Here is a 513,823-nt window from a genome sequence, read left to right as displayed (position 1 = left end):
CAACGCAAAAAACGTTAGAGACACCGTAAAAAGATTCGAATCCTGCCTAAAATAATTTCTCAAGGATCGACTTGAATCTGTTGCAAAAGGCGAGTAACGTATCCATCTAACATATTGAATGTTAAAGTAAGGCAATCAGTTAGAAATAGCTGTTAATAACAGATACGAGATTCATTTCCATCGCTGTTTCAACGATCTACGGAAACTAGACTAACTACGTATATTTCGATAGATACGAAAACACTAATAAGGCTAAATCCAATCGTACGATACAATCGACATTTCGCCCGTGGGACGATTATTCCGCGCTTTTTATTCGCTCCGTGTTGAAGCAATATCGCGTGCGAACAATCGGATTGAAAATAGATAAATAGATGGGTAATAAAACGGGAGAAAATCGATCGAAGCGAAAACGGGCGGCGCGTGGCCGTTACGCAACAGGGTCCGTGGCGTTTCTTCTACCGAGGTGTGTATGCCACCTCATCGCCATAATCGAGCCAACGTCACCGAGATAAACAGAGAGCGGTCGCGTCACCGCGCATATACGTGCGCGCACACACCTCGCTTTCGCTTCTTTCCCTACGCTTCTTCTCTCCATTCGCCACCACGCGTCGCTCCAACCACCATCGCGGCTGTCTACCTACCTACCTACCTATCTACCACGTATTAACCTACGTCATCGGTTGAGTGAGTCAGAGCCACGATCCTCGCAATGCATACCGGCTTAGCGTAATTGCGGTAAGCATGCAACGCGCTCGGCGAATGAGGCCGTGAAAAGGTTGTGCCGGAGGGGGGTCGCCTTCTAATTGCCCTGGATAACGAGCTTTCCCATCCTCCTTTTTTCCCCCTTTTCTTTCCTTTCGCAAACGCTCGAGGAGAGATCGGCAACGGGTAATTTCATCTTTTTTTTTTTTTTTAATGGTAGATCTTGAAGTCGAAAAATTCTTGGATGTTTTTCGAAGTAATTTTTTAAAGTAAAGGGGATATGGTGTAACGATGCTTTCGATGTATTGTAGTCTCTTTGGAGAGGTTATTTATTTATCTCATAGATTCTTTTTAAGTAAATCTGACGATAAATTCTTAATTGTGGGATAAAGTTTTCGTTATTTCGAGGATATGGTTGTAAAGATGCTTTTGATGTATCGTGTTTGTAAAGGTTATTTATTCGTCTTCTTAAATAAATCCGTCGAAAAATTCTTTCTATTGAAACAAAGTTTCAATAGAGACAAAGAAAGAAAACATCAATAATATTTTACTTCTCTGGTGAGAGGTTATTTTACTTGTTCGTTCAACTATTGCTATCTCTACTTCGCAATTATTTTCATAATTGGTCGACGAAGAAAAATCTCATTCCATTATTTACAAAACGCGTCCTCATAAATTTACAAAAATATCGTTTCAAAGTTTTAATAGTTGTTGACAACGTGCTCCATCTTTTCGATCGAACGAATCGATTCAATTTTTCTTGGATCCTCGCCGAATTTCATACACTTTTACCCAATAATAATTTTATACAATTTTCTTGCATAATGATATTAGACGTGCAAATAACGTTCTTTCCCCTTTTTCTCCCAAATTCAAGATTTTTATTTATCAGATTACCCGATCGTTTTTCTCGACGATCCCTTATATCAAAATTTCCTTCAAATCCTCGCTACAATTTTTTTCACGTGAGATATAACGTTCTCTTTCAGTGCGAATCATTTCGACGCCTGCTCTCCTAATCTGAACAAAGTAAATAATCGCTGAAAGTAACTCGAACTCTGTCAAAAGTTAAGAAAAGGGGAAAGGAACTTATTGGCACATTTAACGATAACTTTGGAATAAAAATGACATCGCGTATCATCTTCAGATGGAACCGACTCGCACGATTCCTCGTAAGAAAATTATCGAAACAGAGGATTGTCTTGGCGAGATTCTTGGAGAGAAGCAAAAGGCAGCGAGCTCTAATTGATCATATATTAATCGAGAGAGAGAGAGAGAGAAAGAAGGGGGAGGAGGAAAAGGATCTCGAGGCGATTTCAACGTCCCCGTTCCTCTCGTTCCACTCCTCCGCGAACCGTTTTCCCCGAGTAAAGATAAAATTGTATATACGGTGGGGAAGAAGGTGGCCGTAAAATATCGATATAACGAGCCGTTATCGGGCCCGTTTAAGCGAGGCGAGCCAGAAGGGGGCCCCTTTTGGGAAGGGGGGAGGAGGAAGAGGATCGAAAATAATAAATTGAAACGGTTGAAAAAACCGACGGGACGTAAATTCCCTTCCTCCCCTCTCTCCCTAACGGACAGAGAGGGGAAGTGGACGCTCGATTTGGTCAGGAGAGAGGAGAACAGTTGGATTCGCGTGTTTCGTTGTTGGACAACCGTGGGCGAACTGGTATCCCATCGACCAACTTCCACCTTCCAGTTGGAGGGGGGAGGGGAGGGGGCTGGGCAGAACATAGTTTTCGTCCATAATTTTTTTTACTACGTCCATAACTTGCACGCCTTTCCAACTCTATCGTCCACAATGGGCAGGGGAGAACGCTTTATCAAGGAATGACGCCCGATTTCCGGTTTTCTTTTCTCTTTCTCTCGCTTTTTATAATCGAGAATCTGTTTCTAGATTCTAGAAAATAGATAATAGATGTTCGAAATTATTTTTCGAAAAGCTTGCTCCGTTTTTATTATCAGAAAAAGGGAAAAGTCTGGACACCCGATTTTTTCTTTCTCTCTATAATCAAGGAGAATCTGATTCTAGATTCTAGAAAATAGATGTACAGTGTATCGTCAAGTTCAATAGCAGTTCGAAATTAGTTTTCGAAAAGTTTTGCTCCGTTTTTATCAAAAAAGGGAAAAGCCTAGCTTGATTTTTCTTTCTCTCTCTCTCTTTCTATAATCGAAGAGAATCTGTTTCTAGACTCTAGAAAATAGATAGTAGATGTTCGAAATTAGGTTTTTATTATCGGAAAAGCCTGGACGCCCGATTCTTTCTCTATAATCGAGGAGAATCTGTTTCTAGATTCTAGAAAATAGATAATAGATGTTCGAAATTATTTTTTAAAAAGGTTTTTATTATCAGAAAAAGGGAAAAGCTTGGCCCGATTTTTTCTTTCTCTTTCTCTTTCTCTATAATCGAGTAGAATCTGTTTCTAGATTCTAGAAAATAGATAATAGATGTTCGAAATTATTTTTTAAAAAGGTTTTTATTATCAGAAAAAGGGAAAAGCCTGGCCCGATTCTCTCTCTCTCTCTCAATAATCGAGAAGAATCTATCTCTAAATTCTAGAAAATAGATAATAAATGTACGGTGCATTATTCAATAGCAATCGTTGTTCGAAATTTTCGAAAAGCTTGCTCTATTTTTATTATCAGAAAAAGAGAAAAGCTTGGACGCCTGATTCTTTCTCTTTCTTTTCCTCTATAATCAAGGAGAATCTGTTTCTAGATTCTAGAAAATTATTTTTGAAAAGGTTTTTATTATCAGAAAAAGGGAAAAGTCTGGCCCGATTCTCTCTCTCTCTACAATCGAGGAGAATCTGTCTCTAAATTGCATCATCAAGTTCAATAGATCCCTTATCCAAATAAATCGGCGCAAGAAAAAGAAGAAACCGACCAAGAAGAAAGTTTCCAAAGGAAGAAATTGTCCATCCTCGTCCATCTCGACAAATATTAAATATTTCGAGAGTATATCGATCGAGAGCAATCGTTGATTGGAACGAATTCTTGTTTCGCAAGAAGAAGAAGAAGAGAAGGAAAGCAGAATCCTCTTGGGCAAGAGAAACTCTAGCGTCCCATCTATCCGCCGCAATAGGCTGCTATGAATCGATTTATAGAGTTCGCAGAATTCGATCCGTTTGGCAGGCGGACCGGCCGTTTTCTCAGAGGCGCTGGCGCCAAATCCCGGCCTACATACACGGTGTGCCAAGATATCTCCTCTCCCCAACTCTCTAGGACGAAAGGGTGAATCGGTCGACCGAGAAGGGCGCCTCCCTTTTCCTCTCCCCTTGATCGATCCCTCGTTCAATCCACCCAAAGTTTCCAATTCTCTTCTTTCCCCATTGTTCAAATATTAAATATTTCGAGGTGTCGACCAAGAGTAATCGCTGGTTGGAATCTATTTCGCGAGAGGAGGAGGGAAGCAAAAGAGGTTGATAATAGCGGTTAATCAACGAATCGAAGAAATCATCGTCCGAAATAGAAGAAAAGACTAATCCAAATAGCGCGATCTATATATTCCCGCCATGCACGACCAGCTATTAATAACAAGCCACGATTACAAGCCGCGCTTTTTCTCGGATAAAATTTCTCGAATCCTTCTCTCGTGGAATGTCGTACGTATCCTTCTTCTGGAGAAACAGAGAGAAGTTGATCGATAGAAGAGAAGAAAGGAGGCAGATCTATGGAACCGGATGTGCGTTACGTAAACGTCGAAGGGGTTCGTTGGGTGAGCGAGGGCGAGGAAGAGGGATTGAACGCTCGGAGGAACGGAGAACCACTGGCAATTGTTGCCCCGCGTGAAGAATTAACGATTGTCAGCCGGCTGATACCGGCTCTAGCCACGAATGTTGCGCTCGTGCAACGGCCAATCAAAAAGGATCGTATTGTGTTGCGGCCACGAAAGAACGCGTGAGTGTGGAGGGATGGATGGATGGATGGATGGATGGATAGGTGGATGGAGGGAGATGGAGGTATTCTTGTCAGCGATGGAAAATGTTACAATGAAGCGTTTTTTAAGCTTTACGAAGCGAGATGCGACGAACGAGGGGAATGAAAGAAAATGGAGGAAAGGAAAGGTTATTTCGATTGTATTCTTGTGGAGGAATTTGTTTGTCGCTCCCTTCCCTTTCGAGAATATATACGCGTATATGTAATTGTTTTATCGAATCGGTTCGAAAAATCGGTGATTTTGGAAAAATTGATTTTGAAATCATTATTGGGGAAGATTGGTTATTTTTATTCTTTATTTTTTATTCGCGAAATAACGTTTTAAGGGAGGAGGTTTAATTGTTTATTTAAGATATAATTTAATTATATTGCGTTTATTAATTATAATTGTTAATTAATTGTAAAGTAATTGTAGATTTTTTGAATCGATTCGCATCATTTTGAAAAAATTGGCGAAACTAGAACGATTTAATTATTTATTTACGATACGTAATTCAATTTATTTTTCGTAATTATTACGGGAAATTTTGAAAAAAATTGGCGAAATCATTATTGGGGAAGATTGGTTATTATTCTTTGGCGAAATAACGTTTTAAGGGAGGAAGTTTAATTGTTTATTTAGGATATAATTTATAATTTATTTGTATTTATTAAATAATTGTTAATAAATTTTTTGAATCGGTTCGCATAATTTTGAAAAAATTGGCGAAATCATTGGAAGAACGATTTATTTACGATATATAATTTAATTTATATTTCGTAATTATTACGGAAAATTTTGAAAAAATTGGCGAAATTACTACTGGAAGATTTAATTATTTATTTACGATACATAATTTCGTAATTATTACGGGAAATTTTGAAAAAATTGGCAAAATCATTGGAAGAACGATTTATTTACGATACATAATTTGTGTTTTGTAATTATTATGGGAAATTTTGAAAAAATTGGCGAAATTATTACTGGAAGATTTAATTATTTATTTACGATACATAATTTCCCATAATTATTACGGGAAATTTTGAAAAAATTGGCGAAATTACTATTGGAAGATTTAATTATTTATTCACGATAGATAATATTACAGGAAATTTTGAAAAAATTGGCAAAATGATTGGAAGAACGATTTATTTACGATACATAATTCAATTTATATTTCGTAATTATTACCTGAAATTTTGAAAAAATTGGCGAAATTACTATTGGAAGATTTAATTATTTATTTACGATACATAATAATACAGGAAATTTTGAAAAAATTGGCAAAATGATTGGAAGAACGATTTATTTACGATAATTAAATTTATATTTCGTAATTATTACGGGAAATTTTGAAAAAATTTTGCGAAATCATTATTGGCGATGAAGATTGTTTATTCATGGGCGACGTAATAAAAATAAAGGAAGGGAGAGCACGGTTCCCGCACGAAAGGCGAAAAACCTCGAGTTGCAGGTTTCCAGGCGGAGAATAGAGGGGGGTCGTCCTCCTGGCGTCGTACTCGGTATTGATTTTCGTCCGGTTCCCCCCAGAAAAAGCGAACGGAAGGGGCCATTTGCTCACTTCGTCGAATTAGTCGCCCGAAAGAATTGCATTACGAGATTACGAACCCTAAGTGCCCCCCCTTCGCCTCTCGCCCACTTATCGACTTTGCGATTACCGCTTCTCCGAGTCGACCGAACGTGAAACCGAAAAACAATTCGACGTACCCAAAACTTCTCTCCTCGAAGATAGATATCCTCGAAGCCATTTCGCCATCTCTAGATAATTCTCGATAATTCTGTCCGCTAATTTTCCCAACGAAAAGCAAAGAAATAAATATCGAGATGTACAAAACCTATCGACGCAGTGAATTTGTTATAATCGTGGTGAATTTGTTGCCCGAGAGGAACAGTTGAGTGGTGGGAGAGGAAAATTTGCAAACCGTCCATGACCCAGACGCGCAGCAATCGGTATCGACAAATTTGCCGACAAATCGTGGTCGAGAGCCAATATCGTAAGCTGCACGGAGAATTTTATTCAGGCGGCGTGCACGCCTCGGAATAATGCAGCGACGTGTACTCGCGCGTCGAATATCAATCGCGATCTACGGATCGCCTAGAACGTGCCGCGCCGTCCTCTCCCCACCTCGCCTCCCTCCCCACTCCTTCCACCGTCCGTTTTTGCCAGCTGTTTTCCTCCTCGCCCCACGCCCTTCCCTATCGCGCTTCGAGATCCGCAACGCTTCGAGTCTCCTCTTCGAAACCCCTCTTTCCACGCCCAACAATTTCGTTATAATTACTCCAATAAATTCCCTTCTTCTTATCAACCAGATCCTTATTATTATTTCTCCTTTCGAGTTAAACATATATATATATATATAAATATACGTGTAAAACACGAAAAGAAAAGAAAGGAAAAAGCGGTGTAAATGGTGAAAGAGAGTGAAGGAGGCGACAAAGGAATATTCGAGCGTGATTAATACACATCGATCCGGCGAATGGCCACGTGCTGGAAGCACGCTTCAGAATTTCAATAGGCGACTTTCCATCGAGTCGTCGTATCCTTCCATTATAACCGATCTTAACTCGACTCTCGGTCGATCGTTACTTCGAGAATAGATCGAAGGGAATTCGCATCTCCTCCCATTTTCTCGATTCTTGCTTATCCCTCCTGTTTTAACCTCTTCTTGATCGTTCGAGCAAGCTCAAAATACTCGACTCATTTGCCCAGAGGAGAAGAAACCTCTCTTTTCCATTTCACCAGAGGTCTGTTATCGTAGGACACCCTGTAGAAATCCATATCCATGAGGAATTTACGGGGAAAGGGTCAGCAGGCGACCAGCTGTCCTCACCAACGACGAGGGTTGGCGAGCGATATTTAAATTCTCGATCGGTTTGGAACGAATTTCAGTTGTTTATTTCAGGGAGAATCGGAATCGTTTTCTCTCTCCTTTCCTTCAAAATCGATCCTCCAATTGTTCGATCGGAGTTTTTATCGGATTCTGCTCGATGCAGAGGTCGCAGTCTTGCGCGGACCTTGGTCCAAGAAGCGATACGTAATTGGCACAGCTCGATGACGAGGTTGACCCTTACCAATCGCGGCCTTGCGCTTTTATCATCGTTAAACGCGAAATCCGGTGGCTGCCGGTTAACCGGCCAATCTCGTCCGACGGAACACGGCTTCCTGGAAATCCACGTGAAATTCCTATCAACCACTTCCCTCTTTCTTTCCAAGAAATAAATTTATCTGTTTAAGAAATGAATTTCGTTGAAATTGAAATTTTATTCGCTTCGGAATCGTTACTTTTTATAGAAAATTCGTCCCTGTTTCGTGAGAAGTGGATCGATATACAGTTTTAGTATTTTGTTTGGGTGGAAATTTTTTGGAGGGAAATTTTAAAATCATGTTCGACGAGCGAACATGGCTCGCCAGTTTCTTTAAACAGAGGAATTTCAATTGATTGCGAAATTCCAGAATTGAGGAACCGATTTTCGCTTCTTTTTCATAAATAGATCGATCACGAATATACTCTGGATTTTATATTTGGGGGAAGTTTCGACGGAGAGAATTTTAAAAATCTTCGAAAAGCTCTCTAAGAAATTTTTGTCACCAATCAGATTCTTTAAGGAGAAACTTGTTAAAGATTCTATATTTTCTTCTAATTTTCGTTTCCTCTACTATTTTATCGTATTTGGAGGGAATTTTAAAAAACATCTTCAAAAAGCTCAGATTCTTTAAGGAGAAATTTGTTAAAGATTCTATATTTTCTTTTAATTTTCGTTTCTACTATTTTACCATATTTTAAAAATCTTCGAAAAGCTCTCGAAAAAATTTTTGTCATCAGTTTTTTCAAGGAGAAACTTGTTAAAGATTCTATATTTTCTTCTAATTTTCGTTTCCTCTACTATTTTACCATATTTTAAAAATCTTCGAAAAGCTCTCTAAGAAATTCTTGTCACCAATCGTTTTTTTAACGAGAAACTTGTTAAAGATTCTATATTTTCTTCTAATTTTCGTTTCTTCATCAAAAATAGATCGATATACTCTACTGTTTTACCGTATTTGAAAGGAAGTTTCGACAGAGAGAACTTTAAAAACACCTTCGATGGTTCTCCAAACTTCTTCAAACTCGTTAAATATCCGCTTAAAATTTCAATAAAAAGATCGATCCTATATTTTCTTCTAATTCGACATTCGTTTCTTCATCAAAGATAGATGGATATATTCCAAATGTCACCGTACTTGAAGAGAACTTTAAAAACATCTTCTCCAAACTTGTTCAAACAGAGAAACTCGTTAAATTTAAAATTTCACTCCGGAATTCCAGAATTGGAGAACCTTTCTCAATTATTCCTCCCCTTAATTTTTATCAAAAAGATCTCTCCTACCCTCTTCCTTATCCCAATTCGTCCCTTCTTCCAAATTATATTTCTCCTGTTTCGCCTCTCCTATTCGAACAAAAAGTTTCGACATCTTAAAAAAACATCCTCGAGGAATTTTCTCGAATTTCTTCGAGAAAATTCCAAGAAACGAAGCAATAAATTCAAGGGGGAGGGAAAAAAGAAGAAGAAGAAGAACAACAACAACAAGAGGAGGAGGAGGAGGAGGAAATTTATTTGAAAAGGGAGCTCGGAATAAATATCGTCTCAGGGTTGAAATACGCGGGTTTCCAAGAGAACTGGCCTGGTTCCGTGCCGAGCGCACCCCGCGAGACCACGCGTTTCACCCTTCAAACGCGCTCCTTACGTAATTCGTGGCGACACAGAGGGGAATACGCTTAAAAATAAACCGGTGAATAAGACCCGCCACGCGATTACGCGCGGTGTCAACAGCTAGAAGGGATTTATGGACGCGTTCGCTTTTCGAGGAAAGTCTAATGACACAACGTTATGCAACCAGTTTCGTCTCTCTCTGTCTCTCTAACGAGGTCAACGTGATAAAACCATTCCCTCTCTGTCTCTTTCTGTATTTTCGGAATTAGATAACTTTTCTCAACCTTCTCCCCTTTTCCCTGATTCGAAAAATTTCGAAAAGTGTGATTCGTGTTTTTTCGATGGGAAAATGTATATTTCTCGGGATAGGAGACTCTGTTCTCGCCTTGGAGGGGAATGGAGTGAAGAGGGAATTAAAAATTTGGGGGAAAATGGAAATAATAGGTGTATAAAGAAAATTTTGAGGGATTTAAAAAGTAATAAATTAGTGGGATTATGAGAATATTATATAAAATGTTAATATCTGTGTATAATTTTATAATTTAGTTTTAATTTAATTATAATTTTTTATTTTAAAGCTTCGCGAAAAGGAATCATTGATGAGAAGGATCTTTTATTACGATCGATCCGCTTAAATAAATTTATAATATTAATGAATAATTAATAAATTAAATATTAATAATAATAAAGTGAAAGTTTTGTTTTACGAAAAGGAATCATTGATGAGAAGGATCTTTTATTACGATCGATCCGCTTAAATAAATTTATAATATTAATGAATAATTAATAAATTAAATATTAATAATAATAAAGTGAAAGTTTTGTTTTACGAAAAGGAATCATTGATGAGAAGGATCTTTTGTTACGATCGATCCGCTTAAATATTCGATTTTATTCGCGAGTTCAACTATCGAATCGTTATATTTGGAGGGGAGGAAAATGGAAATAATAGGACACACGTGTATAAAGAAAGTTTTGAGGGACTTAAAAAGTAATAAATTACTCGCATTATATAAAATATTAATATCTATATATAATTTTATAATTTAATTTTAATTATAATTTTTTATTTTAAAGTTTTGCTTTATTATTATTATTACACTTATATTAATATAATATATTAATATATATAATATTTCTTTTCGTAAAATAAAAGTTTTATTTTATTATATTAATACAATATTATTATATTTATTTGTTTATTAATATTCAAAACAATCGATGCGAAATTAAAAAAAAGCTTTTATTACGATCGATCCTTAAGTAAATTTATTTATAATATTAATAAATTAAATATTAATAATAATAAAGTGAAAGTTTTGTTTTACGAACGAAAAGGAATCATTGATAAGAAGGATCTTTTATTACGATCGATCCGCTTAAATAAATTTATAATATTAATAAATTAGATATTAATAATAATAATAATAAAACTTTTGTTTTACGATATTAATTAAAATAAAAAAAATAAAATATTAAATAAAATATAATTAAAATAAACTAAAATAAAAAAAATAATTAATAAATTTATAATATTAATAAATTAAATATTAATAATAATAAAGTGAAACTTTTGTTTTACGAACGAAAAGGAATCATTGATAAGAAGGATCTTTCATTACAATCGATCCGCTTAAATAAATTTTATTCAACCATCGAATCGTAATATTTGTCCATCGCTGTTCCTCGGGGATTTCCCTCCGTTTCGATTAATAAGAGATCACGTCGAAATTACCGAGAAACGAAATACTTTAAATAGTTGGATTATTTTTTAAAGAAACGTTTGAAGAAAACGGTGCGTCATCGTTTTCCTTATCGGAGAGCAAATTCGTTCGATATCGTTTCCTTTTTATCCGCTTCCTCAAACGACGTGTTGTGCATCGATAGCACCGAGGGTAAATAGATATTATCGTTCGAGGAACCGACCCTCGTTATTGGTACTCGTCCGACGATAAGATTAACCGCAAGGTGAACCTCGAGGAATCGATTCGTAAAAATCTTGATCGATCGATCGTCGTAAAAAAAACGTGTTTCAAAACGATATATATATATATATATTCTTCGAATCGATATTGACACGTGTTAACGAAGAGAATATTGATGAAAGAGCTTAACGAAGAATCGAAGGTCGAAAAGAAAAGGAGACAGTGGACGTTGTGAGAACCACCCACAATGATCGTTCCCATTATTTTCCACCGTCGTTTGCATGCTCGATCTTCGATTCCAAGATCGAAACAATAATGTAATAACGTGGGATTAAAAATATTCGGTCGTTCTAAAATTCTCCACGATAAAAATCATCGATGATGAAGTTGATTGTTATTGAAATATAAAGGAAAGGGAATCGAAGAATGATTAAAAATAAATATCGATTCTTAAACTTCTTGGTTAACAAATTTATTTTAAAATTCTCCACGATAAAAATCATCAATAATGAAGTTGATTATAAAGAAAAGAGAATCGAAGAACGGAATAATTAAAAGTAAATATCTTATTGGTTACCAAAGTTATTCTAAAATTCTCCACGATAAAAATCATCAATAATGAAGTTGATTATAAAGAAAAGAGAATCGAAGAACAAAATGACTAAAAATAAATATCTTATTGGTTACCAAAGTTATTCTAAAATTCTCCACGATAAAAATCATCAATAATGAAGTTGATTATAAAGAAAAGAGAATCGAAGAACGGAATGATTAAAAGTAAATATCTTATTGGTTACCAAAGTTATTCTAAAATTCTCCACGATAAAAATCATCAATGATGAAGTTGATTATTATTGAAATATAAAGAAAAGAGAATCGAAGAACAAAATGACTAAAAATAAATATCTTATTGGTTACCAAAGTTATTCTAAAATTCTCCACGATAAAAATCATCAATGATGAAGTTGATTATTATTGAAATATAAAGAAAAGAGAATCGAAGAATGATTAAAAATAAATATCGATTCTTAAACTTGTTGATTACAAATAATCAAAAGTTATTTTAAAATTCTCCACGATAAAAATCATCGATGATGAAGTTGATTGTTATTGAAATATAAAGGAAAGAGAATCGAAAAACAAAATGATTAAAAGTAAATATCTTATTGGTTACCAAAGTTATTCTAAAATTCTCCACGATAAAAATCATCAATAATGAAGTTGATTATAAAGAAAAGAGAATCGAAGAACAAAATGACTAAAAATAAATATCTTATTGGTTACCAAAGTTATTCTAAAATTCTCCACGATAAAAATCATCAATAATAAAGTTGATTATAAAGAAAAGAGAATCGAAGAACGGAATGATTAAAAGTAAATATCTTATTGGTTACCAAAGTTATTCTAAAATTCTCCACGATAAAAATCATCAATGATGAAGTTGATTATTATTGAAATATAAAGAAAAGAGAATCGAAGAACGGAATGATTAAAAATAAATATCGATTCTTAAACTTCTTACAAAGTCACCGGTGTTCAAAAATTTGATTCCTCCTCGATATTATTCATTATCGAATTTTCTTTCGCTTGGTCACAATAATGATTGATGAGAAAATCCACTTCGTTTAACCGTCGACTTGTATACTCTTCTTCTTCGGGATCAACGAGCAAAGTGAAAAATGTTAAATCTGAAAATTATCCTCGCGACGAATCGTTGTTTACGCAGTTAAGCGACGGATAATCGTTGGAGGATTTCGTTCGGTTGGGTGTAATTAGCGGATCGGTCCGTGGGCTGTGCACACTTCCGCTAATAAAGCGGTTTTCTAAGAAACGATCAACCTTAGAAATTTATTTCTCGAGAAGATAATTGTTCGCACGATGCAAGCAAAATTGCATCGTTCCGCCGAGAAAAGCGGTAAGATTTATTCGTTTCGATTCGAGGGACGGAATTAAAAATGACGTTCACTCTAATGGCTTGGATCGATCTCCGTCGCGATCGAATCCTCTCTCTGATTCAACGAGCCAAGATTTGCATGCAATTGCGCACATCTATTCTCGATCGTGCACAACGATAGATCTCCGATAACGGTGTTACTTCTTATTTTCTCCTCGTGTTTATTTCCCCCTGGGGGGAAATTGTAATTTCGTCATCGACGAAGCCACGATTACACGGTGGCTAAAATTAAAATTCGCTCACCTTTCGAACAACGGGGAAGGATAGGATTCTCTTCGACGAGATGATCGCTCGTCAGAATTTCGACGCGTATCCGTGTGCAAATTTCGTTTGTCCACTCGTGCGCCGCCTTACGCGTCATAATAACCGGCCGATAAGTCACGGAATTTACGACTTCCTCTCCGCTGTACGTTCACCCTAACCGCGAAAGCGCTGTCGAGTCTACCGAGAGAGGCTGGAAAAAAATTAAAACGCGTTTCGAGAGATATAAGAAGAAAGCGTGGAATAAAAGTTGGAAAAATTCGATCGGTACGATTTTATTTTTTTTTTTTTTCGTACGATTTGAATTCGAATTGCTTCCCTTTTATGGTGCGAAAGAGCGTTCTTTCGTTTTCAATCTTCTTTCGTTACTACGAAAGAAGCGACTATAAAATGGCTCTGCGTAAAATGGCACTAATATATTATGGACGATATTATAGTCGCGCTCCATAAATTGTAATTGATACGCTACGGGCGACTATAGTCGCTTAGCTTAAGATGTTATTTAAGATATACTATGGACGACTATAATCGATAAAATGCAACTGATACATTATGGACGATTATAATCGTTGTATAAAATGCCACTGATATACTATGACTATAGTTACTTTGCATAAAATGATATATAATAATATGAGCGATTATAGTCGCTCTGCATAAAATGGTACTAATATATTATGGACGATATTATAGTCGCGCTCCATAAATTGTAATTGATACGCTACGGGCGACTATAGTCACTCAGCTTAAGATGCTACTTAAGATATTATGGACGACTATAGTCGCTCTACATAAAATGCAATTGATACATTATGGACGACTATAATCGCTGTATAAAATACTACATGATATACTATAGGTAATTATAGTCGCTTTGCATAATAATATTAGCGACTAAAATCGCTTTGTATAATGTGCCACTAATGTACTACAAGCGACTATAGTCGCTCTATTTAAAATGCCACTGATATACTATGGCTATAGTCACTCTGCATAAAATGATGTATAATAATATAAGCGACTGTAGTCGCTCAGTTTAAGATATTATGGACGACTATAGTCGCTCTACATAAAATGCAATTGATACATTATGGACGACTATAATCGCTGCATAAAATACTACATGATATACTATAGGTAATTATAGTCGCTTTGCATAAAATAACACGATGGGTGACTAAAATCATTCTGTATAACATGCCACTAATGTACTACGAGCGACTATAGTCGCTCTATTTAAAATGCTGATATACTATGGCTATAGTCACTCTGGATAAAATGATGCCTAATAATATTAGCGACTAAAATCGCTTTGTATAATGTGCCACTAATGTACTACGAGCGACTATAGTCGCTCTATTTAAAATGCCACTGATATACTACTGATATACTATGGCTATAATCACTTTGCATAAAATGATGTATAATGATATAGTCGCTCAGCTTAAGATATTATGGACGACTATAGTCGCTCTACATAAAATGCAACTGATACATTATGGACGATTATAATCGTTGTATAAAATGCTACTGATATACTATGACTATAGTTACTTTGCATAAAATGATGATAATAATATGAGCGATTATAGTCGCTCTGCATAAAATGGTACTAGTATATACTATGGACGATTATAGTCGCTCTCCATAAAATTGATACATTACGAGTGATTATAGTCACTCAGTTTAAAATGCCATTGATGTATAATATTATGGGCGACTATAGTCGCTTTACATAAAATGCAATTGATACACTATGGACGATTATAATCGCTGCATAAAATACCACAGATATACTATACTATAGATCGCTTTGCATAAAATGGTGTATAATAATATGAGCGACTAAAATCGCTCTGTATAATGTGCCACTACTACGAGCAACTATAGTTGCTCTATTTAAAATGCCATTGATATATGGCTATAGTCACTTTACATAAAATGGTACTAATATAATATGAACGATTGTAGATCTTCATAAAATGCAACTGATACACTACGGGCGACTATAGTCAGTTTAAAATGCTACTTACTATATACTATGGAGGACTATAGTCGATATACATAAAATGCAACTGATACATTATGGACGACTATAATCGCTGCATAAAGTGACTAAAATTGCTCTGTATAACATGCCACTAACATACTACGGGCGATTAAAATCGTTCTACTTAAAATGCCATTAATATATGGGCTCTATAGTCGCTCTACATAAAATGCTGATACATTATGACTATAATCGTTGTGTAAAATGCCACTGATATACTATAACTATCTAACTATAGTCACTCTAAAATGATGTATAATAATATGAGCGACTAAAATTAGTCACTCTACATAAAATATTACTGATATACTATAAGCGATTATATTCGCTTTGCATGAAATGCTATTTATATACTATGGGCAACTAAAATCGTTCTCCATAAAAATACCATTGATATACTATGGGCGACTATAATCGTTTTGCATAAAGTGCAACTGATAAACTATATAAACTATAGACGATTATAATCGTTCTACATAAAATACCACTGATATACTGTAGAATTATAGTCGCTCTACACTTATACACTATGGACAATTACAATCGCTCTGCATAAAATGCATATTGTACATATAACGAGCGATTAAAGTTACTGTATCTTTCTCTGGAAACGTAGCATCGGTATTTCCTTTTTATCATTTCTTTCTCACCAGATTCCTCGGCAATAAAAATCACAAAAAAAAAACGCGACGATCTTTCTCGAGTAATATACACATTTTTGCCACGGCGGAGAAATCGCCCGTAGCGAGAAAGTTAAGAAGAGTCCTAAGCGACAATTTGGAGCGATATAGCGCGCGAGAAGCCAGTCGTCGCTTTTTGCGTTCCAGATTAGGAGATTAGGTGGAGGGGGAAGCTAGCGAGACGATTTGCGCGCCACTGGAAGAGAACGTTAAAAAGATGGCAGCAAAGATTCGAAACCGGAAACTTTAATTGGGACGATCTCGAATTTGGAAAACTTTTTTGCACACCTAATATCATTACACGTAAGAAAATTCCATAAAATTACTCTTGACCAAAATTATGAAATTCCTCGATATTAATAAAATCAATACGATAAATATTATGGACGCGTGATAACGAATGGGAAATCCAAGCGAAACTGATTTTTATAAATTAATTATACACCTTTTTCGGTAATCTAAAACGGGAACGAGATTCTTCTTCGTCCCGACAATTACGAAAATAATGGCGCGATGATATTGGAGAGACAGCAATAAGGACGAAACGAAAGGAAAGATCTCCTCGGTTGGATCTAGGAGGCGCGTCGGTGTCGATTTCTTTTTCTCGTGGAGGAGCGTAAAAGGAAAAGTGGCGGTTGGCGAAGGATGGCGCGGTTGCGACATCGTTCGAGCCTCTGTCCAGAGCTCGTCTGTTTACCAGGCGAGGCGAAGGTTCCCCGATTAAAAGGGTCAGTGAGCCAGGGTCGCCGTCTCGAATCGAATCCGAGAACGAGCGCGCTCCCGCTCCCCTCCCCTCCCGTCGTAAACGCGGCTCTCTGCCTATCGCATAATCCGAAGGCCAACGCGGCGAAAGAACGGGGTGAATGCGTTTTTTTTCCGAGAAATTGAAACGAGAAGAAACGCGTGGATCGCGTGCGATTAAATCCGACGATACAATCATCGACCGCGTCCTCCTTCGCGGTTTAACATTTTTCTTTCTTTCTCTCTCTCCCTTCTTCTTTTCTTCCACATTTCCCTCCAAGGATTTCCACGGATACGACGATATTACGTTAATGGAAACGTGATCGAAAGGTGGATCGACAAATTCGAAATCGAAACGACCAATTTCGTTGGAAAGTTGAAGAACAGCTGAACTGGAGATTAGTCGAACGACCACCTATCTTTCCCTTCAGATCATCGGTCTAAAACCACTTTCTACTAAACAGGAGAAGTAAGAAGCGACCGAGTTTCTCCTGCGAATTGTTTCCTTTCGCCTTTTGTAATATACGAGAAAATAAAATAAAGTAAAGTAAAAATAAAGTAAAAATCGAAGATAGAGGTCCTCCTCTGTTCTAAACAGTGGAAACGAGAGAAATGGAGGGGGAAGAGAGAATGGACGCGTTAAGGAAGGCGATCGGGAAGGAAACCCTTGAGCATAGGGCATAGGAAATTCGGCAACAGGCCAATTTTCCAAATCCGGAACGATGACTAAGAGGTCGCGAGGCGAGGCCGGCCAATCGCGGCGCCGCTCAATTTTAGCACCGCCAATCGGCTGCCACCTGGTTCGCAGAATCGCCACCCCGAGTGTCAACAACGGCCACCTTCCTCTCTCTCCCCCCTCCTCCTTTATCTCGTGTCCTTTCGCGCGTTTCTTGATCGCGGGCCAGAGAGCCGCTGCCTCGTCCCTCCCTTCTTTACCGTCCGATTTCGGCCCCGCTCGGTCGGTCCAGCAGGTTACGCAACCCGACCGATCTCTCGTTCGCCTGGAATTTTATTCAATTTCCTCTCTTCCTTTCCTTCGAGTTCTTTCTCGCCTTCGTCGAAACACTCAAATTTGCAAAAATGCAAAAATTTCGAAAAATTGATATCCCAGCAGAGGGGAGGGGAATTCTTCTTCTTTCTCTCTCGTATCTATTCTCTCGATCTATCGCAAACGTGTAGCATTTAACAAAAGCCGGGGGAAACGAACGGGGACAAAAGAGTTGGAAGGCCTTTCCATACAAATTAAACAACGTTTAGTTTTATTACCACGGAAACGGTTCATTGTGGTCACGAGTCGGTGAGCAGCATCGTTTTCTTTCTTCTTCGGCAATTATCACCTTCCTTCGTCCCTCCTCCTTTTTCTTCCTTTCTTCTCTCCCCTCCCTTCCCTCGCTTTGTTCCTTCTCCTTCTCCTCCTTCTCCCCCCCTCGCCCGTAACAGCTTAGCTATTCCCGGACAACGGAGGATAACGAACATCTCCCGTAAAAATTCCCTTATCCCCGCCAAGATAAATGGATCCCGCTTTCGAAATCACAATATGAATCGTGACCGCTTCTTCTCTCTCTCTTTCTTCCTTTTCGTGGAAGGGAGAGGTTAGAGGAGGCGGAGGAGGCACGATTTGTTTCTGGGGCCCCTTAAGCACCGGTCCTTACCTATTCATAGCTCGTACAGAACGAGAGAGAGAGAGAGAGATCGTTAGGTGAATGAATGAATAAATTTGAGAAGTTGGCGGGAAATGGAAGGAGCGAGGAAGAAGGCGTTGTTGTTGTTGTTCGGATCCGGGCGGAGAGAGAAACGAATCCTTCGATTCCACGAATTTATCCCTATATAAGAAAAAGGAATTTCGAATTATTATTTTATACATTTCTTTTTTCACCATTCTCCTCTCTCGTAATTATTTCTCAGGCGCCCGAGTTATTTGGAACGAGTGGTTTAATTGCGAGACCTCTTGAACGAGAATAAGAGAAAAAAGAAGGGGGGGAGGGGATCGTTGTTGATTTAAAACACGGAGAAAAACAGGGAGCGAATTAAAGAGCGAAACAGAGGGGCAACAGTCCCGATCCTCCTTCCTCGATCGAGTGTCTTCGATTACGACACACGACGAGGGCCCTTAAACGTTTTTATCCTCCTCCCCTCTCTTTCCCTCGCCTCGAGAGAGTATCTTTTCTGGCGAAGAGGAGATAAAGAGAGAGAGAGAGAGAGAGAGGCGGGGTCGCGTAAATATTTAGGCTGTCCGGCCGGAGGGAGTGTTTTATTTCCACGATTCCTTGCGCAAATAAACCGATCGCCGGCGACGGATCCGTCGAACGAGATTCGAACATCTGTTTTACAGAATTTCTATTCGATCGCAGCATTTCCAAAATAGATCCGACCGATCCGCGGTCAATGAAACGATCCCATTCAGATTTCCTTTTTTTTTACGCGAGTTTTTCGAGAAATTCTTCCACGAGAAGAAGAGTTCCTCGAGTTCGAAATCCGAGGAGCTGGTATTTTAAAGAGTAATTAATTTTGAAAAATAATTCCAACATAATACAACGATTTCTGAACCATTTCCAGAATCGCTCCTACAGCTGGCATAACCCGCATCGAACATCTAATCCTTCGCTGTGTATATCAATTTTTTAACGAGCACGACTCGGAAAGCACGCTAGCAAAAGCAAGCTAAAAGAGAGCGCAAGAAAACTTGGTTGACTTTTTAAAGTAAAGCACGTTAAATGAAAGAAAAGTAACGTCAACAATCACTTGCGAGTGTCGCTAATAACCCCTGGAAGTTGACGCGACGTAAAATCGAAATAAAAAGAAAAAAAGGAAAAAAAGAGACGAACGTCAATGTTAACGACACGTGTTGCCCGTGCTCGCTCGTGCACTTTGATCCGTGACGAAATATACACACCGAGCGAGATGCGTACGCGGAGGAAAGGAGGAAGCGAGTCGAAACGTGGCCTGTTGTTGACGAGCAGGAGAAACTTGTGCACGGCCGGGAGGAGAAGATCGAGGGAGGGGTGGGGAGAGGGGTGTGTCACGGCCGCGCAACAAAAACACGGCGAAAGAAAATTAACTCGAGCGCACGTGTTCGTCTCCTTTGGGCGAATCTCACGTGCGCTTTTCGTAAACTGCGTTCGTTCGTTCACCGCGCACGGGTTTAACCGGTCAAGGAGAGCCGGGTTAATCGGCCTCGCGTACAGCGAAAATCCCCTTTTTCGAATCGGCACATCCTTTTTTCTCTACGCGGATCGCGAACAAGAGACTTTCGCGAACGAGAAAATAGGGAAAAGACGCGTTGAGCGCCGACAGATGTCGCCCCGTTCGAAATGTTTCGATGTGAAGAGAGAGAAAGAGAGAGAGAGTTGGAGGAGGAGGGAAAGAAAAATAATATTACGCTCGAATGGTGACTCTCGGGAGACGATATTTATTTGTGCTCGAATTTTTTTAAATTATCGCTTCGATATAGAGTAGATTCCTAACTTCTTTGCGCATAATAATCTTATTATCTACATTATTATCTACGTTTTCGGCCGAGTCAATTCGAGTTCGAAATTATTTTTATTCGTTAAGAAACGATGGTGAAAATAGAGATGCAGTAAGAGAAGGACGACGAAAAATAGGAACAATAGACGGTTAATGTGGGAACAGGTTATTCGCTCTCAACCTATAAGAAATAAGAAAGACGTGGAACGACATTTTATCCCGAGGATGCATCCCGAGGTTCACTTTGTTATTAAAATATCGCGCGAAACAAGGATATAAACATTAATACTCGACAAATTGTCTTTCTTTACGCGTTAACTCTGGCGTGAAATCATTTTTAAGAAATTCAGCGAACGAGTGTAGTCGATTCGGCCGAGCGCAAAGAGGGTTTAATATCAAATACGCGTGCCAGAATAATTTTTCGATCTCGGAACGATCGTTGGCTCTCGGGTTGCGCAAAACCGCGCAACGATTGCAAAATGGCGCGATTTATGGGAGACGAGAGAGAGGGAAGGAGAAAGACAGCGAAACAACGCATCAATTAGAAGCGGGAATGACCATGATTACGATCGTTCACGGTTTAATCGGCGTTATTTCACGTCTATTTTCACGATACTTAGGCGAGGTCCGTTGCTGACATCATTGGACATTCCTAATCACCACCCTCTCTTTTCTCCTTCGATCCCTTTGCGTTCACTTACCTGCGCTTCTCAAATTGGATCCAAGAATTTATAATACCTTTCTAATCTGTCCGAATAGGAATCGTCGTTATTTTTCAAAAATAATTCCGAGAGGCGATGAAGCAATACCGATTGTTTCAAACGATATTTTTAATGTATCCACTGTTAATTGCGCTTGCGAAAAGAAAAAGAAGAAACCGAAATCCGCTATTAACGTTTAATTTCTTCTATTGGTCATCGTTAAGGAGATGCGGAATCTGCGGATTGCACGAGGCGAAGAAGTTATCTCTCCATCTTGAATACTGGCATTCAACTCTCTCAAACATGTTGTTGCATGTCGAGATATGAGTTTCAATCCTTTCTCGCTCGAGACGATTTTTTCTATACTGAAAAGTTCCATATTTTTCTGTATTCATCATTTCATCTATCTTCAATTTCTTTAACAGAATTTCGAATTCGACAAAACTTTGAAGGTAATATTCCCGTTGCCACGATCCATTTAATACAACGAGATCTAACTATTTTACATCGCTTCGTAAGAGGAATCTGTTCACGATACTCTAAATAAATTATCGTCGAATCGAAACAGGCTGAGAGTGAACTCTCGAGTTGTCGCGTGAAACCATTCGAGTGCTCGATTCGTCTACGAATAATTCGCTACAGTTTTAATAAACGCGGGATGAAGAGTAATGGAACACGTCGATCGGGAACAAGGTTTCGAGTGGATCATCAATGGCTGCGCGTTAAAAGAAGAGAAGTTTATACGCATCGATTAACGCCATTTATCGAATGAAACTCACACTCGAGTCAGGAAGAAGGTGCTCGATGAGAAAATCTCTTTTTTAATCGAATTAAGATGCGGAATATCGGCGGAAGGTCGATAAGGGAGTAAAATCGGTTTATAGTTTCGATCGAGACGAAATTGAAAACACGTCGATCGGGGCGCACGTGGCGATCGATCAACCTCCTTCGATCCTTATCTCGAAACAATCGTCGATGAGTCAATCGGGCGGAATGCCTAGGAGCGAGAGCGAGGCAAGTGAACGCGTTTGTTGCTCGATCGACAAACCATTTGCATAGGATCCGCCCAGATCGTGCCGCGATCGATAAATATCGGGATGAGCCGAGTGACTTCACGCGCAAGGTGCGCCTTCAATAAACTTATTATTGAGTTCTCGAGAAGTGGCAGGGAAATCTTGTAGATTCAAACGGGGAAAAAAGACGATCGATGGTTTCCAAATAATTAATAACGCGTTTCTCGATCTTTTTTCCAAGCGGATTTGCAAGAGAGACTGTAATCTCGAAGTTGCATCTTGGTTTGTTAAAATTTTTAAAGCGATTTTGAAAAGACTGAGAAAGAGAGACGATCTTCGCTCGAAATAAAATTGCCAAGGAGATTATAATCTCGAAGTTAGTTAAAATTTTCGAAAAGATCTTGAAAAGAGTGAGAAAGAGAGACGATCTTCGCTCGAAATAAAATTGCCAAGGAGATTATAATCTTGAAGTTAATTAAAATTTTCAAAACAATGTTGAAAAGAGTGAAAGAAAGAGACGATCTTCCTTCGAAATAAAATTGCCAACGAGATTATAATCTCAAAATTATAGAAAGAAGAGTGAAAGAAAGAGACGATCTTCCTTCGAAATAAAATTGCCAGATTATAATCTCAAAGTTAGTTTGTTAAAATTTTTAAAGCGATTTTGAAAAGAGTGAAAGAAAGAGACGATCTTCCTTCACAAAGAAATAGAATTATAATCTCGAAGTTAGTTTGCTAAAATTTTCAAAACGATCTTGAAAAGAGTGAGAAAGAAGGACGATCTTCCTTCGAAATAAAATTGCCAACGAGATTATAATCTCAAAATTATAGAAAGAAGAGTGAAAGAAAGAGACGATCTTCCTTCGAAATAAAATTGCCAGATTATAATCTCAAAGTTAGTTTGTTAAAATTTTTAAAGCGATTTTGAAAAGAGTGAAAGAAAGAGACGATCTTCCTTCACAAAGAAATAGAATTATAATCTCGAAGTTAGTTTGCTAAAATTTTCAAAACGATCTTGAAAAGAGTGAGAAAGAAGGACGATCTTCCTTCGAAATAAAATTGCCAGCGAGATCATAATCTCGAAGATAGTTTGTTAAAATTTTCAAAACAATTTTGAAAAGATTGAAAAGAGAAAGAAGGATGATCTTTCTTCGAAATAGAATTATAATCTCGAAGTTAGTTTGTTAAAATTTTCAAAGCAATCTTGAAAAGAGTGAAAGAAAGAGACGATCTTCCTTCGAAATAAAATTGCCAACGAGATTATAATCTCAAAATTATAGTGAAAGAAGAGTGAAAGAAAGAGACGATCTTTCTTCGAAATAAAATTGCCAACGAGATTATAAAGTTAGTTAAAATTTTCGAAAACGTCTTGAAAAGAGTGAAAGAAAGAGACGATCTTCCTTCGAAATAAAATTGCCAGATTATAATCTCAAAGTTAGTTAAAATTTTCAAAACAATCTTGAAAAGATTGAAAAGAGAAAGAAGGATGATCTTTCTTCGAAATAGAATTATAATCTCGAAGTTAGTTTGTTAAAATTTTCAAAGCAATCTTGAAAAGAGTGAAAGAAAGAGACGATCTTCCTTTGAAATAAAATTGCCAACGAGATTATAATCTCAAAGTTAGTTAAAATTTTCAAAACAAGTTTGAAAAGAATGAAACAAAGAAAGACAATCTTCCTTCGAAATAAAATTGCCAACGAGATTATAATCTCAAAATTATAGAAAGAAGAGTGAAAGAAAGAGACGATCTTCCTTTGAAATAAAATTACCGAGATTATAATCTCAAAGTTAGTTAAAATTTTCAAAACAAGTTTGAAAAGAGCGAAACAAAGAAGAACAATCTTCCTTCGAAATATATTCGAAAATTGCCAACGAGATTATAATCTCAAAATTATAGTAAAAGAAGAGTGAAAGAAAGAGACGATCTTCCTTCGAAATAAAATTGCCAACGAGATTATAATCTCAAAATTATAGAAAGAAGAGTGAAAGAAAGAGACGACCTTTCTTCGAAATAAAATTGCCAACGAGATTATAAAGTTAGTTAAAATTTTCGAAAACGTCTTGAAAAGAGTGAAAGAAAGAGACGATCTTCCTTCGAAATAAAATTGTCAGATTATAATCTCAAAATTATAGTGAAAGAAGAGTGAAAGAAAGAGACGATCTTCCTTGAAAATAAAATTGCCAACGAGATTATAATCTCAAAGTTAGTTAAAATTTTCAAAACAAGTTTGAAAAGAATGAAACAAAGAAAGACAATCTTCCTTCGAAATAAAATTGCCAACGAGATTATAATCTCAAAATTATAGAAAGAAGAGTGAAAGAAAGAGACGATCTTCCTTCGAAATAAAATTGTCAGATTATAATCTCAAAATTATAGTGAAAGAAGAGTGAAAGAAAGAGACGATCTTCCTTGAAAATAAAATTGCCAACGAGATTATAATCTCAAAGTTAGTTAAAATTTTCAAAACAAGTTTGAAAAGAGCGAAACAAAGAAGAACAATCTTCCTTCGAAATATATTCGAAAATTGCCAACGAGATTATAATCTCAAAATTATAGTAAAAGAAGAGTGAAAGAAAGAGACGATCTTCCTTGGAAATAAAATTGCCAACGAGATTATAATCTCAAAGTTAGTTAAAATTTTCGAAAAGATCTGGAAAAGAATGAAAGAAAAAGAGAGAGAGAGAGAGGAAAACTCGATCGAGTAAACATCTCGATCGAAGACGAGCGACGTTTAACTCGTTGCGCAATACGTGGTCGTCGTCGAATACGCGATCGAAACGTCGGAAAGGCCGTGAAAACGAATCACCGATACGAGCGTTGCGCGCTGTAGCCAGTTATATTAATTATACGGCGGAGAGGAGCAGCGAGTCGGAAGAGCAGAGAGCACGGTAGCAACGAGAGGAGACGCGTCATCATCATCCTCCTCTGGTTCTCCATCCGGCTGGCGCCTTCACCCGCCATGTCCGCATGTAAATTAATAAACGACCGATCTCGGCCAACGAGGGAACGGAGAGAATATATATATATATATATAGAGAGAGAGAGAGAGAAAGAATCGTGGTTGATCGTCACTGTCCTTGGCACGTTTTCTTTTAAGGATCGGCCACGTTCTGAAAAAGTACCGTTTCTTCCACGAAATCGCAATCTCGACATCGTTTCATCGTTGTCCTTCTCTCCACTTTTCTCTCTATTTTTTCAAACTATTTTCCATCTCTCTCTCTCTCTCTCTCGCTTTTTCTCTCCTCCAATCGAATATCGTTAGACTTTGCTCCTCGGATGTTTTCCTATTTCTAGTTTTTCTTCCTTCTTTTCACGTGTAAACACCAGCTTCCTGTTTGTCGTTCCGATTACGCAAATACGATACGTTTCGTTTCAATTCCAATACGTTTTCTTTTTTTTTTTCAAAGAATTATTACATATTCGAACCCAGCGTAGGAAAGTAATATTATATTTCGGGGCGAGAGAGAGAGTCGAGAAAAGCGCGAGAACGATGTCGAAAATTTGGAGGAATAAGAGGAGTCCACGGAGCCCAACGTGGAAGGAGTTTCGATCGAATTTTTTCTCCCCGATAGTCGATATGAGAGCCACTGTCCACTGGTGGCTGACAGGATGTGGGAGGCGAATGTCAAGGCTAAACACACTCGTCGTAACCCCCTCCCTCTCCCCGCCCGTCCCCTCTCCCCACCCCGCCCCTCCCCTCCTTCCCCCCTCGACTCTCCTCCTCCACATCTCATCCGATTCTGTTTGCACTCCGATTTTCGCCGACGTTCTTTTTTAACGTGCGTTTTTCGTTCCCTTCTCCTCCGTTCCTTCTCTTTCCCCCCCCCCCTCCCCTCCTCTCTCCCGCCTCCCCTCCCCCCATCTTTGCTCGTCCCAAGGCAAGGCAGAACCCGCAGAAAATAATTCTTAACCAAGGACCCAAGGGGCTTCGTTGTTACGTTCCTGCGGGCCCCTCCTCCTCCTCCTCCTCCCCCTCGTTTTCACAAAGAATTCATAAGAATCGTGCGCGGTACGTACGCTCTCTCCCTCTCTCTCTCTCTCTCTCTCGAGATTTATCGTTATCGCGTGCGAACATCGTAGACGCCAATTAGACGAGGCTTACGCCTATACGCTTTGGTACTCTTTGTCCGGATCCTCTGCTCAGAAAACAGAGCGAGGAGTTTTTTTCTTTTTCTTTTTCGAGCTTACGAGCGAGAGAACGTTGCGACAGAACGAGTCCGCACGTTTCTCCTTCGCGATTTATCGCGCGAACGTGCAAAGAACAGGTTATGTACGCACGGTTTAGAGAGAATTTTAGAGGATTTTAAAGAGCGCTCGTTGGGAATTTCGATCTAGTTTTTCGATAAACAAGTGTAGAGATTCGAGATAGAGTTTTTTTTCCTTCGAGGCGAGGGGAATTGATACGCGCGATGGAAATTTTGGAGAGCGTCGAATTTTCGATCTAATTTTCGATGGTTCGAGTGTTAAAGCGTGTAAAGATAGAGATTCCGTGGAGTTTATGGTATTTCCGTAGCTTCGTCCTCTCGTCTCGAGGCGAAAATTTACGATCGTTGATTAAGAAGGATTAAGGTTCGAATATAATGGGAGAGGGGAGGGGGGAAATATAGCTGTCGAGTGAGTCAGACGGATGACCCAGTATTCGGGAAGAAGAAAAGTTGGAGAGAGGAAGAATTTCAAAGTTGGAGGACACAGTGTGAAAACGAAAGGCAATAATTACCTAGTGGCGCAAACGAGGGACAGCGGTAATTATGGGGTCTGGGATAATGGGTCGTCATGGAAACCCTCTGTGGATAACTTTCTCGCTGCATTTCTTTCCCCCCTCTCCTCCCGCCTCCCCACCCTGTCTCCGCTTGGAACGAACACGGTCGACGTTGGTCGGTGTTGGAAATTGGTCTAATAAACGTAGCCGCGCTTGACGCGCCTCTAACGGTACTCGCGCAACAAAAACCGAACAGAAGAAGAGGAGCAGGAGAAGAAGAAGAGAGGAAAAAGGGAGACTTATTTATCGCGGCTAAGAAATCTCGTTTTCGTTGCGTGATTGCCCTCCATTCTCTTCGAAGAATCGGGCAATGTTAATCGTTTTCACCTTATCCCGATCAATTATTTAACCTAACCGATTAACCAAATTTATCGTTGAACGAAGAAGAGCAGCCGCTACTCGTACTTTTTAAAATATTCGAAATACCTCGACTTTTCAGTGTCGGAGAATTAACCAATAAAAGGATTTAAAATCGTTGGTAATATTATCAACATATTGTTTCGCACGTACAGCGAGTAAAAAAATTTCGCTTTCCTTCCTTTGTTTCCTTCTTTTTAACGCGTTTAAATTAAAGATGTAACGGATGGAAGATTAAAAAATATATATCGAATAACAGGGATTAAGATTAAGAGCGTTGATTGCATCGCGTGAAAGTTTTCGTTCGGGGCACTCTGTATTTAAACGATACAAAAGATGGAAGTTAAAATCACGGATGCGGCGCGGTATAAAAGTTGATTGGAGTTACGCAACGCTAAAGTTCTTCCTGCTTGGAAGAAAGTGAAACGGATGCCGCCCACGGATGGCGCGTCGAACCTTAAGCCTCGTTCAGAGCTCGTTCGAGTTTACCTGCGACTACTGACACTTTCGTCGCCTCTTTCGTTCTTCCCTTTATTTCAATCAAGCCGGGAAAAATTCTTCCCACCCGAATAAAATTTCTACGTAGGGAAGGGCGTAGAATTTAATAGGACATCGTCTCTGCCGAGTCCCCTGTGCACGTTGTAAATTCGACCAAGGGCGTGGTGGTGGTGGACGGCGGTCGACGGTGGCGCTACGGCCAGATATTAAATTACGTTTAATAACATTCAGAAGTTGTAAGGCCGCCACGGGAATAGGGCGAAAGCGATTATCCTTTGTGTAGGGGAGCCTCCCCCCTCCTCCCACGTTATGTTAATTGCACACGTGCACGGCGCATGTGTGCGCGCTTGTGCGTGTGTTGGCGCATCGGTGAGAATACGCCTCGACTTTTTTTCATTAATTAAGAGCGCCAAATGCCTTCAACTCCGTTGACATCGTCATTTTTCAGACGCGCTTTCTTTCTTTTCCCTTTTTCTCACGTTAGTCTCGGCGTGAATTAATTTGCACGCCCCGTTATATCCTTTTAACAATCTTTAATAACAAGAGAATAAGAAACGTTTGGAGGAGTTTGGAGAGAGAAATTTTGGTCGGAAATTTATCTTCACTCGATATCTCGGAGTGGAAAAATTCAGTGTATCGGTTGGTTCGCTAAGTCGAGGATAAGAATCGTTTACCTTTTCAACCATAAATCCTCTTAAATAAGACGGTACGGCGTAACGACGTTGTAATGACACGGTAGCCTTTCACGAAAGATTATGGATTTAACTGCATAACAGTACTCGATCGTTGCCCATTTGTCAATCGAGCAAACTCATCTTTTCCCGTTCCAACGAAAATACTTTCCAAATGTGTTTCGCATAAATCCTTGTCTTTTTTTTTTTAATGAGACTTTTAAAATCTCTCTCTCTCTCTCTCGCAACGAGTGAAAGAAAACAAGATAAGAAGGCGAACGATCCAGACTAATCTGGGCAAAATGGTTGCCCGAAGAGTCCATTAAGGGGAATCCTCAATGGCCGATCGCTTTAGCGGTAATGCGACGCTTTCTTGCATTCGAGCCGGATTAAGGCCGCATCCGCGTAACTTTTAACCAGGCGATCAGCGCTGATGAGGGTTCGGAAAGGGCCCATTAACCCGGGTTTTCAGTTTCCGCGATAGACAACGTTGTACATGTTTCTCGAAAATTTTACGATTTTACGGTACGATAAAAATATATATATATACTTTTTTTTTCATTTTAATACAACGAAGCGCTTAAAAATACTTTTCACCGGATATTCCTTTTATTATTATTCCGTTTTGGCGCGGACAATAATCGAGGAGAATATATCTCGAACGAATATTCGAAATGCTGCTCGCCCATACAGAGAGGAAAAGAGTGGCACGAACTGAAATGGTAAGAGCTTTGAGAACGAGTAGGTTAAAGTGTTAATGCCGTATGATTGCCGTCGAGGCTCCGGCCCGACGGGGAATAAGTAGCTTTCCTGCGTTAAACCAGCCATGCGCTCTACCGGGTGGCGAAAAAATCCACCGTCGATTATATTTCCCCCCCTCCCTCCCTTCTCGTCCCCAAAGGGGGGAAAATATGGAAGCACACAGGAATGAAAAGGACGTACGGTATTCGATCTAACGCGTTTACACGGATTCGTTTAATTGGAAAAAAGTGATCGCTTCGTGTACACATTTTCTTCGGTTTTTACTGTCGGTTTCAACTCGTATCGCCGCGCACGCGTGGCGCTATCTCGCGGGAGAGATTAACTCGTGAATAAACGACGCGGATTAAAGTTGATTCGCGTTAATCGTTTTGCAAGAGAGTGTGAAATATTTATATATGGTATTACGGAAAGCGTGTGGAAAGTTCTAGAGATCTCGAGTTAAGTTGCGAGACGCGAGTCTGCGCGATACGTGCGCTGTGTGCATCCGAAGGTCCTGGCTTTCCAATCCCTCTACCGACAAACGAGAGGACACGTCCATCCTGTCGTCGTACTCCACCGATACCGGAATCGCAATTTTAATCTTTTCCAATCTTGGCCTTCGAGGGCATCCAACGTCGAGGATTGTTGTCTTCTTAACGAGACGGAGGCGGTTCTAACTAATTCTGAAAATTTTTCCAATATACGATCGACGAATAATTTACGAATTTTCAGAACTTGAAATCGGACATTTTTCTCTACCGATTATTATTCAAATTTATTAGACATCCTTCGAGGATATCTAATATCACAAGGATCGTCCTCGAAACAGAATTTTAAATAACTCACAAAAAGCCACATAGATCGAAGTTAAACTTTGCAATCGGAGAGCGATTCGATTTATCTTTCGGTTTAGATCTTTAGATTAGATAACGATCGATAAATAATTTCACGCGTTAAACAAAACTCTTTTCTACAAATTCTTTGAAACTGAATTATAAGATATTACGATCGACCGTTCGTCTTCTCTTCGAAGTCGATCAGAGGAGGGAAAATTTACAACAGACTCGAGCACAATTTCTTATTCGAGATGTGTTACGAATTATTATCGTGGCGGAAAGAAACGGAATTTCGACCATTTCTACTTATTTTTCAGCGGGTTGGAGGAGAGTGGTATAAATAGAAGCGATGGAGTTATCGATAAGCGAAGCTCTCGAGGAGCGGACCTCGGCGTTTGTTCGACGGTCAACGTGCGTGCGGCCCCTGCCAGTCTGGGCGTCGGGACGCCCGGCGCCACGTCTCTACGCCCCTGCACCCTCGACACCCGCGGCCCCTCGTAAATCCAGGAGCGGACCGCGCCGCCGCCTCTCCCTCGTTTTCGCCCGCTTTATCGCCGCTCGGGGATCGTCAACGATCCTGTAATTTCCTTTCCTCTTTTTCTCCTTTCTTTTCTCTTTCTTCGTCGTCGTCCACGCAATCCTCCCCATCTCTTCTCGCGCGACTTCTTCTGCAGCTTTCGGGAACGAGTTTCACGGGCGATTTATCTCTGTGGAATATTTACGGAGCCGTTATTCGTGGCCAGAATTGTTTCGATCTGTGAAGAAATTTCGTTGAAATTTTATTAATTTGTAGATAGAATTGTTTGTAAAAAGAAAAGAAATGAATTGAATTTTATTTGTATGGAATTTAGCAAGAAGTATTTATGCACTATAAAATATAAAAATCGGTGAGAGGAGTTTCTATTTTTCTCGAAAAGTTTTGTAAGCAGTTTTTCGTTGGAACTTCGTCTATTCACAGAATTGTTTGGATTTGTAAGAGAGAAAAAAAGTAATCGATTTTTATACACGTGAAAGAATAACGAAACTCTCTGTTTGAAAGTTTTACAATTTATTTTTATACCATTTGCAGATAGAATTATCTAGATTTGTAAAAGGACAAAGTAATTGATTTTATACATTCGAAAAGTTTTGTAAGCAACTTCGTCTATTCAGAATTATAAAAGATTTATAAAAGAATAAAGTAATTGATTTTTACACGTTTGACAAAACTCCCTATTTCTCTCGGTTTCGCGAGCAACTTTTCTTCGTCTATTATTAGAATTATTCAGAATGGAGAGGGGAAAAAGTGATCGATTTTGATACGTTCGGTAAATAAGAAAGAAAGGAGGACAAAATTGTGCGCGTTGGGGCGAAAGAGAAAGAAAAAGAAATGGGAGGCGGACAGGAAAATTCGGGGAATCGCGCGAGAATTGTCTGGGACGGAGAGGCGAGTCCGGCGAGTCGAGGTTGGAAAACAAAAGGGGCGAGAGAGCATCGAAAGGGGGGTACGCCGCGACGCGGTGGGGTCGCTCGATTTCCGTCCTCTCCCCCGTTTGCATGGCCGAGGGGCATGGGATCGATAAAGTTTCGAGGGTTCACACACCGTTCCCCCTGTTGTCTCGACCCCGGAATTACGAATTCTTAAGCCGGCGTATCCGTTTGCGATCGAAATAAACTAGACGAAGAAATTCCCCGATCAATTTTTTCCTTCTTTTCGCCCTCCGTGGCACGGACAACTTGCCTCCGTCGATTTCACACGTGTGTTAAAATTTCGAATGAAGTCTTTCTTCAAAATCGATCCTGTAGCTATCTATTTCTACTGTTATAATTTTGCTGGATACAACGATTGATTCTTAACTTCGTTTTTTTGGTGAAAAATAAATTATTCCTATTCGAAACTGGTGGAAAATAGAATTTGACGATTGAGGGATCGAGTATTTGAATCATATGCAGACAGGTGTGCACACAGTGTGGGAGTAGATAAGGACAAACGTGGAAATTTAAATATATATTATATATATAGCAGATATTTATCCCAGGTACAATATAGGAATAGAATAGAGATAAAATATATATATACCAGATATTTATCCTAGATACAATTCAGAAATAGAATAAGGATAAAATATATATATATCAGATATTTATCCCAGTGCAAGAGTAGAATAAGGATAAACGTGGAAATTTAAAAATATATGCATATATCAGATATTTATCCTAGGTACAATATAGGTAGAATAAAGATAATATATATATATACATCAGATCATATTTATTCCAAGTATAGGAATAGAATAAGAATAATACCAGTTGCAATACAGAAGTAGAATAAGGATATATATATATATATAACAGATATTTATCTCAGTACAGGAGTAGAATAAGGATAAACGTGGAAATTTAAAAATATATATATATCAGATATTTATCTCAAGTATAGGAATAGAATAATATATATATATATACATCAGATATTTATCCTAGGTACAATTCAGAAATAGAATAAGGATAAAATATATATATATCAGATATTTATCCCAGGTATAGAAATAGAATAAGGATAATATATATATATATATATATTTATACCAAGATATTTATTCCAAATATAGAAATAGAATAAGAATAATATGTACCAAGTACTGTATACAGTACAGAATTAGAATAAAATATACATATAACAGATATTTATCTCAGTACAGGAGTAGAATAAGGATAATATATATATATATATATATATATATATCAGATATTTATCCCAGGTACAGTACAGGAATAGAATAAGGATAATATATATATCAGATATTTATCTCAAGTATAGGAATAGAATAATATATATATATTCACCAGATATTTATCCCAGTTACAATACAAAAGTAGAATAAGGATAGAATATATATATATACCAAATATTTATCCCATATACAGTACAGAAATAGAATAAGGATAATATATATATATATACCAAATATTTATCCCATATACAGTACAGAAATAGAATAAGGATAATATATACTAGATATTTATCCAAGTTACAATACAGAAATAGAATAAGAATAAAATATATACTAGACATTTGTCCCAGTACAGAAGCAAAATAAACATGGAAATTTAAAAAAATATATATATATCAGATATTTATCCCAGGTACAGTACAGGAATAGAATAAGGATAATATATATATATACATATATATATATACATCAGATATTATTCCAGATATAATACAGGAATAGAATAAGGATAATATATACCAGATATTTATCCCAGTTACAATACAGAAGTAGAACAAGAATAAAATAAATACACCAGACATTTATCCCGATACAGAAGTAAAATAAACGTAATAAAAATAAATTTAAAAAATATATATACACCAAATATTTATTCCAGATGCATGAGTAGAATAAGAATAAACGTGGAAATCTAAAAATATATTTGCATGTACGTATGGTGTCTCGACGAATTGGCGAATATTTGGTCGGTTGATGGCCGGATTTGGGTGGAGGGTGTTGTTTATTCCGACCCCTCTCGGTTCACCCTAGAACGTGCTCGGCGGGGGGCCGAGGAGAATCGAGAACCGACAATGCGGACGACGATGAAAATTTCAACCCCTCCCCGTCGCACGCGCCGATATCACTTTTATTCCCAGTGTCCCGACGATAAATTGCCCGCCCTCCTCCGCCGATAGGGGTGGATAGGCTAGCAGAGATAGCGCGCCAGTGTTTGGAAACAGAGGGGAGGGTAGAAAGTCGCGGAGCGGACTTGTTTTTCCTTGGATGGAAAGGGTGGAAAGGAGTGTTTGGCAAGAGATGAGGCGTGATGGTGTTGTGTCACCTCGAAATCGAAAGAATCTTATCGATCGAGGGATTAGTTAAAAAATCTCGAACAAAGTTTAGATTATTTTCTTTGTTAAAAATATTTGGATGATATTTTATTCGTAAGTAATATCGTAAGTTGCAATTAATTCTTTCCTTTTTCTTGTCTCGTTTCGAAAAAAAATTGACAGTGAATTCTCGAGAGAAAATCTCTCTCTTCTTTCTTTAAACTTGTACAGAGTTTATTAAGAAGAATCAGTTAAAAATTTCGAATACTTATTCATTAGCTGTTGTATCTTTCCTTGTCTTCCTCGTTTCGAAAACAATTGAGAGTGAATTCTCGAGAGAAAATCTCTCTTTTCTTTTTTTAAACTTGTATAGAGTTTACTAAGAAGAATCAATTAAAAATTTCGAATACTTATTCGTTAGTTATATCTTTCCTTGTCTTCCTCGTTTCGAAAACAATTGAATTTTCGATTCTCGAAAGAAAATCTCTCTCTTTCTTTTCTTTCGCTTAAACTTGCACAGAGTTTATTAAGAAGAATCAGTTAAAAATTTCGAATACTTATTCATTAGCTGTTAGTTATATCTTTCCTTGTCTTCCTCGTTTCGAAAACAATAAATTTTCTATTCTCGAGAGAAAATTACTAGTTAAAAATTTCGAATGAACTTAAATATTATTACCTGTTATAATTCATACGTTTTCCGTGTGTAATCTCGCCTACAATTATTTCCAATTATTATCACGTTTCGAATTAATTATGGCGAGAATATTCTTAAACGTTCCTTCGAAATATCGATTAATCTTCCTCGTCGAAATTAAGATTAACTACTTCGATTTCATGGAAGAGACCCACCAACGTCGACTTAATTTCCTTCGCAGAATCGATACTTCCGCTTCTTCTTTTCCTTCTCCTTCCTCCATTTTCTCGATACGACAAACGTCTTTTCGTAGAGAAACCCCCGAAAGACGAAAAGAGAGAAAGAAAGAAAGAGAGATAGGAAGAAAGCAAGGCTCGTGTGTCGATGGATTATCCGAAAGGTGGTTGTCGGAAAGGGGAGGGGGAAGGGTAGTCTTGCAGGCGCCGTCTGGACTTTCACCCCCTCCGAAACACGAGCACATACGTGGAACAAGCGTGGTGGAAAGGCGCGAAACGGATGGAGCTCGATTTGAACTCGTACGTCACCCTCGTAAATGGAAATTGAATGGAAATTACAACGGTACTCCCACTTTTTTTCGATACTCCCTTCGTTTTAAGTACTTTGTTCGAGAAAAGAGAGAGTCTTATATTTATTTTTATTCAAAGATTTTGAAAGAGGAATGCTTTTTCTCTCTCCGTTTTCGATACTTTGTCCAAGAAAACGAGACATATGTGTATATTTTTTGATCCAAAGAGTTTGAAAGAAGAACGTTTTTCGGTATTTTGTCCAAGAAACGAATCATATGTGTATATTTTTTGATCCAAAGAGTTTGAAAGAAGAACGTTTTTCGGTATTTTGTCCAAGAAAACGAGATATATGTGTATATATTTTTTAATCCAAAGAGTTTGAAAGAAAGAAGAATGTTTTTTCCCGTTTTCGGTATTTTGTCCAAAAAAACGAGAAGAAGAGAGATGAAAGAGTAACAGAAATAAAGCCACATTTTTCTTTCTCCGTTTTCGGTATTTTGTCCAAGAAAACGAGCTACATATTTTATATATATATATATTTTTTAATCCAAAGAGTTTGAAAGAAGCGAGAAGAAATAAAGCCACATTTTTCTTCCTCCGTTTTTGGTACTTTGTTCGAGAAAACGAGGCATACATATATTTTAATCCAAAGAGTTTGAAAGAAGAGTCCAAGAAAACGAGCTACATATTTTTATATATATATTTTTTTAAAAAAAAAATTGAAAGAAGAATGTTGAAAGAGTAACAAGAATAAAATAAACGAGTATTTTTCTTTCTCCATTTTTGGTACTTTGTTCGAGAAAACGGGTTATATATATATAAATTTTTAATCTAAAAAATTCGAAAAAAGAAGAATCGAAAGAGTAGCAGAAATAAAGGCACGATCAAACTGTCTCGAAAATAGACAAAGAGAGAAGGAAATTACAATATAAGACGATACAAGCACTTTTCATCTTTCGTTTTCGATACTTTGTTCGAGAAAACGAGCCATACATATATTTTAATCCAAAGAGAAAGAAGAGTCCAAGAAAACGAGCTATATATTTTTTTTTTTAAAAAATTTGAAAGAAGAATGTTGAAAGAGTAACAAGAATAAAATACACGAGTATTTTATTTCTTTCTCCATTTTTGGTACTTTGTTCGAGAAAACGAGCTTTAAAACTATCTTCAATTAAAGAAATTACTTTAATTTACTTTTAAATTCTCTTTCATATTTATATTAAAATAAATATTCCAAAAATTAAATTTATTGAAACTCATCTAAATCTTGAATATACTACATTTTGATTTGAATTATTATTGTCTAAAATATCTCTAACTCAAATTTATTCAATCCAGTTAAAACAACAATACATAAATAAAAACTCAAGTATTTCTTATCGTGGATTATTATCAAATTAATCGACAAGTTTCTCTAATTAGATATAAAAAGCCGCCATATTATTTAATTTTAATGGTTCTACATTTAATGGCTTAATAAATTTATTTATCTTTTCATAGTAGAGTATCTAATCCTAGTTTTTTACTAAACTTTTTAATTTCTACCATCATAAATTATAATTATTAATGATCAATTCTAAATTTCACTCCAAATCTTATATATTTAATTATAAATTTTTTTTTTAATATAAATTTTATTAGAACTAATTAATTTATAAATCGAGTTTAACCGCTATTGCTGGCACTCATATTTATCTTTACTAGAATTAATTCCCGAATTAAATTTTCATTCATTGTTTCAGAATTATCTATTAAATAAAATCTTTTATTTTTAATAATTTTATATTTTATATATAACGTCATTAATACAATTAATTTTAAAACCGTAATATAATTTATTTAATAAGTCAATTTTTATAATAATTTTTTCCACTTATTATTCATATTTTTTAATATATAATCTATAATATTAATATATACTTTTATATAAAAGAGTTTGAAAGAAGAGAGTTCGAAAGAGTAACAGCAATAAAGCCATACGAGCAGATACTTTGTCCAAGAAAACGAGTTACATACTTTTATAATCCAAAGAGTTGAAAAAAGAAGAATCGAAAGAGTAGCAGGAATAAAGAGTTCAAACTTCTCGAAAACTTCTCGAAAACGGACAAAGAGAGAAGGAAATCGCAATATAAGACGATACACGATCACTTTTCCTCTTCCGTTTTCGATATTTCTTTCGAGAGTTTTATATATATATATTTTAATTTAAAGCTCCATCGAAAGAAGAATCGAAAAATATCGAGAGTTTTATATATATATATATATTTTAATTTAAAGCTCCATCGAAAGAAGAATCGAAAAATATCGAGAATTTTATATATATATATTTTAATTTAAAGCTCCATCGAAAGAAGAATCGAAAAATATCGAGAGTTTTATATATATATATATATTTTAATTTAAAGCTTCCTCGAAAGAAGAATCGAAAGAGTAAATAAAAGGGACGACTGAATGTAAATCAAACCGTCTCGAGAACAGCGGCCGAAGAGAGGATCGATCGATCCGGGCAATATTTTTCCCGGCTCTGCGTTGCGGAAACTTTCACGCGCGACTTGCAGATTTATTTCTCGAACCGTGATTCACTTAGCGCCGTCCAACGTCCCTTATCACTTTTTTCGTCACTTCCTTCCACTTCATCATCCGTCTTTCTCCTCTCCGCCAATTCTTATCGGCCGACGCCGACTCCATGAAAGGAATTTGCGTTGTTCGTTCTAAATTCGGAATTCCGTTGTGACTGGTTTTCCAATCCGATTTGGGATTTAAGAAAAAGCTTGGAGATCGAGAGGGGATGGAAGTCGTGATCCCCGATTAACCGACCGTTGGAGCCAGAAAATTTAATAACAGTTGAAATTACGTATGATAAGTTAGTTTCGATGTAAATTACTTGGATAATTTATCGTTCGAAACGTAATTGCAAATAATTACACGAAAAATGGATCGATAATGATAGCTACGAATAAATATTATTCCAGCATTTTAATTAAGCAATTACTCGAAGTAACCTTGTTCGAAATTTTTAACCAATTAATGCTCAATCCTGTTATATATATATATATATTTTCAATAATAATAATTGAAAATAACTGTAACGCCAAATGGATCAATTGTAATAGCTACGAATAAATTATACGGGAAAATTTAATAATTTTGAACTCTAGTTGGATAATTTATTCGAAACATAGTAATAATCGTAAATAATTGTCGAATTGTCGAGGTTACGCGAAGAGAGAATCACTTATGACAGTTACTGTTATTCCAACATTTTAATTAAGCAATTACTCAAAGTATTGCCTTATTCGAAATTTTTAATCAATTTTAATTAATGCTCGACCTTGGATTGTCGATGGAAGAAACATAAATAAACTTACTTCGATAATTTATCGTTCGATGATAATAAAGATTATACGAAAAACTTGTATGAATTATAATAACTGTACAATACGAGTAAATGTTATTTAAAGTAACTTTACTCGAAATTTTTAACCAGTCAATTTTTCATCGATGCCCCCGACTATAATCAAAATCAATTCGTCTTTCGACTCGGACGGATGAACGGCAGGAAGTTGCCGAAAGCTCGCCACGGCTGCCGTTGTTTTTATTGGCGATCGATCGATAAACATTTACATTTGACGTCCCATTTCCGAAATCTCAGAACGCCCAGAAACGCTCCACGTCCTACTGTCGACGACTGTCTCGAAACGATAAAACAACTCGCCTCCTCCCCTCCCGCCATTATTTTACGATTTAAAGATTCGAGAATCTAGGTCGAGTTTTCTGAAAAGAAAAAAAAAAAAAAAGTCTGAAATTCTTCTCCGTCTTACCTTTCGATCGCTTATTTTTAGAAAAAAAAAGACGAAAGCGAACTTTTCTTCTTTCGAACGTTACGAAATTTATAACGAGGTTATGTTAGCATCGATCGATACGTCAGAGAGGGAGAGAGAGAGATAGAGAGAGAGATTCCTCCCAACAATTCCTTTCGAGCGTCCGCCTCGATTTTTGAAAAATTCCGACTTTCGATTTCTCGTGAAATGAAGAAGGCGCGTGGTTGGCTTGGAATTATAGCCGCATAATTTACACGTTAATATAGGTATATCGCTGAAGCCGGGCATGAAATGTACACACGGACGAAATTGCTTTCACGGAGGATACGTCAGGGCTTATCCCATTTGGACAGCTGCCAATGTACCAATAGGCCAACTTGTAGGATGCGCCGAAAATAACAGGAGACTAGCCACGAAAAGTTTCAATGTACAAGAGCTGTCAATTAAATGACAGCCGGCCAGGCCTCGTTAGCTCGCCTCCTCTCATCCGAGAAACCGACCCGTAATCGTAATCGTGAATCATAAATTTTCGATAAAAGAAATAAAATCCTTGAATCTCTCCTCTACGTGGTGAATATATATATATATATACGATTGCTCGAAAAGATATTTGTTTTCGAACAACAACGGTCGCTCGAACCTTCCTTTTTCTCGAGACGTGGTAAATTCTTCGAAATTATTGTTGTATCGTATCCGTGCGAACGGATGATGAATGGACGGTGGTTTCGGCCGTGTTAGATACTTGGAAGCCAAGTTACAAACGATCGTTTTCTATCCGGCCCACGCGACCAACGCAATCAACCAACAGAATCCTCACGGAAATAAATGCTTTGTATTAATCGTTGTTGATATATTTCACGGGATTAATAATTAGTCCAATAGATTAATATTGCTTCCCGAAAAATTCTTCGTTACCCTTTGTTTTCACTCTCAACTAGTTATAACACGCTCGAGAAGTGTTAGAATCAAAGTTTAAAACGAGTAAAAGAGTCGATGGAACTTATTTACTTGGTACGAGCAATTTTATAACTCTATCGCTCTCGAAAATGTTTTATCACTGCATATATAACTCGATATGATATATTTATCGATCAAAAGTTCTTTTTTAAATAAAAAATAATAAGATTTTATAAAAATACATAAAATTCAAATATGTATCGAATCGAAGTTAAAAAAGAAAAAAAAAGATAATCCCTTTAAGCGATGAAAATATTTCTTGAAAATTTCCTTCTCCATCGATCCACCAAAAATTCCGCGATAAAGCATCAAGTTTTTCGCGGAATTCAAAAATTCTATTTTCTTGGAATAATATAAAGATATGTATTTAAATACGATTAAATAAATCTCTTTTTTTCTCGAAAATATCCCAATAATACAAAAAGTATTATAAAAAAAAACACACGGATAATAGAATCTTTTCCAATCGACTAAAAGTTCGATTTTCTTTCTCCTTGATCCTTTGAAACGAGCTGCAATGGATTTTGTCCGGTTCCACGCTTCGAGAGAAAGAGAGAAAGAAAGAAAGAAAAGAAGAGGTTCGTCCGTGGTGGAAATCGAGCCAGCAACGAGCGAATCTCTTTTTTCTTCCCCCCTCTCCCTGGTGGAACAGGAGCGAGCGAGAGCGTGAAACGAGACACGCACAAAGTTTGAAACGAGCGGTGTCTATTAATAGCGCCAGGGTTGATGAAATAAAAAGGCAGAAGCGTAGGTGGGCGTGAGAACGCGTGGTCGTTGGAAGGTCCTCCCCGGTTATTGCGTTGGAAACAGACGACGAATTCGCGATCGACCGTTGCGCAACCACCACCACCATCGTCGCAGTACGGATCCTCCATCGATGATTAACGACACCACACCTCTTGGCTCGAGCCAAGGAGAGAAAGAGAGAGATTCCTCCTCAAGTTTGTCGATCGAACCGATTTACATAACTCGTGCAAACTCGTGCCAACGAACGCGTGTGTCGCGAAGATTTATGGATTGTTTCGCGTAGTTCGATCGCGAGAGGAGTGGGTTGGATTCCGTTGGATTTTGAATGGAACAGAGGAAGAGGGAAAAGAAGAAGAAGAAAAAGAAAAAAAGTCTTCCTTTTTCCGACACCAACGAGAGAAATTCGATCTCTCGCGTCACGAGGGAAGCGAAGTTCGGGAGAAAAAAAACGTGTAAAAAAGAGAAATAAAGCGAGCGTTCGGCAACCGAGCCAACAACTCTTCTAATCTCTCGCCCGCGTGTTCGGGAACCCACAGTCTTATACCTCGCGTGTATATATAGTTACGAATAGAGTTGCCTCGATAATTTATCGTTTGGAACGATATTGTACAATAGTTGGAAGTAATTGTAACGTCTAAAAAGCGGCCGGGTCGATCGCAATAATTACGAATAAACGTAATTTTTGCATGAATTTTTATGACGAGTTGAAAAAAATTATATATAATTATAAAAATGAGCGTGGCCGTGAAATAAAACAATAAAATTTTATTAGGAAACGTTATTTATTCCATTTTATAACTCTATATGGGAACTTTATACACATGCATTATACATAAAACATTGCATTTCGCGGGAACACATGAAATTTACTTCGCTCCGAGCAAAAGCTACGTGATTCCAAAATCCCGTTCCATTCGATAAGTTATCTCCAAGTCGATCGATATTATCTGTTCGGTCAGCCAAGTAAACTTGTATCTGGAAACAATTCGGTACGTAATTTTATCGATTATCGGGGGAGGGGGGAGGAGAACGGTTTCGAGGAGAGTTAGCACGCGAGATTTTATTCGATTTGGCAGAGGCGCGCGGGAAATTTGGCAAGCGGGTCGGATATTTGCGCGCGAAACAAAAATCGCCCCGTGTGCACAATGTAGAGCGCGGCGCGTAGTAGTAGTAAATAATTTTCCAAAATCGCCCGCTCCGCGCGTATGTATATATATATATATCGTGAAAGAGATATAAATAAATATACGGCCCCGCGTATTTCCGAGAACGTGGCCGTCTTAGACCGCGTGTAAAGGAATGCGTTCTAGAACGCATGAAAGGGCACGAGCATTTTATTACTTGTTCCATTGTTGTTTCGAAATACCTCGTTCCCGATCGCGATTCAAACCGTCAACGATCGCATCGATTCGAAGGGAGGAGTGGGCATGCAATTGGAAAGAGAAGGAGGAACAAGGGGGAAAAAAGGGAGAGGGAGAGAATTTTTTCTCCGAAACGAAAATTAACAAGGAGAGATTTATCCGAAATTTCAAAGTTGCGAGGAAGGGAGATAGAAAGAAAGAGAGAGAGAGAGAGAGGGAAAGACTGCGGTGAGACGATTAGTCACGCGTTTGGCAAAGGTGGTATCGCGGACGAGAGAAAAGGCGGTCAACGATTCGACGGAGGGCTACTTGGCACTGTGCGCCGCCCGTTTGGATCAACAGGAAGCGGCACAACGTGGTGACGTATCCAGGGATTTCCTTCTCCTCTCCACGGATAAAACGAATCGTGCACGCCGTAACACCCGGAACCCGGTCTTTGCACGCGGTCTAATTATACGGAGGAGGGGATTGCCCCGTGAAAATGGGTCAATTCGAATCGCAGTACGAGAGAATAGGAGGAGGAAGTTGAGAAGAGAAAAGTGAAAAGATAATAAAATCCGATCGATCCGTTTAAATTTGTTCTTGTCCAATCCGGTACAAAGCGTATCTTTATCTTTTGTTTGTGCACTTACGACGCGTGGTTGGGAATGGTCACGTTCTACAATAACGCCAACGACTTTCGAAATGGCAGCTTTTTCCCCTGAAAACACTTGCGCGTAGAAAATACGCCGATTCCAAGAATCTTGCTTTAGAAGTTTATTATGCTTTTCGCTAACGTGCCTCGTTCGCGCTCCGTTACGCGATGAATTTTATAACGCGTTCCCCGATTATAACGATATCGCGCGAGATTTCGTTGTGTGTAAAAAAAAAAAAAAAAAAAAACAAGCGTTTCGATCTCGAGAGAGAAAATTGAAACATATGTAAACGAAATCCAATCGCTGAGGAGAATGAGTTTTTCTTTTCTTTAAATCGAGCGATAAAACGTTTCTTTCTTTTTTCTTTTTTTTTCTTTTTTTTTTTTTTCGTGTCGAAAAAAATTTTCGCCGCTCGACGATTTCGATGTCGGTTGCACAACGACGTTGAAGAGGTTGTTGTTGTTGTTGTTGTTGTTATTGGAGAAAGAGAGGAAAGAAAAAAGAGACGAGGAGCGAATAAATTGCCGATTGCGCAACCTTTGTCGTTATCGCTGAATTTTACGCGTGAAAATTTATTCACAATGGTGTGCAATTAAACTTAACGATCGAAATTCCTGACCCAAACGTTTCCTTTCAATCTCGTTGATCTCGCCACGAATCACTTTTCCATCTTTCGCGCCGATTTCGATCGAATTTCGCCGATCGTAAATCGATCGCCGATCGGATTCGAGTTCAATTGAATAAAACTGAAATACTTTTTTTTTTTTCAATTGAAAAGTGAGCTATTCTTGTCTATCTAGAATGGTATCGTATCTGAAAAACGTCGTATCGCGTGGAGATAGAAATATTGAAGAAAGATTGTGCAATCGAAAACACGTCGCCGTTATTCTTATAATAATCGAGTTTCGCGGTCGAAACGGACATCTTTTTTCTTCGTTCTCTTCTTCTTTTTCCAACGAGAGATTCCGAAGAGAGAAACCGCTATTAATTATACCGGACACCATTCTCTCGGATAATTGATTTTTCTCTCTCTCTCTTTTCTGTCTACAATTATACATATTTGGTTTCGAGCGTTTCTTCAAACGTTATATCACTCGTTCTCCCCCCTCCCTTCCCTTTATTTCAAGTCGCCAGTCCGTTTAACACGAATAATAATTACACGAATAATAATTTCCAATTCTAACCTATATCGTATTATCGTCTCGCGCCGAGTTATGCGACCGATTGTGTTTCATTGACACCGCCCACGCGCCCGACTCGTTCACGGAAAGCAGCTTTCACCTTATTTGTTCCAGGCGAAGAAAAAAAAGCACTTAAATAACAACAATAATAATAATAATAACGAACACCGAGTCGATAATCGAGTTAACCAATTTTAGAAGCTTAAAAATTCTACGATCCCTCCCTTATCGACGTAACTTCGAGTTGTCCGATCGAAACCTATAATATATGTGTATATATACATATAATATATATATATATATATTTCGACAATCCATATCCAGAGTTGGTAAACGGAGTAGAAAAGTGGGAAAGCACGCGGTAAAGTTTACTCGCGACGACGGGTACGATCCCGCGGAGGCTTGGAGCGGAGCCAAAACACCACCGTGTGTTCCTCTCTACGTCCGCTGGACCAGTTTTCTTTATCCGGCTTTACACCGCGAACAGATTTCGAAACGACCGGTTCTCCTTCCACGAAAACGAAACGCCCGTTTTCGGCGGCGACGGCGGCGGCAGCAGCGACGACGAAAATAAAGCGGCACCCGCGATATCCTTGCGAACTTTACGATCCTGTAACGGATGCACGCACACGCGCACGCGCACATACTGTCCGCCATTTTCGATGAAGGTATATAACGTGGATTGGGCAGAGGGCCTCGAAGCGAAGCGTCTTTCTCGCGTTCTCCTCGCACGTGGCGAGTTGGGAGGAAAAAAAGAGAGGTAATTTCGCATCGGGTTGCGAAACTCGTCGCGAATTATCGTTTCGCAACGATAATCCACGTAAGTAATGTTAAGATAAGAAAAAACGCGATCGTTAATTAATTTCCCGAATCAAATATTTATTATTATTATTATGTTACGAAATAGGACCAAAATAAAGGATCGTTTACAAACGAAGAAAAAAAAACAACAAAACAACAAAAAAGGAAGCTAGAAAGCTCGTTTACAGCTTAGCTAGCGTATCTCTAATCGATCGAAGTGCCATGTTCGCATAACCTCTTATTTACATAAGTCGTGGATAAATTAAACACCGATTCTTTTTTTTCTTTTTTTTTTTTTTTGCGCTTGCATTTAACTGCACGTGCGAGATAAATTATCGCGCGTTCTCATAATTCGATATTCCGTTTCTTAATCGCAATTTTGCGGAAAGTTTTTTTTTTCAAGAAACCGAACTTGAAGAAAACTCGAACCCATTTTAGAAGCTTGTTTCGATTTGATTAGAAGGAAGAACGGTACGAAGGAGGCTCCTCGACGAGCGTGTTGAAGAATCCGTATTCTGGATCCTTCCTAACTAACAGGCGCGCGCGACAACAATGCTCGCCACTTTCCGGTTCAACCTCCACGCGGATCTGTTACGTGATTCCCGCAACGCGTCGACCGGCTCGTTTCCTCGAATCGGAAAGTTCCACTGTTCCGTGAAATTTTTAATCGAGAAATTGTTGGACGGGAAAGCGAGATGTCGAATTAAATTTCATCTCTCTTCTTCTTCTTCCATCCCTTTTATATTATTAATCATTTCGAGAAGATTCTCGAAAGTGGATGGATAAATTGTGGGCAAAATAAGACAATTACATCTCTCCGTTGAAAACCGTTAAATTCGTTGCGAAATAGCATAGGAGTTACGTAAGCAAAACCGGTGAATCTGCTTTTTGCCAAGTGGAGAGAAAAGTGGGGGGGAGGAAGATAGACTCGATGTTTTGCAAGAGCAAGAGTTTTGTTTGGAGAAGGACGAGATTTTTGGTTTGGCACTCGAAAAGATTATTCTACTATACTATATTTACATATAATAATACAAAGGATATCGACACACGTACATTCGTAAGATTTCTTTCGAGCATTGATTAATTCTAAGATAAAACACAAAAATTGGTAGTAATTTATAATAAGTTCACGTTAAGTGGACGGAGAGAACGATACCCTTTCCAGCATAAAATCAAGATTTATGAGTTTAGAAAAATTTTGGAAATTTTATGAAACACGTATGAGAACGGAAAAGAATGTTTGGAGAAAAGAAATAATATAACGCTCGATCTAATCCGATTCGGGATGGACGGTGGATTATCGGTGAACAATAATATAGGTCGTTGAACCTGGAACCACGTCACGCCTCTGAAAGCCCGTTAGATATCTGGAAGGTTGGCGGGAGAGACAGGCAGGAGCCATCGGCCAACCTTGATCGCGTATCTGCCATTCAGAGAAACGGTCTACTAGAATCGGTTCGATTCCGGATCGGTAGGCGGCACGTTTTCACCGGCCTTGAACATCAGACGTCCGTCAAACACGGAGGAAAGACGAATAGCCGGGCATAGGGGATCGGGCAAAGTCGAGAAAGGGAACTTGTATACGTAGCCAGGTCACGTTCCACCTTCGTGTACTCCCTGCTTTCCCGCCTATTCCTACGCGCCTTTCCGACCGAGAGAAACGAGAAGAAACAGCCTCGCCACGACCTCTTTCATCCTCGTTCAACAGATCGCCTCCACCGAGACTCCAACATACTTTGAAATGAAAGAATCCAAATCTTTCTTAACACCGGCGGTTAACGTAATATATGAACATTTATTTTTACGCGGAAAAATAATTAATTTTGCCCGTGATGGTGAGGATGGGAGAGAGAAGGATGAGAGAATCTATCTTGTAATTTATTTATAGACAATTCGAGGTGCATTAGACAGGAAAAATATATTTTTCAACGAGATTGGATGTAACGTAATCGAAATTTCCGAGTTTAGTTCCTCCTCGTTTGTTTACTATTTTTATTAAAAACTTTAGATTCGGCTAATTTTCGTTTCGTTTACAACGTTAACGTAGATGTGCGAGATATGCTATTGACCTTGAAGTCACCTCGACAAAATTTTCGTATTTCGTAGATGACAATACGTAGACTATTATTGTTGGTTTAACTGGTGCATATATATAATTCAAAAATAAGATGGCGAAAGAAAAATGTGATCGTGCAAGCTTAGAAAATATTCCTATCGATTATCTCAATTCTTTTCCTATTTCTCGTATCCGTTCATCCGTATCGGTTGGTTAATACCGCGATCATTATCGTAATATCTCATTTCTACGCGCAATAACAATTAATTTTGTCCGATTCCGATTAGAGCGGAAACGGAGAACAGTATACAACTTTATTCTCGAGATTCTTCGAGATAGTATCCCGGTGTAATTTATTCAATTCGAGCTGCATTAGAAAAAAATAAAAATAAAGTAGCGATACGTTCTTATTTTTCAACGATATTGGCTTTTCAGCGAGCTAACCTCGAAATCTAACCTGGAAAATTCAAAAATACGGAGGGAAGGATCGTAATTCGAACAAGCTTGAGAAACAAAATTTTCTGTATTTCACGGATGATAACGTGCGTAGTTTATTAATGGTTGTAACCGGCACGTATATTACACGAGATAACTCGGAATTCAAAAATAACAAGATGGAAAGAAAGAAAATATGTGATCGTTAATTCGAAAAAGGAAAATATTTGCAAAATATTCCTTGTATCGTTATCTCGACGTTAATTCTTTTTTTTATTTCTCGCATCCATTCATCCGTATCGCTTGGTTTCAATACCGCGATCGTTACCGTAATATCTCACTTCTACGCGTAATAATAATTAATTTTGCCCGATTCCGAACGGAACGGAAATAACATCGCGCGCGACAACCCCTCTCGAGACTTGTTCGAGGCGAGGAGGAAGGAAAGTGTGTATCTGCGTATGTGTGTGAGAGAGAGAGAGAAAAGAAAAAGATAAAGAAAGAGAAAAAGAAAAAGAAGAGGCACAGCCACGTTTTCCACGTCGCGTATCCTTTGTTCTCCTGTTGTTGCGCGCACGGTGCATCGACGTGCAAACTGCGCAGCGAGCTAATCTCGGGGAAAAGATAAGAGAATCGTGGGAGCGCGAGGAGGACGGGTCGGGGAGAGGGAGGAGAGGAGGGGGGAGGGCGGAGGAGGCGGAGCACGTGGCGCGCGATGGCTAGGTCAAACGCGCACAATGCCCGAATAAACCGAAACGCGACAGCCAGCGTGGAAAATACATCGGGTAATTCCGAACTGACAGACGTGCCACCGCGTGCACACGTGCTCCGACCAACACTGTTTTCCTCTCTCCTCCTCCCCCCTCCTCTTCGTATCGTATTCCATCGTATTCCGCTTCGAGAGATCGAGGTTACGATTATGAATTTTCCTCTCTCTCTCTCTTTCTCTCTAATTAAATTACGAAAGAAAATTTTCGAAGAATATATTATAATATTCGCACGGGTTGGAGATGTTTTGTTATCGATCGTTGAAAATTACCGGGGCGTGCACAATCGCGTAATTAATGCCATTGACACGCGAGCGTTTTCAAAATTGCCTCGAGAAGGAAAAATAAAGATGAAGGGACGTTTTTTTTTACCGTTTCATGGGTGGTCTTCTCGCGTAATCTCTCGATCGGCGTAGTACGGATGCGCCGTACGAAACGAAGCTATATACACGGTTCAAGAAACTTGCCGCGCTATCGGTCGGAGACTTTCTAGGAAAGTGATGGCTTCCGTGTCGAACGAGCGCGACGGTATTCCGGCGTTATCGTTCGAAAAGTGGTCATTTATCGTCCCGCCTTAAGGCGATAAGTCTCTTGCGTTTCCTTCGAAAAATTTTTACTTCTTTCTCTCTCTCTCTCTCTCTCTTCTCGGTCGTCGATGGAAAAATTGTTTCCGCTTTTATTCGAGTGGAAAATAATTTCAAGAATCGAGCGTCATTTGGAACATTAAAACAAGAAAACAGAATTGAAAAAGTAAGAAATCGAAATTAAAAATTTCGAATACTTTTACATGATTATCCATTAAAATGCTGGAACAACATTTGTCCGTAGCTATTATAACAGATACACGCTTTTCGTGTAACCTCGGCCGTTTGCCTATCATAATTATTATCATATCCAATTATTCATTACTTTTCGAACGTGATAAAATTATCGAAATAACTTATCCAAGTAAATTTTCGTAACTTCAACTAAATTTAAATTTTGCCGAACAGAACGAATGGAGGGAGAGAAGGAGGGAGGACTTTATCGAAAAGCCGAAAATTTATCTCTGCTAAAGGAAAAGATAATTAAAGATAATTCGGTGACGATCACACGTTGCGAGAAGCGTGTCTCGAGGCGAGTCGAATGTCGGAGATGGAACGAGGAGAGATGGTCGGGATAAGAGAACGCGTGTATGTACACACACCGTTCGAGGGTCGTTCGCAGCATTGTGCGCAGCGTGGAGGACTTTCCAGTTAAAACGTGCAAATAAACAGCGGGAGTGGCTCGAATTAAGCACGACTCCCGCAGCGGCCGTGAGGGAAAAGGAGAGCAAAAAAGATGGCGGGCAAAAAGGAGAAGCTCGAGTGGGAGGCGAGAGGGCAACAGGAGCAAGAGGAAGAAGGAGAAGGAGAAGAAGGAGAAGGAAAACGGTGCCAGAACCCGGGCAGAGAGAGAAGACGGATGAGTGACACAAGGTGGTTGTGCGCTTACTTTTCTCTAGCGATGGCACCAACCAACAATCCTCCTCGCTCTCGAACAACAACAGATCAAACTAGTGGCAAGCTAAACTACTAAAATTTTTAAATTATATTATATTATACAATCTCTGCTTGTATCCCTTCGTTCCTCAACTCGAGAGAAAACGGATTCGAGAAAATAAAACGAACGAATCGACTTTCCCTTTTCCTTCTCCCTTCTTCGAAGAAGGAAACGAGAGAGGAGGAGGGGAAATATTCCGAGTATCGAGTAGGGATCGTGGCCACCGCTAACTCTGTCGGTGCATCCCCCAAGATAAAGTGAAAACAAAGCGGCGTGGGATAATATAACGAAGAGAGCGGAGAGGGCAGCAACACGAAAGAGAGGACAACGAACTTGCCCCGTAATACTCGCTGCGTATATAATCGGCCGATTCTGGGTTAAGCTTGACAGAAGTTGGTGCGCAGAATGTCACGTGCGTGTATTTATCGCGGGAGAAATTGCCAACTTGGTTCGCGCCCGTTCAAACACCTTTCGAACACCATTCTTTTCGAGTTCATTCCTCGAAGGGTGGATTCTTTCTCCCCCCCACCTTCCATCTTCTTGTCGCGCCCGATTTATTTCATTTTTATCTCGAAGAAGAAGAGATGGCTTCGGCAAGAAGAATTCGCGTTATCGCGTTGGAAATCGATCGAGAAATCATGTTTCTGGAAGATTAACTTTTCTCGGAATTGAATTCTTTTTTTTAGGTGTGGTAAATTTTTTCAAGGAACGATCAAATTTTGATCGATTTAACGTTAAAGAGAAAGTAGAGGTAATGCTTACGAATTTAATAAACAGATGGATTTTTCTTTTAGAATAGTAAATTTTTTAAAGAAACGATCAAATTTTGAAATTTTTATCGATTGAATGTTAAAAAAGTCGAAGAGATAATTTTTACGAATTTAATAAATAGATGTATTCGCATCGTGTTGGAAATCGATCGAGAAATCACGTCTTTTGAATTGGATTTTTCTTTTAAAATAGTAAATTTTTTAAAGAAACGATTGAATGTTAAAAAGAAAGTAGAGATAATTTTTATAAATTTAATAAATAGATGTATTCGCATCGTGTTGGAAATCGATCGAGAAATCACGTCTTTTGAATTGGATTTTTCTTTTAAAATAGTAAATTTTTTAAAGAAACGATTGAATGTTAAAAAGAAAGTAGAGATAATTTTTACGAATTTCATAAACAGATGAATTCGCATCGCGTTGGAAATCGATCGAGAAATCATGTTTTTTCTGGAATTGAATTTTTTCTTTCAGTAGAATAGTAAATTTTTTAAAGAAATTCCTCTCTTCCTCTTCAACGACCATCGACTATGATTTCTTTCTGTTTATTTCCATACAAATTTTAATCAACGAAATTTCGAAACTTGGATCGATTGAACGTTAAAGAAAAAGTTGAAGAAGTAATTCTTACGAGTCTAATAAACAAACGTGTTTAAACTTGAGAGATTACGCTTATCTACCTTCGAGCATCCCAAATTCCACGATCACAATTTCCAGAAAAAATATTTACGATACCTAAGGTACCACCCACTTGAGAAACTTATTCAAATAGAGACTAAAAGGTTGGAGAAAGCGAATCTTGACAATCGAACGATTACGAATTCCAAATTACGCCACAGAGAGACTCGAAATTCCTTGGTCGCGTATCAACGAGGAGGTATCGCTCTCTTGCCGATCCCTTTGCACAAAAGAAAAAAAAATCCCCATCGTTTCTTCGCGCGAAGAAAGAACGTTTTCATACCTCGTCGATTCGTCTTTGAAACGGGAAGAGAAGAGGAGAAACAAAGAGTTGAAAGGTGTCAGAAACGGAGTTGCCGCGCGAAACACTAGAACGAGGAAGTGGTTCACCGGGGATATATTCGCCGGTTTTGTATTTTATCTTGCATTCCTTGGCCAGCCGCAGGTCCAGAAGGGTTCGCGTGACCTTGCCTGGTTCCGTGAATAAAGCCTTCGCATTTTTCAGCTTCCATTTATTACCGAAACTACGAGCGTCATGATCCAACGGTTATTTATTTAAACAATTCGACGGCTGCATCAGAAAGACTACACCAGCGACATCTTAATTTTCAACATTCGTTCGTGCGTGTATATACATATACAAAATGTCTCCAAAGTTTACAACTAAAAACCTGAAATTCGTAGACGAGAAACTGTATAATTTTCAATATCGCAGATAACGTGGAGGTTCAACGATCCGTACAATGACCTTGAAATCACTTTGAATTCAAAAATATGGAGAATCGTGAATGCCCGAAGTAAAGCTCGAGAAACGAAATTATTTCACAATCTTGTAGATGATAATAAATGATATATATATATATATATGATAATGATAATTGGAAAAATATTGCGGAAAATATTTCTATATCGATTAACTTCTTTTTTTTTTTTTTTTGTATTTCTCGTGTCCATGGAACTTGAATCTATCGACTCTAATTTTTCTTTTTTTTTTCTTAACAAGTTTCGAATGTTTCAAAGTGTGAAATGCACAATGGAGGATAATAGGCTGTAATTATTTTAGAAATGACTTGGAAAAGAGGTACAAAGTCCCTTTCCATTCACTCGGGATCCTTTTGTCCGTTTCTCCTTTAACGGCGTCTCGAGCAATTGACACCGTGTCCGACACGCGATAAATCGGGAAGAGGAAAAAAAAAAAAAAAAAAAAACGTGCATTTCGTCCGTTTCTTTGTTTCCGTTTGCCAGTCGATATATCTAACCACGGCCTTCGAACTATTCCCTTATCGCGAGTCCACCGCTGGCTCCGCATAATCTGGATCTTTGTCAGCGATTCCAAACAAAGCGGTTCGAAATCTCTGTTTGCTCGACCGGCACGCAATTCCTTATCTAACGTAAACTTTGCCTTTCTTTGTTTCACGGGCAGGAACAGAGTGAGAAAGACAGAGAGAGAGAGAGGGAGAGGAGTTTCGGTTCCTCGCTTCCTTTTCAACGACCATTGAGACTATGATTTCTTTTTGTTTGGGGAAGGGGGGGAAAAAAAAAGAAAAGAAAAATCGATAACGTGGTTTCCATACAAATTTTAATTAACGTAGATAAGATTTGTCGACATAGGTATCGTAGAAATTTTCAAATATTAGAAAGATATAATACGCATCTGGCGTATTATATTAATTATATTCGTTATTTCTGTTTCTTTCCAAGGATCGATAATCCTTTTAACCTATTAGTCAAGCTATCTTTCGCGGAAAATAAATAAATAAATATATATATATAACGAATTTCTAACGAATTAGTATTTTGAAATTCGTCGACGACCGCTATTCGTCCGGGTTAAATACGTCAGTGACGTTCTACGAAATCTATTGGCTCGTTAACCGGTCACGTGATAAATTGGTGCACTGCCAATCGGTGTATTGCTTCGAATCTGGCAAAATGCCATTTGTTTACCGAACGTTCGAACGACTCGATATCGGTTTTTGATTCAAAGTGTCGCTTATATACCTTCTTCTTTTCTTTCGTTACTTTTTTTCTTCCGTCTTTCATTTCTCATTCATTTTCTTTTTTTTCTATTCGAAATCCCTTTTTTTTCGATCCCGTCGATCAGTTCTTTCTTCCGAGACTCTCGTTTCATTTCGGCGACACGGTCTCTCGCACTTTCACTTTTCCATTTGGTAAATTACACGTCTGTAAATGGTAAAAGGAATTAGTTTTCAATTATTCATATTTATCTTGATTTACATTAACTCGAGAACTCATAGAATATTCATTACCTTTCTTAATATTCTTTTGGGCAAGAATGAAATTTTACTTTTAAATATCTCGATTGGAATCTCGATTGTTTTGAAAAGTAACAATTTTTAACAATTACTTCCCTCGTGTTTGTAATCGTACAATCGAAATTCTTTTTTCCTCCGTTTTTTAAACATCTTGATCATTTCTTTTCATTAATTTCTTTTTTAAACAAATTTCAAAACGTCTCGCCCCGATAACGCAAAAATACAAGCGAGACGAGGCGATACGAAATTTTCGAAAGCTTTTCTTTAGCACGCATTTCTTTTTTTTTCCTTTTTCAGGCCATCGTTCAAAAGCGTGATTCGTCACTATCGTTTTTTATTCGAATCGTACGGTCGGTGTTGCGCGTATATCTCGGATGCATCGATGAGTATTTTGCAAGCCGCGGAATCCGTGACTCGATTTTCAAAAGAAATATGATCCTTGCCTGCGCGTCCTCGTTACGCGTGCACGTGAAGCGAATGAAACGCATCTCGAAAAGGAATTCCATCCGAATGGAGGCCGGCGTGGAATTAGCATAAGAAAATTGGAAGCCCACTTTCGTATCGTGTATTTCGGGGCATGGTGGACGCGGCATACAAGGGGCGCGGGTCCCATTATGCGCTTCCATCGCCCATTTGCATTCGAATCGATCGTTTCGAAACGTGTCCAACGTTTTCCGGATGTCGCATTTTCATCGATAACAGGCCTCGTTACACCTCGTTTCTTTTCAATATCGAAATTGAGAAAAAAATCCTTGGAAGCATTCAATTCGTTTTTTTTTTAATAAACCTTCGAATTACCTCCATCAATTCGATGGATATTGTTCCTATTGTCTATCGTTTCTTTTTTTTTTTTTTTAATTTAAAAGAGATGAGATCTTTTTCGATCATTCATTCGAGTCAAATTCGATTTTAACGGCTTCGAGATCCACGTGCACGTTCGATGGGTATTGTTTCGATCGTTTTCAATTGTCTATTGTTTTTTCAAGATTTTTAAAAAAGACACGAGATTTTTCGATGATTCGAGTCAAATTTCTCGCAGCTTTGGAATTTTTGCTTCGATTCGATGGATATTCGATTGTCTTGGATTGCCTATTGTTTTTTTAAATTTAAAGAAAATGCGATTTCTCTCGATTATTCGATTTTAGTAGCTTTGAAATTCACGCGCACGTTCGATAGGTATTGCTTCGATCGTTTTTCAATCGTCTATTGTCTTTTTAAGTTGAAAAGAGACGAGTCAAATTCGATTTTGAAATTTTGCATTCGATTCGATGCATATTGTTCTCGCCTATTGTCTTTTAAAATTTAAAAAAGATGAGATTTTTCGATAATAATTCGCGTGGAAAAAGGAAGGATACAACGCGAAACTGTGTTTCTCGGAATCGAGACGAAACCCCATTTTCGCGTTTAACATCGTCGTTGGGAAGCGACAATGGCGGGAAACTGTGCAAAAGTTTTCGATTCTTCGATTCTCGGAAGTCGGAGTCTCGAATATATGCAATAAACGATATTTCACGATAGAGCGGAATAAATTATGCGAGGGGAGGAGGGAGGGGAAAGAGAAGATTGGAAGGAATCCGAAGCGTTGGACGAGGATAGAGATAGCGTGGTTAATAACATGCATGAAATAACGCAGCTGCGCTATCAAAGATGTCGTTTTGCTCGCCGCCATTACGCCACTAGGTCACTGGTACTGTACGTATTCCATTATTCCTGAGAGAGGAATTATGGTATTATTATCGCGAACTTACACACTGTAACAACTGTGCCGCGCTCGAGTTTAACGACTAATCCCCCAAGCCTTTAACTAACAGTTTTCCACCGACGCTATGCTCGATTCAATGTAGATTTCCTTTGTGTCCCATAGCGAGAGATCTGGCTATACCTCGTTCCAATCCAACGGATTTTATGTTTACACACGCGACTGACGCGAAACGATATACTTCTCCTTTTTTCTCGTTTTCCTAACCTAACTTAACCTCATCTAACCTCGACCGAGAGTCGACACAGTCTCCGCAATTTATTCTGGGTATGTAATCGCGAGATTCGCCCGCTATTCGATTCGATACAATTTTTAACATTAATTTTTCTCGGTAGGAAAGGAGAGGGGGAAGCGGCGGACGTGTAACGCGCTGTAGACGCGCGTGCTCTTTGTTTACCCGCGCATTCCATTGCGCATGTACACACATACACATACACGTACACGTATATGCACGCACACGAAGAAGAATCGGTGCGCGCGTGCATGCATAGAGGCGTGCGTGCGAATGCATTAGCCGCGAGTTATCTACATCACAAAGCATCGCCGCTTAGTTGCCCTACTTATCCCGCGCCTCGACGCTTAATAACTCTGGGGAGCGTCCAGATAACGCGTCACGCCTCCACCACGTTTTCTTCTTCTTCTTCTTTTTTCTTTCCCCTCCATTTTTTTCTCAATTTTTTCTCCGTTTTTCACCGATCTCGAGAACGTTGCGATTGACGAACCATTGTCGTCGCGAAACGAACTCGTTGTTACACGTTTAAGATACTCGAAGAAGAAACTTGAACTTTTACGATGCGTTACAGGTAGAGAAAAATTACTGTAAGAAAATCGTGCAAAAAGATAGTATATATACATATACTAGACATACATATATATATATTCGTGGATTTTATGATTAATTTTTCACTGTAGCAAGTGGCACGGTTTCACCGTTTCACAAGATAGAAGTGGAATAGCCTAATCCGCAGTTCCTTCCTGATTAAACCGCATCTCGAGCTCCGTACCGAATTGAAAGTTTTTTTGCGTTGCCTTCTCTCTCTCTCTCTCTCTCTCTCTCTCTCTCTCTCTCTCTCTCTGTCTTGTTGAAGAATTCTTTTATCGATATTGCACGCAAAATATCCGAAACGAGACAGATCTGAAATGATCGGCGAAACGAGATATAGAGATTATTCAAATATCGAATTTATTAATTTAGAAATTGCTCAATTAGTCTAATCGATCCATACTTCGAACAATTAGTCTCAATTTATCAATCATTATATCGGCAATAATATTGTGTATAGCGCAGAAATCCCATAATCGAAATCATCGTGCACATAGATAAGGATATTTTTCCACGACCTCGGCAAACGGTTCGATTATTCATCTTCTTATCGCGTGGGAAAGGTTATCTTTCCAATTCTAAACGACGTATGTACACGCTTTCGTACACAAGGAGCGAAAACTTGGGTAGGGAGGGGGGAAGAGGAAACAAGATCCGTAAAAAACGGAAATGCATTTTTTTTTTCCTATGCAATTATTTGTAAGCGCTTGAAAACACATTGCAACGCATGCTAGACTAGAACTAATATATATATATACGTATTTGTATACGTATGCACTCGTAAACACGTTTAAATGATCGTTCGAAGGAGGAAAGAATTTGCACGAGTTTTAACTATCTAATCTTGAGACACGATTAAGGAGGCAAATGTTAAAACCGGACCGATTTTCCAGTCACAGGTGCGGAATGTTTACGATGATTTTTGCATTTTTGAGGTCGTAAAAATATCGGGGAAAAAAATAAGAAAAAAAGATTTCCTTCGCATAATTTTTGCGCATAAAAATATAAACAGCGTCGATGCTTATTTTTTATTAATTTCGTATCTTTAAACGGCAATATGGATGGATTAAATATGGATTATTTTTTTGTTTTCCGTATATCAAGTATACAATAAATTTGCATACATTTGACGTAGTAAAGACGAGGCGTAGCAGTGAATCGAAGGAACAAATATGCGTATAAAAGGTAATAGAGTCAATTTTCTCTGCAAATTGGTTTCTCTTATTATTAGCTCCTTCTCTTCCAACTTATATAATAAATCCATACCACTACATTGTACGTGCTAGCAAGGATCATTACTCTGCTTATCTCTGAAACAGGTTTTCTTCGATCCTCGAGCGCTTTTAATACATACTCTGTGTATCTTCGAAGAAGAAAAAGAAGAAGAAGAAGACGTTTTAACGTTTCCACGCAAATATTCATAAAAGCATAGATAGATACGTATCAAAAGTAAATTTTTTCAAAATTTTCAAAAAGTCCACTCATCGATCGATCAGTTTTTTTTTCCTTCCCGTTCAAAATTTTTCATTTTAACGAGAATTATAGAAAAAAAAAAAGAGAAAACGAGCAAACGAAACAGAGAAATCCGTTTTAGACGAATAAATATATATAAACGAGGATCGAGATCCAAGGATAAGGAGAGAATGTATAACGATCAAAGGAGGCACGAAGAACGGAATTCGCGATAATAACTCTGGTTCGAGAATCGTATACGGGTATCTGCGCTCGTCCTCGCATTTTTCACCATCTTAGAGAAGTATGTTGCATCGGTTAAGGAGATCTAGACGCGCAACCTTGCGAGTCGAGAGCGACCTTCGTGTCGAATTATCCATTCGAAGCCGTTTACCGCGTAATCGAACTCGATGCGGATTAATCGAAGAGAGAGCCCTCCATCGCATCGAACGATCGATCGAGGATGGAAACAGAATTCGATGGATGCTCCACTCATGTGTACAGATTCGTTTTAAATCGAGCGGATAATATCGATTACAAATAATACGTGCGTATAATTTGTTAAATCCGAAAGAGAATCCGAAGAGAAATGTAAATGTGGAAAAATTCTTGCGGGGAAAATTACACGAGTTAAAGTTTCACGCGTGAAATAGAGAGGTTAGGTTAGGTTACGTTCACTTTTCAAATATTTTGCCAGATCTGAAGAGATGTGGAAATATTTTTCCGTTATTCTCTTTGGAAAAAAATGACACGAATTAAAATTCACGCTTGATATAGCGAGGTTAGATTAGGTTATATTTCAGCTTTTCAAATATTTTGCTAGATTTGAAAGAGAATCGGAGAGATGTGAAAATATTCCATTATTCTCTTAGGAAAAAAAATTACACGAATTAAAATTAACACGCGTGACATAGAGAGGTTAGGTTAGGCTGTGCTCGCTTTTCGTTCGCTTTGAAAGTTGCGATACTTATACAATCTCGACTCGTTCGTCTCGAAAGATCGACGGAATGGAAAAATAATGGATATTAATCGAAGGAAATTCAGAGACTTGATTATTGTTTTTCTGCGACGGGCACCGTTCTCCAACAAGGTTATTTCTGCCTTCTCGTATTTCAACTCGAAACCGGACTCGTGCCACTAATGAATCGCGGCTCTTTCCCGCGCATTGCATAACCCTGTCTCTTTTTCTTTTTTTTTTTTTATATTTTTTTTTACGTTTCATACGCTATCGATTCGCGATCACACGTGCACGCATCTCAAGTCATTTCGATTTATCGCAGATAGGTGTAACAACGGCAGATTTTTTTTTCATCTTCCTTTTGAATAGATGAAACCAGTTAATATTTCCAATCCATCTTCCTCGTTTTCATTCTTACTTATTACGATATATTTCATTTCTTTTTTTTTTTTGGGAGGAGAATTTCTCGACCAATTTATCTTTTTATTATCTTTGGAATGTTTTATTATCGGCTCGGGAGAAGAAATCCGTGCTATTCCACGAGGGAGCTCTATAGCGATCGTGTAAATTGAACCATCGCTTTCAACTAGGAATGCGGGGAGAATTGGCTTGACCTACAGTGCACTACAGTTTCATATTTATCGCCAATGTTCACGGCAACGTACCATAAAAGAGCGCCGAGAAATGTGTGCTATTTAGCTCGTCGAATTAACGTTCGCTACGTGCTAAAAATGCGCACAATTTCTCTCGAAATAGGTAAGAAACCGAAGGAGAGATTTTATACGATGTATTTTTTTTTCTTTTATGCAATAATCATAATCATTTTCATCTTCTCTGATTGACTTTTAAGAATAAATAAAGAAATCGCGAATTAAACGACGCAAAAGAAAAGAAAAAAAAAGAACTTACCTATCGTTGTCGCGTGATTAGGTTAGGTTAGCCTTACGAAGCACGAAGTCTTAGTAGAATCTTATCCGATAATTTTAAGGCTATTACACGTCTCGCCACGCAAAGAATTCAAAATATTCTAGAAATTCTCCTACATCCTTTTGTTATTTCAACTTGGGAAGACTTAAAGAAACACCGAACAATCGTATCCAATAATTTTAAGACTATCGTATTTCACCCGGTCACGTTCCAAAACTCGTTTGTTTCGAGTTGCAAGTCGATTTATATAGAACGAAATGAGAAATCGCGTCCAATATTGCGCGTATACGCGTGAAAAATAAACGGATAATCGAAATGACACCAAAAGCTTCGAGAATCTCTTCGCTATCGAATCGATGTCTTAAGTTTATCGACGGAACGCTAGACTCGTCGATAAACTGTACATGTTGATATATTCGCGTAATCGTGCGGTATAACTATATACATGGTATATAACTATATCGCGGATTGGCAAGCATTCGTGGCTGAAGTGGCGGCCAATTTTGCATACGTTCGTCTTTTTCGATCGAAATACGTACGTATTCGAGCGGATGATACGAGCTCGAGGTTTCCTTCCTCCGTTAACTACTCTTTCCGTCCCGTGCGCACCTGTACACGATATTTCCATTGGAAAAAACAAAACCTCTTTCCTTCGTTGTTCGACTTATCTTCGACGCATTCCAGTGGAGCCAAGGTAAACGGAGAGGAAAAAAAAATAAAAAAAAAGAGAGAGAAAAAAGAAGGAAGAGGAATATCGTTCTTCTGCGAGCACGTACTCGAACAACGTAATCAATATTCTTCTGTTTCCTGCCTTCCCTCGTCTTCCATCGACCGAGATGAAAATCGTACATGATATAGATCGTGATCCTGTCGTCTGAGAAATTGAACAAAACGAGAGAGAGAGAGAGAGAAAGAGAAAGAAAGAAAGAAAGAATATTTATTTTTATTTTTATTCCATTATAGTTTATTTCTGCCTTACACAACTTTTTCAACTTTTTCCTCTCTTCCTTTCGCGGATAAAAAATCGAAATTCTCCGAAGGATGACCAAAAAAAAAAAAAACGAAGAAGATTCTCCGTTTTTTCTTTGATCCCTCGCGATCGATACCAGGATGAATCGTGATCGATGAGTTAATTAGAGATCGATCAATTAGAGAACGGGGTCGAGCCAGTTACTTCGTGGAAATTATGCCCGCTGGCAAGCATCGCGATTTCATTTGCCTGCTGGCTGGTTAAATAAAAATGTGAGGACATCGCGTCGTGACACCACGGCCTTTCTAATTCTACTCCCAATTTCGATTCTCTTCTCTTTCGTTCTCGATCTCTGGCAACGGTTTGTCGTATTGTATTTTTTTTTCTTTTTTGAAAAACTTCGTATCTTTTCGAAACGTAGCTCGTTGTTGTCGATATTCGCCGAATTATTCGAAGAGATTCGAGAAGATTAAGAAGAACAAGCCCCACCTCTCGACCCGAGCCTCGACTCCGACGGCTTTTCAGAGAAGATTCATTGGACAGGCTCCGTAATATTTCATCACTGAAACCACCATCGCGCGGAACGAACGACGCCGATTTTTTTCAACCTGACGTTTCGAAAAACTGTTTTAACCCTGCGGGCCGACCTATGTTAAAAAAAACATTGTCGCATCGAGATAATATTCTCTCGATTAAGGTGGATAAAAATAAAAACGTATCAACTCGAGATTACCCGTATCGATATCGATCAATCGCAGCGAGTGTTTATTAAATTCGACTATTGACGGCGAAAGGATCAACGCGTCAATAAGTCGATTGGAATCGATACGACGGATCGTGTTTCGCGAGATAACGTCCCGAGATAATTTATCGATTATTTTATAACTCTCTGATTATTTTTTCTTTTTTCCTTGTTATTGGCCAGTGCACGAGAAATTCCTCAAATTTTTCGATCGATTGTTGTTGCAAAACGTTCGTTGGAGAAACAAACAAAACTCGATTTTAAAAACGACTTTAAAACGTCGAATCATCCTCGACTTTGCTCCACGTGTTTACCGCGCGGGAAGAAAAAAACGAGCATAAAAAGGTTTTTGCGCGCTTTTGCGGTTAGGCTGGGTCGGGTCGGGCCTCCCCTCCCCCGATTAGACGCGAAATTTAACTTCAATCAAGAAGCAAGCATCAACGAAAGGCTGAAACGCAAGACCGATTGCCGTGAATTATTCATGAGCGACGGACGAGCTGTACGATCGTTTTTCATATTCTAAGCGTTTATTTACGAGCCGAGTTTATTCCACGAGGCGAATCGTTCGTCTGGGGCACGGAACCGAGACAATGTTGCGATTGATTCTTAATCGATAAAGACGATCTCGGTCGTAAGGTCGTTTCGCCGGCATTATTAATGGCACGTGGCGATAAATCGGCGAGGAATATCGCGAAGAAGAAGAGGAGGAAGAAAGGAAAGAGAGAAAGAAAAAGAAGAAGACGCGTTAGTCGTTCAATTCATATACACGTTTCTTATATACGTTTTCTCCGCGTCGCGTCGTGGAATAGCGTTTAACACCGTTGTTATATCAACTAACACTTTTACTCGGGCGAAAAGGAGGGAAATAGAGTGCGTTCAAGAGTAGAAACAATATTTGGTTTCTCGTCTACGATATATGTGCATCGCGTCGTTTACATTAAACTATCGAGTTATTTTTATACTCGAGGACGTGGAGCGCTGAGCGCGAAACAAAGCCGGATCGAATCTGGATAACGCAAGGTTTCGCGAAAGAAAAGCGGTGGATGTAGAATGTAGGAAGGAATAGCTTAGGTGGTGGCGTCCTTGATCGAGCGTCGCGAATCATCGAAAGAAAAATGGAAACCGAGTCGAGAGCGATGTCTCTGCAAAATCTCGATAATGGAAAAAAAACTTTGATTTATTCAAAACGCTGTTTTTACGTCTCATTTATTTATCATTCCGATTCAAATATCGTTAAATATTCAGTTTTCGGCCGCATTCTTCCGAATCTATATGTCTTCAATTACACCCAATTCCGCCCACGCCTTCGCTTTCACGCAGCGCTCGCTTTATCGCGAGCATCATAAACGCCCGTTCACGCCTGTTAAAACAACGAAATAGTTGATTTTCAACGCGTTTGAAACGCGTGAGTGAAAGTTTTTCCACGATCCCCCCCCCGTGATTATCCGTTCTCCGATCTTCGAATTAATATTTTTACCTGAACGAGGAACATTATTATTGTTATTATTAACCGATAAAATATAGACTTTAAATTTTATTAGCAATTATCCAACTTATGCAACCGCTCCGTTACACTCGCGAGGATTTACATATACGAACGGCTTCCGGGAAACGAACGTTCGATTCGGTTAGGCCGCAAAAATTCACCATCTTAATTCCTACCGAGAAACTTGCCCAATTGAGCCAATTAGCCAATTGCGATAATTAACGCGGCGCACCGATGGGACGCGAGTTGAAATTCCGGTTTCTTCCTCGCTTGAAATCGCTTGTTCTGCGATCGTGTTCGTAGTTCATCGATTATTACGTGATCTTTTAAAAATTCGAGTCTTCTTCTCTCTTTCTTCTTCCTTTTCCCCCTCTCGTTTCGTTTCGTTTTCGATCCTTTTCGACGAAGTACGAAAATTTTTTAACGGCTGTTAAATTGCATGGAAAAAGATGTAAGATGTAGGAAGAGGAGGGGAAGAGAGAAAGAGAGAGAGAGAGAGAGAAACACGGTTTATGGGCGAAAAAAAAAAGAGACGCAAAGTTTACGTTTTAATATAGTGAAATTTTATTCTTTTCATCGTATTTCATTCAAAAATAAAATTATTCGTAAAAAAAGATTTCTTCGCTTTCTCGATCGGTAGACAATATATATATATGTATATATATAACATGTACATATGGGCCGCGATATATGTATAAATATATATATATATACATACACGCCAAATATATTTATACATATATACGTATATATATATATATATAATTCTTTTATAATAATTATTACATATTACAATAGCAATATTTACTCTCGTTTATAGGGTTATATTTAACTCTATATATGCGATGCATTTTATCGCCGCGTCGTCATCATCACCGTACCACTATACTTATTTATTTATTTATTTGTTTATTTATTTATATGCCACGCATACATATGTATACGTATAACAATCGAATAACCATTTTATACGTATACGCATGGACGCTGATTTTTAACGGGGTTATTTCTCGCTTACATACTAAATCACATTGTGGTTGTTTTCACCTTTTTACTTTCATACGTTCTTTTGTGCCACCGATTTTCTCCGCTCGTCTATAAATATATATATATATATATATATATTTATAAAAAAAGAAAAAAAAAAAGAAAAGGATCTGCGTATATTACTTTATCGTTCGTTTTATCAAATTTTTCTTCTTCTTCCCTTTATCCTCCTTCGCAGTGGAAGATTTCATCGACCAGTTGTTCTTTTTCCGTCCTTCTAACTTTTATACTCCTCCTTAATTATCAAGTTAAAATATTTATTATCAAGTTAAAAAAAAAAGAAGAATGTTCGACAAGAAAAGATACACAAGTTCGACAACGTTCCAAATTGTCTTGTGTATCGCGCAATATATTTTAATTTATTAGTGTTATATAATCCGGATAGAAGTAGAACGAAAATTCTACTACGTCTATATATATGTATATATATATATATATATATATATATTGAAAAATAATTGAAATATCGAATAACAAGAATATTTGGAACATTTAATCATTGGTTAATCGATGTAGTTATTGTGTTCTTTTTTTTTTTTCATTCGCTTTTTCTTTATTACTTTGTGAAAAAGGCACGCTGTTAAGTGATGGCCGATTCGCCCTACTAGACAACTAATTTCTCTCTACTTTCTCGTAATTCTAGCAATGAAAGATCTCGTAAAAAAAAAAAAAAAAAGAAAAAAGGGGAAAAATGAAATTCTCTTCGTTTCTAATTTTTAAAACGTTTTTTCTGCTCTTGATGAAGAAGATTACTTTTGTTATAACAGAAAGAAGAGTTTTTCAGAACGAGGCTGGCCACACCACGCCTCTCGTGGAATAAATTAAAAAGAAGAAAGGAAGAAAAAAAGAAAAAAAAAAGATAGAACGAGGCTTTTAAAGCAAGAGAAAACAGAGCACGCTTATCTAATGTGTATATAAAAAAAAAAGAAAATAAATATACATATATGTTAAAAATTGTCAAGTTATGTGCCGAAAGTCAAAGGAGGGGAAGAAAATATGCGAGAAAAATCGATTTTTAGCAAACTTAAACTTTTCTAAAATTTTTCTCGAAAAATTAAAAAAGAAAAGATCGATCAAAGATTGGTTTTTGCAAAGTGAAAGACTTACGTGAAATCGAAATTGCAAAAAAAAAAAAAAAGAAAAGAAAAAGAAAAAAGAAAAATAGATTCCTTCCCTTCATTTGAACCCATTCTTCCAATGGTACCCTATATATGTATACATATATTATTACAATACGTGTATCTAAAAATATCGAATAAATTTCTGCTCTCCCATCGAATTGCAATCTCCCGACAACGAATTTCCAATTCGTTTATTTCCATTACACTATACTTCAATTAAGCCTATCTTCTCGTAATTAAACGAGCTCGCAGCCACGGAGGATCCCAACACGTTTTTCGTCTCCTTGTTTTTATCGTATATATTTCATTGTCATTTCAATAAAGTAAAGAAAAAAAAAAAAAAGAAAGAGTGATAAAAACGAGCAATCACGGAGAACGTGTTTCTATTATTTAATCGTGGGATAAATTAGGAGATTCCACCGTTTGAAATTGATCCATATCATTTTTGAAATATTTAAAAAAAAAAATTCAACTTTTTAAATATTTTCAATTCGAATCCCATTTTTTGAATTCCGCGCATAATTTTCGCTGAAACAAAATATCGACAAGAAAGAAAAATTTCAAAAACTTAACAAAACACGATCATAATAGAACGAGTCGAAACGCGTGATTGCTCGATTATTGCTTCTAAAGAGTCCATCAAAGAAAAATCTCGTCAACTCGTCAATTTACGATTAATCGTAAAAGTGTTGCGACACTCCGGGAGAAAACTTTTTTTACAACAATTATGTTTGCGTAATGGCACAACGGTAACGCCATGCGATTCTGTTACCACTTGCTTTCTTCGATTGAAAAAAAAAAAAAAAGAGAGGAAAAGAAAAGAAGAGAAAAATACAACTCGAGTATCAACGAGAAGATAATTTTTAAGATATGATAGAAAAAGAAAAGAATTTTTTTTCCCAAGCGTTTCTTCTAAATGCAAGTCCTCGTCAGCACGTGGTAACACAATCGAAACCTACGCACGTATTACATGTCTCTGTTGTTCTTGTTTTATGCGGATCTGCGAGTATCACGCAGCGTGCATAAGTTACGAGGGCATACTGGACAAGACTAGATGCACATATGACGAAACGACTGTTCCAGAGACATGAAAAAAAAATGTCTTTGGAACCGTGGGGAATATATGCAGTATCCGGCTTAAAAGCTACAAAGAAAGAAAAAGAAAAGAAAAAAAAAAAAATAAAACAAAAAAAAAGAAAAGAGGAAAAGATCGAGAACTGTTTCACGGAGAGTCGTGTTGTGGGCAAGATTGCACCACGTACAAAGTCAAAGGAAAATTCGATAATTTTTCGATAGAAAGTATTCGAAATATATCGAAACGCGAGAAACGAGGTACTTTTAAACGCGGTGATTTCAACGCCAGCAACTATTTTCAGACGCTAACATTATTTTTTACACATTTAAAAAACAATGATGGTTGTTCGTCGCAAAACATGGTTAAACGTTCGTTTCAAGATTGATTATAATCATAAAAACGAAGTTATCAAGAAGAATTTTACAAGCTCGCATTTATTTGAAAAAAAAAAAAAGAAAAGAAAAGAAAAAAGAGAAACTCGAGAAATATTTTTACAGCACCTTCAAACGACGATATTTCGCCGATCCTTGTGAATACGCACCGTGAAACATCGATTAACATTATTAGAAAGCACTCGTTTCTTAATTTTTTGGCTCTTGCCAAACGTATTCGACACATTCGTTTTTCTCAAAATTTTCTTAGTCTATTTATTATTCTTATTTTTTTCAATTCTCACGTTGACTGTGCAATAACAGATTTTCTTTTTTTTTAATACATCTTATGAATACTTCGAAAGAAGTTCTTTCTTTTGATTATCATTCGAAGAAGAGAAAAAAAATTAAGAATTAAATTAAGAATTATTGCGTCGAAGTATTAATAAATATTCAATTTGCTAATTTATTATTATGAAACGATAGTTCATGATTGCAAAAATTGCACGAAATTCTGGGTCACGCGAAGATCCTTCTTAAATTCTTGCTTATTATAATAATATACATATTTTTTATAAAATAGAAGAAAAAAAAATGATAGAAATAAATCCAAATAATTGGAAAAAAAATCTTTATTATCTTTTAATATTATCTTTTAATATATTATCTTTTAAATCTTTTAATAGAGAGAAAACTAAAAAAAAACAACGTTAAAAAGTATAAAATATGATAATCAAATATGAAAAAACAACAAACGAGAATCCAAAGATTCTTTGATCGATTATCAATTGATTTCCTCCTCCGACGAAAATATAATACAATTAAAAAATTTCTAAAAAAACAGCTGGAAGATTTGAATCTCCCGCCAGTATTCGAGGTTCTCCAAAATGGCCGCGCTGCCAAGTCCCACCCACTCTCCTTTTACTCTATCCTTTTCCTCCCTCTTTGTTCCTCACTTCACTTCTCGTAATATATACTCGACGCTATTTCTCTCTATCTCTTTTTTTTCTTTCCCCTTCCTTTTCCACCACGGTTCCCACTTTCCCTACAGTCTTTCTATAATCGTCACGCAACGCGTTTCATGTATGCATAAAAAGCAGACAGACACAAAGAGACACGCGAGTATACGGATGATTATTTTCTTGTTTTTTTTTAAATAAAAAAAATGCGTCTCTCTATTTTACGTCATCCGGTACATCAAGGCACTCCCTTTTTCTTCTTCTTCTTCTTCTTCTCCTCCCTCTTCTTTTTTTTCTTTTACATCGTTAAGCACGATCATCACCGTGTCCTCTTTTCCCGAAAACAATGAAACAAACGAGAAATCGAAAACGACGTAATCCAAACGACATCGATATTCCATGGTAAAAGCTCCTCGTTTCGGTAACAGAATACAATATCGTCGCATCTGTAAAAGCGACCATAGACACCATCAGACGAAACAATATACGTCGGAGAGTCCCGCCCGATGCCGTCGGCTCAGAACTGACCCGAAACTGCCATGATCTGACAACCAGAATGCACGTGGTCCATCACCTGCTCCTTTAACCGGCACACGTGCTCTTTCAATCTATGCACCACAGCGCTTAATTCGCTGTTCTCGCCCTTTAGCAATTTAACTTTATCTTCCAGCCTGGAAATACGTTCAAGCTTACGCCTGCGACATTTGGATGCTGCCACGCGATTCCTTTGACGTTTCCTCTCTAACTTGATCCTTTCTTGATTCTCCATGTCGATGGGAGACATCGGAGGTGAACTCGATACGCTTGGTACTGTTTGGGGTTCATCCTTGATCTGCATTACACCTTGACTCACTGACGATTCTGTACTTTGTACACTGTTCGGCGGCTCCAAAGTTGTATATGTAGCTCCATGAATACTGCCAGGTTCTTGTGAACTATCCGAATGATGTAACTCGTTCAAAGCATCGACGAAACCTCGAGCGTACAATTCTTGCGCCTCGGTGACTGCTTTCGGGAACAAGATTTGCGTAGGCGTCACTAAATTCGTTACAAGACTATCTTGTTGGGCGATAATGAACTTCTCCAATTCTGGAGAACTCAGTTTCAACATGTTCAAATCTGGTGAGCTCAAAATTGGAGTAACATTATTTAACGCTGCTGGTATAGGTCCTAATCGCGGCTTTTTCGCTTCAGGTCCTTGTCTTTGACATTCGTTCAAATCTAGCGTAAGATTACGCTTCAGTTGACCCATGTTGTTCTCGCGATTCACGGCGCCGTAGACGCTCGTGTCCTCGTAGAACGTTTGCTCCATTGTCGAACTTCGCACCATCGATGCCGCGGGACTCACTGCGTGACGATTGAAAGTTTACAGCTCTGAAAACGAGCCGTGCGCGACTGGAACACTATGTATCGCTAACTCCGTCGCTCAACACACGCGCACACACTCACCGCCACTGGAAAAGCGCGATCGGTCACGTTCGATGATCGATCGTCTCTTTATGTATCTGTACTCGTCTCTTGTATTCACTATGCGTCCGCGTTTTCTACCCGAGCACTTTCGTGTATCTAGTTTTTCTTTTTTTTTTTTCACTCTTTGTTACATAACCATGCGACGACCGTGTTCAAGAAATTCATCGACGCTAGTACAGCTTTTTTTTATCGCACTCTCTACACGGTCAGTCGTCATCAAATGTTGTTCGATCCACACTCTGGATACGATTCATAAACCACCTATTATGTTTGTAATACTCGCCACATATATTTTAACGATATAAGTCGAAATTGAGACGCAAAAGATGTGTATTTCGTTCACTGACTACGCGGTTCGCAAACGCGTCGCGCATAGATGCAAGTCGTGCCTGTTCGTTTTGATTTCAGAGGCCGACGGCGACACGAGGACCGATCTGGATCAACTGTCAACACAACAATGACTCACGACACGCAATCCGATGAACGTGATGTTCTGCGCGTGTGCACCTCTAGAACAGACTGCAATGTACACCGAATGCGGATATCACTCGGCTGCACAGCACGATGTCTCGACAACTTGTGAACACCCAACTAAACGTACAGCCTTATATCCCGTGACTCATGTCCACTAAAAATAGCTCAGTCGTCACTGAAACGAACGATGATTGGCTATAGCTAACGTCATCTGTCGTTTGCTATTGGTCAGACAATCGGCGCTACTAGGAAATGGCCAACGCATGCGCAATTCTACATTGTTATTCCCAAGGAGGGAGAGTTTGAACGCCGGTACGCGCGTCAAAGACACAACTTTTACTCGCTAAAAATTTGCTTTATTTTCGAGACTCGATAATACTATGCACCCTACAATGCATAAACAATGTAAGATGTTATTGAACAAGAAAAATATTGCAGTTATAATTCCACGAGAGAAAATTTAATATGCATTTTAAATCTCTCGATGTTATGCTCGTCCATATATATTTTTTTTTTAAGTTTCCTAACACTTCCACTCCTACGCGAGTGGGTGTTTTTCACGTTCTCGAGCGCACGTTACGAGATCTGCTTATTTTATATTTCGCCTTTAAAAATGTCCAATCGCTATTTACAAATTTAATGCCTCCTTATTTTTTAAATAATAAATATTTATATAAAACGAAAGATTATAAAAAAATTAGTAACTTTGCAGTTTTGCATTTCGATATAGTAACTGCACGTAATTATATTTGCATGGATGAACGCTTTAATGCTAACCATCCATTGCATAAATTTATATCAAGCAAACTACAAGTCAATACACTAATTATGATTGTTTCACGCTATCTCGCATTTACCACATAATGCTTATAATTGAGCGAAATGTTCTGCAATCTTAATTAATAATAATTCATTGGAATACTACAATTCAAGATCAATGTTTTCTTAAGTATTCAACTATCGAATTTATTTTCTCGAAGATTTTATTTAATTACAAATTAAATGATTGTATAATATATGTTACATTGAATATATTTTATTCAATCTGAATAATTTATTCATTGCCAAAAAATATTATTTTAACTTATCTGAGTAAATTTTCCTATTTATTTTAAAATGATCACTTGTTTACAAAAATATGAAAAAAATTGTCTGAATGAATTTTTGAACGAAAAATTAAAAATTAACTAAAATGCAAAAAATATTTAAATATAATTTGAAAAAAATGTTAATAATTAATGGATTTATATATCTATTCTTCTTTATATTTTATTTTGAGAAAAAAATTAAAATAATGTTACATTTAAGATGTAAAACAATATTACATTTAAGATTTATCGTATGAAAATTTTCTATTCTATTTCTTCTTTTTTAGCATTTTACACAATATTACAACGATACGAATATGAAAAGAGCTTTATAATAAATTATTATATAGGCTATGTAAATCAAACGTCGAGTTTAGATTTTAGTAACAAAAAGTTCCGCGTGCGTACACCCACGCTTTGCGATTGCTACCAGGTAGCGGTTCAATTAAGTTTGTGGCAATTACGTCACGGTGAATTGTTGTAGCTCTCGATGTGGTAGAACTTTATTTATAACTATATTTATCGTATCAACTATTAGACCAGATTTTAACTGACCAAAATAATAAAATATAAAATTTTAAAAGAATATATTTTGAAAGAACAAAATTAAAAGATATTGTAAAATATAAACAAAGTAAAAAGAAAAGAATAATAATAAATTAAAATTATAAAGATCTCATTAGATCGATCTAAGCTATCAAATAAAATCACAAATCTATTTAAACGAAACAATAATAAACTTCTTTTATCTTGAAATTAAACAAACGTAATTAATTTCCATTTCTATATCAGATTTTCTACAATTAGGTAGGCTAGGAAAAGTTAAATTCATTATATACGTAACATTTCTTGTTCCATATTTGTTCTAGCTTTTTTATTTGTCCATCAATGTGACCTTTGTGAACGTTGTCAATAAATCGATTCTTTTTAAATTGTATTAAAATTTAGATTGAAGAATTCTTCAATAACCTTAAAATTTGTATTTTCAATTGCAGCTGTATTTTAATCATCGATTCTTGACAATTTTATATCTTTATAAAGATAGATATATTATAAAATGTTGTCATGTAATATAACATGTTATATTTTATATTTATATATCTATTATATATTTTTCAAGTTTAAGAATAAAATTTACAAAAAGTCATATAATTTAAATCTTAAAAATTATTATAAATAAATATTACTTAAAATTAAAAATGGTGTCATGTGATCTTTGTGCAAAAAATTAACGAAATTTCTATTTTACAATAATCACTATTCCACGATCGAACATTAAAAATAAAACAATATTTTCGTTGCTTGTTTTCAAATATAAATTAATTGAATAAATAAGAAGTTCATATTTTTAAATATTTATTTACTCATTAAAATGTAGTTAAGTATACAAAAAGTACAATATACGAACAATACTACAAGAGGAAGTCAAAATCATCGAAGCTATGACTACGTCAAAGCAAGCCGATTTTATGTGAATAATTAACAATAGCTGTGTATAACAAAACTGTGCGCAACAATGGAAGCAAAATGGTTCGAAGAATTAATTTGTTTTACATTTATAAATGTTTAGTAAAATCAATTTCTCTATTTTTTGGAAATTTTTTTTAATAATATTCATTATATGCATTAATAACTTATTTACATGAAAGGGAACGTCGATGTACTTTAAAAACACACTATTGTGTTTTATCAATCATTCCTCGAGTATGGAAAAATATAGTATAATTATTGATTCCTTCGTAATTTTCTGAAATAAAAAGCAATTATTTAAAATAATGTAATAAAATGTACAAAATTCTTCATGTTCAATCTCCAATGAAGTTAAAATATATTACTCACTTTTTCAAATTAGGTTCATGAAAATTAATTGGAACACGTTTTCTTCTAGGACGACTATAAGAGCTATTGACACTCAAATTACTTTCCGAGTCACTTGAATTAGAGCGAGTAGGTACAGAATTTCTGCACATATAAGTATTTAAATTGTACATAAATATATACGAAATATCCGAATTTAATATTATTAAATAATTCGAAAGATATTTATTATATAAAAAAATTAATTAAAAAAAACATGTAACATATCTTTTGTTCATTCTGTGTATTTTATTATACGTCAAATTCTATATAATTAAAATTAAAATAAATTAACTGTTTTTCTAATATAAATAATTAAAATTTTTTTAAAAGAAATATTAAACTATATTAACTGATTACATCAAAAATTTGATTGCATTTAAAGAAATAAATATAACTTGTATATATTTATACATTTAATTATAAAAAATCTCGTTAGATTATATCAAAATTATTATATTATTATATAAAATTTGTTTGTTTAATCGTTTTTTTTTACAATAATATCTTTTGAACATTGTATATATATTCATACTGATACTTACAAAGATTGACTGGAATTGAGAGACAATATTTCATTTGATTTAACATCGAATTCATCCAATTTTTGCAACACTACTTTAACAGCACTTGGATCTTTCACGAATTTATCTTTCTTTTTCTTTTGACAATTATTTTTCTTTAATAACGATGTCTCCACAAAATCATTACATTGTGTCTGAATTATTTTCACTTTTTTTTGCCTTGAAGATTTGGATTTTTTTTTTAATATAGTCATCTCTTTATCATCATAATCATTATTCGCAAGTAGTGGTAGTTTTACGGTAGACTGGTTAAACTCAGATTCATCTAAAGTATTGAGCGAAACCGATGGAATTGGATAAATCTGGGATATTTTTCGAAGAGTGGTTGTTATTTCTGGTTCTGGTTCAATTGTAATATTTGGTTTTAAAGCAGATTGTTCCAAAACTGGTAATTTTAAGTCATTTATGTCGAAATTCATATTACATGGACGTTGCGTGTAAATCAAAGTAAAATCATCTTCATCTTCACTTTCAAAGTAGCCTCTTCTTTGTGTCACAAAATTTTGTAAATTCATTGTAGATGCATTTTGAGATTTATATTCATCATTTGAATCTGTCAATAGCGTTACATTATGAAAAGTATTATTTTCATTCTGTTGAGACATGTCAAATTCATTTTCATCATTCATTTGTTTACTGTTATTAGAGTTATATAGCTGACTTGAATGTGTAATCGACATAGACATAGTCTTTTCTTCATCGAATATATCGCTCGATTCTGTTAAACTCATAATATCTTCGTTAGAAACATTTATATTATCAGTCTTATTATTTTTATTAATGACAGAAGGCACGACTTGAGAATTGTTAAATAACCAACTTGGTCCTTCAAGAGGATCTTCCCAATTTGATGTACAGTTTTTTGTTTCATTAATTTTTTTTTTTTCTTTTCGATCTGTAATATTCAACTCATTATTGTTCTGTTCATCTTTGCTCTCAATTTTTTCATCATTATTTTGTTCGGACTCATTAGAAGAAGACATTTCTTGTATAATTTGTGTTTGAGAATTTTCAAGATTCATATCACAAATATGTTTTGATGTATTAGTTTTTCGATTATTTTGATTTTCTGTTAACTATATATACAACAATTAAAATATAAATTAATGTAAAAATAAGTTTTAATCAAAAAAATAAATTTATTAATGACACAAACCATACGAATATTAATAGTATGAGAATTTTGCAATAATTTCGATACGTCATTAAGTTTTACTCTAGGACTTCCTATATGTTCAAAATTTTCAATACTATATCGAGAATTGCTATTTCTCAAACTGTTATTCCTCGAAGTACTATTTCTTGAACTGCTATTTCTCGAATTGCTATTCCTTGACAATTTTGATTTTGATTTTGAGAGCTGTCCTGAAATACTTCCAGAATGTCTATTACTTCTTTCGCTTAACCTTCGTCCATTTTCATCTAAAAGTAAATAAAGCGTTTATTTTAATCTTAAAATAAATTTTTCAATACACAATTTTTTAATGAAAATCCATATCTTAATGTAAATTTTATTTAAAAAAACATACCATTATCTTCTGGTGAAGTAACAGTTAATCTTTCAGGCATTCTATATGTGCGACCATTTTTCTACAGTATAAAATTCTTTTAAATAAAAAATCGTTCATTGTTCCTTTAAATTTTATTAAATTTTAAAAAATACTTACACAATTACGTCTTTCAGAAACTCCATTAGGAGGAGTCCTTAAATTACTTCCTTCCTGATTTCTGGGTGGTGTTGTTACTTCTGGTATTATACTTAAGTTTGATGAATTATTAATATATTGCATATTTAATCTACTTAAATTAATGGTAGGTTTTGTAATGGTGTAACCGCTCACCATAGGTTTCACCACTCCTCTAGTTGGAGATTTTGTTGACAGTCTTTTTATTGATTCTCTTTCTGCAATATACATAATTTTTTTTATTTATTTTAAAATCTAGTATAATATAAGACATAATATATGATCTTACTTCCAGCAGAATTAAAAGACATTCTCATATTGGCAACAGAATCTGTAAATTCTTGACAAGATGAAATTGTGTTTGTTAAATAACTAGTCATTGTTACTAGCATTTTAAGCATTTCTTTAGCATTTTTTAGGACATTTGATATAATAGCCTGAAAAATATATTTTTATAAATTTAATTTTAACATATTCATAAAAATAAATATTTTTATGTTTAACATACTTAACTTACATCACGTTTAGTACAAGCTGAACCTAAATTTTGCACCTCAGCAATTAAAGCAACATTTTGAGAAAATAATAATTGACATTCATGCTTTTCTCTAGATAATGCTTTTGCTAATGAATTATTGTTCATTTTTAATTGTTTACATACTGTAACAATTAAATTTTGTTATATATCAAAGATATCATATAATCTATAAAAAATTTTCCAAAACTTACATGGTTTGTAAGACCTAGTTTCATGATAATTAGTTAAAAAATGCCTTCTTTTACTTAACACTCTCTTCTGCGGTTTTTTAACTTTCCGATGTTTTAATATTTGAGGCATTTTCCATTTATAGTTTGGTCTTCTAAAATATGATAAAATATGAAAAAAATACCAAAAAAATACAATACTCTTAAAAAAGTAATAAGTGAAATTTCACATTATCTTACATATTTTTGATCATTTGTTATAATCAGACATATAATATTCTTATTTCTTTTTTTAAATAAAAGAATAAAAACAAAAAATTATATTTTTAATTATTTTAAATTAAATAAAATATTTAAGAAATAAGAATTTGAAGTCATTTTATTTATTAAAGGTATTAAATTATATCTCAAATTATGGGTTATTAAACACACACAATATTTTATATACTAATTTATTTATTTCAATACAAGTAATAATATGAGACAAATTAAAAGGTACGGGCAATAAATTTCTGAATTCTGAAATTGTATAAAACACAAAAGTTAGTGCTAAAATTAACGAAACCGCGTAATTTTGATACATACCTGTTTAAACAATAAAACTTTTCAAGTTTTTCTATTTATGAACACTTTATTGATAATATTATTTTTTTTACAACTTTACTACAGTCATAAATTATTTAGCAATTTTTTAAAATAATATAACACACAACACAAATTTGATATCGAGAGAAGCAATACATTTCCGCCATTGTGAAAGTACGAATCTCACAACGGCGGGATTAATTCATTGATTAGAAGTAAAATATTATTTATTTATTTTTAAATTTTGTATAAAAATAAAATATGTATTACTATGAGGATTTATTTTAATTTTTTTTACATTTTTTTAACTAATTAATATTTAAATTTAATTCAATATATAAATAAGAAGCACTTTTACAATCATTTATAGAAATTTAACTTGTAAACATATTTTTTATTAAACATTGTTTTTTTAAAACAATATATCTATATATAATAGAATGGATTTTAATTTACAAACGCATGAATTTTCATTATGAAAAAATTGATTGATAGATTTTGAAGTGATAACTTGAAAATAATTTTGTTAATTAATAAATAATTTCTAATAATATTATAATTAATTGATCAATTTTTCCTAATTGAAATTAAATATTATAATCTTTATAAAATTTTTAATTACTAAAATTTTATTTATTAAATTTATTAGTATCTTAAATTGTTAAATAAAATTTCATCCATCAATTATTTTAATCCATACAAAAATTATTAATTTAAAAAATTAAAAACACATGATCTCTTTTTAATTTATAATAATAAATTTTAATTTCAAATGATGTAAACTATAGTTAGTGACAATTTATTATTCATATCTTTTATTGTATTTTAAATATATCGAATGAACTATAGCGGAAAGTAATACTTGTGGTATCTGTCCACGTCAGTATATAACTTTTGTAACGTAACCTCAAAATTTATAATCCGGTATTTGATCTTGCCAATGAGCAAGATTTTTGCGTACATGTCAATTTTATATATTGTGTAACATAAACAAGGTATTTTTAATAATCTTTAAAATTTATTATCATTTTTGTGATTTATAATATAATATAATATAATTAAATGTAATAATATGTATATATTATTTTTCTTATATATTTTAAATATATAATTACATATGTGTGCATTTATGTGTTGTAGAATATTGCAATATGAATTGGACATTGTGCCTTTTTATAATCGGATGTTTTTGTTGTAAATATTTATATGCTCAACAACAAAGAATTCCACCAGGTGTATCACCCCAACATTATCAACAAGTAAGTTTTCTTTTTCAAATAGTTAAAACATATGGTTACTATTATGTTGAAGCTTAATTCAAACTTTCTTTCATTTAATGTTTAAAAATATAATATTTTTAAATTGTATGAAAATACTTTTTTTTTATTTATTATTTCATTTATTAAATCAATTTATATTTAATTTATTTTAGCCTCAATTTCAACAAGTACATCAGGTACCACAACAAATTCCTCAACAACAGGTATATTCATATAATAATGAAAAAAAATTTAATAGTTTTTATTTTCTTTTAATTCTAAAATATTTCTTTTAATTTTTATTAATAAATTATTAATTATTAATTATTAATAAAATAATTATATATTATTAAATTTATAAAGTTCCAGCAAATGCCAGGACAGGTACCTATGCAACAAGTTCCTGTTCAACAAGTACCTGTACAACAACAGCATATTCCAACTCATCAGGTACCAATTCAACAAGAACATGGACAAGCAATACTCAATGCTGCTAATATAGTGCATGAAAAAGCGTATGTTACATATATTTAGAATCATTATTATTAATCATTTAAACTTTAGTAACTATTAAAAATTTTGCAGTCATATTGCAGAACACATGGAAGTTCCAATAGATACTAGTAAAATGACAGAACAAGAACTACAGTTTCATTATTTTAAAATGCATGATGCAGATAATAATAATAAGTTAGATGGTTGTGAACTTATAAAGTCTTTAATCCATTGGCATGGTATGTATAATCAATAATCAATTATTAATTATTAAATTACTAACTTTATGAGGAGAATATAATAAATACTTTATATATAGAACAAGAGAAGAAAGAAATAGGTGGAGTCAATACTGGACCAAAATTATTTAAGGATGAGGAATTGGTTACTTTAATAGATCCAATACTGTCTTTGGATGATACAAATAATGATGGATATATTGATTATCCTGAATTTATACAAGCACAGAAAAATGCAGGAGCTACTGGTCGACAGTAATTGCATTCAATAATACAATGTTCAATATTATTAAATAATATTTTTATTTCATTTTAAACAAACATACAGTCCCACTTATAAACATTATCATAATTTTCACTTGTTGTCATTGCAGTATCAATAATGATACAAACTTCTATTTTTTTATATTATAATTGAAATTATTTCTATTCTGTTAATATTTTTTCAATTGTACAATATTCATATCTAAGTAAATATTATTTTTTTTATATACAAATTGAACTATTAATTAAAATTATTATTCAGACATACATGAATATAATAAATAAAAATAATTTATAATTAATATATTATAAATTAAAATTAATTGATTTTTTAATAAAACAAGACTGTCTTTTTTACTGAAAAATGATTATTTTGTTTGATAAAAATATATATAAAAAAAATATATATTTTGAAAGATTAATTACTAATTTTAAAATTATAATGTAAAAGAATTTTAAGAATTATTTTCTTTAATAAATGCAAAATTTTTTCAATCTACTAGTTAGCTGATTATTTTAATATTATTGAAAATAGTTATAATATAATAGGAAAAATGTTAGTAATTTAAGTTCTTCCATTTTTTTTTAAAATATTTTATACACATTATGAATTTAATTAATTTAATTAAATAATATTATAGTATTTAAAAATATGATTTGAAAATTTTAGACGCGTATATAGAATTATAATAATATAATAATTTTTATATTTGCATTATATCTAATAATGTAGATTAATCGAATTTATGTGTATGTATATATATATATACATATATATATATATGTATTCCTTTTTAGAAATACAAAAAAATTTAAATTTTTATGGAGATAAACAATTAAATTAAAATATAAAAAACAACAAAATAACAATTTTTTTAGAATAAATAGTTATTATAATCTTGAAAACATTGATTTTATTATTGAGAATAATTATGTACCTTATGTATTATATGGCTGTAAAAGTTATGTATAAATATAATTTTGTTACAAGTTGATAATTCTATTTTTTCAAATATTGTCTTAAATTTCCATAGACAAAATTTCAATTTTTTTTCATATTATGAAAATATTGAAAATAATTTATATCAAAAATTATTCTATTTGATAATTTTGAATTTCTTCTTGTATTGTCAATATTTTCAAACTTATTATATAATCAATACCAAATTAGAGTAAAGAACTTTGATTGATGAATATAAATTATTTGATTAAAAATTTATTTCATGAAATACTTTAATATATTTCTTGTAAATATAATATAAATTTAACAAAATATATAGAAATTTTACAACATATTAATAAATTTAATACAATTATTTTTACACAAAATATATTGCACATTAAAAAAAAAACAAAAAAAATTTCATAAGTATAAAGTACAAATAAATATTTTCAATTTGTTTTAAAATCAAAGTGTTAAAATAAAACATATTTCATTATATAATTATTTAAAACAATATAAAAATATCACTAAACTTCTTTGTCTAAAAAAATTCATACTCACTTAAAGATACATTCCATTTACTAAATAATCCGCATCATAGGCATATGGTCCATGTCGTCTTCCACGTCTTCGAACAACTCGCAATCGACAAGCAATTAATGTAGCTGTAATAGCTATTATTGTAAGTCCTAAAGCCAAAGATATAACTGCTCCCCTAGGTTTTAGAACTTCATTTTCATTTGCTTTTAAATATTCTGCTATTAAGGTATTTTTCCCATGTTCTTTAGTATGATCTTTTATAACCATTATACTTTTATGTTCTAAAATATATATATGTAAATTAATTATTTATAATAAAATTTTGAAGTACAAATAATTAATCAAGAAACATACCTTTTGGCTCTTTTGTTTGAATATGATTAAATTTTTGTGTTTCATCTTTTAACATATTTTGTTTATTATTTTGATTAATTTCTTTTTCATGTAGTCCATGTTTATCTTCTTGATAGATTTTATTAATATCTTTATTTGATGAAACATCTTTTTGTTCATGTGATGTCTAAAATCATAATATTTTATTTTATTTATTTAATTATGTATTATATTATTATGTATGATTCTATTATGATAAATTTTCAAATTATAAAATATACTTACATCACAAGGAGGTGTTGTTGTAATAATAACACTTTTTTCTATTTCGAATATTTGCTTTTGTTGCACATTTGATATTGATGATGAAGATGGATAAACTTGATTGTTTTGCCATTTACCTCTATTCGAGGATGGAAAATGTGATATATATGGATGTTTTATATCTGAATAAATGCCACTAAATAATTTAAAATAATTAAAAATTAAATGTAAATACATTTAATATTTTTATAATTTCTTAATATCTTTTAATAATTATTAAAAGTTTCATTTAGATATTTATTTAAATATCTACTTTTTATTTAACTTTTTTTTAAAGTTTTTATTTTTTATATATATTATTCAATTAGATATATATTAGATATATTACCTGTCTATCTCTTTTTCCCCTATTATACCTGATCCTTTATGATTAAAAATATGCGATTGATCTTCTGCAAATAAAATACTTTAATAATTCTATTTTATTTATAAAATAATCATTACTTACGTTCATAAGGATTTGAATTTCCTTGTTCATGAAATGAATTATAAATGTCTTTGTTTTGATCATACATAGATTGATAATCCCATACATATCCTGGTGCAGCAAAACCTTTATGTATTTGAGGTACTTCCATTCGTTGAACTGAATATAAAAGGGGCTGTTGTGGAATCATTCTGTGAGATAAATTAGGCAATTTCCAATTAACTTCTGGAATGCGAGCATACATAGGAGGAAGGGATTTATGTTGATCAATCATTTGTTGATATTTTATTATATCAACAGGTAATAATGGTGAAGGTGATTGAGGTCCTTGAATTATAGAAGGCAAAATTGTTGGCTTTTCTGTGGGACATACTAGATCTGCTGCTTCATCAGATCCATCTGCACATTGTGGTATACCATCACATACATTATATACTGCTATACAATCTCCAGATGAACGACACTCATATTGATTCCTACTACAAACTAAAAAATATAATATATTTACTTTTTTGTTTTATAAAATTTTGATTTCTACATACCTTGCTTAATAGGTAGAGATGTTGTCAATAATGACTTTGGTGTTAAAGTTGTAATTAATTTCATAGATGGTTCTGTGAAGGAATATTCTGGTGGTGCTGGATCTGATAATTTTCTATATATAAAGAATATTATTATTCTATTATTAAAATATAAACAACAAAATAATTATTGCCTACCTAAGGGATTGTAATTCATGTTCTTGTTCCTTTTCTAATTGTGAATTATAGTTGCGTACTGCACTACTATAATTAGCATGATTGGTAAATTTACATTTAAAGTCATGTAATGGACCACATTGAAAAAGATAACAACTTCCAGATTTCTGTATAATATATATTTTAATTTATTATTAGTAAAATGTAAATAATTTAATTATTAAAACAAAAGAATTTTTGTTATTTTTCCATTATAAAATTATTCATATACCTTTTCTTCAAAAATAAATACATCACAACTTTCAGTATCACAGCAAAACTTTAAACAGTCTTCTCTAGAATCAACATCGTATTCTTTTAAAAATTTAGCACCCATATCTCGGGATTCCTGTGTTCGAATAATTTTATCTTCGTGAATTTTAAAACTGTCGAGGCACATTTGATAATTGTTTCTGAAATTAGTGCGTTTTTCATTTTTTTTTACTAACGTTTCACCAGATATACATAATAAAATTGTAAAAAAATGGAAAAACACTTGCAAAGCTCTGTAAAACATCATCTTCTTGTCATTTATAAGAAAAACGCGCATGCTTTTTGACTTTCCATTTTGATCAATAACTTTATGTATCATCTGATTAAACTAGTCAAGAATCTATATACACGATATATTAAAATTTTAAAACATTGATAAATTATTTAAAAATATCTAAAAAAATATCAAATATGTATTATTTTAAATTATATTAATAATATTAATATATTTTTATGAATCCTTTGAAACTGCATGTTATCAATTAAATAATAAATTATATAATAAATTTTATCTTTATTTAAATTATTAATAAATAATTATCAAAGAAATTAAATAAAAAAATAACATGTAGAAAAAATATATAAATAAAATTGATTTATTAAATCTGGTATTTTATATTATATTTTAGAATAATACATGTTTGTATTATATATAGATATATCAATTCAATGCAATTTTGAATTCGTTATATAAATATAATTACTTATGAAAAACAGAAATATGTAATTTTTATGTAATGTAATTTTTAAAATTAATGAATTGTTATAATTTTATTATATAAATAAAAGCAGATAAATGCAACAATGATTAAAAAGGATATTAAAGGATTAAAAAAAGACATGATTTTTTTTATTTATTATTTCTTTAATATATCAACTAAAATTTTGCAATTGCATACACTTCTGTAGCCTAAGTACAATAACAGAAAATAATCTATTGATTCATACAATTTATTTTTATTAATTAAACTTCTTATTCTAATTATGGAATGGTTTTAGTTTTAGATATGTAACATTTTTTTTTCTATTTTTTAAAATAATCTATTTGGAATAATCTATTAATCTATTTTTTGTAATTTATTCATAATTTCATATAAATTAAACAATTTTTTTAATAAATTTAAACAATTATAAAATTTTATTATTAATTTCTTTTTTATATTATTTATATATATATATAAAATATATATATATTATATAAAATGCTTTTAAAATTTTTACATATATTATATATTGAATATAATGAAATTTAAAAAAATGCTACAAATCTAAAACATATTCATAGCTTATTTATAATGTATATCATACAATTATTTTATTATGTTAATCACACATTGTGTATAAAACTATAGCAGAACTGTATAAATAATTTATTTGATTTAGAATTGCACAGCTAATGACCATTTTAAAAATTAGTATTTTCTGATAGAATAATTAATTGTAAACTTTGTAAAAATATACAATTGCACTTATTTTTCTATACAGATCTGCCCTATCTAAGTAGTGCCATTATAGATGATAATTTAAATGTTAAAAAATATAAAAAGATTATAAATCAAAAATAGATGGATGTATATATAATATTGACTTATGAAAATTTTTTTTATTGATTTATAAATGTTTAAATGTTTGCATAAATCCACCTCTATAATTAATTTGATTTATAAATTGATAACTTGCACATAAAAATTTTAAATCTTTAAACTAAATAATAATATTGCTATCAATGATAAAAGAACTTTTTTTCTTTTCACTTTTTCTTTTTTCTTTTTTTTTTCTTTTTTTTTTAATATAAATTATTTTAACTGATAATATTTGAATCAGTGCAATCTTATAATAATTTACATTAATGGAAGTCAGCAATTTAATTTTTTTAAAAAACCAATGTTCAACTAAATAAAGCATATGTTTTAAATGTAATCATATTTAAAAATATCCTGGTTCTTTAATATAACATTATTAAATTATTTGAATTTAGAGAAGAATCTGTAATATTTAAATCTCTAATGAAATTTAATATCATATGATAAATTGCTACATTTTATGATTTTGATATATTTAAAATTTGTATAGATATCCACACAATTAAACATTCAGAATATTTAATGTTAATAAACTTAGTTTTTTTTTAAATATGAAACATGGCATAAAAATTAAACTGATATATTTTTTTATCACATAATAATTTATACTTATAAAAATTTTTTAGACTTTGTTTTTTTTCATACAATGTACAAGTGATGCATGTTCATATTATGTTGAATATATTTATATAAGTAATATTATGCATATTTGAACTTCTGATGCATACAAATTTCTTAAAATTTAGGCACATAGAACACACAATGATCTCATTAAAATATCTGCATAACAAAGCTTCAATCAAGAGAACATTTTTCTTAGTTTATGTTATTATTATAGAGCTTATTTTAAATATATATAAATGATTTTAAAAGACACACTTACATAGATAAATTGTAAATAAAATTATAGTAAAAGTTGTAAAATAAATTTAAGATTTACATATTTATAGAAAAATTATTCGCATTATACTTATTATGCAATGGTATGTAATTTAATGTTCTCATAATTGTAACATGTATTATGCATATATTATACAAGAATAATAGAAATATATATATATATATATAATTTTTTTCATTTAATCTTATATGATATACATAACACGATACGACAAATACTGTTAGGTGTATTTTAAGGCACTCGTGCAAATAAAATATGAAAAATTAAAACAAAGTTATAAGAAACAAAACATTAAGTGGAATAACAATTGATAGACTTATATATATATATATAAATATATTATATTTTCTTTTTATTTGGTTGCATTTAATGATAAAACTAGATCTTTCAAAAGTGACTTTTACTGCATTTTTATTCTTTGGAATGTAAACCGCGAAAAAGTAAATTATAAAACAATTGTAGATATAGTCTGTTAACCCTGTATTAGTATAACATCTATTTTTTTTGTAGCCTCTTAACAAGGAATATATTTATTCCATCTTTTTTTATTTAACCAGGAACTTGTTCTTTGCCACTCCCAATATGTGTATATTAATAGAATAATAAGAAAAACATTTATAACATTTAAAAACAATTAAAAACTTTGTTATTTGTAAACAGTAACTTATTAGGCACATCTAATAATTTTAATCAAACATAAACATGTGACAGGGGAGTGAATAGATATATTATTTATAAGTTTTTTATTGAACTATGAGATGTTATTGCTTATACCAATTAACTTTAAATGCTTATATCAATTAACTTAATCTATATTATTAATCTATTCTTATTATAAAAATTTATACTTATTAAAAATAAATATAAAGAATTAAGATTTGATTTAGAATGAGATTTAGTAATTTATATATAGGATACCTTATTTTCAGAGAATATATATAATTTCTAATTTTAAAAAGTAAATTATATTATGTTCATTCATTCATATTGTATAAATTTTTTCATAAAATTCATTCATATTATAGCATTTTAACATTTCATAGTTCAATTTGTTTCATAACATACATATCATATAGATATATTATTTTTACTACCCCTGTTTCAAATATAATTTTATATAAATGTAACCATATATAGTTTTAGGTCTATTTAACATTGCAAGAATACATACTTTTTAAAACAAGAATAATAAACATACATACATACATATATATATGTGTATATATATATATATATAAACACACGCACACACACATATATATATATATACACACATATATTTATGCATTGTATATATAAGTCTTTTCACAATATAAATAAAAATTCATAACGAGCACATTCACTTATCATATTTTCATTTGTACAAATAAAAGACTGTGTAGTCTTCCAAAACTATAAATAATGTAACATATACATTTAATTTTTTTTTTTTTTTTTTGCTAAAATCTTTGGCTAAATATCTAACTACTTAAAGTAATTTTCAAGTAACTTAACAATTAACATCAATCAACAAAGCTTTCTTTTTTTGCAAAGCTCACAGATGTTAATTTCATTGTTTTTATATGTAGATATTATATATAATGATATAATTATATAATATGATTGCCAAGAATAGTAATCATATTGAAAATATACAATTCCATTGAGATTAAAAGAGTCACAGAATTCATTTCGTGTTTATCATTATAGTACATTTTTCAAAGGTACTCACATCATTTGTTTCAGTATACATAATCACAGGAAATCATCTAATGCATCTATGCAGCCAAAATAATTTATAGTAATTCAACATTACTATTATTCTTTTGTCTTATGATCCGGTTGCACATATTCAACACATTTTGCAACATCCTATAAAAAATAATGAATAAAATAAAATATTTTAAGTTTATAATGCAAACAAGTATATGAAATAAAATCATACCTGAACCGCAATTTGCAAAGGTGTCAATTCTCCTATAGAACAATCACTGCGAATGACATTGGCTGGCAAAAGCCTTGGACATGGTTTACCAGTAAAAAGAATAAAAAGCGCGTGTATACTTTTACGTTGTGTCAATTCCATGTAACGATGTTGATATCCAGCTAAATGTCGGCGATGTCGTGAAGTTGTGGGAAACCATCTTTCGCACAAATTGCAGTATCTTTTATGTTTTATTGTTGCCTGTAATAAGTTATTAAAATTAACTTCATCGTATAATTATATAAAAATTTATTTAATTAAACAATTAAAAGTAATAAATATTTTTATACCTTTTCATGATAAGCTAATTGCGTTATAATATCAGCAATTGTCATTTCACAGTCTTTATAGGAATGTTTTTTATTTTCATCTATTTTTTCAATTTGACTTATCATTTTACTTTCCATCAATTTTACATCTCCTATCATTTGTTCAATTTCTTCTTGATTCGTTATAACAGGCGGAGATCTGGAACTATCTCTATCTGAATTGGAATCAAAATTTAAAGAAAACTCTGGCACTAATAATGGCATATTATCCTCCTTTGTCTTTGTATCGTTTGAATTATCATTTTCCTTCTTATATTCGCTGCTATTGTTTTTTTTCTGAGATTTTTCCTCCTGCAATTCTTTCGTGTTGTTATGTAATGGATCAGAATTATTCGGGGATATCTTGTTACTTATTGTTGTTTTATCAAATTTTTTAGAAGCTTTTAACGAAATCGTTGTCAATTCGGAAATATTATTCTCTTCATGTGTGGAAGCTGTAGGGCAAACCAGAGAAAAACTTTCATCTTGTTTTGAACAACTTTCTTCAATTTCTTCCGTTTTCATTTTACGAGGAGATTTATGCCCTTTCTTTTCTAAATTTTTAAATGTTCTATCCTTTTTTACTTCATCATTTTCTTTGTTAGTACATACTTTTTCAAATTTATCTAACGATTTTCCAAAATCGTTAAAACTGAAACTTAAACCTTGCTTTTTTTCAGCTACTGTTCTCAATCGTGATTTTTTTTCTTCTATATCTATGTTTTCCGGTCGAGTCAAACATTTCTTCAATGTTTCCTTAGCAGCTAAAACTTCCTTAACCAATAAATCATTGCAATAAAAATAATCATTTGATTCTTTTTGTAAATTATACGATTGTTGATTTTTTATCAAGATATGATCGTTTTGATCAAAAGTATCTTGCGAGAAATGTTGAAATTCATCGAAATATGGTTCAGTCGGTTCTTGATTAATAAATTTGTTTTTAGAATGAGAAGCATAGTCAATTTTTGATGCAAATATATCAGAATACATATTATTGTTATCAATAAGCTCCAATTCTAATTCCAATTGAGTTGGAATTGCATTTGCCATGTTTATTTTACTAGTATTTTCAGATTCAGAATTCTTTGGTTCATCATCGCTACTGTTCGGTGATGCTGGTAGAATTTCTATGGTAGTTTGACTTTCATCAGAAGAATCGATTTTAATTATTGTACTATCATTATCATTATTATCTAAACATGTGACAGAATCTAGAAATTTATCTTCTACAAGAGATGTACTTCCCTTGGTCCCGAATGATGAGTATTTCTTCTTCACAACCATCAGATCGTTGTTTTCGTTCGTTAAAATATTTCTAAAGGAATGTTTCGTGACAGTCTCTTTTATTTCATTCTCGCTCTCATCATTATAGTTACAATACGTTTGTTCATTTTGAGAAAATAATTTCTTCTTCCCCTTCTTCTTTAAATTTTTACTTTCATTATTATTTGATTTGAAAATATTATCATCCATATTATCATCTAAGTTATCATCGAATTCAGTAATTGATTTCGATTGTATTTTTATAAAACCAGAGTCTGATAATCTTCTCTGTTTGCACTTAGTAGGAGATAAATTGGATACTGAATTAGATCTAGATAATTTTATTTTATTATTATTGTCAATCGCAACCTCATTACTAATATCATTATCTTTATTATCCTTTACGTGAGTGGTCGTATCAATGATACTTTTCGATTGCTTCAAATCTTTCACCATATAATCCAAAACATTTAATCTTTGTAATTTTACTTTCGGTTGCCATTTTGAAGTTTCAGCGATCGAAGTCTTTTTACTTTTACTAATTTCGCACTTAAATTCTGTCCCGATCTGGGTTCTTTTTATTATAACCTTAGGAATTTTCTCGATAATGCACTGAGGAAACTTTTTCTTTAATTCGTCGTTAATTGCCGTGTTCTTATTGGCAGTGTGTTTCGAATCTTCTTCCTTTAATCTTTTGTTTTTTTTCAAGGAAATTTTAGAAATATTCGAATCTTTCCCTTTACTTCTTTCTGGTGAGAAATATTTATTTTCTTCTTGTTTCTTCAATTTTAATTTCGGTATTCTTTCGGTTTCCATATCGCTGGACATCGATTCCTGAAAATTCGTATCTTCTTCATCAGAAGAAGTTTCCGCTTCCTCTTCTGTCCCTGAACTATTCTCCATCTCAAACCTTTCGCTCTCTTGCGTTTTAAATTTCTTAATTCTCATCTTTGGAACAGTTTTCTTAGTCGCTTTTCGTTTTAAATATAATTTCAAATCTTTCGACGATATATCCTCCAATTTTATTCTCACCTTGGGTACTTTATTTTCGTAATTACTGTATTTTAAAGTATACGATTCAACGTCTTTGTTATCCACATCCATATTTTTGTTTTGCTCTGGAATAAGAGATTGCGTTTTATCGTGCTTGGATTTTTCTAAAATTTCAACCGTTGGAGTCACCGAACGTGATCTATTTTTCATAATGATCACCTTCGGTATTTTTGGACGTAATTCAGACAATAATTTGGTATCGTATTTATTGTAACTTTCAGAAGAATCTCTATGATCTATTGAACACTCTGATTTCAAATTTGACGCGTCAGCTTTCTTTATGATCAGTTTGGGTATTGCCTCCACGTCTGTATTGCTATCCGACGAACTAATTAAACTTTTATTATTAACTTTTTCGCGAGGAATTTGCTCTTCTTTTGATTCATCTTCTTCAGTCTTATTTTTGCTCATTTCAACGTCCATACCTGGCGAGTTAGCGCAATACGTATCGAAAATAAGCGTCTCCTTGTCCACCAATGAATCTTGATCGCAATTCATCTCAGAGACAGTCAGCAAATCATCTTGTTCGTTCTCGATCCTTAAACCGTCACTTCCTATCGTTTCTTCGACCAAAGTTTCCTCTATATTTGACAGAATAACCTCTATTTCACCTTTATTCGATACAGTTTCGGTGATACATTTATCTTCAATGTCAATTTGATCTTCTGGAAAACCAACGAAATTTTGTTCTTCGGAAAAATTTTGTTCCTCGTCTATTTGATCGGAATCTGGATTAATATTTTCATCGTATTCAATGGTTTCAACAGAAATGTATCGATCGGTTAAGTCCGTCAACATTAATTGAGATTCGGGTTCCTCTTGTTCCATTACGGAAACGGAGGTATCTTTCAACGAATTATCATCGTTGTATTTCAAAAGCTCAGCATCTTTTCCCTTCCCCTCGTTTAAATCTTCTTCGTAATTTTCGCTAGGAATTTCAACTTCCGTAATGAATTGCACACTTTCTTTTTCGCATTCCAAGATATTTTCTTCGCCGATATCTTTCCCACATTTTTCGACCATCTCATTAAATACGTCGTTCGGTTTTTCCGGATTCAAAAATTCTTGTGAAATTTGATCGAATGCGTTAGACTCTGCTTGAAGTTCTGAAACTTCATTTGTCACATCAATTACAGGCTCTGGTATATTAAGTTGGTCAGTTTCTGAATTTTTGTTCATTTCTATACTTTCAAAATTGTTTTCAGTTTCCGGAGGAGTTTGGTCATCAAACACATTCGTATTAATTTCTTCTTCGTGCTGTTTGATATCCGTTCCCTCCAAAGAACTTTTATCGTTCTTTTCTTCTTCGAGATCGCACAAAGTAAATTCTGGCATATTCTCATTCATCGAGGATTTTTCTTGTTTCGAAGTTGACTCATCCTTCTCATCTACGCTCTCCTTCTCTTCGCTCTCATTAATTCCATTTTCCAATCCGATTTTATCGACAGTTTTATCAGCGCATTCATTTTTCGAATTTTCATTTTCATTTATTCGAAGATTTTCTCCCTCCTCTTCCGGCTTATTCAATTCCGAATTGTCTAAACATTTGTCATTATTTTCAACATTTTGTTTCATATTTCCCGCATTTTCATGATTCGACTCTGCAGAAGTCGATGCGATATTCGATTGCGTATCAGGATTGTTGGTAATTTCGCAATCTTCATTACTTTTATCAAGGATATTAAATTCAACCGGTTGCGTGTCTCCTAAATCTTTATCTTTATTCGATGAATTATCGCTGCCATTATTCTCTTCATCTTTAGATTCCAGATCTAATTTCTCGATCCCAACCGATTCATCTTTCTGCGATTTAGATACATTAGTTGCTTTACCGCTCGTATTCTGATCTTTCTTACTCGCCTCGACAACGCAATTTTTATTGCGATCCATAATCTGTTCATCGGAATCACTGCTGCTGTACATTTTATCCATTTTATAATGATCAGTCCAAACGGCATTATTGTTCCTAATGCTGTGAACGTAGTCTTTGTACTTGACGTGGTTTTTATTGTAAAATTCATCCGAATTATTTCTTTTCCTATCGTAAAGGTACTTGGTATTCTTATACTCGTATTTCTTTCTTTCGCTAAGACCGTGATGCCGCTTTCTCTTGTACAATTTACGAAACTTGGAAGAATTGTAATAATTGTTCCAATTATCCGTGTAGTGAGATTTCTTCACAGAGGAGTAGGAGTCTCGTTTACGAGCCTCCATCATCAATTCGTGATAAGTGAATCTTCGATTAGGGCTATAAGATATTTTTCCATCTTTGGTTGTGTATACAGGAACTGCGTGCAGATCTTCCAGCTTATCTATACTCGAGAATATGGGATTTATGTACCCGTTGCTGCTTTGAAACATTTCACAGTCTTCGAAAATGTCGTCTATCTTTGGCTTCTTCCATCTGCCTGCGTACGCTTCATCCCTCTCCGACCCCTCGTCTGGCCGGTGATCCAAATCCACGCCAGAATATTTACTCAAATTCTTTAAATCGAAATTGCTCAACGAATTGGCAACATTGCTTTCCGGCAGTTTTGTAGAAGTCCTCGCCATCTCCTTTTCCATTGCGTCGATCGAACTCGTAGAACCATTCTTCTGTGCCTTTCCTATAGAATTATTGTTGTCTTCGTCCTTACTCTCGTTCTCGAGCTTACTCTTCCCCTTAATTTTATTATTTGCATCAATTATGGCAGTACTTGATATTGCGCTTTTCGATTTCATTATATCCACGGGATCAATGTCGCAATTAATTACCTCGGTTTTCGACACATCCTTGCAAGAGGCGTCGCTGCACAGCGGTTTATTCGCCAATTGATTGTCCGATGCGCAATCGCAAGTCTCTTTAGAAGCGGCGGGATTCATTTCCTCGCCCAAATTCTTCTCAGCCTCGCTTTTACTCGATTCAACGGGATCCATCAGGGCGTCGAATTTTTCGGAGGAGCCGTGACCCCTGCCCGATAACTTCGCACCGTTTTCCTCGTCTTTGGCGTGCGGCCTACGCTGGCACTCCACTGAGAAAGCAGGGGAGGAGTCGTGGATCTCGTACAGGCTGCGATCGTCGTACAACAATCGTTTGCTCTGCTGCTCCTTGGCGTTTCTCTCCGTGCAGGAAACGTTGATCTCGATTTGGATTCCCTCCAAGGAATCTTTCACGTGCTCCTGCCCTTTGTCGCCTAGAATTAATTTCTTGCCGATATCGTTGTCCTTAATTTTCAAGTTCACGTTCGCGACCTGGATTCCAAAATCGGGCCCTTTGGCCAAGCTTTTCGGATGGCCCTTCTTCGCTTCCTCCTGGAGATTGGCCGAGTTTAAACCGGGCATAGAGGAATTTTGCTCCAGACACGCTTTTCGTATCCCTGGCATCTCGTTGTTCTGCGAACATCTCGCTTTATGACCACTTTTTGACCTCTTTCTCTCGTCCTGCGTATCCTGACACATCCTCTCTTTCGTTCTCCTGTACTCTTTCAGTAAACGCATCTCCTCGGCCGTGTATCTAACGTCCCCGTCGACCGTCGTTTTTAAATCCTTCTGCAACAATTTGGACGTTTGAGATTGAATGCTCTCGTGGAACGTTGTCTTGCTGGATGCGTGCTTTCTGTTTTCCGCCTCTTCGGGAAGCTCTTTGGTATTGTTCATCTTGGAGGGAAACTCGGCCGACTTTAAACTCCTATCTGCGCTGCCGTGTGTTCTCTTGTCGTTCAAAGCAACGTTATTATCCTTTATCACAGCAACGGAATAGTGTTTGTATTGAGAAGTCGTATGGCACACGGGATGCTGTTCACCTTGGATCGAGCTCGAACAATCGTCTGACTTTCTCGCATCGGAGACTTTGGATTGTTTCGAGTGATCGGTATCCCTTTTCTGGGTTACAATCTTCTCGGCACACTTGTCCTTCCAACTGGTCGCCTCTTTCGCCCTTTTCTTGATGTTCAGATCGATCTCGCAGGACGTTGGACAGGCGGTGTTCGTGGATACGTCCTTTATCTGTTTCCTTCTGTACAACTCTTTATCATTTTTCAGTGTTCGCGACTCGTCATCGGAAGCCGTTGGACTCAAATCTGCATTAGAATTGATGTTATCGCCTGCGTCACGCTTTTGAATCCCACCTCTTATCGTCGTTTCCATCGATCTTCTGATGCTTTTGTGTTTCCGCTCGTGCACGTAATCCTCCTGCTCAACCTCTGACTCATACTCGACGGACGTTAGAACATTCCTTGCATCGTCCTCTTTCCCATCCATCAGGCACGCTTTTTTCCTCAAACTGTTAACCTCGAAACTTTTCTTATTTCTCGCCGCCTCGCTCGAGAATTTTGCTTTAGAATTGTTGTCGGAGAAGTCAAAATCACCCACCTCTTGCTCGTTCGAGGTATTGGTCTCGTTGCTCTTGTGGTGATGACGATGACGATGGCGATTATTATTTTCCTTTTGAAACTCGAGCTCCAGAGTATCGAGGGATCTGTTCTTCGCTTTATCCTCGCTATTTAACTGCGTAAAACTGATCACCGGACTGTTTTGCATCACTTCTATGGGATTTGTAGGTATCGATAAATCCTCTATGTTCTGGGACGATTCTTCGGTATCCGAGTGGATAGGAGTGTTCAATGTAGTAGATATCGGCGTGCATTCGGACGTTGGCAAATCTGGTAAACTGATGTCGTCGGGATTATGAGATTCTTCGAAGCTGTGCTGTTTCTTCAATTCCATATTGTTATCACCGACATCTAGACTCTCCTTTTCCGACGTTGTTGACAATCTTAATTCGTGATTGTTCATTGGTTCAACTGTTTTGACAGTTTCGCATATGTTCGAGCTCTTCGCACTTGTACCCTTATCGATATTATCCAAAGACGCGGTGTAATCGGTAGGCAGTATACGACTCGTGTCGCTCTTGCTCTCCTGCTCCCCACTTTCGCGAGCTATCGCTTCCGTTTCATCGTTATTCGATTCCCTGAAAAATGGTATCGTCTTCTGTTTCTCCAACGTTTGTATAACCTGATCGTCAGGCGCTCCCAGGATGTTGCTTATTTCTAAATTGTCCACTATGTGAATGGTAGGTATTTCGTCGGGGCCGTTGCTGATACAGTGTATGATACTTCCAGGTTTTACAACGCCTTCTCCGATAGTTCTTTTGGAAGTTTTTACAATTTGAGAATTGTCGGGCGCCGAATAGGATATCGTCAAACAATCCTGGGCCGTTATCACGTTCGCCTCTCCTTCCTTGTTACTTTCCATAACCTCGTCCGAACAGAAATTATTTTTTCTCGTCACTTCCGCGTTCTGCGTTTTCGACGAAAGATCTATATTCTCGTAACTCACCACAACGACTGGAGTTGTCTCGCTTAGAACGGTGTCTGGCAAGTTGGTCGTTCCATCTTCATCGTCAGTCTCATCCCAATTAGCCAAGAATTGTCTGACGTCCAAATCCGGTTTATTGGCAAACTCTTTCGAAGTTTTTTGCTGCGTTATTGTTTCGTTGCTGGTATTGGTATTTAAAGTATTAAAGCTGTGACTCTCACTCGTTTGTACTTTTAATTGATTTTGATTGAAATCTTCATGTATCGAGAATTGATTCTGCTTTTGAAACGTCTCTGTACAAGAAGAAGGAACATGCTCGTTTTGCTGAGGAATCATTAATTGCTCCGATTGCTGAGATTGTTGACATTTTTCGTTGACTATAGCGATATCTTGACCCTTATTTTGTTTATCAATGTCTTTTGACGCTTGCTCTATAATCGGCGCGTGCTGCAACTTGGGAAAATTATCCGGCAGATAATTGGAATTTATCAACATACCATTCTGATCGAACTGCAAATTAATAGGCGGCATCGTGTTCATCGGTGTTGCTACACGTGGGGTTTGTTGAACTGGATTTTGATATCCAGATGATTGTTGTAATTTCAATACTTCTCTATATCTGAGAATACATTCTTTGTATTTGGGATGGGATTGATAACCAGGTATCCTGCTCAGCTCTCTAAGATGATTCTCTATCGAAAATTTTTGCATTGCTATTTTATGTTGATATACTTGATGCTGTGGAGAAGAGTTGTGCATAAAGGTATTCTGCATTCTGTTCATCATTGCAGTATTATCGGTGGTTTCTTGACATTCGTGAGGCATTTCTGCGGAAATGTTTCTTGGAAATTGCGAATTAAAATATGGATTTTGAGAGGACGATGCCATATTTGTGTTTACGTTTAAATTAGGCATCCCTTTGGACAACATATTCCCATTCTGATATTGGAATTGTTTGTTATTGAACTTTTGTTGGGGAATGAAATTTTGTTCTTGATGTTTAAGTATTCCTGAATTCGGCATGTTCATATTATTCGTCCTCGTATGTTCTTTTACGGGATATGGATATTTTTGATGCTCTGTAGAATAATTGTAATTTTGCATGGAATAATTGTGAAACATTCCTGAAGATGTTACATAATTTCTATGCATTAGATGATCCTTATGATATTTATAATCTGCAAAATTTCTTCTATGATCTATAGTGGGCGCATTGGGTAATACAGGACTCATTACTTCTTTACCTTCTAAATTATCTTTTCTAAAATTACAATTATTTCCAAAATGTTTATTTTCCATCTGATAATTAGATGAATGTACATTATCTCTATACGACGCATTATTTTGATAGGATCCAAACTTCTCCCACTGCTGATAATTAATATTAGGATCTGAATTGCAACACAAACCTTTACAAGGAATAAACGAAGAAGAGGGGCCAGGTTTTCCAGGAGGTAGTGAATTAATATTAGTATTTCTTGGTCCCATATTTCCGGAGCTTGATCCAGTTCCTAATGTCGGGCCGTGTCTGGAATTAGGCCCAAACATTGAACTGGGACCAGTTCCAGTGCTAGGATTGGTTCCAAGTCCAGAATTAGTTCTAGGTCCAGGGATAGACCCAGGCCCTGTTCTAGGTCCAGAAGGTGCATTTAAATTGCAGTTTGGTCCATTTAGATGACCTATAGGTCCATTGAAAGGCACCTGATTACTTCTGTATCCTATTTCATCATTTATAGTTCCAATTGTAGTGTTTCTAGGATCCACAGAAGCATTTATGTTATCTAACATAGGATTTCTTGTATTTGAAGAACCATAATGGCCAATGCAATTCTGCATTTGTACCATAGATGCAAGAGGGCTATTATTTGGAATAGTTGTACCATTCGAGGCATTGTTAAAAGATTGAAAATTTCTTGAATTGTAATTTGCATCATTCTGATGCTTATTTAGGCCCTCTGAGTTAAGGCTAATTGGATTTAATGTAGGACTGACACCAGGAATGAACGTAAGGTGACCAGAATTTATATTTTGCGTAGAAGATGAAACTTCATTTGTTTGTGAGGTATTAAATTGGTGCCAATCTGGCATATTCCCACCGTAGTTCATTGTACATTGTTTTATTACAAATTTTCTATATTTATCTCATTCCCTTTATTCACAAAAAATAATTGCACTAGAAGCAGGAACAGAACCTGTAGAAAGAAAATTTTGTTTTGTTTTAATCTTTTTAATTTTATTTAATTTATTAATTTATCTATATAATTATATCAATTTATTTTAAGTTACTTTAAAAAATTATATTTTATTAAATTACAAAAAATCATAGTAATTAAAAAAGAAAATGCATTTTTAAAAATGATTAAATCATCAATATGTTAGGAATATATGCCTTGATATAATGCTTCTTATTTATATATATTTTTAATCTATTTTATAAAATATTATTTATACTATAATATATAAATTAAACTTACATTTCTAAATCTTTTGAAATTAAAAATTCAACGTATTTGTTCCATTTTTAAATATGTTCACCAACACTTATCACACATTACTACTATATATTACTATTATAATTTCAATTTTAAAAAATACGATTTTACATAATTTTAAAAAATTAGAATTTTAAAACTGTTGATTTAATTATATGAATTATAATTCTAAAATTTTTCATCAATTCTTCTAATTATATACTAGTACATTCACATTTAAATAATAGTTGCCAACGATGAATCTTATCGCGCAGTAAATCTTTTTTAAAAATCTATTTTTTTTTGTTTTACGCGAAATTAGAATTTTCGTGAAACAATTCGATCAAAGACACATGTTTTTTACACGACACATCTGTCATCATAAATGCACCTCAGCAAACGGACCTTGAAGGTACAAAGGTTGACAAAGTTCACATATTTTAAGCAAAAAGTTTCGTTAATAGTTTGTTAACCATCTATAAGCAAAAATATATATAAATTCGAAATATTGAGATTGTAAAATGCAAAAATTTTCATTTTTTAATTTATTTATCAGATGTAAAAAAAACGAAAATGATAAAATCTTACCTGCACGTTAATGCAACTCACAATATACACGCCATATTGGACATGACTACTAGACAGACATCATGCGTCTTTTGGAGCCAGGAGCTTAGCTACGTTTACGTTTCATTTTAATCGTTACCGTTGGATCGTATCGATCACACTTTTTGTTCCTCGTGAGATAATTGAAACGCCCAAAGGTGTGTTTTCATATTACCAAAATATTTGATTATCATGAATTTTGTATAAATTTATTATTCGTTTTAGATGAATTATTATTTTGTATAAGTTTGTATAATTGAAACAAAAAATAATACAAATATTAGAATTATAAAATATAATAATGCAAAATATGTAATAATAAAATTTTTGTTTTTACAAGTAATTATTAATTTAATAAAATAAAAGGAAATTAATTATTAAAAAGAAATTAATTTATTTAACATTAAAAATACTATAATATATATTTTTATGAAATATATCAGAATAATATCGTTATATTATTGAATTATCAAGAATATTTTTGTAAACTCATAGTTATTATAAATATTTAATCTGATCGAAAAAAAATATTAAATATTTTGCATCATAATTAATCAATATATTATATGGCAAGTATTTTTAAAAGTTTAAACGAATAGTTTTTGTATCATTTAAAAATATTTCTAAAAATATTTTTATTTTAAAATTTTGTTGTTCATTTGTTTCATAATCATATTAAAAAAAATTATTATGAATTATGCTATTATTATATTAATTATTAAATATTATTGATATGAATAATATATAATATAAAATAATAACTATTCATTGTTTTACATTTGATACCATAATGAAACAAATTTGGCAACAATGTCAAGTCGATATAAACATAACCTAGTCAATTATAATTGAATCTTTCACGATTTATAAAATATTTATTTATTGTAATTTATTGTCTTCAAAATACAAGGGACAAGAATACAATTAGGTGAATAATTATTACATAATATAATAAAATATGTAATAATATCTTAATAGGATAGTTAAATTTATTAAATATCTATATTTAATTGATATTTTTTTATTTTTATGTATAATACAATACTTAATCGTAAATTAAAATTTTTGACCAATGAATATTTTGTTTTTTTAAAAATTTTTTATAAAAATATAATATTTAATATTGTTTTAATAATAAATAATGTCTTAAATGTATAATCATAATCATAAATATTCTAATATTAATACATATATATATATATATGCATACATACTAAATAATTCCATAGTTTTTGCATTAAAATTAATTAACAATATTATTCGTTATAATATTATTATATTTCTAATTATAAGAAAATGATAAAATCAAATAATTTTATATATATATATATATATATATCCTTTTATATATATCCTTAAAATGGAACAAAATTTACTATATTTTTTAAATATAAATATATATTATTTAAAAAAATTATAATTAAATTATAATTAAATAAAGAGTATTTTCTAATTATATATAAATTAATAAATTATAATAAATTAGTATTTATATTTTTAAAAACAATTTTATTTATGTTTCATTTCTATTTAATATTTACCTCTACTTAACCTCTTTTGTTTAATATTAGAATTTCTTTTACAATTTTTTGCCTATTTTTAAAATTTATACTTATAAGAAATTTAAACTTGTTTTATTTTTATATTTATTTAAAATCAATATAAATGTTTCAAATATAAGTATTACATCAAATTTTTCCAGTATTTATATACAATGTTATTTTAAATATTATTTTTGTTATTATATTATTCATTTATTATATTATTTATTTAAATTATTTATTTATTTATTTAAATTATTATTTATATTTAAATCAATTTTCTAGAAAAACATTTATCATAATTGCTCTATACATTACATTAAAATAAATAAAACACACATCTTACATTAAAATTCACGAACTTAAAAAAAAAACGGCGTTGCCAAATTAAACACTATGGTTCATATTTAAAGTAAATATATATATTTTATATATTTTATACTTTCGAAACAAAATATTTAAGTTAATTTAACAAAATTTATTAAAGTATGTATATGTAAAATAATATATTTATATAATTCTTTAAGATAATAATATATATCAATATTTCAGATTAATTTCGCATAAATGAAAATTTGATTAGAATTATGACAGTGGAAAAGTGTTAGTTGCTGCATGTTACCTGCCCTGTATGTATGTATATACTTCAGTCCTTTATTATACACTATTCTCGGAAAGTTTTGTTTTCTTTCATAAATTCTTGACCGTAACAGAAAAGAAAACATTGTCATGCCGTTGCAAGTTCATGATGTTCAGGTAATTTTTTAGAATAACTTGCAATAATTGTTATAAATAGTAAATTTCATGCACATTAAAGTCATGACAAATTCAAATATTCGTTTTTGTGTATTTTTTTCTTATATTGTAATTATTATGTTGATCCGATAATATCTTTCTTAAATCTTTTAACCTTTATATTTTTAATTTTCTTAACTAAAGAATATTGCAACTTATAAATCTTTTTATTCAAATTATATTTTAAATTATTTTTTATTTATATTTTTTATATTTAGCAAAATGTTGTGGAGCCTATGCAAGTTGATGCTCCTGCAGAAGATAATGATAATGCAGAAGAAGAACCATATATTGTGGAAAACCCAACATTGGTATATCTAATTTTCTATTGAATCTTTTGTTTTTGATAGTTGTTAATAATTTTGTGTAATTCTGATTTTATAATGTAAGTATATGTCAAAATATTTTATTTTGATTTTTTTCAGGATTTAGAAGTTTATGCTAATAGTTATACTGGTCTTGCTAAACTATATAGACTTATATATATAGCTGATCACTGTCCAATGTTAAGGATAGAAGCATTAAAAATGGCTATATCTTATGTGATGACAACATATAATGTTTCCTTGTATGTCATACTACATAAAAAATTAGTTCAAGCTGTAGGCACACCTGGATTACCAGATGTTGCAGCACAATCAACATCTCAAGACATGTTAACCTTAGATCAAGCTTGGGTTGAATTTCGTTCCAAAAAGGCTGCTTTGAAATTAGAAAAATTTGATACTGATCTTAAAAATTATAGAAGTAATTCAATTAAAGAAAGTATTAGAAGAGGTCACGATGATTTAGGAGATCATTATTTAGATTGTGGGGATCTTGTTCATGCCTTAAAGTGTTATTCCAGAGCAAGGGATTACTGTACTAGTGGGAAGCATATTGTTAACATGTGCTTAAATGTTATTAAAGTTTCTGTTTATTTACAAAATTGGGCTCATGTATTAAGTTATGTAACAAAGGCAGAAAGTACACCAGACTTCTCTGATGTTCATGGCAAAGACAACAATCAGTCTATAGTTACAAAATTAAAAGTTGCAGCTGGTCTAGCGGAACTAGCTACTAGAAAATATAAAATGGCTGCAAGACACTTTTTGCAGGCATCATTGGATCATTGTGATTGTCCTGAATTATTATCCCCTGGAAATGTTGCCTTATATGGAGGACTTTGTGCTTTAGCTACATTTGACAGACATGAATTACAAAAACAGGTTATCTTCAGCAGTTCCTTTAAGTTATTTCTAGAATTAGAACCACAGTTAAGAGATATAATTTTTAAATTTTACGAATCGAAATATGCATCTTGCTTAAAATTGTTGGACGAGATAAAGGATAACATACTTCTAGATATGTACATAGCACCACATGTTAATGTATTATATACACAAATTCGGAATAGAGCATTGATACAATATTTTAGTCCATACTTAAGTGCAGATATGAGACGTATGGCAACTGCTTTTAATAGGACTGTATCAGAATTGGAAGATGAGCTTATGCAATTAATTCTTGATGGCCAAATACAAGCTCGTATAGATTCACATAATAAAGTAAAGTTATCATTATCATCATTTAATATGTTTATAAAAGAATAATTTTTAATTTAATTTATTGTATATGTTTAGATATTGTATGCCAAGGATGTTGATCAACGTAGCACAACTTTCGAGAAATCTATGAGTGTAGGAAAAGAATATCAAAGACGCACACGCATGTTAATCTTAAGGGCTGCAATGTTAAAACAACAGATTCAAGTTAAAGTAATTATATTTATTCTTTTTAAAATTTGATAAAATGAAAAATAAACAATATTAATATTTGTTTTTATTTTTAACATTTTTATAGAGTCCACAGCGTGACAGTACTCAAGGGGGAGAGATGTCGGTTACCTGGAAACAATAGTTCAGTGGTAAGAAATTGAACTATGATTTATACTAATCTTTTAATTGATAATTATATTTATATAGATGACCTGATGTGGTTATTAAGATATGAAATAGTACTTTGATACCATATTGGGGCAATGAATGTTTATGATGCCGATATTGAATTCAAATCTTCGATAAAAGTTACAAAATATGTATATAATGCATTATATTATAAGTAAAAGCTAGTATTTTCAAAAATGTGTTTATTATGAACAAACCTTTGATAAAATATAATGTATACTAAAAACTTTATTATCAATAAATACATGAATACCTTTTTTCAGGCATGAATATTTTCTTTTCCATGTTGTTCATTTTTATCTAATAATCATCAAAAAATTAATAGCAATAATAATAAACATATTTATTTTTATTAATTATTATATAAAAAAAATAATTAAAACATTGAAACATATGAAAAATATTCAAAGAAATTTTATTTTTTTAATTTTATGGTTTTATAAATAAATATACTTAAAGCTATTTAATATGTAATTTATTCACATTATTGAAATATAAACTCTATATAAAAAAATACATAATTAAAAATAGTGAAATTCTATTAAAAATAATTAATAATAAAAAATAATTATATTTTTTATCAATTTTTTACAAAAAAATTTCATTTTAATTTAAATTCTTAATCATTATAAACATACATTATTTAAATTATATTCTGGATTTTTTTGTGAAATTAATTAAATTAAAAAAGGAAAAGATATTGATTTTTTTACATTATATAGAAAAGCTAAAGTTGATCATACATTTCACTAAATTAAATTTAATTATTGTATATATAATAAAATTATATATAATTTGTGTTATATAGAGTTTGTAATTGATAAGTCGATAGAAATCCATTAATGATTTTCTTCTTGAATCTGAAAAAATATTTTTATTATATTAATCAATGTTTAGGAAAAAAAAGGTAAAATTAATTGTAATATATATATATATGTATATATATATATGCAATTTTTTATCTTTATTGATTTAATTATAGTGTTAATATAATGAATGATAACATTTCTCAAATATACATCCTATTACATAAAATTTCAATTTTTTAATCTAATAAATTTTTTTTATACATAATGAAATATAATTTTCAAATTTCAAATATAAATTCAAATTTTTTAGATTTATATATTTTCAAAAATAAATCATTAAATAAAGATAAAAATTAAATTATACTTTTATTATAATTTTCAATTTAATTCAAATTATATTTTATACTTATAAAATTCAATTCTATAAATATATTGTGCAATAATTTTTTGTGCAGTAGATTATAATATTATAATATTATAATATAATAAATGAAATTATTACAAATTAATAAATGCATTATTTCGCCTAAATTTATATACCTTTAATAAAATTAAAACACTGTATGTGGCAAGAATTCCCAAACCAAATGCTAAAAGATGTGGAAAATATTTAATTCCAGGTATGTCAGGCCGTTTTGCCATTAGAATTTGTAAGAAAGATAAGTTTTTATCAGAATATGGCGGATAACGGCCTCTGCAATAAATTATAATAAAAATTATTTTACATATTTACTCTTGTATTAAATTATATAAAATATAATTTTACAAAATAATATTTACGATGCCAATGCTTCTTCTAGTTTATTGAAATATTTAATAAGACAACCTTTTTTGTGTACAAAGGTATCATAAGTATATTTTCCATGATAACATCCCATACCAGAATTGCCAACACCACCAAATGGTATACTGTCAACTAAAAAATATATATTTATTTGTAAAATTTAGAATTACATCTAAATAAAAATGGACTGTATTAAGATAAAGATAAAAAAGATATTTCATACAAATTTAATATAGTGTGAATATTAAAAGATAAAAAAGATATTTCATATAAATTTAATATAGTATGGATATAGAAAATTAAATTTAATTATTATATATATAATAAAATTATATATATAATTATATATATTAATTATATATATAATTATTTAAATTATAAAATTTTTCAAAAAAATTTTTTGCAGAATAATTTCTGTGATCACTAATTAAATTTCTAGCAAATATATGCTTAATTTAATTTTGCATAAACAAAATATAATTTATAATATGTAAAATGATATATATTTCGAGTTATATCTATAGACAGTAAGTGTAATTTTGCTAAACAAAACTAAATGTATTATTTTTAATCTTATTTTATGCTTCGCTGTAACACAATTAAAAATTCAAAATATAATATATTAAGTGTATCAATATATACAAAAATATATTAAATTTAAACATATAAACAAGAATTTTGTTACTATATATATATTATACTATATATTATATATATTATATATTATATATTATATATATTATATATTATACATATATATATATATGTGTATAGTAACAAAATTCTTGTTTAATATATATATAATAGATTCTGATGATATAATTAAATTATTTTATCTAATAGTGGCATTTTTAATAATAAAATGACATATTAAAATTATATAATTTACAGTCATAAGAAGTAGAATTTTTAAATTGTCAACTAATTTTTAATTTTAATTTATTTCATTTGCTAATAGTTTTCATCCATTTTTTTTATCAAATTCAATTCAATATTCTAAATATTTTAAAGAATTTCAATTTTTTTTATATTGTATCTTCTGAATATTTCTTTCTATATTTTATATACTGATTCTATATTTGATATAATGATATTGATTTTGCTTCTTTATATATGTATATCATATAATAAATATGTAATTATTTATTTCAATCGAAACATCTATAATTTCTCATTTTACTGATTTTATGATCATGCTAAATCATCAGAATTTAATACTATATATATATATATATATTATTAGTAAATTTTATCAATGTTAATAAGATAAGACAAAAAATCCAATACCTGTTGCATGCATGATTACATCATTAACACAAGCATTACCACTACTTGTATTGTTGAGAAATACTGATATAGTATTTTCATCAGTGCTAAATATGTATAATGCTAATGGCTTCTCCCTGCATGAATATTAACCAATTATTATTCAAAATAATATGGTAACTTAACATGAACAGGAGAATTAGCCTATTTGAATTACTGATATTACAAAGATAATCATAAAGAATTACAAAGAATTATAAATAGCAAATTAATTGTTATAAATAATAATCTTAAGTAATATTTTTATTTAAAAAAATTTTTACTTTCAGAAGTAAATAAAAATAATTAAAAAAATTAAAAATATTACATAATAATTAATAAAGACTTTAAATAAAAACTATTAGAATATATTTGACATAATATGATAACTTAAAAATTTTCCTTATGCAAGCAAATTCATGAATCTTATTTATAATCTAATTTTATGTAAATAAATAAAAAGAGAGAGAGAGAAATTTGTATTTTTATAAAGTTTTTTGTTATCAAGTTGTATGTAATTATTTGTGCATTGTAAGTATTCTAGATTATTACTATAATTTTTACCCATCACCAATACATAAAAAATTTAATTATACAATTCTTAATTTTCAATTAATGTAATATAATAATATAATAATAGTATATATAATTTAAAAATGCAATAAAAAACTATTATTTTAAATTAATTTCAAAGAAGTTTAATAAAAAAAATATGTTAAATATGTTAATATAATTTAAAAATGCAATAAAAAACTATTATTTTAAATTAATTTCAAAGAAGTTTAATAAAAAAAATATGTTAAATATGTTAATAAATGATGAAATAATGTAAATTTATAAAAAATATTTTCCAAAAATTAGTAAAATTAAATAATTATTTAAAAGATTTAAATAGGTAATATTATTTAATAGTACCATACTTATAAAATAAAAAAATTTTTCTAATAGCCTCATACAACTCACCACAATATTGCATTATTGTATCATTTACTCCTACGCTTCCACTACGAGTTTGATTTATTATTAAATCCTGAACTCCCCTGTCCTTGGAAAATATATATATTACGAGTGGAGATTCACTAAATGTGAAAATAAATTGCTATATATTCTTGTTCTTTGTTTTTTTTTATCATAAATTGTTAACATACATACAACTTTTTTAAATAATTTTATAATTAATTGAAGTTTATAGTTATAAAAATTTGTTTGCATTTTCATTAAAATATTTATGAAAAAATAAATACGTTAAAGATTTACCGATTATTTATAAATTTAATTGCTTCATAAGCATTATTCACATTTATGATTGGTAATATTGGACCAAATATTTCATCTTGCATCACAGGATCTGTAGATTTGACATCAACAAGAATAGTTGGAGAGATATATTTTTCATTAGGATCACAGTCACCACCTATTACTATTCTACCATTATTTAAATATTTGATGAGACGCCTATAAAAAAGATTAAGATAAGATTTCATAATATAATATGCAAAAAATAATTATAAAATATTTATAAAAAAAAATTTATCTTACTGATAATGATGTTCATTAATTATACGTGATAAATCTGGACTTTCCTTTGGATTATTACCATACCAATCTTTTAGAATTTCTCTTGCCTTTGTTACAAATTTATTTTGAATTTCTTCAGTACAAAGTATATAATCAGGTGCAATACATGTTTGTCCAGCATTAACACATTTGCCCCAAAGTACTCTTTTCACAGTTATATCCATATCTACTGTATTATCTATATATACAGGGCTAAAAATTGTTAGAATTGTAAATATTTATATTATAAAATAAAAAAATAGAAAATAGAAAATAAGATTATTATATTTTTTACCTTTTACCACCAAGTTCTAATGTTATCGGTGTTAAAAATTTATTTGCTGCTTGATGAATGATTTTTCCAACACTAGATGAACCTGTATAAAAAATATAATCGAATCTTTGCTTAAGTAATTCTGTTGTTTCAGAAATTCCTCCTAATATTACATGAATACATTCCTAAAATATATAATATTATTTTAAAATATGAATGAAATGATAAGATGTTTTTTTAAGATAATTATTTTAGAATGATTTTTTGCAAAATTTATTTGGAATACATACTTGATCTAAATATTTAGGAATAATATCTGCAATAAGTTTCGCTGTAGCAGAAGATACTTCTGATGGTTTAACAATAGTACAATTTCCAGCAGCTAATGCACCTGCTAAAGGAGCCATAATTAATTGGAAAGGATAATTCCATGGTCCTATAATAAGAACCACACCATATGGATCTTTCTTAATTTCAATTCTGTCCATTATGTTAACCATGTCTTTTGGAGGCTTAAAGATATAAACAATTAAATATTTATTCATCTATTTAAATTAATAAATTAATATATTAATATCTATCTAAATTAAAAATATTTAAATTATAAATATATATCTATATATTTGTATATTTCATATTATACTTATAATTTTATATATATAATACTATATAAAAATTATTAAAAAATTATAAAATGTTAAAAATACTTTTTCATCAGCTGACCATTCCTTAAGAGACATGAGCAAATGTTTGATTTCTCCTTCAACAATATTTATTTCCATAATAACAGATTCAAATTTAGACTGAAAGAAAAATATATAAATCTGTAAATATATAAAAATAAAGTAAATTTATATAATTATTATATATATAAACCTTGCGTAAATCAGAAGCAAGAGCAGATATAATTTCCTGTTTACATTCTTGTATCATAAGTAGTGTTTGTTTTAATTGTGTTTGTCTCCATTTTAATGATCTTGTCTTACCATTAATAAATACATTTCGTGTACGTTCAACAAGCTGTAAAGAAATTTTTTAGATTTAAATGCATAATAAAATATATTAATTTTTTTGTATTATTTCAAAAATTTTAAGATTAAAATTTTTATTTTTATTAACAATATGAAATAAAATAAAGAATCAATACTTACACTTGCATAATCCATTATCATTTTTTCATTAGATTGTGCTAAAATAAAAAAATATAATTATTATTATAATATTAAACTTATATATAACAATTATTATATATATGTATATATATATTATTGTTTTGAGGCATCAAAAACATTTTATTAATATTTATTATTATTTTTTCGTTTTGCTATCATATTTTCCAATAAAAGCTTGTTATATGTCAAAGTTATTTCATTTTTATGTAAATTTATGTAAATAATTATGTATATTTATGTAAATAATTATTTTAGTTTTATATAGGCTTCTGTATATTAATTTCACTAATTAACACTATGATTGATTACGATTAATATTCATATTATATCCATATCGAGGTTTGGAAATTTCGATTAAATTAAATTCGATTGAATCAACGTTTGAGTAATATTTTTATCAATATAATATTAATTATTACATTTATTATTTAAAATGTAATAAAATTTCAATTCATTATAATTTTAAAAATAGAGAAATTTTAAAAATAGAGAAGAAAAATCACACGTAAAATGATTAAAAATTTTTAAAGACAAGATTAATTACATATGAAGTTTTATTATAGCTTAACTTATAGAATATGATCATCAACTATGGTTCCTCTCGAATATTCTTGTATCATAATAATATTGTATTAAATGGTATTCATTCAATAAAATAAATTATTGGAAAACAAATTAATTACTCGACAGATGTAACTTAAATTATTAGTCTATATCATTATACGATTTACATTTATTTATAAAAAAGCTATTTTGAATTGAATTTGATTTTATTTTGATTTTAATTTGAGATTCTATTTTTTTTTTATGAAGAAAATTTATATCTAAAAGAATTATAAATTGAATTCATTTAAATTTAAATTTTTATATAATTTTATTTATTTTCTTTATTGTAATAACACATAAGTTTTTTATTTAAATTTTAACTAATATTTCTAAAAAATTGATATTTTCAAATTGTATTTATTGAATATTATTAGAAAATATAAGAATCATCTCAAAATAAAGTTTAATTAATAAATATTATAATTATAAGAAATAAAAGTAATATTTATTTACGATTCAAATGATGATTAATTCAGGATTTCATATTATATTATAAAGAATTAAAAATTTATTTATTATAACAATCAATATCTATATGCTTAATAATATAAAAATTTGAAATAATAAAAACGATTGACATCTTAACAAAAGATGTCAAAAGTGACTATCTTAAAATAAAAAATACAAAAAGATATTTGAAATTTTAAATTTAAATTACATTATTACAAAAAGGCATGTTTAAAAATAAGAATAGTCATTATAATTAGATTATATTTACAATATTTTCTAAAAGACAATAAAATAAGAAATGTATCTTTGAAAGATATATTTTAAAGATATATTATATTATATTATATATTATATTATAATATATTTTATATTTATTGTCATGAAATATAATTTTATGGAGTTTAGTATTTTTGTAATGTACTGTACATAAAACTGAATCGATAAAGAAGATATTTCTTTAGTTTCTTTTAGTTTCTTTTGAAAGATGTCAGCACTATAACTATTTGAAAAAAAATTATAATAAAAAGATACTTTTTATATATAAATCATTTCTAGGACTTTTTATGAATAAAATTGTTATGAGATGTTCATGAAAGAATATTTTGATTGGTTAATTATATGATATATTAATTATTACAACAAAATAATTAGATAAAATCATCATAAAAATCAATATTATATTTTTTCATTGTTATTTATGAATTAGTAACGAAATAATATTTATATAACTATATAAGTATTTAATATGTATTTATACATAATTTAAAAATAAAAAAAATAGAAATCAATCAATCACTTTAAAAGTAATTAATTGACAAAGTTTTTTCAAAACTGGTGCAATTAAATATGTATTATATGTTATAAATATATTATGTGTGCAAATAGTGCGCATATTTTTTTGTAAAATTCCTACCCTCAATCTTATTATAAATCTTTGTTGATGGTTCTACATTAATTTTTATGTAGTTCATATTGTCGTCTTGTCTTTTCTCGAAGATTTGTGTCGTTTTCTATCTTAGAAGAAAGGATAATAATTTTAAAAATTGTAAAGAGATATATAAAAAATTTTAATACTAACCTTTTAAAATCCTCACTATTTAATTATTATTTTATTATTATTATTATCATTATCAGTGGTATTTGAATTAAAAAAAGAAAAAAATACGAAAATGATTTATTTATTTATGTGATGTAAAAAAAATTTTTATAATTTTTATAAACACCATATTTTATAATTTTCACTAACGTAATGTAGGTTTAAATATATAATTATTTTTTTAAATATATATTTTGTGCTAATCAAAATAAAATTGAATAAATGATTTTATTTTTTGGAAAAAAAAAAGATAAATAAATATAAAAAAAAATCAAAATAAAGATTCAATATTATTTAGGAACAGATCATATTTATGATTCATATGATTTATTGTTTTTTAGAAATATTTTTATTATATATTTATTTGAATATTATTTATATATCTTTTTATATAATATAAAATAATTAAAAAAATAATTTATTTATTTTATAAAAAATGATTAATTAATTAATAAACGATTAATTTTAATTAATCTATGTTTGTGATAGTTTCAAGAAGATTCAAGAATGATCTTTCAAAATTTACCTTATTTGTAATCGAATGATATATCTTATTATACAAACACACATACACATATAAACACACACTTTATTTAAAAAAATTACTTTTATTTATATTCGTTAAATTTATTTATATTCGTTTTTTATCACTAAATGTTTATTATATTGGTTATGATAATTTATTCCGAATACTTAGAAACTTTATTATTAACTTCCTTAACGCAATTGTACAGCATACTCATTTCAAACCTCTCTTCAACTGGTTTTTATATACACTGTAACGTTCCGCCTCCATAGTACGTTTGCGCCTGCGAACTCGGCTGATAGCAAGATAAGTAATTCTATTTATATCATTAAATTATATAATTTATCAAAGTTATTAAAAATATTTAATAGATTTTTAAACTTCAATTTTAGATAAAAAATTTAAGATTTTTTTTTAAAAATATTGAATAATTAGACAAAAATTAGAAATAAAATTTTTTATTTTTGAAAAAAGTTGGAAATTTTAAAATTGTAGAAATATATAAAAAAATTGAATAAAATATAAAATCTGCAATAAATTTTCAAAATTTATTCAAAATTTTATTTAAATTTATTCAAAAATTTACTTATTTTAAAGAGAAAAGAATTTAGAGTTTTTTAGAATTTTTATAAAAAAAAAATGGAATTTTTATTAGCAGAATGGAACTTGTAAAATTATTAAAATTTTATTCCAATAATAAAATTTTAAAATTTGTTGAAAATTACTATATTTTTGTATTTTAATTATTTATCATATTTTGCTTTATGTTATTTTAAGTACTGCAGTAAATCTACGTTTGTAAAAAAATGTCGAATGTAATTTGATCTCAAAACTAATTATTTACTAATTATTACTAATTACTAATTATTCACTAATTATTACTAATTATATACTAATAATGATTCTAAACGTTCAGATGAAAATTTATATTTATCATTTATATATTTTAAATGATTAAAATTTTTTAAACCATATTTTAAGAACAAAGAAAAAATATTTTAATAAAATTTATATTAAATAATTTTTTTATTAAATCTTTTTTATTTATTATTTCTTTTATCATAATCTTAGGGAAATATCTAAATTTCAATAATTACAAATTGTATATTTTAATTGCTTAAAATAAATATTTTTCTGTTTTCTTATTCTTTTTCTATCTGAAATTTGATAGATTATATAAATCTACATTTTATTAAAGTTTTATATTAAAATATATTTCAAATAGTAGTTAAATGATATTAAAAGTATGTAAATTTATTAACAATTTTATATAATTATTATTAATAAAATTTCTTTAAGTTTCTAACGTCACTTTTAAAATTTTAATTTCAAAATATATATGTATTTGAATTGTTGAATACGTTGAATACGTTGTCAAAATTATATAACATAAATAATTATTATTATTAATATATTAAAAATCACGCGTTGTAAAATATTTTATTAAAATTATTGATAATATTGCATATTGCACGTGCATTTATGTGATTTTAATGAAAAAAATAAAAAATAAAGAAAATGAAATATACAAAATAACAATCTGTATTCATTTAGAAGAATTTATTATTTAGATTTCGAAATTTTTGAATACATATAAAAATGTATTTTATAAAAATCTTCTTTTTTTTTATAGTAATTTTGTTTGAAAAAGTATTAAAAAATTTTTTCATTTCAAACTATTTTTCTTTTTGATCATTTAATTTTTAATTTTGTACATTGTTACACGTATTGTTACAGATGGAACAAAGATAGAAAATAAGTTATAAATAAAATAAATGGATGATAAATAAAACATAAGTTAAATAAATACGTGCATCGCTTAAAAATTAATAATCTTTTAATTTTATTTTTACTATTCGTTTGTTTTTCTATGTAAATCAATAAGTTATGTAAAAAAAGAAATCGAATACATTTCTTGTCGCATACGTAAATTATTAGAAATTAAATAACGAAAATATAAAATATATTTTGACATGTATTCGACTAAGAAATTGTTAAAAAATTATTCTTATCAACATATTTGTTGTCATTTAATTTTCTCGATATTTTCGAATTAATATTATTATTAGAAAAGAAAAAGATAGAAAAAGATGAAAAAGAAATAAAAAGAAAGAAACAGAATGATTTTGATAAAATCACTTACCCATTGTGGGATCATCTAATTCCGATTCTATATCGATTTGACATTCTTTTGACTTCATGTTTTGTTCTTTCGGAGAGATTTGTTGTTCCTCTAAATCTCCCACTTCGATTTTCACTTCCGTCTGAAATTAAAATCGAAAAAAATTTAATGTCTCGAAGAAAAAATTATACATAATGTATGTAACAATTTTATTTTATTTTTCGAAATATGTAAATTCTCTTTTTCCTTGTAATTATCATTGAAATGAAATTTAAACACATTCAATACGCTGCATTTATTTACAACGATAATTCTTCAATTCTTAAAAAAATATTACACCAAATCACGAATACATTTTATTTGCTTCATTTTATTTTGTTTCGTATTTAAAAAATGAATAATCCGAAGGATAAATTTTATGTATTGTACGTTTTCATTAAAAAAAATTTTTTTTAATGAAAATTATAATTAATTTTCATATGATTATGTATGTATCTTTTTCCCATTTTCTTTCGTCCAAGCTATAAAATTATCTTTTCAATTTAAATGTAATTGATGATTATTATACAAAATTATTATACAAATAAAAGAACAAAATTAAAAATATGTTTATTATTATTAATTATATCGCAGATATAAGTGAACGAATACTTACGTAACAATTTAAGTTTAACGAGAAAGCATTAGAATGGTCAACGTTTTAAACCATAGATATTGGAGATCTAATAGGACGATGTTGCCTTTCACATAGCTATACAACGACTGAATGCAACAGTATCTTTTTCTGATGTTACACCGGAATATAAAATGCTAATCATGCAAATATAAAGCATACGTATTGTATTTGCGAATTACTATGTTTGAAAATAATATTTATTTCGTATTTCTATACATATAAATCTTTCATTTATATAGAACACTCCTAATTTTTAATATTTCTTCTTTATCAATTTTTAAATTGTTTAAATAAATTTCTTCAGATAAATATCAATATTTTTTTAAATTAAATTAAAGTTATAATAAATATCGATAACTTCTAATTGAAAAATTAAGAATACATTTAAAAATATATGATAGTAAATATGATAATATATTAAAGATACAAATATAAATTGAAATATGAATATAAATTGAATAACTTCTTCTTTTTTTTTTTTAAAGAGTACAGAAATGCAGAATGCAGAACTAGTCATTTGTGGTTAAACCAGTTTTGCCATCTGGTCGATGAAAAGAATGTTAAAAAGTAAACAAGAAAATTTGCACATTATAGAAATGGAAGTAAAGAAAACGTAAACAGCAAAAAACGAAGAATAATAAAATTATTTTGTTCAGATAATAAATTTATTAATATATCTAGATTTGAAATTATTATTATAACGTATTACTATTATTATTACTGTATATCATATATATCATAAATTATATTTATAATTATTATTATATGGTTATCTGGTTTATAGTTAAAAAAAATCTAAAAACCGTGAATAATAAATTATTTTCAAATAAAATGAAATGATAGATTCATCCAATTATATAGTAAATAATAAGCAAATGTTGTAAAAGTTTAATCATCGGAATATAACATTTTATTTCAACGTTGGAAACTTGCTACGAACATATCGGAAAGGAAAGAAATTTCAATAACGTTTGTATTGTAAGTCTATTCAAAAATTGAATAGACTTTCAATCGAATACAAATAAATATACAAATAAATATAGAAGAAATAAGATTATTCTTTTGTTTATCAAAATTTTACGATATTTATACAATTTCAATTTGTTTCTCGAATTTTATCATTAGTTACTTTTGTTAAGAATAATATATGTAGTAGTACAACTTTTTTGTTTTACTTGTTGAAAATAAATTTTTCAGCATTTTTTGAATAAAAAAAATGATTATTTCATGAATCATGAATCAAAATATTATAAATTAATTCTTCGAATCTATAATAAAATATGTACTCAACATTTTTTACAACATTTTGTTAAACGTTTTAATGATTGATTAAATGATATTTGTACTCACCATTTTTTATTTTTTTTGTCCTATGTTCTACCTCAAATATTTAATAATATTAAATAATGATATTTGCGTTATTCGTAAATCTTTTTTTACAGATAAGCACTGTAAACAGTACAAAATGGTTGTTGAATCGAAACTGAATTGATAAAAATAATTTACCGCACGATAATTCCCACAATAATATATGCATCAAGTAAAAAAATCGAGGTCGTTTTTATTTGAATACAAAATACAATAGCAACCATATTTAATTAAATGATGTTTTTATATGGATAAATAATGAGTTATATTTTTTTTTTTAGTTGTATAATATCATATAATATTATCAATAATTTTTTCTTTATAAAATCAAAAATGAGATAATTTTTTAATAATAATAATATTTTAATAATATTTTATATAATATTTTATATAATATCAATAATATTAATATTTAAATTTTAATATTTTAAATATTATACACTTTCAAAAATAAGAACTTTTTAATTACATGATATAATAGATAAAAAAAATTTATTATTTACAATAATATATTATAGTAGTATCTTAAAATTGATGACATACCAAATGAAATGCATCTTTGACTATAGATGAAATTGAAAGGATATTAAGATATCGTGTTACATTGTATTTAATCATATTGATTCAGTTTTTGATTTTTTAATAATATAAAATAAATTATATAAATATATACTTTCGCATTTTATGATTTTATTATCGATATTGATATTATAATATTGATTTTCAATTAGAATCATTATAAAAGATAATTCACAGCTCAAACGAGGTTATGTAAATTCATAATATTTCATACAGATTAATCCTGTCAATATTTATATATTATTTTTCAGAGAATCATCACTATTTGTATTTACATTTTATAAACATATTACATACATTAAAAAATTTATTATATTTACTTAAAATAAATCTTAAATAGTTTAACATAATTTATTTTATAATAGTTTCTATGCAATTATTATCAAATGGAACGAAAGTTTCCTTTAAATGGTTTTGTTACACTTTCAACTTTTTCTTTCTCACATTGTCTCTGAAATAGATTCTCCATTAACTTTCTTCAAACTTTCTCTATGGATTCGAATGTATCCGGCTTTCTGCACGTGTAAACTTGTATGATGTAAGCGTAATCGAGAAAATGCACAACCTTAAATGAATAATTATGTAACGTAATACATAATACACTAAAAAGAGTAATTCTCTAAGAAAATACAAATTATAATGAATAAATTTTTTTCGTTTTTACAACATAAAATATATAATTTCTTATAAATCTTATTATTTATATTATTATTTATAAATCTATGATTTATTTTTCTGCTCGTTTTCTCTCTCTCTCTCTCTCTCTTTTTTTTTTTTATTAAATATATAATTTTACATGAATCATATTTCCATGAAATGCAAAGTTTACCACGTCAGAAAAATAAAAGTTTAATCAGCTGATTGAATCATATATTTTACACGATGGAAGTTCGTAATAGATGGTTGAAGGTTCCATGAAAAAATGCTCGAATGATAGTGTAAAATGCTGTTGTTCCAAAGTGTAATGTATAATTTTCTTATGCGCTCAGGAACTCAGAATCATCCATTTATCAGTGTCGATAATATATTTGCATAAATACAATTTTTAATGACATTGGTCAAGGTTACATCTTATTAATTAATTACCGAGAAAGAGAAACTCGAATTTTAAAACAAGCAGAATTATTTTCTTCGATCAATCTATTCATGATTTGTATTAATAATTTAAGTTAATAATTATACGGATTATTCTACATCTAATCAATCACTTTTTGAAACCAATGGTTTATATTTCATTTAAATTGAGATATAACGTGTAATACAAATTTAGAAATGATAATTAATGAAATGTTATTTATATGAAAGATAAGATTAAATTATTATTCTGATAAGTTGATAAATGATTACATGTGTATAGTGACAGGTGTATATTCATTCCATTGAGATAACATCAAAATTTATTTTATTCAAATTTTAGAAAAAAATTTCAAGAAATTTTACGAGTATTATAATTTTAAGAAATTTTTAAAATTTTTTAAAAATTATGACTTCAAAGCAAAAATTAAAAAATAAAATTTCTTTATTCTATATTATTATACTTTTGAATAATAACAAAAATAATTTTCCAATCTGAAAAAAATATATCTAGAAAGAACATTTTTTCTTCATTTTTCCCTATAAAAATGAAAAAAACATTAACTAAATATGAATATAATTTCTAACATAAAAATTCAAATATACGATCACGAAATCTTTTCTCAATTTTCACGAAAATTGAGAAAAATTGCAAAATTCGATTCATTTTTAAGCAAATTATGATTTTATTCCTTTTTCTAATTTCACGTGAAATAGTAGAATTTAAGCACTAAATTTAAAATTTAAAGCAACGAGTTCAAAAAATGATTAATTTGACATGGCTGTATACCCTCAGGAAATTTACTGCTTAGCAATAAATACGAGTTTTGCGACCTCGGGGCCCCGAGCACGATCCACTAAAAATACGCGATCCTATAGTCACTACAGCATAATGTAGTATAATCATGCCAATCATACAATAAATGGCATTGAGTGAATCGAATGAATGAATTTCTTTGATGATTAATTTAAAAAAGAAAAGAAAAAAAAAAAGAATAAAATTAATAATTCGTGTTTTTTTTTTTTTTTTTAATAAAAATTGCATTATTACATTTATTACAATACCTATACATATGTACATTAAGTCAGTAAGTGAATCTTATTATCATACGGTATCGCAATTTTTAATATATTTTCTAGATAAACGGATCTTTTTCTTTTATTTCCTGTGGCAATCGTTGGCCATTATTTAATCTCGGTATACCATTTACCGAGTCTTTGGAGAGCTCGTTTCCATTCAGCGATTATCGGTCGATATCGTTCTCTGTTTTCACTGTTTGGCATAAATATTGTCTCTACTTTTCGTAACTTGAATATATTTTCCTTGCTCTTCCAAACGCCTAAAAAGCGAGTCGAAAAAATTTTATAAAAATAATGTTTATTCGCTTTATTACGCTTTTTGTTTATCTTAAGCTTATTTCATTCCACTCGATAATTATGATAATTTGGAATAATTTAGAAATTTTTTAAAGCTTAACGTTCCGATTGTTATTATAATTATCGTATGAATTATAAATGAAACGTTGTGCGGTATTATCTTCAATCGGTATTGTTAGGTTATAAACGATATTGCAAACATTTGAGTAAAATAAACACATACATAACAATAATATTGTTAAGCTTTATCTGTCGTCTTAGAAAATTTACATACCGCATTGTAAACCAGTGAGAAATATTATTCCTAAAATAGATATTTCCGTGCTTGATGCTCGTTCCACTTCCAAACCTGTCAGATCGGCTAGCAGTTGTAATATAAAATCATTTTTGGATACTCCGCCATCAACTCTACAACAAATTACGATATTTATATATTTAATATTAATCAATTGTATTTAAACATTTAATCAGATTCAAATTTATTTTTTATATTTTCTTGCTAATTTAACGAGAAAACATTTTTAATAGAATTGATAATTATACAAATTATATAATAATATTATAATACAATGAAATTATAATAAATATTTTCTCAAATACGAAATAGCGAGAACATTGAATAACATTTTATATGTAATCAAGAAATTCTTCAAAGTTCTTTTCTAACGTATCCATCACTAACCGTATTCTCTTATAAGTGAAGGAAGTTTCTGAACACAACGTCTCATAAAGTAGTAACATTCCAAAAACTATACTTTCTAGCAACGCTCGAACCAGATGATTCTTTCTTGTGGTAGGTTTTAGGCCTATGAAACCTGCCGCTGCCCTGTAATCATTTATCGGCGCCTGTGAACAAACGAAAAAAGAATTTCTCCTCTTATCGAGCTGTATTTATCGAATGAACGACTATAAATTATAAAAAATTATAATAATAAAATACGTACGTGTAATCCACTGAATGCAGGAACGAAATACACTCCATCAGAGTCATTCACCGAGTTCGCGATATTTGCTGTTTCTGCTACTTGGTCGATTAGACCTGAAACAAACTGCATCTTTAAAATTCTAGCGTTTCGTTGACCAGTTTACTTCAAATTATACTATTTGATTAAAAGATTTTTCTTTCTTGTTAGATATTAATCTTTTTTTTTTTTAAAAAAGACTCGAGAAAACATTAAAGTTAATTATAAGAAAAATATGCAATTTATAAATTTATAGAATATCGATTGTAGAGTAAAAAAATTTTCATCAAGAAATTACTTATTTCTTTGGCCCATTCAATGATACCTCCGGTTTCATTCCATGCACCTTCCGCCATGTATACTAATTCATCTCCTGTTTGCCATGCGATCAGAGGATAAAGTCCTGTTAAAAAAAAGAAATTAAAAATCAGAAGTGGATTTTTTTTTCCCATAAATTTCTAATTCTCTGTGACTGCTCTCCTTCGAGATATTATTAACACTAGAACTACCAGAGATGGATCTATTTTCAAAATGACTGCAATTTATATTAAAAAAAAAAATGAAATCCATAATATTTGATACTTTGATGTACTTGTAAAAGTCGTCTTATTTTTCAGACGGAAAATTATTTAAAAAAAAAAAATTTCTAAAAGAACAATAAAATCAATCATTTTGACTGGATCAATAATTCTAGTGTTAAAAAAAAAAATTACCTGCCACAGAAGCGTGCGGGATATCACCCGTGTTCACGTTCAAAAACGTGCCAGTTCCCATGGTGATTTTCAAATCTCCCGGTTGCATACACATCGAGCCGAACAGCGATGCCGATTGGTCTGTCGTCTACTTCAAATAACACGATTAATTTCAGAAATTAAAATTCGTGCAAATAATTTTAATCGATTCGCCCGAAGACAAGAAATTTCCCTTCGATTTATTTAAATTTTTTTTGAATAATATTATAATATAACTTACTGAACACAATATCGGAATTTCGACCCCGAATAAATCTTTTGGGGTGCTACCGAAATTTCCACTGGTCTCCACCACTTGGGGGAAAATATCGTGCGGCAATTTAAGCAAATTTATCATGGAGCTTGACCAACATTTGATGAATGGATCAAAAATTCCAGTCGCGGATGCACTCGAAATATCTGTCACGTGTTTTCCTGTACAAAAATATAGGTTGTTAATATTATGCTCATCAAGATTCCTGAAAAATTCGGTTCTAATAAACAAAGAGATCGATGTACAAAAATGTCGATTAAGGCTTATTTATTAAGTTAAAGTTTGGATTGGACGAAGCGAGATACAGGATAGAGTGTTCTTGTCTCTGCACTCTACTTACATCTCCCTTCATTCAATATAAATTTTAATTACAACTTAACAAATAAGTCTCGATATTCTTGAATATCAACCTTTATCTCTTCGAAAATATTCATAATTACATAATAATAACCCGTTTATTATTTTTAAAATTCTTTTAAAAAGAAATTAAATTAATAAATGAATTAAAGTAAATTATTGCTTTTCTTTTGTAATAAAAGTTGAATGAAAAATTGACAGGGTGTATTAAAATATAAAAATAAGAAAATGAATACCAGTGAATTTATATAAAAGCCAAGAATCAATTCCACCGAAAAGGACATTTCCATCGCTCATCGCCTCTTGCAAGCCAGGCACGTGTTGCAGTACCCACACTAACCTTAACGACATCTAGTGTCGTAAAACAAATGATAAAAGAAAAAAAATAAATAAACATAAATAAACTATTGGATTAAAATTTTTTAATCTTCTGTATCATTATCATAGAGAATTAACTTAACACTTAAACATAAATAGAACTAAAAATCGATAGGAAATGAAAATAGAGTAACAAATAAAATATTTAAAAGATCAACATTTTCAAGAGAATTTCATTTTCTATCTTTTGATTTGAAACCAACTGGTCTGATTCAATTAAATGGATTATTATTTATATTGTTACATTGTAATAATGATATGACGAAAAGAGAGAGAGAGAGAGAGAACCTGTGTGTTCATGAATTTAAAAACGCTCATTCCAAGGAATCGTTTGTTCCTGGAGAAAGTGTATAAGATCTTCGATCCCATTTTCAATATTTTCATTATTATCGACGAGTTCCATTCTTTGACCAAATTGTCAGCACGTAGATCTTTCCATGTAATAAAACTGTAATAAAACATTTGATAAATATCATCGTACCATTCGGAAAACGATAGAAACAAATTGTACACTCACTTATGATAATGCCTTCCATCTTTCGAATTCCACGTGGTGAAACTGCCTCGTTGTGTCGAAATACCGATACCAACTATCGATTCCAAGCTCACTTTTGATTCTACGATGATAATGCAAATATTTCTCATTCTTTCGAAACGAGAATTTTTCTACGTTTTTAGAAATTATCATTCAAACTCACCTGTCAAAGTATTCTTTATTACATTTACTATAATTGTCCATAGGGCATCTGGATCTATTTCCACATAATTCGGCTTTGGATACAAAAGTTGGATCTAACGAAAAGAAAAAAAGAGAGAATAAATAATTTTCCTCGAACGAATTAATAAATAAAAAATCAAGAAAAATGTATACAAATTTATTTAAATCTTTTTATATTTTGACGCTTTAAAAGTTGTCGTAAAAATTATTCAAAGATTTTTTTAAATCCTCGTTAGATACATGAAATAAAATACGAATAATGAATAGGAAATCAGTAATAAATCTGTTGTAAATATATTTCTTTCTAATGATAATGAAGCTGAATTCCTGATCCCTTCTATTTATCCATTTTTTTTATTAGAGTCTTTCTTCTTCCGCTTCTTCTTTTTTTTTTCTCTCTCTCTATTATTATTTTCCTCGTTTATTATTATTACATTCCTCTTTATGCAGATTTATTTTTTTCAAGCAACTGCATAGAAGGGCAACGAGACGAATATCGGTCAATTCGCTCAATTGTCGTTGATACGGATTAAATCATCTCGATCTATGCGCAACAAAAGAACGGATGTGCACCAAGAGTGTAACACCGTTGGAACCGATTTGCATGTTGGAAAGATAATTTTGCAGCGAATAAGGGAAGAACGTAGACGTTTGTTGATCAAAAAATATGATTCAGAAAAAAAATTTTCTTTTCCCGTAATCATGGCGCATATAATAATAGCAAAAATAAAAGAACAGCATTCTTATCATTGTATGATAAATTATTATATTTCTATTTTTTTTTTATAATTACATATAAGATTATTCTAATTATCGTTCGAGCATCATTATTTTTTTTTACTAATTTACATAGTTATATAATATCTACGTAAGAAGAAACATTTTAATTCGTTTAATGATTAATTTATTATTGAAAGTATTATTGTTATTATTATTATTTTCATTTTTGTATCTTATCGAATTGTATCTTAATCGAAAGATTAAGAAAATATTGAAATACTGAAAAAAAAAATCGACGATTAATTAAAGTAATAATTTATCGGTTTTATGTTTTTTAAATTTATAATTTTTCTAATAAGTTATATAAATTTATTGGATAATATTTTTTTTATCAATGAAAAATAGAATTCATTAAAATCTAAAAAATTTAATTATTTTAAATCTAATATCAATATATGATTTCAGTATAAAGATTTGATGTTGTTTTAAAAAACAAAAACATGTATATATATTATCATCGAGTCTTAAGGTCATTATATAAATATTCAACATACGACTATAACACATTCTCTTATATTCTAGTATCTTCGATTTCGTATCTAGGAAAAAGTAAAGTAAAACTATGATTCTATAAATATAATTGAAAATTATTCATACATTCTAAAAACTTATAACATATAAAAAAACTTATAAATTATAGACCGAAGTATATTTTCAATTCATCTTTTTTATATTTTCATAACTACTTGTTATATCACAACCATTGTTTTTATATTTACGTGGAATAATTACTTTTTCACACGCACGATGATTTCAATCCTTTGCTATGAAAAAATACAGAATAATTATTTCGAATGTATAAACACGTATAAACATAATTTTTATTTTAAAAAATAAAAGGAAAACAAATGTTGTATAATGTATAAATATTTTAAAACATTTATTATTATTCAACGTATTCTATTCTCTTTATTTCAGAGTTGTTTCATTTTAATATTTTGTACGCATACATGTATAATATATACATGAATGTTATTTACGAAAGTTTTCATATATCATAAAAAGATCATTACTATTAAAATTCTTAGTAATTATAATAATATAATGCTACATAATTTTGCAAATATATTCAATTGCATTTATTTTAATAAATATATTTTTACAACGTGCACGAAGACTTTGATAATTGACAGCAAAATACAAATTATAAATTTTTTTCCCATTTCTTCTAAAAAATAGTTCTAAAAACCCACAATAATGGTAAATCTAACCTTTTCCGTTGAAGAAGCAATCGTGTTTCCTTCTTCATCGAGTATATGAAATCGTACGTTGGTGGTACCGACGTCGAGCGCCCCGATGTATCTCATATTTCTTTGACAACAATTCAAATTTACCTCTCATTCGAATCGTCAAAGATTATTTCAATACACGTGGCCCAGAAACGAGTATAGGCCGCAATACAGAGCGTGTTCGCACGAAGATACGCGACATACTGGCGCTTATCGCATGTGGATTACGTGTTTAAAAGAAGAACGTAGTACTACGCATGCTCAAACAGCCACTTTATCGGTATTACGTTCGCGTAGGCGAAGGCTTACGTTAGAGATAGGATCAAGCATATTGCAAATAGGTTCACATCTTGATTGAAAGGTTTCTAACACCTCTCTAACAAGTACTTGGAAAAAAGCAATACTTTTTATTTAACTATGAAAATGAACGAAATAAGTTCAAATACTTTCTATTATAAGTAAAGGAAGATCGATCAAAGTTAGTATCTGAATCTAGTGACTGATCTCAATTACATATGTATTTATATCTATTTTTATCGGTTCATCAACGATTAATTTATTTATTTATTTTTATATTTTTTCTTTTTCTATTTATTTTTTTTCTTGACTTTAAGTTTGTTCCTGATTATTGCTCCACGATGAAAACGAGAAATTTTCGAGAGATTGAATTTCTCGTAGAGAAAATTCCTCGATAATTACTCGACAATTGTCTATCTGAAAATAAGTGAAAAGCATTGAACCTGGGGGGCGTCTCGCCTATCTCCAGCTTCGAATTTCACGGGGCGTCTGATAATCGTTCTGTCACGAACGAGAAATCGTTCAGTCGACTGGTGGCTGTTGGCTCATTTTAATGAAAATGAGAATAATAACAGCTCTTGGATTCCTCCTTTTTTGGCAGAATTCGGGTAAAGTGTCATCAAGTATCATTATCGTTTCCCTTCCTCCTCAAGACACGGAAATTCCTTCGTTAGCAATAAAGTCGTAATAACAGTGTTCCTTGGATTTCGAGAAAGTAGAATTGCGGTTGTAATTCGGCACATCGAATAACGGCGAGAAACTAATTAAGAATAAAAGATAAGAAATTTACTATTTCAGATTTATTATTCAATTCTTATAAAAAAAATCATAATAGTTAATGATACCTAAGAATAGAATTAAGAAATTTCACAAATTTCTAAATTTTATTTCCATCCTATTAATTTTGACGCTGGCTATTGTTTGAATAGATAATCGTCGTTGCTTCTTTCAATCTATCGTGACGAATCAATTTTAATTTTCGATTCTCTTTCTCTCGATTTTCTTAATCTTTTCTTTTTTTTAAATTATTTTCACGAAAATTTAATTGGAATTTTAATTACAAAACTCTGTACCTTAATTTTTTCCTTTTTTATTTCATCAATTTTCTATATTATATTTGATCGTCGATTAGAGGAAGAATCATCATCCGGATCAATAATGAAAAATTTGATCTCGAACTCGAATATATTTTTTCAGCAAGCTCAGAAAACGAGAATGAATTCGAATACTCGTATGGGTTAAATTGCAAGGATTATGATCATCCAACCGCCTTGTTGAGATTGAAGAGATATCTTTTCTGCGAGTACGATCCTAATATTCGACCGATTTCGTCCCATCAAATCGCCAACAACGTGACCATGCAACTACTTCCAAAACTGATGGAATTCGTAAGCCAATGAAATTTATGCCCGTTAAACCATTCCAAGATCTCTAATTTATCACATCCACTGTTATTTACGTCCTCTTTAGGATGATTGGACCAGCGTGATGGAGTTGCACAGTTGGATGACCCTCGTGAGTTATTTTCTCTTCCGAAACAATTTCACTCTTTGTCAATTTTACTCTTTATTCGAAGAACACATTCCTTTTTTTTTTTTCTAGATATGGACCGACTCTCATCTGTCCTGGAAGCCTAGCGATTTCGACGGGATCAATTATATTTACGTGAAGAGCGACGATATTTGGGTTCCCGATATTTCCGTTTATAATTCGTGAGCATCAAAACGATTTTTCTTTCTTTTAATTTTTTCCAAGCTTCGAATATTCGATGATTAAAAAAAAAAAAAATAAATATATATTGCCCCTATCGAATAAGAGGCGACATGATGTTCGATCAAACTGGTATACCACCGACTACGTGCCTGGTGTTCAGTTCGGGTTCGGTAAGCTGCGTACCATCGGTGAAACACGTTGCCAAATGCGCGACAGATTTCTCCTTGTGGCCCTACGACACTCATCGATGCCGGATTAATTTCGGCTCGTGGGTTCATTCAGGGGAGGAAGTGAACATTTTTCTCGACAAAAAGGGGGTAAATTAGAAATTGAATTACCACTACGACCATAAAAGGTTAGATTGTAACGACGTTTCTTAAATCACTTTTTAGTTTCACATGGACGGGTATACGAATAACTCTAAATGGGATTTCAAAGTGATAAAAGCGACCAAAGTGTTGAAAATGTACGCTTGTTGCCCGAACGACACTTATCCGATGATCGTTTACGAATTCTCCATAAGCCGGCATTATGGCATATTGCACGCCACCTACGTCATACCTGCCGTAACGATGATGTTGCTCACGTTGACGGTACTATGGTTAGACTCGAGATCAACGGAGAGAATGATCGCAGCGAGCGTGAATTTGATCTGCCATATACTTTGCATGTCCGATTTGCATTGGCAATTACCTCACAATAGCACCAATCCTCCCAATATACGTAAGTAATTTCCTAAGTGTGAATTGTAAATGAATTAATGTAAGATATGATATATATTATATATATATATATGATATTTATGATAATGAAATTTCTTGTGTACATGAGATTAAATTAAATTAAATTACATCGTGCAAATATAGTCGTTAACACGTGAATGTATTATTTTAAGTAAATACATAAACACGTAGTATGGAAATATAATTCTTCAAGTCAAGTAAAAACATATATATATATTTTTTTACAAAAAGTTTATTTCTTTCAGTGCTCTATTATAAAGATTCGCTTGCCTTGTCCGTATTCGCTTTAATTTTAACCGCTCTGCTTCGGAAAATGCAAGAAATGAACATCGAGGTGCCATATTGGATTTCTACGACAACATCGTTCGTCTTGAGCAACAGAGCCGGCCGTTTCCTTATTCTTACCGAGAACGATACCAAATTGTCCAGCCAAGGGATACTTGGCGAAGAGGTTGAGAACAATTCGGAGGTTTCGAAATCTCGAACTAAGGAATCGGCGTGGAGACATTTCGCGGCCATAATCGAGTGGCTCTCATTCTTCATCGTGATTTTCACTTACATCATCATTCTGATCACTCTTGTACCATCCACGTGAAAAATCGAATTCCCCTACGTTCTACGTTCTTCATCAATAATCGATTGTAGATTCTCATTCTCAAAATAAATAATAATTTATAACGATACTTTCTTTTTTCAATATCAGTATTGGTAATAATTTTATTTGTTATCCTTTCTCATATCTCTCATATTTTTTTTTTTGTGAAACTTCAAATAAATTGGAATTTTAAATGAGAATTTGTTCAATATCTTCAATCTTAGATAATTAATACGAGTAAATAATTAAGAGTAACAATCAAATAATTTCTGATATAAATTCTAACATGTAAAAATATAAAATCTTTGAGTTTTGATAATAAGAATATATCATCTTATTCTATAGATAATTTTACTTCAAAAATAATTATTAATGAACGTATTGGTAACAAGATCAATATTATCTTTAAGAATCTTTATTTCCCTTTATTTTTACAATTTTATACTAATTTTCTAATTGGTCAAAGATTGTTTCGATCGATAGCCCGTTTATTTTTTTATTCCAGTAGTGAACCAATTCGAAAATACCGGATCTGATAAAAATCCGATAAACGAACGAAAGGGGGCGGTCTTCGATGTCCACGGTTTAACATTTCACTGGGCGTGTTCACTACCCTTCTCGATTCATCGATCTACTACTAGTCATTACCGATCTGTCATTTCGTTTTGTCCTCTTACCATGTTAAACATGAAGAATATATTCCCCGTTTTATTCCTGATCATTAATGTTTCATTACATGGACAAGTGATCTGTTTTATTTGCAAAGAAGTCACAAGCACTTCCGCACTTCACAGACTGAAACAGTATCTGTTCTGCGATTACGACAGGGACATTATTCCCGAAGAAAAAAATGCTACTAAAATTGATTTTGGATTAAGCATTCAACATTATAACGTCGTAAGTATTTCTTTTTTTTGCAAAGTATAAATGAATCGAAATGAATCGTCAATTTCTCTCTACCTTATCCGTTCCATGCTCGTCGTCACGCGTCAGGATGAATATTCGCACACCGTCGATTTCCACGTTCTGCTAAAATTGGTGAGTATTATGATAATCCGATTTCAATTTTTATAATTTTCTAAATACAATTGAGATTGAAATTTCTCATATATTTGATACGAACGATAGATGTGGAAACAGAATCATCTCACGTGGAAATCATCCGAATTCGATTCTATCAATTCTATCCGCGTGAAAAGTTACGAAATCTGGGTCCCCGATATCGTGATGCACAGCGTGTAAGTTGAGAGCAATTGAAATGTATGACGTAAATCGTTATCATATTCGATCAATTTTTTTTTTCTTTCATAACACAATTTATTCATATAACACAAATTACATGTGATTAACATAATCGTTCAATATTATGATTATGAAACATTTGTGCTCGCACGTGTTTCGCGAATTTACGAAATATAGAAAGATTAAATTCATGTATTATTAATATCTCGTAGATTATCACATACGAGTTGTTACAAGCTTTCCCTCAAATTCTTTATTTGTTTATTTACCAATTTTCTTTCGACTTTTAGAACAAGTGTCGGCATCGATTTTGAGATGCCCCCTGTCGAATGCATAGTGTTCAATTCTGGCACTGTACTGTGCGTACCGTTCACTACGTACACACCTGTTTGCGAATTTGATCACACTTGGTGGCCTTACGATATATTGAACTGCACTATACATATTGCCTCGTGGTCTCACGGAAGCAACGAGATTAAATTAAACTCTTTGGATACTGAACAAGTGTGTATAAAATTTTAATGTTTGTAATCGAATCATTTTAATTTTATACGGTAATTAAATAGAGTTTTTAAAGATAGGAAACTCGATAAAATTATTGATATATACAGATTATTTTCCTAGATTTTAGATGATATGTATAACAATAACACGGAATGGGAGATAGTGCATATGTCTCACAGCGAGCGTACAATAGATTCCAAATTTGGTTCAGGTTTTACCAGTGATTTATTATCTTATAATATTCTACTAAGAAGACATTATTCCATGAACAGTACGACGTATGTGACTTTGACCATAGGTGTGTAAAACATGTAGAAAAAATATATTATGATAAATGGATGGAGTAAAAAAAAAAAAAAATTATTTCACATTTAAATTACAGTATTAATGACTATGACATTGATGACATTATGGTTAGAGCCAAGTTCTACGGAGCGTATGATCATAGCAAATCTGAATTTTATTCTGCATCTATTTTGCTTGTTAGATGTGCAATGGAGGATTCCTTTCAATGGAATTCAAATACCAAACTTGAGTAATGCTTTAATTTTTACGATTATTATTAATCAAATTCGAATAATGTGAAAATAAAAATTTGAAATGAAGATATACTTTGAAACTTTGCGTTATCTTGAATAATCTTGAATTTCTTTCTTTTTTTTTTTAGTGGTGTTTTATGAAAAATCTCTTGCCCTAGCCGCATTCTCGCTTATGTTAACAAGCATCTTGCGATACCTACAAGAATTACACGTTGACGCTCCAACATGGATATCCTCCGTCACTGAATCGGTTTTGAAAAGCAAAGTAGGACAAGTATTTTTAATTACTATTCTGGATTCGAAAGTGTCGGCAAGAATCGAAATGAACGAGGATGATAATACGAGTTTGGTATCTTTGGATAGGAAACAGTATACATGGAGATATACGTCCGTTTTAATCGGATGGAGTGCTTTCTTATGTATTTCATTCGTTTATATAATTATGCTAATTATTTTTATACCAAGAAACATATATGAAAGTTAATTTATGAAATTTAATTTATATATCTTTTTCTTTTTAATTAATATTAAAAGAAAAAAGGAGAAGAAAAAATTAAATATTCATCAAATAATTTAATCATAAATGTGTAAATGATGTATAAAAAGATATTGGGATTTATTTTAAGAAAAAGTTTTAATTCTTCTTTTTTTTTTTTTTCTTATAAATACATTTATTTTGGAAAAACATGTCGTATTTAATTGAATATGTCAATCGGATCTATTTTTGCATTTGTTAACAGTGCGATCAAGTTTATCTTATTATTATCTTTGTTACATGAGTTATAACAATAAAAAAAGAACGATATGATATACATCAATAATTCTGCGTATAACTTATTTTAGATGAAACTTCATATAATACGATTTACGATGCGGCATGAAATGTGTGAGTAAATTTAGCGAACAATAGAGTTTTTAAACTTGTAAAAATTGTAATTGCTAATAAATGCTAAATGCAAGAATAAAAAAAAACGTGATACTCCTTTGCTTATCAGAATTTACTCGGTGTTTCATCAACAACTTCTTACATTATGTACATGATACGGTTTAACATTCATGTGAATTACATATGCTACATACACGATGAAATATACATGTTGAAAAAAATGAAAGAACAGCTAACTGGAAGAGTGAAAATAATTCTAAATTTGCTTTAGACTTACATTTATCTTCCCTAATGTGTAGTAATTAGAATAAATGAAAGAACGATTTATACGCGATAAATACGTTGAAAATTGTAGAAAAATCGAAATGGTTGAAGAAATTATGTCAATACTAAAATACCTATACAAAGTGTTACGTTCAAGAGACAAGATGGAATGACGTAAATTTCATTGTGATTGATATAATAGATAATCTTTTAGAACCTTTGGAAGTGGAAGTGAATCAACTGCATTTCTTTTAGTATACTGTAGTATAGCATCACGACAGGCACTTTGTAGGGTAGATACTGCTGAAACATATAATTATTAGCAAAAAAAAAGGAAAAAAAAAATGAAATATTTAGAAAAATAATGTACATGTAAGAAGAAAAAGTAACATACCACCATATAGTTGAACTATCCTAACTTGTTTTGTGGTACCATATACATCTACTACAGCGCGTAAAGGTCCTGCTTTATATGGTATATCTTTTTCACATACACCTTGATCTTCGCCATTAATTATGAAATGCATTTCTGCCTTGTCAGAACCAGCTTGTGGCACATACATAATTCCAATACGACTACCAGCATCTGTGGGTAATATATATTGAGAAGAATCAATTGTGTTTGGTCTGAGAGCATTAAATGGAATAACTCCACGAGAAGTTTGCACATTTACTCCATCTGTGATCAATTTTTTTTCTTCAGATGGGATTTCACCTTAAAGAGAATACATATTAATAATTAATAAATATTTAAAATTAATAATATTTAAAATTGCATAAATTAAAATTATCATAGATTCTTTAAATATAAAACTTAATTAACAATGCTTAAAACCGCATACAACTAAGATTACCATAGATCCTTTGAGCATAGCTATCAAAACCATCCCATAATCCATATAGGCTTTTTGTAATAGCAAATATCCATGTATTTCCAAGTTTAGCGAGATTAGGCATTGCAAATTCTGGTAGACTATTATTCACAGACGCAGGATCTATGAGAGTCAGTCCCAATCTCATATGTCCACTCCATCCTCTTTCAGTCTTTTCAATTTCTACCAAGAATATTTCACCTGGTTGTAATGGTTTTTCACTGAAAGCCAGAGAGTTTGCAAAACTGGCAGTACGATACGCCACTGTGTTATCTTCGCGTAGCATGATATTTTCCCCGTGAGTAGGGTGAAATCTGGTTACTATTTTTCTAGATTTCTCGGTCATCGTACTATATTATAATTAGCTAAAAAGTCGACTCGGAGCACCGGTACTATGAGTTTTCGAAGATATTGCACTTTGATTTCACGAAAAACCTCATTGAGAAAGAAAGAAGAATAATTTAAGGCGCTCCGATATTTCGCAGAAGAGAAATATGATCGATTTAAATGATACATTGGAATGCTTTCGATAATTCACATGATTGTCCGAGGAATCTAGCGGCTGAAAAGTGAGGTTAGACGTCCATCCTTCCAATACATTGTTAAACTATTTTTTAATAGTTTATGTTTCAATACTATCGTTATATATATTAATTAAAATTCGTTGCCATAACTAATAATTCGTTGTCAAAATTTTATACTGAAATTGATTTCCAAGAAAGAATAAAGATAGACACAAGACTGGCGACAAACTGACGGATAGGATAACTACTATGAGAACCGAAACAGAAACAGCTGATTGGATATATGTATGACAGTAATGTATATAGGTAAATAATAATTAAAATACCTTGTTGTCAAACAATATAATTATCTATTTCAAATTGAATTGTAATTAAGAGAGAAAAAAGGATATATATGTAAATATATGAATTGAATAATTAAATATGAATTATATTTGAAAAACATGATTTTAAATTCAATATAAAAGAATCAAATTGTTAATTTTTTCTAAAAATATTATTTATTTAATGTAAAAAATAATTTTTAGTTTAAATTATAATTTTAAAAAGTAACATTTATACATCACATTGCAAGATAAATAAATTTTGATTATATTCGAAATAATTGATAATTTTAGAAGAGAATTAATTAAAATATTTTTATTTAAAATTTTATAAAAGATTTATATCTGAAAATTTTGCGATAATATAAATAAAACATATAAAAAATGAATAAGAAACTATTTATTTTAAATTATACATTTTATATATTTAAATTTATGTAAATCCATATCTTGTACTGATTGAACAATTTATGAAAAAAAAGTTATTAAATTATTGCAAATAAAAAATTCTCTTTATCTTTTAATTTCATAATATATAAAATTTTAATTTTAAATAATTCCAATCAATAGATCGAAAATCGATTCATAATGGTGAAAGTGTCGACATCTCGTAACATAGTAAAGATATAAGTGCAATTCAAGGTTCAAAATTGATATTGTGTTAATATAGAAAAAAAAGAACACGTATATTATGTAAATCGTTTATTATTTTAAATGTACGTAAAAAATTATTCAAATTCATTAATGGAAAAAAAGAAACAGGAAATACTTTCTTGAAATATTTACTTCTCAAGTAATTTACAATTATGGAAATGTACGAGTTATTTCTAAAATATTTCTTCCAACATTTTTTAATCAATCATATAGATAACATAGATTATAAATCAATACAACATAAAATATTTCTATAAACAACACAAACAATTTATATTTCTCGTTTATATTGTTGTAAAAATAAGATTATAAAATATAATTCGATCAAGTGCTAATAAATGTTACGTTGATAAAAATTATTGTCTATTTTTATCTGAACTACAATCGAAAATTCATAAAATATGAAAAAGTATGTATTATAATTTGCTGATTTTTAACTTATATTATAGTCTGGTAAAAATAAATTCGTTAATTAAAAGCCATCATAAATATTTTTTCTGTATCATAGTATATCTTTATTGTCTTTAGTTCATTGGAAGAATATTCTGATACATATCAGATATTTGAAATAAGATTATTTAGTTGGACGTTTCGAAACATTCAAATGACGGAAAATTTAAATTTTGATTGACATTTTCATGAAGATGAAATTTTTGAAATATCTATGATTCTTCTAAATATTAATTGTTTTTTTTTCATTTTTATTCATTAAATAAATTCATCTTAATCTTTTTCTCCTAATTCTTATTATTAATTTATTATATTCATTAGATGTATTTATGCTAATCTAATTTTTTTTAGCATTTGTGAATTTTTACCAATTCCAAATAGATTAAAAGAAAATTTTTATTTTTTTTTAAGACGAATGTTTACTTATGTGCAAGTTTTAACATTTGTGGTTTCAAATATTTTTTATTAATTAGATGCAAAATATTGATATGTTACATATACTGAAAATTGAATATTCCAAATTGAAAACAAGATCAAATAAAAAATATAGAAGAACCGAGAATTTTAATTTAAGATTTTAAACAATCCTATTTGGCAGGAATTTATATACGTATTCAAAATGATATTAACTAGAAAATCGTTAATACTATAAAAATTCCCTTTTGATGAAACATAAATTCTGCTTTCTAAAATTCACAAAAATTATTCCTGTCTTTACAATTTTGATATATATATATATATTTTTTCGCTCAGAATATATTTTAGCATAAAAAATAGGAATAAAGAGAATACGAAATAAAGTTTGGAAAGTTTTCTGCTATATACTTTGTATAATTACAATTTTTTCATCGACTTTAAGGCAAATTTCGAGGTAATTGACGAAATGTGATATTGACACGAATTTCTTATTCGGCAATATTCAAAATTTAATTAATTTATGAAGCAGATAATTTATAAAAAAAATCAATCTCCTTTAAGATTAAGATTAAAAGTTATTAAATAGCATAATTTATAAGATTTATCTCTCTAAATAAAGGATTGAAGAAGATTAAAAAGCACATTGATACAAGAAACAGAAATCATTTCCGATTTTTTTTTTTTATCTATTAAAGATCGCGATTTCTGTTTCATTGACTAATGAATGGATTTTATGCACAGGACACGGAGAATCACAGTTCCGGTTGCTTCAAAATACGCTAAATCATTGAAGACCACATAAGAAAGATATAAATCAGTTTTTGATTTTTATTATTTGATTTACTAGTTAACGAGAAACAATTCAATAATTTTCAAATAAAAATAAATAATTTGAAAAGTAAATGAAGTATATAAAAAAAATAAGTGAATAAATAACGTTATGATAATCAATATTTTTAAAATTTTGCCAAAGATCTATTTAATATCAAATTATACGTGGTCTTCATATTTTAACAAAATTTTATGAAAATAAAATATACAAATTAAGAATTCGTAATATCGCAAATTCTTCTATCACGGATATACGTAGGAACGAGTATTATATAAACGAAAGAACACTGGAAAATAATTAAACAAATTATCCTTCTCCGTTCAATCATTCAGAATCTAAATTGGTATCTAAGCGCATAGCACCTACGTGTAAGTACATTACAAAAAAAAACAATGAAGTATATCTTATCATAAGTACGAACTAAATCATGTAAAATTACCCTGAATGTAAATACTTGGCCATTTTTCACTTAAATCCTTCCTATTTCGTAAAAGAATAAATTTTGTAATGTTAAAGATTTTTTAATATCATGTTCTTTTCTAGTAATAAAAAAAAAATAAATAAAAAAAATTAAAAAAGAAAAGAATAATAACTAAAATATTAGAACAAATTATTGATGTACATTTTTTAAAATCCATGCACACACATACATTACCAAAAAAAAAAAAATAGAAGAATTAAGACATACACACATACACACACAAAAGAAACGTCTACAAATATCAGATGTGTAAATAAATTTGAAAATGTTATTTCCAAAAAATTATATTTCTTTGAAATTAATATATAAATATAATATATAAATTAAATTTTTATTAATTTACACATCTGATATAATTTAAAGTGTCTAGAGCTAACAGACTCATAGAAAATTGTTTCTAAATTGCAAATCGATTCTTCTAATTGTAAAAATGAATTAAATCAGCCATAAGATATGCTATTTGTAAGAAAATAGTCGATTCACCGTGATCTCGAGACCTCTCCGTCCTTTTTTTTTTTTTTTTTGTTATAATTATATCACGCGTTCCATTTCTGTTCAATCAATCATCGTACCGTGTATCTTCTCAAAAATAAATATCCTATCTAATGCCGCAATAATCTTATGGTAATGGCGTTTGAATTGCAGATTCCGCGACTGTTCGGGAATTCCTTTCATCATTATTGTTATTCTCCTTTTCTTCATTTTCCATTTCAGTTTTTCGGGCCAAAGCATAATTATTCAGATATTCTACTACTTGCATGTGTCCAAATGTTTCTGCTTCATCGATCGGCCTCTTTCCCCACCTGAAATATTTTAAAAAATAGTATATCAGATAAGTACTTCATTTTTTATTACATATACATATATATATATATATATATATATATATATATATATATATATATACATATATATATATATTTTCAAATAAAGAAATTTCTTGATTTCTGCAGAATGTAAAGATAATAAGAAACAGAATGATTTACCTGTCCTTAGGATCGTGAGGAACTGCACACTGCTCGATAAGAAATTCGACACAATCTAAATGTCCCTCACTGGCAGCTAAATGCAAAGCTGTCCTACCATCGTAATCCGACAATGTCATATCCATACCGCTCAATCGATGCCTAAGAATTGAATTAACAATAAGATAAATCTGAACGATTCTCTTCAAATTAATAATATTGAAAATATTGAGAATATTGCAACGTGGATCAAGTAAATTATTTCCAGAATACCTTCTCATCGCTGTGACATCGCCACTGGCCGCGCTGAACAAAAGATTAACGATCGACAGCCCTTTGGTCTCGTATTTGTGCCTTCTCGGATCCTTTTTATTAGTCGCATGCTTCAAATTGTCGTACCTGTGATCATAGTAGGTGCTACACTAATCGGGACGGGATGGAAAACGACGGGAAACCAATGAACACAGACGATGTAAAGAGAGAGAGTAATAGGCAGAATGTATTTGTTCAGGTATATTCGTGCAGGTGTTGTGTTTGTAGCAGGAATTGTGAGAAAAGCAAAGGAGGGAGAATAAACAGTTTGATTAATGTGAGTTATTATTGTTTTCGTGATTCGAAGTTAGCACTTTGCAGCAACGATAATTAAAGAAAAATGCATAAATATATATACATATATATTTATATATATATGTATATATATATAAATATCTAAAATGAACATCTATCAATCATACAATCGTTTGGATTTTTGCTAAGTTCTGTGTGATTGCAGCTAATAACGTTTCATTTTTAATTTTTTTTTTTTATAAAAACTAATTGTTTCTTTTGTGATCATAGTTAGTGCGCATAACCTAACTAATTGTAAGTGTCAGCTGCATCTATGCAAGCACGCTAAACGAATGTAAATAGCATGTGTACCTATGAAAATTAAACTCGGAGACGAGTTCCTCGCAAAATTGGACACCTCTGCAGGAATTTCCAAGGGGATCCAATGGTGGTGACCATGTGCAAATGCCCATCACGTTTGGTATCACTACCAGAAGACTTCCCGACACTCCTGACTTCGCTGGGATACCAACCTATATATTCGAATTTTTGTTCGATGTTAATTAATGTAAATCAGAAAGATTACAGAAATTTAACGTATACCACGGATAATTATCCTGAATTTTAAATCAAATCAAAATATTTATTCGTAGGATGTCACCTTGAATGCAAATTGGCCGCTATAATCGTACATTCCGCAGCTGTGCATCAAACTTAAAACATCTCGAACGCTGTCAGGTTTTAGAACTTTTTCTTCGGTTATGGGACAAATGCCACCGTTAGCTAAAGTGGCTGCCATTACTGCCATCGTGTCGCAATTAGCCTCCATGGAGCAGCACTGTCCAAAAAGACACATCGTTTGATATTACATTGTTAAAATAAAAAGAGTAAAATAAAAAGGGAGGGAAGGAAAGAAAACGAAGGAAAAAAAAATTTTACCTGGAAATAGAAATCCATGATTTCTCTCAAATTCGATTTATCGGGATAACAATTGTACTCCCTCATGTAAAATCCAAGCGCGTAATTTCTGTCAGCCGCTTCTCGTTCCGACAAAAATACAGCGTTGTTGAAGCCCATGTTCTCCCCACCTGCTAACCTCTTAAAATAATTCATCGTGAAGTCGAATTTTTCGGCTAAAGTCATTTCAGGCTTGATCAGAGACTTCAAGAGAGAACAGACTAGGATTGCGCCAGCGTTGATCATGGGATTATGGGGTTTCTCTGTAAAGGAGCACGTACAAAAATAGCTGGGCGAAACATAACGTGAAAGGATAGCAGAGAAAACGGAGAAAGAAAACGATAAAGAAAATTTGTCAAGGCGAAGTGAAATCGAAATTGTGAAATGTCAAGTTAAAGATACTTATAAATACCACATGTTCCAAGAATAATAATCTAAAACATACTGTTGTAATCCAACACCAGCTCGTTGAAGTTGCGTCCGGACGGTTCTTGGCCGACATATTGATGTACCACTTCCTGTCCCAGCCTGTCCAAAGCGATCGCGTAAGTCAGAGGCTTGCTGCAACTCTGCAAGGTAAACGGGATCGATGTGTCACCGATGCTGAATCTCTGCCCATCGATCGTGCAGACGGAAACGCCCCAGTAATCCGGATTCATCCTTGCCAGCTGTGGTATATAAGAGGCGACCTTGCCCTCCGAGTTCGACTTGCATTTCCAATAGAAGTCCTCTATGTGCTTGGTGAAACCCGACCAATCGGGTATAATGAATTGGTGTCTGAACGCCCGCGAGATCAGCACTATGTTCGGATTTATAATTCTGTAACGTGATTAAAAAAAAAAAAAAAATTTATTACTCCATTCGTTTCACAAAAATCTTTTGTAAAAATCTTTCGACTTTCGATTTTTTATATTAAGAAATTTTACATCTTGGAAAATTTGTGTTTTTAATTATTATCAATTGTTAAGGAAGTAGGCTCTACCTTCTAAACTGATCTCTGCTCAATTTTTGCGTCTCGTGAGATACACCTTCGTGACCTCCGGTCTTCAAGTGTTCCTTCCTTAAGTTATCCGTGAATTCTTGAAGTCTAGGATCGTCGTTTCGCAAACCGGTAGTCCTCAGGGCCTGGAAAACGTGTAAGAATAACGAAAGAATTATAATTAAATTCAGCGGATGAAACCGATATTTCGAGGACGACTGACTACTCACAGCCAAAAATTTGCCCACTGCTAGAAGACCGGTATCTTCGTTTTTAAACATATCAAAGAGGACATCTTCCGCATTCGTCGCCTGATCTTGATCTCTAGTACTGAAATAGAAATATAAATCGGACGATTATTTACAGTTATTTGCGTAATTTAATCAGAGATTTCTCAAACGAGAAACTCTTAAGATAGGAGCAAAATGCAATACGTTGGAAGGAAGAATATCGTTGATGAATGACATTGTTTATTTTTCCAATTATATCATATATTTACCAACTAAAAACTATAATAGAATTTTACTACTTTATACACTCTATTTATATTCATTCCAAGTATTGTGGCATGCAATTTGCATCTCATAAAATAACAAATTGTTCCCGCTTATGTTTATTTTTACTTTTATCACTAGCATACGTGAAAGACATAATTCACTAACATGCAACTATAAGTAATACAATGTGTACATAATTCTACATAAAATTTGGAACCGTGCCAATATTCCCATTAACGAGATCCATAAAAACACGTTCTTGCACGCTTGAATTTCCTCGAACAAAAAGAAAAGGAGAAAGAAAGAATATACAAGCAGAAATAAAATTGAAATTTTATTGTCATCTGACTAACGACGTGCATTTGGTGTTAATCGAATGACGTACTTACTTTGCTCGTCGTTAGATCAATAATACCGTTCATACAAAAACGGAGAGTTTTTAAGGGAAAAAAGAATGGTAGAATTTAAATTATACATTAAAAAGTATCATTCTACGTTTAAAGAAAATATTGTCATATGACATACAAGAATTTTTTAAGGATCTATAAGGTTTCTCTGACTCTTAACTTCCACAATTTCAATCCTATTTTAAAATACATAAAATACCCAAAAATAACCGTATTACTTTTTTACTCTTACAACTTGTAACATTACAATGATATTATCACCAAGAAGCTTATCACGCTTGTTCTATACTTATTTAAATGTGTCTCTAACTATAAAGAAAAAAAAAAAATAAAGGAAGGTATCACTTTGTGAAAAAGAAAGAAAGAGAAATCTAGCAAGAATTTTAGACAAGAAAAGAGACAATTACCGATTTGACGACAACAACAATAATTACACTGTACTCACTACATGTAATGGCTGTCATGAATGAAGCTGTACTCGCTGTAAAAACAGAAACAAGAAGAGAGTGGTAAGTCAAGGATAATATTCTTTACCTAAGAAAACGCGCCAGTGTCTGTTTCGAACTTTCGCTATTCCTCTCCAACCAGATCGAGTACACGATTTTCGTTCTAAGCGAATAATACTGAGAATCGTTGAAATAATTCATCGGCACTATCTCCGTCTCATCGTACGCTTGATCCACCTTCACGCAGGGCACAACCATGCTTGGAAGCGAGATTTCGATTTTTCGACAACTTGCAATTTGGCAATTGTTTTTTTTTCTTCTCTCCTCCAGCAATTATTTCAATCTAAATCTTCATTAATAATCATAACATGCGATTAAAAATGGAATATTTTTTCACTCGTTCCGTAAGTAACGATTCGTCCAACTGAAGGAAACGCGCTTCTTTTATAGGCCAGGGAAAATCAACGAAGACCCCACTCGAACACGAGAAAACTCGGTCCAAAAATATCAAACCCGTACGGGATAGCGGAAATTGGAAACGTAATTTCGCATTACGAAACGTGTTCAAATAAACGGCGGGGACAAATAAGTTGGGTAAATTGGTTAATCGAGCAAACAACGAATTCGTAATCTTTTTTTTCCTGCCTCCTTCTTCATTCTCCATATTTTTCGTCGACGATACATATATTTCGATAAAATATTATTACACTGTTTAACGAAATATTAGGGGAGGAAGAATTCGTAAACGATCCGAAGATGTTTGGGTAGTTATGATTCGATCAAATTTATCAATTAGATTCTACGATTATTAGGGATAATAAATAGATGTATGATTAATCCAGAGTAAACGCGATACGTGCTAATACATGGCGAGTATTTGGTGAACGGTTGATTGGACATTGAATTAGAGCCATTAAGAAACTCGAGGAGGTTGGTGATAAAAGTTTCTTAATTTAACTTAACTACGATGCAAACAATATGTATTGCACAATATATAAAGAAGGAACGTTTAAGATTTCTCTTCTCGAAGATGAATTTTTATAATATTTTATAATTCGATTCTTACCGGAAGTACCATTTACGAAAATTAGAACACTCGACGAACGATTCATCGAAGCTGTCCATTGTCCTCCTTCCTTTCGAACGAGCACTGATCGATTCCTCTTCTTAAATCTTGAGAAGCTTTTTCTCTCTTCCAAACGGCCGAACGAGGATCAGGATCATTCTCTCGAAAGAAAGAGGAACGATGAACAGAGGACGAATGTGTTTGTATTTATAAGTTGGCGTCGATTTAAATTACTCGATAAATTATTGCACATCCGTGGGGTCGGATGTCTCGAAGGACGTCGACGGTTCTCAATCGATTGTTCTACTCGTTCGATGTATACGTCTGTCGAAGAAGAAGTCGGAGAGAAAAAGAAGATGGAATACGGAGAAAAATGATCCGAGAGATCGAGCGAAGATCGAGAAAATTTGAAACGGAGATGGAGAGAGAGAAGGATCGAGTCTTCTTCCTCTTCTTTCTTGCGAGAGGATTCTAATGAATAATTAGACAAGAGCCGATTGTGAGAACCGATGTCGGTATCGATTACTTTGGATTTATTGCCTCTCCATTGTGCCCCATTTAACGGTATCTATTTCTTTATTGTTAGAAACGATCGCCTTTTTTCCTCCCTCCCCTCATTTAAACGAAATTAATAAACATCCGCCAAGATTGTTGTTGTTGTACGGCCGTTATTGGCCGTGGTTCAACCGCTCTGACTCGCGGTTCTCTCGCTCAATTATGCAATCGAACGTTGCGGGTAATATCCGTCTCTCCGCGTGCAGTGTGGCCGCATCCCCTCCCGATCGATCGCCTCGAATCTAGTAATATTCTATGTAATATGATAATTTAAAAAGATCTTTTCGATTTTGCAAACAAATCGTTTAAACTTGTTCCAAATTGCCAGTTGAAGGGCAGAGGGAGGGAGAATGAATTTAAAAAAATTAAGAAACTTTTTTTTCAAGTTGTACAGAATATCGAAATAAATTATTATTATTACTTAAAAGTCGAATTACAATGTTCCCTTATGTAAAAATTATATAATTGGATTATATATAATTGGATTAAATTCTCTCGATCTTGAGAGGCAAGATTTCGAAAACAAATTGCAAGTTGAAGAGAATTGAATTAAAAATCTTTTTTTCAAGTTTAGTTAAAAGATATTAAAATTAAAATAATTATTATTATTATTTAATTCGAATTACAACATATATAAAAATTATCCCATATTGGATATAATTGAACTAAATTCTCTCGACCTTAAGAGACAAGATTTCGAAAACAAATTGCAAGTTGAAGAGAATTGAATTAAAAATCTTTTTTTCAAGTTTTTTAAAAGATTTAAATTAAAATTAAAATAATTATTATTATTATTTAAAAATTGAATTAAACGTTCCCTTATATAAAAATTATCTAATATACAATTGGATTATTATTATTTTATATTATTATTTATATTATTTATTTTATTATTATTATTATTATTTAAAAATCGAATTACAACGTTCCAATATATTAAATTTTCTAGATCTTGAGAGGTAAGATTTCGAAAACAAATTGCAAGTTGAAAAAAAGAATTGAATTAAAAATCTTTTTTTCAATATTGGATACAATTGGATTAAATTCTCTCGATCTAAATTGAAGGTAGTTAAAGGATACTGAAATAACATAATTATTATTATTTAAAAGTCGAATTAAACGTTCCTTTATATATAAAAATTATCCATTATACAATTGAATTAAATTCTCTCGATCTTGAGAGGCAAGATCTGTCGCGACTTCACAAGCAAATCGTTTAAACTTGTTCCAAATTGCAAGTTGAAGAGAAGAATTGAATGAAAAATCTTTTTTCCAATATTGGATACAATTGGATTAAATTCTCTAGATCTTAAAAGGCAAAATTTCGAAAACAAATTGCAAGTTGAAGAGAATTGAATTAAAAATTTTTTTTTCAAGTTTAGTTAAAAGATATTAAAATTAAAATAATTATTATTATTATTCGAAAGTCGAATTAAACGTTCCCTTATATAAAATATATATAAAATAAAATATAATATAATATAATAAAATATAATATAAAATATATATATATATAAATTATCCATTATACAATTGGATTAAATTCTCTCGATCTTGAGAGGCAAGATCTGTCGCGACTTCACAAGCAAATCGTTTAAACTTGTTCCAAATTGCAAGTTGAAGAGAAGAATTGAATGAAAAATCTTTTTTTCAATATTGGATACAATTGGATTAAATTCTCTCGATCTCGAGAAGACGTTGATCGACGGCGCGGCAATAGATCTCGAATTTTCTCCGCGAACTTGATCTTACGCGTCGCAATTTTCCTCTCGCGGTCGAGAGGTATGCGAAATTCGAGAGTCGTAATTGCCGATCACCGTAATAAGACACCCCCTCGTGGATCGTGTTGCTCGTGGGCTCGTAATAAAGAAACGAGTAGAGTTCGCGTCGCGGCTCCTTCCAATAAACGAACAGAAGAAACGTGCACACAATTCGAAGAAATGTTCGTTAAAGAGCACGAGTTCTTGATATGAATCGAATCGAATCTCGAGGAGGATTTATACGCTTCCTCCTTTTTCTCTTCTTTTTTTTCTCTCTCTCCCACATGAAAATTATTCTACGAATGAAAATGAGAATTAATTACCGCGTTTGGGCTCGTTCTAATTCTAAGGCACTTCCGAAAGCAGCGTCCAAGTATTTTAAGGTTCCCAGCTTCTTCGACGCTGGTACAGCGGCTCGTCTCTGAAAGTAGAAGAAACTAATCAGAGAGAAGAACTCGTGTTCCTTCTCGCGTTAACGATATCTACGCAATTTTTCCCGAGTTTCTTCTCTTATCGAATAATATCGATCGATATGCTTTGTCCCAGTTCGAAGAAAAGAAAGGAAGAAAGGAAATATTCCCTCTTCCTTTTCAAATTCAAAAAGAGCTCCCTCTCGAATTTCTTTCCCCGACCTCGAAGATCGAGGGAAAAGGGTTTCTGAATCTGTCCTCCACCCTCCGTCGCTTTGGTGAAAAAGGGGGTCGAGATAAAGAGACAAAGAGGCGCGCAGTTCTTTCTAATAACCGGTCCAACGATCGATGAACGAATTTCGGGTCGGTAAAAAACGGTGGCGAGGGGTGAGAAAACGCCGGTTGCCAGGCGATTCCGTATTGATCCTTTAATGAATCAACTACTCTAAGCCGAAACCCACCACGTGTCGCTTCGTCGAAACGTCTCAAACGGATCAAAATCTTAATGAAACGAGAACGAATGCGAACGAGCTAGTTGGATCGCTAAAGAGATTTGATTATGTTATATATCTCTCTAACGAAATATTTATCATCTTATTTCTTCTCTTATTTCTTCCTCGTTCAACGCGCAACGTAACGTTTAGATTTCTTTTGTGGATGTTAGCAACAGAATTCGAATATTTTTATCACTAATCGCGCGAGAATTTCGAACGAAAAATTATAGTAAAATTTCCCCACCAATTTTTCAATCTCTAAATTTGTTTCTCTTTTCTCAACGTGACGATGATTCTTCAACCTCGAAAAGTACAATTATTACGAATAAATAGTATCGGAATAAATTCATCATTGAGTATTGTTGAAATAATTTATGCGATAACACTAATAAATCGTTCGATTCGTCGACAGTAGTAGCACGTCCAAGTTTCTGTCGTAGAAATGGGCCATTGTCGCCACCCACGTGGACACCGAGTTAACGCGTCCGCTCTTGACGTGATCGATACCTTTTCCTTGAACTGTATTTAATATTCACGTGCATGAGAATATCACTTTTCCTCCTTTTTCCTTTCGTTTCATCAAATCCCAAGAAAATATGATATTACACAATTATACGTTCAAACGTGTTTCGATTTATATTTCTTTCCAAGAGTTCATAATTTGGAAGAAGGAAAAATTTATAGAAAAAATTCTTATTTCCACTCTTTCATTTAGACGTCATCTCTCGATTGATCAATCAGCCACGATTCTTCCTTCCTCGAGAGAAGAAAGAGAGTCCAACGTCTAATCAACAAATCCTCCGATCCCCGAGAACTCTGCCCCAACTTGCCTCTTTCGCTCTGAAATCCCAAATCTAACGACGTTACGAATCCTTCTCCTAGAAAGAAACTCGAAATCCTTCTTTTTCTTCAAAAAAAAACAGAAAAAAATCCTCCTTCCACTTCTCCGCGAATAAATATCCATCCATAACAAGGAAACGAAGAGAACGACGAAATTGTTCGAAAATCCTATCCCAAAACCAATCCTTCTAAACCGGGGTGCCCAATCGATAAAGTCGGAAAGAACTATAACGTCGACGAAAGATCCGCGACGAAAGAGAGAAGGATAGAGATAGAGAGACAGCGTGGAGAGATCGCTCTGTTCCACGCACCTTATTGCTCGTGTGCAGTTTTCTTAATCCGTTCGAGCCAGCCTTCACGATTTTCAGCATCCTCACACCCCTGACGATCGCCTCGCGACGATTCATTCGCGTTTCGGTATTGAGACGGGATCCGACTCGATCCCGAGATCTATGCCTCGAATTCGATTCGATCGAATTATAAGGATTAAGAAAGTGAGTGGACGATAGACGAATGAGTGGACAGACTCGAGTGGCGCGAGAGGTGGGGAGGGGCGAAGAAGGATTGTTCACTCGTTATTTCGGCGCACAGGCACAAGCGACGAGTGGCGGCGACGCGAGAGACCCTCGATGTCCCGGCAATAACTAACGAGATACTGAGACGAGAAAGGGTCGCTCGTCCGGCGGCAGGGAAAGAAGCCGGCGAATAGGGCACATGCGCGACTTCGCAGCCGGCATTGAAATTCACCAGACGACGAGCCACTCTGGAGGGACTGTTGTTGCATCGAGTTTATAGATTTTTTTTTTCTTTTTTTTTAGGAGAGTCCACGGATCTTTTGCGCAGAAACTGATTTTCGTTTTTGTTTTGTTCAATTTTATAAGATGAAGGATAGACTCTTTGCGTGGAAGCTGATTTTTGCGAAGAGATTTCAAAATTTTGTTGCTTCATTTTTGTGAAGAGATTTCCATTTTTGATTCGAATAGTTTAAAATTTAGAATAAATTGTATGGAAACTGATTTTAGAGAAGTTTCCATTTTTTCTGATTAATTTGATTCGATGTTGGGAGGTGTTATTTAAAATTTGTTTCGTTTTCTTTGGTTCGGTTCGAGAATTTTACAGGAAAGATCATTTGGAATATCTTTCGTGGATCTCGAAGGATGGATCTTTGCATGGAAAGTTGATTTTTGTGAAAATCTTTGTTATGCACCGATTCATTAGTGATTCAGAGTTGCGTCGATGTAAAATGTTATTTAGAATTTTTAATCAAGAAAATTAAGGACAATTTGTCACTCGCGATTAATAGAAAATATGCTAAAATAAAAAGACTTTTGAAAGACTCGTTTAATTGTAAATTTTAATGAGTCTTACTTTGAAAGTGTGAGAATAAATTAGCACTAAAAAAAGCGACTAGAGACTTAAATTTTCTTCTTTACTTTTTGCTCGATAACGTTTTTCCCTTTATCATTTTAATTGAAATCAATATCTATTTTAATACATATAAAAATGTATCTTTTTTTCATTACCGACAACTGTTCCTTGTTTAATCTAGATAAAACTTGAAAACTTTCCAGAAAGCTTTGTTCTATCATTCCTCCACTCGTCCTCTTCTGAAAAATAGTGCAGTTTTGATGGGGATAAAACACACAGAAGAAGAAAGAAACCATTGGCGGATACGAATCAAAGAGAATAATAATTTCTAATTATTTTTATTGTCTTGCAAAATTATTGCTTCGTGTTACAATTGTACAAATGGTTGAAATAATAAAACATTATAAACGATAATAAATCGTGTATAATCCTGAGCGTGAATGATCAAAAAAAAAAAAAAGCTGGTGGTATTGAGTCTTACTGGTGTCTTCGTAATTAATTGAACTGCTAGCTGCCTTTAAATAAACATAACGATACATACTCAACGATATACATTTCGCTTTTAATAAACAGAGTATACAACATTATACAATTGTACAATAATACCGTGCAATGGAAAATTCGAATTTTAATTTCATAGAAAAATCGTATAAACGTAGATCCAGAAATTAATCTTGAAAAAAGGGTATGCGATAAAACGTAATGATAACTTCGACTCGATAACAACAATTCTTGCTCACTTTATATTTTCCATTGCACGGTATCAGTAATAATAATAATGGATCGTAGTGGATTCGTAGTGTAAAAATTCTACAAAAATATTCGTATCTAAAATATAACGTCGTCTCGATCGTAAAAAGAAGAAAAAAAAAAAAAAAAAAGAAAAATTCGAATCAAGAGACGATGATCGAATCGTGTAATAAACACAACTTGCTTGGACGAATACTTAACGTTTAAAATTTGTAAAAGAAGAAAAAAGAAAGAATAATCAAAATACCCTGTGTTCATCGAACTTGTTCGTTTGAATAAATCTTAACAATAATAGTTGTAACCTTAGAGATAACCTTAGAAAACTATGCGTGATCGATGAACCGAAACGATATTTGGAGATTCTCGAATAATAAAGTTAAGTATTAAGTACTTAAAGAAAGATCAGTAAGTCGATCGCCCTAATTAATCAATTAATTAATTAAACCTAGATTGTACGACAGTCGGCGAAAAGAGTTGAGGCAGTTTTACAAAAAAAAAAAAAAAAAAAAAAGTTATTTACGAGTATTACATTACAACTTACACAATCGATGTTTAATACTTTGGTTTCCATTTCACACGTCCATTTCATTATCGTCGACGCGGCACATTTTGATTTTCCACGTGAAAAAATATTACATCTCTTATTGCACCTGGCATGCTCAGAGCGTTTAAACAACATTTATCGAATTTGTCCAGCGACCAAAAGTATATATCTCTCTTTTTTTTTTTTTTTTACTTTACGAAATTGGTCGCCGAGAAATTCCAATTTTTTTTCTTTCTTTCGCAACAACATCCTCCCGATTCCCTCACGGAAGACTATTCATAACGAAATGGCGAAGCGCCATTTGAAATTTCGTTTCTCAAAAATACAGGCTTGGAGAAAAGTTGGAAAAGTTACGATTACGATTTCCCTCTAAAATATTGTATAAACGTTCCATTTAAAAAGAAAAAAAAATAATGGCTCGAGAAAAGTACATAAATAAGGATGGCTCGTGATCGTAGATGAATATTTACAGATATATTTCTGGAAAAATATTTATTACGATTAAAAAGTATCGCGTAGAGAAGAAAAAGAAGTTTCTAAAAACCGTATATCAACTTTCTTCGTATATTTAATCGTATATTTGTAAACCGCGAGTTCCCTTTTCCTCGTGTACAAAAGATATACGATATATAAAAATTTTCCTTATCCAAATACACGAGAGACTTACTTTTTAAACGTTTGTCGTAAAAAAAATTGACGTCCTGAGATAAAAAGGCGAAGCTTGGAAAACGCTTAGCGCAACAACTCGTCCCTCCGATAATCGATAAATTACCAGAGAGAGAAAGAGAGAGAGAGAGAGAGTGAGCGAGCGAAAGGGAGATCCTTCGCAAAGAATCGATACGAGATGCAGAAAATTGCACCCGCTTACGTTCGAGTAAAGCTTCGAAGTCGATCGAACAAGTACACGTACGATCAATACGCTTCCCTAATTACACGCTGAAACGAGAATATAAAAAAAAAAAATTGGACGTATTTACTCCTCCCCTTCGAGGAATCTAATTACACGTTCCGATCCCAACGAAGGATCTCCCCTTCATATCACGGTGTCCTGATAAGCGGGCGGCCCACTGAGAACGAACTGTCTCTGGCTCTGCCTGACTATGTCGGTCCTGTTGGGAACCTGGGGCGTCGCCCTCACCCCGTGATAATTGCTGTAACTCGACCTGGCGCTGGCCGGCCGATTGTTGTAAATGTCGTCCAGATCCTCCCCGTTCAAGCTCTGGGTGCTGGTCTGTTGGAAGGTGGGGTTGCTCTGGCCCTGCCACTGCATGGGGCTCAACTCGCTCGGCTGCCAATTGTCGGTCAGGTTCCTGGTCGAGCTGTTCGCGTCCCAATTCGGATAACCCGCCGCGTAATTGTTGCCGCTCGAGGAGTAATTGTTGGACGAGTCCTGTTGGCTCGAGGCGTGATTATGGTGGTGGTTGTGGTGGTTGTTGTTCCACAACGAGGGGGTGGAGACGGCCATGTTGACGGCCTCCGGTTGCCAGTTCGAGTTCCTGTCCCAGCTCATCGAGATGCGGTCGTAGTTGAGGGTGCCCTGGGACAGCGAGTTCACGTTCTGGTTGGTCAGGTTGCTGGCACTGGCCGTGTTCGCGTACAGGCTCTCCTGATGATCCATGATCCTGTTCACGGGGTTCTTCCTGCGCGACTGCCTCACCGAGCCCCTCCTGCTCGACCTTCTCGTCCCGTCACGCGAGATCACGGACCTCCTCTTCACCCGCCGGGGCGTCATCGGTTTCGGGGACACGCTGTCGTCGTGGATCGCCGGCTCCGGCTGCAAGTACTCGATACTGTACAACGGCCTCGGCTGCTTCTTCTTCCGTTTAGCTTGGGCTGCGTTCCAGACAGAAACGAACCGCGTGGTTAGTTTGAGTTGGACGGAGCGGGGGGTGGCGCGAGATCCCGAGTTTGTGCTTGGACATCGGTCGAAAATTGCGGGAATTTAAACTTGATTTAATTTAATTCGCGTCTCGTTTGTAGCTGCAATTGCGTTTCATTCGCGTTTCACCAAGCATAAACTTGTAAAGATGAGATTGGACACAACACGTTCTTTTGAGTCGAGTGGTTAAAAAAGATCGTAGTGTTATTTAAGCGTTAATGAGAAAATCGATCGAGGGTAAGAACGTTTCCGATCTTCTTAATTCCTAATGACGATTTTATTCTCGATAATATTTCATCAACCATATCGACGAAATTATTGTTCGATTTAATTCGATTCGGAAGAAGTATTAATCGTTAATAAAGAGGGACAGAAACACTGAAAATTATAATAACAACAACAGTAATAATAATAATAAAAAAAAATAGTTCCCCGAAAAATTCCATGAAAGAATACCAGAAGGAAAATTAGTTAGAGAGAGAGAGAGAGAGAGAGAAAGAAGGAGTGAAAGAAAAGAATGGGGGTTAATAAATAAAAAAGCAAGCAAGTAGTAGGCATTGCACGTTTATTGTTGCCAATGAACTGCACCAAAAAAGGTAAATTATATATGATACAGTAAAATAAATTATAAAATTAAAATCTACGGCCTTAACAAAAGTACAGTGAAAAAAAAAAAAAAAACGACACTACTGTACAAGCTTCGACAAAGGGAAGGAGAGAGAAAAAAAAAAAAAAAGATTTTCGATCGTCTACCACACACACATACACGCACACACGCACACACACACACGCACATTATCGACAACCTTATCTGAAGTGACTCGTTAACATAAATATTCGGATTTGAAATATGATTATTGTATAATATGTATCATATATTCGACTAATAAAATTTATCTATATACGGTGAAAAAAAATCTCTCTATCACACTTATAAAATAAATTACGTAAATATGTACAACGTTCGTTTAATGAGCAATTTATACGTTTGAATAAAAATTGAATCGAGTCTAACGTATCCGGCATATGTAACATAATTTTGGGAATATATAAGAATATATAAGAATATATATATATATAGATTCGTTGTAAAGAAAATCTTAACGAAAATTACACTTATTAAGTAAACGCACAAAACCAAACAAGATCTTCTTTCGAAGTCCAATCAGATATGATGAGAAAAATTCATTATTACATGGAGTAGTATGCAAGTCTGTTGTTCTATTGTCTAATCGCTGTATATATACCTGGATGTTTAACGTTATAAAAATTAACTGTTCGATTCATTGCGACGTAAAACGTGTATAATTCTTTTTCCGTACAATTCTGAGAACACATACGATCGTCTATAATTATTGTCTATTATCGGATCGCATTTAAGTATTCATTCGATCGATCATTGTGCGCAACGCGCCATCTACAACGATTAATAAGTCGATCAAAGCATTTGTAAACAGATAATAGATTGATATTTTGTTTTTTTTCTTTTCTTTTTTTTTTTTTCGTTTGTTTTGCTCGATCATGTTTTATATCCGTGCTAACGTCTGAAAGAGAAAAAGCGGCGAATAAGCGGAATTTTTTTTCCCCCTTTCCTGCTGAAACTTTTTTCACTTCGACGCGATCCTCTCGCGAGCTCGTTGAATTTCTTTTACTCATCACTTTCGTAATTGGACTTTTTTTTTTATCTTCGAACGAACCTTCAACCAACAAATCATCAAAATATTCTATATAAGATATATTTTAATTTTAATAAAGGTTCTCTAAGTAAAAGATCCTTTCTTCTTCTTCTTCTTCTTTTTTTTTTTTGTCACTTCAGAATTCATCACTTCGATTCGTGTTAAACATCCTTCGTTAATCGATCCATGGAATGTCAGAAGTAATAGTACTTCGCGATATCTTACAAATTTTCAATTGCATAAGTATGCAAAAAAGGAAAAAAAAAAAAAAAACGTACACGTTCGAAAATAAATGGAGGGAAATAAAAACCGTAAAAAAAAAAAAAAATAAAAAAAAATAAAAAAACAAGTACTAGCATGCATTTACCAAACACTTAGACACATTTGTTGAAATGAAGAAATGTTTCGCAGCACCTTACATATAAAAGTATAAACAAAGTTCTTCATCATGTCGCGAATACTACAAGCTAATTTCAATGCAGTCTAAGGATTTCTATCTCTTATAAGCCAGGCTACCTCGCATCATTAAAGAAATTCTTAATAAGTACCATTCGTGTAACGAGAGAGAGAGAAAAAGGAAAAGAACAACTCTACTATTGTATTCGTGAAAATTTTTACATGATACAAATCGTATCATCCATTCATGCTATACATTTTACTTTTAAAATGCAATATTTCGTCATATCAATATCAAAAACTCTTCTATCGAACACAACTATTTCAAAAATTACACGATTAACGATATACACACACATATATATATATATAAAAAGCTCGATTAAAACATTTTCAAATAACACGATTCATGTATAATATTCTATATATGTATCACAGTGCATGTATCGATATAAAAATGCATTGTTACGAATACGATACAAATCGTATATCGAAATATCTATGAGCAAATGTAAGTTAAAAAACAAAAAAAAAAAAAACAAAAAAAAAAAGAAAGAAAAATAATTAATACGAACATGAACAAAGCAAATGCTACTGAACACACATTATATATATATATATATTTCACGTTAGAGGAAAACGTGATCGAAATATATCAAAGAAAAGAAATAGTAAAAATTATTACGCGTTACTGTGATGTTAAAAACTGATTTTAAAAAAATATTCTCTTTAGACTAAACGAGAAGAAATCAATCGGAGAAAGCATCCTAAACTAACTACTCTCTAATCGTTCTATCTATTTGGCAAGGATAGGAATTCTATGTTACATCTTCGAATTCGCTAAAGAAAGGAAAAAAGGTTAACCTCAGTCCATATGCTCTTCTAATCGATTTGAGGTCGACATAATACGCGTCCTACTTCGCAGTGATGGGAGAGAATAAAAAAAGAAATCTTTTCTCGATACATTTTAAAAAGAAATCGTCACAAATTAAAAATTTTGCGAGAAATAACATCGTACGAATATGTAATATATAGAAAAATTATGACATATAATTAAGACAGTTATTTAGGTTTAAAATAGTATATTAATTTTGTAAAAATATATTTAAAACGAGTCGAACCTCGAATCGATTAATATATAAAAAAATAAAATAAAATAGAATAATAACTACGATATTTCTCTGATTCCTAACAATCTAAAAATTACTGGCGTATAACGACAAAGGTCTACTGTCTCTTTTAGACCTATTCTGTTTCTCTTGGTCATTCACATTCTGTTGATTTTCAATTGCCAATCTCGGATCAGAATAAAACGACCTCATCGGTTGTTCGCGAACATGATCGATAAAGACTCTAGGCTTGTTGGAGGCTTTATTTTGCTTTGCAGCGGCAGGTCGAGATTTGACACACGGTGATGCAACGGGACTATACTTGGACGAGTGCGGATAATACAATTTGTTTTTTTGATATCTTAATTTGGCAGCACTGTCCAACGAATCGTACTCGTCATAAGGGGACACAGGCCTTTGCAAATGATCCAACGGATTTGAATAATCGTTTGAGTAATCGACGTACTTCAAATCGCGATTGGACAGATTGGTTCGATCAGTTTTGATCGTGTCGTTTCTGAAGCTACATTTACTTCGTCCAGAGCTGTTAAACGTTTTATCGTTATGTTTTGGGAAGCTGGTATCGTGACAAACGGATTGATGAGAGCTAGCTGTGCCTGCGGGGTAATTTTGAGCGGAATTTTTGTGAGGGTGGGCAGGTGATGGAAGAGCCGAGTAGCTAACGTACATAGGATGCAACGGCGTGTGGCCTGCCAACCCAAAGTCATCACCTCCCACAAAGTCAACTGAAATATGACGTAGAATCGATTGCATTAGATCGGATTTTATTGTGTTTGTGGCATGAGCTTAGTAATTCTTTTTCAATAGAATTAACTTAACGTGGTATACTTGATATTTAAGTTTCATTTGGCCAATGTTATAATTTTTTATATTTATTTTGTAACATGCTGTATCAATGAATTCAGAAATGGAACCGCGTAATATCCAAGCTCGATAGAAGTTATTTTACAATACATTCGCAAAAGAATCGATGAATAACGAGAATAATAAATAGGTGCGCATGAAAGAAACTATTTTACTTCGTGCTTTAAAAAAAGGAGCAAATGCGTGCAACCATGAATCAGGCAAAGCACTTACCAAAGTGGAGGATCAAATCCACCAATGAAATCAACTGTAACCGACAACCCTTTTTTCAAGCAATAATAAATCTTAAACTTACTTAATTAAATAAAAAAAAAAGAAAAAAAAAAGAAAAAAATACCCAGGATAATTTATTATAATTTTTTTCCATAGAGAAATGTATTGTTTTGATGTGATTTTTATGATACTTATGAAAAAGATTTATCATTGCACGTTTTTTTTTTTTGATTTTATAAAAATGAAGAATAAAGTTTAGAATATTGTTCATACATCTCGTTTACCGATATTAGAATAAAATTTACCACAGAATGATATTACGAGATAAAATTCAAAATAAAATTCTCATTCTGCAAACTACAATTCTTATACTAATTTGACTTATATTAATATTGATTGATAATTAATAAAGGAAAAAAAATCTATGGGTTTTATACTTACAACTATCATCTTCCTCCAAAAAAACTTTACTTAGATAAATACCACCAACTATTGCAATAAACTGGAATAAAAGAAAAGTATTATTTTAAATGTTATAATTAATACATGATAAATAATTTATGATATGATAAATTATAAAAATTGATAACTTACACCTAAGATGCATTGAGTAGATGCGTGTAAAATTTCAACTATTTCATAATCTAGTACACAATCTGTTACATTTGTAGGTCGGGCAGGTCGAAATAATTCTGGTTCAGTAACATCATAAATAGCTTTGCAACCTGGTCCATTGACATGCCACCAAGAAAAACTACCAGTACCAAGATTTAAAATATCACTATTCTGAAAGATTAATTACATATAATATAATTAAAAATTGATTCAAATTACAGAAAAAGAAAAAAAAATTATATAAAAAATTAACACTTACTTTATCCAATACACCTACATTAAGATAGAAACATATCATAAATATATTCCATCCTAACCATAGTGTATTCCATATACAGTACTGAAATAAGTTTAATATTAATATAAAGATAATTATCCTTTTGTTATTAATTATCTATTATTAAAATAAAATTGCACTTACAGATATAATATATTTTGGTCTATATTGAAAAGCCCCAAAAAATCCTAAGATTACAAATATAATGTTAAAGAAATTGACCAGTATCGGGGCCCACATAAAGCCCAGAAAGTCGAAGACCTGACGTTCTACTGTAGTGATCTATAAACAAAAATTAACAATTCCACTTAAATTTAATAAATCATTAAAATAATTAAAAATATCTTAATATTAATCTCTTTAATTTCTGTCATCTCTATTTTGCTTGTGTTCTTAATCTATATCAATTACTCTGTGTTCTAAATACCCAATTAATCTGATGCTCTAAATATGAATGTTCATGAACTATTTCACTACTTTGCTTGCTTTTAAGTAAAAAACTTATTTTAAATAATGATCCATTATTTTGATTATTCAAATTTTCAATATATTAAAGTCAAATTAATAAAAATGATTACTCAATAACATTGAATCTATAAATTTTATTAACGTATTGTGTTTGCATCTATTGCATTTCATTTCTTATCTATTGAATTTTTTAATTTGCAAAAAACATCGTAATGCAATGTAGAATTCTATCGACGCCAATCGACAAGAAAGCGCTTAGAAAGTAAGTAGTAAAAGCGGTGTTAAATGGATTGCCCAGTTTCTATTCGAGGATCTCTATTTTACAGAGATAAACCACGCGACCCATGGATCGATAAAACGATGCGATAATCGAGCAAGTGTAATTGTTTCATCGAGGTCCGATATCGTCGATAAAATCGTTCAAATCGTACAGTTCGTTTACGCGTAACAAACGCAACGTAATATATTTTAATTCTTAAAAAATATTTAATAATTAAAATCTTTCCAACAATCAAATCTTTTCGTGAGAATATCAAGCTATGAGTCAGCGCAAGAAAAATGAGAATTGAGCGTGTCACAGGATGATGACAATTTCCTTTATCGGGAAATAAAACATTTTTCTTTCGATGACACTCACGAGTTGTAAGATGCATATTGTCAATAGGAAATGCCTTCGATTACAAATTCCCATGTCATTTGGCCAGACGGATGTTTTAGCGTGCGAGGCCACGGTTTCTTTGGTCACTTGATACGAACGATCTCGTTACGCGTTAACTGCATCACTGTGGCATGTTCTAATGCGCCGCCATATTCCCACGACACTTGTTCCGTCCCTTTCTCACGGCTGACTGGTGCAAGTGACATGCACCATACTGCACAGTGCTGCTCACAGTAACGGTGACAAAGATAATAACGATGTAGCGGCAATTTCAAATTCAAAATAAAAATTTAATTGTTCTTTTCAAGCTGGATGTTAAAAATAAAAAAAATCAAATTGTCAAAAATCAAATATTAAAATCTTGTTCAATGATTTATAACATGAATATTTTAGAGAAGTAATAGATAAATTTTATATAAATCTAACAAGATTTGTTTTATTTTAACAAAATTAGAAATATAAATTTTTAATATAGATATTTATTGTTTTTTTATTTTACTGAAAATAAAATAAAAAAAAGTAGTAATTTAGATAATAATGCTGCAATTAATTCATTATAAATTGAATGATTAAATTATTTAGTTTATAGTCCAGTTTTATATGTATTTCTATTCGAAATATGTTTATCTATATATTATAATAAACTCACGTATTATTTATATGTTCTCATATTACATCTTCAAAGCTGTAAATATTTCTTATAATATAGCCAAAAATTTAGAAATTTATATTCGTATTTGGCTCGGCTTGTATCGAACTACCGAGTAAATCCCCTCTCCAATTCGATAGTCGATAGACAAAATCGCAATACGTGTTATTCCATTGACGAAAGTCGCAGGTATAAGACGTGTGTTATATAACCTATTTTATGCGTAATACGTATTATTTTTATATATTACTATTATTGTCCTTATACTATCGTTTAATTAATAATTTTATTCAATAAGTTTTTTTGAATATTATTATAATTGATAATTCTTTAACAATTGATTTATTTTTATTTCTTTTTTCATTCATCTATTAGAATGATAGATAATTTACATTATTGGATTTTAAAAAATAATTTTTAAGTTTAATTATTACTTTTATTTATATGTTTACTTTTATTTTATTTTATTATTATTATTTATAATGTAATCGATTTTAATTTTAATTTTAAATATTAAAATTATTTTAAAGTTTTATTTATTTATTTTCTTTTTTATGCAGATTATGCGGTATATATATATTTGCTGATTATTATTATAACTTTGAAGGCAACAAAAAATTATAATAAATTAAACCAATAAATTATCTTTTAATGATGTCTCAAATTGTATTTAACTCTAGATAAGATATATTTTTTTAATTAATATTAGATTAAATTATTTTTAATTAAGGTAAGATAAGATTAATTATGCATAAATATAGAATAATAATAGAAAAATATCGATCAATATTGCTAAAAAAACAATGTTATTTAATTTAATAGTAATAATAAAAATAAATTACAGATGAGTAGTGAAATTTCTGTACATTCGGTCTTATTATTAAGAATTAATTGATATCTTTTTCTTCTTTTTTTCTTTGATTTGATCCTCTCGATGGTCCTGCAATATGTATGTATTATATATTATATATATATGTTTATACGTATGTAAAAATATCGTAGTATTATCTTACCTATAAAACTTAATAATACTGGTAAGAATATCAAACCATGCGCAGCACCAAAAACTACAATACTTAGATACATTCGGAAAAAGAATACTTCGAAAATTTGAGTTTTAGCAAATGCCAATATCACGATTCCTATAATTTTGGTCAATGTAATTCCGGAAAATACCTATAACGAAAAAAAAAAAAAGAATATTATTAATTCGAAAATTGAGATTGATAAATACTAAATACTACAAATTATTGTACATACCGAACTTCCTGTATGATTAAGCGTATCAGATGCACGTTCAATTTTAGTTTCCTTCTTTGATTTTAAATACGAATGTATGATGTGACTGCAAAATTCCACAGATATACCAACAGACTGTAAGTTAGTAAAATTAAAATTTTAATGGAATTTAACTTTTTATTTTTTTTACATAATTCATTATTAGCAAATAAGTGCTATATATATATTCTTGTGTTGCCATACCACGACTAAATTGACAAGAGAAACTGCATTTAATTCTATATGCCACCAATACATAAGTCCACCAATATTTATAATAATCATGCATACTGTTAATAGTACCGTTATAGCCGAAAATAAAGATAATGTTAGAATCAATGTTACTACGAAAATGACAGAAAGGGAGTAACCCAATGAAATTAATGTTTCTCTCCATATAGTTAGATATTGCTCGTAAAATACGTAGAATACACTGTAATAAAAAAAATACCATAATTTTCATTACGTTACAATATATGCAATGGATAAAATAGAAGAAATCCAAAAAAAAAAAATCGAATTTTACAGAATTGAAGAATAAATATTTCAAAATATGTGAAAGCATAATGATAAAATATGGACAAACCTGTATGGAAATACGGTTACATCCTCGTGTACATTATTTATCATAGTTGTAATATTATTGGCAATCATTCTGGCAAATCTTAGAGCTTCGTACCAATCCGATGATTTTTTTAATGGGGTGTGATATCCCATGAAATAACTGTCTCTGACATCTACTAATCCATTTTTATCCGTCTTATAATTCAACGCCTACGAGTTTGTAAATAATTGATTTCAAAAATATCGATGAGAATAAAAGGAATTGGATAGATGCGTATCTGTAATTCCATTGTGAAACAGTTCTAAAATATTAAAAGATAAAAATCTTACATCAAAATATGCCGCTCGACCAGCTTTTGCACATCTTTCGTCCGGGATATCTTGGAGAAAATAAGGCAGATATTTTCGAAAATCATACGCGGTCGGCCGATTGTAATCTGATATATTGATTTTGCAACTTTTGCATTCTTCGACTACGATAAAATATGATATAATAAATAAATTTTGAAAATTAAAATTAAAATTATAAAAAATATGGGCGATAATTACATTGCGAGTGTGGACAAAATGATTCGTTTGCTTTAAAATATTTGCAGCAATCGGAAATTTGCGACCAATCTATGTAATCGTCCAGCCAAGATGAAGCTGCTTTCGATAAATACGATCTACGATCGGATAATTTGATTAGCAATGAAATCGAATGAACAATGTTAAAAATTAATTCGTGTAAAATATTATACAAACACTGCAGGTTGCTTAGATGCCGAGTAAATTTGAGTATACAGAGAATTACTGTTGCATCCTTGACCACCACAAATTATATTTTGTACCATAGGATTGCTGTAATTCAATCCAGGCGTTACTATAAAGTAAACAGGTGGACCCATCGATAGAAGATCATCCATAAACTGGAAAAAAAAATCGATCGATCTTTTATCATGTCATTGCTATTATCGTTATTGTTCAAAATATCTCTTTGTAAATATCTGTAAATTATATATACACGTAGTGTAGAACAATACCTCGAAGTATTTCAATACATAAGAATCTTCAGGCATCGAAAGTTTTTGCTCCAATCCTACACCAATTTGCGGCACTATTACGATATGCATTATCAGAGAGACGAAGAATATTATCAATACGATTATTCTGACCGGCGTTTTCATAAGAAATGGTGTGTAATAGCGTTCAAAAATCATATGCACGACATTGAATTTTTGCCCGATCATAAAATTGTCCGTTTTCGTTTTCATGCAACAAAGCACATCGAAATATCTTTTCTGAAATATGAAGTGAATTTCGTTTGAAAATTTTGAAAATGTTTTTTCTTTCTTTTTAGAATAAATATAAATCTTACCTCGAATCTTTGCTCGTGAAGCGTCAAAAGGCAGACGAAAGCTGTTATTTGTAACAGAAAATTGATCAAGATCGATACCGATGCATAAAGTGCAAAAGTATTTACAGCGGGCATTGTCGATAATGTTCCTAAAAATAAAGATTATAAGAGATATTCGCGATATATGAACAATGAATTAAACAATCGACGAATTATGATTATTCGAAAATCAAACTATAGATACTGACCAATCAAAAAACACAAACACTCGGATATACTGGTGAGTAACATCGACGGACCAACTTCTCCTAAGATTCTTCCAATGTGTTCGTCTATGGATTCGTCGTCGAATTTTGGATTTCTCTCGTACGTGTGAATCAAAATAAAAATATTGTCTACGCCCACAGCCAATACCAAAAATGGAATTACCTGTAATACGTATTATACATATGTATCACATAGAATGTATACAGGAAAAGTTATTTTACATTCGATATTTTTCGATACTCACTTCGATGGTGAGAAGTGTCGTTGGCACTCCTACGTAACCAAATATACCAAGAGAGCAGGCAACCGATGCTATTACAATGACAACACCTCCGACACTCAACATTATTTTGCTGTTTGCCTGAAATCAATTATGAAAAATTCGATTCAACTTGAGAAATATATTTCGAATCAAAAGAAACTTACGAAATATTTTTTCACGGAACATTTTATCTCGCTCAGAGCCAAGGACACGTATAAGAACATTATCAAATAACTGATCACCACTGTTATTGCCTCTGCCCTCGATGATCGTTCCAATTCATCCTCAATTGATCTCTCCGTCGTATACGCGACATCCATGAATTTTGGTCTCTCTTTGGCATCCCATTCTTTCATAAAGTCAATGAACCTAGAAAAAGATTTTTTAGATTGAATCGCAATTCAATTTTTCAATCTATGGAATATTATCACTATATATTTTAGTACTTATTGTAGTTGATGTCATGATCGTAAGTTTGGAAGAATTTCGAATAAATCAAGGAGTAATATTATTATCAAATCTCGATCACGTGTAATAAAGTAAAGAAAAAATATAATTTTTTGGATATCTTCGTTATATTCGAAAAGTTCACAATAATACTTATTCGAAATTCTTCCAATATAATATTCAATTCATTTTGACATCAGTTACAATTTTAAAATGATGAAAAATATATACTCTTTATTGAATCGATATTGAATGACTTTCTCTTTTAAATTTTAAAACACCCTATATATTTACCTCTGTTCCCACTTGAGAGCCGATTGGAGGGCGGTTTCGTTCAGCGAGTTTTTCACCAGAAATGACAAGATTATACCTGTCGACTTGATGTAATCTTCTGGCGCATAGTTAAATTCACCTTCGCGTAAAAATCCTCCGTAGGCAAGTGCAGGAAAAACTGGGCCTTTGTACGGCGCCATACACTCGTTATTGTACTCATTTCTTAAGAAAAGACGAATGATGAGTAGACACAACTGAAGAATTTTCTTCTCGCTAGTGATTTTTCACTCGTAACGCAGAATAATCAAAAGTATTGGATTGTTCGGAAAGTAATTTCGTTTTTTCACACGAGTGTCGCTAGTCGAACGTTTATCCAGCCAACTTCATTCTAAACCGTGTCGTTATTATTATATATTTCGAAAGTTGGCATTTCATGTTATAAGAAAAATTATTTATAAGAAAAATTCGTTTGATTCTGTGCGGTTGTGTTTTTCGTGTGTGATAATAAAATGCAAGACTAAAAGAAGCATTTTCGACATATTTTATTTTTTTATTATCGAAAAGATAAGAATGTTGTTCAGACAAGAAAAAAGTCTATGGAGAAAACATATTGACAGTATTGTATTAACCACCAGTGTCAAAACAAAAGTTTTCATCCTAACAATTTCGACATTAAAGATGCGCCACGTTCTGACGAAGACCAGTTGAATGAAGAAAAAATAAAAGCACTGATTGAAGCAAACCAAGGAATAACAACTCGAAAAATTGCTACGAGATTGAATTTATCGAATTCAATCGTTCGTAATCATTCGATCGTGAAACGACACAATGTTTTATTGTCATGAAAAAAAAACGAAATTACTTTCCGAACAACCCGGAATATTTTTCGAGCGAATGGACCGAGACTGAAAAAATTTTAACACTTATTCATACGTATATTTACACTTGGTTCACACTTACTGGGCACATTTGTACAAATGATTCAGATAATTGATCTCATACTCGCTCGAGTTGTCCACTTTGTTGAACAAATTGAGATCGTTTTGAAAATAACCCCATACGCTTTGCACCGTGCACAGATTCAAAGTGACAGGTCCTGTGAAATTGTTTTGTACGGGAGCATAGCAAATCCGTTCCAAACCTTCTCCTTCATTTTGCCCGAGCTAAAAATTGTTCCATCTAGATTTCCTATCTGTCGAAAGAGACACGTGGATGATGCGCTGTTACATATGTATATATATTATATTTACTTGCAATATTTTATGTTGTAGATCGTATACAGCGAGCAAAAATTCTTTGTTGAAGATTGGACCAAACTCGAGTCGACCAGTCGTTGTATCGTGATATACCTAGATGGGTGATGAAGTGATATGTGTGGTGATATAAGAGAGAGAAAGAAAGAGAGAGAAAAATTTTACCTTATCGAGACCCACAGATTTGATATAAACTTGCTCAGTTCTGTAGAAAGGTTGGAAATGAGAATCAAAGTAATTTTTCTCGATTCTTGCTCTGCTGGTGGGTGCTGCCCAAATCTCTATAGGATTGCTCGTTATTGAGAGGTATTTTATTCCGAAACTTAATCTCACTATTATATATACGAATATTAATAAAAGTATTATTGGATATTTTGCGAACACTGTAAGAAAATATATAAAACACTTATATTTATACATCGTAAGAGTGCCAAAAAGGGGGATAAGAAAATTAAGAGGAAAAGGCAGATATTTATAAAAAAACGTTAATTAAGCTTGATCAATATTACGTCATCGAAGAAACATACGTACTTTTGCCCCAAACGGTGAAAATTATTTGAAATATATCTCTCCGAAAACCAGATGAATAAAAACCTGTTATCTTTATGATATACACGATTACAAATATCAAGATGAGTGCAACGATTACGATCGCTGTTACGATTCCGTAACCGTTCAATCCGAAAAGAAGGAAACCGTCATTTTGTTTTTGTATCGTAACGACCGGGCAAGATGTTGGACAATCGACGCAGCTACACGTGGATGAACCCTGTCGAATCAATTGAAAGTCTCAAATGCTAGTCGATAAAAATACATAGAATATCTACGAAAAATATTCGAAGAAATTTGAATTTTTTCAGAAATTAGATACGATTAGAGAGAGACAAGAATATTTGAAATACCTTGGCATATATATATATAAGATAAGATATTAGTTTATTTTAACTTACCTCGTACATTTCGTTGCACTTTTTCACCGATGCATTCCATAATTTCATCGATTTGTTTTTCGATAGTTCCGTGATGAAAATCATTCGAAAGCTTACGAATATATTCTGATCCGGATTACCTTGATACTCGTACCATCTGCAAATAATTTTTCGCTTAAATATCGCTTCGCTTCGTAATTTTTTCTTTTTTTTTTTTGCTTACAATTTTGGCGTGCACGTGCTAGCGTCGTAAATTCCACAAGCCAGATCCATAGCTAATTTCCCACTCTGAGGCATGACCACGTTTTTACAAGAATCGTAAGTTTTGTTCATGTATTCCTCTTCGATGTAAACCTAGAAAAAAAAGAAAAAAGAAAAGGATCGAAGACAATATGTAGTAAAATTCTCAAAGAAACACAAGCAAAGTGAAATATCGGGATATCGCTCACTTCGATTTCCTTCACGTATTCTTTCCTCTTTCCTGATTCCGTCGTATAATTATCTTTTTTCGTTACGTGGAGAAACTTACTTTGCTCGGGGCTACACGTCAAATCGCACAGCAATTTGTACGCATTTCTCAAACAAGTCGGACACCTGCCGAATATACTTTCGGCCATGTTCAAATTCTCGGTCAACGTTTTAACATTGTCAGCGTCGCAACACAATTCCGGTGAGTCTGAAAGGTTAGCACGAAAGAGAGGGAATAAAAGTGGAACGAGAATCAGAGAGACGAGGGGCCGATTAGAGTTGAGAGAAGATACCTTTGCCTTCAAAGTAATGGGGGCAATTTTTACGGAGATTCAAATTCGATTCGTGGTCGAGCGATTTCGGAGGATCGTTCGATACGCACGTGCGATCCACGCCAAGGTTCGATAAACCGCAATTTCCGGTCCATACGCAGTGATAGGCGTCTGTTTGACATCGTGCCAATTGTAACGCGTAACACAACAAAAATAACGAGGATAAAATAAAATGCAATCCGCGTCGATTCATAACTTCAATAAACAATTTCAAACGTGAAAGAAATCGAACTTTCAAAATTTCAGATCTTTCTAAATGAGACACATTTTGGATCTTTCTTCTATTTCTTCATTTCCTTCTTTCTTTTCACACGCGCGAATCAATGTTACACGTATTAAATATCGGATTTTAATTCGAGGAGAGAAGATTTCGTTCGGCCAATCGGTCGTCGATGAATGACGTTCCTTTTGAACGAAGAGAAGAAATGGCTCGATTAAGGGGATCGATCCGGAATAATTCCAAGATAATACCGAGTTTTCGATTTTATTCGAACGATACGAGAGCTTATCGTCGAGCATCTTATCGTTCGATTGACTGACGTGACACGTAGAAGATGGTCTACCATTGTAATTGAAATCGAGAATTTTAGTAGGGGAATGTAATCGAAATAAGATTTATCGAAAAAAGAATGAATTGGTGACAGATTAATATAGTCAGAAAATTGATAACTATCGTTTGAGCTTCGCACACCTGCGCCTTATCGACATCTCGTTCCGATACGATTCGACGTAAATTATGTACATCGTTATCACTGTCTCTATCATTGTTATACACCGATATTATCGAATCATTCTTCGTACACACGTATGCATTTTTCCACCTATTTGCATGCCATTGCGAAGAACGAAACGTTCGAAAATCGAGATCGACGCGCCATCTCGATTTTCCAAGAGATATTTCGTTAGAATTAAGGAAAAAGAGGAATATGGAAGGGAATAAAGCAACTTTGATACCGAATAATCATATTTTAATGACTCAATGATTGTACAAATGGATCATCCTTGAACATTTCCGCATAACCGAGGAACGATAACAATAAATACAAGGAATTACCGTAATTATAATGTTCAATTACTAATGTATAATTACACAATAGATGGAAACGTAAACAACATGGTTTACACTGCGCGTTCGCGTATTTTTTTTCTTTTTTTTTTTTAATATACGTACTTACAAGGTTTTTCCCTTTTTTTATTTCTTATCTTTTTTATTCTTTTTTTTTTTCCTCCCCCTTTTCTTTACTCATCGCATCCAAGATTCATCGCACACAAGAGTCGCGTGTAAAGACGTATTTACGTGACACAATGAAAGGAAAAAAAAGAAGATGGAAAGACTTCATAGTTACATAGTTTACTGTAATCGTTATCCTATCCCTTGTTTCGTCTTTTACCACGAACAGCCCACCCTGTTCCAATTTGCTTTTATTTTTTTTTCGTATTCGCAGTTTTTTTTCTTTTTTCTCTTTTTTTTTTTTTAACTCCCGCTTATATTATACAATAATAATTCTATCGATCGTTTAAAATGTTCGGATTCACATCCATTCGAACGGTTTGCGTCCGTGTGTATACTTTTCCGCCATCTCTGTCTTCCTCTCCACACGCATGCACTCACGCATACTCTCTACCTCTCTCTCCCTTTCTCTCTTTCTCTTCTCACTCATTTCTTTCACGTACAATCACACGCACACTTATACTTCTCTCGCTCGCTCACTCCCTCTTCTTATCCTTCTCACTTTTCTCTTCATTCCCACCCATCACCCTCTTTCCAATATAACAGTATCGAAGTTGTCGTCGTCATAATTCAAGTACATTATGTTCAACGGTATCGATAAAGTTTTTTATTTCAATAAAATTTGTGGATAATGTCAATAATATTGTATAATAGATGATAATTATTCGACGATTCACTGCGATTCGGGGCGAAAAATATGAAACTCGTTACTAGGCCAACTATGTTTTACCAAGATACGTCTCCACCTACGTTTCGTCCATTATTCGCCATTTTTCTCGTTTCATCCGCGTGTTCATTCTGGCCGCGTTTTATCTTAATCTTCAGGAACTTTGCGCGTTTTTTTCGAAACCTACATCCCTCCTCGGGCCCAAGATTCTCTCCGTTCCATTACTCTCTCCTCCTTCTCCTCCGCAAAATGCGCCGATTCTCCATTTTTTTCAATTTATCCTTAATTAAATAACGATACTTATTGTTGTTTATTAAAACGCTTATCAACGTGATTAACGATAATTATTACGCTTATCCCTCGCCCTAATTCCCTCTTTCTCCCTTTTCCTTCTCTCTTCTTCTTCTTCTTCTTCTTCTTCTTCTTCTTTGATTTGAAACGAAAAAAGAAAAAGACACGAATAGCAAGTCTTCGAAGCTTCGCATTGATTGTCAAAATTTAATACGAAACGTTTACAATTTTCTTTCTTTTTTTTTTTTTTTTTTCCTCAAGTCATCATTCGATCGTCGAGATAAAAAACGTTTCGTTCTCGATATTGGATTTCGATCTCGACTCCGAAAAAATCGTGGATAATTCTCTTGAACGTAAGCCCGAGCCGATTACATTTTCATCTCGCGATTTTCATTATCAGGGGAAAGAGAATCTTATCTTATAGCGTAGAGCGTGTAGAATGAGTAGGATCTGTCACGCTGCGGATCGAGAAAAAAGGGAAATGCCAAACTTTTTGTTCGGAGACGCATCTCGGCAAAAAAATTTATACAATAAAATTTGTGTCTGTGTTCCTGTGTAATGTGTGTTTGTGTGTGTGTGTGTGTGTATATATCAGTAGTATTAGTATTAGTATTAGTATTAGTATTAATAGTAGTAGACAATGCAATAACTCGAGCAACGGAAAATCTTCTGTAGATTTTTTTTCTTTTTTTTTTTTTTTTTTAAATCCGCACGCATGACATCTAGTAGTAATCGATAAGTAGGTATTTTGTTATTTTTCTTCTCTGTCGTGAAATATATTAATCGATAACATTACGTACGTATTGTGTGTATATGCGCACGTGTGCGATTATGCGATTGCTAATGTAAGTGTGTGCATATGTTGTTTAATGTGCGCACGTATATATGTATATATGGATGTTGAATGAGAAAAAGAGCACACACGATGATAATTGAGCATTGAGTGTTTTAGAATTTTTTATTACCGCACCTGTGTGGTCAAACTTTTTTTCTCTTTTTTTTGGATGGAAAAAAAAATATATATAGTATATATCGATCGATTTTCGGTTTCGACCTGTCTCTCCTCTCCTTTCTTTTTTACACTCGCTACTTATCTTGTTTGATTTGATCTCTTATTCTTTTTTTTTTTTCCAAAATAGAACTAGGAAGAAGAAATAAATATGAATGATATAAACGAATTTGAAGTCGAGTCAGATTTTTATATAAGAATATAAAATACGAAAAATAATGTTTATTGAAATAATCCTGTTGCGCTTATCGACGCTTTAACAATTAACGTTCTAATTACACACAGGTGTATAGATAAAAATATTAATGGATTCCTTTTTTTTTTTTGCAAAGATAAGATAACTTTAATAAATACAAACATGTGCGAAGATGACTTTGCAATAGAGACGGGTTCAATCAAAGTTCAATCTTTCCCGTTGCACACGGTCGTCATCGGATGCGATCGTGACCGAATCGATCGAAATTAATTAGATCGGAATTAATGCGCTCTTTTCTCATTCTTTCATTGTTTAAAAAAATGAATGTCGCGCAAAGCACATAATAAAATCTCGATACACTCGGTCGTGTTCCGTTTTTTTCTTCTATGTATTATACATATTCGATTCGTTCGGGTGAAATATATATACATACATATTTTATCGGATAGATCGAAAAAAAAAAAAAATTTTCCCGGAATTCTAAATCGGTAATGTCGAACGTGGAAGGTGTAGTGTTTATACGAAAAAATATAATATGGAAGACGCTCGGTAAAAAATGCGATCCGTTTCGACGATAAAAATAAATGGTGTATATTCACTCTATAGGATAAACTCGTCCGGATAAATTGTCTATACACTTTGCGTTTTGTGCTTCTTATTTTCTCCACATTGGAAGGTACGAACGATTATAGATAACGTTTACGAAAAAAAAAGAAAGAAAAAAAAAGAAAAAAGAAAGCGAGAAGGAATAGAATGTAAACAGTAAAAACGAAAAGAAATAATATTAAACTTTAACGCTTCATTGTTCGTTTCAAACAAGTGATCAAACTTAGATAGAGTAATTTTTAACATAAAATCCTCTTGTTCGACACAATCGATTTACATCGTCAACGCGTGATCCTCGATGAAGTGTTTCGAAGAAAATAAATAATATAACTTTTTTTTTCTCTCCCTATGCATCCGTATATGCGTGCCATTCATATAAATAATATATGTGTACGTAATAAATTTTATATATAGGATGATTCCAAGTGATGTTCAAAAATTTATGGATACATTATTCGTCTTCTTTTTTTCAAAATTCTATCGCGTTTGTCTCGGAATCGGAATCGGTGTATTCTCTTCATTCATTCAGGGAGAACGAGAAAATAAAGGAAAAGTGTAAGCGTACACGATGTGCACCACGTGCACTAATATATATATATATATATCCTTAGATTTATGAACAACCATTTACTCTCATCCTGTATATATTGTATATATATATATATATATATGTTAATATATACCATATATATACACACACCCACGGGCGCACATACGTTCACGCACGCACATACGTATATATGTAGATATACATGTAGATATAGATATACTTTCTGTTTTCTAATTTACAAGTATTAATCACTCGATATCGTGTTAACTTATTATTAGTACTCATTTAACATTGCGTTTATACGTCGAATATCGTTAATTTTTGTGATATATATTTATATATATATATATAATATAATATAATATAATATATATATATATATATCATCGATGTTACGACGGTATTCCACACGGACGTTTTCTTTCTTTTCATTAACGTTTCTCTTCTGTTCTCTTTTCTTTTTCCTCATTTTAGACAGATCTTAAAAGCTTAAACGCGCGTATATATATCACCATAATTGATTCTCTTTAAGATCAATAAAGATACCGGTCGAGCGGTAGGTCGGTAGGTATATTTACTCGCTCTTCGCTCACACGCTTCATTTAACAACCAACATATTATATATTTATATAAGGTCGTCGACCAAAGAGACCTTTCCTTTGCAAAGCCTCGCAAACCTTGTCACCCCCTCCCCCGTCCCCTCCCTTAATATTTTTAGCCTCGAATATCCTTATCACCAGTTATATTATAATTCATTGGTTAACGTTAAAAATAAAATTTCCTATTACGAAAAGAATACTCGAGTCCAAAAAATGAGATTAAAACTCAGCGTTTGTATTTGTATATGTGTACGTGTATGTGTGTATATGTGTGTGGATGTGACAACATGTGGAAAACCGCCTTCCTCATATACGATACATATATGTACATATGTATACACATATGCATGTATACGAATTGTATCTATACTCTGTACGTGCCACCGTTTTCAAAGTTACTTATTCGAAGTAAAATACGCGGTAAAGACACGTACGCACAACGCGTGCATACGCGCATACACACGCGACATACATATGTACACACAATAGTTGTACGTTTTTTTTTTATTTTTCTTTTCTTTGTTGAAATCCATATATGTATATATATATATATATACGACTTATCTCGTTAAATTCATATTTTTTTCTTCTTTTTACTTGTTCGCTAAATTTACTCGTCGTTACGTCGTCGTTTATATTTTTTTCTTTTCTTTTTCTTTTCTTCTTTTACAGACATATATAGATATATATATATATATATAATATATATGTATATGTATTATATATATATATATTATGTCTCCAAATTAGTCGACCATAACGATGATGCGTGTCGTCTCAACAACGAATACAGAGATGAGGAAATATGATGTAATAACAGTAATAACTACGGCAACGATATTATTATAATAATAATATATAATACAGAAATAATAATGATAATAATGATAATGATGATAATGATGGCGATATAATAATTTAATTATTTAAATAATTAGAATAAAAAATAACGATAATCTTAAGTAATAGATAATAATAATTAAATAATAATAATAATAATAATAATAATAATAATAAAAATAACGATTAAAAAAAAATCTTGATGATTGATACAATATGCGATAACATGAATGCTGTACACATAACGATAATCATAGTAACGACAACGACGACGATAATTATAATTATAATTATAATAATAATAAATAATAAATAATAATAATAATGACAATATTGATCGCATCAATATTACATTATATACAGAGTTTTATTATTACGTGGTGTCGCATTGCCGTCCACGCAGAAAAGAAAACATGGTGAAATAATTATAGTCGAGACGAGAGTCGAGGTATAAACGAAAATCGCTTCGTACGTGCTTGTACGGATGGCATGCAATAAGTTGTAAACAGCAGGAGCAGCAATAATCGCAGAAGTAGTAATAGCAGCAGCAGCGATAGTAGTAGCGATAGCAGTGGTTGTAGTAGTAACGGTAGTAATTGTGTGGTGGTTGAAGTCGAAGATGTTAGTATAGTTGTGGTTGCAATAACGGGATGCGGCAACAGCGTTGGTAGTGGCGTTGGTAATGATCGATGTATGTGATAATATCAATAGATAAAATCTCGTAAATTTCGTTAAATTCGTTTTACTTTCTAGCACGTGTGCACATTTCCCCATCCATAAATCGCGAAATAGATAAAAAATAAATTTTGTATTTAGAAGATCGAAAACGAAAAATTATTATTTCAAAGATATTTTTAATAAATATTACGTTCAAGAACGTGGGCAGATTTATGGACAAGAATATATATATATATACGACGCCTTATATTATGGTAATTTATCACTTTAACCGATGATTCGATTTTTCGATCGATATATATATATAATATCGATAAGATGCGACAATAAACTGATCGATGCATCTATCCAATAGCGGATGAAAGATTAAGATATAGCCGGCGTAAGAACGTAAAGTACTTTAAAATTGTCATCACTCGCGCATAATAAAGTCATGCGTATATCGAAAACATTCTTCGGTCGTTCGATCGATTGCGAGGGAAGTGTGTTTCCCGCACAAGTTCTAAAAGCAAAGTTCTCTCCCTTCTTTAAGATTCTCTCCTGTCAAACAATTGAATATCGTTCGTTGTACAGAGGAGTAGCACCAACGACATTTTTTTTATTATTAATTTTTTTTTATATATATATATATATTTATACATATATATAACGCGTAGTGCGTTTGGAAGACGAAAAAACGAGAAGGAGATGTGGTGCGGAAGTTGGTGTGTTAGTGTATTGGGAAACGCGTACAGGGGCGAGAATAGTTTTTTTTTCTTTTTTTCTTTTTTTTGTTTTTTTAACTATTCCGCGTGGGCGGCAAGCGAGCGCTAAGTTAAGTCTTTACAATTTTTTTTTTTACGCGATAATCGAATAGTTGTTTACTTTGTTGTATTTTCTTTTTTTTTTTCTTTTTTTTTTCCCCCTCTTTTTAAAGTTAACCTTGATAGTTTGTCAATCAGTTAACATCTATTTTTTTTCTTTTTTTTTCTCTCTCCTCTCTTTTAATTTAAACGTGGTTATTACAGTTAGATTGTTGAGCACAATTATTGATTTCTATGAGAGACTTTCGGGAGGCGCTATGAGACGAGCTTATATCCCCAAACTCGCTCGCCGACTTACCCTTACGTGGCAACGTCGTGGACTCACCTAACGAGGGTAATTCCCGCGGTTTCCAAATCGGCGAACCTTCAACCAATAACATGTATACATATATATATATATATATATATAGAGCGCATTACGCGATAGATAGAATGGAAGAATAATGCGTTTAATTTTTCAATGATTACTATTTCTCTTGAGCGAAAAAAAAAAATTATTACTATAATAAAGAATAGATAAATACAGAATTGAAAAAGTTATTTTTTTACATATTCTTACCAAGTTCCTTGACCGTGATTGGTTGATAATTTTCCGGTTGATGAGAAGATTGGATCAGTCTCGCCTGACTACCCGTACTTCCTGCTGAAATTGTCGAAGTGGTGCTCAAAGTCAAATGATTCGGTGTACGGCCCAAATTCGCCTTCTTCTCACCTAAAAAAGCTTGCGAGTCTTCCTCACCCTCCGATTTCGTCCCCGAGTCCATCTCGACCTTTATCTCCCCTGTGCACGTTTAACGCGTCGACTTTTATATATTCCGTGAAAATCGGTTAAGGGTGAAGAGGTAAACGAGATACGAGGTCTGCCTCGTCATGAGAAAAAACGATCTTACCGGATGTGTCGCTTATGGTCTTGCTCCGGGAGCGAAATGTCGTTTGCTGTTGGTTAATGGCCGAGGCCCCCGCCTCCTCGTTGTCCTTATCCTCGGAGCTCTCGTGCTCCACAGCCTGTTTCGATTGGCTGTATTTCCGCTTCACGTTGTGCGACGTTGTCAACAATTGCTGTTTCTTCTTCGACAACGTGGCCACCCCACTGCCGCCGTTGCCACCGTTTTGCCCCACCTGACTCGTTCCAGCCGACTGTTTCTCGAATTTCTCCACGTGGCCGGTCGACATTCGTGGGGAAATGCTGATCGGTGGTTGGCTAAGGTTTTGTTTCGTCGACGGTATGCTCATGTTCCGGACCGATTCTCGAATAATTTGACGTATCGTCCTTAAAAACGCGTTCCTGAATTCCGTTGTGCTGGGCAAATAAAATAATATCGGCGATTATATAGGCGATATGTGTATATATATATATATCCTTTCGTGTTCGAGAAGTGATCACTCAAGCATCGATAATTCAAACGACGACAATATTTATTTATTTGTTTGATCTTTTTAGAATCGTGAATAAATTCCTAACCTCTTTAACGTATACGAATTATGCGAATTGATACGTAAAATATTATATACATATATATATATATGTATAAAAATTTTATACGTTAATTTCTGTGCGAAATCACTTTAAGTCGTAAGAAATTCATCGAAAATGAGAAAAATCGTCTCGAGTTATTGTTTCGACCGAGCGCAAAAGGATGTATATACATGTATGTATATACTATATATGATATTTTGCGAATGAGAGAAACGTGTTTCGATTTCATGTGCCAATGTGTAATTATTACTACGTGCAACGAGAAGCGGGTACGTATCATATTTTTATATACGTAGAGCATGAAAATGTACCTGTGTCGCGACAAATTAAGATTTGTCGGGTTGATGCGGTTGATATTCGGGGCAACGATGCGTGTGTATGTTTTTTTTTTAACATTTTAAAAGTGGGAATAAATATAAATGTTTTAGACGATACCTGTTGGAAAGCACATATACTTTCTCCGATCTTCTTTGTAATTGACTTCTTAAATGGATCAATTCCCACAAGAAATGAGATTCCATGTCTTTGGCGGAGCTGGCTCTAACTTGCACTTCCGTTACAGGAATCAACACTTGATAACGTATTATCTCCACCTCGCTGGAATTCGCTTTCGTCGATACTCCCTGATCAAATACGTATCGTTCATATCATATTTGTTACGTTAAGTCTATTCTCGATGAGAATAAATGAATTTTATTTACCATAAGTTTCTTCTTCTGCCTCAATCTTTCCTTGCACAGGAATACGACGGCAGATTTGAAAACGAAACACATTGCGTGCAGTTCCAAACCTTTCTTGATTTTACCAAGAAAGTCGGAAATATTGAGCCACTCGACACCTCCATAATACAAAAGATCTCCCGGGCTTAAATCGATCGGCTGAAATGAGAAAATAATTAGATGTAAAAATTAAAGAATCGCCTTACGTGTTTACTGGTGGAAAGAATTCGTGGATCTGATTAGTTGAATATGGGAGGAATCGGCTATTTTTATACGTATTTTTGTTTCTAACGTGGTATTTGACACGTTATATTCGTTCGATTGCGACAGAGATAATAAAACGACAATCTGTATCCAAACTTCGATACATTGGCGTAGATATAGAATTCAAAATATTCTAATTTATTTCTAATATGTAGGCTAATTATGGTTCGTAACTATAGTTTAATTTATTAATGTAATTTCATAATGTAATTTCTTCTACTACTATATATTATACACTAGCGTATATCAATTAATAGGCAGTAATAAAACAACAAAAGACTCTTCTTTCCTCTGTGTTGTCCTGCGAAATTTCTTATCTAATGAATTATTTATAGATATATCTTTTAGATTATTTAATTTATTTGTATAAATTACTCTTAAAATTATCGTAATTAATATCCTTATACCTATAATTAAATCTTTTTTTATATAAATTACATTTATTAAATAATTTTTATTAAATAATTTTTTAATAATACTAATATTATTGGAAAAAAATATACAGTAAATGATATATAATTATTAACGATTAAATTAATTGTAGAAAAATAATTTATTTTTCTAATTATAAAATATTCAATAATTAAACCTTTTATATATAAAATCATATCAAAAATAGAAATCTACACAATTATCCTTTTTAATGGATAAATATAATATATTTCTTATATTCCTAATCTTCTATTTATATAAAATATATACATATAAATATTAATGATTTAAATATTATATGAATAAATAAATGTAAAAATAAAATTAAATCTTAATTGATTTAATATAAAATAAGCAACAATATTTTTTTTATGTCTTCAATTCAAAATTTGCCACAAAATCCAGCAAACAATATTATTAATCTAAAAATTAACAAAATTAACAAAATTAATAAATCAATATAACGAATTAAGAAATAAATTCCTAATAATAATAACTAATAATAAAATTGAAAAACGAACTAGAGATGAAATGGGTCATTTACCTGCTTGCAAGATTTTTGATGTTGTCTGAACAAGTGATCGAAGATGGCTCCGTATTCTTCGTGAATTCTTTGCATTTCGTTTATGTGCTCTGCTACTTTTTCCATACCTTTCAAAGCCTCTGCATTCACGATACATATACATATACATATATATATATACGATTTACGAATAAAAGAAGAGATAATTTTCTTTGCTTCTTAACGGCCAATTATATTTGGATTTACCGATCAAGTGTTGGTGTTCTTCGCTTCTTTCGTCGGTGAGATTTCGAAGTTGTTGCAAGAGCAAAGGATATTTCAATATTCGTTGAATAGGTTTAATCAAGTATGATTCTAATGTCGACGAGTGTTGCTGCCTTGGATTTCGCGCTTGCAGGAACTCTTGTAAAGCTTGGTTTCCTTCATCTGTAACGGATACGATGATCTTTTCTCTTTTTTTTTAATCAATTCGCAAATAGGCAACCCGTCGAAAGGATTAGAATTTCTCTTACTTACTTGGATGTAAAACCTTTTGCGCCTTTGAGTGGCTAGCACAAAACGAACTGTACAACTTGAAATGATTTACGTAATACAAGAAGGCACTTCCAATGGAAAACAGGACACCCTTTTTGACAAAAAAAAATATAATAGATTTTTTTTCAGAAATTCGATAGATGGATAAAAATATAGTACAATAACGGGTACCTTAAATTGACTAGGATGATCGAAATTATTGAAATCAGCTTCCATCTCGATCGCGTGATCAAGATTTTGTAGAAATTGCCGTTGAAACGTAACAATCTCTTGTATGTTCCCGAACAATGCGTTTATCTCTGCATTCGATAGGAAGGTTTCGCGTTTAAGGGGCTCTAAGTAGTTCTCCAACAAATTATTTAAATTCTGAAAGAATCAATTTCGAGTTATTCTTCTTTCTTTCTTTCCCTTTCTTTTTTTTTTTTTTAACAAAATTTTCTCACCTTCACGTAAGTACGTTCAGTCTCAATTAATTCTAGAATAACTTTCTTCAGTTTCTCAGCGTCGCTCAACTGCCTGCTCGGCGTCAAAGCTTGGGAATGAGAACTAACAACGCTTCCGGTTGGGCTCGACTTTCGCGTTTCACCAGGCGATCGACAGATCCCCGTCACTTGTTCCGCCGTTTTCAACAAATTCTCTATCTCGAACGAATTCGTCCGAGACGTTTGTTTACCATTCTCCATGTGAGATGTCGTTGTGCACTCCTGCATGATACTTTCTTTGCCTGTAATCACGTATATACATATATACATTTTCTCCTTCGATAAATATATAACATGGAAGATTCAATGTAACATATATCTTCGATATTAATTTTCAATCTGTCGATCGAAAGAATTATACGTTCAACGAATCTCTCACGAGCCTTCCATATTATAACAACTACGATTAACGAAAATTATAACGATAAATGGGCATTGCTTACTCCATCCAGGAGCCGGAACGATTAACCCAGAGATCATTTCTTCGCTTATAACAGGCGGGTCGGAGGGTGGCGGCGGGCAAACCAAACTCTCGATTATGTCGTCGGTCACTCTCATTATCCCCGTGAGATCCGGGGGCTCGGTCCTCGAGGATCTCATCATCATGCACAAACCTACCTCCTCTTGCAACACGCTTTCCAGGTACATCATGTCCAGGTCGCTCACTATCGCGCCGTTGATCACCATGATTTCGTCACCTTTAATGATACCTGAGAAGCAAAGAAGCAGAGATGGGAAAATATCCTTGACCGACTCGCGAAAATTGGAACGGAGATGGATAATGCTTTCGAATAATGTTCACGTAAAATGGAAAGTAAATAGGAAAGGAAAAAGAATAATATTCTGTTCGCGCGAATAATTTAATTACCTGGAGGGGAGAACTTGGTTTTTATCGATGGTGTAATATAAGTTACATATATAAGTTTTATATATATAGGTACGAGTGCAGTTATGTATGCTTCGTTTGAAGGATGTGTCTGTTGCAAGTTCGCTTGTTCAATAATAAGGGAGTGACAGCATAAGAAGGAGGAGAGGGGAGAAAAAAAAATCAATATTTTTCAATGTCATTCCCCACAAGATATCCTGTAGATGCAGACAAAAAAAAAATCTGATTAAGGACGCTCGACTTTGTGTTTCCACGTGTATCTCACCTTCATTCTTAAATTAGATCAAAGAGGGACGGAAAGAAGGATCTTGGGCTCGATCGACTCGGTCTTCTATTTATACAAACACGTCGAGCCGCCAGTTTTATTGGAGAGGGATGGATGGAGGTGCGTGCAATCGATCGGGCAAATCGCCCGAAAGGTTTGTTCCAAAGGTTTATTACAAATATAATTACCATTCTGCATTGCTACGCTCTTATCCTCGACTCTGCTGACGTAGCAGCACAGCTCGTCCTGTCGATCGGAATTCTCGATCAGCTCAGCCTCCACAGAGAATCCCCACATTTGTTCGAGGGTGTTCCTTTGCAACTCCACTTGATACAGGATCTTCGCGCACACCTCGACCACTTCGTGCGTGTGCAACTGAAATTATATTTTTCGTTTAAAAATTCTCAACAGGTTGCTTGAAGTTGTGACCTGGATTTGGATATATTGACTTGGAGCGATAAACAAAGGATTCTAGATGCACGAAATGAAATACGTATCGGATTCGAGTAATGGAATTATATGCAAATATTCGACTTTGTGCGAAATATGAAGGTTTTATTAACGCGACACAGTGGTTCGAATAGTAAGAGGTGACAAAATTATTTTTTTCCCGGTTTTTAAGTATATATGGAGATTTAATTTTTAGAAAACAATACTTTTTATATTATAATTTATTGTTTCATTAAAAATTTATATAGCGTAGAAATGCGCGAGTAAATATATATATATAAATTAACATTGCGTTTGATTTAGTATAGAATGAAAAATATATATAAATATATGGATATAAAAATATTTGTGATTTGAATCTTTGAATAATCTGTGCAAAATGTCTGCGTGGCAAAAGAGTTATAGCAGGCAATTAATTTAGAAAGCGTTTCGAATTTGACAAACGTACGGTAAACTGGACCTTGAGAAATGGAGATGGTATTCTAAAGAAACAGATGCTAAGAAAAAATACATATTAAAAAAGAATGGCTATTTGCTATGTCCTCGATAATTTTATTCCAAATTATCTGATAGATATGGACCAGATGATATGGATAGCTAAACAGTGATAATTTAATAATAAAAACGATAAAATTGAAAATTATTAAATGAAAAAAGCACTATAAGAAGATATATTGCATCGATCGCTCAAACATTGAAAGGAATAAAAAAATTGCCAATTAAAGTTAGAAATTATTAATAATATTATTATATATAATTATAACATAAGATTAAACATAAGATTAAAATTAATTCATAAATATCAATGGTTAAATTAAAGAATTTATTAGATAACCGTAAACATTAAAATTAATTTTGATATAGTTTTATTAATTGAAATTGAAATTTAAATTTAAAGACTTCTTAAAAAATTATTTAAATATGACCGATCAATTATCGATTAATTCTTTATTTATATACGCGTATTTTGTTCAATCTATAAACGTTTAAAAAGAGGATTATAAAATTTTAATAATAATACTTATACATTGCATCGAAACAATTGCTTTTTATATATTCGAAAATTAATTTTGTTAGTTAATATATATTATTCGAATCACCATGGTGTCGCTTGTATCGATGCATGTGTATATATCGCAGCGTGTTTATCCATAATTGTTTAAAAGCAATCACAGAAGAAAGTAAATAAAATAATTTTCAAAAATAAAAAACAGAATTTCGAATTTTTTCCGTGATATATTCTCTATATATCTTTTCTCTCGATAAGTTTAATGCAGTATACATTATATAAAATACTCACTATAATGTTAATATACTTTATTCGAATCACTGTGGTGTCGCTTGTATCGATGCATACGTGAGTATACATCGTGACAACATATTTCGATATCCGTAAACTATTTAGAAGCAATCACAGAAGAAAAAAAATAAAATAGCTTTTGAAAATCACAAAATTTCGAATTTTTGCCGTGACGTGTCTTCTATACGTGTCTTTTCTCTCGACAATTTAATTTAACAGTTTAACAGTATACATTATATAAAATACTCACTATAATGTTAATATACATTATTCGAACCTTTGTAGTGTCGCTTATATCCATGCGCGCGTCACGATATGTTTCCACGTGTGTATACATCGCGGCAATGTATTTCGATATTCGTAAACCGTTTAGAAGCAATCATAAAAAGAAGGAAATGAAATTCCAACTTTCGAAAATTATAGAATTTTTACTGTGACGTGTTTTCTACGTGTCTTTTCTCTCGGTTAATTTAACACAATATACATTATATAAAATACTCACGTATGTCTCTATCAAGTCGGTTCTATGTGGTACGAAATAATTATGATCTTCCATGTCGCGGCGTTTCTTCACGCGAACGAAATGTTCCATCGGGTTAAGATTTTTCCTGTTGCAAGCGCTTGCGAGGAATTCTTCCACTGTCATAGCATCGCGCACAAATACGGATACCAACTGTAAATAAAATATATAAGCATAACGATAAATAGGAGAAATGACGAAATGTATAGAAAAAACGAGTCTATCGATAAAACAAAATAAGCGAATCTTCTATTTGCTATTTCGAATTTTCAGAATTTGAGAAAAATCATTGAACACGAGCGTAATAATTTTCGAATTTTTTTTAAAAGATTTAATCTATAATAACAAACAAATTTATCATTTTTATAATAAACGTGTCTTGATTATAAATCAATCCCCTTAAAAAAATAACCTCGAATAATTCCATCAACAATATTCTTCGTTGCATTAACAGACAATCGTTGCTACTGTGCATTGTTGACACAAAGTAGCATCCAAATATACTCGATTCGATTATACTATATTTGTATTCGTGTATAGAATCGTACTTCTTTCAACTTACCATAGATGGATAAAATTTAATAGTTGAAGTTACGAATAATCTTACTTCGATAATTTATTCTTCGAAACGTAAAAATAATCGCGAATAACTGTACCGCCAAACGGTTGAGGTTATACGAAATTATAACAGATTAATTATAATAACTACGAATAAATGTTGTTCGAGCATTTTAATTAATTAATTACTTAAACTATAACTTCATTCTTAAAACTTTTTTCGTTATTTTCTTCGAACCTTTTCCTAACCTCTTTATCTTCTCTCGTTCGAAAGAGATCCAAAGAGAAAAGAACAAAAAGGAAAAAGATGAAAAATATTCGAAGAGAAATAAGATTTATCGTGCGACAAATAGGAAATTCTGATTTGAAGTTCTTGAACAACTATCCTACCTGATTTTCCGGCACGAAAACCTTCACCGTCTTCTCATCATCTCTGGACGAAATTTGAAGGGATCTCCTGCTCGATCCGCTGTTGGATCTCGACAATAATGGCGGCCTTCTCTTGGTGGCCCCTCGCCCCGCCAACAGATTGTTCAACAGGGAAGGGCTTCGCGCGCATATGAAAGCGTGAAACGACGACACGGTGAACACCCCTAATTTGTTCAACGTCTGCTTCGTGGCGCGGGACACGTGCGTCAATAAACTCTGAGGGAGAGAATAATCAAGATTGGAAATTATCGAGGTGATGATTCTCGATATTATCGGGGCTACCCCCTATTAATCTAGCGGAAACTGAACGGCTCGTTCAAGTTTTACAAGGATCTATTTACGGTTTACGATGATCGATACCAGCTTTCCCATTTCCTGTATAACGGCTATATAACGCGTGCGTTAAATTGTGCATTGTTAAGGCGCGACAAATTTTTCTCTTTTTATTAAATCGCAATTCGCGACGTTAAACTCGACACTCAATACTTATCTCTTTCGAGGTTTTTGCGTATGAAGGAAAGGGCACGAATATGGGATACTACTTTATTTTTTAGAGGGTGTAAGTGAGAAAGTTTGAAGAATTTTATGTTACGTAAAAATAAATGTTATGGATTGTGCAGAATTTTTTACTTTTTTTAAGTAAATATCGGACTAGTAATGTTTAAATTCGGATACTTAAATTACTAATAGAATTTTGTATTAATCTATAATAATATAATAAATATATGGTGTCAAATATAATAAAATAATGGTAATTAAATGAATAACATTTATAAATTATATTTTCTGAATCTTTTAATTATTTTATTATCAGTCAAATATATCTCATATTTCTTATTTCATTTTCTCTTATCATATTATAATCAAAAACACGAAAATTTTCAAATCTTCATTAATATATAAAAATTACGATTATTACCATATGACTTATATTTTCTTTAAAAAAATTATAAAATAAAATTAAAATAAATTTCACTGAGTAAAAAGAAAAGATAATTATTAACAACAATTGCTATGGAAGATAAAATATGTTTTAGTTGTTATAATATTTGAAAAAGATCGTATGAAAGTTTGATGTCTCATATTTCTAACCTATTTTATATTCCCTTTTCTCTATATAAGCTTTCGAGAATCCTTTACCACATCTGTGAATTATATTTTTTTTTCGAAAATTTTTTTTATATGAAAAAATTGAAAGTAATTTTTCTTTAACCTCTTCAGAAACAAGTCACTCATAAATCCTTTTGAGGTAATAATTGTCGAGTAAAATATCATCAATTTCAAATTTTATATTATTAAAAAATTCTATAGTGAACAGTTCTTCAAGAGTATTTTAATTTTTTTTCTTTTTTTACTTAATAATAATTTTTAAAGAAAACTAAACACGTCCCTGAAGAAGTTAATAAATTTTTTATCTCGCAAAAATGGATATATTAAAATTTCTTTTAACAAATCTTAAATGCGTTACCTTTGGATTTGGTAATTCGCCACTTTGTAAACTGGCCATGTAACATCTGAGTCTGAATTGTTCACAATGAAGTCTCTCCAAATTTTCTTCCCACTGAACAATCTGATTGTTGATCTGCTGTTTCGTCTCTACGTCAGACACGACGGATTGCTGAAGATCAGCCATGTGTTTTAATTTGTGGTCCTGTAAAAAAGAAACGCGAGAGAGATATTGAGTGATTTTCTCTCTCTCTTTCTCTCTCTCTTTCTTCTCTCTCGTTCTTTGACGGATGAGAATAATGCGCATAAATTAAAGCAGAGATATACACGTGTGTATACGCTCGACCCGCTTACCGATTCTATCGCTTTCTCTAAGCGAAATATTTCTTCCTGCAATAAATGAAGGGTTCCAGTTTTACCACGATGACGCGCAAACGCGGCTGCACAAGCCGAATGTATACTGTTCACCCAGTTCTCGAGTTCCACTTGACACGGAGCCTAATGTAAAAGTGAAAAAAATTCCGTCACTGAATTTGTAACTGATAATGAAATAACTATTATCGCTGATAAATAATTTATACAAAGGTTTTAATTCAATGTGATAAATGTATTTATTTTATTATTTCTTTGATCGCGATGAATCGAAGGTGGAACGTTTTGGAAAATTTTTCGAAATGTTTCGAAACTAAAAGTTTTATTTTTTGCAACGAGGGAAAATTAAGAAATTTCAGAAATTTTACAAAAAAGGAAAATTGGGCGATGAAAAGGTATTCCAAGTTTTAAAAATTTTGAAAGTAAGATCTCGAAAAAGAGATCTTAGTTTTGAGAAAGTTTTTCGAGAATTTCGAGTTTTCAAAAAAAGACTTTTGAAAAAAAAGACATCCCGGATTTTAAATTTAAACAATTTTGAGAGTTCCGAAATTTCAAAAAAGGATATCTCGAAAATTTTGAAAATTTCGATAATTTCGAGATCTCAAAAAAAAATGAATTTTAAAAATTTTGAAAATTTCCTCAGATCTCAAAAAAAATCTCAGAAAAAAAGACGTTCTGGATTTTAAAACCTTTGAGAATTTCGATAAAAAAAGAAGAAAATCTTTTCAATTTTTTTGAAAATTTCGAACGTTTCGAAATCCGAAAATCGATTTTTCAAATCTAAAAATTTCGAATCTAAAAAAGAAATCAGATCTCAATTAATTCGTCCTCTCCTTCCGCGACAAACGTACCTGAAATAAATAAGCATCGCCGAAAGCGGTGCTCAAGCAAAATATGTAGTCTCTCTTCGGATGCTCCGGGATCGGTTGCATTATCGCGCCATCGACTATGATCAAATGCTTGGGCGCCGCCTCCATGGTTCTACTTTCTTGGGATTCGCAAGGATAGAAGAGAAGCGTGGTCCCCTTCAGGCAAACCCAATAACCTTTCCAACCCCTCTTCCTCGCTAGCTCGATCTGGTGCTTCTTTCGTAACAGCCATTTCTTCACGCTTAGAAATCTGCGATTTGAACATTCGAAAACTTAATCCTTTCTTCCTTATCGTCCCTCTCTCTCTTTCCTCTATCGAACGATCATTCCGTTCGCATCGCTTTTGTCGACCATTGCTACGTCCCACTTACCCAGCTTTTCGTACCGCCCCCGTACAATTGAACGACGCAGCTGCTGTACCAGTCTGTTTCCCTCGATAGGGCGAATTTATCACGCTCTCCCCGTCATCGTCGTCGCTAACCGCGGTAGTTAGGGACATTTTATCGTCATCTGACATCTACAACATTTCACCGATATTACTTATCCGATCTATCCCATACATTCCATCCATCGGGCAATTCTTTCACCAATAAAAGAGAATAACATGTATAACGAGTGTGCTCGTGTACGTGTATGTGTGTGTGTATGTGTGTATGATACAATTCGCCAGTGTTCGTGATCCGAATACTGACCATCAGTGAACATTTAACCAATACATTTATTACACGTCTACGTTAATAATTATACAACGTTAATCAATATTCGTATGAATATCGTGAAAATAAGGACGATGAAATAGGTGTATGTGTGTGTGTGTGTATGTATGTGTTTTTCAAAGATACTGGAGAATCATCAGAGTCGAAATACGAAAAAAAAAAAAAAAATATGGAAACGTGAAGGGGAGAGGGAATTCGTATTCTCGTTGATGGAAATTATCGAGCTACGCGTATATCGTAGGAATGCTTGCCATATACTTGGAACAATACTTACATTACATTATCCTATCATCGTAACGAATCATCCTACATACATACATAAAAAGATCATCAAAGAAAGGCAAGAAACGGAAAGATAGGAAAACAGTGGAAGAAAAAAGAAAACGGTGACAGAAATGAGACGTGCAAAAATTTAATTATTAAGTCCTTCTATTTATTGCTCGGTCGGTAAAGGTAAACGCGACGACGGTGACGGACGACTACACGACAAACAGAGTGGAGTGGAGTGGGGGAAAGAAAGAAACGAATAAAAAAGGAACGCGGATAACTCGGATGCCTCTCTAACCTTTTTAGCGTAATTTGTCATACCGCGTAGCTTCTCGCGTATCCCCCTAAGGCCCTCTCCGGCCCAAAAACTTACGACTTTTTTCAGAAAGTCGGCGTTGCACGCGTCCGCCGTCATGTGCGGATGATAATGACAGTAACAACCCTCCTTCAACAGCTTCATGTTTTTCTCGGCCGTCCCGTTTATCCTGAACATGATCTCGCGGCGTGCGATGCTCAGTCCGTCGATGTAACGTTGGGCCCAAGTGTTCAACGCTCCATTAATTATTCTAAGCAACTTGTAATAATAACCGTCCCCGAGCCCGAAATTCACCTTCTCCCGAACGTTCTTGCAATTGAACCAATACAATTTTCTCGTCTCATTTATGCATATCACGCTGATCGTGTGCCTTTTGCAAAGGCAAAAGTACTTCTTGCAATACTTCTTGTGCAGTTTCTTCAGATCCGCGAAACTCGTGCACGGGTACAACAAATTCAACGTACTATTCATACACTTGATCGACCATCTCGGCTCTACCATTATCCTCGTACTTCGTTGCACGTTGACGACGAGGTGTGATCGAACGACCGAGAGAGAGAGATATATATTTACATACACATATATATGTATATATATCTCCTCGATGGAATGTAATTGCGAATCTTTCTTCTCTCTCTCTCCCCTTGCATAAAGTTTTATCCAAATTAAATTTTTCCTCGACCCGCTCGTTTCTCTTTCGATCGATGCTCTTTGTTATTATTATTATTACTATTACTATTGTTATTATTATTATTGTCTTTTGGACGGGGGAGGAGGAGGAGGAGGAGGAGGGGGTGAAAGAAAGGAGGATAACGATTAATTTCGCTCAATCGTGAAAGATTTCCTCGTTATTTAATTCGATTCGAGGTCGAAGGAATCCAAATCCATTTTCCATCGCTCACTGCGCAAAAGGGGACAAGTTGGAGATTGCCCAACGTTGCACGAATCATCGTAACTGGGATTCGGATGGGGATGGCCGGCCGTTTTCCTTCCTTTCTCTAATCGTGTCGTGTTTGTTTTATACGAGCATATACGAGCGAGGATTCACGCGAATTCTTCCCTCCGATTGAAAATTTGCACGATCTTCTTGGTGAACGTGACTGTGTACGGCTCGAACAGTTTTCTCAACAGATGCAACATCTTGATCACGAACGTGCACACGAAATAAAACAGGCACAATCGTCGTGCATTGTGCATCCTCCTCCTCTCATTCGGTGACACCGCTTCGATATATATTTTCAAGCATCTTTTCTTTTTCCCCTTTTCTCTCGAACGAATTCGCAACAATTCCGACTCGTGTATCGTATATGACGTGATAAGACGAGACAAGACGACGAGGGGATGATAGACAAGGGGAAAGCATGAGATATATCTCTTTAATATTTTTCCTTTCTGCTTCTCTCTCTCTCTCTCTCTCTCTCTCTCTCTCTCTCTCTCTCTCTTTCTCGATAATTCACACGTCAACGCAACAACGTGCGTACGCTGTTTTCGTTCGAAACACGACACGAGCTATATAAGGTATGTAATACCGAGATCGATAGATCGGAAAATATCTTTCGATTGTTATTATTATTATTATTATTATTATATTTGTACATTCGGTAATTATCTCTACTTTTCTTAAGGCAAACCGTTTTTTGCACTTTTACAGATCACTACTGTAGGATCCCTTCTTCTTCTTCTTCTTCTCCTTCTTTTATTATTTTTATTATTATTATTATTATTATTATTATTATTTTCTGCTTCGTAAAACTAGAACACGAATCTATTTTTAAAAAAATCGACGATTTCACGGAATATATAATATAACCGTAACCTTGTACTATATTTGATTTCTTTCCTCTTCTTTTTTTTTTTTTTTAATTATTATTATTATTATTATTCAACTTTAAAAGGATCTCTTCTATCTTTCTTATCCACTCTCTTCTCATGTCACTCACAGCTGTCGCAGAATCCTCTCCTTCTCGTTCGACACTTTCATCGATCCCTTCAATGAGTAAGCGATAAATGAGATATCCTTAAAGGGGAGGGGAGGACGTCGACGAACAGAAACGGATTATTTCAAAAAACGTTAATATACTCTCTTCCCTTAAGGTAATATCGATAGGTTTTTCTTCTTCCTTCAAAGATAAATATATATATATATATATATATATATGTATGTATATATATATATAGAATATTTTTGCAATATACGCGTAGAAACGATCTCTCTGTATAAAAATATTTTACATCTTCGGTATCACGTTCTCTTTTAGCGTTGTATTTACATTGTAATATAATTTACAACGAATCACGTACTTTGCCCTCTTCTCTCGTCTTTATTAAAATTAATAATCTCCTCTGCAAATCCTTTGCCCCCTCATTTCTCTTCCCCCTCCTATCTCTATCTCTTTTTCATTCACATTCATCCATTCATCTGAATTTTCTCAAATTCTTCACTCCCTTCCTTTGTACTTGGAGAAAAAGAAAACATTCGTCGAAACGAATATTCGTATCTCTTCCTATATTCTCTCTCTTCAATTTATAAATCTATATATACACACACATATATATTCTTTTTTTTTTTTTGGAAAATCGTTGCTAAGCGAAGTCGAGCAAAGAGGAGAAGGAAAATATAATATATATATGTATACCAGGTACCCTAAAATCATTCGCGTGTACATACACGAAAGAAAGATGAATGGAAACAACAACTCAACCGAAGAGATTCATAGCTCGTTGCTCGTTTTCCAACACCACGTGAGCCAGCACGTGTGTGAGCAATAAGTAAGCAAGCAAGTAAGTAAGTAAAATTCAATCCTTCCGGGGGAGATATCTCCGATAATCTATCCAAAAATCTCCTCTCCCGTTGCAGCTCCACCGACCCTGGCCTCCCGTAACTGTAGATATCCAAACAGTCGAACCGCAGTCATATATACGTACACGCTATATACGTGCACGTATATCCAACTATATATATATATACATAAATACATACATACATATATATATATATATATACTTCACTATCAACGATGTCGAACGAAAAACAACAATTTCAACAATCAATCGTGACCACCGAACAAGCCGACGACGCGTAACCCAGACGATCTTGGCGAGTGTCACCACTTTTGTTATCCTTCCCGTTCATCTTGACGTCTCCTTGTATCCTCCTCCTCCTCCTCCTCCTTCTCCTCCTCTCTGGATCCTCCTCGAGGAGAGGAGCCGCGCTAATCGTTTCTTCAAGCCAGAGGAGGGAAACGAGACGTGTTCCTCCCTCTCTCTCTCTCTCCCCAATCGATCGACGTAATCTTATTATCCGCGGAGCTCGATCGTTATCGAGCTCCTCCACTCCACACTCGTTCCTTACGCGAGTTATAAGTTGGCGCGAGCGGCAAACGCGAAGAGGGTTGAAAAGGGTTGTCGTAATCGGGCCGCAGCCACGGACAGTGAGTTGCTCCAGACTGGGGCGCTGGAGAACAGCGAGAAGCGGCGGAGCTGCCACGGCCGCGAGGGGGAATCAATACCCAGAGCAGCTCGCTCGGCACTCGCTTCTCTCGTTCCTTCGCGCCGGAGGCCGGCCAAGGGAGGGCACGCGGATGGGGGGTGGCTGGGAGGGAGAGGGAAGGAGAGGGGGTGGAGAGAGAGTAGTGGAAGGGGAGAGTGGCGAGGGAATGCGAAGAGGCCGGAAGCGTTCCGGAGTGGAGTGGGGAGAGAAGGTTGGAATGGGAAAATGGGTGACAGGGAGGAGGAGGAGGTAGAGAGGGGAGAGACGAGAGGAGGGAAGTAAGTCGGTTTTGCCTGCCTCGTCGTTGTTTCGAGATCGCTCTCTCTTTCCAATTTCTATGCAATTTCGTTTGTTTGTACTTTTTGTATATGTATGTGTGTATATATATACATACATATATATATATATATATATACGATGAATATATACTGTGGGAAAAAGAAGGAATACGTGTAAATCTATACGCGTATACGTGTACGTAGTTTATGTATCGTACAGGAATAGCAAATTCACCCTGCCCCCTTCGTTCGTTAATACTTTGTCGATATGTGTGGCGTTATAAAAAAAAAAAAAAAAACAAAATGAACGGGAAAAAAAAGCAGAAGGATATAAGCAAGTCGCGTAGCGGCAAGTACGTTCAAGTACGAGTATGTGCATAGAAATAGGCTGAAAGGTGACTCGTGCAAGACATGTGTAGAGTAGACAGGGTCAGTAGGTTATCGACGTTCAACGGATAGATACGTGACTTTTTTTTTTCGCTATATACCGATGCCCGCGCGATTCTTTGTATTCATTAACATGCATGATCCTTTCTCCGCTATATATAAATATATAGGATAATATATAGCTTCACGTACATATATATATATATATATATATGTTGTGTATGTGTGTGTATATATATATTTATATATGTATATTCATACCTGTATGACATTTACTTTACGGCTAAATTATAAATAAAACGTTATTATTTATCCCCGCGTCTATAGGTCAATTCCGTAGGAAACGGGAACTATTTTTCGCGTGAAAATTTTTCAGGAGAAAAAAGAAAAAGAAATTTGCTGCTCTCGCCCAAAATCTCGCCGCGTGTGGATCTTTTCCTCGGTGAAAAATTAATCCAATCGCGTTTTCTCCGCGGTTTCGTAATTCTCGAACGATTGTCGTCGATTAAACACGGATTCGACGAGCTTCCTTTCCGATTATTCGACGATGGAAAAATTCTTATCTGGCCGCCCGTCGCGAGCCCACTCCAAAGGGGTATTATTTCCATCTTGTAAAATGTTCGGCTAACCGAAGGCAACAGAGAATTGCTGAAGTGGGATATTGATATATCGGGTTGATAAGGTCAACAACTACTCACCTCTGAGGACGTCAAGTAGCAAATTCTCGAGTCTGTGCTCTCCAGGGAAGCTTGTTGAACAATTCCGTATCTGCCATCCCGATCGGACATATAATCCGATCTCACGCTGTCCTGTCTATCGAAAGTGCCTCTGGAAAGTGAGAAAAAAAAAGCACACACGCACACGCACACACACACACACACGCAGAGTGTTACATCTCGAAGACACGTTACTTGCTAACGATAATAATAATAATAATAATAATAATAATAATAACAATAATGATAATAATAATAATGCTAACCCCTCTTTTTTTCTACGATTCGTTGACGAGATTTCGTCCAAAAAAATTATTATTGTTAATTATGTTCACCTTTGCTCCAAAGAATCGGTCCGATTCGATTTGTATCCGCTGTCGTTGAGGCTTCCCTCGTGTCTCAACGATGGCAAAGAGTCCCACGGGGAGTCCCGTTTGTGCCCCGTGTAGCTTGGATTTATCGAGCTCGAGGCGCCGGAGCCGAGGGTCGAACTGCCGGATTGCCATCCGTCCGAATGGCGAAACCATTGCGCGCGTGCAGACTCCCCTACGCAGCTGGTGCATCTTCAAGTTTCAACCAAAAAAAAAACGTCTAACGTCATTCGATAGCCATTGGACAGTTGCCCGAATTATTCGAAATATAACGATAATCTCATTGCGAAGAAATCTCATTTCGAATCGACTTGCCTCGAATTATAATCGCTGAGATATCCACGATCCCGATCGATCTCCCTGTCCCTCTTCTCCCTGATCATTTCGTTACGATCGCTGTAATAACCGTCCCTGTCCTTGCTATTCTGCCTCTCGTAACGATACGACAGCGGTAACGTGGACGATTTATTGGAACTTGAACCTGGAAAGTGGTAGAACAACGAGATTTCACGTACACGTATACAGAGAAAAAGAATCGAGAAGGAAAGTCTATCCTTCTATTTCTATCGTGACGGGCAGCCAATAGGGATCAACAAGTTGAAAGCTTGTTTGTTTGGATTCAATTCGTAGAACACAACACGTGCAAAAAGGGACGATCGTTACGGAGATAAGATAAGATAAGAACTTACGCCTTCGTGAAACGTGAGGTGTACGTTGAGTGTTCAACGGTATATTTTTCGCGAATTCTGCAACAAATTCGAATTGCGTTGATCGCGGATAGGAAAAGAAAAGGGAAAAAGAAAGGAAAGAAAAAAAGAAAGAAAATTTGACATATATTAAACTCACCTAAATCCTCCATGCTTTGCGTGAGCAACGCTTCGAAAGTCCGTAAACTGTAACTCTCCGCGTCCATACCCTTGGCAAGTGTGTTCCTAAGATGCATCTCGTACTCGAGTAGTAGCCTGCTGGTCGGGCTTCCGGGGGTCGACACCGATTGCATGTTCTGCTGTTGATAAACTTGGCTACCGTTGCAACGACGGGAATTGCAGTGCGTCGGTTGCTCCATATCCGAGTTTCCATTGGAGGAACTCGGAGTAGTCGCGTAACACTGATTATCGAAGATAACATTATCCGATGGCGGCGACATATCACCTGTGCATCGATTACGTTCCGAATCTAAATAGGTCCTGGCTCTCCCGCCTACGACAAACAGGTGCTTCATGCAGGGATTCGTGTGGATGAATATTGTATTCAGCTGTCGTAAAGAATCGTTACTTTCGTTCACGTTCCGTTCGACGAGTATATAAATTGACATGCGCCATGCATCCCTGTTAACGCACCCCTTTATTTATTTATAGAATATTTTTTTTTTTTTTTTACGCTCAGAACAACGCGAAGCTGATGCGAGGGAATCGTTGGAATTGTTGCTCGCGCACGGTCGTGGTGGTGTCGGGCGGAGAGAAGAGAGAAAGAGAAAGTAAATTTTTTCATTGGTTTCGATTATTCGAATTAAAATTTATAGATAAAGGTATGCGGGTTTACGATTCGTATGCACGACGCAATGTACGTGAAAATGAATGATAACGATCGTTCTTTTAGTTCTTTTTTTCCTAAGAGAACATATTTGTAAATTTCTTTTGAAAAAATGATATTGTTGTTTTTCGAGAACAGAGATTCCTTACGTACGAAGGAAGTTTCTTTCCTCCTTATTATGTACAATTGTATTTTGATGCTCGAGTTAAACAAATAATCACGCTTAAATTTTAATTTCTCGAGATAAAACGAATAGATTATTGCAAAATATCGACAAAATTTAATAACAATTTATCAATGAATCCTCAATTCCGAGAATCGAAGGTGAAGAAGAGTTGAAAGTAGTAAAAACTTGAATTACGACGCGATGTTATTCGATTCGTTATAAGGCGAGGGGTATAAACGCGAATATACATAAATTCTTTTTTTTCTTATATCAATAATAATTGAATCAAACGTCGAATAAATTAATTACAGAATGCTCTTTGGAAGACAATTTTTTTGCGTAGGGCAAAAAAAATTGAAAACTTGTCGAAATTGTAATCTTTACATTATAGTATATATGCACATACGTATATGATACGTGTATGTATAAAAAAGAATTTCACGTTTCTCATTACATTGTGAAAATATTCGAGAGAAAAGAATGGAACACGATCGAATAAAGCGATTCGAGAAAAGAAGAAGAAGAAGAGAAGAAGAAGAAGAAGAAGAAGAAGAAGAAAAAGAAGAGAAGAAGAAGAAGAAGAATCGAAAAAAAACGCAATGTATGTACCGGCGTATTGACGTCCCATGTCATGCACGCTTCTAGTCGTCTGGAACTTGTTATTATACGTTGGTCGATACAGATGGGCGCAATTTTCGTTTTCAGTCTCTTGCATGATGTACTTCTGATTATTATTGCTCGGATGATAATGATAATTATGATGGCTATGCCTCTTTCTCGTCATCTCTGGGGACGTAACCGGGCTATCGATACTCGGCATAGGTTTCAGCATACGTTTCAACGTGTTCGAATCTAAGCTAATCCCACCGTTCTGCGCATTCTCGATTCTCATATCGTCCGTACTCTTGCTTTTCGATTTCTTCCCACTGTGATTATTGTTCACTATGTTGAAAATATTGCCATTTTGCATCTCCAAGTCTGTGTAATCGGCAGACTTCGTATGATGTAATTGCTCTTTTCGCAACGACTTATTTTGTAACGTGCCACCTGCTTGTGTACCTTCTGATTTGAGCATCTCGCTACCATTTTGTTGAGTAGACGAGTCTTGACTTTGCTTTTGACCTTTTTTCGGTGATATCGCAGCGCCTTTCTCTTCCGGGCTATCGATCTGCAATATTTCATTCCTCTTATTTCTATTTGCTCGGTCGGTATCTTCGTTATTATCGCGTCGAGTCGAACAGAATGAAAAATACCGATCGAAAAACGAAATCGAGCGAAACTAGCGATCGATCCTGGAATTAAACTACTTACTTGCGAGCCAACAGTGACAGTTTCGATGCCTACGTTCGCCGTCTTTGGCGTTGTCTGACATGTCTCGTTCTGTTTCTCCTTTTGCTTCGATTCCCCTGCTTTCGCCGTTTTCCCCGGCGTCACGTTCGCGTTGTTAACGTTATCGTAGAGGGAGGCACTGGACGTTGCCGCTGTTATTTTATCACGGCCCGGCGTCATCTCCACCTCGGTCGATCGCGCCATCGTCCGTGGAAGCGTGGAGGTGGCTGTTCGAGAAAATTATTAATTATTAAACACGAGTATCGATTTTTTACGCGATACGTAATATCGTGGAATGTGAAATATCGACGAATATCGTACTGCAAAAACCTCGGTATCTGGCTTCTTGGCTTCGAAATCTGGCGAGTTGTTCCGGTGTCATGCAAGTGCATTGGGGCTCCCTGGATCTGCTCGGTGATGCCGGTGTCGATAAAGGCTTTCTCCGTGTCTTGATCTTTTGTTTGTTAGGCGGTTCGAGCTTCAACGAGTAAGAAGAGGACGCTTTCCTTGAAATCTTGAACGACGGTGACTGTACGAAAAATTAACTAATGACTGTAAATGACTCGACGATGTATACGTGAAACCGATTTTTTTTTTTTTCAGAAATCCCCTATCCCCAAATCCATCTCTTCTCTCCTCCCCTTTTTTTATTTCCATTGTGAAAAAATTGTGAAACGACGGTCGTAATTATATCTCGCGGTTTGTTTCGATCTTATCTCGGCTGCTCTCGCGATCACGAGAATAATTGTGCAAAGAGAAAATTATTATCCCGTGCGAATGATACGAGAAATCAATCGATTGCGTTATAAACTTACGCAACATTCTCTGAATTGTTTAGCGTCTATCGGAGAGGTAAAATTCAATCCCCATGTATCGTTGGTCATCGTGTCTTTCCAATAAACGAAACACTCTGACGCTTGTCCAATCCGTGTACCTGGAAGCAATTTCGAAAATATTTATCTCGCCTTTCCAATGTGTATACGAGAGAAAAAGAAAAGAATACCATCATTTTACCTGGTTGTACCAATCGTACGTCCAAAATTTTGTCCACCTGACTGTTGTACGCGGTAATATGGAAAATACATTCTGGCGAATCTTGAATGCACGTGATATTTACAGGAACTAAATCCTCGGAAACCTGCTGCCATTTCACGGTCCCAGCCCCGCTTGCGCTTACATGGAACACTTCGGCCCACAGTCTAGAAATTTTGATTGCTGAATTGTACGTTGTAATAACAAGATTAATCGCATTTCGAAAAATGATATCGAAGAGGTCGATTACTCGAAAGGAAAATACGGACATAAGATCGAATCGAAACGAAAAAAAGGGATATTATATAAACGTTCTATCGTTTTCCGACAACAATATCGTTGTAAGTAGTTTCGTGTTTTTTTGTCTTTTATTCTTCTTCTCCTTTCCTCTCTTCTTCTTTTCCTTCTTATTTTCCGTTTCTCTTTCTTTCTTTCTTTCTTAAAGTCTTTGTCATAATATTTTTACAAAAACATCGAGCTAATCTTTAAATTATAAAAGAAAAAGAAAATCGACCCAATGATTCACGTATACAAGATATCAGGTATCGTTCAACTAATTTCCCCCTCGCGTGTTCAACAGGTAATTCTGAATGAAAAATTGTGACACGCAAATGTGCGGATTCGTTTCATTCTATTGATCAATTTTATTTCATAACAATACATTTATATTGTTTAACGTCACATCACAAATTTATATTTCCGTTTTCCATCAATGAAAGAAATACGAATGAAAATTGTTAAATATTTAATACAAAGTAAAATCTCTTATTTTTATCTTCATCGAATAATTGTGCGTCGTATTTCTTAAATGTTCGTGTGAATAATTCGTTTTCAAAATAAGCACACGGGTGAAATTTTTTGAAATTTTATTCACTGTGATACCTTGCATACGAAAAAATGATCGTTCTTTCCCTCGTATCTTCGCTTTCCGTTTACTTTTAATCATCTTAACTTCTGAAAATTAAAGAATATCGAAATTCGAACGATTTTTAAAAACACATGCCTGGTTGGAGCTAACCTCAAAATGTACGAATTAAACGCGTTAATTCTGTCACGTTTTGCTCTTCTATCACGGTTCTTTTCTTCGGGGAGATAAACGAGAGAATAGAAAACTATGCCGAATTTACAAATTGCAATGTACATGCAAAAATAATTAACAACTAGAGAAATATTATTAATTAGTCGGAATCATGCGTAAGAAAGACACGAATATGGATAGAGAATATTGAATTTACAGCAACAAATATATATAATAATTTAATAAGAGACAATTATATCGGTGTCTTTCTTTCTTTCCAAGCTTTTTTTTATTATTTTCTTACTAATTTTAAGCGCAATAAAATTGCATGGCAGACGTATCACAACGTACGATCGATCGGGAAAAATTGATCGAAGACAAGTTAATTGATTCATTGATTCGTATATAATACACATCCGTTCAAGATTCATTGGCAGAAATCGTATGTTGCGACACACGTGCAAAGTAGAAATAACTATTTCAAGTAAGGTGGAATTCAAGCTGAAACAATAATGAGCGACAATGGCAAATAAATGAATAGAAGAACGAGGATAGATAAAAAATAGGATACGTAATCGAAAAGAAAAATAAATCGAGAATAGAGAGAAAGGAAGAGAAAGTGATTCGACCAAACGCGTAGATGAATGTAAAATTCGAGTTTACATACTTATATATATATATGCGTGTTAGGAGAGAGACAGAGAAAAACAGTAGAAAGACAAATAAAATAGAGAATTTAAAAGAAAAGGGGAGGAAGAGAGTAAAGAAGGGAGAAGTGAAAGAAAGTGCTCAGGTAGAACAATTTAATTAAATGCGTATTTAACCAACGTTATTAATCATACTTGGAACGCGTTAAATATCAAACAAACATGTAGCCAAACATCTTCACCTTTGCAGATACTTTTTTCGAGACATTGAACGTGGAAAAAAAGTATCCATACGCATTGTTGAAGTGAGAGTGAAAGTGAAATTCGATCTTTTTAATTATTATTATTATTTACGAGTGAGAAAGAAAACGGTTGGAGCGAACATGTTCTACCTGAGAAGATAAAAATCGTGGTGCATCGATGTGTAACATACGTGTCTGTGTGTGTGTGTGTGTGTGTGTGTATGCACGTGTTCCGTGGAGGAGGTGGGGGTTAATATGTGTTACACGAGAGAGAAGTAAATAGCCTTCCCAAAAAAGTAAAGACTGATAATGGAGTCGAATGGAGTGGTTGAATGGTTGAATGGTATGGTATGCGCACCTCTTCCTTTCTCTTAAGCTTCCGCACCTGAGCAAGTGGCCAGTGTCACCCCTTCGTGCTCCGCTGCCGCCCATTCCGCCCCTCGCTCCAGCCTGCCATGGTGAATCCTCGTAACGATAAGCCTTTCTGATAAGAGGAGCACAACTGCAAGACAACTTATTGCCCATTCTATTCACGTTATTCTCTTATACCACCTTGTGTGATCCTTCTTCTTTTCTTCCTTCGCGCCACCTTTCGATTCAACCGATTCACCTTCTTCTTCTTTTTTCAACGACTGTCCCTATTTCTCTCTCTCTCTCTCTTTTGTTTTTGTGCTTTCCGCTCTCGCTTCTTCGTAACAACGTTTAATCGTTAATCGTTCTGTTCTGTGCGTTTTTCTTTTTTTCTTTCTTTCAATCAACGGTCAACTTCCTTCCTTTTCCTCTTCTTCTTTTTTCTTCTTTTACTTCTTTTTTTTTTGTTTTGTTTTGCTTTGCCTTTTAATTTAGTCGATGTTTATCGAAATATCAAGAGATGCTTTTTTTGATTGGCTTGTCTATCGACGTTTGGCACCGTTTTTTTCCTTTTTTTGTATTTTCTTATTTTTTTTATTTTTTGTTTTTTTTTTTTTTTAACCACCGATTACTATTAAACCGATGATTATTATTTTTTATTTCATTCTCTCGTTCTATTCTGGGAAGCACTGTATAACAGGGACAATACCCCGCGATATGAGAAAGGACGTAGGAGAAGATATCTTTATTGTCACATCATTGCAGGTGTTCGAAAGTTCATCAGCTTGTCCCTGACATGATCGCTGAAAAATATAAGAATTATATAATATTTAGAAATTGCCTCAACCTGCCTCGAATTTTTTCCCAGGAATATTACGATCTTTTAAGCGGCGTCCAACACTCGATCAAACTATTTAAAAAAGAAAATTTCCAAGGCATCGATCACTCTCAAGTATAATCACATTTTATCGTGTAAATTATTTCGAGGGAGAACGATTCTTGGAAAAAAAGGAAAAAATTTCTCGACAATTTAATATAAATAGAATCGTGAAATGCGCTGTAATTCAATTACATAATTGCCAATAAAACAGGTCGATCCTTCTCTAAGTTATTATTTTTCACGTCGATGTATTATATGTCGATTATGAAAACACGGTTTGTTTGTCAGAATAATAAACCGACGACGAGAATGATATGTTCTCCAATAAAAGTTTCGATCCAAAATTATTGTACGCCACGATCTGCCCTCCCTGTCGTCTTATTATTTCGACAATCGTGAAAGAAATAATTATACGATGTCGCACGATGGTGCACGGATATTAGCAAGGTCAATGAAGCGGAACAAAATGTTGCGTGAACGTGTCATGGATAATAATAGGGGTGGCGTCGCCGGGAAGGTTAGTGAACCGATACCGACTTTTCACCTACATAACACGCATTACAACACTTTCATATACCTCATATTCAAGGATAATTATTTCTTAAGTGTTATCGTTCACTCGCCTCGACTTGTATTCCAATCGACATCGACACTTTTGAGACGTCGATACACAAAGACACGTAAAATATCCACGGAGTAGAATGAATGAAAAAGTCGAACAATATCATCGGTATGCGTATTCTCGATCATTATTCGAAGATATATCGATCCTTCTACTTGTGCATTTAATTATTAATTGTCGATTAATTTAACAAAGAGAGAGAAGAAAAAAGGAAAGTATATTCGAACAAGACAGGCGTAGATTACAAACGTATGTAACGAGAATTTCGTGCACTTGTTAAAACATCGAAAACAGTTTTCGAATTAAAGAAGAATTATTAATCGTTGAAAGGGAACCAGCTCGATCGTTTCGACAGGAATTATTATGCAATTGAATAGCACATGTCACTGTAATTTGTCATGTTACCGAACAACAAAGGACACCGCCTAGTCCAAGGTATCTCACAGTCCAAGTAAACACTGCACCAGGTAGGATGCACCCATTCGCTGTCCGGTGCTCAATCAACGCCCCTTGTCTCTCGATTCTTTAACCAGCAGGATATTATATTCCTTTCTACTCGAACCCCTCCTCTCTCTCTCTCTCTCTCTCATCAAACTTTATTCTATTTCTTACTTTCTCAACAATGGATACGTAGTACTTTATCGTATATGCTTTCCGTTTTTTCTACCTTCTTTGCGATTTTCACTCCCTCTCCGCCCTCTCTTTTTCTCTCTCTCTCTCTCTCTCACTCTCTCACCCCCACTCTCCCCCTCTCTTTCTCTCCCTCCTCTCTCACCCTCCTCTCTCTCTCTCTCTCTCTCTCTCTCTCTCGAACTCACTTGCACGTAAAGTACACGTATCTTCTCGATCTCTCCTCTCTACCCCTTCCTCCTCTCCTTTTCTTTCTACTTTCATTTGTTACACGTTCGCGTGTTTCGATTTGATCTCGAATTAAACGCGAAATAAACTCACCGTTGGCGGTAATCTCGTGGAAGATGGATACGGTTGAACGTTCTATGTTGCTCGTTGAAAGAAAAGACGGGAGGAGGGGGGGAGGAGGGGGCAAAAATGACAGAAATGGAAGGGAAAAGAAAAGAGAAGAGAAGAGAAGAGAAGGCGAAAAGAAAATACAGGGGGAAGGGGCGAGAGAGCGAGAGAGAGAGAGAGAGAGAGAGAGAGAGAGAGAGAGGCGGAGAGGTGGAGAAGAGAGGTGGAGAGTAGTAAGAGATAGAAAGATAAACGAATAGGTGGGAAGGGGTTAGGGTGGAACGAAAGAAGGGATGGGCTACCGCGGTTACAACCGGGGTGTGAGATCACGGTACCCACCCTTTCCCGAAATCAAATGATTGGCGAGGCGATCACCTGTCAAGCGATAAAGCGAGCACACCAAGCGAAACGAGCCCCTCCTGGCACACCAGGATCCAAAACACTTGACAATTTCACCGTTAAAATTATTTAAAATGGATGATTATGCGCCCGAAATTCCCGGTATTTCGCGCGAAATCCTCGCGGACGACGTAGCCATGGATACTGCAGGATCGGGTAAAAGAGGCGACTGCCCCGTTACCCACTACCCCTTCTTCTACGAATGCGCGCCCCTCGACCGAAAATGTCAATATCCTCTCTCGCTGCGCCCGCGATGCGCTCCATGTTACTCTGAACAGCCCTGTATGCGTTTTCCCATTCCCTTTCCTCCTCCCTCTATCAACCCCTACGCCGCCCCTTTCCTTCCACCTCCTCCTACTCCTACTTCTACTCCTACTCCTACTACTCCTCCTTCTCCACCCCCTCACCTGTTCCTTCATTCTCCCGATTTTTTTTTTCTCTTTTTTTCCCTCTCTTGTCATCTCTTCCTCACCCTTTACCCACAAATTCTTTCTCTTTTATGTATATATATGTATGTATGTATGTATGTATGTATATATATGTACATGTATATATATATATATATATATATCTCGCCCTTCCTCCCTCCCTTCTATCCTCCTTCCTCCCTCTCTCTTTTTCTCTTTCTCTCTCTCTCTCTCTCAGTTTAATCATTCCTTTTTCCTCCGATTCTGTTTGTCGATCCGATGTTTTTTTTTTCTTCCCCCACTTTATTCTATCGGCAAGTAAACAGAAATGTCACGTAGAGATCGGAATATTTTTAGGAAAAAAAAAAGAAAAAATTCGGATTTACACCTTCAATGCTTTCTTTCTCTCACTCTCTTAATTAAAACTACACTTATTCCTCCCGGTACGAAATGTTCACTTACATCACTTTTGCATTCGCTTTTACATCGAATCGATTATAGTTAATCAACTGTTGGATCTTTCTCGTTAAACTCACCGTGAAACAAATGCAGGGTGATCGCTGTCACCGTCGTTGTCGCCGTCGTCGTCGTCGTCGTCGTCGCCGTCGTCGTCGCCGTCGTAGTCGCTGTCGTGCCTCTATTCCGAGGCGTAACCATAGTGATTAGCGATCGATAACAGGCATGCGCGTTGTCAAATTTACTCGTAAAACGAAAGAACCACCCTCGTTTTACTCTCTCGTATCAAATGATTCATTACTAATAAAGATTAACGAAACTACATCTCCGATGATCTATGCACGTTACTCACCATCTTATTTTTTATCGTTCTTTATCGTGTGTATATCGGGCTCGAGTATTAACGGTTTCTTTTATTTTTTCTTTTTTTCCAATTAATTCAATTAATTTAATTACACTTTAGATATAGATTTTATCCTTACAAGTAACATCTCGATGTAACATCCGTACGTGATTCGATGATGCACGTACATATACGAAAGTTTCAAAATTATCCTATATAATTCAAATATCATCAATATTGACAAAGGACTTATATTTTACAGTATTATAAATACTATAAATACTGTAAAAGTTTCAAATATAATATTATACAAAATATCTATTGAGAAGATTAAATTTATGTAATTAAATTTATTTCTTACCATTTATATTAGATATTCGATAGGTAAGGATAATACAAATAATGAAGATAATATTATATAGTATCTTTTGTCATAAAATGCATTAATAAATTTATTTTCAAAATTGAACTTATAGATTTATTGTTTTTAATACATAACGCGTATATATTTTAATGATATTATATGTTCATAACATACTTTTAAATATATGAATTGCGATAAAAAAAATAAAAATTAAGCATAAATTGGGAAAAAAATTTATAATTTAAAATTTATAATATAATTTAAAATTTATTTAATCTATGATAATATAATATTTAAAACAGTTTTTTTGTCGGAAAAAATTTGTATTAAGATTTTTGAACGCGGTACATTTCAATTTAATAGATAAGAAAAATAGAAAATAAAAATATTTAATCATATTAATCATACATTATATTTATATAATTTTATATATATTATATAATTATATATATATAATTTTATATATATATATATATATATATAAACGAAATATTAAAAAAAAAAGAAATATACGACAATGACATTCAACTATCAATATATAGTCATCTTGGATGTATCATGAAAATCTGTTGAAATTAAATTTATTAAATTATCCATCTTTATAAAAATTTGTGTAAATTTATGTTGTCAAATTTTAAAAAAAAGTATTTTTGATATTATAAATATAAATTAATAGCATCTTCCGAACATAACCTATATTTTTTCGGTGTTTAATTGAAATCAATTTGAAACGATGTTAAAAAAAATAACATTGAATTTTAAATCAAATATACGTTTTCTTAGTAATTTATCAGCAAAATGTAAAGAAAATGTTGAAGATAAAATGCAAGCTTGGCAAATTCATTCATATGGTGGTTTGGAAGAACTAAAACTCTCAAATGTCAGAATTCCAGTAATTAATAGACCAACAGATATTCTTGTGAAAGTTGAAGCTTCTAGTGTAAATCCTTTAGATATATATATGACACGTATGCAATATTTTATATTAATTATTTATTTATTAAAGTTTATATGATAAATATTTAATATTTATAATTGAATATTTTCTATTAGGAGGATATGGTGCAGTAATTTTAAATTTATTGAGAAAAGCAAAAAATCTTACTAGTAGACAATATGACGAATTAGAATTGCCATTAACTTTAGGTAGAGATTTTTCTGGTGTAATAGTTTCAAAAGGACATGGAATTGGAAATAAATTAAAATTAGGTGATGAAATATGGGGTGTAGTTCCTGTGGAACAACAAGGTTGTCATGCTAATTATGTAGTTGTTAATAGTTCGCATGTAAGTAATGTTAATTGGCTAAATGAGTAAAAAAAAAAAAACAAAATCAAAAAGTTATTTATCTATAGGTTACTTTGAGACCTAGAAATTTATCGCATATTGAAGCAGCCAGTATATTATATACTGGTCTTACAGCATGGTCTGCATTGTGGATTACTGGTGCATTATATTGTAAAAGTATAATGCCTCTAAAGAAAAATAACAAAGTTTTAGTATTAGGTGGTGCAGGAGGAGTAGGAACTATGGCAATACAACTTTTAAAGTCTTGGGATATGCATGTAAATCACTTATCATATCGATAAATTTATTATTTCTATACATATTAAAACATAAATTAAATTGATTCAGGTTGTTACTACATGTAGTAGCGATGCTGTCAATTTAGTACAAAAATTAGGAGCTGATATTGTGATTGATTACAAATTAGATGGCGCTGATTCAAAAATAATTAGTGAAGGACCGTATGTATTTTGTTCTTTAAATTTTCATTGATTCATTCTATGTAAAATGATATAAATTTCTAATTTATTTCTAATTTAGTTATACCATAATTTTGGATTGCGCTAATCAAGGACCAGATATGATAAGATTAAAGGGTTATCCTCATTCTACTTATATAACTTTAAATTCTCCAATATTAAAAAATACGGATCAACATGGATTGATAGCAGGCACAGTAAAAAATATAGGTGAATTGTTGAAATATAACATGTCTATTGTTGAAAATAGAAGTACGGTGAAATGGGGTTTTTTTACACCTTCAACAGCAGGAATTAAAACACTTAAAGAATTGGTTGAAACTGAAAAGGTAATATTCATTTCCATATATTATATTAATTTTAATTTTAATTAATAATATATATACATATATATGTACATATATGACTTTTTACTTTTTCCAGCTTATTCCTGTAGTTAAAAAAGTATATTCATTTCAAGATTTACCACTAGCATATGAAAGAGTAGCTCAAGGTCATTTACGAGGTAAATTAGTTATCGATATGACATAGTATTATATCAATTAACCCAAAAAAATTAACAATAAAATTATTTCATACAATAAATATGCATTTTATATTATACTTTGTTTACTATATTTTGTACTGACTCATTAATACAGAGAATATCATTTTCAAAACCAATTTTATTTCGAACATCATACCAACAATCATTAGCTATTTCGATCGCTTTTTCCGTGCCATTCTTCAAAATTTCTTCTAAATACATTGGATCCTTAATTAATTTTGAATATTCTTTACGAATTGGAGTTAATTTTTCTATAATAAAATCTGCCACCATCAATTTATATCTATAGCACATAAACGATTAAATTAAAATAATATAATTTTACAACAAAGAAGAAAAAAATTTAATTTTTTAATATACATACTTTCCAGTATCTAATTCTTCTACTTCAGAACATATTTGATCCTCAGACTTTCCACTAAGCATTGAATGGATAATAACTAAATTTGAAACACCAGGTCTTGTTTCTGGTTCGTAAGTTACTTTTGAGGTACAATCAGTAACAGCTTTTTTTATCTTCTCCAATAATACATCAGGTTCATCTAATAAATCTAATCTACTTTTTGAATCTTTCTCAGACTTTGACATTTTCTTTAAAGGATCGCGAAGAGATTTTATACGTTGACTTGCATTTTCTGCAATATATATATATATATATATATATATGTGTATATATATATATATATATATATATGTGTGTATATATTCTATTAGAAAAAAAGTAATTCATGTTTATCATTATGTATTTTTTGTAGAAATAAAATTTTTACCATTAACTAAAGAATGAGGTACAGGAAAAGTATCTCCAAATTTTTTGTTAAATTTAATAGCTAATTCTTGTGCTAATTGAATATGTTGAACTTGATCTTGTCCAACTGGAACATGTGTCGCCCTATAATTGAATATAAATGGTTTTTTTGTGAAATTAGTTTTAATTAAATAATATAAAAAAATTAATATGATATTCTTATGAATAATTGAAACAATAAAATATTCTAAGATATTAAACATTATTAAAACACTTTAATTTGATTATTTTTATGCATAAAATACTTACTTATATAATAGTATATCAGCAGCTTGTAAAACAGGATAAATATATAAACTCAAAGGAATGACTTTTAATGTCTGACTTTTTTCTCTATATTGAGGTAAACGTGCTAATCGTGCTTGAGTTGAAAGACATCCCAAAATCCAACTCAATTGTGTATGCATGGGTACAGTAGATTGTTGGAATAATATACTTTTCTTTGGATCAATACCACATGCTAACAATGTTGCTGTCATTTTAAATATATTATCATTTAATTCTTTTGGATCCTATTGAATTATATTCACTTTCAATTCATATTTTTTTTCTTTTTTATTTTTGAAAGATTTTTAAATTTATATACATATATTATTATTCTTATAAAACAAAAATTAATAAAATGTAACATTGTTCATATCATTATTGATATATATTAAACATAAAATATATATTTAATAAATTCTTACATGTGATAAAGTAATAGCATGCATATCCACAATGCTCCAAATAACATTTTCTCCATTATCTTGGAATTGTATCCATTTTTGTATAGCACCAAGATAATTTCCTAAATGTAAATTTCCAGTTGGTTGAATTCCTGAAAATATTCTTTTTGGATAACATTTGGAAACCTGCAATTAATTGATATATTCAAATAAAAAATTAATACTTTTAATATTGTGAAACTTAACCTTTTGACTATATTTTTTTATGAGTATATATTTGAAATTAATTCTTTGAAAATTATGAATATTTTTTATTTTTTTAAACATTTTCAATAAATTAATACATTTAAATAGATTGTTATTTGAAATTAAATTCAAAATACGTGTTTTAAATTAAAATACTGAAAAACTTATCTAATATGAAACTAAATTATTCTATATTTTTTTATTTATTTACTAATTTACTTATTATTTATATTATTATTTTTTATTTGTATATATATATATGTGTGTAGTTATTAGTTTATGTCCAAAATTATATGTATAAATATTGTATATTACAATTTGCGGGAATTTTAAAGAACATCTATATACATATATATATATATGAAACAAATCAAATCTTTTATGTAATTATTATTATAGAATTCGAATATTGTTTATTTTTGCACAATTAAAACAATTCATTATAATTATAATAATTGTAATAAATATATTATATCTTCATTTTATATGCATATAAATGCAATATGTAAATATGTAAATTCTGAATATTATACTATAAAATTTTGTTGTAATATTATTGAATATTATCATTTTCAATGATATGATTTATTTAAAATAAATTTTCTGATATATTTTTTTTTAATTCTTTTTTTATTAGATGATACATCATTATATATTTTTATAGACACTTTCATATGTCTTCCTAAAACTAATAATATTTTTACCAAAAAATAACTTCCGTTTAGCAGCGCTGATTAAAGAAAACCACCAATGAGTTTGCCAAGCTTAGTAAAAAAATATGTTTTAAGAACTATACTTCATTCAATGAGAAAAAATGTCTAAAGTAAATAAATCAAATGTAATGTTTTGAAATCATATAATATATAAAATTTGAAATTTAAAATATTAATTAAGTAATATATCAAGATTAAGATTAGATTAAAATTACATTATATCGATACATAAAACTATATTGATTCTTACTCATAATATACTGATGATCATTTTTCATGAAAATAGAGTCACATTATATTATTTATTGTAAATTTTTATCTTAGAAAATATTTTATTAAAATTTAATTTCTTTTTATTTTAATTTAAAGATAATTTAAAAATGATAATATTTTATTATATATAATTTATATTTCAGATTTGTGAATCCAACTTTATTCATTTTAACTTTTACTCATAAAGTTTTATTTACATTCGATGACTCAACTAGTTGGATAAAGTATAATACTTGGAATATATTTTTTTGTTAGGATTGGCAAACTCGATGTGATACGCAATTTCTACTAATATTAGTGTCATCTAGTAGAAATTATTAGAGCTAATATCTTCTACTACAGAATTTTCTTAATTTATATATACCCTTCGAAAAAGCAATTTGCATACTGATTGTTGCACAGCTGATCTCGTAGTATCATTTAGAACAATATTTTTTTGTGTGTGTTTTTTTAATACTTATGAAAAATCGACTGTAAAAGAACATTACAGATATTTAGAGGTTTGTTTCGTATTTGTTAATAATCATATCTTATTATTCTTTTAACATTGTGACACATTCAAGGAAAATGTATTAAGCAAGTAATTCAGTAATAGTGAATGGATGAAAAGTGTATCATCGAGATTTACAGAAGTAAAAACCGTGTGAATAATCTGTTTTGGTGTTTGAGTTTTATTTATTGGATAGTCAACGGTTATGGTATATTTGTCGGGTACCTGGGGTATGGGAGAAACAAAATCGCAGTGCCATAATACAAATAATTCCTCCTTTCTGCAGGAGAATGATGAAGAAGTTGCATTATTACCACTTAAAAATCAGGTGATGATAATTTTTTTTATTTAATTATTCTAATATGTGTTTAAATAAAATATTGCCTAAATAATCTTACTACCATTTATTTTTTATCTTTCTATTTTTTAATAATAATATTTAGTAAGAAAAATTGTTTTTGTTTGTTTAATTTTATGAATCAAAAACTTGCAATTATATATTTTTTTCTTTTTTGCTTTTATTTGTTTTTATTTAATACATCATACAATTTTATATTCATGTTTATTTATTATTTATTCACGTTTATTTGTGAATAAAATTATTTATTTATTATTTTTATTAAATAAAAATATAATAAGAGAATATATTCAAAAAAATTATTAGAATTATAAAAGAATCAAAAAAAAGAATAAAAGATAGTCAAAAAAAAAAATGAAATTATATATATGACACTATGATTCAGTAATGAGTCATTAATAGAATTCTATACTATGCATTTTTTGAATATCTATTCATCGCAAATAAATAGAATTAAAAATAATAACTATAAATAAATTTTGTTACAAATTGCATAAATATTTGATCAATGTATAGGACTTTTTATTTGTTATACTATATATTTAAAAATAAAATATTTTGTTTTGTAAAAAATATAACAAAATAATTTTATATGTTTTATAGGTTGGTGGACATACAAGATTACTTTTATTAAACCAAAACACTATTTGTAAACCATTAAACTATAAAGAACTTGACTTTTATCAAAACATTCCACAAGATATTCAAGTGTTTGTTCCAAAATTTAAAGGTAAGATGATTTTATTTTTTCTTATTTTTTTTTCATTTTTTTATTTTTTAATGTATTTTTTATTATTTTTTTTAAATTAACTATATTGATATTGATTAAATGGATTAAATAATCAAAATTTTTTTCTTATCCAGGTGTTCTACAAGCTTCCAATAGTGGTGAAGTTACATTAGATAAACGTTATAGTCCTAGTTTTAGAGAACATGATAGTAGACAAGGACATAATTCAAGTAAAAGAAAAAGAGAAGATGTATTAAGGTGTGTATTTGAATGTTTTTATATTAAAATTACATTAAATTAATTAATGCATAAATTTTAATTATAAAATTTTATTTTATAAAAATTAAAAATAATAATAAATTTTAATTATTAATTTTTTTGTATTAGAATGAAAATTCATCGTGATAACACATTAGCAGGGATATTAAAACCAGGAATGCATTTGGACAATGCACCAAATAGACAATGTATGTATGTAAACATCAAATAACATTTTTGTATAAGAAAATTATACAAAATTAATATTTTTTATATAAGAAAAAAATAATATAAGAATTGTAATATGTATGATTAATAATTTTTTTTATATTAATTAATAATTTTTAATAATTGAAAATAAATGATTGATAATTTTTTTTTGTTTTCTTTTCTAAATTAAAAGATTTCCTTTTATTGGAAAATATAACATCACAATATACTCATCCATGTATATTGGACCTGAAAATGGGAACCAGACAACATGGTGATGATGCATCTGTTGAAAAACGTAATAAACAAATTGCAAAATGTGCTGCTAGTACATCAGCCTCATTAGGTGTTAGATTGTGTGGAATGCAGGTTTGTGATGTATAATATAATATTGAAATGATATATGATATTTTTATATTGAAATTTATATAATATTATAATATTAATAATGAAAGTAATAGTAGCAGTAACTTTATTTATAAAATTTTATAGTAAGATATTATAAATATGATACATAAATGATATATATTATAGGTTTATCAAGCCAATACCAATCATTATGTGAAAAGGGATAAATATTGGGGTAGAGCATTAAATGAAGAAGGTTTTAAAGCAGCGTTATATCGTTTTTTTCACAATGGCTTTTGTTTACGAACGTTAGTTATCGAAAAAGTGGTATCACGATTAGAACAATTACGACGTGCAATAGAGAGACAAAGCAGCTATCGATTTTATTCGTGGTAATTTTTCGTTGGAATATTTTCAAGAACACTATTATTTAGGAGTTAAAAAGAAAAGTACTCAATTGCTTTTAATATTCAAATTTTTTATTATGAATGTTATTAAAAATATCAGAAATTCATGTTTCCTATTAAATTTGTTTTAGTTCATTATTAGTCGTTTACGAAGGTTGTCAAATGGATTTTTCGGGGTTCGGTCATTCATCGTCTTTATTACAAATGGACGAAGATTCAACAAATTCTAGTTCTATTAGTGATGACGGTCCTCATACTTCGGATAGCTGTTACGATGGTGACATAAGTAACAGTTCCACAGATTATAATCTTTCAATCGAAGAAGAAATCGGTCAAACGAGTACTTTGCACAGAGGATTTGGCAAGGCAGCAACTCGAGAGGCCAAACGTATCGCCAGATTTTACCCTACAAGGTTTGTAATTGATATTTTTTTTTTCAATCATTAGCGGGTAAACATTGTTGTTAACATTTTTAGATGAAAAAGTATTGATTGTTTCGTTTCGATTCGTAAATATTTGTAAATATTATATATTTAATATCAATATTAAATTTATAAATATTAATAGATTATAATAATAAAATAGATAGAATTAAAAATAAATTGTATACATAATTTTCTTTAAAATTATATGAATTAATATGAACAAATAAATATAGTATATTTCAATATCATTTACAATGCAAAACGATTCGATACGGAAAGATCTGAATTAAATCTGAATTAAATTCCTAACGTTGTGATTTCGTCAAAAATTTACAGCAAAATATAATTTCAGGTATAAATTTTTGTTTACATTTTTTTACGTTTTATGAAATAATTTATTTAGTAGTATTTAATATTATTATATTTTTATTTATATTTATTATATTTTATACATATATATATATATTATTTTGATGTATTACAACAATAGGAATCTAACAAATATTTCTTTTTCTTTTTCTTTTAAATATTATAATTAGATGATAATTGCACATATCAATACAAACAATTTAATACATTTAACCCTCCGATATATTTAAATAGAAATCGAAAACAATCTGGTGAAGTATGTATGTATAAGGTATATCATGCGTATATTTTTTAGTAATTCGTCCGAATCTACATGTATAGATTATATATATATTTTTTTCTTTTCTTTTTTTTTTCTTTTTTTCTTTCCTTTTTGTGTATATGTTTCCTTTCTTTAAATAAATCATTTATCATAATTTTTATCGAAACTTCTATCAAACTAAACGAACAAGATAAATTACACTTGATAAAATTTAAAATAATTACATATATCGAAATGTTCATATATTAATATTCATTTTCAAATTGAAAATATAACATACTCCATCAGAAAATTGGAGGGTTAGTTATTACGACGATTTCAATGTATATTCAAATTATTTATTTCAATTATATTTTGTTAAAAACCGGTTTAGAGAAAATATCGCATTTTCAGTCGCCTAGTGTATTGATACTCACAATAATTAAAAATTATTCTACGTAATATAGCATTATAAATATTTCTTAGAATAGATATATAGATTTTGCAGTTTTTATATATTATACAATTTTTTTAATCAAGTAAATAATGACTTTTTTGTGAATAATCACTACTTTGTATATGTTATAGATTCGAAAATTTATTACTTTAAAGCAAAAATTCAATTAATGGTTCAATTAAATTTTTTATTAATAATTTTTATATATATATTTTATTACTATTACTTATATATGCATATGTATATATAGCTTAATTAAATATATGTATATATATATATAGAAAATATTGAACAGATATAAGAGAAATTTTCATTACATTCGCTCAGACTAAGAAGTATTTATTTACAATAATAATTATATAATTAATAACTAGGATAAACAATTTGCTCTATTTACATTTTTTTTTAGGAATCAACGAAGGATATAAATCATAACTTATTTTTCATCGAATCATAACACTAAAAAACTGATATTGCGATATTTTCGTAATTTAAGCATGTATATTTCTGTGTACCATCACTTTTTAGAAAACTGCTCTTTATTACGGCCGAACTATAATAAAGCGCGGCAATACCAGTCCCTAATCGAGCCCAGTTTCTTACTAGGGGAGGATCAAAGCTGAAAGTGGTGGATTTCAAAATCCTTTCGTAGGTATATTGTTGCTCAAGTGTAGAGTACAGCTCTACAAAAGTTATTAGGTGCAAATATTTCTGCACTAAAACGAAAAAATTTAAAGGGACATTTACATTATATCATGCGTATGCGCATATATGTATGTGTATGTGTATATGTATCTGTATATGTCCTGCATATGTATATGTATATATGTATTTATGAAAAATATTTAATATTTTGTATATGTATATTATATGTATTGATAAAGAAATAGATAGAGAAAGAAACATGAATAAAACTATTTCTTTGCGATTTAAATTTAATATATATTTAAATATTTAGATGCATTTTAATATTGATCATGATATTTTCATAAAGAATTTTTATTTTAATAACGATCACATATATTTTAAAAAAAGTTATAAAAAAAATATATAAACGCGAGGTATTTCAAAATTATTTTGTTATGTATTTTCATTATTTGATAAATGATATGAATCATTAATCGAAATTATGAATATAAAAAATTAATTTGTTTATATATACTTAATCAATTTTATTTTTATTTTTTTAAAGAAATATTACATTTTTTTTATTAGTTTATATGAATGTTGCATTCTTAGATCTTATATATGTATGTATACGCAACATATATAGATATACATGTATGCATACATCTGCAAGTGTGCGTGCGTGTATGTATATCTATTTTTTATCACTCATTGAATGTATATTTTTTAATTTAATTAATAATTTAACTCGATTAATCTTATGCAATAAACGAAATTAGGCATACATGACGTTTAGTAAGTGGTGAATTTTATTATATTGAAAATATATTTATATAAATTATTTCTTTATCTTTTTAAGTTTGATGTATATTTATATGTGTATATATGTATATTAACATGTATATACTTTTATTTTATGACACAAACTAAAAAAGATAAATTGTTAATATACGTATAAAGTAACAAGTGAGTTTAAAAAAATATAAGTAAAATGATAAATAATAAAATTTTAAAAAAATAATAAATTATATAATATTTACCATTAATAAATTATAATATTATATAGTATTACCATTCGATTAACCTTTTTATAAAATTTTCTTTGTAAAGCGAAAATCTATATGTTATAGGTTATATATAAAAGACTATAGGATAGCTATAAATGTTTTTTACGTAGAGTACGAATTATATATTCACTTTAAAGACTTTGTACATCTATCATAATATATAATATTAATAATTTATAGATGATTAATATTTAATAAAGAAAAATATTTGAAATGATGAAATATATTTAAAATGCATATTTGCATATTCATAAGCATTATAATATTATTAACATATTTGAATCATATATTAAAACAAAATTTCTGTTTGTATCATAAAATAAGAAACAAAATTTTTTGAAAAGAATTTCGCCATTTACTTTGCATCCTGTATATGAGATATAAACATTCTCTTTTACTCGAAATATATGACCCACAGGGCCTGCATGCCCGCTATGGTCTGGGCAGTAAAAGGGTTAATAGATGGTAAGAGGTTATACATTGTACCATGTGAAATCTAATGACAGGGCTGTGTGAAAACTTCGTTGTATCTCATTGATTAAAATGGAAAACATATTAAAAATTTAAGAGATCGAATCATGATTAAACGAAATTTTAAATTAAATGATAAAATTCCAGATGATATTCATAAAATTAAGATTTTATCTTATTTCAAGCATTTCTATGTTAAACATATATCTAAGTATCTAAATATAAGAAATGTATATGTATATAAGAAAATTTTATCATGTATCTAATAAGTTAATTTGCGTTTTAATTGTCATTATTTTTCAATACGATACATATTACGTATATACGCACGAAAAAAAATTAAAATAATAGTAAGTATACATGTAAACTATAAGTATCTATAAGTAGAGGAAATTATATATAACGTTTGTTACGTTAAATATATTAAATTCATTTAGTTAAGGAACGTTAATCGAATTACTCTTTATTACATTTATTATATTAAATCTGGTAATTTTGGAAGAAAAAATCAATAAAAAAAATAAATATTTTTATGCATTTATTATATATCGCATGTTCTCTGCCGAGACATTTCGAACTTTTTGCGCGGCCCATAGTAAATCTTTTACATGTTAATATTCGATAATATCTGAAGAGAAGGAAATAAACCAAGCAATAATAGTTAATAATGCATTCTATGCGATGACCAACTGACAATCCCAGCAGTGAGGAGACAGTTTTCGTTGGATCTACGGACAGCTTGATCGACAGGATGCTCCAATCTCCCAGATACGAACAATGGATGGTTTATGGCACTTCGAGCGATGAATATTGTTTTGGACAAAGTTCGGACAATGATACGCAAGATGCTAATTCTGATATTGAAATTAGATCTGATCCTGGAATAAAACGACAAAAACATGGACATGAATTATTTCACATTTACGAAAGAGAAAAGAGAATAGAAAAAGAACTCAAATGTACCAATATGTCGAACAGATATTCGTAAGTAATTTTGCAATCGCTATAAAAAGAAAAAAAGGGGGAAAAAAACTATTTGACATTTATCTGAAACTATCGAGTCGATAATTGAAAAAGGAATAATATTTTAATTCACAGATACACGTCTTATCCTTATCAAATGAAAAAGATGAAACAGAAATCTCAGGAGGCATTGGTCGACGTAAGGATCATTGATTTTGCGCACACAACCTTTGTTCACGGCTCTACCATGCCTTGTAACTCGGCTCACGCTCCTATGGTACATCAAGGTCCAGATTGTGGTTTTCTAACCGGTCTGGATAGTTTAAAGCGACTTCTACTTGAAATTTTAACTGAAGGTTAATTGTTAAAAATCTGTTATAAACTTCTTTGTATACATATAAAGAACCAGATATAAAAAAGAAGAATTGACGAAGAATCTTTAATTTATATTAAAAATATTGATGATAAAACTCTGATTATCTTATTAAATGTGATTGATTTCTGTAAAACAAATCTGTACATATGTATTTTGAATGTATGATTTTACATAGCAAAATTTTACTAAATGTACCAGTGAGTATATGTGAGAAATTTATGAATCTATATTGAAATACGTGAATGTGAATTGCATACAAAGAGTATTATTTAATTCATATATTCATCAGATGAATATATATATCTATATATACATATATATATATACATATGTATATATGTATATATACATATACGTATATATATGTATATATATATATATATATGTACATAGCTTGTACATTGACACACGAGAACCGTTGTCACACGGTTACTATATGTACATATGATTCTTAATATAAAAATATTCGAAAGAAATATTTTTAAGAAACAATGTATTTATGTATTTTTTCCCTTCTAGATTTATCAATTTAAATCGTGTAATTCATAGATCATTCAATAATCTGTTAAATACATATAGGAACGTATAAATATTTTTTACATACGATGACAAATAATTTAAGTGATTTGACCATATATGGAAAATGATAATATATGTAGTTAATTTATATACAATAATATATACGATACATTCTTCAATTTACTGTTGAGTTATTTTCATCAAATTAAAATAATCTAAAGCAATTAACGATATGTAAAATACAAATTTTTTTCTCGCATGGATGCGTGCGAGATTTTATGCTTTTTTAAAATATTTTTTAAATTGTACAGATTTAAGTGGCCTTTCTTCTTTTTCCCCACTTACTGCACGTATCGATCTTCTTGAAGGTAACGAAGTTGAGTTACTCCTAGGAGACCATTGCCTGGTACTAAATCGTATCCAGTTATCGATGAAACGCGAAAGGAAAACGGTAATGCGCGTCACGCTCGTTTACGATTGTTAAATGAAATAAAGCTTCATAGTTATATGTGAAATTAATTGTTCTTATAGGATATTTACCAACTATTCGGATAAACACCTGCATTTATTTGTGCCCTCGAATTATCTCTATTTTTGAAAAACTTTCTTGAATAACATTCAGAAATAATATTTTTTTCTTCAAAAAAAGAATCGAATTTGTGTGTTTTTTTTTTATTTTTTTTCTCTCTCTTGAAATGAATAAAATAAATAAATGATCAAGAAAGCAATTAATTATTAATAACGGTACACGAACCGTTACTTGATCTTAGTGAATAACGTTTTAAAAATTACAAAACGGACGATACGAATGATATGAATAAAATGTTGAAAATTAAATAATCGAGTAACATTGCAAAAGAAGAAGAAAAGAATGTCGAATGATGTCTATGTCGAAGGATGAAGATGTGTGTAAAGAAAAGAGGAAGAGAATCGAAATGGGGAGATGGTTTTAATTTTAATGGAACATAATTGCTGTGTTAATGTATAACTAACTATTGACTGTATACAACATGCAGTTTTATTCGACTACTTACGTATGTATGTATACCAAGCGCGGCACGCGTAACATTCGCTTCGATTCTTCTCAGTATGCGGTATATTACTAACACATGCATGTACAATAATGTGTATACGTTTCTTATGACTAGACAAGTCATAAGCGTGACCACTGATCGTACTCTCGTTCGCGATCGAAGTCGAGAGCGAACGAATTTGAAACGAAACTTTACATTATAAAAAATTAAGAGAAAAAAAATATATATATAGCTCGAGAAGTGTAAATATCGAAAGGGGAAGATGAAAACGATTGAAACGTTGATCGCATCGATAATACAATAAAAAATTATATTAAAACAAAAAAAAAAATAAATCGAAAGATGGTGTATGATCCGGTGTCTGAAGAACAGAAGAAACAATTTTTTAGACAGTGTTATGCCGCTCATTTACCTGGGTAAGATTTGATAGGTAGATAGACACGCGTACTTGCGAGAATATTACCGATGTTTAAATGGATATCCGATTACATGTTGTAATTTAATCATGTTTTTTTTTTTCATCTTGTTCGCGAACCGAGATAGGTTCGAATTTCTTGCTGTGCGGCAAACACTTGCATTGGTATTGAACAGTATTAATTGAATTTGCAACGTTGATTGTTAACGCTAAATATTTTCTAGTAGCACCGTTTATTTTTGATTGCGTAACGTAAGCGAATACAATACGTGCACACAATACACGGGCTAGCACGGGCTTTTAAGGTCTAGAGAGATTGATTTTTGAAGTACCATGTTGGAACGGTTTTTCAATTGTTGTTAATAGTCGGATGCCTAGATAAGAGACTAGAGGGACGGATGTCGGGAAAGAAATCGAATGTGAGTTTAGTTTTGTTTGGAATAATCGAATCGAATACACGGTAGGTAATCGAACAATAGTTTAACATGTAAAAACCTTGAGCGCATTTTTTTTATCATATATGTATAGATTAATAATTAATAATAAGTATATAATTACATCTTTATCCGTGTATCGATTTTAACGATAATTTCCATAATAAAATCATGATACAACATTGCATGACAAAAAGGACAAAGATCTTGTGAAATATTTCGATATTAATGTCATAAAAATTTGATGGTCGACTCAAACGAATAAATCGATATGCATAAGTACAATTCTCGTATTTTGATCGATGGAATTAAATATTTAATGTGTAATGAAATATGATCAATAGATCTGCGCGCGAAACTATTTTTTAAGCAAGTTGAGTCATATAGTCAAGTTATTGTTAACTATAGTAAACTTTCGTCTTGCATTTCTTCTTTCTCTCGCCTATTGCACTGTTTAACTTATCCATATACTTCTGATTAATTTGCATACTTTACATGTCTATTGAACGATTCAAAGAAAAATTTTCATTCAGAAATTTAAAGTGAATAAAAATTAATTCATTATATATTCATATTTATTTTCATTATATATTCATTATATTCATAAATTGTTAAATGAAAGAAGTCATTAAAAAAACAATATATCAATAAGAAAAAAATAGTTGTTAAATTATTTGATCTAAAAATATTAATACATTTTAAAAAGAAGAGAATTAATTAAAAAATTTAAAAATACCTAAACTATCTTGTTTATGCTTTTCGTAATGTTTCTTCAATAGAACAAAATTTTACTCTAAATCTGTTTTCAATGACACATGCGCATGCGCGCTTGAATAAGCGCGAAAAATTAAACTATGCGTTTAATCGACTGTTATCATTTTTTCATTGCATAATATTTTTATTCATTAATTGATCGATGTGGTTTTTTCCATAATTCTATTACAATTATTTTACCTACAATTTCGGATCAATGGAAATCATATGCAGTTATTGTTTCATTTAATAAATCTATTTTATTTTTTTCAGCTATACAGGACACTGTCCCACTCTTAGATTTCGAGTTGGAAAACGATTTGGAGCATGCACTCAAGAAATTATGAAGGTAAGAGTATGCAAATATTAACGATCCGATTTCGCATTGAAAAAAGAAAAAAAGAAATCAAGAAAAAAATACAAAAAATAACGATGGAAATTATTCACTTGTAAAATTAATCAAAACTTCCATGAGCATATTGCATCATACAGGAATTACTTGAAAAGAAAATTCTCAAGACAGGACCTTACAGACCCAATTGCGAAAAAGATATGCGCGAAAACACGACGATTCTTTATGAAAAAGATACAAACACGGATTGGAAAAATGAGAGGCATCTCTTAAAACCTCCCCCTCCATACATCTTAGGATATACTGGTAAATAAATAGATATAGATTTGATCTTTATTGACTTAAAATTAATACTGAAATTAAGAAATCGTATAATTTATATTGTATCTGTTTTATATATATTGAAAGTGAATTAATTAAAATATTTAATCATTTCATTGTAGGGTATATTCCTGGTTTTAATACTAGATATGGTCTATCTTTTATGCGAGCAGTGGAAGAAGGTACTAGAGAATGGCGTGAAAATCAAATTAAATTGAAAGCTCGTAGAGATCTTACTCAAACTACAGAGAGAAACGCTACCTCTAGAAATCTTTTATTACAAACCAGAGCTGATATAAATGTTCTAACTGATCGTGATAATGATAAAAATCGACTAACTACGTTTCGTATGTATTATATTATACGATCATGTTTTTGCAATTTTCACTGAACTTAATAAATAATAAAAAATTAAGCAAATAAAAAATTTAATTAAATTTAATATTGTTTACAGATTATGAAATTTCTCCCGAAAGACCACCAATTGTAGGTTATACTGGCCATATTCCGGGTGTCAAGGGAGAAGTTGCGCTTTCGAAAAGATACGCACAAGCTGCCAAAAAAGGATTGGAATTAGTACGAAAGGAACGTGAACAAAGAGTTGGTAAATTAACGGATGCTAATAGTGTAGAAAAAGTTTTAAATGTGGCTCGTTTAAACTGACTTAACGAGAGATTGAACTCTGATCTCCACAATTTCTCGAATTTCAATTTTTGCTTAACAAAATAATATTTAATATGTCTCGAATTTCAATTTTTCCTTAATAGAATAATATTTAATATAGCCATAAATTAACAATTTTTTTTAGATAATCTTTTTTAACGATAATCTCTATTTGACTAAAATTATTCCATTAGATATAATTTATATTTCTAATTTCAATTTTTAATCAATTTCACGCTGCCGATAAGGGATAAATATCCAAATAAAATTATCAACAGCTTTTACCTTGGCTTCTTTTCTTTTCTTTCTTATAGTAAAGAATAAATCATATATACTATATCTTTCATAATATTCTTATAATTATTAACATTTTATATGAAATAAGTGATTTCTATAATATATCTTTCTTTCATAATTATAATATATTCGATATTTAATATTAAAACAAAGACAAATCGATATTTTAGTAATATAAATAATCAATCAAGAAATTCTTGAAAATATTTCGAAATTGACAATATTTTTTAAGAATCAACTATGAAAATAAAAATAATGCTATTTCCATTTTCCAGAGAAGGAAATATTATTTTAAATATACATAGTATATGATGAATAAAGCAAAATGGAATTTAGCAAATATGTAAATTAATAATATATACGTAAATATTATTTTTTATAATATACATTCTAATATTATTTTTTAGACATGTATTAGCAAATTATTTGCATAATAATGATTGATAATTAATAATAATAAATTATTAGGCTGAATTAAATAATAAAATTTTTAGTAAAAAATTTTTTATTAAGATATATAAAAAAAATAATCTAGGCTTATACTAATTTTTTAATTTTCAATTGAATTAAATTTATTTTTTTTCTGGTAATCTATTTAATCTTTCTATTTCCATTTGGACTGCTTTTTTCCAATATTCTATAGTTAAGGTATTTGATCCATATGACAAAGATAGTAATCTAGACAATACCATTAATGAGTGTAAATTATCAACATTTTTGTTTATTTGTTTCCATTGTACGAAATCATTTTGAATTTCCTAATGAAAAACAAATACAATCATATCACAAGCATATCAAAATTATATATTTTTTTATGTATGTATAATGAAATATTTTAACAAAATATGGATAATTTCTAAAAGTTACCTTTATAACGTCTTCATCATTTAATTCGAATTTCGAATCCCGTATTATTTCTAAATACTGTCGAATATTTATCAATCGATTTTCATCTTTTAAATATTGCTCCGCAATTTCTTTTACTTGAGAATATAAATTTTCCGATTCTGAATCTATTTTTAGAATTATTTGAGTTTGACACTAAAATGAACATATACTATTCATAATTAATCTAATTCATTCATAATAATTCAATCATAATAAATACTATTATATATAAATTTTTTTCATACCGGAATAAAAGATTTAGCTTCCGATAAAATTAATACTGGAATATCAGTTTCATATTCTATTTTATAAAATTTAAAATCATATGTCACTTTTTGAAAGTTAATCAAATCGCAAATCGCATTGTAATTTTCTCTTCCAGCTTGTGTTATTTGACCAGCAGTTAATCCTGTTTCATCTATTATAAGATGTGTATTGTCACTCAGTTGAAGAACTCCACTAGTTAGTCTATTACATTCATAATCTTTCCTAATAATAAAAAAAATATATCATAAATTAGATTAATATTAATTCTTATATGAAAAAAATTGTATTTAAATTAATATTTACTTACTTTGGTATTAAATTCAAATCATTTAAATTCTCCAAAGTAATTTCCAATAAATGACTTTTTTTAACAAGTAAATTTAAAAATTTATATAAATCTTTTGGAAATTCTTTATATTTAATCACAGGGAAATGTGTTATATTTAAGGGATAAGTACCAAGACAAAAGTAATCTCTTCTCATATAACTAAAATAATAGTTTTAAAAACCTATTAATCAAATTTTTATCGTGAAATAATAAAAAAAATAATAAATTAAATATATTTACACTGAGGAAAGTAAATGACAGATTAAATAATCTGCAGCTAAATGATCTCCGAACAGAAGTTCACTTAATATTAAATGAAGATCATTTCTTATTAACTCTGCTTTAGACATTACTTCTGAGACAATTTTTATGTCTTGTTTAATTGATTGGATTATTTTTATAGCATGTAATCGCGGAACAAGAGATGCAGGTGGATGATGAACAGTTATTTCAGCTTCTGTCATAGTTTCATCTGAATGAACAATATTTAAAAAAGGATCCAGAGATATAAAACCTATTATTTCAATAATTTGATTTAGCTTTAAAGTCATATCTTCATATATCTGTAATTTAATATAAAAAAATATAAATTATATAATAGCAAATTTCACATATGATTTATATAATATAAAAATTGTTAATATTATATGAAGTATAAATATTAAAAATTCATTAATAACCTTTACAATACAAGCTTTACCATCATTTATAGGAATAGGAAAATTTAATATATATTCTTCTGAAACTAAAGATTGCCTATCATATTCTATTTTCTTATTATCATCAATTTTTTCTTTCTTTCGTATTGATTCTGAACAATCCATAAGTTCACAATTATCTTCATCTAAATTTCTTTTATATCTATTAATTAATTTTGAACAATGTAATTGCTTGTATGTTTTCTTTTCCCAATCATTTAAACCTGGAATTGATATTACAATACATGTGTGTCTTTCTGAATTTTGATTCTTTTCCGACTCCAACAAAATTGTTTCATGTGGCTAAGAAACATATACAATAAAATTATTAAATTTTAAATAAAGATATTAAAAATATATTTGTATTATATAATTTTTAAATATTTATATAAAATAATAATGTAGGCAGTTATATACATGAAATAAGCTGTTCTTTTCACATTTCACACCTGAAACTACCATATATTTACTATAAGCCTCATTGATATATATCCATATAATTTTAATATTAATATGGACAAAAGAAAATTTTAAAAGGCTTTATGAAATAAAATTTTAATATGAAAATAATTACCAAACATTTTGCTGTATCTATATACATTCCAGATTTGAGCTCAAATGTTTCAGTTTGATTATTCTTCACTTCATATTGTTGTAAATAATATTCAGGATCATGCATATCTTGAATCATCCCTTTAAATCGGACTAATTGTTTATCTTTGAATTCATGAAGAGGGGCATTATTTAGCAATGGAATTTCATCTAAAATATCTAAATTTTCCAAAATTATATTACAATTCGATTGATTTGCAATAAAGTAATCAGGTGTCCAATCTGTTATTTTAAGTGAAGCTAAAATAAAATTAACACTTAATATACTCTTAATATTTATTTTTTGATTAATTTTATTCAACAATGATTTAATAATAGCATAAAAGTATTTTAATAAAAAAACGTACTTACAAATCATTATAAAGTTATAACACAAATGCTAAATCTCTGCTGAAATCAATTATAAAATAACCTCGAAAAATCTTATTAAATAAGAAAATATATCAAAGAAATAAAAAAAATATAAATATCCACTAAATACAATTATACATTTTTGATTATTCATAAACTTCAAATATTTAAATAAAAGATTTAAGACATAAAATACTCTTTTAGATATCTATATACAGAAGTATAGTAACTAGTAGTACTTTTCCTTTAAAAAGAAAATTCCATAAATTTAACAGATATTAGAGCCATCTTTTGAGCATATATATAAATTTTACACTAATATAGACAAAGAAGAACAAATAGCAAAAGAAAGATAGAGATATGTTAAAAATTTTGGAATCAACGCCATTTTCAGAGTGCCGCAAATGAAACACAAATATAAACAGGAATAACAAAAAAGAAGGATATAGATAAAATAAGAAATGTTCATCATTGTTCATCAATGCCATTTTTTAAATGTCAAAAACATCTTTCTAAAAACATTCAAAATATAACGCTTCAATTATTATTCCACTTTAAGCAAAGAATAAATGTTATCTGATTTTTAAATTATCTTTGACATTCGAGAGATAATATTATTATTCTTTTCTTATTTTATTTTTATCCTCCTTTTATTATTTACTTTTTTTGTGTATATTTATATTTTGTTTACTGTACTTCGAAGATGACTCTTTCAAAATAATAATCTCTATTCTTTTTTCGTTATTATATTTTTTCGTTTCTATATTTACTTTTGATGTTTTACTATGATTATAAATACAATTAAATGCATTTCCTTTTTATAATATATTATAATTTTTAATGTAAAAAATAGAGATATATTTTCTTATTTTAGAATATATAAAGTCTAAAATAGTGATTTGGCAAAATATAATTAATATTAATATTAATATACCAAATAATGAACAAAATTAATTTAATTTATTAATTTACAATTGATTATTAATTGATATTAATTAATTGGTAGTTATACAACAAAAGTTAATAATTTTTTTAAGATTATTGATTAATTGCGAAATCATCATTGTCAAATTCTCAATCAGAAGATAATTCGTTAACGTTTCTTTGTTAATATTTTTGTATATTGACTATTAGAATTTCGAGCTAACTGATATGCTGTCTTTCCAGCATAGTTTTTTGTACTTAAACAAGTCTTGCTTTTTTGAAGAAGAAACGTAATTATTGATTCATATCCTCGTTCTACAGCTAGATGAAGGGCAGTCCTTCCTGTCAAACCCTCCCTGGCTTCAACATTCGCACCACAATCTATCAGAAGTTGTACAAGCTCTATATAATTCGATGAAGTGGCAATGTGTATACACATTTGTCCTATAATATAAGATATTTTATATATAATTAATATTTATAATAATATAATAATATATATAATTCATTTAATATTTTAAATAAATGTTTTATTTGAAGCAATGTTTAACAAAAAAAGACTGAAGAATAATAAAACAAAAAGTTGATCAATTACCTTCATAATTCCGTATCTCAAGATTTGGGGGTAAGTTAGGTATTTTTATTCCAGGACGAAGATAATAATATTCTATAGAATTTAAAGGACTAACGAGAGCAAGTGCCGTTTGAAAATCGCCGATCGAACATGACAAATGAAGCGGTGTGTTTCCACGATAATTTGTCATTTCTGGATTTGCACCTGCCAGAATTAATTCTCTAATAATCCTCGGTTGCTTTGCCAATACAGCCAAGTGTAAAGGTGATTGACCATCACTATTTAAGGCATTTAAAAGCTCAAGTTCTGTCGTTCTTATCATGGCACACGCAGACTCTGCAAGACCTTGCATTATGGTCCAATGAAGTAGTCTGAAAAAAAACGAATTATTAATGACAAATACAATTTTTTTTCATTTATTGATAATTAAAATATCGATTACATATAATGATATAAAATATTTTGTTATATATATATTGATAAAAAAAATGATATCATTGTATGTGATTTCCCATGTGATTACAAAAAATACAATCAAATCTTAATTTATTTATTTTTTTATTTACTTTATTTATTTAACTCTATTAACTTTTTTGATTGTTTTTAGCATCAATCAATAATAGTAGAATTTAGTCTGTTCCATTTAAATTTTCATTATTCACAGTAACAATTGATAAATGAAATTAATGGTAAATGAAACATAGTATCAAAATAATTTATATATTAAAAAGATATAATTTTTGAACTAATTAATTTCTAAATTTAAAATTAATATAGATTCTATTCATGAAATATTTTTATAAGTCAAAAATAATTCTAAGTCCTTCTTTGATAATTCTTTGATAATTCTTCAACTATAAATTATTGTATTGTATTGAATACTTACGGATCACCTTTATGAGTTTGTATATAATTGCCCTGCCATAGTTCATTCAATATAAGTTGCTCATGTTCATATTGCTTCCTGTTTTCAATATTTCCGGAATACGTTTCGATAATAGGTTCCATTCCATTATTTATAAACTGATTTAAATCTTTGTTTAAGTCAAAATTTGTATCATATACTGATGATTGATAATTATATTGCGGATTTTGGAAATTTTCATATGTAGGATCGATACAATTTGAATAATAATTTTCGTACATTTCTTGTTGAGGATAGTAATAATAATCTATTGGTAACCATTCAAAATACCCATTCCACATCTTTGTTTTTTATTAATATTCAATTACTATATGAAATTCACTTTTTTTCTCACTCGTGATAAATACAAACACTATATTTATACTTTTTTAAAATTTCGATGTTACGTATCTTTTCAAAGGAATAGTTAGAAACGATCTTTATAATTTCGTTTGATTCTTTTCTCCTTGAATAAAAATATCTTTATTTTTATTTCATCCGTCCATAATTATATTTTACCTTAGAAATAAAAATTTTTTTAACGACAGAGGTTGGATAAATAAAAATTTGCTTATTCAAAAAAAAAACAAATAATTGTCAACTTTGTACAAAAACTCTGCTCATTGCGCTTCCTGAGGACGAACTAATCGAATATAAACTGACGCGCCAAATATTTTAGGATGGTAATGTCTTAGACACGAGTGGAGGGGGAAAGTAAAATTCATGGGAATAGGAAAACTCATTACTTCATAGATAGTAATAATGCATATAAAAGATAAGGGAGTTATAATTTATCTTTTCAAACTGTTTAAAAGATAAAAATTTATTCTAAAATTTATTTGAAATTTTTAATTTTTTTCTAAAACGAAGAATTTTTTAATTTAAATTCTAGTTTAAATTTTAGCGAATTTTAATTCAAAAAAATTTTCAAAAATTGTACAATGAAAACTCCATTTCATAAGTTTTAAGTTTTAAGTTTTAAGTTTGGAAGTGGGAAAAAGGTAAATATACCTGAATATATTGTAAGATTTCGGACAAGGAACAATCAAGGAAAGTCATGTACTTTTTCTTTAATAAAATAGAAGAACCGTTTTAAGTGACCGTTATAAATGAACGGTTAAATCCTTTGGAAAATCTAAATATTAGGATTATTGAAAATTTAAAAAAAAAATTTATTATGATTCACGAATATTATTCATTAATTATATTAAATTAATATTATTCATTAATTTATTTATTTATATATTAATGCTTTGAGAGAAAAATTGAAAATAATTTAGAACATAATAAATTTTAGTATAAATTTAGTATTAATTTAGAACATAATAAATTTTATTTGAAATATAATTAGTTTTTATTATAATAAAAGAAAGTATGAGTGAGAGAATGAGAATGAGAGTGAAAGTGAAAGTAAGTGAGCGTGTATGTGTGTGTGTGTGGGGGAGCGTGCGAGCAGGCAGGCGAGAGAGTGAGTGAGTGAGTGAGTGAGTGAGTGAGTGAGTGTGTGTGTGTGTGTGTGTGTGTGTGTGTGTGTGTGTGTGAGAGAGAGAGAGAGAGAGAGAGAGAGAGAGAGAGAGAGAGAGAGAGAGAATAAAAAGTTTCTATATAAAATGTATATATATTTTGTTTACAATTATAAAAAATCGTTTTTTCTAATTAATTTGTAGTATTACAAGAAAATTTAATTATATTTTCAATTAAACTAAACATCATTAAAATTATTCTTATTCTATATTGTATTGATAATTTTTATGATAAAAAGAAAATTGATTTTAATTTTTATATAAAAAAAAAATGCATATTATAACTATTCTATAATTATAATTCGTCTATGAATTTCATGAACTACAATATGGTTGGATATCTAGAAACATGATAAATCATGAATGCCGGTAACAGTAGTCATAATAATTGTCATTGTAAGTTTAAATGCACGTGCGAAAGATATGATTTTATAATTATAATAACATAACTTATATACATTAGATATTTTAAATTCAATCATGCCAGATTTATTTGAAGTAATTGTAGGAACGTACGAGCAATATTTGCTCGGTTACAAAGTAAATAATATCGTTAATGTAAGAATGTTTCTCTTTATTATTTAATTGTAGGTTATATTCGATGTTTAAACACGGTTTTAAAATGAATTACTTAATCTGACATGTATACCAATATTTTTTATAAATGTATATATTATAAAATTAATCGATAACAATTATCTGTCATATATTATATGTTAGAAAAATTTCGATTTATTTGTAATGAATATTTTATAAATTTAATGATTGAACGATCTAAGTTAATTCTAATTATACAATTATTTATATATTTTTTTTATATTTTTTTTACCTACATAAAATGATTATATTTTGTTCAAATAAATTTTTCTTAATAAAATATTTTTTGTACATTTGTGTGATTTTTACATAAAAATTAATGTAGCAAAGACATTAAATTATTATATTTTTCAATTAAAATGCAATATTGACAACTGATATAACTTTTATATTTTTTTATATTTTTTTAATTTCATATTTTATTAAAAAGTTTGATAATTTTTCAGGAATATAAAATGGAAAAGACTTTCGCAACTCATAGTCATAGCAGTAGTATACGTAGTGTTGCGAGTAATAAATATTATTTAGCTTCTGGTGGAGCAGATGATTCTGTTTATTTATATGATTTGCGTCACAGAGTAGAATCAGGTAGATTAATACATCATAATGGTAAGTATAATCTTACATAATTGTTTTCTGCTCAATATGTATTAATTTTATATAAATATTACTTATATGTTTATGCAGATACCATTAATTGTATCGCATTTACACCTGAAGCATCTCATCTATTTTCATGTAGTAATGATGGAACTATAGCTGCGGTTCGATGTGGAAATTGGCAATTGGAAAAACATTGGCAAAAACCACATAAAGGTTTAGCAGTTAATACTTTAGCTATTCATCCAACAGGAAAAATAGCATTGTCTACTGGAGCAGATGGCATTCTTCGTACTTGGAATCTAGTTAAAGGAAGACAAGCATATGCTATAAATTTAGTACCAAGATTGAAATTAGATGCAAAAAATGTAAATGTTCTTAAATGGAGTCCTAATGGAGAAAAATATTTAATGGCTGTGAACCAAAAAATAGATGTATATTCTGTAGAATTAGCAGGAATCGATACCGAAATTGAATTTGATTCAAAAATTGTTTGTGTAGAATTTTTACAAGATGATTTAATTGCTGTTGGCTTGGAAAATGGTCAAATCAAATTTTACGATCTTGAAAAATCCGTGCAAACTGTAGAAGCAATTGCACATGATATAAGAGTGAAATGTATGGCTTTCAAGAAGGATTTATTAGTTACAGCTTGCAGTTCTGGAGAAATTAAACTATGGAAATATAGCAAACACAAATTAAATATGATAAAAAAGGTTAATTGTGGTGCTCGAATTACTTGTTTGTCTCTTGCAATGTTATATGAGAATCTTGTGTTTGATAATAAATTATCAAAAGAGGAACAAAAAATACAGAAAAAAGAGAAATTTTCGTAAGTAATATTTTATTATTTTTTTTTTAAATTATGATGATTTTACTTTATTTATCATTTATGTTTTTTAAATAGATACTTTTTTATAGTATTGTGTCAATTATATTTTTTAGAACTATTTTAATTGATTAAAGAAGAATTTAAATATTGCGAAAAAAAATATAATATTCTATTAAGATAAAATAAATAGTCATAAATTTGGATTATTTTAATATTTCAAACATATCTTTATTATAAATATACTCATATACATATATATTTTTATATTTAGGCTTCGGCAAGAAGTTGTTATTGAGAATGAAAGTGATTTGGATGAAACAATTATAAATAATGCTTCTCAATTATTGAAAAAAAAATTAAAAAAGAAAAGAAGTATAGAAGAGGTACAAAATCCAAATATTCCAAATAGAAAGAAGAACAAATCAATTGTAAAAAAGAAAAAGGCAGAAAATGATGTAATATTTGAGTTTACACCGAAAAAAAAAAGTAAATTGTCGAACAATAGTGATGATTGCAATTACGTTGATGATAAAAATAAAAAGAAAGAAATTTTTTCAAATAAGAAAAAAAAGAAACGTTTTATATCTTTGGAAGAAAATAATAATATACCTTCTAAAAAAAAAACAAATTGTGAATTGACTGAAAAAATTTTGAAACGGAATAATATAACATTCAATCAATCAAAAATAAAATCGATAAAATCAAAAGAAAATGATGAAGTTCCTGTGAAAAAAAGAAAAAAGGAAATAATTGTAAAAGATAACGGAACGATTCTAAAGAAAAAAAAAAGAAAACAATGAAATAATGAATTATGCTATTTCAATTTAAAGATATTATATTTGCATTCTGTATGATATTTACAGAAAATAAATTTTACTATAGAAAATATTTAAAATACTAATTTAAGTTAAACATTATTTTTTATAAATCAGTCAATATTTAATTTTTATTGTTTGCGTATTTTTATTATAAATATTATATAATACGCAAGACTAGTAGAAAATAATGTTGAAAAAACAACAAGTTTTAAATAATGTTTGATTATATACTCCGCATAGATTAATTTTACCACAAAATACATTTTCGAGATGGATTCATAGGACTTCCATTCGGGCAGTTCCATGCTTTTGCGAATTCCGCATTGTTTGATAAAGTTCCTATAACTCTGAAGTGATTTGGCGCATGAACTCCTTGTATCAATTTAGATTTTAATGCTCCATTTGTGTAATTTCCACACCAAACCTATGAAACAAATACATATCTATTTAATAATATTCTCATTGTATAACATAATCATATATATAACGTACTATGTCATAAATATATGTATTTATAAAAAATATCAAATTTAATCATTCTGAAAAATTATTGTGTATATGAAGGTAATATTTTAAATTCACGAATAATATTTTTAATAAATGACAAAATATTTAAAAAAAATTGTTATTATTTATAAATGTACTTACTTGTGCAAAACCTATAAAAAATAATTGTTCTTGATTATAATTGGCAAGACCGGGTAAAATTAGTTGATCGGTATTTCTTTTTTGAAATCGTTGATATGCTCTGTAAGCTTCTCGTATACCACCGTTATCTGCTATATTCTCTCCTTGTGTATTAATACCATTTACCTAAAGAACATTAAACATTTCACCGAATAAGAAATATATGTATAAGAGAAAATAAATGTATTCATTTTGATATAAATATATTTGATATATATTTATTTCTTTTTATTTCTCAGAAGAACAGTGACACTCACCGTGAAATTATGACCTAACTCTGGCAAATGATAGTTACTGTATTGCTTGATTATACATTGGACCTTTTCATGATAATGTCGTAACGTCTGATTACTCCACCACTGTTTAATATTTCCATTCTCATCATATCTACGACCTGTTGTGCATAATTATTTTATTTTTTTCTTATAAATTTTATCCTTTTACAAGATTTATCTAATCGTTTACAATTGATAATAGATACACATGATACATAAATCAATTTTCAATACATTACCTTGATCATCAAATCCATGAGTTAATTCGTGACCCATAATTGCACCCATGGCACCATAGTTGATAGACCTATAAAACATATTTTGTTAAGTTTTAATTATATGTTCAAAATTTAATTGAGAATCGTCAATCAATGCCATACATTGATACATACTCTAAGCCATTTCCATAGAAAGGAGGATGCAGAATACCAGCTGGAAAAGCTGTAAATTAAAAAAGCAAAGTAATAGATTATTGCAGAAATACAAAGTGATAAGATGTTATTAAAAAAAAATATTATTTAATACTTACTAACTGAATTTAATATTGTACTGTAAAACGCATTTACTGTTGTGCCAGTCGATATCCATCGATTTTTGTTTGGTTTTTTACGCAAATTATTTAAACTTTTCTTAATTGCAACATCAGTTAGTATTAAAAATGTATCAAATAGTCGTCCAGGTATAACATTCATCTGAAATAGAGAATTCATTTTTTAATCTTCTTAAGTTTTAATTTAATTGAGACGTGAATACTTACCTCTTCGTAAAATTTATTTAATTTTTTCGAATTAGTAATCCAATCCGGAATTCCTACAAACGGTCTAATGGCATGCAACTTTCTATGAGCTTGAATTTTCGTATCAGCGTCCATCCAATCTAATTCGGTCACCATCTCGTCAAATGCTGCCTTAATATCGAGCAACATTTCTAGAGCCTGTAAATCTGTTATCTTTTCTTTTTCTATTTCTATCACTTAAATATATATATATATCAAAAATAAAAAAATCGTGTCACACTAAACCTTTTGTCGAGACCGATCGTCAAAATATTTTTGCGCGTAAATGTAACTGAGAGCCATGCCAAAGTTTGCGTTTGCACTTAAAGTACAGGCTTTCCATCTCGATGTTTCCTCCTTTAAACCAAAAACTTTTTGCGAAAATTGAAAACCGAGATCACGGAATCGTTGTAACGTCAATGGAGAAATTCCTGCGTAAGTAATCCACCATATGAATCGCACTGAAATATTTTAACTATTAATTATAATATAATTAATATAATTGATCGATATGACTCAAAATATAGTCATTTATATCTAAGATTTTACAATAAAATAATTGATGTATGTATACCTATTGTAGCGAATGGAGTGACTGTTAACAGTTTAGGTAATTCCTGCAAATATTTTAGATCCATTACAATTACACGATCCATTTTAGTATCTATTGTCACGTTTGTATTATCAAAAACTGCTTCCAAATATTTAGTCCAATTCCACTGAAATAAATCAATTAAAAAAAATTTCATAAATTTTATTTAATAATTTCTTGTTGATATATTGCTCTTTATAATTTACCTGTTGCACATGCAAATCTGTCCACTGTTGTAGTTCGTCAATACTGAAATCGTAAATAAGATGATTTACGCTCCTTCTTTCTTCCGGCGTTGCCATAATCTAAACAAATGAGTACAATTCGTAAGAATATTTATTTGCTTAAATTCAGCAAAATGAGCAAAATACTCACACGCGCGACATTTGTGGTAAAATTTAAAATTTCATTGGCAAATTCAATGCTTCTATTCCCTACGCCTGCCAATTCGACCATATTTTTTATATAATTTTTATATTCTATTAACTCCGACCGAAAGCGCAACGGATCAACAAGATAACGTTCGCTAAATCCTGGTGACACTTGTTCTATCTAAAATTATCTAGGTCAGTTGAAGACTAATATTTGAGATTTCAGTGTCTAATAACAATATGACTATATACATGTAATCAAAAGAATCATTGCTCCTATGGACTTACCATTATCTTGTTTTTTGTTGTGTCTCGTATATCTTCACTAATGTACAATTTGATAAAAAGATTCAGTCCTAAAACTCGATGCGCTCTTCCAACAATATATGAAATGTCCAAGGGCAATGTTTCATTTTTAAAAAGCGGATCTCTTGGTAATCCGAGCCTGTCTAACGTTTCATAGATAGGTTTCAATCCCATAGCTTCGACGCTTGCTAAAAATAACTCGTATTACATACTTAAATTCATTATTACTTGTACGAGTTTCCTCGTTTTGTAATTACCAGCATATTTTTCTTTCTTTTTTTTTTTCTATTATTTATTTAGAATTATAATCGATCGGTTTTTCCTTACTTGTGTTCATACAAGTTTTGTATAAAGCCCTAGCCAATTTAACCGGTCTCAAATTGTTTTCATCGTCTGATTCCTCGAGCAAAATTCTCAGATTTTCTAATAATCGTTCTCTGAGAAAGCTCAATTGATCCCAAGAAGTCTGACTCTGCGGTATAGGATTTTTTGAAACCCAACCGCTGCAAGCAAATTTGTAGAAATCTTGGCAAGGATCGACCGATCTGTTCATCGCATCTATTATCCTGGCGGCTGGAACGATCAATAAATTTTATCTTCATATTAAATGTGATTATCCGATTATCATTGTGAATAGACGCAAGATCAATGTGAATATAAATTATCCTTATGTAAGGATAATTCGAATTGAAATGTAATATTTCTGTGTGTTCGATTACATTACAAGGTGAAACTGAAGGTGGGGAAAAGAAGGAAAACCTTGATTTCACGGTACCTGTCCTCACGCATTCCTCCGTCTGGCACATCTCATTGTATTTCTCTTTATGAAAAATAGATATTTGCAAGGCTAACGTTGCGAGCAATCCAACCACGATTACAGTTAATATACCAATAATTATAGCCAATTTTCTTCCATTCTTAATTAATTTCTTCTTACCCTTTGCCTCGTATTGCCTGTTAATGTAATATTTTATAATGCAAATTTATTTCTAAAGGCATAAACTGATAATTACCACGAAAGTATAGAGTCATTCGCCGTATATCTTTCATTATTCACTTCCGGATCGTTTACCTATAAAAATAAAAATAATAATGATTTTGTCTGATAAAGGAAAGATTATTTGATATTATAACGCAAGAAATTGTCGGCATATCCTTTATAATTGTCTCTATAATTGCGATCTAAGAAAGCAGCAAAATAGATATCCCATTTCGATGATGTTACGCTTAAAGATGTACTCTAAAGATGTACCTTGGCCTAGAATCGTTGAAATTACTTTAGCATTATTTTCCCTGCCTTTAATCTAGATTCCAACCTTTACTTCTTTTTCCATTTATAGATTAAATAAGAACATGGAGTAATTACGTATAGATATTGCCACTGGTAGTTTAGTAAACTATTAGTAAATCTTTTAGCTAATCTTTTATAATTTGTTGGGACTACAGACAAATGTATTATCAACGAACATTGCAAAATCTAATGAAAAATGGAGAAATATTTTTGATTACCGGATACCATAACATCAAAAATTTTAATCATCAGTTGTATTGTTAATTGATAATTTACAAGTACGGTATATCTTTCAACAAATATATAATAGCTTAGAATGCAATCTCTGGAATAAACTAATAGAAGATAATAGATTTTTTAAATAAAAAAAAAGAAAACATGCCACAATATGAAATAGTTTGTGATGGCAATTAATAAGTATATGTACATTCGTGTATGTGTATGATAACTTCTCTATCTATTTGTTCATATATCACAAGACCAGAACTATGCTATCAGAAATATTCTTCACACTCTAATTGTAATTCGATATTATATGGTTGCATCATAAAGAACGAAAATCGTATTGTAAAATTATTTTGATTTATAAAAAAAAATTGAAAACTATTAAAAAAATGAAAAAAAGTTAGATAAAAAAGAAAAAAATATTGTCCTATATTGGGAGATATTCAATGATCGAAACAAAAAAATAATCAACAATGGTTATAGAGATATAAAGAGTTTAGAGAAGACATTTCGATTTTATATCATTCAGAAATTGTAAATTAAGTGGGAAGATATGGGAGCGAATAATCTTAAAAGATATAATAAGACGTAGCACAGACTATGTAGCAGACAGTTTGAACATTGTGTTCTTTTTTGACTCCCGCATGCTACAAATAGAAAGAACGCTTAGATGGATAATCTGCATATGCTTTAACATAAATGAAAAGTTAAGTGGAGCAAATATGATTTTCGAGAGTAAAATTTATTATGTAAATTTATTACTGTTTATTATATATTTATAGAAATATTCTAACTTTTTCATAGGAAATGTTGAATTTATTTACTCGTAATACGTTTTCACCAAAGTAATCAAAATCAAACCGAAAGATCATAAAATTAACATTGAATTGCTTCCAAGAAACGGTCAAGTCTCTAATATTGATCCTCATTATATGTGTTTTTATGCACGTATCTTCAGAGAATTATGCAATTATAAAATACATTGTATGTACATAAATCAAATTATATAATGATATCAAAACAAATTTGTATTAATAATCATGATTAAATTTGCCATATTCGCAGTAATTTTTCTTTGAGTTAAGCAAAAAAATGAATTTGATTATTAAGAAAAAAAAATATAGAATCATTATTAATCGTAAACATATAGATAGAAGATATGACGATGATGCGTGATGCGATTTATTCAAGGCGTTGCGATGCTGCAGCTTTTGTCTTGTATATTTTATGTATACGTATGACAATGAACGATCAAACAAGAGAAAAAAGAAAGAAGAATAAAAAGTAGGAACAACAGCTATTGTCTCTTTTCAAAAAACAAAACAATTATTATAATCACAAGTCCGACTATTTGACGTGTTGTGTGTCATGTGCTATGTATTATGCATGTGTATATATGCAAGTACACATAAATATACATGTATATTCGGATGAAAAAAATATTTGAAATTCGTCAAGGTTGTTGTCTCACCTTGTATCTCATTTTTCATTCCCTTTGTCTTTTTTCAGTCGATTGATTTCGTCTGAAACAAAAAACAATCAAAGTCATCTTACATAGAGATATTATATGTAAAAATACATGTATTTATTTTTACAAATAGTTATAATAATTAAAATTATATGATTGATACTTTTTATAATATTCTATGTATGCCATTTTTTAAAAAGCATTTTTCTTAATATATTTTTGAAATTAATTATTAATAAAAATGTTAGTTTCAAATTTAAATCTTTTGATATTTGCAGTTATGTCAAGAAGCTGAAGAAAAAAGAAAATAGAAGAAGATAAATATAGAAAAATTTGCGAATTTTTCACAATATGACAAGTATATCTCTTTGATTCGAAATTAACTATGGCTATTTTTATTTAGAACCCTCTCTTTCGGAAGGATTACGGTTCATCGAACGTAAAGCAAAAAGGGAAGGGAATGGCCGAGTAGATGTTTACAAAGAAACACGTGCTCACGTTCTAAAGTTCTGAGTTCATTGCCAATGGTTACTTCCTTTCATTCGTATCGTGATATGATCATTTTTTAAAATAAAATTTGTCTTAGTTGGTTAAAATAATTAAATGATTAAATAACACAATATCAGAATATACGATGTTTTTATTATCAAATAATCAATTCATCACACTCACCTGTGTTTTTTGTATTCTTAAAAAGTTAGATTTAGAAAAATATTAATATTGTTTCATATCAATAATTGTTTTCATATGTTTTCTCTTTATCTCATATATCTTCATTAATTCATAATTAATTGTACAGAATCGAGATTGAAAGAGAAAACATGAATGAAAAATAATCAGAAGTGTATAAACAAAAAAAATGAATAAGTATGATGTTCGCGAAATAAAATAGCCTTTTATTACGGTCAAATCAACTTGTCACAATCATTAGATCGTATGATCGCTAATACCGCACTCGTTTTTTCCTTCTTTTTTCTTTTCGTTTCAATTTTCGATTCAATATATATAACGATTGGGATTTGTATTTAGTATTTGAACATTTTGAAACTCGGAGAAAAAATAATACAACTCGAAAGCGATCGTAAACCAAACTGTTCTTTCGACTTACAAACCAACGTAGTATAATCTTCGAATCCCCTACCACTTCCGCGCCACGAAACCATCATCCAGGAACGGATTCTCTCTGATTTTGCTTTAGATGAAACAGTGATCAATTCTCGATCATTTCAGCGCGGGCTTTCTTCGATTATCTGCGAGACGTGCCGTACTGCCCTCTTGTGTTGCTTGCCTCTCGATCGACTGAGACGTTACACTTATAATTAATCGATTATCGAATAGATTGCGTGACAGTGTTTTTGGAAAACACGAACAGTTAACTATGCTTGAATAATTAAAGATTATCCTTCAATTAATATTTCCACATTTTAGATCTTTGATTGTGCTAAGATTTCTCATAAACAACTATGTTTCTGTAATTAATGTATAATTGATGATAACATGAATAATAACATATTATTTGTAAGTATAACTATATTCTCGAATTTAGATACGTTGATTTTATAATCAAGAAGAACTGACTTATTAGTCGAAAAGTAGCTGCTATTTGATAGTTGGTAATCGTTAATCGATAATCGATAATTTGCAATCGATAATTGTGCAAAACAATCTAAAAATTTTTTTCTCTATGACGCTATTTCTTTTTCTATTATTACTTTCTTTTCTTTGTCTTTTTGATCTCTATAGCATTTTTCTTTTTCTAAAAATCTAATCGTGATTTATCTTGTCCTTTTCGATAACTTTATCACTTATTAATTTCTTCGTTGGTTGCATGTTATTATTTGGTATTATTATATATCTTTCGATTTCCTTCTTTTTTCCACACATTCTTTTCATAATACTTTTTTCTTATTTAATTATTATATAAGTTTTTTAAAAATAAAAAAAATTAACAAAATATTGTGCTTATCTTTATTACTTTATTACTTAAATTTATAATTGCGTAATATAAGTATTATTCTACATCGAATAAATCGATATTATGATATAATCGTATAAAAAATATACAAAGTATTTTAAAAATGTGAGAATATCGATTAAATTTCTAATGTAATTTTTTTCTGCAAAAACTTTGGCTTTATGATTTTGTTAATAACAAATTATTGATAATTATTAAAAGTGTAGACTCAAATCGCAATGAATATCGCCGATCAAGAATGATTAAGTCCAAATTATATATATATATCAAAGAATTTGTTAAATATAATAAATACTTTTTATCAAAAAAAATCATATTTCTTTCATGTGTTGTTTATTCATATATAACGGCGACAGATATCCAACGCTATTGTAACCTATCGTAACTTAATTAGTTTATATTCTCTGTGATTGGCCAGTTTATCAATAATTTATTAACAAAATGATAATGAAAGTTTTTGAAAATGAAAATTATTTCAGGAATGTTTAATTAAATAATATTCCCATATTTTTAAAATATCTTGTATATGAAATATAAATATATAATATTCATTATCATAATTTACCATATTATAATATGAATAGACTTTATTCATATTAATATAAATACATAAATATATAATTATATGATACTATAGATGAAAATATGTATTTGAATATATAAATATATATGTATATATTTACACGAACATTAATTCGATGTTCATTTTATCGTGCATAGACATTTTGATTATGAACGAAACGATTACAGTTAATTATATTTTTTATTTCTTGCTGCACAGTTAGGTGACTCGTTAACCGTGGCGCAAAGGATGTGAAATTAAATACATTCGTCTCGATAAAGGTATTACATTACACATGGATGGTGAACATGAAACGTTTATAAGAAATTATATGCGAATTATTAAAATGTGAAGGATAGAAAAAACAATGATTCGGATGATCCGTGACTACTTTATTAGAAAATGTAAAACAGAATAATTCAGGTACAAAGAGAGGAAACAATAAGAAATGGATGATTCGACATTCCGAAAATTATCGAAATATTGATGTCGAATTGTTTTTAAGCATCATGGTATCTGCAGTAGGCGGTATCTTCTATCAACTCCTGAGGAATCAATTCCTCTGCTGGAGATTGATGCGACATGGTTACAGCGTGATTCTCCACTTCCTTCAATACTCTCAATAAATTTCCACCCACCAATTTCTTAATGTCCAAAGCCGACCACCTTCGATCTCTCGTCAGTTCGGCCAATAACAAAGGATAACCAGAAACGTCTGGAAGTTCAACTGGCGGACTGAAAACATGCCGCATTCATTTTATTTTTACTTGAAAATAACATAATTCACGAAGGATTGTAACATAAAAAAGAAAAACATTTTTTTTTACTCTATTAAAAATATTCTTATGTTCCAAAAAAAAATGAGAGATCTAAAAAAAGATGAGAGATCGCAGGTTATTATAAAAGAAAATCATATCTTAAAAAAGTTTAAGGAAATAAATTATTATTCATTATCCATTCATATTTACCTTGATATTCCATCATAACCAGCTCCAAGACCTACATGATTAACACCAGCTATTCGCCTTATATGGTTGATATGAGCTATAAAGAACAACTATATATTTTTTTCTTTTTTTTTTATTTTTTTATGCAATATATAAAAACAATTATTTGACATTTTAAAAAGAAAATTTTGTTTTTTAACGATATTTTAATATACACATACCTATCACATCATACATAGAAGCTTTATCTCCACAGCTTAAATGTGCACTGTCAAAGCTTACCATAACCAAACCACCATTCACCGACTGAAACAAAAGATAAGACACGATGATACCAGCATTCTCGTTTTTGCATACTTTTCTCGCCTATCTACGAGGTATTGTTTGACATACTAATCAATGTACCTTGGTCATGTGGGCCAAGTACTAGTATTTTAGCAAATAAAAAATTAAATTAATCAAGATATTTTCCTATATTTAGTATTCATAAAGAAAATGAATAAATTTTAAGATAATTTTAATATAATTTTATACATATAAATAATTTATTCTGATATATAAATTATTTATATTTATATTTATAATTATTTATATTTTAGATAATAAATAATACTGCTGTTGCAAAAAGATATATAAAAAATATGGATAGAAGAAGATTTAGTTGAAATAACAAGGTTATAAATTATTGCATTCAAAAGCAGCCATTGATTGGTGCTACAGTGATGACATTATTTATATTGTTGGCTCTCGAACTTTATATATTTTATTCTGTACAGAATAATTAAAAATTCCAAGTAACGAAACAGAAAAAATAGTCAATTAATTTTTAATTACAATTTAAATTTAATCTAGCTTAAACGTCATTTTAGTGATAAAACACGATATCTACGATTTTACAGAATATCTATTTTATCTATATAAAATATTTTTTAAAACGAATGAAAAAAATATAAAAATATAAAAATATAAAAATTGTTATAAAAATTATTTAGAATAAAAATATGTATTAGTATATATTAATAATTTTTTTATAAAGAATGTAGATATATAGAGGACGTGAGTTTCATTTTTGTAAATGGAATTATACAATTTTTAATGCAATCGATACAATTCATTATTTCTTATAAGAAAGTATTAAAGTATTTATATTGAAAAATCATTAATTGAAAAAATAATTATATAAATAAATAATAATTTAAAGTTTCTAAAACTTATTGCACAAAAAACAAATATGAAATGAAAATATGAACAAAAGAATATCGCTTCGCATATTCCTTGTCTTTCATACAATCTACATTTTTCATATCTGATAGTTATCTGATAGATCTCATGAGCAATATGAATGAATCTTAAATAATATTATAAATTTTATTATATATTTTAAATATTTAAAAGAATTTTAATTTTTCGTAAATTATTATGAATTTATATAAAATTTACATACGATACCGAAAAATGATCGAATTCTTTATATCTTTTAAATATCTTAAATTGATATTCTAGCAAAAAATTTTTTATATAATTAATTTTATGACTTCGTTATAATCAAATACAATCAGATTATCTACATATAAAATAAAAATAAAATAGGACAAAGATGAAAAATAAAGAAGTTGAGATTTCGAGAAAAAAAAATCGTCTTATTTAACTTTCTTTTCTTACCAAATTACGAAGTATATCATCTGGAACATTGCTAGATGAATTACAAAGAGCTCTGGCAGCGCTATGAGAAAATATTACAGGCGCCTTACTCATTGCCAGCGCATCCCTCATGGTCCTTATCGAAACATGAGACAAATCCACGAGCATTCCTAATCGATTCAATTCTTTTACTACTGCTTTACCAAATATCGACAATCCGTCGCTATGAAAATCCAATCGTGCATCCGAATTCGGATCTTCCACCGAACAAGAATCCGCCCTATGGATGATAGCAACGATTGGTTCATCACCATTATATTTATATATGTTTACATATTTATGTATGTTCATCGTTTTTTTTTATATTTTTTTATTCTTGTATTCCTATATAATCTTACCATGGAGTATTACATTTATGTGTCAAGGTCATATATCGTGCTCCTAGTCGATGAAAACTTCTTAACACAGCCATGGATGTCCCAATGCTGTGGCCTCCTTCAATTCCTACTAAGCTCCCAATCACGCCATCCTTATGTGCTTTCTCGAGCTCCTTGCTACTCGTTACCATCCTTATTTTCTTCGAATATCTCGAAGTGAGCCTACGTATCACGTCTATTTGTTCCAGAGTAAGTTGCACTGCATCGAGAAATTGTGCTTCGCACGGTACATACACAGACCAGAATTGCCCACCTACAATACCTTGTCGTAACCGTACCAGATCAGTCTGCCATTGAGATCCCCAACTTACGTTTTGCGATAAGTTCTCATCGAAAGGAAAATCTTTCAATTTTGTACTTCCTCGATGTTTTCGAAGATTCCATGCAAAATCATTGTGCCTGAAACATTCATGATATTCACAATCTGTAGAGATATTTGAATCAATTTTTTTTACAAGATAATTTCGTACCCATCGATCAAAGGTATTTCAGAGAGCATTCGTCGAACAACTTGAAGTCTAGCTTCCAACAAGTGCGAGCTACGTAGTTCCAAAGCTAAAGGTAATCCAACACCGGCGACCAGAGCACATCCAAGGAAAAAGAAACCAATCATCACTATCCATTTCCTCAACACGCTCCGTCCTGCGTATCATAGCATCCACACACCTTCCTTTTACGTCGTTATTTAGTCATCGATGAATGCAGACGTAGAAATAACAATAAAACGATTATAAATTCTTTTTATTCCGCGACAATTTTTCTTCTTTTTCATCGATTTCAATTAGAAGTTGATAAACTTCTTAACACATTTCAATATCGATTATTGGAATCGAAAATTAGTAATTAATTCATATGTGAAAAAAATAAACTTTATATCGAATTTCAAAGTGATATCTTCAACCGAACAAAGTTAATGATCTTAACAATTTTTTATATTTATCTTTATCGTTAGAAAAATTATGTGGCAGTTCCACAGCAATGAACAAAATCATTGGTATAAAATGAGAAAAGAATGAGAAAAAGAACAAGAAAAAAGTGATGAACTGATGATAATATACAATATTATAAAGAATATAATCTGTTTCAATTTTTCTAACCTATTTCATTTCATCCGTAAAATCACATTTCTGTTCTAACGATAAATAAGCATAAAAATGATACTTTATATTTTTAAATTATAATTATTTTCACATATAAAAACATACCACTTTCTCTTGGTGGATCTTTATTTTTATCAAAAGAGGTTGAAACACCTGAATCCTTTGCATGATGTATTGCATCACCGTTTGGTAATTTTCTCATTAGTTCAGGAGATGGTAATTGCAAACAAGTCTGCAAATATAATAGTTTCAATCAAAGCGATCAATCAAAATATTTGTTAATTTTTTTTAAATATTTTATCATGTATGATATAATATTATGAATGAAATTTTTCAATAAAATTTAATATTATCATTTTTATTATACACATTATAAAGTTTTGTAAACAAGAATATCTTTAAATAGGAAAATGAGCATTGATAAATACAACAATGCTTATGAAACAAATAATTAGATCGACCAATTTTTTCGAATTACCTCTAATATGTCGACTTCTTTTCTTCTTGGTGGTGGAGAACGATAAACCATACCATCTTTGTTCATACCGTATAGCTCGAACATTTTTATCTTTTTTTCGTAATTATTTGTTCTCTCTGCACGCCAAATTCTTAACACTGTTAATAGCAAAGAAAGAGACTTATTCACTAAAATATTAACGCATGCGCCAGCTCATATCGATCCAACTCGAAAAACATTTTGAATTCGGACAAATTTTTATAATTCAAGACATTAAAAAATATCGATAAATCATAAACAATTAATTAATTATACAATTAAACTTATTCAATAAATGCACTTTCAAACTACTTTAAACTATTATACAATGTATATTATTAACTTATAAATATTAAGTATAATCATTTTATTTATTATTTTTACATTTCTTTTTTTTTTTATTTATTTTTTTTAATAGTAATTTAGTATCTTATATTATTGCAATTTACAAATAGATTATAAAAATTTCGTAAATGATTTATATAGTTATCTAAAAATTCCATTTTTCGCGGGTTTATGAACGCGTAGGAAGTTATAAAGCACGCGTCGCTTCCAGCTGCGCAGGAGGTTGTGCGTAAAAGGCAATTCCCATCGCTATATACCGCCATATTGTTTGCGGCAGTCGCGTACGTAATTGGTTTGTCTCGTACATAATCTCGTCAAGTTTTTCTCTCGTCCAGTGAGCCCCATTGGGAAAGTTTGCAAACATTTCGCGAAAAAGCAACATGAAGAAAACTAAAGACGTCTCAGACGAGGATGAATATTCCGCGGATGATCCGGAAGAAGTTGAAGGAGCTTCTGAAGAAGAGTGGACTCCTGAGGCCGGAGCTGAAGTAAGCCCACGCTACTAATACTTTCCTCTTTTTTATTATTTCTTGAATATATTTTTCCTATTTTTTAATTTATCATAACTTCTTGTTTTTCTGTCACTTTTTTAATGAATTTTCTTATATGTAAAAATATCTATATATACATCGTTATTCACAAATAAAGTTCTGTCAATCGGCGGCACTTCGATTCTTCATATTTTTCATCAAGTAAGAAAACAAACATAAATGTTTGTAGATAAGGGATTCAAATTATCATCTCTGATACTTACGTTTTTCTTTTAATTTCATATTTTTCAATATTGTCATAAATAAATATCATTTCTAATTAATCGGTCCCATTTAGTAGATAACGAGAAAACACAAGTCGATTCAGTTATGTAGCAGTGATATATTGTAGTCGTATCAAATACGCAACCGATATTTTATCGAATATATGTTACCATCAATAAAATACATTTTCTATATTTCTTAAATCTCAATGTAAATAAAAATTTAATTTTTTATTATATAGAATCACTTATTCTTCAAAATATTATTATAGTCGATAAATTATTATTAAGTTATTAATATCGGTCATTAATATGTATTTTTCAAAACATTGCAATTCTGTGATGTTTAATCCTTCTATCTATGTTTTGTATTATCAAAAGCCATGTATTGATCTAAATAAAAGTATTATCATTTATATTTTTAGTTTAAAAAATTTTTATTAAAAAATTAATATAATATAAATATGTTTAATATATTGTATCTGTATAATATTAATAATCTTATAATAGAATCATATAATCATAAAAATATAAACATAAAATCATAATCAGATTATCTCAATAATATTAATTTTAATATTTAGAGTGGTGCTAAAAAAAGGCCACAAAGAGAAGCTGCTAAAAAACGGCAACATTCAGAAGAAGAAGAAGATGAAGAAGAAGAAGAAGATGAAGAAGAAGATGATGAAGAAGATGAAGAATCTGATTCAGACACAGGAAAAAAACCTAAAAGAAAAAGACGGTCTAAAAAAGAAGAAGATGAAAAAGAAGATGAAGATGAAGAAGATTCTGATGATAACAGCTATAACGAATCATCAGGAGAGACACCAAAAGATTTTACTGTGAGTTGTATAATGAGTTTATAACATCCTATATATTTGTTTGTTTATATTACAAGAAATACAATTACATGTATTTATTATTTTAGTCTGGTGCATTTGTTGTTGCAAAAGCTGATATTGGAAATACAGATGGTGGAAATACGGATCCAACATTATGGAGGATAGATGGAAAAGCATTACTTCAAAAATTTTTACCTTTTAAAGAAGATGGAAAAACGTTATATAAAAGCACATCGACGGTGGGCTTTTAACATATTTTTAACATTAATTTTATTATAAAATTTATATGTTAATAAATATTTTTTTAATGAATATTATATTTTATAGTATTCAGGATGGTCGGTAAATAACAAAGATAAATATTTGGCTGCACAAGTTACTTTCAAAGTGCAAAGTAGAACAGAAACCATTGTTGAACTTCACCTTGATCAACATCAACAGGAAGTTGTAAAGTATGTTTTTTCTTCTTTTTTTTTTTTTTTTTTTCATTTTTATATGATAATTTCATTATTATCCTAGAATAAAGTAAAAAAGACATCTATTTTTTCCTATTTTTCAGAGAAGAAAAAGAAGACTAAATATAGATCATGTTTGATCATATTTGTTTATATACATTTTAAGATATGCTAAGGAAGAATACATCTACATTCACAGGTACATCTCAACATTACACAGACATATTACATAAATACATGGATGCAGTTTACAAAATGATATTCTAGCAGATTCGTGTTTAAAAATAAGATTGAGTGGACCATGGATCTCAGTTCTTTACTAAGGGTAGCTTTATGTATAATTAATAATTCTACAAGATACTTATGTGTATTTGAATTAACAATCGAGCTATCCAAATATTTACAACATTATTTCTTTCCTTAAAAGGTACGACATCCACTCATATTCTATGTTTCATAAATTCAACAAAAGTCTAAGCTTCTTGTTTTGACTGCATGTTACTTTCAAAATACTATTGTATTACTTTTTTTTATCTAGTGATAATTTGATATATAAATTTTCGCGTAGTTTTAATTGTAAAATTCACTCAATCCTCTGTTGCACTTTAAACAGTTCAATGTCCAATTATAAGAACATCTTCAGTAACTAGATTCCGTGTTATGTTTAGTCATTAAAATACAAAATATTAGATATAGAAAATAAATCACAGTGTCAGTTACCGTTGTGGTCTTGTGTTCCTATCGTCGTGTAAATTCACTGGAAAATCATAATATTCTTAATTTTCTATTTAAATCTCGAAGTTTTCATAGCTATAAATATTATGTATAATGGACTTATGTTAGTAGCAACAGTGTGAATAAGAAATTAATTATACTGTCATCAATCATGTTCAATGATATGTCATGTTTAATTTAGCTTTATAGATAAAAATTATGTTTCACGTACATAAAAAAAGAGAGAGAGAGCGAGAGAGAGAGAGTAAAAATTAATCCTGTCAAATATTTATTCAATATTCCTATATTATTTGTACATTTCATATTTTCTACAAAGCTCCTATCCTGTTTGTATAATTTGTATACATCAAATTTATTGGAATGTAGGCACATAATATGGAATAGAACCTTTGTTATGAATTTAACAATTAAAAACATTAAATGATATGTTAGATTAAAAAAATATGTGTGTGTATATATATATATATATAATATTTATATGTACACACATATATACATAAATCCTGTTGTAACTTCCATTTTAATTTGTACTTTAAATGTTTTGATTAATAATACGTAAATATAATTTTTATAATTATGTCTAACTTAATTATAAAAGTTTTGTGCTGAAATGTAGTTAATGTTAGCATAGAGCCCCAACAAAACTATGTTTAGTTCATAATAAGAACTAATACAATAATAGAAATATATATAATATTTGAGCATTAAAGGCAATTGATGAACTTATAAAATTATGACTTTATTAATAATAATTATTAATAATCATTCATAATAAGTTTTTCCATTATACAAAAATAGTTTCAATCAAAAATAGTTTTGTCACTTTAAAATGTATATTTTTAAATTCATAAAAATTCGAATATTTATATGAAGGCATAAAATTGCAAATATTTATATAAGATAAAGTTAAATATTGCAAAATAATTCTTACTTTCTTTTCTTCACAAATATAATATTTAATTCTTATAGTAAGATGTAAATTACTTACAAGTTAATTTACATATATAAAAAAAAATATTAACATTTATCAGAAAAAAAAATAGCTGAATCTTATTTTTATCTTTATTGTTATTATCATTACTATTAATGCTGCTGCTACTTCTATAACTATTATTGCCTTTTTTCTTTTTTTACAGCAATATAATAAAATTAGGTTATTGATGCGAAAATTAATTGGACTAGAATTTCAATTTTTTTTTTTTTTTTTTTTTTTTTGTTGAAGTATATGCTTACATATACATCATTAAATTATCGAATATGAAATGCAGTTTCTAAAGTTACTTTATACATATTTACAATTTAATATATACGCGTACATTGAGTACGATTGAACAATGGTAAAATAATTTATATATTATCAACAATGAAATTTAAATGAAAATTTTAACACTAACATGTTTTATATAGCAACAAAAATAATAAAATAATAGCAATAATTTTTCAAATATACTAAAATATTTCATAATAATAAATCAATATATTATTTGTAAATATATGAGATAATGCTATTTCATCCATATTTACTAAAAAATAAAAATTTTTAATTATAACAAAATATTTACATCTTTATTTAAAATTAAAAACAATTATAATTATTATAAGTAAAAATGCATTCTTACTGCATTGCAATTTTTATGAGCTTATTATGAGCTTTTGTGATAATTTTGTAAATTACACTCTTCTTGTGTTTTAAAGATTAAAAATGTTTTAAAGATTCAAAAATATTATTAATATGCGAAATAATTTTGAAAATATATTGTCGAAATTTATTTCGAATATTCTAATATCATATGGAGCAATATATTTTTATCTGTATTCAAGTGTAGTTAAAAACCAGGTTCTAATCGTACAGATAACACGCTACTTAGCATTTCTCGAATTTCTGCCATTTCTCTTCTACTTTTTGTTACCATATTTTCTAAGTTTTTATTTTCTTGCATAATTTTTTCCATTTTTTTCCAATATTTTTTAGTACCAGAATGACAACAACAAGTTGTACTTTCATCTTTATTTACACATATTTGTTCTATAGACTGAGATTTTTCAATACAATATTCACTATTATTTCCTTGTTTTTCTTTACTTGAATTAATTGATTTTATACAATTATGTGTTTCTTCGAGAAATGTTTGTGAATATTTAATTATATCGTAATTTCTGGTTCCACTTTTTAATTGTATCTTTTTATCATCATTCTGAATTAATTTCGTAGAAATGTTTTTTTGCTTGTCATCGTTATTCAAGTTATATTCTTTGCATTGTGCTGTATCAGATTCGCAGATATTTAAATCACAATAGTTTATATCATCTATATCATTTATTCTAGTTTGTCGCTTCAAAGTTTTTCTTCTTCGAGCTAATATATTATCATCATTATGCTTAGAAGTTTGCATAAAACCGTCGCTATGTCTTCGTTTATTTATTTCGGATAAAATCTTTCCATCTTTCATATTACAAAATCCATCACTAGCTCTTCGAATATCAAATATATTATGTGAAATTGTGTTTAAAGAAATATCGTCTTTGCAATTAATATTTTTATCTAAATTTTGTTCATTTAAATTTTCTTTGAACGTTTTCGTCAATAAATTAAAGTCAGTGTTATTAAATTCTTTATCGTCATTAAAATATAAGCTTTTTGGTAATACTTTTTCTATTTTCTGAATAGTCGTTTGTTTAAATACTTTAATATCATCACTTGTTAAATCACTAGATTTTGCTTCTAAACTCTCCATAACATTAGTGTCACTGTTTAAAGTATCTTCAAATGATCTTTTTGAATTAGATGAATCAATTTCAATTAAATCACCATCATGCCCAAATGCAAATGATTTTTGTCCTATAAATATATATTCAATATTCATTAGTATATTTTTCAATAATATAATATGTAATATATACATATGTAATTAAAACAATAATTAATAAAAGAAACAAATAAAACCAATTTTACCTATAATCATACGTTTGTTACGCATGTCTGGACTTTTAGAACGTGGTTGTTCCAAAAATTGTCTACTGTCAGGGGACAGTACAGAAAGTGTACCACCACAATGCAATGGGCTATATTGTTCGTACGAATTGTACATTGCATATGGATCATATTCGTGACTTTCGTGTTCTCGTAAGCGTTGCATAATTTTCTGTACGATTTCTGATGGTGCTACGTACGGTGAACCTTTTAGATAAAAATAAAAATAATTTCACATTCCTTAGCAATTAAATATCATTATTATATACTAACAATAAATAAATATAATATAACATTAAAATTGTCTGTAAACAAGAAGCGATAACAATTTATAAAAATATATATAATATGCAACTTAGAAAAACTATGCAATTTTATTTTTATGACTAAAGATACTACAAGTTTAAAAACAATTAATGATTAATTTATTTTATTTAATTTTAATATCTTGTAATCTAAATAAATAATTATAATCACCTATGATACAAAACAAATAATTTATTTCAGGCATTAAATATTTTCATACGGGCAAAATAACTATTTCATGCATTTTCTATTTATTTGTTATTTATCATTATAAAACAAACATTTAAAAATCTATAAGCATAGATATTTAAGCACATCAAAAAAACAATTAAAACAAAATTGAAATATAAATTTTTCAAATAAAAATTACTTTAAAATCATGAAAAATTCAGAAAAAACCTAATTGTCACAAGACTTACAAAATTAATTGGTCCAGAATGTCTGCGATGTGGACAAAGTTTAGACACAGATAATGTGTCATCGCTTCCTATAACATTACTATTTGTGTAACATAAATTTATTTTTTTAACTTATAATAATTTATCTATAAAATTTATTTGATGTATTTATTTTAATTTTAATTGTTCCACATTAAGTGTAATAACTTTTAAATTGTAATTTATATATATTTCTATTTTATTATTCTATCATATTTTTGCCTATACATCAATTTTTTGCATGTATCTTACCTGTTAAACCTCTATATCCTAAAGATACTGAATCAAAAGATTCACTAGTTTCTTGTTGCTGCTTCATAAAATCATTAATAGCTATGCCTTTTAATTTTGATGGCTGTAAAAATCTTTTTGGTATGCGAGAAAAGGAACCATTTTCTTGTGGACTATTTGAACAACCACCAAATCCAAGACCAAGTAAAATTGCTTCTGGATCTGCTTTTCTTAATTCTAATAAGCTTTCCACACTACTACAGTGACTACTATCAGATTGTAGACTTGGATCTCGAACCAATTTATGAGGCAATGAACTATATAAAACATAAAAACATAAATAATAATGAAACTAATGATTATTGTGTATTTCTTATTTTTGTATTCTTGTTTTAATACCTAGGTAATCTTGTTGTATTAACTGATGTATTAGGAACATTAATAGGTGCAGATTTAGTCATGGTTAATTGTTTTGTTCCTGTAGGATATGGAATATCCTTAGGTTCACTTGGTATCAATGAAACATTAGATTTTTTATTTGATTCTTGTTGGTTTTCATTTTTTATTGAAAAATTAGATTTTATAGGTGATGGTATTGAATCTAACCATTGTTGGACAGGACCAGTTTGACGTCTCATTTCCCAAATTCCACGTAACCAATCTGTTACTTTTATAATTGTTTCTTTTCTTGTATTTTCTTATAAAGAGAGAAAATATAAGTTATAATATTATTAAAAAATTTATAAATCATAATATTATTTAAAATAAATTGATTCGCTATAATTTATAAATTAATATACTACCGTAAAATGTATATCGTATATAAATTTGTTATATATTTATAAAAAAATTCTTAATATCCATATGTTACGTAATAAATATTTAAAAAAAATTTATTAAAAAATTTTAAATAACAATTAATAATAATTTAAATATTTAGATACGATATATATATAAGCAAAAACGTTATAAAATAAGAAACAATATATTTATCTCAATAAAATGTACCTGAATCCATGTCTTTTAAGCGGCATGAACGATATAAACATTATTAATATCAGTAAAGCTAAAAATATTCAATTACACAAATACGCATTAACCAGTCAATGTTTTTATATATCATTACGAAATAATAATTTTAATAATGTGAACTGATAAATTATAAAAACTAATATGTAAAATAATATAAATTAACATTTACCTTTAATTTAAGAACAATATAAGTATGAACAAAACATTCTCTTCTGATTAAATCGTCTTTAAACACATGTTTAAAGAATCCCTATTCACTGAACAATTTGTGTTCCGCGGAGCGATTGAGAACAGAACAGCCACTTGTTACCCACTCTAACAGCATATCAGTGCCGTCTAATGCAGTGGTACTTTTACAAATCTTAATATATATGAATTATTATATCTTAATGTTTCTATTAAGATTTTCTTTTATATTTCTATTAAATAATAATTATATATAAATTTAATTCACATAAATAATATTATATTTGATTGCAATTTCACATAAACATATTGATAAAATAGGTAAAGCATCTTATAAAAAATTATATGTTTTGAGAAATAATTAATGCCCATAATTGAAAAAATTTATATAATATAACATTATTATTATTATTATTATTATTATTATCATCATCATTATCATTATTATTATTATTATTATTATTATTATTATATTATAATAGATATATACAATGTAATATATATATTATTTGAATATAAATTCATTTGTATGAATACACGTGGGTTTACAACAGTTATATACAGTTATTATTACGTTTATATACATATTGAGTTAAGTAACCTTCAAATTGAAAAGTATATATATATAGTTCATGCTCATATTTTTACGAAACAATTTGAAGTTTATGTTATCTCATAAATGTCATCTCACGGAAAGAAAAACAGAAAACGAATACTAACAAGACGACCACGACATGTTGTTGGAAAAGAAGAAAAATACCGTCAAGAAAGAGATAAATCCGATAAGGAAGATGAAGAACCAGGTTAGAAGGAAATATTTAATTGTATAAATATTTTTAAAAAAATCTGAAACAAATTCGATTATTTTAATTTTTAGAACAAGAAGAAAATGTATGGTCCCCCTCTTTTCCCGTTGCTATGTGGGACCTCGAACATTGTGATCCTAAAAAATGTTCCGGTAAAAAATTAGTTAGACATGGCTTAATAAAAATATTAAGGTTAGGAGCTCGATTTTCAGGATTAGTTCTTACACCTATTGGTCAAAAGGTATGGTATATTTAATGCAATAGAAAATAAATTAATTTTCAATATAGTAAATTGAAATTTCATATTATAGTGTGTGAGTCCAACAGATCGTGATATTATAAAAGATTATGGTTGTGCAGTCGTCGATTGTAGTTGGGCACGTTTGGATGATACTCCATTTAGTAGAATGAGAACTTCCAATCCGCGTCTTTTACCATTTCTAGTTGCTGCAAATCCAATAAATTATGGAAAACCTTGTCAATTAAGTTGTGTAGAAGCAATAGCTGCTACTTTAATTATAACAGGTTTTCCTGAAGAAGCAAAATTTTATCTCGGAAAATTTTCTTGGGGTCACTCATTTTTAGAATTGAATGATGAATTATTAAAAACATATTCACTTTGTACAAATGCAGAAGAGATTATATCTGCGCAAGAAAAATTTCTCGTTGATGCGAGAGAAGAAAAGTTAAATAGACATGGTAATTATTATATTTTTTAAATTATTAATTATTAATTTTAGACTATTATTATATTTTTTAAACTATTAATTATTAATTTTAGACTATTATTATATTTTTTAAACTATTAATTTAATATTTTTTTATATTAATTAATATGTGATAAATCATAATTATCGTTATTAATAAATTATTGCCAATGTTTAAAACTTATATTTATTCAATAGCTATTTCAGATTTTCCACCAGCTATTTCAGATTCAGAAACGGAAGAAGAAAAAGAAGAATCGGTATCCATAAATATTATTTCTGAAATGGATGAACAAATAAAAAATATAAATATAACGTAAAAATGATTTGAATGTATTTGTATATATTTTAATCAAAACATATTCGTTGATATATACGTTTATATTTTGTATAATTTCAATTTTATTAATAATTAAAATACAAAGTTGATTTTTAATTTAGAAAATATAATTTAAATAAAAAAAAATCATATTGTAAACAAAATTGAAATACATAAATGTGTAATATTTTTTGAATTGAACAACATCCGAATATCGTATTTTTTGAATCAAATTTAATCGCGCATGCGTGAGATATAAATATTAAAATGGCGGAATGTATATGGAAAGTATTGAGAGTCCCCAAGTTCGTCAGTTGTACAGCTGATATGAGAGTGACGTCAGTAAAACAAAGCCATGCGCGGTCGATCGCAGCCGCGAAGTAAACCGAACAGACCGAGGTGTATTACGAGCAAACATTGAGCGTCCGTGATACAGTGAAGTGTGTTCCGTAATATTTTTTAGCATTAGTCGAAGAATCGTTCGCAGTTTGCATACACAAGTAGAACAACGGTTTCGGTGTGATTATTTTACAGACGATGCCGTTCATATCAAAGGATTGGCGCAGTCCTGGTGAAGAATGGGTGAAAACTGTCGAAGGTTGGGAAAAGAAAAAAATCCTCGAGTGCGCCAACAATAAAACACTTTCTCTCTTGCTTCGGTAAGCAGTGCCATTACTGACTTGTTCTTTTCTTTCTTTTTACATTCCCAATGGTATTCTTTGTTTTTAAATGACAGTATATACAAATAACTAATCATTTTCATATATTTTGTCTCACAGCTGTTACATTGATCGAATGACAGTTACTGATTTGTTTACTATTGTAAATTTTATTATTCTATATGTCATATACTATTAGATTAAAATTAAATTTAATATCAAGTTAATATAAATAAAATAAAGAATAGCAATTATTTTTAAGAAATTTCTATATTGTATCGAATAATTATTATATATACTTTATAATTATTAAAACTCAACAAATTTTTAAATGTTCTACATATATCATGGTTAATTATTTAATATTGAATGAATATAGAAAATATAAAAATAAATCTTTTAACTCATTAGAAAAATTTTTAAATTGTTTTTTTCATTTTATATTTATATAAATATAATATAATATAATGTCAAAAATATCCTTTTCTGTTATCTCTTATGTACTCTTATTTTATTTTAAAACAATAAGTTTTTTTTAAGAAAAAGGAAAAAAAACATTAAATATATATATAATTTCGACTATATTCTTTTGTTATTTTGATTCTTTACCACAAGAAATCATTAAATTTTCACTTAAGAATACGTACTTGCGTATACACTACATATATGTAGATATATGCATTGCTTATTCACTATGCTATGTACGCAAAAATATATATGTGAGTATGCACGAATATGTCTGTGTATGCATCGCGTGCGCATTTAATATATGTATATGCGTGCATTCTCTTTATGTTTCTCTTTCGACTGAATACACATAATGAGTTTGGATATATTTTCTCATTCGTTCACAAGTTAAGTTCTAACGTTATGAGGCCGTGAAAAATAATACTGAAGTATAGTAAAGAGTGGAGAAGTATAGTAAAAAGACAAAGGGAAAGAGAAGGAATTATAGTGTGCATAGTCACGCTTTCGCGCGCTTCGCAAAAGAAACAATCCCCTTCTTATAATCGTTTGCATTAGTCATAAGACAATATTTATGACTAATGACAGTTTATAAGATTTTAACTTTTTACCACAAAATATATTATTAAGTATGTTATCAATAAAAATTTACTCTATTAAAATTTTTCTAGCTTCTCTGATTATATTTGTGTTGTATATTATTTTTGAACAAAGAAATTATCAAAATGATAAAAGGAGTATATTAGGTCAACCGAACTATCGTTTATACTTGTATTGAAGTAGGTCATGACCTACCTAACATGACCTGAACCAATTTTGCAAATCTTTCACATCATCATATATTGCAACAATATGTTGCTCCTTAGTGAATATCATATATTTATGAATGTACTATCGATTATCAGTTTAAAATATATTTGTGAATCGAAAGATATCAGAAAAAAGAAATTTTCATTGTAAATTGTAATGTAAATTGTTCTATTCGATTTTCTATAATTTGAATTTTTTAATAACATATCGTATATATATATAATTACAGCAACAAACTTATTGAAATGTAAATGATTAATATAAAATAATTACTAAAAGAACTTATAACTTCTTACGTAGATACCGCGTGCATATATATATATATATATATATATATATATATATATATATATATATATATATATATGCACATACCGTAAACACAATATACATAAACATTTATCCAGAGATGTTATTTGATTGTAAATTGTTCTATCAATCAACGGTATAGTTAATGTTGCAATGATATTTTTAATATTGTCGGTATTCGATAGTCAAAATACTTTTTCTTTTTTATCAAATTAATTTTATAACTTTGTTATATCTCTGGATAAATTATTCATTCGACACTTCAGACTATATCTCGTACAATAGCAACAGCATAGAACCGATCGCATGCGCGTCTAGCTACTACGCGATTCGTTTCACGCAAACACAATATTACTGATAGTTATATAATGTTACAGATTATTGGCGCGGGGTTTCTCCCCCCGTGTCGTATAAGCATATTACTACAAGGTCTCCCTCGATGGTTATATGTCGTTGCAATTCGACGATTTAAGCATTTTACCAAATTTATTTGTTTTTATATACATATAATGTATTATTATATAGTTGGTTAAAAGCATTTAGTTAAACTTAAAGAAAAACGATTTTTTTTCTTGCGAATTCCAGCATCATTTTTACTGCCAAATAATAATCCGGATGAAAATATTTCTTTATTGAAATCGAAACATATTTGTAGCGATTTTCATTTCGCTATAGTCATGTATGTATATATATTAATTAATGCAAAAAAAAAAAAACAAAAAAAATGCGATCTGAATTAGATGAGTTGAAGAAAATTAAGAAAATAAATTGAATCGAAAGTAAAACAGATTTCAAATTAAGATTTCACTCAAGATTGTTGGAATAAAATTGAAATTCTTTTTCTAGAATTAAACAAGTGTAAGTATGTATTATTAATTTATACATTTTTGTTTTAACTGGTGGTTGGTATTGTGAATTTATAAAAATATAATATATTCAAGTGCCAAATGATATTTATTTCTTTAAGCTCTAAATTATGTTATTGTCATTTTTTTATCTTAATTTTTATTCTAAATATTTGAAAACTATTCAATATATTATCCAAATATAATAATATAATATAATACATATTCTAAGTATAAATATATTTTTTTTTAATCACGAAATATTAATAAGTAATTATAAAAAAACATAAAATTCAAATAATTATATTTTGTTTGATTATTATTTAACTTTTGTGAAAATTAATTGTAAAAATAGATTTGTTAAAAAATGCAATAATATGAATTTTAGTTTAAAAATAAAAAAAAATATTTGAGAACAATTATCATGTATGATAAAATTATAAGCACTAATTTTTTAATATCTCAAAATATTTTAAAAAAATAGTATTTTTCTATTTTCTAAAGAATTCTAAAGAAGATTATATATATAGATCTTACGAGGATGATGATATTTTAATATAAATGATATTAAAAAATGATATTGTAAATTATTAATTATATAAAGGTAAAAGACTGGCTATGCATTATACATGGATCATATAAATTTATTCATTTTTCCATATTTTATTGATGCGATAATATACATGAATAATAATAATATGTGCGATAATATCTTTATATGCTACAAATAAATAAATATATTTGGTTTTCAAAAATCTCATTTGCTAATTTTTAAATAATATAGAGAAATAATATTATTATTTTCTTTTTTTTTTTTTGCAGCGGCGACAAAGATGCGCTTGACAAAAAAGAGAAGGATAAAAAGAAAGGTAAATACTTAAAATATTTATGAAAGCAATCGAAAAATTTGTGTTTTTTCAATATTTCTTTCTTTTTTAATATATGTCATTTATGATTAAAAGTTTCTAAAAAATCATTTTATAAAAATATCGATTTGAAAATTTTGAAAATAAATAATATACAAATCATTATTTAAATTTTTCTAAGGCTAACTTTTTTCTAAAGCATTTTCATATAATTTTAGAAAACGCCGTCCAACCGCATTGCCGCATCACGCTGAAATGCACCCGCGAGGTGAGTGACTTGTTCCATCCGTGCTTATATTTAACCTTAGTCTCGTGAAAGAGGAAAGAAATGGGATTGGTTCGTTAAAAAAGAAAGTTAAAAGGAAAAAGGAAAAAAGAGGAAAGGAAAGAGAACAAGAAAAAAAGAGAAAGAACGAAGAGAAAGAACGAATAAAAATTGAAATTGAAATGAAAGAATAAGAAGAAGCAAAATCAAAAAAGGGAAAGTAAGAGAGGAAGAAAGAAAAATATTATTATTGATTGGTTTTTTCTTCTGTTTGATTGCAAATATACATGTAATTGTTAAGGTTGAATCGCGGGCGCGGGCTATATCTGATGCATGCATATTCAGAAATGGAGAAAAGAGAAACGATCGCGATGCGTATCTCTTTAAATTCGTAGATCGCTGGTTTCAACGGTTTAAGCGATGCTCTGAAACGGCTGGACTTTTTATCCGCGGTACATGATTGCCGGCGATTCAATTACATCGTGCGACTATTGGATCTTTTGGTCAGTCACAGAATGGGTGGTCTTAGTGGATGTGCTCAACGAGTTCTCTTTAATATGTTGGAAGAAGTTGCTTTAGAAGGTAATGAGATTTTAAATATTAAACGAATTATTTTCTCATGTATTTTTTGACACGTGTTCTTATAATGCATGCTTGACAGTATCATTATCACAGCAACAAACTGGAAAACTTCGTCGATTGATCGAAAGAGTACGAGCTTTCAGCGCTAGTTGCTGTTGGGGTGGCAGACCCTTGGGTTCTGTAGTATTATGGGAGAAACATAAAGCTGCTTTAGAGAGAATATTACAAATTGCTTCGTCCATCACTATAACACAGGTAAAAAAACGTGTATTTGGAATAAAATGAAATGAGTTATTGTATAATCTTTCTTATTTTTTTTTAATTTATTTTAGCCGGATGAGAAACAACAACCGCAATGGTCAGATTTACCCGCAGAATGCCGTCGAGAAGTTCTCCTTCGATTAAGTGATCCACGAGATATTGAAGCATCTTCAGAGGCTTGCGAACATCTAGCTATTCTTGCGCAAGAACAAAGAATCTGGCGGGAACTTGCTCAGTACCATTTCACGCCCCAACAAATAGCTTCTACAAGACAACATAATCCGGGAAAAGACTGGAAAACTATATTTACTATCGCACGAAGGTAGATTATACATAGATTATACGTAATTTTTTTATGACATAACATTTATTTTTCTCATATCTTATCTATATGTTTATATTAATGTTGTCTATTGCTATTGACAAAATAAATCGATATAAATATTTTACAGATCATTTGGTTTGCGAGAAGAATATGCAGAGATAATTCAATTATGCCGCAATTGCCGTTGCTTATTTTGGCGATCACTCGGGCATCCCTGTATCGCTGATCAGGATCCAGCCTTTCAAGAAAAATTGGCAGACGTTGATAGAGCGTCTCTTCATGTTCCGATTCCTCCGCAGACTTTTCTCAAATTTTTTTCTCTATGAAACAAACAAACAGACAGACAGAGAAGAGGGGATTTATGCTTTTACTTTTCTAGCCTTTCTTGACAAAGGAAATACTATTTAGAAAAGTATGCACATAAACCATAAAAATCTTCGATATTCTGCATTTCCTCTGCCTTGTCTCGTCATCGATAAATGCATCAAAAAACATACAAAATACATTCATTTTCGCTTAAATATCTCCTCTCTCGTTCAAATATTAGTTTCGAATGCTTAAATTTCTAATAATTTTTTATTTAAATATCAACTTAATTCGTTCTTTCAAAAATATTGGCAAAAGAAAAAAAATTAAAACATCGTAAATGTTTTGTTTTTTTTCTAATATCTTATATCATATATCCAATGAATGTTATCATGTTCTTCTCATTTCATAATTTTCTCGATGTTGAATGAAATCAATAAATTATATTAATATAGTCCAAGTTATCCTTTTCAAAATATTAGGAATTTTTTTCACTTGATTAATAATATTCTTTGTTTTACAATGATTAACATGAATGATTATTGAGTTTAAAACATAATTATTCACGATGATATTGTTTATTTATTAAAAATATATTTATAATATATGCATGAATGGAATTTAGTTTAGATTAGCTTTGTTTATTATTGAGATTGCATTGTTGTTCCTGGCAGTTTTTTTGATATTTTATTCATGTAGATAATACCAATTTTATGTACATTCTAAATTGCATTTATGTTTTTTTATAGATTTTCTTATTTTTTATTATCATTGTCATAAACATAATTATAGATATAGCAATCAGAACATGCATTATTAGCTCATCTTATAAATAACATCGTTTTTTTATTTTAATTATTAGTGTGTAATATTAATATTTACATTTATTATTAATTCATTATTAATTTTTCTATTATGTTAATTTTTTATCAATCAATTTTATATCGAAATTTCTAAAACTAATATTAATATTTTATTATATTTATTTTTAATAATTATATATTTTTAATTACATGTATCTGTTATCTGTTTTTAAGTACAGAGTATACAATATTAAAAATGATTTATGATTGTTAATATTTGATCTTCTGATTTTTTTAAAAATATCAATTTAATGAAATCAATTAATTAAAATACTTCTTGTATTTTATAATATATAAATATATTATATAAATATATTATAAAATATAATATATATATATATAAATTAAAATATATTTTATAAAATAAATAACAAAGCAATATTACTTATAGGATGAGCTAATATAAGAGATCTTATTTTTAAAATAAAATAAATAAAAAAACAAAATAGATATATTTAAGATATATATTGCAAATTTAAATTATATATATATATATATTTTTTTCTTTTTTTCTAAAGAAAAGAGGAGGGGAACAAAAAAATGATATATTCACATAAAGAATATAATTATTTTCTTTAGTAAGCATTTATTATATATTTAACTATAACATTAAATTTTTAAATGTTTCATGAATACATAGATATTATAATTGATTAAGTGATGATTAATTTGGAATACTGGAAATTATACTGCCAAAATCGATACTATTGCATTTATCTATATCGATGCCTTTTTTTTTGTATTCTCTATTTAAATATTATATACACATAATAGAATTCTTTCGATATATTACTTCCCTTATATAATGCAATCATATTGTAAATTAAATTATGTATGCATCGTACTATATATCTTTCCGAAATTGTAAAGCAATGTATATATAATATATATTGTATTCTACAATGAATATTCGGAAAATGAAAATGGAAATACGAACTGTATTTTTCAGTTTAATATTTTAGTAAATAGTTGATATAATTTGAAATTTATTTTATTTTCTGTATTTTTTTATACTGACGCAACATTTCTTTTTACACATTGTAAAGCAATGTTGTGTCAGATGCTTCAAAATAAAAAATTTATTTGTGTATATACATATATGACTTATTTATTTTATGTATAGATATATATACTGATTATACAATGTATATTTTTATCAAATTTATCAAAATTTATTATAAATTATATATTAATTATATATTATATGTATTATAAATAACATTATTAAGTTATTATACGAAAACAATATCAATTATTATTCATATACATTTAATTTTTCAACTTCATTATATTATATTTTGTTTCAAAATTTTATTTTATAATGTTACTTTTCTTTCTTGTATAAAAAAATGAAGAATTTTTGAAAAAATATAATTATTTTTTTCTTATTTTTCAAAATATAATATTAAAGTTAGAGACAACTTAGAAAAGAATCAATAATATATATATATATTTTTATATACATATACATTTATATTGAAAATATACATGCATATATATTAGATTTGCTAACCAAGTTATCAGATGTAAACAAAACCACGTGATCAAAATGCCGGGAAATCAGGATCAAATGCATAATTTTAAGATCTAAAAGATAAAAAAAAAAATAGAAAATTACTTTTCGTGAAATAAATTTTTTTCTATTTTTGTGAAAATAATTATAATAAAAATTAGCGTCAATTATTTAGGCATATTTTATATTATAATGATATATCGATCTCAGTATTATTTTTCATTAATTAATAAGTAAAATCTTAATATTTATGACATATATTTGATTTATATAATTCAACTTAAACATATATATATATATATTTATATATACGTGCATGTATTCCTTTTATATATATGTTTTTATTAAAAATTAAAAAATAAAAATAATTTAGTGAACTTTTAATTTTTAGTATATTTGCATATTAAGTTACATATAAAGTTTATAATTTTATAGAATGGAGTTTTAATAATTCTAGCAAGAATGTACTATAAGAATATACTCTTAATATTATTCATTTTATGGTTAAAGTTATTTGAACAAAGCGCTATCTATATGATAAATTTAAAAGCTTGAGTTAAGGAAAATTGCGCACGCGTAGTTAAGATCTTTAGTGACGCTGTGTCCTGTCGGTGGGTGCCGCGACACTCCGCGGTACGTGTTTGATTCATATCAGATATTTTAATATTAAGAAGAAAAAATTGGTAAAAATGTCAGCGTTACCTCACAGTAAGAAGCGTGTCTGCTATTATTATGATAGTGAGTATAAAATATTAAAAATTTCAATATAATTTAGTATCCCGCGAAAATATCTTACATGTACAAAGAGATTGTCAAAATGTGTTTGTGATATCCGCGCTTGTATCATATATATTACATTTATTTTATATTTATTTGTACTATTTTGTATATTTTATTCTAATAGATTTACTCAATCTTAAAAGAAAATCTTTTTTTTATATAATACATATTTTTTTTTATTTTTTCGACAATTGCTTGCACGGTTTTAGACGCGTTAAGGCGAAAGATTCACAAGTGTTACTCCATGTTACCTTACATGAACCAAGAAAGAGCGTCGGCTTTTTACGATCCATGTAGACAGTTGCCGTTCATTCGATATTCGATAATATGCTTTTCTTTTTTCCTTTTCTTTTTGTTTTCTTTATGTATAATTATTTTCTAAGGTTAATGTTTAAATTTGTTCTCTTCATATACTTAAATGTCCAGTAGTCGTTAACGATATATAAACAATAAGAAAATATTGAATAAATATTACTGATATCGTCAATATATTTTATATGTGCAAACAGAATATATTATTGAAATTAACTTTAATTATTAATATTAATATTTCGTACATGAAAATGTTGATTTTTCAAAAAAACGAATTAATTGAAGGTTATGGAAAAATTTTAAGAAAGTATAAAGAAAAGTATTAATTAATAGGAATACAATTGCATAAAATCATAGATTTGTTTAAAACTTTTAATAAGTTTGAAAAAAATAGTACAGTTTCGATTAAATATGTAAACAGTAACGCTTTTTTCTATGAGTTCTGCGAGAGATTCTCGAATGTGTCTCATGCGTCCGTATTATAGGAAACAATATATATATATATATGTATATGTATATGTATGCTGTATATATATATATATATATATTATGTATATACATATTATATATACACACACACACAAGGAATTAAAATTTGTTTATATTGAAAAATATTATAGATTTGTAATATGATTTTTTAAAAATTTTGATAAAAAAGAATATTTATATTTTAGGTGATATTGGAAATTATTATTATGGACAAGGACATCCTATGAAGCCACATCGTATAAGGATGACACATAATTTACTGTTAAATTATGGACTTTATAGAAAAATGGAAATATATGTAAGAATTATTAATTAATTAAATTAAATATTTAATTTAATTAATTAATTAAATATTTATTTTTTTATGTAATATGTAATATATTTATTATGATATATTGATATGATATATTAATTTATAACAATATTTATTTATAAAAATATAAGAATGTTATATTGCATAGATATTTTAATCAATTTATTTTTTTTTTTATTTAGCGTCCACATAAAGCTACTGCTGATGAAATGACAAAATTTCATAGCGATGATTATATTAGATTTTTGAGATCCATAAGACCTGATAATATGTCAGAGTATAACAAACAAATGCAACGATGTAAGATCACATATTTAATATTTATATATTTAATTAAAATATTAATAATATTTATATTTGATAACTATGTTAATATTTAATGTTTTTTTTTTTTTTCTGTAGTTAATGTAGGAGAAGATTGTCCTGTTTTTGATGGTTTGTATGAATTCTGTCAACTATCAGCTGGAGGTTCTGTAGCTGCTGCGGTGAAACTTAACAAACAAGCTTCAGAGATTTGCATAAATTGGGGTGGTGGTTTACATCATGCCAAAAAAAGTGAAGCATCTGGTTTTTGTTATGTAAATGACATTGTATTAGGAATATTAGAATTACTCAAATATCATCAAAGAGTTTTATATATTGATATTGATGTTCACCACGGAGATGGTGTAGAAGAAGCTTTTTATACTACTGATAGAGTGATGACAGTTTCTTTTCATAAATATGGTGAATATTTTCCTGGTACTGGTGATCTCCGCGATATTGGTGCGGGAAAGGTAAAAGTTTTATTAAAATAAATTGACACTTATATTTTGAAAATTTTATACTAAGTTAAAATCTTTTATATAGGGAAAATATTATGCAGTCAATATACCACTAAGAGATGGTATGGATGATGAAAGTTACGAGTCGATATTTGTACCTATCATTTCAAAAGTAATGGAAACTTTTCAGCCCTCTGCTGTAGTCCTACAATGTGGTGCTGATTCTCTGACAGGTAAATATTATCTTCTAAAGTTTAATGAAGAAAATATAATAAAATTAATTTAATACATGTTATAGGGGATCGGTTAGGTTGCTTCAATTTAACAGTAAGAGGTCATGGAAAATGCGTTGAATTTGTAAAAAAATATAATTTACCTTTTTTAATGGTTGGTGGCGGTGGATATACAATTAGAAATGTATCCAGATGTTGGACATATGAAACTTCGGTTGCTCTTGGTTCAGAAATTGCAAATGAATTACCTTATAATGATTATTTTGAATATTTTGGACCTGATTTTAAATTGCATATTAGCCCTTCAAATATGGCAAATCAAAATACTCCTGAATATCTTGAAAAAATTAAGTACGTTATTATAAATAATTAATTTTTTTTCCTTTAATTGTTTTGATTGTACTTATCGTATATTTTTTACAGAACCAGATTATTTGAAAATCTAAGAATGTTACCTCATGCACCAGGAGTACAAGTTCAATCAATTCCAGAAGATGGTGCAGTCATTGAAGATTCAGAAGCCGAAGAAAAAGTAAATCCAGATGAAAGATTACCTCAACGAGATTTAGATAAAAGGATACAACACGAAAATGAATACAGTGATAGTGAAGAAGAGGGAGAAGGAGGACGAAGAGATAACAGATCATTTAAAGTAACATTTGTTATTGTTATTTTACACTTTTATTTTATTTTCTGGAACAATTGCATTTATATTATTTTTATTTAAAAGGGTTCTAGAAAAAGACCTCGTTTAGAAAAAGGACAAGAAGGCATTGAAAGTGATTTAAAAAAAGAAGAAGATATAAAATCCGAACCAAAAGGTATATAAATTTGTGATTTTTTATTTTTTATATATTTTTATATATTTTTTATTTTATTTATACTTTTAATATCTTCAATCTTATTTTTATCAAATATTATTATATTATATTAATAAGTAATATTTTTAGAAAATGAAAAAGATGAAAAGACAAATATTACAAATGAAGAGACAAAAAAAGATGGTGGAGCGAATCCCTGATAAATGGTATTTATTTTTAAGTAACATTGAAAAAAGTTCTTATTTAAATAAAATATAGATGAGTGTAGCTAATTTAAGTCAACAAACATATAGTGTATAATTAATGTCCACTGCCTCGAGTTCGATATATCATAATTAAATATGATTTCTTCTATTTGATTCAGAATTATAGAAATATTGGTGTATATATATATACATACATACATATATATATATATATATATATATATATACATATATAATATATATATATACATACATATATGTACATATATATGTATGTATATATAATATATTACTTAAATTCGAGACAAGGGACATTGTTATCACTTATGTATACATTCGAACATATAATTGACATCATTGAACATATAATTGGACGCTCAGCAAATTAAGTTGTTATCTCGTTAAATTTACAAATATTAATCAAAATTTTTAAATTGACAATTTATCAAACAATCAATTCCAAAAATATTTTTAAAATTATGCGATGAATGGTATCTTGAGTAATCGGTCGAATCTTATGGTCTGATCAAAGCCTTCATATTAATTTAAATCAATAAATTAAGAATCAATAAATATAACTAGTCAAATAAGACAAACAGATATTTTAAATGTACAGGTATCTCAAATGTACAAAGAAAATTAAATTTTTTATAGAAATTTAAATTTCCATCAAGATCAGAAGATATAGGCAGCTTATCAAGATATCTAATATTTGTAATTAATATATTTCGATGAATCATGCAAAAATATATAGATAACCATAATACGTTTTGCATGAGTGCGGTTCTTTACCTTTTTACCTATTATTCACTGCGTGATCTTGATTAAGTCATATAATCGTAATCTATAGCTAAAAAGAAATGAGATTGTACAACGGGCAAGTATTATATGTTAAAAAAATTTTTTTACTTCCTATTCTTGTACATAACTTAAAATCAGATTTAAACAATATTCTACATGCAATACTATATAATAATAATGATATAATAATGATATAATGATATTCCTTTTGATATGTAAAATATTTTATTTTATATGTGAAAAATTGAATGGTCAGCGGAAAAGAAAGTATAAAAAAATGGAACAGTCAATGAACATATTGAACGCAAGCATAACTGTAGAATCATAACCGTAAATTAAGTAAAAATAATGTTAAAAATTAAACATATATGACTTAGTCGATTTTTATCTGTATATCGAGGTTGCAAAAGCACTCTCGTTCAAAGGAAAGATAAATGATGAAAAAAATAAAAGAAACATTTATAAATATATATATATTAAAATTGTAACTCTTTTACTATGTTAATTTAATATTTGCACGAGAGTGAATATACATTAATTTTGTGTACATAAAATTAAACTTTTCGCGCCTCGAAAGTATTTAAAAAAACAGATTTAAATTCGACTAATTGCACTATGTCAAATAAATAATCGAGAAAAAATTATGTCGATTTATCTAGTTGTAATTAAACGCATACCTTTATTGTAATTAAACACATACCTGTAATTAATTACCTAAAACACAAAGATAAATTCGATATAACACTTGCGTACACTAAGTCGATTTGAGATAGATCAGGCGTGATATAAGTATATATATATTATATTTATATTATATTGTATATTATATATATACTGTATCCAGATACGAATAATACGAATGTTTTTAAATATTTATAATAAAAAAATAAAGAAATCTATCATATATATTGGTGAATTTATTTCTCATTTCATAGATTAAATGAAATTTATATTGTTAAGTCAAAATGGTGGCAGTTTTAAGAGGCCAACATAACACCCGCTGGTTTTTTGAAATTGTCGAAAAAAAATTGTGATTTATCAAAAACGTGACATTTAAATCACGATTTTGATACGTTCAACATGATAATAAATTATATTACTTGTTTCCTATATAATATTGTCGCTCATATGTTAGTGTTTAATGGAATTAAAAATCTAACCTCATAATTAAAGCAGTTTATATTTTAATAGTATTCGAAAACCATGCATGAACGACTATTATTTATGTATTTTAAAAAGTCTTGGAATATTCATTAAACGTTATAATATTGCTGCTTATTGAAAATATCATTCAAAAAAGAATATTTTAAGAATTCACAGAAGTTCTAAAAAATTTTAAAAATTTTAAAAAATTGATATCCATGCAAATTCTATTATATTGTATCAGAAAAATATAAAGACTATGCTAAAAATGATTTCCCAAATGTCACATATTATGACTCTTGCAAACAGCATCATTGGAGTAAGCGTTCTTGCAATGCCATATTGTTTCAAGCAATGTGGCATTGTTTTAGCCATTGTAGTCTTAATATTGAGTAGTATTCTATCCAGGCTTGCTTGTTATTTTCTTATTAAATCAGCTGTGATGTCCAGAAGACGAAATTTTGAACTTTTGGCTTTTCATGCATTTGGTCATATGGGCAAATTCTTGGTAGAATTATTTATCATTGGTTTTCTTGTGGGAACATGTATCGCTTTCTTTGTTGTTATGGGCGATTTAGGACCACAAATTGTGAGAAAAGTGATAGATAAAAATCCAGAGGATATTAGGACTAGTTTATTAGTAGCAACAAGTATTTTCATAGTTTTGCCATTGGGATTACTTAGAAATATTGACAGCCTGACTACTCTTAGTACTGCTACTATCATCTTTTATCTTTGTCTTATATTGAAGGTAATTTAAAATTGATTTTACTTGTGAAAATTATAAAAACAGTTCAATGGTAATTCATTAAATTTCTTTAATAGATAATAACAGAATCTGTGCAGCACATTTTTGCTGGAGATTGGTATGAGCATGTATATTATTGGAAACCTTCTGGTATACTTCAATGTGTACCTATCTTTTCTATGGCTTTATTCTGTCAAACCCAACTTTTTGAAATTTATGAAACAATTCCAAATGTATCTTTAGAAAAAATGAATGAAGTTGTACATGGTGCATTAAATATATGTACTATTGTATATCTTTGCGTTGGTTTCTTTGGTTACATTGCATTTTGTACAGAACCATTTACAGGTATTTATTAAATTTTAAATGTATTTTCAATATTTTATTCAATACTAATTAAAAATTATTAAATTTTTTAGGCAATATATTAATGAGTTTTGAGCCTAGTTTATCATCTGAAATGATTAAGATGGGATTTGTATTTTCTATCGCATTTAGTTTTCCCCTAGTCATTTTCCCTTGTCGTGCAAGTCTGAATTCTCTTTTATTTCGTAGGGTTTGTATTGCAATATATAGTAATAGTAAAATAATAAATTTAATTATTATATGATTTTTAGGTATATGCTCATGAACCTTGTGTAAATTATTTACCGGAAACAAGATTTAGATGTCTCACTATTATAATTGTAGCTGTTTCTTTGATTACTGGCATTCTAATACCAAATATTGAATTTGTCCTTGGTTTAGTTGGATCTACCATTGGAGTAATGATTTGTTTGATATTTCCTGCAATATTTTTTATATCTATTAGTAGTAAACATACTAATGAAAGATTATTAGCTCAAGTAAGATTATTAAGATTATTATTATTAAATATACACAAATTTTAATTTTTTAATTATTTAATTATAATATTTTCTTTTTAATTTATTTTTCTATCAAGATAATCCTATTTATTGGTATCTGTATTATGATTCTAAGTACATATGCAAATTTATATGCATTAGAAGAATCTACTAATACAAAAATATTAACACCAACAAACAAGCCTTCTAATCAAATAAATGGTTTACCATTAAATTTAAACAAAGATGATAATAATGCAAATTTTCCGAATAATCCTAAAATTCTTCCAAATATTAAAGGTATTATAAAATTATTTATTTTCTGTTAATTTTGTGTAAATATTTATTATTTGTTTAAAAAAAATAATAGTATTTTATTTAAAAAAATATATAAAATATATTTTATTTATAACATACTAATTTATTATTGTTATTAAATAATAAAAATAATTAAATTAATAATTTTTAGAGGAAATGAATAAATTACCAGACTTAAATGTTATTAAGAATTCTTTAAATTTACAAATAAACGATATACGACAAGAACCACCGATACCAGTTGAACGTATAATTATTACAGAAAAACCAATGATAGAAACACAAAAATCTGTTGATAATATATTGGTTACTTTTGCTCCAGTCATTAAAAAAAATTTAGAAAAAGTAAAACCGATAGATATAAGTTTTGATAAACAATTAAATAATTTAGTAAAAAATGACATAACAACGATAGAATCTATTATTGAAAACAAAAAAGTAAGCAATTTAATGAAAATAAAAAAAAATTTTATTAGTACAAAGAAACAAGATAATCTTATAAATTTTGATGCAATTAAAAAAGAAGAGTCAGAATTAGCAGCTTATATTGAAGCTGTTAATATGTTATCTGTTGAGAGACATGAAAAATTTAGAAAGACTTTAGAAAAAGATAAACAAGAAATTGAAAAACAAAAGCAGAAAATTATACAAGCCAAACAGGAACATAAAAATGAAGATGAAGATAAATCAAAGACTCTTAATGAAAAATCAATTATGATGGATCTAGATAAAAATTCTACAATTAATAGTTTCAAAAAGGAATCTTTACAAAAAGAAAATACTGATGATAAAATTCTTGATTTAGTTCTTTTGAATAATAAAAACTTATATAAAAAAAAAGATATAAATATGAATTATACGTTATTTGATAACAAACTAAATAATGAAAAAATTAAAGAAATAAATTCTAATAATTCAAAAGAATTACGTAAAGGGCCTATTTTGAATGCTTTAACAAAACGAGTATTGCAAAGATCTATTTCCATTAATGACTCTAAATTAAATGATAAAACTGAACCTGATAAAATCATGCATAATAATAAAGATAATTCTAGTGATATGATTCCTAATTCACGAGAAAAAATACAAAATGAATATTTCTTACCAATTGCATTAAAAATGCGAAATCAAACAAAAGTAGAGAATACATTAAATCCAATAGAGCATAAATCTGATAAAGATGTGCAAATAATTCATAGAGATATTTTAGAAAATCATGAACGTGAAAAACGAGAAATTAATATAGAAATAGAAGAAACTAGTACCAAAGTTACAAGTGATATTTCAAATAAAAAATCTGATAATTTAATAAAAAATTTCATTATTAAAGATAACGAAAAATGCTGTAAACGAAAAAAAAAATTAGAAAAAAATTTAACGAATAAATTAAGTGAAAAAATAAGTCAGAATTTATCTAAAAATAATACAATTGAAATATCATTGATTAAAACTAATGTATATTTGTCAGATCAAAAACTTGAAAATGCACTTTCAATAGATTCAAATATTTCTATTAGAGAAGAATATATAAAATTGAAACAAAGGGATTTAAAATTCGTGAATACCGGTGAAGATTATATCTAAACATTTGGAGACCTGATTAGATTTAATTCAATAATATAAATGATATACATAAAAATTTAATTTTATAAATGTTAATAACAAGTATTATTTTTTCTTATTATCAAATTGCAAATAGATAAAAAAGATTTTAAATATTGAAAAATATCATATTGAATATTATTGTACATATCATTATTCTTCTATGTAATCAATGAATAATTGAAATCATAAATATATTTTTAAATTGAAAATTTTATTTGTATTAATTTTAATATTAACTATAATAAATATTAAATAGTTCTAGTAGTAGAGATCGAATGTGTTTTATAAATGCACTCTAAATCTTGTACGATAAAAATAATTTAAATTAATATTTTGTTTACAATTTTTTATTAAAACTATATAACATTAAATTAGTATTTGATAACATTTAGTATTTAAAGAAATAACTGCATGTTTTAGTAAAATTTATAAATAGTTAAAAAATAGATTCGACAAATGAATCTTTAATAGCATAATTTTTCAATAGATTATTTTGAAACTTCTATTTCATTCTTTCTTTGTTTAAATCTTATTGCAAATATAACAAGTATATTATATTATATTTTGCGAAATCATCGTTTTAGAGAAATATACATTGTAGATGCAAAGAATATATATCTATATGTACTATATCTATATTTTTCTTAATAGAGATTGAAATGTTATTTACATTTCTTTCAAAAAAATAATTTTTTTAAAAATTAAGATATATTGCAAAGAAAAATGATGAAAATGTATTCGATAGATTTGTTGTTTATCATTACACGCTAAAAGTATAGATAAAGAAAGCAAATAATAAAAGGAAGATAGAAATAGATTAAAAATTTTTAATCCATCATTATCTTCAAATAAAACAAATGAAACACGTATGAAAAGGATAGAGATAAAAAAAGAATTATCAGGATCATTTCTAAAATATTTTTATAAAAATATTTTTTTCTAGAAACCATTAATGTTCAATTCTTATTTTGTCTTATCTTAAAGAAATATTTTTTCTATTCAAAAGATGGCACTGTTGATCAATTCTTATTCTATCTCTATCTTTCTTCGACTATTTCATGATATTTTATTCATATATATTTCATTTGCACTTTGGAGATGGCACTGATTTCAATATTTTTACTATATCTTTTCTTACTATTTCTTCTTGTCTATACTTATTCTACAAAATTTTATACACTTTAAAATGATACCAATATTTTATTAAATCTATTTTTTTTACCTAATTCATTGATTAAAAATTTTAACTAAAGTTTTAATTAAAGTTTTAATTAAGATTTGTATTATTTTATATGACAAAAAAAATACAAAGATTGTAAACAAAAACTAGCAAGAAAAAATAAAAATAAGAAATGCTTGCGATTTCTATAATTTTAATAATAAAATGTTTTTATTTTTTATCAAATTTTAATAAAATCATCAATGTTTCAATAATAATTTATATAACAATAAATAATATAAATATATTAGTTTAATATATTGTTTTAATTTTAAATATATTTATTTTAATATCATTATATTTAAATTTATTTTTATAAAAGAACTTCGAAAATTGATATATTGTAAAAGAAAATATGAATATATAATTTTTAATTTATAAATAATTTACATGTACTACTTATTCATAGCAGAGATTTATTAAAGATTTATAATTACAATCCAATATCATATATATAATTTTGGTAATATTTATCAATTTTATCAAAAAAATTATTTAATTTTAATTAAAATCTATTAACTTTATGAATTTTTTGATTAAATTGAATATAATTTATTATATTTAAATCAAAGAAAATATATTAAAAATTCTGATTTTTCAAAACATATGACCCAAAATTCCATTAAATGCCATTTTGTACCTCATTTATGATACAATTTTTTGAATATTATCAAAAAATAAAAAATAATTTCCGAAAAAAATATTGTATGTTTAAAAATATATATAATTATTAATATTATAGAAATAAAATTAATAAAAAATAAAAAAGTAAATAAATAAAGTAAGATAAGTAATTTTGAAAAAACTGATATCATTTAATTATTTAAATTATTTAAAATATTATATAAGAAAGAGATTAAATATTTAATTAATAAATAAAATAATAAATTAAGTAATTAGTGAAATGAATAATGTGCAGAATATGTAATATAATAATTGGAATAATTGCAATAAATATAATATACTGTTCTTAATTTTTCAAAATATTGACTTATATCCTTATCTAATTCTATTTTTTTGTTTTCTTTCTGTTCAAATTTAGCACAGATAATACTTAATCGAATGTTTATATAATATGATAAAAGAGATGATTTTGATATTCTACTGGTTACTATTCGGAAAAACATTACATGAAAAATCTTTATTGAAAATTCTATGAAAAACTGGTTTATTTGAATTTAAATTAAAAGTTTAAATATTTTAAACGATGGAAATTTTAATAACAGATATTGATGTAAAAGATATAAGATTTCCAACATCATTATTAGCAGACGGAAGTGATGCTATGGTATGTAGTAATTTAATTTTGTTTTTTATGAAATGATTATTATACATAAGTTAAATCGAAAATTCACTATTAACATCTATTGGAAAATGATATTAAATTACAGCACACTGATCCTGATTACTCTTGTACATATGTTACTATTAAAACGAACAAAGGAATCGAAGGATATGGATTAACATTTACCTTAGGTAGAGGTACAGAAATTGGTATGTATATACATCTATTTATAAAATATTCAATTATTATTATTATAAAATAAAATCATATTATTAAAAATATTCAAATATACAAAAATATCCATAGTCGTACAAGCGTGTAAATCAATGTCTTATTTGGTAAAAGGAGAGAATGCCAATAATATTTTTACACACTTTGGAATTTTTTGGAGAAAATTGACTAGTGAATCGCAATTAAGATGGGTAATACATGCAATATTATATTAATATAAATAATGCAATATTAATATAAATAAATACGGGAAATTTTTCATTTTTAAATTAAAAGCAATTAAAATGCAATAGATTGGTCCAGAAAAGGGTGTTATTCATCTCGCAACAGCTGCTATAATAAATGCATTGTGGGATTTATGGGCTAGAATAGAAAAAAAACCGGTCTGGAAGCTACTTACAGATTTGACTCCCGAACAATTAATTTCTACGATTGATTTCAGATATATGTAAGTTTCACATGTTTTATTGAATGAAGATTAATTTAAAACGAATTAATATAATCCAAATAATTACATTTCTACAGTACTGATGTTATTACAAAAGAAGAAGCAATAAAATTATTGAAAGATAATCAAAAAGGTAAAGAAGAACGCGAAATGATATTACGAAAAAATGGATATCCGACTTATACAACACAAGTGGGCTGGCTTGGATATAGCGATAGCAAAGTTAAAGAACTTTGTGCTAAATATTTAGCTCTTGGTTTCACATCTTTCAAGGCAAAGGTTGGCCAGAATTTAACAGATGACATAAGAAGATGTCAACTTATTCGTGACGTGATAGGATATGAAAATAAATTAATGGTAGATGCTAATCAAATATGGGATATAAATGAAGCAATTGAATGGATGAAACAATTGATCAAATTTAAACCAACTTGGATCGAAGAGCCAACGTCTCCGGATGATGTGTTAGGACATGTAAAAATCGCGAACGAATTAAGACCACATGGTATTGGTGTTGCAACAGGTGAAATGTGTGCCAATCGCGTGATGTTTAAGCAGCTGCTACAGGCAAAAGCAATTGATTATTGTCAAATCGATTCGGCTAGAATAGGAGGAATCAATGAAATATTATCTGTTTATTTGATGGCAAAAAAACTGAATGGTAACATTGATAAATAATAATTATTTTGTACATATTCCATCATTCAATTTCTAAATATTTTATTGAAAAACATTTTTTCGCATTAGTTCCAGTATGTCCACATGCTGGTGGAGTAGGTTTATGTGAAATGGTACAACATCTTCAGATGTGGGATTTTATTTGTTTGAATACATCTACTGAAAATCGTGTAATAGAATATGTCGATCAACAACACGAGCATTTCGAATATCCTGTATATATTCAAAATGCTTGTTATATGCCACCTACAAGACCGGGATATTCCACCAAATTTACTGAGGATACTATTAAAAATTATTCATATCCAAATGGAGAAAAATGGAAAAATATGTATAAAAAAGATTCATCAAATCTTATACAAATCATATGATTAAAAAACATACAAAATCGAAAATGTATATGTATGATTATGTATATTAATTAAAATGTATATGATAATTTATATTTTAATATAAATACATATTTGCAATATATCTCACAAAAGAAATTAATTAATGTTTGGATATTAAGTTATAACAATGCTATTCACAAAGAACACAATTTTACTTTTTACCAAAAAAGTTATCACAGTTACTGATCTTGATTTTAAGCTTACCTGATATAATAAAATTTTAATAGATATTATGGTTGACAAAATTTTATATTATTACATATTATCTTCAAATTGAGACTTCATATAATTAATCTGTAAAATATAATAATAAATATTATAGATTGATATGAAATATGTACACTTACAAATACAAAATATAATATTATGTATTACTTATTATCTTGAAGTCGAGATTTCACATAATCAGTCTGTAATATAAAAATATAAAAATAAATATCATTAATTTGAAGTAAATACACTTATAAAATCAAAAAATTCATTATACATACGCTTACAAACCAACATGAACCAGGTTCATACATATATCTTTTATAAAATTTTATATTAGATATAGGAGAAATAACATGTAAATGTAAGTGAGATACTGTATTAAATGGTGGCCAATGAAATCCTGTACGTGTAACTGCACGATCCAAACCTTGCTTTTGTAATATTATATCTATTGCGGCAAGCATTTTATTATCTAAAAGTTATTATTTTTTAAGCAATACATGCAAAACATAAAATTAAATTTTTTTCTATCTAGCTAAACTTACAAAGTTCAATATGTTCTGGTTTAAGTTGTTTTGCATTGCGTATATGTTCTTTTGGCAATATTAAATAATGATGTGTTGAAACTGGATGAATGTCTTTAATACATGTCACATAATTATCCTAAAATAAATTTGTAAATGAAATAATATAAAAAAATTTATTTATTATTATATAATTACCTATATACTATTTCTTTTATAAGTATCAGAAATAAAATTTTCTGAGTTTCACCTAATGTTATGAGGTTATACATACATTTAATCATATTATATTGTTTAATGATTAATTAATGATTAATTCTTTCATACCTCATATATTTTTTCGCTTGGTTCTTTGTTATTAATGATATCGCAAAATATGCAACTTGTTCGAGACCCCATGTCGGTAAAATTGCATAGAATAAATGCTAATGATAAACAAATTTTCAGAATATATTAGGAAAAGTTGATATAATTTTTTTTACTACATATATATAGGTATTTAATCATATGAAATTATGAAATATGGAAATATCTTATAACTTACTTATCTCTGTACATATATATTGCACATGTAAATATTATATACACATTACAATATATATATATATATATATACATACATATATATGTATATATAATAAAAATATATTGCATATATATATAATTATGCTTATAATGTAACTGTATATTCCGATATCTTGTGAGCAAAATAAAAGTTTTACATTAACAAAATTATAAATAATTATTACATAAAAGAAAATTAGAATTTATTACATTTATATTATTTTAAAAATTAAATTGATAAAAATTAAATGTTTTTTTTATTTCAAATTAAACAAAAATAAATATTCGTGTAATTAGAATTTCAAATTATCAATATTGATAATTAGGTTAGATTATAATAATGATAATTATAAAAAGTAAATAATAAAGTAATGGATAGTAAATATAAACATTTAGTTTGATATCGCATTACTTTTTAATTTAAAATATATAAACTGTACATATATTTTTTTATAAGTAGCATATATTTATATGTTTTTATATAATAATTGTGAGCATGACAAATTATTAATGAATGTAACACATTGTGTGGCAGTTTAGTCGAACAAGAAAAGTATCTTTGTCTTCAAAAATCTTGTCTTCAGATTAAATTTTCGGAAACTTGATGTATCTTCCTCTTAATTCACGTTTGTTTTCCACATCTAAGAAAATCCGAAAATACTTTTTATATTCAATATTTTCTATTCAGTTCTTAAAATCCATAAAATTTCATAAAATATGAAGGGAGAAAAAAACAATAGAAAATATATGTACGATATTTCTGAAAATAAATTCTAGAAGAGATAATTTAATCGTACAATGATTTGAAAATTCAAATCAATTAGATGTTTGTGTTTAGTTTATATGAATGAGCAGAAAGATTTTTAATAAAATCTTTTTCTTATTTTTATCCATATATTATATGGATATTTTTTCTTTCCTCAATTTTCTGTTTTATTAAAACGGATATTGTATGTAACAGCGATTAATTGCGTGACAGATATCGAAATTGAGTAATTTTTTTAAATGAACATGGTCGACTAAAGAGACATAAAAATTACAGTAATTGCATAAAAATCGATTGAAACGATTGATCGAAGTTACTATCGAAGTTACTAATCGACTGTAGAATATTTAACATTCTCTCGTATTGGCCCATTGTATCGGCAACTTACATGCTATGGTAGGTTTATCGGTATTATCCCGATACTGTACAACTTTTTTTTATAAATAATTCTTATAAATTATAATTAAATTCTAGATTCGACGTAACAGTTATACAATGTACATAATATTTGCTTATGATGATCCATCTGTAATACTGCACATCCCTCAATATATTTTTCCTCCATCATCTGGTCACTCTTCGTGACATCATCATGTTTCTGGAACTCAATTCAATTTTGTTCCGATCTTTCAATTATCATCGTATTATTTTACAATCCCATAAATCTGCTTTCGGCATTAAATTATTGAGAAGAATTTGTTCGTCAATCGTTTTTGTGATATAACACACTTTTGGTCGATGACATTTATAGTCGTTCATATTGTTTCGTTCAAAGAACGAATATCGATTGCAAAATTGCAGTAAGGAATTCGAGGATTTAAAATTAACTTAAATCATTCTAATAAAGAGGCAAATTTCAGCTGCCTTGATACGGCATTTGATCCGGTACGGCAGACGAATGATTTTGGCTTGGACTTTGATGGAAATGAGGACTGCTACCGTCTTGAGATATCTCACCAACTGTTGGTTCTTCATATTTTCCTCTTTTAAAACGACCGTATAAAGAAGAGTACGGTAGGTTATAATGAATTGCTGCTTGATTAATGCTCATGTGGCCTAACCTAAAAAATTACGAACAATCAAATTATTATTTCTTTCTTTAAAAATCACTCGATATGACGAGTAGTATGCAATATTATCACACGTTTACTGTCTATTTATATATTCGAGAAAAATAGATAAAAAAGAAAAAATCGTTATCGATAAATTAATAAGTACGAATAATTTTTACCTGACAGCTTCGAGAGCTTCGGTCATAGCATCTTCGCTCCATGGAGTAGGATTGCTCCTACTAAGTTCTATTCCTTCTCTTTTGCATCTACCATATAACGTTCCTGTCGGTATTCCAAATTCCGTGGAGGCTCTTTGCACAGACGTTTGACCGGAACGTATCGCTTCAAGAGCGCGATCGAGATCAGCGGGTGACCAGGTAGTGGGACTGGCGTTGAAAGGTGCAGCCAATCTGATGCCTTCTCTTCTCGCGATTTTGTACAAGGTGCTCGATGGTATGCCGAACGCTTTGGAAGCTTTGTTCGCCGATATTGTGCCCGTTCGTAATGCATCAAGCGCATTGTTTAAACTTTCATCGCTCCATGATTTAGTAGGTCCATCCTTTTTTGGAGTATCGATGCCAAGCCGATGCGCTCTTTGCCACAAGGTCGTCGAGGGTATACCGAACGTTGCTAAAATGATCGCGAGACCACTGAATTAAATAGGAGAACGCTGAAAACAGACTAACCGTAGGCTCGAGTATATTAGCCGAGCGGAAAAAGATGTTGCGTGCTTTTGAATTACCAGAAGCTTTCGTAAGGCTCATATCGTGATTTCTTAAGGCTTCCAGAGCGGCATCCATATCCTCTTGAGTCCACGACTTTGAGCCATGGTGATGAGAACTGGATTGTCCAGAATGCCCTCTTGAATTATTTTCGCCTGAATCCGAATGAACAGAACTCCCAGAGGGCATTAATCCAAGTAACTCCGGTGTGATCATCATCATATTATCACTATCAGCCGCGTTCTTTGAACTAACGCTCGCCCGATCCGACATGTGGCTGTCAATATCGATCGTGTCCGACGAATCCATCGTATGTAACGTTTCAAATTTGATTTTTACACTGTCACAATTTTGAATGTCTGTAAACAGATTAAACGAAAAGTACAATTGAAATAGACGTCGACTCGAACAGTCGCGTAATATCGAATAGCGACATTGCGGTGGAACAATTAACTTTTCTAATTTTCGTTTATCCGAGTACTACAAACCAGATGGTGTTCGTATCACCGCCATAACCTTCATCAAAATCGTCGTGGACGTTGTTCGACGAAAGGAACGCCATCGAAGGCAAAGTTGGCTGTACGTACTAAACGAGCTTGCGTGGGCTGTTATGAATCGAGCAACGTAAATCTAATCGCAACTAGTTAAGCCTGATTAGACCAATTATTTTGATTCCCTCCCTGTCTAATGACCGGCTATGGTTTTAATCCCCTCCATATACGATTTACGCCGAGTTTACACGATTAAACAATAACATTGATACTTTGCCCGATCATTATACCGATAAGAATAACGATAACAATCGTACAACCGAGTGTATATGACGCTATTCGATACAACTACAACCAACAACTGCACCTGTGGAATGATGATCTGGGTCTCTTAAATGGGTAATCGTAGTGCCGACCAACGTGGCACTTGGTGGTGTTGGTTGTGTTTCAGGTGGTAGATCAACCTCTCCGGGATCCGGATGATGGCCATAATGTCCGAGGCCTGTATGACAAAACATGTCACCTTTTTATTTAAAGTGAAAACGATCTGTCCTCTGTGTTGCTATAAATCGGTAAGTTGCCCCACACCTAAAATCCATCATACGATCGTTGTAAATTGATGAAAAAAATTAAGGTGGGGAAAGGGAAGAGAGAATCTACAGTAGTTAATACATGCTGGTAAAAAAAAAAAAAAAATAATAAAAAAAACAATATTACGAGGAAACAAAAAACTTTCAGGTGTGGGGCCCGTATCACTTTATCAACTACCTACCGTTGTTGTTATTGCTCGCACTGTTACCGTTGCCGTTGTCGTTAGCGCCGTTGTTGTTGTTATTATTATTATTGTTGTTATTATTGTTATTATTGCTAGTGGTGCTGGTGTTGCCGGTGGTAATGGTACTATTGTTACTGTTGCGTTGGCAAGTTTCCAAGACTACTGCTCCCGCTGTTGCCTCCGTGCACTCTTCATCTTCGGGTTGCCAGTCTATGTGGGTCTGTGAAATATCCGGTACGAATTTAGCGACGACCGTGATGAGATCGCGTCGCCTGTTTCAGAACGGTGATCGTTCGTTCTCATGGTTTTTCCTGTTCATCGCGTGGCATCAACGCTTACCTCTTTATGCTCCCAATTGTAATTTTCGTTCGATTCCTCCTCTTTGTATCGATCGTAATGCCTGGAATCCGTGGCACGAGGTTCGAACGTCGTTCTGGGCCTCTTGTATCTCGGATGATGCCTCTTCAGCTTGGTGAAATTTATCCTAGGTGTACCAGGCTCTCTCGGCGGTGAACTCAAACTTACCGAGGGCGGGCCGTCTCTGCTTTCAGGCACCTCGCACAATCCTTTGATCTTTAGTTGATCGGCTGTTTTCAACAGTGACTGTAACATACACACCATATGGTCGTAAACAAATGTATTCAGTCAGACGTATCTTCGAACTGTCTTTGAGATCATGTATCGATAGTGTAACGTGCAACTCGATCGATTCGCGGATTTCAAGATTGATAAGAAAATGGATGATCAAATAAAATTTTTGCGCAATCAAAATCGACGCGATTAAATTAATTTTAGGAATCGAGATATTTTTCTCTTGCGATAAAGATTCTAACGAAAGAAAGAGTCGTCGATTAAATCGAAAGAAACGAAAGAAACGGTATATTAATCGTATCTCGAAATAAATAAGGGAAGAAAGGAAGAGAGACTCGCATATTTTAGGCAAAATCTCGTCGCCCTTACGGCTTTCCGTTTCAACGGATACGGTTTCATCCTGCGATTGCCCTCTGCGGTGGTACAGTCTAAAATCAGTGTTCGCGATCCAGTTTCGGCGTACGACGATTCACCAGCATGGTGCGTCGACCCGTATCGTGCAGTTCTCCTCGCAGCTACGACATTCACCCCACCTGTCTCCTCTTGATCTTAACCTTGAACCGGTACATAAGGGAAACTAAACAAGGAAGGAAAGGGGGAAGGGGAAGAAGAAAAGGTATAGAGGAGATAAAGAAACACCTGTACGGAACGAACGAATGGAACAATCAAATTATAATAAATAAATTATTGAGAAATTAAGAAACAAATAAATGGTTCTATATTCCTTCGTAAAAAAAAAAAAAGGAAAACAAATCTAAATGACGAGAAATGAACAATAGTGATACATGGTACATGGAACGTTTACACTAAACGGTTAGAATGTATACAAAGTGGGAAAACAAAGTTAACGAGAAGAAGGGTTTCTTAGAAGGAAGATAAATGAAATAGAAGAGGAACGAAAGGAAAAGAGCGAACGGACAAGACCGAGTTCGCGTTGAAGTTGAGGTTCTCTGTTCTTTAATCAAGGCAGGGGTGGTGCGATTAGGCGGGGTCGGCGAAGAGGCAGGCGGTATGAGAGCGGCGATGGTAGCGGCGGCGGTGGCGGTGGCGGTGGCGGCGGTAACGACGTGGCTGGGAGGGGGTGAGAAAGCAGAGGAAGAGTTAGACGATGGAAGCGGCGGCGGTTCAGGTGGAGGGGGGGAGGGGTTAGGTAGGCTGTGCCGGGGGGTGTTGGTGGCGGCTGGAAACGTGGAGCGTGGGTGGAAAACTGGGTGGTGCTAGGTATGACTAGGTTCACAGTGCTGGGAAGGGAAGGAGAGGAATATGTACGAGAAAGTGAGAGACAGAGTGGAGATCGAGAAGGAAAGAGAAAGAGAAAGAGAAAATGCGAACAAACTAGCGATTGAGTGAGCAACTGAGAGAGAGAGAGAGAGAGAGAGAGAGAGAGAGAGAGAGAGAGAGAGAGAGAGAGAGAGAGAGAGAGAGAGAGAAGTAAAAACGCCCGCAGGAAGAATGGGGAGGCCTCCGACGCGGCTGTCGCGGCCCCAGGGCCGTATCGACCACCCCAACTTCCGATCCTCTTCTCAGCATTCGCGACGGCACAGGCACCGATATGACTTCCAACCGTTTCCACGTATATACATATATCTCATGTTTCGTTCCGAGAGTCTTGTTCTCTTTCTCTTTTTCATCCTTTCACACTTTGTTCTGTCCATTAATTCAGAGAACGAAGATAGGTTTATAACCTGGTCAAAATGTTCACGAATCTTCATACTGGACGAGTAGTGAAAATTTATATTATATCGGTTCTAGAACGATCGAATTTTCATATTGGACGAATAAGTATATATATATATATATATATATATATTGTGGTTATCATCGCTAAAATGATTTTAATAAAGCAAATTGTATTTTAATGCAATTGACAATTTATGAATAATTTTTCATTTTTTTCCATAACGATAAATATGAACTGACGATATCCCATGTTCGAAGAAGTGATCATTGCATCACGAGTAAATGTAAATGTGCATTTGTCCGCATTCAATTAAACGAATAAAGAAAGAAAGAAGCGTTTGGAAAGGTGCGAAGCTTTAACAAACGATAAAAGCAACGACGACGATAGTCGCGGTAAGGGCGAAGGCGAGGGAGGGCGAGAGCGAGGGCGATGGCGACGGCGACGGCAATTTGGAGAACCACGGACGCTGGGCGATGGGTAGGGTTGTACGTGTGCTGGTGCAGGGTAGAGTGGGTGGGTAGTTGGTTGGTTCGGCGGTGGATGCATAGGGGTGGTGCCATCGGTTCGGAGGCAAGAGGGAAAGCCACCGGCAGAATCCAACCTCACCAATCAATACTTAGGGTTCAAGGGCATCGCCCGACCAATTATCCCAGACTAATTGACACGCGAGACAAGAGAAAAAAGATTGTACCTACACTATCTTTTTTATACTTTTTGTGCGACGGACAACGACTACGTCTCGATTCTTGTCGAATGTTTCCAGAAAAGTCGCCACTCGAAAACTCGATATGATGTAGCGAGAAACATTCGTATTCGTTTTCGATTGATTCCTATCCAAGTCGAAGCTAAGCTGGACAAATGTTTAATTTATTCAAAATTTAGAGACAATACAGAACAAATTTAAAGAAATTCATTTGAAGTTAATTGGAACATGTCTTTTTTTAAATGTAAATAAGTGAAAAATGAAATAGAACAAACAAATGAAAACTGGAAAGAAGTAAACGAGGCGTTACCAAAAGATTTTTAAATGATGATAGAAGGATGTAAACTCAAGTTCTTTCGTAGGAAGAAATAAGAAAAAGAAGGAAGGGGAGAGAAGGAGGACAAGAGAAGTCCAACAGGTGTAAATCCGCAAAAAGATCGACCGTGGAAACGTTTCACGAGAACAGGAAGGACGTGAAGGGGATGGTTGGGGGCTTGGTCCGTGTAAGATTGTACTAGCAGACGGTTGAAAGGTATGCGTTATACAACCATGCCTGTACGAAGAGACTGGTCGTTAGAGAAGAAGAGCAGAAAAACCAAGGAAGGGGAAAGCGACGTGAAAGAGAGAGAGAGAGAGAGAGAGAGAGAGAGAGATGGAGGGAGGGAGGGAGGGAGAGGGAAAGAGAGAGAAAGAGAGACGAGAGACGAGAGAGAAGAAAAGCAGAGAAGAGAATGTACTGGGGAATCCCTGAAGATGGTCGTAGGGTCGTCTCCGCTATTACGAATACGGCGTCATAACGGAATTGATAATGTAACGGACGTCACGAGCATAACCTTCCTCTCTTCTTCTCCACGCTACATAACCTCCTTTCTCAATGGAAGTGTGACTCTCGCTACCACGTGCTCTTCGAACAAGTTGCAACAACAAGTAGATGTTGAATCTTGCAATACTTATAATTTTATCGTAATTTCAAATACTTTTTACTTTCACAATTTAATATATCCTTTTAAATTCCCTCTTTTTCAATTCTTTTTTGATTCAATAATTTTGTGCTTTATTTTTTGTTTTTGTTTGTTTTTTTGTATTGTATTCTTGTATATGTTACATATGTTACATATGTTACAAGAATATTATTCGATTTGTATGAGAATTTAATTATCAGTTAATAAAACTACGCATTAATTTATGATTATTTAGTGATAGAATTTAAGAGGGCAAGATAAGATGTACCGGTCGAATGTTTACGAATATGAAGTGGAGAAGCCTGATAATGCGGATGGCGCAGTTTCATAGACATTCCACAGGACTCTTGCATTACATGCACATTGCATACATGTTACGCAGGTTATACGCACGTTATATGTACGCGTAGACGCATGCAGCTATATACACGCACACACTCGATTATTACTCTTCAGTTGTTGTTCATTCGCAGAAGATCGCTTGATCCGCTTGTAGAATTGAAAGAGCTAATTTTGTAACGTACAAGTCACGTAGCCACTATTTTTTTTTTTTTTTATGAAAGACCAACGGGACTCGATGCACTTGACTCGAATTCATTGACTTAACCACAAATTTAACATATCACTGGTCAAAACTCGCAGCACGCATACTTTGATTCGGTTGAGTTTATCAGAGCAAGCGATGCCTTCTGATTAAATCATCAAGGGTGACGATTACGCGCGACATGTTGTTTCCACAGCATGCACGACACTTCACTCGTTTGATCGATGCTGCGTGCATCGTAATCCGTGTATTGTTTCAAAGTGGATTATTCGAATATTGTAAACTTGATCAAATATGTTCCAAATTAAATCAACCTTAGATCGAATTCTGAACATTTCAGTCTCATTCACGATGAGAGAAAGACACTAAGAATTAAATTGTAATATTTCTCGTATTCTTCGTAAATTATTCACGATAATCACTGTATAAATTTAGTTAACAATATTTTAATTCAAAAATGTAAAAGAATTACGTTATTCTTTAAAACACTAAAATATCTCGACCACGATAGTTCACGTGCACAATACGACCGTCCAAGATTCGGCGGGTAGTAGTACGTGTCGTGTATCCATGTAAAACTTTCCCTTCCTTTTCTCTCTCTTCGGTTCTCTCTCTCTCTCTCTCGCTCGCTCGCCCGCTCGCTCGCTCTTTCTCTCTCTCTTTCTTCCCTCTCCCTTTGCCGTTGTCTCTTTCTGTGTGTTGCGAGAAGTTCATCGGAGCAATGCCCATTCTATGGCAAGTAGCAATAACGCGACGCGTCTCCCAAGACAGTCTTCCATTCCGGTGCGAAGGAAGTTGTATCGTTTATCACTTACCTGACTGCAATATTCCGTGGACGAATGATCCCTCGTTGAAAGTGTAAAGATGTACACGGAAGAAATAGGAAGAGAAGAAAAAAGAAGAAAGAAAGGAATAAGGAAAATTTGATGAGTGATTGAAAAATAAACAAAGGAAAGATCATATGCGACGAGCAAGAAAAAAGGGAAAAAAGAAAGAAGAGAAACAAAGCGAAAAACAAATAAAGAAAAAATTAAAATGGAGAAAGAAAAGGAAGAGAAAAGGAGAGAAATTAAAGGTAGAATAGCTAATAGAGAAGAAAGAGAAGACAGAAGGAAATAAAGAAAAAGGAAAAGACGTAGAAAGAAGAATAAGATAAAGGGAGGAAGGAAGAGGAGGAAGAAGAGGCGGAGGAAGAGGAGGAGTTGGAAAAGGAGAAGAAAAAGGTGAAGGAAGAGGAGGTGGTAGGAGAGGAAGAGGAGAAGAGAAAGAAAAAAATAAAAAGAGGAAGAAGAAGAAGAAGAAGAAGAAGAAGAAGAAGAGGCGCAGAAGTCACGACGAGAAAACGAGGCGGTATCGGCGTTAGTAGAGTCGACGTCGTGAAAAAGCCAGACGAAACCGTGTACGAGGAGGTTACGACCACGTAGAACGAGAGGATAATTCCTGGCAGGGCCCGATCTCCTACGCGGCGAAGCCCAACGAAAGTGAAATGGCATTCGGCGCTCCGTGCTGAGGGCGCACGGCATTCGGAGGAGCGAGGAGATGAAGAGGACGCGGTGAAGAGCGGGAGGAAACAGCGGCAGCGGCAGAGCCAGAGCCAGAGCCAGAGCCAGAACCGAGGAGGAAGAGGAGTATCAGGAGGAGGAGGCGGAGGAGGAGGAGGAGGAGGAAGAGGTGGCGGCGGCGGCGGCGGCGGAGGACGCCGCGAAATTCGCCGACGCGACGAACAAGGACGGATTGAATCCGCGCTCGAGCGCGTACAACGAGGAAGAGACTCGCGGGGGATGCGTGCTCGGCGGTGGACAGAGAGCGATTGAGCGTACGCGTGGAGCGAGCAAGCGAGCGAGCGCACCTGACCAGTCCCTGAGAGAGCGGGGAAAGGGGTTGAAAACCGGCGGGTGGCAGGACGGTTGGTGGAAAGCGGCGCAAAGCGAGGGGAGCGGGCCGGTAGGAGTCCGTTTGGTGGAGGGGTGACAGAGAGCATCGAGTACGGGGGTGGGAACGGGGATCGGTGGAGAGGCAAGTCTGCGGTGTTTGAGAGAAATGCGCGCTCGCCTCTGACGGTTAAGCGACGAGCATCGACGAGTGGTTCCCGTGGGAGTGAGCAAGACTTTCCGCGGCTAAACGAAAACAGAAATATAGTCTGTGCGGAAACGAACGAGACGGAATGTGGAAGACGAAGACCTAGGACGCGTTTGGCCACAGCGAGACGAAGACAGATGCAAGGTTCGCGAGAGAACGGGAAAGGACAGAATCGTGGCTCTACCTTCGACGCGACAAAGGTAGCGTTATGTATTCGTGTGAACACGCTATATATATATATATATATATATATATATATATACATATGCGTGCATACACGATATAGAGAAAGAGAGAAAAGAAGAGAAAGAGAACGAGAGAGAGAAAGAAAAAGAGGGTAATAGACGAGCGCTCCAGTGATGTATACCTAAAGTTAGGATCCTGGTTTCCATACGTTACGAGTACACTATGAGCAAATAAATATTTTTAATCGGTTGTAAATTAAAATTGTAAGTAATATACATTATGATATAATTTCACACAAAACAAAAAGACTAAAATATAAAACGTTTTTAATAACAAATTTTAGATATTTTTCTCTCAAATATATGTACGTTTGCTATAATAATCTCAATAAACATATATAAGACAATATTGTTCGATTATTTACTATTTAAAATTTTATTTTTCGATTGATTCATGTTTTTTAGAATAATAAATCCATCACTCAAATAATAAAAATATAAAGAAAACCTCGAATTAAAAAATAAATTATCGTCATTTTCAATGAAATAGTAACGGTCTTTCGGGACGGCCCTGTATGGACGAACTCGACTCGACTCAACTCAACTCGATTCGACTCGACTCCATTCGATTCAACGCAACTCGACTCACGAGCGAGACGATGCGTCGTCAAGGGAAGAGTTAGTTTCGGGAGAGCGAGCACCATGAAAAAGGATGGAAGAACCGAATGAAGCGAGACAGAAAAAGAGGCAGACAGATGAGAAAGACAGAGAAATAGAAGAGAGAAAAAGAGGCGGATAAAGCATGATTGAACAGGGAAAGTGCTCGAGAAAGAGAGAGGATACGAGACGCGAATTGTAGTGCTTGCGCGGACAAAGGGAATCTGTGGCTCCAGTCGTCCCTACGCACACGCATGTACGAATGACGTGCAACTATGCGCACGCATGCACGCCACTGTAGAAACCGCGTGTCTAAAGTCGACGGAAGAAGCGCGAATTCTCTTGTTTCTCCCCGTTCGACATTGCCGCTAGCCCTCTTCCCTCTTTGCCGCCTCTTCTTCTCCTCCTCCTTCTCTCTCTTCGCCGCATTTCTCTTCACGTTTCTTCTCATCTCTTCTCTTCTCATTTCTTCAAGTTTGCATCTATTAAGAGGAATAAAGAAAGCACGATCACGAATGTTGTTGTGCGAATCACGCTACGTTGCTTACTTTGGCGTATTGTACTTGCACCCCTCTGACTCCCCCATAGAAGAAAATTATTAGTTACAACTACGATTAATTTACATCTGGCCGACACAAGTTTGACCAGAAACGCGAAGACCGATCCAGGTTGCGATTGTAACCCTTCCAATTAGACACATATCACGCATCGGCATTCACGATTATCGGCGCGCCTTTTTCATTACTTTTGTTTAACGATTGGGTCGCGCACCAATGCAAGAAATAATGTGATTGCAATATATCGATGTGTAGCTGTACGTAGTTTCATACAGCAAGTAACTAACGAATCGTATATTCGTGATTATCGGATTATCTTATTTTTTTTTATAAAATTGTAAATTTCGAATCTAATTTTATTCTAGAATTATAAATTTCGAATTTCAATACATAAATAGACATACACACACATACAATAAATATCAATTAGAGTTATCGATTCAATATCTGATTAAAACGTACAATCGAATTGCTTCCCAGAATTATTTTTCTTACTATATCTTTAGTATACATATTCGCAATTAAAAGTTGGAAAAAATTCAAAAATTATAAAAATTATAAAGTGAATTTCGCTAAATCAAGTTCAAGGTAACGATAGAAATAATAAGTAATAATAAGTGATTCTTTATCATTTCTCTTCCATTTTCTATCTTACGGAGCCCTTATGAATTTCTTCGCCGACAAGTCGAAGAAAGGAGATACGGATGGAGAACGAGGTCAGTAGAGAATACTATCCTTATGCCTCAGATACTCGCCCTATATGTATATGTATAGTATAAGCAAATATATAAATCATATATACTATTTCCTTTTTCTTCTCATCATTTCTAATTCCATTTTATCATTAATTGCATTCAATAATAAAAAACGATCAACTTTCTGATATCGAGAAACTAATTGAAACTTACTAATATCAAATGTGATCAATACAAAATCAAGATCGATGATCTGATTTATCCTAATAAATAGTATTTAATACTATTTAAGAGTAATAGTAGTAACGTGTATTTTGATACACATATATATACGAATACGAATACGTATATGTATAAGTTGTCGTCTTATTGTTAATTCTTGTGTCAAGGACAACGAGTCGAAGAACCACGCGTTGGGCATGGCCATATTCATAAGTTTTTCTCTGAAAATGAAACACAAAGCCTTTCGTGGATTAAATTGGATTTCTCTTTGTCTTTGGCAGTATGAATTTGAATTTCGTGCCAATTTTTTGAAACCGAAATAACGAATATAAATAAAATTGAGAATATAAAGAATCGTTATAAATAAAAAAGATTAATTTTTAATTAATCTTCACAAGCTTATTACACTAAAGTTTATTACAACTCTGAATCACAATCGTTTGAAGCGAAAACGAACACGTACAAAAGTTTGGATGAACAACATCGATTAGGGACGTGAGCATTATTGCGTGCCAACACGTTTTGCTTCACGGAGCGGTTTAAAAAGAAGATAAAAAAAATGGCGAAACAACGAAGCTCAAAACATCGCTTACAAGTTATCAAGTTGTTCTTTCAAATATATCGCCTTACTTTGGAAGCATGAAAGTTTATTGTCAATAAGATTAATAGATTTTCCAGAGATTTATTATAGTGCAACATGATAAATATTACGAATACTTTATGAAATAATAAAAAGTTCTGCATCAGTGCTCTATATTATAATATTAAAAATTAATAAGTTATAAAACCAATAATAATTTTTTAATATTAAAAATATAGAGATTTGACAATATAATTATAACATTAAATATCACGCGAAAATCAGGATCAAATGAATAATTTTACTATATTATATTACATATGGATATTATATAGATAGATATATTTAAGCATTGCATTGAAGAATAATCAACACGTGTGTAAAGATACCTCGAAACATATCTGGCCGATGACGCGTGATGCTGGAGATGGTAAAGCATCACTCGTCAAGGTTCACGGAAAGGATGGATTTTACCATCCGATATTTCTTAGAGGGGGAGGGGACAGCCATAATTCGTTCCTTCACCAATTCCCCTCATATTCATATTAATATGTCAGAAAATCCAAATTTATCTTCCCTATTAACTATTTCTTTACTCTTATGATATATTAAATAGAGATCGTTTATCTCTAACATCAAACAATAATTGCTTTTCCTAAAATCATTTCTATTTGTTATGAATATCATTCCAAATATTTATGTGAATAAAATATAATAATGTAATATTACGAACCATAACTATCTTTTAATATTATTCTTCTCGTGTGATGAAATTGAAATTTGAAGAATAATTACTATCACAATCAAATTTACTAGATTAAACAAATATTTTTATGTGAGAAAACTAACGATATAAGTGAAAACCATTTTTGTTGCTATATTTTTCTTATATTTTTTAAAGAGATAGTTGTTTGATCATTTGTCAATACTGTCACGTAATATTTTTTTTGTAATTTAAATTTGATTTTTGGTTGAATCGTAATGTTAATTCGTTATACGATGAAGTATTCGTGTTAAACGTTTAATCAGTTTATGTATCTTCATTATAAAAATGTATTTTCATATACAAAGAGATTCGATAATAATAAATTAATATGTTATTTCCGGATTTATAATGTATCATTTTGCAAATACGTAAGCAAGTAGTTGTTATCGATGCTTTTCTTAATTTTATATAATTCTGATATATAATTTAATTTTAACGCAAAATTGGATTTACGAATAAAAGTACGAAGTATTAAAGCATACTGAGAAGGAACGCTTGTTATTTGTTAGATTTTTTTACATTAATTATATAATAATTTTAAAATGGAAAACGAAAAATGGGATATCGGAAATAGGAGGGATACAAAGTCAAACGACAGAAACAAATTTAAAGTTACGTGGATAACAAAAATGGATAAATAGATACATTTACGCCATCTAGAAGATTCAAAAAGAATTTACGCTATCGATAACTGGATAGAGATAAAAAAGAGCAAATGAATCTGGATCGGTAAGTTAGGAATCAGTTCATGGCGAAATCGTTTCGTAGAAAATGAAGTGAGTTAACCTTCGGTGGATATATAGAGTTTGAGGACAAATGCTCAACGAGTAATGTCGAAAATAGAGTACTTCACTTGCACTGTCGGTAAAAACGTCTATAAGGGTTGTGTTGTGTTTACCTAGGATACGATGATGGAAGGGGAAGGAGAAAGTTTCGAACATCTTGTCATTTATATCGTTTAATCAAGCATTCTGAACAACATCAGGGGGGAAGAGGGTCGCGATTCGATTGCGTTATTCGCGTGGTTCAAAGTATCGCCAAGTTTTTCTTTGTATCGTTTAATCTTTATTCCTCAATTTCTATTTGTCAATTTGCGTCACGGTTTGAAAGTGAGAGGTTCAAATTACTTTCGCTGAATAAATTTTTATGCGTTATTACGGTGTTAAAAGAACGATATTTCAATAAATAAAATGATAGTGACGCGACAGCAATGCAACACCGAACAATACCGAACAACGAAAGAAAAAAAAAAGAGAGGAATAGTTAAAAAAAAAAAAAAAATAAAGGATTAACGATACATGATTCGTCATTTTCTAATAAAACATATGTATAGAGAGCAGTGACTTACCTGAAGTTCTGCTTGCGAAACATCGATCTCCCCTCTGTAGACGAATTCTATTATAAATTTGAGATCATTGAAGCATACATCTTGTGGCATAATGATTGTCGGATGTTTGCAGGGATTTGAAAGTAGGAGCTTTTGAAAGTAGGAACTGCACGCCGATAATACCACCTGCGCAAACAAGAAGAAGTTGTATCGAACGATCAATAATGTAGATAGAAGAAAATCGGTACATCAATCTAAAGCTATCCGTGAAACAAACAAGATAAACGCGTTACATTATGTCGATTAAATAAATAAATAAATAAATAAATAAATAAAAAGAAAAAATATAATCGTGACGATTAGCAAAGTGAATTTGGATCGAACGAAATTCAAAAGATATCTCGATTATTGAGATCAAATAAATCTGATGTTTATTTCTTCTTCTTCGGAATTCACTTACCTTGTGAGCTTTTAAGGAAGCTTCGTTACATGCGAGAGTAACGTCGACAAAAGCTTCCGTTTGAAGTAGTTGATGGAAAACGGACGTCATGTTTGATTGGTAGTTATTCCAGCGCAGGCAGTAGTGCTGCCCGGCCATGCCGCCGCTGCAACAAAAAGATCAGGTTAACGATCATTTTTAACAGGTAAACAAAAGAGAATTGTTCGATCCGCGCGAAATTTCGAATTCGATCGGAAAAACCGGTGGTCGGTTCGTGAAGAAGATCTAACTTGGTCCTTTAGTCGCACGAGCCACGATACGATCTTGTTCCTTGGAACGGTACCCTTCTTCCTTCTTTTAAATCGATCCGTAAAGCGGGACAGTACCTGTAGTGCACGCCCCAATAACGATCCGTCTCCATGAAATATTCGTTTTCCTTTCCGGCACAGCTACGAAAAGTAACTAAGAGGCGCGGGGAGGAGAGAGATCGTATTTGCGGTAGGTGAAGAAAATAAAGGGAGGAGGGCGTGAGAATAAATCGATAGAGAAGAGAAGAAGGAAAAGATGGGTGAAGAATCGGATAACGGAATCGGTTTCTGTGGAACGAATCGAGTGGAAGGCGGGGAGAAGGAGATAATAAACGAAACGGTTGGTAAACGATAACAAACAACTGGCCTGTCTGCGCCCTCGTGATGGAACGAAATCAAGAAACACTTTCGCGGTTCGATCTCGACGATCGAAAAGATCTCGATGGATTAGGAATTCGAAGATCGAGCAAGTCGACAAGTGACGCACGCGATGAACAACGAGCGGACAAACGAGCAACGTTTACAACGAACCTTCTATATAACGCGTGAACAACGTTTCTCGACAACCGTTCGACGATGGAGAGAGGGGGAAGGGGAAAGAGTGAGGAAGAGAGAGAGAGAGAGAAAAGGGAAAAACGAAAAGAAGACACAACGAGAAGGAAGCCGGTAATAAACAATGTATGTGTGTGTACGTGTGTGTGTGTACACGGAAAAAAAGTGAACGATATGTACTATATGAACGCGACACTGCAAAAGCGACGAAGAAGGTCGGGCGTTGGTCTGTCTCGTAACATTCACCTGTTCCGTGGACCGTGCTTTATCTGCCTCTATCTATGTGACTCTTTATACGGCCCATTCCCCGTTATCTATCCGTAGGAACACGGACTTTTATCAGTTGCTTAGACATGAGCCGATAACGTGAAAAACTTTAAGCTCTCCACTCATTTCGCGCCTCTTTCCTTCCATTCCCCTCCGGATTCTCTTCGTTCACCGATTTCTCTCTCTCCAACCGTTGCCCTGTCCGCGATTCCGTTTCATATCGCATACGGATACGCCGCGCCACCGACAAGCCTCGAGACAAATCACCTCGTTACGAACTAGAAATAATTTCGATCGTTTAATCGCAAGGATTGAAACGTGTTCCCTCGGAATTAACACTTTCGCAAGAATCGATGTATATTTTGACAACACTTATTCTCGCTTGGCCAACTTATTTTTTCCTTCGATTTATGATTCGAGTTATCGGTAAAAATTCATATTTTTTGCGTTCCAGAATAATTTAATTACATTTCTTGATCTCGGAAACTGACTGTATATATATGTATCTTGTATTCTAATATTTTCTTAATAAAACGATTTTCAAGAGATAATTGATATCGATGATACAAATGCTGGATCTCTTGTTTGAACCGACTCAATCTCGAACGTGTTAATTGATACTCACTCAGAATTAGTTTGCGGTAGATATTAAGGAAGGTCGTAGATAGTGCATAAATAAATATATCTGGTCTAATTATCAATCGGTTTTTGCCACTTTCTCTTATCTTTAACGATGTTTTACACGTGTATATTCCCATTCACGATTTCTACGAGAAGAGTTGGGCATGAACTCGTCCACGTATGCGAATAGATACGTCTGAGATTCGATTAATCGATATACGAAGAACCAGTAATTAACAAACAACAATTAATGAACAAACCGATAGTCAACAGTGATTCTACCAAGTTTCCTCGATCTCGAATGCCGTGATCTTCGCATACGACTATTTTGCGATTGATATTTTTTCTCAAAGATATTTTTCTCAAATAAATCATCCTTTCTTTGTATATTTCGTTCGGTATTTTTAAATTCTCTTATATCAAGTTCTATTCAATCCTTTGAATAGAATTATTATGCTTGCGTTTAATAGCCATCTTCAAATTTCCAATAATAATTGGATATTATAATAATTGGAATAAGAAAGAAAAAAAAATATGAAAAAGTTTGGTAGTTTTGGCAAATGCAAACTTAAGATTAGATGTATCAATTTTTTTTGTTATATATTATAAAGTTACAATTGTCCATCGAATTGTTACGCATAAGACGACTTTGATGATTCATTGTTGAGATAAATTCGATTGGAATAAAATATGCAAAATAATCGAGGAGAAAATAGAGGAGAGGAAGGATTAAAATGGTGGATCGAATTAAGAGAAAACCGGATGTAATGCGACTCAAAGAAAAGAGGAGACTGTTTCTAATCTCTTGTCTTGCACGGAAAGCGTGCCGTTCATACGTTCGATTTTTTCATCGAAATTTTAATTTAATTCGATAAATATTCGAAAACAATTGTACAATTTCGTATCTTCTCGTTCTCGAGAATTTCAATGTATTATAATTTCATTACATTAATAATCGAATATGTTTATCCGACGAAATGAAAAATCGCGTCATTTGAATTTTTCATTTTTTGTGAAATAAAGAGCAAGGAGCGTAGTATGATGGAAATGTAACGAATTGATCGCGATTGATCGTTTGTGCCTGAGCGAATCGATCGATACGCTTTCTCGCTTGTCGATCCGTTTTACGTGTACATCGATCGATAACGTTTCACTATTACGTACGTATCTATCTTTTCAACGAATTATTATTCCAGTGTTATATCCTCGTTATCGACATGTTGAAAATTACGAAATCGAGTAGCCAACTTCTCGTTTTAATTCGAACGGATAGAAAAGTATACGATATATAAGTATTTTCGTCGGTGCGTTTCCCCGCGTAAACGTTGACCGTGAAAGAAGCAACGAGGGTAAAGAGAAGCTAAGCTACTCGAGCGGGACACGGTAAACGAGAGCGCGCGCGTCACTCGCGAGAAGGTATGGCAAAGATACGGTGATGGAAAAAAAGGTGATATACAAGGTGTCCCAAAAATGTGGGCTTATAGGTTAATCGAAGATTCTCGAGAATTAATTTCGAATGAAAGAATTAATTTGCGAAAACTTTTATTACGATTTTGTTAATAACGAGTTATTAAAAACGCTGGCCAATCACGAAGCGTATTATTATTCGAAACGAATTATTTAAAAATTGCGGTGTAAAAAGAGTATGAAACTTTTCTAGCAAATGAACGATAAATGATACGCATTGAAGAAGAGGAAAAAGAGGAGGATGATAAAAGAGGGGAGGAAAAGGAGGACGATAAAGAAGGGGAAGTAGAGAAGGATGATAAAGAAGTGGGGAGAAGGGAGTGATAAAGGAGGGGAGAAAGAGGAGCAAGATAAAAAGGGAGAGGAAGAGGAGGATGATAAGGAGGGGAGGATACGAATATCTTATACGAATATTGATTAATTAGTTTTATTATTCCTGAATAAGATATATAATAATTTTTTCGATTAAGAAAAATATTTGTTTATTACATTGGACAGAATTATTTCTTCTTAACACATGTTGCTCGAACGCTTGTTTGCGTTCGGCGGCACGTATCCAACGCTACCGTCGCGGCTTAACTAGTTTACGCGCTCCACGATTGGCCGATGTTTTTCATTAATAATTCGGTAACAAAAGCGCAACGAGAGTTTTTGCAAAGGAAAATTAAAATTGAAATTACCTCTAGATTAATCTTCAATTAACCATGTATTGCCACATTCTTGGAACGGCCTGTATAGAAGCGTGTAGAGAGCTAGACAGAGCACAACAGCGTTCACTTACACACGATCGACGTATTCGTAGCAGCGGTAACGGTAGCACAATAACGACACGAGGGACAGCAATGACGACAGCAACGGCAACAGTAACAACGTGAACCGTGTGGTTGTATGGTATACGCGTTTTGAAATGGCGAGTCGCGCGAATACAAGAAGAAAAGGACGGGAAGAGAAGGAAAGAGATATAGAGAGAAAGAAAGAGAGAGAAAGAGAGGCAGAGCGGACAGAATATCGAGTCTCGTTAAACGATGACTAAAATTGGCAATAATATACCACATAATATACCGTATCGATGAACGATGTTCATCCCTCGTGCGTTCACGCTTTCTTTCGCGGCCTCGAAGAAGGACACTGCGTTGGTCTCTCCCTTTCAGAGAATCCTCCCTTCCATCTTCCCTTCCACGATTCATCTCAATTTTTCTTCGAGCTTTTTGTGTCCAATTTCACCTCGCCTCCCTCGGATCCCATCCTCTTTCTTTTTCCCGTCTGTCTCTCTGCCATTCGTGGAGAGTAGACGAGCGCGCGCTCCCCCTCTTCTTCTACCCTCGTATCGTTCTCGTTCCATCTCCCTCTTTTCTTTTCTCTGGCCCTCCTTGTCCCTCGGTCGTTTCGTCGTTTCTTTCTCGACCCTCCTCGTCTCTCCTTCCCTCTTTCTCCGCGCGTTGGCTCCATTTACTCGTTCCCTCGTTCCCTCCCCACGAGGCGAAGACGCTATTTTCTCGTGGCCCCTTTTCTTCCACGGTCTCCGCCACCCTTCTCTCTTTTTCTCCTCTCTCCTCTCTCCACAACTCTCCTCTCCCATCCTATCCTCTCCTCCGCTCTCTCTCTCTCTCTCTCTCTCCACCACACCAGCCACTCCGTTTTCTCGCTCGATGGGAAGCTTCTACCCTCCTCTCTTTCTCCTCTCTTCCTCTCCTTATACTACACGCCGCGTTTCCTTTTCCTCCTGGTCGGTGCGCGTTTTACGTTTTTCCAACGTTATCGACGTTCTTCCTCGGCTCTTCTCGGACTTTTTCCTTTCGTCGTCGTGGTACCATCGTACCCGTCGTACCGTCATCCTCGAGACGACCAACCAGCTCTTTCTCCGGGAAAACGTAAGCGGAAACGGCTTCTCCCCTCCTGCCTTCGGTTCTTCCACCCAGAACCGCGCGTTTCTAGAGGGAACGTTCTGAAATCTTCCAGAACAGTTTCCTTCGCCTCGTTTCGCTTCCATATTCTCGTTCCCCTTCCATCATGGAAAAGGCGCGGCTGATAAAACGCCGAAACTAGTTAAATATATATCGATTAAATTTCGCCGTCTTTCTCCTCCTCCTTTTATTTATTTCCCCCTCTCCTTTTCATTAGACGTATCGTTTTCTTTTCGATAATTATTCGAATTTTCTTTCTTGCCGATAGAATTATCCTTGTTCGATGATTCCAATTGTTAATCGAAAGCATCGCGATATGAAAATCGCTTTCCAATATCATCGAGGTTACACACGATCTTTTATTTTTTTTATCAAGAAACCATTTATTAAATATGATTCCAACGAATATCAATATGTATTACAACAATGTAATGTAAGGATAACGCGAGGCTGATTTTTGCACGATTTTCCAAAAATGCCTATTTTTCTAATCCGATTCACCGATGTCGAAAGGACATCGACATCGGGTCATAGCGATTCAATCACCGGTATAAGAAACGATTTCTATCGATTCTTTGGAATATCGAACGCAAGGTGGTGAAAGGTAGTCGATCGTTTCGTTAATATTTTCCGGTCACTTCACTTTCGCGAACTTTTCATTCTGTAGAACTGAAAGGCGTAGGATTAAAGAGAGAGAAAGAGAGAAGGATAAACAAATGAGGAGAGCAAGGAACAACAGTGGTCAACGAGTCGAAGCAGTCCTAATTTCCGTCCTGTCTGTACCGTAAGGCATAACAGTACCGCATTCCAAATGCCCTTCGTTTCTTCGTTTCTCTCCGTTCACCTTTCCGAGAGAACCAGGCTCTCTCGGCCTCTCACCTGTTCCTCTTCGCCCTACCACTTGAAACAGCGCAGTCGTATATACGTGTATATACTGTACAGTGGCTGCCTGTGTGTCTCCGTTCTTCCTACCACCTTTACATCCCCCTCCCATTACCCTCTGACGCCGTTTTCGAAGGAAAGGAAAGGAAAGGAAAGGAAAGGAAAGGAGAGGAGAGAGAGAAAGACAGAGAGAGAGAGAGAGGAGGAAGAACGAGCCACGAGATATGGGAGAGGGGGGAGTAGAGAGAGACCCGGAAACGCCAATTTCACTGGAAGCAAACGAGAGCGGAGGAATCGACACGTGGAGATGTGCAAGAAAGAAGAAAAGAAAAATGCCCTCTATGTGTCGGGACTGTTTTCGATCGTTCTTCGTCGTCCTCTAAGAAAGAATATCTATTTGATGGAATAACGCGTGTAAACTTGTTTACATTAACCCTCGACCGGTTGACCTTCGGTCGTTAAAAAATAATTTATTATCTTGCATTTATTTCCTTTTCTTTTCTTTTTTTTTTTTTACAATATTCTATTTTATCGTAGTTCGTTAGCAATCGTCCCGTTATTGTGACATATTAATAATAACTTTTAGTAGAGGGATTATTTCTAAAATATTGCGGTCAAACGAATCGTGCACAGCGATTTTTCCTTCCAACATTTTTCTCTCTCTTAAAAAATACTTGGAACGAGTATCGCTTGCACGCAACCTGTTCTTCGTTCCACGCATCCTTTCGTTCGTATATAGTGTACGTTTTCTCTCTTTTTTTTTTATTTCGCTCTTATAGAACAAGGATAAACGAGGGTTAGAAACCACCCCCGGTATCCACGTGATCAGGGTTGCGTCCCTTCGAAGGGTGCAACGTAAGAGGGTGACGTGGACTTGTCCAAGGTCGCACGTGGCTTGCCCAGAGGGATCTCTTCTCCCTAACTACGAGGGTGCACAATTTTTTTCCCGTTCATTCGATTCTACGGCTATCGAACAACCACCATTCGTGTCATGAATAAAAAAAGTTCTTCTCTCTTGTAGCATTTTCTTTACTATGCATTTGCCTTTGATACTTTTCCGCTGAAATTCGAATACGGATTCTCTTAAATTTGTAATATCACTGAAATATTACTTTCCCCTTTTCTCTCCTTCTCTTTCCCTCCCTTTTTCCAAATTAAAAAAAAGAAAAAATCCTCTTCGTGCGATACACTTTCGATTAAACGTAACGAAACTAAAATCGAAATAGTTACTCTAAAAGTCTCGATTTTACTACGTTGCCCTCCCCCTTCCCGCTCCTCTCACTCCCTCTGTTTCTTTCTCCATCCGTCTGTCTCATGACGATCATCAATAGCACTACTATTTAGCCGGGAAAGGTAGCCGGTTAAGTTTTCGAGGAAAGAGAAAGGAGCAACGAGGATGCGCAGGAGTAGTCGGGTGAACGGAAGCAACGAAGAAGAAGGGAGTTGGGAGAAAGGGTGAAGAGAGGGTGGTGAACAGCGGATAAGAGAGTCTCTTTGTGTGTTCGTGTACAGCGGAGGGATGAAAGCGGAGGATGAAAAAGCCGGGGGACAGATGGCCCTTTCAGACAATGAGAAACTCCGGAGATAAGGGGAACGCGAGCGAGAATCTAAGGGGGAGATAGAGAAAGAGGAAGAGAAGCGGTAGGGAAAAAAGGTTGGGGAGAGAAAGAAGGAGGGAAGAGGCAAAACTGCTTTTTTGAGACGGGAATGGAGAAGGGACGTAATGAACGGATGAGGCGGGAGAGTGCGAGAACGGGAGAGCGAGAGAAGGGATGGAGGGAAGGAGGAGAGGAAGAGAAAGGGAAGGTTGAAAGAGTGGAATAACGCGAGTGAGTCAGATGCGGAATCGGCCTGTGTCGAACAACGATCTTTAAACGCGATTAATCGCCGAGCAATACAGTTTTCTTCTCGGGTGCATGTACTCCGTGCATTTAAATTGTTTCCAAGTGGAACGGAAAGTTTATGACGTGATCCCGTATACGTACGGTACGACACAGTCAAGTGTTTAGATATGCGTAGAAATGATCGCGTGTAAACGATGACTCGAAATTTCTTTTCGAGACATTTTCTATTTCCAATTGTTTCGCTGTTTTTAAAATTACATTCATTAACGATAAAAATAATCATGTGTTTCACTTCCAATTCTATTATTTGTTATAATAACGATTACTTTCGAAACGAGGTAATTTGGTATTTTCGCGCGCATAATTTTAGTCGATCCGTATAGGTGAAAGATTGTCTCGTAAATAAGTTGCAAACAAAAAGGCGGAATAATCGATCAAGAAAGTTCCCTTCTCCCTCTCTTTCTCCTTCCTCCTCTTACATTTTTTGCCCTCTCTATTTGCGCGGTTTCAAAGAAATAGGATATATGTATGTATACATTGGAACGAGAAACGGAGAATACAGAGAGTGCGGAGAGAAAGGCAAGAGGGTTGCCAGCGGAAAAGATCGGTTCCGATGAGTAGGGTAAGAGGGGACGAAGGTGAAGGAGGAGACAGCGACGACGTCGACGATGGTAACGGTGGCGATGGCGGTAGCGCTGGCGGTGGCGGTGGCGGTGGCGGTGGCGGTGGCGGTGGCGGTGGCGGTGGCGATGGCGGTAGCGCTGGCGGTGGCGGTGGCGGTGGCGGTGGCGGTGGCGGCGACGACGACGACGCAACGACGACGACGATGACGACGACCGAGTAAGCGGAGAAGATTGTAGAGGAGAAGGAAAAAGAGAAGGAGAAGGAGGAGGAGGAGGAGGAGAAAGAGGAGGAGGAGGAGGAGGTAGAGGTGGAAGTGGAGGTAGAGCTGGAGGTGGCGGTGACGAAGAAGGTTATCGAGGAAGGGGAACACGGGAAGGAGGCGGTGAGGAAAAGGAAAAGGTGGGTAGAGGCAGATCGAAACGTAGGAAAGAAAGAAAAGAGAGGTTAGGGTGGTAGACAGGATGCTACGTGGGAAGTCAGAGAGGGTGAAGAGAGAAACTGGACAAAGCCGAGCGAAGCAACAGAAATTTCTTGTCTCGTCATCTCCTTCTATCTTTTTTCGTCCGTTCTCTTCCCTCTTTCCGTACTTTTCTCTTTCGTAGTGCGACAAAGATGCTTGCTACGGGAATACGGAATGATGGAGAAGAGAAGGAAGAAGGAGAAGGGGAAAAAGAGGGGAAGAGAAATAGGAGGAGAGGCCTCGGATGAAAAGAGAATGGCCATGTTCTTTGGTTATTCCGTGTGAATCTGTCTATGGGTTTCGTAGGAGATAGAGAAACTGAAAAAGAATGAAACAGCACGAAAGGAAAAGAGAGCACTCTGAGAGAACGGCAAGCCTAAAACGAGGACAAAGAGAAAATGACAAAGGCGAGAGGGGCGTTCGATTCGATTGGAAAGGCAGGCAGAGGGGCCTCTTTCCTTTTACCAGCGTTTTCTCCGTATTATGCTCCGTACTTTCCGTTGTTCCTATGCACGTACGTTCAGCATTGCACACAAATGCATACGAGTACACACGTTCGTATAGTATACATGTGTAATATACTCTGTCCGGAGAAACATACATTCACCCGAGTTCTCCTTTTTTTTCCTGCGTTCTTTGCGTCCATCACGTTTCATTCCTTCTTTCTCTATCTGTTATATTTATAGCTATCTCTTTCTCTTTCCCTATGTTCTTAACACTTTCGACGTGTACATGGCTTTATCTGTTCGTCTCTCCGCTTCCTCTCTCTTTTACCATCTCAATTACTATACGAGGTTTCACGTTATGTGGCTCTATGCTTTTGCGGTGAGAGGGCAGCTTTATACGTGGGTGAACGGGAAAATGTCTTTTGAAACCTTTCTAGGTCGCTCTCGATCGCCCCACTGTCAGTCATATACACGCGATTCCGCTTGGGGCTCTTGAGAAAATAGTCGATCTCATCGTAGTTTTCTTTTAAAGATAGTACAAGTTGAAATTATAGCTCTTACACTCCCTTTTTCTTTTACCCTTTCTTGAAAACCGTTATTGTTAATAAATAGAGGAATCAGAATTGTAAATAAATCTGATTGCATATATATATATATATGTATTATTTTTCTTTTTAAAAGCAAAACTTAACTTGCAAGTTTTTAAATGCGCTTACTAACGTTATCTCTTACGCAGTCGCAGTCGCCCTCCGGAACTCGAGCCTTGGATCGTTCTAAGAAAAAAATGGAAAGAAAGAGAAAGAGAAAAGAAGAGAAAAAGAGAACCTGATAGAATGGAAGGGATTGAGAAACGACAAAGAGAGGAAGAAATAGACGAGAAGAAGAGAGAGCAGAGAAAAGAAAATATACGTGGTTCTCCCGGCGGATACGAACGCGGCAAGGCCGAGAGAAGGAACAGTAAAATTGTAGAGAATGTGTACGCGCCATCAGGGTGGCCTAGATTCAGTCAAGACCTGCTTTCTAGGCAGCATTTCTCTTTATCATCGGCACCGCTGGTACAATGTATGGGTAAACCGTTGGTTACCGTACGATCGTGGAGAAAATCTCAGGTGCACATAGTGCGTACTTATTAATGATTCTTCCAATTCTATCAATGATTTAATAAATAATTTCTATATATAATTACAGATATTTCGAATATCGTGCATTCTAGATTCCTAGATTCTATTCTATTCTCCGAGACATTATCATCTTTTCTTTCGATCTTTTGTCTTTATCGTAATCTTTATTTTCAACATTTTACTTTTAATATTTTAATGAATATTTGTTACATTCTTCTAATTTGTATAATCAAATTTTTTTATCAATTTTTGTCACTTTAAATATCGCAATTCAAATTTAATGCATAAATCATTGATATCATTACAACATACGTAACATACTTATAATATACTGCATCTATATTATTATCTTTGTGTATAATATATACACAAAGATGAAAGTCAAACGCGAGTAATAAATACTATCAACAATTACAAAAAATCTATACTTGATGCTTTGCGAAAGATAGAATTTAAAAAAAAAAAAAAAACAAATTTTCTAAAATCTTTGTTATATGATTTGCGTATTACGAATAATTTTGCGCCAAGACAAGATGCTAGTCATGTTTTTCTTCGTATACAGCTATACTATACGCGCAAACATTAAATAAGTGTTTCCTGCGCATACGTAATCGCTGATTATTGGACAGTTATCGTGCACGTGACCTACCGTAATCGACGACAGCGATTCGAACGTGCACGCGGCAACTGTTCCAAATCCTCATGGTGAGAAGCCACGAGGCGCGCGTGGAGGGACGTTTAATTTGTCTTTCCGAATGCGACAGGTCGTTAAATGTCGTGGATCATTGTCACGCACATCTATACGAGTACGCACACGCGACTGACCAGCTGTGCGGAACTATAGACGAAACGGTCGAAAGTCAAAACAATACAAGACAAGCACGCGTAAACGCGGTACAAAATATCGCTTGTGAAAGATTGACAGTATTTTCACATCGAAGCCTTAAAATAATTATTGCTCAAACATTCGTTTATTGATATATTTTTCATCTATTACTATTGTGTATATCTAAGATTCTGTTTAAGACGTGTCAATGTAACAATAAGTAGATTTAATATACTCGTTGTTGAACAAAGAAATGATTAAGAATCATGATGTAATGATATCGATGATTCACGGGGTGAACAATCGTAGTGTACAAATTTATCATTGCACTTACCTTACCATGACCTGACCCTCGAATAAAATCACCACTGGAGTTAAACTTTGGCTGATGTTTGGCAACTCTGTGCCAAGGTTCGCAGAAGACACTCACTTTTACTATAGTTATGACACTTGGTATACACGACTACGCGCAATAAGATGTCTTATAAAGGATTTTTCACAAAACGTGTGTTCACGCGATGACACAAGGACAATTGTCAGTCGTCGCGTAAAGCACGTACTGCGCCGACGACTGGCAGTTGTCACTCTCGGTTTGCCCGTGAAAACGTCGCGGCACGAAGTGGCGTAGCGAATCACGGAGAGAGACGGAAAAAGAGAAAGACATAAATGCACACTAGGGGGCACCGTGATGGCGGCGGACGACCCGTGTTCCGTTGCGGACGGTGGCGCAAAGCGATTAAGCGATTTTGTTGTGGACCCCGATTCTTCCCTTCGTCGGCTCTCTCTTCCCGGCTTTCCACTTCTCCCGCGTCGCCTTTCGCCTCTCCCGCCGGCTGCGCTACGCCGTAAACGCGCCCCTGAACGGAAATCTGCCTTCTTCCCCACTACGTCCATGCGAATCCCTTCCACCGCTACGAATTGCCATAATGTTGAACCGGCAAAAATCAGGATTGTATCAACTTTCTTCTTTACAACTTTAAAATTTCTTTATTCAATATTTTTGATAAATAATTGAAAAATTGTACATCTGATAAAAAATTTGAATTTTCCGCCAAACTGTAACATGTATGTATATCGTTGGAAACAATTGATACAGGGCAACTTTAAATCACATGGAATAAAACAGAAATCACTGTCATTCTACGAATTTATTATGTACTACGCATAGAAAATTTCGCCATTAATTATATATTTATAAATTTATTGTTTGATAAATAGAAATTTACCAATAATTTTCCTTCCTTATATTCATCGTTCTTTTATGAAAGTAAAGTCACTAGGTTCTGAAAATCTTTTGACGGCCCTGTGTTAACCGGCCGTTCTCTTTACCCCACTATTCGTACCTTGATGCGCACAACGTCAAGTTCAATTTTCTGCGCCGCGTCTCCCCACAAGAACCACACTGTTTCCGAGCATCCCGGTTATCCCTTCGCAGAGCGGGTCGATCGTTAACGCGTAGCAGTTCGGCCATTGCGTAAAAAGAAGCCACGGCGCTCGGATAGTGTACGCTGAGGACAGGACGTGTAGTTTTCCCAAGTTTTCCTCTTGTGATATTTAGATTGTGCCAATATAGGTGAGTAATTTATATATATTTGTCGATTTGTGTATTGTGTTTCGAATTTCATTGTCGTTGTGAAAAGTTCATGAAAAATCAGGTTGTCCCGTTAAATCAATGGATAAGATGCAGATACATCATAAATACTTAATCCTTCTACGAAAGTATGGCATTTGAAATGTTTTAAATGAAATGTTTATTTCAAAATTTGCATGAATTTATCACTTTTTAAAGTATATCTATTTTCATTTTTCAAACATTTTTGAACACTTCTCGCCATTTTGCTTTGACCATGTCTGTAAAGTCGGCCATTATGTACGCGTGCTAGGTTGCGGCCCAGGACCGGTAATGACGTACAAGACATTTTATACATTTTTATTATCAATTATTGAATTTTAATTATTCATATGTTACCCTTTTTTCTTACGACGAATGAATTATTATAATTGAATGTATTCAAAAAATGTTCTAATTCAAATTTTAAAGTCAATGGTCTTACATTTTATCGACCAGTTTCTTTTTTGAATACACAACTTATAAATACGTATTTTATCACTTTGCATTTGAATAGTAAAATTATTAATATACATAAATTATAAAATATGGATTCTTATAAACTATGATTTGTATTGTTTATTTTAATTTCCTTGCTTTTTTTGTTATATTGTTGGATTAGATATTTTTTAAATGAATTTTGTTTTTAAAAAATAAAAATTTTTATAAGAACGAAATTTGAACTTATAATCTTTTTTTCTTTGATAGTATTAATTTTATGTCACACATTCAATATTCATATAAATTATTACATGAAAATGGAAAAAATACAAATGTTGTCGGTTAGCGTCCTCTAGCAATAATTTCCAATCACGATGAAGATCATCATAACTTTTGAGACCAGAGCGCATGCTCAATAGTTTCTTTCGTTTTTCCTTCTCTCGTTCCCTCTTCCGGGGAAGCTTGCGCTCTCTGACGGCCGGCATACAACGAGTTAGGCATTCGGCTGCGCCATTGTTGAAAAGGGCAGCGCTCGAGGCGCACGCCGAGCTCGGACGTTTACGCAGTTTTTTTTTCATTTTTCACCCATCCTGTGATATTAGATTGTTTTATAGTCCATATTAGGTGAGTGTTACAACAAATAGTTAATCATTTGTTATATTCTTTAAAATTTGGAGAAAATTCGGGAAAATCCTAAGGTAGGGTGACATGGCGCGGGCGGATCCTCTGTACTTCTAAGAAAACTTATATATTTTTTTTAATTATTGTTTGAAAAAACTTCCCAATAAAGCAAGTGTTTGCGATTTTAATATTCTCGTCCAGACGATGCTTTAACGGGAAAATGTAATATTAAAAATAAATTTCAAATCTTTTTCTTTGCGAACTTCATTTCTATCGCCATTTTGTCTGGGCGCGATCTCGCGGACGGCCATATTGTGATCCACGTTTCCTCTCCTTTCGTAGTTTCTAGGGGCGGTGTATGGAAAGTGCATCGTTCTTTTTCGCCGGTTAGTAAATATGTTTGAAAAAATTATCTGTAGTCAATTTGTTTTTGTTTCACACGTTGCTCGACACCATCTGACGTAACATTCAATACGAGATAACAATATAAATAGATTACGCAATCGTCTGTAAGCAGTGGTGAATGCACTTCGCTTTATTTCATATTAATCTTCAAGCGCGTATGTCTTGCATTGTACCCCCCTCCAGTACTAGTTTTATGCGGTGCGCATGTGAAGCAAGGAATCGATTTTACATTTTATTGCGCGTCAGTGATGTAAAGCTCGATGACGTAAATTATGTTACTTTTACCTTTTAATCCGTGTCATAAACTTTAACGTAATTCTTCAATGATAGTATAAAACTTTATGTGCAGTTTTAGTGATAATTAAATATTGTACATAATAATATTATATGACAGTTAAAAATATGATAAAAATACAAATGTGTATTATTTAAAAAATACTAGGATATCAAAATATCCTTATATAATATAGAATTGTTTTCACATTTATAAATTATTACGATCTTTAATTTTTTTATTTACTTATAATTTTTTAGATCGAATATTTTATTGTGATTTTTATAATTTTTTTTTTTAAACATAATTGACAAATTACGGTTTTGTTTTTAAATTTAATATAATATCATTAGGGTACTAAGTATCCTGCAGACGTCCCTGAATTCCAGGGGCACTCGACTAGTGCGCAACTTAAATGCGCAGGTCGGGCGCAGCTGCGCATGCGTAGTGCTTGCGCGTCCTCCTGCATCATCCCCACCAAATCGTCCATTACCGTTATGAGGACACGCACAAAGGAAAAGGCCAGAACACCAATTCGACCGACGCGCTTGCATCGTACGGCCATTTTGGAAGCTTTGGTGCTTCCTCGCGGAGCTTTTATCGCGATTACACATATCAATCGGAATAATAGATATTATTAGCTCTGCCCTGTATTTTCAAATTACCGGCCTCGATGTTCGTGTTAATTGGGCGTAATATAGTTAGATAGCATTAAGCACAGAGTCGATCATCTTGAACGACAAACAGATCTGGTCTGTTCATTACCACGAATATTTTTTTGCTTATTCAGTAACGAGGGAACGAAGTCCGAAAAAAATGGAAGACGACCAGCAATTCTGCCTTAGATGGAATAATCACCAGAGTACATTAATTCAAAACTTCGACACGCTTCTCGAAAGCGGGACGCTTGTCGACTGCACGCTGGCCGCGGAGGGGAAATACTTGAAAGCGCATAAAGTAGTGCTATCTGCTTGCAGCCCCTATTTCGAGGTGAGTGTATGTTTTAATATTTCATTATTTCATTAATATTATTAATATTATTTTATTATTATTATTTACTATTTATATTGTTATTTTTAATAATATAATTATAATTATTAATAATTATTCATAATTTAATTACGTCATATTATATTTGATGTATATATTTTATTATATATTTTTTAAATTGAAATTTAAAATTATTTAATTATTTAATTATCGAATTTTTGCTAAAAGTTTTTATCTTTTTCATTAATTTTTGAATGTGTATTATTTATGCATTGATAAATAGTACAAAAAATTGAACAAAACTCATATGAAATTATTTGAAACTTTGATTTTATTTCTATTAATGTAATATTTTTATTTATTACTGAAATTTCGAATTATGATAAATTTTGGAATTCGAACTAAAAGAGAGGAAACCTCAAATTGAAACAAGATGGCTGCTGCTCTTGTTGAATGTTGCCTGGGTGGAAGCCAGAGAGGCAGGGGGACTGAAAGCCCAAACCCCCTCCTGGTTCCTCCTGGTAATCAATACAGAGAAAGCAAGATGGCTGATTTCCAGGGCACTTGCCCTGGGATTTTACCCTGATGTGGGTGGTGGGGTTTGAAGCAGCAATATCATTGATTTAAATTCAAATTAGGAAATTCAATTCTATTGATTAATGTTTCAATTCTTTATATTAATTTCAAATTATAATTTAATAGTATATGACTTTTATTAAGTAGATTATTATTATTATCTGTTAATTCTGAAATAATTATATTTATATTTTAAATTTGATATTTTCACATAAAAATTAATAAAATTTTATGATGCAAAGTTGGTAAATATTTGTATAGAAAATATTAGAGAATTTAATTTTTTGTTATAGGGATTGCTGAGTGAGCATTACGACAAACACCCGGTGTTCATTCTAAAAGATGTAAAATTCAAAGAATTAAAAGCAATGATGGACTATATGTACAGAGGGGAAGTAAATATTTCCCAAGACCAACTGGCAGCACTTCTTAAAGCCGCTGAATCATTGCAAATTAAAGGTCTATCAGAAAGTAGAACAAGTGGTAGTAGTAAAACGGACTTTAGGCAACAAAAAGTAGTTCCACAAACAACATCTCAAATGGACATTCCACAATCGTCTTCCGGTCTCACGATAGAAAAGAACAAAGTTCCTAGGCAGGGTATGGCACAAGGTTCCGTAGGGGACCTGCCCGAAGACTCGGCCAGTCCCCAAATACCTAAGGGTCTCTCGTCGAGGTAAAAATATTGAAACATTTGAAAATGATCCATATATCTGATTATTCATATGAAATAAAATTATTGTTCTTCTCAGGGAAGGTTCTCAAAGTCCCACTTCGAGGAAAAGAAAAAAATTTAGACGAAAAAGTATAGGCGATGATAATTCTATAGAAAACCACGAAGCGTCGAATTCAAGCGATATGCCTCAACAAATGAGTGTTCCTGCGCTTGGAATTGCACCTGTGGCAGATGAAAAAGTACACGCAGACCCTACAGATTCCATTGGCAGGTCAGCCTTAATGACGCAGCTGACGAAACCTGCCGATGAAATGCTGCAGGTGAGATTTATGAAATTTGATAAAAATAAATTTTGTCTAATTACGTTAATCATTTACCAACGTCTAATAGAAGCTTGTGTTGTAATGCTCTTGTTTCATTCGCTACGTTGGTAGAATAACGATATCGTACTTTATCCTGCTGTTTGATGTCATATTAATTTAATCTTATAGAGTGGAAACGGTACGATACACGATTGTAATGATATTTAATAATGTCATTACAATAATAATATATTTAAAAAATTTTATCTGTTGTCAATTTTTAAGTAACTATTTTTAAATAAAAGAAATGTTTTTTTCTATAAAATATATATTTTTTCATAGTTGCCCTTGGAGAAACCTGAGCCAAATGATAATCTCATCGAGCCAAAGTCTGAATATTTAGAAGATCAAGAAGAAAGCGTTGAAGATCTGACGCTGGATGACGATATGAACGATCTGAACGAAATGGAACAGGATAACAATAGAGCTGGACCGTCCCACGACCCCTCCCAACATCCTGGTAAGTTGAACGAACTATTTCTTATATTTTATTTGAACTTTTGTTATAACGTAGTAGCGAAATACAGGGTATTTTTATAAATTTACTTGATATGTGAATCAATTGAAATTTTGTACATAAGTTGCGAATTCTCAATTGTCGAACATATGTAAATCATTTGTACACTCGATACGAAATTAAACGAGAAATCATACCGTATTGTGCAGACGATATGCATATATATATATATATATATCACAGTAGTAAAACTTCGATTCAGAGAAACTTTGAATCGAAGCACGATTTTCTAATCCGTTTGATATAATAAAAGGATAGGAAATTTACATATCTCGCAAAATACGTTTGTTAAATTTAAAATGCAAAATTATATTAGAGGAAGGGACTCAATCATTGGTGACTTCAAATATAATTACGCGAACGTTTCGTTTTTTTGTTTCTTAAATGTTAAAACGGGTCGTGTAATGTTCGGCCGACACTAGTTTGGGTTTCCTCGTTGCAGGTGGGGGGGCGGGAGCGCGGTCTCGGTCGAGAGGGAATTTGGTGGGTGGTGATGGCGGTGCCCTCTGGGCGTCCCATTTCCTCGAATGTAAAAAAGGGCCGAACATGAGGCGGCCACGCCCAGATGTTGACGTAGGCGCGTTGCTTAAATCGCTGGAAAAAAAACAGGGCAGAAAGTATAGTTTAGACTCGGTTAAAATGTCCCTGGATGCAATATTACAGCAGGGGGTTAGCACCACTCAGGCATCAGAGATGTATGGCATTAATCGCTCAACCCTGCAATTCTATTTGAAAAAGTTGAACGTCGTCAGAAGGAGATGGAGACAACAACCTAGTAACCTGATCCAGCCTAGGCAGCCTTAGTGTGGTGTATGCTTTTACATGTATAGTTTATGCAATGATATCAAGACTCGGCAGCGAATAATAATATGGTATCAACCGATTGAGAACCATTTATGCCATTCTCTTCTGCTCTGTTTTCTTACATTTTCATTGTTGCGTGTGACGATTTAAAATATACATATAAATATATATATATATTTCTCTCTGTAAGAATACAGTGTGATACACGATTGATCATTGTATTTTATTTTAGTTTTCTTAATTTAACTTTACAGAGAGGAAGAGAAAAAGCGCAAATAAGAAAAAAAGCATGCAGAAAAAGCGTCTTTCAAATTTGTGATAATTTTTTGGAAAACATTTACATGAGAAGCCGATATATAAAAATTTATATCACGCATGTTAAAAATGTTCTGTTTTTCAAATGCTATTATTTTTTTTTAAATTAATTGATAAATATTTATTGTGAAATACAAAACTTAATATTTTATCTCTTATTTCTTAGTTGACGTATTAAATTATCATTATATAAAAAGTATCACACGCTTAATTTTTTTCATTGTTATATATGCGTATTAGAATTACAAATACCTACTTATATACATGAGTTTGTATAATCGAGCCTTGTTTCATCAGTTTCTAAAGAATATTCAAGAGCCGAGTCTCGTTGAAAAGATATTGAGGGTACTGATAGTATCTAAGCAGTATAGTGAGGTCGTTAATTGTTTATTATAAATATATTTTGTAGCTACGTTATTTCTGTTATTGAAATTAGTTATTAAAGTTTATATTAAAATCATCATTATGAAAGATTAAGGATACGATAAGAAATGTACAAAATGTCAGACTGTAAAGTAGCTTGGAAACGATCAGTATTACTTTGTCCTAAGTGTTATCGTAGATATTTAATTAAGAAAAAGATATTTAAAATATATCCAGAAATTGGACGTATGTTTTCGCATGTATGTATGCGTGTGCAATGATCACAGATGTAATAAAAATGTAAGATGTTCGATGTTATTTACTAAACGTTACTTCTCGCGAAAATAGAAAAAAAACCGACTTATTCGGTTCGGGATGTGTTGTGTTATTTAAATACTATACGCGATACTGCCGAGTGTACTTATTTTGTAAAAGGGTATGTATGATTTATATCACCCTGTATTTCACTACTTCGGACACTACTTCCAAAATCCAAAGAATTTTCTTTGTTCTTGTTTGAATATAACGAAAAACATAATAAAGTATAATCCTTTGTTCCTAGTACAATATTTCGTTGATTTTTATTAAATTGCACAATTTATTGGAATTATATATGACGTTTATATTTATTTATTTTTTTTTATTATTATTATCTAATTTTAAGTCTTGTTTGCGTATAGAAAGTGCTCAGTGTGTATCATCTGTATTAGGAAGAAAATTTTTATGAGTATAGTTGTTGTTTGTTTTATTAGCAGGTATAGGTGCATGGCACGTTACCGGCGATCGAAGTAATGCGGGAGGAGTTGTGGGCTCGGTGGCAGGAGCTCCAGGAACGACAGACGAAGTCTTTCTTGCAGCCCAGGAGGCCGCCCAGGCCCACCGCGACTCTCAAGGTAGGCTCATCCATATCATTTTTTATTTGCTCCTGCTCGCTGTAACAATAGGCACTCGTGTTTGACAAAATTTTTTTTTCTTTTTTTTTTTCCCCTTTTTTCTTTCCCTTTTTCTTTTACTTAAATTTACGTATTGATGCAAAAGAAAAGACTGAAGTATCTAAGTTTATATAATTGATTAAATGAAAGAGAATAAGTAAGAGAAAATATATTTTATGCTTAAAAATTCTACAAATTGTAAATTTATTTATATATTTTTGAATTTCCTTATCTAGAAATGAGACATTGAAAATGATTTGTTAAAAAATTCATTTTTTAGGAATGGAGAAAGATTATTAAACTAATGTTCAATTACGAGAAAAGCCTATTGCGCAGGTGTGACAGGGCTTATATTTTCTTTTCACTGTTGAATAACGTGGTTCAACCTAGCAGCCGGTACGTTCAAGAGTAGCACGGTCTCTGAAAGAGCTTTTTCATTTCCTGAACAGGGCATGTAGCTTCTCGTTAATTTCCAAGTTCCTTCTATCTTTTTTCTACCTTTTTTATTTTCATCGCGATATTACGTTACGAGGTTGACACAAGATTTGCCGATGTTTTTCGATGAAGATTTATTATTTTATCTTCCCGTTCTATTTTCCGTTTCTCTTAACGAATTATCGATCGACGGTGCAAGATACCTTGATTAAATATACTATATAACGTTACTTTCCTTCCTTTCCCTTTTTGTGTTCTTCTGCGGCTAATCTGTATCGTTGGCCTCGCAACGCGATATTGCATGACCTCTCTCTCCTCTGCAAGGAAAACGTCGACCGTGCGGAGCAGCTCTCCGTCATGACCACCGACCAAAGGAAATACGAAACTCCTCGCTTCTTTCATATTTTGCGTCTAATCAAGGAAAAAGTCATTATTTGTATGCATACTTTCATGTATATAATATATAATATACTCGGTTTTGTGCTTAGTTTCACGTTAGTAATCATGGTTAATATATATATATATATATATATACATATACATATATATATATATATATATATACATATACATATATATATATATATATACACGACAGAATAAATCCAAAAATATTGGATGGTTAAGAGAGATATGGGGGGTGTATATGCCGGAAAGAGAGAGAGGAAAAAGAAACAATAAGGATAAGAAACCCGGAAAATGCAAATGTCGCGTATCGTGATTCTGGAAATAGAATATATGATTTAGAATAATTATTTCTGGTATTTCAGTTTCGTTTTCATTTTTCTACATAAAATCGTATTCGATTACGTTTCAGTGTGCAACGATTTAGATATCAGCGAATTATGTGTAGAACTCGATGTGGATAGGGCAGGGTCTCTCCAAAGTATCTCTTTTAGATGTTTTTTTTCTTTATGGTGATTAACAAAATATATTTCTAATATTAAAATTCTACAAATATATTTCTGCTAATATATTATTTATTAGAATTATTCTTATTTAAAATGATATTTATACATACATACATATCATATCGTTGATTAAATTTGTAGCGGTTGTATTATATAATTTTATAAATCATTTTCATTAAGTTTTTGCTTTCGACACGTTAGACGTCATCCAAACTTCAATATTAGGTACTAGGAGACGTGTTCTTCATGAGGACCCACCACAAAGACTTTCCATGAACTGGAAGCAGCATCGTCTTCAAAAAATTCAAAGTTCAGGAACCAAAAAGTTTCCCCAGAGATCATGCAGAGTCTGTAAAGTACACGGAAAACGTAAGGATACATGTTATATGTGTGAATACTGTCGAATACCCCTTTGCAGAATCAAATGTTTTGAATGTTATCACACGAAAGAGCAATACTAAATTTTTGTTGCACGATTTTTATATTATTTTTATTTTATCGAATTAAAAAATTCTCTTGTAAAAATTCTATAGACAATTATAATTCAAAGTTTAGGTATAATTTTTATAGATGCAGGAAAATATATTTTATTTAATTGAACGTGTATGGAACGAAATATGAATAATAATAATGTTCTATATAAGCTGATAGAGAGAAATTATATATTTAACATGAAGTTATATTAAATGCAAAAAGACTAAATGGCCACAAATTTTGTAACAAATTAATTTATGCAATGAAAGAAATGAAGAAATAACATGGATAATTTCTAATTAGATTCGTATAAATTTTAGATAAGAGATAAATAAATAATAAATAAAAAAAGTAATAAAAACGATTATTGAAATGGTTGAAGTTAGGAATTAGTGCGATTGTTGTGTATGATATGAAAATTATCGAAGCTTTGCGTTTCATAAGAATATAGACTATATAGTAGAAGATCGAAAATAAATCGTAGAAAAAATATTTATATCTATATTTGACCAGATTTTATTTAACTGTAAGAGGAATATAATCTGAAATAAGTTTTTTTTGTAGGTGGCAGTGTACAGAAGATATGAAGGTCAACTTCGTTTTTTAAATGGTATGATATGGTTTTATGTATTTTCTGATAGAACGTTTTAAAGCGAATACAATCATCTATAGTTAAAGGTCATTCAAGATCGTCAAAGATCGATTACAGTAGAAAGTAAATTATTTCATAAAGCTGATCGAATTACTTCGATAATTTTCTAAGTTATATATTTATTACCAATAAAATGTTTAAAAAATAATCTTGAGCATCAATGCATATTTGAAGTATTGCAATAATGAATAATATATATTTATTAATTTTTCTTACTTAAATAATTACAGGTGTTAAAATATAAAAACGTATATTTCTTTATTTTTATTTTTAACCAATTAATCCAACAAGTTCTTGCTACATGAATTGTTATATATTCATTAAAATATTTTTTAATAATTGTAGAAGAATTTCTATCTCAATTTTTCATTTATATTTTTAATTATAGAAATTCAATATATTGTTAAGATGAATGAAGTAGTATATCAATAATCAGGAATGAATTATTGAAATAATTTATTTTTCGTTATAATTAATTTTGAATTCGATTTTCAATTATAAATCATTGTATTCGTTTCAAAACTCGATATCAGAAAATAAATAAGATCATTTTTTTGAAAAAAAAAGTGAATTTTACCTTCATATTTTTAAAAAAATATTGATATCTCAAAACTGAGTAAATATGATTTGATGTATTTAAATTATTTATGTGGCCTCTTTTAAATGTTTCATTTAATTACGTACGCATTAGGTTCTCATGAAGATATACTAGTTTGCCTTGAGCTCAATGAAATTTTTCTGGATATAATCGATGTTGATCGTTCTTAATTAATAACGCGTTGAAAAATTTATCAATGTTATTGGATAGTTGTTCATTGAATTATATTTAATATTGCAAATCGTGTATATTGCGAGATAAAAAAACATTTGCTATAATCATTTTTAAGTGTAATATTTTATTATATTATTATCCTTATATACAAATAGTATATTTTTTTTATACGTAATTCGTTTTCATTGTACGTAAATGGAAAAGAGAAAGGAAGAGAAAAAAGAAAGAAGGAAAGAAAAACAGGAAAATGAGATAGAGATATGTGCAGCTGTTGTTTTCTCGAGTTGGATGCATCTGCTCTAGCAGCTGTCGTTGGCAGATGCAACGCGAAGCTATTTGGTATAGATGCGACACGGATGCATATGGCATTATGAAATGAGAAAATTAACGTATAGAGTATATCTTTAACGATAGGAAAATATTTGTTGTTGTTCTCTGTTTCAATTTTTTTTTTGCAGATATAAATTGTTTCAGGAAAATTATTAATGGTGGTATGAGATGAAAAGGAATGAGATACTTTTGGAGAGACCAGTTAGAATTTAGGTTAGCGGTAACGAGTTCTGACAAACAAAATTAAGATAAAATAAAAAGGGCATTTTCACGCGGGCGCGATATTCTTCTCGTTACTTTTTTCCATTATCGAAGGAGAGTTATATTAGGATAAATGATCGCCAAAATGGTGATCCAACGTGGGAAACAAGGTAACTTCGGAGAGAGAGGAGCGATCTCTCTGTCAATGCTAGTTCTTGATTTCGAGAAAATATTGTTATTCGTTTTTATTTAGTTTGAAAATTATCGTCCTTACAATTCAATTTTTATATTTGTTTTTTTTCGAATGGAAGATGGTTTACGAATATGTCACATTTTCCACACATTTTAAGATCGAAGTTTTGATATGAGGGCTCGCATTGATGGGGAAGGTTGTTGTTTTTGTCGTCAGAGACTTGTTACCTTGAATCGATTGTTCATGCCGGATGAATTAAAAAATTTACAAAATTTTTTAGTTAAATGCAAGTTTCACATTTTTTATCGTCTTAACACGTTCCGTGTTGAACAATGTTCAATGATTTCTGTTTGCGCCGTTTAATATTTTTCTTGAATGGAAATTATTATCTAGATTTTGCGTAGGATTTTTCAATAAAAGTTCCAATAAAAAATTCCAAGCAATTGCTAGCGTGTACGGGTCTTTGGTCATCCATTTTGATTTATCACATTAAGATTCTGGAAATGCATGTCATAAATATAAAATATTTTCTTTCATAGATAGAACAAAAAAAATCACATTCAAAGAATGTAAACTTTTTATACAAAAAATTACTATTTTTTCGAAACATTTTGCATTTAAAGAATACTTCTATTGATTATTTTGAGTCGATTCAAGTTTAAAAGTAGTAATTCGATATATATACAGAAATACATGGTTAGAGTACAGAATGGAAATAAATTCCGAATTCTGGTCATGAAGGAGCGAGGAGAATAGAGAAAATAGATTAGAAAAGGAGTATATTTAGGAAAGTATGAACGAAAGTGATAATAAAGCAAATGAGTAAAATGACTTAGTTTTCATGAAAGACATGTATAGACGGCGCAAATGGATTTTGATATAAATTTCGCATAACACGGAACGTGTTTTCTGCACCGTCATTGCATTCGATTCTATCCTAACCAAATAGCACGCAATTATAGTTAATTTGATCGAGATATTCGATTTAACGATCTGTCACGTAACGCGTACTTTTTGTCCATTTTGGTGTTCCATATTTTTGATGATATATTGGAGGTAGTACCACATTTGACCATTTTAAGCTCAGTGGTATTTTATTTTCCACGTTGACGCGTGCGTAGGTAAAAAGATAAAAAAATAAAAAAAATAGAGCCGGCGTTGCGCCACGTTATTTGCAGTGCGTAGAAAAACTTTCTGTAAATGTTGTTGTGGAAATAAATATTTATATTTCGGTAGAAAGGATAGAGCAAATACGCGTTTATAATTGCCTGAATAATCTAAGCTTCGTACTTCTTTTATTGTTTTTTTTTTTATAATTTATATAATTTAAAATTCTTACGACACGAGCATGAAAATAATCGAAGCAAATTTTTCGGGCAAAATTGTAAACATGTTTTTGATCTTTACCCTTGAAGCCGAAATGCAACCCTCGTATCCTCAAGAAAAAGAAAGATACCCATTTGTAGTCGTTTACGTGTTTTTTTTGTTAAGAAATAAGAGAATTCACCACAAATATGTGGTAATAATGTGTAAGGAAAAACAATCGGACGAAAGAAGGGATTAAGATTTATGTATATATAATCACGTATCCGTCGCGCGTGGCAAAGATGCGCACGAGACAAAGTCGAATTGGCTGCGTTCTCTCGTGTATGATTTTATTATTTACGACGTAAAGCCAATCATATGCGTGAGTGTATTAAAACTTCTTTTATCATATCTCGTGATTAACAAGATTCACTAGGGGACAAGGCGTTATGCAATCAACAATATTAGCAGTATTATTTTTTTTTCTTCACTTGCACATAAAGGGATTCTAAAGCATATCTCGCTTATTTTTTAATCTCATTGTTTTTGTTTTGTCTATTGCGTTATTGTATAAACGAGGGACGCTTTACTTCATATTTCTAACAGCACAGAAAGCGCACTGATTGGCAATACGTCGATCGGCGGACGTGTCTTCTTATTGCACGTTCTCCGTGTAATATGAAACGCGTGGCTTTTTGAAAGGATCTTGAATGTAATTATAGTTATTCTCATAAAGAAGACGAAGGTCTCGTGAACATGGCGATGGGGATATATGTTTTTCCTTCGTGTTGGAATACGATATACGCGTTTTTCCGCGTTGTCAAGTCTCTGTAGGTTAGTGAACATCATAACGATCTAAAAATTGAAACAAAAAAAGCACGTGTTCTTTTGGTAGTCGTGGCACGCGTGATAGGCGCTGCACGTATCCGCATTAAGACCTGACATGCGCGTGATGTCACATGGTTCGTGCGCATGCGCGTTTCACGCGTGTCCGATCTTTTCCACGCGTATCGGTACTGTGTGTTTATGTACGTGTTTTGTGTGTCCGCATGCATGTCTGATGCGTGTTATTTATGCATATGTACGTATGTATACGTACATTCGCAGACACGCATAAGGTTCATGCATACATGTACATGTACACGCACATTACATACATACGATGTGTGATTCAACGTACTTTTTTCTTTATCCATCCGTGTATGCGTACACTCGATAGTTCTCAATCCATTGCGTTGTGCCATTTTTTGCGTAATTCGTCTTGCATGCCTACGCTTCCTTCGGTAGTGTAATTAAGTCTCTTTAACTCTACGGAAGTGAGCGAGCGTGATGCGTACTCGTTGCGTGAAAAATTTTATTGATTTGCCTATATATCAATCTTTTTCCCATAGGTAATGATTTGTGTATATATATATATATACACACATATGTAAGTATATATATATATATATCATATATAAACATATTTATATATGTTTAACGGTGGTGGTATTTATCTTACGAATATATACTTTCCTTCCATTTTTCTATGATATACAAATACGAGGCGTACACGCTTGCACACATTCCATTACATTTTTTTGTTTGTTTTTTTTTAAACTAACCCATGTGTACATAACTTGCTTCTTTGTTCGTAACGCATATAAACATCAAGTATTTGATTAACCCGATTTAAAATGCATATTTTACATGTGCGCATGTATAATGTGTATGTACATAAGAATACATATATCGTATATTTATCTTTGTGTGTTTATATGCATATATATAATATATATATATATAAAAGAATGTGTTCATATATACATATAAATACATATTGGGATACATACGCGTGTATGTTTACATGTATATACACACGTACATACACACATACATACATATATACGTAACATATAAACATACATCTATTACACAATGTTTTCCACTCGATATATGTACTATTATCATATATCTATATTGCGTATGGGAACATATTTGTATACAATTGTTAATACTGCTCATAGTGTTGTATTTTAAATGGCATTCGAATTTCGTTCTACGTATGCCATGTGATTTCACGATTTTGTACGTTATTTGCTACCGTTTTTACTTTCCAAGTGTTTAGGCTGTTTTCGAAGAGATTTAAATAAAAATTATAAAGAAGATATGAAGTGACGAAATGCGAGAGAAAGTTGGTTGATCGCGGTCGAGCGATTTCTCGATCGCGATGACGAGTTTTAACCATGTGATTATACTAAAGAAGAAAAAGAAGAAAAAAAAGGACAGAGAAAATCGATCGATGCACTTATTTGTGCATCGGTCGGCTTACGTGGAATTTCCTATTTTCGTATGCTTTTTTGCTACGAAAATTCTTCGTTTTTTAATATTTTTATTGCAATATTTGCATTTTTATATTTTATTGCTATTTTTTCCCTTATTCTAATAAGCAATACTTCATATATTTGGCTTGTTAGTTATGGGAATATGCATGAATTCGGTGTATGGCAAATTTTTCTGGATCAACACGAGTCGATATTATTTGGTCGATTCATAAGTTGACTATATTTTGCCATATCGTGTGCGTGTGTGCGTGTATGTGTGTGTATTTCTGGAAACGAATATAACAGAGAAGAAGAAAGAACATGCTGAAGAAAAATCTGAATCTACCATGTGATGGTAAATATGGTAAATTATGATACAGCTATTATAGCGATATAAGAGGTAGTATTTCATTCATTTCACTGCGCATTTATGTACTTACTAGATTTGCTGCATTTTTTGCATTTTTTGCATTTTATGGTTACATATCATTTACATATATATGTTATATATATGTATATATAGTGTTATACATTTCACTTGCGTATAATTTCAATTTATATACGTATATGATTTTTATAATACCCGATCTTTCGTCATTTTATTTTGTTATTGTAAACACGGGTCACATTTATTATCGGATTACCTGATCAATATAATTTTATAGGTAAGGAAATTAGATTGTTCAATAATTCGATAGCGATGCTTTATGATCCTGTGTGCAATATCATATGTTCTACCATATATCGTATCGCAATGCAAGTCTTATATTGTCTTTTCCAAGAAAAATTGTATATTATAAACGGTCTGTAGCAACATTTTCGCTATTCACGATCGTTTTTCCGATCATATATCATTTCGACATGTGTAATGATTTTAATTTATTTTTCAAATGATCTTCATGTTTTTTTGATGTTTCATGATGCATTGAATAATCTTGCTCAACGATTTAACAATAATAAATCTTTTTTTAGATTTCTCTTCTACACAATGATGAATGAAATTAGTGAGAAATCGCATTTCTCATCTGTTATTTGTGATTCTAACGATAATAAATTGCATATAGCTTTTTCGAGCAGTTATGATGATTGCTCGGATTTTTATTTTCAACTTTTGTCATCTGTGATATATACGTGCATCAATATATTGTGTTATTACATTCAACATTACGAGAAGAGGTTAAGAACCGATGTTCTTGAGTGATTCCGGATAAAAGAAGAATTTCATTGTTTGTTTTTATTTTCGAAAATTTTCCATTTTGAAAATTTTTGGAAATAGAAACGACTAATTACAGTTCACCATTTTTTTTTTACAAATTTCGAAAATTCTATTCTCTACACTTTTCTTCATTTGCTTTTAATCAAATAAGTTATTTCTGTTGTTTTTAAAGAACGGTCACAATTTCGATTATCTAAAGATATCCAATTTGATATCTTTTTACGAGAAACGAATACGAAAACAAATTATTATCGTGTTTTTTCTTAGTGTTTGTACGATTAAATATCAGTGTTGATATCGATAAGAAGATTCTTCTTATTACTTCATCAAGGAACAGTCAGGTAAAAGGTGGTATGGCTTCGTAATTTTTTTCCTTTTCAATATTAAAATAAGTTCTAACTGCAGTTAGATTTACATTTATAATATTTATAATATTTATATTGTATTCGATATATATTGTTTCGTTTTTTTCCCATATATATATACACATATATACATATATATGTCACATGTTTTTCTTCTATATACATTTTATTACTTTTTGCAGCCAAGCTTTTATCGCTCGAGTTATCTAAATGTTTTATTCTTATAATTGTTAGTATTCTAAGATTACTTTTTTCTATCGATCATTGTTTTATATGATATGACAATTTCATGTGTATATATTATTTACAAAATATTTCTAATCTTCATACATTTTACGTCGATTATATATTTCGGTAATTCAAATTCATATTTCAGTGTTATCGAGTTTGAAATGAATTATTTTATAATTATCGAATATTGAATATTATGTATTTACTTTTTTAAGAAAAAATTTAATTGTTTTTTGACGCATAAGCGTACATATGTTTTTCATGTACGTATATGGTATATAAGCTAAGTTCAAATGTCACCACAAACTTTTTGTCGTGACAATAATTGATTTTATGTTGCGCATCCACTTCGATGCAGCATTAATATTTATGACATTTATGCATAATATTTATAAAATTTGTGAAACTTTTCCCCCTTTCATCCGTATAGTGTTCGCCAATCGTTTCGAAAGTGAAGCAAAAAACGCTCGGTTTCTTTTTTTTTTTTCAAAATTCCAAGAAAATTGGAGTTTTTGAGATTCCATGCCAAGTGAACGAAAAATTTGACGATTGTGAAGAATGTTTATAGAGAGTGTTCGTGATATGTTTGGAAGCAATTTGTTAAATGTAAAAAAAAGGGTTAAGTATTTTATCTTGCGTGTTGTATCGTCACGCAAGGTATTCCAACATATTTCTATATATTTTAATAATAATAATATAATAATAATAATTTTTCGTAAAAATGATTGTTCGTGTAAATTTGATTCTTACAGTTGATTCTTCTCTAATTTTACGTGAACAAGAGACGAAACGAATTAATAATAAAATTTCGAACAATCATTTTTATCATAATGCAATAATATTTAAAATTTTTAGTAAACATTTTTGGTCAATGTTATATATCAATTTTTATCGTTTTTCTTTTTATTGTTGATATTGTTCCGAGGTTTTTATACCCGATCTCTACGTCTCTTCGCTCGAAATATTCGTTATTTTTTTCAGTTTTCTAGGATATAGTTTTCATTTTAATTCGTCTTCTTTTTTTCTTTATTTTTAACCCAATGGATCTCCCTCCTATCGATATATATCATATATCATTGTTTGGATAAAATTTCACGGATAATCTTTTCTTTTAAAGAAAAATTATCATTCGTGCCATCTATTCAAATGTGTCAGGCGATTCAAATTCTTTCTTTTCAACATTAATCTCGCATTCACTTGTGGTGCAACGTTATATTGCTCTCGATTTCGTTCTCAAATACCAAATGATTCAATTTTTAAAGTGTGATTGAAAGTACGAATGTATATTTTATTGTGCGCGAGGGAAATATTAAAATCGATAATTCTTAAAGGATGGAAAAAAAAATGGAGACACGTTTAAAAGAAAAATCACGAGATGGATGTACGTTCAATCTTTACCTTTCGTACTCTAAGGCGCCAGATAATGAAAGATCAATAGATTGTACTTTCATCCATTGTGATTTTTTTTTAAACGAAATCGTTGATCGTTCGATGGTATTGTTAGATCGAAAAAATACATTTCGAATCGTACTATAACGTCCACGAAGTATAAAGAAAGAATACGTAGGTATTTCTAATAAATTTCTAATTCGAATAATTTATTAGAATATCCTTACGCAATTTTCAACCAAGTATTAATATCCTCGATTTGACTCCAATTTCTCGTTGCGGGTATCGCAGGGAAATCGTTGTCATTTCGAATATGAATGCTACCAAATATTCGTGGAAAATTAGTAAGATGAGAAGCATAATATTTTCCATCTAACGAATGCCTTGGGAATTTGGAATGCAAATATCTGATCGGACATAATGAGAATGAGAAAATTGAGAATGAGTGAAATTTCGTATCATTTTTAATTTATACGATATATCACATTCCATCAGACGTATTATAACAATGGTACGTATATCTCTTATCCTCGATAAGACGAGATATAATTTTTCAATCCAATTTTCAAGTATTTACAAATCGAAGATAATCGCTTGTGTTTCCCTTGTGGTTGCTCGAATTATCCGAGAGGCGAATTTCTCTCTTCACGTTCATAAGTAGGGACTGTACACACGATTCGATGGACGAGACGAAACGAGTAGACTGGTAAACGAGTAGAGGCTATCATATTCGTTGGGTGTACGTATCGTGTAATCGTTGTTCCTCCAATAATGTTTGCTGCGCAGCGATCATTATTGTAAGATCAAACGTTGTACGTTGTCGTATCGTTTTTCATCGTAAATGGGGAATCCTCTTAATTCTGACGATTGAACCGCACCACGCCATCTTCTCCAGCGATGCTTCTCGACGAGAAACACCAACGAACGTCCAGCCAGACGAGAGAGATATTGGTATATCCGAGAGAAAGAGAACGAGTGAAAGGGAGGGGGAAAGAGAGAGAGAAATAGAATACGAATGAACGTGTGTGACTGCGGTGAGGGACCCGATGGTGTTTCAGAATCGATTTTTGGTTATTGTTACTCGCAATGCGGTTATGCCGTCCAATACTCTTTGGACACCAGAAGTATGAGTGTGGAGTAGAAAAGCAGTTCTGCATAACTTGCTGTCGTCACTTTTCACTCGGCTGGACATCACGAGGGCACATCAGAAGCGGACCGGTCACCACTTGACGTCTTATTCCAGAGGAAGGTTTTCCAGATCGAATCAACATGTCTCCATCGCAATTTTCCATCACTCTCGAGGAGAGACCAAGTAAAGGAGAAAATTGTTCCATAATAATACGTTTCCCCTTTTCGTTGTTCTCTTACTTATATATTATCCCTCAATTGTGGCACAACACCGTTCACCACGAAAAGTCGGAGAGAATCGACGTATCACTACGCCAAACATTGTCCTATTATAATAATAATCGAGCAAGTAGAGCTCTGTAATTATTTACTTGTTCGAGTTTTTTGTAGTTTGTTGAATTCATAAATATACAATGCGTATGTTTCGTAAAAAGATTAGAAGTATTTCGTAAGGCTTGATCGACTTGCCTTTTCTAGAGTCCACTTGATTTTTCAATGTTGCGAAAACTTATCTTTTTTTTTTCCTTGTGATTTTGTATCAAGTTGTTTGCGCGAGTCTTTAAATGTGTGTATACGATCAAGCCTTAGAAAGTTGGATATCTTAGCTCGTGACACGTTTAACAATGATTTTCAAAAACGAATAGAATTTGATCTTTTGACTGATTAATAATATTGCGTCGTTGCGATTCGTGCGAGTAATATCGATTAATAATTAATATCTCGAATTATTAACTAGCTTCGATTAGAAGTAAAAATACTTGAGATTATTTTGAAAAAATTGATTGTTAGTAGTATATATACGAGATAGGAAAACGGAAAATATTTATTGTAAGAAACTTTCAAAATTCAAAATTGTCTAATTGTTAATTGGAAAATCAAAATCGGGTCCTTTTTCTCGTAAATAATTGTACAAGTAATTCTATAAGAGAATTGCAGTAAGACATTGTTCCAATAAATTATCATTTGTTGAAAATATTAAGATAACTTCGTATTGCGATAAATACATTTCATCTATCTCGTGGAAAGAATGTGTATTTTCTCGTTCACGATAATATTTATATACATAAATATATAAATTTTAAATTTCGGTGCTATTTAGGATTAATCTTTTATCTTTAATTAATATTCGATCACGTGCGAAATTATAAAAAAAAATTCTTTCAATAATTTGCAATCTTCAAAGAATTGATCTTCATTGGATTAATTGACGATAAACTCGATCATTGACAATTAATTGTTCTTTTAATTGCGTTTGCGAATAGGGATTGTACGGAAAGTATTAATTTAAGTAGGTGCTCGACTCGATTTTTTTCAATTTTATTCAAACGTATTTCTCGAATTAGTCGGAATAAATATATAATGGCGTTTAGGAGGATATTATTCTGCACATAGTTTGCATTCTTCGATTGCACGTATTCCAGCTGTCGTCCAGTGGAGTGGAGCATCAGAAGATATGCAATAAATTATTTCTGACAAAAGTAATTGTTTTTCATCGCTTCTTTTCATCTTCCTTCTCTCCTGTCCTCTCGTCTTTCTAATTTTCAAACTGTCTTTTACACGATATCAAAACTTAATTTACATTATGATATTAAAAACATGAAAAAATATTTTTTTTTAGAGATTGTACCTTTTCTTTCTTCAATTTTTAAAGTAAACGTGACATTTTACAAGTACAATTTTTAATTTCAATCTTGTTTTTGAAAATTTCAAGTAACATGATTATATATATTTTTCTTTTTAAAATTTATATTTAAATTTGGAAATATATCGTTCAGTATAGAGTACTTTTAAGTAAATTATTTTATATATTCTTTTATTTTAGTTTTTCTTCAATTAATCAGGTTCATGTATGAATTTAGTTACATTTTATCGAGTAGCAACGATTTAACGTGACTTGCAAAGCTCGTCGAAGAGAAATGTAAGCTCGAATAAAAAGTAAAAGGTTGCTAATTACCCTATGTAAATCACCTACCAAAGTGGTTAATCGTCGCCATCATTTTATGGAATAACGAGGAATGGAAGAAAAAGATAGGATTGGAAAAGGAACAACTTGTTGTCTGCAATGCGAATGGATTTGCAGATCTTTCTGTTCAACGAAATTTAAAAAAATCCTTTTTCGTTGATCAGCCTGCACCAGGTGGGTTCAGTTCACGACAACACAGGAGATGCCCGATTTCTCTCGTTTCTTCGTTCAATTAAAAAAACTGACGATTTTTATATCGTAATAATAATAATGATAATAATAATAATAATTGTCAAAAATTAAAAAAAAATTATAAACAGCTTCATAACGAATTTAATTACATTTTTTAAAAATTAGTTTTCTTTTTTCTTTTCTTTTTTTTAAAGGATTTTATAATATTCATGATAGAAATAGCAGCATGGTCTTTTTTTCATTTATCAATTTTTTTTTAGAAAAAAGTTAAAATTGATTATAGTCTCGATAGATTAACGAATTCTTAAGTTATTTGAATTTTTATATATTTATGTCCGATTGGAAAAATGGAATTTTCTGTATATTCCCTTGTTTTGCCTCGCACAAATGTATAATAAAATATATTTTTTTCATAAAAAAAGTCTGTTATATTTAATTGAATCAAAGTGTTAATAAAAAAAAAAGTATTACGTTTATTCACGACGAGAGACTGACAAATGTGTACTGCATGCTGAATCATGGTTTGCCGCGAATTTAAGCTTTCATAATCATATTAATGTGATGCGGAAATAATACGTTATGTATCAGTCGAATTAAAAGAATTATATTGTCTCGAGTGTTCTGACGAAATAATGCAGTTTCGACAGAGATTGTTTTATAGGTTTATTTATACGTGTGCCATGGGCGTGTTGGGTGAAAATTATACAAGGAGGCATTTTTTACGTTGGGTTTAATTAATGAATATATATTACGGGTGTAAAAATGGAGACTAATAAAAGCGACTCATTTTTGGAGCAGCATGTAAATAACAACGGCTCGAAGTAAAGGAGACTGCGCTTTAAATCACGATCGTATTACGTTTTGCGTTTCATTTTTGAGGGCGTATTTTTTTCTCTCGATAATCCCTAAATTTCTGAAGCAAATTTCTTTTTCTTTTTTTTTTTTTCTCGCAAAAATTGCATTACATTATTTCACATTAATCGTATTGTAATTTTTCAAAAAATGTTTGTCATAATTTGTGGATATTATATTTTTTGTCCTATTTTTTTTTTTTTTTTAATGTTTGTACTTTTTTGTATTTCGATATTTCATGTTCATTAGTAATTGTACATTGACGTGCAAAGTTATAGTTACGAGGAATGTTAACTCGGTAATACATATCGATCTTCTCGTTAGTTAACTTCAAAGGTAGTTCCAGCCATGTTACGTATCGTGATGCAATTATATTAGCACATTGCAATTTGTCAACAGAGATTTGTCTCTCTCGCTCACTTTATTTCAAAAGAAAAAAAAAACAGGCCACTACTATATTTCGTTCAATAATCGTTGCCACGAACGATAATATCGATTTCCGTTGACAGATACGTAACAAGCCAGCAAATATATTTCAGAGTAAAACTCTCGAGAACACTCGGTCCGCTCGAGAATTCTACTCTCGAATATATTCGCGTGCTCGCACAATTTTACCATTTTTACCACGGAATATGACCAATAATGGTATTGCCTTCGAATTAACTACATGGAATCGGACGACGTACGTAAATGATAAATTCTTTCAACATTGTGTCTTTTACCATTCAACTTTTTCTTTCTCGATCAATTTAACAGAGTGAAATATCACGCGCAGTCTTCTTTTTTTGGAGCGAGCTTAAGCCTTGACCGTATATCGTTCACATGCTTAGCTCGAGCTTACCTTTTCCCATCGTTGCCGCGAGACGAGCTTCGAAATACATCGGTATATTGTCATTTATTTTTTTTTTGTACGCCTACTCATGCAGGGGGATGGGGGAAGGGAGCAGAAGAGGAGAATGATTTACGGAGTGGGGAGGGAGGGAGGAATGGTTGGATTTTTCGATTACACGCTCCCGTTTTATGGATAAGGGAGGATGGAACACAGCCCATAATGTAAAAAGCCTCCGTGTGTATGCTTACAGCGAGCCCCATGATGGAGGGTGTCTCTTCCGGCGAGCTGAAATTTCGATGTGTCATGTGCGGACGTGCATATAGGTCACGATCCTCTCTGACGCGACACTCCAGGTACGAGTGTGGAAGACTCGGGTCCAGGTATACTTTCACATGCACGCTCTGCGGAAAGTACTTCTGTCGACCGGATCACCTTAAGCAGCACATCCTCAATATACATGGCGCATCGGTCGCTAAATAGCTTCCATATGTTATTATCGTCCAACTATGATATCGGTCTCCAAAGATGCTCGATTTGTTCTTGTCTCTGTGGATGAATTTGCGAAAGAAAAGAAAAGAAAAGAAAAGAAAAGAAAAAAAAATGATGGGGGACACAAGGAAATCGAGGGCCGTTTATATACGGAGTAAGTGGAATTGAAATTATAATTCCGATGTTAGAAGCTTCTTCCTTTTCGTGGTTTCCACGTAAGAAAAAAAAAAAAGTGGAAAAGTGGTTTAGTGAAAAAGAAAGAGGAGAAAGGGGTGAAAATATCGAAGTAAAATCGTATCTTTAATTTTTTAATTGGTGTGTCGAGGGTTGCTACCCTCACCCTCCCTGGTGGAGGAGATTGCATTTATAATATGAGTTGTGGTACAGCAAAGAATTGGAATCAAATTGTTAAATAACGAATTAGTGTTTCGATCGATTTATGGATTTTAAAATGCAGTGACCTATTATTTAACTTATATTGCTGTATCTTGACTCGTATTATATATTATATGTCACGGATGGAACTTGTCCAATTTTTACTGTAGTTTCTAGTTTATTCGACTTTTTTGTCGTTCAATCGATCTTCCATACGACGTTGCCAATAAACATTAGTTTTTTTCTTTCTTTTTTTTTTTTCAAATTTATTTTCGTCTTTTATGAATATTCAAGTTTGCATCGTTAGATCATGTAAATATTTAGAGGCCTACGCCTATATTATTACTTCTTTTTGTTCTTTTTTTTTTTCCCTTTATATTTTTTAAATTCTGTGATTTTTCATATTACTCTCTCTTTTTTTTCTCTCTCTCTAACGATAAAAAATTATTTGACGCATAATGTACATTTTTCTTTTTTGTTAGTATTTTTGGAATCTTACCTGCTGTTGTCCAAAGGCATAACCAAAGGAAGAACTTTTGTGATAAAAGTTTGAATCGTATGTACAAAAAAGAGTCAATTGTTATTAGCGACATAAATTTTTATTGTTTGTTTTTTTTTTTTAATCACGATATCATATTTATTAATGGCAAAATTCTTATCAGGCAGTTGCGTTATATTGTAAGGATTATTATTATTATTATTATTATTATTTCATTTCGTAAAAAAGCGATTGTAATATGTGCGATTATCGTCGACACGCGGAATAATGTAAAATTACATTATACACCTAGAAAGGAAAAATTGGATCCAAGTGTCGAGTCATTTCATCGTCGAATCGTGTCATTTTTTTTCTTAACCTGTATCTATTCGAAATAAACTCGTCTAGACCGTTCGATCTGCATCGAATAAAAAAGTTGTTGCAGCAAATTGGACGCGAGTACAGCGTCGCAATGCTCTTTGATTTTTAGCCGATTTTTTCTTTTCTAATTTCTAATTTTTTTTTTTAATTTTAAATTACAGTTGTGACGTTACGAGAAGAAAATTATTTAGACAGCATCGAATTTTGTCATCGTACGACATGTTAGAAACTGCCAAATAATTTAATTAACAAATAATGCCAAATAAATAATATTCCTACCTATTTTTTTTTTCTTTTAATAGCTTATTGGAGTAATATGTATGTAAGTTATTTTGTATATTGGGAGATGAAGTGTATATATATATATGAGTGTATACAAGCATTCGACACGTAGGTGATATCTGTTTAAATCTGTTGAATAAGGTAAGAGATATACAGGATGTTCCAAAAATATGAGAACATTCATAAATTGATTCTTGATAGTAATTTCAAAAATTCATTTTCTTTTTCAAAAACTTTCGTTACTTTTCGGCTCTGTTAACGCGTTATTAAAAAAAAAAAAAAATCGGGTAGCCAAGCATAAATCGAAGCAACATATGTCGAAGAAAATATTGAATAGTGTATTTTATCCATTGTTCGTGATGTAATTTTTTATCGATAAAAGAAATATTTGTTAACACACTTTCTTAAATATTTTTTCCATGTGTTGCTTGAATTTGTTTGTGCTCAGTCAGATGGCTAACGCTACCGTCGCGGCTTGGCTAAGTGCTTCGTGATCATCCTTTTTTTTTTTTATTAATAACTCGTTAACAAAGTAGTAACGAAAGTTTTTAGAAAGAAAGAATATTGCTTGAAATTATCTCAAGAATCCACAGATGATAGAGACATCTTGTAGATATCGAATGATTATTGATAATTAATTTCGGCAAAAATGTTGTTAAATCATATCTTGTATACACTTATCCTTGGATATGGCGTATGTAAGAATGCGGTACTTTAACAATTCAAACTATAGAAACTAGTTTTTTCAACTAAGGTTATAATCTAATATACATACAGCGGATCAAAGATGTTATATTTTTTATCGCTGTCACGATGCATATCAGAAAGATATTTTTCATCGTGTACAAGATAGTTCGATTAATAATATAATTATTACATGTTACATATATATATATATATATAAATATATATATTATTAAAATATATAATTTTTTGAATATAAATTTATACGAGAATTTTAATGAGAGAATATCATGGATAATATCGTTAATCGTTATAGTTACATTTATCATTGTCGTTGTCGAGCATTAAACATACATTAATTATTGATGCTCTTCGGATTTTACAAATTGTTATGGAAACTAAATAAAATGAGATCTCGAAAAGAAATAAAAGATCGTTTCCTTTGGATCTGACCCATATACAGTAATCATATTTAAATAATATATTTACATTAATATGTAATGCAATAAAAGAAAGAATAAGATTGAAGAAAAAATAGGATGACAATCTAATCGTATAAAAAAAAATTATATCTTCGTCGAAGCATAACTCGATTAATTGTAAATATTTAAATTATTGTAAGAAGATGATAGTATCATTCATTTATCTTGACGAAATTATTAATTCCTTCGTGTTAAATATGAAAATTTGATTTAAATTACACTTTTTGAAACGTTATTTTTTTCTTTTCTTTTTTGCTTTTTCTTTTTTTTCTCCACTTTTAAACGAAATGTTTGTATCTATGTGAATTACACAAGTTGAATGCAAATTTTTTTTTTATATTGGATTTTACTTGTTAATAATTTTAGTTATCGTAGAAATATTTTCAAATTTTAAATTAAATTAAATTAAATTTCGTAACAATGACTGTGTCACGAGGTCGCGCTGTGTTTTGTTTTGGTAAGTAACTCGAACGTTTCAGTCGAGTTAACGACGGCGAAGCGAGCGCACGTGTAGAGAGAAACTTTCCTTTCCGTTTATAAAAACGATTATTTTTATAACATCAGTCTTTTAACCGTAGAAATAAATTACGCGTATATTCTTTAATAGCCTCTTATCGCGCTTCAAACTTCTAAATAAAACTAACTTTTTTCATTCGAGCCAGATGTATCCTCTACTTTTGCTAAAAAGAAAATTTATTCAAAAATTCAAAAGTTCATTTTCATAGACAGTGGTTCAAAAAATAGTGAGTAAATATAATTATCAATTGTTTCAATCGTTACGTTTTCTTCGAGTTTGTAATTGAAGTGTAAACAAGATATAAATTTATCAAATCAAGAATTTAATTTATACATAAGTAAATACATGTAAATATACATTGTGCGTGCTTGGTGCATAGTGGGAAATAGTGACTGTGCACTGTATTTTATAAATACAATATATCTAAACAAAAATAAATAGCAAACAATGTAATACCTTCGAATGTGATTCGAGTCTTGCTTATTTTTCAATGAGAAGTTCATAAAACCGAGGAAAATTATTTTATTGTCTATAAATATTATCCTAGAGGATTCGAATCTACAGTGGAGAGTATTTTTCTGCTAAAAATCGGTAAAAATTCTCTTATCAAAAATATATTATCCATTCATCTTTTAACTGTACTTATGAATAAATTATTTAAAATTATTATTTTGGGGCATCTCTAAAATTAGATTATTTTTGAAATCGTATTCGTATTCATATATACGAATAAACTTATTACAATTTTTATTGTTTTACATGTATTTATACTAACTTATATTATTACTATATTTATATATTACGTTATACTTATATTATTATCATTCTTGAATTTTTTTTTAAATATGTTTACAAAAAGAACAGATAAGAAATTTTCTCTTTTACGGAAATATATCTAATCATCGTTTTTAAATTATACTCGGAAATTTCTAAAAGAATGCAACGAGAATAGAATAAATATTTATATGCATACGAAGGACAGTATTAAATATTAAAAATCTGATTATTCAAAACGAGAAAGAATTTAATTTTTAAAACTTCTAAAATGCAAAAAAATATCTTCATTTATTCCGAAAATACATCTAATTTTCATCACAGAAATGCGAGACAAAATTCTTCAAGAACATTTCGATTGAAACACCATCATCGATTAATTCTAATTCATTAAGAAAAAGAGGAACGAACGAAAGGATCTTTTACGATTCGAATTATCCCCAAAGAGAGGAAAATATATAACAAAACTGTATCGATATTCGATTACTACTTGTGTGTTGCAGCATTGATTCTCAATTTCAACGTCGAGGAATATCGATGCAACTTCTGCAACTGTCCATACTCCTCTCAAAGCCATTTGAAGAGGCATCTGACCAGAGGTTGCTTCATGGATCCCTCGTTCAGGATCGAGGAAAGGCGAACGATGAATCGAATCGAGTCGAGGAACCACGTTTGCCCAAAGTGTTCCCAAGGGTACAAGAACAAGAGGACATTGGACACGCATTTGCGGACAGTTTGCGGCCGAGAACCGAAATTTCATTGCCCCTATTGCGGCCTCAGGAGCAAACATCCGCCTAACATTTACACTCACATCAGGCGTAGACACAAGGGGGAGGATTTGTTCTTAATTGTTGACAAAGATCAACGATGTTGAAGTATCGTGCTTCATCGATTTCTACGAACTTTTGTTAATTTTTTTTCTCCCCCCTCCCCATGTAATTTTTTCATGTTTGGTAATATCGATAGTTTTCTTTTTCTTTTGAATACAATAAATAGAGTGTTTCGTCTTCTTTCCTGATTTTTTTCCTTCCGTTGGTATAAAAAAAAGAAATCATGAAGATTATCGTAAATGTCATCGTAAATATATTTCGTATGAAGTATATAGTATAGTTTACGTACAATAATCTTTGCCGTGTTTTTTTTTACGTGAATATTTTTCAAATAACGAATAAATTAATGTTGATTTAATACGCAATTTTTTATGTTCCTTCTGTCTTCGGTTATTGTCATGTTTTATTGTCGATTGAAACAATTTGTTTATAACGTCATATATATGGTGATTCGAACAGTTGGAACGGATCCTATTTTTTTTTTCTGATTGTGATTGGAAAAAAGTGTTGAATGGTTCGAAGAAAATTAAATTTTAAATATTTTTTTTTTCTTTCTAGTGAGAATATATGTATTTGGTTGATATGCGATTGAAATGCGATTAAAGTATTTTGAAGAAATATGACGCTTGTTGAAAATGAGTATTTTCGTTCAATCTTGAATCTCTAGAATTTTTTTGATGAATTGTTTGAAATATACAAAGATTGTATTTACGTATTTTAAATTCTATAAAAATTGCAAAAAATGATAACCAAAAATCAGATTAATTTATCATTAATGATAAAAGAAAACGTTCTTTAGAAAATATTCTTCAAAATATCTCGTAAATTTTTAACTACACTTGTAAAAACAAAAAAAGGTTATATATTTTCATTAAAATAAAAAATACTGTAATTTGCAAATATAATTTTTTCGAAATTATCCTGTTATCATTTTTCTGCTCAAAATTTTTTTTTTCTCGATTTCAATCGAAAAAAAATTATGATGATCATGTTCCAATTGAATCACTTGTACGTATGACATGTGAATTAATACTTAAGTAGAAACTGTGTATAGTAAAATTCGTAGCTAGCTATGTTTATTTCGATATTTCTTACATACATAATTCAATCAAATTATTTTATACATGCATGAGAAACACCGAAAATACATTAAAGGCAAACACTTAATTGTTAAATAAACAAGTATGATATTATGACAAAATTTAAAGGAACGTATTTTTTAATTTTGTTTCAGACTTCGTAAAAACCGAATATAAAGAAGAATTTATCATTAAAACTGACGAAACGTTTATAATAGACGACCATAATTACGAATATAAGGAAGAAACTTATAATTGCGAACCGAAAGTGTACAGTCTTCGAAAAAGAGAATACGAGAATACCGAAAAATTCTATGAGGATATTTTTTATACCTGTGATATGTGTTACAAACAGTTTAGATGTTTTCGCACGTTAAAGTCTCATAAAACGAACGATTGTGGGAAAACGTATTATTGCCCGAAATGTTACAAACCTTTCACGTATCGTGCTAGTTTTTGCCGACACAAGAAACGTTGCATGAATTCGTAAGATAAGATCGAGTTATATGCATTGGAAACGCGATATTTTTAAGAAGAGATCCAAAAGAAAAAAGTAAATAAATAAAAAATCATGTGATTAAAGAAGAAAAGAAAGAAAGAAAGAACAGCGTGATATAAACAAGAAAGAGAGAATTAAAGTGAGAAAAGGAAGAAAATTTCTGCGAACGACTCATTGTTCTAAGAGATCGGAAGAAACGATAAAACGATATGAATTTACGAATCGAACGACAGTCGAGGTACACTTGACGTGGTTTTATTCAACTGCTCGATTCCTTATCTTTTTTTATGTTTTTAGATGCCTTCGAATTTAAACGTTTCGAACTTCTCGATCATAGATCAAGCAAAGTTATTTAATTTTTCTTGACAGTGCTTCACGATGCTACTTACACTTCTCCAAACATTTTATGCATATGCAAGAAGTGCGATAAATTATAAGAAGAACGTTGTTGCATTATTAAAGAATTTTTTAATGTATATATTTTTATGTACATATGCTATATACATATATATGTATTAATTCAAAATAATGAAAGATAGATTACTTGAATTTCGTGCACGATCAATGCACGAAAGATGAATTAAATTTTTTTTTATTGTTAGATTATGCGCATTATTTTTTTTTTTATTTCTTTTTTCCTTATTACGTATACATTTTTCATCATCTTTTTATACCCACGCTCCTGTATGTAACAATTATATACACATACATACCGAATAATATATAGTTTATAATATTATTAATCGAATTGTGTTTTTGTTCTCTCCGCGCGTAAAATTTTATTTTCTTCTCTTCTCGACATGGGAATGATAAATTCGACGATTTTTCGACGGACGAGTTTCGATGATTCTCGAGACAGATCGGCGACAGATGTCGCCTCGCAACGCAACTAAATATCAAATTCGAACGAAACTTGCCCAAAGTAATGGACGCGTTAGAACGTTAGCATTTACCGATGATTATTATTACACGAGGGAATGTTGTTTGAAATTTCGTTTTTGTTACGTCTCGTACTGTTGTCGTGCATTTAATGCAGTGTTGACCTGTGATGTTTCAGGAAACTTGATAGAGTACCTGGATCCGGAACGTTTGAAAGCACGGAAGCACGTGTGCGAATATTGCTACAAGTCGTTCACGCAATTGAGATTTCTGAGCAAGCATCGTAATAATTATTGCTACTTTAATCCACGATCGATGTTTTACAAGACGAAGGCTTTCAGACCGTACATCTGCGTGATATGCGGGGCTAGTTACAGTAAACAGTCATCGTTGAAATCGCATATACGTTTCGATTGCGGCAAAACCCAGAAATGTGATTGCTGCGGTAAAACGTTTTTGCACAGCAGCAGCCTACGGAAACACAAATTGCAATCTTGTGGCGATAAGGAGTAACGTCCACGATCGCGTTGATATATCTCGTGTTGTTCTCTCTCTCTCTCTTTCTCTCTTTCTTCCACGCACGCTCGAAAAATTTTAAAGTGATCCTAAATTTTTCCACGCACAAATTTTTTTTAGGTAATAAATTTTGCAAGTAACCGAGAAGATTTGCTTTGTCCAAAATTTTCATTCATAACGGTGTTCGCCGGAAGGAAGAAAAATTGGTCAGAGGGGACCAATCATTCCGAGTTTCAAACTGAGAGTTATGATCTTAAAACCAATTATCCTTCTGTTGTTAACATTCTTCGTTCTTAACATGGATCGAAATTACAAATATCGATTTTTACATATTTTTTTATTCGATTTTGGTCCCTTCGACCATCGTCTTCTTTGAATTTACTCGTTCCTCAACTAAGAAATACACGTGCAAATTGTTGTATTCGTTAAAAATTTTGCTGCAAATTGCGCTCGCTTGTACGTTATAAAACGTTATAAAACGAATAAAAAAGTATTGGATGGCATCTTCTCTTGTTCCTAACCTTTTTTTTTTTAACTTACATTTTCTGTCTTCTCTCGAAACACACGAAACACATGCACATATGTACACACCTCTGTTCTCTCTCTCTCTCTTTCTCTCTCTCTTTCTCCCTCTGTCATTACATTTCGTTCGATATTAGATATCAATCGTTCTAATAATGAAATCCATCGAAATGAAACGGTGATCGAAAAGAAAAAGAAAAAGAAAAGAAAATTTATCATTAGGAAAAATCTGCCCTTCGAGATTAGCAATTTTCTTATTACGAAACGGCAAACCGATTTATCCGGCGCAAATTTACGGAGAGAGACGCGAGTTTGTTCCACGAGTTTGATGAACGAAAGAACAATGATGCACAACTGATATCGATCGTTAATAATGTTGCAGAGCTTTTCGCGGGGCACTCGATACGTGGGGACGACTCGAAAAGAAAATACAATTGCAAATACTGCGGCAAGGGTTTCACCCTTTCCGGTCATTTGAGGAGTCACCAGAAGAGTTTCTGCTATTGGAATCCTAGATCGACGTGCCACCAGTTGCAAAAGAGCCGGCCGTTCTCCTGCGGCCAATGCGGCGCCTGTTACGCGAAACAGTCCCACCTCATTTTCCACGTTAGGCACGACTGTGGCAGAACGCAGAAATGCCCCGTCTGCGGGAAAACCTTTCTTCACAGTAGCAGCTTGCGCAAACACCGCCAACGCCCCCCCTGCAACTTTCAAACCCGTTAAATCGAACGTAACTCGGGATAGTAGAGATGGGTCGAAACCTGAGTTCTCGAAAAAAGAACGAAAATTCGAAGCTATTTTTTTCTCTATAATTGAGTTTTGGAATCTCGATAAATTTTGATTTTTTTTTTTTAAATCAACTTTCCAATTTTCCAGAATTTATTAAAATTCCGTTTTTTTTTCCTTATTCGATTTTCGAAAGTTTTTGAATTGTAAAAGAAAGATGGAAATTTCAAAGGGTTTCGAGTATCCCATTCTTAAGAAGAAGAAATTCACCGACTGCATTGTATCGTATAGTAGAATATCCGTAGCATCGTATGCTCTCCTTTATGTGTAAAGTAAAATGTAACATAATATATCCGTTAAAGAGGGGGAATACGACGAGAAACGAAAGAAAACGATCACGATTAATATTCGTAATTTAGCTTTCCTCCCGTATTCATAACCAATTATTATTCTCTACGATACGTGTGTGACTGAGATATGCGTTCGCTGATACGGTACTCGATGTTTTCAGGTATCCTCGCGTCGAGGTTGGTCGGTTGGGCATCTGCCATTCGTCGAAACATTGAATCCGGAAATGTTCTATGAAGAAATGAGAGAGAGAAAGAGCGAGAGAGAGAGAGGAGAGAGAGAAATCTTGTAAGACTGTCGAAAGCGTCGTTTTTTTCTTCTTTCCCTCTTTTCCCTCCTCCCTTAATTATAAATCTTCGAATTTGACACGCGTTGCGAGAAGCATGGCGGTCATTAGAATAGATGGTTGTATTGTAGCTCTCGAAATTGTATTGTAGAAAATGTACAATGAGAATAAAAGAGGAATCGCAGATGATCAGTTCGCGATTGCCACTGATAGTAGGCCGATCGATTTTCTTCCTCTCCTTGTTCGTTTTTTTTTAAAATTTTTTCTCTTCTTTCTTTGCACGATGAAATGTACACGTCTCTACGGTGTGTCTTCTTTCTTTCTTTTTTCCGCTCTCTTTTTTGTTCTTCCCCTTTCGTGGTTTGAATTCTCTTTATGTCATGTTTCTTTTTTTATTTATTTATTTTTTTTTTCAAGATTCATGGAAAAATGGGCGCAATTTTATTCGATTATTATGATTGTGTTATAGGGAGAATGTTCGGCAAAGGGAAAGTGACGAGTTTCGCCTGTGAGACCCGCGTGACGCGACCCACGATCATCGAAGAAACCAAGCTGATCGTTCGACGGGACGCGACGAAGGCTGGTACAAGCGCGTGCAAAACGTTTGAATTCAAGTCGCGCTGTGGCAAGAACTTTCGGGAAGGTCCGGCTAGATCCGAAGATCCACAGGAATCGAACGAAATTGTCTCGCTCACGGAGGGGGAATCGTCCGCGTGTGACGAGGACGCGACGCGAGAGAGAAGGAGAATGTTTGTAAAGAATCCTTGCAAACGAAGCTCTCGAAATAGGAACGAGAAGGAACGTAGATTGAAAATTCCACGCAACAGCGCAAAAGTGGAATATTACGATCAACACGAATTATTATCCAAACGAAAGATAAGCCCGCGTAAGGAATCGTCCACGTGCGATGAAAACAACGACAACAACAGCTCACGGGATAGAGTATCGTTCGCGCGGATAAACAGTCCGAGCAAAGGCTCGCTTCGAAGGAGAATCTCGTTCGTGTTGGCGCGTACGGGGAACGGGGACGAGGACGAAAGGGAGGGGATGAAAATACAGGCGCGGAGGAGAAACCCTGGAGAAGGGGACGGGAGGGAGAAAATTTCATTCCTACGGATAGAGAACGAAGCGTCATCCAGTATGATCACTGAGGCGCGGATGGAGAGGCTCGCGAGTCGGGACGAAATGCTTCGCAAACGGGGAGAGAGCAACGGGGAGATTAAGGGAGAAAGGTGGTCGACGAGCAGCGGTTCGGAATGGATGGACGCCGGGGACGCGAGGAGGTATGCGAAAAGTTACAGGTGCGAGTGGTGCGAGGAGACGTTCTATCGTGCCACCAATTTGTCGTCGCACGTGAACAGAACCTGCCCGAGGAATCCGGACACGATAAGGAGGCGTAGCAACGCGAAGGATTTCAACGACACATTGTACGTTTGCGATACGTGCGGGCGCCGTTTCAAGCACAAAAAGAATTTAACCTTTCACGCGCGGAACGAATGCGGAAAGGTTAGCACGTGCAAGTTCTGCAAGAAGGATTTTAAAGCGGCGAAGGTGCCGTACAGGCATCGGGAAGCGTGCAAGAGGAGATGCGAACAAACAAATGCCACTTCCGTGATGTTTCGCAGTAGATCGTCTCGTAACCACGATGCCAACGATTCCATCGTGTCCGATAGTTCCACTTCGAATTTTATGTTCGAGATCATATCGGACAGCGAATAACTTATTTCGTGAAATTCTTTTTTGTTTTTGTTTGTTTGTTTGTTTTTGAATTTAATTAGTTTGAAAATATTATATTTTTGTCTTAGATTCTGTCGTGTCCAATAGTTCTATTTCGAATTCCATGTTCAAGATTATATTATTCGAACAGCGAATAATTTTTTTCGTGAAATTCTTTTTCGCTTTTGTTTTGTTTTTTTTTTTATTTAATTAGTATGAAAATATTTATTACAATTTTCTTAGATTCCATCCGATAGTTCTCTGAATTTTATGTTCGAGATCATATCGGATAGCGAATAATTTATTTCGTGAAATTCTTTTTATTCCTTTTTTCTTTTATATTTAATTAGTATGAAAATATTTATTACAATTTTGTATATTATATCTTATGTTTGTCATAAATGGAAAGTGGTATTTGTATTGATATTAATCTATCTTATTTTACTTTAAACCACGAAGAGATACAGGATTCTTTATTTATTTATTTATTTATTTATTTATTTTTTATTTATTTTGTACGTTTTATATCTTCAATCATCGAAATCGATAATTTTGATTTAAAGATTTTTTTTTAAATGTATTTTTAAGCATGATGTAATATCGTTCGAATCGTTATAATTTTTTTTTACAAAACTATTGCGAAGTTGTATTGTATGTAATAGTATTTTTATATATATATATAATATATATATATATATATATACATACATACATATATATACAACGAATAAAATCAAGTTAATTCACATATATTCGTGTTAAAACCATCGTCGTAATTTTAAAAAGAAAAGATAATCCAACAAAAGAGAAAACTGAGAAATGGAAATATTTTAAGATTCTCATCTAATATTCTTGTATTCCAACTTTTATTCCTTTTCAAGTTATTAAGATCTTGAATATCTCTTAATATACAGAGTGTCTCAGAAGCGAAAGCTTTAATTGCTAATTCCAAGCAATTTCTTCCTTTGCGAAGATTTTGTTAAGAAAAACGATCGATCACGGTACGCGCACAATTAATGAAATCGAAACGAAAATTTTCGCAAGAAAAAAAATTTTTTGAATCAATGTTCAATTTATCGATCGACCCTTTTGAATTTAATATCTCGTTGAAGAACGAAAATATCTTTGTTCTGTTCTAAATTTGTGTGCGATACTTGTGATTAAGATATGTTATTAGACTATTTTGCATTGGGCTAGAAAGATTTTGGAAAAGATCTTTTTTTTTATTTAGATTTTCGAATTTGTATATTACGAGAAGAATACATAGTTAATATTTGTAGATCCTTAAATTGTAACAACATAATGAATACATAAAATGAGAATAAAAGGAGAAATTACGACGATCGTTCGTCATTATTTTTATTCATTTGACCGATTTCCTTTCCTCCCATTTTTTTTTCATCATATCCTTCCCTCGTTTTTCTTTCCTCTGCACGATAACGGCTGTAGAAACACGACTACAATGGGTTTTCTTCTTCTTTATCTTTTTTCCTCTTAATTTACTATTTTCTTTTTAATCCCTCTTCTTTGATTTTTTCTTTCTTTATTCCTTCCCCTTCTTCTTCGAAGTTTCAAAGGGAAACGCAAATGGAAATTATTATTATTCGAATTATGTTACAGGAAACGCGTCGAGGAAAAAGAGAACGAGATTTGAGGCGGAGCAGCTCGAGAGGATACTATGCGCGTTAAGTAAAAGCGAGGAGATAAGCATTCGTCCGATCGCAAAAGTGGTGCGCAAGATGAATAATCACGAGAAGACGACGAGCCCGATCCTGTTCGATAGCGAAAAGAAAAATTTGATCGAACGACGAATCGACGAGTCTCGCGAAAACTTAATCGATGAAAGCGCGAGCAACAAAGAAAGTATCGAAAGTTTTTCGAGCGGAGAAAACTGTAAGGAGGAGGAGGGCGCGAAGGAAGAAAAGAATAAAGATATGAGCGAAGAAATGAGCGATAAAGTGTCGCTTAAGTGGGCAGAGAGCGAGCAAGAAATGGAGATATCTTGTATCCGATTGGACAGCAGTCCCCCTCCTAAGTTAAACAAAAAATTATGCGAAGGGAGGGAGAAGTTGACCGCAGCCAAAGAGGAGAGGAACAAACGAGGAGGAAAGTGTAAGGGGAGGAAAGACTCGCGTGGGCAAAACAAAAGTTCGTCTAAACTCGAGAACTCGCGCAAACGGGTGGAAAAATGGCGCGAGCGCGAGGAGAATTGCGGAGAGAGAGCGAGCTCGGAGAGGAGAGTGGGGCAAAGGGAGGGAAACTCGCGAGAACGAGTTTTTAGCAAGAGTTGGTGGGACGAAGGTTGGAAGCAAACGACAGAAGATAAGAGAGAGGAGGAGGGAGGTTCGTTCGTAAGGAAGAGGAACGAGGTGGGGGAAAAGGAAGAGATGGCCGGGCCGAGCAACGAGGATAACAGGATGCGAAGGGATTCGATCAGCAGCACCGCCTCAACCGTCACCGAATGGATGGACGCGGTGGATCTTAACAAATACAGGACGACTTACGCTTGCAAATTGTGCAAGAAAACGTTTCTTCGCGCCACTAACTTGTCGTCGCACATGAAGAGGAATTGCCTGAAGAATCCGGAGGCGAAGTGTAACAAACGTTCAGTGAACAACAGCTCGCACGTTTGCAAAACGTGCGGTCACTGTTTCAAGGAGAGGAAGAGTTTGACCCATCACATACGAAATGAGTGCGGGAGGATAAGCACGTGCGAGTTTTGCAACAGGATTTTCAAAGCTGCCAAAGTACCGTATCGCCATTACGGGATTTGTAAGAACAAGCAAACAAGGAAAAACAATGCGACTCCTGTGTCATATGTGAGACGATTTGGGCAGAGGAGTAACGATGAAAGTGATTGCACTATATCCGAGTGCAGTAGCCCCTCTCTGAACATTACGGATGAAATGGCATCCGATACTGAATAAATTATTTCGTAAAAAAAAAAGTGTTCTTTTTTTATATTGCCGTATTTTTAATTCTTTATATTTTCTTATATTTTTGATTCTTTTTTTTCTTTTTTTTTTTGTGCGCCCAATTCATACAAGAATATTTATCAATACTGTGTTCATTCTTCAATTATGTAAGTATTTTAAAAAGATAAATGATATAATACGGTTAATTTACATTATTCAGTATTATTAGCGGTAATAAATTCACACCGGTAATAAATTCAATCTGTCGATTCGGTTTACTTGAACGTGCAATGGAAAATTTTGTTTTTTTTTTTTATCATTTTTTTTTTATATATCTATCGTTTATTTGCCATTAAGTAAACTACTTAACGAACAGGCAATCCCGCACATTTCGTTACTATTATTATTAATATTATAGAAAAAAATTATTATTTATTTTTCGTTTGATAAAAGATATTTCCGTTCCGTTTTAACTTGTAACAAAAGTGTAACTCGATAAATATTCCGATAATGATCAACCGTATTCTATCTACACCTATTCTATATATATAGTTAAAGATTATTTAAATTATTGTAATGACAAAGCAAAAATGTATCGTTATTTATGATACATGTTTCGAGATATACAAATCAATTTATTGAACATCGACTCTCTTTTACATTTTAAGTATACATTCTAAATATAATGTGATATCATGCGAATTAGATTGCCATATTTATATTTTATAGAATTAGCGATGCGAATTCCTATATGTAAAAGCATTAAAAATAAATCAAGTTATCAAAAACTCGCACACATTCATCCTAGAGCCATATCTTTGTAATTCTGAAAAAAAAATCAATGCAGAATTACGTTGAAAAATAAATATGTACGAGAATCTTTTAGGAGGATCGATTACCACTATATAGGCATTTCTAAGATGCTCGCCACTTTTTATTATCGAGAAAATCGATCTTCCAAAGGACTATCTGAATATTCCTAATATAAATCATACGTGTATACATATTCTCTGGTTTCTTCTTCCCGTATATTAATTTTATCTCTCCTATCCTTCCCTTTCCTCCTCCTCTCTCTCTCTCTCTCTCTCTCTAGATCTCTCTTTCTTCGCAAATCACCATAAACGAGACAATACACAAATCGAAAAAAAATGCGAGAATAAAATAAAAAAAAAAAAATATCGAGCAAAGAAGGAAAGAGAACTCATCGATCTGTTAGAGAAGCGAAAGTAGCTTTCGAAGGAGCATGGATGGAGAAAAAAAAAACAAAGAACAAAAAAACAAAAATTGTATTTCTCTGCAATGTCGTCAACTCGTTGGTTTCCATTCCCAATCTGTTGTTCTTTCTAATAACTTGGAACAAAAATTCGATTCTTTTTTCTAGATCCGATATACGGCCAGTTACATTCGTCGTACATTCGCCCTGAAATGATAGGAGGTGGGAGATCGATGGGTGGCGATGCGGGTTATCAGCAACCGGGAAGAGATTTCTCCAAGTCGCAGCAGCCGAAGGACGAGTCGTTCCTCTACGTGGAGGCGGCCGGTTGTCGTCAAGAGCCTCCTCCTCCTCCTCCTCCGTTGCCAACCTCCGTTTCTTCGAGGGCCCACTGGCCCGACAGTGTCTCCGTTCAAAATTCCGTGCCGAGGAAAAAGTTTTATTGTCCACGGTGTAACAGTGGTTACACCAGACTCTCCGACATGAAAACCCATTGCCATTTCCAGTGCGGTAAAGAGCCCCGTTACCAGTGCCCGTATTGCACCAAGAAGGCGAAATTTTCCTCGAACATGTATGTCCATGTGCGACGTATGCACAAGGACGAGAAGTTGCAGATCATCGACTTGTATAAACAATTGTCCAGAGTACGTTACTAGCTGGCATATGATAAATGTAAACACAATTAAGAGATATATATATAATATATATATTATATATTATATATATATATAGAGGGACCGACTGGTGGAGAAGAAAATTATAGAGAATAAAGAAAAAGAAAAGGGAAGAAAGGAGGAGATCTCTCGATACGTACATATCCTCTCTTAAAGTTTATTTAAAAATTTCACACACTGTTACCTTTCTAGTTTTCTAAGGTTATCGTCATTTAACGTTCCCTCTCCAGCAACAAGTGTAATTTCGTTCGAACGATAGGCGGGAAAATATTCTCTTGATATTTGCAAGAAGTGAATTTAAAAAAGAAAAAAAAAAAAAGAAATATTCACGATATTTTAGTCCTTTATTGCGGTTTCAAAATCCATGCCGATGAGTGTTTTTCCAAGTGGTTTTTCACGATTGTTCGAAAGGGCGAATTTAGATATCGATCCACCTTGTTCAATTAATTAACATTTGTCACCAATCTACTCTGAATAAAGTGCATTTTGAATCTCTCTTATCCCAACGACTCACGTTATTATTTTTTTCTCTCTCTCTCTTGGGATTTTTCTTTATTTTTCTATTCGTTTTGTTTTCGTTAGCATGATTGTTGTTTTACGAGTAAAACCAGCAATGTCTCTGTTTCTTCTCTGCCGTCTACTGAATAGAACTCGTGGACGAAAAGATGATTTATCAGGAGAAAAAGTATCTCTTCTCTTTTTTTTTTTTTTTGATTTAAAAAAAAAAAACAAACGACGAAAACGCCTACACAAATCGGCAGTTGAAAACATTGCCAAAATTTTACTGATCGTCGCACTGAATTTTTCCAGGTTTCAAACAATTTGCCACGTCAAGAATGTTATTGAACGCGGGACACCGTGGCAGGCTTTACAGAAGTTTCATACCGAACAGTACGAGGTATCCTTGCGCCAATTGCACGAGCGTATTCGGCCAGAAACGAAGCCTCCTCACGCACTTGAGATACGAGTGCGGCCAACCGCCCCGCTTCAAATGCCCTTACTGTGATCTGATCTCGAAGAAGACGTCCAACATACAGAAGCATATACGCCGGAAACACGAGGGGAACGCAGTCTACGTTCAGGATATTTATCTACTACCAAATCTGACCGTTTGAACCACGCATTCGTCGTCTTATTTTATTTACTCAACTCCTTCCTTTTTTTTTTTTTTTTTCTTTCTTTCGTCGATCTTTCGAAGTTGAACCAAGTTTTTCTTTTTTTCTTTTTCCTCTTTGTCTTTTCTTCTCCACGCCTTACAATGTCAATTTGTATTCATTCGCACGTTATTGTTGTCGTGCGACTTTTCCCCGACATCCGATTGAGATTTTACTTTGTCGTTTAACCCTTTGCGCTCCAATGATGATTCTCGGGCACCGCTCGGTTCGATAACTCCAGAGGTGACTCTCCGCCACCATTCGGATTTATGTTCGATTTTTTTTAAAAATATCGCTTCACGAATAGATTTTTAATCTCTTTATTATAATCTTATAAAACGTAGAATAATATACTATCGAATGGTTGGATTTTTTTGTCTCAAATTAGATCGCGAATCTATATAACTATATTTTCAGTTCATTTCCAAGTTTAAGTTTGACAGTCGTAGGAATAGAAATATTATTTTCCAAGTTTTTTAGTTTTGTAAGCATGGAATACGGTTAATAAAGTTCGAGCGAGGATGAGTTCGATTTTTCGTTATTCAATAACGAAATTATTTCTATTCATCAAAAAATTGACGATAGAGAGAAGGAAAATAGCGATGAAAATAGAGATGTAATATAAGAAGAGTATAGAATGAATGAAAAATAAGAATAATAGACAGTGAATGTTATTAGGATTGTAAGATTTGATCTCAATAAAATAAGAAAGATGAAAGACATCAAACGACATTTTATTGCGATACTTGTTATTACCGAGGATGCATTTTGGTAATTACGTTATTATTAAAATATCACAACGATATAGATTTTAATAATAGATTTTAATATTCAATAAATTTTCTTTCTTTATATGTTAAAATACATAAAATATTAGAATATAAAAGTTTTATATTTTAATTTGTGTGTGAAATCATTTTAAGTTAGATAAAAAATTTATCGAACGGATGCGAGAAATCGTCTCTGGAGTTGTTGGTTTAGCGAAAAAGGCCTGGAGTGCAAAGGGTTAATATTTCAAATATTTTTCGTCTTCAAATTTTTCATCAGTGGATCAACAAAAGGGAGAGAAGTAATTTGGAATCGGTTATTCCAATGTGGGGTGATTTTCTTGTTAGCTCAGATTCAAAAGCGATAGAGTAATCCACGACGATAATTTAAATATTTGAGCGCGACTTTGTATACGAGACTTGTAATATCAATCTTTATTTATCGATATATATATATATACGTTATATATATCAAAAATAAAATTATCGTTGTTATGATTTTTATTATCTTTGGCATATCATTAATAAGGAAATTACCCTGTATATAGAGAAAGATGTATGAGAGCGAGAGAGGGAGAGAGAGAGAGATGTGTTGATCGCGAAGGAAGGATAAGAGATGCTTAGTTTCATGGTCAGTACAATAATTCCAATACCGCGTTCTATGCTCACAATGTATCCTCCGTTAACGTGCGTTTCGCCAATAAATAGACTGTTTGATCAATTTGAATAATCTTGTTGCTCGTCCTCGATTTCGCAAACTCCTTTTTTTTTATTTTATTCGCGAGCAAATCATCGTTCCAGGCGTGATTTCAATATGATTCTTCGATTTGTGAGGATCGATCGAGAAAAGTTCATTGATCGCATTAATTTCATTGCTTTCATCAATCAGATCGATGGATAAGAAAAGATGGATACGAAAGAAATAGGATAAAAAATTAAGTATCAAATTTTCCTAATGATCATATTGCAATCATCGATGAAGATAATCATCGATCTCGAATGAAAAAAAAAAATAAAGTACGAAATACACATTCGAGATGCTTCGAACGTGTAAAATCTTTCGTTTAATGTTTCAAGATTTATATATATATTTTTTTTTTGTTCTTCGATCGATCGAGAAAAATTCGTACGTGGATCACAGCCAAGATAGCAGACTGGCCTACTTCTTGTAATGTTTCCTTTTGTTCGCAGACGAGTTATTCCTGTACAATCCTGTGCTATTGGGCGAACGAAACGCCACCTCGTCACAGTTCGCTTTGCAACAAGTTCGCAACGTCAAGTTCCCGTGTCCAAAGTGTAGCAGCGTTTTCAATCGGAAGAACAACTTGCAGAAGCATCTCAAGTATGAGTGCGGCCAATTGCCGAGGTTCAAGTGCCCTTATTGCGAGTACCGTTCGAAGAAAACGTCCAATGTTCGCACTCACGTCCGCTCCATTCACTTCGGTTGTAACGTTTACGTGATCGACCTCAAATCCGATGCGATTAATTGTTTATGAATTTTATTTTGAAAAAGTTTCAGATATCGGTATCTATCGATTTAGATACCGTTTATATTTCGAATTCGGGATTCAAATCGTCTTATAACCTCAAGCTTATAACCTCATTAACAAAATATTTCTTTACGATTGTTCAATCGGATTTTTTTCATTATAAATGTAACCATAGAAAATTTCATCCAAACGTATCCATCCGAGATATTCCGATTAGACCCGATCATTTCCGAATTACCTGACATCTACCAACTAAATTACGAACTTTCAGAATCCCGATCTAATCCGACCGATACCGAATTCAACCGAAGTTCCACGTGACAATCTGCACAAATATTAACACTTTAAGAATAAAAGAGAACAAAAGAATGAGAGAGAGAAAGAAAGTGAGAGAGAGTGAGAGAGAGAGAGAAAGATAATGTGTGAATTTCTTCTACAAAACAGACCAATTATTATTCTTTTTTATATATGGTCAAAATAAAGTTTTCTTTTGTTCAAGAACAAGTCGCGTACGCTTAAAAAAGAGGAAGAAAGGATTCGAGAACATTGCGGGTATCGTTTATATCGAAAACGATTGTTAACATTTGCGCTTTATTTATCAATAACATCCTTTTCCTCGATATATTCCATCAATCGATATCGAATGGAACATCCATTGAATGGAACGTGTTCGTTGCTCGAGCGCGGACACTGACGAGTTCCGAACATTTTCTTACAGATCTGGAACATCTGGGCGGCTTCAAGATACCGGGGAGCGCGGTGCCAAGAGGTACGGACTTTCAGGACCGGAACAAAGGCAGGTTCCCTTGCCCAAGGTGTACGAGCATATTCAACCGGAAGAACAATTTGTACTCGCACTTGAAATTCGAGTGCGGCCAGCTACCGAGATTCGGCTGCCCGTATTGCGATTACGCGTCGAAGAAATCCTCGAATATACGCGCGCACGTGCGACGGAAGCATTATGGTTACAACGTGAGCGTGGTCAACGTGTCGCGCGATAAAACGTTCGAGGCAACAATGGAAGACGAGGAGGACAGGAATCTCGGGCAAACCTTTTAAAAAACCGATACTCGTTTGACCTCGTTTCTCTTTAACATGTATTTTTATCATCGTGTCTCTCTCTGTTATCGTGATAGAGTTGTTGATATTGTAAATCAAACGTAAAAAAAATTGCACGTAAAAAAAAAAAAGAAAAAACGCACTCAATTGCACATACACGGAGATGCAACACGCACACTCGGATATAAATATGTAATATTTTCGATGTAATTATTTTCATTCTACTATCATATCATACCAAAATCATAGTATATCGCCATTATCTAAGCCTTTTTTCGTTGCTCTCCTAATAGATATATATATATCTATTAAATATATATATATATGTATCTATATATTTTCACATCACACTCTGACACGATATGTCTTATCTGCTCGAAAAACGGAAAATAATAATAACAATAAATTATTTAAAAAAAAAAAGAAAAACTGTGATCATCATCTATAATAATGCATAATTAACGAGCAACGATCTCTTCATTGTCTTCATCCTTCTTCTCTTCACGGAAGATATCAAGCCTCTCCCGGTGTTAATCGTCGAACACCGCGGTGAGATCGACGGCCGAAGGTTTGACATCGACTACTACCGAATATATTATTTTCTCCTCTAGTTCCTCTTTTTTTTTTGTGTTGCGCAGGTGTTTCGGTTGTAGGAACTACACTGACGGGGACGTCGTGTTCTTGTTTCTGTTCCAGGAGTGAATTATTGCTGGTTCACCGGTGTCGCGAAGCCGTGGCAGAATGTTCTCCATCAACGAGCCGGCACGCAACAAGGACACACAACGAGGAGCGGCACTGGTGGCGGCGCCAGCATCGTTTCGCCGTCCGATTCGAGAGTGCTCGATCGGAAATTCCCCTGTCCGAATTGCACCAGTGTGTTCAGTAGGAAGGGCGGGCTCACCTACCATCAAAAATTCGAGTGCGGCCAAAACCCTCGGTTCAATTGCCCGTACTGCAGTTACTGCGCGAGGCATATCTCGAACGCCCGCCGACACGTGCGCAAATGCCATCCGGGAAGAGACGTGTACACGGTGGACCTTTGCCAGTTGCAACAGAACGTCGCTTGAAACTACACTAGCCGAAGATTCGAAAGCTCGCAACCGGAAGAAGAAGGGGGCTTCGAACGGAAGCCGTGGAATATATCTTTAAGAGGCGTCGACGCGTGTCCCTTTTCATTCACTCGCCTCATACGTACCAACTTTCGTTCATCGTCGTTTGTCGTCGTTATTTGGAGGAATGGTGGTGCCGATCGAGATTCGTGTAAGACAAAAAAAGTTTAGATATTTTTTAACGAGTTTTTTTTTTCACGAGTTCGATTCATCGATTTTTACGAATTTAATCATGATTGTTGTTATAAGAGATATAATTCGGTCAATCTTGTAAATTAAATATGTTGATTTTTCGATTTATTAATTTAACGTGTTCGTAGCTGGAAATCGAAGAAATTTGGAAAAATTAAGAAAATAGAAAATATTGTAAATCGAATCTACGATTTACGAACGTGTTCTTGTTAATTTCGATTCGATTGGAGAACGCTTCGATATTGAACGCGACCGTTCTTTCTTCTTTTTCCAGGAAGTTCCAAGCATCCACGAGGGAAACGACCGAATGGAAAGAAGAATTTTCAAATGAAAAGACGCGTAGGATTGAAATTCGTGCGGGAATAACGTGATTTACGCGTAGATGACACGTCGGATGTATCAGAATTTTCGTTTTCACAAATCGAATCGAGAAGAATGAATTGTGTTTTTAAAGATTCGAGAGATCGATTCGATTCGAATCTGATAAATGGAACATTCAAAGTGAATACGTCGAAAATTTCCACGATACGATAGAACTGTGCATATTTCCGCAATAGAGAGATAAAACGTGTATTCCAGAATTACACTTTTACAACGGGACGTGTTAAACAATTGTATTTGCGATAATGTCGTTCTAGATTTTTTCACAAATATATAAAACTGGAACAATGTTATTCGTTAATTACGTTTACTGGTAACAAGATATATATATATATACAGAATGAGTCATATAATGTGATCACTTGAAGTACAATCATTATTTTAAATCATTTGTTCATGAAAAAATTAAAGTGAACATACGGGAGGATTCAATAATTCCTTGAAAGTAATTTATATATTTGAAAAAAAAAATCTTTATCGTTCAAATTTTCGGTTAACAAATCAATTAAATAGTTAATACTTTAATACTTAATCGATTTGTCAACTAAAAATTTAAACAATAAAGAAATTCTTAAACTAATTCATTCTCAAACTCGATTGGTCCATTCTCGAACCATTGATTGATTCTTGAACCTTTCACAACGTATAAAAGATTCTCCATTGTTTCGTCATATATCCATTAAAAAAAGAAAATGAATAATCAAATCACCTTGCAATTATTTTTCCACGAATTTTTTTCTTTCCAAACAAATAATTTAAAAAAACTTTGCTTCAAGCGATGACTTGATTACTCATCTCGTATATACACATCAATATCTCGTCCAATCCCTGCCTTCCCCTTTCGACGAGCGTCGATCAATGGCTGGCTCGACGACGAACCAAACGTATAAAAAGGTATGCCTCTTATCCTCGAGCATCGAGAATTGTCGAGACAACTGATCGAATCGCATAGAAAACTTAACGATCGATCGAACGTGCACGATGTCGTCTGACCCGAGCCTTGTGTCGTTTCTGTTCCAGTGTGTTTCCAACCGGCAGATTTCAGCCACGCGTCCACCGTCGGAAGAAGGCGTGCAAATTTTCAGAAATCGGCCGTGTCCGCATACAGCGTGAAGCAAAAGTTCCCATGCCCGACATGCCCGAGCGTCTTCAGTCACAAGAATAATCTTTATTATCACGCCAAGTTCGAGTGTGGCCAAATGCCACGATTCAACTGCCCCTATTGTATTTACAGAACGAAACACGTGTCCAACGTTCGTGCCCACGTTCGTAGAAAGCATCCCGGTAACAACGTCTACGCCATTGACGTTTGTAAAATTTTAAACGGATGAATAATCCAACGGATCTATTCTCCTCCTTTCCTGAAAGGGAAGGAATTTTTAAATAAGACGTACAATCTTTTTTTTTTTTTTTTTTTTGAAATGTACTCTTTGGATTTTGAAGTTTCCTCCAAGAATCCTTCCATGTGTATTTTCATATATAGAGATATCCGCAGAGTGAATCTAGGATTTGAAACGTCTTCGTGAATGTGGAATAATTTTTTTTTTGTATGTGTGACGATTGGTTTTAATTTTCGAGATATTTAAAAAAAAAGTGGTTGCTATTGCTACGTTGAAGTTTGAGCATTTTGAAATGCAAAAATAAAATATAAATTAATCCTTGGGTGACTGAAATTATAACGAACGAAGTGAATATGATAGATACAGAGTGCGAATGTGATTTAATGATAGCAATCATTTTTTGCAGATATTTGGAAAATCAGCGACCAGTGATTAAGTGCATGGAAAAAAGTTGTCCTCTATAAAAAAATCCACGACGGTCCACATATCGTTCATTCTCATATTGTTTTTAAAATATTTTGATAAAATTTGCCAGTCAAATGTAACTAAACTATTTTTTTTATTTTTTTTATTTTTTTTTTGTTTAAGAAAATCGAGAATAATTCTAGTCTGATTAAAGTGGTTAATGATATATTATATAATCAATAATGGCAATGAAGAAAGCTTTATATTTTATTTATATTCGCAAGAAATATGGCTTAATATACTAGTAAAAGTGTTTTTAATCGAAATATACTTCCAAGTAAGATATATAATTACTAATATAAAATTGTAATGTCGATTTCTAAAGAAATCGATGAAATTAAATTTCCTTTAAAAAGTATACCGTTATTTCTCCGCGATTTCGTTTTTTGGAAACATCAATGATCGCGTCTCTTCCTCTCTCTCTCTTTCTTTCTCTTCATCACTTTGCATTCCATTTGTATTTTTTTAAGAAAAAAAATTTTTATGTTTAGAAACGGAAAGCAAAGTAAAAGAAAATCATTTTATTGATCTACGGATTTAATAAAATTGCGATTTTATTTGTACAGAAAAGATCTTATAATAAATACAAAAATAGACAATATATGTATATTACGTACAAAACAAAAAGTGACAATCATTCGATTTTGTTCATTTTGTTTTATTTTTTCAAATTGTTAAAAATATCGTATCAGCTTAATTTCTTATACTCTAATTCATCTTTAGTATCGCTTCAAGTATAGTCATTGTTCATTCAAATCATTTGTAATTTTTGATCTAATCATTTTTTTATGTGTTACTTAAAAATAATTTTTTTTTCAGATTATTTACATTCTGAAGTTTCTTGGTGACAATCTGAGAATCTTTTGTCCTCCCTCTCTTCCTTTATTACAGAATTTATTCAATTTTATTTCGAAAAGATTTTTACATTTTTTTTTGCGATTGAAAACGTTGATAAATGATATGTTATGCAACGTTATAGAAAGGAGAACACTCCCGTGATATTATTTCCCAAAACGAAAATGGTTTCGTGATTTTTGGCCCATTCTGCGCGTTTGTAAAACGAATTCTTCGATCGAACAGCGTGGCGAGTGACATTAGTTGTTAGATGTGTTGAAATTGAAACCATTGTCGTGACATCCATCTAAGACGATTAACCACGAGTTTGTATTTTCCAGAACAATTATCGAACCACATCCAAAATTATGGATGGTGTCGCGCGATGGCGAATCGTAAAACGGCTCATCCTCGAGTTCTCCGCAAGGAGATGAGACATCTATGTCCAAAATGTGGGCGTACGTTCACCTGGCGGTACAATCTGCAGCATCATTTGAAGTACGCTTGTGGACAATTGCCGCGATTCAACTGTCCCTATTGCGCTTACAGGACTAAACACACATCGAATGTTAGGGCCCATGTGCGTAGGAAGCATCCGGATAGAGAAGTCTACGTTGTCGATCTGATGAGTGTCCAACACTGAGCGAAACATACGATTAAAGTGCTATATGTAGATGAAATAGCGTGATAAATTGCGCATCGATCACCGAATTTTAATAAAAATCATCCTTACTTGACGAACACTCACTGGTTCATTGAAAAATCCTTGCGTGCATGTCGTTTCCTTCGTACGTGTATCATATGTCTCCTTATATCGTAATACTATTGTATATTTATATATTGTGAGATATATATTGGCTCTCGAGATTTGGGATGATAGTAATATTTTTATGTTGCTCGGAATTTAGAAACTCTTTAAGAATTCTCAAAGTTTCGAAAATTTTCCAGATTCCGAAACTCGAATTAATATATAAACGTTAGTCCGACTTCGGCTCGATTCGGCAATAATCGGACGTGGTCGGTTCTGTAGCTCCGAGATCATTTCCGATTATTACCGAGTTGAGCCGAAGTTCGATCGTTTTTGATACTTTTAATTCGAGTCTAGAAATCCTGAAAGTTTGAAGACGGAATATGGTACAAAGTTTCGAGAATTTCTTGAAAATTTTGAGACCGAGCAATACAAAAATGTGAACGAGATATTTGTGATTTTTTTTCAGAGACAAACTACTTAACACCGCAGCAGAAGGAAAAGGAGGTTCGTTGGTCGTCTATCAGAGGAAGCACGTTTTCGCGAACAGACGAACAACACATGCAAAAGTTTCCTTGCGGGAATTGTCACAGCGTGTTCAGCAGAAGACACAATCTTCAATATCATTTGAAATTCGAGTGTGGACAATCGCCACGATTTAATTGTCCTTATTGCGCGTACAGAACAAAACATCCTTCTAATGTGCGTGCCCACGTGCGCAGAATTCATCCTGGCAACGAGGTCTACGTCATAGATATAAGCAAGATTTCAGGCTGTGATTTTTCATAGTGCGTGTTGATTGTGTTACTTTTAAATGAATCTTTCTTTTTTCAAGGGGATATTTTAGTTTAGATAACAAGATCGATCTTTTCGCATTCATTGATTTTGAAATATACAGATCCATATTTATACAACTAATGGATGTTTGAAAAATCGATTATCCCTTTAGCAATGTTTAAAAATAGAAATTGTTTTTTCAATTTAAATAATCAAAATATTTTACTAAAAGATATTTTATAGTTCAAGTTTAATTATTTTTAATCAAAAATGATGATAAAGATGTTCTTAAAATATACAATTAATATAAAATTTCATGGTAATTTTTGAAAAAAATTTCGAAATTAATCTTAAAATAAACATTTTGGACTGGAATATCCTCTTAAAGTTCTTAATTATTATATTTATTTAGGAAAGATTATTTTTATCACCCATGACACTTGCAATTGCAATCTTTTCATCATAATTTATTTTTATTTGACGAATCTACGAATTTATTTCCCATTATTTAAAATATTTATACTTTTATGTTTAGAAAAATTTAATATCTTCATCTCTTTCTCTCTCTTTTTCTCTGTTTCCTTCTGTCAATTTCATGTAATTAAAATTAAATTAATCTATGTACATAACGGCTTCTTTCACGTCAATAGTATTTACATCATTGACAATTGAATCGAATTCGAATAAGAAATCACAAAAATGTCTCTCATATATCATTGTCTCCTAAATCAAATAAAAATTCGACGTAGTTATTTGGTAAAACCTTTTCTGTTCGCAGGTGTTCGTTATCCAGTGTCGCGTCATCCGTGTTATCTTGATGGTCACCAATACATCCAAACTCATGAGCGAAGCAAAAAATATTCTTGCCACAAATGTGGCAACGTTTTCACGCGAAAGAATAATTTGTACAAGCATCTGAAATTTCAGTGTGGCCAGATGCCAAGATTCTGTTGCCCTTATTGTTCATATTGCACAAGACACTCGTCGAACGTTAGATCTCACATACGTAGAATGCATCATAACCAAAGAGTGTACGTCGTGGATATTGTCGACAATCAATCCAAGAACGACGTAATGCGATAATTGCATTGTAATAATGCAACAAAAAACGAAGGACGACAAGAGGATTGTTTGACACACGAACAATCATTTTATTTTTTTTATTTTATTTTTTTTTTTTTATTTGCGTTAAAGTCGAATAATACATACGATAGAGATAAATCTACTGTATTAAAATTGTATGTATAACATACTGCAAACAAAGTTTTGTACAGCATTTGAATTTTTATTTCGTAATGCGATACATTTTATTATACAACCGTCAATATTTGTAAGTACGTTTCTTGCGATAACATTTGCCAGATTGCGAGTATTACGATTATAATTACGCGTTTTCAGCTCTTTTTTTCATCGATGATACCACACTCGATAATTTTCTAACTTTGCGTAACCTGTAAGAAGTTGGACTCTCGATAAGAGCAGAACAAAAAAAAAAGTAAAAATGTAAAAGCATCGCAATCAGTCAGACACGTTTCGTTCCAGATATTACTGGCCCGTTCACCGTTTACGGGGTCAACGTTGGTATCGGAGACGGCCAAGGCCAAAACTATGGCAAACTATGGTCCCGAACGTCGAGTCAAACCGATATAGACAATAACTATAAGAAGAAGTTCCCGTGTCCGAACTGTGCCTGTGCCTACAGCCAGAAATACTCGTTGAACCGACATCTGACCTACGAGTGCGGTCAAGAGCCGAGATTCAAGTGTCCACATTGCGAGTATCGGTGCAAGAAATCGGCCAACGTCTACGAGCACGTGAGAAGAAGGCACAAGAATTGTCAGGTGTACGCGATCGACGTTCTCAAGGCCACGGAGCATCACATTTAAACGATTCCATTCTCGCAAGAACGAAGCAGTCTTGTATTGCTGTTTCTAATTATGAAATTAGAGTTAGATCGACGCGTTTCCCCCCCTCTTTTTTGTAAGTTTCTATGTGACATTTTAATCGACATTCGACGAATTATACACACATTCCAGGCTATGAATAAAAAGAGCCATTCGTTCAGAAACAGTTGGATCGATCGTCGTTTGTTTATTTCATGCCCTTAAGTTAAGTTCTCGCTAAGCAATAACGAGGAAATATTAATTGTTTGTTTGTTTAAAACTATTTAATGAATTGTAAGAAAGAGAAATTGTAAATGAATTTTTGCATTCCGTTTTCAAGTTTGTATTACATATTACACACGTATTGAAGTTATATCTTTTTAATAAAAAATGTTGATCATTTTTATTTATTCAAAAACAAATAAATTAATTTCTAACTTTGTTCGTCAAAGAATGATTGAGATTCAACAATAAAGTATAATATTAATTTTGTTACATATCGATTGTCATCGATGTCAAATCACCGAAATACAATTGATTCAGTCTCTCCAACGTATGCCGTCGTCCCTAATTATAACAAACACTCGCATCACGAATCGAATCGTACGTCAAGAGATCAAGAAACGTGGAACATGGAACATTCCTCGTTCGTTCAGCGAGGACTCGGCTTATTCCTTTTAAACGACACCAGAATATCTCCGTCTCTCCCCAATTCTAATTCCGCTTCGCTCTATTCCGCTTCGCTCTGCTGTTGCTCTGATCTTGCTCTTGCTCACGCTACATGCCATGCACTGTTCTGCACCTCCTCCCCGTGCTCTCCTCGTCTCCCGATGGCCACGACATACAAAACGAAGATAAATTTAGCTATCAACGATATATATCAGAGTTATCTTTTTTTTTTTTAAACACGTTCAGTGGTGAAAATCTTCTTTTCCAGGCGTCGTCTCGCGTTTGGTTTGCGCAGCTTGGAGACAGCGCAAATCGACCGCCCAACGACCCTCCGCTGCTAATAAAAGGTTCTTCTGCTCTAACGCTTGCGGCAGCTCGTTTACCCACCGTGGCTCTCTAACCAGACACCTTCGTTACGAGTGCCTGCAAAATCCACGTTTCAAATGTCCGTCTTGCGACTTTCGTTCTAGATGGACCTCGGACGTTTATAGGCACGTACGAAGAAGACACGAGGGTAGCGTCGTACGTTGCATCGATATTGGTAGAAATTAAATTTCAGGATGGATATAAATAAACACACACTTATCTTTCACTGTACACTCAAGTGAAAAATGTCACGAAAAATAAAAATGCTTGTCCATCTCTGTCGCGTTGTACTCTTCGAGGTTATGTTTATCGTTACTGATATTCTCATCGATAGGGAGCATGCAAACTGTGTCGGAATATATGTTTGTGGGATACATTTGGACGAAGGGATTAGCGAGTGAAATTTGTTTCATCGTGGAGATCGTCGTCGAATGGAAAAAGTAACAAAAATTTTCTCACGATGCGTCTAAGATACACGTCATGGTCGCCATGATGGAAACTGGTGGCGCTGTGCGATTTCTCATCTGGTGATCCTTGAAGAATTTACGAAACGTTTGCAGGACACCGATCGAAGATTCGACCTCTCATAAATCGAAAAATGGGTACGATGGGATAGTAAATCGAAAATATTTGATGTGCAGAGTTGGAAAGAAATTTATGGAAAGAGAGATAAGATAGAAACGAGGAGAATAGTTCTCTACTCTTTCGAACTTTTATTTTTTTTTTCTGTGGATTTTATTTTAGCTCTGCACATGCTTCGCTGAGAAGAAATCCGCTGGGACATTTTGTGAATGTGTGATTATTTTTGTGTTTCCTTTTTATGTCATTTTATGTTGGGTTTATAAAAGGTAACTAATCAGATTTGTATTGCCTTGGAGGATTTCTTCTGAGTAATGGTTTACGTACTCCTGTTTAAAAATCTTAGGGATAATTTTAACGTTTGGTGAATATCATTTAAATTTAAATTGCATGCATCTTTTTTGGGAAAAATAATTAAATAACCCTTCCTGTTTTTAACGATTACGATTTATTCTTATTTCAAAGTAAAATATATCTGTCTTAAGACTTTTGAACGGGGGTGTATGTTCGGAATTTCGATTCACGATATAAGTGTGGCACAAATCAATCGCTATATTTTAAATGATTTTAATAACTTTTATGAAAACCAAAAAAATCATTTTATGTTTTTTTTAATTTCCATTGCATATTTTTTTTCTATTTTTAAAATTGAATAACTTATAACATCATATATGTCATGTATAATTTCAAATATAAATTAATTTTATTGATTTATGAATTATCCATTAATTGATCATCAAAAACAAAAATAAATCTCGATAATTAATTGTAATACATTATAAACAAATAAAATTATTTCAGGATTTAATAACTGAAACGATACATGATATTATGATTCTGAATTAATGCCTTCCTATTTTAAAAATATTATAAAAGAAAAATATACGATAAAATAAAACAATTACAATTTTTTTGTTTTTATACCAATTAATTCTTCACTTAATATCAATAATCTCACGTTCTAAAAATGTTTTTTTCTTAAATTAAAATTATCAGCGATAATTAATGCGATCAATTGTGCCACACTTTGTTCGCCTTATGAACATGCATCGAAATGTATCGTGAAAAAAAAACACTCGATCCCATTGTGTTGCGTTGTCTTCCATCGAATCGTCGAAGAATCATCGAAAGGGCGTCGATCGACGTTCAATTTTCACCTCCTGAAAAAGGAAATAAATTGTCCCTCGTTCGCACATCGTTCACAATATATCACCCCGATTGTTTCATTCTGCTTTCAGATTTTCTGTATTACGCGAACCATTCCTACAAGAAGCAACGATTACGATTCGACAACTCGTACAAGAAATTCCCGTGCCCGAATTGCCCGAGCGTGTTCGTCTGGAAATGCACGTTGAAGAGGCATTTGCGGAACGAGTGCGGCCAAGAGCCGCGATTCAAGTGTCCACACTGCGACTACCGTGGCAAATGGAAGGCGAACATATGCAGACATATCAAGAGAGTCCATAAGAATTGCAGCATTTACGTTTTGGACACTTAGTTAGCACATTTTTACTCGATTCATCCGCGCACAAATTGGGATACGGATCGTCCGATTTTATTAAAGTTATCTTCCATGAGAATTGTTTCGAGGCCGATAATTATTGATCGAGTATTTTGTCGCGATGAAAATTTTCTGCGAATGAATAGAGCATGATGAATTTCACGAGGATAGCCAAGATTAATAATTTTCAACTCACGTGGATAACTTATTCTATTCTACAAAAATAAGAATGTATAGGTTAGATAAGTTACCTATAATTACGTAGTGACAAAAATTATGTTACAATTGGATCAATTACAATTGCATGGTTTCGTAAAGTTACTGTCGAAAGAATTTTGAAATTTGGTTTCACAAACAAATCTCGTAGAAGAGGAACGCTTTCAAAAATCATCTCGTATCCCAATTCACACGTTCGAACTTTCGCGATCCCTACTCCCCCCTCGAACAATTTTGTCAACATTTTTATATTATTTCCATTTTGTGTCGATCGATTCTTATGTCAATAAAAACTAAACATTGCTATCACGAATTATATCGAAGATAATAATTACACGCGTTTCCTCGTATATCGTCGTTATAAGCGAAAATTTAAAGAGAACATTTATGGGAGCGATATTATCGCCATGAGAAAATTTCGTCTGCTCGTTTGTTACAGGTAATGGGACGGAGAATTGGTGGACGTTCGCGGCCGAGTACACGGCCAATAAATCGACGAAACGAAGGCGAATGAAAGTGAGGACGGCCGTGTACGTGTGTCCAACACCGAATTGCGCCAAATCATTCAATTGGAAAGGAAATTTGAACAGACATCTGAGATACGAGTGCGGCCTTCAGCCACGGTTCAAGTGTCCGTATTGCGCGTATTGTTGCAAGGTTAAAGGAGACGTAAACAAACACATAATAAGAAAACACCAGGGTTTGGCTATTTACGTGGTCGACCTGTTCGCGTCTACAACAAGTTAAAACGATCGTGTTTTCAATTTAATTTAAAATTGTATTTTCGTTCGAATAAAATATACGACTTGTCCCCTCCCTTTCTACTACTATTCCCAACATTGTTCGAAACGAAGTGGTAAGAGACAATTTGCAATGATTACGTTCTGGTGATTGTATTACATTGATTATAATTGTTACTTGTTTCACGATTGTACGATTAATTGTTTCTTTGAATACAGGTTGAATTACAGACGATATTTTGATTAAGAATTTAAGACTCTCACGATGTTAACAAGCAAGTTTTTTCAAGCAAGCGTTATCGCTGTATTACTTTTAATCGATCTCGAATCGTATCCCAATGCTTGGCCAATGCTTGGTCAGCTAGATTCGATCGAGTGTTTCGACGATAACTTTTACCTCTGATCCAATCTTGTTTTCGAATCGTTCCTCGATCGAGCACAATAAATTTTCCAAATTATTATCCAATTGATCAAAGAACGATTTCTTCTTCTTCTTGGCGAGCAATATATATATATATATATATATATAGTGAAAACACGGCGATACATACATATCTCGCGTAACATTGTCACCCGATCCTCGGATGAAACTGATCGAACAATGTTGACAAAACGTTGGAATAAAATTCTTGCCAAACGTTTACACGTTTGGTTCCCCGTAACACCTGAAACTGGTACGCCTGCAATTGTAATTCGATCGAACGATGATCCCCGATCAAAGGAACGGAGATCGGTTCACGTTGTTGCGATCTATCTATCGCGCTTGATTATCACCTCCAACCAGTGCCTCCTCCCATCCCCCCACCCCCATCCGGAACGTGTTTGATCGCGAACAATTGGTTGTTTTTCAGGGGGCAAAGGATCCACGTTGCGTGTGGACGATCATCGTCAACGCGGCAACTGGTTAATGAAAGCGAGCAAGTACGCCTGTCCGAATCCCAATTGTCGAAGCGTGTTCGCGTGGAAGAGGAACTTGACCAGCCATTTGCGATATCAGTGCGGTCAGCAGCCACGATTCAAGTGTCCTTATTGCGAGTACAAGTGCAAGGTGAAAACCGACATACGAAAGCACATCAAGACGAAGCACAAGAACAGAGATGTCTACGTGATCGATGTGTTTCAATCGTGGCAACTTCTTCAGTGAGAACGCGCACGAATTTGCAACGAACGAATATTCGAGGAGAAAACGAGAGGAGATACACTTTTCGAGAGCGAGTTTGAACGGCCAAGGATCCTTTCGTTTCCTTTTCCCTCGATTCGAGGGAAATGTCCTGTAAAGTTATCGGCCGTGGAAGAAGAAGGTTTGGTCCTTGTCGACGTTTCGCATGCAAGTCTTTTTTTTTCTTTCCTTCTGTGTCTCCTGGCTTTAGGGTATCTGTGTTGATTATTACGCAAACAACGTACTAACAACGAGTCAAAGTTTTCGAATTACGTTTCGTTTTTTTTTTTTTTCTTTTATTTGAGATCAGAGAAAGACAGTTTGTTTTCGGTTATTCGAAAAATATGCTCGAGACGAGAAGAAAGTTGATGTTTGTTCAAGCGGAAGAAAGTGATTTTTTTTCCCTTTGAAAAAGATGATTAAAAATTTACTATTAATTTTCAAATTGTCCTCGATTGTGAATCATTCGTTATAAAAAAAAGAAAAATCATTTAGAGATAAGAAATCGTTCTTCGTTGTTAGAAATTATATGTTTTTTCACCAATTTTTTTCCGACTCGAAAAGAAATAGGATTGTTGTTGATCTTAACGACCGATTTTTCTCCTTCTAGGTTCTGCTGGCTTCTGTTTCGTTCAAATCGAACAGCCGTTTACCAAGGCAAAGACAAGATTCCCGTGTCCGAATTGCACGAGTAGCTTCGGCCAGAAAGCGAGTCTTACCCGTCATTTGAAATACGAGTGCAGACAAGAGCCACGATTTCTGTGCCCTTACTGCCAGCACAGAAGTAAAAAGACGTCCGACATTTACACGCATATCAGAAGGAAACACGCGAATTCGAAAGTTTACGTTATCGACATTCACGGTTCGCCACCTAACTCGTTGAGTTTCCAAATGATGAACCAATGAGCCGACACTGTTACCCGATATCGAATATTTTTTCTCGTACACTTTGTTTCGCGTTCGTGGTCGTAGGCGGCCATATTGGAACTAAAGAAAGGCGAGGAATCGGAGCGCCCTCTCTCTCTTTTTTTTTTAAGTAATCGAGATAGGACGAAATCTAATTAGATCTTCTTCTTCAATTTTTGTTATTTATTCATCGCGTCACGCCGAGTCGAAATTTAGTCAAAAGTTTAAATTAAAGTTCCGAATAGATTATCGATAATTAAACGTGATATTAATTTTAAGATCAATATTTCTCTTGTTTCAAAGGAAAGGAAGCCATTTCGATTTCGAATGGCCAATGAAACGATCGGTTCGCGTTCGATCGTGTTTTCTTATCGATAAATATAATATATATATACGATGCATCCATACGATGCTTATATGACGGAAAGACTGGTTGTACGCGAGTGAGCAAGTTGGATCAAATAAAACTGAATATTCACCTCTCAACCGTGTATTTATAACCGTTTTATTCTATCCACGCTTTTCTCGCAGTTTTCTCGTCAGTGTCACTTTCCATTCCGTTGACCGAACGCGATCGATGTTCCAGGTGGAACATTGTCAACATTTATTTACACACACATATATATATATATATACGGCAAGTGAAAAAATTACAAAAAAAAAAATTTGTGCGTATTGACGCGAAAAAAATTTTACAAGATTTTATTTTTCAGTTTTTTTTTCATCGTTTCGCGCGCCTATTCGTCGATCGAATTATACCAAATTATATCTCGTACGCAAGTTGTTGCACGCAATTGAGAAAAATGCCGTCGTCGATCATTTTTTTTTCTTTTTTTTCTTTTTTCTTTTTTTTTTTATCCTACAACGATAGACGCATCTGGCTGATAGATTGTGCGCGAGTACCTTGCTGCGTTTTCTGTTTCAGTTGACCGAGGCGGTTACCACGAGTCGAGCCATCGCTCGAACGAGTCGAAGAAATTCTGCTGTCCTAATTGTCCCAGCGGATTCACCAGGGTGACGAATCTTCGAAGGCACGTGAGGTACGGGTGTGGCCAAGGACCGAGGTTTAAATGTCCCTACTGCGAGATGCGCTCGAAAGAGATCTCGAATGTGTACAGGCACATTAGGACGAAGCATCGTGGAATGCTCGTGTTTCTCGTTGACGTCGCCACGAATAGAAAGTTTTACGCGAGGAAGAATTGAAGAAACGATTCGATCATTGCGTGCTCGTTGCGTTCGATGAAATATTCATTGTGATCATGTAACGTGTTTATTTTGTAATTTTTTCTTTTCTTTTCTTTTTTTTTTCTTCTCCTCCCTTTTTCTTCGTTTTAGCGGATATCGTCATTTTTTTTTTATAATATCCCACGAGTATAGCTCTGGTTAACCTATGCAGTTTTGATTCGTCGTCGGTATCTTCCTTGTTTGTTGGTATCTTGCGATTTATTTATTTATTTGTTTTGTTTTCTTTTCTTTTCTTTTCTTTTCTTTTTACGTACCGTTCACTGGTGATGGAAAAAAGTCTCGAGATCCTGGGAGGAAACTTGCCTATTTTCGCACCTCTATTTTTGTTTCTAACGTGATATTTATCACGTGTACTAATTCACATCATAATTATAGTAGTGTAGAGTGTAAGAATTGTCAGCAAAAGGTTGTCTAAAGTGGAGATAGGCAGTTCTCTTGCCCCTTAACCATTCCTCGAGACCCATTTTCACCGGTGAACGCGTATATTTTTACGCGAAACAAGATCGAAGAAATAAATGATTTCGAAATTGAAATTATTTCTCATGATTCAATTTCAAACGTTCTTTTTGACGAAGCGTCAAATTTGGCCAGTCGTTCTCTAGATTCCTTTTTCATTAACGAAAAATTGATAATAATAATAAAAAATATATATATATATATATATATATATATATAAATTTCGAAATAAATTTGAAGGGAACGACCAGATGATATTAATTTCACCAAACGATAAGACGAAGAAAGAAATACATCTGAACGAATCTGTAACGAATCAAAAAAAAATATTCTTAATTTTCTTCGTTTTCTTCCCCCCCTTTCTCTCTCTCTCTCTCTTCCTTCCTTCCCCACTTTTTTTCTTAAACACCGTCATCGAAGAATTTGTAACACCAGCATTAAATCAAGAATGTTGTGTACACAATAAACGTACGTTTGTTGGAGAAATCGAAACGAATTTTTTCGAATCTCGGAAACGCAACTCCAACTCTCGACCGATTAAAACGCGTAGCTAAAACATCCATTAGTAACTATCGAATCTTCTGAATTTTTGAATCTCTTCTCCTCCCCCTATCCTCCTCTACTTCCTTCCCTTCATGTACAAAAAAAAGAAATTAAACAAAAAAGAAAAAGGAAATGACAAATTTCATCACGATACTCTCTCACTTTATGGTTTCAGGCACGATTTATTATCCGCCGTCATCGAGCTTCCATTATCGCGCGGATCAGTGCCGGCAATTGGAACGCCAACAATGTTATCGTCGTCTAGGGAGCAAGCAGGGGAGCAACGATAACGATAGGTCAGTTTCCCCCTCCTCCCTTTCTCCGCCTAACCTCGAAAATCCCCCGGTGAAAATTCGTCATTCCCCGCGCCGCGCACAAAATCTGTCCTCCGAATATTTCGCGAATAACACGATGATGATGCTGAATCAGGTATACTTGTCCAAAGTGCGCGAGGAGCTACCGGCATTTGCATCACATGTTGCGCCATTGTAAGTTCGAGTGTGGCAGCCCGCCAAGATTTCAATGCCCGTATTGCGGGATGAGGAGCAAGCAGTCCAACAACGTTTACAAGCACATACGTATCAAACATCCAGGATCGAAGCTCGAGATCGTCGTGCTTCATTACGATCAGCTGTGAAACCTTTTTCTTTCTTCTTTATTTCTTTCTTTTTCTCTATCTCTGTGTCTCTTCTTTGTCTCCGTTCATCGTCAAACGATTGGATAAGATAAGAGAAAAGAAAGAAACAATAAAGCGTGATATATTTGAAGAGAAAAAAAAAAGAAAAGAAAAGAAAAGAAAATATATATATACACAACGAGTTTGTTCTGACTTTTGCCCAACCACCACCACCACCATCACCATCACGTATCTTCTTTCATCTTGTTCCTCGTCACGAATCCAAGCTTGGTGATTAATATAGTTGATTTTACAGGTTTGAGAAAGAAACTTCGGTGGAATCGAAGATGTCGAAGAAGAATGAGGAGGGGACGAGAGGGATCGTCGTTCCCTCCCTCCCCATCCTCCTAGCATTCCTCGAGTCAATCAAATTTTTGTTCCACGTACCATACATACTACAGCTTGAGAGATGCCTGCCAAAAAAACCGCTTTACTTGTTTGTCTATAATAACTATATATATAAATATATATATATATATACACATATATATTTAATAAAGGCGAGAAAATCGCGTTTCGCCCGCGTGTATGTGTGTGTGAGCCTGCAAAAGCACAATTATTATCGAGTTCTTCTCTTTCCTCTCTTCACGTACAAAATCTCGCATCTCGTTCACTTTAGTTCCGTCCCGTGTTATTTACACTTTTTCTTCCTCCTCCTCCTCCTCCTCCTCCTCTTCCCTCTTCACCGCAACGTGAAAGTTTTTCTTCCACCTCGCTTTCGTAAAGCGTGTGAAGCGAGCAAGAAGAAGAACGTAGCAGAGAAAAAAATATGTTTTTTAACGCACGAAGAGAATTGACGATGAGAAAAGCGTGGAAAAGAAAAGAAAAGAAAAGAAACGAAACGAAAAGAAAAGAAAAGAGAAGCGGCGAAGTATGAGAATCGAGGAAGCTTCATTAACCCGAGAGTTTAGCCCTCGCCGATTCGATCTAATCGTTTCTCCCCCGTTTTTTTTGTTTCCAGCGTTTCTGCAAATGTTGCCGCTACCTTGGGTCGAGGACAAGTACACGGAGCGAAGCTCGAGAAAGGTTAAAACTCGATTCCCTTGTCCACGTTGTCGAAAGAGTTACACGACCAAGAGCGCGGTGACGGCCCACTTCAAGTACGATTGCGGGAAACCGCCACGTTTCGAGTGCCCTTATTGCGGCAAGTTGAGCAAGAAAAAGTTCAACATCCAGGATCACATAAGGCACAAGCACCCGTCCAAGCCGGTCATCTGCAACACGTTGTTTTGAGACAACCACGGTCTGTCATCTTCGCAACGCGACGACTTCGTTATTTTTCGACACCATGATAAATTTCTCCGCAATTTGGTCGCAACAATCCGCCCTTGAAAAAATCTGAAAAATTAATATTTAAAGTTCCCTTTCTCTCTCTCTCTTTCGAAGGTGAAACCAATCCTGAAAAGTTTTTTTTAGACGTTCTCGAACATATATTCTCGTTTTTTTTGTTAACAATTCGTTTCATCGAATTTTTATTATTCTTGAAAATGGAATTGCTCCTAATCATTCCTAAAGATTTTTCAGAATTTTTAATAAAGATTTTTGCGACTGGATTGGACAGGTTTCGTTCGCAGAAGTGTAAAAGATAGCCACGTGAAAAGTAGTTGAAATTGGGCGCGGGAAAAATGGATATCCGAGCCAATTCGATCGTGCGTGAAACCCAGCCCGACCTGTTAGAAAGTATTTGTTGTCAGAGAATAAAGAATCTTTATTGTTTGAAAAAAAAAAAGAAAAAAAAAAACAAGGAGAATACATACACACGTGTTTCGACGATATATATATATATCTTTTTCTCCACGAACAGCGAAATCGGTTTTTGTATCGATATTGCATTGGTCGATGTACTCTCCTCCCGTTTTCTTCTTCTTTCTCTCTATCTTTTTCTCTTTTCATTCTGCTAACGTCCCATTCTTCTGCATGAGCCCCTGTGTTTTTTCTTTCCTTGTTTTTTGTTTTCGATCTTCAATTCGTTCTTGTGACCTCTGAGCCGATGTTTGAGAGAGCAAAAAATGGTCGACGCTCGACCAACCCATCGCCCTTGGCCGTGATCCTGACCGTAACACGATGTTTTGTAGGTGACCGACTCGACGACGACAACGACAACAACGATAACGATGACCACCACCAACATCACCACCAACATCACCACCATCATCATCACCACTCCTCTCTTGTCGCTCATTCGAGGAAGTACGCGAGAAGAAGGGACATGCTGTACAACTCGTTCACCGGGAAATTTCACTGTCCAAACTGTAATAACGGATACGGGAGGCGGGATACTATGTTGGGCCATTTTAGATACGAGTGCGGCAAAGCGCCGAGGTACAAGTGTCCTTACTGCACTCTGTGCAGCAAGAAGACGTCCAACGTTTATCAACATATCAGGTCTATGCATCCGAAGGAACTCGTCACCCTTGTCAAGCTCTATTGATCTGTGGAATCGATGGAACTATTCTTAACTCTTCGCGTCCCCCCTCCCTCCTCTCTTTCCCCTTTTCTCTCGCCTTTTCGACGATGTAGGATACCGATACTGATGCCGAAATTGTTCGATCGATCGATCGAACATATAAACGACGCACAATTGTTCACTCTCCGAAAATTGTCGTTTCGAACGAATAAAATTTGCAAAGAAGATGAAGCAAATCGTTTCTCGTCTCAATCGTTTACTTTTTTAACGATAAATCCTCTCCTCTTCATCATCGAATTTTCAGCCGGTCGATCAGAGTGGTCGGAGTTTTTCTTTCTTTTCTTTTTTCAGGAGGTAATGAAGGTAATGAGTGGGTAAAGACGTAAGGTTCGTTCGTTCGATTAACCGCCATTTCCATCTGTTTCATTTCAGATATGTGGTCGGTGTCGAGCGAGAAATTTGTCTGCTGGATTTTCCACGAGATTTGGATAACGAGCGGTCGTGGAAGAGAGGCACTGTTGTCGCGAACGCTTGTCGGTTACGCTTGTTTTGAAAAACGAAACAAATATATATATATATATATATATCGATTTCGAGGTTACGACGAATCTTCTGTGTTGAATATATCTATATAATTTATAGAAATTTGCACAGAGGATTGTGTCGATGCTTGTTCAACGTATAAAATAAAAAGTTGGACGTTGTTATGTATATGATACATTTCACGTGAAACGAGACGAAGATTCGAACCTGGATTGTGAAATGGCTCCGCTAGATGGCTCGCGCGTCTCCAAACGATGGAGTCTATGTATTCGTGTAAATAAACTCTAGGTACCTAGCGAACGCAACCAAACTTGTCTCTCCTTTCAAAGCGATACGTTCGCGAACGAACGCAACGTGTTGCTGTTTCGATCCTTCCAAAAAGGAAAAGATTAAATACGTAAATCTTCGGTTTAGCGACTTTTTTTTCAGTTTCGATCGATATCGCTTCATTTCTCATTAATAATATAATTTAATATCGATCCAACGCTATACAAAGCAATAAGGTTAATTAGATAAATTAAAGCAACGAGTTACGATACATTGTGCGTGTAATATGTATTCGTGGAACATTTTTGAAGAGAGAAACAAAGATTGATGTACAAAAGTGTCGATCGTATGCTCGTTTATCAACTTGACACAAATTTATAAATAAATCTATACCCGATATTTTTGTACACACTTGTGCAAAATCCCATGAAAAGTTTTAACGATCCCATGAAACGAATCTCTCCAAAAAAAAAAAAAAAAGAAAGAAAGAGAAAGCGTTAGAAATCGATATCGTTTGAAACAAGGAAAAGTGAACTAAACCTACAAACAAAATAAACCCATCAAAGACCAGTAAAAAAAAAAGGAAGAAAAAGAAAGAAAAAAGATATCTCGTCTCGCAAACTCGCTTTTACCTTTAGTTCTCCGTCTGGGTCACCCGTGCCGACTCTACCTATCGGTAGTCGCAAAAGGTGATAGATACCGCTTGGCTTCCACTTCTCTCTAACGGCCCATCCTCGTCTCTTTTTCTGCTTACAGACTTCAGGCCAATTGTCCTGGGAAAATACCACGGTGTCGTGCGAAATTCTCGCCACATGCTCAGGCTACAGACGTCTCTTAACCGGCGGGGATTCCCGTGCCCGAGGTGCGCCCGCACCTTTCACACTTCGGGCGGCATGAGCCGCCACTACAGGCTCGAGTGCGTCGATCTGCCCCGTTTCAAGTGTCCCCATTGCGATATGCGCAGCAAGTATACCCAGGCCGTGTACAGGCACATTAGAGCCAAACACCGGAACATGGAGCTAAGGTTCGTCAAGCTTTACTGAAAAAAGAAAAAAGAGAGAGAAAAAAGAATAATAACAATAATCCTCGATAATGTTACGCTTCTCCCCGGCGTCTGCCCGTTCGTTCTCCCCGCCAACGAATTCTTCGTGTTTTCTCTCACCGTCACGAGCGACAAGGACCGACACTCAAGGTTTAGAAGGACGTGGTATGTTCGCTTCGCATTTGTCCTCCCTTTTGGAAAGGGAAAAATTCGAACGAGAGACAGAGCGAGAGAGAGAGAGAGAGAGAGAGAGAGAGAGAGAGAGAGGGAAGAGGAGGAGAGGAAATTGTATCGAAGAGAATGAGAGTTTAAAGATTTAAACGACGATAAAAGCCTCGAGAACGGCGTTCGGGCGAATTGTTTGTACTTCGGCTGTATTCGTCGGGAGATTATTTTGAGGTTGAGCAGGAGAATCGAGTAATAATAACCGATGGCGATGCTGTATGCTTGCGATGTTGTTGCTAATGTTATTATTATTATTTATTATTATTATTATTGTTATTATTATTATTTTTATTATTATTATTATTATTATTACTATTATTATCATTATCATTATCATACATACTTGCCAATAATGTCTTAACGAATGTACCGTCGTTGTATAATTCTGTGACAGGGAATTTTTACGTGTCACAGGAATTGTGCGAATGACGATGATGTGTGATTTTAATCAGGGATAATTGAGCGATGTGGAGAAAGAGATCAAGAGAGAGAAAGAGAGAGTGTATGTATGTGTTAGAGGAGAATAGTGTGTGAGAAAAAAAAGAAAACATGCACAAAGACAATAATTGTCATTTTTCATGTGTTTTAAGTATGTTCTTTTTTTTTTCCATTTGCATTTTTTTCTTCTTTCTGTGAACAATTTTTCAAATACTTTCCATTCTTACTTCTAACACACGCATCTTTCGTCCGTATTTCGTTTCATTCCTTCCGAATACGTTTGGAAATAAGAAGAATTTCTTAACTAAAACGCGTTTAAAAAAAATCACTTGTTCAAAAAGCAACAATGGACACTGCGTTGAGAATTCTCATCTCGACATAGTATCCATTTACAAAAAAAAAATGTCTTTCTCGAATAAATTGGATCGTGTCATGAAAAAAAAAATGGATCCAGCCATTTGAATCTCTCAGAATAATAAAAATTCTCGTCTTTATTCCTCGTTAATGGATGGTTGTGATCAACGCGCGTATGTACTCGCGACAAGCGTCCGTTCACGAGAAATATTTGGAAAGGAACGAGAATTTTTTTATTTTATTTATTTTTTTTTTCTTCGATCGATCTTCGAACGAATTCACAACGATCACCCTTCGATCGTACGTGGCGCACAGTTTCGAAACTTGTTGTTTATGTGTAATCCGTGGTTGCAGGTGTACAGCCGGTGAATCATCACGATTGGTTCAAGTGTCCTCGTTGCACGCACACTTTCCTGTCCAAACACCGTATGATGCGCCACTACCGCTCCCATTGCAACTTGAACGAGACACATTTCCGGTGTACGTACTGCGATTACCGGTCAAAGTATAGCTCGAACGTCTACAAGCACGTGAGAAGAATCCACAAAGAGTTGCCTCTGTTTAAACCGCATCGGTTGCTCATGCGTTGAAAGAAGAGAGGAAGAGAGGGATAGGAGAACGACGATGGATACATTAAGGAGAGACCGTTCCTTCTCTGGATTGTGGAATAATAATCCGTTCGACTCCGCTTCGATTCTTCCTCCCGTGTTTCTTCGCGAGATTGAGAATTTTTTCCTTTTCCATTTCCTTTTTCTTTTCTTTTCTTTTCTTTTTCTATATTACCGAAGAATCGCTTGACGATAACAATAACAGAAACTTTGTAATGTGTTCCATCTTCCTTTTTTCCTCTCTCCTCCCTTCTCCTCTATCCCCCTTTTCTAATTATTTTTCTCAATATATATTAAATTCGTGTTCATCGCTCATTTCGCCGACAATTTGACGATTGATCAAACGTCTCGACAAAGAGACTCGTTCCGAGAGTGGCCTCCTCCCGAATAACGAAAGGAGGGGAGGAAAAAAAAATCGTAGAACGTAAAGAGAGGGAAAAAAAAAGAAAAACAAAAGAAAAGTGTCGAAAGTGCGAAAGTCTCTCTCTGTGTTGTGCAACTTGCTCGAAACCTCGAAAACTCTCCGAGCAGCGGGTAGGCAAGCGTTACTTACCCGGCCTGTGATCTGCTTGTCTTTTGCAGGATACGCGAAGGAGCCGTCGAGGCAGTCGTGGTCGAATCAACCGGATCAAGTTCAGAGATACTTTTGCCCGAGGTGTTGCAGCTCGTTCAGCAAGAAGGCGAACATGCTGACCCATTTCAGATACGAGTGTGGGAAGGAGCCGCGGTTCCAATGCCCGTACTGTGGCAAACGGGACAGAAAATCGTCCAACACCTACAGGCATATCAGAACGTATCACCAGGGTAGCAGGATACAAGCGTACAAACTCTATTAAACTCGTGGCACGTGTTCATCCCAAGAAGAAAAAAAAAATAAGAAGAGAAAAGAGAAGAGACTCTCGTGACGTGATATTGTATAATATTGCGATTACATATATATATATATGTAATATATATATATATATACAATTGTAGCTCGCGTGCCCGTGTTCCTTCGTCGATTATGTATGAACAAAACCGAGCATGAAAACTCGTGTGACTTGTGTACGTATGTATGTGTGTATGTGCGCGTGTATACGAGATGTTAAAAATAGATAGATCTTCCTTGTCCTCGTGAGGATCATCGCTGTTCTTCTGTCCTCCCCCTCTATCTACTCACCCCTCCCTACGTTTCATCGCGCGAAAATTGCAACAGAGGCAGGAGAGGAGGGTTTTTTTTTTATAGAGAGGCGTTGTCGTCCCGACGACACAGGATTCCTCCTTCGTTTTCGGATTCGTTCGAATCACCATGATCACGACGATCGCTCTATCTCTATCCCATCTATACCGTTTTCGTTCGACCATCTTCGGCTCCCCCGCCCCTAGCGCTCTAACGGTCGCCTCTGTTTTCTTGTTCGTAGGGGCGTTGCCGTTGCCAGCCTACGACGAGTCGAGCGCGCTGGACGGCCACGGCCACCACCACCACCACCACCATCACCATCAGAGGGGGGCGACAGTCGAGTACAGGGGAAGGAGAGCCGCGATCAAGAACGAAGACGGCTCGTTCTGGAATTCTGGAAAGATGTCCTATCACTGCCCCATTTGTAACGCGGGATACACGTACAAGAAAACGTTGAAAACACATATGAAGTATGATTGCGGCAAGGAGCCGAGGTTCAAGTGTCCTTATTGCAGCAAGAGGGACAAGTGTTCGTCCAACATTTACAAGCACATCAGGATGAGACACGACGGGATGCCTGTGATCGTGCATAGGAATTAGAAATTTATTTATTTTGTGGATCATTGTAATTTTTCGTTTCCTTCCTTTTTCTTCCCTCTCCTCCTCGCGTCGTTTCGATATGATCGAATCCTCACCGCCTTCCCTTTCCTCCTCCTCTTCCTCTCCCTCCTCCGTTTGGTAATTCAGTGCGCGATGACGATTTGAAGAGAATTCGAAAGAAAAAATCTCTTCGGAGAGAAGGAGAAGAACGGAGATTTCGAAAAAACAAAAAGATGACGAAATAAAAAAAAAAAAATGTAAAGCTTTAGAAACTATAGAGGCTATGTCGGTAATACGTGTGTAATATGTATATTTCCATATTTTTCGCAGACAAATGTAAAAATTTTTATGTTAGAGAAAATTGGAAGAGTTGATGAAGAACGAGAAAGGGAGAGGGGGGAGAGGGAGAGAGAGAAAGAGAGAAGAGGAAGAAGAGAGAAAGAGCAGGACGAAAAAGGGGAAAGGAAAAAGAAAAGAAGAAGGGGAAAAAAGAGAAAAGAGAAAAATTGAAGAATATTTCATCGAGTACGTATCGTGAGCCGACGAATAATGATTTCGAAGTAATGATACATCGATTTGTATCGTTTATCTTAATAAAATGACTCCAAACGTTTATGTATATATATATACATATACGCGCGCGTGCATATACATACACTTAAACAAACATACACATACATACATACACATATATATATACATATAATTTAGTAGTATAAACTTTCGAGGATAAAATTAATTTCAATCATTCCAGATACTCGTTCGATCGCTATCCTTCTTTTCCTTGTCATATACACATAAATACATAGAGACGCGTGTTTGAACGCGTGTTGAACGACGTTCGATTAGATTTGGAAATGCGTGGTATTTGTGTAGAATCCGATGGAGCACGAGGCAAAATTCGTAGATCGAGAACGCATGCCGAACGATATTGAGATTGATTAAAAAGAAAGGGAAAAGGAAAATCTCGTTTCGAAAAGAGGAGTCTCCATCGTTCACTTTTATTTTTCTCTTTGTTCGTACTTGTACTTTGTTGCGTACTTTGTTCCAATCGTGGTAGCGATTAGTTGCGCTTGTCGAACATGCAGACGAGCGAGCGATCTTTTTAACAACGATGATGACAAAGATGATCTTGGATATTGGAGAAATTCAAAATTGCCGCGGCTAGGAATTGCAACGTTGCCAGATGTCGCTCGTCCGCATCAAGCTCCTAACACTTTGATGGTCACCGTCGTGTATCACTCTCTAAAATATTTTATAAATTGTAAATAATAATAATAATAATATAATAATAATAACGATAATTATCGAAATTCCAAAAAGTAGAAAGTTTAATTTTATAGAAATGATTTATAAGAAAATTTGCGACCAAGGATCTGTTATGGGTATGGAAAATGGCGGCCGTCAAAGTGAGGAAACGCGTAGAGATTTGTTCGCAGGACCTGGCCGAGACGATATATTGCGTATATAGTTTTCGAGAGAGAGAGAAAAAAAACAAAACAAAAAAAAAACGGTAGCGAATCGATCGGCGCAGGACTAATTGTCCTGATTCTTTTCAGATATACGGATATTGGAATGGCCAAACGTGAGGACGCAAGCCGGTGTCTCGAGTTACATCTGTTCAAAGTGCAACGCGGGATTCCGAAGGATGTGGGACCTGATCAGGCACAAGTGTGGCCAGATCCCTAGATACGCGTGTCCTTATTGCCATAAGAAGGACAACTCATCCTCGAACGTTTACAGGCACATCAGACGATGGCATCCTAAATTGCCAGTCGGTGTAAACAAAATGTTTTGAACGGTGTCCCGAGACTTTCGGTGAAGTATTATATAGTCTAGAACCATTAAAAAAAAAAGGGAAAAAAAAAGAAAATAAGAGAAGAAGAAAAAAAGATGAATCGAACGGAATCGAATTTAACTGGCTACTTTCATCCCTCGTTTTCATCACCCTTTCAATTTTACCCTCTCAATTTAATCGTTCAATTTTTTTTTTTTTAAATTCCAAATAATAGCGATCCGCGCATGCGCGTCAAGTTATACATGATGGGTACGAGTACGTAATTTCAGTTAACGTGTGAATGCGTGGATGGGAGCGTGTGCAAGGAATCTCGTCTTCCGTCAGGATTCACAGGAGAGAAATCTTATCCATCGTTTCCTTGGTGTTTCTTGTCTTGATTTAGGTGTAACTGTGTAAACAAACGCTTGTAGATTATATATCTACGCTTCAATCTACGGAATTTAATATTTTTTTTCTCACTTTCCCGATACGTACACGTGCACGCATACACACACACATGTATCGTACACAATGATATCGTACACACGTGCACGTATACGTATACACATAGCGGGGGACCACATAGAGATCGAAAGGGGGACGAAATACCTCCCCCTCCTTTTACCTTGCTAAGTCTCGAAGGTATCGAAGCTCTCGAGAACGTTTGCTCTACATATCGTGTTTGTGTTTTTAATTTTCAGAATGGAAATACTCGACGTCCCGTACAAGGACGAACGCTATAGAGTGTTCGAAGTGCGGCAAGACGTTTCCCAAGCAAAGAGATTTGACGTTCCACGTGAGGCACGCGTGCGAAGAGAAATACAAGATTCGTAGCATGAAAAATTCGGATGCGTATCTCTATGGCAACGATTTGGACTGCAATCGATGCGGGAAGAGGTTCAAAAGGCGGAAAGATCTCAATTATCACATACGTCATTTGTGCGGTATACGTGGTATCCAGTGTCCTTATTGCAACAAATGTTACACGTATTCGTCCAACGTCAAGTATCATATAAGCCGTTACCACGAGGGGAAAGAGGTTTATTACAATAAACTTGTTTGAACGAATTTCGATTAGATCAGCGCGAATCATTTTGTCGTCGAGAAAAGAAACAACGTGGTGTTTTTTTCCCCGAACCGGTTCTTTTTCTAATCGTACGCTCGATTCCTCAAGCTTGCCAAGATTTTCGTGCTCGTGTCGTATCGCCCGTTTCGCCGAACGAGAATAATATTCGAATTTTCGAAACGAAACAATTCTTTCTATTTCGTTTCGAATTATATAGGATTGTATTATCATGGAATTTTTTTCTCCTAATCGTCGCAATTCTCTTTCTGTCTCTCTTACTCTCTCTCTCTTTCTCTGTCTCTCTCTTCCTCTCTAGTCACTCGTCGAACGTGAGCATTCGCTGAATTGCGTGTTCGAAACCCCGGCGATATCTCGCCGATATCGCGAACGAACGAATTGTAAAGGATCTCGTAAGCATAATGTAAACATATTTGAAAATAACGATTAAAAACTCGATCAACTTTCAGCTCAAGCTGTTTTTATCTATTCCTAACAATTCCATCGCGTTACGATCCAGCGTATTGCGTGTGATATGTATAATATATATATATTATACACATACGTGTTACACACATCTGTATCCAAATTGAGACGATCCTAACCTTCCTTCCCGTTTTTCTTCTCCGTTTACACGAGTATATATGGCGCCCTCTGCAATCACTTCTATCTCTCTTCCACTTTCCCATACACCATTCTTACTCCTCTCTCTCTCTCTTTCTCTCTCTCTTTCTCGCTCTGTTTTTTCTATCACAGCGTGACAGCGTTCCTCCAGCAACGTTTCCCTATTGCACGGTACAAAACTGTTGGCCACCCGTGACCCGTTTTAACCTCGATTAACCATCATTCGTATTGATGTTTTCAGGTAATTACCAAGGGGAGCGTTACCTGAAATGGAACAACATGGGGTATGTCGGTTATACGTCGGAGAAAAACTACTTGGACAGGTATAGATATCACCCGAACGAGCGTAAAAGGTTCGAATGCCTCAACTGCGGATGTCGTTTCACCCAGAAGACAACCATGACCAGGCATTTGCGCTACTTTTGCGGACAGGGGCATCGTTACCAGTGTCCTTACTGCGAGATGAAAGCCTCATGCTCCTCCAATATTTACAGACACGTGAGATCGAGACATGCCGGATACAAAGCTCACGCCATAAAACTCTTTTCCTCGATCAATCCTCGTAGAAATTTAGAAACCATGTAAAAAAAAAAAAAAAAAACAAAACAAAAGCGGACGATATCTCGAAATTTGGAAATTTCTTCCCTGTGTGTTTTTGAGGAAACCAAAACCAACGAACAAAAATGCATTCCAGGATACACCTGCATCGAATGGTACTAGGATAAAAATAGAGGGACGAATTCTAATGGAAAAGGGAATTCCGATTGTCCCGAGAAATCGATATACGAAATCGAGACAAGACTTTAGAAAAGTAAGGCAGTTTTTCTTTTTCACATTTGTCTCCTCCGATGTAAAATATATATACATATGTGTCTTTTCTTGTAATTCTCTGGTCGCATTGCTCTCTTCGGTACTTCGTCCCGCGCGCAGCTTCTGCTTCTTGATCAGGCGTCGCTATACAAGGGATTTTCATCCCCTCGAAAACGAAATTCGAAATCCTCGAAATTGTGTTTCTCCCTCCGGTTATTATCGAATATTCCAGGAAATGAAACGAAAAGAAAAGAAAAGAAGGAAAAAAAAAAAAAAAAAAAGAAACAAAGAGGATCCACCTTTAAATCTTTCTTTCTTACTTTTTCTCTATGTGTCACGACGATTCGGAAACGATGCACGCGCGCGCACACGCCTGCTGGACCGGGAAAAAAATAAAACCAGCGCTCACAACTGTTCACCGCTAACACGCTCTATTCGATATTTCAGGTGTTTGCGAGAGCGTAACCAGGAAGAGGCGGAAAGTGTACTCGGTGAACAAGAGTCACTATTGCCCACGGTGCAACCGTGGCTTCACCCTAAAGAAAAACATGACGCGGCATCTGCGTCACGAGTGCGGCATGGCGCCGAAATATCAGTGTCCTTACTGCGACAAGCCCTCCAAGTTCACACAGAACATATACGCCCACATCAGGAAGTATCATCCTGGCCAAGTGTTGTGCTTCAAACGGCTCTATTGAAAATATATATATATACATGTGTGTGTGTATATATATGTATATATATCATTCGCAACAACTTCGTTATTTTCCCTTCCCCCCCTCCCGAATACCCGCCATCCCCCCGTGTCCGTGTCTCGATGTGTCACAACAATCGAATAAAGTTCAAATTCTTCAATCCCAATGCGTCTCGAGTCTCTTCATCCCACTACTGTTCCCCGATAGTTTATACCCCACAAATTGGGGTAATGTTTACAGGGAGAGAGTGGGTGAGTGGTGATGGTGACGAAAGGGTCTTTATTCAGCTAATTATTATCGGTCAATTTGGTTTCAGGTGTTTCGTCGATCGACGGTCATCCAGGTTTTTCATCGTGGCCGAATTCGTGCTTGTTTCTTTTTTGTATTTTTTTTTAATCGTGCAGAGAATAAGAATGTTATAGGTATGAACAAAAAAGTGTGTCTCGCCTTCTTCTCATCTCTATAATATTCATTTTTTTAACTATACAAAAAAAAGAAAGACAGAGAATAAAATAGCAATCCTTTCCAACCCCCTATCTCTCTTTATCCCAAACCAACGGCTCAATAAACTCGTCGTTCGTTTATCCCGTTTGGGGAACACAAGACAATATTTCTCTCGAAAATATTTCTCGCAAGTGGACGGAATATTTCTCAGAACAAGCGACTTGCACATTGAAAGCACCTCGTTTACTCGCGAGAAACTCGTATCGAGGCCGAGCTGAATAGATCCATTATCCATCGCGTCATTTTGGAACTTTGGTTACAAACCAAAATCCAAAAAAAGAAAAAAAGAAAAGAAAAAGAAAAAATCATTGCTTCTAAGTGTTGTCTACTCTTTCTATCACAGTTTCGAAGGATGGTTGCGTAAGCATCTGTTCCTAACTATCTCGAAACGTAGCCGTAACTCTTGTCCGGTAACCGAGACAACCGAGACGAAAGGTGACGAAAAGATGAAATGAAATGAACAGGGGAAACGTTGAAACGTAACATACCGCTCTCTTATTATGTTCGAGATAACGTTCTATCAACACCTGTCTTTGACTCACCTGTCAATTTACTTTACATGTGTAATTTACAGTGATATTCAACCTGTCCACATTGCCTTACCTGACCGTTGTGGGTCCGGAACGAAGGCGCAGACGGTACAGCAGCAGTATCCATCAACCTGTGAACACAGCCTCGCGCGGAAACTTCGAATGTCCAAAGTGTCAGAAGACCTACAAGTGGTATCGCGGCCTCCACAGGCACTTGAAGTACGAGTGCGGTAAGGCGCCCCGTTTCAAATGCCCGCACTGCATGTACACAGGGAAACACAGGTCGCATGTGTACTCGCACATCAAGAGCAATCATAGCAATTGGCCGATATACGCTCTGGACACTCAACAGGGGTGAGACAGTTGACGCAGTCCGTCCGCGCCCGTTAATTCTTCCTCTCTTTCTCTCTACTTCTCTCGCTCTTTCTTTCTCTCTCTCTATTTCTCTCTCTGTCCCGAATTAACCATCCAAGGAAGTGCGACGCGTTTCGCCTCACTCCTTAACGCTTTACGAAATTACGCTTCTACGGATCGATATTCACGTATATATATATGTGTGTACATATACATATATGTACATGTATATATGTGGATTCGGTAGTCTATTTTACCGACCGTGCTCCCTTCTTCTCCTCATATTGTGTATATTTCTATATTCGTAGTCATTGTATAGAAAATAAACGAGATTCTGTAATCTTAGCGATAGTTACGGCCTCCGCCTTTCCTTCTCCACCTTTTTTTTTCGTTTTTTCTATCTTTCGTGTTCGTTTCGAGGATAAAGAAGAGTAAAAAAAAAAAAAGGAAGGTCGCATCAAGATTTTTCATCCTCTTTTTCTTTTCTTCTTCTTCTTTTTCCGTTTTCGTTTCGTTTCGATAATTCAGGACCGTACTCGATCGATAACAAAATGTAATTAATAAAATTCTTCGATCGAGTTCTCGATCTACCCGAAGTCGAACGAGAAGCCGATCAAGAGGGACGAGTTGTTACACGAGGAAGAAGGTGTCCCGTTCGAGAGCCTGAGTTCGGCCACGATTTCCTCCCTTCGCCACTAATCGTTGGAAAATTTTTCCTGTTTTTCAGAATTGGCGCGAGAAAGCGGGCGGCCGACGAGTAGCGACACCGGTTGGGGACGAGCCGGCGAGGAAAATCGACGACATCCCTGCCCCAATTGTTCGCGCAGCTACAAACACCGTAGCCACATGATACGCCACTTCAAGTACGAGTGCGGGACGCCGCAGAGATTCGAGTGCCCCTACTGCAAGCACCACCTCCGCCAACGTACCAACGTGTGGACCCATATACGAACGTTCCACCCGAGATACGAGCTGTACTGCATCGATATCGCGACCAACGCGAAACTCTACCACCAGGAGCAGTATCGAACCGATTAATTCGATCGATTTAATAATAATCGATTAATTCAATCTCGCCTCCTCTCTCTTCGTCCAGAAACAGTTTCCATTAATTAATTGCCGTAAGAGGACACCTGTGAAAAACCTGTGCGCCCGTTTTTTCGAAAAGGAAAAAGGAGGAGATGCTCTTCGCGAATTCTCGGAATCTCTGCGATCCTCGTAATTCTGTTTTTTTTTCTGAGGATTACGAAGGAAGGGGAATAAAATGATCGATATTCAAAGCTCCTTACTTCTTTTTTTCTTGGCTCGACAGCGGAGGAATATTGTGATGTAATCTTCTAACGTGTATAAGTGTGTCTTCTCTAAGTAAAGGAGTCGACGGTTAATGGAAGAGAACACCGAGACAGCGCAGGTTTGTAGAAAGAAAGAAAGATATTTCTCTCGTTTCTCGGGGGAAAAAAAAACCTAGCCAAGTGGATGTGGAAATTGTACGGTGATTTTAATTTTTATTGCGGTATATGTTTACGTTTATACCTACGATAAATTTGGAAAAATTGGACCAACGTTTCCTCGAGTGTTTAAAAAAAAGAGAAATATCGAGGAGGCGAAAGATATTCGCGTTGTTTACACGGAAACGAACATCGTATAAATCTTTGCCTGTAATCATCGCGAAAAATCACAAAGTTTTACAATGTTCGTTCGCGTGAATACACTCGTCTCGTAATTTTTTCTTTTTTCTTTTAAACATCAGGAAATGGTACACGAAATATCGTTGGATAAACGATAAATATACTATACGAAACTTTCCATTTCACAATTAGAATCATCGTGTCGATCCACCTTCCATCTTCCTCTGCTAGGGACTTTTTTTTTCTACCTGTTCTTTCCATTGGAACGATACAAAAAGAAGACGCGAGAAGAAGGTGTCCGAAGCCTCGTCGTTTCTCTACTTTTCCCTTACTCTCCCCTCTCCGTTCCCCTCGAAAATTTCGGTTTTCGGCGGGGAGGAGGGATCCTCTCGAGAGGACTGCGCTTGACAAGAAGATTCGTTGAGAAAAAAGAGAAAAAGAAAAAAAGAAAAGAAAAGAAAAGAAAAATGGCGTTGATTCCCCGATGATTCCCCGTTAATAACGCTCTGCTCGTCTGTGTATCTGTTTCAGATAGGGGTAAAGAGAGAACGGAGGTGGAGCGATTCCACGCCCGTTCCGGCCGCGTGTTCACTATCGTGAGGCGGGACGGGATGTACGAGTGCCCGAGTTGTCGTAATCTCTACAAATGGAAGAAATCGATGCTGTCCCATTTGAGGAATCAGTGCAAGCAACCGCCGCGGTTCGAGTGCCCCCACTGCACGATGAAGAACTACCAGAAGTCGCACATGATACGCCACCTGCGGGTCCACCATCCCCAGCTCAGCCAAACGTTCTGGGATCGAAAGCTGAACGGTTTCTTCCGGCTGTAAAAAAAGAAAAACTTTGACATAATCGAGCAATTTGATCTTATTGCCCTTTTCCCGACCCGTCATCGATATTTCGATATTAATAAAAGGTGAACGATTGTGATTGAGAATGATCGAAGATATAAAAAAGAAACGAAGGAACGAAAGAAAGGAAAAGAGAAATAAAAAGAAACTTTGTCCCTTGTCCCTCGAGTGTCGAGATCCATCCATCCATTCCACAAAAGCTCCTTTCTGAATCAATATTTTCAAGATTTTCTTTCAGATTTTCTGTGTGCGTTTTCGACCGACTCGTTTCTCCCTTTTCTGTTTTTTAACGATTCGAATCACCGTGGAAAAAGGGGAGATTCGACACGAAAATTCGGGAACAATCGTTTCGCAATCGTCCTACGGTTTACCCTTTGCTACTATCGATCGGTCGAACTTGGAGTTAGGGGTATGCGTGTCCCGCGCCTGTTCGATTTTTAATCCTAATTGCTTGCTTAACGAGCAGGCGAGGTGGAGGAGAGAGGGAGGGCGAAGAAAAGGGAGGGAGAAGATCTTGAAGAAGCGCGTCAGAAACGCGTTTCGCGCCTTTTTTTTTTTAAAGCTGCTCCGTTGGTGCTCCTTATTCTCCTATTCGGGGTGGAAAAAAAAAACGAACATTTCCTTCGAAAAAGATCGTATTTGTTTCTTTTTTTCACGACGAATAAGAGGAATTCCGATTTCCGAGGAGTAAGCTTTGGAGTCTCCTCGATGGACACGCGTTCATCGCGAGAAATACCCAATCTTCCAGATCGATTCTGTCGAGTTTCAAATTTTTGAAACTCTGGGACTCTCTCTTCCTCTCTCTCTCTCTCTCTTTCTCTCTTTCATGCTTTCTCGAGAGGGAGGGAGTTTTCGAGATCCTGTAAAAAAAAAAGAAAGAAAGAAAAAGAAATATATTCGCGCTCCCTGGAATAAGGGGTGAGGAAACGAGTTTTGCATCTTGCTCGTTCGACTCGGAACAGTCCGAGTCCCCGCGGAACCTCGTTCGTTGGTTCGTTCGACGAGGGGTGGGCAAAACTCCGTAAGTTGTACAGCCATTATTCTGTACAGCGGTCGAGAGTATTGCTGTTCAGTATTGTATGTCTCCGTGTTTCAGGATTCCATATTCTACCGCCCCCGCTCGGACAAAACCTAATCTTCAAGAGCCGATCGGGAGCAATGGGGAAACGTTGTTTGGAATCGGTTGGGAAAACGGTGAAACGGAGGGGCTTAAAGATAAACGCCTCCGACAAGAAGAAGCCGTTTCAGTGTCAAAAGTGTGGTCGTGGTTTCACCTTGAAGAGAAACAAAGATCGTCACGTGAATTACGAGTGCGGCCACGAGCCAAGATTTCAGTGCCCGTACTGCGGACTGAGGAGCAAGCAAACGTCGCCTGTCTACGCCCACATCAGGAAGAAACATCCTGAAGAGGAAGTGTTCATCTTCGACATGAAGCTGTGAAGATTCGTTTGATTGATTCGTTGCCAACGATCGTCCATCCATCAGTTAAATGCAGTTTCAGTGTGTGTTCTTAAATATTATTTCCGATGTCGGTTTCGACATTATTAATCCGCTTTTCTGTAGAGACGTGTATTTCTCAACGGAGTCGTCTATTTGCCGAGATTCCATTTCGAGAAACGAAATTCAGAAACGAAGAAGAGATTAATCCGTCGTTATCGAGGATGTTTCGTGTAAAAAAGAAAAAAAAAAAAATAAATAAAACTTTACTTTTTTTTCAAGTAAAATATGCATGCTTGTTGATGCGAAAGAAAAAAAAAGAAAAAAAAAAGAAAATATATAAAACGCAACGATTCTTCGTAGTTTAATCCTTCTCTTATGCGAATTTCTGCTAGAAAAAAAAAAAAAAAAAAAGAAAAAAAAAGATTGTTCGAGTATCAACCTTTCTTACGCGTTTTTTTCGGTGTCTGAAACGGATAGCCGAACAACAAGGATGTTCTCACCACCTGAAGATAACGGTACACAACGATCTTCATTCCGGTAGTTTTTAATAATTATCGTTAAAATGCATAGATTAAGATTTTTCTTTCTATATATATATATACATATGTATATATATATATATATATATACATACATACATATATATATATATATACTATATATATTAGATAATTGAAAAAAAAAGTTCATTAATAATCGCGCTTTTGAAATTGAGAAACGAAAAAAAGTAAAAATTACAAAAAAAAAAAAAAGAAAAAAAAAGAGTGAGCTCTCTGGAAATGATCGATATGATGGCTCGACGTTTTCATCTAGAAGATCATCCGCAACTTGTTTAAGGTATTCTTCCTTTTTTTTTTTTCCGTTCCCAACGTCGTCGATCCGAAGCATGCCGCGATCCGAATCAAAACTTACTTTACTCCGACGAAAAACCAAACCAAACCAAACCAAACCAAAACCGAAGACCAAAAATCCGATTCACCAAAAAAAAAAAAAAAGATGTGACAGGATCCAAAAAAAATTCGATCGCAGTGCACGCACAACGATTCTGACCGACGGCGATCGATTTCTTTTTCTCTCTCTCTATCTCTATCTTTTTTTCTCTTTCTCTTCCACAAAATCCTTTTACGAAATCCTTTTATCTCGTCCCATCAAAGCATCGACCAATATCTCTTTATAAATCGAAATGAATCGAAAGCACCAATACGCCCCAATATGAAATCCTCTCCTCCCCCGAAGCTCGATTAACCGGCCGATCTTGAAGTTTCAGGTTTCTATGCCGCGGCCCCACAGTTGGATCTAAACTTCGTTTTACAATCTTGCAAGGCGTTCGAGAACTCAGAAGGAGGCGGTAACAGGGAGGCGGCGGCGGCGGCGGCGGCGGCAGCGACGACGACGACGACGACGACAGGCCAGCCAGATTTCGGTGGCGGTTACGTGACGCCCCTACCTAATTATCACGCGCAAGCTGGTAGGCAAAGGAGCACGTACGCGAAGGGTAATTTCGCGGATTGCTTCAGAAAGCCGTTCCCCTGCCCGAAATGCGGCCGTTGCTTCACCGTCAAGGGGAACATGACCAGGCACCACAAGTACGAGTGCGGCCAAGCGCCAAGATTCCAGTGCCCTTACTGCGAGTTTCGTAGCAAACAAACGTCCAACGTAATGTCCCATATAAGATCGAGGCACACGGGCCAGAAAGTTCACGTGGTACACCTCAAATACGAGAATTGAAGGATATAGAAGTCGGCCATCCGGAGAAGACGCGAATTATTATAGATATATACATAGAGAGAGAGAGAGAGGGAGAAAGAGAGAGAGAGAGAGAGAGAGAGAGAGAGAGAGAGAGAAAGAGTGTGCATGCGCGTGCGCGTGAGAGCGTGTCTTATTTGGGGGGGTCGTTTACGTTTCGCTGTGTCGTAAAAAAGGCGGCCGAGAATGGTGGGGATGCGAGTGACCGGCTTATTTTATGCTACAATTGTATATATAAACGATCGGCCGACTCTTCGCGCAAATGGCTCCCTCCATCCGTGCCTATGACGGATTCGATCTCCATTCCAAACAGTTGACAGTCGGTATGCAATAGGTCCTTTCCCCAATCCCTAAATCTCACGTTTCGAGTTGTAATTAATCCCAACTCCCCGGATCTTAAGCTTTAAATTCTTAATTAATAAGGAGTCGATGCACAAGGCATTCTAGATCTTCCAAGTTCTAAACTTGGAAATAGCGTTAAGTTCTCTTAAGCAGCGTTCCATCGAATGGAAGGAACGATGGAAAAAAAAAAGTTGAGATATTTAGTAATGTGATAGTAGCGATATTATAGCTAGAATACAGGAGTATAGGAAATCTTTTGTGGCAACGCTGATCCCAGATCCCTAAGTCCTAACTTCTAAGCAGCGTTACCGAGAGTGGAGGGGATAAAGTTGAGAAGGTAGGAAGATAGAGTTCTTCTAGCAAATTCTTCAACGTGGCAACGTTGCTTCCAAAAAACCTCGAGTCCTAAGTCTTAAGGAAATTGGTTCCGTGTCGATCAAAAGGTCATTGGGGAAAGAAGAAAAGGCAGCGTGTTTATATAAAAGAAGCTGCGCCTCTTCTTTTGGCTGATCTTTTAAAAGTCTTCGATATTGATTAAGAAATAAAATATTTACCAACTCCTTACGACCTGGGAAACTTGAAAATCTTCCCAAGACTTATCGTAAACCGGCTGTGAGAGATCTCTGTCGTCGGTTTTTTGGACATGGTCCACGGATGGGTTCGATCTGTTCGCATCGGAAAACGTAGTACCTCCGAACGAGCGCGGCCTTTTTTTTGCTAATTTTCTCCCGATTAGAAGGATAAAACTTATTACGCGTACATATACACATATGCTTATATATAACATATGTAACATGTGTATATATATATATATATATATATACACAAAACATTCACATAACACGTCACGCGTATATATATATAAATATTATTCATATATTATATATATTATATACATATATATTTTCCGTTGTTATCGAATTTTTAAATGTTTTATAAAATTAGGGGGAACGACCGTTTTTACGGGATATTTATCGTACGTGGAATCGGGACAATGCTCAAACGAAAAAAAAAAATAATAATAATAATAAATAAAAATAAAAATAAAAATAAAAATAATAAAAAAAAAAAAGAAAAAAAATCTCGATTTTTAGGATTATCGAGTGCGAAATCGTCGATTGGTTATAAGGTTTGTTCCACGTTGAAATTCGTCGTGTTTTTTCTATTGATACGATAGGGCTCCACCGCCACCATTTATGTGGAGGAGGTGCCCTCGGAATGCCCGAGGAATATTCGAGCGAATAACGATGTTTCGAGTACAACTACGTTAAAAAGAAAAAAAGGAAAAAAAAGAGAAAAAAAAAGAAAAAGAAAAAGTTCCACGATGCGCACGAAACGCTATCGCGTGAAACGTTCTTCGATTCCTAGACGTCCTATTAGATAATGTTGCGCGTTTTGTAAGAAAGAGAAAGAGAGAGGGAGAGAAAGAGAGAGAGAGAGAGAGAGAGAGAGAGAGAGAGAGAGAGAGAGAGAGAGAGAGAAAGAGTGAGAATAAGCGAGTGAGAAAGAAAGTATGAAAGTAGGAAAGTAAGAAAGAAGAATTTAACGATAAGAACGACAGTAATAATAAACGATAATAACAGCATTCTTAACGTTCATAATAGCGATAAGAAATCGATCTAATCGATTTCATGGTATCGAGCGGGTAGTATGATAAAAAAAAAAAAAAAAAAAAAAAAAAAAAAAAAAAAAAATAAAAAAAAAAGAAAGGAAATTTAAAAAAAGTAATTTAGCGAACGTGCTTTCATCGAATATTAAAATAAAATTGTTTCGAATGATACTGCGTCCGGCGTATATTGTTTCAGAGAGGAAGCAGTGGAAAAGCGTACCCTTCGATCCGCCAGTACGTTTCTCACGTCAAGACTGAATGGTACAGGGTGAAGCGGTCGGGGCAAACGTTGTGTTCTTTTGGTTTCTTCTTCTTCTTTTTTTTTTTTTCCTCTCTTCCTTTTTTTCGTTTCGCGAAGGAATGAAAGGTTAAGGTCCGGTGAAGGGATGATGATGATGATGATAATGATAATGATAATGATAATGATGGTGATGATAATAATGATGATGACTTAAAAATTTGCACAATTTTCAAGCATTCCATTATTATATCTATTATAAAACAATTACGGATAAAACTAAAAAAAAAAAAATTTAGGCGTAAAAAAAAAAAAAATTATCGAAATGTATAAAAAAAAAGTGAAGCATGGTCGATGGTGTACGGTTCAAGCGTTTGCGTTCGATTTTTTCCTCGATTTGTTGGAAATTTTATTTAAAAACCTTAGACGTTCGACGTTAGTGGCCGACTGTTTTTGTTGCTGTGATATATATATTATTAACGATGTTGTAGCGTCAAGTGCGTTTATCGAATAACTCTGTGTAACACGCAGGCCCGATCGAAGCCGGGTTTAAGACGCGTCCCCATTTCATCGTAACGAACAAATTTTTGTTCATTATTAATCCGTTCGGTCGCGTAACGGCCGAGTCAAGTTTACCATTTCGGACTTCGACTACGAAAATAAATGTTCGCGACATTAACGACTCGATGTCTAAATAATTGCTATTCTCTCCAGTTTCCACCATGTTTTGTGATCGTATATCGTCGTCGCTGTGGAATTGTAAGATAAAAATACAAATAATAAATCGATGTTTAAACACTCCATCGATATTCTATCTACTCGCTTGATTGCGCATACATTGTGTCCATTTTAATCGTGTTTCTTCTTTTTTTTCTTCTCTTTTTTCAATTTTCTACTTTGTTTTTCTCTTACTTCTTTGTCACCTATTGGTACACGATGCTACAATGTTTCTTTTTTCTTTCTCTCTTTTTTTTTTTTTGTTGCTTTTATTCAGCGATACTAACGACATTCCTCCCTCCCCTATTGTGTTATTTTGTGGATTGCAAAGAAAAAAAAATTACCAAGAGATCGTGTTCCTCTTATCAGGCCAACAGACTTGATCGACAAGAATGAGGGAAGAAGAAACGCGAGGATTCCCGATTTTATTCGTTGTACGAGATAAATCATTTCGGACGGAGGTTCACCGATCGTTGTTTCTTTTTCTTTTTCAGATCTGACCATGCTGGACTCGCTGATGAACACGTCAAAACCCGGGAACACGACAGGGATCCAGGATCGTTTGCTTCATTACTGTCCCAGATGTCTACACGGTTTCACTTTGAAAAGTAACCGTAACCGTCATTACAAGTACGAGTGCGGGTACGAACCGAGATTCAAATGCCCTTATTGCGAGTTGAAGAGCAAGCAAACGTCGCAGGTCTACTGTCACATCAGAAAGAAACACCCGACCGAGAAGGTTTGCGTGATCGATCTCAATTACGAGACGAGGTGAAAAAATACCTCCTCTCTCTGTGAACGAATCTCTGTGAGGTATTCATCGATTTTTAATCAAACGGACGGATCGTTTTCCTACGATAATATTGTACACAGTGAGTGATAATAAAACGTTTTAATTCACCACGATGATATTGCTCCCACATCCTTGCGCGCGGTGGATTTTCTCCCCATCCTTTTCCGTTCTTTCTTTCTTTTTCTTTTTTTTTCTTCATCATTTTTCTCCCGGAAAAATGAGAAAAAAGAAAAAAGGGATTTGACGATTGACAGAAAGAAAAGAGACGTAAGGAGAGACGTAACGTTCCATCCTTACGTTAAACGGACGAGAGTGGCGCGACATCTATAGCGGCGCAAAAATCGTCACGTTAGAATCATTGTTCGATCCCGCTAACCGTCTCGCTTGTTTTGCTTTCAGTGGATCGTTCGTTTTGCCTGCTATACGGAAATTACGGAGCCGATTCGTATCAGGAGGCGAGGAAATATCAGGCATCGGGGATCGACGTCTACGGGTCGCTTCGACGGAGAAGAAGCAAGAAAAAGAATTACGTGTGTCCAAAGTGTGGAAACGGTTACACCGTGGTGAAAAGTTTGAAGCGCCACCTGCGTTACGAGTGCGGAGTAGCACCAAGGTTCAAATGCCCTTACTGCGGCACGCGCAGCAAGCAGAGAGCTCACGTGAACGAGCATATACGTAGGAAGCATTCGGGTCAACGGATCTACATTATCGACTCGCCTTGATCTTGACGAGCTGCCATTCAGAGTAGATACGTCCATCGAATAATCGACTTTCCATCTTCTCTTTCCACGATTAGGATTAGGATCGCAATGGAGCACATCTCACCAAGGTATCCCATCGTCGTCATCATCCTCGACGTCGTTTCGTTTCACATCGATAAGCTTCGTGTCCTCGTCGTGTTATTTCTTATATCAGGAGGAGACATCGAATTATCCCGGGGAGCGACCACGCGTACAGTTTTAACGAATGTACATGTGAAATGCGAATAAAAGCATTGTTGCGGTACTTCAACAAGTATCTGTTTGCGATCGTGGCAATTTTCGGTTTGTAGACGATATAGGAGCGGAGTGATGAGGAATAAAAAAAAAAAAAAAAAAAAAAAAGAAAAAGAAGAAGGCACTTTGGGTGCGGATGTTAGAATCCTGGATTATTGGCCAGAGATTCGAAATTAGGTCTCCTCATTTTTTCCTCGCTCCTGTAAATTCGACGCGCGACACTCACTCGTTTCCTTTTTCCCATAATTCGCCTGGATGGTGCGCCCCCCCCCCCCTCCCAATCGCTTTATCGTTTTGTTTTTTTTTGGACTTTGTTCCTCCTTTAACGGATCATTCATTGGGTCAAAAAAGAAGTCGAGTCTATGCGTGTTTGCTTTCTCCATGGATTTAAAAAGTAGTGCGTAAAGATTTTAGATTTTAAGATACGAAGATCGGGATGAAAGTAGAGAAAGAAGAAAAATCATACGGCTGTGTTCGTAAGCCAAATCGGTGGTGCACCTTGCGGGCAAGCTCTGTTATTAACAATGGTATATAATAATTTGTTACAAGTTTATCACGTGGTTTATCGCCATTTATCATCATTTGACGTACTAATACGGCTGCAAATTTTCTCCTTTCATCTTCAATTTCGATCCCGCTATCGAAGCTAGGCGCTACTCTTTAAGTCCATCGAGCTCTTTCAAAAAACATTGACAAAAAAAAGCCAGCTTACGGCCTTCTTCTTGGGAGACAAGGTGGCGGGGAGAAAAGAAAAGAAAAGAAAAGAAAAAAAAAAAGAAAATAACTCTCGCCTTAACTCAATTCCTGTTCGTGATAAAATCGCTTCCGTCGTTTCATTTTTTTTTCTTTTTTTCTTTTTTTTTTTTTTTTTTTCGTTCCCCTCTTCGTTCCCCCTCTTCGTTATTTGACCGGTCGCGCGTACACGTCCCCGAGATTGCGACTAATTCCGTTTCCTTTTTACTTTTCTTTTTTTAGAGATGAAAAGGATCAAGATTGAAACCGATCTGGAGAATCTTTGCTCCGTGGTGATGGAAGAAGCGAAGGATTACGATTACGAGGAAGAGAGGCCTCCTCTCGGAGGCTCGAGGAGGCGTAGGGCAGCCACTCTTCGAGACATCGAGAGGCACACGTGCTCTAGATGCTCCAAGAGCTACATACACGCCTGGCATTTAAAAAGGCACACCAAGTTCGAGTGCGGGCAAGAGCCGAGGGTTCAGTGTCCATATTGTGCCGCGCGGATGAAGCAACGCGGCCATGTTTACAGACACATTCGCCAGTGCCATCGTGGCCAGAATGTTTACGTGATCGACCTAAACTAAAGGTCGAACGATCGCGTTACAAAAACGTGAAAATATGTGGGCTACAAGTTCCTGTTCTCCTAATCCTTAACAACGCGTGCTCGTCGATATGATAAATAATAAACTATGGACAAATCAAGAGATAAAAGAAGTAAAAGAACAATTGCGAAACAATTCTGTGTTATTGCTCTGTTATTATTATCGCGAAATTTATTCGAACGGAGAAATATTGGTTCTTGGAATGTTCCATATTCGACGACGATACTTTGTTTTTTGAGAGGGAGGACTATTTTTTAAACTTTTTTTTTTGGGAAAGGAGGGGGGATTTTTTAATAGTTTCCGGTGAATAGAGAATGAAAGATGCGTTCAAAAATAACTTAATTTAATTTAAATTGTATTATTTCCTATTTCTTTATTCATCGATTACTATTGGAAAATGGAAATTAAGTTTTATTGAACAAGATAACGCATGAGAAACGACGGTCTATGATCTACGATTTGTTTCTGCATTTTGCAAAAATTGTCGCAAGAATATGATCATCGAAAAAGCATGCGTGATTGGTGCGTTATATGAGGAATGTTTTCAGAGCGTTTGTTTGCGAAGGATAGAGAGAAGAAAAGTAACGAAAGAGATAAAAAAGAGAAAGAAAGAGTATCGAGGTGAGGGTGAGAAGAAAAGCGAACAAGATTCATTTAAGACGCGTTTCTTCGTTCTGTTCGTTCTTTTTGATTATTCTAACCTTATTGTACGCGTAGAGTTAACGAAGAGTATTAAAGAAACACAATAAATACACAAAAAGTACAATTTAAATCGAAATTGTTGCGTGGATAACGGTGATTATTTTAATTTAATTATCTCTCGCGTCCTTGTTCCGCTTGATCTTAATATCAGGGGTTGAAGGAGAGGTTACGAATATCGTAGTATTTCTGATTTTTAAACATTTTGTTTCAGTTGCGAGAAAATAAATTTTGGATTTATATCTGATTTTTAATACCTATGACGTGATATATCCTTTATATAGATTAGATTATCTGTATATTTCTAAAAATATACCAACCTACTAATGTTTCGATCATATATTACCCATATTCTAATAATACTTACTTTATGGAAAATTCCGTAGCACTCGAGCGGAAAGGAGAAAAACAACAGGAATCGAGGGAATCAAGATTGGCGTGACAAAGTTTCTGCAAGCGTATTGCGTATTAAATATCAGAACCTTCTTTATTCTTATAACTATTCCAGAACGTTATTGTACAAATGTTAATTAACGCCTTACTTTTCCAATCTTCTCAACCCCTGCTGAATAAATGAGAGAAGACACAGATTGTTGATCGATCGTGTGAGAAATACAAAATAAAAAGAAACAAGCGAACAAGTGTGGACAGATTGGGAAATTCTTCTAATTGGCATACATTCGATTTCAGGTAGGCGTCGAAGCGCGTTGTTTAACTCGGAAGGTTTGAGGTTTCGACGGGCGAGGATCCACGCAGGACAGGCTGCGAATCTTCGAGTAAACGATCGTTCGCCCACTTTACCGAGGGGATCCGTGAATTTCTGTCCAAGGTGTTGCGCCAAGTTCGATCGTTTGACCGACCTTCGCACGCATATGATACGAGTGTGCGGATTCGAGTCGAGGAAGATGTGCCCTTACTGTGATACCCCGGCGGCAACCACCGTGGACCAGATTCACCGTCACATCGAGCATCACCATCCGACCTTTCGTCCAGCTGTGCTCGAAGTGTACAACGTGGATGGAAATTGAATTTAACCTTTCCTTTCACCCTTTCCCCACCCCTTTCCTCATAATTATTTTCGCATAACTTTATCGTAAAATTCGACAAATTCCTCTTCCTCCTCTTATTATTAGTAAGTTGATAAAAATAAAAGAGAAAGATTGGATTTGAGATACTTTTGACAGAAGGAGCTAGAACGTCCGTCTTTCTCGTCTAAGAATCATTTATAAGAAAAACTATTTTTTTTTTTTTCTAATTCAAATTATTCATCACTCGTATATAATTTCACTCGTTGACGTATGAAAATTATTATACATATCTCTTATAAACGATTGTAGAAAAAGACACAGAAATACGGATTTGTTAAACAACGTTGTGATTCGATATAGCTTGGTGTGCGTGCGTGCGTGCGTGTGTGTATGCCGTAAAAACGTATTTAAACATTCACGATTCATAGTTGGAATTTCTTGTCTTCACGCACGTATATATATATATATATATAAAAAGAAAAAAAAAAAAAAAGCATCTCCCAAAATACGAAGCACACGCCCGTTTTATGCCCGCCAACTAACGACCTTTCGTTTTCTTCTTCGTGTGACTTGCAGACATATCCATCCCGTGTATGACTATGCCGAAGAACTTTCAAAGGAATTGCAACTACCCGATGATACCGCTGATCAAGGACCTGGCCAGCTTTTGGATGACGAAGAGGGTCGAGTTTCCTTATCGTTGCGAGACTTGCGGCAAGGGTTACCAACATCGCGCCACACTGGTCAGACACACGAGGCACGAGTGCGGCAAGGAGCCGCAGTTCAAATGTCCCTATTGCGCTCATAGAACCAAGCAACGTGGAAATCTCTATCAGCACATACGAACGAATCATCCTGGCAAAAACGTGTTCTCGAGTAATGTCTAAAAGACGCTAAGGAGATTCTACATTTTTTTTTTCTTTGTCCCCCTCTTCTTTCTCTCCTTCTTTTCTCCTTTATTCGAGTGAATAATAATTTAAAATTCTAGGAGAAAATCGTGAAACGATTTATTTCGCAATGGTGATGAACGCTGCGTTGAGAGAATGATCGATACGATAATTTCTCGAAATAGCGTTCATCGGTATGAAAAAAGAAGATAGTAATCATCGAGAGTTCTATTTTTTCGAACAAGATATTCGCATCTTCAAAATATTCGTATAGTTTCGCGAGGAAGGCGTGTTGCTCGCGCCATCTACCGTGTTTTTTTCTCAAGCGTTTGTTTCGTTCGACGAATATAACCTAGCATAACGATTAGAATTGATCTCCTGTCTTAAACGGAATTGTACGAATCGAATTGTAAAGCGTTAGGATTAGAGACCGATTAGCGATCATGTTTCAGATAAAATAGAATTATTCTTTTGCTTTCGATCGAGAATTAGCGATCACCATCGTTAACGTACAATCGTACTGTGTACCGTCTAACTATCGTGATCCTGTATAAAGCAATGTGCCAAACGAATATAAAGAAGAATAAAGTGTAAAACGATGTTTGTAAAACGATTACGAATACGTTCTGTTCACAACACAAGAGACTACATTTGCAGTTTGTCATTTCTATCGTGAATCCTTGAACATTTCGTCCGTTCGGCGCGTGAAAATATCCGTTTTATCCCTAGAGTGAATTCTCCGTGAAAATAAAATACGATCCTCTTTTTTTTTTTCCAGACCTGTACTGGACCGGATATCGTTATCAACCGAGAATTGGCCAACGCAGAGTTCGAAGATCGAACAGTTTAGACAAGAAACCAGGTTGCTTCAGATGCCCGAGTTGCAACAAAGGTTATCGTTGGTTAAGAAACATGAAGAATCACTTGAGGAACGAGTGCGGCAAAGATCCGACCGAATTTTGCCCGTACTGTCCCCACAGAACCAAATATAAGAGCAGCTTACAGAAACATATCCTTCGAATACATTTCGCGCACAATGTGTGACACGTTCAACATCTTTGAATTTCTCTATTTACATTACACGATTGATAATATCAATCACGATTGCTCGTTCGAAATCTTTCAAACGTTATTTCGATTCGAAAAAAATTTTTTTTTTTTTGTGTAACCAATAAATTTTTTCCAGCTTCTAGAAAGTGTTACATTCGTTTTACACGTGTGTTCTATTTTGACAATCTGAAAATCATCGAGTATTATAACCGCAGTGCAGATGTTTCGTTTGTTTACATATAGGATACATAGGATTCCTGCGATGTGGATATATATGTGCGTTTACACCACTACAGACCGACATCGCACGCTCTAGCGGGCATGGAGAAAAACAAGGGCAAGGAGGAGCGATCTTAAAAGTATCCGGTTTCACGAAATTCGTTCAAAACAAATCCACTGACTAGGATTTTTGTTTCAGGTAACAGGCACACTTGCGAGTGGTGCGGCCGACCGTTCTCCTGGCCATCCAGTTTAAGACTCCACCAAAGAATGGCGTGCGGGAAACCACCAAACTTCTGTTGCACCATCTGTGACTATAAGTCGAACTTTAAGGGAAATTTGAAGAGGCATTTATTTTGTAAACATAGGATAAACATGCAATAGCTTATCGATCTTCCGGCTGTTTTGTAATAAAATACATTTTTATATATAAGAAAGAAACCTAACCCCTGAAAGCGACAAGCTGTTTCCTCGAGACGTAATTTAAAATCGTTTTGCGAATTTATTTTTTTCAGGCAAGTTAAAAATAGTAGGACACGAAATCTCTCGGATGGAGAAAGGAACGTAAGTATGCACGAGTACGAGAGTACAGGTGTGTTAGCATCGTTTGACGTTTTATATCCGCTACGATACAATCCAAAAAAAAAAAAGAAGAAGAAAAACTCGAAAAGATATTCTTTTCGAGAATAATGTTGAAGCGACTATTCGTTATTCACAGAGTTAGAGTTTTTCCAAGCTCGGATCGAATAGAATTGGCTTCGAAGCTTTCGAAGAGTCGCTTGTTTTTTTACGCATCGACGATCGACGCGTGACGATTGTCGCGTGTATTGTGTTCTTATAATAACTTGGCAGGGCATGCGCTTCGATGTCTAGAAGCTAGCGCCACCGCGTTTTTTTTTTCTTTTCTCTTCTTTCCTCCTTTTCACTCCCGATATAACGTCCACTCTCTGGTGTAACGCCACGATAGTTTCTCTTTTTTTTATCCACACTTCCGTTCTTAATCGTTCTTTAACTGAGATTTCTTTCCAGATGCACCCTTATTCCCGATCGTGAGGCCAAGGCTACACGTCTGCCCGCGTTGCGGACAAATGTATTCCTGGGCGTCGAATCTGCGGAAACATCTGAAGATGGGCTGTGGGATGGTTACGTTTGAGACACACTTCTCCTGCCAGTATTGCCCTTACAGATCGAGGATCGAGGCATCGTTCCTCAAGCACCTGCTCTCGGTGCACAACATCAAGTAGACGGCTGATTCGCTGAACGTTGTTTTTTCGATCGTCCACGCGCGACGACGGCGTATCGTTCAGCGGTCATCAATTTTACGAGTCATCGCGATGGAATTGGTTCTTGAGCGAGGAACAGTAAAACGTCTCGTGTTTCACTCGTGTTTTTTTCATCGGTGTTTGTAATACGTACGTCGCCACTCGTGTTCCCTTTTTTCGATTTCTCGTCGGAAACGATATGTGACAGATGTGTTTGAAAAATTATTTCGATATTATTATAGTCGATACGAAGAAATGTTATCGTCGACCATTGGAATTATTAATTTTGAGCGTAAGAGTCGGAGAGGAGGGATATTTTAGTGGCGAGAAAACAACAAAAAAAAATTATTAGTGTCGTCAATTTGCGTGAAAGATTGTCGTATTATTCGATAAGTCGAATCTAGTCTGATGGCTGTTTTTATTTTTTTTTCTTCTTATTCTTCTTCTTTTTCCCTTTCCCCCTTGATCTTTTTTTTCTCGTCGTTAGATTTTGATCCACTATATCATAGTATTTAAGCCTATCTGGAATTCACTTTGTACCAAGGTGCAATTCTAACGTAGATTCGTCGAGTTATACCATTTTTGCTTTTTTCCCCCTAATTATTTAGTTTTTCGTACTTTAGCGTTACGATTTTTACCGAAGTATTGACGAAAATAAATACGATAGCGACATAAGAGACTCGAGGCTTTCACGGCCTGGTATCGCAAAATTTTCAGGATCGAGAATTTTTGGGTGTGAACCACGTTCTAAGGGGAAATACCGTTTCGTCAGTATTGCTAGTTTCAACTATTTTTCAACGACGCGTTTTCAAACACACAAATGGTCTTGATTTAAAATTTTTCATTTTTGTAGATTCGAACAATTTTCTCCTAGAAGTTTTTACTCTTAAATAAAAACTCATCGGACGCGCATAATCCCTAGCAGTATCGGTTAAAATCGTAATTTTCCTTCAGAACAGCTGTCGCACACCGAAACTCCGATCGGGAAAAATTTCGCGATATCGAAGTAAAAAATCCTAGCAACCGATTTCCTACCTGTTTGATATCAAAGCGATCGTAGTAAGGATAAGTATGCATTCGCAGCCGTTTTTTCCACTAGAGAAATCGTTCGTCGCATTGCGAGATTTATCACATCGCGTTTTCGCGGTGAGTAGAGATGTTGTAATAAATAATCACGACGTTGTACGATTATCATCCTCCCTCGTTCGCCCGTGTTCTCGAACAAGAATTCACGAATTCAAGTTAAAAGAAGAGAAAAAAAAAATCCAATGTTCCTGTTTCGTGTTTCCTTGTTCGAACGAGCGAATACGGCCACGGTAAATGAAAAATTTTGACGACGTGCGTTGTGTCGCACGACACGGCCCTCTCGCCGTTTACTTACTTGTGGAGCAGAGAGGGGTGAAAAGAAACGAAACACTTTAATTATTAGATTCTTTTGTCTATCCGTTTTTTTTTATATACATATATATATGTATATTTAAAATCCGAAGGAAGGCAAATTGGAAGGATAAAAAAGAAAAGGAAGGAAGGTGGTGGACGACGACGAGCGGAAGAGAGGAAGAAGGATATCATGTGAGTCGTAATCGGATGAATGAACGAGTTCAATCTCATATACCCTATTCACGCTAATCAAAGTAGTGAAAGTCAGTCACCTTTCATCTCATTCTTTGTATAATCGTATCGAAAACGCGGAAGACGAATCGTACTTGTTATCGATATAGTTTAGAGAGAGAGAAAGAGAGAGAGAGAGAGAGAGAGAGAGAGAGAGAGAGAATGTGTGTATAGGTGAGAGAGAGAGAATGAGAGAAAGCGAAAGAAAATGAGAGAATGAGAGAGCACATGCGAGAGAGAAACGAATAGTATTAAGATGCCCATTTTGTCTACGATGCATGAACATCTAGCCTGTCTTTATCCATTCGATTCGATAGATCGCGTAAATCTATTAGAGATCGAGCAAAAGAAATGCTGCGCAGTGATGGTTAAGTGTTCCTGTGTAACGATGTCCGGCAAAGTCGATTGCTTTTTGAATAAATACCAATGTGTACAGAGATCGTGTAAGATCTTTTTTCGAAAAGATTCTTCGAAATATTCTCGACCCAGATTTCGTTCTTTTCTTTTATGTATTTTTTACATTTTTTATTTGTCTCTTTCTTTCTTTCTTTCTTTTCTTTTCTTTTTCTCTCCCTCCCCTTTTCTGTGCTTTCGTCCACGAAAGTTGGAGAACGTTTCTTTCTTCTTCCTCTCGAGAGGAAGTAAGTTCATGATCGTTGGAAGATTCATAGGAAGTTGGAAATGGAAATCTGAAGAATGTAGAAATTTGAATGGAAGATGTCTGTGCAGGGTGATTTGTACAACGTGGCCGCTTCGTTTATTTTTTTTTTTCGTTATTAATGGGATCGAGCGAAATCCCCCTCCCCCTCCATCCCCTGTGACACAATTCTTATTTCTTTTAAGGGCGTTTGATTTCTTCTTGATTTTTTAATTTTCTAATTTCTTCTAATTTAAAAAAATTTATTGGGATATATATATAATTGAGGATGATCTCGAGAACGATGTATTCGAACGAATTACAAGAATTTATTACACAAAAATGAAAAAAAAAATAAAAAAAAAAATAAAAAAGAAAAAGATTTTAATCGTTCCACTTAATAAGAAAAATAACTCGGGTATATGGAGAATCAAGGTGAATGGCTCGTCTTGATACCTCGTCACATCCATCTTTATATTCCTTATTATTTCATATTCGCGTTCTATATTCGATTGTTTCAGATTCTATATATCATTGCAAAGTAAAGGAAAAAAGGGCAACGATGGAAATTTGTCTCGATCTCGAGGAGAGAGGTCTCGAAAAGGGGCGCGTTGAAAATCGGTTTGAAGAAATTCGCGAAGGAGAAGAAGGTGAGGAGAGGGGCGAAACGAGGGAAGAGCTCGAGTGCAGAGCAGGGAACGCGTGGAGGAAGAAAAGAAGGCAGGAGTACAAATATTCGTGTCTGAGATGCTTGAAGAGTTATAAGAGGAAGGGCCATTTGGTCGAGCATCAGAGGATATTTTGCGGCAAGGATAAACAACAATGTTGCCCCTATTGCGTTTTTCGCACTTACAAGAAATCGAACTTGAAAAAGCACGTGAATCGAAGGCACTGCAACGTTATTGACTATACGCAATCGTTAGAGTAATTCGTTAGAATAATCTTGGACGTAAATAATTTCGTTGAAATGACGGGGAAAATTTTTTTAATTTACGAGAAAGTTGAAAGAAAATTAAAAAAAAAAGAAGATCGAATAAATAAATTTTTATAGGTTTTTTACAGGATTTTGACCGAATGTTTTAATCAAACATTTGTAAATTTAGTAGGGAAAAAAGGAGGCAAGAAAATAAACTCGATACGTAGCTTTTCTCATACGTTTCTCCTTCCCGTTATCAGCCATCCTATCTCCATCCATACTTTCGATAGATATTCTTCTTGTGGATTAGAGATTTAAGCCTTTCGCAGATCCAAAGAATCATTATCCAGACTTCGTTATTGCCATAAACGGTATTCTTTTTTTTTGCTTCTAGAACTTCGATTTTTTCGCTTTTTCATCAAGAGAGATCGAAAGACACGCCGATCAATCTAGCTCATCTCTGTCGATCGTACGTGTCTTTCGATCCTCCATGAAACGAAGCGAGCAATGGAAAAATTTCTGTTTTCCTTTCAAAAGGGAAGGAAATTTACATTAGAGGATGCGAAGAAAGAAAAGATCTCTTTCTTTCTCTCTTTCTCTCTCTCTCAGGAACAATGATCTTTTGGACCATTGGATTATTTTAACTATTTATTTCAAATTGTCGTTATATCCGTTGCACTCGTCAAAGAGATAACGATGGCGGATGGGATTTTCGTTTCGGCGGGAACACGGCCAATGACGAATCGGATATTGTGTTTCAGGTGAGCTGATCCTGTGGGAGGACTATCAAAGATTCGAGCCCACGACTATAGGCGAAACGAGGCAGTTTCGTTCGGGGAGGTGCTCCTCGTCGTACGAGGCGAATTATTTCGGCCCTGGCCGCAAGCATGGCCGGGTGTTCAGGAACAAAAGCATGGATCCTCTAGGGGACAGATACAAGTGCTCGAAATGCTCGAAATCGTATCGTTGGAAGCACCATTTGATGGAGCACGTAAAAGCATCGTGCGGCCAGAAGAAGGCCGAGTGCTGCCCTTATTGTAGTTACAGGAGCAATCGAAAGTGGAATCTCAAGTCTCACATGAAGAGGATTCACGCGGACGTATAAAATTATAGAAATTCCCCATTTTTTTTTTTTTTTTTTTTTTTTTTCTCTTTGGTGTCGTCTCCACTTTCGTTGATATTTTCAACCACGATCCACGAAAAATTAACCATAATATAAAGTGGGTCGTTGCTTGGCGACGTCTCCAACCATTCTTTCGTGTCGTTTTTTTCGACCATTTGCCTCTGTTTTTCTACCTTCTCTATCTCTCTCCCTCGCTCGCTCTCTCTCTCTCTCTCTCTCTCTCTCTCTCTCTCTCTTTGTCCGTTTCCATGCCTCTTTTTCATCCTCGACGATGAAAAGATGATTGCCCATTCCTCGAACAATATTCAGTTCTTTCTCGAAGGTACGTCGACGTCGATCGTGTTTTTCTTGCCTCGTATAATCTTTATAGTTTGTTTGTTGTTCTTCCATCCTTCCTTTACGACTTTTTTCTCTTTCTCTCTTTCTCTGTCCATCTGTCGAGCGAGTTTTTTTTCCATCGTACCGATATATTTTTCTTTTTATTTACTTTGCGCATTTCTCTTTCTCTCTCGTTCTGTTCTATTACGTGGTGTAAATTGGGAAATCGAAAAGGAGATGTAAAGGAGGAAACCATAAGAATTGAATTTGATTTTTTTTTTCTTTTCTCTTTGTCTCTTTCTCTTTCCCTTTCTCTCTCTCTCGTTTAAGGTTGACGAAGATTATTATTATCGTGGATTTAATATATATATTTTTTTTTATTTTTACAATTGAGTTTAATTAATTGTTACAGGACGACGGCATTACAATGGCGGGAGACCAAGGCCTAGGGAGCTCGAATTCGAACACGTGAAGTCGGCCATCGAGGCGGTGGCCAACGGGTTGTCGCTGAGGAAGGCGGCTAATATGTTCTGCATATCGAAATCTGTTCTTCATCGTTACAGTAAACTGGGTATACCGGTTTTAATGAAGAAATATTATATGCGAAACGATTCGATATCATGGAGTAACGCCACGTCCTGTGATTAACCATTTGTCGCCTCATTTGTTATATAAATATATATATATATGTATATATATGTATATACAAATATATGTATATATATATATATGGGTAAAATAAGAACAAAAAAGAAAGATCAACAAAAAATAATATAATGAATACGTTAAAAAGAGAGTATGTTTAATAATAATAACGATAATAATAACAATAATAATAATAATAATAATAATAATAATAATAATAATAATAATAACAACAACAACAACAGCAATAATAAATTATCGAATATAATTCATTAACTAATCGGTATAATGTATCTGTAATTCATGATGTATGGAATATATATCATAAAATATGATTTATAAAAAGGGTTCAGTGTAACAAATGCTGGAAGAAGAATATCGCCATCGAGATGATTATTTTATTTTTCGAACTATTATTCGACGTCGAATAAACGAATTAGCTAGAGAGAGAGAGAGAGAGCGCTTATCGTTTCTCGAGCGAGGTTTAACATTAAAGAGACACGCAACGTGAAACGATGATGATTGTTTCACGCTACGTGTATCGTCGAATACTCGAGGAACGAGATCCGACAAACGAGATCGTCGACGAACGACGACGAGAATGGACGACGAGAATGAATTAAACGCGAAAAAAAAAGTGCCTTCACGTCTCGACGAAATCCTCGTAATTACGATAATCCCTTGTTCCAATTATTTTTCTAATATCGAACTCTTCTGTGTTTACGATTTTCCAGAGTCACGATCGGTGGGATACCTCAACTGCCAGAAAGTCACCTATCCGTGCAAGAATTGCGGCAAAGTGTACAATTACTACTCCAGTTTGGCGAGGCATTTGAAGCACGAATGCGGGGTGGAACCGAAGTTTCACTGTCCACTCTGCCCTTACAGAACGAAGCACAAATCCAGCTTGAACACACATCTGAACGGCAGGCATATGAAACTTTTGAGCGAATTTTACACTATGCCAAATGGGAACAAGCTTTCATCCACCATGGATACTGGGAATTAATAATTGCCTCTGTCATATTTACTCGCATTTTCTCCTTTTTTTATTCTTCCTCTTCTTATTTTATTATTTCTTATTATTGGAAACAGTTGGAAAATCAATGGTTTTCCTCGAAAAACGATAATAAGAATTTTATAGATTTATCCCTATTTTTCGATAACTCCCCTTTCTCTTTTTTTTTTTCGCTTAAAAATTATTGTTATTAGAAATAGAAGTTTAGATTATTATTATTACTATTATTATTATTATTATTATTATTATTATTATTATTATTATTATTATTATTATTATTATTATTATTATTATTACTATTACTATTACTATTACATAATTTTCACGTTCACGCGAATACTTACGTTTCCCAATTCACCTTTTTATTTGATTTCATTTTTTTCCCACTTCCCCACTTCGCTTGAAAATTGCGATTATTAGAAAGAAATTGCCGATAATTTAATTAAGCGATGCGTATACTCGGTTAGAGGAAGAGCGAATATCGCTTTGAACGCGACTTTAAGCGCTGAAATATTTTTACTTACTAAACACTTATATGAGTATATCCTTTTCTCATGACTGACTGAGAAATGTTTTTCATCGTGGTTCATCACAGAGCATTTTACGTTGGCGTTATACGCACTGTTACATATTGCCTGCGAAGTACTCGTAAGAATGTGTTGGTCGAGCGACGATAAAAAAAAAAGAGGAAAGTAGTTGGTCAGATATTTGGCGCGCTTGAGGCGCGTATATATATAATATATATATAGATTCATGTGCAATTGTAAAACACGTCCATTTGTGGACTAATCGAGATTAATTGGATGAAGATATTTTTTTTCATGGAAACTACCAGTACCTTTGAAACATATAATTAACACATATATATATATATATAATTGAAGCCATCGATGAAAATTTCATGGATGTATCGCGAAGTTGAAAGCTGGTTTCAATTTTAACCGGCAAAATTTGTGTTGATGATTTTTTAACGATGTAACGATTTCGAAACTATTTCATTCGATTCTCGATTACAAAATTAAGAAAGTTACCTGAATATACCGCGCTACTTTAAGGTCACATTCACAAACAACAGCATTACACACGAACATCAGATCAGTATTTACGCGTTGTAAATATTACTTGAAGCGTTACATAGTTTTTCTCAAGAATTTTTTTGAAATATTTAATATCGTATCGTTACAATTTTGAAAGATTATTCTTCTTCCAGACGCATCATTAATAAACGTTTGATCGGTGAGACGATCGTTATCGAGGCGTTACGAAGCAATGCCAATACTGTGTTTTTTTCTTTTCTATCATTAAGTGGATGCACTTAAAATGCATGACATATTGCGAATAATACGATGCTGGTATGATGTCGTTCGCGTGTCCTCTTTAAGGTCGTTGAACGTTTAATAATGCGAATGCACCAGCATCGACATATATTATATTACTTAACGATAATAATACGTTATTCACCGTAGTCTAGATGGCGACACGAATTTGCCAATCAGACTGTACGCCATTTATAAGCCGTTCGTACGCTGTTGATGACAAGATCGCTTATTATTAATTATATTCCAAGTTAAGTAACATTCGATTGCTCGTACATCATACGAAAATCTATTTTATCGTTAGAGTATTGTATAAATTGATATATAATTATTATAATAATTCGATCTATACTTGATCTCTCGAAATCTATTATTATTATTATTATTATTATTATTAAACTGAATTTTTATTGTTTCGATGTTGCAAACATCGAACGAATATGATAGCTGCGAATATTTCAGACGGATACTGGTCTGATTTTCGACAATTACGTTCCAACGATTATTGAGAAACTTGAATTATCCCACGAATTATCTGTCGGTTTGCACAGCCAAAGTTAGAATAGTCGAGCCTTCTTTTAAGCAGGCTTAACATAAAACAAGTTATAAGTTTTCCGTTCTCGGAGAACGTATGATTATGATTTATGTTGGACACTTACGCTTATTTCCATATATCATACGCGATCGACAATAACCAATTATTATTAAATAAATAAAACCGCCTGTGCCGCGATTACGCGCCAAGAGTTCTTCTTCGGTCATTGTCACAAGCTGCATTGCGTTCAAATTCGTTGTTTCGAGCATTCGAATTTAAACAAGAAATATTATCCATTATAGAGCACGTACCTATTTCGTACCAATAAAATATGAAACTTTGAGATTCACGTGTTTTGTACGAATCTTTTTCTTTTTTTTTTCTTCTTTTTTTTTTCTTCTTTTTTACATTCTCCGAATTCATTTTCGGACGAGGAATGGTTTTCGAATTCGAATTAAAGGATGTTCGTCCGCTTTTTTTTCTCTTTTTTTTTTCTTTTTACACGAACGAAGTGTTCCATTTTTCCAGCTTGACGAAGTTTCCAGCTTTAAGGTAATTCTAACTTTTAACTTTTTCTTAAACCTTCCCGCGTTTTTTCCTTTTCTTCTCTTTGTCATTTCTTTTTTTTTTCCCCCCCTTCAAGACTCTAATCTGACGATCGACGATTTCAGATTTTTCACGAAATGGAACGGAAGAGAGGATACGATATCCGAAGCATGGACGTTCGATCCAACAACAGAATATGTTCGAGTATTCGTCGGCGAGATACAAAATTTATCAGCAGCAGGGAACGTGTTGGAAGCTCAGTAAACGTTTCATTCACAGATACACGACTGAGTATCTGTAAAAAACTGTGACCTACGTTCACGTAGGTGAAATGTAATACATTATCGGAAATATATATATATATATATCGATCTGACGTATCTCTACGAGGATAATTAACAGTGCCACTCGTTCATCCGTTGATCGATTTCAAGGGAATGTCAAGGATAGGAATGAGATTTAACGGAGGATTTAAAATCTTGCGAGAGTAGAGAGTGTGAAATTTTTCTTTCGAACAATATAATAACAGAACCTTTCAACTCTGAAATTTATTCCGCACTCTTTCACAGACGAATATACTGTGGCGACCTCGACACTTGAAATATATAATGTTCAAAAATATCGTTCTGTGCATGTGACGAGCAAAAAAAGAAATAAAAAAAAAAAAATCGTGTTCGGGGAAGATCGAAGAATTTCTTCCCTCTTTGTCCCTTTTGCCTCTCTCTTCCTCGCGAGCACCATCTGTGCGTACCTTTAGAGGTATATATATATACATATAAATATATATACATACATATATATATATATACGTATACATATTTTATCTGCATTGATCGATCGATGAGCGACCTCTGCGATAATAATTTCGTGCTCAACGATGAATTCGATGAAAAAGGAACCGCGACCCAACAAGCCTCTCCCCACAATTTAACCCGTGGTCATTTTTTTTTTCTTCTTCCTGGTTCCAGATTACGCGAAAATGCGGTACTACGTTAGCCGAATGCCCAAGGATCGAAGAAGATCTCGGGGACAGGGCCGATTCGCGTGCGACAATTGCGATCGCCGTTACCATCAAATGAAGAACCTGAGGAGGCACGTGATTAACGAATGCGGTAAACAACCGATGCACCAGTGCACCTTCTGCCCTTATCGGGCAACCTACAGGTCCTATCTTCAAGTGCACATGATGAAGCACGCCAGGTCTGGATTCACGCCTCGAACAGCGAGCGTCAGGCAACAGAGAAACCCCTGAGACGGCTCTTCTCTCTTTCTTCTTATTACGATGTCCCGATCTTTCTCTCTCTCTCTCGCTCGTTCATCGATCGAATTCGCGGAGTCGTGTGAATCCGTCGCTGTCTCTGCGCTGTTGTAAAAGTGGGAAATATGTTGACGATAGATAACACGTACGTACGTACACGCACGAGCACACACTGTTTCTACTTTTAAATGTGGTATGTGTCTATCCTCTTCTCTGTCGCGCGCGCACGCACACACACGCACGTACACATATATATATATATTATACATACATGTATACATACATAAAGACACACGACAAAGACGTAGACAGGCATGCGCATAAATAATTAGACATTTACGTCGCGCGTACGATAAGTATGGGAGAGAACGAGGATCGATCATCCGTCGCCGATTCGTTATCCCTTCCGAGGCACAAGAATGTAGAGAGCGCAAGATTAATAAGAGCGAAAGAGGAAAACGGATGGAAGGAAGCAAGAATATAGAAGGGATAGAAGGGATGGCGTATTTTTTTTTTCGCTTTATAATGACGAAACGGAAACAACAAGTGACACGAATCGAATAAAAAAAAAAAAGAATGTCTATTTACCGAGCTCTATACCAAAAAAAAAGAAAAAAAAAAAAGAAAGAAAAAAAACGACTGTCTGTTGTCTGTGTCCGGTGCATTGAACACACCTTGCCGCTGCCGCTGCCGCCCCCCTTTTTATCCTCCGAAAGACACACGTTCTAAAAATTTTTATTCTCCTACGTTTTTTTTTTTTTTTTTTTTTTTCTTCCGTTTCGAAACGTCGGATCAACTCGAGGAACGACTTCTGAAAAATTTCGAGATCGTCCGACTGCATTTATCTGTTGGGAAAATACGCAGTAGCCGAAACAATCGATCCGGACTAATCGACCGTTGTTTCGTGTCTGTTTCAGCCAAGTCCCAGTACCATCCGGTCATATCGGTGTTCAAACACACTTGCGCCACCTGCGGGAAAACTTACAAGCATAAACACCATCTGAAGAGGCATCACGATTTCGAGTGCGGGATCGATCCAAAGTTCAAGTGCGCGTTCTGCCCGCACAGAACACGTTACAAAGACAGCCTGATGAAGCATATACTGGCGAGGCATCAGCATTTTCTCGATCAGAATCCACGATACAGATTGCAACAGGCCGATGTCCTCTCGGACGTGGAAAGCAACGTTTCGCACGTTCAGGGAACGATGTTCGCCTCGTACCACGATTTCCCTCAAAATTTATAGAGAGGAAACATACATACGTATTATTTTACGTATCAACTTACGCGAACTTTTGCCGTCAACTTTTTTTCGAACTCGTAATACGAGATATCCTTTCTTCTTCTTCTTCTTCTTTTTCTTCTTTTTCTTTTCTTTTCATGGCAATCGTGAGTCGTTTTTTGTCGTATGTATCCACATGTATACATACACACACACACAGCATATGTACACATACATACATACATAGATACATGTATACATACACATGTTGTAGAAAGCGCAGAAAAACGAGAAATAATGTAAATAAAGATCCTGTGTATTTTACATATTATTGTCCAATACATATATATATATATATATATATATACACATATATATATATACAATGCGAATACGAATATTCGAATTCACGAGAAAATTAATTAATAAAGGCGAAATGTATATTAGCGATTATTCTTGCAGATCTCTATCTAGATCGACGAAGATCGCGCGCGCCAATTCAATTTTATCGATCTCCTTTGAGAGGGGGATATTCTAAAGGTGTTTTTATTTCGTTTGTTCGTTTCCAGACGCACAAAACTACAGCTCGTCGAATTGGACCGTGCCCACGTTGCCGCCCACCTCTCGCATAGTGACCAGGCATCTTCGCTCGATGACGTTTAAGGACGAGCAGGGCAAGATAGGGAACAGATGCGGGCCGAGAAAGTATCTGTGCACCGATTGCAATCGAAATTTTGCGCTGATGGCCTCGTTGAAACGTCACAGAACGTTCGAATGCAACAGGCGGTTGCTCGTGCCCGAGAGGAGCAGCGCGAGGGAGAGCGGCGATCAGGAAAAGAGGAGGAGGAAGAAGAAGCACGCGTGCCCCGATTGCAACCGCGTCTACGCGGTTTTCACCTCGCTTTGGAGGCACAGGAATTATGAGTGCGGCGTCGAGCCTAAATTCACTTGCCCCATTTGCAAGTTCAGGTTCTCCCAAAAGAGTAATCTCGATCGACATGTTAGAACCAAGCATTGAATTTTTTTCTTATTCCTTTTTTTTCCCTTTTCTTTTTTCTTCTTCTTCTTCTTCTTCTTTTTTTCTTGGTTCTCTTTAAAAAATAAAGAAAAAAAAAAAATAAATAAAAAATCTTTCTTGGAAATAGCGGGGAAAGAAGTAGAAATTTGGTGAAGAAGAAATTCGATAGCGATTTTATTTTTCTTTGTTCTTTTTTTTCTTTTTCTTAGCTTAACCTTATATTTACGTTTATTTACGTCAAATTTGATCAATTTGGTATTTTAAGCGGTGACGATTAATATTGCGATTAATCCTGCGATTTTAATTAATTCTTTAAAATCATTTATATCTAAATTGCGAAAATTGATATACGCATGGATATCGGAGATAAAAACGATTCACGTACATTGTGTGCGAAAATAAAAAAAAAAAAACAAGGCTATAATCATGTCATCTTGAAGAAAATTGGTGTGGATGCAACGTAGGGACCTAAAGAAAAGGTTTAATCGCTTTAAAAAAGGAATATCATTTCCTTTCCTAAAACTAAAAAGCTAAAAGTAAAATGTACATAAAACAAGTAGACAACATTATTTCGAGAATATCGATTTAACTATATTCATAGTTTGAAGTTAGAAAGTGTTCAAAAGCGCCCAAAGATGGAGTTGTAATTGTAAGAATAGAATAAACGTGTGCGATTCTTAAACCGATGAACGAGGGGTGTCAATATGCCTTAAACTATATAGAAGATACAACGATCTATCAAAAAACAAAAAAAAAAAAAAAAAAAAAAAAAACGATCTTTCATTTCTCATCGTTATCGCCGAATAATATTATTTAAAAATTATATTTCACGTAAATCAACTATTCTTTGTCCCAAGGATCCATCGTCGTCCATGGAGGGATCGATAAAAGTGTGAGTGTGGTGGACATATTGTATCATCCATCCTGGTGTTTTCTCGTCCGAGTTTCGAAAAAATCGTTCGACTCCCTCCCACTAACGATACTCTTCCCCTTTTTATTTTCTAGGATTGAGGAGGAGCAAGAGGCTCCTCAGAGGACAACAAAGGAGCTGCGCGCGCACAAGATCGTTGAGCATGAATCAAGCGTCCACTCTATGCCCGTGTTGCGGAAGACTGTACAAGATGAACAGAAGTTTAACCACGCACATGAAGTACGATTGCGGCGACCAGACGAGCTTCGTGTGTCACATTTGCTTGGCCACATACGGGAAGAATATCAAATTGCGCAGACACTTGTTGCAAAAGCACCATATTTACATCCCGCCAAAGTATTCCGTCCCCAAAAAAATATTCTAGAGACCTCGTCTACGCGTGCCTGAAAATTTTTCTTTTATTTTCTTTCTCTTTTCGACAAGAATATTCGTTCGTCCAAATACGGTTTTTACGATTTGATTTTTGAATTTTTGACAATGTTTCTACTCTTTTTGACGAGGATATTGTTCGTCCAAATATGGTTTTTATGGTTTTTATGATTTGATTTTTGAATTTTTGACAATGTTCTTTTTAACGATTTTAATTTTTACAGTATTTTACGTATTTTTAAAACGTGGACGTCACGGTGAGTAGTTGAAACGAGGTTTCTTTTTTCTCTTTTTTTTATTTTTTATTATTTATTGGTACGTGGATGATATGTTGATAAAAATTGAAAAAAGGAGAGAGAAGGGGGATAGAAAAATAAAGAAAAATCGAGAATCAGGATTAGATTGAGAGGAGAAGAAAATTCTTTACCTTACTCTTTATCTCTTTTCCTATTGCAGGGAAAAGAAATAAAAATAAGGATTCAGGATATATTTAAACAGACGCAACAAGGTCTGTAACTCGTGATTTCTTTTCTTAGAGAATCATCCAATGTTTTACGATTTTTGATTTTTCTAATTATTTCAATCCTTACAATGTACTGTGTACTTTTAAAGCAGAATAATTATGAAAATTGAGTATAAAAAAAAGAGGGAAAAAGAGGGAATGGAAAAATAAAGAAAATAAATCGAGGATCAGGATTGGATCGAGAGGAAAAGAAAATTCTTCTTCATCTATATCTTTCACCTCTTTACAGGGAAGAGGAATAAAACTAAACAACGATATCCAGGATAAATTTAAAAGACAACGAATCGAATAAAATTGTAAAAATGAATAAATATTGCGCATGTTGGACACCACTTTCGATCTGCCTTTCATTATCCAAGCAGTTTTTTTTTTCCAGTAATCTTTTCCAGAAGTTGGTTATAACCGTTTCGACTTATCGGTCAGATTCCACTTGACATTTCGTTTTTGTTGTTTTTTCAGAGGCGCGAATCATATCGTCGAGAATGAGAAACGGATACTTGAGGACAAACATGGAAGGTTTCACCTGCCACCAGTGCGGCAGATCCTACCAATTGAGGCACAATCTGGTCAAACATTTGAGATTCGAGTGCGGTGGCCAGAAACACTTCACCTGTTACCTGTGTCCGGCCAGATACACCCAGAACGGAAAGCTGAGGCAGCACATGCTTAACGCGCACAATATTTTCGTGCCACCGCGAAGAACATGGATAAAATCCGCTCACGGTTGACGCGTGGATCATGATAACACATGGAGAGAAATCGAAGAGAATAATCGATTATCCTTCGAGAATATCGTGTGAAGGAGCAATCTTTTGGAGAAACGTGATTCTGCTCATCGTGTGTAACTATTTAGATTTAAAGAGGCAATAAATCGTTGACGAATGTCTTTGTAACGACCAAACAGATCGAGTGGCTGCGTCCCTTGCCCGCTCATGCCATCACTTTTCCATTTGGATTTTCAGCATCTCTTTTCCTTCGCCGTTTTCCGTCTTCGTCGAGCTCGAAGAGAGAAAATATTTTTTCCAGATTTCCCCCGTCCTCGGGATCTGATTTCTCGCCGAATTCTCGTGGAAGAATGCTACGTGGATCCTCGTCATTGAAGATAAACAACGAAGAAGACTCGCAACGGAAGAAGATCGATCGATGATGTCAACAAACTCGGGTCAGCCATTGAAGATATCGTTTCCCGCGTCTATTCTCCCCCACCTCTCTCCCCCCGTTTTATTTATACACTTTCCCCTCCCCCTATGTAGAATTGAATAAAAAACGATTGACTCTGATAGTCGTGACTTGTCGTTTCTTGTCGTTTTAAATTAATCGTTTTCACGATATTCTCGCTCGTTCGGTAAACCGGCCACCATCTTGGAAGAGCATATAAGATATACAAATACGATGATAACATAACGCTTTCGCGTTGTTTAAACGCTGGACTCGACGAAATCGATGAAGAAAAAAAAAAATTATTACCAGTTTCGATTTTGATTTTTCTATCTTCTCTCCTCCTCCTCCTCCTCCTCTTCTTCCTTTTCTTTCCTTTTCGAGACTGTCAATTAATTTCCATTGAATCGGTCCATTATTATCGATCAACAATTATATATTTAATCGAATCGAATTGGAGACTTCTCACGAAGAATCACAAATCACTCGAAGATCGACGCGTTTAAGTGTCGGATTGATTAGAGAGAGAGAGAGAGAGAGAGTGTGTGCGCGTATGTGTGTGTGAGTGAGAGGGAGAAAGAGAGACGCATCTAAAGAGAATCGAGAATAGCTTTATTTTCGATCTATAACGAAAATTGTACGGATTTCCGTTCTAGTGCAACGATATATTCTGACGTCAGTGTTTTTCTTTTCGTTCGACAGGTTACGTGAGCTTTCGATTCCCCTGCCAGCAATGCGGACGGGGATACACGAGGCGGTGCAACTTGAGGAGGCACATGAAATGGGAATGCGGAGGAAAACGCCAGTTTCCATGTTACTACTGCAGCTACAGTTTCACTCAGAAGACGAGCCTGCACCGTCATCTGATCGCTATTCATAAGATAGATATTGTCAATGGAGTAGAGCCTAATCTTATGTTGTAGACGATCTCGCGACATTTTTTTTTCTTCTTCTCTCTCTCCACCCCTCCCTCCCCTCTCTTATTAATTTTCAATCCTGAGAATCCTGGCCCAACCATCGTGACGATCGAATAGCATCGTCGAATTCTTCACTTAGAAAGAGATTACAATACTTGCCCTTCTCCGTTTTATTTGATGGATAAAAGAAAGAAAGAAAGAAAGAAAGAAAGAAAGAAAAAACGAATAATAATCCTGTGCCTCTCCGTGCCTCCCGTATAATACCTTCACGTAAATGAGGCCTTCTAGAGAATTCTCCACGCGCTTGCTTGCCCGCCTATCTGCCTGCTCCCCTCCACTGTCCCATCCATTTCTCCCATTCGATGATATATATATATATACATACACGCATATATACATATATATATATATATATATATATATTTTTTTTTTTCAATTTTTTTCAATCTTTTCGACTCGCAATAACTGGCGGTAAAAACGGCCGGGGGATGAACGATGATTATCTCCCGATGAAAAAAATTGAATCGGAGACTTGTTCGATTTATTATTATTAAATCGAGAGGGCCTTAAATTGCCCCTCTCCGTTTCGGCCGTTTCGTGGTAGTTTGTTTCGTGATTAACGCGAATTCCATTGTTAATGTTCTTCTAGGTATTTAGCGAAGATGACCCCCGTCCTCCGACGATTCGCGATCGACGAATCTCGGAGTCGCAAAGTTTCAGTTGGCGAGCGACCGTGCTGCCCTCTCTCTCTCTCTCTCTCTCTCTTCCCCTTCCACCGCCTGGCGCTGGGGATCGTGCAGGGAGGTGAGTGAGGAAGAATGCAAGAGAAGCATCTCTCGTTCGTCGTCGATCTCGAAGAAAAGAACGACCTCGGCCGTCCCCGAAGGAAGAAGAAGGGGAAGGAGAAGGAATTGGGAGGAATTCTGCGTCTCTCGAAGAATCTTTCTCTGGATCCTTCGCCGCGCCAAGAAACGACAAATTCTTCGCTTCAAAATTTGGGGAGGGAGAGGAGGGGGAGGGGGGGTCATCCTCGGCTTCTTCCTTCCTTGTTGTTGGGTTCAATCAACGGATATTCCATTTCGTTCGAAGATTGAATGTCTCGAAGATCGACGGCCCGATGATGATCAACCACGGTCGATGGTGGCGTCACGACGAAGAGAAAAGCGATCCTGCTGCGTTCATCCACGAAGATGATTTCCACGCCAAAGAGATTCGCGAGATCACGCGAGATGAACATTTTAGTGCACAGATATTTTTTTTTTTTTTATTAACTTCATTCCTGCGTGTTGATTCGATTTTTAAGCACAAATTGTATATCGTAGATTATCGATCGTTGAATTTTATCACGTTGTAAAAGATTTTGGCTGGACACGTTTAACGTATTCACAACAACGTTGTCGTTTCTTTTTAAATAGTATATTTATCGAATATTACATTTTAAAATCGTCTCCTAGAACCGTCGATAGTAGATTTGATGTGCCATCGAGAGTGTCTAGAAGATAGATAATAAATAATAATAGTAAATAATAATAATAATAATAATAAATAATAATAATAATAAAAATTTTACCGAAACATCTTCACCTATTACCACAATGGGAGCTCTTATTCAGAAGATCACACATCCAAGATAATTTATATTTTTAAGTTTCCTTTCTTAAATTTATAGAATATTTTCGAGTCTGTATTTTTTTTTTTCTTTTCTTTTTTTGTCTTTGAACGAAATAGAAATCTTCTTTTCTATCAATGATTACATGCGTTCTTGCTCTGATCGACGTCGTCTAGTATCGAAGATATTCGTCCTGCGTGTCATTTCAGTGTACAAGTACGTATACAGAAATTATTATTGATCGACCCCGTCTCTTAAAAAGATCTTCAATCGATCGCGAAAAAAACAAGCAAAATCGAATTATTAGTTCCTTTTTCTTTTCTTCTTCCTTTATTTTTTTTATTATTTTTTTTTTTTTTATTTTTTCCCTCCTCTTCATAGATCGAGAGTTCAAAAGTGAGAATGAGAAAAAATTGAGAGAAAGAAGAGAGAGAAACTAAACGAGAGATTGATATTCAATTTCCAGATTTATTTACATTCCATTCCAATTCTTTTCCACGCATATAAATATATATATATGTTTAATTTTCTTATCCGGAACATTTGCTATTATCCTTCGATTTGAACCATTCTTTCGGTTAAATTAATTAATTAATTATCCAATTATTCTCTTGTAATGATAATAATAATAATAATAATAATAATAATAATAATAATCCCAATAAAATTCTCTTCTTCTCACTTCTAAAATTCTCCACTTCCTCCCCCCTCACATGTGAAATTTCTCTGATTTCTTTTCCAGAGAGCAAAACGGATTACCAAGTGTATCCAAAGTGTCCGTCACCGATCGATCATCTGCCGAACAACACGCCGCCCTTTAACCCGGCTATAAATTGCTCCAGTTACTCGAGGCTTCTGTTTCAAGATTATCCGGGTGGGATGCCGGACGCGGACAGGCCTTACAGATGTTGGAACTGTGGAAAATTGTACACGCACAAATCGACCTTGAAACGGCATCGCGAAACGGTCTGCGGCAAAATAAGAAACACGAACGGCAAGTGGAAGTGTCTGCGTTGCCCGAGATCCTATCGTTCCGAGGGGAATCTCGAGCGCCATCTACGATACGAGTGCGGTGTCGCCAGACAGTTCTCATGTATCCTTTGCAACAGGAAGTTCACGCAGCACAGCAGCCTGGTCAGACACATTAAGAAATTGCATGGAGAGAGTTTCGGTGGTGGTGGTGGTGGTGGTGGCGCTGCCGGTAACCCTATTCCTCAAGATTATCAATCGGTGAACAACACCGCTAGCTGCCATTCGGAAGTAAAAAAGTCCGAGGAGACGAAAGTGCGAAGATGCTTCGTTTCCGAAACGAGCATCAGTCCTAATTGCCGTTTACTTTTGTGAATGTAAAAATTGAATTGCGAGCTTGATTGTAATCCATCTGGCGAGAGAGATTTTGCCAAGCGATCACTTTTTTTTCTTCTTTTTTTTCTTCTTTTTTTTTAACGACAAAAATTGGGAATCGGTCAATGGGATTATAGAGATATACATATATATAATAGATTTTGGTAAAGCGAGATAGGATGTCGATTACGTGAAACGTTTCTTTCGTAAGAATATTTTATTCTTTTATATATATATATATATATGTATATATATATACATATATATATTTATTCTATTTTTCTTTTTTTTTTCCTTTTTTGTTCTATCGATTCTTCTCTTCTAGAAAGATTTTGTTTACTCTTATTATATATATACAATATATAGTTACTTACTAGATCTATTGTTTTTATTCGATTCGTGGAGAAGAATCAAATGAATGAAAGTTTATAAGTATAAAGGGGATAATTGTTCTCTACTTTGTTACGATTAAGAAAATTGAAAATGTAAGAGGGAAAGAACGGGAGAGAAATTTTTACATTATAAATTGCATACGAATTTAAATATTTCGCCAGTGGCTAAATTAACTAATGGCCTTTCAATAAGCTTTCAACTATCAAAAGAATATATATATATATATATATACATACCATACACACACATATATATATATATATATACATATACATATACATACTTAATATTTGTAAGATTACGAATGGCGCGAAATATGAAAATGTCTCACACGGTGGATGTTGCGTAGAATTGATCAGGAATTAAAAAAAAAAAAAGGAAAGAGAATAAGGATGCGATAATCGTGATATTCGCGACAATTACGTGCCCTTTCTTTGAAAAGTGTCTTACAGTTAGATCAACGATTCAAGTACAAGAAAACGATACGCTTCGTTGTAATTTTGAAAATGCTTTGAGGTTATATTACCAAAGCATAATCAGACTTTGATACGATTATTATTATTTTTTTTTTTTCTCTCTGAATATTATTGTTGTTGTTATCGGTGTGTCATCTCATAGGGTCTCGTTTTAAATAGGCTTTTAAAAGTGCTCGAATGTTTTTCGGTACCAATGTATTTTTTAATTAGAAGAGAATGCAACATATTCGTTGTACACTTTGTGTTTCGTCGAACATCGTATACCCGTCAAAGTGTAACTTTGAACTCGGTATATCATGGTGGTGCTGAATATGTTTAACTATTTTATTCCCTTTTATTATTTTTTTTTTTTTGTTTTTTATTATCATTATCATTATTATTATTATTATCACTATTACTGCTTATCACATGATTACTATTATTGTTATTGTTATTATTATCTATTATTATTATCGTCATTATCATTAGCATCATCGCCATTATTATTGTGCGTATATTATCATTATATATTATTGTCTATTATACTATTATCTTCTAATTAATCTTTTAAGACTGTGTTGTAAGAAATATTAGGATATTAGATGTTCGTAATGGTGCACTTAAAGAAAGAAAGAAAGAAAGAAAGAAAGGAAGGAAGCAGGAAAGAAAGGAAGAAAGCAAGAAAGAAAGAAAAAATAAGTTTTTAATTACATTGTAACGAAAAAAAAAAAAAAAAAACGACAAAAAAACGTGAGAACGGCGATCGATACTAGATTTGTGTATCGCGGTTGTTAAATTGTGACGTTGATCATTTTTCTTGTTAACTCGCGTCTGGTAGTTGATTGGGCTGTGAAAATTATTTTGTTCTTATAAATTTCGACAATGGTGATAAACGTGAGCGTTTCACAGAACAAAAGGAAGAAAAAAAAAAAAAAAGAGAAAAAAAAGTAAAAAAAAAAAGAAAAAAAAGAAAAAGAAAAAAAGACGTTAAAAAAAAAACGCTCATGTACCAGACTATTCGAGCCTATCGGCTTTTCATTTTACCTCGATTCGCGATGCCGACAAATACGAGCTAAGAGAAACATTGTTGTTATGTAAGGTGTTGCGTAAAAGATAATAATAAATACACACGATTTACATATCTCGGGTGACGATTTTCTTTTACATTCTTGCATAATCCATGAATAATCCAAAAGAAGAAAATTAATCTTCTACCGTATAGGGAAACACACACCTCTTCGACTATTGGAAACACACGCGTCACTCTCCTGTGTCATCGAACCAAGACGAAAGAAGAGAAAAAAAGAGATGGAAAGGTAGATTTCTCGAAAACTTATACGTCACGGATAGAATCATTCTCTTTCTTCTTTCTGTACATTTTTTTCAATCGATCGTCAAATTCTTTTCTTGACGATTAAAAAAAAAAAAAATATTCCTATTCCTGATTGTCGTTTAACATGCAAAATCATTCGAGATTGAAACTTTCGAAACTTGTTCTCGAGATTTATCTTTTATTTATCTTAACCAAAAACTTATTGAGGGTGAATGTTATACTCTCGAACACGTTATCGGACGCGATGTCACTCTCGTCCACTCCCTGGACGAAAAATATTCTCGAGAACGAGTCTCAAAATTTTACTCTCAAACACGTTTGCACCCTTAGAAGAATTTATCCAATTTATCGATATTCATTTCGTTCTTTTCTTTCCCTATTTTTTTTTATTTTATTTTTTTTTTATTTTTTTTTTTTATTTTTTTATTTTTCTTTTTCCTCTTCCCTTTTTCCCTTCACACGAATAGATCACCGACTGATGCAACATTCCGATCCCTGTTTCAGCCAAAGGTCCACTTTTTTGCGACCAACTGCCACGCGATATTTGGAGGCGGTGCAAAGAGGAGCTCCTCTGTTTGAAGTGTACCAAGAAGTACAGCGACTGGAGGAGTTTAAGGAAGCACATGAATTTTTTCTGCCAAATGGAACCGCTCTATCCTTGCCCTTATTGCACGCACAGAGCCAGAATACCAACCCTGCTCAAGTATCATGTTGTGCGCGAGCACGCGATCGAAGAGACATATTGAATACCGTCGCCACGACGTTGTATTTTTTTTTTTTTTCGTGTAATTGGATTTACTTGGTTTGAGAAATCAAGAAAAAAAAAAGAAAATGAAGATTTTTCTTTTGTGATTTTTCTTTCAAAATGATTGCGAGTCTTCGTACGCAATTAACCATTTGTGATGAAATATTGAGGAAAATTCTGTTTTTGACGAAATTTTGTAAGTATGTAGAATATATATCGAAGAGAGAGAGAGAGAGAGAGAGAGAGAGAGAGAGAGAGAGAGAGATTAATTTTTTTCTATTATTAATTTTCAAGAATAAGAATTCCAATAAAATTTAAAAATATAATTTTATAATTTTAACGTTGAAACTTTTGAGAGTTTGAAGAGTTTTTTCTTAATGGAAAAGAAATTGCTTCATGTTAGATATTATATCCTGCATACGCGAAAACTTTCATCAAAATCAGAATTCTTCGTATGAATTTCCTTGTAAGATAGTGTACAAATACTTTTACGACCGAGTGTTATCAAATTTTTTGCGTTTTATCAGTAAATTGTAGTTAACGTTGGTGAATGCAATAAATGTATCTGATCCACGAAATCGTCGTACGTTTACACATAAAATACAAACTTCTCTCTCCCCTAGCGACACATAAATATATACACAAGGGTTTCAATGATCGTCATTCCATCTTTCGATCATTGTCCTCGTCGTCTCTTTCATCGTCGATTTTTGTTATTCTTTTTTGCTATTCGTTTTTTTTTCTTTTCTTTTTTTAGCAGAATAACGCTTTAGCAGAAGGGATGAACAGCGAAAAATTTGTGTGTGTTCGAAAAAGCAACTCCGAGATGCGCGCTCCGTTTTGTTTCGATGTTTCTCTCGATGCTTCGAATTCGAAGGGATACGAAAACGAAAGAAGCTTCATTCTCCTTTTTTTTTTTTTCTAACTCGATCGCTTTTGATTTTTAGGGGGCGGCTTGTCGGCCCAACAATTGGACGACTCGCTGACGCCTGACCAATCCGGGGGCAAACCCGTCTTTGTCTGTCCGAAGTGCGGCAAAGGTTACACTTGGAAGGCGAGCCTTCAACGACACTTGAGCACCGGTTGCGGATTACCACCTATGTTCTGCTGCAAGTTGTGCGACTACAGAACGAGCAGAAAGGATATACTCTTCAGGCACATGAGACACGTGCACTCGCGGCTACCCGCTTAGCGTATTAATTTTCCCCGCTACGTCCATCCTCTACGTTCACGCCGCTTCCGCACACCTCGGTTCGCAGCGATTCCATGCGACGACCACCATATTTTCCCCTTAAATTGTTGTGTGATCCGCGAGAACGGGCAACAAATTGAGAAAGTCGAAAGTCGAAAGTCGAAAAGTTCGAAAAGTTCGATCGTGAGGATCGATTTTAAAAGAAAATATGGTAAATCATCGACAGGAGATTAGATTTTCTATTTGTCTCTTATTTCCTCTTCCGCTTCTCTTGAACATTATTTAAATAAATAATATATATTATTTTTAAATTATTTAAAATAAACATGTACGCCACACGTTTTACTCATTTACACGTTGTCCATTTGCAGCAATGTTCGCTATGTTCGCTGCAAATCTCTCAAGAATATCGAGTTTATTTTTCTTCCTTCGTCGCGTTTTTTTACGTACGCGTAATTTGAAATACTTATTTGTACTTACTTCTTTGGTCCCGTTCACGACGCAAGCATATGCAAAGAGGAGGAAATTACGATGTTACGATTCTTCGTTGAGGGGGAATGATCGAAGGAATGATCTCTTCTTAAACCGGAGCACGAATTTATTTCACGAATTCGAACGTCGAACGTACGAATTAGGTCTGAAGAGAACTACTACCGACATCTATTTCCAACGCGAACTCTGCTTCATCGATGTTCTTTTTGCTCTGTTTCAGGAGTATGGAACGTACAAGGTTATGTTGCTGATTACGGCTCCGTCGATGGTCTTCAACTCCCTCCAGAATTCGATAAGTTTAAGGTAACCGCGGCTGCACAATCCATGTTGAATTGTCACAAGCGACACATGTGCGGTTTCTGCAAGAAGGTGTTCCCATTGAAGAACTTGTTGAGGAGGCACGTGCAATTCGGTTGTAAGATGAATCCGAGAAATTCACAGTTCGCCTGCTCCTTCTGCCAGTACAAGAGCACTTACAAGGCGAACATGGAAAGACACGTGCGAAATGTTCACGATACAGGCGTGTTGAAATTTCGCTGCGATCTGTGCAACTTTCGTAGCAATTATTCGTTCTGCGTGAGAAGGCATATGAAGACGTTTCATCGTTCAGCTGAGCCGAACGAAACGAAGCAATAGTCGTGCGCGAATAATTATTTTCACTATTCATCGAATTTAACGAAGTGACGGGAGTAGTAACACTCGTAGATACGTGGATTACATTATCCGTTAGGAGAATCTCACGACTGATAATCAAAGATTCGAGTGAAATTTGCAGTATCCTTTCGAATAGTCTTCCAATTCTTTCTATAATTATTTATAATTGAACGTTTTCGGATAGTATTGATCGAATTCAGGCGGATTCGGCTCGCGATCTCGATTCTATTCGGTTCGTAAATTTTCACGAACCGAACTTATCCGACTTCGCCCGAAGTTTTCGTGTGATTCGACATTTCGGGTCGCATCGGACAAACTCGGGTAAATTCGGCGTGAGAGGATTAGAAAGACATGTAACGATAGTATCTCGATCGAATTTGCTCGATTTCGACGCCAGTCGAAGCTAGTTCGAAAATAACGAATTATTCAAAGATATTGGGCCATTTATCAAAGAAGATTAGATTATTCAAACTAACGAAGTATCCGATAAAAAATATTAGATTGCCAAGCATTATAACAATTTGAGAAATAGAACATGTGATTTTAATCGTCGTATTTTTAACAGAAATATCAGGCCTGATGTTCTCCTTTCATCAGAAAATGAAATTGTAATAAAGATATATACATTTTCATATTGTGGTGATTAATAACGCGTAATATACTATTATTATTAAACAAAAATTACTTACGTAATTTGTGTAAAAACCATACGCGTATCTTTTAAAATTGAGTTTATAAAAAAAAAAAATCAGTATTATACTCGAAGCGCTTTTCCTCCCAAGGTAAATAGAATTTTAATTCTCTCTTAGAAACAGACAATAATGTAATCGTCGTATGTATAATTAGAGAGCGCATATAATGTTTTGCGTAACATTTTCCGATTCGAGAAAGAAGATCGAAGTAACACGTGATTTATAGATCGTTTGAATTTACAATCCTATTAAACTGTAAATTAATTTGTATTAACATTATAAAATATCTGTGACAACCGAATTTTCGATATACTCATCCACGATTGATGATATTGTATACATGATTTATCGAAATAAACAACAAATGCTCAGGTTGTTTGTAACTCGAGGTAATTAAAAAATAAATCATTCCATAGGTCTCTTCCTCGTATTATGGAGCGTGGATGTTTTTCATTAATATTAATATTATCAAAAGAAAAAAAAAATATTTATCAAAAGAAAAAAAAAGAAGAAAAGAAAACTATACAAATTTTATATCACATTCCATTTTTGTTTTCTTCTTCTGTTTGAAAATTATTTTCAGGCTCTGCTCGTGCTGGAATCGCCTCTCCAATGACAGTGAGAAAAGGAATATATATATATTTTCTCGAATGTCAGCGTGGCCAGAAAAAAAAGATACAATTTTGTCAAATCATATTATTTATGTGTTAAAAGAAAAAAAATGGTTACGTATCGTTTCGCGAGATTCGTGGTCGATCCGATCGTATTAACCGATCTGGTGTTGTTGTTTCAGCGTTGTTGTGGAATTACAAGAATGTCTACAACCTCGAGCCGGAGAACCGAGTTGCTCGAAGGAATGATTGGCAGCAACAACAACAGCAGCAACAACAACAGCAACAACTCCGTCAAGCTGGCAATTTGGATATTCGAGAGAGAAGTTTCGTGTGCGTCGATTGTGGGAAAGCGTACGCGGTTCACAGATCGCTGTGGAGACATCGAAAATTCGAGTGCATCAACGCCAAGCCGAAATTCGCGTGTGACGCTTGCCCCTATAAAAGCCCTCACAAGTGGTGCATGGAGAATCATAAAAAGAAACATCACAGCAACGTTTACAATCGATAGTTCGCTCGTTCGATTCTTCGAAAAGAAGGCAAAAAAAAAAGTGGACAAGACGATTAGAGACGATATTTTTAAGAGAGAATATTTGAATATCGAATGAATTGAACGCACGAATGTGTAATCGGGTCTGATTATTCTTTTCCTCGAAAATTCCATTGAATGGTATTTCCATTCTCCTTCCATTTTAATAAAATTTTATTACACGATACGATGTGATGGTAAGAAAAACGAAGTTCGATTTTTGCGTGATCGAACTCGAAAAAAATAATTACCAATAAATATATGCGTTTTTGTTCTATCGATGATTCATATGTCGCATATATGTCCATTAAGGTACATTTACAAATTAGCGTTTCAAGCAAACCATATCTGTGATAAGCTGGTCTATCTAAATAGCAGTATTTAGACGAGTATTTTTCCTCGTTATTTATTTTTCTCTTCCTTTTTCTTTCTTGCGGAAACACACATACACACACAACACACACGTAACACACACATACACACAACACACACGTTTCTGTGTGTGAAATACGTATTTGTCGCATGCGTTTCGTATTTTTCGATGAAGGTCGACCGATAACAATCGCGAACGTGCGAACGAAATGTTCACTCATTTCGAATTTTTTTTTTTACATCTACTCTTTCGTAACCGAAATTTCGTAAAGATATTCGCAACAAATATTTTAACGGTTGGATCGAGCACGAATCGATCGCGAATCAAAACGATATAAAGCGATGCATGCTTGTATATATACGAAGAGTATATATACATATATCTATTCACTGGTATATCTTTTGGAATGCGTGAAATTGGCGATGAAATTCGCCGATGCAGCGGTGATATATATATATATTCAACGAGGAATTCAACGACAACTCGAAAAGAAGGGATTCTAAAGCCGAAACGAAGAGGAAGGCATCGTAATAATTCGTTGCAGCTAGTCGCTTTAACCCTATCACCTTCGTGGTTAACGTGGCAGTGAGTGATTTATCTTAAAAAAAAAAAAACTTACAAATCCATGCTTGCGCCCGAGTGACGAAATCATTTCTCATCTTTCTGTAATAAACAGATTTCGCAGGAATGCGTTATACATGTTGATGAACTCTAAAAACTCCTTTGGTTTCCTCTAACTACGAATTTGCCCATTACCAGAATTCGAATTCTACCGATCGAATCGAGCCCAACGATCCAAGTAAAAATTGGCCGCGCCATTTCGAATATCGCCAGATACGAAACGATATGTTTTTTCTTTTTTTTCTTTTTTTTTTTCTTCTCAGACTCGATGTAGATCGGACACGATTCGATCGAGGATGCCAGAACCCTGTTTTCTCTCCTCAAGCCGACTCATTGTTTGCCTATCGATCTAACTTGGTCCCTCTGTTTTCAGCCTACCGGAAGATGTACATGGGCGACCAGGTTCTCGGCTACACGTGCACAATGTGCAGTAAATTCTACAAGATGTGGAGCAACTATTTGAAGCACAAGTGCGAACCGCCACAGTTCAAGTGTCCCTTGTGCCCTTTCGCTGCGTTCAAGGCCTTCATACTGCACGCCCATCAGGCTGAGCAACACTTCAAGGTCACGTCACCGAACACCTGAACCTTCGAATCTGATTCGAGCGTTCCCCTGATCCGCGTCACGCGGCAACCGATTGCCTTAAACTCGCGTCGAAGCTTCCTCGTGCCTGCCAGCTCCTATAGCGGAAACGGTTTGAATCGACGGCGAAAACTAGCGGTGCAGAGTGAAAAGCGCGGATTTTTCATTTCTTTCCTTTTTCCTCTCTCTCTCTCTCTCTCTCTCTCTCTCTCTCTCTCTCTCTCTCTCTCTCTCTCTCTCTCTCTCTATTGTTTGTTCTCGCTTTGCTCGTTTTTTTTTTTTTAGTAGTCAACGTCGTTTCTGTCGTTCAATTTTCGCGCTTTTCGCGATTATTATATTAATATAAGTTCTACGAATGTTTCAGGATCCGGTAAGAAAGTGAATAGCGACCGAGGTTACGATTCTACTAGCGTGCGCAGTTCGATTTTTAACATTACAAGTGTAGTGCGTTGTTCCGTAATCATAAGTTCGGGTTGAGTCGAGAAAATTCGGGTAGAATCGGGCGAAACTTCGGATAGAATCGCGAAGACGCGGAACATGTAATCAGATAGTTTGACTTCGGATGAGTTCGGCAATGATCGGACGCAATCGGCTGAAGACCGATATATTGTTACTGTGAAGTAAAAGTCACGAATCGAGTCTTGAGATCTTGAAAAAAATTTTGAATCATTTTCCAAATATCCATTGCGATTTTACCCGATCCTATTCAAATTTTTCGTCTCTATAAATTCAGACTTTCGATACGGTAATATCGAGAACATTGCGTAAACATTACGTCCGATTTTATTTAAATAATTATTTTTCCTTTTTTTCTCTCTTTCTCTCTTTTCGTTGGACGTCTCTCTCCGTTGGACGATCATGAATGATTTAAAAAAAAAAAAAAAATAAAAAAAAAAACAAAAAAAAAAAAGAAACGTCAAAAATAGTAGTTTAAGTTGTACGAAAGTTTCTCGTAATATCGTTAATCATATATCTTACCAAGATTTGAACTGTCTTTCTGTACATTGCTAGTCCAAAACGCAAGCATAATTTTTCGTCGTAGTCCATTGCTTCGTTATATACGTATATACGTACGCTCGACTCGTACATTCAGGTCTCGTATATTTTCTCTCTCTCTCGAAGAAAAAAAAATGGCAGGAATCTTACTATTAAGGGCAACTTCCTTCCTCCCTCCCGTGATTTTTAACTTTTTAAACCAAACCAGTTCGCCAGTTGTTCGTTATGTAAACGCGTGACTGATTTTACACCGCTCTTAGATTTAAGGAAAAACTAAAAATTATATATATATATATATATAAAAAGATAAAAAAACGTCGACTCGAATTGCGTTGTTCCTCATACAGCGAGCGTGATCTGTGACGAATTGATGCTCGTTAAAACACGGCCATCGCGAATTTAATACCTAACTCTTCCCCCCCCCCTGCTCTATTCGTAAATGCATGTATTTTCGTAATACCAAAAAATAAAGAAAACAGAAGAGTATCGTATAAACTGATGGTAAAAACTGTCTTTTTTAGGCGATCGATAACAAAGAGAGATTTACTTTTAATTCTATTCACTTTATTTTCTCTCTCTTTCTATCTTTTTTTTCTTTCTCTTATTTTTCTCCACACAGCAGAAAAACAAAGAAGAATGGAAGAAGATTGGAAAAATGTTAGTTTGACGACAAAAGGCAGAAGAGTAACGAGATTTTTATCAGGATTTCAAATAACGAGTAATTCGTTTTACGTGTTTCAGCTACCTATATACGTGCGGTCCCTGCGGCAACACACACGTTCGAATGGAAGAGAAATTTGGAACGAGAGAAGATATCTTACCTTCACTATCCTAGCGCGATCAACTCGAAAGAAAGTATTACTTATAAAGTATTACTCGTGCAAAACACGGGTAAAAAGGCTCGTGAATCGAGCTGATCGGAGCTCGAGGTCAAAAGTTATCGAAGGAGAGACGTCACGCTAGAGGTTGCACGATCGTCGAGAGAACGTTGTTCGTGAAACTCGTTTCTACACGATGATCGAATTTTTCTGTTAGAAATTCATCCGGTGATACTAATGTGATCTCCAACCTATTCTTTATGGCAGTTCATGGCACAAAGAGAGGAGGCATAACCGAGGAAAGGAAGAGATGTGCGTTAAAAGGTACGGAAAGGAACGTTGTAGGCTGTTTCGTCAGGTGATTATCTATTAGTTTCGTTATTAATGTTTCCGCAGACGGTCTCTGTGACGTTTGGCATCTCACACTTTTGGATGGAATTTTACTATATCGTAGGAATATGTATAGTATGAGTCAGCGGGAGACATCTGGTAACGAGTGCTGGTACTATTCAAACGTATCGAGAATAATTTGAACAGGTTTATTCCATACTTCCATATATATATATATATACACACGTTTAATTTGTTTAGCTTTTTACTTTCAAAATGATAGTAGATAAAAAAGTCTTTTTTTAGATGTAATTGTGCCGGTGTTAGAGATGGGAACCTATACCTTTTATGTATGTACATATTAGCAAAAGATGATGGATTAATAAATCGATACGTACTTGGAAGTGTACTCAAGGTGTGTACGTTATTCGTTTATTAAAATTAAAGTGTAACACGTACACGTTTTATATTAAGGGGAAACGAAATCGAGACATTAAGAGAAAGAAAGAAACGACACGAGGAGAGCGAGCGAGCGAGCGAGAGAGAGAGAGAAAGGATAGTATGCTTTGCTGATGCTTTTGTGGAGCGACATTCGCTTATTCGTGAAAAATCGTCGATCGAGGGGAGCAACAGTTTTTTATACTCAAAGATATCTTTCTTCCTTCGTTTTCAGGTTTCCACGCGTGCTGCGAGTGCAAGAAAACGTACAGATCGAGAATGGCCCTAAATCGGCATGTGCGAGAGGAATGCGGTAGAGTTTTGTACACGTGTCCCTTTTGTCACAGCATCATGCCCATGAAGTTCAATCTGCTCAATCATCTGAAGAAGGAACACGGTTGCGTGCCCAAGATTTGAACGAACCCCCCGAAATAATCGCTTCTTCCACCGATCTTTCTGCGACTACTGTGTGAAAACTCTTCTCCACGAATCGAGCACGACTATGCTCGATCGACGAATTATCGCGAAAAGTAAACGGGAAAGAAAAAAAAAAAAAGAACTCAAAACGAGGAGAATTCGAAACGATCATTGGTCGTGATAGCTTTCGAGGAAAAAATACTGTGTATCGCAGCGACGAGTCGTTTTTATGACGAGCACCAATCAATAAAGTGTCGACGAAGCAACGATCCAATCCGATATATCCGTATTTTTTTCTCAATTCTCTTTTAATCTGCGATCAACGATATATATATATAAATCACCGATACACTCTTTATTTTTCGTGCGTGAATCTCTCGTCGTCGTCTTCCACCATTAAATTCGGGCAAGGGAAGAAGATGGAGAAGGATTGTCTCGTCCCGATCAGAAGAAAAGCGTAATTCGTATTATCGATATTATCGGTAACAGATAACATCGGTATCCATTCGTGAACACGATTGGCTATATTTCTTCCTCGATTTCGACTAATCGTGCGATTTCTTTTTGCAGGTCGTCTATAATTGGAGATGTTGTATATTACAGCTCTTCGAAGAGTCGAAGTAAGAGAGAAATGAGATGGTGCTCGAAAATAAAAAAAAAGGAAAAGGAAAAAATTAATTAATCTTTTATCTTCTTATCTATATTATCTTAACGATTGAGTATTAAAGAAATGTCGTCCAATTTGATTCCATTGTTGAATCATTCAATCTGCATCGCGCCTCGACGATCATTATCCTCGGATTTAGACAATTCTTTGCGTATATTAGTCCTTCCTCTTATCATGAAGATAATTTTTTTTCGTTTAATCGATTTTTCTTACTCGGAAAAATATTCATCGAGTCGATTCATTTTAAAAGTTCACGAACTTTTCGGAATTCATCGAAAATTGAATTCTATTCGTGTATCTTTTATAATCTGATTTCATCTCTCGACCGGATGATATAATTTTAAAAAATTTTCCAAGTGATTTTCAAGATGAAGGATCGAATCAAGATTTAAACAAAAAAAATTCAACAGCTTGTCCAGTCAGTTTCAAGATTCTTTACACTGTGATTCCAAAGTGATTCTCGCAAAATTGCGAGACGCCATACAGTAACAGAGTGTGTACCATCACCGACGGATCAACGGTTCTCTCCTTTCTCAACTGTTTTCCACCGAAGTCAACTCCACTCTGCACACAAAAAACATACGTCACTCAAATAACGCAATCGCGCCGACAATTCCCCTACTACTACTACTACTACTACTCTACTACTACTACTACTACTACTACTCTACTACTACTACTACTACTACTACTACTACTACTACTACTACTACTACTACTACTACTGTAAAACGAACGATCGAACATGCAGCCCCTCGTCCACGAGATTAAAAAGCACGACCAAAATGCGTACATTTTCTCGGATGAAAATTCTCCTCTTATTGACGAGACGAACGCGTTTCTTTTTCAGAGTGGAACACCTGTTTGGCCTGCTCGAAATCTTACAAATGGAGGAAGTCGTTGCACCGCCACGTACGAGAGAGCCCGGAATGTTGGCCCGTTCTCCTTACATCCGGGAACGGCGAATTCATCCGACAGATACACTACAAAATGCTCTACAACGTTAACAATTGATCCGTCGAGTCTGCTTGCTCTCGCGAGCAGAGAGGACGCGCGAAAAAGAGAGAGAAAAAGAGAGAAAAGAAAGAAAGGAAAATCGATCCGGAACATGTGACGCAATCGTGACACCTGCGCAATCGACAACACTCCTCTTCTTGTTACTTGGAATATCTTTTTTAATAGAAATAAATGTTGCGTTATATTCTGATACGAAAAAAAAAAAAAAAAAAAGAAAGAATGAAAAAAAAAAAGGTTAAATGTTACGTTCTATGCGAGATCGCGTGTCGTGATATTTTTTTCAAGAGTCGAACAACTTTATTACCGATTGTACGCAGCCGATGCCCAAAGGTGATTTTTTTTCTCAACGCTCACTCTTCATATCTCTATTCCTCTCGCGTGTATTCTCCTCCTCTCGTTCGTTCGAACGAGATTCGATAACTTGACTGAACTAAAAAATTCTCGAAATGCTCGAAACACTTTTCGAAATACTTCTATCTTCTTTCATTATCGCATACCGAACCGATATTTTTTTTTCTTTTTTTTTTTAGCTCATCCCTCGATCGCTAATTGTTCAATAATGTTGTCTGAATTCGTATCTATTTAAATCCCTTTCGTCCATCTTTCTTCCTTATTTTCTTCTTTTTTTTTGTCGTATCTTTTCTTTCGCTATTTCATTCTTCAGGTAGATTTCACCATTCTCCCCCCTCCCTCTTCCCCTATAAACGAATAATAAAGTTTCTTCTCTTTTTTTTTTTCCATTTTTCTTTCTCCTTTCTTGAACTTTTATTGAATGTAACATCATATTCCGTCGAGGATGGATATACATTACACAGCTGACGCTGATGATTTTTCACAGATTTCTGGCAGCATCTAGGACAACGAATAATGGCTAGGACGACGAATAAACCTCGAAGGATGTACCCTTGCGGAAAGTGTCAGAAGATATATTCGAACGCATCCTCGCTCTACCGCCATTTGAAACTCGAATGCGGGATGCTCCCGCAATTCCACTGTCCCTACTGTCGCTTCAGCTCAAAGAGGAAATTCAATTTGGACTCTCACGTGGCACATAAGCATAGCAAATTGCTCAACTGTTATGTAAATAAAATAGGATAAAACTTTATTATTATCATGCTGCCGATACGATCTGGAATTTTTCGTTCCGGAGGCTGAAACGAGGAAGAATAATTATTTTTCATTATTTCAATTGAATTATTTATATACGAAACAAATTTCGAAAACGAGTAATCCGAAATAAAATTGCGACTTTTCTACACACCGTACAAATCATCCTTGCTTCTTTCAGATCTGGACACTTTTGAAAATGACGTCTGTTTGATCAACGATCGATCGACGATCATTTTTAAAATATCCACTGGATTTGGATCTTAATTATAAGACGCATTATATATTATATAACGTTATATTATATATTATATAAGATAACGTTATATTATATATTATATAAGACAACAACTGTAATTCAGACAAACTGTCTTTTGAAAACTAACCAGATCTATATTGACAACGCGAATCAGTCACCACTTCTCCACGATAAGATAATAACGAATTTATACAGAAAACGAAGTTGTGTAGTCGATACGGATATTCGTGTCTCTTCTTCAGTCTATAATCGTTCCTTATAATCCCAAAAGTGTAAAGAATAAACCGCATGGGTAATTACGTGTGCATTTCTTACAATCTCATTTCATCTTTTTACACGCTCTCTTTCTCTTCCTTTCTCTTCCCTTAAATTTAAAAAAAAGAAAAAAAAAAAAAAAAAGAAACGTGTTGAACACTATCGTTAATCGTTCGTTTAATTTTTACAGATAAATAATGTCGATACAACGATTATCCACAATTTCGTCGAGCATACATTCTGGAAAACGTGTTTTTTTTTTCAACGCATTTAATAGTTTCCTTTAAAACCTCGATGCATATTTTTTGTTTCAGGACATCGTGTAACGTCACCCGAATCCCGTCCCGGTGATCGAAAAAGGTTACTTACTGCTGTTACGTTCGAAAAAAAAAAAAAAGGAAAAAAAAATGAAACAACGAAAAAAAATAATAATAATAATAATTTGTCTTTAATCCTCTCTTTCAAAAATACGTGTACGTGTTTCAAACGCACGCACGCCTCATACATATACCATACATAAACTCACTGAATGCAAAACAAAATCTCTTGTACATTATATATATATATGTGTATATATATATATATATATATATACGAATCCAAATCATTTAAGATGGCCGAAACATCCTGTTTTTTTTTTTTATTATTATTATTATTATCTTATTGTGGAGGGTTGGAAATTGGCATCTTTTCATCGATAAGAAAAACGAGGGTCGAAGAGGATGGAGAGACGATACATATCATGGTAATCATTGATCCATAAAATTAACCAACCATACACTATAAGCTTTTCAAGTTATTACTACAACTACTAGCAATATTTCTCAGTCTCTCGATCTCTCTTCGCAACCTCTTTACAAACAACTCACGCCTATTCACGTAAACACGGCAAAATTTTAAACCACTGGGCGCACTTATTTCTCGGGGCTATTGGCTGATACGTTATGTGTTGGGTTGGTTACGGGTTTAATCTCACTGATCTCTCTTGCCGCCATTATAACTTATTATATTCGTGCATCGAAAACGGGAAGACTAAAAAAAAAAAAAAAAGAAAAAAGAAAGAAAGAAAGAAAGAAAAAGAAAAAGATTTCGCATCATCGCTCGTTCCACGTATATATATTTTATACATATACATCCCATCCCCCCTCCATCACCGTCAAATTTTCTTTTTTTTTTAAATTCGCGGATCTTTTTTTTCTCTCCTCTTTTTTTTCGTTTCTCCCTCCCCAAAAAAAAAATTTCTTTTCATTCATTGGAAGAATAACCTCTTACCACGATCTCGCGTCTCGCTTGGCGTCGGGACCTGTTGCAGGAATGGTTGCATTGCTGTCGTTGTTACGGTCGGATTGCAAGCAGCAGCAGCCACAGCCACAACAGCAGCAGCAGCAGCAGCAACAACAGCAACAACAGCAACAACACGCCAGTAAGAAGACTCGGCCTTCGTCATCGAGCACGTCGACCACTACGACGACGAGGGGCGGTATCGTTCTGGCGAGCAGACGCGTAAGCAACACTTGGGACAGTAATAGTTACGACAGTGGAAACGACAATGGCGGTGGCGCACGCGCGTCCACGCGCGAGGTCGTATTTCCCGACTCGTTCGAGGTGTTGCCCCAACCTTGCGATCTGAGCGTCGTTTACATGGGCGTGCCGCACGAGCAACAACGAAAGTTCAGGTGTCAATTTTGCGGGAAAGGTTATAGGTGGAAGAGTACGATGCGCCGCCACGAGATGGTCGAGTGCGGCGGGAAACCGCCTGCCTTTCAGTGCCCTATGTGCCCGTACAAGGCAAGGCAACGCGGCAATCTGACCGTGCACTACAAGCGGCACCATCAAAAGATCGAGTACGACGAGGCCGCCTAATTTTCTTGGCGCACGGATAATTAATTTTTGCGCTTTGCCGATACTTTTCCTTGGACACTGGAAAAATTATTTCGAAGCGCAGATATCTAAAGATAATCGATAATCTTTATGCTTGCGTGTGGTTTTTAATCGTAGCGGTCGTTGACGGGATAGATTTCGTTCTTTTTTACCGACAGATTTTATTGCGCTACGTAAAATTAGAGGGTTATCATCGGAGGAGGTGCTTAAGCGCTTAAATTTTGAATAGAGAGAAATCAATCTTTAAAAATATTCTCGATCATAAGTCTACGTTTGGAGTTTTCATTGACCTTCAGATATAAAGAAAAGGAGTTTCGAAAGTAATTTTGCCTAAATATCGCGGTTAATAATATCTTCTTCTGTTTTTAACAGAAGAAAGCTAAATTGCTATAAATTATTCGCGAATGTTAAAATCTACATGCAAATATGAAATTATCAGTTAGTTTCAGACTTTAGATGGTACTTTTTGAGTTCACTGACGAGAGAATCATCTTATATATATATATATATTTTTTTGTAAACGATTCCGTCTAGGTTTCCCTTTCATCTGACTTCCCTTATCGTGTCTAATTTTTTTTTTTTTTCTGTTTCTTTTTCTTTTTCTTTTTTTCAGATGCTGTACATAGCAGATGAAAACGCGTACGTGAAAGGAATCGTTTGATCTTTTTTTTTCTCGAGTTTGTTACCTCAATACCGCGAATTTAACACGTATCTCGACGATCTGTGTACATAATAATAATCTCAGTTTATTTACCAATTTATTTAAACTTTCTTTAAATGTCTAGCAACAATCGTTTTTATATGATTTTAGTTAATCGATAACTAATTATGCTTATACGTACGGAGGTCGATTATATTTAACATTCGGATTTTTTTCTTCTTTTCTTTCTTTTTTTTTTTTTTTGTTATGCATTTAATTTCTCCGCTACGATCGTACCGCAATCGGCGCGAAACTGAAACGCGTTTCGCTGGGGCGAATCAAACACGAACAAATTTATTCGAAAAAGAATACTTTCGAACCTCGAGATATTTTATGCGAAAGAAAAGAATTACTAATTTTATAATAAAATGAAATCGATCAAACGTAAAATAATCGAAAAAAAAAAAAAAAAGAAGAAATTGACGATCGTGTTACCACTTTTGGAATTTTTTCTTATTCATAGGATATTATATATATATATATAATATATATATATATAGGTATTTTCTAGTACTTTTATACATATCTTAGATATTTCTCTTCTTAGATGGTAAGATTGATTTTAAAAAAAAAACGTTACAAGGTACATTAAACGGTAAATGGAACTGATATTAACAGTTACGAAATCATAAATCATTCCGAGCGTAATTAGGTATAAGAGATACAATTAGTGCCTTCTTTCGACAAAACAGGAAAAAGAAAAAAAAGAAATAAATATATATATATATATATAGTATATATTTGCACGTATATAATAATATACACTTACGCGCGCACTATATATATATATATTTGTAACAATTAAGTAAAGTCGCGTGACGATCGTGCATTTGCCATGATCATTTATTATGCAGAAAAATCGGTTACCTGACAACACTTAGATTTACGATAGATGATAATAACAAGATATCTTTCAACTTTGCCTATCGTGTTATAATATTAATACAAATCAATTTTCCTTAAATTACAAAAATATCTCGATCGCAAAGAATACGTTTAAAAAACGTTAAAAAACGAGAAGAAAAGAAAAATAGAAAGATAAGGCAAGGTGGAAGATATACCGTAAGAGAAAAAAAAAAAAAAAAAAAAAACGAAACAATGAATCCCAGAGTTATAACACACCGTATCGTATATATATATTTTTTTGAAATATATCCCAGATCGAATCTCTGTGAATCGCGATCAACGTTCACGTCATATCAGCGAAATAACGATATACATATATATATATGTATGTATAATTATAACGATGTTATAATCGTTATCGTTTTGCTATACGACATATATATCATACGACAATCGACGATTTATAATTTTTAGGGATCATCGTATTTTCTTTCGTTTTTTCTTTTTTTCTCACCATTTTTTTTTTTTACATATACATATATATATATATAGACGAATTTACCAATGGCGGAGAAACATTTTTCTCTCCTACGTCTTAATCTATAGAGGAAGGATCGTATAAGTCTTTGCTCAAGCAAAAGGGCCGATCTCTCTGCGCGAGTACTTGAATGTAAATTATAATTATTATTATTACTATTATTATTACTATTATTATTACTATTATTATTACTACTATTATTATTCTCTTAATTTAATTTGGAGGATGAAATGGGTGTATCGTCGAAAGATTTCTGAACATTTGCCGATCGATGATATAAACGCGACTTATTATTATTATTATTATTATTACTATTATAACTTGAACATTCCTTAGTCTTTCCGAGATCGACTCGTTTGTCGTTTCTATTATACAATTATATATTATATATTCGTATTCTTAGCCTTATTATAAGTAGCAACGTTTTTTTTTTTTTTTTTTTCCATCTTTCAACATACATGCGCACAGTAGAGACGAAAGAATAAGAGAGAGGGAGAGAAAGAGAGGGAGAGAGAGAGAGGGAGAGACAGAGAGAGAGAGAGAAATATATATATATATATATACATACATACATACATATATGCAAAGAATGAGAAGAGAAAACGAAAGGACCCGTTTTGAGAGTGAGATCGTTCTTTAATCTAAACGCGGTCCAGTATTTTTGATATCAGTATTTATGGATGCTCGCATCGACCTGCCTACGAACTAACCTAGGATATACTCGTTGTACCCAATCTCACCCAATTTTTTTCTCTTTTTTTTTTTCTTCTTCTTTTTCTTTTTCTTCGATACCCCTTCCCCCGCGTTCGTTTATCGAGGGCCCGCGAACGCGTGAACGTGAACGAAGGTTTTTCCTCCTCTCGACAAAATTTCTCCCCCTCCCGACGAGAGGGAAGAAAGAGAGATTGGATTTTTAAATAAGAAGGAGTTTTGCGTGCTGCTCGTTTGTTGCGTCGAGGGGCAAACAACAATCGACCACCACGATTCACCACGATGTTCTTCTTTTTCTTGATCGGCGCTACATGTTCAAGGGAGGGGGAGGAGGGAGGGGAGGAGGAAAGGAAAGGGAAAAATACCGTAAAATACGTTTACTGAACGGATTCTTTTCATTTGTCTGCCTCGTGCCTTCCCTCGTCGATTCTTGTTATATATCTTGTTCCAATTTCCGAGTTTGCAAATGTGAATACCGTCTTACAAATGTCTATGCGAGGAAGGACAACGCAAATCGCCCATCTCGAATACTCGTTCCGCGATAATCCTCGAGGAAAATCCTCTTTTATCGAGAAAGAAAGAAAGAAAGAAAGAAAGAAAGAAAGAAAAAAGAAAAAAAGATTTACCAGTCGGGCCACGAATACCCATTACGATTAATTATCAACAATTAATGTTATTATTAACATTATTATTATTATTATTAATATTATTATTATTAATATTATTATTATTATTATTATTATTATTATTATTATTAATAAAAAAAAAACAATTTTTGTTGCGGGTTATTTTCTAAAGATTGTACTATTTTTATTCTTATTTCTCCCTTCATCATCATCATCATCACACCTTCACGTTTCTCTCTCTTCCCGTGAGCGAAATTTTCATTCGGCTGTCGTTCTCTGGTTCTTCTCACGAAAAACGGAAAAAAAAAAACCAAAAAAAAAAAAAAAAACCAAAAAAAAAAAAACAAAAAAAAAAAAGAAAAAAAGGGAAAGACAAAAACGAGAGAAAAAAAAGAAAGAGAAAAGATTACACGATCGCTGAGACGAGTTGATCGCACCGATTGATCGATCGAGTCAAATCCGATTGTTCGACCGATGGACAATTAAATTTTGGGGCTAACCAAGAATTTCTGTTTTCAGCGTATTGGTACCGGCTACCCATCAGTTTCGAGACCTATCCCTGCGACACATGCGGAAGGCAGTACAGGAGGGTGATATCGTTGCAACGGCACAAGAGGCTCGAGTGCGGGAAGGAGGCCCAATTCGAGTGTGTCCTTTGCCACGCTAAATTCAAGCATAAGCACAGTTTGTTGAGGCATTATAACGTGCACGTGGCCGACGTGAAGAAAACTACCAAGCTGGAGCGCGAGGAGAGGTCGGCTTGACAGCCAGAGCCGGGGACTTCGATGCGTGGAAAGAGATGCCACGGCCGTTGACCACGCAGGTTCTCCGCGCCGGTTTTCGACACGGAACTTATAATCCCATAATTTCTTATCCGACGTCTTATCCCGCTTAGAATCGATTCTCGACCATCTTTTTTTCTTTTTTCTTTTCTTTTCTTTTCTTTTTTTTTTCTCTCTCTCTTTTTTTTCCCGACCGATTCGATGTTCGCGTTTGCATGCGTTTCCGTATATTTTTATTGCGGCGAAAAGGGATTGTTACGGTTGAGTCGGTAAAAAAAAAAAAAAAAAAAGAAAAAAAGAGAAAAGATCGCGTCGATCTGAACGAGCTGGTTTCGAGGGAGAAGAGACTGTCGAGTCGGACAGGCGAACGCTGTGAGAAACGAGTCGAGTCGATTCGATTCGAAGCTAGCGATCTTCCAGTTTTGTCCGGTGTATGGAGAAAAGATCGATACAAATGAAAGTTTGTTTATTTTTTTTTTTCAATGGGATATTTTTCGGAATGGTACGCTTTTCGAAAGCAAGTTTTTTCACATTTTCGAAACGATGTTTGAAATTGCGTGTTTTCTTTTTTTTTTTTTTTTTTTTTTTTCTATGAAATTTATAAAATTTTTGATTTGTTCCGTTATCGCGGTGAATGAGCGATTGTAATTCTTTTTTTTTTTTTTTTTTTCTTTTGGTGATGGTTTCTCGAGAAACGAGTATCGATCTCGTTTTCTCCGATTTTTCGACTTTTTTGACCTTTCTATTGTCGAACGATTTTTATTTGTTTTACGTTTGTAACGTTAACGACAATGATGATGACACGAAGATGAAAGAAAAAAAAATATATATATATATATATACATGTGTACAAAAATTTGTAACGGAAACGAAGACAAGAGCACAAGCGACGATAATCGTGTTGAGTGTGTACCTCTGAAATGAAGTTTGAAAAAAAGTTCAATAGTATTCGTTTGTATTATATTATTATACTACAATATATTTCGTATATTGTTTATTTTCTTTCTCGCGTACGTACAATTTTTTTCAATTCTAAACAATTCGATCGGATTATTGGGATAATTTTTCTCTCTGTTTCAGTTAATTGATTTGCGTAATTCATTTCTTTGTTACGATGAATAAAATTTATATTTTCCAACGTACCACTTGTTTATTACACGTGTGTTATCATTTTGCTTTGCAATGTGTTACTATTGATTTCATTTTTTCTTCAGCAAACTTGCCGAACAAAATCGATTTCCCTCAAAAATCGAAAAACCGAGAGTGGTTCCTTTTATTACGAAAGAAAAGGAAAGGAGAGGAAAGGAGAGGAGAGGAAAGGAAAAGAAAAATGGAATCAGAATGCCAAATATCGATAAACACTCGAACACTCTCTACATCGTTTGTTTCCGTTTCAGGTTATTGGCTGCTGTTCTAACAGATAAGAACGCGATCGAGGAAATGGCACACGGTCGACCCAAGGACAATCACGAGGGAATCGTGCTCGAACAAGCGTTTCGATAAATCATTGAAATCGAATCGTGCACAACTCGACTAACAATCTCAACATTCACGTGTTCTGCGCGAAACGATGAAATCCCAAGTGTTCTATAACCAAAAATTATTTTGTAACGAATTAGGGAAGAGGGCGAAAAAAGGAGGGAGAAATTAGTAATAAATAAACGAATGAAAAATCGACTCATTTTTAGAAAGCTATCAACATTCCAGATCAAATATACCCTCGTTAATTAATAATACCTGTAACCTTCTCTCTTCCTTGCAACTTTCCTCACTTCCAAAATAAACTCTTGGAGAATAAATGGAATCATTTCCTTTTTTTTTTTTTTATCGTTCAACAGAACGAATGATCCAATATTTTCAGGTAGATATCTCATTGGCTCGTTCAAGATTGTATTAAAACGTTACGTCACGGTCGGCGCCAAGAACGAGCCAAGAAGCTGTCGAACGTCGATTTGGGGAACAGTAGTACATCCGTATTCGATTTTTCAGGTGGTGTGGCCCGGTTCGATGGGAAGAACTCGCTATGGTCCAAGTAGACGCCGATGCCCGAAATGCTTCAAATGTTTTAAATCCTCGAAATCGTGCTGCGACCACCGAGGTGCGACACCGACAAGAAATTTCGTTGCGCGTTCTGCGATCTGTCGGTCACATCAAAAGGGGAAGAACGTGCTCCGCCATCTTGTCATCTTGGCAGCATCGAGAAGCTAGCCGGAAGAGACGCGTCAACTAAGACGTCACCGAACAGCTGAAAAAGTTGAAAAAGAATATCATCGAAGATATTGTCGCGCTCGTCGATCGTTCTTTCTCCCCTCTCCTCTCCCCCCTCAAAAAACGAATGTACGACGTAAATGTACATAATGCGAGATATATATATATATATAAACTTTGCGAGGATTTTCGCAAGAAAAAGTGTGCGACGAAACGTGTTGTGTAATTTGTATTTGTTTTATTATATCGATCGAATAGGAAAGATCGTCTTCGATTCGAACGACGGACAATTTATTCCTTCTTTTTAGAAATAAAAGAGAAAAGAAAGAAGAAAGAAAGAAGGAAGGAAGGAAGGAAAGAGATGAACGAGAGATCTTCGAAACAAACAACTTCGAAAACAAGCGCAAATTTTATTCTTCGCTCGTTTGCCAACCGTTTTTGACCGGTTTTTGGTTGGTTAATTAACACCCGTGTCGTCGATATTATCGGTAAAGTGTTAAAGTTAAATTCGATGTGTTAAATTCTTCCTCCATATTTGTCTTCCTTCACAATAACCATCACCATCACCACCACCGTTACAACATTAACCGCGAAGGAAATTATCGTCGTATCGGGCTCCAACTCCACCTCACCTTTTTTTTTTTCTTTCTGGGGTTGAGAATGAAACCGATCAACCGATCGATGAACCTATAAGGGGTTGCCTCGAGAGAGAGATATATAAAGAGGGAAACAAAAGCACACGCGTACACGTGTGCAATAATATTACGCAAAAGTGTGTGTTCACGAAGTGTTCTTTTCTTTTTTCTTTTTTTTTTTTTTTTTTCCTCTCCCCCTCTCTTTACGGAGCGGTGTCGCGGCGATGAATTGGGAGCAGGGCTAAACTCGCTTTTTCTTTTTACCGATTGCAGATGGGACGAGGGAGAGCAAAGCGTTCGAGGAGAGCACCGATCTGCCGGTTCAAGCGTGGAAGATCCAGGAGCAGGGGCTGTTGCCGTTCGCCGAGCTCAAGATACCGAAGGCGTGCAACTACGTCGGCAAGAAGCCGCCGGGACAGTTCGGGTGCAGCAGATGCGGAAGATCGTACATGAGGAAGGACTCGCTGCAGAGACACGTCCACTGGGAGTGCGGGAAGGAGCCACAGTTTCAGTGCCCATTCTGCCCTCAACGGTGCAAGCGGAAAGCCCATTGGCTCCGACACATACGCCGCCAACACTTGGACAAAATCGGGGACATGGAGGCATACCTGCTCGCGTACACGCCGAAGCTCGAGATAGATTAAAATGAGAGAAAGAAAGAATCGTTTTCACGCTCGTTTTCACACATTGTTCGTATATTCGTATCGCGGCGAAAATTTTTTTCTTAGATCACCGATCCTCGGGGACGATCCGTTTTGACGATCTTTGTCGAACTTTGTGCGATTATTTACTTTTTCTCTTTTTTTTCTCTCCCCCTCCCCCACCATCATCACTCTCACCTCCCTCTGCCACCTTTTTTCTTTTGGAAATTTTGACGAATTTGATGCGTGGAACTGGTAATAGTCGAGCTTTGCGTCGTTCATTCCTTTCCCTCCTTTTATTTTTATTATTATTATTATTATTATTATTATTATTATTATTATTATTATTATTGTGTAAAAATGTTAAGAAACGATGAGAAGAAAGGGCAGCTTCGACAGGGTTTTATCAGTGAACCACCCATCGAGTGATTTTGATCCGAGTCGTTTAGAGATTATTTTTATTTGCAGAACTGATCTATTATATAGAAGTATTGAATGCGTTTAGTATCGTGATATATATTTTTCCTGTGTTTTTTTTTTTAATGATTTTTTTATTATCATATATATATTGATAGATATACATTGATTGGAGAAGAATTGTATGAATGAAATTTCGGATTTTAATCTAATCGGATTGCAGGAAATAATATGGAGCTAGCTTTGTAATGGAATTAAGCAAAGATGTTTTTTTTTTTTTTTTTTTTTTTCCCTTCTTTTGAAAAGTGCGAAATAATCGTAATCGTGAATCTTGTACTTCGAAGCTTAATAACACGACTGATAATTTATTTACAAATATGTAACATAGAATTTATTAGTTAATTTCATGCGCTTTATTTTTTCTTTTTATACGTTTTGCGATCTCTTACTCTCCTTCCACATACACGTACCGTCCTCCTCACCCCTCCCTTCTTTGCGACGAAATTTCGAACAATTGTACATTTTTCTAAAGCGAGAAACAAAAACTCCGTCGATCGTATGTACAGTTGTACTCCATCCAGTGCCTTAACGAGATAGATATAAATTCGTCGACCGAGACAATAAAGTTTGCGAGTTTTCTATATATATATATATAAAAAAAAAGAAAAAAAAAAAAAAGAAGAAGAAGAAGAAAAAGAAGAAGAAAAAGAAGAAGAGGAAGAAGAAGAGGAAGAAAAAGAAGAAAAAAGGAAACAAAAAAAGAACAATGATGAGCGGAAACAAAAAAAGTACACGCATACATATACACACACACACACACACATACATACATACATATGCAAGAAGGAATTAGCCTTAAAAAAAAAAAAAGAACAAAAAACTTGATTTAGATCGTAAAACGATAAGTAAGACTATTTTCTATGTTAAGCGTGTTAGGAGGATAAACGACGAATAGGTTCGTGTGCGAACTTTTCACTTAAGACTGATTCGTATTTAAAAAAAAAAAAATAACGCGATAAATCTACGATTCGCATTCAATGTTGCATTATGATTTTGCGACTAGTATTAACGTTCTAACTAAGCGAGTCCAAATCGTATTTCGTACGTTTGATTAAATAAATGTGTCGTAAAGACGAAAATCAGTATCAGAACGTCACCCAAATATACATATATATATATCTAATACCTTGCCATTACGCGTTGATTTTTACAATTCTTTTTTTATTTTTTTTATGTATATATATATATCCATTCACGATCGAGTATCGCCGCAAAATTGATCCTTCCGTAAATAGTAAATTAATCCGTTCGTAAATTATATTTCAACTTGACGAAATATCAACGGTTTCAAGCGTATTCACGTTACACACCTGATAATTTTTTTTTTTTTTTTTTAACAGCGAAAAAAATATTTCTCAACGATGTTTGCCAGACTCTGTACTTTCCTTTTTTCGCATTGTGCCCACACATATATATATATGAAGATATATATGTATATCTTCTCGCTCTCTCGTTTTCTCCTATCTCTTTCTCTTTAATCGTTCTCTCTTTCCTTCTTTCCAATTTTCTCTTTCTCTCTCTCTTTCTCTTTCTCTTTCTTTCTTTCTTTCTTTTCTTTCTCTCTTTGTCTCTTTGACTCTCTTCGTTTCCTTCCATCTCTGAATCATTTTTTTTTTCTATGATGATCAGAAATTATATTGTACATTGTTGTAGAAAGTAAACGATCGCATCGGTGTACCCGTGTTTCATCCAATTGTGGGGGAAAATAGAGCCGGAAGTCGGAATCGGATGACGAGGAGAAAGAAAAGAATAGAAGAGAAAAAAAGAAAAGAGAGAGAAAGAAAAATGAAAATTTCTCCGCTGTATTTAATCCCCACGGTTCGGACGGAAATACCACCGGCCATCGTTGCGATCCCCTCCCCTTTTTCTTCGTTTTTTTTTTCGGACGCGTTTCCACATTGCAATTGCATCTCTCTCTCTATTGAATTTTTTTTTTGACCTCTCTCTTCTCTCCTTCTCTCGTCGATATATTAGGGGAGTAGCATGTGCACTAACTCTTCTCTCGAAAACTTGTACATAGAAACACGTCTTTTTTATCGCTTGTGCGTCGAAAGGAACAGACACCGCCATGTGGAAGAGAGAGAGAGAGAAAAAAAGAAAAGTGTGGATCACGGATGGAACACACGATACGATTGTGTTATTTTTTTCTCTCTCTCTTCTTTCCTTTTTTTCTATTTTTCTTTTTTTCTTTTCTCAAAAATAAATCGAAGGAATAGGAATAATATATATATATGTATATATATGTATGTGTATATATATATATACACATATATATTTATATATATATAATTCTGTTTCTTTCGTCACGCACAAATACCGCTCCTTCTTCGTATGCGAAATTCATAGCTAGCTGCTTGGGGCTCGAACGTAGGGATACGAGACAAACGTGCATTATTATTCTCTCTTCCCTTGACAATATATAATATAATCCAATACGATCCATTTCGATCGCGTGGAGTGGTGGTCGAGCTCGAGAACGAATCGTGTACCGATCGAAACAACCGAAATAATACTATATACCGATCGGGCCGAACGATTCCTTCACGAATCTTCGTCGAACAAAACGCGATCGCTTTTCAGGAAACCGGCGAAAATGATCTTTCGCTTCGAACAGCTGGTAATTTTCTCTTTTCGAATTTTTGCCAGATAAAGGAAAAGAGGAAAAAAAAAAAAATAAAAAAAAAGAGATCAGAGAAATGCAAAAGAAGAGAAAGAGAAAAGATACGATTTTTCCTTTATCCTATATTTATTATATAATGTGTATATACATATATATATAGATATATATATATGTATATACACATATATATGTATATACAAATATACATATATCGCTGTTCGCCAGCCGAAGACCGCTTTCGCACGCGCTTAGGCACAGTAGAGCCTAAGATCAAGTTCGAAACGATCGCGTTTCTCGATCGGCTTTGTGTCGATGGCCAGCGTTTAAGCTTAACAACCGCAAGAGTCGCGCATTGCGATTGATATATACCGACAAACAGTAACGGAGAGGCCGATCGACGCTCGGTCGATCCATCTCCGTGAGAACGGACGAACACGCACGAGCGAGCGAATGAAAATCGAACGATCGCATCCCAGGATTATATATATATATATATACACACAAAGAGAGAGAAAAAAAAATAAAGAAAAAAAAAAGACCGTCCAACTATCGACTCACGGTCCCAAGTGAACAGCATAAACTAATAAAGTCGTGAATCATGTGTTCCAGCCGAAGACCTAAGCATCACCGGGCTAAAGTGGGCGGCTGCCTGGCAAAGATGGAGCGTTCCTTCGATCATGTGGCGGTCGGGCGGCGGATTGGGCAAAGGGCTCGGTTCCAGCTCCTCGAATCCCGAGGGTTTCAATTGTCCGGCGTGCGGAAGGGTGTACAAGCTGAAGAGTAGCCTGAGAAATCATCAGAAGTGGGAGTGCGGGAAGGAGCCCCAATTCCAATGCCCTCACTGTGTGTACAGGGCGAAGCAGAAGATGCACATCGCGCGGCATATGGAACGGATGCACAAAGAGAAGATATACAAGCAGGAGCTCGTTTAACGAGGAGGCTTGGTGAACGCGGAGAGTGACCGTCGACGTCGTCGCCCGGGCGCGAAAGAGGGGCCGAATCGATACGATCCACCCACGTTGCGTTTTTTTTTCTAATCGACCATGTGCATTTATCCCGTCTTCTTTCGCGCTTGGTTGACGTTCCAACAACGATCGTAGAGACAGGGAAGGGGGGGGAGAGAAAGAGAGAGAAAGAGATAGAACACTTATATACACACTCACGTACACGTAGAGACACGACATACAATGGGAGAGAGAGAGAGAATGCGAGGTAGAGTGATAGAATACGGTAGAAAAGAGGCAGAGAAGAAGATGCGTGTAGAAACGATCGAGGAACGACGAAGAATGGACGACGAGAAAGAAAAAAGAAGAAATGGAACGAGGCTAAATTCGGCAAGGATCCAGAACGAACGAACGATCGAGAGCGGTGAGACCGAAAGACGACGCGGCTAGTTGAATTATCGCGGCAACTCCGCGATATCCTCCGACATATATCACTCGGTTATTTACTGCCGATCCTCCTTATCTCGATTTTCGATTCTATTTTTTTTAACGTTTTCTAAGGTTTATTATTATTAATTATTATTAATTGATTAATATTGATTAATCGATCGACTAATGTTATTATAATTTTTATTTTTTTTTTCGCGTAACGAGATGCACCGCGAATAAACGAGAGACCGCGTCAATCTCCCGCTCGGGGCGCTGCCTTCGCAAGGCAATCGTCGTCCACTTGAATCCACCGTGAGAAAATGTTAGAACGTTTCTCCTCGATCGAGGCGATTGTACGCAACGCTCTTTTCGCGTTACGGTGTTCGTATTCGTTCGAATACAACACCGAAAAGCGAATCGAGATTTCCTACGATCGACCGTCGATCAACGAAATAATTCATCGTATCGTGTATAAATCGAATCGTTGGAGACACTGTATCCCGATGAATCAGCCGACTTTTATCTATCTCGATAAGACGAATGACGTATATATTTAATTAATTTAAATTTACCAACACAAATCTCTATTCGATCGATCGTCAGGCACTACAGTGTTTTCACCGATCACCGTACACAATTCCAACGCGTGTTTCCATGGATCCTAGAAGCTAGCCAATACGGTTTCGGAGAAAGAATCGAGGCGAACAAGAATCACGATATCCTTTCGAAGTTTTAGAGTCGTCCGCTAGAGAACAGCCCGCCCCGAGTCGGATTAAGACCGTCCGGTAAACCGGAGCTCTTCCATAGCAACCATTCTGGTCACACTGGTTCCATATTTTTAAACGGGCTATGCCGTGCGCGTGTGGCTCACCGGGGACGCAAAAAGAGAAAAAGAGAAAGAGAGAAAGAAAAAAAGAATACAAAAAAAAAAAGAAAAAAGGGAAAAAAATGAAAAAGAGAAAAGAGAAAACTCCACTTTCGAAATTTCACATCACGAATTTTTTTTTCTTTAAAACTCATTCGGTATCGCGGTATCGAACTGATTCTCGTGCTTCCTGTATCAAAGGTTAGGATTCAAACACGGATACACCAAACTTGTTCTTTAAGCGCTAAGTTCACTCGAATCGAGAGAAGATTACATTTCGTCGCGTTCAACGAATCGCATAAAAACTCACACACTACACGATACGCGACGTTCCCATTTTACACGCGGTCCGCGAATGGGTTGGACACCCATTGTCATTTCCGACTCGCCTTTTCGAGAAAGGCAGCCATTTTACGATATCCCTTCGTCGCTGCTGCCGCCAAGCGGTCAACTAGAGAGGGTACAGTATTAAGCACCGATTCGGTATCATTTGTAAGACCGAATCGTCTTTTGCTTCTCACTAATGCTTCCTTCCATACGCAGAACTCTAAAGGAACACACGCACACACACACATACACATAAACACACACACACACACACATCCATGATATATAATTACGAACATACATACGTATACATGTAGACATATACACGCAATCCCATAAGACTAATCGAGAGCGCTCATGCGCGCTATACAGGCGTACACACACTAATTAGACATATATTTTTTTAAGTTCAGCGGGATATTCCTATAGCATTGTGATCGTCAGACTGCCAGATACACGAACCTAGTAGATTCCTATACGATGCATTTAAGTATATACATATATTTATATTATATAACGCGTAATAATTATTGCTTTTTAATTAAGTGATTGCTCGAGTTAAGATCATCCTCGTACGATATTTTTTTAATGCACTGCCGATAAGCCTAGAAGCACGTCAACCGGCTCGATACAACGATCCTTCAAAGTGTCGCGGAACCAAAATGGCCGAGCGCGGGAATATAAAATGACGGTTCGCTTTCCGTCCTTCCCCATCGTCCAGCCTTTCGTACAAAGTTCTTCCACATTATAGATACCGTAATCGCGATTTTTTTTTTTTCTTTCATCAATCGTATATACTACTTTCTCACTTTTGTCGTTATTGTTCTTCGAGCAGTTGATTCGTTCGATTTATTCTCAGCCACAAATAGCGTTCGGTACCTGAATCTCAACTTCGAAATAAATTCGAAGGATTATTCGAATTTGAGTCGTTTCGAACGTGATTAAAACTTGCAACTTTTAAAAATATTGATAAATATTTATTATTGAATTTTGACAGATCTCGAATGTTTGAATTTACAAAGTTCTTGTCCAATTTTATGACGTATATATTCACTCCGAATCATTCACGATCGTTCGAATTCCAGATACTCCGATATTTCTCTCAAGTAATAGTTTAATTACGATCAGAATTTGAAAATCTATAAATCCTATCGAGATTCAACATTCAAGACCTTCAAAGGATTCAACGATATTGAAAAAAGGTAGAGTTGCATTCGAAACGATGCAAATTCGTTGCCATCTATATCCGCAACAGATTCGAAGTTTTCCAATATCGCGGAGTAGGATGATGGTGGATCAAAGATCCGTGCTCGGCAAAAAAAAAAAGAAAAAAAAAAAGAAATACCTGGCATCGAGTCCCGTATTCCTACGCCAAATGCGCGCGTCACGGCTGCCCGACTTTCCATACTGTAGACAATATTTATGAGACAAGCTAAACTAAACTAAACTATATTATGCTATACTATACTATACAATACTATACTATACTCGTAATTCATATTATACAGTGTAAGTAAGCGCAACGTCTGACGCGAACGAGAAAGCGGTAGGTTTAATTCTATAATATTATTATAATTATTTTTTTTTTTTTTTTTTTCTGTCGTTGACTGCATTCTCTCCGCGTTTTCCTAGGACGAGTTCTCGATCGTATCATAGCTCGCGCACACCATCCTTCTCGGTCACGAAGAGTCGATTCTCGTATCGAGAACATATACATACACATAAACATATATGCACACATTTGTGTATACATTTTACAACAATCTTAATCCGATTGACAATAGCCCCGACAATAGCGCTTTAAAGGGAGAGAATCGTCTAGATCGACGTTCGAAAACGATCCCTTCGACCGCTTTCGAATAAAGCGAAACGAAGCAGGCCAGGATCGACCGTTTCTCCACACGAGTGCAATAACTAGCCATTCTCCATTATATCCTTTCGACCCGTACATAGTTTTTTTTCCTCTCACTTTGCCCGGTCACATTTCTCTGTTTACGTTATTCGATCGGTCGAGAACTCGTTCGTAGACGCGTGTAATCGTGCATTGAGCGAACAAACGAGCGAGAAACGACGAGGACAACGAGAAAGAGAGAGAAAGGATGATGATCAGGGAGAGGAATTGAGGGAGGACGGAGACGAAGATGCTCGCGCTCGCGTGGAGCGTGAGCGAGCGTAAGAACATTTTTTTTGACGAAATAGAATCGAGAAAGAATTATCCAAATGATACACCAGGAGTGTAGTGTAAGGGCTTGGAGATGTAGATGTAGTTACTGCGACGACGGCGGGAAGACGGTAAAGAAAAATAGCGTTAACGATTAAAAAAAAAAAAAAAAATATGGATCGTCTCTGATGCATAGTTACTGAATAATATTAATCGATAATATACTACTGCCTCGCGAGGCCTTGATGCGTGACGGCGGTCGAGAAAGAAAGAGAGAGAGAGAGAGAGAGAGGGAGAGAAAGAGAAAAAAGGGAAAAAAAAGCAAAGAAAGAAAGAAAGAGAAGAAAATTTAATAAAAATCGAACGAGATCAGAGCTGGTATCAAAAAAAAAAAAGGAAAAAAAAACGTTCGCGGGAATAATTATTATTATTATTATTATTATTGTTAGGGGATGAAATGCTTGAAAATCATATTAAGAGCGGTGATTTCGAAGGTCGACGAGCCACGACCGACCGCCGTCATCGACGGAGATTACTAGATTATTAGGCACGTAAGAAGTACTATTAGGTAGATTACGTAGGATTTAATGACTCCTTTCTTTTTTTTTTTTTTTTTATAAATATATATATAAATATATAAATATTATATATATTATCTAAGCAGAGAAGAAAAGAAACGAGAAGAGACGCCTTAGCGTTCTCCTTTAGCGCGAGAATCTGTGCTCGGCCAAGCCGGAGATAATTAATAATTAAAAGAGATAAATGGAGTGATGATGTTTCTCGGAGAGAATACGCGTTTATATTGGGCGATATTTTGATCGATATGATTGATCGATCTCAAGACATCGAATTTATATCATTGGAATTAGAATTTCTTTTTTTTCTTGTTCCTTGTTATGTGATCTTCAATTGAGAAAAAATGATCTTTCGAAAAGTGAAATATTTTTGAAATAGATAAATATTTTCCAAGAAAATGCGGAAACAAGAGTTAACTTCTTGAAGGATGATTTTATTGAGATTATTATTTTTATATATATATATATATATATATGTATATTTTATATATATATATATATATATATATATATATATCTTTTAATAAATTTAATTTCTTTATTAAAGAATTAAAGAAATTAAAGAATTGTTACTTATCTTATAGCAATATTTAATAATAATAGAGACAACGTTGTACTTGTATCTTTATTTAAATTATGAAAAGTATACTTATATCCTTCAAGAATAGATAAAACTATTGGTCGACAAATTGGTCACAATTGTTCAACGAAAAAAGAAAAATACTGTAATTTTGAATTTCGGAGCTCGATCGATTCGATTAACCGATCAAAGGATGCCCAATGGAAACGCGCCATTAACTGAGCAAAACGAGTGGAAACAGAGAGCGAAAGAGAGTGTATGCGTCTGCGTGAAAGGGTAATTTCGAGTGGAGGAAACGTTCGAAAGAGGTCGTGTTAGGTAGTCGTGATAAGGGGGAAAAAAAAGAAAAAAAAAAGAGAAAAAAAGAAGAAACGAAAAGAAAAGGCGATAAACGAAAATCGTTGAGCGGATTACACGATCCGGAATCGACTTCGTCGAGATCCATTCGCAAGGATATATCAAGCTTTCGTGCTTTCTTTCTTTAATTTGTCCAATCTTTTTGACAGCAGTCGATCATTCAATATTTATCGAAAGTTTTTCTTCTTCCCTCGTCAATCGAGAACTCAGTTCATCGATTGTTTCTTCAATTGCGATTGGCTATTCGTTCCCAATCTGTTCTCTTCTTGGTTAAAGTGTCTCATCTCACGTGTTATTTTTTAAACACGTATGCAAAGTTAGTTGAAGAAAGGAAAGTTCACAAAGAGATAATTTCTTTTAGAGGAATAAATTAGATTTGATATTCTGATTCTTAAAAAACGCACACAACTTTTTAATCTTAGTTTAAAAGTCAAAGGATATACATGGAAGTGATGATATTTTAAAATGTATCTTTTAAAAATAAAAGTTCAGGACATTTTAATCAAAGAGGTCTGAGGATTGAACGCAAACTTGAGGATACTTTTACGGATTAAAATTCGTCTTCGTAAATTAGGGAATAATTTCTTCAGAGGTTAAAATTCCGATTACCTCTATCTTACATTTTCTTATCGATTTTTCCTTTGTATCACTCGCTTATATTATTCCATTCTAATTTCTAGATCTTCGATTGTGTAATATAAATCCGAAAGCTCTCGCTTAGCTTTTTCTCAGAAAGTTAACCGATCGATCAAGCTCAACGACGATGGCGAGATAATCTGATGGGACGTGTGAAAAAAAAGAAGAAATGAATAAAACGGCATACATAAAATTTTGTACAATTGTAAAATTGTAGGTAACAACATGTGCCTTTCGTAGCGTTCGACGAGAGAAAGAAACGCGAATATAAACATATTCTTGCGAATATTGAAGAAAAAAAAAAAAAGAAAAGAAAAGAAAAAAAAATGAATTTATCGGGCGCAACTTTCTTCCGCGATTGAAATTTATGCAGGGATCGTTTTGCTTGATTGCTGAAAACGTTGATATTTTTTTTAACTGACGTATAAGAGAAGGAGAAATAAGGTTAGGAAACGGGACGATGAAGGGAACAAAGGTGGAAAGAGAAAAGAGAAAAAAAATTAGGAACGATGGATGTCGTTCGAGAAAATTCCGGGGATTGCCGTCGGTTTCGAAAAATGTAAGAGAAAGGAAAAAAGAAAAAAAATTTAAAAAAGTATATATGTATATGTATATATATATATATTTATATATATTTATATATATATACATACATACATATGTAAAGAAATCGCGATTAGAAAGAGGGGAAAGAAGAGCTATAGAATTTTTTAGGTAAATAAAAAAGAGACATTACACAGAGACATTGTACACGAAAACAAAATGTGCATGAACAACACACACGTATACACAAACACGAGAAGTTTTTCGTAAAGAAAAAAAAAAAAAAAAAGAAAAATTGGATTAGGTTCTTTACGAGCGTGTAATCCCTCGTGCTAATTATTACCGCTTTTAATCAGGTTTAACTCGAATCTTTACGCATTGTAATTGGGCTTATTGTAATATGTTTACTTACTTTTTTTTTATCTTTCTTTTTATAATTAAGTAATTTTTTTTCCATTACGAATATTGGCTAATCGCGTCGAGCAAAGGTAGATTTCCTTGAATTTTTCTTTATTTTGGGTGTCGGTTTGGGATTGGGAATGCTCTAACCGAAGATAAATTTAAAAATAATTTTAAAAAGTAATAATAATAATAATAATGATAATAATGCTATCATGTAATGCATTGCAATTATCGAGATGGCATTTTTTTAAAAGGAACGGCGACGAAGCAGATATATATATATATATATATAAGTTCTTCTTTTTTTTTTTTAATTTATTTGGCCTTTTTGACCCGGCAAAGATTTTGTGATCGTCAATGTTTCGGAAAATGTTAAGCAAGTGGAAGAAAGTACAGTCACTTAAAAGAATCTTTGTTAATTTTTTTTATCAAAAAAATTGTTTTTTGAATTAATTCTTATCGAAACGTTTTCGCTTTTAATAAATTTTCACAACCGTGAAGCTTTGGGATCTTTGTATAAGAAAAAAACGATTAGAATAAAACGTTAAGAATAATATTAATTCTTAGTTTTTCAAATCGCAATCAGTAAAAAACAAAAAAAAAATAATAATAATGATTCAATAACAAATTATCATAATTTGGAAAATTGACCAAAATAATATCCAACTTATTAGAATTTCATATGAATGAAAATATCAATAAATTAATAATACATTGATTCGAAGGAAGATTTTATTAAGTGACTATATGAGGATAGAGTACGATTGTTTAAAAAGTAAATGGCTCGGTTTATCAATAATTGTTGAAATTTGAAAGTATTTTTATATTATATCGAGGATATAAGAGATTCGGTATCGTTATATAGGGAAGACAGAGAAAAAGATATTTTGATATTTTTCATTTTGTATTTCACATTTTGGCATTGAAATGCATCTAGAGCGGAGGACAGATTCTAGTGTTTTTACCACGGATCATCATCGGTAATTTTCGACTCGTCCGGGGGAATTTCGATAATAATTACGTAGCTCGCGATTAGATCGCGATTTACGCGCCCAGTGTGATACTTCTAACGACGAACGTTTAACGTTTTAAGGTCCGACGAGAAACTTCACTTGCCTGCTTTGAATTTAATTCCCTTATGAAATTTCCTTAGTACGATCGAAGAGTTATTATTAGGATTTATATATTTTTTTCTTTTTTTTTTCTTTTGTTTTTTTTTGAGAAAAATATATTCTATTTATTAAGAAGATAGTTTTAACGCGATTAAAAGATTTTTCGATTATTCGAAATTTGTATTAATAACATAGGGAGAAAGAGGAGAAGGAAAAAGATATTATATATATTTTATAAACCTTTATCATTTTTAGTACTAAATGAGTAAAAATGAGTGTGGTTTCTCAAACGGCCGGATTATTTTCTTTTATTTCGCGGCACTTGTCGGAAGGAAGAAGCTTATATAACGTATGATTAGAAACGGTCCCGGCGAACGTAGTAGTAGCATGGGAAATTGAATTCGTGTGTAATAAAGTAGGACGATATGACGTAGGGCGATTCGCGAAAAGCGGGACAAATAAATGCCATCCAGGAATTTAGAAAGTACAGCGCTTTATTTTTTGTATGATATATATATTATATTTCTATTCTATTATACCTTGGACAAAGGAAAAAGAAAAAGAAATTTCCGAAAGATATAAGATTTTCGATTGCAAAGCAATTTCGCTTTTTTAAGATGGTTAGAACCGAGACACGTAGGGAAGTGAAACGCGTAAACGTGAAAGTGCGAGCGAATTAATCGAATGAGTAGACAGTAGACAGATAGATTAGGTTAGAAACGAAAAGAGAGATTGAGAGGAAGAGAGTGAGAAAGGGGTGTATGCGCGTGTATTTGTCCTGTGCGTATGTGTGCGTGTATGTGCGTGAATGAAAGGGGAAGAAAAGAGAGAAGAAGAAAAGCAAGAAGGAGCGAGAGAGAGAGAGAGAGAGAGAAAGAGAAAGGGAGAGAAAGAGAGAGAGAGAGAGAGAGAAAGCCCACGAAATTTGCCTTTTCGATCTGGCGACGCCCCGTTGAAAACTTTTTAACTTTCGTTTCCACTTGGGCGAAATACATATATTATATATATATAATATTATATATTATATATTACATGTGTATACATATATATATTATATATATAAATATATCTGTCTAAATTCGTGTGAACATTCTTCGGCCGTACTAGTTTCGACGAATCGGTTGCTCTTGTTACGCGTGACGCGTATCAATTTACCAATATACTGTGCACGATAAAGTGCGAGAGAGAAGGATATAGGATAAGATCGATAAGAGAAGGAAGGTATTGATGACAGAACGAGGTATCGCGTTCTATCGTGTATAGTAAAGAAGTAAGAATGATAAAAGATATTACTCATTTAGATTACTCGTTTTTTTTAGCGAAGACAAGAAGGCTAAAAAAAGGCTATAAAAGGTCGGTAAAAAAGAAACGATTTTCAATCGTGTCTCCAAAAAGATGCGTTTATATATGTTAAGAAAATTTAAAAAAAAAGGAAAATTATTATAGAGAAAGAAATACTTATGGACAGGCAACGTCGAAAAACTTGCGCACACTCGGAACACTCGGGTCGAAAGAGAAACGAGCCGAGAACGAAAACGCTTAGATGGCGCTTTCTGTGTAACAGAATCGCTAGAGGACGCGTTTGAATTCTCTTCTAAAAATGAGATCGCATCGCGATATTGTACCTTAAATCGTTAATTACCCGGTGTTTTCCGAGTCTAATCTCGAATGCTCCCAAAAAGAAAAAAAAGGAAAAAAAAAATAATAATAATATTATATTTGGCTCTCGACTCGAGTTAATATACTTATAATATAATATAATATGTAGATATAGCCTATATACATATATATATATACATATATATACATATATATATATATGTATATATATATATTGCGATAGAACGCGAACATGATAAATAAGCGGGGGCGAACAACGCGTTTACTGTCGGAAGGGAAACAAAGAGAGGGGGATGGTACACTATCATCCCTCTTAACCCGAGATAAATCGTACTAGAATGTATTTAACAAATGTCGTACTATCAATCAATCGTACTAATAAGCAAAAAATTTTGAACAAGCAGTCAGGTACTGCGAAACGCACTTCGTTCACGTTACACTCGTCGTTCAGGAAACGTTTATCGAGTTCTTTTTTTTTCTTTTTTTTTATAATTTTTTATTTTTTATTTTTATTTTTTTTTATTTTTTTTTTATTTTTTTTCTTTTTACGAAAATCACTATTTCTTTCTTGGCGTGGACCACACACGATCTTGTGTGATAGAAATGATAAGAAAAAGAAAAATTAGCCGACAGTTTTCCCAGATATTTTTTTTTTTTGCGCAACGTGTGTTCGCGAAAAAAAAACTCGTCTAAGAAAGAAAAAAGATGCTGGAGGGAACGAAAAGAGAGAATAAGAGAAAGAGAGAAAAAGAGGGCGTAACGAGAGCGAAGCGTCACGAAAAGCGTCACGAGACAAGATAATACCGAGAGAAGTATAGCTTTTGAACCGAGAGAGCCTTGTGTTAAGTGCCTTCAAGTAAAACACTTAGATTTTAGAATAGACGAAGGAGAGGGGAAAAAAAAAAAGAAAAAAGAAAAAAAAAGAAAAAGAAAAAAAGAAATCAAGAGGCGCTGGGCGCATCCAGCTGTGAACGAATTTCTACGGTATTATCGGCCGAGTGTCACCGTACAGAGAGAAACTTAATCGCCGTTTAATCTCGATGGATCTTCCTCCTTCATCCTATCCTTTCTGCTTTCGAAGAAAGTAAGCACGATAATTCAAACGATTATTAAATTGTCGCTGGATATTTGATTTTTCGCGAATAAAGGACAGAGGAAGGAGGAAGTTATCCAGCGGAAATTAAAGCGATCTATCAATTTACGATGGTGACACTCGCCGAACATCTTGAGACCAGTGATATTTTTTTAGAAATTATTTATTTACGCCGAAGAAAAAACAGAATTTAAATCTCGATCACTCGCCTTTATACTGCCAATGTATCCGCTAAGACGTACTCATCTTCGTTGTCGATCCATATTATATACATAGTGACTCCACCATCCCCTGCGCGTTTACATACATACATACATACATTTTGTTCCTTTTTATCCACGATTTTCCTAAAACACCAACTGCAATGTGATTCCCGATATGTGTTTTTTTTTTTTTTTTTTTTTTTTTTTTTTCATTTTACTTCGATTTCTATTTATTTCTTATACGTTTCTCCTTGTTCTTTTGTTTTTTTTTCCCCCGTCCCCATCCATCTACCCCACCCTAGCCCCTTTTGTATCACCTATTATATTTGTTTTCTTTTTTTTTTTTTTTTTTTTTTTTATAGTAACGAGTGTCACCGATACTCGCGTTCCTTTACAATGACTACTTTTTTTTTTTTTTTCGTTCGTTCGCGTTTAATTAAAACAGTACAATTATCTCTAACGAATAAAATAGCGAATTTACCGCGCGTGGCACGAGGCCGCGACGAAAACGAATCGAGATCGAGATATCCCTTGGCCACGGTAACTTGTTCCACTTCCGGGACAATTTCTTCCGGTGCGCGACATTGACGCGAGAGTGATCTTGATTCCACGAATTACGTCCATCGATAATCCATCGAAACGAAAAAAAAAAAAAAAAAAACTGTCCAATACTGGAATACAAAAGTATTATTATATCGCGGAGTCTCGAATTAAATTTCACTGTTTGGCGCTACCAAGGGAATCTCGCGCTCGATCTTAACTACGATATTCTTATAATTAGTACAAGCACCGCTGCTGAATTGTATGAGGAGGAAGAGAAAGAGTATGCGTACGTGTGTGTGCCTTTACGTGTGCAGAGACAGAATGAGAGAGAGAGAGAGAAAGAGAGTGAGAGAAACAGAGAGCAAGAGAGAGAGAGAGAGAGAGCGAGTGAAAGTAAGCGATTTAATATCAGAGAGAAAGGGACGAGAGACGAGAGAAGAAGGAGTAAAAGTAGGAGAAAGTGTAGGTATGCGTGTATATCGTGTGTGTATGCGAGAGAGAAAGAACAGAGAGCACGTAAAAAAAATAAAAGAAAAGAAAAAAAAAAGAGTAACGCAACTACAACTTCCGCTCAGCGCCTCGAACGCAAAACATATTTGTAATCGTAATTTCTTTGTCGCCATGTATTTGCCAACGAACGATGATTTATTATTACATTTTTGTCTCCATTTTATATTAATATTATTTAGAGAGCAATAATTATTAACGATTACGCTATGATGATAACGATATTCTTTCTTTCTAGATAATTTTTTTTTGCTTGTTCTCTTGCGACGAATCCACACATGCATGTAACGAAAGTAAAACGCACGCCGACGCACCCGTTTCCGAGGGGTGGCGCGGCACACGAGCAATCGAATTGTGCGCTCGATTATCGAGATCGAAGAAAGATCGATCGCGGACAACGTGGCAAATCCCTTGCCACGGGAAAGCGGGAAAAATCGGTTTAAATTAAGCGATTCGTCGTAGCGACCGGTTTTTCGTGTTTTCACCAGCCGCGAAGAAGAAGCGTCGCTTGCTTGTGAAATTTTTATAGAACGATCGGTCGGCCGATTGGGCGGAATCGCGTGAGAACGGCGCGCCATCTTGTTTCGCCGCCAAATTCGAATCGCGTAATAAATTCGGCGCGTATCGTACGCGATCCAGTGAAAGTAAAAATGGTGAATTCGCGCGATTCCATCCAGCTGGCCGATCGTTCGCGTCTTCTACATTTTCTTACACCACTACTGTGCTTCCTTTTCATTTTGTCTTTTTTTGTACACGTATCGTTTCGACTTTTCGAACATTCCAAAATGCTTGTTTCCCTCCTTTTTTTTTTTGTCAATTTGTAGAGAGCCTTGTATTCGATTTAGAGCAAAATAAAGTCTAGAAAGGCAAACCGCTTCGAGTTCCATTTCTTGCTCTTCACTCATCGCTCCTGTATCATCGTTTATGGACGTTCGGACAACGCCAATGAAAGAAAAATAAGGGGAAGAGAAAGTGGTAAGAGAATTTCGAATTTCCGCATACTGATTCAATATTGTTTTTTTCACAGGTGATGCTGGTGGATCCAATCTTCAACGAGGTCGATCGATCGAACAGACACATTGCCTTCCTCGTCTGGGAAGAAGGGGAGGCTTCGGGAAAAATCTTAACGACTAGCGCGAATATTTTCACGAATCTGGCATTCCTTTAAACACCGGATATCGATTATTAATCGACGCGTTGCTTGAGTTTCAGGGACGACTGTTAAACTCGAGCGAATGCGAATCAATCAAAGGACGAAACACGAAGGCTACTGGACTACAACCGCTGCTACAAAGTGAACAAAAACACGGAATAAACACGAAGGAAACACGTTGGAGGTACGAAAAGAAGACCGGTATCTCGGAGAAAGAAAACTTTATCCCTATCTTCACCGTTATCGAAAAATAATTATCGAAAACGTATCGTCGAGGGATTGAGATAATACGCGAGATACTTAGGAGAGTCTTAGAGCTTAACCTTAGACTTTAGAAAAAGAAAAATCTAAGCTGGATCCAAGTAACGAAAAGAAAGATCCTCCTAGGCGAAATAGCTAGCCGAGTAATCACACCCTTGATCCCCGATTCCCATTGACATGCTCGTTGTTGCTAAGCTTGAAAACTTGAATGTTTTTTTCTTTTTTATCGCATGGCCCTCGCCGTTGTAAAGAGCAATTTCGTGCAACGAAATATAATACCAGTACCAGATACAGATAGCTTTGTAGCGTGAGCAAAACACACGTGAAACTAATCGACCGTTCGAAACGTTTTGTTTCGATTGGTTTCAGGTTTCTTCGCGAGCCTTGGCTGGAGCTCGGACGGGGCGAGGCGAATGTCACGCGTCACAGCCAATGAAGTTCCAGCACCGTTGACGCCTCAACGGCGGGCGAGACTTCATTGCCCCTCCCGTCACGGAGGCAGGAACAACAACAACAATAACAACAACAACAACAACAACAATAACAGGTCGATCGGCAGCGTGTCCGTTTCGGGACTCGATCGTCGACACAATTGCTCGAGATGCGGGAAGAGCTACAAGAACGCTTATATATTGAAGAGGCATTTGTTGTACGAGTGCGGCAAAGCGCCCTCCTTCAATTGTCCCCATTGCACGTTTAGCTCCAAATACGAGAGAAATTTGAAGGCGCATATTAATCACCGCCACGTGGCCTCGCAGTCGGCCGGTACCACGGTTAATCAGAGAGCCTGAACGAGCAGGATTCCTCGCAGATACTCCCGAATCTGAATCGGGGGAGGGAGGGAGAGCGAGTGACAAACTTTGAATCGAGAAGCCAAGAAGAAGTTCAAGTGTTTTTCTCGTATTTTTTTTTCTTTTCTTTCCATTGAAAGATCACCATTTTTTTAGATTCTTTTTTTTTTATCCTTTTTTAATCTTGATTATCCGATTGGAAAATGTATATATATATATATATATATTTCGTAAGAATGTTCGAGGCATTACTCGTATTGAGAATTGCTCGTGTATTTTTGTAAGTCATTGGAGGGAAGATTTGTTCTAAAAGAAAATAATGGTTCGATGTTTCCAAAGATCGATTGGCTAGTTTCATCGAAGGTTAAACGAGACGTTGATATCGATGGAATTTCGGTTAAGCAGTTAAAATTTGATCACGACGCAAGACCATTTTTCGTGTCGCTTAACCTCCGATGAAACAATCCTGTTGAAATATTGGAATTAATTTTCCTTTAGAAACAAATTCTGCAACCATTTGACCATGAAAACGCGTCAATTCTCGATCAATTTGCAATTGATTCATTATTTCTTTTCTTTTCATTTCATGTCATACGATTGTACGTACATATTTTTCATTTGTTGTTTCTAATCTTTCGTCATCTAAATGTGCTATCTCGATGCATCATCCGAATGAAAATAACAAGCATGTTGTGTTCCTGACGTAACCGAAAAAAAACAAAGAGAGAAACAAAAAGGGGAGGGGGGGAAGAAAAAAACAGCCGTAATACACGTGACAATACGTTTCCGTCATACAAACTCGGAAGAATTTGTTTTTGCTTTTGCTTCGTGCTCACGCGCCAACAAATGTAGTAATGGATATTAGGGTAAAAAGAAAAAGACGGTTTTTTCTCGCTGCTGTTGACATATAATAGAAAAAAAAAAAAACAAAATTAGCGATCCGTCTTTCATCGTGTCACGAAGCCGTTGTTGGATCCCATTGTATAATCCATGTATAAAATGGAGAAACATTGTTGAATATTTTAGGAGACTCGAGAAGACCGGCTAAAAGATTTCGTGTAATTTTTTTTGTTTGTAGTTTGGAGATTAGGTTAGAGACGAAATAATAAGCGAAAAAAGAAAAAGAAAAAAAAAGAGAAATGGAATAGAAAGAAGGAAAGAGAAGGAGCATTTTTCCGGAATCTTTTCGAGCCTTCGATAAATTTCTAAATCGCCTAATTATTTTTATACTAATTGTAAGAGAAACAAGAGTTTTTACATACGAGCTATCACGGATACGGAAATCGATGTTTCGCGGGGCAGGGGAATTCCGTCGTCCGTCGATCGAATTGAGAATTACGTACGTTTAGATAGGCTATCCTCCTCGATTAAAATATCCTGTCTATTATATATATATATATATATATATTTCCTTTTTCAAGTATTTAGTAAAGTTCCATCTCTGAACTATGTATACCAAGCAGAGATTTGTGTAGAGAAACAATTTAATTTATCTTATCTCAATAAGAATAGGGCAGGGTTAAGAAGAGAAGCGTTTGAGAAATTACTGAAAGCGTTTCGAAATGCAGGACAGGATCTTAATCGAGGGGGAAAGTTAGATTGGTCGTAGTTGAGAATCGTCGAAACGTTTTTTCGTTCGAATTTAAATTTCGCCTCGAAGTGAAAGAGAACGAAGTTTTCTCAGTTCAATCGAACGTGCCGAGATTCTCGTATTCCAACCAGCCTACGACGATCGAATTAACGATTGATCCCAAGTTATTACCCACGGTGGACATTTTGACTCTTATTTAAAAATTGGAAGGGAGGATTGAAATTCTCGATGCAACGAAAAGTCTACGATGTTGGTAGAATACCCAATTAATAGGTTATCCTAGTTCTAGAGCTGTAGCTTAGTTTGAACAATGTTCGGAAATTCTAGTCAAATAGAAATAGAATATTATAATATATATATATATATATGTGTATGTGTATATATATATATATTATACAGTCACGTCGAATTTGACGATGGAGAGGGCAGGGAGGGGGGAGTGGGGTTTAAAACACGATCCGTGAGAGAAGGAAATTAACTTATTAACTTTTGCGATTCGAAATATAAAAGAAAAAATCGAAAGAACGATTCGAAAAATCGTATCGTTGTTTTCGTGATAAAAAATGGCGAGGAGAGAGGGAAAATATAGAAGCTTTATTATGAAAAAAAATTCGATGTCATCGCATACACGATCGAAAGTTGTATATTTTTTCTCGAATATCGTAAGATTGTAGATTCGCAGAATCAGAAAAACGAAACGATCGAACGTACTAAATCGGATGAAAGAAGGATGATTTTTTTTTTTCCATCTCGATTTCGTTCGATGGAAGTTTGCATTGGTTACGTTCGTTCGAATCAATAGAATCGTCTAGTTTAGTAGAGAAAAGGGGATGGGACGGGGAGGGGGGCTCTAAACGGTTTCGCTACCTAAACGTAGAATAATACCCCAAGATAGAGGATCTATTTAAATCAAAAAAATATATATATATATTATATATATATAATATATTATACAATATATATATACATATTATATATATATACATATTATACATTATTGCATATAGTAAGTTTATGACGATGACGTAAGATGTAAGTCGTACGTGGTACGATCGAAGAAGGAGAAACGTGTCTTTCCAAGCGCCGAGGCTTGGCCTGAAAAGCGGATCCATCGAGTTCGATTTTTTTTATCGCGCGAGGATCTCTGTGATAACCTTAACGATTACGCAAATGGATTAAATATTTCTCGATTAATATCGTTCGAATGATAATATTAGTCATCGTATAGTTCGACGAATCGACGTGTGCAAACGAAGCTATGAAGTCTGGTCAAAGCGTGTAAATTAGTAGTCTGGAGAATCGAGATGAAACGAAGAATCTAGACGATTTGATTTAATTTCCGTTTTGAAACGGATATTGAATTCTGCATGAAAGAGATTCGCTCGATAAAAGGATTAATTTGATCGATTTTGAATCATTCGACGCGAGTCGATAATATATACGAGGAGAGAAAAAAAGGCGATGATTCGATTCGTCGAATAAATTGTGCGTGGAAAAATATTATTTTGAAAAGATAATACCCGTGAGCCAAATCACACGTTCCGTCTGTCATCGAGGACAATACGGAATATCTCGGATTCTTAATCATAATTTTGCGCAAACAACTTCGAACGAATTTCGAGATCTAAACGAATCTCGGGAGAATCCTCGATCAAGGACCAAAGATTCGACGAAGAATTAATTTCGAGCAAAATTCTAGTCAAGTCGAAACTCGATGATGATTCGTTCACCGGCCAACCGCGCTACTCAGCGAAGAAGCGTATCGATAAAGCGTTCTATAGAAACGTTGAATCTCGTATTTATCCTTTAAAAAAAGACGTAAACTTTAGCCAAACTTTTTACTCTCTCTCTTTCTCTCTCTCTCTCTCTCTCTCTCTCTCTCTCTCTCTCTTTCTCTCTCTTTATATTCTCCTCCTCATTATTACTCTCTTTCCGTGCATTTTTCTCGCGACCTGTGGTTCCAAGGTCTTTAATCCTTTTGCCTGATCTCGTCTCGGAAACGACTTAAACCTTAAATCTTACTATTAAATAATATATAGAATATAGATGTAGATCATCGACGACGATCGTGATTCCTAGGTCGTTCAATTTTTTCGGATTTGTCGTCGCTCCTTCCGCTATACTCGTCCGTACGTTTCTTGTCCATTACGAAATTACGAAGGTTTCCGTGGTCGAAATCGATTCCAATCCTCGCGAATCTTTCCACCTCTGTAAAAGAAAGATTCCGTTGGAAAGATAAAAATCAGATCGGCGAGACGAATTTCTAACGAACGACAAAACCTGTGTGAAAGAAAAAAAAAAAAAAAAAAACCTCTCGGCTTCCACGCGCTCGTTCTTGTTCTCGGCTCTTGGTCTCGAATCTTGGCATCTTGAACGCTTCCATTCGGCGCAAAATTATTTGCGCCGAACCCGCACGATTTATTGAATTTTTCAAATCGGCGCGCCCTCTTCGCACCAGCGCCCTCTTCTTCCGTTTCTTCGCAAGCTTCTTTGCGAACTTTTCCGGCAATTCGATGAAATTTTTTTAACACGCGCTCGCATGCTCCGCGAGCCCGACATTATGTGCCTCAAAACACGAACGGAACGTTACGGTTTCCGGGTCGAGTAGAACGTTATTGTTCTCCTCTGTCGTGTGCGAATTTTCGTATCCGAATATTACTAGTCCCCGCAAAAAATACGCGGGAACGTGGACGTATATACTTTCGAATGAGATTGGTGATCGATCAGAGAATAGAAAGTTGATTAGCCGTCACGAGGATAATGGATCTGAATATGGAATTCTAAAATTCAGGTGTGATTCATATATTCGAGAAGGATAGTAAATAATTTTGTAATAGCTTCAAGAGATCGTAGTTTTCCTCTGTCTTAGATCTGGATTGGAGAATTGCAAGATTGTTTATGTTCGGAAGAGATTAAAAATTATCGCGGACGACACGATCTGCGTGAACATCATCATTTCGTCGTTTATCATTTCGAGGAATGTAATCGAAAATTTGCTGAAATTATATTTTTAGAAAACGAAGCATTTTAGCGTTTTACCAAAGATCAGAATGAGAAAAAAGTACAGTGAGAAAGTTCGAAAAAAGAGATTCTTCTTTGCTTTCTTCAGCCCGACGACCCGGATGAAACGGAACGTGTCTTCCAAAGAGAGTTAAATCGGGACAAGAAAATCGGGATTATCGTTGCCACGAATAAAACGAGACTTGTGTCTAACGTGATTGAAAAAAAAAAGGAAGGAAAGAAAGAAGGAAGGAAAGAAACAATTTGCTATATCTTTATGTTCGTCATTGAAATCTTTGCACGCATATTAAATACGAATATTAAAGCGTAATAGAAGCGCAAAGACTGATTAATAAACATCGTAGGAAGTGAGAGGTGTACATTTATAATGAACGTTTAACACGGTATATATAAAGGTGTATCACATACACGCGCGCTCCCGTTTAAATGAGACGCAATTTGTAATGCGAAATAGCATAGATCCGTTTCTGAATTTAAAATATGATGATATAGGACGGTGTACAAAGGGGAATCGGATGAAGAGATCGATTTTTAAATATGGTGCTGGGGGAAGGATATCGTCGGTTATATATCTCTCAAGGTATATATAACATCGATGAAAAATCTCTTTCCGGATAAGCAAGGATACACTTCCGTTGACATTGCAACATTTGTGCCAATATACATATATAAACGAGGCTGATTACGCGATATTTTGATTTATCCATCGATCCGCAGTGTCGGCGGATCACTATGAGCGGAAATAGAATTATTTTTAAAAATAAACGTTACGCGTGCTGCGTGCGGTCAACACGTTCGGGATGTTACGATTAGATCGTTTAACGTGGCTCTTCGATTGTTAAGTGAGTACCTAATTTTGATGGATCATCGCGAATCGAGAAAGAAGAAAACTGATTTATAATACGAGTATAGAGAGTTTAAATTTTATGTTTGGATCGAATTTTTGACGATGAAAATTGATGATCGGGGACACAGTCCGGACGGTTGCAATGTAAATAGAACCGAATATAGTGAATTTCCATCCTGGACATGTTAATCGCGCATGCGCGCGGAAACGTATATGCGCAAATATCCGATATGTATAAGCCATGCCTGTAAACGCGAATACACGCAACCAATAATCACGTAGAATGATTCGTGTAAATAAAATTTATGCGTGCATATGATGAAAAAAAAAATCGAATTATTCAGAAGCCAAATTGATTCGACTCTTCTTCTTCCATGAAAAAAAAATTTTTAAACATTGAAATATAAAATCATTAGCGATTATTAGCGTTTTAACGTTCAACGAAGTAGTTTTCCTCGATGATGAGGGTTGATCAGTTTGGCTTTCATATGTGGCTGGAATATCGATGATTTTTCGAGAGACAAGGGAGAGACAAGCGAGAATCAAGGGGAGAAAATTGAAAGCTTAAATGCTATAGCCCAAATAAAAGAATACCTCTTGCTTTTAAGGAGATCGATGAAGATAATAATTAGCATGTAAGCGTTCGATACACTTTTTTTCTCTGTTTGTGGAGAACTTTCAACAATACTGAGGATGATAGTGACGAGCAGAAGATAAAAAGAAAAAAGAAAGAAAGAAAGAAAGAAAGAAAGAAAGAAAATATGAAGTGAAAAAAGAACAAATCGCATAATATTGTTCATTCACAAGTGCGAAGCATTACCTACACATATGTATAATATATAACGCTCAGGCGACTTCAGCGGGAATCGTATGTTGCGTATACAAATGTTACATATATACGATATATTCTTTATGGTTTATGATTTTTTGCGAATTTAAAAATATAATTACCATTGTGAGTGTATCACTGATAACCATTGTGTTAGCGAGGATACTCGACGAACAATAAAGAATTTAATTATTCAGCAACGATTTGCCCACCCCTCGAATCTCGTTATATTTTCGCTTTGCTTCCGCTTGAAAAAATTCTCATTCGGTGTTATACGAGTGTTAACATGAAAATCAAACATCCGATTGTCTCGTCTCTGAATCATAATCGTAAACTTTTTTTCATAATGTCTATTTTTTTTTTTTTTATTCAAACTACCGATCGAATGAAAATGGAAATAGAAACGGAAATTAAAGTGGAAATGGAAATGGAAATGGAAATAGAAATGGAAATGGAAATGGAAAAGAATCCAGATTTTACTGTTTCGGCGACGAGTAGGAGAAACCCTGTCTCTCGCAAACGAAATACAAATTTTGAAATCCATTCGTTTCCTTCAAGTGACACATTTTTCACTTTCTTTTTCAGGTCGTCTGAAATGCTACTGTGGGAGGCGCTTCAAGCATCTGTTCTCATTGGTGTGCCATCAACGCGGCGAATGTGGCCAGGGATATCAGTGTAAAAACTGCAACTTTAAAACCGACAAACTTTATTTGTGGTCGCGTCATGTGAAATCATCAAATTGTAAACATTAAAGAGAAAAAGAATTATTCTTTTCATCGTTTTATCAAATTTCATTAGATTGTTAAGGAATATCGATTGTATTTTTCATAAATAACATTTGCGAAATTATTATCTCTCCAGAGATTTAATAAACGTTTAACAGTATCATTCTATTCGCTTATAATTATAATCATTTTATGAAAAAAATATATACGCGTGTATTTATATAAGGGATATATGCGAGAACGATCTATGATACAAGAATCTAAATTTCAAAATAATATAAAAAAATTCGACGCTCTTAGAATCCCAAAAGTTTCGATTCGTGTTTAACTCGGATGAATTCGACAATAATCGGATAGAATCGGTTTAAGAACCGAATCTTTCGATTATTACCGAGTTAATATTAATTCCTACCATTATCCACATTTGGTTGAAACTTTCGAGATCTCGCGTGAATGTCACGATCTCAGTCGATCTCGCCCGACCTCGCCCGATCTCGCCCGATCTCGCACGATCTCGCCCGAATTTCTCCGATTAGTTCCGAACCGATAATCTTCGGATCACGCACATCTTGATTATTTACGTAAAAAGTTTATCGAAAGAAGAAAGAAGAATCAGTGTGTTTTAAATCCGACTTCTGACGAGCAACAAATGACGAATCTCACGTACGGAGCGTGAAAAATAATTAACACAAGATGCATTTCTGATTTCAGATGACAAGGGCCTGTATTACGTGAAAGACGCGAGGCTTGGATTCCAGAACTTGCCAAACCAGGTCTCGATTTATAACCAGAAGAAGCACGTATGTAATTGCGGCAAGGTGTACAGTCAAAAGAGTTCGCTCGATCGACATCTACGGTACGAATGCGGAAAGACGCCAAACGTGCCGTGTCCGCAATGCGGAAAAATGTTTAAACACAGGCATCACGTGACGCAGCATTTGGCGAGTTGCCGCCTCAAAGACATGAGAAACTCTGACTTTCTCAAGATGTTCCACGTCGATCTCGCTCCCCGTTGAAAATATGGGAATTTCTTATTTTTGTAATTTATTTATCGAGAATATCCTCGTTACTATTTCACGAAATAAATCAGAAAATGTGGATTTTTCCCATTCGATTCGTTTTTCAACGATCCTTCGAACATTTATTCAAAAAGAAAACCAGAACTTTACGACAAATAGATAGTATATTATTACTACATCCTTTTTTTTTTACAAATACTCAGATTCACACTCGATATCATTCTCGAAACTAACTAATTATTTCAATTAACCGTTCCATTATCGTATGCTTGCATAATTTTCCAGAATCAATGTGGCAACAACTGGCGCATAATCGACAACGATCGAGAACGCGTCAAGGGAAGGAAAATGCGAAGCAATGTAACGAAACGAGATTTTTCTGCGAGTCTTGCGGGAAATCGTACAAGTGGAAGGAGTCTCTGCTTAAGCACAAGCGCGTGGAATGCGGAAAATTGCCGCAATTCAGTTGCGAGGTTTGCGGATACCGATTCATGCACAAGCATCATTTGGTCAAACATATGGCTGCGATTCATCGAATGTCTCCTCCGAGCGGGGCGGCTATCACGTCGTCCAGTAACGGAAAGTTTAAGTGTCTCTATGAAAATTCTGCTGCCATGGATACGATGTAATATTGCGAAATAAAGTTTAATGACTTTAACATCACTTTTAACATCACTTGATTCGCTGATGCGATCTGTGTATTTTTAAAGAAAATAACCGAATGTTTAAGCAGCATTTTTAACGCAAAATGATTCTATTAATATTTCTATTAATTTTGATTTCAGGTTTATTCTTTTTACAACACTGATATGGAACTCAACTATGATAAACTTTGTCAATTCTTTAATAAATTTGTTCGACAATTTGTTTCATACAAATATGAAATTTATTTTTTTTATTGCATTTAAACGTTCGTTTAATTTTTACTTATCGTTTCTTTGAAACAGGATTGCGTTGTTGAGAAGTCGCCTTTACTTCTCTCTCATCCATTACAAAACGCAACACTAAAGATAGAAAAAATTCTTCTAGGAAGATCTTTCTGCCCAAGAAGATATTTCTGCGTAGAAGATTCATCCGTCATATCTGTTACGTCTGGAAGAGAAGCTTCAAATAGAAGTAGAATTTAATCAATAGTTTGGTGCTTTACAATTACGAAAGAAAAATACAAGGATCATTATAAATTATGTTCCCATTCTCTGAATTCATATAATCGTTTCTCAATCTTTTATATTTAATTTCTAAAATTTGTACGATTTGAATATGTTTCCGAATCTCTGATTAATAGAAATAGAAAATAAAGCTTTCTTAAGAACGTAAAAATCATCATAGATTCTATAAATAACTTTTCTTATATTTGCTTCATACCTGATCATCACCTAAATATGCGCAGCTATCAGTCTTTTTATACCTCACTTTTGATTAAAGTCCAATATTTCTTTTCAATATTCAAAATGTATTTTTTCTCGTTTCTCGCATATTTTTTTGCTTAAAAACTTATAAATATACATATACAGATATATATATATATGAAAACTTTCTATATAATATCAAAAGTATGTCTATTATGATAAATTACATATGATAAATTAACACGATGAAAGAAAGAAAGAGAGAGAGAGAGAGAGAGTGAGAGACAGAGAGAGATAGAGAGAAAGAGAGAAAGAGAAAGAGTATATGTATGAGAAATAGTAGTATGAATGAAGGGGAGGAAATGGGCTATTTAAATAACACACTACGCATCATTGAAGATGAATTTTAAGGGTAAAAAGTGCTTTTAAATTTTTGCTTACGACGAAGATTAGATCGAATAATTGAAATATTTCGACCTCTAAATTGCAGGTTCTTGCTCGAGAAACAGATATTCATCACCGAAACCATTTCCGTGCGACAAGTGCGATAGGGCGTACAAGAACAAGAGCAGCCTGACACGCCACCAGATCGTCGAGTGTGGTAAACTGCCTCAGTTCATCTGCAGAACTTGCAACAAGGGATTCAAGCAAAAGGGCAACTTTCAACGGCACAACTCGAAGATACACGGCCATATTTTCCTTCTAGGATCGTGAACGACCATTGCAAGAATGAACAAACAAACCCTCCTTTCCCCCTCCATCCCCTCCCCTCATCATCGCTCAAGAATCTATCCATCCTTCTGTCCACTCCAACTAGTACTCCATCACTTTTTCAGTTCAGAGAAGAAGAGAATAGAATTTTTTCCTGCGATACTCGTATCGTCGTTATTTCTCACGCGTGTAGCTTCGCGCATTTATCTGATTATTTTTTTTATTTTTTTTTTCCCCCTCTCTTTTTTTTTTTTTTTTTAACGCAACTATGTTACATTTATCAAGTGAATCGAATACATACAATTAAATAGCGAGTAATTAATAGACAAGGTTGGCACGTGCAAGGTTCGAAATTTAATTAATGCGATCTTACACGAAAATTTTTTATTTCTGTTTCGAAATTGTACTTTATTTTTTTTTTTTTTTTATTTGCGGCGTCTTTTGCCAATTTTAATGCTCTCTTTATCGATGCAAGAGAAAGGAGCGAGAAAAATTCGATATAACGAATTTATACAATACGAATCAAATTGTTTTAGCAAAAAAAAAAGCGAGCATTGAATGCGACCAGCTTCGAAGAAAATGCGACGTTAAATTAATTTTAAGAAAGAAAATATATATATATAAATATATATATACACACACACATATATATATTTCATTCTATAAAAAAAAAATGTTCTGTGATACGTTGAACAATTATTGTACGACATTTGAAAAGAAAAATTTGTGACAACAATGTTTGCTCGAGGCCTTGGTTATAATACATACGTATACACTAGTTTCGCAACGTGTATTGTTATCATAGTTTATTATAATTTTATTATAAATATCAAAGTACACGATTGCAAGGGTAAATCATGTCTTGAGATTTTTCGAATTTCTCCAAAATCACTTAGTCTTGCGTACACCAACCCATCAACCAAGATACAACATTTTCGAATTAATTCGAAGATGCGACATCCGTTCGACATCGAAAACGAAGAAGAAAACATCCGAGGAAGAATATATCTGATCGTCAATTGGAAGATGAATCTCCACGTAGCAAATCGTTACTTGCTTCATCGAACCGATTCTTTATCGAGAGATCCTATTTATTTTCTTTCTACTTTTCTTTCTTCCAGATCTCTCTCTTTTCAAATTTATAAGAAGAGACATTTCGATCTCCAGTTTTCAGTTCCCTCTTTTTCTTTTCTTTTCTCTCTTTTGCAAACTGTCGTCAATGTTTAATTTTCTTTTTTTTTTTTATCGGGTATCGCGTTACGCATCGAACGGAAAGGAAAAGCTACAAACTATTTCCAGATCCACCAGATCCGAAGATTTTTCACTTAGGGGGGGGAAAATAATTATCGGCAATAATCCGACATTTTGATTTTGATTTCAGGTTCTTGATTCAAGTTCTCAGGGGGAATCAGATTGTTCCAAATCGGATGATGTTCGAATACGATACGATCGAAAGAAGATTGAAGATTGATCAGGTCTGATTTCGCAATATCAATGATCCTTCCATACCCATCGTTCAGGCAAGGCCCGAATCTGACAACTCTCTGTACAACACCTGAAAATAAAGACACGATTCTCCGTATTTCTTTTCTTTCAATTAGCTCGATCGCTGTACAATTCACTCAATGTCAACCCTGTATACAACCGCTTCTTGCTTAGAACGGAAGATTTGTACAAGATGTCTCGTTTAAATAATCGATCCCCGAAATACGACGATCACAATTATTTCGAATCGTGAAATAAGAACTCGAAAAGAAATAAATAGACTCGCTCCACTCGCCATTCTCTCCGTCTTCGTCGATGTTTTTTCTCAGTACGATCGATCATATTTCCAAGATTATATTAATTCCAACATTATCCCAAGATATTTATTAATTTAAACGGAACATGCTGTATGATACTTATCAGACGGACGAGACGTTATTATTATTATTATTATTATAATATCAGGACACGTGGCAGGGCAGGATCGTTTGACGATCAAGAACGTTTTCTTGGGAGGGAGGGAGGGAGGGGGGGGGGAGGAGACGTCGATGGATCTAACGGGGAAATTACGATTTCAGGATGGGCCACGATGATAAGACGCGACAACAAGGGAAACTACGCGCTCTACCAGTGCGGGATGTGCGGTAAATCGTACTCTTGGAAGTCGTCTTACCATCGACACTTGCGGGAGGAGTGCGGCAAGCAGCAAAGGGCGAAATGCAAAAATTGCGGGAGGCAGTATCGTTGGAGGGATTCGTTGAACAAACACTTGAAATACGAGTGCGGCGTGGAGCCCAAGTACACGTGCTCGGTTTGCGGGAGAAAATTTCGTCACAAGCAGGTGCTCACGTCCCATTTGAGGAAATTCCATTGAATATCTCGTTCGAAAGAGAGAGATTCTTCTTATTTTTTTTTTTATCGCGTTTAATAATCTTCGTTAAACATGATCGGTAATCTCGTTGAAATTGTTGTTAAAAATCGAAGTCTCTCGGCTAAGTTGGCGATCTCTCGCCAGTATTGCGGCCAGTATTGAAGTCGATTCGAAATTCCGCAAATTTGTGATTAACTCCAACCTTTGTTAGAGGAGACGGATCTTCAAATTGGAAGATTATTCGTCTTTCTTTTTGAAAATTTATCCCATTTATCGAATTCAATCTGTGGGTTCCTTAAATTTATAAAAAAGGAAAAAAGGATACTTCGAATCTCTATTAAATTTAGGGATCTCTTAGTATCGCTTTTCAGGAGCGAGGAATCCGTGGATCGAATTTAAAAATTCCTGGAATTTTCCCCTTTCGAGGATCCTTTCCTTTAATGTCCCTTTCTTTAAAGAGGTAGCCGCAATCCTGACGAAACATCGAAATACAAACCCAGCCCTTAGGAGAACGTCTCGATTATAAAAATTCTGCGACATCCACAGGCAACCACGAAAGGGTCTCGATTAATTATACTCGCTCCAACACTCTGATTAACTTAATTAATTGCGAAATTTATTCGTTGTCTTGCAAGTAGCATAGACTGGTTCACTTGATTGGAAACAATAAAGAAGAATGTATTAAACTCGGCTGATATTTCTCATTCTTCGACTCACCTCCTCGATCCCCATTCGAGTTCGTCGAATAGCGATCCTTAACGAAGTGTTCTTCCTCCCGTTTCAAACATCTGTTCTGTCTCTTGTGTTCGAACTAATTCAACGTGAAAAATAAAATAAAATAAAATAAAATAAAATAAAACAAAAAGACAATTTACCCGCGTTCGGGGATCAAGGATTACGATGACTCTTGTTAATCTCGTTAATCTCTCGTTTCCCTTTGTCATCTGTTTCAGACTCGAAGAGGGACCACAATCGCGTTAACTACGACGCGCCGTTCACCTGTTACAAATGCGGGAAACGTTACACGTGGACCGACTCACTGACGAGACACCTTCGAGAGGGCTGCGGGAAGTTGCCAAGGCATAAGTGCACCCTGTGCGGTAGAAAATTCAAACGCAGAGACTATTTGTTGCGCCACGAGAACAACGTTCACAAAGCGGAGTGAACCCGATTGATCAATAATCGCATATGATTACGCTTACTTCCTAAACTATTCCGTCGAGAACGTTCGAGCTTTGTTCCTTTTCTGAAGAGAGAAATATATATATACTGGTCGATAAAGCTTTGTTTTTTTTTCTTTTTTTTTTTTTTTTTTGTAGGAGATCGATATTTTTTATATATCGTGATTCTTCTCTTCGTTTTCCTTTTTCTTTTTTTTTTTTTTTTTTTCGAAAACGATCAGAGGAAATCGTTTCTTTCTTCAAACATTCCTATATACGCGACACGATACGGAAAGAGATATAAGATAGAAACGTTTCGTCGTCTGCGTTAACGTGTCTCGGTCGATTGTGGAAACGCAATTGTCGATTTGTTTACATACATATAAGACTGATACCGTTGTTTCAAAAATGTCATTGTATCGATGTAATATATATATATATATACATAAAAGAAATACCTTTTTTCGACTTGGTTTCTCCAATTTGAATCATTGAATTATCTAAGTACGATTTCAATCTCGAATCGAGGGATAATTCACAATGGTGTTATATATAATTTGTTAATTGAAATCAAACGTTCTATATAATTTATATTTATACAATTGGATCGTCGAGTCGTCGTGTTCACACACTTGTAACCGTAACTTTTCTAACGTAATAACTTTTTATACGTTTAGAATATGTATATAGAAATTTTTATATGTATATTATATATATATATGTGTGTGTGTGTGTGCGTGTGTATGTTCTACGTGTTACGGATTCGTGTTTCAAGGACACACGTTTATATAAGACTCAAACTGTCATTTCGAGAAATGTGCGACACTGTAAATATACGTACGTGTGCTAGCGAATACGTTTTGCTCTCGCATGAAAATGATGTTATATGGTACGAATGATTCGTGGAATCGGATATCGAAAATAAAAAATAAAAAATAAAAAAAAATAAAAAGAACGTATACGTCAATATTTCTGAAAAAAAATAAAATATTAAAATAAATAAATAAATAAATTAGAATTAATGGAAAACTGGCTATGCAAGAGTGGAATACCCGGTTGAATGCACATCCCAACAGTTGATATAACGATTCAAATATTTCACCAACGCGTTGAATTTTTAATTTAGCAAAGGAAATGAGATGGAACGATTTAAGAAGCAAAAGCTCGCAAAATTTAAATAAAGCGTTTTCAATCGAAAGTCAAAACTGTGTTTTTGAATTATTACGCTCGTAATAGGTCATAATTATATCGTTTATTTAGACGAAATTTAAAGAATAATTCTGGAGATTGGAAAAACAAAGGCGAAAATTGATATGCAAACTTGTTTATCAAGTTATAGATTCTATCTCTGGTATAAAAATAATTGTATAACTTGAGAAACAAACTTCAACTTCATGTTTGCGTAACAAACTTTCGTAAATACTTGTTTCAATCTGTTTAGAATCGTTTTAAATTTTCTATCCTCATCCGAGCATCTTGTATACAATTTATTTTTATTTTTATTTTTTTTTTTATTTATTTATTTATATTTGTTCTTTTTGCATTTAAAGGAGCGGATATACGTGATGATAGCAAACGCTAAGAAAGCTATTCGAATGAAAAACTGAACGCAATTACAGAAACTGCATTGTTCTTTCAGCTTACTGCGGTTCAGACTATTACAAGAGACTTGGGAGACACTTCTGTTCGAATTGTGGCAAGGAGTACAGATGGATGCAGTCTCTGATTAGGCACGAGAAAGAAGAATGTGGCAAGGACCCGCAACACTCTTGTCCAGTGTGCGGGACGAAAATACGCCACAAATGGATGTTGAAGAAACACTTGATCAACGTTCATCACTGGGTTATCCCTAATGGGAAAAACTTTTATCTTGGATCGGCCGATAATAACGCGTAATGAATGAATTCGGTGTCGTGAATTCCGTGGTGAAAACTGTGTCGCGAGTAAAATATAGTTTCTTCGTATTTTGCTTGCTCGATTTTTCGTGTTTCGTGTAGTAGAACCTCGAATTTATCTCGAATTCGTTCGACTCGACGATAGGAAGATAATAGGAAGTTGTGGGGGCTGATAATTAGAGATTCGTTAATTATCTGTTATTAGATCGTTTGATAAAAATTATTTAAATAGATTGATGAATTAAAGTTAGATATAACGATAGATCTTTATGAATATTTATTTTTAAATTATCATTGTGTAAATAATTATTAATAATCGAAACATATGTTATGAAAAGTATGATTGTGTATATGTATTTGTTATAACGAGGTTCTACTATGTTACGTATGATAATACGTGTCATATGCTATAACGATTACACGATCAGGATGGCAAATTTTGATCGCTAGTTTTTTAAATGATAGATTCATAAAAATCCGCATTTACATTGAGTGGATTTATGCTCAAATGTGTATTCTTGTTTTAATGTTAATTATAAAAACATTATAAAAACATTGAATAAACTATCCTGAACGTGTCGAAGAAAATTTTGCTTGTACTTTCGTACACGTTCCACTTGCTTAAGGATGTACATTTTATATATGAAGTTGTATTTATGTATGTTATGTAAAATTTGATCAATAAATAAGATAAAGAAACGCGTACAAAAAAACGAGTTAGTCACGATGAATATCGTTTTCAAAAAAAAAAAAAAATAATAATAATAAAACAGCGAAAAGAAACTTTCGAAAAAGAAAAAGAAGATCGATGATTTCTGCAGGATTCGCAAGCGCATAATCATAATGTTTCCAGTATTATTTTCAAATATATATTTTTGCGATATACTTTTCAAATATATTCAAAAAAATTTCACTTTCTGAATATACCATTTGATAGATTAATTAGAATGAGAGTACAAATTGCTTGTATGATTAATTTTTAGGACTCCCTAAACAATTTGTCTGCGACAAATGTGGAAAGACGTATAAATGGAGAGAGTCGTTGCAACAGCATCGTCGACTAGAATGTGGAATCGAGCCTCGATTTTCCTGCATCTTTTGCGGTAGAAGATTCAAGCATAAACATCATTTGAAAGAACATTTGAAGAGGCGACATCATTGCGATCAATTGAAAACATCTTGGTTAAACGAATAATAATACATTCCATTGCTTTCCCTTCACTTTCATCCGTGTGTGAAAGCGCGATTGAGCGGAGAAAAAGGAATAAATGAAAACAAGCAATAAAAATTCTCTGTAATGCAATATTTTCTTGATCGATTTGCCATTTGTAATTATTCACAAAAATTCATTTTCTCCTATAAGACAATATTATTATAGAATCATGTGTAAACGACATTGAATTTTATAATAAAAGATATCGTTTCGTCACACGACAACTTCAAGTTAAAGAAATAATTTTTCGTAGATATGCGCGGATTCGGGATGCGTCGGGAAAGTTCGGACTGACGTCCTGGTGATCCAACTTCGGGTCGATTCGGCAAAGATCGGACGAGTCCGTTGGATACCGAGTAGTGAGAGAGATTTTGCTCGATCTCGCCCGAATTTTTCCGATTCATTTCGAACTTTTGAATCTTTACAAATATCGCGCATTAATTTAATCTTTTTCTAAAAAGAAACGTGAAAAGTGTATACTTGTGATCGTTTGAATTAATCGCGTCTGATTCTCAATGCTAATAAAAGTGTATCTTTTTGTGATTTCAGGTTTACCAATTTTTGTGTTTCGTTCGAGCTATCTCTGTAACAACTGCGGAAAAACGTATAAGTGGAAAGAGTCGTTGAACTTGCACAAGCGCATGGAATGCGGTATCGAGCCACGATTCTGTTGCAAAGTCTGCGGGAGAAGATTTAAGCACAAACACCATCTCACGAAGCATCACAAATCGATCCATAATTACGTCGATCAGTGATGATCGATTAATTGACCCAATTAAGAACATTTCAAGGAAAATGACATTCTCTCGTTCGAGTCTAATAATTTATTGTTGGTAGTGTAAAAGATCTCGAAGATATTTTGCGCGATTAATTTGGAATGAAAACTTAAACTGAGAAGAGTCAAGTGAAAAGTTATATATTTTGAAAGCGTTTAAAAAATTTAAGAAGACATTATGTATCGAGTACAATACAATTACTAGCAAAAGCGTTTCGATAGGATATTAGACTATCGATTAATTAGAGCGGAGTAAAAAAGAATGAAAACGAATTAAGCAATAAACGAAAATACATAAAAATATCTTTTTACCAATTCGCCACATCGATGTAATGATTTTTAAAACAGCCGCATGCTCGCTACGCTAAAATTTCTTCCGACTCATTCCCATAGTTGCTCGAAAATCTGTTCACGCTGAATAACGTTCGCATAAAATATATATAACATAAAACGTCTTTTCGCCTTATGTAACGGGAACACTCGAACATTTGAGAGTCTCGTCGCAAATAAATGAAACGAATCGTTAATTCTTGCGACTAACAACGAGTTAACTGAAAAAAAAAAAAATTTCTCAAGTCAGAGATGTCTATCGTGGTCAATTGTCTGGGTGGCGTCCATTGTCCAGTTTTAACGCGAAGCATCCACGCTTTCTGCATCCACGCACGATTCATCGTTTGTGTTTCAGGTGAAGCTGCTCCAGAAAATGTTTACCCGTGCAGAGTGTGCGGCAAGATCTACTCGAGAAAATCCTCCATGTACACGCATCTCCGCCTTTGCGGAAAGGAACCGAAATTCAACTGCGTCCTTTGCGGCAGAAGGTTCAAGTACAAACACAGATTGCAGTCGCATCTTACCTCGAATTTGCATAGTCAGGGATTTCGATAATAATAATAAAAGTTGGAATTTATTATCGCGGCTTGCACTACATTTTATGTAATAAGATCATATAGAGCAAACCTTTTACCTGTATATTGATATAAAAAATTCTGGAACAGCTTAACCCTTCCTCTGCAACACATTCGTAAATTGATATTCAATTTCTGTTTTTTACGGTATATTTTTAACAAGGATCAATATAATAATTCAATTTTGATTTTGGTGGATAAACTAGATTTTTAGATGAGGGAATAAAACGTAAAGGAGAGTTTTTTAGCCATTTTCAATACTAGTGGTGCACTCTGTAGGCGAGTTTAATACATAATAATTTATAGCACGATTTTAAAACTTTTGAAGAGAACATGTGACAGAAACATTTTGTTTTTAAGATAACAATTTGAAAGAAAAATTTGTATTGTATATAAATAATAATTTTTTATAAATGTGAATAATATGAAAATAATATAAAATGCATTGTGAATAACGTGTGTTATAATTAAAACAAATGCATCTCGAGCCGAATCGAGCGTATCACTATGTAAATCTTGTATTTCAATATGGCTGAAATATGATGAAATAATTGAATGTAGTAAACGATTGAAAATACAATGCAAAAATCGACTGTTCTAGAATTTTTGTAATAATAAAATTATGGGAAAAATTTTGTCCTACAAGATCTTATTACACATGTACATAATATCTATGTATAGTACTTACATAGAATAAGTTTTATGAAAAAGTTAAATTCCGTATACACTGCTAATCCAATGACAAAATAAATTTTTTTAAATCATTAGAAGATACTTAAGACTTTGTATAAATTAATTTGAAAGATTTATTATACAAAGTTTAAGAATCCTGGGCTTCCAAGAAATTGTACACAAGTATTTATTAGAAGATTAATAAAGGCTCGATATAAGTATTTAACGATGAAGTCTAATTTCTATGTAAAATTGTCGAGAAGTACACCAAACTCTCGTAAAAATGCATGTTATTTCAAAGTAATCGTTGACAATCGATTAGGAAGTATTATCTTAAATTTGCTTGGTAAATCGAACATGTAATTTCGAGTGAAGAGTAAGAGCAATGTTAACGCTGTATTGGCTTGAATCGTTTTCGTTTTTTTAGAACATAGTGTGGAGTAGCAAAAGGAAAATAGTGTGATGATCGAGAATCAATTTGTCTCATTCGATCAGATTTTAAAAGGTAGAAGGCTAACCAATCCGATACACTTCTTTTTTTACAGCTCACTTGCAGAAGGTGTGGTTCTGTTTTCAATGCGGGAAACGTTATCAATGGCGTGGTTCCTTGAAGAGTCATATCCGGGTGGAATGTGGAAAAGAACCTACATTCACATGTCCAATTTGTGGCAGAAAATTCAAGCATAAGCATCGATGGCAATCTCATGCAAAATCCATGCATCAAATTAATTTATAACGATAATAATTCCAAACGTTTCGATGTTATCGTGAAAACAAACGACTCATGACTTCCATCATCAACTTTATCACAAGTTGTATTGTAACGAGTATCATAGCAATGAGTATGATAATAAAAAGTTTCGTTGACAAAGATCCGCAAAATACATATAATTCCTTTTTTTTTTCGCGTGTTATATCAGGATATTGAGATGTGGAAAAATGTTAAAAAATTCGGTTAGATGGAGAAAGGAATATAAGAATTAATACGCTTTTATCGTATTATTCCTTGCGTGAACCTAGGATGGACCCTAAAAGGGTCTACACGTGTGATTGCACGGTATGCTGTTACCATTTTATTTATTGAAGACCCGATTTACATTATTCCGTATTCAAATGAATGAAAAGGTGTCGACACATTTCGGGGATCAATGTGTAATCACTTTTTCGATCTTTACTTGTACGTACTTACGCGTGAAATTCTCTATTCGAGTTGCGTGTTCTACTTTAATGGAAATCGAAATGAACTCATCAATTTACGTTCCCAATTTTACGTGAAAATTACGTCAGTTTGTGTCACCGATAGCTTTTTAGTCCGTTATGTGCGAAACATGACGTATCATGAAAATAAGAAGATTCGTTGTATAGCCGTCGAAATAATTTCTGGATTTTTCTTTCCAGCCACCTCGAAGAAATTATGGTTGTGCTTCCAGTGTGGCAAACGATACATGTGGAAAGACTCGTTGAAGAAGCACCTGAGAGTCGAGTGCGGCAAGGAGCCCACGTATGAATGCCCGATTTGCGGCCGGAAGTTCAAGCACAAACACCGTTGGCAGTCGCACGCCAGACTGATACATTATCTCGATATCTGACCTACGAAACAGGCGCGTGTTTAGCTAGTCAATGATGCTCATCGCTATATATATATTAAAAAATATATATATATATATATATTAAAATCGATTAACATGAATCGTGACGAGGCGAATTATAAATCGAGTGATACATGCTTTAAGAAACTGTGATCGATTGTTGTTACTAGAAAGTTACTTATACACATATATCTATGAATTTGTCTTCACAAGAATTCTTTTTCTCATATAGAATAATAAACGTTATTCAAAAAAAAAAAAGAAGCATTCACGAGTATTTGTGTGTGTATATATACAGGCTACGTTTTATAAAAGTTTTTGCGTTGAATACGGGAATTTTTCTTTCGTTTTACAATTACAAATTTTTCCCGATCATACCACGTGGTCCACCCTGTATTTACGACTTACAGAAACAGAGAAGGAGAGAGAGAAAGAGAGTTTCTCGTAGGTAAAAAAACGATTACTTTTTCTCTACTTCTGTGCTGTGTTTTTTCTCGCTATTGCCGCCGTTCTCTCGACCTTGCCTCCTCCCCACCATCTGTTTTCCATTGTATTCCACACGGTAAATGTTATGTAATATAATACGTACGTACATTATGTCTCACATTTCGTAGGTCACCTCTAACGAACTTTTTTTTTTCTCTCTCTCGTCGTTTCCCCTCTCCCCTCCCCCTTCCTCCGATAATAAATTTTCGAATCGCATCGCGTATACTGACTGGTGTTTCGTCTTTTCTCTATTTTTCAGCGCCAAGATTGACCGTGAAGAACATCGAAAATCTTCGATACAAGAGGCGGCCGGTGATTCACAAGTGCACAAGATGCGGGAAGGGTTATCAGTTGGAGACCTCGCTTCGAAGGCACCAAAGGCTCGAGTGCGGGGTCGAGCCGAGACAGAGCTGCCCAATTTGCGGGAAAAAGTTCACGCATAGGTTCAAATTGACCCACCACTTGGCTTCGTGTAGAAGAAAGCGGGAATACTACGAGACGATATAAAAGTTGTACCGACTCGTCTTCTCGGCTCCCCGGTTTACGAAAACCAAATAATTTAGACTTTAGACACCAAATAAGAAAGGAAATCGACGACGATAAAAATTTCCCAAAGAAAAGTAATAATTATTAAATAATTTATCTTTTTTACACTAGTAGCTTATTTAATATAAACGAAACATCGAAAATTGTAATTTTTATAACACTGATATGATAAACAAATAGTATTGCCCAACGTGTTGGTCGTCAAGGCCAAGTATTGTGTAAAAAAATGTTTGATCGCTTTTGTGAAAAGTGAGAAAAAAACACGTGTGTTTCTATATAATCGAGCATAGCACGATATTATCGAATCCGAAAAATCGAACAAAAAAGAGGAAAAATAAAAGAAAAAAAAGGCACGAGTGAATCATTGTAAAGTTTTTACACTTATCGAATAAATATATATATATATATATATATAAATATATATATGTTTTTGTCTATAAAAAAAAAAAAGAAAAAAAAAAGAAATGATCGTCCACCTCGCTTGATGCATAGCGAAAAAAATTCTGTCAGGAACGCAACGTTTCTTCACAGGAGGGATGTTTTCTTCTTACGTATATTCTTACGTATATACTCTGAATAACAATTTATTCTTTCGCTTGCCCCTTTAAAGGCCATTTCTGCTCTCTTTTCTTTTCTTCTATTTTTTTAATCGCCCCTCCCCCGTTTATTCTCTGCACCCGCAACTGCAACGAAAAATTGCAACTTTCTAGGGCATCGCACAATTTAAAGTTTTCTCTTTCGTTTTATGAAGAGAGAAAGAGAGAGAAAGAGAGAGAGAGAAATAGTGAGAGTGAATGAGAGAGAATGAGAGAGAGAAAGAGAGAAAGAGAGAGATAAAGAGAATGCACGTAAGAGGATAGGCGTCTAACGAACGAAATCCTTTCGTTTCAGGGCTTTTGGCAACGATGCTGTTGTCGCAGGACGTACAGCAACCTCAGGACAATAACGAACCGTTATGGAATCAATTACCTTATCCCGGGATCCGAGGTTACGAGGCGAGCAGAAGTCAAAGGCGGAAAGATTCGAAGGATGCGGGTTCGAAATACGCTTGCAACAGGTGCGGGAAAACTTACAAGGCGACCACGTCTCTGAGCCGACACAAACGGCTCGAGTGCGGTGTCATACCTTGCGAAGTTTGCCCGATTTGCGACCGAAGATTCAAGCATCGTTTCGTATTGAACTCGCACATCGTTGGGTGCCAGAGAAAATTGCGGCACATTATACAGAAAACCGATGACTCGCCTGTATTCACCGAGGAACGGGAGTGAGAATCAGTTCGTTTCTTGAGATGTGATCGATGCGCCGAAAGTATTTTTTTTTTTTTTCTATTCTTGAAACATTCGAGTTCGCAATTGTACGAGTTTTTAATTTTGAACATCAATTTTTTTTTTATTTTTTTATATTTCGCGGCACGTGTTGTTGTACTCTTTTTGCTGTTTCTCTCGAATAATCTCCGTATGTTTTTAGAATGCGTGTTTCGATTCGATTTTTAAAGTTTTAAATAATTTTTACGTTACGTCGTTTCTCAAATGTTTCGAGGAATTTCGTATCGAGTGAGCTGTTTATTTGTAAGATAAATTTATAAGGGTGTGCGAATATATATATATATATATGCATTTATGTATATGTATGTTCGAGATAGATCGTGAAACTTCGGCCGAGATCGGGTGGGGTTCATGACAATTCGGCTCGTTCAACTTCGTGCGAGCTCGTTGAAAATAGGACGAGTCCGCAGGATTTTTATATACGTTACGTGAGATCTCAACGATTTTATTCGAACGAATTCCGACTCTCGACATTTTTCCCAAAAGCTCGAATTATCGCCCGAGGGACGATCCGAGCCACATCCCTATAAACTTATCATCAATACTATGTACATAATACATAACGCATTTTTAATACTTAGTGACGAGTGTAATGTGGAATGTATGAAAGTGAGCAAAAGTGTTTGTCGACAATGTGCATTAACTCGTAATGTTAACTCGTTCATTACATTCCGCATACTTTTGTTTCAATGAAACGTTTCGATACCAAAAAAAGAAAAAAAGTTTTTGACCATAACGCTTTATATCTCACCGTTTTATATGTATCGATAAATAAAAAAAAGAATGTGAACGATTAAAAAGGAAAACAACAACAATAACAACAACAACAACAACAACAACAAAAACAACAACAATAATAAAAATAATAATCTCGTCGACGTATATAATCGAACGACATATTTTTTTTTTCTCTTTTTTTTCAGAAGCATTTACGAAAAAATTGCCCTCTCACTTTTGGTTCGAGCAATTTTAAACATCGCATCAAACCAAACGCAACTTTCTTCGATCTTTTGATTCCAGCCCGAATGCACCACCAGACTAATTCTATGAACCTTTTCTTTTTTTCTTTTTTTTTTTTTTTTCACGTGAAATCATTCCTCTTGTCGTCCCGAGGTGTACTCCCCACTCGTTTCGTCTATTGTCTTTGTTTACTTTGTGTGTTACTTCGGCAGGTTTCCTATCGAAGATCGACTGGAGCACGATGAACGATTATCGAAACGCGACGGCGGACGATCTGTTGCCGAAAGAAAGGAATTTCAACGACTCGTACTATTATCCGTGTCCGATGACGGATTCCAGTAAGAAACAGTTACCGCATCAATTGCAGCAGCAACAACAGCAACAGCAACAACTTTTCACCTGTGCCCTTTGCGGCAAGAAATACACTTGGATGTACAGTTTACGTCGACACCAGCTACAATGCGGAAACAAGGAAGCGAGGAACAAGTGTCACTTTTGCGCGAGAAAATTTTACAGACGCGACAGGCTCAAAGAACACTTGTTGGCACATCATCCAGACTTGATCTAGATCATAAAGGAAAATGTCTTTTTGTAAAATTATTGCCGAAAGATAAACACGTTTTAACACGTTGGTTTTTCTCTCTCTCTCGAATGAAACAACGTTTTCACGTAACGTTTTTCGTTACAGAGATACTTGGTTTGGAGCAGCCGAGAAAATTGTATTTTTCTTGAAATCTATCGATTTAATAAAGTTTATTGATTAATTAATACGCTTGTACGACAAATTATGGGTAAATGCTCGCGCGTAAGATTACTCGACTGACTGTGCCAGCGTTAATTTCTCTATCTATCTTTTTTCTCGTCACTTTCCTCTCTCTTCCCTCTTATATATATATATCCTCCGACTCATCCGTCCAGAAATAATCGAAATATCTCACGTTCGACCGGTTTTTCGCATTAATCGATCTTTGTCTATTCCAGACGGATCCATCCCGATGAACGAGTTCGAGTGCTTCGAAACAAAGGATATCAAAGTGATCCCGGAAATGATTAATCCACGGTTGATCACGCTTGGCCCACGCGAACGGCAGCAGTACATGTGCGGGGAGTGTGGGAAGGGGTACTCGTGGATGGCCAATCTTAGAAGGCATCAAAGGCTCGAATGCGGGAAGCTGCCCAAACATCGCTGCAGATTGTGTCGGAAAGAGTTTTATCGGAGATACGAATTGAAAAATCATTATAACACTAAACACGCCGTCTCTTAAATTATCAATTGCGACGACATTTTGCATGTTTGTTGAGATGGAATCCATTGATGAAAATCTTCACAAGTTTCATAGAATATATATGTGGTACGAATTAGGAGGCGAAGGAAGGCGTGGTGTTTCCGACAGCCAAACCGTAATAGCCAGTGATGATTTAAGCCTATCTTTTTTCTATTTTCTAGTTTAATTATTTGTATTTTTTCTTTTTTTTTCTTTTTATTTCATTTAAAAATATTTGGATATTTTTCTTAATCTAATTAATCGTGTAACTCGTGTAATTACAATTTATTACTCGACGATTACAATTTATTTTAATACCGCATGAACTAACAGCGCAATATAATATACATGACAAATCATGCACATTACTTTCAATAGAAAGAAGCTTTGTAACGTGGCGGCTAATTTTATAATTTTTTTACAGTCACTAATTTTCTCATTGTAATCTTGTTGCACATTCCAGCTTGTGTGTTTAAGCTTTGCTTTATCCAACACCGTGGTGGATTAAATTTAACCAGGTCTTTTTTTGAAACCATTTTATCCATTTTTTCTTTTTCTTTCTTTTTTTTTTTTTTATCATTGAAAAATAACGAACGAATATTCGCCTTTAGGAAAATCATCCTTTCCTCGTTAAAAACAGAATGAAATTCATGAAAATTTCCTAATGAAAATCAAAGAAATTCAGAGAAACTCATTGTATAAGACATCGTTAAATTATAAGGTTGCGGCTTATAGAAATTTGTCAAAGGTATACTTTTCAACAAATATTCAGCACGTTTGAAATTATTAAAATCGTCGTGAAAAAAGAAAAAAGAAAAAAAAATTCTATTCCAATTTTTGTCACTTTCACGATCAATAATAAACACCTCGAAACACTTTTTTTTTTCATTTTAATCCTTTCAATATGTAATACACGCATGAACGCGAGAGGCGAATAAAAATTAAAATGGAAAACGAGAAAGGTGTTTGTATGTGCGTGTGTGTCGCGTGTGTATATGTGTATGTGTGTGTTTTAAACGTTCACTTTTCGTTTAATTATATATCACGATATTTATCGATATACAAATAATAGGAATAACAAATTTTTATACTTATAAAACTATATCTATGTTCACTATGTCTTCGAAAAAAATGCAAATGCAGTCGAAAAATTCGTGTCTTCTCCGATGCATGCGTTGTCCCGTTTCCATATCGAAATCGAAAATCGACTAAGAAAAAAAAAAAAAACCAAAAAAAAGACCAAAAAAAAAAGCCAAAGTTAATTGTTCATTGCTAACACGAGGCGTTGGTTCTTCGCAGGAAAACGAGCGGATCTGAGCGATTGGTTCGTGAAGCAGGAGAACGAGTACGAGGTGCCCCAAACTCTGTTCGAGTTCGTTGCCAGCAGCTACGAATTAGCGGAAGCGGAGGAGCGGAAGAAGGCGGCGAAGAGCGTGATCTGCGAGGAATGCGGGAAAAGTTTCTCGCGTCTCGACAGCCTTCGAAGACACGAGAAGAATTATTGCAGGGTGAAGGGGGACAGGATGTATTGCCGCTTCTGTGGGAAAAAATTCGCGAAACCATTGTCGTTGATCTCGCACGTGGAATCGGCCCATTCGACCATCTTTTTGAAATCGCAAATCCCATAGGAGAATTTATATGTGTAAACGGACGATAATACTGAGGGCTTTCTTTGTTAAATGAAAAAAACTTCGATCTTGATATTTTTCTTTTTTTTTTCCTTTCTTTCTTTCTTTTTTTCTGTCTTTCTTTTTTTTCCCCCTCCTTTTGTTTTTTATCTTTCGTTTCGCGAAACGTCAAGAAGATATTGATATTCCGCGTAAAAATCCTTTTTTCTATTTTTGCTAATCAGAGTTATCAGTGTTTGGATCTGTTCGTTGTTTTTTAATGAAGATATATATCATACTTGACTGTACTCACACACACACACACGCACGCACGCACGCACGCACACACATACACGCACGTACATTTCACGTGGCTGTTTACATACAAAGATTCGTTTTGACAACACTGTGTTGATATTTGAATTACTTTTATAAGATTTTTTTTTTGAAATTATTTGCATACACCAGAAATATATATATATATATATATATACTCGACACGGTGGCGATTATTTTGTAGAGACAAATTTCTATTTGTTCTATCAGTGTGTATACGATCGAAAGTTCACGAAGACGAAGCATTTTTAGTGTAAAAAAAAAAAAAAGAAAAAATTACAGCATAATGATTGTAATAAACATGATTTTGTGACGATGTGTTTTGTTATATATAATTCTAAGAGCTGAGAAACAAAAATTTAACGCGCGTTACATTTATTGTGTATCGAGGATACTGTAAAAATTGTATTCCACGTATTATCACATCATTCGCAATCAACGAGAGATGAACGCCTCGTCCACGAAGCTAAAAAAAAAATAAAAAAAAAATGTCTGAATCGAATGTTTCTTCTGAATCGAATAAATCGTTGATCAAACGTACCACCATTTTCAATCTCTCCCCCCCGCTCGAATCCGTTCGAACGATTTCTCTCTTCGAAAATTTCTCGCTCGCCCCCCCATAGCCCTCCCCCCTTCATAAATTACTAACGAAGTTGTTTTTTCGCGGGCAATAACCTCCCGAAATATGTAACCTCCCGAAACACCTCCAAGCTTTTAAGCTCGCAAGATCGAACTCGCAAAGGTAATTCCGCCTTAAATAACGAGACACACGCATGCTTGTCCCTTTATCCAAAGAAGAAATAATAATAATAATAATAATAATAATAACAACAACAACAACAACAACAATAAAAATAAAAATAAAAATAAAAAAATAAAAAAAAGAGAAATAAAAATAAAAGAGAAAGCTAGCGAAAGCTATGCATCCGATTAGGGGGGCGCCCGTTTGTAACGGTTCAATGTATTCTTTGCAGGTGAGAAGTCGGAGAGCTACTCGGAGAAAGATCAAGAGGACGACGTGGAGGTATGCGAGATCTCGTTCCACGGCCAATTGCCCATGAATTATTTGCTGTGCGACTCGTCCATCCTGAACACCGTGGAGACGAGCATCCTTCGGAAGAACGTGAAATCCCATCAACAATTTCGTTGCGACGGTTGCGACAGGGCGTACACGAGGATGGACAGCCTGAAACGGCACCAGGCCAAGTGCGACGCCTCGTTGGAGAAGCTTCAAGAGGAGGTCGAGTGGCTGCACAGGCAAAAATTCTATTGCAATCAGTGTGGCAAGGGTTACAAGAGGCTTGACACGTTGAGGAGGCATCAGAGATTAGTTTGCGGCGACAAGGAGGGCGCCACTGCAGCCACCGACAAATCGACCACCTAATGGAGAATAGATTTTCTTTTCTTTTCTTTTTGTTTTTCCTTACTTCGAATGCCTTGTCGTTTTTTTGTTTTTCCTCTTCTTTTTCTTCTTCTTCTTCTTCTTCTTCTGCGTTTGTCGATCTTTCGTTCTCGAGGCGAAAGAAAGCGAATTTGAATTGAAATTTTAAAATTGTGTTTGAAATTGAAAAAGAGATAGATAAAGGAATTGAGAAATTGCGTCGTGAATTGCGTTCGATAGATCATCTCGTGTTTTCTTTACTTTTTTTTTTCCTTTTCGCTCGAAAACGAAAAAGAAAAGAGAAAAATGAATTTTATAAAAATGGTTTCATTGAACTGAGTAATCGTGACGAACATGTAATGTGACGATGCGACGAAGTTATGCTTGTTTCAACTTTATTATTATGCATTTGTATTATCCATTTATGCGTCTATTAAACATTGAACGAACGAACATTGAACCACATTGGAGATTACATTCGATCGATCCTAATCCTGATATTAGATTATACGATACTACGATTAATCGTTGCATTGCGTGGAAACGATACCACTGAACGTTTTTCCCGCAGGTATCGAAGAGATGGAAGAGTACAACGCGTTGTTGATGCTGAACAGAAGGGTTCGCACGATTGGGGAGGAGGAGGATTCCTCGTATTTCAACCCATTTGAGTCGAGTATTGGCGGATCAACGAGGCTGGAGAAAATCATCGATCAACGTTACCAATCCAAGTCTCACGTTGCCACCATTGGCGGGCCGTTCGTTTGCTTCGATTGTGGAAAGAGATACAAGTGGCACGACAGTCTGAGAAGGCACAAAAGGGTCGATTGTGGGACTACGGAGAAAAAATACTCCTGCCATTTGTGCGACAAAAAGTTTAAGTACCGATACGAGCTGCGAAATCATGTTTACGCTTATCACGATTAAAAATCCCAAGTTTTCCTTTTTTTTTTTTCTTTCTTTTCTTCTTCGAGTCTTTTCTCGATTCATCATTTTGTTTCAAGGATCTATAAGAGGAGGTTTTCGCAAAATTTGAAAATTTTGTAAAAACGCGTCTCCTGGCTATTTTTAAAGGATTAAAAATAAGTAAAACTAGAATAATTTTTAAGTCGTAATTATTGTTATCGTAGGTTTTACGTTATTGCGTCAACTTTTTGTTAGATGTGGATGCTCGTGCAAGCTTGTCTTTTTTTTCTCTTTTTTCCAAATTTATTCATTGAATAGCAACGTAAGAGAAGTACGAGGAAAAGTCGTTAGTTGAATAAGAAAGTGCATTCATGCATTCTACGCAAATCGTTAAAATCATTAAATTCGTTAAAAAAAATCCCACATCGCAATACGAATATTTTTCTTTTTTTTCTTTTTTTCTATATATACATATATATATATATATACATATATCTTCCTATTCTATAATCCATTCACATTTCTCAAAATGATAATCAATGTAATAATCAATTTGATGGATACAATTTGATGGATTTTATTTTTTTCGTTTGAATAAAATTGTTCCCATCATTTATCTTACGTTATTAACTCCTTGGCGCAACGCTTCGCTTGATAGATTATCCCTCGTAAAATTTCGAAAAGCAAGCGATTGTAAAATCGTTTCGACGAAAATAAATTATATCATACGTTTATTTTTTTTTTTATAGTTATTGGATTACTCGCATATCACTCGATGGTAACGCTCCAATAATCCAATTATTTCTATATATCGTTTAGTGGTTATCAAGGGTTGGCTGTGAGAAACCTGTAAAAAAAAAAGGTTGCGCAACGGTTCGAACTACGCTTCTAAAAAAAAAAAATTCTTTCGCTATTTACACGCATCACCGAATAACGGGGCCGTGCTTTCTAAACGGTTTATCTGTTTTCTTGAATTTCAGATGCCTACGTCTCGTTGCAACTGCCTTATGGTTTGCCATCAGGATTCCAACCTTACTCGGCCAACGTGAATTTATCTCAAAAAGACGAAATGAAATATTTGCGCGGCGACGGGAGCAACCTGATGAATATTTGTTTCGGTTGTGGGAAGAGGTACAAGTGGAGGGACAGTTTGTTGAGGCATCAGAGAGTTGAGTGTGGTAACAAGGAGAAGAAGTTTTGTTGCAAATTGTGCCCAAAAAAATTCTATCACCAGTACAAATTGAACGAGCATTATCAAGGACGGCACAAAATACCCAAGCCTCGTTAAATAAATATTAATATTAATATTACAGCGAACTTCTCTTGTTTTCCAATATAATTTTTAGAAATATTTTTATATCGTGATTTCTCGAAAGGCGAAAACGTTCCTTGAAAAATGTGAAAATACTCAAATCCGATTGTTCAACTGTTTCTTTTACGAGAAATAGTATTTTCGAAATGTTAATCGAGATAAGACTGCTTTTAGAATACGTTTGAAGGATTATTATTATCTACGGCGCTTGAAAAATTACTTTTTTCCTTTTTTTCGGACAGATTTGGACAAATCTTTTTTTCCTCTTTCATAGAGATAATTTTGTAATTTTAAATAATGAGCATCGTTGTTTCAAATTTTCATAAAAAATATTGAAAAAAAAATGATCGTTGAAAAGAAGTGCAAATAAAATAGTCAAATTTTGTTTTTCGATTATAAAATCTTATCAGTGTCGATTACAACGATGAAGTTGTATCCTGCGTTGCTCGTGCTTTGATTTTTACTCGTAAGTATGCAAATAAGTTTCGATACCTGAATCAGTAATTTTCTAGCAACTAGCAAATTGTGGTAAGAATTGTATGTAAATGGCGGGAACCACAACCACTGTTATATTTTTTAACAAACATCGATAACTATTTTAATCATCGAATTATTTTTAAATTTTAATAAAATACAAGTTACTATCGTATTGCATCGTTTTTTCCTATTGATCCACTCTTTTTTATCAAACCGTTTGTTGGATATTGTATTCGAATCAGCGATCGAATCGCGCTAATTTTGCAAAATAATTAAATTTAAAAACAAAAAAAAGAAAGGAAAACTCAAAAGACAAGCAGAAAAACTCTAAACTAAAAATTCTTAAATGTTGCAAGAAAAGTGTTATTATGCTTATATAAAACCTTAACGTGCTAATCTTTAACATTAAGCCTTGTTTGTGGTGAGCCTAAACCTTATATATGTGTTATTTCCTAAAAAAAAAATCAATTTCATATTTTTAACCTCATTTTACGGGTTTCATTTAATATAACACGATAATATAGATAAAAAAAAAGGAGAAATCTAACAAAGTATGGATAAGATGAGTTGCGTTTCACGATATTTGGACATAAAAATCCACATTTTATCTCTGTTGATAGGATCATTTTGCGAGTCAAGAACTTCGGCACCAATCGGCAAAACTCGGATGGAATCGAGCGAGATATCTCCCTCCTCTTTCAGCTCTCGAGCTCCCGAACCGATCTCGTCCGATTGTTGCCGAAGTCAAATTGCCTCACTCATCCCCATGTTTCAACTAAAACTATTTCACTCGAAATAATACGAAAGCATCGAGATTTTTCACTCGAATTTTTTCAATCTGCATCAAACGAAATCTCGCGATTTCCATGTCCAAATAACACTTGCAACTTTACATTTCGGACTTTTCGAATTCTTCTCGGCAGAAGATCGACAAAGTCTAGGAAAAGGAAAAATAAAAGAGAAGTTGCAACTCGAAGCAACGTGTGATTGTTCTCACGGTGATCGTTTAAATGTATTCATGCTCTGTGTAAGTCCATCCTTCTTCATCGATAATCCTTGTGCGACAACTAGCAATGTAATCATCCGTGACTGAGGTGCGAATCGTTGGAAGCGAATGGGGGAACGGGTGGACAAGTGCAGAGATATCTGATTCTGTTATCTATTTTCTAGAACGGAAGTACTCGCCAAGCGCAGCGATCGAATGGTACTATCAATACCAGACCTTGTATCTACGACTGATGGCGGAAAATCAAATGATGGCAGAGAACAAGGTGGTTTTCGAGAACGGCAAGTGCTCGACCGGCAAAGCGCAACAACCAGGCTCTGGGAATTGCTTGAAAGAATTCGTTGCCACGGATAAGTTGGCTATGGAGAACGGTGTGGACGAGACCCCACTGGTGGGGAGCCATGGAATTACGGCGAACGTTCGCGATCCTTCCAGCTATTCTTGCCCACGTTGCGGCAATGCTTATTCGAGGCCTCACTCGTTGAACAGGCATATTAGATTCGAGTGCGGAGTGGAGCCCCAATTCGAATGTCCCATTTGTCATAAGAAGTCGAAGCACAAGCATAATTTGGTTTTACATATGAGAACTCATCAAAAAACTTAAATACAATCAGAGAGAGAGAGAGAGAGAGAGAGAGAGAGAGAGAGAGAGAGAGAGAGAGAGAGAGAGAGAGAGAGAGAGAGAAATCATCTAGAATGAATCTTAATATATTATTAATGTGCATATATAGTTCTAATTAAACGTGATCTCTGATATCAAATTGTCGATATGTTACCATGTATAGACTGACTCACTGCCTTTTTTTTTTTTTTGGAATATATTGATAAAGTTGTTATACATATGTTGTAAATTTTAAAATGAAAGTATATAGGTATATAGGACAATAAAGTAAAGGAGTTAAAAGAAAGAGTAATAAAAGATGAAACGAAGGTAAGACGTTGTATATTCGTATGTGAGATACGCTGAATATATATATATACATACATACATATATATATATACATGCGTATATACGTGTATATGATAAATGCAAGGGATAAAAGAAGCCTTTATATAAAAATAGAAAGATGCATTAGATTATATAGAATAAAAATGAAATTATTACGATTGTACACAATAGTGAAAATAAAATTATTTTGTATCAAAAAAAGAAAAAAAAAAAAAAAGATTACGATTTATATAATACGATTTCGATACGTGGAGAAATTAATTTTCTGTATCATTGATTTTATACATCATCATCAAAATAGATAGCATGCTTGTACAAACAAATTTTATCGTATCAAATATTCATACTTGTTATAAAATCGTTTTGAAACGATCTAATTCTTTTACATTTTACCGATCGAGAGACGTTGAGTAATTTGCATGCCAGAAATCTGTCTTGTAAAAACAGATGAGAGAGAAATTTTTCGATGCAAACTAGCACGATCATCACGAGAGGAGAAGAAATTAGCGTTTCTTTCGCAATAGCATGGCTCAATGTAAGAATTCCTCGAATTTATTGTATACCTTCTTCACTAAGTTAATATTAATATCTCGATATATTTATCGTGAAATCGCTTATCTCATTATCTTTCGCCGAGTTATTATTCGTTTTCCGATACAAAATCTTTCAAATCAAACGTCTCATCGTATGTTTAAAAAAAATGTTGCAGTTTGGAAGATGCTGAAGGATTTGGAGGACGGGCCACCATTTTTGTGTCCGAAATGCGGTCGTACTTATTCCCACAAGTGCAACTTAACGAGACATTTACGGTTGGAATGCGGTGTCGGGCCAAGATTTCAATGCGCCTGGTGCAAGAAACGATTCAAGCATCGACATCATCTGAGGGACCATCAGAGAATCCATCTTTATTCGAATTGCACGTTTGAACTGCGAAATTGAGATACTTTCTCTTCTTTCATTAATTATTTATATATATATATATATATTTTTTTTTTATATATTTTTGCCAACTTGTTCAATTTGTTCATTTTATTCGATTATTTATTTTTCTCTATTTATTTATTCTTCGATCATTCGTTTATTTATTTATTCGTTCGTTAATTTATTCGTTTTGTTCGTTCGTTTATTTATCAGTTGAGAAAGAAAAATATATTTTTATTTGAATTGTTATTAAACGTTATTTAATTAGACGACAATATTAATATAATAGTTCGAGACGAATGGTAATTTCTTCTCTCTGTTATTTATGTATGATATGTTCATTGTGAAGATAATTGCGTATATGATGTTCTATTTTTCTTTTCTTTTTTTTTTTTTTTTGAATGCTACTTGTACTTGCTTTAAAACTTTAAACTTGCGTTTAAAATTGCCAAATATACTATACGAGAAAAGAGAAGAAAGTACGGTAAAGTTACAAAATACACAGGGCATTCAATCGAATGGAGGGAGAAAACGGTGTTATAGGGGAGAGCGAATATCCATCGGTATTGAATTAAAATATCAGATTGATTTCTTATCTAAAGTAAGGAAGATATAATGCCATTTTAAAGAGTGTTCATTACGAGAATATATATTATTTTTATGCGCATCGTTGTACATAAATAGCTAAAGTACTTAAAAAAAAAAAAAAAAAAAAAAAAAAAAGATAACAAAATAAATCGTCCGACTTGAAACTTGTACGAAATTACCGAGTTGGATATTCCCAAAACGGCGTCTAAGAAGTACTATTTAAAATTAGACTATACTTTCAATGTTTGTGATTGGTGTGATCGTCGAATCTGTGCCAAAAGAGAGGTATTAATTAATTAAGTATCTACTAGCATGTAAGTCGCAACTAAATGTAGACGGGATAGATTTCTCTTGTGCAGAGAGCAACTAGAACAAAGTATACAAAACGAGCCAGCTCCTGGCTCTAAACGAATCCGTCTTAAATAATTAGAAGTGTGTGGGATCTTGAAATTATATAATTTCGCAAATAAATCGAGAAAATTCGGGTAGAATCGGTTCAAATCTCCCCGTTATATTCGACATCTTAAAAAAAATTGGAGAACAGTTTCAGATTCGAAATGTTTTGATATCTTGAGAAATAATAGGGTGAGAAATAATGCCCGAATTTTTTCTCCCTCGTTCGATGATTGCCGGGTCACCCATCACGCACACTTCTAATGCTATCAAGTTTTTGTAATCCGGTGCTTATTGCATATTAGAGACAAAGAGCCGCTAAGGCTTCGCAGCTTAACACGTTGAAACTGTGCAAACGAAAATGATGTTTTGGAGAACAATTGCAGATACCTCTTAACCGTGCCAAAGATATGTTCTAGTTTTTACGTTTTACGAGAGATCCACGTACACAGTGAATGGTATCTCTATATGCCTGTGGTTAAAATACCTGTGGATAAAATAATCTCTGAAGGTGTATTTTAATTCAAGAGAACGAAATATGTATAGACTTTATAGCGTAATTATATTGCAATCGGATATATATATATATATACATATATATATATTATACGTACATATATATATATACATATATATTATATATTGTATAATAGTATAAGACTTTCCTACGGAAAACGATAGTGCAATATATATAAGTAAATATCGTGTTATCTTCTAAAGGTTGACTGGCTAGAAAAGAAAAACCTCACGAGAGTTTGTCCGATTAAATCTTGAAAAGGGGAAATGAAGCGTTTCATTGAAAACAACACCGTGTCGTGTAAAACGCATCCATTTTTGGCAAACGCTTCTTTTATGATACGCGTACGAAGAGAAACTATTTTATTGTAATATTCGCTTACTTTTTTGGGTACCTACTTTGTAAGAAAATAATGCAACTTGTCTCAGAGCTTCCTGGAAAATCTGGTTCATGGTAATATTTACCATTGCAAGTACAAGATAATGCAAATTCTCTATGTTGTATGTACCTATTCATATTGTACATATAAAACGTTACTTACTGCTAGACAAATTTCAAATCGAAATAAGAAAAAATGGAATGGAAAACAGCGTATCACAGTTATTATTATATCAACGATTATGTTAAAAGTTTGAAGACTTAGTAATAAGATTAAGTCAGGTTTTACAGTTCCTTTATTGTCCGAAGCATGAACGCGAAACTACTTATAAAGATAAGAAAAAAAAAAAGGAAAGGGAATGTACGTGAAACGATAGGATAAAAAAGTCTTTTCGTCTTTTATAGTTATGACGTAAGCAGCAGCATAATTTTCGGATATGTTGCGAGCTTAATGTTTTTTTTTCGATCACTCAACAATAGCGTATAACAGATGAATTGCGTTTATTTAAACAAAAGACCTATACCTTTATGAACAAAATAAATTTACTTTTTATGAAAAGTTTCTTCTTTTTATTCTTATTTATTGCTTTCAATTATTATATAATATATAGTTCCCTCTATGAATGAATTAATAAAATTTTAATTATTAATCAATTTACGAATTATTGACATTATTAAAAGATTAGACTTATTCAATTAGACTGATTCGATATCATAGATCCATCTTCTTACTATTAGTTAAATATAAATTTAAAATTGTTCGAGAAACTTTAATAATTTTTACTATTATCCTGTACCACTTACTTGTATGATTAGACATAAAGTATAGACAAAGAAAGTAAATAGTGGGAAAAAGACAAAGATAGAATAAAAGATTAAAATCAGCGCCATCTCCAGAGTGCCGCAAATGAAACATACATGACAAAGATAGAAAATGATAAGAGAAGGATAGAGATAAGTTAGGAATTGGCTGTCAGTGCCATCTCTCGGCTAACTAAAACATTTCTTTAAAGATAGACTGAAAGAGTAAGAATTGCTCATTATCTCAAATGATAAAAATATTTTTTTAAAGAATTGTTTATTTAAAAGCATTTAAAAGAGACGCTGATTTTTCAATTTTTATTCGATAATTTCTACAATTTACTTTCTTTATTTATATTTATTCTATAAATTCACTTTTACAATATATTTAAAAATCTTGTATTCATTGATCGTTAGTTTTTCATACTTTTTCGTTCTTTTCATTAAAAACTCTGTTACGCTTGCTCCATCTCTATCGCTCTATCAAAGAAATCAGTTGATGGTAGTATACCGACTGCAGATATATATATAATCCTTATATTCCTATAGCATAAAAATGTACGACAATACCAGCTATCGATAAAATATCAGCGAAAACTGTATCTTATCAATTTAAAAGTAATTTATCGCTTTAAAATTCATTTTTTCATTTCGAACGTGACATATACTTATCGCTTATCGTAACACGATAATCGATTGATTAAAATTGATCGTAAATACGATAAAAATGATATTTAACTGATCGCATACTGCGCAATCCAATTCAAATATTGCGTCACAGTGCGATTTATTGAGTATTAAACAATTATTAGAGATTTCTTATACGTCGGTTAATCACTTCATCGACACTGGGGCGAAATTATATACGTCTCAAGGTTTACCGAGCGTCAACGCGCAATATAATCGAATCGAATCGAAAGTTTCGAACAGAACAATAGGCCGAGAATAGTAACTGCTAATTTCTAATTATATCATGAGAGAGAAGCTGACTGTTTCAACGTGGTTTGCACGTGCAACTATTCGATATATATTCGCGTTTCGGCGCGATGCAATTTGCCGTGGCGACCTTGAGAGGGCGGAAGGAAGCAGATTTTTGCGGGAAGGAGGGTCGAGGACGGGCCAGGAAGCAAGTCGATGCTCGTTAGGTCGGTTGCGGATCCTTTTCTATAGGGATGGAGAGATTCCTGCGCGTTGACGTGTTATACTATATGGAGAGAAGCAACGTATACGTGCGATCCAGCAGGAACCGCCGCCAGAAAATCAATCCAGAACGTCATACTGTCGTGTGTATCAACATTGGAAAATCAATGGTAACCCGTGACGTAGGAGTCCCGCCTCAGAATCGACCAATAGGCTTGCTTTCTCGTCCCCACCTTGCCAATCTTTTACACCTACCCACACGAGCATCGGCGTGCTCATTCCGTAGCAGACTGCTGCATCGACCGGACGCGCGTGATCGAGAACGTTGTTGAAAAGGCAGCACGCCGAGCTACCGTTAAAAAAAAGCGACGAAGCTAATCCTATCCGTGAAAGCACACGACGTGTATGCAGTTTTCCAGTCGACACAGCAACCAGCAGCGATTGGAACACGATCGGCAACAAGCGACGACTGACAATTTCCATAATAGCAGTGACACGTCGTTGTTGTCGTCGGCGGCATCTATTCAAATCGGTAGAAAAACCGATTGAAACTGTACGCAATCAATTTCGGATCCGTTCGATTCGAAGGGGATACACGTAATCGAGGATAAAATCGAAGGATACGGTTCGCGAAAGAACGAAAAAAAATATTTTCTCGGTCGTTTTAATTCCGTAAATTCCCGCTAGAGAGAAGAAATCCTCTTGTTGCATTTGGTGAAGCGAGACCGCCGAGTGTTTCGACGGAATCTTTTGGGAAAACTGTCGACGATTGCCGAAATCCAGGAGCTGTGCGATTTGAACTTTCTAGAAAGACGGAGCGAGAAAGACAGAGGCTAGGTGTAGAGCTAGGTGAGAGAAAAGGAAGGAAACTTGCCGCGGGATAGAGGGAACGAGTGTGCTCGCTCACCGAGTGCCGGCTATCGAGATGGCGTTTATGATGCCCGTTATGAAAAACGAGTGGGACATTTACAAGACCAACCGCAGTCGGCGATCTTCCGAGTGTTCCAATCCTCAGGCCTGTCGCAGTAGAAAGGTGAGTGTTTTGCGCGTTACAAAACGAGCAGTGTCTAAAACGAGAACAGAAAGCGCGCGCTCCAATTGCGTTTGTTGTGTTGCATCCGTTGCTCGTTTTTTTCGCGCGAAATTTCGTGCAAGCGACAGATAAATAAACATGGCCTATATTTTGATGTTCTTTTCGATAATTTGACACGAAGATAAGAGAGAATATACTTGAATAATGATATTGCGTTAAAATCAACGGGTTAAATTTTCGCGTATTCAAATGTCATCGTTAAACGTTAACACGTGCCCGAAACTCGTTTGACAAATCGTAAAAATGTATTAATTTCGAATCTCTCTCGTGCATGGCATATTCATATTCTTACATACGCAGGATCGAGAGCGTCGGTCCCAAATAATTTCACGGTCAGCCGGATCGTCGATTACACGCAAGGAAAGTGGCATGACGACGAATACGAAAGAGTCCGGCGTTTATCGTGGCACGTACGCGAAGTAGTCGTAAGTAGTCGTAAGTAGTCGTAAGTAGTGCCGACAGCCTGATATATGTATGTAGTATATCGCTGACGAAGAAAACATAGCGGAAAACACGTTGCTTACACGCTTCTCTCGGTGAAAATCTGACAACGTGATTCTTTTTTCTTTTTTTTTTCTCTCTCCTTTCCGTTCTTCAACGTGACGCACAGTTGCGCAATAACTATACTCAATTCCGTAATGCATCGCGCGTGATAATCTTTCCGGTCATATCACTTCATAAAACGATATCTTACCCATAGCATCGTTAACAGATACCAAATAACGGATGAATTTCTTCTCGATGGTTTCATCGTCGATCATATTTCTATCGTCTACATCTTTTTAATCCTCTTGAGACGAAATCTTTCACGAATAAACGCTAAATGCAAATATTTGAAAAAAAAAGTTATAATATAATTGTATAAACAATTTGAAACAAAAGTCTCGTTCAAGTCATTATTCCATCAGTCTCGAAGGAATTATAAAGATAATGCATATTGCACTACCGATTTAACGATTTTTTCGTTGGAACACGCATATGCGTTTCGTCGATATACGTGTCGTTCTGTGTAGCATCGATGTCGGGCAAAGTTCGAGGAACGTGAGACACGTCGTAAATCACATAGAACTACGAACCGCGTTAATCGATAATTATATTGCAGTCCCCAATGTCTGCTCGTGTTCTAACACTTTCTACGGACACTCTCCATCTCTCGCGGTGAAATTTATCAAATATTCCGTATTCCGATCGAGAAACTTGGCAAAATTTAAGAAAAGAAAAAAATAAAAAACCTACTCGAACATCGTGTTTTCGCAAATCTTGTCGAACACAGGATTTTTTTTTCTTTTCTTTTTTCTTTTTATTCGAACGTTGTTTACATAAAAGATACGCAAGAGTCACGAGGAGCTAGGAATCGTCGGGTTACCTGTGACGAGATATTACGTAATCGCGCGTAACCAAAGTACGAGAATCTACGACGAGAAATTCGCCGTGTTGTGGCTCACGTGCGCACGTGCAATTCTTATTGGCGACGCGCTCCGTTGAGAACCACTGTTCGATCGCAACGCAGCACCGCTTCGGGAGTACACGGCCTTGTTGCAACCGCGCCGCTAAATCCGCCCCACGAAAATATGTATTACACCGCGTACGGATCCCCGATCGTTGATAGTTCACTGCGTTACCAGCCGGCATGGACGAACACGGCACGTGTTGACGCGTACACTTCTTGATACAATAAACATTGGATAAGTAGCCGAAACTTGAAACTCAACTTATGGTGTAGCGGAATCAAAATGTAATCCCTGATATAATAACCTGACCAAAGTTCTCAGTTTCCTTCGCGTCTTGTCGTGAACGTGGAAAAAGGAGAAGCAATGGTGTAGTAATGGAATTGAAATTTAATCCCGATATCGGCCCGATCGAAGTTGTGAGTTTCCTTTAGTAGGTTGAATGAACGTAGAAAGCGTAGAAAAGGACAGCGGGTGAAAGAGAAAAAAAGCTGAAAGTCAAAGTAAACACGTTACGAGAAAAGTTCCCTCCATTTCCTTCACTCGGATATCGGGTTATTGCGTTGTATGTACAATCGTTTCGGGAACTTATCTAATGTTTACCGTATTCGGAAACCTGCCTAAGTAATTGTACTCGACCAATCATAACGTTTCACTCGTTGTATATACTTGTCACTTCATCCAGCTTCGTTTCTCGAACTTTTGGTGTGAGATCCGTAAAGAAAAATCTAGCTTTTTTTTTTAGATCGACTATTGGGTCATTCCTTATACGTAATTTTATTTTAAAAATCTATTTTCGATGGAAAAACTGCAACAACAGCTTCGTTTATCCCTGTTCCTTCGTCGTTTTTATTTGATTAAATGATCTTTGCGCGAAGATAATTGGTTGAAAGTGATTTTAAAATCGTCCACGGTATATATCGCTGATACCGATTTGTCCGTCAAAGTTTATCAAAACAAATGATATTTTGCAATTGAAATTCTCCACTTAAAACATTACCTATAGGATGACCTAATAGGTACTTAGATTTCACCGCTGCTTTCCTTTCATTACAAAGCGTAAAGAAAATTCGTAAACATACAGCAGTGCAAACCACCTGTCGAACATCGATAAAGTGAATTTTTCGAACCAATAGTAGAATACGAAGTGAAAGTAGTTAGTTTCGCGCACATTTCAAAAGAGAAAAAAAAGACTATTCTATTTGAGCGACTTAGTTAATCATCACGATCATTGATCGTTCCATCCTCGCAATACCAAAAATATCCCGAAATTGTAGATAGTGTAAAGTATACGTTTAAAATTCCCTTTGTAAATAATGATTCATTGGAAAGGAACGAGGAGAAAATATACATACGTATGGTAGAATTGACGAGTTGCATACACGAGTCGAGTTAAATTTTTATAAATCCCTGTTCATTTTCATTCGATCTACATAAAAAAAGAAAGAGGGAGAAAGATTGCGAGGGTCAACGATTGTAAAATAAAGCAACTCGAATGTTAAACGGAGGAACGATACATTTTCTGTTGGCAGGTGTCAGAATGTTCAAAATCGGAGGGTCCGTCGTTGTCTACTTCACCGGGGTCGGACTTCTTGACATCGCCCGCTCATCGCTCGGTCCCTCTCACGTCCCGCCATTTCTCGAGGACGTCCTCGAGGGCGTCCCAGAACTCGTTGCAAAGCCCGAGCAAGAGTACCGGCTCGTCCCCACCGAAAACCGGGAGCTCCAACTCCCTGAACAAGTTTCACAACCGTTTGGTGGACAAGCTGAAAAGGTCGCTGAAGAAGGCTGAGGACACAACGGAGGATCAGAGAAATTTGTCGTGAAACAATCAAGGGGTTTTGGGCCGGCCACCGATTCCCGGCTCGAAACCGATCGAGATAAGGCGCACCTCTGCACCCGTTACCGCGTCCGCGACTATCTACGAGGGGGTTGTACGATCCTGCCCGGATCAATCGTCTTCGGCATGGTAGAGCACACAGAGAAACCGACAATACACGTAGCTGGCAACAACGGCAGGATCGGATCAAAATAATCCCCCTTCGATTCGTTCACGGGTAACAACAACAACACCAACACCGATAACAACAACAACAACGACGACGACGACGAGGAGGACGAGGACGAGAACGATCGATCGATTTTTGCGCGTGAAACCATGCTCGAGAAACTCGTGACGTGACTCGATTTCGAAGAGAGGAGGAGCGCGGGAGAAAGTGGCGCGATCTTGCGGGAGAAGAGGAGAACTTCGATCGCGGGAGAAGAAGAAGAACTGTTGGGAAAGGAGATCGAGCGGACAATGAGCGGCCGAAGATGGCGCGAAGAAAGATTTTCGTGGATGATGTTCCTACCAGCCGAATCCTCCGGTACCTGTACGTTTCTAACCGCTCTCTTCTGCGTTTCTTTTTGTACAGGCAATTTACAGCGAGAAACTGTAGAAACGAGATTTTTTTATTTCCTTCATTTTTTTTCTTTTTTTTTTTTTACCCCCCCTTGTTCGCAAGAAGATCGGAAGAAGATCTCTGGATGAACGAGCCACGAACGTCGCGAGATTTAACTTTCTTATTTTCGATTTGAAATTGATTATTGTTCCGAATGACGAAATGAACGGAATTCTTATTGTGGATAATTGTTTAGGATGACGAAGATATAGAGAAAGAGAGAGAAAGAGATAGAGGAGAAGGAGAAAGAAGGAGGAGGAGGAGGAGGAGGAGAGAAAGATATGCGGAAGAGAGCGAGGGGATTAGTAAACGAATTAGAAACGAGCCTCCGTCCAGTTAACGCGGAAGCTCCTTTATTAAAGGAAAGGACGAGGAAAGGACAACGAGGAAGTGGAAAAACGAGCGACGAGAGAGAGATCCAACGAAAGAGGTACATAATCACGAATGGAATTCCTCGTTATCGACGTTTACATCGATACTGGCGCGTTACGTTCAACTGCGTTTCTATTCTCGCTATCGTTTCGCGTTCGTTTTCGCGCGCGTATATCAATTAACGGAAGATTCGTGGCCAGTCGATAAATGGATCTTAGATGTCCAGATCTAAGAGAAAAAGGGAAAAAAAAGAAAAAAAAAAAAAGAAAGTTAGTTCCTTCACACGCGTAAATATATGTCGCGCGCATCGAACCTCGGGAACGACTTGACCATTCACTTTCTGCTGTTTCAAAAATTTGCTCTTTCCAAGAAACAATATAACAAAAATTGATCGTTTCTTATTCTGTTTTTTCTCTCTCTCTCTCTTTTTTTTTTCTTTTTCATTTACGTAAGTCACAATATAATTGAACGTAGAATTCTAGAATTCCGTCACGTATAATTTATTTTTAGAATAGTTTCGTTATTTTTACCCGTTTTTTCCTCTCTCTTTTAATTAATTAATTAATTAATTAATTAATACGTTTATATCGTACAAACTCGATTATCTTAATGTGGTAAAAATATGTTTTTGAAACATTAGGACAAGCAGAAAAATGGGGTGACTAAGCGAGGCGTAACACACGCGTCCAAGTCAAAGGAGTTCCCCGGTTAAAGGGTCTCGCATACGACAACCAGAAACGCTTGTTTTCATCGTTAAAGATTACTTGCTGCCTCCAATGGGGAATATGCGTGCGTGTACGCGAAAGCTGCGAAGGGATATTATATATATATATATATATGTATGTATGTATGTATGTATATGTGTATACACATATATATATACATATATATACGAGATGCGCGTTACATTATACACATACAATTATAATTAGACGAGCTAGAGGAAAAGAAAAGGAGCCTAAGAAAAGACTTACTTATTTTAAATCGCGTATCGTTCGAGCGAGATTATCTGTACTTACACGCGTATAAATATTTATTTCAAGCTTTCGTTGTAAATTCCGTCTCGCGTACAATTGGATAAACACGGTATGCAAATACGTCTTCGAAACGATACGCGAGCATCTTTTACCAACCCTTATATCAACTTTTTATCTTCGTAAATTGTTGCATGCTTGTTATTTGTTAAAAGAGGAGGGAAAAAAAGAAATACTAGTCCTCTCTTTTCTAGATTGTATATATCGTTCTTTTTGATATTTTTTTTTTTTATCGAGAAAATTCGTTCGAAAATTCGTTCTCGACTCGAAAATTTTTGTTCCCCCTTATCAATTAGGCATCGGGTACGTTATCGTTTCGAGGTGAACGTATTCGCAGATGCCCACGATGCCCTTCGTTCCGCTGTATTATATAAAGATGTCTTTTTTTTTTTTTTTTCTCTCCAAATCGATCCTCGCAGCTTTTATCGAAATGTATGATAGCGTTTTCCCTGTGTCCCGCGTTTGAGGTACCGGATTTTGCTGTTTTTCAATTAATCGTTACGAAGCGTTTGTTAAATTCTTTTATAGTATATTATATTACTTCCGTCGAGATATGCGGTCAAGTTTGTTATTCGTTATATATACGTTATTAATCGAGCGATCATTTTTTGAGAAACGAGGAAAGTGAAAACGAAAAAGGAAAAAAAGAAAAAAAAAAAGAAAAAAAAAAAGAAAAAACGAAAACGAAAAAAAAAGTGACGCAAATTGGACGCAGCACGAAACGTCTCTGTTGAGGACATCGAACGTGAAATCGTAGAGGACGTGATATCTTGTGTGCAATCGTGCAAGTAGAAGAAGAATCAATCGACTCTTTTCCTTTCTTTCAGTTTAAATATTTTCATAAGCGAAAAGTAAAAAATTGAAAAAGAAAGTTTAAAACCAAAGAGAATTTATGATTTCGTATGATTCGTGATATTGTTTTTCGAGGGGGAGGAATTTTGCGAAGCAAAATATCGGACTCGTCTTATTAATTCGACAGTATTAAATTAAACGTAAGATTTTAAAAGTATTTTTTTTTCCTTTTTTTTTCTTTCTTTTTTTTTTTTTCGTATTTTTAATTCAAGCGTATAATGTATGATGACATCGTCTGCGTCCATTCTAGCCGCAATTTTCAATTTTTAACGAGACGATTACGCGCTTTCCTTATCGTTTTGCAAAATTACGAAGTGGGAGCAATTATACGATACCGCGTGTAACTCTGTGATACCGTAAGCTATAAGGTAGAATTATTTTGCAACGATCATATATAAAGAAAAACGACAAAAAAAAGAAGAAGAAAAAGAAGAAGAAGAAGAAGAAGAAGAAAATATGGAGGGAGGAGTTGGGGAAATGTTATTGTTACTAATGAAAATTCGTACGAACGCTTCGGTTCTCCGTCAATCAAATGCGCGTCTTTTTTGGCAGCGAGGGCGACAACTTCTTTCTTCGTTCAGCAATAATCGAACGAGAACAACGAAAGAATTTGATTTTATCTTGTAACTCTCGATCGAACATTTTGGATCTATCGCTGTTCTGTAATAGTAGATAGATATAGAGAGATATACGATTAAAAAAAAAAAAACCCCTATACATACGCGATTAGCTACGGTCCAAGAAAGAAATTAGAAAATTTCAAAATTCCCGCCAAATCGATAGAACCGCATTGACCTAAAACGGATGACAATAAATTTTTATTCCATCTAATAATTGGATCGACACCGTTTTTCTTATCACTGCTACGTTATTTTATTACCGATTATCTCTTTAATTAATCTCTAATTTCCAACAATACGACTCGAACCTTCGTGTGTCAAAGGGGACTGTGCAACTAAACACTGTGAATACGGGGTTCTCGCTTCTGCTTCTAAATTTTTAAAAATTATTCAAGCGATCAATCTTCAAAAAGACGATGATAATTCGTGCCGCGAATATTGTCTCTCTCTCTCTGTTTAACTGTGAAAAAAGAAAAAAGAAAAACGAGGCGAACGAGGAAAGAAAGAACGAAAGAGGGAAAAAGATCAAACACCGAGAATGAGAGAACTAAATTCGCGAAAGTTGCCGTTACACGTAAGACTGCTTTAGAAGAAACAGGAAAAAAGAAAAAAAAAAAAGAAAAAAAAAAGAAAACAATAGAATTTACCGATCGGATGTTGAAAAACTGTGGTGCTTATGGCGAAACGTTGGAACGTTGCGGAGGGAATGTAAGAAAAAGGCGACACCTCGCCCATGTTATATTTCGTCCCAACGTCCCGTTTCATCGATTTGTACTGATTAGAAAACAGTGGTGTTACTAGAGTTTTAGAGATTGACGAGATGATACGATCTATTTATTACGGCGGCCTCGGACCGCGGAGTAAACGTGGATCGGGGGGGAGGGGAGGGCGGAGGCAATTAATTATTCATTTTTATATATGTATATTTACGAAGTTGATTAAAAAAAAGGAAGAGGAAGGAAAAGGTAAATTTTTTAAATATTTCACGCAATATTTCCAATATTATAATGTCTGCCTCTTTCCAGCTCGATCCACTTTCATTCTACGGTCGCAATGCCCGTGCAAACGATATAAAGCTATATATAAATTTTCATATATATATAGGTATATATAATATATATTTATATATATATGTATATTATATATGAAGATATATACGCGAGTGTATACTTACGCGTACAAACTCGCCTGCTCCCTCGCGTGCGCGTCTGTATGTGTTGCATATATAGTATATATGTATATATATATATGTATATATACATTATTCGACGACTTGACTATTTTTTGTATAACTATTGCAACTATTTTATGGTTATTCGTTATACCTCACTCGGGATATTTTGAGCTGATTTTTAGCGCGTGGCTGAGGAGATGGGAGCTACAAATTATCGGGGAAAAAAGAAAAAAAAAAAGAAGAAGAAATAAATAAATAAATAAAGTAAAAATCAATAAAACATTTTTCGTACATTTAAAAGTACAAATTGGTAGTTTCAGTTTTAAATAGGACAATTCGATTTGTCAAGTAACGATACAGTGTATATTACTAATATGCTAATTTTTCTCGCTCGTTTACAGAGTATATGTGGTGAGCTTCACGTAGAGGAATGTACATTTCTAAAACGGCCTCCGAATAACGCTTTCGTAATGTATTAATGTAAGATGTGCCCGTCGTTTCATATCTTGTGCAATATTTTTCCAATACAGAGAAAAAAAAATATATATATATATATTGTATATATATTATCGCTTCCACGAATTCGAAAGCAAAAAAACAGTGTATTCGTCGTTATCGATCGCAGAGAGATCATTCGTTGAAAGATCGTTCGAAAAGACTTTTCTCCTCAACCATGACGATTGAATGTCACTGCCAAAATCCCCACGATCGCATAAAAATATAGTATGTACATGTTCGATAGACTAGACGAGCGGATGTCGCTCGTTTCACGGCGATCCGTTCGTTATCCGCCATCACGAATTTTTGTCATCTTTTCACTATTTTTTTTTCGATCTTACCTTGTGTATTTATTTATTTTTTTTTTCGTTCTTTCTTTCTTTCTTTCTTTTTTTTTTTTTACAAATTTCAGCGATTTTTGTCGTTAAAAAAAGCCCGTGACACTCGCTCTTCTCCATCCTTGTTTGAAAATCCTCGTCGTGAAGAGTGAAAATGCCGAAGAGTGAAATGATGGTTAAATATTTTTTTTTCGAATTATCAATCTCTCAAGATTCGCAGAAAGAAGAAAATACGACGTGTGTAGGTACACACGATACAGAGTGAACATTTGAAATTCATATTTTTATTTTTTTTCCTCTCTCTCTTTTTTTTTTTTTTTTTTTTATATATACATATATAAATCGAAACGTGTTATCGATCTACTTTTCTTTTCTGCTTTTAGACGTATACGTCTACTACGTATATGGAATAATGTACAAAATAGAAAAGAAAGCGAGATGACGGGTGCACATTCCATGGATATAATTATACATAACTTATATAAAATAACGAATCTGTTAGCGTTTGTTAAGACATCCGAGTAAGATATATTACACGCAAAGATAACAAACGAATAATATATCTAAAGTTTGAAAGCTTACGAATAGACTCGGTTCATCATTATCATATATCGTGATTTTTATGTCATGTTCAATAAATGAGTTTTAAAATATTGATACAATGTGTTCAATACTCCTAAATAATCTTTTTGATCGTTTCCTTTTTTTTCTCTTTTCTTTCTTTTTTCTTCTAGGATCGACGAGACAAATTGTCGTCACGATGAGATATCATCGTTACTCGTAACGTTACGAAATCTTACGAAATATATATATATATATGTAATTTCAATCGTGAAGTTGCTTAAATCTATACAATGTGCAAAATAGCACACTTGATATTTCGGATTATCACTGTGACTCATGATTCTTAACATTCTTTAATTATAATTCCTTGGTATTATCTAACCATAATGACGATAACTATCGATGTATTCGACGAATAAATAGAATATTTGCGTTATATATGTATTTTTTTTTCAAAAAATGTCTCGAGATGTCTAATTAAACGACTAATTAAATTCCAATCTAAAACATATCAGCTCGATCAAGAGTCCTGTTGCTGTCCAATTTTAATAAATGCCATTCGCTTAAAATAATATTGATTTTATTATTCGATATTTAGCCGCAAAGATGATATATAAAAAAAAAAAAATAACAAAAAATCTGCCCATCGAGAATACAAAATCGCTCAGTTTTATTTCAAGATGGAAGATGGATTCAAAGGTAATTCGACAGGTAGGTAATAACTAGTTACTTGTCTTGCAAGTAACTCGAAAATTATCGAAATGATATTGCGTGCATGGTGGATCGATGGAAGAAACGTGACAAGGAAGGTGAGTCGAGCGTATCTCGATCGTCGTAATCCTCCCAGAATTTTCCACGAAGGCATATTTCCACAAATTGCATTCTTCGCGGACTCGATCTCTGACGATTTCTGAGAGGGATGGAGAGAGAGCGGATAATTTTGGTTCGCGTCATTGTTAACGTCACCACGGCCGGCGTTTGCTTCGTAACGTAACAACGCGACGAGTAACAATGAATCACGAGCATTTCCACAAAATTTGCATTGCGAAATTGATTACCGTTTTGTTCGCTTTTTATCAGAAACGTTAAATGAGAGATAATGCACGATTCACGGTTGCGCAAGAAAAATTCACAGGTAATCGTAACCGGATAATGTTTACGATCACGTTCGGTGAAATATTAGAATTGATGAGCATTCTTAAGAAAAGAACTCGTAAGACGAAATGAAGAATGGAATAAATTGTTGGAATTCTTTTTTTTCTTCTTTTTCTTAACTTTTTAAATATATACGTTTGTTCGATGTTCATAAAAGAAATCTGCTATCTGTTTTTGCGTAAATTTTTCGTAAAATTTATTCGGTAAGTTTTTTTCTTTTCTTTTTCTTCTTTTTTTTTTTTTTTCTTCGACCGATCTTTTATTTATTTCATTTCTCGAATGATTCAAGCTTAAAAAATCCAACTTGAACTTTTGTTCTCTTTGTGACGTTTCGAAGAATGGTAAGCTGTTAATAAAAACGATATTTACTAAAAATTTTAACAACGAGAGAATTCTACGGAAAAATGTGACGCTACGATAAAATGCGCGAGTGAGAAATTATTATCGATTGTTAACGTAGATTTTTACCCGATACGTCAATACATTATCGAAAACGCGAATGAATCATGACGCGTTATAATCGTAAAATAAAATGCAATATAAAAATCCGAAGATTAATAAGAATTATAAGAAAGGAATTTAATCTGTGAATCTTTTCAAGAAGAATCATGGAATTGATTTTCGAGATTCGATGACGAATTAAAAAAAAAAAAAAATCGGTTAATCTTTTTTTCTTACCCCGTTCTTCAACGAACGAAGAAAAATAAAAATTGCGTGAAATTTCTGACGATCATCGATCAGCTTAAAATCCGTATATTTATATGCAGACAGCGTGATTTCTCAGCGATAGCGATGTCGAAAGACGAGAGAGGAAGAAGAAGGGCTGAATGCACGCCAAACACGTCGAGCCAATACTCGACAGGCTACGCCACTGGTTTTCGCGAATGGAAATTTCCACGGTGCGAGGAGGAGTCGGTGCGCGCGATGTGTCACTGTTTGACTTATTAGAGAGAAAAAGAAGAAAAATTGTACCGGCAAATTGTGTACAAGGATTTAAAAACACGTGGTGGAGGGCAAGATCACGTGTTACTGCTCGTTTATGGGTACAATTTGTCGCGATTGATACCGATCAATCTATCCTATTTTGGAATCGGCCGGAACAATACGGCTAGAACATAATGCGTAAAGACACACAGGAAGGAAGTTGTAATCGTAGAACGATTACACCCACCACTCATTATCTCGTCCCATTGCTGTTCTAGCCTTGCGCTAACTAACGTATCCTCCAAAAATCTCCCTCTCGATTCCACTCGTTTCTTTTCGAAACGAGCGCGTTTCGTTGTATCGTACCCCCCCTCCTTGATCTTTTTCCCAAGATCGCTTCCTTTCCGCTTGGCCATCTTCCATTCGGACGGATCACGCTAACAGCGTATACTCGTATGACGTCGACCTTGGGACGAGTAAATGGTATCCTGTCCTTGGCCGAAGTGGAATCCTACCGGTAAAATCGTAATCGGTTCGTATCGCGCGAACGATATTTCGAACGGTATTTACAACGGAGCCTCTGTTGCATACAAAGTGGCGCGGTTTGCACGAAATCGTGGTGCGTCTATTTGGGGAACGGAGACGCTCGAATCGCTAGCTATTTGTAGAATGACCGGTGTCGTTCCCGAAAAACCGTGCACGCACCGTTGCGGAGGAAACGGGCGATGAACAGAGGGCGCGATGGGATGCACGATGCCCGTTGTTCGGGCGAGCGAGCGGCGGGACAAGCACAGGTGGAACGGTCGCGTTCGGAAAAGAATTCAGGTCGATGGACTTTCTGGCTGGTACACGGAATAGGGTCGCCGATCAATACGTTTGTACCGCCGATGTCACTATTTCTAACTCGTTGTGAATTATTCTTAGAACTTGTACTCCTCTCACGTCGATTCGATTAAGACGCTGCATGCCTTGGAAATTCATGAATTCGGCGGCGATCGAGATGACACGCACTGGACGCGGCGCGCGGTCCGGTCGGGTGGGGGAAAGCAGGAGAAGGAGAAGGAGGGGAGGCGGTCGTCCGGTTCGAAGAAATAGACGGACGTTACGCGCTTATCGATCCTTCCTTACCGTTTTTCCTTTCGTTTGCAATAAAATTGCGGAGATTCATGCACGTAAATACAAACCACCAAGTGACAACGATTTTAGAGATACGAATAATCCTCGAGAGGTCCCTGTAAATATTTTGTTGCGCGTAATCAATCATCAGATACTTGAATAAACGTTTTGAATTAATTTTATCAAAATATATATATATATATGTAGTGATTAGAGAAACAAGAGAAAACTTGTCATTTTTGACGATAGATCTAATGATAAAAGTGAAAGGGGAATAGATAAGATAAAATCTCGAAAGGGATAAACAGTTTCTTCCTTTAGGATTAATTAGCAGTTTCGAGGAATAGATTTTTTATACGAATTTCCATTGTTTCACTTATGAGAGAAAAAAAAGAAACTTATGATTTATCGTTCGTACGAGATAAACGAACAATCTGAACCAATAAGTTCGATTGCAAAACTTTATTGAACGTTCATGTAATTGATATACGTGTACATCAATTTTGCAATTTTAAAAGAAAAAAGTTCTTCTTTCGGTCGAAAAATAAACTTGTAGCCAACTAACTACTCTAATTTGCATATCTGTTATTAATTTTTCTACGCTGTATCTGCATATTACATCACGTATTCAATTTTCCATTAATCTTTCGACAATCCGAAGTGATAATATACGAATCATTTTAAATTGACGATGAATATAACTAATTTGTTATAGATAAAATTGTAAACAATTTACCATTTTTTCTTTTTTTTTCCATTTTTCTTCTATCGTGTGGCAATCTTACAATTTATAATATTGCTGACAAATACAGAAAGAGAGAGAGAGAGAGAGAGAGATAAATAACGTATTCGATGCCCTTCGGGTTATCGCAAAAGTTTTACCGTTTACTACACTATTTATCGCAATAAAAAAAAATCGTACGTGTCTTATTCGAAATATACAAGTTATTCTATTCTATTCTTATCAAAATGGTTAATAATAACGAGAATTTATCAAACAACGTAATTGAACGATAATACACTAACGAGAGTCTGATATGCTAATAAGACACGCTCATTTCTATAACTAACTCGAATTAATTTGCAATTTCAATAATGCAATTTCATTCATCCTCGTTCGTTTAATTTAAAGTTTCTTTATTCGATCGTATATTCGAAATATAGCACATCTTTTTTATCATTTCTCGTTTATTATTATTTAGATTCTCTCGTTTTGTTATCGATCGATTTATCGGATCAACAATCGTAAGGGAAAAGACAAAAGAAGATGATACATATCGATATCTCGATATTGATCTTGGAAATTCCTAATCTTTTAAATATACATAATAAATAAATATGTATATATATATATATAAATGTACAATACGAGTAAATACGATAAGAATTTTTCTGTTCCATCGTAAAAAAATATCTTTCCGCTACGTAATTAAACTCGATTAAATAAAATTGCTTTTCCTTATCGCCTGAAGAACGAGTTATTTCGCACTTATGTCATTGTTCTTCCGGTTCAATAATGCAGAACCGACAACCGACGAGTCAACAACAAGTCAACTATAATGTTTGAATTTTGGCAGCGTGGCAAAAAACAACGATGGACGACTTCTGAGAAAAATGACACAGATTTCAAGCGATTGCCTCCAACGTCCCTCCGCGAAGGTAATTTAACCAAAACTTTCGTCTCTCGAGAAACTTTTCTTTCCTTAAAGAAACAACAATAATTTTCACCATCTTCCTTCGAGTATCCTTCCTTCCCTAACCAAATAACACAACCTTCTCTACATTTAAAAAAACTAATTCGCTCAATACTGATCAATCATCAAGAAGCAAAATACCCTCCCGTAATGAAATTTTTCGTAAAAATAGCCGCGGATCAATCCCTGTTGGAGGTCGCGACTCACAGATTGAGAATCCAATCGAGAGGATTCATTGGATAATAGCCTGGCGGAGGTAAGTTTCGCGATTTCACGCAGGGAGAGCGTGAACCGTGTATGCGTCGGTATGTCCGATCGACATACGCCTCTGTACATATAAGTCAGCGAGTCTACCTTGTTATTTTGAGCGTAATAGCGACGTAGGTCGTCGCAGAGAGCGGCGCCTAGGGGTGCCGTGACGCGCCGTCTCGACACCCACGTGAACATTTTTCCGAGCACGCTGTCACGACCGCTGCCAAATCGTGAGGTTCGTCATTGGTCTCGGCCAACGAGCGACTCACGGTTTACACACGGTCATCCGCAAAAATATTTGCAAGCGGAGATAAAAAGAGGAGGCTTTCCACCGGAAACGGGAGAGATCCTGGAGAGATTTGGAAAGTTGAATTTCGAGTTGACGGGAACGGGACACGTTCCATCATTAATTCGTTAATTTCGAGAAATGTGTGCAGGAATAACGATATATTTCTTGAATCTCATCGTGAAACGATGATTTTTACGATCAAGATCATTTTACGTAATCTCGAACCGAGAATGATGGTTAATTGCCAATTATATTGAGACGTAGTTGTATTATTTCTTCCTTCTTTTTTTTCTTCTTTCTCACACGCTTTACTCTTCTAATTGGAAAAACGCGATTAATTAATAGATAATTAACAAATAGGGATAACAAACGCTCTTGAAATATATAGACGAAGTTGAAGTGTTTATTCGTCTCTCTCTTGTATAATTGCAATTACTATTATTATTATCACGAAGAATTAATTTGTTGCTTATACGTGTGTATATATATACATTCCCCAGTGACGCTAGTCACGCAGTTGGGTTAGCCACGTTATTTTCTTCGAAATAACATAGTTTAAATATTCAGTTGCACTGACCTATCTTAATCCAACTTCATGCATATATACATACAAGCGGTATTAAAAGGTAAACAAACCGAGTCTTAATCATCGTACACGAGACGAAATTTTAATTTCGCTCTTCTTGTAAATATAATCGTATAATCTCCCTTTAAGAATTTTAATTCGGATAAAGATATTTTCTTCCCGAGTGTTTTTCATCTTGGCGAGGGTATATCGTTGGATAATGCGAGGTTACGGAGGCACAGGCCATCCTGTGTCATTCGAAGTTTGCGAATTTTTTTTTTTTTTTCAAAAAGATACGCGAATCCATTTGTATATTGATACGAATTCGTAATAGTTGAAAGATAAAGTAATAAGCGAAGCGGCTGTATAAAGAAGAAATAAAAAAATCAAAGACGTTTAATGATATAATTGATCTCGTTTTCAACGATTTCAATGAAAATTTCGTGTCGTTGGAGAATACGGAGCGGAACGATTAAGACCAATTATTGTATCGTTTCATAATTTAATCAACTTATTAACGGGAGAGTGTTGGAATCGAAAGATGTATCGTTATCTTGATAAATACACGTATTACTCCTCGCCTATAGGCTAATTGGTAATGATCTAGATGTGCGCAGTTGGCGTGACAATTCCGTTTGCTTAGCATTACGTTCCCCAATTGAATTCGCGCGTACGCAAGACATTGGCATTTGACAGCTCTATTGCCGTATTATACACGGATAGCGGCCTCAAGCCGCCATTTCCATAATTTATTTACCTCTCTTTTTGCCCGAGCGCGCGGATTGAATAATTTCCACTGTTACGGTTCAACTGTTATCCGATGATCCGTTGAATTCTAAACAACGGGGGGAGAAAGAGAATCTTTTTCCTAAAGGTTAATCCAGATTTATGATGTTATAACTCGCGTGAGAGGGGAGGGGTGAGGAAGAGGAGAGGAGGGGAGAATTTGATCGTGCACTCGCGTATCACGCTTTCGGCACGCCACATTACGAGAACCCACTGAAAATGGTCTGTGACGATTAAGCATGGCTGTCGATTGTAAACAACCTGGCACTGTTTGGATGCAATAAATATTTGACGGGGACCGATCAGCATTGCCAAATAGCTTCATAGATGGATGGCTTCCACGAGTAGTTTTTTTACTCGTGTCACGCTCTTTTCGTTTCTTTTTTTCTTTTTTTTTTTTTCGATAAATCGATTTAATTCCTCGACCAAATCAATCCTCTCTCGAGATATATTTTCGTCGTAAAGAATTTTATTATATACGATTTCGATCCGTGGAACGATCCATGAAAATATTGATCGATAACACTGACTCGGGTATAAATACATAGAGGAAAATAGCGGGAAGCAATTTAATCGGTTGAAGTCAAGTCGACCTTGGTACGAGATCTTGGATTCTCAACAAGGACAATATCATCTGGCCGGGGAAATTGTCTACTGCCGAGACCGATTCACTTTTTCAAGGGAAACCAGTCTTCTAGCCAGGTTTCTGTATCGGTTTTCTACCCTCCGTACAGATGTCGGTGTAAGGTTTTGCCATCGACCGGTTACCGACCAGTTGTGCGCCTGTTTAAAAGTCTAAATTCACAACACGATCCAGTTGCTTGTTCGGGAATCCCTTTCTAATCTTTCTCATTCGATGCATGTAAACGTAATAACAAACGTATAACAGATATACATTGAATATCGGGAAACAGATATTGATCAGGGATCTTTTGATTTTACGTTAAATATCGTTTCGTGAAATTTCTATCGAATCGCATTGTCAATTGACAAATGTTGGTAAGTGTGAATTAAACCTTGATTATCGATTCACAGACAAAACGCGATCTCTAAATTCGAAAAATTTAAAATCATACAGTTCCCTTCGATACCATGCATCCGATATATTTTCACGTATGCATCGAACTTTCGATTTCTTCGTATCTTACTCTTTATCCTTTATCGTTATTATATTATTTTCAATTTTTTTTAATTTATTGTCTCATTGTACGATCAAATTGGATTTATTCAACGATTTCATAAATATTGTATGTAAAACACGTTCAAGAACAATTTTCAAGAAGAGGAAGAGTAATCGTGAAATATGTTATTTATTATTTCCTCGTCAATTTCGCTTCCGTCGTGTTCAATTAAAATTAAAGTGCGACGGTTTAATTCCCTTTTGATACATCTTTCTACCGTATCTACGCCGTACTCAAATGACACAAAGCGCGGATGCAGAGAACTCCGACCGACCGAAATCAATACCATGTTGGCCTACTACGCCGTGGCCTTCTTTTCAGCTAAATCCATTTGCCGTGAAAGACGATAAAGAACAATCAAAACAACACTCCTTTTGTTTCTTTTAGAAGATATTTATAGAACCTCTTAATTGGGAAAATTTTTACTGCTCCTCGAACCCTCTATCTCTTGCTTCTTGATCGATATTAATTAAATTATCGATTCTTCCCCCAAAATAAATACAATCGCGTTATCGTGTTATAACGAGTTTTGTACACAGTCTTTGTATTTTTATATTTCAATGTGTACACGTTAACGATAATAAATTGGCGTAGAAAATAATTTGCAAAATGCAATAATTCATGGATAAAGAAAGGTAGGTACGGTAATGTAGCACGTTAACCAGATTTAGCACTCTTCGAGTCATTAATATAAGGTTTCTTTAAGGAGAGAGCGATTGAATGCCGGCAGAAGGTGGAAAAACGTAAAACGAGGGATTTTTAAATTTTTTTTTAATGCAAATGATAATTTGATAGTTCTGTGAATACAATTAAAATCATCTTAGGTTATCTATCTCAAACGAGAGATTATATGAGATATTTTTAAAATATAACAGTGGAATATAAGGTTGTTATCCTTTTTTCCCGCTATCGATCTTGGTCAAAGAGTCAGATGAGCAGGAACGACGCAATAGCAGGAACGTCGACGCGACATCCTGGCGCCCGCGACTACGTCGTTGTTTATTTTTATGTTACCCGATCAATTTCGATTTATTACCATTTAAAAAGAATTAAAACAAGCATTTAATTTTTTACGATTTACGTGCATATAAGAAAAATATAAATCTTCTTTTTCTGATTTGTTTGATGCTGATTTATTTAATTATACCGATCTGGTAATCTGACAATCAGATTAAATTATTTTCGAATAACATTAGTAATACAAATTAGTTTTTAAATTAAGAATACATAAGTTATGTTCTCTTATTTTCGTGTAATGTTATAAACGCGATAAATACGTATATATTTCAAATAATGTATCGAATGAATGATAATACATATTTTATTTAAAAACTTGTTAAATAATTTATTTTGTGTGCTCGATTTTATTTCGTTAATTATTACGAAGAAATTGAATAGTGTGAATATGTGAATAATTATATCGATTAGAAGTTTATTATTTACCTATTATTATATTTCGTCAAAGATGCGTTTTGTACGTTATTATATTATTATATTATTTATTATATTATTATATGAAGATACTGTTAATTACAAGAAGTATTTATTTAAATAAAACTTTGAGTTTTATGAACCTTTCAAAGCTATTACGGTAAATATTATTCTGCAAATAAAATCTTGAAAATACATACACTTTCTATTTTATTACCTTTTCCATTACTCCTTTATTAGCTTCTTGAGCACATTCTCTTGTGGTTGTTTTCAAGATATGAATTTTTTTTCTTAATTTTTCAACGCAAAACCGGCACTTTCAATGTCTATTATTTTATTGTTATCCGAAAGCAATTAGTTTGATGACATCTATGAATGATTTTGAGCTCTTCAACAAATTTGAACTTCATTGATTACCGACCGAGTGTACAGGATGTCGCTCGAACGATAAAACATAGTGATCTTCGTACTGGAAAGAAACTCTTATGCACGTTTTATCGTGCAGACTTGTACTTTCAAGTTCTTCTCGCGCTCACGATAGTTGTGCTTCGGTTCGCTCACATGGATTTTTCGCAAGTTGTATACATAAACCACGTGATATAAACATTAGTAAAAAGATTGAAGAATTTGATAAACATTAAAAGCATTTTAAGATATATTGCAAACACGATTATCAGTGTTTCTGCTCTTTAAAATATCTGCTTTTGGTCAATGTTAGCTTTATTTATGCAAGTATTCTGACTAAAAAATTCAAAAAACAACTTAACCTTGTGAATGCTGTGAAAATTGAAAATATTGTACATTATCGGCATTGATATAATTGTTTTTTCATTATAACATATATATTTAGTACGATAATGCTGGCAATTCTTATCGTGAGTATAAGCATAATAATTGTTATAACGCGAATTGTTCGTATTAAGATTTTTTTCATTTGTTCAATTTCTCAAACTCTATTTATCATATACTATGGATATAGTTATTTAATATATATAATTAAATTTTTATCGAAGTTGATATACGATAAAAAAATAAACGAGGTCAAATAAAACTATTTATATTTAATCGCACGTTTCTATATATGTGAATAACGCGATAAATAAAACGTATTAACATACAATAATTATCGCGATAAATGTTAATAATTAAATATACGTAGAGTAAAACAATTATGAAAAAATATTATATATATATTAATATATAAAATGCAATTTTTTAGTTTATAAAAAAAAAAGAATCATTTATAAATATTATTATACATATGTTCCCAAATATTTATATCTTAAGTATCAGTTGTATTATTTATATCTAAACGTATCCATTAATGAGAAGAATTTCCTTTCTGTCGCATTCCATCGAGACATGAAGATAGGTTGGAAGAAACGAGTATTTGTGCACAGATAGTTATTTAAAGATTCTCGCTGCATTCAAATTGTGTCACGTGATCGTAGCTGCTGTTTCTTTGCCACAAAGTACCTCTACGTCTATACATTGAATGTTATGCATGCTATGTAGAAAAAGAGAAATCCTCTATCTACAGGTTATTTCATGCGAATACATACAATACAATTTATTGTACATTTATTGTAACTGGTAAGAAAGACTCGGTTTTAACGACAATAGTGTTATCATTGTAAAAACTTAATTTTTCATATAGCTTGCATAAGTAT

At 33.6% G+C, this 513,823-nt stretch overlaps 49 protein-coding genes and 7 long non-coding RNA genes across 153 annotated transcripts; 35 read left to right on the top strand and 21 right to left on the bottom strand.

Moving 5' to 3' along the window:
• Positions 1–41,247: 41,247 nt before the first annotated feature.
• LOC133666701 (uncharacterized) lies at positions 41,248–48,200 on the bottom strand. Its single transcript, XR_009831192.1, has 2 exons — positions 48,093–48,200; positions 41,248–41,459 (listed from the first exon to the last, which is right to left on the bottom strand). It is a non-coding gene; the product is annotated as an uncharacterized LOC133666701 (long non-coding RNA).
• Positions 48,201–48,332: 132 nt separating this feature from the next.
• On the top strand, positions 48,333–63,235 carry LOC133666700 (uncharacterized). The gene is made up of 2 exons (XR_009831191.1): positions 48,333–48,470; positions 48,713–63,235. It is a non-coding gene; the product is annotated as an uncharacterized LOC133666700 (long non-coding RNA).
• Positions 63,236–66,716: 3,481 nt separating this feature from the next.
• On the bottom strand, positions 66,717–68,724 carry LOC107997545 (transcription factor Jun). The gene has a single exon (XM_017056225.3). The coding sequence runs from the start codon at positions 67,983–67,985 to the stop codon at positions 67,173–67,175; it is 813 nt and encodes a 270-aa protein (XP_016911714.1). The 5' UTR covers positions 67,986–68,724; the 3' UTR covers positions 66,717–67,172.
• Positions 68,725–71,030: 2,306 nt separating this feature from the next.
• LOC107997546 (homeobox-like protein HDP1) lies at positions 71,031–75,305 on the bottom strand. Of its 3 annotated transcripts, XM_062079601.1 has the most exons (11): positions 75,104–75,305; positions 74,759–75,037; positions 74,543–74,673; positions 74,331–74,473; positions 74,103–74,250; positions 73,796–74,031; positions 73,658–73,718; positions 73,285–73,550; positions 72,090–73,204; positions 71,527–71,649; positions 71,031–71,434 (listed from the first exon to the last, which is right to left on the bottom strand). In XM_062079601.1, exons 2-11 carry the CDS (start codon positions 74,770–74,772, stop codon positions 71,413–71,415), a joined length of 2,259 nt encoding a protein of 752 aa, XP_061935585.1. In that variant the 5' UTR covers positions 74,773–75,037; positions 75,104–75,305; the 3' UTR covers positions 71,031–71,412. The 3 variants fall into 3 exon arrangements, with proteins under 3 accessions (XP_061935585.1, XP_016911717.1, XP_016911718.1); XM_017056228.3 differs by lacking the exon at positions 74,759–75,037 and having other exon boundaries at positions 75,104–75,304; XM_017056229.3 differs by lacking the exon at positions 74,759–75,037 and having other exon boundaries at positions 74,543–74,670; positions 75,104–75,304.
• A 623-nt stretch (positions 75,306–75,928) lies between these two features.
• On the top strand, positions 75,929–78,353 carry LOC107997547 (multiple coagulation factor deficiency protein 2 homolog). The gene is made up of 6 exons (XM_017056231.3): positions 75,929–76,098; positions 76,244–76,362; positions 76,536–76,586; positions 76,726–76,877; positions 76,948–77,096; positions 77,177–78,353. Exons 2-6 carry the CDS (start codon positions 76,255–76,257, stop codon positions 77,353–77,355), a joined length of 639 nt encoding a protein of 212 aa, XP_016911720.1. The 5' UTR covers positions 75,929–76,098; positions 76,244–76,254; the 3' UTR covers positions 77,356–78,353.
• On the bottom strand, positions 77,381–81,589 carry LOC107997480 (uncharacterized). Its single transcript, XM_017056091.3, has 8 exons — positions 80,897–81,589; positions 80,647–80,792; positions 80,470–80,582; positions 79,949–80,413; positions 79,829–79,892; positions 79,462–79,636; positions 79,198–79,363; positions 77,381–79,124 (listed from the first exon to the last, which is right to left on the bottom strand). The coding sequence occupies exons 1-8, from the start codon at positions 81,254–81,256 to the stop codon at positions 78,865–78,867; spliced, it is 1,749 nt and encodes a 582-aa protein (XP_016911580.1). The 5' UTR covers positions 81,257–81,589; the 3' UTR covers positions 77,381–78,864.
• A 192-nt stretch (positions 81,590–81,781) lies between these two features.
• On the bottom strand, positions 81,782–96,502 carry LOC107997505 (uncharacterized). Of its 2 annotated transcripts, XM_062079583.1 has the most exons (5): positions 96,366–96,502; positions 95,781–96,253; positions 85,675–95,498; positions 85,346–85,585; positions 81,782–85,272 (listed from the first exon to the last, which is right to left on the bottom strand). In XM_062079583.1, exons 3-5 carry the CDS (start codon positions 95,410–95,412, stop codon positions 85,219–85,221), a joined length of 10,032 nt encoding a protein of 3,343 aa, XP_061935567.1. In that variant the 5' UTR covers positions 95,413–95,498; positions 95,781–96,253; positions 96,366–96,502; the 3' UTR covers positions 81,782–85,218. The 2 variants fall into 2 exon arrangements, with proteins under 2 accessions (XP_061935567.1, XP_016911626.2); XM_017056137.3 differs by lacking the exon at positions 95,781–96,253 and having other exon boundaries at positions 96,366–96,500.
• On the top strand, positions 96,420–100,927 carry LOC107997508 (COP9 signalosome complex subunit 1). Of its 3 annotated transcripts, none has more exons than XM_062079599.1 (7): positions 96,420–96,541; positions 98,477–98,680; positions 98,938–99,030; positions 99,145–100,266; positions 100,342–100,476; positions 100,562–100,625; positions 100,684–100,927. In XM_062079599.1, the coding sequence occupies exons 2-6, from the start codon at positions 98,654–98,656 to the stop codon at positions 100,616–100,618; spliced, it is 1,434 nt and encodes a 477-aa protein (XP_061935583.1). In that variant the 5' UTR covers positions 96,420–96,541; positions 98,477–98,653; the 3' UTR covers positions 100,619–100,625; positions 100,684–100,927. The 3 variants fall into 3 exon arrangements, with proteins under 3 accessions (XP_061935583.1, XP_016911629.1, XP_016911628.1); XM_017056140.3 differs by lacking the exon at positions 96,420–96,541 and adding an exon at positions 97,182–97,311 and having other exon boundaries at positions 100,562–100,622; XM_017056139.3 differs by lacking the exon at positions 96,420–96,541 and adding an exon at positions 97,182–97,311.
• LOC107997510 (aldehyde dehydrogenase family 3 member B1) lies at positions 100,466–113,534 on the bottom strand. Of its 14 annotated transcripts, none has more exons than XM_062079587.1 (13): positions 113,393–113,534; positions 111,388–111,508; positions 106,546–106,583; positions 106,271–106,414; positions 106,102–106,197; positions 105,685–105,906; positions 105,416–105,579; positions 105,103–105,333; positions 104,821–105,018; positions 103,546–103,661; positions 102,255–102,390; positions 102,015–102,168; positions 100,466–100,605 (listed from the first exon to the last, which is right to left on the bottom strand). In XM_062079587.1, the coding sequence occupies exons 1-13, from the start codon at positions 113,393–113,395 to the stop codon at positions 100,582–100,584; spliced, it is 1,647 nt and encodes a 548-aa protein (XP_061935571.1). In that variant the 5' UTR covers positions 113,396–113,534; the 3' UTR covers positions 100,466–100,581. The 14 variants fall into 14 exon arrangements, 13 of the variants coding, with proteins under 13 accessions (XP_061935571.1, XP_061935570.1, XP_061935574.1 ...); XM_062079586.1 differs by lacking the exon at positions 103,546–103,661 and adding an exon at positions 104,527–104,642 and having other exon boundaries at positions 113,393–113,532; XM_062079590.1 differs by lacking the exon at positions 100,466–100,605 and adding an exon at positions 101,124–101,525 and having other exon boundaries at positions 113,393–113,533.
• Positions 113,535–116,071: 2,537 nt separating this feature from the next.
• LOC107997507 (putative glycerol kinase 5) lies at positions 116,072–122,117 on the bottom strand. Its single transcript, XM_017056138.2, has 12 exons — positions 121,852–122,117; positions 119,841–119,934; positions 119,660–119,759; positions 119,431–119,590; positions 119,001–119,115; positions 118,375–118,568; positions 118,116–118,242; positions 117,701–117,805; positions 117,385–117,479; positions 117,123–117,286; positions 116,715–116,848; positions 116,072–116,403 (listed from the first exon to the last, which is right to left on the bottom strand). The coding sequence occupies exons 1-12, from the start codon at positions 121,945–121,947 to the stop codon at positions 116,249–116,251; spliced, it is 1,539 nt and encodes a 512-aa protein (XP_016911627.1). The 5' UTR covers positions 121,948–122,117; the 3' UTR covers positions 116,072–116,248.
• A 139-nt stretch (positions 122,118–122,256) lies between these two features.
• On the top strand, positions 122,257–125,305 carry LOC107997509 (neuronal acetylcholine receptor subunit alpha-7-like). The gene is made up of 7 exons (XM_017056142.3): positions 122,257–122,774; positions 123,364–123,554; positions 123,637–123,681; positions 123,769–123,878; positions 123,983–124,196; positions 124,272–124,602; positions 124,868–125,305. The coding sequence occupies exons 1-7, from the start codon at positions 122,720–122,722 to the stop codon at positions 125,215–125,217; spliced, it is 1,296 nt and encodes a 431-aa protein (XP_016911631.1). The 5' UTR covers positions 122,257–122,719; the 3' UTR covers positions 125,218–125,305.
• Positions 125,306–125,460: 155 nt separating this feature from the next.
• On the top strand, positions 125,461–128,474 carry LOC107997550 (neuronal acetylcholine receptor subunit alpha-3). Its single transcript, XM_017056235.3, has 7 exons — positions 125,461–126,114; positions 126,211–126,255; positions 126,346–126,455; positions 126,750–126,963; positions 127,084–127,261; positions 127,346–127,498; positions 127,631–128,474. The coding sequence occupies exons 1-7, from the start codon at positions 125,896–125,898 to the stop codon at positions 127,984–127,986; spliced, it is 1,275 nt and encodes a 424-aa protein (XP_016911724.1). The 5' UTR covers positions 125,461–125,895; the 3' UTR covers positions 127,987–128,474.
• Positions 128,147–130,318, bottom strand: LOC107997551 (neuralized-like protein 2). Of its 2 annotated transcripts, none has more exons than XM_028666573.2 (3): positions 129,507–130,318; positions 129,047–129,367; positions 128,147–128,955 (listed from the first exon to the last, which is right to left on the bottom strand). In XM_028666573.2, the coding sequence occupies exons 1-3, from the start codon at positions 129,868–129,870 to the stop codon at positions 128,834–128,836; spliced, it is 807 nt and encodes a 268-aa protein (XP_028522374.1). In that variant the 5' UTR covers positions 129,871–130,318; the 3' UTR covers positions 128,147–128,833. The 2 variants fall into 2 exon arrangements, with proteins under 2 accessions (XP_028522374.1, XP_016911725.1); XM_017056236.3 differs by having other exon boundaries at positions 128,147–128,952; positions 129,507–130,316.
• An 819-nt stretch (positions 130,319–131,137) lies between these two features.
• Positions 131,138–143,880, bottom strand: LOC107997527 (glutaminase kidney isoform, mitochondrial). 9 transcript variants are annotated; one of them, XM_017056184.3, is made up of 12 exons: positions 143,439–143,880; positions 141,707–141,804; positions 138,002–138,037; positions 136,883–136,982; positions 136,656–136,798; positions 136,119–136,492; positions 135,656–135,936; positions 135,378–135,554; positions 135,089–135,249; positions 134,444–134,587; positions 134,192–134,332; positions 131,138–134,008 (listed from the first exon to the last, which is right to left on the bottom strand). In XM_017056184.3, exons 1-12 carry the CDS (start codon positions 143,532–143,534, stop codon positions 133,825–133,827), a joined length of 1,935 nt encoding a protein of 644 aa, XP_016911673.1. In that variant the 5' UTR covers positions 143,535–143,880; the 3' UTR covers positions 131,138–133,824. The 9 variants fall into 9 exon arrangements, with proteins under 9 accessions (XP_016911673.1, XP_016911674.1, XP_016911676.1 ...); XM_017056185.3 differs by having other exon boundaries at positions 134,444–134,569; XM_017056187.3 differs by lacking the exon at positions 138,002–138,037.
• On the top strand, positions 135,152–136,610 carry LOC133666696 (uncharacterized). The gene is made up of 2 exons (XR_009831185.1): positions 135,152–135,284; positions 135,370–136,610. It is a non-coding gene; the product is annotated as an uncharacterized LOC133666696 (long non-coding RNA).
• A 937-nt stretch (positions 143,881–144,817) lies between the features above and the next one.
• On the bottom strand, positions 144,818–154,176 carry LOC107997537 (sodium/potassium-transporting ATPase subunit beta-1-interacting protein). Of its 4 annotated transcripts, none has more exons than XM_062079569.1 (7): positions 153,945–154,176; positions 152,984–153,121; positions 152,822–152,902; positions 152,542–152,733; positions 152,389–152,449; positions 151,948–151,996; positions 144,818–147,622 (listed from the first exon to the last, which is right to left on the bottom strand). In XM_062079569.1, exons 1-7 carry the CDS (start codon positions 153,996–153,998, stop codon positions 147,613–147,615), a joined length of 585 nt encoding a protein of 194 aa, XP_061935553.1. In that variant the 5' UTR covers positions 153,999–154,176; the 3' UTR covers positions 144,818–147,612. The 4 variants fall into 4 exon arrangements, with proteins under 4 accessions (XP_061935553.1, XP_016911694.1, XP_016911689.1 ...); XM_017056205.3 differs by having other exon boundaries at positions 151,948–151,981; XM_017056200.3 differs by lacking the exon at positions 151,948–151,996.
• Positions 153,467–154,324, top strand: LOC133666698 (uncharacterized). Its single transcript, XR_009831187.1, has 2 exons — positions 153,467–153,569; positions 153,634–154,324. It is a non-coding gene; the product is annotated as an uncharacterized LOC133666698 (long non-coding RNA).
• Positions 154,325–155,401: 1,077 nt separating this feature from the next.
• On the bottom strand, positions 155,402–162,600 carry LOC107997528 (NPC intracellular cholesterol transporter 1 homolog 1b-like). Its single transcript, XM_017056190.3, has 22 exons — positions 161,985–162,600; positions 161,673–161,899; positions 161,447–161,577; positions 161,245–161,380; positions 160,826–161,063; positions 160,460–160,677; positions 160,292–160,390; positions 160,002–160,204; positions 159,063–159,263; positions 158,486–158,690; positions 158,304–158,420; positions 158,041–158,221; positions 157,814–157,941; positions 157,479–157,736; positions 157,201–157,364; positions 157,006–157,121; positions 156,787–156,929; positions 156,479–156,666; positions 156,097–156,325; positions 155,875–155,988; positions 155,628–155,790; positions 155,402–155,554 (listed from the first exon to the last, which is right to left on the bottom strand). The coding sequence occupies exons 1-22, from the start codon at positions 162,214–162,216 to the stop codon at positions 155,502–155,504; spliced, it is 3,744 nt and encodes a 1,247-aa protein (XP_016911679.2). The 5' UTR covers positions 162,217–162,600; the 3' UTR covers positions 155,402–155,501.
• Positions 162,601–162,974: 374 nt separating this feature from the next.
• LOC107997512 (protein still life, isoform SIF type 1) lies at positions 162,975–197,867 on the bottom strand. Of its 26 annotated transcripts, none has more exons than XM_017056152.3 (31): positions 197,689–197,867; positions 193,886–194,681; positions 191,603–191,787; positions 191,404–191,522; positions 190,910–191,117; positions 190,571–190,815; positions 189,869–190,427; positions 188,407–188,760; positions 188,250–188,306; positions 187,876–188,041; positions 187,525–187,752; positions 187,172–187,301; positions 181,391–181,536; positions 181,002–181,269; positions 180,133–180,276; positions 179,801–179,983; positions 178,294–178,548; positions 177,328–177,498; positions 175,264–175,450; positions 174,368–174,634; positions 173,886–174,166; positions 173,614–173,808; positions 173,425–173,533; positions 173,155–173,334; positions 172,930–173,048; positions 171,672–171,848; positions 171,406–171,593; positions 170,384–170,793; positions 170,206–170,274; positions 170,053–170,136; positions 162,975–169,857 (listed from the first exon to the last, which is right to left on the bottom strand). In XM_017056152.3, the coding sequence occupies exons 2-31, from the start codon at positions 194,050–194,052 to the stop codon at positions 169,679–169,681; spliced, it is 6,030 nt and encodes a 2,009-aa protein (XP_016911641.1). In that variant the 5' UTR covers positions 194,053–194,681; positions 197,689–197,867; the 3' UTR covers positions 162,975–169,678. The 26 variants fall into 26 exon arrangements, with proteins under 26 accessions (XP_016911641.1, XP_016911642.1, XP_016911634.1 ...); XM_017056153.3 differs by having other exon boundaries at positions 170,053–170,133; XM_017056145.3 differs by having other exon boundaries at positions 170,053–170,274.
• Positions 197,868–198,786: 919 nt separating this feature from the next.
• Positions 198,787–200,665, top strand: LOC107997513 (reticulon-4-interacting protein 1, mitochondrial-like). Its single transcript, XM_017056158.3, has 6 exons — positions 198,787–199,283; positions 199,369–199,601; positions 199,670–199,879; positions 199,950–200,062; positions 200,142–200,409; positions 200,504–200,665. Exons 1-6 carry the CDS (start codon positions 199,049–199,051, stop codon positions 200,609–200,611), a joined length of 1,167 nt encoding a protein of 388 aa, XP_016911647.1. The 5' UTR covers positions 198,787–199,048; the 3' UTR covers positions 200,612–200,665.
• On the bottom strand, positions 200,416–203,152 carry LOC107997514 (tryptophan--tRNA ligase, mitochondrial). Of its 2 annotated transcripts, none has more exons than XM_017056161.3 (6): positions 203,054–203,152; positions 202,125–202,289; positions 201,685–201,947; positions 201,398–201,519; positions 200,992–201,262; positions 200,416–200,910 (listed from the first exon to the last, which is right to left on the bottom strand). In XM_017056161.3, the coding sequence occupies exons 2-6, from the start codon at positions 202,146–202,148 to the stop codon at positions 200,679–200,681; spliced, it is 912 nt and encodes a 303-aa protein (XP_016911650.1). In that variant the 5' UTR covers positions 202,149–202,289; positions 203,054–203,152; the 3' UTR covers positions 200,416–200,678. The 2 variants fall into 2 exon arrangements, with proteins under 2 accessions (XP_016911650.1, XP_016911649.1); XM_017056160.3 differs by having other exon boundaries at positions 202,350–203,066.
• A 401-nt stretch (positions 203,153–203,553) lies between these two features.
• Positions 203,554–215,905, top strand: LOC107997525 (inositol hexakisphosphate kinase 2). 4 transcript variants are annotated; one of them, XM_062079564.1, is made up of 11 exons: positions 203,554–204,153; positions 204,787–204,913; positions 205,048–205,171; positions 205,301–205,380; positions 205,575–205,750; positions 205,916–206,121; positions 206,268–206,549; positions 214,561–214,636; positions 214,780–214,945; positions 215,083–215,307; positions 215,415–215,905. In XM_062079564.1, exons 1-11 carry the CDS (start codon positions 204,031–204,033, stop codon positions 215,621–215,623), a joined length of 1,794 nt encoding a protein of 597 aa, XP_061935548.1. In that variant the 5' UTR covers positions 203,554–204,030; the 3' UTR covers positions 215,624–215,905. The 4 variants fall into 4 exon arrangements, with proteins under 4 accessions (XP_061935548.1, XP_016911667.1, XP_016911668.1 ...); XM_017056178.3 differs by lacking the exons at positions 214,561–214,636; positions 214,780–214,945; positions 215,083–215,307; positions 215,415–215,905 and adding exons at positions 210,496–210,777; positions 210,892–211,830 and having other exon boundaries at positions 203,558–203,835; positions 203,899–204,153; XM_017056179.3 differs by lacking the exons at positions 214,561–214,636; positions 214,780–214,945; positions 215,083–215,307; positions 215,415–215,905 and adding exons at positions 210,499–210,777; positions 210,892–211,830 and having other exon boundaries at positions 203,558–204,153.
• Positions 210,250–213,737, bottom strand: LOC133666695 (uncharacterized). The gene is made up of 2 exons (XR_009831183.1): positions 212,686–213,737; positions 210,250–210,671 (listed from the first exon to the last, which is right to left on the bottom strand). It is a non-coding gene; the product is annotated as an uncharacterized LOC133666695 (long non-coding RNA).
• Positions 215,906–216,407: 502 nt separating the features above from the next.
• On the bottom strand, positions 216,408–219,472 carry LOC107997479 (mini-chromosome maintenance complex-binding protein). The gene is made up of 8 exons (XM_017056089.3): positions 219,065–219,472; positions 218,676–218,953; positions 218,084–218,404; positions 217,644–217,966; positions 217,383–217,562; positions 217,054–217,297; positions 216,788–216,961; positions 216,408–216,678 (listed from the first exon to the last, which is right to left on the bottom strand). The coding sequence occupies exons 1-8, from the start codon at positions 219,069–219,071 to the stop codon at positions 216,493–216,495; spliced, it is 1,713 nt and encodes a 570-aa protein (XP_016911578.1). The 5' UTR covers positions 219,072–219,472; the 3' UTR covers positions 216,408–216,492.
• A 530-nt stretch (positions 219,473–220,002) lies between these two features.
• On the bottom strand, positions 220,003–222,130 carry LOC107997487 (NF-kappa-B inhibitor cactus-like). The gene is made up of 3 exons (XM_017056100.3): positions 221,449–222,130; positions 220,584–220,933; positions 220,003–220,432 (listed from the first exon to the last, which is right to left on the bottom strand). Exons 1-3 carry the CDS (start codon positions 221,766–221,768, stop codon positions 220,158–220,160), a joined length of 945 nt encoding a protein of 314 aa, XP_016911589.1. The 5' UTR covers positions 221,769–222,130; the 3' UTR covers positions 220,003–220,157.
• Positions 222,131–223,256: 1,126 nt separating this feature from the next.
• LOC107997484 (p21-activated protein kinase-interacting protein 1-like) lies at positions 223,257–226,725 on the top strand. Of its 2 annotated transcripts, none has more exons than XM_062079565.1 (4): positions 223,257–223,385; positions 224,033–224,195; positions 224,274–225,018; positions 225,290–226,725. In XM_062079565.1, exons 1-4 carry the CDS (start codon positions 223,353–223,355, stop codon positions 225,816–225,818), a joined length of 1,470 nt encoding a protein of 489 aa, XP_061935549.1. In that variant the 5' UTR covers positions 223,257–223,352; the 3' UTR covers positions 225,819–226,725. The 2 variants fall into 2 exon arrangements, with proteins under 2 accessions (XP_061935549.1, XP_016911585.2); XM_017056096.3 differs by having other exon boundaries at positions 223,325–223,547.
• On the bottom strand, positions 225,836–233,122 carry LOC107997557 (endothelin-converting enzyme 1-like). 4 transcript variants are annotated; one of them, XM_017056244.3, is made up of 18 exons: positions 232,730–232,928; positions 232,499–232,514; positions 231,830–231,881; positions 229,856–229,914; positions 229,618–229,796; positions 229,170–229,415; positions 228,825–229,030; positions 228,541–228,717; positions 228,372–228,470; positions 228,148–228,292; positions 227,820–228,034; positions 227,556–227,732; positions 227,328–227,490; positions 227,191–227,239; positions 227,038–227,105; positions 226,781–226,917; positions 226,485–226,649; positions 225,836–226,260 (listed from the first exon to the last, which is right to left on the bottom strand). In XM_017056244.3, exons 3-18 carry the CDS (start codon positions 231,839–231,841, stop codon positions 226,084–226,086), a joined length of 2,274 nt encoding a protein of 757 aa, XP_016911733.1. In that variant the 5' UTR covers positions 231,842–231,881; positions 232,499–232,514; positions 232,730–232,928; the 3' UTR covers positions 225,836–226,083. The 4 variants fall into 4 exon arrangements, with proteins under 4 accessions (XP_016911733.1, XP_016911732.1, XP_061935541.1 ...); XM_017056243.3 differs by lacking the exons at positions 232,499–232,514; positions 232,730–232,928 and adding an exon at positions 232,935–233,122; XM_062079557.1 differs by having other exon boundaries at positions 231,830–231,884; positions 232,504–232,928.
• Positions 233,123–233,147: 25 nt separating this feature from the next.
• LOC133666697 (uncharacterized) lies at positions 233,148–235,224 on the top strand. Its single transcript, XR_009831186.1, has 2 exons — positions 233,148–233,344; positions 234,583–235,224. It is a non-coding gene; the product is annotated as an uncharacterized LOC133666697 (long non-coding RNA).
• On the bottom strand, positions 234,735–239,153 carry LOC107997560 (dipeptidase 1). Of its 4 annotated transcripts, none has more exons than XM_017056248.3 (8): positions 238,967–239,153; positions 238,594–238,720; positions 237,859–238,030; positions 237,350–237,787; positions 236,973–237,231; positions 235,532–235,616; positions 235,332–235,407; positions 234,735–235,098 (listed from the first exon to the last, which is right to left on the bottom strand). In XM_017056248.3, the coding sequence occupies exons 1-8, from the start codon at positions 239,048–239,050 to the stop codon at positions 234,864–234,866; spliced, it is 1,476 nt and encodes a 491-aa protein (XP_016911737.1). In that variant the 5' UTR covers positions 239,051–239,153; the 3' UTR covers positions 234,735–234,863. The 4 variants fall into 4 exon arrangements, with proteins under 4 accessions (XP_016911737.1, XP_016911738.1, XP_016911739.1 ...); XM_028666578.2 differs by having other exon boundaries at positions 235,025–235,098; positions 235,332–235,420; XM_017056249.3 differs by lacking the exon at positions 238,967–239,153 and having other exon boundaries at positions 237,859–238,058; positions 238,594–238,722.
• On the top strand, positions 238,717–249,280 carry LOC107997476 (uncharacterized). Its single transcript, XM_062079486.1, has 12 exons — positions 238,717–239,817; positions 240,668–240,925; positions 241,012–241,164; positions 241,253–241,377; positions 241,485–241,501; positions 241,547–241,579; positions 246,106–246,264; positions 246,464–246,571; positions 247,956–248,081; positions 248,156–248,325; positions 248,396–248,783; positions 248,990–249,280. Exons 1-12 carry the CDS (start codon positions 239,710–239,712, stop codon positions 249,109–249,111), a joined length of 1,767 nt encoding a protein of 588 aa, XP_061935470.1. The 5' UTR covers positions 238,717–239,709; the 3' UTR covers positions 249,112–249,280.
• Positions 242,367–247,557, bottom strand: LOC107997497 (uncharacterized). 2 transcript variants are annotated; one of them, XM_062079563.1, is made up of 6 exons: positions 247,262–247,557; positions 247,069–247,080; positions 246,460–246,757; positions 246,082–246,377; positions 245,069–245,293; positions 242,367–244,954 (listed from the first exon to the last, which is right to left on the bottom strand). In XM_062079563.1, the coding sequence occupies exons 2-6, from the start codon at positions 247,076–247,078 to the stop codon at positions 243,942–243,944; spliced, it is 1,842 nt and encodes a 613-aa protein (XP_061935547.1). In that variant the 5' UTR covers positions 247,079–247,080; positions 247,262–247,557; the 3' UTR covers positions 242,367–243,941. The 2 variants fall into 2 exon arrangements, with proteins under 2 accessions (XP_061935547.1, XP_016911615.2); XM_017056126.3 differs by lacking the exon at positions 247,069–247,080 and having other exon boundaries at positions 247,262–247,556.
• A 127-nt stretch (positions 249,281–249,407) lies between the features above and the next one.
• Positions 249,408–256,760, top strand: LOC107997498 (F-box only protein 32). Its single transcript, XM_017056128.3, has 8 exons — positions 249,408–249,550; positions 249,645–249,769; positions 253,021–253,067; positions 253,283–253,332; positions 253,725–253,911; positions 253,991–254,166; positions 254,244–254,494; positions 254,625–256,760. Exons 2-8 carry the CDS (start codon positions 249,648–249,650, stop codon positions 254,821–254,823), a joined length of 1,032 nt encoding a protein of 343 aa, XP_016911617.1. The 5' UTR covers positions 249,408–249,550; positions 249,645–249,647; the 3' UTR covers positions 254,824–256,760.
• Positions 256,761–257,753: 993 nt separating this feature from the next.
• LOC107997496 (histone deacetylase HDAC1) lies at positions 257,754–262,804 on the top strand. The gene is made up of 9 exons (XM_062079566.1): positions 257,754–257,917; positions 258,946–259,058; positions 259,256–259,373; positions 259,476–259,849; positions 259,923–260,070; positions 260,136–260,421; positions 260,494–260,722; positions 260,801–260,891; positions 261,021–262,804. The coding sequence occupies exons 1-9, from the start codon at positions 257,869–257,871 to the stop codon at positions 261,089–261,091; spliced, it is 1,479 nt and encodes a 492-aa protein (XP_061935550.1). The 5' UTR covers positions 257,754–257,868; the 3' UTR covers positions 261,092–262,804.
• Positions 262,805–262,834: 30 nt separating this feature from the next.
• LOC107997495 (putative sodium-coupled neutral amino acid transporter 10) lies at positions 262,835–266,766 on the top strand. Its single transcript, XM_017056121.3, has 6 exons — positions 262,835–263,792; positions 263,867–264,137; positions 264,209–264,345; positions 264,407–264,634; positions 264,733–264,934; positions 265,104–266,766. Exons 1-6 carry the CDS (start codon positions 263,301–263,303, stop codon positions 266,534–266,536), a joined length of 2,763 nt encoding a protein of 920 aa, XP_016911610.2. The 5' UTR covers positions 262,835–263,300; the 3' UTR covers positions 266,537–266,766.
• A 2,022-nt stretch (positions 266,767–268,788) lies between these two features.
• On the top strand, positions 268,789–270,806 carry LOC107997493 (mitochondrial enolase superfamily member 1). The gene is made up of 6 exons (XM_017056118.3): positions 268,789–269,064; positions 269,168–269,270; positions 269,368–269,483; positions 269,586–269,740; positions 269,818–270,401; positions 270,488–270,806. The coding sequence occupies exons 1-6, from the start codon at positions 268,984–268,986 to the stop codon at positions 270,787–270,789; spliced, it is 1,341 nt and encodes a 446-aa protein (XP_016911607.1). The 5' UTR covers positions 268,789–268,983; the 3' UTR covers positions 270,790–270,806.
• Positions 270,807–270,815: 9 nt separating this feature from the next.
• LOC107997494 (adenosine 5'-monophosphoramidase HINT3-like) lies at positions 270,816–272,235 on the bottom strand. Of its 2 annotated transcripts, XM_017056120.3 has the most exons (6): positions 272,092–272,235; positions 271,875–271,972; positions 271,569–271,686; positions 271,302–271,495; positions 271,186–271,220; positions 270,816–271,104 (listed from the first exon to the last, which is right to left on the bottom strand). In XM_017056120.3, the coding sequence occupies exons 2-6, from the start codon at positions 271,944–271,946 to the stop codon at positions 271,092–271,094; spliced, it is 432 nt and encodes a 143-aa protein (XP_016911609.2). In that variant the 5' UTR covers positions 271,947–271,972; positions 272,092–272,235; the 3' UTR covers positions 270,816–271,091. The 2 variants fall into 2 exon arrangements, with proteins under 2 accessions (XP_016911609.2, XP_061935562.1); XM_062079578.1 differs by having other exon boundaries at positions 271,875–272,115.
• Positions 272,236–272,507: 272 nt separating this feature from the next.
• On the bottom strand, positions 272,508–300,817 carry LOC107997492 (protein bric-a-brac 2). 11 transcript variants are annotated; one of them, XM_062079554.1, is made up of 9 exons: positions 299,562–300,817; positions 287,927–288,071; positions 287,488–287,652; positions 276,257–276,520; positions 275,915–276,137; positions 275,510–275,644; positions 274,672–275,010; positions 274,109–274,559; positions 272,508–273,938 (listed from the first exon to the last, which is right to left on the bottom strand). In XM_062079554.1, exons 1-9 carry the CDS (start codon positions 299,567–299,569, stop codon positions 273,734–273,736), a joined length of 1,935 nt encoding a protein of 644 aa, XP_061935538.1. In that variant the 5' UTR covers positions 299,570–300,817; the 3' UTR covers positions 272,508–273,733. The 11 variants fall into 11 exon arrangements, with proteins under 11 accessions (XP_061935538.1, XP_028522384.1, XP_028522383.1 ...); XM_028666583.2 differs by having other exon boundaries at positions 275,510–275,665; positions 299,562–300,816; XM_028666582.2 differs by lacking the exon at positions 299,562–300,817 and adding an exon at positions 292,183–293,371.
• A 922-nt stretch (positions 300,818–301,739) lies between these two features.
• Positions 301,740–405,466, top strand: LOC107997489 (longitudinals lacking protein). 13 transcript variants are annotated; one of them, XM_062079550.1, is made up of 9 exons: positions 302,004–302,284; positions 303,368–303,567; positions 304,437–304,819; positions 304,896–305,139; positions 305,464–305,641; positions 307,933–308,073; positions 402,251–402,394; positions 403,458–403,721; positions 404,332–405,466. In XM_062079550.1, the coding sequence occupies exons 1-9, from the start codon at positions 302,257–302,259 to the stop codon at positions 404,778–404,780; spliced, it is 2,031 nt and encodes a 676-aa protein (XP_061935534.1). In that variant the 5' UTR covers positions 302,004–302,256; the 3' UTR covers positions 404,781–405,466. The 13 variants fall into 13 exon arrangements, with proteins under 13 accessions (XP_016911593.1, XP_016911591.1, XP_016911590.1 ...); XM_017056107.3 differs by lacking the exons at positions 402,251–402,394; positions 403,458–403,721; positions 404,332–405,466 and adding exons at positions 334,473–335,509; positions 337,340–338,666 and having other exon boundaries at positions 301,996–302,284; XM_017056108.3 differs by lacking the exons at positions 402,251–402,394; positions 403,458–403,721; positions 404,332–405,466 and adding exons at positions 334,473–335,286; positions 337,340–337,650 and having other exon boundaries at positions 302,003–302,284.
• On the top strand, positions 324,332–330,355 carry LOC133666694 (zinc finger X-chromosomal protein-like). Its single transcript, XM_062079576.1, has 2 exons — positions 324,332–324,499; positions 328,822–330,355. The coding sequence occupies exons 1-2, from the start codon at positions 324,382–324,384 to the stop codon at positions 329,190–329,192; spliced, it is 489 nt and encodes a 162-aa protein (XP_061935560.1). The 5' UTR covers positions 324,332–324,381; the 3' UTR covers positions 329,193–330,355.
• Positions 353,945–357,084, top strand: LOC107992863 (longitudinals lacking protein, isoforms A/B/D/L). Its single transcript, XM_062079581.1, has 3 exons — positions 353,945–354,357; positions 355,573–355,831; positions 356,491–357,084. Coding segments are annotated over exons 1-3 (264 nt in total). The 5' UTR covers positions 353,945–354,353; the 3' UTR covers positions 356,492–357,084.
• LOC133665631 (zinc finger protein 500-like) lies at positions 357,931–361,692 on the top strand. The gene is made up of 5 exons (XM_062079577.1): positions 357,931–358,118; positions 358,561–358,734; positions 359,782–359,896; positions 361,276–361,396; positions 361,546–361,692. The coding sequence occupies exons 1-4, from the start codon at positions 358,058–358,060 to the stop codon at positions 361,388–361,390; spliced, it is 465 nt and encodes a 154-aa protein (XP_061935561.1). The 5' UTR covers positions 357,931–358,057; the 3' UTR covers positions 361,391–361,396; positions 361,546–361,692.
• On the top strand, positions 396,893–401,085 carry LOC107993823 (zinc finger protein 524-like). The gene is made up of 3 exons (XM_017050450.3): positions 396,893–397,226; positions 397,635–397,793; positions 398,602–401,085. The coding sequence occupies exons 1-3, from the start codon at positions 397,184–397,186 to the stop codon at positions 398,874–398,876; spliced, it is 477 nt and encodes a 158-aa protein (XP_016905939.1). The 5' UTR covers positions 396,893–397,183; the 3' UTR covers positions 398,877–401,085.
• A 143-nt stretch (positions 405,467–405,609) lies between the features above and the next one.
• Positions 405,610–406,940, top strand: LOC108003482 (uncharacterized). The gene is made up of 2 exons (XM_017065752.3): positions 405,610–405,672; positions 405,786–406,940. The coding sequence occupies exons 1-2, from the start codon at positions 405,653–405,655 to the stop codon at positions 406,096–406,098; spliced, it is 333 nt and encodes a 110-aa protein (XP_016921241.2). The 5' UTR covers positions 405,610–405,652; the 3' UTR covers positions 406,099–406,940.
• A 172-nt stretch (positions 406,941–407,112) lies between these two features.
• On the top strand, positions 407,113–408,684 carry LOC107993149 (gastrula zinc finger protein XlCGF57.1-like). Its single transcript, XM_062079485.1, has 2 exons — positions 407,113–407,326; positions 408,464–408,684. The coding sequence occupies exons 1-2, from the start codon at positions 407,113–407,115 to the stop codon at positions 408,682–408,684; spliced, it is 435 nt and encodes a 144-aa protein (XP_061935469.1).
• LOC108003492 (zinc finger protein 823) lies at positions 407,485–416,588 on the top strand. Its single transcript, XM_017065764.2, is given in 4 exon segments — positions 407,485–410,503; positions 411,030–411,260; positions 415,505–415,960; positions 416,462–416,588. Coding segments are annotated over 3 exon segments (555 nt in total). The 5' UTR covers positions 407,485–410,424; the 3' UTR covers positions 415,750–415,960; positions 416,462–416,588.
• Positions 416,123–419,119, top strand: LOC107993078 (zinc finger protein 808-like). Its single transcript, XM_062079484.1, has 3 exons — positions 416,123–416,162; positions 416,462–416,817; positions 418,302–419,119. The coding sequence occupies exons 1-3, from the start codon at positions 416,123–416,125 to the stop codon at positions 418,707–418,709; spliced, it is 804 nt and encodes a 267-aa protein (XP_061935468.1). The 3' UTR covers positions 418,710–419,119.
• Positions 419,120–425,322: 6,203 nt separating this feature from the next.
• Positions 425,323–453,040, top strand: LOC107992921 (longitudinals lacking protein, isoforms F/I/K/T-like). 5 transcript variants are annotated; one of them, XM_062079573.1, is made up of 3 exons: positions 425,323–426,967; positions 427,920–435,387; positions 435,808–453,040. In XM_062079573.1, the coding sequence occupies exon 2, from the start codon at positions 427,922–427,924 to the stop codon at positions 428,468–428,470; it is 549 nt and encodes a 182-aa protein (XP_061935557.1). In that variant the 5' UTR covers positions 425,323–426,967; positions 427,920–427,921; the 3' UTR covers positions 428,471–435,387; positions 435,808–453,040. The 5 variants fall into 5 exon arrangements, with proteins under 5 accessions (XP_061935557.1, XP_061935555.1, XP_061935556.1 ...); XM_062079571.1 differs by having other exon boundaries at positions 425,323–427,352; XM_062079572.1 differs by having other exon boundaries at positions 425,323–432,732; positions 434,089–435,387.
• Positions 450,162–466,825, top strand: LOC114577190 (zinc finger protein 595-like). The gene is made up of 6 exons (XM_062079483.1): positions 450,162–450,231; positions 453,953–454,348; positions 462,099–462,332; positions 462,692–462,979; positions 464,246–464,410; positions 466,530–466,825. The coding sequence occupies exons 1-6, from the start codon at positions 450,162–450,164 to the stop codon at positions 466,823–466,825; spliced, it is 1,449 nt and encodes a 482-aa protein (XP_061935467.1).
• A 5,724-nt stretch (positions 466,826–472,549) lies between these two features.
• LOC107993839 (uncharacterized) lies at positions 472,550–474,315 on the top strand. Its single transcript, XR_009831184.1, has 2 exons — positions 472,550–472,689; positions 473,988–474,315. It is a non-coding gene; the product is annotated as an uncharacterized LOC107993839 (long non-coding RNA).
• A 455-nt stretch (positions 474,316–474,770) lies between these two features.
• On the top strand, positions 474,771–478,209 carry LOC133666682 (zinc finger protein 2-like). Its single transcript, XM_062079482.1, is given in 5 exon segments — positions 474,771–474,943; positions 475,777–475,948; positions 476,088–476,116; positions 476,118–476,137; positions 476,955–478,209. Coding segments are annotated over 5 exon segments (771 nt in total). The 3' UTR covers positions 477,332–478,209.
• Positions 478,210–478,261: 52 nt separating this feature from the next.
• LOC114578246 (longitudinals lacking protein-like) lies at positions 478,262–480,488 on the top strand. Its single transcript, XM_028669704.2, has one exon. It carries the CDS (start codon positions 478,590–478,592, stop codon positions 478,914–478,916), a length of 327 nt encoding a protein of 108 aa, XP_028525505.2. The 5' UTR covers positions 478,262–478,589; the 3' UTR covers positions 478,917–480,488.
• LOC107993503 (zinc finger protein 596-like) lies at positions 479,136–482,940 on the top strand. The gene is made up of 3 exons (XM_062079481.1): positions 479,136–479,139; positions 480,913–481,152; positions 482,531–482,940. The coding sequence occupies exons 1-3, from the start codon at positions 479,136–479,138 to the stop codon at positions 482,938–482,940; spliced, it is 654 nt and encodes a 217-aa protein (XP_061935465.1).
• Positions 482,941–483,519: 579 nt separating this feature from the next.
• On the top strand, positions 483,520–485,131 carry LOC107993490 (zinc finger protein 775-like). Its single transcript, XM_062079480.1, has 2 exons — positions 483,520–483,766; positions 484,824–485,131. The coding sequence occupies exons 1-2, from the start codon at positions 483,520–483,522 to the stop codon at positions 485,129–485,131; spliced, it is 555 nt and encodes a 184-aa protein (XP_061935464.1).
• Positions 483,963–489,246, top strand: LOC107993498 (longitudinals lacking protein, isoforms A/B/D/L-like). Its single transcript, XM_062079580.1, has one exon. It carries the CDS (start codon positions 486,871–486,873, stop codon positions 487,240–487,242), a length of 372 nt encoding a protein of 123 aa, XP_061935564.1. The 5' UTR covers positions 483,963–486,870; the 3' UTR covers positions 487,243–489,246.
• LOC107996567 (zinc finger protein 776-like) lies at positions 487,986–489,246 on the top strand. The gene is made up of 2 exons (XM_017054720.3): positions 487,986–488,123; positions 488,298–489,246. The coding sequence occupies exons 1-2, from the start codon at positions 488,114–488,116 to the stop codon at positions 488,525–488,527; spliced, it is 240 nt and encodes a 79-aa protein (XP_016910209.1). The 5' UTR covers positions 487,986–488,113; the 3' UTR covers positions 488,528–489,246.
• A 2,249-nt stretch (positions 489,247–491,495) lies between these two features.
• LOC107993525 (uncharacterized) lies at positions 491,496–500,682 on the top strand. 4 transcript variants are annotated; one of them, XR_009831182.1, is made up of 3 exons: positions 491,496–493,359; positions 496,400–497,239; positions 498,321–500,682. XR_009831182.1 is itself a non-coding variant. In XM_017049985.2 (2 exons), exons 1-2 carry the CDS (start codon positions 493,252–493,254, stop codon positions 496,691–496,693), a joined length of 402 nt encoding a protein of 133 aa, XP_016905474.1. In that variant the 5' UTR covers positions 491,496–493,251; the 3' UTR covers positions 496,694–500,682. The 4 variants fall into 4 exon arrangements, 1 of the variants encoding a protein (XP_016905474.1); XR_009831180.1 differs by having other exon boundaries at positions 497,505–500,682; XR_009831181.1 differs by having other exon boundaries at positions 496,400–497,738.
• Positions 500,683–513,823: the final 13,141 nt, after the last annotated feature.

This window comes from Apis cerana, linkage group LG9 (genome assembly GCF_029169275.1).
Source record: "Apis cerana isolate GH-2021 linkage group LG9, AcerK_1.0, whole genome shotgun sequence".
NCBI classification, from domain to species: domain Eukaryota; kingdom Metazoa; phylum Arthropoda; class Insecta; order Hymenoptera; family Apidae; genus Apis; species Apis cerana.
This window is presented reverse-complemented; position numbering and strand designations above follow the sequence as displayed.

Excerpts from the sequence above, each read along its gene's own strand:
- LOC133666694 (XM_062079576.1), top strand. The coding sequence starts at position 324,382 with ATGCTCGATTTGTTCTTGTCTCTGTGGATGAATTTGCGAAAGAAAAGA. Across the intron at positions 324,500-328,821 it reads GAGGGCCGTTTATATACGGA|CATTGATTCTCAATTTCAAC; the intron begins GTAAGTGGAATT and ends TGTGTGTTGCAG.
- LOC107997484 (XM_017056096.3), top strand. The coding sequence starts at position 223,470 with ATGCCAGATTTATTTGAAGTAATTGTAGGAACGTACGAGCAATATTTG. Across the intron at positions 223,548-224,032 it reads AAGTAAATAATATCGTTAAT|GAATATAAAATGGAAAAGAC; the intron begins GTAAGAATGTTT and ends ATAATTTTTCAG. Across the intron at positions 225,019-225,289 it reads CAGAAAAAAGAGAAATTTTC|GCTTCGGCAAGAAGTTGTTA; the intron begins GTAAGTAATATT and ends TTTTATATTTAG.
- LOC107997528 (XM_017056190.3), bottom strand. The coding sequence starts at position 162,216 with ATGAATCGACGCGGATTGCATTTTATTTTATCCTCGTTATTTTTGTTG. Across the intron at positions 160,678-160,825 it reads TTTCACCGTTTGGGGCAAAA|TGTTCGCAAAATATCCAATA; the intron begins GTACGTATGTTT and ends ATTTTCTTACAG. Across the intron at positions 158,421-158,485 it reads GTTCCGTGAAAAAATATTTC|GCAAACAGCAAAATAATGTT; the intron begins GTAAGTTTCTTT and ends AATTGATTTCAG.
- LOC107997527 (XM_017056184.3), bottom strand. The coding sequence starts at position 143,534 with ATGAATCGTCGCGAGGCGATCGTCAGGGGTGTGAGGATGCTGAAAATC. Across the intron at positions 136,493-136,655 it reads AGCAGAGATCAGTTTAGAAG|AATTATAAATCCGAACATAG; the intron begins GTAGAGCCTACT and ends ATCACGTTACAG. Across the intron at positions 134,009-134,191 it reads CCTCACGATCCTAAGGACAG|GTGGGGAAAGAGGCCGATCG; the intron begins GTAAATCATTCT and ends AAAATATTTCAG.
- LOC107997551 (XM_028666573.2), bottom strand. The coding sequence starts at position 129,870 with ATGACCGAGAAATCTAGAAAAATAGTAACCAGATTTCACCCTACTCAC. Across the intron at positions 129,368-129,506 it reads CTATGCTCAAAGGATCTATG|GTGAAATCCCATCTGAAGAA; the intron begins GTAATCTTAGTT and ends ATTCTCTTTAAG. Across the intron at positions 128,956-129,046 it reads GATAGTTCAACTATATGGTG|CAGTATCTACCCTACAAAGT; the intron begins GTATGTTACTTT and ends TATATGTTTCAG.
- LOC107997512 (XM_017056145.3), bottom strand. The coding sequence starts at position 194,052 with ATGGGCAATAAGTTGTCTTGCAGTTGTGCTCCTCTTATCAGAAAGGCT. Across the intron at positions 188,307-188,406 it reads GCAAAGCATGGAGGATTTAG|AATTCGCGAAAAATATACCG; the intron begins GTGAGTTTAATA and ends AATTTGTTGCAG. Across the intron at positions 177,499-178,293 it reads TTTTCGTGCCGGAAAATCAG|TTGGTATCCGTATTTGTGCG; the intron begins GTAGGATAGTTG and ends TTTTATTTACAG.
- LOC107997489 (XM_017056101.3), top strand. The coding sequence starts at position 302,257 with ATGGAAAGTGCATCGTTCTTTTTCGCCG. Across the intron at positions 304,820-304,895 it reads CCTAAGGGTCTCTCGTCGAG|GGAAGGTTCTCAAAGTCCCA; the intron begins GTAAAAATATTG and ends TGTTCTTCTCAG. Across the intron at positions 308,074-337,339 it reads GGCCCACCGCGACTCTCAAG|GAAACGCGTCGAGGAAAAAG; the intron begins GTAGGCTCATCC and ends ATTATGTTACAG.
- LOC133665631 (XM_062079577.1), top strand. The coding sequence starts at position 358,058 with ATGTCCTGTAAAGTTATCGGCCGTGGAAGAAGAAGGTTTGGTCCTTGT. Across the intron at positions 358,735-359,781 it reads CCCTTACTGCCAGCACAGAA|TTGACCGAGGCGGTTACCAC; the intron begins GTAAAAAGACGT and ends TTTCTGTTTCAG. Across the intron at positions 359,897-361,275 it reads AATCTTCGAAGGCACGTGAG|GCACGATTTATTATCCGCCG; the intron begins GTACGGGTGTGG and ends TTATGGTTTCAG.
- LOC107997550 (XM_017056235.3), top strand. The coding sequence starts at position 125,896 with ATGTTAAACATGAAGAATATATTCCCCGTTTTATTCCTGATCATTAAT. Across the intron at positions 126,115-126,210 it reads GCATTCAACATTATAACGTC|GATGAATATTCGCACACCGT; the intron begins GTAAGTATTTCT and ends GTCACGCGTCAG. Across the intron at positions 127,499-127,630 it reads AATTCAAATACCAAACTTGA|TGGTGTTTTATGAAAAATCT; the intron begins GTAATGCTTTAA and ends TTTTTTTTTTAG.
- LOC107993498 (XM_062079580.1), top strand. The coding sequence starts at position 486,871 with ATGGCGGAAAATCAAATGATGGCAGAGAACAAGGTGGTTTTCGAGAAC.
- LOC107997494 (XM_017056120.3), bottom strand. The coding sequence starts at position 271,946 with ATGGGGTCTCGAACAAGTTGCATATTTTGCGATATCATTAATAACAAA. Across the intron at positions 271,687-271,874 it reads CAAGCGAAAAAATATATGAG|GATAATTATGTGACATGTAT; the intron begins GTATGAAAGAAT and ends AATTTATTTTAG. Across the intron at positions 271,221-271,301 it reads GTTCATGTTGGTTTGTAAGC|ACTGATTATGTGAAATCTCG; the intron begins GTATGTATAATG and ends TTTATATTACAG.
- LOC107997525 (XM_062079564.1), top strand. The coding sequence starts at position 204,031 with ATGGTATATTTGTCGGGTACCTGGGGTATGGGAGAAACAAAATCGCAG. Across the intron at positions 204,914-205,047 it reads GTTTGTTCCAAAATTTAAAG|GTGTTCTACAAGCTTCCAAT; the intron begins GTAAGATGATTT and ends TTTCTTATCCAG. Across the intron at positions 206,550-214,560 it reads GCCAGATTTTACCCTACAAG|CTATACAGGACACTGTCCCA; the intron begins GTTTGTAATTGA and ends TATTTTTTTCAG.
- LOC107997545 (XM_017056225.3), bottom strand. The coding sequence starts at position 67,985 with ATGGTGCGAAGTTCGACAATGGAGCAAACGTTCTACGAGGACACGAGC.
- LOC107997487 (XM_017056100.3), bottom strand. The coding sequence starts at position 221,768 with ATGTGGAATGGGTATTTTGAATGGTTACCAATAGATTATTATTACTAT. Across the intron at positions 220,934-221,448 it reads CAAACTCATAAAGGTGATCC|ACTACTTCATTGGACCATAA; the intron begins GTAAGTATTCAA and ends GTTTTTTTTCAG. Across the intron at positions 220,433-220,583 it reads TGAGATACGGAATTATGAAG|GACAAATGTGTATACACATT; the intron begins GTAATTGATCAA and ends CTTATATTATAG.
- LOC107997546 (XM_062079601.1), bottom strand. Across the intron at positions 73,719-73,795 it reads TTTCTGAAAGACGTAATTGT|AAAAATGGTCGCACATATAG; the intron begins GTAAGTATTTTT and ends TTTATACTGTAG. Across the intron at positions 71,435-71,526 it reads CATGAACCTAATTTGAAAAA|AAAATTACGAAGGAATCAAT; the intron begins GTGAGTAATATA and ends TTTTTATTTCAG.
- LOC107997493 (XM_017056118.3), top strand. The coding sequence starts at position 268,984 with ATGGAAATTTTAATAACAGATATTGATGTAAAAGATATAAGATTTCCA. Across the intron at positions 269,271-269,367 it reads AGGTAGAGGTACAGAAATTG|TCGTACAAGCGTGTAAATCA; the intron begins GTATGTATATAC and ends AAATATCCATAG. Across the intron at positions 269,484-269,585 it reads GTGAATCGCAATTAAGATGG|ATTGGTCCAGAAAAGGGTGT; the intron begins GTAATACATGCA and ends AAAATGCAATAG.
- LOC107997476 (XM_062079486.1), top strand. The coding sequence starts at position 239,710 with ATGAAGAAAACTAAAGACGTCTCAGACGAGGATGAATATTCCGCGGAT. Across the intron at positions 246,265-246,463 it reads ACCACCAAATCCAAGACCAA|GTAATCTTGTTGTATTAACT; the intron begins GTAAAATTGCTT and ends TTTAATACCTAG. Across the intron at positions 248,326-248,395 it reads TTACACCTATTGGTCAAAAG|TGTGTGAGTCCAACAGATCG; the intron begins GTATGGTATATT and ends TTCATATTATAG.
- LOC107993823 (XM_017050450.3), top strand. The coding sequence starts at position 397,184 with ATGATTGCCCATTCCTCGAACAATATTCAGTTCTTTCTCGAAG. Across the intron at positions 397,227-397,634 it reads TATTCAGTTCTTTCTCGAAG|GACGACGGCATTACAATGGC; the intron begins GTACGTCGACGT and ends TAATTGTTACAG. Across the intron at positions 397,794-398,601 it reads TCATCGTTACAGTAAACTGG|AGTCACGATCGGTGGGATAC; the intron begins GTATACCGGTTT and ends ACGATTTTCCAG.
- LOC107993149 (XM_062079485.1), top strand. The coding sequence starts at position 407,113 with ATGGAAGGTTTCACCTGCCACCAGTGCGGCAGATCCTACCAATTGAGG. Across the intron at positions 407,327-408,463 it reads ATGGATAAAATCCGCTCACG|GTTACGTGAGCTTTCGATTC; the intron begins GTTGACGCGTGG and ends TTCGTTCGACAG.
- LOC107997513 (XM_017056158.3), top strand. The coding sequence starts at position 199,049 with ATGTTAAAAAAAATAACATTGAATTTTAAATCAAATATACGTTTTCTT. Across the intron at positions 199,284-199,368 it reads TTTAGATATATATATGACAC|GAGGATATGGTGCAGTAATT; the intron begins GTATGCAATATT and ends ATTTTCTATTAG. Across the intron at positions 199,602-199,669 it reads TAGTTGTTAATAGTTCGCAT|GTTACTTTGAGACCTAGAAA; the intron begins GTAAGTAATGTT and ends ATTTATCTATAG.
- LOC114578246 (XM_028669704.2), top strand. The coding sequence starts at position 478,590 with ATGAACGATTATCGAAACGCGACGGCGGACGATCTGTTGCCGAAAGAA.
- LOC107993525 (XM_017049985.2), top strand. The coding sequence starts at position 493,252 with ATGGCGTTTATGATGCCCGTTATGAAAAACGAGTGGGACATTTACAAG. Across the intron at positions 493,360-496,399 it reads AGGCCTGTCGCAGTAGAAAG|GTGTCAGAATGTTCAAAATC; the intron begins GTGAGTGTTTTG and ends TTCTGTTGGCAG.
- LOC107997492 (XM_062079551.1), bottom strand. The coding sequence starts at position 281,921 with ATGCCGTGCGCCCTCAGCACGGAGCGCCGAATGCCATTTCACTTTCGT. Across the intron at positions 276,521-281,213 it reads CCACGGAATATTGCAGTCAG|TCACTGTTGAAAACAGCCGA; the intron begins GTAAGTGATAAA and ends TGTATGTTACAG. Across the intron at positions 275,666-275,914 it reads TGCGAGCAATAACAACAACG|GTGACATGTTTTGTCATACA; the intron begins GTAGGTAGTTGA and ends TTAAATAAAAAG.
- LOC107997560 (XM_017056248.3), bottom strand. The coding sequence starts at position 239,050 with ATGTTCGAGCTATACGGTATGAACAAAGATGGTATGGTTTATCGTTCT. Across the intron at positions 237,788-237,858 it reads GAAATACCTTTGATCGATGG|GCACAATGATTTTGCATGGA; the intron begins GTACGAAATTAT and ends TGAATGTTTCAG. Across the intron at positions 237,232-237,349 it reads CATAAATGTAATACTCCATG|GGCGGATTCTTGTTCGGTGG; the intron begins GTAAGATTATAT and ends TATCATCCATAG.
- LOC107993078 (XM_062079484.1), top strand. The coding sequence starts at position 416,123 with ATGTTCGCTATGTTCGCTGCAAATCTCTCAAGAATATCGA. Across the intron at positions 416,163-416,461 it reads AAATCTCTCAAGAATATCGA|GAGTATGGAACGTACAAGGT; the intron begins GTTTATTTTTCT and ends GCTCTGTTTCAG. Across the intron at positions 416,818-418,301 it reads GTAGCAATTATTCGTTCTGC|AAAAAAAATGGTTACGTATC; the intron begins GTGAGAAGGCAT and ends ATGTGTTAAAAG.
- LOC107997497 (XM_062079563.1), bottom strand. Across the intron at positions 245,294-246,081 it reads AGGATATAGAGGTTTAACAG|GTTCACCGTACGTAGCACCA; the intron begins GTAAGATACATG and ends TTTATCTAAAAG. Across the intron at positions 244,955-245,068 it reads TAACAAACGTATGATTATAG|GACAAAAATCATTTGCATTT; the intron begins GTAAAATTGGTT and ends ATATATTTATAG.
- LOC114577190 (XM_062079483.1), top strand. The coding sequence starts at position 450,162 with ATGTATTTAACAAATGTCGTACTATCAATCAATCGTACTAATAAGCAA. Across the intron at positions 450,232-453,952 it reads AATTTTGAACAAGCAGTCAG|GTTTCTTCGCGAGCCTTGGC; the intron begins GTACTGCGAAAC and ends GATTGGTTTCAG. Across the intron at positions 454,349-462,098 it reads CGTGGCCTCGCAGTCGGCCG|ATGACAAGGGCCTGTATTAC; the intron begins GTACCACGGTTA and ends TTCTGATTTCAG.
- LOC107997505 (XM_062079583.1), bottom strand. The coding sequence starts at position 95,412 with ATGAACTACGGTGGGAATATGCCAGATTGGCACCAATTTAATACCTCA. Across the intron at positions 85,586-85,674 it reads AATTAGCTTATCATGAAAAG|GCAACAATAAAACATAAAAG; the intron begins GTATAAAAATAT and ends AACTTATTACAG. Across the intron at positions 85,273-85,345 it reads CTTTGCAAATTGCGGTTCAG|GATGTTGCAAAATGTGTTGA; the intron begins GTATGATTTTAT and ends TATTTTTTATAG.
- LOC107997537 (XM_017056200.3), bottom strand. The coding sequence starts at position 153,998 with ATGGGAATTTGTAATCGAAGGCATTTCCTATTGACAATATGCATCTTA. Across the intron at positions 153,122-153,944 it reads CAATATGCATCTTACAACTC|ATCACTACAGTAGAACGTCA; the intron begins GTGAGTGTCATC and ends TTTTGTTTATAG. Across the intron at positions 152,734-152,821 it reads ATGTAGGTGTATTGGATAAA|AATAGTGATATTTTAAATCT; the intron begins GTAAGTGTTAAT and ends TTAATCTTTCAG.
- LOC107997514 (XM_017056160.3), bottom strand. The coding sequence starts at position 202,430 with ATGTTTAAAAAAATAAAAAATATTCATAATTTTCAAAGAATTAATTTC. Across the intron at positions 201,948-202,124 it reads ATGCTATTACTTTATCACAT|GATCCAAAAGAATTAAATGA; the intron begins GTAAGAATTTAT and ends ATAATTCAATAG. Across the intron at positions 201,520-201,684 it reads GCTGATATACTATTATATAA|GGCGACACATGTTCCAGTTG; the intron begins GTAAGTATTTTA and ends ATTCAATTATAG.
- LOC108003482 (XM_017065752.3), top strand. The coding sequence starts at position 405,653 with ATGGAGGGATCGATAAAAGT. Across the intron at positions 405,673-405,785 it reads ATGGAGGGATCGATAAAAGT|GATTGAGGAGGAGCAAGAGG; the intron begins GTGAGTGTGGTG and ends TTTATTTTCTAG.
- LOC107992921 (XM_062079573.1), top strand. The coding sequence starts at position 427,922 with ATGGTTGCATTGCTGTCGTTGTTACGGTCGGATTGCAAGCAGCAGCAG.
- LOC107997508 (XM_062079599.1), top strand. The coding sequence starts at position 98,654 with ATGCCGTTGCAAGTTCATGATGTTCAG. Across the intron at positions 100,267-100,341 it reads GTATAGATTCACATAATAAA|ATATTGTATGCCAAGGATGT; the intron begins GTAAAGTTATCA and ends GTATATGTTTAG. Across the intron at positions 100,477-100,561 it reads AACAACAGATTCAAGTTAAA|AGTCCACAGCGTGACAGTAC; the intron begins GTAATTATATTT and ends ACATTTTTATAG.
- LOC107993490 (XM_062079480.1), top strand. The coding sequence starts at position 483,520 with ATGGAAGAGTACAACGCGTTGTTGATGCTGAACAGAAGGGTTCGCACG. Across the intron at positions 483,767-484,823 it reads AAGGCACAAAAGGGTCGATT|ATGCCTACGTCTCGTTGCAA; the intron begins GTGGGACTACGG and ends CTTGAATTTCAG.
- LOC107997480 (XM_017056091.3), bottom strand. The coding sequence starts at position 81,256 with ATGATACATAAAGTTATTGATCAAAATGGAAAGTCAAAAAGCATGCGC. Across the intron at positions 80,793-80,896 it reads TATTTATTTTTGAAGAAAAG|AAATCTGGAAGTTGTTATCT; the intron begins GTATATGAATAA and ends TATATTATACAG. Across the intron at positions 79,893-79,948 it reads AAATTCAAATCCTTATGAAC|AAGATCAATCGCATATTTTT; the intron begins GTAAGTAATGAT and ends TTTTATTTGCAG.
- LOC107997510 (XM_062079585.1), bottom strand. Across the intron at positions 105,334-105,415 it reads TTAGAACTTGGTGGTAAAAG|CCCTGTATATATAGATAATA; the intron begins GTAAAAAATATA and ends AACAATTTTTAG. Across the intron at positions 102,169-102,254 it reads CTAGAAGAAGCATTGGCATC|AGGCCGTTATCCGCCATATT; the intron begins GTAAATATTATT and ends AATTTATTGCAG.
- LOC107997507 (XM_017056138.2), bottom strand. The coding sequence starts at position 121,947 with ATGAGATACATCGGGGCGCTCGACGTCGGTACCACCAACGTACGATTT. Across the intron at positions 119,935-121,851 it reads TTGCTTCTTCAACGGAAAAG|ATCCAACTTTTGTATCCAAA; the intron begins GTTAGATTTACC and ends TCTTTTCGTTAG. Across the intron at positions 119,116-119,430 it reads TTAAATTCATGAACACACAG|ATGTCGTTAAGGTTAGTGTG; the intron begins GTTCTCTCTCTC and ends TTACGACACTAG.
- LOC107997495 (XM_017056121.3), top strand. The coding sequence starts at position 263,301 with ATGCTAAAAATGATTTCCCAAATGTCACATATTATGACTCTTGCAAAC. Across the intron at positions 263,793-263,866 it reads ATCTTTGTCTTATATTGAAG|ATAATAACAGAATCTGTGCA; the intron begins GTAATTTAAAAT and ends TTTCTTTAATAG. Across the intron at positions 264,138-264,208 it reads TTGTACAGAACCATTTACAG|GCAATATATTAATGAGTTTT; the intron begins GTATTTATTAAA and ends TAAATTTTTTAG.
- LOC107997479 (XM_017056089.3), bottom strand. Across the intron at positions 218,405-218,675 it reads TAGATACAGCAAAATGTTTG|CCACATGAAACAATTTTGTT; the intron begins GTAATTATTTTC and ends TATGTTTCTTAG. Across the intron at positions 217,298-217,382 it reads GATTTGAATTTAATACCAAA|GAAAGATTATGAATGTAATA; the intron begins GTAAGTAAATAT and ends TTTTATTATTAG.
- LOC107993503 (XM_062079481.1), top strand. Across the intron at positions 481,153-482,530 it reads CAGGATGTATTGCCGCTTCT|GTGAGAAGTCGGAGAGCTAC; the intron begins GTGGGAAAAAAT and ends TATTCTTTGCAG.
- LOC107997557 (XM_017056243.3), bottom strand. Across the intron at positions 229,416-229,617 it reads GGAGGAATGCGTGAGGACAG|CCGCCAGGATAATAGATGCG; the intron begins GTACCGTGAAAT and ends TGATCGTTCCAG. Across the intron at positions 228,293-228,371 it reads CAGATTTGCATGTGCAACAG|TGGAATTGGACTAAATATTT; the intron begins GTAAATTATAAA and ends GATTTATTTCAG.
- LOC107997509 (XM_017056142.3), top strand. The coding sequence starts at position 122,720 with ATGAAAATGAGAATAATAACAGCTCTTGGATTCCTCCTTTTTTGGCAG. Across the intron at positions 122,775-123,363 it reads CCTTTTTTGGCAGAATTCGG|CAAGCTCAGAAAACGAGAAT; the intron begins GTAAAGTGTCAT and ends ATATTTTTTCAG. Across the intron at positions 124,197-124,271 it reads TTTTTCTCGACAAAAAGGGG|TTTCACATGGACGGGTATAC; the intron begins GTAAATTAGAAA and ends ATCACTTTTTAG.
- LOC107997547 (XM_017056231.3), top strand. The coding sequence starts at position 76,255 with ATGAATTGGACATTGTGCCTTTTTATAATCGGATGTTTTTGTTGTAAA. Across the intron at positions 76,587-76,725 it reads AACAAATTCCTCAACAACAG|TTCCAGCAAATGCCAGGACA; the intron begins GTATATTCATAT and ends AAATTTATAAAG. Across the intron at positions 77,097-77,176 it reads GTCTTTAATCCATTGGCATG|AACAAGAGAAGAAAGAAATA; the intron begins GTATGTATAATC and ends CTTTATATATAG.
- LOC107997498 (XM_017056128.3), top strand. The coding sequence starts at position 249,648 with ATGCCGTTCATATCAAAGGATTGGCGCAGTCCTGGTGAAGAATGGGTG. Across the intron at positions 254,167-254,243 it reads CGTCCATCACTATAACACAG|CCGGATGAGAAACAACAACC; the intron begins GTAAAAAAACGT and ends AATTTATTTTAG. Across the intron at positions 254,495-254,624 it reads ATATTTACTATCGCACGAAG|ATCATTTGGTTTGCGAGAAG; the intron begins GTAGATTATACA and ends AATATTTTACAG.
- LOC107997496 (XM_062079566.1), top strand. The coding sequence starts at position 257,869 with ATGTCAGCGTTACCTCACAGTAAGAAGCGTGTCTGCTATTATTATGAT. Across the intron at positions 260,071-260,135 it reads TGGTGCTGATTCTCTGACAG|GGGATCGGTTAGGTTGCTTC; the intron begins GTAAATATTATC and ends TACATGTTATAG. Across the intron at positions 260,422-260,493 it reads GAATATCTTGAAAAAATTAA|AACCAGATTATTTGAAAATC; the intron begins GTACGTTATTAT and ends TATTTTTTACAG.